Source organism: Sminthopsis crassicaudata, chromosome 4 (assembly GCF_048593235.1).
Source record: "Sminthopsis crassicaudata isolate SCR6 chromosome 4, ASM4859323v1, whole genome shotgun sequence".
NCBI classification, from domain to species: Eukaryota; Metazoa; Chordata; class Mammalia; order Dasyuromorphia; family Dasyuridae; genus Sminthopsis; species Sminthopsis crassicaudata.
Window position 1 is genome coordinate 407,714,037 of NC_133620.1, and position 576,716 is coordinate 408,290,752.

Consider the following 576,716-nt stretch of genomic DNA (forward strand, 5'->3'; position numbering starts at 1 on the left):
ATTTTAAAAACCTTTATCTTTTGTCTTGTGAAATATCATATTGATGTGATTTATTCTCTTCCCATATTAGGAAGAAGTTATTATCAGATAATTCCCAGACTATCTAGGGAGGTACTCTTATCAGTCCCCATTGTCCATCCCCCAACTTCTGGGTATCTTTAAATAACCTTTAAGATATTGATTAGCATATCTTTTTTTTCTTTGCTTTAAAAATTTATTTATTTTTAATACACATTTTTGTCAAATGGTAAGTTTTTATTCCAGAAGTTTTTTATTCCCAGTTTATTGAGGGGGGGTATCAAATACTAGATTACTATTATTGTGTTGTGTGTATCTAATCCATTTAATTGATCCACCATTTTATTTCTTAGCCAGTACCAAATGATTTTGATGACTGCTATTTTATAATATAGTTTTAGGTTGGTACAGGATTAGCCTATTTTTAGACAGGTCAGGAACCTGGTCTGCCAGGTGCATTCCATCTGGAAAAGAGCTGCCCTTCCCTTTGAGTTCCCACCTTTACTTCTCAGGTCTTCCTGAGAAAAATCTTCAAGGCTATATTTTCCCTATAAAAGATCTGCTTATGATGAAGATCTTTGTTAAATTCTTTCAGGTTTAAGTCCACTATGAGGTTTCTCTTTCTTTCTCTCCATCATAGTGCCTTCTTTTTAATTGTGCCTTTCTCTTACTCTAGCTAACTCTGATTAGTTGAAACTAAGTTAACCACTTACTCCCATCTCATGGAGAATTTCCTTTCTAATGGTTAATTGTGAGTTCTGGGGAAATTGTCTTTTTCCTTGTTAATTATATGCTCTCCCAATTCTATTTCATAATTGGCATTTCTGGTGCTACTTCTGGTACCTATTTTACCCTTTCATTTTGTCTGTAATGTATTCCTTTAAATAAATCTGCCTTTTGCCAAAAAAGAATGGCCATTGTGAATTTGTCCCATGTTTATTTTTAACTAGTTATTGCTACCCCAACCAAATCAATATTACAAGCTCTCTTCTTTAATGTGGCAGCTATTAAATCTTGTTTCTGGCAGGACTATAGATCTTTGGTATTTGAATTTTCTTTTCTGCTGCTTGCAGTCTTCTGTGTTTGTTTTTGTCTTTGTTTTTAACCTGAATTTTGGCTCTGGATTTTGACTATTATGTTCCCAAAATTTTTTTGGGGGGGGGAGTTTCTGTCAGAGGGTCATAGATTTTTAAAATGCTTATATTGTCCTTTGATTCTAATAACTCTGAGAAATTTTTGTTTTCTATTTCTTAAAATATGGTATCTAGGCTTGATTTTTGACTTAATCAGGTAGTCTGCTGATATTATATCTCTTTGATCTGTTTCCTAGGGAATATATATATATATATATATATATATATATATATATATATATATATATGTAGATAGATAGATAGATAGATATAGACAGATAGAATTGGATATATATATATATATAAAGATTCTATAGTTTGTTCTTTTTTTTAAAAAAAGTATTTTGAGAGGCAGCTACGTGATGCAGTGGATAGAGTACTAGCTCTGGAGTAAAAAGAATCTGAATTCAAATCTGTCCTCAGATATTTACTAGTTGTGTGTTTCTGGACAAATTATTTAATGCAGATTACCCATTTCTCTATCCTACTCTTCTCCTCTCTCCCACACCAAATCTTTCAATTTTGCTTTAATATTTTTGTTTTATGGAGTTGTTGCTTTTTTGTTTGGCCCATTCTAAGTTACAAGAAGTTCAATTCTTGGGTAATTTATCATTCTTTTTACCCTGGCTCTCAGTTTTTTTAATATTTGGATTTTGTATCTTTTGTTTTATTTCTTACAAGGACTCTTGTTCTTGAATTTGCTTTGCCCTTTGGACTTTTCTTAGTTCAGGTTATTTCTTCATTGTGCTTGGCATTTCCTTCTGTTTACTCATATCTCCAACCTTAATTTCTGAATTGAAGTTTTATGTTTGAGTTAGACTCTGCTCCCTTCCATTCTCTTAGATGCTAATCTCTCAAAAATTTAGTTTACTTAGAATTATCATTTAGAAAACTTTCTTATCTGTTCTTAGGTAACAGAATGAGTCCTGCTTTGTCCTGAATGCTATGGCTAAGACTAGATCCTACCTTCTGTAGGAATAATAAGGCTTGGGATCAGTCTCCTAGTGACTAAACTTAATTTTTTTTATCTTGGCTCCATCTCTTTTTTTCTTTTTCTTTTTAAAAAATTTATTTAACATTTTATTTTCCCTCGGTTACATGGAAAAGCAATTTTTGACATTTGTTTTTAAAACTTTGAGTTCAAAATTCTCTTTCTTCCTCCTTCCCCAAACCCTCTCATTGATTCATGTATAGCCATGCAAAATATTTCCATGTTAGTCATGTTATGAAAGAAAACAGACCAAAAAAAACCCTCAAGAAAAATTGTTTTTAAAAGTATGTTTCAATTTATATTCAGATATCATCAGTTCTTCATGAATGGATTTGATTTTTCATCACAAATCCTTCAGAGCTATCATAGATCATTTTACTGCTGAGAGTAGTTATTATTCATAGCTGATCAATATTGCTGTTTCTTAGTACACGGTGTCTTTCACTTTGCATCAGTTCATGTAAGTCTTTCCAGGTTTTTTTCTGAGATCATCTATTCCTCATTTATAATCACATCTATTTATTTATTTATTTAGTCATTTCCCAATTGATTTGGAGGGCTCCCAAATGCAAGCCTCAATTTCCAGTTCTTTGCCACCAGAAAAGAGCTGCTGCTATAAATATTTTTATATGTATAAATCCTTTTCTTTTCTTTTTTTTTGAAATATCTTTTAGAATATAGATCTAGTAATGGTATTGTTAGGTCAAAGATTGTGCTTGGTTTTATAGCCCTTTGGGCATAGTTTCAAATTGCTCTATGGAAGGGCTGAATCAATTCACAACTCCAACAGCGTCTCATGTCTCATTTCTCTAACATCTTCAACATTTGTCATTTTCCTTTTTTGTCCTATTAGCCAATCTAATAGATATGAGGTAGTACCTCAGGATTGTTTTAATTTGCATTTCTCTAATCAGTAATTAGAGAATTTTTCTTATGGCTTATAGAGAGCTTTGATTATTTTATCTGAAAACTATTCATATCTTTTGATCATTTATCTATTGGGGTCTGGCTCTTATTTTTATAAATTTGACTCAGTTCTCTAAATGTTTGAGAAATGAAGTCTTTATCAGACAAACTTGCTTAAATTTTTTCATAATTAATGTTTCCCTCTATTCTTTTTTCCCCTTAATTTATCCTATTTTCTCTCTCCCCTTTCATTAAGTCCCTTCACAAAACACTTTGCTTTTGATATTCTCTGCATGCTCTCCCTTCTATCATTCCCACTCCTTTCTTTTTTTTATCTCCTTCCTCTCCTACTTTCCTGTAGAGTAAGACATTTTTCTATATCCAATTAAGTGTGTGTTATTCTCTCTTTAATCCAATTCTGATGGGAGTAAGGTTTACTCATGTTTCCTCACCTCTCCCCTCTACTTGCCTCTTTAATATGAGATAATTTACTCTTATTCTACCTCTCCCTTTCCCTTTTCCCCAGTACATTCCTCTCTCACCCTATAATTTTATTTTTTTAAGATATCATTTCTTCATATTCAACTCCCATTGTGCCTCTCTGTATATCTTTCTTTGCGTATTTATATGTGTGTGAATCCATGCATGCGTGTGTGTATTCCTTCTAACTATCCTAATAATAATAATTTCTACATCTTGTAGAAATATAAACATTTTAGGGGACAGCTAGGGGACAGCTAGGAATTTGGCTATACTATTCCTGGGAGTTTTCATTTGAGGATTTCTTTCAGAAGGTGATCAATGGATTCTTTCAATTTCTATTTTACCCTCTGGTTCTAGGATATCATGACAGTTTTCCTTAATAAATTTCTTAAAAGTTAATATTTAGGCTCTTTCTTGATCATAGATTTTAGGGAGTCCAATATTTTTAAATTATCTCTTTTAAATCTATTTTTTAGGTCAATGTTTTCCCAATGAGATATTTTAAATTGTCTCCTATTTTTTATCCTTTTGATTTTATTGTTTCTTAATTTGTCAAAAAGTCATTAGCTTCCATTTGCTCAATTTTAATTTTTAAGTGATTATTTTATTCAGTGATTTTTTTGTACCTCCTTTACCATTTTGTTATTTCTACTTTTGAGTTTTTTTTTTCAGTGAATTTTTGTGCCTCTTTTTCCATTTGACCAATTCTGCTTTTCAAGGCATAACCCTTATTGACCTTTTGTACTTCTTCCATTTGGTCTATCTGGTTTTTAAGGTATTATTTTTTGTGTATTTTTCAAATTTTTTCAGTATTTTTTATGTCTCCTTTATCAAGCTGTTGACTTGTTTTAAAAATTTTTTTTTTGCATTATTCTCATTTTTCTTCCCATTTTTTCCTCTACATCTCTTACTTGATTTTAAAAATTCTTTTTGAGCTCTTTCATAACCTGAAACCAATTCATATTTTTTTCTTCGGCTGTAGGAACTTTAACTTTGTTATTTTCTTCTGAGCATGTGTTTTGATTTTCCTTGTCATTACATTAACTTCCTATGATCAGAAGTTTTTTTTCTGTTGTTTTCTTATTTCTCTAGTCTATTCTTTGACTTTTAACTCTTTATTTAAAGTAGGAATCTACTTCAGGATGGAATTTGCATTGTCCCAAACTTCAAGGTTTTGTGCAACTGTTTTCAGAGATACTTCTAGGGACTTGTAGGATTTTAGTTCTTCCAAGAAGGCATGATCTAAGCAAAGGTGCACTTATTACTCTCCTGGCCTGCGATCTGGTCGGTGAGGGACCACATGTTCTGTCTTGAAACTGTGATGAGGGATGCTGGCTGCAAGGTTGCCCTGAGACCCAGGACTACAACCCAGGTCCAAGTGTAAGCAAAGGAGCATAGTCCTGCCTCAGTGCCGGCAAAGAGACTCCTGTGATCTCCTTCTGGCCAGTTGTTCACTCTCCTTACTGCCTGTGGTCCGAGAGCTCTGGAAGAAGCTGCTGCTGCTGCTAATTCAGTGGCTCCCAAGGAATGCTCCTGGTTTGTCAGGGCCATGTCTATCCTGGCCCAGCCTGTGCTAAACTGAGCTCTAGTCTTACTCAGGCACAACTGACCCTTCCTGCTGACCTTTTAAGTTGTCTTTGGCTGGAAAATTATTTTACCCCATCTTTTGTGGGTTTTGCTGCCCCAGGAATTGCTTATGACATTATTTAAAGCTTTTTCCATCGTTTCCCTACACTACTCTCTAGGATATAGCTAATGGTAGTCATGCTTCTAAGTCAGATCTGGAGAGGAGCACTGATGGCCATGTGGTCCATTCACTGAGTGCATTGAATCCCACCTTAGAAACTAATTGGGGAACACAATCTAGGGATAAACTTTGCATATCTGAAAGCAAGCAGGAGATATCATCATATGGCTACATTTCCATGAAGTCACCAAAATGGCATAGTCACTAGATTTGGTCCTTTAGCATAGGGAAGGGTACCCAAGGAAGTCTACCATACTCCCATGCAACTTTTCCCAATATTCTTTTCCAAAACACTCTGTTATTATTTCTGTGATTTTTTTTTGTTCTGATGTATCTTTTGTGCTTAGCACAGTCCCAGGTATGTAGTCGATATTTAATACATGTTTATTGATTGTTGATATACGCTTGCAAAGTTCTCTTTTATTCTTCATCGTGTATTGTGGTTAATGATTCTGATGTTAGGCTTCAGCATTCCACTTTCTGCAGGAAATCTTTCCCAATCTTTCTAAATTCCAATGTCTTTGAATTATTGATCATTTCCTATTTATTTGCTATATAGCTTGTTTTTACTTTTTTAATATCACCTCCTCCTAATCTTCTGAGAGCAGGGACTATCTTTGCCTTTTTTCAAATCCCCAGGGATTAGCATAGAGCCTGGCACTTAATCAGTGGTTATTGAAGGTTAGGTGAGCAGAACAAAAATTCTGTTAGGTCCTGGTGAACAGACAGTACCTGCTATCTAAGAAGCAGAGTAATTAAATGCAGAGGCTCCATGCCAGAGTTCTATAAAGATCTGGCTGCTAAGTAATAGATTCTTTAGTCCTGGTAACCCAGGAAACAGATAAAAATAGAAACTGGCCCTTGGTTGTGAGTAGCCCCTTTCTGCTTGCAGCATGAGGGTAGATGAGAGATAGAAAAGGGATCAGAGGTACAATCACACGATTTTCAGATCATTAGCTCAGTTGTTAGCACTTGTAATGTGAGTTCCTGGTCTCAAGACCCATGAGAAGTCATACTAGGGAGGAATTGAATCAAATTGTCCCAGAAGACAAAGGGAAGTGAAAGCTAAATGTAAGTACTGGTACACAGGCTCTCCTTAGACAAATAAAAGAGTGATTTTATGTGTATTTCAGGACAAGAAGACCATTATCTGAAATTGGGTCATCTCCAATTGTAGTGCCCATGATAAATCTTTTCCAAAAGATTTCTATGAAAATCATTGCAGCATATGAACTCTCTTAGTTCCCTAAAAGGGGAGGACCTCGAACTCCAACCTCCTGAATCTGGCAGAGATGAGAGACAGTGTGTATGGTGGATAGAGTACCTCATTTTCTGAGTACATTTTGTATTAACCTGTTGAATTAATAAGAAATAAATGCAGAAGACCAAATGGCATAAACCACAAAGAGGGAAAGTCAAGCAGTGAAGCTACTTTAATTAAATTAAACCCAAACATGTGTTACGTTCCTATTCTATAAACACATGGTACTAAGTACTGGGGATCCAGTGCAGAAAACCGACATAGTTCCTGTGTTCAAAGAGTGACGCAAAGTTGCTGGGCAAAGGAAATGAAAGCTATATACTAAAATTCACATTACAATATGATTCAATACCCAGAAGGAATCAAGAATACAGTGACATATTTGACCAGAACTTTGTTGCCTCTCCAAGTTAACTTTGCTGTTGAAGTCATGGTACATATATCATTCTTTCATCTTTATTTTCATTGTTTTGCATTATTTTATATTTTCCAGATTCTTCTGAATTCTTCATATTTGCCACTTAAAAATCACAGCAATATTCTACTGGGAACCAGCATTGGTAGAGTCAGTCAGAAATTCCTGAGTTCAAGTTTTGCTTCTTATATTTAAGGGTTATATGACCATGGGAAAGTCATTTAATCTCTTACTGTCCCAGACAATTTCTTAAAGTCTACTAATCAACAAGATTGAGGGGTCTACTATGTGCTAAAAGCTATGCTACATGATGGAGCTACAGACATAAAGAATGAAATATGTTAGAGTTATCTGTGCTAGGGAAGGGAGTTTCTGCATTAGGAGTTCTCTATATTGATGAAATCCCAGGACTGGACTAGAAAAAAAATCTGCTCTGTTTATATACTACAATTTAATCAATCTTTCAATCACGGGACAATTATTTTATTTCCAACTCTTTATCACCACATAAGATGATTGTATGTGAATGGGTCTTTTCTTTCCTTCAAGAACCTGACTGAGCTTAGTCCCCAAAGTAGAATCTTATGGTCAAAGAGATATTAAGAATTTAGTAAGCTTTTTTGTGCATAATTCCAATTTGTTGAACATATTTATAGTTCCTCAGTTAGTGAATCAATTAGTGAACCAAAAGTAGTACTAAAAGATTGCTTTAATTTGTATTTCTCTAATTATTAATTTTTACAGGAATGCACATTAGCCAGATTCCAGCATCTTTGGGAACAGAGGATTGGATGAGCTGTTTAATGTCCTCAGAAAAATTTTTTTGTCTTATGAGTCTAAACTTACTTATCTGTTCTTCCATTTGCTCTTAGTTCTCCCATCAACAATCAATGGATTAAGATTGATCCTTTTCCCACATGATTGTTCATTGTACTTAAATATAGTTATCATGCCTCCTGATAAATTTTCTTTTCCCCAATTTTAATTATCCTGCCATGGCATATAGATTCCAGAATTATGCTCTCTTCTAGATGCCATCCAGCATGACATTCCCTAAAATGTGATATCCAGGATTGAATAAAATTCATTACATGTAGTTTAATCATGATAAAGCAGCTGAAGGAAAAACCAGAAAGCCTATAATATTAGGGACACAAAGACTGGACTTTATAAACCCTGCAATGATCACTATGAAGTATTCGAAAAGTGCAAATGTTATGGGAAGGGACCAGACCCCAAAATATGTTTCTATTCCAGGGTATTCTGGGATGACAAAGGGGCTCTCTAAGGATACCCTATTAGCATCCCTGAGATTATTTTCCTTTGGAGTCTAAACCATATGTAATCTATGATTATGCCCACAAAGTGGCGCTGTGAGTCTGAAGGATGGCAGGGCCTTGAGGAAAGAGAAGATTGTCCAACTGGATTGACTGTGTGTGGATTTCTGAATCCTTTGTGCACTTTTTCATTTTCTAAAAGCTTGTCCAGTAACTAATCCTGGATCCTTGTTTCCTTGAATGGCTGTATAGAACCTGGGGAGTCTCTCAGACCTATTTGTGGAGACCTAGACATGGATTGTATTTTGAGGTTTCAGGAATTTTGGGTCAGATCAACACAAATCAAAGAGTTAAGATTTGTTGGGGGCTGCCCCATGGAAGTACAGGATTTGCTGGGCCATAGGCGGCACTAACAAACGAGCAATAAATATATTTTAAAAATAAGAAACTTGTCCCATTTTGAATCTTTCTGAAGCTCCACTAACCCTTGGATTTCTTTTCTTTTTTCAAGATTAATATTCTGATGATAAAAACACAGATGTTCCTGATGAGGAAGAAAAGGACAATGGGGTTGTGCAGAGAACTCAAAAATCAATTTAGACTTTAAAAAGATATGCAGAAGATGGGAGTTAGATCCAGGAAAGGAGTACAAAAGAGTGGGACGTTCTACAAGAAATATATTAGGACTAACCTCTCAGTTCCCCAATATCTCTTATCTCTAAGATTAAATTGCAGAATGGTTTTTAGGCTGCAGGAGCAGCAGGGTGATTCAATGGCTAGAACACTGGGTCTGGTATCAGGAAAATTCATCTTTGTGAACTCAAATCTGTCCTCAGACAGTTACTAGCTGTGTGACCCTGAATAAGTCACTTAACCCTGTGTCTCAGTTTCCTCACCTGTAAAATGAGCTAGAGAAGGAAATAGCAAATTACTCCAGTATCTTTGCCAAGAAAACTCCAAAAGGGATCATGAAGAGTTAGACACAACTGAAAAGCAATAATAATTCCAGACTGTGTTTGTAGAAGACACATTCTCACCAGAAGATCCCTACGCTGATAAAATGACCACAACTGTTGGGATGGGGTGGGAGGAGAAGATGAACAGTGTTAAGAATGCTGAAACTGGAACAAGCATAGTGATGAATTCCAGGGACAAGAAAATGCCTTTTTCAAAGCTTTATTTGGACAAGAAGAAATTCAAAGAACCACTTTTTTTAAAAGGTGGATGGAATGACAATTATGGATGCTAGAGATATATCACAATTTTCCATGCACTGGGAGGTCTTCAAGCAAAGGGTGAATTACTTCTTGCCATAGAGGAGATGCTTGTTGAACTAAAGTTTGGATTAGATCATCTTTCTAACAGACCCACTGGAACCTGTTGAAGATATGAGCTTAAAAAGGCCAAGGCCTCCCACTGCATCCAGGGCCATCTCCAGTGTCCTGACCTATCTCTGGCTACTGGACCCAGATAGCTCTGGCAGGGACCTGGCCCAGCCCTCCCTCACTGCAACCCAATTCCCCTGCAAGTCATAGCACCATTTCCCTGATGTCATGGTCCTCTTTGAGACCGGAGGACAAAAACAACCACAGAAGGCATTTCTATTGACAAAAAAAAAAAAAAAAGAGAACAACACTCAAAATACAGGTCATGTCCTTTTAACAAAATATGCGGTTTTTCTCACAAGAAAAAATATCTAAAAGCACAAGGAAACAATATTTATTTGAGAGCAAATAGGGCATGCTCAAAGGTCCCAGGAGCAGAAAGAGCAACTTATTATCCATTTAGTAATTGTTGAACATGTCACAAAAAGTACCATAACACTTCAAATGCCTTTATCCATGATCACAAGTCCTTTGATATAGTTGTTTATATGTGGCTTATTCATGCATTTTACATTTTACAAAAATAGCTTCAAGTTTTGTGTGAACAATAGAAAGTACTTGATGTTTACATGGAAAACGGTTCATCTTCAACTCTTTAAGTGGTTTTCTATGTATGTGACACTGGACTTGCAGTGGGCAGAAAGGACCCAGAACCTTCTTGTTGGTAAGTTGGAGGAACAGTAGACAAATCTAAGCCACAATATGGAGGAGAAAAATACTTGAATTTTGCCTCCTGGACCATCGTGTTCTGTCCCCTAAAGTCAGGAACTTGGTAACAAGAAGAGCTGGGACTCAAAGTCCATCTGAGTCCAGTTCTCTTTTCCCTGTGTGACATTGTTAGCAGCCAATCATGTAAGAGTCGAGGAGGATATCCCAAAGGCTAACTGTGAATTGTTTATAGGAATATATTATGCTTGTATTTGATTTTCAACTGTAAAAGTATCCTATTCAATTTTGTTAAATTTGACAAATATTCATTGAGAACCTGATATATAACAAGGCACTGAGCCAAATCCTGGATAGTACTGTAGAAATAATCAAAATAATAATAAAGAATATTTATATAGTAAAGATTGTCAGTGCATTACAAACAATTTCTCATTTTATCCTCTCAACAACTCTATCTTCATTTTAAAATGAGGAGACCAAAGCAGATACTCACTTGCTTTGGTTCACACAGATAATAGTATCTGAGGTTGAATTTAAACTCAGGTCTTTCTGACTCCAGGATTAGTGTTTGATTTACTGCATCACTTAGCTGACTCATTAGCCAGAAGATTGGGTTCAAATCCAGTCCCTGCCACTTTGTGTGCCTTGACCCAAGGAGCATCCATATGATCAACCTTAGACAAAGAAAGGGCTATTTTGATTGTTATCATAAGCTGACATAAGTGTGATCTCATGACACTTCAAATCCCTACATCCTGATTTTTTCATCTATGAAATGAGAGGACTGGGCCAGATACCCTTTGAGGTTCCTTCCAGATCTAACTCCCTCTCTTACACAATGATAAAAGGAAACATAATGAGATTGGATGAAACAGTTTTTCCCCCAGTTCTAAATCTGTGATCCTCCAGTGGATTCTATAGATAACAAAGAGAACTCAAAGGAAAAAAAACCCATAAAAGTTTATCTTTCCAATTCATTTTGTTTTATTGAAGATGAAAGAGACAAACAACTATTTTATCTGGCAGCTATGATGAACTCAAATTGAAGGATATAGTGATTGATGATGTAAAAGCTGAAGTAGATGTTTCACTCATAGTTGGAGATACACTTCAAGATATGTGTCTACTCCCTCTTTTCTCTTATCCATCCTATACTGGTCTGGAAGTCTCAAGATTTCCAGTGTCAATTTGGGGACAGGTAGGAAAATATCACAGTGGGTAGTTTTATCATAAATCCTTAAATTATGGCCCATCTAGGTAAAAGGAGAGACAGGTTCCACTCAGGGAAGAAAAGATAGCCCATAGCATTGCTAGCTGTCTAAGGTTTCTTTTGGGAATAGGTGTGTTTTTTTTTTCCTTTGGTAAAAACTCTTTGTGAGAGTATAATTTAGAAGATAAAAATCTAAATTCTTGAGTTCTGCCCAATTTGGTCCTTATGTGAAGCAGAATGTAACATATTACCCATGTAAACTTGGGCAAATGACCCAATCTGAGGTGATCAGACTTTTCATCATCTATAAAATGAGGCAGTTGATACATCAGTAGTTCTTAGTCAGATAGGAGGTTGTGGATATATTTTAGGGAATCTGTGAACTTGGAAAAAAAATTACATCTCATTTGGTTTCACTTGTAATCTTATATATTGTATTTTTGCATTTTAAATTATTGTTCTGAAGAATCCAATTATTTTTACTTTAATATTTTATTTTCTCGTTACATGTAAAGATAGTTTTCAACATTTATTTTTGTAAGATTTTGAGTTCTAAATTTTTTCTCCCTCTCCCCCTCACCTCCCACTTTCCCAGGATAGCAAGCAATCTGAAATAGGTTTTACATGTACAATCATTTTTAATATATTTCCACATTAGTCACATGAAAGAAAATCAGAACAAAAGGGGGAAAAGCTTGAGAAAGAAAAAGACAAAACAAAAATGCTGAATATAGGATGCTTCGATCCACCTTCTGTCTCCATAGTTCTTTATCTGGATGCAGATGGCATTTTCTGTCCCAAGTCTATTGGAATTGTCTTGGGTTACTATATCCCAATAAGATTTAAAGGACAGCCAAAGGGTCCTTGATTCAAGGGGTTAAGAACTCCAGGACAAAATGACCTTCCTACCTGGAAAAGTTTCTCCTCTTACACTTTGAAGAATCACAACACAATCCCATCCCACATTTAGCCTTCTTACACATTATTCCTCTAACACATTCTGGCCTATATTTTTCTCTTCACAAATGATACTTTATCTTCCATCTCAATGAACTGGATGTCCCCCAAGCCTGGAATGCTTTCCCTACTCACTTAATTCTTCTTGGAATCTGTTTCCTTCAAGATTCAGTTCCAACACCTCCGCTTGTAGAAGACCTTTCTCAACTAAACTAGAACTTGTCTGAGTTTCTGGGCTACCTTCCCCTCTAAAAGGACCTACATAAATACAAATATCCATGGATGTCTGTTGCCTCCCTCATTAGAGTGTAAGCTTTTTCAGGGAAGAGGTGATTTTGCTTTTGTTTTTTATAGTCCCAGGAATTAGTACAGTGCCTGGCATGTAGCTGGCACTAAATGCATACTTGATTTCCTCTTTAAATTTTGTAATTGTAGGCTGGTAAGTGAGTGAAGGTTCTCGGAGTAGAAAATGGAAATTCTGAGCAATGAGCAGGAGAATGTGAGGAGTGGAGCAAAGTGAGGCAATCTACTCTTCCATGAGGCAGGTTGGGCAAATTCTTGGTGCCAGGCCATAAAGTAGAGTTTCCAGAAGTGGCAGGCCATTGCAGGTCCCACGTACCATTCACTGCATTAATAAGTGAAGGATCTGAGGTGACTTTGTCAGGCTGGGAACTCCCTGAATGACTTAGGAGAGAGGATCTAGGGAGTTGCCTGGATCACTGAGATAATTAATGATTTTCCCAGGGTCATAGTAGAGATAGTAAATTCAGAAGTGGGTAAGAGAATATCAGAACTTCAGTCATCCAGCCTCCAAACTCAGCAAACAACCCATCATCCCACAGCTGCTCACATCTGGATATCTCCACTCATTATAAATACAGAAAGTAGAGGCTACTTAATGGATCAGTGGTCAAATGCCAATTTTGTCCTTAGGGATTATCTGATATTTAATAACATTGTGTTGAGGATCCAACTAGAGTTAAACCTATTTTTTCACACTATGTATTTCATCCTTGCTCATGTTCTCTGGAATGCCTTCAGTTTGCTTCCTTCCTCACTGCCCCCCCCCATCCCTAACCATCACCATCTGTCAAAATCTTTCTCATCCTTCAAAGCCCAGTTCCAATACCACCTCTAATGTCCTTAAACATTTTGCATTACAGTTGCCCGAATAGATGTCAAATCTCTCCCCTAGAATGCATTGTTAAGGTGGGGATGAGGTCTTATCAATCAATTACTCAATCAGCAAATATTTATTAAGCATCTTCTATGTGCCAAGTACAACTGGAGATACAAAAAGATAATCTTTGCTCTCAAGGATCTTACAATCTAATTTAGCCTTTGTATCTCTCCTAGAATCTCTCTCAAAGTGCCGAGTTTATTTAGGAAACATTTGTTGATTTGTGTGTAATGAAGTCTCTTCCCTAAGGATCCCCTAGTTGAAGTAATTTCTTCATTCTCAGATCTCAGTGAACTTTATCCTCTGCTCACATAGTTATCAAAGTTTTAAGCATATTACATATCTTATTTTCCCTATACCTAACTCTCTTTTTTTTTTCTTTTTTGAAGTATACTATACTAGGCCCATTTAGAAAAATACACACCCCTTTGGTTTTCTTTTATAATCTGTGCATTTTATTTTATACACTAAAAACCATTACTCTTACCACTGTGTTACAAGAAATGGCAAGCAGACTGATTTCTGAAAAAAAAAAAAAAAAGGAAAATTATAAACTGATGCTAAGAGAAGTGAGCAAAACCAGGAGAACATTCTACACAATGATCAACTGTGAATGACTTAGCTTTTCAGTGATTGAAGACAATCTCAAGGGTCTCATGATAAAAAATGCTATCTACCTCCAGAAAAAGAACTGATGGAGTCTGAATGCACAGGAAGAACAGTTTTTCAGTTTCTTTCTTTTTTCTTTTTTTTTTTTTGCCTGTGTCTTCTTTTACATCGTGACTAATATGAAAATGTTTTGCATGATTGCATATGTATAACCTATATCAGATTGCTTACTGTCTCAGGAAGAGGAAAGGGAGAGCAGGAAAGAATTTGGAATTCAAAGTTTTAAAAAATGAATGTTAAAATTGTATTTAAAATAATTGGGAAAAATAAAATATTTAAAAAAGAAAAACATTATTCTGAGAAGAGATCTATAGATATCATTGGTTTGCCAAAAGGACATTAACCAAAGTCTACAGAAAAAAAAATTATGAACCCCCATAATCTAAGGAGATAAATTGGTCTGTGGTAGATGCTGTAGAATTGCACAATATTCCTTTTGAATATGCTTGGAAAATGGCCCTTCCTACTATCCTGTACTATCCTACTATTCCTTTTGAATGCTTCCTAGACCAAATGTAACCTACAGGGGGAAGAACAAAGGGGATGTAATGAACTGAGTATCTCTGGAATTTTGTGAACCAGAGGTGATTCAGTTGTTGTTTAAATCACATGGAATTGTTGCTTATCATGGTGATGGAATTTCAAGACTGGAACCGAATACTTCATTTTCTGGTTTGGTCAGAAACTGGATATAACACTTTAAAGTTCACAACACACTTTACATTCCCTATTTCATCTGTGCTTAAAAACAATATTCTGAATAATAATAATGATATTTTACAGGTATTTTTATTTGAATTTTACAGAGAGGTTGCCACTGTCTCATAGTCATAAAGATTGTAAATGTCTACCTACCCAAGAATCAAATGAAAGACAATGAAGAGGCACAAAGTAAGCATGAGCAGGCTGACACACTTCAAACAAGTTATTATTTAGGGGAAATGGTATAAAATATATAATACCCAAAAATGTGTGATTGAGAAAACAAACTGGACACCTGATGAAAATTTCTTGATGGACATCCCACATATTCTACTGCTAACCTGATTTCTAGATCAGGCAGCTAGAAAGGATTGTGGATAAAATACTGTACTTGAGTTTGGAAGACTTTGAGTTCAAAATTTTCCTCAGACACTTAGTACCTGTATAATTCACTTAAGTTCTATCTGTTTCCTCATCTGTAAAATGAGAATAATAATAGCCCCTACCTCCCAGACTTGTTGTGGGGATAAAATGAGATTTAATATGCATATTAAATGTTATATACAATATATTATGTGTGTATATCATATGCATGTAAAAACTCTATGTACCACTTTATAAACCTTAACGTGCTAAATAAGTATTAACTATTATTATTGTTGGAGAATATTTTGGGTGTGACTCTTCAAGACTAACCTATTAGAAATCAATTGTGTCAATTGACACAGAGGATGAGTGGGCTTGGATGGGTTATGATAGGCTATAAAGATTAAAAAAAAAAACCCAAAACAACAACAACAAAAAAAAAAACAGCCCCTGTCCTCAAGGATTTTACATTCTATTTGGGGAAACAAATTTGGATCTCTAACACCAAGCATAGTGTTTGGCACATCGTAGGTGCTTAATAAATGTTTGCTAAAAGATTATGTCCTTGGAGGGATCTCCTAACAAAGAAATCATAGATCCACTGGAATGCTGGAGTGTTAATTTTTAGGCAGCTTTATATTTAGAAAGATTCCATGATTCTTCTAAAAGGGACTAGGACAATGAACTTTTTGAATCTGTTGCAAATAAATTTTTAAAAATACCTTTCTATAGATAATTCTGGTATCTCAAAATTTGGTAGCAGTGTTCCAGGAAAGTTTAATTTTAGGAAGGTTTTAGACAGGTTTGTCAAGGTGTTCCAATTATCTAGAGCAATCTGTCAAATATGTTTGCCCCACCATGTTTCTTTAGCTATTAATAGAACCTGGTTCAAGTTAATTCTGAGATTTAAAAAAAAAAAAAAATCTCTTAACCTGTTAAGGAATTTCAGTCTTCAACAGAATGACTACCAGGTCTGTAGTTACATAATAATCAGATGGAAAGGAGCCAAGTACTATTAAAAAAAAACAAAAAAAAACAACAACCCAAAAAGCGAAATCAGTTGCTCCTTTAAACAGATTTCCTCCACTTGATTTAAAGAGAAGTTCCCTTTTACTGCCAAGTTTCATTAGTGCAAAACATGAGGTGCTTAGCCTGAGATCATTAATGACCAGTAGGTTCCCCTCAAAAAAAAAAAATTCACAATTTCCTTTTTGCAATGTGCTACCTTGAACTATGCTCTTGAACTTTGGGATCCATTCCAGCACTTGGTCAGAAAAACTCTTGCCAGTACAGGAAGTAGTGATTGTGATTAACCAGTCCATGTGGCCATCCTTCATTTGAGGAGCATGGATCAGTACTTCAAGGATGACATATTTCCAGTGTAATGTTTCAATTTAAACATTAAAATGCTAGGTATACGTCCCTTGAGTATTTTTCACAGTCATGTCTTAGCTTTAATGGATTGATTCAATTACTTAGATAATTATAAGGTAGAAACTCCCCTTGTAGTTCAGCCTTTGTGAAATAGCTTTCAAAATTTCTGCATTTCTTTACAATTAGTAAGGAGTTTCTTTTGTTTACACCAGAGATTATATCCTGACAGTGAACAATGCTTCTCTGACATTAGAAAATATAAAATATACCCGTATCCAGAATAATACTTTGAATATTTAGACCAGGATATTTAGTTTTGTTTCTTTTTTGGAAACGATTTCTCACCAAATACATACAATTGACTTTGGCACAAATTAAATTCCCAAACAGGTTTTTGATTTATAGTCAGGGTTGACATATTTGGATTAGTGAATTATTCTATATGCCAAAACCCAGCAGTGATGAGCTATGTATATTTGCATCTCATAAAAAAATTCATATAGGGAGAAAAATTGAGACTAAAGAGAACATTAGCCCAATTTTTATAATATGAATTATAAATCATGCGTTAGAAATATATAAATGTGAAGCATGTCTGTGAAAAAACCCCACAAATCTCCAATTTTCAAACATATGCCTAATAGGGAAAATATATTAAGCATATGCTTTAAATGCATTTTCCTATTAATTAAAAAAGACATTAAAATAATTTGAAAGCATGAAGAAAGTCCTGCAGAGAATTGAATTCTTTCAGATTTACTCAGTAGAACTACTTGAAAGTAAAAGAAGAAGAAAATATTTTAGTTAGAACAAATGCTTTCTTTTTGACTTCTGGTTCTTTAGTTAACAATCCAGATAAAGCATTTAGAAATTAGAGACTAGGCAACAAGCTTTTTAACTAACTGACTATTGAAATATGTGTAGTAGCAAAACTGAAGTGAATTTTTTATCATTTTTTATTTTTGCTTTTTTTTTTTTTAGGTATACATATACATTCATCTTTTACATATTTCCACATGAGTCATGTTGGGAGAGAAAAATTAGAACAAAAGGGAAAAACCATGAGAAAAAAAAAAAAAGGTGAGAGTATGCTTCCATCTGCCTTCAGTTTCCATATTTCTTTCTCTGGATGTGAATGGAACTTTCCATTGAACGCCTTGGATTACTGAATTGCTGAGAAGAACCAAATCTATCTTAGTTAACCATTGCACAATCTTGTTGCTGTGTACAATATTTTCCTGGTTCTGCTTGTTTCACTCAACATCAGGTCATGTCAGTCTTTCTAGGCTTTTCTAAAACCAACCTGTTTATCATTTTTTATAGAATAATATTCCATTACTTTCATATACTATAACTTATTCAGTGATTCCCCAGTTGATGGGCATCCACTCAATTTCCAGTTTCTTGCCACTACAAAGAGGGCTGTCACAAACATTTTTGCACATGTGGATCGCTTTTATGGGATATAGACCCAGTAGAAACACTGCTGGATCAAAAGGTATGCACAGTTTGGTAGTCCTTTGGATGTAGTTTCAAATTGCTCTCCAGATTGGTTGGATCATTGCAAAATTCCACCAACAATGCATTAGGGTCCCAGTTTTCCTACATCCTCTTCAACATTTATTATTTTTTCTGTCATTTATAAGTGAATTTTAATAAAGGTATAAAGCCATTTTAAAAATAGAGAATTGGTTTGATAGGCTATGGAATACTCAGATTCTTGGTGGGGGTAGATAAGGGATCTTGAACCCATGATTTCATGGCAGGCCCCCAGTATAGAAACTCCCTCCACTGATAAAGATCAGTCACTCAGATGTAACTTGAAGTCTTAGATTTGAGGGGTAGGCGGAAAGGAGGACTAGGAAACCGTGACTTGATCTGCCCATGGTCACATTGCTAATATGTGTCAGTGGCAGAACTTAAAATTCTGGCTGATCCCAAGATAGCTGCTTCTCTATGAAATTTTATGCAGGCAAAAATTGAAATTTACAATATAGCAGAGACTTGTCAACTTTTCAAGACTTTGCAAAATGGTAACATGTATATTGAGTAAACAAAATACTTAAGAGTTTTATACATATAAACTTAAACTCTACAATATAATATTACCTTCTAATTTTTATATAGAGGAATATCCATAGATCTTATTTTTGCAATATTCTTTGATACTGATCTAATGAACCTATGATGTAATGGACATGGATGCAAAGATCAAAACATATATATTTACTTATCCTATATGACTCATATCTCTCAATTCTGAAAGGATTGTCTCTAGTATGCTTGGGATTTTCCTCTATCATAGGGTCTTGTAATTTAGGCTGCATAAAAAAAAATACTCTGATAACTGGATTTCAATATAACTGGTTTCCTTTGTAATCCTAGGTATTTTAAATGATTCAATGAGTTGGTTTTTTTTTTTTTTTTTTTTTTTTTAAGCACTTAGTACAGTACTTGGTACAATGTAGGAGTTATGCTTAGTCTTCCTCCCCCTTATTTCATGAATTTAAAACCATTGTTCTCAGAAGAAATTCATAGATTTCAACAAATTCCTACAGGGGTCTATGACACAAAAAAGGCTAAGAACCCTTGCTCTATATCTCCTGAAATTGCATGTTGGAGCACACAACTGTCTAGGGTTATCTTTCATTCTTGATACATAATTTACACATCATTTTTCGTCATCATACATCTCTTTGATGACGCCCTTCATACTTCTGTGCTACTTCTGTACAACTCTTTATTGTAACGGGTTTCAAACCACTCATACTCATCATGTGCTTCTCCACTGACCTTTGGGTGACCTTCAACTTTTAACTTTTTAGAGATTGGGATTTCATGACTCTCAGCTGTACAGTACCACTGAATTTCTTCATATTTTTTTCAGTTATAAAAATAGAAATGTCTTCTTCAGGAGTGATGGCTTTCACCTTGTATACCAATTATGCATGGACTTTGTTGAAACATAGTAAATTTTACTATCATAGATTCCTACAAATACACTATGATAACTTGCTTGGAGTTTCTAGTAGGAAAGTGGAATTCCTCTCATAACCTTGACCAAAGAACAGTATTTTTTTTCGGGGAAGGTTGTCCTTTTCTACTGAATGTAAAGTTCTGAGTTGGAAGTGATGCAGGGTCTCTTCAGATAAACTGTCAAATCAACTTAATCAGTCCTGGCATCAATGGGAAGATACTTTCCTGCCTGTAGAAGAGGCTCAAGCCGTAGTACTTTGTATAATATTTAGTTATATGATTCAAAGGAAATAGTTTTGTCAAAAAGGAATCTCAATTGAAGTTAGACTCAAATTGCACTAAGAAATCTATGGTAATATTGGGATAAATGTAATTCTCCCCTCCCCTTCCCTTGGGTTTTCCTTTTGTATGGAAATACATAAAATGTAGTTTGGACATTTATCATCTTTAAAGAGAAAAATATTGTCCTAAAGGTGGATTCCCATTCACATACTCCTAAAAAAAAATTCACATTTCTTTATCTTCCACCAATGTCTGTGTGTAAAGCATGATTAGAGGTTTTAGAAGACAGTAAATTTTAGATTATACAATTCAGTGAGCCGGCATAGTGCTGTGGTTTATACTAAAATCTCTGATTCAGTAACTTAGTTAAGATCCATGTTAGGATTGGTCTAGTTTCAGCAGAACTAACACTCTTTTTGGTAAAGATTAAAAGTGGAAATGGAGAGCGGTCATGACAGTGAAGTCAAATGATTCAAAGTGCACACAGAGGACTCGAGTGACATTTAAAATAGTGGAATAGGAAAGAATCAAGCATGTAGCAGGAAGTATTAAGTCAGTGCTCCATTACTTTTCCTTTGAATGATACACTTGGAAATTTTAAAATGTGTCATAGCCCACTTGGAGAAGGAGATGGTCCTGTTCATCCCAGTAGAGGGCACAAGATTCAGCACCTGGGCTACCATGGAGAGGAGCTCAGATCAGGTATAAGAAGCCAAGAACTAAGCTAAATTTAAGGAAGCATAAAGAGACGTGTAAGTTAGGTAAGCAGGTGTAGTTAGGGTGTTTTTGCAGGTAGGGACATGAAGGGGTACAGCTTGCTGTGAAATAACTTTAGATCCTCCATGATGTGATTAAGCTCTTACTGGCTTCTCCCCTCCCTCCTCTTGTTGATACAGTGGTCAGGAAGTCCTGGGCTAACTAAACGGGTTGCAGTGTCATTTTCTTAGCAGGGATGTAATTAATACTAGAGCTTACCAGGGAGTTGCTGCCGGGACCAGTTAAACTAGCTGAGAGTAGTTAATGATTGTTCAGAGAGGTAATACCTCGGCCTCTAAGGTTGCAGATAATCCAAAAGTAGGAAAAAAATTAATAAAATCCTAACTGCAGAAGACGCTTCATGGACACAAAGCTTAATTTATATGCTCCAACAGGGGTTCCCAAACTCCGGCCTGTGGAGATCAGGCGCTGGGAGCGTTTATGTGACGCGTCGAGTTATGGCAAATGGGCTGAGGGGCGGACAGACTGTCTGAGGGACAGCGTTTGGGGACAGATTTTCTCCTCACCACTCCATCGCCTTATCAACCTGCTTGCTGTTGGAGAAATTGGTAGGGCCGTGGTTCTGAATCTTATTTCACAACACAAGGTGGACTTTTGAAAAGGGGATTGATTTTCCTTGTATAGAATTCCATATAGAACTTCTAAAATTAGAACATTTCACTTAAAAAAAAAAGACCACAACCTGATACAGAGTTCAGGGCTATGTTCGCTTTTTTTTTTGTCTCTGAGTTTGCAGTTCATTATCCCTCAGACACAAACATACTGGGATAAAGGACTAGGCTGAGGGTGGTAGGTGCCTTTAAGCATGTACAAGAAGCTTGCTAGAATGACTGAGGCCCCCTCCTGCCCTGGATCCTCCAGGTGCCGCAGGGCTGGCCCCAGCCGCGGCTCCCACGCCGAGTTTGGGGTTAAGAACTCCGGAGCTCTGACCCAGCCGTCAAGGCCGCGAATCCACAAGGCTGAGGAAACAAACCACAGCTCTGGCCAGAGCCGCACTTAGAGGCTTTAAGTGTCCAAGCGTGGCCCTGGGGTAACTTATTGGTGGGACCATTCCCTCCCAGTTTTCCCCATCAGGGGGGACGGTGGTAGACGTTATAAACGCATATAAAAATAAATTAAAAACCATTTTAAGCCTTCGGGTCTGGTTGTGTGACCAAGGCCAAGTCACCTAACACTTCTGAACCTCGGTCTCCTCCTCTGTCGCCCGCAGGAATAGCCGGGTACATATCTGAAAACGTTTTGTAACCGAGGCTTCGGACGGCTCCCAGGAGTGGAGGATGGGGGCAGGGGGTTTAACAATCCGGGGGAAGCAAGGGAGACGTGCTGCCCATTTCCGAGTAGTTTAGGCCTCCTATGGAAACCCCATGAACTAGGAACTTCGGGGTGGAATTTGCACGATGAACACTGAGGCAGGTGAGAGCTGCTCCAAGGGAAGCCTGGAAACCTCGAGGGGCCTCGCGGGTCAGGTGGGGGGAGGGCAGTCCTTCCTTCGCAGCCCCAGGACGGCGGCCTCCTGCGGAGCCCGGGCATAGAAAACACGCAGATCCCGGGAGAAGCCGCGCGGGCGGCGGCGCATACGCCAAAGCTCGGGGCGACCGCCCGCGGCTTCCAGCCGGCGCTTTTCTCCGGGAGGTGTGAAGGGTGTGTGGCTGCCGGCAGCCCGTTCGGAGCCCGAGAGCGGAGGGTTCGGTGCGGGAAAAGCGGCTTTGTCTTCCCCGTCTTCCGTCTCCCCGGCAGGGGTGTGCCCTGAGGACACCACCACGTCCCCGAGGAGCGCGGCGGCGCTCCGGGCGCAGCGGGCTCCGGGTCCGACGCGGCGCGGGTCCACCCAGATCCCGGCGTGCACCGCGGCGCTCCCGCTCCATCCCCCTCCCTTGCCTCTCCCCCTCCCCGAGCACCAGGAGGCGGGGACGCGGCGGCGGCGGCGGCGGCTTCTTCTCCAGTCTGGTCTCGCTCGCTCTCACTCACTCACTGGGGAGCCTGGCGGCGGCGGCAGCCTCGAGCCGGAGGGAAGGACCGACTGACCGCCCCGCGAACGAGCGGCTGGACTGACCAGGCGACCGACTGACCGCCCGAGGCGCCGCGAGTTCCGCCATGAGCTGGGGCACGGAGCTGTGGGTGAGTGCGGGACGAGCTGCCGACGGGCGCGCCCCCTCCCCTCCTTTTCCTTCCTTTCCGCCGCACCGGACCGGGAGCGCGGCCCCCTGCTGGGCCCCGGACGGCCGTGGGGGCGCCCCTCACTGGGCGGGGGAGGGTCCCGCTCTCTTTGTGTGCAGCCCCTCCTCCGAGCCCCGCGCTCTCCGCCCGCTGGGGGTCCCTTGTGTCCCCGACCCCGGCTTCCGCTGTCCCTTTCCCCTCGTTCCCGGGCCCCATCCTGGGGGGTGTGCCTCCTCCCCGTGCTGCCCCTCCCCTTTCCCCGCTTCTTGCCCCCTCTCTTTTGGCTCCCTCTTCCCTTCGCCCCCTCCTCTCCTTGCCTCCCGCCCCTCCTTCCTCCCGTCGCCCCCCTCCTCGCTCCATCTCGCTTCCTTCTTCCCTTCGCCCCCTCCTCTCCTTGCCCCCCTTTCTTTAGTCCCCTCCCGCGTCCTTCCCTTCCTCCCTCGCCCCCTCCCCTCGTCCCTTCACCCCATCTTTTCCTCCGCACACCCCTTTCTCCCTTCCCTTTGGGGCTGGCCAGTGCCGGGGTTTCCTTTGTATCTTGGGGCTGCCTAGAAGGGGAGGGGCGGGACCCTATTGTCCCGAAGGAGAGGTGTTTGTGTGGGCGGGAGACTCTGCACCTTCCTCCGGGGGAAGGGGCGAAGGCGCTGGGTCCCCCGCCCCCCAGCCCAGGTGGGGGGCGCAGAGGGGGCGCGCGGCTTTGTTACGGGGCCGCTCTACACGCCCATTCTTTCTTCCTCCGCTGCGCGGGGCTGCCCGGTCGCCGCTCGGGGGCTTTGCCTCCCATCCTCCCTGCGGCCGGGCCCGCCGGGAATCAGCATCCGCGGGGGGTCGGGCGGGTGGGGTGCAGGTGAGCCACGCTCCCTCGGGCGCCGAAGAGAGCTCTCGGATTGGGCTGCGGGCCCCTCCTCTTTCTGTCGAGGCTGGCCGCGCTAGCTCTGGGGGCTCGTTGGGGGCCTTCTCCCGGGCGGGGGGCGGAGAGCGCTCCGGCCCCTCCCCTTCTGTGATCCCACCTGTGCAGCCTGCCTGGGCTCGGGGAGGCGCGGGGCGGAGTGCTCTAGGGCCATTGTGTCCCGTCGTAGCGCCGAAGGAGAGGCTTCTTCCGCGGAACAAGTGGCTTCTTTAGAGCGGCCGTGCGCTTCCAGGGAGGAAGTTCGCCGGGATCCGGCCTGGCTGGGAGTGCGCACCGAGCCGTGCCCGCTTCTCCCTCCGCTTGCACCGGCCCTCTTTCACCGCGGGTTAAAATTATGTGCGACCCCCCTGACAGACGAATGGCAGTTTGAGGAGGAAGCTGGCCAATTTACCCAAGAGCAAACTGCCGTCCGGGACTCGGATGAACGTTTTCCTTACCAAATTTTTTTTTCAAAAGGAAAAGTAATAAAGTATTTTGTTCCACATTTAAGGTTTTCTTAAATTTTCGTAAAGAACATGTTAAAAATGTCTATCTTCTCCCTTCTCTTTCCAAAATAACCTGTTGGGATTTAACCTATTGAAGGAGTTTTTCATTAGCTAAGAACAAAATTCTGGTTTTGATTACAGTTTCCCCTGAAATGGAAAAACTCCCATGTACGTTATACAATTATGTGAACATTTTCTTTTGTGAACCATGCTGACAGTAAATGACATAAATTTGGAAAATAGTGAGAAACAATCTTTAATTGGATGTCTTATAAAAAAGCAAAACTTCGTTTTTTCAAAGCCTTAGTGGTTTGAGGATGATTAGGAGCTGTTCAGTTTTGTAAACTATATAAACTAGAACCTGGGATTCTATTTTACTAGAATTTTAAGTATTTTTGAATCAGACTTTAAATTATAGAATCAGATACTTTCAAGAAATGTTTTACTGTGCCTGAGATATAATGGAAACATGTAGCCACTCATGCCCTTAAGAAAGATGAATTTGGGGGAATATTCTTAGAAATTTTAGATTTATGAGCTTTCATTTACAATCATAAGAATGACATTTTAAAAAGATTTGAGTTGGTATTTCATTGGGAAATGGTGAAATGTAATCTTTGATATTTATTCTTAGGTGTGTGTACTTGTTTTTGTTATAAAGCTAATATTCTTTATAAAAAGTGAGAGCAAAGTAACTAGTAGAACCACTTAGTGGTGTGTTAGCGCCTTTGTCAGAGGCACCTGGGTGGGCCAGGGGAGAAAGGAGCTGACCTGGAGTCAGGAAGATCTCAGTTCAAATCCAACCTCACACATATAAGCTAGGTGACCCGGGGCAAATTACAACCTTTTTTTTTTTTTTTTTTTCTTTTTTGGTCTGTTTCCTCATCTGTAAGATTCTGGCAAACCACTCCAGTGGTTCCCACCAAGAAAACCCCAAATGAGATAGTGAAGAGTTCAGACTCAACTAAACAACAAAAATACTTTTAAATAATCATGCTGCTTGACAGATGTTTGTTGAATAAATGCTTTGATCTATTATCCTTTGACTTTTGCTAAAAATGGAATTCTAATTTTTAACATCATATAGAGAAAACAGTGTAGTTTATAATCTGTACACTCTTAGGCTCTGGATCATGTAACCAGTGTGGGAGTCAAGACTTATACCTAGCTTTTCCTTTGAGACTTTTTCCCCACAGAACTCTGTTGCCTCTCTTTGCATACCTTAAATCGCTATAAAAATAAATGTTCAACAGACTCTTGCAATAATTCAGGTAGAAAGTAATAATTCTAAACTAAGATTGGTAGTCATGATATGGTAAGTAGAGAAAGAAGGTGGTGAGGAAGGTTATAAGGTTGATGTGACTTGGCAACTGATGGGATGTAGGAGCCTAAGAAAATAGAAGTCAGAGATGGTTTTGAAGTTTGCAGTTTTGGAACATAGGGATAATATTTTTTAATTTAATAGTTTTTATTTACTAGATATATGCATGGGTAATTTTACAACATTGTCCCTTGCAAAACCTTTTGTTCTAATTTTTCCCCTTTCCTCCCACCCCTTCCCCCATTGGGCAGGTTGACCAATACATGTTAAATATGTTAAAGTATAAGTTAAATACAATATATGTATACATGTCCAAATAGTTATTTTGCGGTACCAAAAAAAAAATCAGACTTTGAAATAGTGTACAATTAGCCTGTGAAGGACATATATGCAGGCGGACAAAAATAGAGAGATTGGGATTTCTATGTAGTGGTTCATAGTCATCTCCCAGAGTTGTTTCGCTGGGTGTAGTTGGTTCAGTTCATTACTGCTCTGTTGGAACTGATTTGGTTCATCTCATTGTTGAAAATGGCCACGTCCATCAGAATTGAGCCTCATATAGTATTGTTGTTGAAGTATACAACGATCTCCTGGTCCTGCTCACTTCACTCGGCATCAGTTCATATAAGTCTCTCCAGGCCTTTCTGAAATCATCCTGTTGGTCATTCTTACAGAAAATAATATTCCATAATATTCATATAACATAGGGATAATATTAACAAAAAGGAGTCAGGAAGATCATCACTAGTCCTGTAAGGAATCAGAGAAAGAGGGGAAAGGGGTGTTCAGAAAGGACTAGTGTCTGATGTGAGGGCTTGCTGAGCTCTTTTCGAGCTGCTCATCTACTTTTGGTGTCCCTTGTTACCCAGCTCTCACTGCTACAAGAAGTTATAGCAGGCCTAGTGGCTGCACCTTGTAAAATTAGACAGGCTGAACCAGGTTGAAGTTAAGTGAGAGGCCTCAAACCCATTAGTGACTTAGGGGCATGTCCACTCCAATCATGTGAAGAATTTCCCTGGAAGAATAGGTGGATGAGAACAATTTGTTCCATTGGCTCATGGTGACTGAAGGCAGTGGTTAGGGAGTTCTTGGAGCCTAACCAGACACCTTCTGGACTCTTGGCTGGGGTCTTGACTTTTATCTGGCTGCCTGCACTTTGATGACTGGAGGGGAAAGTAAGGCTGATAACTTTTGCACCTCTGCATCTAATTCAGGAGCAAGTCAAGATATTACCTTGTGATGTCATTGTTCCTCTTCCAAACTGTACACTCAGAACTGTGACAACTATCCTAAGCACTGTAGCTAAGAAGTGGAAACTAAGAGTTGCCTATCAATTGACTAAACAAATGATGGTGCATGAATGTAATAAAATACTATTGTGTCCTAAAATGGTGAAAGATTTGGTTTCAGAGAAAACTGGGAAGACATTTATGAACCAAAGCCAGTAGAAGCAGGAGTGCAGCTTATATATAAACAGCAGCAATTTTAAAATGAGCAATTTTGTAAGTTGATACTGACAGATCAACTTGGACCCAGGGTGAAGAATATTAACAGAGAGGTAATAATGGACTAGTATGCACAGTGGAAGATTATTTTGGACATGGCCAATATGGAAGGGAAATGCAGGGGGTGGGAAGACAATAAGCATTTCTTTAGCTACTATTTATACACCTACTAAACCCTTTACAAATATTACCTCATTTGATCCTAATTCTAAGGATTAAGTGCTTTTATTAACCCCATTTTATACTTGAGGAAATTGAGACAAACATATTACACAGCTAGTATCTGATTCTCAATTTGATCTCAGATCTTCCTGACTCTAAGCTTAATACTCTAAACACTGTGCCACTTAAGTGCCCTTAATATGGAAATTTGTTTTGCTTGACTGGATATGTTGCTTGAAAGAATTTTGTTTCCTTTTTTTGGGTGGGAGAGGAAGAAAACAGTGCTTGATATTGGGGGGGAAGCCCCAATTTAAAAAAGGATCAGGAGGAGAATCAAATTTTAGAGGGAATATTGGATTTTTTATAAGATCATAGAAGTGAACTGGGTGCTTCATTTTACAGATGATGAAACAGACTTATTGAGATTAAGTAACTTATTAGGATCACAAAACTTTTCAGTTTAATCTCTTTGAGCACATACTAATGAGCTGTCTTGTTAGCAGATCTGTATGGAGAGAGGTGGAGGTAGTGTTTTGGGAATCCTCTGCTTGGAGTTAAGTTTCAGCTGTAGCAAATAATCAAGGACATAGTCTTGGAGGCAGGGGCAGAGGTGGTGGTAAAGAGGGACAAAGGGAGCCAGAGGAAATCCAGATCTGTCATTCTCACTGGGAGAACTGACATAGCCGAGTCAAATAAAAACGGGTTTTTAAAATAGTATTTTATATTCTCAAATACATGCAAAGATAGTTTTCAACATTCACTTTCACAAAACCTTCACAAAAAATTTTCTCCCTCTCCTCTCCACTAGATTGCAAGCAATCTGATATAGGTTAAACATGTATAATTGGAGAAGCAAAGTTTTAATGACTGATAAGGGCTGATTAATTTCTGATATTCAGAGAATTTAAGGAATATGATAACTGAGAAGAAAGGTGAATTTTGATTTGGAAAGTAAGAAGCTGCTTGTGACCTTTGGGAGAGTAATTTTAGTAGTGGTGAGAACTTATTACAAATTGTAAGAAATGGAGGAATGGATGATAAGAAAGTGTTTATAGTGAGTGTAGATCAGTGACGTTAAATGAAGACAGATCTCTGTAGGCTGCATATTGCCTTAGAAACTACAAATTAAAGAAATGTATCACATTTTGTTTTGTTAAACTTTTTCCAATTACATTTTAATTCCTAATTCCTGACATTCCAGAGTTTTTCAGGTTATAGCTTTGACCTCTGTTATGGATTAACCATCTTTTTAGAAATTTGGTAGTGAGGGAAAGGACAGTAGTTTTAAAGGTTGGCACCATTGGAAGGAGCTTTTTAAAGTTTGTAGGTACAGGGGTAGAAACCAATGGAAGAGGAAAGTGAAAATGCTATTCATTGGGCATAATTGATAATAAACAAACAAACAAGGTACTGGAATAGTCAGGAGGAAATAAATGAGAGCTGGAAGATAGGATGGAAAGAGACTACCCAGTCACAGAATTAGAGATTTGGAAGAGTCCTTGGAAGCAGGAACACTTCCACTACCACTAGCCTTATTTCCTGTACAGTTACTCAATATCAGAAACTGGTAGTTTTATTAATTGAAATAGCATTAAAGAATATGCATTCCCATCTGTTTTGTCATTTTACCCTAAGGACCATGGGACTTTTCCATTTCACTTTCAGTTGAAATCTTCCTTATGTGTTGTCTCCTTATAGAATGTGGGTTTGTTGAGAGGAAAGACTGTCTTGCCATTTTATTTTTAACTTCAGTGCTTAAGCACAATGTTTTTTGTTGAGGTTTTTTCCCCCATTAATTCATTAATCTGCACACATAGGAAAAAGAACTAATGCCAGTCAGCTAGTGTTCATTAAGTGTCTACTATATGCCAGGCACCGTTAAGTGCTGATGATACAATGAAAGCAAATTCTCAAGGAGGTCACATTCTAATGGGGAGACAATATGCAAATTGTGTACATATACAAGATACATGCAAGATAAATTGGGAATAGTTTCAGAGGGAAGACATTTAAGAGTTAAGAATGCTTTCTTTCAAGAGGTGGGACTGGCACTGAATACTGACAAGCAATTAGGAAATGAAGTTGAGAAGGGATAGTGCTGTTCAGGCATAGAGGACAGCCTATGAAAACACTTTTAAGTATAGAGATGGAAGGCCATTTATGAGGCACAGTGGATTAGGAAAGTCTTCTGTGTATTAAGTAGTGCTTGAGCTGAGTATTAAAGAGATAAGTGACTGAAGTGAGGCAGGGATGAATTCCACACATAGGGGACCCTAATGTAAAAAGTCGTGAAGAAGCCAGTTTGGGTATTAGACTGTGGGAAGGAGAATAATGTAGACTAGAAAAATAGGCTGATGCCAGGTTGAGAAGGACTTGAAAGGCCAAATAGGGGAATTTATATTTGATCCTAAAGTTAATAGGGATTGCTGGAGTTTATTGAATGGTAACCTGGTCAGATTTGAAAAAAAAATCACTTTGGTAGCTATATGGAGGATGGAAAGGGGAGATACTGGAGGCAGGAAGACCATTTAAACCTTTACAATATAGTTCAGGCAAGAAGTATTGAGAGCTTGAATTTGGATGGTAGCTGTGTATACATAGAGAAGTGGTTGAGTTTGGGAACTGTATAGGTAGAAACAGCAAAAATTGGCATATATAACAAAGTGAGAAAGAATGAAGATGATGCCAAGGTTATAAGTTTGAGAGGTTAGAAGAGTGGTAGTGCCCTTAGCAATTTTGAGGGAAAGATGTTTTTTTTTCTTTTTATTGAAGCTTTTTATTTACAAAACATATACATGTATAATTTTTTAACATTGACTCTTGTAAAGCCTTCTGTTCCAAATTATCCCCCTTTTCCCCATACTCCCTCCCCTAGATGGCAAGTAGACCAATACATGTTAAATATGTTAAAGTATATGTTGAATGCAATATATGTATACATATTTATACAATTATCTTGCTGCACAAGAAAATTTGGATTTAGAAATAAGGTAAAAATAACCTGAGAAGGAAAATAAAAATGCAAGTGGGCAAAAATAGAAGTAGTGGAAATGCTATGTTGTGGTCCACATACATTTCCCATACTTTCGCTAGGTATAACTGGATCTCTTCATTATTGAACAATTGGAACTGATTTGATTCATCTCATTGTTGAAGAGAGCCACATCCATCAGAATTGATCATCATATATTATTGTTGTTGAAGTGTATAATGATTTTCTGGTCCTGCTCATTTCACTCAGCATCAATTCATGTAAGTCTCTCCAGGCCTTTCTGAAATCATCCTGCTGGTCATTTCTTATAGAACAATAATATTCCATAGTATTTATACACCATAACTTAGTCATTCTCCAACTGATGAACATCCATTCAGTTTCCAGTTTCTTGCCACTACAAAGAGAGCTGCCACAAACATCTTTGCACATGTGGGTCCCTTTCCCTCCTTTAAGATCTCTTTGGGATACAAGTCTAGTAGAAATACTGCTGGGTCAAAAGGTATGTACAGTTTAATAGCTTTTTGAGCATAATTCTAGATTGCTTTGCAGAATGGTTGGATCCATTCACAGTTCCATCAACAATGTGTCAATGTCCCAGTTTTCCCATATCCCCTCCAATAGTCATCATTCAGATAATGAGTTTTGACCTGTACATGTTGTGTCTAAGATGTTTCTGAGAGATCCAGTTGGAAGCATCCACTAGGTAGTTGATGATATGTTACTGGAAGCTCAGGAGACCACTGAGGGGTGGATTTATAAATATAAATCTGTAAGTCATCTGTATAGAGATGGTAATTAAGCCAATAAGGATGGATGGCATCACCAAGACAGTGTCCAGAGAAGATAGGGGTGGGGAAGATTAAGAGAGAACTTTCATGTCCAGTCATAGTTGGGAGTATGTTGAACCAGCAAAGGAAACTGAGATGGAGTATTTAAACTGGTGGGAGGCCATCCAAGTGAGTAAGTAATTAGCCTTCCTGGGCTCAGTTTCTTCATTTGTAAAAAAACAAAAGGCTAGCCTAGATGGCTTCTGAAGTTCTTTTTAGCTTTAGATATATGATCCTATGATCTTGAGGATGTCAGGAAAATCCATAGTGGAACAAGTGGTCAGCAATCTAAAATATAGCAAAAGTCAAGAAAAATGAAAGCTGAGAAAAGATATTAACATTTGACGGCTAAGAGATCTTTGATAATTTTGGAGTATCATTTTCAATTGAGTGATGAGATTGGAAGTCAGATTGCAAAAAGTTGATCAGAGTCCTGTGAGAAGAGGAAGTAAAACAATAAGCATAGACTGAGAAAGAAGAGAAATATAGGACATCATTTTGAAGGCTTGGTGGAATGTAGGGATGATTTCTTAAGGATGAAGAGGCTTTAACATGTTTAAAGGCAGTAGGGAAATTAAGAGAGATTGAGAGAGGTTGGAGGTTGGAGATAGAAAAGGTTTTATTGAAGGGACAGTTATAGAGAGGACAGAAGAAGGTGGGATGGAATGAAAAGTATGTGTAGAGGGGCAGCTAGGTGGCGAAGTGGATAGAGCACCAGCTTTGAATTCAGGAGGGATCCGAGTTCAAATTTGGTCTCAGACACTTAACACTTCCTAGCTGTGTGACCCTGGGCAAGTCGCTTAACCCCAGCCTCCAAAAAAAAAAAAAAAAAAAAAAAAAAAAAAAAAAAAAAGAAAGAAAAAGAAAACAAAAAGAAAACAAAAGTACGTGTAGAGTCTATGCATTTGACTTTGAAATAAGTCTACTTATGCTATTGTCTCACTTTTCATCATTCTACAAGGAATTTATAAAATACTTTATTGAATACTTTGCTAAAATGAGTGGACTTCCTTTAGCTACTACTTTGTGTGTCCTCTAGATATAGCATTCCCAGGAATCTGTCAATTTAGTAATTGTCAGAAGAAAATGAACTGTTCTTGAAGCCATACTGGTTCTTTGTAATTGTACTTTCTTTTTATATATTTTGTCCTTTTCCATATTGTATTTTGGAATTTTCACAGAAATAGCTGTTAAGGTTATCCACCTATTGTTTGCAAACTGTTTTTTTCCCCCTCTTTTGAAAATCAGGACATTAGTCTCTTCTTCAAATTTATGATACCATTCTTTTTTTTTATCCACTATTGCTCCATGATTGGATTTTAGCTAAGCAATTACACTTTTCAGCTTTTTCAATCTTTGAGGGTGTCATTCATCTGAGTCAGGTCACTTAAATTCATCTTTCCTTGCCATCTTCTTACTTACCTTGGGTTTCAAATCTGTTAGTCTATTTTGATTCTCCTTTTGGTTCAAAAGTTACTCTCTGGCAGAGAAGTCTGCTGTCAATTAATATTGTTCTGCACACTAACACATTGCTGTCCAATCTTGTCCTTCTATCTTTCTTCCTGCCAAGAAGCTTAAAAAACCCTCTCAAACCCAAACTCTTTCTAGACCAATTTCTTTGCTAGCCTTAGGTCATTCTAAACTTTAGCACTGCTGACACCATTCTTTCAGAATTATCTCCTGTTGCTTTCTTTTGTTTTTGTCTTATGTCTATATCTGTCTTAAATCTAAGTTGGTGGTCAAGTGTAGAGGAAAGTTCATTTGACTAAACTTGAAATGTACTTCAAACACTTGCTTAATTGTGTGGCTCTGGGCATGACTAGAGATGGAAAGATGGGGAATCAGGATTGTGAATCAAGGAAGGGGGGGGTAGTGTCAAAAAAGTTGTGGTGATTAGAATGAAGCAGCTTAGAATAAAGAGAGAAGTTCTTAAGGAATGGCGGTAGTGGTTGTTGAACAGCAGTGTTAAGATGAGAACTGGTCTACCCTTTTGGCACACCGAGTCTTTGCCAAAGGAGTGAATTCTATGGATTAGTGCTGCTAGCATAATTAAATACTCAAATGGAAATGTGTTCTCATCCATATAGAAGTTTTCTTCCAGTGATGCAGATCAAAACCTGTGCTTGCCTTACCCTTACCCTATGTCCTTGCACATGTCTTCTTTGGAGAGTTCTACCCATTAGCACCCTAACTCTTCCATTTCTTGTCTTTAAAAAGTTGACCTGCTTGTCTTTTTTTTCCTTGAAGATGCCTTTTATTCATCTTCTTAGTGGTTAAATATTGCAGCTGGCTCACTCCTACCATATGTTAGTATAATTATTTTAATACTCAGATCTGTCAGAATAATTTGTGACAGTAAGAGAAATGATGAGGGAGAATTTTCTTATCTTTGTAGTGTAGGAGGACACATTACTTCACCTTGCAGTACCAGAAAGGTAGAGAATCCAGTGCCTCTGTACTTAGTAGGCATAACAGACCATGTTTGCTGAACTGAATGGAACTGGTACTGTAGAGTCATTTGGCAGAATCTTCATATTGAAGAATCTCAGTATATCATTCAGCAAACATTTGTTAAGTACCCTGCTTTCTTAAGGGAACTATGCTCAATGCTCCTTATTTGAGGTCTTGAAGTTATTGAGGTTAAATTGTTAGCATTATTCAGTGATTTATGCTTTTGCTTTCTTATGCTTTTATGTTTATATGAGATAAAGTGCTGCTTGTTTAATACCACCTCCCTGTTGTTTAAATCTTTACTCCTCCATGAGTTAATATTAATTCCACACCAAGTTATTGTACCATTGCTATATTTTTGTCTTGAGTAGGAAAATGCCTTATGTTGTTTTGACAGCTCAGTGGAACTGTGGACTTCTAATTCTCTCTTTTAACTTTTAGACTAATAAATTAATTTATTCATTGTTGTAAAGGAAGTTTATTTTTGATATATCATAAATATTTAAGAATATTTTTGAAAAACTAATTCCACATTGACAGAAGAAAATACCTTGCCAAATTTAAGTTGTAAAATTATTTTTTCAAAACTTATCTGTGAAGTATTGCTTTGTATTTTCTTTTATACAATATAACAAGGTGTTTGGATCTAGAAACTAGCCCCCAAATTTACAAGTACTCAGTGATTTTTTTCCAACTTTGGAGAAAAGAAAAATAAAAGAGAAGGGAAAGGCATTGGTTCCCATTCTTTAAGATGAAAGTTTAGATCTTGAAGATAAATCCCCTCCCCAATTAATTAGTTGTTAAGCCCTGTTAATTCTACTTTACCTGCACTCCTGGCATCTAAATCCTTTCTCCACACTTACACCACCACCACTACTATTACTATAGTGTAGACTCTTCTGCCTAGACTATAGAAACCTTGCTATCCTTATTTCCAGGCTTAACTTTCCAAATGTCTTAGCTTATAAATTCCATTTACTCTTCTGTTCCAGCTAAGTTGGAGTAGTCAATGTTTATTCCTTTGAAAACACTTTATTTGTACAGTTTGTCTCCTATGCTGGGGGTTAAAAGGGGAGGATGGTGTAATATGATATACTGGTCTCAAACAAAGCCACAGCAATTTGCTGACCCTGAGGTCAAGTGACTTGGTCACTTCTACCTCTGGGACCTTGGGCAACCCATTAACTTCCCTGGTCCTAGTTTTTCTCATCTATGAAATGAAGTCTAATTAGAACCTAACATTTTCTGCCGCTTTAGAGCTTTGAATCTTTATATCTAGATTCTTCCATATTTTGAAATCTTTTGTTTTGTTTTGTTTTGTTTTCTTTTTTGGTGAGGAAATTGGGATTAAGTGACTTGCCCAGAGTTAGTAAGTGTTAAGTGTCTGAAGCTGAATTTGAACTCAGGTCCACCTGATTCTAGGGATAGTGCTGTATCCACTGTAACATCAAGCTGCCTCTAATCTTTCTGTTTTTTAAGTCCTTGCTTCATCTTAAACCTCCTTTGATTCTTTTTCTCCATTCCCCTTCAAAGTAATTTCTCTTTCCTCAAATTTCTTAATAGCTGATTTTCTAGAAGATTTCTTTTCTTTCTTTTTTTTTTTTTTTCTGATTAATGTGTAGTTTTATCTTTATTTTTAAAACAAATGAAGGTGACTAGTGTGCTTGGAATGACCCTTACGGGTAACATCACAAGGTTACATTGCAGTCACAATTTATATCATAACACTATTGTCACAATGTATTAGGATCCCAGTCAAAAATAATAATTTACAAACTGTACATTTGGTATCTGTTTCTGGGTTTTTTTTTTTTTTCCTTAGTGTTTGCTTTAAAAACAACAACAACAAAAGCAACAACGTAGTACAAGATTACAGTACATTAACACAGCATAGCATAAAAATCATCACAATCATTTTGAGGATAGGAATTGTTAGCTTACTCATTAACTAAATGGGTTCTTCGGGGTGTTTTTTTTTTTTTCTTCCCATGGTGAGTTGAATTTTTGGAAGTCTGGTGAATCCTATAGAATTTTTCTCTAAAGTTTTTTAAATGCATAAAATAAAATACATAGAATCACAAAGGAAACCAAAGATATATAATTATCAGTTTAAAGCACTGAAATGTAATTTTCAATTAAAATAAACGTGGTTATGAATGCCAAGGTTAAGAATATTTGGTGATGGGGGGGGAAAGTGCAGCTAGGTGCCTCGGTAGACAGAGCACCCGTTCTGAAGTCAGGAAGACCTGAGTTAAATCTGTTGTCAGACACTTAACACTTCTTAGCTGTGTAACCCTGGGCAAGTCACTAATCCCAATTGCCTCAGCAAAAAATAAAAAACACCCCCTCAAAAAAACTTGGGCATACATAATTCCTTCTTACTCCCTCCCATCTTTTTTCTTCACTTTGCTTTTTTTTTTCCTCGCCTTTCCTTCTGCCTTCTTTTCCTTCCCTCCCTTTGTCCACATATGGTATCATACCCTTACCTATGGATACTCTTAAAAGCTTTTTTAGTTTTTTCTTCTTTTGGATCTCTGAACCCTCCCAAGATATTGTGGGGTTTACTGGTTAGATTTCTTTGTTAATGACCACGACTTACACCAAACCCACTTTGATTCTCATTGATTTGCCACCAGTAGGTCCCAGGCCAAGCCTCTTTTGGTCATTATTTAGGTCCAAAATACTTAACTCTTCAGTGACCTAAGTAAGAAGTTGCCATAGTAACAATTCTCAGACTTTTGTGTGGCCTGATGAAGGGTGATAATATGGGTAATTCAAGACTCTTACTTAGCAACTGTGTTTTGGTAATTACGGTGTTTGTTGGCCACAGTTTCTTATACATTTGGGGAAAAAGAGAATTGGTCACAGTTTCTTATAGATTTGGAAGAAGAGAAAAATATAGAATCACAAAGGAAAAAAGATAATACTGATGTCATATAGCTTCTAGGGAGGATGTAGCAATAATTCTAAAGCCACTTGGTTTTGGGAGGGATGTAGTTGGAAATGATGTATTTCTTCCCCTAGGTTATCCTGCCCTAGTTTACTCTATATGACCAGGATGCTATGGCTGCAAATATTGCTTGCTGTCTTATAATAGCCTTTTGATCAATAATAACAGAACAGAAGTAATGAGGTGCTTAAAGTTCACACAGGTGCAGGACAAAATTGGCCATCTGCTACTTGACCTAGTGATCAGGCTTAAAAACATAACTTGAGAAGGTTCCATGTGAGTTCTACTCAAAGAATTATGTGCACAAAGCCAGAAACAGATTATTCCTCAACTCCACCTCTAAGCCATAAAATTAGCATATCAGTAACATGACCTGGTATTCCTTACTCCTATAAATTTATCTTCTTGCCCTTATTCTTTGCTATTTTCTTTTGGAACTTAGCCTGCTTTAATTGGTGTTACAATTATAATAAAACTTTGGGTCCAAGCCTGCAAATTCTTTTGGGACGCTTCAGGATGCTGCTCTGGGACCCCAACAATACTGGATATGCTCTCTGAATCTCAAACATTTGATATCACCTTCAGTAAGTTTGGGCATAGTTTTTGTTTTTGATAGTTTAATGAGACAAAAATTTGATAGTTTTTACTCTGTAAATGATACAAAATATATCAGTTTTTTAAAATTAAAAAGCATATACTTATTTATTATAGTATAAATATGTGATATGTTTGCTAGTTTTAATAACTTGTTATTTTGTTCCTGTTTCTAAGATTTTCTTTCTAAATTATATTTAGAATTTTCAGAAATCTTGCTAAAATCTGATCTTTTATCATCTAATAATTTTTTGGAAAAATACAGTTATTAGTATATATATTCTAACCCTAGGGAACTATTTATATACTAAGTTGGGAATATGATTTGTATTTCTTGGTATGACATTTTCTTCCTATTAGTCAAGCCTAAGAACATTGCTTGTATAATTGAAGACTTCTTAGCTGGTCTTTTTTATTGATGAGAGATCTTAAAATTCTTGTGTTGTTTGAAAAAAAGTAATATGACTTTTATGTATGATAGATTACTTTTCTGTATAACTATATGTGTGTATATATACATATGTATTTGTGTATGTGGGTATATATAATTTAATTATTTTATGAACTAGTTTTGAGAACTATTTAAATTGGATAGGGATTTAGCTGGTTTGGACAAACTGGAATGTATTTGATTTCCCCTTGACCCCCCTTAAATGAATGCAGTGATTTGTATGGGTTGATAAGATAATTGCTTATGAGTCTAAAAATGTTCTGAGAGAAATAACACAAAAATTATATTGAGATTAAAGTTTTTTGGGGGATGTACATTAAAAGATTATAATTGGTAAGGAAAAATCCTCTGCTAGATAGCTTTTTGAGTTAAAGGGTGTGTGTGTGTGTGTGTGTGTGTGTGTGTGTGTGTGTGTGTGTGTGTGTGTGTGTGGACGTGCATGTATGAGTGTTTTGGAACAATCCTGGAACTTCTTGGTCCATAAAATCAATTAAGTCAGCATTTTTTTACTATTTGCCTAAAATTACTTACTCTGAGCAGTTTGGAGAGTAGCCTTTCAAATAAGACTAGTATAGCAGATATTGTATTAATTTGCTTTGAATGATACAAGTCAAAGCTTTGTTGTGGTAGGGTATTCCAGTAAAACGATAATAAAACTAATATTTAAGACCTTGGAATCATATAAATTATATATACTATTAAGAAAGGGGGAAAATCAAAAGAAGAAATCCTAAATATTTTTTCTGAAACTCATGATACTGAGAAAATATTATAATTATTTTCAATTTTTCTTCAATTGAGTTTAATAAGTAAAAATTATATGTGGTAGAATTTAGATATGTTTTGAAAATATACTGAGTTGAAAATTTTTCTTTGTTAAGCAAACAGAATAACATTCCAATTGAGCCTTATTTTTCTTCCTTTTAGTGTAGTTACATATGGAAATCCTAGTGCAGCCGTGGTAGAAAGCTTACGTAGCATTCTTGTGAGTAATTCCAGCTATATAAGGCCAAAAAGGGGGGGAGGGGAGTGTTAGTATGTGGTACATTTAAAAATAATGAAAACCTGCTTTTATTTAAAACATGATCTTCTCAACCCTGAATTTTATTGAAGAATGCAGTCCAGTGTCCATAAATAAGACATTTTGGCTGTTTTATTTTACTCAAAATGTTCTTCCAAGAAGACTAACAGCAATAGAATAATTCTTTTTTGATAGAAGATTATAGACACTTATTGTGGTACTTGTTTAGCCATTTATGTTCCTAATGCAGTGGCAGTTGTTTTGTTGTCTTTTTGTTCTTTTGACAGTACTTCTTACTTAGGTAGGTCAGGAATCAGGTCTCATTTGACCTTGTCATGGTTGTTTCTTGGCTGTTAGTCATTCATTGGCATAAATATACTGTTAAACAAATTCACTTTACAAATATTTTAATTCGGCAAATATTGAGTATTAAAAAGTACCGCTCCTATTATCCACACACTTTACTTTTCAGTCTCTTTGCTGTTTTGTTCATTTCCCTGTTTTTTAAATTGCATTAGGAAGAGGAGCTAGGCCCTAGGCCCTTACTATCACCTTACATTTGGATTAACTTTTCTTTTTCAATCTTTCTCATATTTTGCTGCCATGTTAATCTTTCTAAAATAATAGTTTTAATGTATTGCTTAAAACAGTATTTTAAACATATTGTTATGAACCTTTCAATTCAACAACCATTTAATACCTCTTATGTGCAAGACAACTGTCATGGTAGTAGTATTAGGCCTGAAGTCAGGAAGTCTCATCTTCCTGAGTTCAAATTGAGTTCAAATCTTTTCTCAGATTCTTAGTAGCTGTGTGAGCCTGGACAAGTCACGTCACCCTGTCTGTCTCATTTTTTTCATCTGTAAAATGAGCTGGAGAAGAAAATGACAATCTATTCCAGTATCTTTGCCAAGAAAACCCCAAATGAGGTCATGAAGACTTGAACATGACTGAATTACAAAACCAACAACAAATGTGTAAGGCATTGTAGACTTTAGGATACAAAGCTAAAAATGAAACTATTCCTTCCTTTAAGGAGTTTATATTTATGCACAACTTGCATATAAAGCTATAAAGAACTTTCAGAATTTTTACCTTGGCCCATTATAATATGACTTCCATCTACCTTTCTGTTCTTTATTTTACTCCCCTTTGTAAGCTTAGTTTTGTCAAAATGACCTCTTTAAGGAGGTGACATCTGATGGATGCTTTGAAGTACTATATCAATTCTGTGAGAAATTGTCAAGAAAGTGCACTGCAGGTTTGGAATAACACCTATATAAAAGCACAGAAGTGGGAGATAGAATGTCTTATATGGGAAAAACATGATGGGGCTTGCAGGTGCAAGGTAGTTTGGAACAGAATGCGTGTGAAGGGGAAGAAGATGAAATAATACTTTAAAATATGTAGGAGACAGATTGTGGAAGGCCTGAGGATTTTATTTTTTGTCCTAGATGCAATAGGAAGTAGTTTTTTGAATAGAGAAATGTCATGGTTAGATCTGTGTTTTAGACATGTTAATTTGGTATCTCTGTGGAGAATTTTAGGAAGTTCTTAGATTTTAAGTCATGAAGTCTATCCTGAAATAGAAAGGCTGTATGAGTAGAGAGAAGAGAACAGATGTAAGAAATGTTGTGGAGATAGAGTGGACAAAACTTGGCAACAGATAAGTTAAAGGAGTTAGTATGATAGCAAAGAAGAGAGAAGAGACAAAGACAAACAACAGGTTAAAAACTTTGGTGACCAGAATAATGGCGGTATACATATCAGAAATAAGCAGGTTTGGAGGAGGAAGTTTGTTTTTTTCTCTTTTTATTTTATTTTATTTTATTTTTATTTTTTTGGCTAGGCAGAGATTAAATCACTTGCCCCAGGGTCACACAACAAGGTAAATATTAAGTGTCTGAAATTGAATTTGAACTCAGGTCCTCCTTACTTCAGGGCTAATTCTCTATCCACTGCACCATTTAGCTGCCCCAAAGGAATAGTTTTATGGGAAAGATTATGAATTATTTTTAGACAGTTGAATTTAAGTTGCCAATAGAATATTCATGTACATATATTCAGTAGCCACAGTGTGGGGGAAAAAATTAGGCTGAGATATATAAATTACAATTTAAGGCATAATCTGCATAGAGATCCTTGAATCCATAAGAATTGGTGAAATCAAAGAAATTATACAGACAGATGAGAAAGAGGGCCCAGGATAGAACCTTGGAGGATGCCTGTATTTATTAGGTGGATGACATGTGATAACACAGGAGAAGTAGAACCCCCTTCTAAGAGGAGGTCTTAGGAGAAATAGTCTGAGTAGAGCAGAACTTAAGAAAATAGTTTCATGGAAACCAAAATAGAGAATGTCTAGGAGAAAGGGGTTGGCCAACAGTATAGCTGGAGATGGAAGTTTTTCTAAGAGATCAAAAATCATACTTAATGCAAGAGGAAGTGAATGTAAATGATTTTTTTTTTTTAGGAGTTTGACTATGGAAAGGAAGAGAAGTAGAATGGCAGATTGTGGGGAATGGTAGAATTAAGTTAAAGATTTTTAAGGATGTTGAAAGAAGTGGAAATATTTGTAACCTATGAATGGGAGAGCTAGTGGATAGGTGGGGAGAGATCAAGGGAGCAAGCTCCTGGAGATATGAAGGAAGATTTGTCATGGAGGACCACATTAGAGCAAAAAAGGTGAGAATTGAGGAGGATAAGGGATTTTAAAGTATGAAGTACCACATAGGTAAGAACATCAGTGGTATATGTATCAGTTGGTGTTTTGGGAGGGCATAACTGTTAATCAAAAGTTGGTAAGGGGATTCAAGGGTAGTTATTGTGTGGGTGAATTGATTAGGCATTAAATGTAAAAAAGGAACTGAGCCCTTAGCTATGGGGGTATAGGAAATCTGAAATGTAGGAGGGGTAGTCAGTAAGGTCAAAAAGCATTTATTTAGCATTTATCAAGTGACTTACTACTGTGCTTTTAGTGCTGGAGACACAAAGAAAGATTAAATGATTCTTTCCCTGAAATTTGCTTATCTGGCCACTCTTTTGGCATTCTAATAGACATGGAATAGGCATGACCTTCAGTCCTTTGACCCTTTAGTTGTCTTGCTACCTACCATCCCTCTGAGCACACTCTCTTTTGTTCACTTCTTCTCCACCTTTTTTTCATTTTCCTAAGGTTTTTTGAAATGGAGTTTGTTGCTATTTTATGTTTTCTAAAATATCCCTTTGATATGTTGATAATGTGTTAATACTGTAAATCAGACTTTGTATTGTCATTTTTATTATATTGGCACAGGTTATCTATGAACATAGATTTCTCTTATTTAAGTTGTTCCTTATTTCTTTAAGGAGCAAGATGTAATTAAATTTTTTTAAAGAGTTATTCAGATTTTATTTTATTTTTATTTATTAATTTTGTGTGTGTGCTGAGGCAATTGAGGTTAAGTGACTTGCTTGTGTTAAGTGTTTGAGATCAAATTTGAACTCAGGCCCTCCTGACTTAAGGGCTTGCACCACCTAACTGCCCCATAATTGAATTTTGATTAAAAGTATTTTGTATGCTTTGACAGATTAAATTAATAGAATTAAATTCTATATTTTATTTATTTTGTAGTTATTTGGAATAAGATTTTCTTTTCTGTTAGTGCCTCTTAAATTTCATTATATAAAAAAGCTATTTGATTTTGTGGCTTTTATTTTACAGCTTTCAATTTTTAAGGAAGCTATTGTTTCAGTATCTTTGCTATTTCCCTTGGATTTCCTAAATAAACTGTACTGTAATTAGCAAATAGGGATAGTTTTATCTCCTTTTTGACTGTTTTTTATAAACCTTTAATAGCTCTTATCTTATTGTTTTTGTTAGTATTTCTAGGAGGAAGAAAGAGTATCCTTATTTTTGTTTTGGGGTAAGGAGAAAGGGAACAGGCATTTATGAAATATTTAAGTATCAGACACTGTGCTAAATGCTTACAAATAATATTTCATTTGATACCCCCAGTAGCACTATGAGGTAGATGCTATTATTTTCTCCATTTTACAGATGAGGGGACTAAGGCAGACTGAAGTTAAAGTGCCTTGCCAAGAGATACACAGCTAGTATTATCTGAGTCTGAAATTGAACTCAATACACTGGAAACTAGTATGTTCTCATTGGATGGTCTTGGTATTTCTGATATCTTAAATGATCTTAAGTGCTCCATGCACTTGCCTCCATGGCCTTTAGAACAAATTGTTCTCATCTGCCCCATTCTAACAGGGATGTCTTCACATGCTTGGGGTATACTCCTTGCTAGGTCACTGTAGGTGACCTTTGGTTACCCTTAATTTAATTTAGCCTGTCAGCTGAAGAGGTTTACCAGGGTGTGGCTGTTGTGCATACCTCAGCTTCTTGGAGCCACCTGGGAGAATTTGGTGGATCCGGTTAGACACCAAAGGTGAAAAGTACCCTTGTAAAGGGCCTGGCAGCCCTCACTCCAGAGATGCTAGCCTTCCCTATACACAAGACTGTTTACCTTAGATTGAAATTGATCCCTCCCTAGCTGAAGCTCCAGCTATAGAAGAGGTCTTCATTGCCATTAGATTACTTTCCTGTAGCAAAGCCCCTGGTGCTGATTCTATTCCAGCTGAGATTTACAAGGTGGTGATGGTGGTGGTGGGGGTCCATTGCTCATACAAAACTGACTGACATTTTCCAGACTATATGTCAGGAGAAGGTTGTGCCCCAGAAGTTCAAAGCTGCTTTCACTGTCCGTCTTTATAAAGGTAAAGGGAATAGATTGTCCTGTGACAATCATAGGGCTGTCTCTCTCTTAGTCATTGCTGGGCAAGATTCTTGTCAGGATCTTCTTTAATAGGCTGATTCTACACTTGGAAGAAGGTCATCTACCTGAGAGCCAGTGTGGGTTCAGAAGTGCTGAGCAGCAGTTGATGTGGTATTCATTGCTTGACACCTCCTGGAAAAATTCCAGGAGCAGAACAGAGATCTGTGTACTTTTGCAGCTCTGACCAGGGCCTTTGATAATGTTAGTCGTGAGGACTTAATGGAAAATTATGTTAAAATGTGATTGCTCAGAGAAGTCCATCAGTTACAATAAGTCAGTTTCACGATGGCATGCTTGCCTGGGTTCTGGACAATGGGCAGAGCTCTCGAGTTTTCCCAGTCACCCCTGGAATGAAACCTGGCTCTGTGCTTGCTCCCATGCTTGTTAGCATATTTTCAGCCATGTTGTCAAACATTTTCATTGAGGACAAACATGGCATCAAAGTTAGAGGCACTGATGATCAATTCTTCAACTTGAAAAGCCTACAAACCAAAACTAGTGGAGGGAGTTGATGTGATTTTTTTTGTTTTCAAATGATTGTGTGTTCAGTGCACAAGCTGAAGCTAACAAAGTACAGATCGATTCTCTGATGCTTGTGCTAATTTTGTGCTAACTTACAATTAACTCCAAGAAAACACAGGTATATTCACTTCATCAGTCAGGAACACATCATCTATCTGTGGAACTATCAGTTACAGTAAATGGAATTTTTAAAAATAGTATTTTATTTTCCCAAATACATGCAAAGATATTTTTCAATATTCATCTTTGCAAAACCTTGTGTTCCAAATTTTTCTCTCCTTCTTTCCCCTCCTTTCCGTTCCCTTAGACAGCAAGCAATATGATATAGACTAAACATTTACATGTGTTTTTAAAACTTTGAGTTCTAGATTATCTTAAAGGAGAAGTTTTGAATGCTGTGGATAAGTTCACTTTGGCATTATTCTTTCTAGGGATGGTACATATTGATAATGGAGTTCACACTCACATCACCAGAGCTACCTCCCAAGGAGTATAGGACAGGAGAGGGATTAGACTGATTTACCAAATTAAATGTCTACATAGCTGCTGTTCTGACCTTATTGTTGTTTGCCTGTGAAACCTGTTTTCATTTGAAATGGAACAAATGAATGCTTCCATTTCAGTTGTCTTAGGATAATTCTGAAGATCACTTGGCAGAAATAGATACCACACAGTGAGGTCCATTCTCAAACTAATCTGCCCAAGCATTCCAACTCTACTGCAGAGAACACAGCTCTATTAAGTGATCACTTTGTTCAAATGCCAAATGTATGCCCAAATGTATGGTTGCCCAAAAAACTTTTATGGAGATCTCATAAGGATAATAGCGTGGTCAAAAAAAAGTGATGCAAGGCCACTCTCAGGGTCTCTCTTAAGATCTTTAGAATTGGTTGTATGATACAGGAGACACTGGCACAAGACTGCCCAACATAGCATGCTCTCATCAGAGAGAGTGCTGTGCTAAAAGAGTGAGGCAGAATTGAATTAGCTCAGAAGAAATGTGAGATGCACAAAGTTCGACAATTCTACCTCAAATGTTCATAGGGACTATTTGCATTTGACCTGGCAGAACATTCCAAGCTTGTATTGGTTTCAGCAGCCAAAATTGACTTTACGTACTCTATGTACAAACTTGACTCTAACGTTGTAATATCATCATCCTCTTGGAGAATGGAAGACAAAAATATCGTTCTCATTGCACATGCGCACACACACACACACACACACACACACACTCACACACATATTTAAGATATTTTTTGATTTGTGGTTTTTAAAAAAGATCCCTCAATGCCTATATTTAATAGGCTATTGTACTATATCAAAGGATTTTTCTGGTTAAAATGAAATAATCTTGTAGTTTCCATGTTTTTGTTATTGACAGGATTTCATTTAACCATCCTTGTATTCCTATATAAACTAAACATGATCATAATGAATGCTTTGTTGAAGAAAATACTGTAGTCTATTTGTGAGAGGATTTCTTATTTAAATTTTAAAAATTGATATTCCATAGTTATATTGGTCTATGTAGTAGTTCTTAACTTTTCTTTGGTTTAGGTATTAAGGCTACATTTGTCTCATAAAATGAGTTTTTTAGAGTGCCTTCTTTCTTAATTTTTGAGAGCAATTTGTATGTAGAATGGATAATAATTGTTCTCCTTACAATTCTATTTTCTTTCCTGAGCTGGATTTTTTAAGATTGTTGGGATTCTGTTAATTTGGATGCTTTATATTTTTGAAGTTAATAATTTATTTCTTTTGTATTCTCAATTTTGTTAATACATAACCATGCATAATGAGTTCTGTTTTGGTTTTGTTGTGTTTTTCCTTTATTCATTTCTTATCATTACGATTTTCATCCCTTTTAAAAATTAGAATGAATAAAAGTTTGTCTTTTGCTAGAATTGTCAAAGAAGGAGTTTTTGTTTTGTCTGTTAGTCTTTCTGGTTTTCAATTTGTCAGTTTCTGTTTGAATTGTCAGTATTTCTTCTTTCGTGCTAATTTTGGTTTGTTGGTTTGGTTTCTAATTTTTTAGAATGTATTCATATTGTTGACCATATTCTTTTCTATTTTATTAATGTGTGTTTCTGGTGGTAACTTTTTCCCCCTGCCTGAGGGTATGCCAGAGAATTATTTTAGTGTCATCCTAGAAATTTTGCTATGTTGTTTCATTGTTAATATTGTCTTCTATATAAGTAATTGTTTCTGTGATTTGTGCTTTGACTCATTTGTTATTTAGGATTTCATTTTAAAGCCTCCTTTTTGGTCTGTGTCTTTTGCTTGTTCTCCATGAATTTATAACCATTTTGATTTTACTATTTTTTAATTTACTATTTTGCTTACTGTTTAAATTTAAATTAATAATATAATTAAACAATTTAATTGAACAAAAATTTTTATGGTCTATTAAGTGTGTGTTTACTATTTCTGCCTTTTTGTGATTTCTCTATGGTCTAATATACATGGTCATTTTTTATGAGACTTAGGTGGTGTTTAGGAATATTCTGTAGTTATCTCACTTAGAAGGTACAATTTTAGCTGAAACTTTTTCAGTAGTGTGTTCAATTCTGTATTTTTCCTTTTATTTTTCTCTTAGATCTATCAAAATTGAGAGGTGCATTAATGCCTTTTATTATATTACTGCCTTTCTTCTTGTAATGTAATTAAATTTTCATTTATTTAGATTTTTATGGTATTTATAGTATATGTTTAATATCAAAACTGGCTTGTCTGTCATTGCTTTCAATATAATATTATTTACATGTTTATCTTGATTATAATTCCTCTTTTACTAGATTCAACTAATGCATGATAGTTTTGTCCTTGCTTTTGTTTTTTGTTTTTTCTTAAGATATCTTTCGAATAAACAATAGATTCTGGGTGGTGATTGCCTCTCCTTCCTTGGATCTTTATTGTCAGAATCCAGAGCTTTTGGGTTAAAGAAAAAAAATGCTTCGAATAGCCAGAAAAAAAGAATTCAAGTATTGAGGAATCACAGTATCACAGATGATTTACTAGCTGCCACATTGAAGTAATGGAGACTTGGAACATGATATTCTAAAAAGGATGTAGGCTTTACAACCAAGAATGATTTACCCAGCAAAGCTGAATATACTGCTATGGGGGGAAATGAATTTTTAATGAAATAGAGGACTTCAGAGCATTCCTGATAAGAAGACCAGAGCTGCATAGAAACTTTGAAGTTAAAACAGGAATCAAGCAAAAATCTAAAAAGAAAGTTACTCAAAACAAGGGGTAAGTTTGGATTGATTAAAAGACAGATCATTTCTAAGCAAAAGAGATTCTCTAAGTATGCACAAAAATATATGTTGCTTTTTTTGAGGTAGCAAGAAATGGAGATATGAAGAAGATACCCATTAATTTGGGAACAGCTGAACAAGTTATGCTTCATAAATGTAAGGAAATCAAAAGGATGGTTTCAAAAAACCTGAAAAGATCTATTTGAATTTTATATAAATAGAGTGAAATAAGCAGAATCTGGGAAAAAAGATTTATACAATGACAAAAGTATGCTAGAGACAAACCATTTTGAAAGATATAGGACAACAATGTTGTACAGACAAACAACTTTCAAAGACATCAATGTAGTGATCAATTATAGTTCCAGAGGACTCCTGAAACATTCCTAAATCAGCATATTTCACGTTACATATGTATGTATACATACCTCTTTGTATATATGTATATATGTACATAGATATGAAATATACAAAATTTTTTACATTGATCTTATCTGTTAGGTTCTTATTAAGTGCTAATGAGATAATGAGATATTAGGTTCTTACTAGGTGCTAAGTCGGTGCTTGACAATTCTTTAGTTCCGGTCTTTACTGGGAGTTTTTACTTGTGAATTGCTGGGGAATAGCTTGCATGCTTAGGAGGAGCAAGTTCTTTGGTTGAAGTAATTTTTCCCAGAAGCCCTTGCATTATCCCACACCCATTCTCTGGGAGGATAAAAGAGAGCAGCTCTGGAGCAAAGAGAGTTTTGTCTGGACGAGACTTGAGGCTGCTCTCTGCAAGAAGGGAAGTCGGATCTCTACAGGAAGAAGAATCTGTCCGAGAGATTTGAGTTGACACGGCAGATCTCCTCCCAGAGAGCGATCGGCAGCTTCTGGAGACAACTGCACGTTACACTTATCCAAAAGGAAAATTTATGTAAGGACATACATTTTCTCCCTTTGGACATGGCCATCGTGGAAACTGGTTTTGTTTGACTATACATTCTAATAAGAGAGACATGAAGAAAAATGTATTACCCACAGTGTGACTGGAGTGGAGTTGAAGAGGGAAAACTGGCAAAGGGGGAGGTAGAAACCAGAGAAAGACTTCCTGATGAATGTGGGATTTGCATTGAGTTTTAAATAAGGTAGGAAGTACAGATGAGGGGAAAGCTAGCATTCTGGGCTGAGAAAGAGTTGTGTGCATATAAGGAGCTGTAAGGAGGCTTATCATGTAATTTCAACTTGGAGCATTTAGAGGAGAGTAAAGTATAAGAAGATTGGAAAGGTAGGAAGATGCCAGATTGTGAAGGGCTTTCTTTTTTCTTTCTTTTTTTAAAAATTAAATTAAATTAATTAATTTAGTTTTAATTTATTTTTAAAATTAATTTTATAATTATAATATTTTTTGACAGTACATATGCATGGGTAATTTTTTACTACATTATCCCTTGCACTCCCTTCAGTTCTGAATTTTCCCCTTCTTTCCTCCACCCCCCTCTCCTAGATGGCAGGCATTTCCATACATGTTAAATATGTTACAGTATATCCTAGATACAATATATGTGTGCAGAACCGAATTTTTTTGTTGCACAGGAAGAATTGGATTCAGAAGGTAAAAGTAACCTGGGAAGAAAAACAAAAAACAAAAAAATGCTCACAGTTTACACTCATTTCCCAGTGTTCCTTTTCTGGATGTAGCTGATTCTGTCCATCATTGATCAATTGGAATTGGATTAGATCTTCTCTTTGTTGAAGATGTCCACTTCCATCAGAATACATCCTCATACAGTATTGTTGTTAGAGTTAATAATGATCTCCTGGTTCTGCTCATTTCACTCAGCATCAGTTCATGTAAGTCTCTCCAAGCCTCTCTATATTCATTCTGCTGGTCATTTCTTACAGAGCAATAATATTCCATAACATTCATATACCGTAATTTACCCAACCATTCTTTAATTGATGGGCATCCATTCATTTTCCAGTTTTTAAACAGTACAAAAAAGGCTGCCACAAACATTTTGATACACTCAGGTCCTTTTCCCTTCTTTAGTATTTCTTTGGGATATAAGCCCTGTAGTAGCACTGCTGGATCAAAGGGTATGCACAATTTGATAATTTTTTGGGCATAATTCCAGATCGCTCTCCAGAATGGTTGTATTCTTTCACAACTCCACTAACAATGTATTAGTGTCCTAGTTTTCCCACATCCCCTCCAACATTCATCATTATTTTTTCCTGTCATTTTAGCCAATCTGACAGGTGTGTAGTGGTATCTCAGAGTTGTCTTAATTTGCATTTCTCTGATCAGTAGTGATTTGGAACACTTTCATATGAGTGGAAATAGTTTCAATTTCATCATCTGAGAATCGTCTGTTCATATCCTTTGACCATTTATCAATTGGAGGATGGCTTGATTTCTTATAAATTAGAGTCTGTTCTCTATATATTTTGGAGATGAGGCCTTTATCAGAACATTTAACTGTAAAAATGTTTTCCCAGTTTGTTACTTCTGTGAAGGGCTTTAAAAACCTAAAAGGTAATGTAGAGCCACTAGCATATTTACTGCGTGACATTAGCTTTGTGTTTTAGGGATATCACTGTGGAAGTGATGCATATATTAGAGTTATGTATGTATTCATATGCATAGTTATATATAGCATAGAATAAAGATATTTGAGAAAAAAGTGACATCAATATAGACAAAAGAAAGAAAAGGAAAAATAAACGAGAAAACATCAATAACTTATGTCTGAATTTGTCATCTATAGATGGAGAAATGCATCAAAGATATCTTTGCCGAAGTTATTAGAAAAGAATAGACATGCTTTCTCCAGTTATAGTCCATATTTTTAGTCTTTACACAGTTGATTGAAACATGTAGAGTATATACGATCCCACTATACTTATTGTTTTGTTTTGTTTTTTTAAAGGAAAACGTATGGCTTAGAAAAGAAAATGCTAACTTAACTAGGCTCCACCAACTAATAGTCTCAATGAATATCAGAATTAAACATGATTCCTTGAAAAATTCCACAGTTGAGATAAATTTGACTATTTTCTAATCATTTGTATTAAATGAGGCATAAAATAGCAAGATTTGTACTCATCAAAGATTTTTGCTACTGTAACAGAGAAAATTCCTATCCAAATTAAAAAGGCCTTCTCTGTGTTATTAGGTTTTCTAAAGCTAGTATTCATTGATATAGCATGCTGATTATATTGAGACCCAGAATACTACATATGCATCATTATATCACTAGAAAACCATTATTTGTTGTAGTATTAAATCAGTGCTAAACTAGATTTAACCATTGTCTCTTCAATTCCACTCAGTACCTTGTCTCAAGTTCAGGCCCCTAACATCTCCTTGTAGGATCAGATCAATCATACTGAACCATGCTAAATTAGGTAACTATTGTTTCTATCAATTCTAGTAACTTAGCACCTTGTAAGAATTCTAACAAAGTATACTCTGTTAGCCCTCTTTTTAGAGCCAAGTGGTGAATCAGTACTGTAAGTCCATGACTACTCTTTTTTGGAACTAATTCAACTCAAATTCTCAAATTAAAAAAAAACAAACCAACCCAAAACTGAGAACCTGAGGGAGGAATTGAATTATTTTACACACACATGTTTTTATATACAGATTCATTTATATGTATATATATATATATATATATATATGTGTGTGTGTGTGTGTGTGTGTGTGTGTGTGTGTGTGTGTATGTATGTATATGTATATATATATATACACACACACACACATATATACATACATTATATAATACACATATATGCATGTGTTTACATATATTTATATTGTGTGTATATATATCTATATCTATCCATGTTTATATATAATATTGTATTTTACATATATATATATAATTTATATAGTACAGCTTGGTGATTTTAGAGGAGAGTGTGCCAAGCTTAGAGTTAGAAAGATTTATCTTTGCATTCAAATGGACTCACAATTTACTAGTTGTGTGACCCATGGCGAATCACAATCCCATTTGTCTCAGTTTCTAATCTATAAAATGAGTTGGAGAAGGAAATAACAAAACACAGAAGTATCTTTGGCAAGAAAACTCTAAATATGGTCACAAAAAGATGGATACTATTGAAATTACTTAATAATAATAACAACAAAGTATATGTGTATATGTTTATACATCTCTCTCTTTATATATATATATATAAAAATATCTACATATACTATAATATCTATATATATGTAAAGGGTAGATATAGATATTATAGTATATAAATATATATATAAAGGGTAGATATAGATATTATAGTATATGTAGATATTTATATATAACTTTAAAAAATAAGGAATTATTTGAATATAGGGAAAGCTGCAGATTCTCCCTGGAAAGGAGTTGACTTTATTGGGTATTTCAATACATTCCCTGTGACAAAAGAACTACCTTGAAGATAATTACAGTTCGATTTGCCAACCAACATCTGTTGCAGAGGATGAGGAGGCAATATCTTTCAGGATTTTGATAAGATTCTTTTTAAGTTGATTCGCTGCTGCTGAATTCAGTGCAAAAGTGGACATGGGTGAAGATGACAGATTTGGAAAATATAGCTGAGAAACAACAATGGAAACTAAAAAGGACCTTGTGTTTGTTAGTTTGGGGGAGGGGGGGTTGATGGTGGTAGTATGGTACTCCATTAAGACAGAGGGAAAAAGCCCAACATCCAACTGGGTTCAGTTCTCTTTCCCCAAAAGGCACTTGGGACAGATAGCAACCTAGGTTAGTGAAATGTTTGCCTATTGTGGGAAAAGGCTGCGGACACTTTGAGATCCACTCTCCAGGAAAGTCACTATCTGAAGGAGTAAGCTAGACCATAAATAATAAGGTCAAATGAGACTGAAATTACCAAAGGGAAAAACTCAAAGATCTTGAATATGAACAAATAAATCAACAGAGAATTACTAGCAGAAGGAAATATGGTCTCCAGAGTTCAGACATCTATGAATAAATACCTTTAAAAAAAATCCAGGAATATGATCCAACACTTGATGAGATAGAGGATCCTGTGGAATATGGAACCAGCCACAACAACCTGTATCAGAATGGTTTAAAATAAAAATGACAAGAGAATAGAATTTATGGCTGGCTTAGAAAAAATTTATGGGCAGAATTGAAAAACTTGAATCTGGGATGTTAAGTCTTACAAATAGATAAAAGAGTACAATCAGTTCGGAATGCAAATACACAGAAGTGAAAGGTGATCTGGAATGGGGGTGGGAAACCTTTTTTCTGCTGGGGGCCATTTGGATACTTATGATTCTGGTACCTTAGAGAATTATCATCTTAAAAACTGGAGCAGTGGGAATTTGCTATACCTAGGTTTTAGCTCATCATTGCCTGCCATTGCCTTGTTGGGTCAAATAATTATGCGAGCCTTTTGCTGCTTGTGGGGCCCCACCCTTGATGTAGAAGAAGAGAAGCCAAAAATAATAATATTAAAAGAAAATATTTTCTATTCAAGCAAAACATGCTTATCTTGAAGACATATCTTTGTAGATATAATTTATTAGAGAACATGACAATTCAAAAAAAAATCAGTGCAGGAAATAATAGAGGAAAACTACCTAGAACTTTTGAGAACATAGAAAGTGAATTAATAGATTGTGCTTTGGATAAAGATCTTGGAGCTGTGGATTCCAAGATACAGAGGTTAAATTGAATAATTCAGAAATACCAAATATGGTAAATGTTGGGGAGAAATAGCCTTCAAGTACAAAGGAAAAGAAATTTGAATAATGCCAGACTATTCTGTGATCACCAGAAAACTCAGGAGGTTTTCTAAAAAGCAGTGGAGTTCAGAATCCAGCCCAGAATGATCTGTTGTATAGATCTACATTTAAGTCTAAATGAAAAAAGACAGATGTCCAGTAATAATAAAAGATGTGTTTGAAGCATTCTTAGAAAATGAGGCCAGACAGCTGAAATGTGGGAGGTAAATTAATACAGCAGCCAAGAGTAATAAGAACTTTCTAAATCTACAGAGAGCCAGAGGTGAGAGAAGAAACCAGATGGAGGCAATAGTAGAGAGAGGCAGTCACTTTTGGGGGAGGAGTGACCACATTACAAAATGGAGAATACATAAAAGGGGGAATGGAAGCAGAGGAATGTGTGATGTCAGTTTGAGGACTAGCTATGAGGGAAAGAAAGGCAGACCCTGCCTTATCTCAGGAAGGTAGGGCTTAACTGGAAATAGGTGAAGAGAGAGGAAGGACTAACAGAGACTGGAGAAGGCCATATTTTGGTGGTGAGAGAGTGTTTCATTGATTACTGGATATTATTTAGGGAATTTGGTGCCTGAAGATCACTCTTTATATCTTAAGAGTGAGGGAGTTGGATTTCCTGTGGCAACTGGCAACTGGGGGAATGGGAGGACGTGGACCCAGGGAAGAGATTTTTAAAACAAATGGAGGAAGAAGGTAACTAGGAAGAGTGTGTAGCTCAGGAGTGAGCAACTTGGTCAGGGATGTGAGGAAAGAGAAGGTCCTTCCATGGGACTTTGTTCTGTTTGTCACTTGCAGGGATTGGCATTGTTCTGGTAGTTAGGCACAATGGAAGAGAAGAATCCACAGGACAAACTCTATAAGGTAGCAGTAGAAGCTGGTAAGAGTGGAGAGCTCAGAAAGGATATCTCAGAAGTTTTTGATTTGAAAAATACATAGAATAAAAAGGGAACTAGTGATGTTAAGCTTGAAAGAAGAGACTCAGGAAAATAGATGGCCTTATATCTTTAAGTCTTACATTTTGAGAGGGATTTGATTTTGTTTTATTTGGCTTTCGAGGCCAAAACTGAGACCAATAAATGGAAGCTGTAGGGAGGCAAATTTCCATTTTACATTAAGAGGGAAAATAACTGCTTCAAGGTACTATGGGCTGCTTTACAATTTCACAACTTCCCCATAATTGGGGGTCTTTAAACAGAGGATAAATCTCATTATTTGTCAGGAATATTGTAGAGGGGATTTCTTTGAAAGTACAGATAAAATAGTTAAGTCAATGAGTAAAGATCATTTTGGGTGGTGTTTCTTATCAGTTTTAAAAAGAATGACTTAGTTGACTGTACCAGTCTTGTGATGGCATTTAATATTCCTTCTTGGTGATTAATAATCAGTTTGGGTAATGAAAGCAATTCAGAGTCATAGTGCTTTTTTTTTTTAATTGAGTTCTTTTTAATAACTATGAGGTAAACAGTATAATATTATTGTTCCCAGTTTTACAGATGAGAAAACTTCATTTCAGTAAGGGACTTGCCTATATTGTCATATATTTATTTTCAGAATCAGAGTTGAATCCAGATCTCCTGTCCAGTACTCTTTCTACTCTATTCTTCTACTTCTAAAGATATGTGGTTAAAAACAGTGACTTCATTTGTTCAAAAATGGTTTATCTATGTGATATGTAAAACCTGAAGGGATATATGACTCATCTCTACAGTAGTTATTTTCATGGATAATCATTTTCTAAAGTTCCTCTTTGGAATTTGGAAAATGTTTTCCCTTAGAAACAATGTTATACATGCTATTTAGATTCTCAGAGCAATTCACAAGTTCCTATTTTATGATAGATTTGAAGTGGAGTACTGTATTCATAATACTGCGGGATCTGACTACTTTGTTTAACTTTGTTTCTATAAGAAAATGTATTTTGAGTTTAAATTAGTCCCATCCTAGGAAAGGAGGAAAGAAATGTGACAGGTAGTAAAAGGGACTAATTTTCCATGATTACATCTTAGCCAAAAGTAGGTTTTCTGGTTTGATTGTAATGTGAAATATAATTTTAGATCTGGAACAGCGAGGCCACCTTCATTTGATTTTTTTTTTTTTTTTTTATTAATTCCCTTGAAATTCTTGACCTTTTGTTTTTCCATATGAACTTTGTTGTTATTTTTTCTATGTCATTAAAATAGTTTTTTGGGAGTCTGATTGGTATAGCGCTAAATAAATAGATTAGTTTAGGTGGTATTGTCATCTTTATTATATTTGCTTGCCTTATGCAAGAGCATTTAATATTTTCCCAATTGGTTAGATCAGACTTAATTTGTGTGGAAAGTGTTTTGTACTTTCCAAGCATAATCTTATAGAATATTGTCCAATCAGTAATTAGCCTCAAGTGCTTGACTGTCTGACCCCAGTGCATTGACTCAAGACTTTCAGCCCTTCACAACTCTGGCTTCCTTTTGTTTTAGAACACAGGTGGTCACACCATCTCTGACTTTTTAGGGAGGAGAACCCCAAAAAGGAGGTGATCACGCACTCCCTGACTTCTCAGGAAGGGAGATGAAAAGCACCAAAGGGAAGTGGGGAATCAAGCCAGATATTGTTAGCAGGTTTCCTCTGAGCTGAAGGGTCTTATTAGAAACAGGTATGCACAAACCCATCAGCATGGGAGGTATTACACAAGCATAGCAATAATGCACAGACTATTAGTGGTGACTCTCCCCACAGCCAGCATAGGCTCAATGTGGTGTAACAAACATGAATTGTACATGCAAGTAGTGATATAACAAGCAATATGAATCAATATGATCTTGTAAAAGATTTCCAAAAGTCCTAGAAGGAGGATATGTAAACAACAATCACACATATGCCTCCTTCAGCAGCAAAGCGATAGTCCAAAACCAATCATTTGTCAGTTGTTTCACTTGTCAGGGAACCTATTGATCCCGGCAAGTTTTTGAAATCCTGCAACAATCTTTTTATGTGTCAGGGAATCCAATGATCCTTGCAGATTTTGAAGTCCTATAACAGTTTTATCATTTCTCAGAAAATCCAATGATTCCTGAGAGTTTTGAAGTCCTATGACAGTGTTATCATGTCTGAGAGAATCCAATGATTCTTGAGGGTTTTGAAGTCCAACAACATTCTTATCATGTCTCAGAGAATCCAATGATTTCTGAGGGTTTAGAAGTCCTACAACAATCTTTTCGTGTCTCAGGGATTCCAATGATTCCTGAGGATTTTGAAGTCCAACAATTCTTGATGTCCACGAGTCAGACGCCATAACTGCCATGCTCTTTCAGTGGTGGGCACAGTCAGCAATGGAACCATCCGATGTTTCTTGGGTCTTCTCCTTCTTTTCAAGGGTCTGCTCCATCTCTCTCCAATAGACAAGGCGAATACAGCTCATTGACACCCATTTGAATCCTTCTCCATCTGCAGAGATACAAACAAATCCTCTCTCCCAAGTAGTTAACCTGTCTGGTCCCTTCCATTCACCACTTTCTGGGTCTCTCCACATCACCTGGCAATTAGCTAAAGAAAGTGGAGCTGCTCACACTGGTCACTGCCCTTCCGGTGGGTTTATAAAACCTGTCTGCTGGAGCCAGTGCATCTTTGTCAAAAATCAAGAAGTTAATAGTATAAAGAGCTAGATTTAGAAGTTCTCTAGGTTTACCTGTGGCTCCCCCTTTCTTTTGTTTTTTGAGGAGCGTCTTAATGTCTCTGTTTCTTCTCTCTACTATTGCCTGTCCTTGAGGATTAAAGGATATGCAAGTGGTGTGTAAAATCTTATACTGTGCACAAAAGTGTGCAAAATGTTTAGAAGTATATGCAGATCTATTGTCTGTTTTTATTGCTTGTGGCACACCCATAATTGCAAATGCTTGTATAAGGAATTCAGTGACCACTCGGGCTGTCTCTTTTGCTGCTGGTATTGCAAAAGTGAATCCTGAAAAGGTGTCTACCATGGCATGGATAAAAGACAGATGACCAAAAGATTTATAATGAGTCACATCCATTTGCCAAATTTCATTAGGTCTCAAACCACAAGGGTTTTTCCCTGGAGGGAGTGTAGGAGCATGGCAAGGAAGGCAAGCTGTATAGGCTTTTACTATGCTCCTAGCTTCCTCTCTTGTTATTCCAAATTGTAAATATAAAGCTTGAGCAGCCTAATGATATTTAAAATGAGATTCTTAAGCTTCTTGAAACAAAGGAGTATTGGCCAACATGGTTAGAAGGCTATCTGCCTTTGAATTACCATCGAAAATAGGACCTGGAAGTCCACTATGAGAGTGGGCATGCAAGATATAAATTTTACCTGGATACTTTCTCACTTGCTCTTGAAGTTCCTTAAAGAGCTGATATATATTAGAGGCTACAAATTTTATTTGGGCTGTGGCAATTCTTTGTACCACACCTACTGAATAGGCTGAATCAGATATTATATTTATATCTCTGGATAATAAATAAGAACTAGAATGATTGCATACAATTTGTTCTGCTGAGTGGACTGAAAAGGAGATCCATCTACTCTTTTTATAGTTAAATCACGAAGAGTATACAGCACAAATATTATGTTTGGATGTATCTGTAAAGATAGTTGGTCCTTTAAGTTAAACTTTAGAAACCTTTTCTTCAAGAATCCATGGCCAAAATAAGAGCTGAGAAAGAGATTCAAGGAATTAGAGTAGGAAATGAGGAAATCAAATTATCACTCTTTGCAGATGACATGATGGTATACTTAGAGAATCCGAAAGACTCTGCTAAAAAGCTATTAGAAATAATTCAGAATTTTAGCAAAGTGGCAGGATACAAAATAAATCCACATAAATCCTCAGCATTTTTATACATTACCAACACGTTCCAACAGCAAGAGATACAAAGAGAAATTCCATTCAAAATAACGGTCGATAGTATAAAATATTTGGGAATATATCTACCAAAGGAGAGTCAGGAATTATATGAGCAAAATTACAAAACACTTGCCACAAAAATAAAGTCAGATTTAAGTAATTGGAAAGACATTCAGTGCTCTTGGATAGGCCGAGCGAATATAATTAAGATGACAATACTCCCTAAACTAATCTATTTATTTAGTGCTATACCAATCAGACTCCCAAGAAACTATTTTAATGACCTAGAAAAAATAACAACAGAATTCATATGGAACAACAAAAGGTCGAGAATTTCAAGGGAAGTAATGAAAAAAAAATTTAAATGAAGGTGGTCTAGCTGTACCTGATCTAGAACTGTATTATAAAGCAATAGTCACCAAAACCATTTGGTATTGGCTAAGAAATAGACTAGTTGATCAGTGGCATAGGTTAGGTTCAGGGCAAGATAGTGAATAAAAATAGCAAAGATCCCAAATTTTGGGATAAGAATTCATTATTTGACAAAAACTGCTGGGAAAACTGGAAATTAGTATGGCAGAAACTAGGCATGGACCCACATTTAACACCACATACTAAGATTAGATCTAAATGGGTCCAAGATTTAGGCATAAAGAACAAAATCATAAATAAATTGGAGAAACATGGGATGGTTTACCTCTCAGACTTGTGGAGGAGGAAGGAGTTTGTGTCCAAGGGAGAACTAGAGACCATTATTGATCACAAAATAGAAAATTTTGATTACACCAAATTAAAAAGTTTCTGCACAAACAAAACTAATGTAAACAAGATTAGAAGGGAAGTAACAAATTGGGAAAACATTTTTACAGTTAAAGGTTCTGATAAAGGCCTCATCTCCAAAATATACAGAGAATTGACTTTATAAGAAATCAAGCCATTCTCCAATTGATAATGTCAAAGGACATGAATAGACAATTTTCAGATGATAAAATTAAAACTATTTCCACTCATATGAAAGAGTGTTCCAAATCACTATTGATCAGAGAAATGCAAATTAAGACAACTCTGAGATATCATTACACACCTGTCAGATTGGCTAAGATGACAGGAACAAATAACGATGAATGTTGGAGGGGCTGTGGGAAAACTGAGACACTGATGCATTGTTGATGGAGTTAGTTGTGAAAGAATACAACCATTCTGGAGAGCTATCTGGAATTATGCCCAAAAAGTTATCAAAATGTGCATACCCTTTGACCCACCAGTGCTACTACTGGGCTTATATCCCAAGGAAATATTAAAGAAGGGAAAGAGACCTGTATATGTCATATCTTCAACATATAGAATCCCAATTGATCAATGATGGACAGAATCAGCTACATCCAGAAAAGGAACACTGGGAAATGAGTATACACTGTGAGCATTTTTTTGTTTTTTGTTTTTCTTCCCAGATTATTTTTACCTTCCGAATACAATTCTTCCTTTGCAACAACAACAACAAAATTTGGTTCTGCACATATATGTTGTACCTAGGATATACTATAAGATATTTAATATGTATGGGAATGCCTGCCATCTAGGGGAGGGGGTGGAGGGAAAGAGAGGAAAAACTCGAAACAGAAGGGAGTACAAGGGATAATGTAGTAAAAAAAAAATTACCTATGCATATGTACTGTCAGAGAAAATATTATAATTATAAAAATTAATAAAAAAATTTAAAAAATAAAAGCCTCATTTCCAAAATAAAATAATTTAAAAAGAAAAAAAAAAAAAAAAAGAATCCATGGCCAATTATGTAATAGTCTGGTTATCTTTAATGGAGACCTGTGTGCAAGATTTGGAGCCATGGCTAATAAAATTTGCCACTCTGGAATGGTTTCACAGCATACATTAATTTGTGCATTGGTATAAAAGGTATATCTTGTAAGGTCTTATCCCAGATAATTATACTGATCACTTAATGGGCCTTTAATAAAATTCTAGCCACAAGCATTGGGTAAGGCTTTGTTCTGGTTGTGCTTCGAGGTTCACCCACTCTATCATACTGTCTCCTTGATGAAGGACTGTTGTGGGTGCCTCTTGTGTAGCAAAAACTGATATTTCCAAGGGGTTTTGAGTGACTCTTTCAACCACATTGGATAAAGCCAGTTCAACTTCTCTCAAAGCCTTTTGTGCTTCTTTTGTAAGCTGGCGTGGTGAGTTTAAAGCACTGTCTTCCCTTAAAATGTCATATAATGGTTGCAATTGATAGGTAGTCAAACCTCACACTGGACTATCTCCTATCAATTTCTGGAAGTCATTTAAGATATTTAGCTTCTTTGTTCTTAAGGAGAGTTTTTGTATTGTAAGCACCTTAGGGTATACTTCATATCCTAAATATTGAAAAGGAGAATGTCTTTGAATTTTTTCTGAAGCTATGTGTAATTTGTAGTTCCCTAGTGTTTCCATGGTCTTTTGTAGACATGCTTCTCACATTTGTTCCTCAGGTGCACATCTCAATATATCATCCATGTAATGTAATAACATTACTTTTGGAAATGCTTTTCTTACTGGAGCAAGAGCAGCAGCAACATACATTTGACACATAGTAGGGCTGTTTTTCATTCCCTGTGGCAAAACTGTCCATTCATATCTTTTATAAGGCTCAGCTAAGTTAACGCTGGGCACTGAAAAGGCAAATCTTTTCACATCCTCCTTATCTAGAGAAATAGAATACAAACAATCCTTAATGTCTATAACCTAAAGAGGACATTCTCTAGGCAACTGAGTAGGAGATGGAAGTCTAGGCTGAAGAATTCCCATAGTTTCCATCTGTTCATTTACCTTTCTTAAATCAGTCAACATCCTCCATTTTCCAGATTTCTTTCTTACAACAAATACTGGAGAATTCCAAGGACTTAGAGAAGGCTGTAAGTGTCCTTGGTCAAGTTGCTCCTGTACTATATCTAATAAGGCCTGAATTTTATCACTACCTAAGGGCCACTGTTGTATCCACACTGGTGTATCAGTTTTCCATTGGATAGGAACAGGTGAAAGTGTTGGCAAGCCTTCAATAGCAGCCCTGCCTAAAAAACTGAAGTACTCATTTTTAATCCTAATTTTTGTAAAATGTCTCTTCCCCACAAATTGGTGGGGATTTTTTAACCATAAAAGAAGTAAAAACTCCTGTTTCACCTTCAAATATCCATCTTAAAGAGGCAGCACTAACTTCGGCTGCTATTGATCCTGTCTGCCTTAATCTTTGGCCAGTGACTGGGCCAGTTGGCACCTCTAATGACTGTGCAATCTACACCTCTGTCCACCAGTCCTTCTAATGGTATGCCATTTATATAGATAATGAGCATAGGTCAGTCAGCTGTCACAGCTGCTGACCAGTATATTCCTGGATTTTGTTCCTTGGAGTCAGAATCTGAGTGACTTATCATCAGATTGCTTATTAGGGGTCTGTATCAATAAACCTGATGCCACTACTTCTCCTTGTTGATAAGTCACACGTTGTCTACCAGTATTAGTAACTGAGATATTATCTACGCATTCCCCAGTTTCCCACATCAGTGTATGGATGGACTGTTTTGTAAGTACTCTCAGGAGGTGAAATGGTCAAGCCTATTGTGCCTGAAGGCAAGGGATCTATAGGCTGGAGAGGAACAGATTTCACCTCTTCAGGGGGTATCTCAGTTGTCCCAGCTGCATACAACTCTATTTTCCCCAATTGTAATCCCTTTATCCCATCAGGTTGCTTCCTGGCTGATTGGTTGTGTAATCCCTTTCTCCCATCAGATGTCTTCCTGATTGGTTATGTCTGGGTACTGGACTAATAGGCACTCTCTGGGTCTAGCATCGGCTGCCATCATGCCCTAAGTATTTTTTGCCTGGGGGCCTGGGGCTGGACCCCTCATCCCGTTTCCCTTAATCAGTCTAGATTCTGTTGCCCAATGGAATCTTCTGTTGCATTTTGGACATGGGGTATTGGGTCTCTTGTTCTCCCCCTGTTTTCTCACTCTGTCCCTATGTCAACATTGAGCTTTCAGATGCCCTACTTTACCATATTGAAAACATTGAGGAGTCTCTCTGGAAGTCCCTTGCCAAAAGGGACCGTGTTTTCCCATATTCGGATCTTGGGAGATCTGCATCATATCCTGGCTATAAAAGGCATTTGTGCCACTATGGTACAGCATCTTATGATCTCCTCTAAAGGAGCATCCTTGCGTAGTCCTAGTATAATTCTTCTACAAACCTCATTAGCAAATGTCCCACAAAATCAGCAAAGGATTAATTTGCCCTTGTGCAATTTTTGTGAAGGTCTCACCTTTGTCGTTTTTCCTGGGGAGAAAAGCCCATGCTTTGATAGCAGCAGCAGCAATTTGCTCATATGCTGCTATGGGGTAATTAATCTGTACTGAAGCTTCTGCATAAGAACCTACGCCTGTTAGTTGGTCATAGTGATTGGAGGATTAACTCCACTATGACTATTTAGTTGGGCTTGTATCCTACAGAGCTCACTATATTTAGAAAGCCACAACAAGTTTTGTCCAGGTTCTAAGCATACCCTTGCTATAAATTTCCAGTCCCTAGGGGTTAAGACTTCATAAGCCAAATTCTGTAATAACATCTTAACATAAGCTGATGTAGCCCCATAAAGAGAGCAAGCCTTTTTCAGGTCTTTGAAGAAGTCTATATCAAAAGGAGAGTATCTTATACTTTCTTGACCTGAAGAGTTAAACTGTTGAATCACAGGATACATTTCTATTCTCAAATCAGCTAAATTCTTCCCTTATTCTATGGCTTTAAATAGTGTCTTTTGTAATCTATTCATAGGAGGAGGTGATTGCTGGGGGGGTGGGGAAGGTGCTGATGATATCACTGCCCCTCCTACTATTCCTCCTTCCTCCATTGGGGGAAGGTGAAGTTGATGAGGGAGTGTCAAGAACCAGTTCCGGTTTAGGCAGAGTTGAAGCTGCTTGGTTACAACAAGAATCAGCAAGCCCTTCAAAGCCCTTCATCCTCACTTAACTCCATATGCTCTCTAGTGATATTGATATTAATCCATTCATTGTCTTCCTCTTTTTCCTCACACTTCCTCATCTGGCTGTTCTTAAAACTTTTCTTTTTTCTAAAACTTGCAGGATTCTTTAAGACCAGTTGTATTATGTTGCATGTATAGAATGTTTCTTTGGAAATTGAATCAGAACCATTATCATTATAATATTCACAAAGTTGATCTCCTACTAGTTTCCAATTATCTAGCCGTATTTCTTCTTCACTGAAGAACCAAGGGGACGTAGGTTCTAATGCATCCACGAATCCATCAATCTGCTCCCAAGTCATAATGAAACCCTGTCTCATTATCAGTCTGAGTATGCTTCCTGTAGATCTCCTTAGGAATGGGGTTGGGGGTGGGGATGGGGGTGGGGATGGGGGAGAATCTTTTCCTAATATCTGCCCCATTTCAGTTAGAAAAGGTTTCTAGTTTAGTCCTTAACAGAGTAAAGTTCCCTATTTGTCTATTAAAATATTCACCCTATTTCCTGGTCCCTGAGGGCTTCTTCAGTGAAATTAGGGTCCTTGGACCTGCGTTGGACACTAAATGTGCCCACTGCACTAGCACCCTGGGTATCTTGGAATCAGCTAGAGTCAGGATTAGCAAAATTCTTTATTTTTGGTCTTTAGCGGTAGAAATGAAGAGAGTGGAAATGTGGGATCTCTGCAACCTCACCCCTAGGCTCTCCCACAGAAGTGAACCTGGCTAATCTCACTGCAACTTCTAGTCCCTCCCACAATTCTCTGTATACACCAAATGATTGGGCCAGCACAGGATAGTAGGAAGGGCCATTTTCCAAGCATATTCTTATAGAGTATTGTCCAATCAGTAATTAGCCTCAAGTGCTCGATTGTCAGACCCCAGTGCATTGACTCAAGAGTTTCAGCCCTTCACATGAATGTTATAGAATATTACTGTTCTGTAAGAAATGATCAGCAGGACGATTTCAGAAAGGCCTGGAGAGACTTACATGAACTAATGCAAAGTGAAATGAGCAGGACCAGGAGATCATTGTACATGATACAGTGATCAATTCTGATGGACTTGGCTCTTCTCAACAATGAGGTGACTTGTGATGAAGAGAGCCATCTACATCCAGAGAGGACTATGGGAACTGAATGTGGATCACAACATAACATTTTCACTCTTTTTCTTTTTGTTCCCTTGCATTTTATTTTCTTACTCTTACTTTCCTTTTTGATCTTATTTTTTTTGTGCAGCAAGAAAATTGTATAAATATGTTTATACATATTGGATTTAACATATATTTTAACATGTATAACATATATTCGATTGCTTGACATCTAGGGGAGGAGGAAGGGAGAAGGACAGGAAAATCTGTAACACAAGACTGTACAAGGGTCATTGTTGAAAAATTATCTGTGCATATGTTTTGAAAATAAAAAGCTTTAAAAATAAAAAAATATAAGTGGTATAAATTAAAATATTATTAACACATTTTTTAAAAGTCGAGTATACAAAGCAATTTTCTTTGGTTTCTTGGCATTTCATTAAAGGATTGTGATAGGGATAAGGATTCTGGGTGAATCTTGGAAAAGATGATGGCTTTGAGATGTGTTGCCTTTGGCTTCAGAATCAATTCTGCATTTATAGATTTTAGCTAATATGTGAAAATCCTTGGAACTAAAGTGATGTTAAAAAAAAAAAAGGCTAAGTAATAATAGGCTAAGTAATCTTGGTCACTTATGAGGATTCATTTATGTAATATCAGTTAAGTTGAGAATTGGAGTTAAGAAATTGAAGAAGCTTAATGTTCCATAAAAATTCTGAAGAGGAACTATTTGGCAGGAATAAGGTAAAACTTTAGTTTCCACCTTCTTCAGAGTTCCTTTTCTCCTTTGGAGGAAGACCTTTGTAACCTTTGAAGGGTTTGGAAGATTTTGAATTTGACAGCTTCACATTGGTGTCTTAGTAGCACTTCCAGATCAACTGATTACCAGTATTTTCATTGGAAAATTGAGACAGGATTTGTAACTTCATTAGGAGCTCAGCAAAGAAACTACATAATACCTAAGGGGAGCTTTTAAGAAAGGGGAGAAAAAGTACTTCTAACAACTTGTGATTGACTGGGTCAGTCAACATACATTTTATTAAGCATATATTGAGCTTCAGTGCTCAATGGTGGGCATACAAAAAGAAGTAAAAAATAGCCCTTGCCCTCCAGGAATTTAGAGACTGAAAAGGCAAAATTATTCTTTGCCACCTGTCTTCTCTAAACTTGAGCCAATTTTATCTAGAATTCAGTAATGTACTTTTGAGAGAGTCTCTTAGACTTTTAGGGTTTTGGTATTTGTACCAACTGTTCTTAGTTTGCTGCTGTAATAATTATCTTTTCCCTAAATAAGCTATGATATATGATTATAATGGAATATTATTGTGCTATTAAAAAACGACAAGCAGGATGACTTCAGAAAAACCTGGAAAGACTTAATATGAACTGATACAAAAGGAAGTGAACAAAAGCAGCACAATAAGAACCATATTGTTAGATGATCAACTGTGAATGACTTAGCTTTTCTCAACGATATAATACAGTGATCCAAGATAATCCCAAAGAATTAATGATGAAGCATCCTATCTGCCTCCAGAGGAAGAATTCATATTATTTGAATACAGACTGAAACGTGCTATTTTTCACTTTCATTTTTTCTTTTATTTGAGCTTTTTTGTACAAAATGATTAATATGGAAATGTTTTACATAATTGAACACATGTAACTTGTATCTGATTGCTTACTGTGTCAGAAAGGGGTAGAAAAGGGAAAGAAGAATAGGATTTGGAGCTTAAAATTTTATTAAATTTTTTAAAATTAATTGCTAATAGACAAAAAGGATGCATCAGTGGATTAGCTAGGTATGCTAGACATCACATCGAATGTATATAAAAAAGTGATGTTTAATACATAGAAAATATTTTAAAATTACCCCTTTCTAAAAACTAAAGACAGTTTTTTCTTGTGTGCTGAGGCTAATACTAGAGGTGGGGTCACAGGGTCATAGATGAAGAGAGCTAATAGAGACCTTGACAGGTCACTTATTTCAAATCTTTTATTTAACAGATGGAGAAACTGAGTCTAGAGAGGTTTAGTGACTTGATCAGGGTTTCACAGGCAGAACTCCAGATCCTATTCTGTTTTAATTGTACCGTGTTCTTTTTTTTAAGTTTTTTTTTAAGACCATTGACAGAAATTATAGTTTGAATATGACTTCAAGTCATCTCTTCATTTATTCATTGATGTTGCCATTAGTCTCTTGTTATTTTTTCCTATATTTTTCAAACAGAAAAAAATTTTCCTTGAGAAAACAAAAGCAAAATAAAAATGGGGTGATTTTGCTATTTCTCTGTTTTACTGTTCATTTCATGTGTTGTTATTAGTGCCAATATAAGTCAAGATCCCATATTCTCTTTGATTTTATTTTCCCAAACATAACAGAAAAATCTTTTTCTTTCTCTTAGCAGTCATTGGAAAGGAACACTAGCTTCTTCAGGATATCAGTATTCTTGACAGTCTCATAAGTTTATTCCAGTTTTTTGTATACTTTTTTTCAGTTACTTGATAGAAGTGTTTTTATTTTATATGATCATTTTATAGTTAGGGGTAGAATTTTAGGGATCATCTCATTTAAGGACCTCCTTTTATAAAAAGTGAGGAAGATAAAGCCCAAGCAGCTAGATTCTTATTTTGTACTTTGTTTCATGCAAGTCATGCACTTTTATACCTCTTTGAGTGTAGTTCCAAATTGTTTTTCAGGTTGGTTGGATCATTTCACAACTCCACCAATAATGCATTAGTATCCCAGTTTTCTCATATTCCCTACAACATATATCATTATCTTTTCCTGTCATCTTAGTCAGTCTGAGAGGTGTAAAGTTCTAGAGTTCTCTATATTTGTATTTCTCTAATCGATAGTAATTTAGAGTCATGTGACTAGAAATGGCTTTAATTTCTTTTGATTTTTCAAAATTTAATTTAATCTGCAAATTGTCTGTTCATCTCTTTAACCATTTATCATTTGGGAAATGATTTGTATTCTTATAAATTTGAGCCAGTTTTCTATATATTTTAGAAATGAGGCCTTTATCAGAAATACTGATGGTAAATATTTTTTCCCAGCTGCTTCCCTTCTAATTTTGGCTACATTGTTTTGTTTATGCAAAACCTTTTTAATTTGATGTGATCAAAATTATCCATTTTGCATTTCATAATATTTTCTAGTTCTTCTTTGGCCATAATTCTTCCCTTCTCTAAAGATCTGATAGGGAGATTTATCACTTCTCCTAATTTATTTATAGTATCGTCAGCCTTTATGAACCATTTCATGAACCCATTTCGACCTTATTCTGGCGTATAGGGTATTCGCTTATGTATTTGTTTTTTAAAGGATACCCATATTTTAATGATTTTTGGGGGGTATAATTTCCAGTTGTTTTTCAGAATGATTGGATCACTTAACAGCTCAACAATATATGAGTATGCCTGTCTTTCCACAGATATTTCTGCAATTATTATTTTCTTTTTTGACCATCTTTCCTAGTCATATGAGTATGAGGTGAAACCTAGAATTGTTTGAATTTGCATTTCATTTTTCATTCATGATGTGGAGCACTTTTTGATTTTTGTTGTTATATTACAATAAATTCCCTTCATATTTAACTCATATCTGCCCTCTGTATATACTCCTTCTAGGGGCAGCTAGGTGGCGCAGTGGATAGAGCACCAGTCTTGAATTCAGGAGGACCTGAGTTCAAATCTGGTCTCAGACACTTAACATTTCCTAGCTGTGTGACCCTGGGCAAGTCACTTAACCCCAGCCTCAGGGGGAAAAAAAAAAGACACTGTATATACTCCTTTTAACTGCCATAATAACGAGCATATTCTAATGAGTTACAAATACCATCTTATGTAGGAGAATAAACAGATAAACTTTATTAAGTGCCTTATGATATTACTTTCCTGATTATCTCCTTATGTTTCTCCTGTGTTTTGTATTTGAAAATCAAATTTTCCATTCAGCTCTGGTCTTTTCATCACAAATACTTGAAAATCCCCAAACTAATCTATTTATTTAGTGCTATACCAATCAGACTCCCAAGAAAATATTTCAATGACCTAGAAAAAAATAACAACAAAATTCATATGGAAGAATAAAAGGTTGAGAATTGCAAGGGAACTAATGAAAAAAAACTCAGAGGAAGGTGGTCTAAGTGTACCTGATCTAAAGCTATATTATATAGCAGCAGTCACCAAAACCATTTGGTATTGGCTAAGAAATAGACCGGTAGATCAGTGGAACAGATTAGATACAAAGGACAAAAAAGGGTACATATATAGCAACCTAATCTTTGACAAACCCAAAGATACCAACATTAGGGATAAAAATTCATTATTCGGAAAAAACTGTTGGGAAAACTGGAAATTAGTATGGCAGAAATTAGATATGGATCCACACTTAACACCATATATCAAGATAAGATCAAAATGGGTCCATGATTTAGGCATAAAGAGGGAGATAATAAATAGATTAGAGGAACAGAGGATAATCTACCTCTCAGACTTGTGGAGGAGGAAGGAATTTATGACCAGAGGAGAATTAGAGATCATTATTGATCACAAAATAGAAGATTTTGATTACATCAAACTAAAAAGTTTCTGTACAAACAATACTAATGAAAACAAGATTAGAAGGGAAGTAACAAATTGGGAAAATATTTTTAAAAACAAAGGTTCTGACAAAGGTCTCATTTCCAAAATATATAGAGAACTGACCCTAATTTATAAGAAACCGAACCATTCTGCAATTGATAAATGGTCAAAGGATATGAACAGACAATTCTCAGAGGAAGAAATTGAAACTATATCCACTCACATGAAAGAGTGTTCCAAATCACTACTGATCAGAGAAATGCAAATTAAGACAACTCTGAGATACCACTACACACCTGTCAGATTGGCTAAGATGACAGGAACAAATAATGATGAATGTTGGAGGGGATGTGGGGAAACTGGGACACTAATACATTGCTGGTGGAGTTGCGAAAGAATCCAGCCATTCTGGAGAGCAATCTGGAATTATGCCCAAAAAGTTATCAAACTGTGCATACCCTTTGACCCAGCAGCGCTACTACTGGGATTATATCCCAAAGAAATACTAAAGAGCGGAAAGAGACATATATGTGCCAAAATGTTTGTGGCAGCTCTTTTTGTTGTAGCTAGAAACTGGAAGATGAATGGATGTCCATCAGTTGGAGAATGGTTGAGTAAATTATGGTATATGAAGGTTATGGAATATTATTGCTCTGTAAGAAATGACCAGCAGGAGGAATACAGAGAGGCCTGGAGAGACTTAAATCAACTGATGCTGAGTGAAATGAGCAGAACCAGAAGATCACTGTACACTTCAACAACAATACTGTATGAGGATGTATTCTGATGGAAGTGGAAATCTTCAACATAAAGAAAAACCAACTCACTTCCAGTTGATCAATGATGGACAGAGGTAGCTACACCCAGAGAAGAAACACTAGGAAGCAAATGTAAATTGTTAGCACTAATATCTGTCTGCCCAGGTTGCATGTACCTTCGGAATCTAATGTTTATTGTGCAACAAGAAAATGATATTCACACACATGTATTGTACCTAGACTATATTGTAACACATGTAAAATGTATGGGATTGCCTGTCATCGGGGGGAGGGAATAGAGGGAGGGGGGGATAATTTGGAAAAATGAATACAAGGGATAATATTATAAAAATATATATATATAATAAAAAATTATTAAGTAAAAAAAAAATACTTGAAAATTCTCCATTTTATTGAATGTTCATCTTTTCCTCTGAAGGATTATACTCAGTTTTGTTGGGTAGGTCATTCTTAGTTGTATTTTTGCTGGGTAGATCATTCTTAGTTGTAATCTTAGCTTTATTGCTCTCAAGAATACCATGTTCCAAGCCCTCTGGTCTTTTAATATAGAAGCTGCTAAATCTTTGTTATCCTAACTGTAGTTCCACTATATTTGAATTGTTTCTTTCTGAGTATTTGCAGTTTTTTCTCCTTGACTTGGAGTTTTCATTTTGATATCTTTTTCAGGAGGTGATCAGTTAATGTTTTCAATTTCTATTTTACCCTCTAGTTCTAGAATACCAGGACAATATTTCTTAATAATTTCTTGAAAGATGATGTCCAGACCCTTTTTTTTTTTTTTTTTTTTTTGATCATGACTTTCAGGTAGACCAATTTGAATTTTTAAATGATTTCTCCTGGATCTATTTTCCAGGTTAGTTGTTTTTCCAATGAGATATTTCACTTTTTTCCCCCATTCTTTTTGTTTTGCTTTATTGTATCTTGATTTTTCACTAAGTCATTAGCTTCCATTTGCTCAATTCTAATTTTAAAGAAATTATTTTCCTCAGTGAGTTTTTGTACCTCTTTTCTCAGTTGGCCAGTTTTGCTTTTTAAGGAATTCTTCTCCTTATTAGCTTTTTATATTTCGTTTGATAGTACTCTCAATTCTTTACTTATTTTTTCCTTTATTTCTCTTGATTTTTAAAATCTCTTTTGAGCTCTTTTGTGGTCTGAGCCCAATTCTTATTTTTCTTGGAGGCTTTGGATCTAAGAACTTTGACTTTGTAATCTATTGAGTATTATGATCTTCCTTGTCACCGCAGTAACTTTCTATGATCAGAAACCTTTTCTGTTGTCTGCTGGCTTTTCTAACCTATTACTTGGCTTTTAACTCTTTGTTAAAGTTAGGCTATGTTTCAGGATGAGTGAAACTCAAACATCCCAAGCTTTAGGGATTTTGTACAGCTGGTCTCAGAGACCCCAAGCACTCTTTTCTGCTCTGGAGCTGTGAGGAGTGTCTCTGCCCTGCTGTGGCTGTAAGATCTAGCAACAGAGTCCTGCTTTGCTGGAGCTGGGGTCAGGGCTAGGGTTTGGGCCCAAGCTTGTGCTTGGAATCCCACTTAGTTGCTCCAGACTTCTGTTGACCTTCTAGGTCCTTTTTGGTATCTCTGGGCTGAGAGGTCTGGAAGCCACCAGTACTGCCGCTCATTCAGAGGTTCTTAGGCCAGTTCCTGCTTTGCTGGTGTGTGGCTCAGGCTTGCACAGAAATTGTACTCTGGACTCACATACCCTAATGGTATAGACTTTTTCTGCTGACCTAAGTAGTCCTCAAGTGGAAAATACTCTACTCCTTCTTTTGGAGTGTTCTGACACTCTAAAATTTATTGAGTCATTATTTAATGGAATTTGAAATGGTTTGGGGGTGAGGTGGTGAGTTCCTGCCTTTGCTATCATGGCTCCGCCTAAGATAGTATATATTTTTTAATTATAGCTTTTTATTTACCAGATATATGCATAGGTAATTTTTCAACATTGTCAATTGCAAAACCTTTTGTTCCAACTTTTTTCCCCCTTCCCCCAGATGGCAGGTTGACCAATACATGTTAAATATGTTAAAGTATAAGTTAAATACAATCTATGTATACATGTCCATACAGTTATTTTGCTATACAAAAAAGACTCAGACTTTGAAATAGTGTACAGTTAGCCTGTGAAGGAAATAAAAAATGCAGACGGACAAAAACAGAGGGATTGGGAATTCTATGTAGTGGTTCATAGTCATCTCCCAGAATTCTACACCCAGAATCTGGGTGTAGCTGGTTCAGTTCATTACTGCTCTATTGGAACTGATTTGGTTCATCTCATTGTTGAAGAGGGTCACATCCATCAGAATTGATCATCATATAGTCTTGTTGTTGCCATGTATAATACTCTCCTGGTCCTGCTCATTTCACTTAGCATCAGTTCATGTAAGTCTCTCCAGGGCTTTCTGAAATCATCCTGCTGGTTGTTTCTTACAGAATAATAATATTCCATAGCATTCATATACCACAATTTATTCAGCAATTCTCCAATTGATGGGCATCCATGTAGTTTCCAGTTTCTGGCCACTACAAAGAGGGCTTCCACATGCAGGTCCCTTTCCCTTCTTTAAGATCTTTTTGGGATATAAGCCCAGTAGTAACTCTGCTGGGTCAGAGGGTATGCACCATTTGATAACTTTTTGAGCATAGTTCCAAATCATTCTCCAGAATGGCTGGATGTATTCACAATTCCACCAACAATGTTAAGATCGTATTTTTCAAAGGAAAAATGTGTTTTTAAAAATTACAAGTCTAATTTATAAAGGCATATAGTGAATCATTGTGGAAATCATGGGTCTCTGATGATGTAATTAACCTCAGGGGTACCATAGTACTATGTTCAAAGATATTTGTGTTGATATGGTTTCATATTTCATGATTATATTTATTGTCTTCTAAAAACCAAAAACCTCCCATCCCATATAGATCAAGGAACAAATGTGCTGCTCATTTAATAACTGATACTGCTGTAATAAAAAACTGAAAAGATCAATCACCAAGTTAAATCTTTTCTGTTAATATTTTTTTTATTTTATCAATATTATTAAGATAATTTTTAAGGAGAATTGTAATCTTCATGCCTTATTTTGTCAGGTAATTTTATCCTTTAGAGAGAACCTTATTAAATTTTATTAGGTTTGTATTATCACCATCATTAACATAAAATATGACTGCTCTAATGTTCCTTGTTTCAGTATTGTATTTTTTCTTTCTCCAGTATTGTACTTTTAAGCACTCTGGCTAATGTCATGTATTTGAAGAAATTCCAGCATTGTCAAACCTTCTGGATGGAGTTTAGGATGATCTGCAAAAATGACTTTTTTTTTTTTTTTTTTTTTTAACATGGTTGAATTAATGTATTGGGTTTTTTTTTTTTTTTTTTTTTTTTTTTTTTTTTGCCATTTATGTGCTATTCCATTAAAATCTTCAAAAATATCATTATTTTTCATGGAATTGTGTTCAAAGGAGCATTATCCATTACACAAGACTCTTCTGGGAGCAAGTATTATCTGTATTCTTATCCTGATCCTGATACCAACATGCAATATAATTGTGGAATTGTTTTACTTTTCTGTGCATTTTTCAAAATGTTGAGACCAAATGATTTCTAAATTCTGTTTCAGTTAAATAGGTCAGTGCTGCTCTGATTCTCAAATAGTTTTCTAGTTTTTATTTGAATCTCTTCAAGGAATAGGAACTCTGTATATCAAAAGATACCCTTTGTGTTTTTGCTTTGCCATGAGGTCATGCGTGCCTTTTGTTGCTGGACATGATATATATACATACGTATAATATATATACCACAATCAGTTTTCACTTGCTTCCCACAGTTAGTCTCTATCCAAACAGTTTAGCATTTGCTCATTCTAGTTTTCAACTTCCCAAGAAGTTGTTGATTATTCAGTGATATCCAGTTTGTTTGATGGATAGTTTCTCTTTTGTCTATCATCCCTTGCTACATGGCTAGCCCAACATCTGTTTTACCAAATAAACTGTCTTCAATTTCTTTAGCACCTTTGATTTTTTTGTGTGGGGTGGGGGTGGGGTGGGATGGGAAGAAGTTCTTTTGGCAAGGAATCATAGAAGAAGATTTCTTGTTAAGGTTTTCTTTATGCCTTTCATTTTTATATATGTATTTCTGATGGTTCTGATTTCATCAAGTTACCTAGAACATTTCAGATTTTTTTCTGAAGAGATTTGTAATCACTAAGAGCTTGGTCTGTCCATTAAAACAGGAAAGACTTGGGGGTTAAAAATTGTTCTCCAGATTTCAACATGCAAAGGTCTTTAGACCTTGTCCAACAGTAGATATGTATAGATGAAAAATGAGCTGACTCAATTGAAAAAATTGCCTCAGTAATTTAAAAAAGAAAGAAAGAAATTACTAAATAAGTAATTTTCAATTTAATGAACAATTCAAGTGCTAAACACTGAGGAGATAAAGAAAAAGGAATTTTTTTTTTTTACTTTGAGTAGTTTATATTTTGCTGAATAATTATTTAATATAATTACTTTGTGTGATTATTTTTATCATATACTCTTTTTTTCTTTTCAAAATGATCTTGTTTTAAGGAAGTGGCCTGTACTTGGCTTGTACTTGTTGGTAGATCTTGTGGGTAGCAAAGAAAGCTAACCGAACTCCATTTTGTTTGAAGTCCCTCTATCAGCCTGTTCCTTACCCTGCTTGTATTGCAACTTCCATAGTGTCTGTTCTGAAAAAGCAAGGACAATTCTATCTATAAGAGTGGGTTTACAAGCCTTTTCTTGTTATATTATTATCCCTCTTCTCCAATAGGCCTTCTCTAGTCTTTTTTTTTTTTCCTCTCACTGAGGCAGTTGGGGTTAAGTGACTTGGCCAGGATCACACAACTAGGAAGTATTGTGTCTTGAGGCCAGATTTGAACTCAGGTCCTCCTGACTTCAGGACTGGTGCTTCTTCCACTGCACTATCTAGTTGCCGGCCATCTCCAATGTTAACTCTCATATCCAGTTTATCTCCTGCCTAAATTGAAACCTATATAGGCTTTGTTCTTTTGTTCCTTTTGGTAATCTTTGTCCCTGAAGGTGAGTGGAGGTCATTGGTTCCTAAATTTTTGATAATTGGGTTCGAGTTCTGGTTCTGGTTTATAGCAACACCAACAATTTTATCCACAATCTCTTTGTAATTATTTTCTTCTATGAACCATTGACTGTTTCCTTCACTTGTTCTGCTTTCTATGTTATATTTTGAATTACACTGTATATGATTTTTACATGGGCCTTTTTTTTTTTAATTCCTGTTTTATTTTTACTTTATAGACTTTGGGAATCAACTCAGGATGGAATTCTGAAAAGTGTTAGTCTGGGATCATAGTTTCTGCTTGAGATATCTAGGAACTCTGTAATTACTTAATCTTTCTGAGCTTTACTTTATTCATTTGTAAAATGGGGAACAGAATATGGAATCTCAAAGTTGACAGGGTTCCCAGAGGCCATCTAGTCTGTACCTGAACAAGAATCTCCTTGACAGTATTTTCAACAAATTTTAATTGTTGCCTATGTGTGGGATGGTGACCATTAACCCCAAATAATTCTAATAGACTTTTCTTATTAGTACCAGAGCAGAAAGCAGTTTATTCAATTCTTTCAGGAAAGGAGCACATCTTCACCAAGATCTAGTAAAGGACAGTCAATAGATTTTTTTGTACCCTAAAACAACTTTTATCACAACTGGGCCCCAGCTATCTCTGATTTAATATTCCACTTGAGGGGAAAACAACAAAGGGAGTGTAGAAGTGAGATTAGGTAAGGATACAAGCAAGGGGGTTTTCCTGGAACTGCAGCCCCAAACTGTGGCAGGGGTCAGTTTTCTGAGAAAGCCTCACATCCTCTCCATTCCACTTAATACTTCTTCATTTTGTGTCCATTTGAGGACTTGTCACACCAATCCCAATATAATATTTCAACTTCTTTATCTATCTCACCTTTAGGACTTTCCCTATCTTCCTGACTTATGGGCTTCCACCCCTGATTCCCCATTAATTAGATGTTACAGAAGTTATGGGACATGCATCTCCACATTTCATTACATAGCTAGTCCCTACTCCCAAGGAGCTCACATTCTTTTGAGAGAAAATAAACTACACCCTTGATTATTCCTTGATGTCCTTGTGAGTTTCAGTTTTCTAATTTGTTTCATTTTTCCAGTTTACTTTTCATAACTGTGAAAAACTGATGCCTATCCATTTCTCACAATCCCACTTTTCTCTTTTGAGTAATCTGGTTTTCTTATACAGTATGAATAATTAATCTCTGAATTCTCTTCTACTTCTGATAGGGCTGTATTAGGGGTGAAACTGCCAATTGTAACACATGTTTTTCCTCTTCCTGCCATTAACCTTTCTAGAGTCATTCTGTTTTCCCATGCCATCCTGTTAGTGGCATCTAACTATTCTGTTATTCCCTTCTGTGCCTCTCCAATGTAATTTAACCAATAATATTTACTCACCAAAGTAGGGATGGCCCAAATCCAGAACTAGATTTCTAGACTTGAATTCATCAGTTACTATCCTTTACTTAATTCTTATTGATTTATACTTTCTTCCTTCATCGAATGTCAAGGTAAAAACAGGCATAATTATAATGGCATCAAAACTGATCCTTCAGGACCTCAATCTGAGAGCACAGTCATGTAATAACAATTCTGCTTTAGCCAATTCAGCTCTTAAATGCTGCGTTACTAACTACTAACTACTACTAATAATACTAATAATTCATCAGATAATCATTCCCAAATTCAAAACTCAAAACAGTAACAGTTCCAAAGAGATTTCATCTCAATAGCAAGTTTCACTAATCAGGTTTTAAACCCTAATCTATCCCATGTGCCTGTAGATCAAGAAAGCTATAGATCATATTCATTAAACAGTAAGACCATGATGCACTTAGTAAACATTAGATAATTTGCTGAGTGGGTTTTGAAATAATCACTTTCAGAGAATTTGTAGTTAACCAGAAATCTAACAAACTTCTCTTAGAAGTTCCTTGTATTACTAAGCAGTAGAACCTTTGATATAGCATCACATGTGACTTTACCTTAAAACAACCGCAGACTTGAAAAATAAAAACAAACGTTGTTATTAACACCATGTAAATGTAAGCCATTCCTTTAAACAACAGAAGTTTATAGCTGTCTCCAGCACTTCTTCACTGAAATCAGGAAAAAAGAAATGCAAAGAGGCAAAACAGAGGCCATTGTTCATTGGCTACATGATGTCCTACTTGGGGTGGGGGGGGCTCTACAGAGGCTTACTATTATGCAGGAAAGGAAGTTCTTACTTCTCAGTTAGTGCCTTTTGAATATACCCCATTTCCAGCTTAGTAGCAATCAAAAAAGCTTTCTCTTTTCTAGTTAATGGACCAATAGCATTTAAGGATTGTATATGTTATGCCACAGTTTTATTGTCCTGACTCAGTTTCTCTAATTATCCTGACTCAGTTTCTCTAATTGTTCTATGATTGTCAGCTCAAAACTCTGTCTTGCAAAACCTCCCCTCCCTCTTTATCAGAATATTTGATAAGGATAAAAGGTCTAGTTTAGAATATCAGAATGCTTCTCCCCATCTTTAATTATTAGAATGTCAGATACCATCTTAATCAAGATGCCTCTTCCCATCTCCGTAGGCTCACCCCACCCTGTCAGAGTCCTGCTTTCAGCACCCTGACTCCGCCCCTGCCTCTGCCTATCTCCTGAGTCTGAGCCATGTGTATATATATATATAGGTCATTGAGAACTCACATTGTTTGCTGGATTCTTGAAGATCACAGTCTTATTAAGCCCAGGGACCAAACCATGGTCCCAGTAAATCTCTCCCAATTAATAAATTATTAAATACTCTTTAATCTCTATCTTGCCTCAGTTTCTCCAGCATTACATATGCACATGATTCGAACCTGAGAGCAAGCTGGAACCCTTCATTAAATATCATAATTTTTCTAGAAATAGGTTTCTCTCCATGCTTTGAGGATGAACTAATACTCAGGCCCTAGTTCTATCTGAAGTAAGAGGAAGGGAATCCACCATCTTTCCAGGCAGCTCATTTCATTGCCAGAAAACAGTACTTTTGAAGTTGGTTTGTCTTTGCTATTGTTCCTAGTTCTGCCCCCTGAAGCCACAAAGTACAAATCTATTCCTTCTTTTATGTGTCAGCACATCATATACTTGAAGATAATCAGCATGTAACCCCAAAGTCTAATTATTACACTGATATTAACAGGCTGTGTTCAGCTAGCTTTCTTGTCTGCCTCCTTTCTGATCTGGATTGCTTGGGCATTCTTTCAATGACAAAGCAATTTCCTTATTGGCCACTGAACAGGAAGTGCTGCTGACTCAGTGGCTTTTAGAAAGGGAATGACTCATTACCTGCTTCCTCTTAGTCCTCAGAGCATGGGAATGCCCTGGCTTCTCAGTGAAGGAGCCATAGCAAGCCTAGTTCCCTCCCCCTTACTTGGGCCACTTGACAATCATTCCCAGATAGCAGCTTGAGTAGGTGCTTCACTAGGGGAGCTGAACTTGGATCATAGGGCCTCTGGCTGCCTTTTGTGCTTTGTGATTCTTTTATTGAGTATAAACCAAACAGTAATCTCAAGACTGGACATAGAATGTGGGAATCAATCTTGAGAGTTTGAAGTTCCGAATTAGAGCTAACTAGCAGGAAAGACAGTGCTTACATTAGAGAGAATATCGCCGGTAGAGGAAGGAGACTTCTTGGCTTTCCAGAAGCCAAACAATTCAAAGGAATTGTTTGGCATGACCTGGGACACATTTATCTTACAGGGTTATCGTAAAGAAATAATATTTTTAAATTCTAAGATGTTATTTTAATATAATTTTTAATAAATTCACTTTGTGTAGTTGCATAGTCAGTGTTTTTTATTCAAATATTCATAGATCTGTAATCTTATATCCATTTGCTTGCCAAAATTCACCATAAGAGTACTTCATCAATGTTAATTGCTCTGTTCAAATCAAAAATGGAAAATAGGAAAACCAAAAAACAAAAATGGCTTTATAAATTGAATGACAGGATCTATTTTTCATAGATATTAATTGAGGAGTCAGTAAAGGTTTCAAAAGTTTTATTTCAGCTTAAAGACTTGTATAGGTGATAGTGAAATAGTGTAATGTTTGAGGTAATAAAGAGTTATATATAATTTATGAAATTGACTATCTGGTCTCTCATCTATCTATATGTTAAATAAATACTTTGTTATGTAGAGGTTAGGGAGGTTCTAATAATAAGGAAGCTTTGTAATTTATGGGTTCTCCCCTCCTCTAATTATGTGAGAATATTATTGTGGACACTGAACTGGAATATAATTTTGCTGTAACTCTTATTCAGTTGAAAAATCTAAATTTGAAGGATGTAAGAAGGTCTACTTGACAGGGTTACATAATTAATTTACATTAGCCAGGGTACTGAGTAGACTACACTTTGCATATTCCAGGAAAAACCCCAAGGAGTTAACAGAAGTACTTAGCCCAATACTTCTGAATGGATTGAACTCTTCCTTTCAAATTACCTTGCTCTTCTTGTCTCTCCCCTCTTGAATTCACCCCATTTCCAGCTTTTTCTTTTCCATTTCTTTTTTCCCTCTCCTCTTTTTGATTTTTTTGGGGGTCTATTTCTTATCATTTTCTTTCTGTTTAACAGCCTTTACCATCTATCTTTATTTTCATTTATTTATCTGTAGCTACCTAAATAGGTCTAGGGTGGAGAAACCAAACATTGGAGGTAGGTTCATATAATTACAAATTGTTCCATCTTCCTTCACACTGGGCTTTCAGTTAGGTAGTTGCACACTGTGGGAGTTGCCTATTCTGAGATACCCTCAAGCTAAGAATGACAGCTTTCTCCATAGCTCAGCTTTCCTTAGCTTATTTCCACTTCTTCCCTTCCCTGGATTGTAAAGAAAGATCAGTATTTATACTTTACTCTTTAATACATCAGGAATTAATGGTATAGTCTCCCATGCTCTTAGATCCTTTCTCTAATTTCAGCTTGTGCTGAGGGAAAAATGTTTCCTTTCTTTCTCTTATAGAATTTTGGTCCCTCCCATTCAGTAAGCAAACAACTCCAGCTGATGGCCATGGAATTTTATAACAAAGTTAAACAGCACAGAAATTCAAAGTAAGCAACCAGAGAATAACTTGCCTAATGGTGAGGAGACAAAATTGGCTCTTCTTCCCTCTAGCCCTTCTGCTTTGAGACAGGAAAGAAAAAGAAAAGACACGAAGTGAAAATGGTTTTACCTATTAGAAGAACAGAGCAGGAGAGGAAGAAGGAAAGAAAGATGTTAACTTGATTGGTGTTACCGGCTCCAGGATCTGTTGACCATAACTTTACTCCTTTTCATTGGTCACCACATTTACACATCTTTCCCTCTTATCATCCTGTATTTTGTTTGGCTGATGACTTTCAATGTTCCACTTTCCTCCATATATTAAATTCTACTTGCAACTTGGTTGATGGCCAAGGACTTCCTCCAGAATAAAAATTGGTTTCTCCGGCATGGGTGGTGCTCCTTGTGGTACCTTTGGCTTTTCTTGGGCATGATAGAGACTATCTTTTCTCCAGTTTCTTCTCTCCATCTTTAATTCTATCAGCCCCTGAGCTAATCAATTCTCTCTTCCTTTGTTCAGGCTATTGGGCATATCTGACCTGGATTCCCTCCCCTCCTCCCTCTTCATTGACTGTTGACTCTTGTTTCTTTTTATCTTAATATGAGTGCTGCTCATTTTTCTCTGAAGGCTTCCGGGATTCCCTTGTTTTGAGCAACTTTTTCTAATCACATTTTTGTCGATCTTAGTTACCCATTTATTTAACTTGTATTATTGTGTCACCATTGTTTAAGAGTATGTCTGCTAGAGAATTACCTGCAGATAGATATGCCGGTTTACCTAAACTTTACATCGTTTCTCAGAGCCAGCATAACTATGCATCAAGAAAAAAAAGGTTAATGTTTGTTAAATGGAATAAAGATATATTTTTCTGTCATTTTGGGGGACATGGTTCTGTGGTACAGAAAAACAAGTTCTCTATGCTCAAAAAGTTATCAAACTGTGTACCCTTTGACCTAACAGTGTTTCTACTGGGCTTATATCCCAAAGAGATCTTAAAGAAGGGAAAGGGACCCACACGTGCAAAAATGTTTGTGCCAGCCCTCTTTGTAGTGGCTGAAAACTGGAAATTGAGTGGATGCCCAACAATTGGAGAATGGTTGAATAAGTTATGGTGTATGAATGTTATGGAATATTATTGTTCTATAAGAAATGATCAGCAAGATGATTTCAGAGAGAACTGGAGAGACTTACATGAACTGATGCTAAGTGAAATGAGCAGAACCAGGAGAGTATTATACATGGCAACAACAAGACTATACAATGATCAATTCTGATGGATGTGGCTCTTTCCAACAATGAGATGATTCAAACCAGTTCCAATTGTTCAGTGATGAAGAAAGCCATCTATACCCAAAAAGAGGACTGTGGGTGCTGTGGGTAGCATTTGTACTCTTTTTGTTGTTGTTTGCTAGCATTTTATTTTGCCCCTCTCCCCCCACCCCTTACTCACTAGTTTGATTTGACTTTTTCTTGTGCGGCACAATAATTGTATAAATATGTATACATATATTAGATTTAACATGTATTTTTATGTTTAACATATATTGGACTACTTGCTATCTAGGGCAGGACATGGAGGAAGAAGGGGAAAATTGGAACACAAGGTTTTGCAAAGGCTTATGTTGAAGAATTGTCCACACATATGTTTTGAAAAATAAAAAGCCTTAATAAAGGGGGGGAAAAAGAGCAAGTTTTGGTTCCAAATTTAGAGTGCTTTCATTCAGATCTTCCCCTGGCACTTAACTACTGGTGATGATTTGGGCCAGCCTCTTACCTTTCCTGAGCCTACATTCTTCACCTATAAAATCAGGAGGATGAACTAGAGGGCTTGTGAGATCCCTACTTGATTTAGATCTTTGATCTACTGATTACTTTATCAATGCAGATGAATAACTACCCTGCAGCTTATATGCTTAGAGAATTATTTGGAGAGATGAAAGGATATGCCCAGGGCCATGTTGCCACTACTATCAGAGAAAAGACTATTTGGGTTTCCTATGTTTGAGGCTTATTCTCTTTATTGTTTCCAATTACTAATTTAATTGGAGTCAGCTTTCTTAATGCTTTTTCCTCTCGATTCTTGAGTAAACTAACAAATTGTTTTTTATTTCTGTGTGGTGCCTAAGTAAGTAGATATAGTTATTTCATGCTTGTGTGTTTTTTTTTTTTTGTTTTTTGTTTTTTGTTTTTTAAAGTCATTTTTAAGGCATTGATTCAGTGGCTTAAAAAGTTAGTTGTTGGTTTATATTTGGGATGTATGTGTGGGGAAACAGGGTAACATTCTAAAACAGCATCAGTTTGGTATTCAAAAATGCTGGAGAAACTTTGGCAGAAAGACAGAGCACTGAGTGAATCCAAACTGAGACAGCAAAGACATTGTTCTGCTGTTCAGTGAAGGAAATTTTTTTTTTCCTTTTTCTTAAATAGTTTTGACCTTTGTTGTTTTACCAAAAGTACCTTTTTGGGACTTCATTTGGATGCAAGGTAACATTTTCAAAGTTATTAGAAAAAACACAAAGAAAATAAGACAGCTGGGAAAGTTGTAATTTATTCTAGGATGTGAAAATGATTTTTGAAGTCTTTCATTTTAATATGAAATTAGATTAGAGAGTAAACGAACAAGTAGATAAAGAAACTGACTTTATAAGTGACTCTTATTTTTCTGCTCTGTCTGCATAGTTGACTGGAAACAATATATAATATGTTTAATTTATTTTGCCCAGTGCTGGTGGATAATTTGGGGTGGAGGTTAGCTTTTAATTAAGAGTATTTTCCTTGTGTTAGTATAGTGAATCAAGTGAAATAATCTTAAACCTTAGTACTAAAGAGTGGTGAAGAAAAAGCAAAAGCAAAGCAAGGATAGTTTTTAGAGATGCATTTTGAAATAAGATACAAACTTTCTAATACAAATATTGGGAATTGTGGGGGGAAAATGGTTAGAAAGGAATGGTTAGAATGGTTGTGCTAAATTGGACTAATTTGGCAAAGTAGAGCTAGATCATCTTATAACAAAGAGATAAAGAAAGAGACAAATTTCATGGATGATCTTTTTGATGGCATGCGTGTTAATTTTCTCTACATTTGATTGATCGGATAGTTATTTCTGCATACCTAGTATATCATAATTCTTTTTATTCTTTGGTTTTTTGATTTCTTTTCTTCCCTTGTATTGGGTTATCCAAGTGACACATTAGAAATGGGTCTACCCAAAGCATCCCAAGGATAGTTCCATTCCCTTTAGAGAATTTTCCCCCTTCCTAACATGGGTAGAATATAACAGTTAGATCCAGAATCTTAACACCAGCTCTTTCCTGATATTTTTGCTGAGAATTCAGAATCCTGAGGACTTGTAAGATATGGCTAGAAATAACTTTTTTTCCTAGTTACTCTCTGGACTTTTCCGTCTTGACTGCTAACTACATTCTCATTGACACCCTTGCCTTGAGATCAGAGGAGCCTAAACCGTTGAATTCACCCCTGATTTCTTGCCAGGGATCTTTTCCTCCTTTCAAGATCTGTTCTTCCCACACTTCTTGAGGATAGACCTATTTTCTTTCTTTCTTTTTTTTTTTTTAATTTAAAAATGTACAAAGTTTATTTGTTTTTTTCTATTAAAATAAAAATTAAAAAAAAAAACAAGATTCTGAAATAAAAAGGCTTTTATAATTGCAGTTCAGTGGCAGTTCCCTTTTGTTTTTAAAGATGTAGTGGGAGGGGGCAGCTGGGTGGCTCAGTAGATAGAGCACCAGCCCTGGAGTCAGGAGGACTTGAGTTCAAATCTGTAGACCTATTTTCTTGTATTTGTATCCTTGGTCATAGTGCCTGGCATATAGTAAGCACTTAATAACTGCTTGTGTGCTCTCCCCATTTTCTCTCGCTCCTCCTTCTCTTTCTCTCTGTCTTTTTGAAATAAAATTTAAGTGCTTTTGTAATTGCTTGAGACACCTGCGGCAGGGAGAAGAAACTTGCCATCTATCTATTAAAACTGTCCATTTCAATTGTGGACAAAGCCAGGATTTGAATCCCTGTCTTCTGATCTTAAGTCTAGCACTCTTTCTATTGTACTATACTGTCTTCCCAAAAAAAAGTAAATATGAGATAAATTGAGGAAAGAGAATACTAAAAACTAAAAAGCTCTGAAAAATCTTTAGGTGTGTGACAATACTGAACTAAACCTTGAAGAAGATAAGAATTCTGTAAAGTGGGAGTGAAAAAAAGCAACATTTCAGAGGTGGGGGACAGTCTTTGATCTGGACTTATGATTTTATCACTGTAGTGAATTATAGTCTAGGAAATTCCTACCCATACATATCTTTAATTTTTTTAAAAGTAATTTCTTTTCTTTTATTATTATTATTGTTATTATAGCTTTTTATTTACAAGATATAGGCATGGGTAATTTTTCAGCAAGTACCCTTGCAAAACCTTCTGTTCCAACTTTTCCCCTCCTTCCCCCCGCCCCCCAGATCGCAGATAGACCAATACATGTTGTATATGTTAAATACAATATACGTATACATATCCACACAGTTATTTTGCTGCACAAGAAGAATCGGACTTTGAAATAAGGCATAGTTAACTTGAGAAGGAATTCAAAAATGCAAGTGGACATAGGGATTAGAAATGCTATATAGTAGTTCACACTCATTTCCCAGCATTCTTTTGCTGATGTAGCTAGTTCTATTCATTATTGAACAAATGGAATTGATTTGGTTCATCTCATTGTTGGAGAGGACCAAGTCCATCAGAATTTATCATCATATAGTATTGTTGTTGTCTATTGGTGTATAATGATCTCCTGGTTCTGCTCATTTCACTCAGCATCAGTTCATGTAAGTCTCTCATGCCTTTTTGAAATCTTCCTGCTGGTCATTTCTTACAGAACAATGATATTCCATAACATTCATATGAATCATTCATATGATCCACACATCAGCATTCAACAACTTATTCAGCCATTCTCCATTTGATGGGCATCCATTCAATTTAGGGCTTCCACAAACAGTTTTGCACATGTGGGTCCCTTTCCCTTCTTTAAGATCTCTTTGGGATACAAGCCCAGTAGTAACACTGCTGGATCAAAGAGCATGCACAGTTTGATAACTTTTTAAGCATAGTTCCAAATTGCTTTCCAGAATGGTTGGATGTATTCACAATTTCATCAACAGTGTATCAGTGTCCTAGTTTTCCCACGTCCCCTCCAACATTCTGCATTATCTTTCCCTGTCATTCTAGCCAATCTGAGAGGTGTGTAATGGTATCTCAGAGTTGTCTTAATTTGCATTTCTCTAATTAATAATAACTTGGAGCATCTTTTCATATGACTAGAAATAGTTTCAATTTCTTCATCTGAAAATTGTTCTTATCTTTTGACCATTTATCAGTTGGAACATATCTTTAATCTTAAATTAGATCTTTATGGTATTGCTTAGTGGTTCTGATTTACCCAAGGTCAGTCTCCATAGCTTAACACAAAGCCTGACATGTGGTAATCATTTCAATACTTGGCTGACTTGAAAAAACATCTTGTGAGTAGGCTGATGAATTGATTAGAGAAGTGCCTTACAGCCTTGCTGTTGTGATTGTGTAAGGTGAATTTGTAGTGGACCTTCTTAGCATGAATTTGCAATTTTATTTTATTGTATTTTTTTCGTGTTTCAGCTGCTTGTGAATAAGACCAAGGGAGCAAAGACTATAGTTGGTGTTAGGAGATAGGAAGGATGTGTAATGATAGAACAGTTTAATGTTCCTGAGGATACAGGTGAAAGAGAAGGAGAGAGCAGGGAGGGTTGGACCCCAAGGAGTAGGACTTGAGTTCTGCATAGGATGAGAAGATGAGAGTAGGTAGCTTTATTTTCACGTAAGTGACCAGTGATAAATCAAGAGAAAAGCTGTTTGACTAATATGTGGGGGGAGCACCATTAAGGACCTTGTGAAGTAAAAGTCATTTAGTTGTTTAAAATAGGAGGAAAGATTAGAGATAAGTTATTAGATCTTGGACTACTTTTTCCTCAGGGGCCTTTTTCTAAGAAAAAAGACAGTGCTTTATCTTGACTCCTGTGATCATCTCACATTATAGGAATTGAGACTAAGGATGGATCAAGCCATTAATGCTACTATTATTATTATTTAATTTACTGAAATTATAACTATCATTTTGTAATATTCTACTAAGCAGAAGAAATATTTATATTAAGTATGTTTTGTTAATACTTTTTTTGCTTAAATTTTCTTTGATGTATAGCAGCTTGTAACTTCCTTGAGTGCTAAAAGTTCAGCTTTTTTTTTCTGTTACTTGTTTTTGCAAGACTTTTTGTATCAATTTTAAGATAGTTTTTTTTTTATTATATCCCTAGTACTTAGTATAGTGCAGAGCTTCTTAAAATTTTCCAGCTGACAACTCCTTTTTGCCCAAGAAATTTTTGTGATTTTAAGTATATAGGTATGTAAAATCGGTATCCAAATCAAACACTGATAATAAATCATAAAGAAATTTATTTAAAAACAGTTCTTTGATTTACATATAATTTTGGCATTTATTAAAGATAAGAACACATTTGCATACTGAGATGGATGTTTATTTTTACGTAAAAAATTAAATCGTGATGGGAAATGTGCAACTCCCACATTGTTAGGCAAATATGGGGTCACCCATAGTTAAAAGAAATTTTGGAATAGTGCATAGTACAAAGAAGGTCCTTTAATGAATTCTTAGTAAATTATTTTTCTTCAGAGGTTGTTATTAGAATGATTATTAGCTCTTGAATTGGTCATTTTGATTACTTGAAGTAACAATTGTTTCCTAAGGTCAACATGTGTGTGTGTGTGTGTGTGTGTGTGTGTGTGTGTGTGTGTGTGTGTGTGTGTGTATTACACCTTTAGTCCTTCAACTCTTGATTGATAAGGCCCAAGAATGGACTACTATTTCTATAGTGACTCTATGATGCTTGTTCTTCTCTCCCTCCTTGACTTAGTTAAATAGCAATGGAGGTAAAGAATCCCCCTTTTCACCTAGTCCAAAAATATCTAAGTGAATGAATGAATAAATAAATGAATGAATCTGGGAGAGGGAGAGTCTCAGGCTTTCTGGTCAGAGCAGAATGTTTGTTTATATTCAATCTAAGTCAATCTGGACCCAAATAATGATCAAATGGGGCTTGACCTAGGATTCATGCCAATAAGAATCTGATTAGGTTTGATTTAAGGCAGGATCTTAAGAAAGAAATCTAGTCAGTAAATTCCAAGATATCTTGGGAAGGTTCAGAGGTGTAGGAGAGGAAAAAAAGCTTACCAGTATTTGTAGGTAAGAATATGGTATTCTATATGGGCAAAGGAAGGGGGGAGAGGTTGTTTTCCAAATGACCAAGTCCAGTTTTGGGGCCAGCTTTATTCAGAGAGGTGATTGTTTGTCTCTTGTTCTGCAAGACAACCATGACATCAGGGAGGTGATGCAATGACATGCAAGTTAATTGGATTTGAGTGAGGAAGGGCTGTGCCAGGTTACCTGCCACACTATCCCTAACAACTTGGCAATGTAGCACATAGAATAGTGAACTTGAAATTAGAAAGACAATGTGGCTAGTTGTAGTACCCAGCAGTCCACTTACTATCTCAGCTTAAATTTCCTTATTTTATAAAAAAGGAATAAAAGCACTTACCTGACAGCATTATTGGGAGCATCTAATGAGATAATGTGTAAAGCAAAATTTTTAAAGTTTTATATAAAAGCCAGCTTTTATTATCATCAGTATTTTGTCTTTATAACGAATACAGCAGAAAATCCCATTTTGTACAAGATAGAAATGTTAGGAATAATTAAGTAAAATATTTGCCCCTCTGATAAACTAGAGAACTCATCATTCACTCGTAGCTAGTATAACCTAATTTTCAGGTTCAAAAGGTAATAACTATTCTTGTACAGAATACAATAAAAGCAGTTGTATTAAACTTTTTGATGGAAGATGTTTTCTTTACCCATTCATAATTAGAAACAATTAAACCTTTGAAATAAAATGAGAATTGAAATAAAATGAGTGAATGATTAATAAGCAAGCCTGTGCTTTCTTCCATTTCATTTGAAGACATTTTTAAAATCAGAAAACTTGAAAAAATATTTCATAAATTTCCTGTAGCTCTTTTCATAAGTAGTCAGTCACTTTATCTTTTTGCACCAGAGTAGCAATTTGAAGACTTTGCATTAATGTGTTTAAAGCACTTAGTTCATAAAAAAATTATCAAATATCTTAAGAGGAAATTTATATTACTAAATTATCACTATTATGATTTGTTGTGTTATTAATATAATCATTATTCTATTGAAAGTTTTCATTTATTTTTTAGTTCATCACTAAGAAAAATTATTATTTTCTTTTTTCTGAAACTTTGATGTGTGTTGCCCTTAGAAAGCCATTGTGTTTTACACTATTTATTATAGAAGTATACTGAGTATACTGCCTCAGTTTGGTCATAAATTATGCCAAGATTGGCTTTTAATTGTTGTTAATTTTTTTTAAACAGTTACTTCTTTTAATAATATGAAAGATTATTTGTAGCTCCTTATTCCTATTTCTTGTTACAAATGATTGTATGTAAATTTGCACTCCTTGGGTCCAAATTGCTGAAAAGGTTATGTTTTTAACTGTTGCTCAAGTCCAGTATATTTCTTCTACATTTTGTTATTTGATTAAAAGAATCATTTGCATAGAAAATTTCTTTCAATGTTCTATTTTCATCAATTGATTTGCAGAGTAACATTTTCTGTGGCGTCAATTTCCACATCATATCACAATATATAATTAGATACCGAATATATAATTATATGTTATACATTCACACATGCATATAGAACATAAAGATTTTTAAAGAAATAGCAAATAAGTTTAATGATTTCTGCTTTGTAAATATCATTTGAAATCTAAAATACTATTTTGTCTTTTATACTTACTTTCAAATCATTATTTCCCTTGAGATTATAGACTTTTTTTTCTCCCTACCAAATGAAATGTTATTTTTACTAGGTCTACAAAGTATCTCCTCTGTGGTTTGGTAAATTAGGGCTGAATTTGTAAATTAATTTAGATACTGTCATTCCCATGTACATCAAATTATTTATAATGTCATTTTTGTTATAGCTAAGAATTGGAAACAAAGTACTGGTCCACTGATTGAGGAATGACTAAACAAATTATGAAATGTGAAGATAATGGAATATTATTGAGTACTAAGAAATGATAAATGGGGTGAATAAAGAGAAGCATAGAGAGGTTTACATGAACTGATTCAGAGCAAAGTAAGCAGTTCTAAGGAAACCATATAAGCAATGACAACAACAATGTAAATGGAAAGAACAGTACATCCACCAATCAAAAATAAATGTAACAAAATTATAAAGATCAGGCATGACTACTGAAGTGCGTGCTATTAGGGGAGATGGAAACTCACAGGTGTTGAGCAGTTGGTAGAATTTTCCATTGTTAATATTTGTAGTTATTTTAAATGAGATTTTCCATTCTATTATTTATTCTAGTTTTTTGTTATTATTTTCTTGTATTGCTTTTTTGTGCTGTGTGTGTGTGTGTGTGTGTGTGTGTGTGTGTGTGTGTGTGTGTGTGTGTGTGCTTAATCTTAGACAAGTCATTTAAGTTTTTTAGACTCCAATTTTCTTATCTGCAAGTAAGGGAGGTTGGACTAGATGGTAGATCCTTACAATCCTACATTAATGAACCTGTGATTCCGACTTTACTTAAGCTATTGCATCTTGTTTCTTTGTTTATTCTTGTTTGTTTCTTTGTTTTACTACTTTTTTATTTTACTTGTTTTTACTGTTTTGTTTTACTTTTGTTTGTTTTACTACTTTATTAGGAAAACTTGTGTTTCTCCTTGAAAACAATGTTGGCTTTAGAAACCATCTACTTATATATTTTTAAAAAGATCATTCTATAGCTATGCTTTGTAGGATTTTTATCACAAAAGAATATTGCATTTTGTCACAAATTTTTTCCTTCTTTATTAGTAAAGAGTAGTTTTAGGTGTTTTTGTTACAAGGTTATTTTTTTTTCTAATATTGAATCATCCTTGCTATATAAATCTAACCTTCTCTCTTTTTGTTAGTTGCATGATCTGACAATACATAAATAAGGCAATTCAGTTTAATTTAAAACTTTAACATTGAAACATTTAAATGAGTTTTATTACTACCCTGGAGCTATGTTTTTAAATAGTTTTTTTTAATAAGCTTATATTGCATTTAATACAATGAATGACATTGAAAAGTGTTACTGTGATAACACTTTCTTGTAAAAATCATGTAATTTGGATCCTAAAAACTTTGCATTGAATTGCAGCAAGTAAGGTGAGGCCTTTGCCACTGATGGGATAGTGAGAGACTTTGTCCACATTGAGATTTTACTTCTTTTGTGTATACCGAGTTAAATAATTTCCCTACATTCATTCAGTTTGTATTGCCAGTTTTAGTCAGTATGTCACTTTACTAGGTTTACTTGTGGTTTACTTGTGATGATTTTAATTTTAATTTTGTTTCCATTGAAAAAAGTAGACATATTTATGTGAGGCAGTTGTATTTGGGAATTATCCATTTATTTTGTCCATTGTTTCTCAGTCCCCATGAAAAGATTTCACTCTCCCTGCTCCCATTTTTTCCAAACTATGCCATAGATTTTTTTTGCTATGTTAATATTAGAACTGCTCTGGATATATATATATATATATATATATATATATATATATATATATATATATATATATATATATATATATATATATAGTGTGTGTGTGTGTGTGTGTGTGTGTGTGTGTGTGTGTGTGTGTGTGTGTGTGTGTGTGTGTGTGTGTGTGTGTGTGTATATGTGTGTGTGTGTGTGTATATATATATATGTATATGTATATATATATGTGTGTGTGTGTATATATATATGTATATGTATTTATATGTGTGTGTGTGTGTGTGTGTGTATATATGTATATGTATATGTATATACACACACACACACACACACACACACGAGATGGAACCCATTTATGTTGAGTTCTCCGTAAAGGAAGATTCAAGACAAATTTATGTCATTTATTATTATTCCATGTTCTGTGTTTTGTTTGATATTTCTTTTTTGGTATTTAGGTGATTTGGTAGATAGGATGTTGGTCTTGGATTCAGATCTTCCTGCCTCTAAATCATAACTCATACACTTTACAGACCTGTGATTCTGGGCCAATGTAGTTATTATCTCATAACCTCTTTTTTTTTTTTCTGATTTAATTTTTGAATCTAACTTAAAGGGCTGTTGTGAGGATACAATGGAATTACATATACAAAACATTTTCTAAGTTTTAGGGCACTACATAAGTGTTAATTACAGTTATTATCCAAAACAATAATAATTTATTTTGTTGTTCACTTAATAACCCAGACAAGTAAAAAAAAAAATCTGTGTGCTGTACATATCATTTGTTGAATCATCATTTTAAGATTTTTATATTTTAAAGCTCTTTATTTTGCTTTATAAATATCATAATGTTAAATCTGTGTGTGATTCAGATTAGTTTCCAAGTACAGATGAGAAAATGCACATTTCTTCCATTTTTTTCAGAACTTGAAATATTAGGAATGTGAAACATTGCATAAATCAGACTCAGTTGTTGTATTGGGTAGTTTTACTGAACTGTTTTTTTTTTTTTTCTTCACTTCTCTTTTAAAAATTTTAAGAAATTAAAGGAGTCGAGGAAGAAATATATTAAGAAATGAAGATGATAAAAAGATACCCAGAAATGAGAGGGAGAGTGAACACAAATATTTAAGTATCAAAAATGTAGTTTTGCTATCTCCTATGCCAAATAATTGGGTAAATACATTTAATCACAAAACAGGAGGGGGCAGCCAAGATGGTGGAGAGGACACATGTTTCTTTCTGACCTTCTGATCAGTGTAATGACCTTCACACTAATTATCAAATCCAGCCCCTGAATTAGTTCTGGACTGGCAGAACCCACAAATATTGGGAGTGTAACAAATTACCAGCAGAAGATAAATTCAAAGCTCTCCAGAAAAGGTCTGTTTCAATCAGGCATGGAGGGAGGCAGGCCAAGCGCAGGCAGACTGACTTCAGACCCAGGGCTGTGGCCTGGTAGAGAAGAACAGATTTCAAACCTGAGGAGACTAAAAGCAGATCATCTCCAGATAAAGCCCCAAAGGGTGATATAAGTTAGTCTCCATCACACAAAGCTCTCCTAGAAGAAATTATAAAACATCTTAAAAGAAAGCTGGGGAAAAAAAAATAAAGGAAACGAGAACTTTACAAGAGGATTTGAAAAAGAAAACACAGAAATTATCTAAAGAAAATTTACTACAAAATAGACTTAGTGAAATGGAAGCATATAATTTCCTAAAAAATAGGTTGCCAAAATAGAAAAAGAAAACTCCTTGAAAAACAGAATTTGTGAAATGAAAAAGGAAAATAACTCCTTAAAAATCACAAAACAGGAAGTGAAATAAGTGAATTTAGGATCAAAAGTCTTGATTTTGAAGCCAGATCCTGCTTAATTAATATTGACTAATAGTTAATTAATGTTTATGTTTCTTTGGAAAAATAATTACATTTTTCTGTATTTGTTTCTGTACTTAGAAAATGAGTAGGTTGGACTAGACGACTACTCAAAATTGATCATCTTTTATCAAAAGTTAAATATTTGTGAAATAAATATTGAGAGTTTTAATGCATTATTTTTTCTTATTTTGTAGGATCAATTTGATAATCTAGACAAGCATACACAGTGGGGGATTGACTTCTTGGAAAGATATGCAAAATTTGTCAAAGAGAGGATAGAAATTGAACAGAACTATGCAAAACAGTTGAGGTAAGTTAATTTTCTTTTACTCTATTAAAAATTCACAACTAATGAATTATTATTTTTAAGAGATAATTGGCACATAAGTGTATATTCAGAGGAGGAAGCTTATGTTCTTAATTTATATAACATCATTTGTGCTTTTCATGTCAGTATGACCTACCCTCCATTTGTTTAGGCTTACTAATATTGAAAGGCCATTTTCCTTTTTTGTTATTAAACATCAAAGACTTTTTTTAATATAATCTTGAAATTGGAGGACACCTTAGAGGTCACCAAGTATAACTCAAATCCAAGCAAAAATCTCTTCAATATCACTGATAAATCAATTGGGTCATCCATCTTCTGCTTGAAATAATAAACTCCAATATACTCAAAACCATTCTCATTTGGAACAGCAGTGACTATTAGAAAGTTTTTCTTTCTATCAATCCAAAATCCTTTTTTTTTTTTTTCTTCTCTCAATTTTCATCCATTGTTTCAATTTTTTCCTCTGGGGCTAAGTACAAATAATTTAGTCTCTTTTTTTAATGACAGCTTTTCAGATATTTGAAAATAACTGTCACATACCCTCTAAGTCTTCTTTTAGTTCAACCTAAATATTTTCATCCAGATGAGCTTTTGGTTTGATTTTTGTTCCACCCACTATCCTGGATGTCCCTTTCTGAATGCACTCAAATTTATCAATATTATTCCTGAGGTGTCATACCTAGAACTGAATATAATACTCTAGATATGAGTTACCCCTAGTCTAGTGGTCTTAACCTTGTTCTGGTGACTGTTTCTTTGTTAATGCAATTTAAAGCCATGTTAGCTTTTTTTTTTCCCTTCCATGTTATATTTTTGACTCATTAATCTTGTACACTACAATTTCTGAATTTTTTTCCTATAATCTATAATTTGTGGAGAAAATACACATCTTCTATTTACGAAATTGATTTTTAATATCATTTAGGATTTCTTATTTGTCTTCATTACATTCTATCTTCAAAACTTTGGTTCATTTTTCTAGCCTTTCACAATCTTTCTGTATCTTGATGTTGTTGTCCATTGTATTCTCTATAGTTCTCAGCATTAATTTTTCCTATTTTTCCTAAGCTGGTAGTATACTTATTGGTTTAATTCTGATGCTCGTTTGTATAGAAGATTGCTCTGTTTTTTCATCCTGGGCCAGTTTGGTGGCTGGTGGCCCTCTGTTCCTGGGGGGCTCACCATATTGCTACTGGATACCTGATCAACTTTACCACTCTTACAGCTCAGAATTCCCTAATTCCCTAATTCAAATCTTCTAGCTTTATCCTACTATCCTTTATCCAATAAGAATTGCAAATATTGGCCACCATACTTGCACACAGATAAGTTTAAAATCAACACTTCTGAATATCCCTTTACCTTTTAAATTATTATTTTTTTTTACTTTTTCCCATTGAGGAGAGTTCTGCTTTCTTTTGGAGAGGTATAAAACTCAGTCCACAATAACAGGATAATAGGCCATCCTCAGTTCCTTTCTAAGAGAATACTAAATGGGAAATTTTATTTCATTGTATCCATTTTTCATTTTAGAAACTCTTTCAGTAGTTCTTGGAATCATAGGAATGTAAATGATATATTCAGAGCTGTAAGGAACACCAGAGACCATCTAGTCTAGTCCCCTCTTTTTATAGATGAGAAAACTGTGGTCTGGGGAGGTTAAATGACATATCCAAAATCACAATGACAGGACTAGGATTTGAAATAGGTTCTCTGGTTGGAGCTGTTTTAAAGATAAGTTTTTTCTTGTTTTCTTTCTTTTTTTTTTTTTAAACAATGTTATACATATTGGAGTCAAATGATGTAAATATATATATTTTTTCTTAAATTCCTTTGATTTTACTTTCTTCTTGGCCTGTCAGCTATGTGGAGGAAAAGACAGGGATTTGGAAGACAATATGTAACTTTATAGTCATGTGTTCTTTTTTCCCTTAAGACACTTAAGATGCCTTTTTACTTGTTGATGTAGTTATTACAGCATTCGATTTAACATTTGTTTCCTTGAGAAGCAATGGATGGAATGAACTTCTTGGAATTCCAGCTCTTTTGTCTTTTTTAATCTGTTCATATAATCTCTGCAGAGTCTTACATTTAAGAATAGTTTTCTTTAGAGTTGTTCATCATCATTTTCTCTCCACTTCAAGTAAATGTTCCAGAATTTATCACTGAGGCTATAACCTGATATGAATATTAAATATTTTTCCACTCTTGACTTATATGAAATAGGATCAAAGAATGAACTTATAAGTATTAAGAAATAAAGTAAGCTCAAAGAAATGTATGTATGTATTTTTGCACATATTTTATAATTATGCAAAATAGACACTGTCACTTAAATGAGAAACAATTCAATGAGAATAAATATTTTTAAAGGCAGAGCCAAGATGGTAGAATAGCAGGAAAGAAAGTTCTCTATCTCTCTTTCCATCTACATCTCTTTCAGATTTAGCAGATGCACTAGATTAAATCTTGATCAGGAAATACAAGAAAAAAGAATCATAATGAGTAATTTTTCCAGCCCACCGTGGCACAGGGAGACAGTGAGGGCTGTGGACAATAAGGACAGGGTCTATCTAGAATTGCACCTCTTCACAAAGGCAAGAAGAGTTCCCAGATTCAGTCTAGAGAGCCCTAAACTTATATATAGAGTATAGTAACTTTTCATTTGGCAGTTTAGTCATTCCTTGCTCAGTGGAGGGTCACAAATCTAGGACTTACTAAGGAGATGACCTGTATTTAAAATGAGGAGTTACTTTGAGCAAGGAGTATATTTAGAAGCCAGCAGTACTGGTGTGGGTTAAACTTTGGAGCAGATCTGGGTTTCACTTCTAGATTCTCATCCAAACTTAAGCTTTTTTGAGGAATAACCAGGGCAGGAATCCCAGATGAAAGGAAAGCATCAAATGTTATCACTCTGAACCTTCCAACTCTAGAACTTTTTAACTAGCTAATAGTGGCTGAGTCCAACCAACACCATTCTGCTAGAACTCCAACTGGGGTTGGAATATAAATATTGTTGTGGTATTAGAAATGATGAAGGGGGTGATTTCTGAGAAACTTGGGAACTTTGTATCAACTGGTGTGAGGTGTGGAGGTGTTAGTATGTATACATATATAGATATATGTACACACACACACACACATATACAGAAAGAGGGAGGGAGGGAGAGAGACAAACATCTTTGAAAGAATAGAAACTTTGATCATAGTAATGAATAGCTATTCATATTCTCATTCTCACTAATTTTCCTCCTACCCCCTCCAGTATGAAAATTTTGTTTTGCTTGATTATGCAGGAATTTTATGAATTTATTTTGTCTTTCTTTCTCAGTTGGGGGTGTAGGGGGAGTATAAGACTTAGGAGGAAGAGAAGACAGATTTTTGCTGATTGCCAAAAATTTCATTAAAAATAAGTATTTGCTTTTAATAAATTTGGTATCCAGATCACTAATTCATTTGTTTTGTTTCTACATAATTTATAGTATCCCTATTGCAAAATAGTTTTTGCATGTACATTTTGACTCTGTATTTTGTAGAAGCACAGAGCTAGAGAACAAAAAACTACAAAGACCACTTTGTCCAATCTTCTTACTTAACAGATGAAAAAACTGATTCCTAAAAAGGTAAAATGGATTGTCTAGATCAAAATAATTTTTGAATGAATTTTATACCAGAACTGAAGTCTTTAGTCTTCTTTAGATCCTTCTAACTGCCTTTTAAATTCAATGTGATTAAATTTAAAGTGGATTTAATGAAAATCTACTATATGCCATCTACCTGTGCTTGGTAGAAACAAGTCTCTGTCCTTAAGGACCTTATATTCTAGTCTATTAGTACAATTTACTTGACTTTAGATTTTAGTAGTGGCTAGGATTACAAAAAAAATCAAATTTAAAAAGAAGGAAAAAGTTGTAATTAGAAGTCATAAAGAAGAATTCTATATCAATCCCACCAACTTTCATATTAATTTCTATTCAATATGGCACCTTGTTTTCATATGGCATAACCCAAATTTAATTGGCTTATAGGTTTTTACTAGTTTATATGATAAAATACCAAAAAAATTAGTTTATTTTCTAGGCATTTGCTCATTTGATTTTTTTATTTCTAATATTGAATAAAATCATAGATTTCGATTTGGCGGCAATTTTAGGAGTTACCAAGTCTATTACCCTCATTTTATAAGTGAAGAAGCTGAGGTCCAGAGAGCTTAAATGAATTGTCCAAGATTCCACCTGGTATTTGAATTTAGATCTTTAACTTCAAATCTTGCACTCTTTTCTCTCCATCATGCTGCATTTAGCACAAACACTGAGAAATGTGTGCTGTATAGCTGTTTCACATGCTATAAACCAAACCAAATAAATTTAGTTATAATTTTTTTCTATTTTAAAAAAGTATTTTTCAATTAAATGAGAAATACAAAGGAATGTTTAGTCTTGTGTGCTCCCCTTCCACTCCTGAAAGGAAAGTGACTAAGTGGTAGAAAATAAAAAGATATTGATAATAATTTTTGGAGGCATAAAATATGAGCTCTTTATCTAGGGACTTAGTAATAATTTACCTGAGCAACTAAATCATTTCAATCATGGTGTTGCTACGATTGAGATTAGACAACTAGAGGAAGTTATAACTAAATCAAAGGATGTGTGATTTTCTGCCAAGATGACCTAAATGTAAGGCAAACTATCTAGCTCCTTCATATCTATTCCAACAAAACTGTAAAGTTAGCATCATGCTGAATTCTGATCAAGAAGTCCAACCAGAAATTATGGTGACTTCTTTTACTCTAGAAGAGGTAAAAGCCCCATACCCTCTCTACTTTGTAACCTGCCAGGGCTCTGTGCCAATAAGCTGTGAAAGTGGAAAGCTTTCCTAAGAAAACCTCAGGATAGAGACCTTGAAAGCCTTGAGCAGTAGCCATCAATTACTAGCAAATCAGTATGTTATGATAGTGTAGTTGATGGGACTCTCAGGTTCCTGAAATTCCAGAAGAGGATCTTTAAAGATTCAAGGTGTGGATTTTCAAAGATGAAGGTATTTAACAGGGAAAGGGTTGACAAAAATCCTTAGAACTTCTAGGGCAGCATCAAGTAGGGCTGACCATTACACCCCAAAGTATATTGGGACAGAGTCTGGCCTTTCACAAAGCCATAATTCAAGAAATAAAAACTAGACAGATGAATAAAAATAGAAAATATCAAGCTTTATTAAAAATCTAACTTGCAAGCAGTTGCTTCCTTGGATGATATCTATGAAGCTTGGTTTCAAAGCATGAGCAAGGAGTGCTGCCTTTTCCAGATTTCTTGGATTTAACCTCTGTGGATAGCAGTTGCTGAGTAGGTAGTTTTGGTAGTGTCAAGGAGGTTAGATCCCTTCTCCTCAGTGCTTGGTCCCTTTGTTGATGGTTGTGGGACCTGGGCCTAATGCAAAGGGCAGGACAGTGCTGTTCCTAAGGCTTTGGGGCTGTGCGTTTTGGATTACATTCATCAGGATCTGAAGGGAAAGGGCGATTACTTGACTTTAAATTTTAGTGCATGCTACCTCTACTTTCTCAAAGAAAAGTTTGCTACTTTCTTCATCTAGACTGACTTTCTTACAGTAGTAGTGTCAGCAGCTGGTAGAGATGTCTGGCCCCTTCTCCACAGGAGTTGCTTTCCCAGATGATAACTGTAGGGGTAGAACTAGAAGGAGGACTGGGGTTCTGGGCAGTGCTGCCCTTCCTTCAACTTTTGGATTTATTTGCAATTGTTAATGCTAGTGAATGGTGGAAAAGAAAATGGTCCCCTTTTCTGTAGTTGTAGCTCTTCTTCATAGTGAGGCCCAAAATAGGACTAGTGGCAAATTCCCTGTTCTTTGGGTTGGGCGGAAGGCTTGCTGCTTTGATTTGCCTGTCACATGCTTTCTCCGGGGTATTTGTTGCTTTAGCTAGTTCAGATCTGGAGATTTAGATTTGGAACTTATTTGTGTAGAGATGATAATTTATTCCACATGGGTGATTGAAATTTTCCAAGGAAAAAAGTATAGATAGAAGAGAGTGCTAAAGAAATATTCACTTTAATAATTCAAGAAGAAACACAGAAAAATCAGTTAGAGAGAAATGGAATAGAACCAGAAAAAGGTGGTGCTAAGAAGGGGTATTGAACAATGTCAAATGTAGTAGGAAGATGAAGATACAAAGAGACACTGGAGGTGGCACATGATAGGCTGTTGATGTCCTGTTGGAGAACAATTTCAGTACAGTGGTGGGGAGAGAAGCCATGTTTTAGTTATAATAGCTAGCATTTATGTAGCTCATAACTCATTTGATCCTTATAATAATCCTAAGAGGTAGGAGCTGTTGTTATTCTGATTTTACATATGAAAAAAATTGAAGCCAAGAGGTTATCATATGCCCAAAATTATGCACGTAGTCAATGTCTGAGGTAAATATTGAACTTTTTCTGATTCCCAAGTCTTGTAATCAATTCACTACCTCTACCCCTCTTAGTGGCTGCCTGTAGATGAGAATTAATAATAATAATAATAATAATAATATCAATAGATAATATTTATGAGTTATTGGGGTTTTTTTCAGTTAATTGTTTTCTTCAGTTAGCTTTTAAAAACTTTTGCATTTGGCCTATTGTACTTTTAAAGGAGTTGTTTTGTTTACTGAATCTTCTTTTCCATTTTACCAATTTTGTTTTTCAAGGAGTTGTTTTCTGCTGATTTACTGGCTTTGTGAAGTAGGGCAGAGTAGCCAGTGTTGTCGTATTTTGGCTAAGAGCCTCCTACTCTATTCTGGTACGGGCCTCTGTATCCTGGGCCTGCCTGTGCTGGGCCAATCTACCCCCACTCAGTTGAGGCAGACCTTTCCTGAAGTCCTTCCTAGATATCTTCTCTTGGAAATTTGTTACACTCCAAGTGTTTGTGGATTCTATCATTCCAAAAATGCTTTCAGAGCTTGATCTGGTGTTGATTTCGAGGGAAGCCAGGAAGAACTCAGGCAATCCTATCTACTCTGCTATCTTGGCTCAGCCCCTATAACTGATATTTATGTTGTACTCAACATGTGCCAAAAATTGTGCTGAGTGCTTTGCAATTATTATTTCACAACAACCCTAGAAAGTAATCCCTATTAATTATCATTCCCTTTTTCAGTCAAGGAAATTGAAGCAAATAGCAGTTAAAGGGCTTGCCTGTGATTATCAAGCTAGTAAGTGTATTAGGCTGTGTATGAATTGACGTCTACCTAATTCCAGACTGAAACAATTATCTATGACACTACCTAGCTATCCCTTTTGATTATGAAATGTAGGTATTGTGTTGTGTATGAATAACTTTCAGAAATTTTGTACATAAAAGATAGGTAGATAATTGGTTGGGGTAGAAGGACCAATGGAATAATTTTTTATATTTTAGAATTTGGAAGAACTAAGAATATTTGTAGAAGCTAGAAGGAAAGGAGAGAGTGAATATGTCTGTAACAGAAAGGACAGTTGCTAGTAGAACATTCAATTCCATCGTGTCTGGAAATTATATATAATGAAAATTGGAGAAACTTTGAAGAACCTGGAAAAGAGAAGATTTAGGTGAATATTTAATGGCTATCTGGAGATACTTTAAGAATGATAAAACATAGGAGGGATTACATTTATTCTGCATGATTCCACAGACTTTTTCTTCCATATAAAGAAGTACATTAAATTTGCTTCAGAACATTAATTAAATAGTAAAATAGTTTTTCCTTTGAGTTAATGACTTTCTAGTCATAGAAGTATTCAAGCAAAGGCTTGATGCAACTTGTCAGGTATGCTGCAGAAGAGATTTTTTTCCATGGGTGAGAAATTGAATGAAATGATCTCTAAAATACCTTTCTAATCTTAAGTTTTTGTTGCTTGAGTTTATTTCAATATCATTTTCCTCCTAAAGTCTGGTTAGATCATTTACCCTAAAAGTAACTAAAGTTAACCTTTCTGGGGAAGGGAGGTAGAAAATATTGGCACATGGAATATTTACAGGAGTAATAAAGGTCTAATTGAAGTGGAGAGGAAAGACTAGAATAGTGTGATAGGATACTAGGGATAAGAATTACTGAAGAAGATAACAAAAAAATAATGGTTGGCCTGTATCAAAGTTTTGCCTTGATACACTGTAGAAAAGGGAGGAAACTTTTCTTATGACCAGTGTGATATAATTTATTTGGTTAAATAGGCTTTTATGGATTAACATAGAATCACTCTGGTTAATATTAACATTGATCACTTTGTGTGTATGTACTGTATGTATATATACAAAACCATGATCTAGGTGGGAAAATAAGTTACAAGTTCCAAAGAATGAATACAGGTCTTTAAAGAAAAAAAAAAGTTGACATTTCCTGTTATATGATTGTTTGCTATCATTAGCAGACTCAAATCTGGTTAATAGGGGCAATTAGCTATCAAAAAAGTGATCCTTGATCAGTATTTTGAGAGGATGTTCATTTTGTTTTGTTTTAAACAAATAAGGACTATTAGGAGAGTTTTATTGAATAGGGATATTAATTATTTTTTAAAGCAACAGTAACAAATTTTTTTATTAAATCAAATTTTTTTATTTTTACAAAAATTTTATGCATAGGTAATTTTCCAGCATTGACAATTGCAAAACCTTTTGTTTCAACTTTTCCCCTCCTTCCCCTCCACCACTTCCCCCAGAAGACAGGTTGACCAATACATGTTAAATATGTGAAAGTATAAGTTAAATACAATATATGTTTATATGTCCAGTTATTTTGCTGTACAAAAAGAATCAGACTTTGAAACAGTGTACAATTAGCCTGTGAAGGAAGTCAAAAATGGAGGCAGACAAAAATAGAGAGATTGAAAATTCTATATAGTGGTTCATAGTCACCTCCTAGAGTTTTTTCGCTGGGTTTGGCTGGTTCAGTTCTTTACTGCTTTATTGGAAGTGATTTGGCTCATCTCACTGTTGGAGAGGGCCTCATCCATCAGAATTGATCATCATATAATGTTGTTGTTGAAGTATATAATGATCTCCTGGTCCTTCTCATTTCACTCAGCATCACTTCATGTAAGTCTCTCCAGGCCTTTGTGAAATCATCCTGCTGGTCATTTCTTATAGAACAATAATATTCCATAATATTCATATACCACAATTTATTCAGCCATTCTCCAATTGATGGGCATCCCACTCAGTTTCCAGTTTCTGGCTACTACAAAGAAGGCTGCCACAAACATTTTTGCACATACAAGTCCTTTCCCTTCTTTAAAATCTCTTTGGGATATAAGCCCAGTAGTAACTCTGCTGGATCAAAGGGTATGCACAGTTTGATAACTTTTTGGGCATAATTCCAGATTACTCTCCAGAATGGTTGGATTCTTTCACAACTCCACCAACAATGCATCAGTGTCCCAGTTTTCCCACATCCCTTCTAACATTCTGCATTATCTTTCCCTGTCATTCTAGCCAATCTGACAGGTGTGTAGTGGTATCTCAGAGTTATCTTAATTTGCATTTTTCTGATTAATAATGACTTGGTCCATCTTTTCATATGGCTAGAAATTGTTTCAATTTCTTTGTCTGAGAATTGTCTGTTCATATCCTTTGACCATTTATCAATTGGAGAATGGCTTGATTTCTTATAAATTAGTCAATTCTCTATATATTTTGGAAATGAGGCCTTTCTCAGAACCTTTGACTGTAAAAATGTTTTCCCAGTTTATTACTTCCCTTCTAATCTTGTTTGCATTAGTTTTGTTTGTACAAAAACTTTTTTTCATATAATCAATTTTTTTTAATTTTGTGATCAATAATGATCTCTAGTTCTTATTTGGTTATGAATTCCTTCCTTTTCCACAGGTCTGAAAGGTAAACTATCCTATGCTCTTCTAATTTATTTATAATCTCATTCTTTATGCCTAGGTCATGAACCCATTTTGACCTGAACTTGGTATATGATAAAATGTGGGTCAATGCCTAGTTTCTGCCACACTAATTTCCAATTTTCCCAGCAGTTTTTGTCAAACAGTGAGTTCTTATCCCAAAAGCTGGGGTCTTTGGGTTTGTCAAACACTAGATTATTGAAGTTATTGGCTGTTTTTTCCTTTGAACCTAATCCATTCCACTGCTCAACTAGTCTATTTCTTAGCCAATACCAAATGGTTTTGGTAACTGCTGCTTTATAATATAATTTTAGATATGTTACAGCTAGGCCACCTTTATTTGAGTTTTTTTTTCCATTAATTCCCTTGAAATTCTTGACCTTTTGTTTTTCCATATGAACTTTGTTGTTATTTTTCCTAGGTCATTAAGATAGTTTTTTGGGAGTCTGATTGGTATAGCGCTAAATAAATAGATTAGTTTAGGTAGTATTGTCATCTTTATTATATTTGTTCGCCCAATCCAAGAGCATCTAATATTTTTCCCAATTGGTTAGATCTGACTTTATTTGTGTGGAAAGTGTTTTGTAGTTTTGCTCATATAGTTTCTGATTTTCCCTTGGCAGATATTTTATACTATCAGTAATTACTTTAAATGGAATTTCTCTTTATAGCTCTAACTGTTGGATTTTGTTAGTGATATATAAGAATGCTGATAATTTATGTGGGTTTATTTTGTATCCTGCAACTTTGCTAAAGGTGTGGATTATTTCTAATAGCTTTTTAGTAGAATCCTTGGGGTTCTCTAAGTTTACTATCACATCATCTGCAAAGAGTGATAGTTTGGTTTCGTCATTACCTATTCTAATTCCTTTAATTTCTTTCTCATCTCTTATTGCCAAAGCTAGCATTTCTAATACAGTATTGGATAGTAATGGTGATAGTGGGCAACCTTGTTTCACTCCTGATCTTGTTGGGAATGGTTTAAGTTTATTCCCATTACATATGATGCTTACTGATGGTTTTAAATAGGTGCTACTAATTATTTTAAGGAAAAGTCCATTTATTCCTATACTCTCAAGTGTTTTTAATAGGAATGGATGTTGGATTTTATTAAATGCTTTTTCTGCATCTATTGAGATGATTGTATGATTTTTTGTTAATTTGGTTATTAATATGGCCAATTATACTGATAGTTTTCCTAATATTGAACCAGCCCTGCATTCCTGGTATAAATCCTACTTGATCATGGTGTATTATCCTGGGGATGATTTTCTGTAGTCTTTTTGCTAATATCTTATTTAAGATTTTAGCATCAACTGAGTGAAACGAGTAGAACTAGGGGATCATTATACACTTCAACAATGATACTGTATGAGGATGTATTCTGATGGAAGTGGATATCTTCAACATAGAGAAGAGCTAATCCAATTCCAATTGACCAATGATGGACAGAATCAGCTACACCCAGAAAAGGGACACTGGGAAATGAGTGTAAATTGAGAGTATTGTTTTTTTTGTTTTGTTTTGTTTTGTTTTGTTTTGTTTTGTTTTGTTTTGTTTTGTTTCTCTTCCCAGATTATTTTTACCTTGCGAATACAATCCTTCCTTTGCAACAACAAAAACAAAATTCAGTTCTGCACATATATATTGTACCTAAATATAAGATATTTAATATGAATGGGAATGCCTGCCATCTAGGGGAGGGGGTGGAGGGAAGGAGGGGGAAAAACTTGGAACAGAAGGGATACAAGGGATAATATTGTAAAAAAACAAACAAACAAACAAACAAACAAACCAAAAAACTACTTATACATATGTACTGTCAAGGAAAATGTTATAATTATAAAAATTAATTTAAAGGAAAGGAAAAAAAGGAAAAAAAGATTTTAGCATCAATATTCATTAAGGAGATTGGTCTATAGTTTTCTTTCTCAGTTTTCAAATTTGTGGTTTGATTTATCTAATTCTGAGAGTGCAAGGTTGAGATCTCCCACTATTATAGTTTTGCTGTCTATTTCTTCTTGGAACTTTCTTAACTTCTCCTTTAGGAAGTTAGATTCTATACCACTTGGTGCATATATGTTTAGTATTGATATGGCTTCATTGTCTATGCTACCCTTTAGGAAAATATAGTTTCCTTCCTTATCTCTTTACAAATTTTTTAAAAAATGAATGAGAGTAGCATGGTTTCACAGGAAGGATAGTCTTCTTGGTGTAGGGAATGGTAGGAAAGGGTCAAGGTTCTTGATGTAGTTAAGAGATGAGCAAATTTTTCATTACTTCACTGAAATAATAAAATGAAGCCATAATATGAATGTTAAATTTTGGAAATTCTTGAAACCAAGAAAGAATTTACTAAGATTGGCAAATTGCTGGAACTAAGATTCTGTTTTAGTTTAAAAAGAGAATGGTTTAATGAGTCATTGTTGCTTTTAGTAAAAGCAGTTGCAAAGCATAACATTGAAACATTTTCATCTTTATTACTGAGAAAACATCAGCTCACCTGCCTATAAAAACTTCAGCTTTGGTTTATATGAAGTTACTGATTTGTCAAAGATGGTACTATTTCTTTGAAGTATATGGACTTATAAAGTTGCCCAGGTTTTTTTGCCCTTCATTTCCATGCCTATATTCCTATGTAACAGAAAAAAAAAATTTATGCTATTCAGTAGTGATTAGTATATACCTATTTGTGCTTTAGAATAAAAATTAGAAGTGATTCACTATTTGCTTTGTTTCATTAAAAAATGTTTTCAAATTATCTTTCTGTTTTCCTAAGTATATATTAATACATATGAGAATTGACTTTTTTCAGTGGGAGGAATGATTATTGAAGCTATTATTAGCAGCAAAAACTAAAGAAAAAAATGAATGTACTGAATTTACGTGAAGTAAAATATGCAGCAGTTACTGATACTTATATATCAGAGAATTGAAAATTTTTACAGTATTTTATTCAATTAATACCATTTATATAATGTTCTTTATACTTTTCTCTCTGTTTAGGAATTTGGTTAAGAAATACTGCCCTAAGCGTTCATCGAAAGATGAAGAGCCTAGGTAAAGTACACACATTTTTGGTGTCTATTTATAAAACATCTGTTTACTTATCTAATGACATGATGTCATTAAGCAATTATACAACTAACTCTTATAAGAATGTTTATTAATAAACTCATCATGAACTTTTTACAGATTGCCAGTTCTTTTGATTATGATAATGTAGAGCCTTTGATATTATCAATAAACTAGTTAATCCTTGAATTTGCTGTGAGAAAAAACCCCTAGCTATTATGAATAATATCTTAGAAGCTTGGATAGATATAAAGACTATTTATTACTTCATGATATTTACTAAAGAATGTATAAGATTTTCTTTAAAAAAGGAAGGATTAGCTACTTTAAAAAAACTATTTGAAATGATTTGTCTTTTGCCTTTTGTTATGGTAACTTTACATTATATTTTCCAACAGCATTAAAAAATTAATTTCATTTTTGTATTTTCACACTCCTTATTTAGTGATTTTTGCTTTGTTTTTTTGTGATGGAGAAAATATTCTGCTGACTAAATAGAAGGAAAAAAAAACTCAGTTTTTTAGAGTAATTATGATTTCCTGAACTGAATAAAAGAAACTAGAGTCCATATTGGCTTTTTCTCAGGGTCATCTGCATAGCAAACTTTTATTAAATGCTTACTGTTTTCATTGCAGTGTTCTAGGCACTTGGAAGAGATAGAAAATTCTTATGCACAAATAACTTAGACATACAATAGATAAATATATATTTAATTGTAAATTCAAATGCATACGTGAAATGTACATAATCTAGAAATCCCTTTAGAAAACAGAGCTCAAAAGCTTCTGTTTCTATTTTTTTGTCTCTCTGTCTGTCTGTCTTGCTCTCTCTCACACCCACACACATACATACACACCCACACCTACACGTATTATGAATATGTTAATATTAGAACTACCTCACATTAGAGGTCGAAATTCTTAGGTCAGGTTTGTTATGAATTTCTGAGCTCTCAGACCACCATATTGGCAATATTTCACAATGTATTTTAATTCGGTGACTCTCTGTTTCTCTCTTTCCCTCCACACACATTCTTTTACCCTTATTTTTGCCCCCTTTATCCCCCCTTTTAGTGCCAACCATAATGGCACCTTACTTCCCTTCAGGAGGTGGGCAGGCAAACAGGCAGCTGTGTCCAGAGCTGATACAAAAGTTGTCCTGTAAATCACTCATCCGGATGCACTTGAGTGGTATGATTGACAGGTTCCATCTTGGCGCAAGTACATCATCTCTGCAACAAGTTCAGCTTCCAAGCCTAGGAACCCAAGTTCATTCCCAAGGTCAGGCCAGTAATTTGACATCTTAAGCAATTACCAGTATTCTAAAAGGGTCTACAGGTAGTATTTTTCTTTCTTTTCCATGCCAAATATCCTCTTATTTATAAATTAAGATTGCTTCAAGAGGTATGGAACTATATGTCCATTTAAAGACTTAGTGTAGGATCTATCATTTTAAGTTGGCAAGAGTTTAACCATAATTAAGTTGAATATATTGACTTTTGTCATTATCCCATATTCTATTTAGACTTCACTAAAGACTTCCTCAATAAATAGAAAAAATATATATATTTTACATTTGTTTTTGACAGGTTTACCTCCTGTGTAGCCTTTTTTAACATCCTTAATGAGTTAAATGATTACGCTGGACAGCGAGAAGTAGTAGCAGAAGAAATGGGACACAGAGTATATGGTGAATTAATGAGGTATTCTCACGATCTGAAAACAGAAAGAAAAATGGTAATTACTGTATTTCATATATATATAATTCAAAATATTATAATTGAGAAATATATGCTTTAATTTTAATATATTTTTCAGCATAGAATAATTTCTCTTATCATAGAATTTTAAATGTTATCATTATTGCAAGAGAATTTTGCTTGCCTAATTTGTACATTCCTTTTTAATTTCAAAAAGTAATCCTTTTTCTGAAATTATACCAATTGATAACTTTAAAATTTATTTCTGATAACAAAAAAACATCACTTGACTAGCAATAGTCTTTCCCTATCTTGACAAAAATTCATTAACCAACAAGGCTTTAAAAAGTTATTGAAACATTATGTTAGAAAAATTATTGTTTATTTAGTTTTTTAAATATAATTTCATTTTCTTTTGAATTTTTAGCATCTCCAAGAAGGACGAAAAGCTCAGCAATATCTTGACATGTGCTGGAAACAGATGGATAATGTGAGTTTTAATATTCACATGATTAATGTATAGTTTTATTAGATTCTTTTGATCATCATGTGTATTTTGTATTCTGTGTCTTTTTGAGTCGGTGTCAGTGTAATTATTGAAAATCTACATTAGATTTATTACATAATAGCTTATGAAATAATAAGCATGGATAATAGTAGATGGCACAGTGGATAGAACGCCATCCCTGGAATCAGGAGAATCAGAGTTCAAATGTGACCATAGACACTTAAAACACTTATTAGCTATGTGACCCTGGGCAAGTCACTTAACCCAATTGCCTTGCCCAAAAAAAAGTAAAGAAAGAAAGAGTAAACGAAATGTTTATTGTGGGTATGGTTGCTTTATTTTTACTGGAAATTTTTACTGCAAATTGTACAACTTATGTGTGTTTGCTCAGAGTAATAGTATTTGGAGGAAGTTCTTGTTTTTCTACACTACCTACTAAAAAACTAAAAATGATTAAGTTGAAGAGGCAAAACTGATTTCAGAGTAAAAGAAAGACCCTGGGTTCAAGGTCTGCCTCTGATACATATTGGTTGCATAACCCTCAGTCACTTAACCTTTTGTTTTCTCAGATAATTCTCTTGATACACACTATAGAGAATGTGGTGATCTGTACTCTAAAATCATAAGTCTATTCTAAAATCTCTCAAGCAAATAGAAGTAATATATTCCTAGTGTGGAATAAGATCTTTTCATAAATCAAAATTTGAAAAATTCTTAGTGTTCCTAAATCTTTTGGTTTTATGTTGTTGGTTATTCGTCTTAAATTATATGCTAGAAGGAATCTTGGCAGCAGATCCAACACCCCCTCATTTTATAAATGAGGAGAGTAAGCCCCATAGAAATAAGGGACCTTTGCAAAGGTGAGTTAGAGTATCATTGTCAAACTGAAATAGAAATGGAAGTCACTGCCAGAGTTTGACTTAGAAAACCAGATGTTAACATTGTTTTTTTGTATTCACTTATTTTCTTTCTTTCTTTCTTTCTTTCTTTCTTTCTTTCTTTCTTTCTTTCTTTCTTTCTTTCTTTCTTTCTTTCTTTCTTTCTTTCTTTCTTTCTTTCTTTCTTTCTTTCTTTCTTTCTTTCTTTCTTTCTTTCTTTCTTTCTTTCTTTCTTTCTTTCTTTCTTTCTTTCTTTCTTTCTTTCTTTCTTTCTTTCTTTCTTTCTTTCTTTCTTTCTTTCTTTCTTTCTTTCTTTCTTTCTTTCTTTTCTTTCTTTCTTTCTTTTTTCCCTGAGGCTGGGGTTAAGTGACTTGCCCAGGGTCACACAGCTAGGAAGTGTTAAGTGTCTGAGATCAAATTTGAACTCGGGTCCTCCTGAATTCAAGGCTGGTGCTCTATCCACTGCACCGCCTAGCTGCCCCTTATTCACTTATTTTCTTGAATATTTCCCAAATTCCCCCAAATTTCCCAAATTTCAATTTCATTTCAGTCGTATTCAGGAGTGTTGTGTGGTTGACACCTGAACTAGAGAAGCAGATTTTGAACCTAGATCTATTCTAATTGTATTTTACTTTTGTGTATAGTGCTTCTTCCTGCATATTTTTAGTCTTTTTAATTTCTTCAGACTTTACCCTATCTCTTCAGCATCAAGGTGCTGGTAAATTAATTTGAAAGAAAGTGCATGTCATATTTAGGAAGGGTAGTATCTGTATTTCATTTTGTATGTCTAGTTAATTAGAAAAATACTACAATATCATCTGATATTCTGATGTCAAATGTCATGAGTTAATCCCTAAGACATAAAGCAACTTGCATAGAAAATGATAAAAAAGAATGCCTTATATCATTCTTATATCACTGTCATTTAAAAAATAACTGAACATGCAATTCTGGTTGATAACTACTTTTATTCCTTATACTCATCTCCATCTTAATATCTTTTAGATTATACTTTGCTTAATCTAATCACCTTTGAAAAGTCTTTTATATTTAAAAAAAAAAGTCTTTTATAAACTGCTTCTCTCTCTCTCTCTCTCTCTCTCTCTCTCTCTCTCTCTCTCTCTCTCTCTCTTTCTCTCTTTTTAAGTTCATATAGTTAGTCATTGAACAGCTAAATTTTGAGATAGAAAAAAAGTTGAAAGCAGTCCTTGCCCTTAGGGAGCTTACACATCAGTGAGGAGGGTAACATCCAAAGAATTTGGTACAAACAAGCTACCTATAGAATAAATTGGAAATAATCAATAGAGAGAGGGCACTAGAATTTCAATGGTACATAAATTCCTAATATACATGTCACCTAATAATTCCTTTTGAGTAGTTTTAAAAGTGAAATAAAATGTTTTCTAGTTTGTGAGTGCTAAATAAAGCTCTCAGATTAGTAATCATTGTTATATACTTAAGTACCATTCACTAATAAATCTGAACTGAAGATCTTTGCTTTACGCGAATCATAGTTTTGTTTTACTTTTTAATACAATTAAATTTATAATTTAATTGTTTAATTTTTTAATTGAAGGAAATTTCTCATGTTAGTTTAATGAATCAGTTTATTCTGATGTACAAAAAGCTCTTTAAAACAAGCCAAGATAAATGTATTCTGATACCTACGCAAGCTATTCTAATATCTTTTGTTCTCTTTATTTTTATTTAGGCTTTCATGTTATTCTCACATAATATTCCATTGAAAACTTTTGCTAATTACAAATACTATTTTGTAGCCTATTTTTATAAGTTAGAGCATTGTTCTTTTGATTCTCCTTGAAGTTAGTTTTATTAACTTTATTTAGATTTTTTTTACCTTTCTTGAATGTATAAAGGAGACATCATAAGATACACATTGTTTTCAGTTGATTCAAGAAGTATTTTATGCACTGATAACCTCAGAGCCAAGAAGACCTTAGTTCAAGTATTGTCTCTGATATAAACTGACTTGTAATCCTGGTCAAGTCACATAGTCTCTGAGTTACAGAGAAAGCTCTGGCTTGCATTGGGAGGGGGAGTTTCCTTATCTGGCAAGTTCCTTATTCCAGTGAAATTAAAGGTCTAGTCTCTGTCTCTACTGTGCTAGAGGCAGTGTATTAAGGGGCTGGGGAAGTGTTTGTTATAAAGATATGTCTGTCTGCCTGCAAAGAGCTTACCTATTTAGTAGGAGACATAAATTATATGTAAGTACTACAGTACACATTGTTATTCTCTCAAATGCTTTGACTCCCCAGCTTTATAGTGATTCTTTTGATAAAGTTCTGGGGGTTTCAGTGAATCACTGTGCTTACTCGGTTTGAGTCAATATTATGATATTGGTTTCGGCTTCATTAAAAGAAACCTAGTATCCCCCCAAAAAAGAAAATGGTTTTTCCACTATTTTCTTGATATTTCATTTGGAATGTTGTATTTCATTCTGGGCACCACAGTTTAAGGACATTGATAATATGGAGCATGTCCAGATAAAGACAACTGTGATGATGAAGGTTCTTGATTCCTTGTCATGAAGATTGGAAGAAGGAATTGAGCATGAGCCCAGAGAAGGCAAGATTCAGAGAGGAGAGGAGAGAAAAACAATATTCCCAAGAATTTGAAGGATTGTCCCTACTGGGTTTGTAGCCTAAAGAAATCATAAAAAGAGAGAAAGGACCCATGTATATAAAAATGTTTGTAGTAGCTCTTTTTGTGGTGGCAAGGAACTGGAAATTGAGTCCATGCTCATCAATTGGAGAATGGTTGAATATGTTATGGTATATGAATGTATTAGAATATTAATGTTTTATAAGAAATGATAAGCAGATTGATTTCAGAAAGGCCTAGAAAGACTTAACATGAACTGGTGCTGAGTGAAGTGAACAGAGCCAGGAGAATTACTTTACGCAATAACAGCAAGATTGTATGATGATTAACTTTGATAGACTTGGCTCTTCTTAGCAATCCAAGACAATTCTAATAGTCTTGGGTTGGAAAATGCCATTCACATTCAGAGAAAGAATATGGAGATTGAATGTGAATCGAAGCATACTACTTTCACCTTTTCTGTTTGCTTTATTTCTGTCTCATTTTTCCTTTTGTTCTGATTTTCCTTGCATAACATGACTAATATGAAAATATGTTTAAAATGATTGTACATGTATAACCTGTATCAGGTTGCTTGCTTTCTTAAGGAGAGGGCAAAGGTGAGTAAGGGAGAAAAAAAATTTGGAACTCAAAATCTTATAAAAATGAATGCTGAAAACTATTTGCATATAATTTGAGAAATAAATATTATTGAGTGAAAAAAAATTTTTTAAAGAATTTGAAGGACTGTCACATGGAAGAAAAATTGAATTTGCTCTATTTGATCCCAAAGACAGAACCAGAAACAACAGGGGAAGTTGCAAAGTGACAAAATTTTAAAAATAGAACAACTTCTTCAAGGATCTCATATATGAGATATTTAATTGGAGGCTATATGACTTAATTTAGTATGGATTGCTTTCTTTCCAAGGTTTGGACTATATAGCTATTGAAGTCCTTTACCTCTCAGATTCTGTGATTCTGTGAATAGGTAGAAATCCTTAGAGAGAATCTATCCATTTTTCTTTGATCTTTTCTTTTTATTTCCCTACTGTTTACATCTATGCATCCCTAAAGCCAAAACGCGTCATTGTTTGGTAGAGAAGAAGCTATTCACTTTCCTTATCTTCATCAAAAATCTAGAATTGAATGTTCTGGTTTTGTTGTTAGGAAATATAGAGGTGCCGATATGTTTACTTAAGAACACCATTGCAAGAAAATATTGGCAGAAAAAAAATGTTCAAAAATGCTCATATCAACATTACTTGTGACAGAAATTTAAACAGCTGAAAACAAAATGCGTATCTAGTAACTATAGCAGGGGTTCTTAACTTGGTCAGTGAGTGTTTTAAAAAATAACTTGTATTTCATCATGCTTGATTCCCTTAGTAATGCTATACATTCTACTTTGTGCTTTTAGAAGCTTTATTCTGAGGAGTAGTCTGTAGGCTTTTATCAGATTGCCAAAAGGGATCTATTGACATGAAAAAAGTTACAGGCCCCTGCTGTGGTAGAAGCAAACAGCTGATCAGATACAAAGGTGGCCTTTACCTTTATCAGCTGCCTTTTGCAATGTCTAACATTTCAGACAGGTATACTGATTTTAACATACAAAATGATTGTTTAATAGGTGAATTAATTTGATTTCATGGCCAATGTCATGCTTTCCTATTATCTGCAGAGTAAAAAGAAGTTTGAGAGGGAATGCAGAGAGGCAGAAAAGGCTCAGCAGTGCTATGAAAGATTGGACAATGACACCAATGCAACCAAGGCAGATGTGGAAAAGGTAAGATGCCTAAAAATCACAAACAGGCTTCTCTACTGATTTGGGGATTAAAAGATCTGATTTGCATTTCTTTGGCTGGTATTTAAATAGTCTTTCCTTTCCTTTCTCCTTTCTCCTTTTCTTTCTCCTTTCCCCCTTCTCCCCCTTTCCCCTTTCTCCCCCTTTCCTCTTTCTCCCCCTTTCCTCTTTCTCCCCCTTTCCCCCTTTCCCCCTTTCCCCCTTTTCCCCCTTTTCCCCCTTTCCCCCTTCTTCCCCTTTCCCCCTTCTCCCTTCCGTCTTCCCCCTTCCGTCTTCCCCCTTTTCCTTCCCCTTTCCTTTTTTTTCTCAGTGAATATTGTGTATGTGTGTTTGCAAAGTCACCATAATTTGAGAAGTCAGTGACTATGTTATGTATTGTACACATACACATAAATTGTTGCTTTCAAAGAGCTTTTGTTTCAGGAAAAGTACGGTAGAAAACATGCCTAAATGTTTACCATTTTGTGCCAGGCCTTGTTCTGGGGGCCCTATGGTAAATATAAAAAAAAAAAAAAATTGCTTTCTTCACAAGAAAGCCCATATACCAAAACAAGCTAGATATGAAGTATCACATTATGGAAAAATCAGGGGAACAAGGAAGAAATCATCTTTTAAAACTACAGAATGAGTAAAAAATTAATTTTGAATATATAAAAATTTAAAAGACTGTATAAATTTCATACAACTAATATTAGAAGGGAAACATTTGCAACTTATTTCTCTGAAAAAGCCCTCATTGCCAAGATATATGGAACTAATTGAAATTTATGCTAATAAAATCCATTTCCCAGTTGATAAACGGTCAAAGAATATGAATAGGCAATCCTTAAAGGAAAACATCCAGCTGGCATTCATATGAAAAGTGTCCCAAATCACTGATAATTAGAGAAATTCAAATTAGAGCAAATCTGGGTTTCTGTCTCACACCTATCAGATCAACAAAGTTGACAAAAAAAGGAATAAGACAAGTGTTTGAAGAGTTGTGAGAAGAGAGGCACCTTGATAGTGGTGGCAGTGTAAATTGCCAGGCCATTCTGGAAAGCAGAAAAGTTCTTTAAAATGTATATGTTTTTTGACAAAGGATACCCACTACTATGTTAGAGAGATCCAAGAGATGGGGAAAAGGTTCTATGTATACAAAAATATTTATAGCAGTTCTCATTGTTGTGGCAAAGAACAGGAAGCTAAAGGGATGCCCATCAGTTGATGAATGATTGACCAAGTTACAATTTATGAAGGTGATGGAATACTATTGTTATATGAAATTAAGAAAGTGATGATTTCTGGGAAACCAGGGAAGATCTATATGGACTGATGGAGTATGAAGCTCACTTCATAAAACCAGAACAATTTATGCTATCATTTTAGTCGGTATTGTAAAAATCAGTGATTTTGAAAGATATAAGCACTGTGATCAATTCAGTGATCAATCATGATTATTCCTATGATTGATGTTGAAGAAAGCTGACCCTTTTATTACTGAGAGTTAACAGGACTAATATGCAGGATGAGACACATTTTTGTAAGTGACCAGTGTGACAGTTTGTTTTATTTGAGTGTGTTTATTTGTTGTAAAGGTTTTTTATTTCTTTTTTTTTCCTCATTGGGAAAGGAGAGATAGGGAAAAAAAAAAAAAAAAAGCTTGGTAATTGGGGGAAAAAAACAGGATGAAGGAAAAAAAAGAAAAATCACCTTGGCAGTAGAATGGAGGATGAATTGAAGAGAGAGAGACAGGGAGCCCAGGTAGAAAGATAGAGTGGTATCCAAAAGAGGGATGAGAACTTGCACTATGGTTATTGGCTATATGAGTGGAGATAAGGGATCTGATCCAAGAGATCTTATGGAAGCAGCATGTGGCCCTGTCTTATGTACTTGGGGTAAATGTGAATGAAATGTTGGGGTGATGTTGAAGTTGCCAGCCTGGAGGACTGAGAGGATGGCATGCTCTCAACAGTGGTAAGAAGTTCAGGAAGGGATTTTTGAGAGGAAAGAAAATAAGTTTTGTTTTGAATATGTTGAGTTTGAAATACCTACAGGCAGTTGCAGAGGTGTGACTACAGAGAAACTAGGATTTGATTTATATTGGAATCACTTACCCCTACAGTGATAATTATGTAATTGAGAGCTGATGAAATCACCAAATGAAAGATTATAGGATGAAAAGAGGTGGGGGAGGGGACTAGGATGAAACCTTGGGGAGATGCATTCTTGATGGATCTAAGTGAATAATTAGCAAAGGAGACAAGACTGAGGAGTAATTGAACAGGTTGGAAAAGTAGCATAGGATTGGGAAGGAAAAGGTGATTAATTGATAGTGTCAAAGGCTACAGAGGGGTCAAGAAGGATCAGGATTGGCAAAAGGTCATTTGATTTAGGAATCAAGAGATTATTGGTAACTTTGGGGACAGAAGGTTTGTTGAATGTCTTGGTCTGAAGCTAGATTGCAAAAGCCTAAAAGAGTGAGAGACTGGGAGGTAAAGATACTTAAGAGATTTCATTCTCAACAATAATAGAGAAGCATCAATAGAGAATGACAACTAACAAATATGATTGGATCAAGTAAAGGTTTTTAAAGATGGGGGAGAAAGGGAAATTTAGGTAAGATTAGAGTGAGAGTGGGCAGGATAGTAGGAACAGTCAAAAGTGCACATAGAGGGTTTTGCCTTTGTAAGAAGGAATTCAAAAAAGAAAAAGAAGGAACTGCTCTTCATTTGAAACTAGAATGACTGGGAATTTGTAAAGAAGATGTCTGAGTGATATGATAATGAATGAAGATAGTGGGAAAAGGTGGAAACCTTGTTGAATGTCAGTTTTTTTTTTGATGAAATTTGAGCTTAAGTTTGCATTTTAAATAACAATGAGAGGGATTCCTCTGAAACTTGAGGAGTGATGAAACACATTGACATAACATAGGATAGGGCATTGATTAGGGAGGATTATAATTTTTTTCTTGCTGAATTAAGGTTTGAGTTGAATTTAGAGAACATAAATTTGTTGTAATTTTAGTCATTGGAAGTTCATGATTTTCCCTCAGCTATATGGAGTAGTATATAAGTAGAAGGGAAGGATATGGATGATTAATAAGATTTTGGATTATGACAAAGTAGCAAGGGAATTCAAGGTGGAGAATTGAATGGTTCACTAAAAGTAAGGAAAGGAAGAGAATGTTGTTGGTGCAGTGGATGGAAAGAACTGAGGTGTGGAGAAAATTAAGTTCTTAATGAAACGAGTTGTTGGGCATAGAAAAAGAGGAATTGAGTTAGATAAGAGAGAAGTCTCAGCATTTAGGATTCCAGATCCCTAGGGTGGGCACTCATGTCTATGAAGTACCAATGAATGTGCCAAGTACTATGAGAGGCACTCAGAATTCAAAAGAAAAAAACGAACTAGTTTTTGCCCTTAAAGAGCTCACATTCTTTCAGAGGAGATTGCTATAAGATGATAGTCTAAATTATTTCTTATTTTCTTTTCCCTCTGCTTTGCATTCAGCTATGGTGGCAGAAGTCAGGATGAATGACTGAGGAAAAAAATAGCAAAGGCAAAAGGGTGGCAAAATAGAAGGAAGAATTATAAGAAGGAACATTTATGCCTAATGGGAAAAAAATACTTTTTTGGATAAGATTTGTCTCACTGACTGAATTTGTTAATTCCTCTTTTCATGGATGGATATAATCTAGATTTTGAGTGGGATGGGTTAGAATCGAGAATGGAATGTAAACGTTTTATTTCTCTTTCTGGCTGGTGCACTGGTATTACTGATTTCTAGAGTTGTATTGAGTTTTTCTTGCTGAAACTTGTATTAGTTATAAATGATGTTGGAGGTTGGGAATGAAGATTAGTTCAAGAGTGTGCACACATTTAGGAATTTGAACTCAAGGATTAGGTCTGCCATTTAAAAAGAATAACAAGTATAAGCTTGGTATTTGTTTAAAAAAAAATTAGGCTAAGAGAAAAATATATTCCTCCAGTCCATATGATACTCTTTTCTGTTGCCTCAAGAAATTTATATTAGATGGAAAATTAGTAGCAGAATCACAATATAGTTCAGAATGTAGCTAATGTAGCTAGGAAATGAGTTCATAATATAGCTAGGAAATTCCATGCATTTCTTGGTTCTTTGACATAATTTGAATTTATATTTATCTTTAGCTAATTATTAGCCTTTTTGTTATCTAGACAGAAATTCTGTTTGCCAGAAATATTTGGGTAAACAGACCAATAAATTACATGAGGAGCAAAATTTGGAAAAATTCAAATCGTATTGAGGATATCTCAGTCCTTAAAGTAGTGGATACAACTAGTAGGTTTCATTCTGTAATGGCCCTACCTCATCTCACCTTTTTCTTAATCTTGGTGCCTCCCCACCCCCAGCCCCTTTTGATTGTCTCTGTGGCACAGTTCTTTCCGGCTTTGCTCTTGAGTTCCCCATTATACTAGTTATTTTTCCTCTCAGAGCCTATCTGGCACTACTCAGTTCCATCTCCCTGCTCAGGAACAAAAGAGATCCCAAGTTTCCTTCCAGTTGACTAAAGGAATGCTTGTCTCTCTGAACTACAAATCTCACGGTGCCAGTGATTCGAATTCTACTATAGAAAGAATAGCACGTAGTCAAAGCTGTCAAGAAATGTTTGATGTATTAATGAAGCAAAATTAGTTCTTTTTAAAAGTTCAGTGTAAATAATATTAGAGGATCACAAACTTTTTAGAGTCCGGAGAGACCTTATAGATCCTTTAGTCTTAATTTTAATGACTTAATTTTAAAGGTATAGAAAAGTGAGGCTCAGAGGTCCTGAAGTGGTAGACCCAAGATCACTTTTATAAGAGAAGAGCCAGTAGTTGAATCAAGGCCCTTGAACTCTGGATTGAAACTATAACAGAAAAGTTAAGAATTTTTCTAGAATGAACCTAGAATTTAATCTTTAATAACATTAATAATGATGATGATCTCATGATTGGCATTTAGCAGTTTAAATTGTTGTGATGATAAAAATGAGCAGGATGTTTTTATCTTAAGGTACTATAAAATTTAAGACATTTGAGATTGCTATTTGTTCTTATAAGTTGGGCTAACACTTAAAGCTAATTGCTTAGTTATCAGATCAATTTAGTACAATTTAGATCCAGTAATCTAATGTCTAAAAAAAAAAAAAAAAAATTACCATTGTCTTCCTAATATTCAATATAAGCATATACACTCATAAAATTTAGTCTTGGTTCATAAAAATGTGAGAACTCAAGAATGATTTAACCCTGCTTTTTTCTTTTTTTTTTTTTTTTTAATTTTATAATAACTTAATCTCACTTATTTCTTTGTAGGCTAAACAACAGCTGAATCTTCGGACACACATGGCTGATGAAAATAAAAATGAATATGCTGCACAGCTTCAGAACTTTAATGGAGAACAGCACAAACATTTTTATATAGTCATTCCTCAGATTTATAAGGTAAGTTTTGAGAATGAAATTAATCCTTTTTTGTGTGTGTGAAAGGTCTTATAATTTTACATTTTGTCTCTCAAATCCAGGACACTGGAATGTTTCTAGATCAGCTGTTAATCAAAATTACCAGTAAGCTAAATCTGCATGATTATATATTTCAAAACTAATTTTTTAGATAGCAGATTCCTAAGAATTAAGACAATAGCCCACAAAAATGAATGATAAACATTTTAAAAATAAATGTTAGTTATCATTCTTTGTCATTAAGTGCTTTGTTAAGCAATTGGGAATCTGTTGCAATGGGGTGGCTTGAGTAATTCAGCATATAGAATGTTGAACCTGAAAGTCAGTAAAACCTGATTTCAAATTTGACTTCAGATACATCATATGACCTCTGTATGCCTCAGTTTCATTATCTATAAAATGTGGCTAATAGTAGCTCCTAACTCTCAAGGTTGTTGTGAGGATAAAGTGAGACAATAATATTTGTGAAGTGGTTTGCAAATCTTAAACTGCTCTGTAAGTTTTATTTGCTCATCATCATCACCACCGCCATCATCACATCTAGTAGTATTGAAACTTTTGATCATCATGCCACATTCATTGGTATATTTTCCTCTTCATAATTTCTTGATTGATAGCATCTTCAGGAAATGGATGAACGAAGAACCATCAAACTCAGTGAATGTTATAAAGGATTTGCAGACTCAGAACGTAAAGTTGTTCCAATAATCTCAAAGTGCTTGGAAGGAATGATTCATGCTGCAAAGTCAGTCGATGAAAGAAGGGTAAGTACTTTTAAATGCATTCTACTTGGATGCATATGAAAAAAAATTTAAAGTTTATGCTTTAGTGTGTGTTTCAAGAAGAGTACTACTTTGAATTATAAGCATATACTTTAAATTTGGCTTGATTTCAAATTATTTACTACAAAGTTGTCACATTTCATTTTTCACTATTCTTATAATGCATGATATAAAGTTGAAACATTATTTTTAACCCTTTCTTTTATAAAAAAGATTCTTTTTTATAAATTTATAAAGAAATTATGAAATTTCTTTAGAATTTAGGTTGCTGGGTACAAGACTGCTGCCATAACTGTAATCTTCATTCTAGGAGGGCACACAGTTGCTCTCTTCAGGTCTTTGAAAGATGTTCTTACATGGCTCCAGAGGCCACACCAAAAGGATTTCAAAAGGGTAGATTTAAGTTTGAGGTAAAGAAAAAATTAACAAATAGAGCATCTATTCAAAAGACAAACAGATGTTTTTACATGATAATAGATATTCCTTCAGTGAAGATCTTCAGTCAAAGGTGGATAAGTATTTGTTGATGATATTGTGGAAGGAAAACTTAGTCCTGTACAGATTAAACTAGGTTTCCCTTTCAGTTCTGAGATTTTAGGGATCCTTTACTAAAGTGGGTCCTTTACTTTTAAGTTTCATTCTGCCTCAAAACTTGTTACAAAGAGTACTAAAATATTGAGTGGTTCCTTCAAATCACAATTCTTTAAATTATATGAAAGGATTAAAATTGAAATTAAGTAAACTGAAGTTTATTAATTAATTAAGTAAACTGTCTTCCATATGTGATTGCTAAGAAGGCTAAAATGTTTAGGTAAAATAGTCTTTTATTCCATGGAGTTTACCAAACAATTGGGATACAGGAAATATATAAATAACTAGAATGCAAAAATAATACATGATAAATGAATAAAAGATGTTGACTAGAGATATAGTACTGTTGACTTCAGTCTGATTCTCTTTTGATGTGAAGAGGGCAATTTCAAAATCAAAATAAAACAAACTAATTTGTTTCATTGAAGTTTTTTTTTATTGGTTTGAGGAATGTAAGAGTAATTTGAAAATGTAAATGTTTCTGTCTTTCCTTGATTAAATTTGGAACAAAACTGTGAATTAAGGCCCAAAATTTGAATTTATCTAAATTAAAATTCTGGCACACATATGAAAAGATGCTCCAAGTCATTATTAAGCAGAGAAATGCAAATTAAGACAACCATGAGATACCACTACACACCTGTCAGATTGGCTAGAATGACAAGGAAAGATAATGTGCAGTGTTGGAGGGGATGTGGGAAAACAGGGACACTGATACATTGTTGGTGGAATTGTGAATGCATCCAGCCATTCTGGAGAGCAATTTGGAACAGCAGTGCTACTACTGGGCTTATATCCCAAAGAAATCTTAAAGAAGGGAAAGGGACCTGTATGTGCAAGAATGTTTGCGGCAGCCCTTTTTGTAGTGGCTAGAAACTGGAAAATGAGTGGATGCCCATCAATTGGAGAATGAATGGCTGAATAAATTGTGGTATATGAATATTATGGAATATTATTATTCTGTAAGAAATGACCAACAAGATGATTTCAGAAAGGCCTGGAGAGACTTACATGAACAGGACCAAGAGATCATTATACTACAACAACAATACTATATGATAATCAGGTCTGATGGATGAGGCCCTCTCCGACAATGAGATGAACCAAATCAGTTCCAATAGAGCAGTAATGAACTGAATCAGCTATACACCCAGTGAAAAAACTCTGGGAGATGATTATGGACAACTACATAGAATTCCCAATCCCTCTATTTTTGTTCATTTGCATTTTTTATTTCTTTCACAGGCTAATTGTACAGTTTCAAAGTCGGATTCTTTTTGTACAGCAAAATAACTGTTTGGACATGTATACATATATTATTTAACTTATACTTTAACATATTTAAAATGTATTGGTCAACCTGCCATCTGGGGTGAAGGAGGGGAAAAATTGGAACAAAAGGTTTGGCAACTGTCAGTGCTGTAAAATTACCCATGCATATATCTGGTAAATAAAAAGTTATTTAAAAAAAAAAAAAAAACAACCCTCTGGCACAGTTTGACCACACTTTCCTGCCCCATTGGCTAAGAGAAGATAGCTTTAATTTCTTTCATCCCCAACCTAACTATATGAGTATAATGGGTATAGTTAAAAAAAAGTTTGACTGAAAGCTCTTTTCATAGATTGTTGATGGACCATTTAACTTTTAGGTTTTTTGGATGGTTTTTGAATAATAAATTGTTAGATTCTCCTGATTGACATTTATTGTGCTGTGTCCATTTTTACCTGTGTTAAAGGCAGTAGTGTCAAAATTAAATAGAAGTGGGTCTGTGAGTTTTTATCTTTTTTTTTTTTTTTTTTTTACTGTATTTTTATTCATCTTGTAAAACGTTTCTCAATTGCATTTTAATCTGGTTCAGACTGCACTTGGAAAACTGGTTCGATACTTCTGTCACTGATATTACTGATGTTACTAATATTGCTATATTAATTTTTTGCAGCTCATTTATTAGCCTTTAATTCACACTGATTGAAGATATACATATAAAACTTATGTTTTGTAAGAGGGAATGGTTGATTTAATATCTGTTAGGAACCTTTTGCATCATAAATCTAAGCAAACATTAGTTTTTTTAATAGTATTTTATTTTTACAAATACATATAAAGATAGTTTTCAACATAGATTTTTGTAAAGCTTTCTGTTCCAAATTTTTCTCCCTCCCCCCTTACTTCTCCCCTTCCCAAAATAGCAAGCAATCTGATGTAGGTTTAAATATGTGCATTTTCCCATATTTGTCATGTTGAATAAGGAAAATCAGATCTAAAGGGAAAAAACCTTGAGAGGAAAAAAAAGCAAATAACAAAAAGGTGAAACTACTATGATTCGATCCACATTCAGTCTTCATAGTTCTCTCTCTGGATGTGATGGCATTTTCCACCCCAAGTCTATTGGAATTAGCTTGAATGACTGCATTGTTGAAAAAGAGCGAAGTCTGTTATGGCTGATCTTCACATAGTCTTACTGTACCTGTGTATATATTCTCTTGGTTCTGCTCATGTCACTCAGCATCAGTTTACGTAAATCTTTCCAGGCTTTTCTGAAGTCAGCCTGTTCATCATTTCTTATAGAATAGTAACTATTATATTCATATACCATAACTTATTTAGCCATTCCCCAACTGATGGGCTTCCATTTAATTTCCAGTTTCTTGCCATTCACATTTAGAGTTTGAACAGCCAAATTAAAGTTTAAAGACTTAAAAGATGGTGATTCCTAGCACCTTTGGCTCTTTTTTCTTTCTGAAGTCTATTGTGTTTTTATTCATTTCATATAATGTTTTCTTTATAGTCCTATTTGTTTTATTTTATGCATTTTGAGAAAGGATCATAGGTTTCACCAAACTATCAAGGGGGATAAAAAGTTAAGAATTTTACTGTTTACAGCTTATTTTTCTCTTCTCTGATTCTCATGTGAATCCATTTCTCTCCCTATAACATCTAGTTGGATTTTGATTGGTTTTTATTTTAACTGTTGAAACTCTGAGGATTAGTATTACAAGTAAAATGAAAATTTGGATTTTAAAACTAAATTATTTGTATAAAGCTGTCAGGAGTTAACCATAAAAGAAAGGCTTTTTCTGTTGGTATTTGATATATTCTTGTGTTGATATTTTTGAGTGATACTCTTAGTAAAGAGGAAGAAACTTTGTAGCTAAATTTTTAAAAATAATTTATGTAATTTAAAAATATGAAATCCCATATACCATTTGTTAGTATTGTTTCCCTTAGTTAACTTTCTGAAGGAAATCATTAACATATGTAGAAACAAATGTAATGGTTTTAAAATTCCAAATTTCTTGTGCCCAGGACTCACAAATGGTGGTTGACTCTTTCAAGTCTGGATTTGAACCTCCTGGAGACTTTCCTTTTGAAGATTATAGTCAGAATATTTACAGGACCGTTTCTGATGGCACTATCAGTGCCTCTAAGCAGGAAAGTGGGAAGATTGATGCCAAAACAACTGTAGGAAAGGCCAAGGGCAAGTTGTGGCTTTTTGGAAAGAAACCAAAGGTAAGATTTATAGGTTTATTAAACTAATTTTTTAAAACTAGTATTTCAGATAATTTCACAGATTAACTAGAAAAGTTACAGTTAGCATGGATATTCAATGGTTAGTTAAATGGGGATGTGTTTTAAAACTTAGTAACTAAATATTAATAGTTAAATAATTCTAGATTAAATATGAGTTTAATAGAGTGTAGATCTTTTTCTAAGCATGATGCAAAATGATCGGATTTTTGGCCATAATCCTAGAATTTATAACATTGTTAATGAAAATTACTAACGTCTTATTAATGTTTGAATTGAAATTTTATATGCAAAATATCCTCAGGATCCAACTAAAAGATAACTAGCACTGCTATTGTAAATCAACATGAATAATTAATCACTTATGAAAGTTGATTTTATTCCTATTCAATTTCATAAATAGTTTAAATATTCTTAAGAAAATTTTAATGGGCAGTATTCAAGATTCTTAGTTGAAGTTTAAAGTCATTACTTTAATGAGAAAATTCCATTCCATGCTTAGACTTGATCTTTTGATTTGTTTATTTAGGTAGACAAATCCATTTCTGAAAACAAATAGACTTACTTGTTTCTTATTTGTAGTTAAGTTACTATACTGGTTTTATCAGTAAAGAAAAATAGGCAACTTAATGTTCTTGTATTTGTTAAATGTAATTTTTTTTTTATTATTCTAAAGCATTTTCTAATCTTGGTGTAGGTACAAATAAGAATTAAAAAATAATATGAAGTTAATTTATTACTAAGTAAAGCTGTAGTCAGTGATGAACTGCTAATGAATATATTGTCTGAGAGAAGATAATGGCAAATAGGACCAGATTGTTGGAAAGCCATAAGCATTCATAAAATAAACTTTCTTACCCATTCTGGTTAACCTTGAGTCACAATTTAAACTTTCTTCTGTGTCTTATAACCTATCCTGATTGTTGTAGCTACAGCAGCAATCATAAGGTACTCTTGGGTGTGATAAATATACTTTATGAATACAGTAAAGTGCCTCATTATTGAGGAATCCAGAGAAATCCATATATGTGCAGGAATTTGATAATTATTCAAATCCACTATTTCTCTTGAGGCTTGTTTTTAGTTTGTGCTATTTAAGTTTTATTTAGTGTATATATCTTGTAAAAAATGAGTGGGATGATATATTTTAAAAGTATTTTTTAACCTAATGCAGTTATGGAATCTTCAAAAAGTGTTACCTGAGCTTTTTGTAGTATGTGGTAGGCTACATTTCTGTGAGGTTTATATGTGGGGAAAAGCATATTGCCAAAGATAGCATTTTCATTTAAAAAGAACAAACACTATGCACATTTGGCTTATTGATTCCTTTCTTTATTTCCATGTTAGCCACAGTCCCCACCCCTTACCCCTACTAGTTTATTCACATCCAGTACTCCTAATGGGTCCCAGTTTCTCACATTCTCCATTGAACCTGTGCATTATTGTATGAGTGAAATAAAAACAGGGAAGCCCAGAATTCCTTCTTTCAGAAGCCTCAAAAGAGGGGTAAGTTTAATAATGGGTTAAAATGCATGATGGCCTATTGTGTGTGTGGTGTGGCTTTTAATACTCTCCACCCTCATTATAAGGCTTTTTCTGAGAAGGCAGTTATAAAATGCCACTATAATAAGAATAGCTACCCTCAAGTTAAAAGAAAGAAATCTCCTCTTTATAACATTTGAAATGCTTGATTCTAAAGGATGGTGTTATAAAGAGGGTGGTGGGTGCAATCATATATTTAAGCTATTTTTCTGTTTACATGAAATCATTTGTGTCCACCACTGTCTTGTACTGTATTCTACATTCCTTACAGTAATTTATTATTAAACTTGGTCTTCTAATAATTAGTTATGCTGACTTCATCTGCCAGTTTTCTAAAGTATCATTTTGGTAATAATTTAAATATTTATCACCATTTAAACTATTGTACACTTACACAATTGAAAAAAATTCAGGTACTTAATTTAACTTTTAAATGAAAGTGATCAATAAATTATGTTTAAATTGAATTGGATTTCTTGAGGACTTTTTAAAAAGTAAAATGCTTTCCATCAAAACTTTTAAGTGCCATTTTTTAAAAAGGCATTTACATAATACTAATTTTTTATAATATCATCTATAAATAGAATGTTTTAGGAGACAATAAAACACAAAAGTAATATGGTTTCCTAGCAACATATACTACAGTAGCTTTAAATAAATAAACTGACATTATTATCCCATTATATCAGTGAAGCATAGTTTGGTTTATTTTTATATAGGGACCTATTTGCATTTTTCTATACAGTTTTAGATATATTTGTAATATGTAGTTTGGCCATTTTAAATTTGTTATGAAAAGTGAAATCATTTATTTATGTGTCATATTTTGATGACATGTAGAGGAGAAAGAAATTAAATTCCAACAAATGTCATATGAAATGTATTTGATAACTGAAATCAATCTTGACATTTACATTTCATTTTTAAACTTTAAAATCCCTGCCTAACATCAGTGCATTAGTTGTTCACACATAACTCGATTTATTAACACAACATAGTATTTTCTCATATGCAGCAAACAAGTGATTTTTAGCAATACAGTAATTATTTCACTGTTGATTATGCATTTCAGTTTCTTCATAGTCTGTCCGTATTATAAACTTTGTTGTGACTACCATAGCTAATACTGCAAAAAATAAATTAAGGGAGGGAGGAAGGAAGGAGGAAAGGAAGGATAAAAAGATAGATTATTCCAGAAAGAAGGAAGATTATTCCTTTAAATAACCTGCAAGAATGACTATAACTTTGAGCCCTAGTGACATGTAAAATGTTATAATTTTTTAAAATCATCAACATTATGTTTTAGATGGGTTGCAGTGACTGAATAATGAATGTAAAATTAGCCAAATGTTTCAGTGTCAATCAAATGGTAATTAATGCTTTGTATTAAGTTACTTGAGTTAAAAAAAAATCATGGTATTAAGTACCATATTTTTAATAATATTTTACTTTTGGGGTCTAAATTTTTACAATACTGAGCATTCTAGGCCTTTATTAGGATATTCTGTTCAGTTTAGAGAGCTAGAGCCATGGTTTGATGTGAACAATTTTGTAGGACATTCAGATATATGAAGAAAGAGGATTAAGAATTTGAAATTGTCTATGCTTGGGTAGCCTGAGGGCATGACCTATTTACCTTTATTATTTTTTTTAATAGGAACAAAATTTTATAATTATAAATTTTGGAATTCCATTTGCTTGCCTAATAATTCATTTTTATTTGCAAATATCTTACTAATTTAATGGAGAATAATCTGCCTCTTTAGAAAATCATGTTGTTCTCTGTCCAAATTCCTTTCTATTGGAAGTCATCTTGGAGTCAAACATTTGACTTGGGTTTCCTATTTTTTTTTCTTTCAACTATTAAATTTGTGATTTCATCTGAGAGAGGGGAAGCTCTTGAAATTATAGTTTATCAACAGCAGATTAAAATCTGATTATATTTTAGTAGATGGAGTTATATAAAGCACCTGACCTATTAATTAGGGTTTCATTCTATGGCTTTCTGACTTCAAGCCAAACTGCCTCATAAAATTATGCACAATATCAGATTGTGACACTTACTATATTACTTTTAGTATCAAGAGATTAGTTTTTGGAAATTGTGTTTTTTTCTATTTTTAAATCAAGTAGACCAAGAGATAATTTTACCTTATTTAGTCTTATTAATTCAATTATACAAGTATTCAAATTAAGAAAATCCAAACTAATCCTGAACCATGCCCTTCTAAAATATTTTTAAACTTGTCTAAATTGCTATCACAAAATATATATATATATGTATATATATACATACATATATATATATATATACATATATATATATATATATTTAATTGACATTTACTTAACACATACTACATTTAAGAAGTCATACCAATATTTTGATTTTGACGAATGGCACTGAGGTACCTTTTTATATGAGAGTATTGAGATTTACCCCAAATATTCTGTCTGATTTTGTCAGTTATAAAGCTACTTAGTTATTTGATGTTCAAGAAGTGTTACCTTTGTTCGTATTGAACCAGTGTTTGATGAATAAATTGGTGTACATATTTTGTGTAGTTTTTATAGACACTACAAGAGGTTTCTCAAATTTTGTCTTGTAGGTTTTTTTTTTTTTTTTTAATTTGGTCTTGGGTAGAAAAGCTTGTTGATGATCCTCTTCTATTTCCCTGGTTTCTTTTTTAAAATTCAGTGAGTGATCAGAATAGCAAATGGAAAGTAGAAACATGATAGTTTTGTATTAAATACTATTTTGTTTGTAAAACATTTCTATTTCTCAAAATCAATGGCTCTGATTTAATGCGGCTGTATTTGCTACATCAAGTTTAGTGAAACATAAGCTCTTTAATATGTAGTAACTTTCTGTTATCATAAATTTTCTTATAAGGGATAGCATGATAGCCATCACAGATAATGTGCAGAAGTTATTCATTTATTCATTTTGCAGCCATTTCTAAATGTCAACTCTCTGTGAAGAACCATGATTTAATTTAAAAAGAAATCTTTGCCCAAAATGATCATACAAGATAATTAAATCAGATATAGTGCATGTTTTACTTTCTTCTATATGTAATTTTCTAGAAGCATTTTTAAAAGACCATGACAATTGTGAAATACGTTATTTTACCCATGCTTCACGCATCCCCACGAATTATTACCAGCAATGTCATAACAAATGTAAAACACTGATTTATTCACTCCTGTCTCTAGCAACCTAAAAAAAATATTCTAAACATTTTGTCTAGATTTATTTGAAAGGACCATAATTGCAAATGTTGTTTTCTGTTATAATCATAAAACATTTATACATTTGATCAATTCATCATAAATGGGTAGATATTTTTGTCAGATACTTGTTAAAATTCATCCATAGGTTAGCATTTCAATTTTTTTCCTTCTAAATTTAAAATTTAGAAAATCGAATCAATGAAAAGTAAAATTTTCTTTATATGAAAATTTGAATATGTAAAGACCGCAAACGTATATGAAGATAATTTTACTTTGTAAAAAATCTGTTTAACGTGTGACAAGAATCTCAGGATTCTTGTAGTACATAGAAGAGCAGTGTCAGCCTACTTCTAATTAATCTATTGGTGTATAATATAAAAATATATACACTATTTAGACATTCTAAATGAAACAAATTTGAGATGTTTCAGACTTATTTGTGATTTTTCACAGTGATGGATGTTCTACTTATAGAAACAAAACAAAGTCAGATTGTGCCATTTTGTCTTTTTTGAAGTAATTTTCATTTTCTAAAATGGGAAGATTATGTTTAACTTTATCAGTGTTGTGAATAAAATATTTTCTTTAAAAAAAAAAAAAAAACCTTGAAAATACCTTTGCAAGAAAAAGCAAAAGGCAAATGTTGAATATCACATCATTTATACATTGCCTGTATTTTTCCTCCATATTTGTTATATCTTAAAATCAAAATTTAATCTCATGAACTTTGTAAGTTCAAATTCATTCTTGCTGCCTTTGATAAGCTTTGTAAAAATCAATTTGGTGAGGGGCAGCTAGGTGGCTCAGTGGATAGCAACACGAACCATGAAGACAGGAGGACCTGAGTTCAAATTTCGCTTCAGACATTTACTGTGTCCTAGCTGTGTGACCCTGGGCAAGTCATTTAACCCCAGTTACCTTAGCAAAAAAATTTTTTAAAATTTAATTTGATGGGCATATTTATGATCTTTATTAATTATACTAGTATATCTGCATATTTTCAAATATGTGTATCATTCTTGATTCATATAAAGGAATTCTTTGCAGAAAATGAGTAATTGCTACTAGACTAATTTGAACATAACTTTAATCTTGAATTTTAATTAGTTAAAAATCATAAAATATCTGCCCATTATCATTGTGTGTATGCTTTTATTGTCAGTGACTGATTTTCAAAAAAATGTGCTTAAAATTGTTTTTCTGGCAAATTTGTTCAGATCATAAAACAATTTGTAATTTACTTTTAATTTTGTGGAATTACACATCTCTATTACATCTTATGTTATGGTTGCATGTGAATAATTTGCCATTTCTTTCTATTTTCAATTGAACTGTTCAGTGGTCGGTGAAGATGGTAAGCCTTATGTGCTGATATATATGTATATATATATATATATTGTATTACTGTTAAGTAATCTCTTAAAGTCATTTATATTTGGATAATTCAAAACTATTTGTAAATTATATCCCACGTTGCCAATTTGTATTTGTTTTTCATTTTAATTTTTATGATTTAATCCACATTCCATGTAACCTGTTATCTCTCATTTAATAGTCAATGCTAGAGTAAGAATAGAAGACTAACTCTGTTTGATTTAATTGGTTACTTAATTATTTTCATTTAATAGTTTTTCTGAATCACTAAGCATTCACATTTGATTTGAAATTCATACATTTCAAGAATCAGGTTTTCTAAGAAAAAATGATTTCTACCTAACTAATTTTGTTTTGGCAAATTTGTTTTAGTTCTTTATTATTTGAATGGAATAGAGTCTAGAATTGTTTATATTTCATGTCAGGACATTTTCCTATAGTTGAATATGGAAATCGACTCAAAATAAAATAATAGAGCTATACTTTGAATGTGATTTAGAAATCTTTTGGAAGCCAAACAGTTTCAGTATGTTTAGGAATAAACCATACTTTCAGACTTGATTTGGTTCTTTTAAAACCTCCCCAGATCAAGGGAGATGATTAATGTTTCAAGTGATTTTTCTTACTTTGCTTGCAACAAAGCTATAATTGGAGTTAATGGTAATGGTCAGTGAAATTCTCTCCTAAAGTGTGGATTTTGAAATAAAATTTGCTAGGGAGTAAGTGAAAATGTGAATAACATACATTTAAGAAAATGAAATGTTGTAAGAAAAATAACATTAACTTCTCTAGTTTAAAAATTATATAAGATATTGAAAACCTTTACCATCACCATAGTTTTTCAAAACCTGAACCTAAAATAAATACAACTGACATTGACAATTAAGTGGTAGAGTTAAAAAGGAAACTCATATAAGGGATCCTGCATTCATTTTCTTTAGTCAGAGCTTTGAGTAGTTAAGTTCTTTTATCACCATTTCTTGTTTTTTTTATATATATATATAATAACATATGAAGTTTATCAATATAGGTTGAGTATTTGGCTGAGGTCTTTTATGTTAACTCCCTAGGAAGGTACACTGAGGCCACTGAGAAAATGTCTGAATGCTTTTTTGGAATCATTTGATTTTATATTAATTTGGAAATTAAAATGGGTTTAAGCTCATCATCAAAGTCTGTTTTCGTTTTGCAGAGACAGATGCAATAGAGTATATGTTAGATACACCCATTACACATTGGGTTACTTAATACATATATAATTGAGACATATACATGATGTCCAAATGTGCATGCATTTTCCAAATAGTGTTTACAAAACTAGTGCTGTACAATTGTTCAAGTCAAGTATCATTGCCAAATTTCCTTTCCCCTTGATTTGCCTTTCTCTTTCTTATGCTTAAAACACATCTTAAACATCTTTCTTACTAAAGAGCTTTGGGTTAAAATTCTGTTGGTTGGGCAAATTAGCTGTTTTATTTGTTCATAAGATAAAATCATGAATATTTTGTTAAGGGCCAACTTAGTAAAGAACATTGCTGGGAAAAATAAAAAAAAATTATATAATACAAGATTCCTACTCTCATTTATTATTTTTATTTCTCAAAGGAGTATTGACTATAGCAGGAAGTGGATTTAGTTTTTACTTAAGAGACAGTTCAATTTTTAATGTAGCTATTATCAGATCTTGTTTGATTATAAAAAATAGGTAGATCTGCCTATTTACAAACTATACAGATATTAAAATATATCACACATTGGACAATTTGAATTTTTAATGCAAGGTAAGTTATTCTCTGGGCAGCTAGATGGTGCAGTGGATAGAGCACTGGGGCTGGAGTCAGGAAGACTGATTTTCATGAGTTCAAACCTGACCTCAGAGACACCAGCTGTGTGACCTTGCGCAAATCACTTAATCCTATTTGCCTCATTTGTAAGATAAGGTGGAGAAGGAAATGGCAAACCATTACTTTATCTTTGTCAAGGAAACCCAAATTCAGGAAGAGTTGGACACAACTGAGCGCATTTGAACAAGTGATTCACTGCATCAATATTCATTCTATTCTTATTTTTAATTTAATATTTTTACTTAAGTATTTGGGTTTAACATGGAAATGTGATTAAACTATAAACAAATCTTTTTGTAGATTTCTTCTGCTATTTCTATTTCTTTGATGATGATGTGATAAACTTTAATCATTTTAAAGCTATTCAGTCTTGAAGTTACCTTGTATAGACTAAAAGCTTATGAGTTTCCTTCATCTGCTGCTTTCCTAGTCTAAGATGAAAAGAATGGCCAAAGTCAATTTTTTTCCTCAATATTTGTATTCTTAGTAAGCTTAAATATTTAAAACTAAGTCTCTGCTTTGTTGTGTTTTAAATTAATTTGGTCCAAATCTCGTCTTGCAAATTTTTGTCCTGTTTTTAATTTTTTTTTATTATTATTATTTAGTAGTAGTAGTATTGATGTGAGTTTTAAAATAAATGCTTCTTCTTTTGATATTAGACTGCCGTGCTTTGGTAACTGCAGCAGGTATGCTTAGACTCAGATAAAATTTCCAGAAAATTTATTTAGTAATGATATAGTCTCTTTATTTCAGGGTCCAGCATTAGAGGATTTCAGTCATCTACCCCCAGAACAAAGACGTAAAAAACTGCAGCAGCGGATTGATGAACTTAACAGAGAACTACAAAAAGAATCAGACCAAAAGTATTTTTCGTTAAATTATGCAATATTGTTATTTTCAGAATCTGTTGTGAATAAATGTCTTTGATGTGACATGAGAAATTATCACTGCCTTTTTTTAATCAGTAGTTTCTTGAATGTAATTATTTTGGGAACAGAACATACTCTCAAACTTTGTAGTTAAAACTATCAATTTGGGAGGTTGCCATGTTAAAAAAAAATAATACATAATCTCTTTGAATGTAGTTTGACATTTATTACTAGTCAGTACTACATATTTTGTTTTGTTTTTAGATTAATTGGAAAATAACCTGATCCATTTTAAAGAATAGATTCATTAAAATAATACTTGACTTTAGTGCATAAGTATAAATGTCTCTGGTAATTTAAGTATATAAATTTGTGTTTGCAATAAAAAGGTTGAAGATAATACATAAGGTGATTTTTTTTTTTTTGTAAACCATATTTCTGCCCCCAACCCCAGATTCTTCTTTCGCTTTTTTTCCATTTGCCTTTTTTCTTTTTTAATGAAAGTTAAAAATGATATTATAAAGACATACTGACCCATTAAACCAGGGAAAATAGATATAAACTATAGTTTAATGTTTATGGTACTATACAAGTATGTACATAAATCTTTCTTTAGGAAATTATTCTTGATATTGAAAGGTAATACCAACTAGGTTGGTATTGAAGCCTACCCCCCAAAAAAAATAAAAAAAAATATATATATATATATATATATTCATAGAAAGAGAGAGAGAGTGAGAGTGAGTCTTTTAAATAAATGAAGATTACTGAATAAAAGCCATTGTTGAAAATGGTTGATTGTAGGCTTTTCTTTTGAAACAAAAAACAAACCATTTGCTATAAAAATTATAGAATATTTGATAAAATTAGAAAATTATTTGAAAATTCACCAGGAAAAATCACACACATCCAGGATATAGGTTGTTAATAAATTTAACAATATAATGATCTATCATTGGTGAATACCACTTGAAAAAACAATTGGAGCTAATTTGATTATGCATCAGGACCCTTATTTTTTACCCCAAATAAATACTAGAAATCAACAGGCACTGATATCACTAATTCACTGATTATTAATAAATTTATGAAGACAATTATAAAGTTTCAAATAATTTACAGGTTCTTTCTAAAGACCCATATGAACCATTTAGCCAAGAAGAGACTTAAGGAATGGGATATCATTTATTTTCCATCTTTGATTCAGTTTATACATATTTGCATTAACAAAGAATTCTCATTTGTTTAATTTGTTTTATACTTTCAAAAGAAGTTTAACAAAATGACAATTTATAATTCATTTTATATAACTAAGTTTTAATGAGAAAATTAAATATTTTAGTTTAAGAGTTATAGTTATGTTTATGATCAGGTCATATGTAAGTAGTACCCAGTAGAATGTATGCTTAGTTGATTTGTTTTTGTAAACTGGAAACCTCTGAAAGTGTGAAAATTAACTTTTTATTGTATTTGTAACTAAATTAATTTTCTTCTCTGTTGCAGAGAGGCACTCAACAAAATGAAAGATGTATATGAGAAAAATCCACAAATGGGGGATCCATGCAGTTTGCAGCCCAAACTAGCTGAGACAATGAATAACATTGACCGACTACGCATGGAAATACATAAGAATGAGGTGAATCTATCATGCTGTTTTTATAAAGCATGAATGTGGCAGAATGTTTTCACCATAAAATTTCAAATTGTTTAAATCATTTGAAAACGTGGCTAGGTAATCATTGAAATGAATCTTTTAATGAAAAGTTGTTTTAATAACGATAGCACCTACGTTTTAATAACGATATAGTACCTACTGTGTGTGCCAGGCACAGTGCTAAGTGCTATTTCATTTGCCCTCACAACAATTCTGGAAAGTGAGTGCAATTATCATTCCCATTTATACAGATAAGGAAACTTAGTCTTAATGACAACCAATAAGTGTCTGAGGCTGAACTTGAACTCGGGTCTTCCTGACCTGAAACCTAGCTCTCCATTCATTTCACCACCAATCTCTCTCTAATTGAGATAGGACCTGCTATTGGACACTGCCAACAAAGGCATGGATGTGTGGTGTGGCTTTAAAATTTTTTTTTTAAATTTTATCAAATTTAGAATAGTCTGTGCCAGTTACTAGTTGTATGAACTTAAAGAAATCCCTTATTAACATCTCTGAGCCCCTTAGTCTTCCCATCTGTAAAGCAGAAATGTTGTTGATATCATCCTTTCAGTTTTACATGAAGTCATGTATAATAATACATGATTCAATCCCAACATGACCCTGTGAGATCGGCTTATCACACTGTTGTTTGGATGATTCAGTGAGATGTTATGTCACTCTTTTAATAAGCTGTAAAGCCTTATATAAATATAAATTGGTATCATTACTCATAATTTTTGATGGGAGAAGCGCTATGACAAAATTGGAGCGTTGTCCTTGGGACCCAGAAGCCAGAAGACTTATTCAAGACTAGTCACTTACTCAGACTGTCTGTGGTAAAGTCCCTTCACTTTTCAGTGTTCTATATTCTTGTTTAAAACTGTAATTTATTGGAGACCAGTTACTATTCTGAAGTAAGGAGTTTCTAAAACCAGAAATTCCCTACACTGATGAAATATAGAACCAAAAAAAAAAAATGTTGATGTGAAGAACTCAATTAACAATGTTCTTTTTCCCTAGAATTGAATAATTTAGATACATTTAAGCTTTCATAGTTTAAAAAGCCTGTTTATTTATTTTTTTAACCATGATGCTTGTTTATTTTCCTTGTTTGATTTGTTTTCCTCTGAAGGCCTGGCTTTCTGAAGTTGAAGGTAAAACAGGTGGGAGAGGAGACAGAAGACACAGCAGTGATATAAATCATCTGGTAACACAAGGAAGAGAAAGGTCATTGTTTTACTTAAACTGTTTTTTTTAGGCCTTAAACTTTCTCCCTCCTACCCCTTCCCCTTTTCCTCCGAATTCCTAGTAACAATCTGTCTGGGATTTGTTTCCTGAGTTGACTCTCTTAGCTTTTCAAACAAATGGCATTCAGGGTGCTCTTGTCTTTTGCAACTTTGTTGTGATGACAATTCTCCCTTGTCCTAAATAAAATAAATTTAAGGAATTTTGAGTTTTAGAATTGATAAAACAGTAAGCTAATTTTGTTTTAAATAAACTTAGTGAAATTTATCAGCTGACATGCTTGCTAATGAAATGTGATATTACAGTTCTGGTCTTCTTAGACTTTCTTGTCAGATGCCTTTCTCATGCTCTAGGTCAGGGGTTTTCAAACTACGGTCCAAGGGCTACATGCAGCTGGCTGAGGAGGTTTATGGGCCCGCCAGGTTATGGCAAATGGGCTGAGGGGTGGAGACAGAGTGTGAGTTTTTGTTTTTACTATAGTCTGGCCCTCCAACAGTCTGAGGGACAGTGAACTGGCCCCTATTTAAAAAATTTGAGGACCACTGATCTAGGTATTAAAATCAAGAAGAGTGGTCTTGATGTAATTCTTTGAATGTATTGCAGGAGGGATATTATTGTGTTTCTGCAATTTCTAGCATGTTATGGGACTGAACAAATTTATAAACTTTTGGGCATTTTTTCCTCAAAGAAATCGGGCTATGATTTTATCATAAAGGAGGGAATAAGAGAAAATCTGCAAATGGATTTCCTTTTGTTATAGTGTGTTGTACCAGGAAAAATCCAAAATTATAAGAATTCCCAGGCCATATTAAAGGTCTGTCTTCTAGGCCTATCAGAATACTGATTGGTATGTCTCTAATCCTTTGGACTTTGGCCTAATTGAAGGTTTAATCAACACAGATCTATCATAAAACTGTAGTTGGAGATTTAAACTTTTTTTAGACATCATGATAATGTATTTAAAAGTCTAAAATAAATCCTTTTAGCAGTGTTTCCTAATTTGAATTATTCATACCATAGTGTTCTAACATTAAGATAAATAATGATGCATTTTCCTTCTAGACCAGAAGTTTTTGTTGTGTCATTGACCTCTTCCAAGCTATGAATCACTTCTCAGAATATTTTTTAAATGCATAAGATAAAAAACAAAGGATAAAAATGAAATCCAATTATAAATTTTCCTTGGGAGATTTTGAGATTAGCATTTAACATGTTGATGTGATACTGGGGAGAGATGCCTGATAGTGATTTTCTAGAAAAGTAGACTATTTGTGAAAGACTTGATGAGATTTATTTTCTTACAGCCCTGAGGGAAGTTACACAGATGATGCAAACCAGGAAGTTCGAGGACCACCACAGCAGCATAGTCACCCCAATGAGTTTGATGATGAATTTGAAGATGACGATCCCTTACCTGCTATTGGACACTGTAAAGCTATTTATCCTTTTGATGGTATGATTGATTTATTACATTTGATAAAATTGATTATTTGGGGTTTAGTCAACTTGTACAGTTAGATGCATCATTTACTAAATTAATGTACCAGAGAGGCGGCTAGATAGCACAATGGATAGAACACTGGCTCTGGAGTCAAGAGGGTCTGAGTTCAAATCCATTCTCATATCCTTGACACTCTCTGATTAGGTGATTCTAGGCAAGTCATTTAACCCTTCATCCCCTCCCCTCCCCCCAATTAAATTTCCAGAGCACCATAATTTCATGGCCATGACTTTTTAATGGTTTATTTTATAGATAGTGAACATTTTCTTTCTCTTCCAAATAGGATGGAATATGACAAAGATGAAGTAGGTTGACTTTTAGGACAATGTGTAGAATAGGAGTAGGTAATCAGCTCCAGTCCTTTGTGAAACCAAATCAATTCTTGCTACCAAGGTTTGGGAAGGAAGGCGTGGTGGCAATGGTTTCAGATCATTTTGTCCTCCTCATTTTAAGCTACAAGACTAGAAATGTAGAGGAATTAAAATCTTGCTTAACGTAAAATTGGAAGGGAATTTCAGTCTTCACTTCTTTAAAACTTAGAAAATGCTGAGATCTTTTTTATTGCCAGTATTGGGAACTATTGACTAAGTAGTAAGAGCAGCAGTAGCAGAAGCAGCAACAGAAACATTTGCTTCTCAGTTACCAGGTAGCAGGTAAGAATGGTGAGGGAGTGGAAGAGCTAGCCAAGTCATAGATATTCTTACTGTCAACATCAGCATTCATACAACTGGACTCAAAAGTGGAAAAATAGGCTTTATTAAAGCAGTTGTTATCTGTTTCACAGACACTTTAAAGGTTTTACTTATTTATTTGGTTGGTTTTATTGAGGACTCATACTATGCATATATTAATCAAAAGAATCATTTAGGATAAAACTCACCTGAGCATGTCATCTCTTGTCTTAGGGCACAATGAAGGCACTCTGGCCATGAAAGAAGGTGAAGTCCTCTACATTATTGAAGAGGACAAAGGAGATGGATGGACAAGAGCCCGGAGGCAGAATGGAGAAGAAGGCTATGTGCCAACATCTTACATAGATGTGACTCTAGAGAAAAACAGTAAAGGTGCAGTAACTTATATCTAAACTCTAACCAGGCAGCTTCGTACCATACGTTCCCCAGGAAAGAGAACTCTACATACACATTCAATGGGATGAAAAATGTTAGGAAACATTTCATTAAGGGTATCTAAGATTTATTGTTCACCATGTGAGCTTAGCTCAGGCTTAATGCTTAATTAAGAGTTGTGAATATTGTGGAAAGAAAATGTTCTTTTTATGTTTATTTTCTGACAAGCAAAATTCATTGGGATTTACTCACTGCTGTTGGCCTTATGTCCTGCATCAATCCACTTGAAAGATTCATGGTTTTCTATTTGACAAATCATAGCATCTTATCCATTGAGAAGATTCTTATGGAATGAAAGCCTTTTATTTTCATTGCTTCAGAAAACAAGATAAAAGAGCTATGAGAAAATGAGATTACATGGGAATTCTAAAAAGCAAAATTCATAAAATTGTAGTAACAAATTTTTTTTAACAATGTAAGTTCCCAGAAAAAATAGTTCACTAATAATTGATGAACTTGGCCAAAGAAAAATGCTCATTTTCCCTTTTGTTTTCTAAGTATTTTGTAACTAGTCTTCTAAAGATGAAAATGTGTTGTTCTGAGGTGGGGGGAGAATAATTTGACCTAGTCACTTTGTATGTTTGTAAGTTGTGTGTTTCCTGATGAGGAAATGTTTTCTGATTTTTAGCAATTTTCAATAATGTATATATTACTAAATTCATCTTATCCTTGGCATTGCTCATCTTGAAAATACTTTTTTGGAGAGTATTTTTTTTTTTAAGGGTTAACATCTAAAAACCCATAAGTAATAAGATGCAAATATATTCAGTATTTTGTTTAAAATCTAAACAGTGACAAGCCCCCCGTTCCCCCCTCCCCCCAAAAACAATACCCTCTTTACTGGTTCTGACTTAATCATAGTAAATATACATTTATAGTCCCTGAATAAGGCATCCCTTATGACTAAGAAAGCATATTTCTTCCAGTTCTTTCTGCTGTTTTTCATCAGTAAGGAAGGCTCTGTGGATGGAGTTTAGCTCTTTGCAGAAAGAATGGAGTAAGAGTGCTAGGAAAGTGACTGTACCGTAGTAAACATGGAGTGAAACTCACAAAGGACTTCCGCTGCGGGACTTGATAGGGGACGTTTGGGACTGGCACTAAACTGAACACCTCCTTCTCTCTTTCCAAAGGGCTTCAGTAATTATGTTCTTTTCTTTTTCCTCCTGGACTGCAGGTTCCTGAAGAGGGTTTCTGAGAAAATGGGCGAGATGTGGAAGGAGGTTACATGCAGCTGCTCTGGGGGGAGGGTAGTAGAGTTGGCAGGCTTAAAGAGAGAGAATAAAGTAAATTGCATGAGTGCATGAAGGCATACATTATTATTTCACTAACCTCATTTCCATGCATTGTTTTTTTTTTAAATATCATGATATTACAATTTCTCACAATTCTCCTTCAGAATTCTCTATTAGAAAAAGGCCAAAACAGTCGTATCCACCTTTTTCCATTTGTTTCACTCTCCTTGTTAAAGTCAGAAAAACTGCAGTGATGATTTCTCTCTCGTTTTAGTTGCCCTTGTAGGATTGTCTTCATCTAGGCCCTGTTTTAACTGGCTGTTTGTTAGACCCATAGCGTTTGTCAGTGTCTGCCTGTTCCACCTGCAGGCTCACCTAACATCCTGTTGCATGTTTAGAATGATTGGACTAGATTTGTCAGGCATGTCTTTATAACCTCTCGTTTTCAGTGCTTGTGTTTTGTTTTACATTTGTAATGAAAACCACTGTTTTGTGAAACCTCTCCAGCACTAATGTTTTCATCCCAGTGTTCATGTATGCTGCTATAACGTTCCCATACATTGCAACCATCATCCCACATTCCAGTTTTGGCATTATGAAGAAGTGGTATTTCTGGTGATTAGAAAAAGAAACTATCTCTGCTCTAGCCTACAAAACAGTGAAAAGAACTCTTTGAAATGTGGTACATCTCCAACACCTCATTCTGAGAAGAACCTATAGTGAGCACTGAAATCCTGGCAAAGTAACACAGAAGATACTCAACATCGCAAGACAAATGACTCTTTTCAAAAGTCAGCTGCTTGCCATTCAAACACTGCCTTAAACTAGAGTGCCTAAATCTGTTGATTGCCAACACTACCACTACAGTATCCCACAAAGGGCTTTATGGACTGGCTTGGTCTGACCTCCTTTACTCTCCCCAGTGCTGCTGCAGCTGCAGGAGCCGTGGTAGGTGTCTCCTAGAGCGCTTCTACATATGATGGTGCATCTCTTCACATTTATGCATCAGAACTAAAGACGTGTATCTGTCCGTTTTACTTCACTAAATGTTTTTTAATAGAATTCGTATGGGAAACCCTCCATGCCCAGTTGTCTTCTAATTTGGAGTATTGAAGCTACCACTTAATAACTATATAATGATAGTCTGTTCTCGTGATGCTTTCATTTTGAACCAGTTTAAATTTCAGTGGAACTTTGTAATGATTTATGTGCACTTTTACTTGTGAAATGGCAATTTCAATGTTTATACATGTAAATAGTTGTCTGCAGTGCCCCATTGCTTATATTGTCTTGCCTCCCATTTGTGATTTTGTTAATGACTTACATCATACCTGATTTACTAGAGTAATAGTGAGATGGGGGAAGGGAACTACTTGTACCACTCATGCTTCATTAACTCAATTCTTTGCTGTTTGAGGGAGAAAGAATGTGAAATGGTCTGTGTTTCATTGGATTTTAAGCAATATTTTAGAAGCCTTGTGACTCTTTTAAAAGACTTATTTCCAGTGTTATTTGACTTGTACTACCAGTAAAACTAAAGCTGAGTGACTATTGTGTGGAAGTTGATTCCTTTATTAAAATGAATATGCCACTATTATACAGCTGATCGTGTATTACCTTCGGGGCTATGAAACTATCAAGTTTAGATTTTGGATATTGTATACAGGGTTATTTATATTATGTAACATTACTCAATACTGACAAACTACATATGTAGTTTTAAAAATCTAGTGCTTTTTTTCTTTTTAAAGATTAGCAGTGGGAAGGAAATGTGATCTGGCTGTTTGTCTTTTGTATGAGGCCTGGAGTACTTGTGCTTGCCTGGCTAGCAGCCAACAGGTCAAAGTTTAAGGCTTCCTTGTGAGGACTAACTGTTCTTTTCAAGCTACTGTTTGATTTTCTAAAAGCAGGATTTGCTTCCTTTGGGGACAAGTCCCTTCGTGTGGGATAGTGCAACCTGTATATGGGTTATTACATATAGGAAACACATTTGTACTTGCACAGCTAGTTAAAATCATTCTGAAAATTGGAACATGTGAATTGTCTTCAAGAAATCTTCAATTTATTCAGTAATTTTTACTCCTTTTGTGCACATATTGATTTCTTAATGGTAAATGCTTTGTTTAAAATAGTGTTCTCTGTTGAGAATATTTTCATGGAATAAACAATCTTTTCATGGTCAGTCAGGTATAGAGTGTGATGTCTTTTTTTCCCTCTATAAACCACAAGTTCCACCCAACTTGTATAAATAAAAGGTTTAGGCAGGTGTTCAGAACTGACTTGACATACAGCTACAGGAGGCAGTAATGTGCTGTCAGAAGACCTGGGTTTAGAACTCAGCCCTTGAGTTTATTTAGTCTCTCTTAAAACTTGGACTATAATTTCCTCACCTGTAAAACGAAAGGGGTTGTATTAAGGCTACTGTGATATTCCAGTTCTGGATCCACAATCATCCTGTGAACCTTTGACCAAGTCTCTATCCTCCTTCCCCCTACTGTAGATTTAAAGTCATAGGGAAGAATCTTAATATTAAGGAGAGGTGTTTGTATCTTGGGGGAGGTTTGGTTTTCAGATTGCTTCCCTATGCACCATCAAAAACAATCCAAAGCTCTATGGTCATGTAGTATTCAAATTTGATTTCATCATCTCAACTACTAGTAGGTTTTTTCTGCTCTGTTGTTCATATTTTAAGGAATCATGGGAGGAAGTTATCTTAGAATTCAACACAGTTAGGTATAATCTCTTGTCTAGAGCTTCTTAATGAGAATATAGTTTGTGTATTTTGGGCTGGTAAATAATACAAGAGAAAAAAATGAAGGCAATAATAAGATAAAAAGAAATCAGATCCACAAGCTCTCTAAGTTGCAAGAGAAAATAAGGAAGACATCAAATTTCAAGATGAATTGTTTTTTCCAGAATTTAAAAACTCACCAAATTGCCTCATTTGCCTCAATGTGCTGTTTCTTTGGGGAAAGGGAAGTTTGCCTCCTGCTTGATTCTGAGCCTAGTTGTAATAACCTATGAATTATGTTGCTTGGAACTCAGTTGCATGATTGGCTATTCTAAAAAGGTTATTTATGACTTTTACCTAAATTCAAACAGTTAAAGAAATTTTCTCCTGGTATACATACAATAGGTTAGCCTATAATCATTAAGCTCATAGGCCTGTTTATTTTTCATATTAAAATGTTTCACTCGATTTCTGTGTGCATGTGCTATATATGCTATAGACTATGGTGTAGACCTGTTTTTTACTATATACCTACAATAAACACTATAGAATAACTTGTCTGGCTTATGCTATACTATAACAGAGTAGAAAATGCTATTCCCTATTATAGTATAGCATAGCCTCAACAATACTATACCATTTATAATGTAATGCTATAATTTGGCACCAAGAGCAGATTGTAGTATAGTATCCACCATCATTATAGCCAATGTGGTAAGTGATATCACTCCATCCAGCTCCATTACATATTTATGGCTGCTGTCTGCTTGCCATGTTAGGCAGTTCTTTACTACCTATAATATTACTTTTCTACACTATACTTAGATTACATAACATAATGCTCCTGTACTATACCACAGAGCATACTACTCTACTCAGCTAGTCTATGTATAATGTACAATATGATGTGATATTTAAATAGGGTGTGAATGGGGTCCTAGACCATATAGGATGATTAATAGGAAAAAAATCTTGGCTCCTCTAAAGATTATTTTATTGCACATATGTACACATAAAGATACACATATGCAAATACATGCAAAGTATCATTGAATGTAAGAAAAAGATTGTCACAAGAATCCAATTTATCTACTAGCATTTAAGAAAATTGATCCTTGACTAACTAAATCAAATGTATTTTATTATTACCATGAATAATTTAATTTTGAAATTAAGAGACCGGATGTTCACATAAAGATATATTTTTTATTCACGGATATTTACACAGTTTTCATATTCATTTAAAGAATATCATACAACTGATACCTTCTGAAATGTTTCATGCTCTTCTTAACCTACTTTTCTATTTACACATCTGCTACATAATCCTGTGGAAATGAAATTATTGGAAATGGTCAAATACAATTATTTTAAGAGTTAAATCTGATCAAAGGAGATCAGCTAACCCTGTCCCACAAGATATTTTCTTAAAGTTGTCTAACAAATCATTAGCAACAGTAACATTAATAAATTATGATTCCTTTAAAAATCAGTAGTAATTTTTAACAATTTATAAATAAATGTGCACTGTGCAATTTACATTTTCAAATATCCTGTGGATATGAAAAGTTTCTATATTTGTCACATTTGTATTTAATTATTTTGTCAAATGATAAACTTTTCCCAAAGAGAACATTGGGTAAAGTTGAAATATCTTATGATTGATTCTTTGAAGACTCTTCAGAGTTCTGCATGCTTCAAAGGAGGAGGCTCTAATTTTCGTGAGAGTGCAGTTAAAATCTGGTTGAATTTCTCATATCTCTCGGTTTGATTGACTTGTGCCCCTTTGCTCCCCCATAGCAATCTCATCTGAAATTCGGTTTTGAAGATTTCATTCATCTCTTCATCCGCATGAAAACCTAATCAGAGAAAAAGGAAAAAACAATGTGTAATATCTGAGGTTACACTATAGAGCTAAAAGTGAAAACTTGTTTATGTGAAATGACAAAAATTTAATTCCACTTAAGTTTTTTGAATCGTCAAGAATGGAAAACAGTGGTCACTATAACTGATCCAACTCTAAAGTTAGACAAAGAGCTAAAGATTGTTTAGCATGTTCCAAAGAAAGCTTGGGATGGGAATTTTGCAACATGATATCAAGGTTAGATAATGGGCTCAATTTGTAGCTCCTGTAGCTGCTCCTCCTTTTTTCCTCCAAAAATGTATTTACTATGGGAATCAGAATTCTATGATTTGGAAATTTTCATCAGAAAGAGGAGGAAAAAATTCAAGATTGTCCAAATGAATTGAACCACAGGATTTCAGAGTTTGAAGGGTAATATCAGCATCCATCTAGTACAGAAGTTCTTAGAGCAATAAACTGTTTAAAAAAAAAATGATAACATTTCAGTATAATTGTTGATAGATATTCTTTTCATCCTATGAGATTCAGTCCAGTGGTCTCTTCTGTTCTAGGTCTTTTGTGATTCTCTCATATCTAGTGTTAGCAATCTCTTTTGCCTCTGTCACCTACCAATTTAATAAGCATGGTGCTATGATTTCATTCAAGGCACTGATTATAATTGGCATGGAGCAAGCACAGATCGTTGGGGCACTTATTCCCTTGATTAAGGGGGGGGGGGGGGGGAGGAAGAGGGTCAGGGTAGCTTGAGTTGAATAGGATATGGAAAGAGAAAGATTCCAGACAGTTCAGGAGGGATGGGAGTTAGCTAGATGGAATGTGGTCCCATATCAACTCAGCATGTTAGAAAAGTGAGGAAAAGTAGAGGCCTTAGTATGTTAAGACACAATATAGGATAAAACAAAGAGGGAGAAGTGTTCTGCAGGAAAATGCTCTAGGAAAACAAGTCCATTTAAGGTCATGGAGACCATCAAAGTTACCATACTGGGGACTCAAGGAGGGAACCCAGTCTAAGCAGGAGCTTGATTGAGAAAGTAGGTAATCTTGGAGTTGCTGGCTGCACTATAAATAAATTTTCTCCCTTCAATTAAATCACAGTTTCAGAACTGGAAAGAGCCTTTTTGTCTATTCTGTGACATCGTGGCATATTATCCAACCTCTCCTTAAATGTTATCATTAGTTGGGGAATTCTCTACTGTTAAAAACACCAGATAGAGACCTGTGTTCCCTAGATATTTGCATTATCTTGGAGAAAGGTATCTAGCCATAGATATATTTGGTGCAGTGGAAAGGGCACTGCCTTTGTGTCAAAAGATGAGTTCAGAATTATTACTTAATACTTAAATTTTTGTGACTATGTAAAGTCACTTCCTCTTCTAAGTCAAAGTTTTCCCAACTGAAAAGGACCAGTTTGTATTTAAATACTTCTAAGGTCCTTTCTAGGTCTAAATCTTTGTTCTTAAGCCACACATGTATTAGCTTTCTTATGCTTGAATAGGGGGTCAGTACTCATCTGCTTTCAGGGATAGTATGGGTTAACTAGTCCTTGACCAGTGACATCTGGTCCTTCTCATTCCTACATCCCTGTAAAGATGAAAAGAATTAGGTTCTTCTGAGTGATGGGGTTTGTAACCTTGCTAATCAAACTCTGAACCTTTGTTGAATTAAAAAATTCTAAAGTGACAGGGCAGCCAAGTGGCACAGTGGATAGAGCACCAGCCTTGAATTCAGAAGGATCCGAGTTCAAATCTGGTCTCAGACACTTAACACTTCCTAGCTGTGTGACCCTGGGCAAGTCACTTAACCCCAAGTGCCTCAGCCAAAAAAAAAAAAAAATTAAGGTGACGAAGAGGAAAATCTAAGGGAATTACTTTATAAAAACAGTAGGATAAATTTAAAAAAAAAAAAAAAAAAAAAAAAAAAGATCAGTTACTGCTCTACTCCTATTAAAGTTTCTGGGACCTTTCCTCAACCTTGTGTTTTTTGCTTAAGCAGTGTTTCTATTTATCAATGAGGCAGGAGCCAGAAGGGATATGGTGACCATCTACTTAAAAAATTCTCAGCTGGGGATCCACAAACTTTTAAATAATTAATAAGTATTTCCCCTTGTGATTTACCTATAATCACATAACACAACTAGTAAGTGGCAGAGCCTTGATGTAAATCCAGGAATTCTGAAACATTAGAGTCACTGCATTACTTTTCTTCTCAATTAGACTGTGGTTTCAACAATGGTATCAGTATTTCATTGTAACTCACATGTTTTTAAAGGTTTATGAAGTATAAACATTTTCTCATTTGATCAAATCCTTTATCAGAGATTGGAACAACTAGTAAATTGCTTATAAATTTTAAATTTAACTCCTCTCCCTTTATTTTATAGTAAAGCTACTAATAAAATCAGGCAATAGAGGGAGAAATGAGAAACACAGGTAACACAGGCATTAATACTGTCAGTTTCAAATAGAGAATGAAAAAAAGAAATGAATGTTCATGCTTTCATCATTTTTACTTTTATCTTCACCAAAGATTGTTCATTTTACCATGACTGTATTTTGTATCATCAGCAGTAATGATAAACTGACAAAGCTCAGAGACCTATCCGCTTACCTTCGAGGATACTCTCCGCATTTGCTCGATACATGTCTGCAGCCTGGGCTATGAATCGGGCTGTTTCTAGATGGCTCAGCATGATTTCACAGCTTTGATCATTCTTTTCCCACATGTCTGTCCCTTCAAAAGTGACTACCTGCCGCTCCATCAAGGTCACCAGAGGCATAAGCAGTGGGACTGTTACCTTATTCTGAGGAACACACATGGTCTCTGGAAAACAAATAGGTGGATGTAGGTACCAAAGAACGAGACAGGTGCAAGAAGGTGACTGGTATCCTGTAATGGTTTCATCAGTGGCAGTGGAATGGGCTGTCTAAGAAAGTCAGATTCATCCTGAGTGGGAGGTCTTTAAGCAAAGGCTGGATAAAGAGAAGAGGAAGGGAATGACCCTAATGTGCCCAGTATGTACCAGGCACTCTGCTAAGTATTTTATAAATATTACCTCACTGTTCTGATCTCCATTTTACAGCTAAGGAAACTGAATCAAAGGGAGGTTAAATGGCTTGCCCAGTTCCATAGCTGTTTAGTGTCTGAATCCTTGATTTGCTTGGAGGTCTTACTAACTCCAGGCCAAGCCCTCCATCCACTGAGCCCTTGCCAGCCTTTGACATAGTTAAAGGTGACGGTGATTCCCTTGTTTAGATGTGGGTTTAACAATATGTGACAGATGCGGCAGCCAGGATTTGTTAGTGTTTTTAACCACTAAAAATCTCCCAGGAAATTAAATCATTCCTAGAAAATGGTCCCCCTACATCAACAATTTCTGTGGATAAACCCTTGCCCCAAGACACCCAGAAATAACAAACTTTTAGGTTTGGGGAGGGAAGAGATTGTTGTTTGCACTTCTTAAGTGACACTTTACTCAAACTCTGATGAGACATGGAGTTGTTGCTTTGTGCCTACCTTTGCCTTCATGCAAAGTTTTGCTGAAAGGTTTCAGTTGCTTTTCGTAGAGGATTGCTGTCTGGGTGTACTGGTGTCGTAAAGCAGTCCACGTCTGTTCTAACCTTGTAATCTGTGAGGAGAAATGTCACAGTGACTTGGGAAAACAACCCAGAGGTTCCCACACAAGGGGTGGACTGGGCCTAGGTAATTTAACTGCTTTTTCATGAAACATTTCTTTTTTGCTTTAAGATCTTCAGGAAAGGAGAACCCACTAACTTTTTAGGCAGTCCATTCCGGTTCTGGATAAGTCTGATTTTCAGGAGGATTTTTAAAAATTACCTGTCATCAAGCCTTAATTTTCTTATTTGCACCTTCCACTCATTGCTCATAATTAAACTCTCTGGGACCAATAAAAATAAATATAATTCCTTTTCCACTTGACACCCTTCCAAATAATTGAATATAGTATTCAATAAATCATGATGTAAAAAAGGTATCAACCAATATAGTCTTTTTTTTTTTTTTAATTTAACATGCCCATACATTCCAAATAGTAGGCCCATCAGGATCAGAGGCATACTATCACTACCTACCGAAGAGATCAACAGGGAATACTTCTGACTTAACATAGGTACATTTCACTCTGATGACAAAAATTGTCTACACTAAATTCTCCTATACCTTCTAATTTTTTTCCCTTTTTACTCATCTCTCTTAATCAAGGCTTATTTACTCTTTTAAACATAAAATTGCATTTTTTTTTCTTGCTCTCTCATACCTTCTCATTTGTCACTAGGAATTTGTCACATTCCAGTGGGAGCAGATAGATGAAGAGATTTGGCCAGAATCATATATGTACGTACACACACACACACACACACACACACACACACACACACACATCTGATGCCTTCAGTTGTTACAGAGCTTATTTCCAGTCAAATTCAATTAGTTATATTTACTTCTCTTTGTAATGGCCATATCTTTCTGGTTGAGAATATGTAAGGGCTGTTGAACCTTGTCGATAGAATAGAAATAAACTTTGTTGACTTTGATCTAGAATCCTCAGGTTTTAAAGTGTGTCCGCTTTATTCCCAGCAACTCAAAATCTAACCCCTACGCCTAGGGAGTTAAACCTGTGTCACACTGTTACTGACTTCTTGTGCTGATGTTGAGGAGAGCACTTTTGGGGAAGTGTAACCAGGACCATACCAATTCCATAGAGCTGGGGAATCTCCCCCCTAGGTAATTAATAAACGAGGCCTGTCTGGTAAGTCCCTAACACTTTAAAGCTGATGTCACAGAAGGTTAATAACCCAGCCCTTCCACAAAATGCCACACGCACACATATCCCCAAATATCACTGTGAGGAAAATACTGGTTTGAATGGATGATGGGAATACTCAGGGGCATTATTCTCATTTTGGAGGTTTTTCCCCCCAGGAGGGCTTTCTTCAGGCATGTAATTCTGGAAATACTTCATAGTGAATTGAGATCAAGAGAGGAATAATGGACATTAAACCCAAATAAATTCAAAGGATTTCTAGCTAGGAGAAACCTCATTTAGTCCAACTCCTTCACTTTACAGATGAGAAAATCTGAAGTCATAGAAGAATCATTAAACAGAGGGACTACAGGTTGGGGTACTTTCATGTGTAGGCCCTTTCCCCTGTGGTCTGAGGCCTAGAGCTCCAACAAGATTGGAGAGCAAGGAGAAAAATTCTCCCTAGATCTCTGTTGCCTTATTATCTTACATTGTGGAATATCTTCTGATTACTCCCAGGATTGGAATCCCTAACATGTAATTGTATCTGTTTACACATCCTCTTATTATATGATAGCACTTAGTTTAAAAAAGAAAAATAGGGAAGAGATAGCAACAGGAGAGAAATGAATGGCCTAAAATCACAATGGTGGTGATTATCACATTGATTATAGATTTGGAATTTTTAAGGGACTTCTAGTCCGATTCCCTCTTTTTTTTTTTTTTCTTTAAATAGGAAAGGGGCCAAATCTGTGATTTCATTAGTGAAGAAACTCCCACTAGCAGTGCAGCTGTGCTCAGTAATTGTTAGATAATTTATAGTCTTTAGAGAATTGCTTAACTAGCACATGTTATCAGCAGAATTTAAACCCAGGTTCTCTTGACTCCAAGTCCCAAACTAGCTCTCTGTTCCCTATACTATGCTGCCTTTATTTTACACATGAGGAAACAGGTTGAGAGAAGATGTAGTATTAAGAAAAATGACATTTCAAAAAAAAAAAAAAAAGAAAAAAAAAGAAAGAGATAGACTTTGCACTGATTTTCTAGAAGCAGTGATGTATTTTGGTCAAGCCATGAAGTTGCCTGGTCTCCCTGTGACTTTTGGAGGGAGGGTGGTAGACAACTTTGGCTACTTTAGTATGACTGCTCCAACTGAACTAGGTAAGAGTCCTGACTTAGATTTGATAACAGTCTTCAATATAAAGAAAAAATTCGGCAAGAGAGGAATTCTGAATCATGTTAGGTGGCTTTTGACATGTCCATTCCCTTCTTGATACTTTTCCCACAACAGATTCTAGATTCCTTCCTTCTTGGTTTCATAGGCTCCCAGAGCTAGAGGAGACCTCAGAGACCTCTTAGTTCATCTTCATCCTTTTACAGATGAAGAAGTGGGGCTTAGCAAAATTAACTGGTTTGTTCCACCAAGGTCATACAGCTTTTAATTAAGCATCAAAGCTTGAACTTAACCCCACATCTCTCTCTCTTCTTCCCAGTGTACCACTCTGCCTACTTTGCTGACCCTCTCATCTCCCTTCTTTAGACGTTAGTGTCTTGGGCCCAAACTGGGTTCTCATGGACATTTCCCACAGCTTTTTAATCATTGCCTCTTGGAAAGAACTTCATTGACCTATATCTCTTTACACCCCCCCAACCTCTACGACTCCATATCTCAGACTGTGCTGCCCGGATATCTCCACTTGGATATCCAACGAGCAGCTCAAAATGAACAGTTCCCAAACTGAACTCATTTCTCCTTAATCTAATCAGATCTTCTTCTGACGGCACCGCCACCACTCTTGTGGAATAGAAATTTGGAGTCATCTTTGGCTCTTCCCTAATTCACCTACTTCCTGTGTCACAAGTCTTCTTGAATCTACTTCCCAAAACACTCACATTTCCCCCTCTCCCTTCCACTGCAGCCACCAATGTGGTCATTTTATTATTCTATTATAAAACAAAACAACGAATTTTATAAACCTCTGATTCTAGCATTCACACTCTTAACTCCAGTTTAAATGCCTAGCAAATAGCAAGTGTCTAGTAAGTGCTAGTGAATTTTGTTGGTGAACTCTGTTCCAGCCAAATTGGAACTCAGTCCTGTCATTCTCTCTCCTCTTCCCATTCCCTCCCTGCCTTTATTTGTACTATCATCTTTTACATTTGGAATGGATTCCCCACTCCCATCCCCAGAATATCAAGAAACACCTCACGGTCCATCTCTTCTATTAAACCTTCGGCGATTCTCCAACACCCATCTCCAGTTGCAGAAGATCTCCCCACCTCAGAACTGGCAAGGTTTGTATGACATCTCCTATGCACCTTATGTCTACAGTGTCTAATGAAGAGCTGGCGTTAAGTAAAAGTTCTTAGGCACCAGACGCATCATACGAGTTTTTGAGTTCCAAAGGAGATGTCTTCAGGAGATTATTTATGTACAATCCACTGTCCCCAAGACGAGTTTCCCAAATATTCTAGGCTTCATAGAGTTAAACACTATATTGTCAACACATACAAAGATCCAGACAGAAATATGTTGTTTTTGGCAAACATAAGCTACAGCGTGGCATACCATCCTAATTGGTTTCTCACAAAAAACATTGATTTTTTTTCTTTTGGATGACACTCCTCATTGTACATCAGAGGCACTTGCTGACTGTCAGCAATTATCCCCTGTTTTAAAAACACAAAGTACTTTGCTCAATACTTTCAGCTGCCCTCCTAATCAAAGGCAGCTTTTATCATGGATTCAATTCAATTTACTTATTGAATAAAAACAGTTAAGAGATTTGCCTGGCTGACAAACCTATTAAAGAACATTATCTCCACCTAAGAGGCCACAGAAGGCAGAATGATCACTTACTTGTGGCATTTCCAAGGCTTTCATGATGGCGGAGAAGGCATACAAGTCCCCCATGGAGTCCTTCAATTCCACAGCCACCTGAATGATCTTATGGAGGGTTGCCGCTCTCTCCTCCAAACTGCCCGTGCAGCCGAGGATATCCACCGCTATGCCTATGGCCATGGTGTGGTGTCTGGAAGGGAGAAGGTGCGAGGTCTCGGTGACAATGGTCTCATCGTAAGTACGGGAGCCATCGTGGGAAGTCCCGGCTCCCTCAAAGCCGCGGGAGGCCCAGGCTTCCGGCCGACCCCCCACCAATCTCAGGGAACCTCCTTTGTAAAGTGGAGACAGCATTCACCTTCATATTTAGGGAAACAAATCAAAGCAGTCCCTCCTTGCACTGAGTTTTAATAAGTTCCCACCCACTCACTAGCTGGGCCCGAGTTTCTGCCTCTGTATAGTGAGGAGAACAATAGGGTTGTTGATGAGAGTCAAGTACTGTACAAGTACTCCTACTATATTTCCAATGTCATGCTAGTGAAAAATGGGTAACACACCAAGGAAAGCAATCTAAGGGTAAGAGATTAGCAATCTAAGGGGGACGCTGTCCCCCTTGGGTCGGGGATACACAGTGGACTTTCCTTCTAAATGAGAGGGGTGACATCATTTTGTACCCGCCCTCAGAGGACCAGAATGAAGAGTGACAGGGGATGTTTACCTTTCGATGATATCCAGGCGCAGTTGGTGTCCGTAAGGCAAGGTAATGAGTTCCAGACCCGAATTTACTCCCATGATCCTTTTCATCTCTTCAGAGACCTCTAGTATTCTAGCAACCTGTCAAATGGAAAAGTTTAAATATATTGAGGAAATTGACTTGACGTGACCCTGATCCAATATGTAGAAAAAGCTACAGAAAAACAGCCATTATGCATGTTTTGTAAATAAAAAAGCTTTCATTTAAAAACAAAAAAAACAACAACACAGTATTCTAAGAGTATTCTTATCTAAAAGTGTATATATTTTATACAATGATGTCTACACTAGGAAGTGAAACATGGGGTGAAAGAGGGAAAAGGGACCGAGCTGTTTGGTCTCCAGAACGTGTAGAGTTGGACAAAATTTACAACCAAAAAACCAGAAGTTTCCTGTTGTAATAGTCTCCTGCCAGAGCCAGAGCTGTGTGTTCATATGTGTGTTTATTGGATTCTTTATCAATTTACTGAAGAATGAAATTCTCACAAAAATCCTGATTATGTCCCTCACAATGATGCTTCTTGTGGAGAGTCGCTAGCCCTTTAAATCTGGAAGTGATTAGGGCTTGGAGGCTGAAGGCTTGAGGAGCAGGTCTGAAATGGGAGTTCCAGGCATCCTAGATGTGGAGCCGGACGGGACCTTAGAGGTCATTTCATCAAAGACGTGTTTGTTCTCTCCCCGGGACTTTGAGTTACGGGACTGCTCGTTCTCCGTAACTTTTAGGAAAGGGGCAAGCCAGCTCTGACTCGTGTGTGAAGAAGAAGGGCTCCGCTACCCCCTTGTAATTAGTGGAAGTGAATTGAGTGTAAGGAGTCCTCCTCATTCCTTTTTAGCAGCACTCCAGATGTCTCTTCAAGATCCTCAATGATCCTGAGGGCGGAGACTTTTTATTTAAGGCTTTGTATCTCTATCAGAACCTAGCACAGCCCGGCATGTACCAAGCATTTAATAAATGCTTGCTGGGTGATTAATTGGCAACCGTCGAGGAGAAAACGTTCTTAAAATGACAGCAGTCAACGTAGCATCGTTTCCCATTGGGAACTGTTCTATGCACGGAGAAGGAATCTGGCACAGTTCAGTAGATGAGATTTACACCTTTGGCCACGGGAGAAAGTACCTTCCTAGGCATCTGTCAGAGTCGATTTGCATCAGAGCTGCTGGCAGCAACCCAGATTTCCCCATGCGTTTTGGAAACTGAAATCTGCCCAATACCTTTTCGTGATTTCCTTTAGTTATCATGAACTATTGTAGCCAGAATAAAAAAGCTCTTGGAATGTTTTAATATTTAATGTAATGTTTTGGTTTTTTTTGTAAATCACAGCAAAATGAATTCACAAGTAAAGAATCTCTATTTTCAATGAAAAGACTAATAAATGTAGCTGGCATTTAGGGGCACTCTAAGGTTTGCAAAATGCTTTACATCTTTTTTTGTCTTTATGCCTTCTGGATGCTATTGGGTCACACCTATTTTAGAGAAAAGGAAGCTCAGCCTCAGAAATATGGACGTGGTTTGCCTTTGTTTACACAGCTAGTGTCCTAGGAGAGATTTGAACCCAACACTGACTTGCAAGTTAAAACCTGTGTAACATACCTGATGCCCCCTCCTAAATGTCAGAGTTTCTGCCCAGTGACTAGACAGCACCTGGCAGGTGACTGAGAAAGCAGGGACAAAGAGCACTGAGAACATCAAAGTCTCCACCTGACTCAGTTCAAATAAGCATCTGCTCTGTGCCAGGCCAAAAATTAAAAAAAACCTAAATAAACTTTAATTCTGATGCCTTCAATCCAAGAACTGGGTAACCCCAAGCCCGTCTGAGGCTGCTGCATTCATAGCTTCAGGTCTCATCATCACCATCTGTAGTTTAGCTTTTGAACATCTATTACAATGGAGGACCTGGAATTGAATCTTAGGCCCTGCTAATTATACCAGTTGTGTGATCCTGGGCTAATTATTAACCTTTCTGAGCCTCAGTTTCCTTATCTGTAAAGTGAGGAGGTCAGACTACGTTACCCAGCTGAGGAGGTTCTTTCTATGACTTGTGATTTTTTTTAAAAATTAGAGATACTGAAAGGGTTCCAGTGCCTCTGGGGCCAGGGCCTGGGAAAATCACCAATCTGATTACAGCAGGAAATGGCTGGGCGTCAGGGTCTAAATGGGTCTCAATCTCGGCTGACCTCTTGCCGTTTCTTCAATTAATCCACATGTAAAGTAAAGGTCAATACTTTTGTGAGACTCTGACCATATAAAAAGCAAGTAAAAAGCAACCCAAAGTCACACAGAACAGTCAACTCTGAGGTGCCATGCAAAGCCTGGGAAGTGATGTTTCTCCCTGGGGGAAGAGAAGTGATAGATGATCAGAGGGCAACAATCTTAAAGTTTCTCAAATCCACCCATCTGACAGTGGGAAGTGGCGAAAGAACAAGGCAGAGGAAACAAGGAGGCTACAGAGCCCTCCAATTACCAAGTGCATTTGAGAGACATTTCAAGCACTTGAGAAATCAATGCTGTTCCCTTTGAAAAACTGATTATACTTTCTAGTATTAGCACTGGAAAAAATAATACTTAAATGGCATTTTTCAAACAAATGGCATTACCATTATCTCCCAACACAGGCCCACCCTCCTCTGGGCTGGAAAATTGTTTTTGTTTTGTTTTCCTCCCTTTTGTTGAAGAAATGGGTCAAAGAATAATTATGGGACAGAAAGACTAAATATGTATAAGGCTTTGAGCAAAATTTTTCATAAGTTCTGCCTATCCCCCACCAGCCTTCCTTTCCCCAAGCACTATCACCATACTTCCGTATTTTCACAGTATCCCCAAACACTGTAACAATAAAATAGTACATTTTTAAAAAAATAAGCACTTTATAATTTGTAAATTATACCTACACATGTATATAGACATACATATTTAGACTATATTTAAATTGTGTGTGTATTTGTCTATCTTTATCAATCCATCTATCTAGTTAGAAAGATTCTTTTATTTATTTATTTTATTTTTCCTGAGGCTGGGGTTAAGTGACTTTCCCAGAGTCACACAGCTAGGAAGAAAGATTCTTTTAATCAGGAAAAAAGATCATAAGTTTTTTAAACTCCTTGAAGGCAAGAGATTGTTTCACTTGTCGGTTGCCACTGTGGCCAGTCTAGAATAATGCCTGAGAAACAGGAAACATTACATAAATGCTTAAGAGTGAATAAAGACTTATTAAGCACCTACTGTATGCCAGGCACTAAGGCAAGTACTAGGAATACTAAGAGACCACAAGGACCTCAATGGGGGAAACAAGCAAAGATATACAAGCTATATACAGGACAAATAGGAAGTAACAGGGAAAGCTTTAGAATTAAGAAAAGCTGGGAAAGGTTTCCTGTGGATCTAAGCCCATTAATTAAAATCTGCAGTCATGTAACTGAATGTGGGGGTCCTGAAAAATTTGGCAATAGTAAAAGATTTCTGAATACAGCGACCAAAAATTAATTCAACAATCAAATGTGAAATGAATATGAAATGTTTCTGGAAGTCTTCCCATGTTGTATCACATATGTCTATCACTGTGATTCTGTTGCATGCACACTTTGCATTGTGAATGCACAAATGCTGCCAGGAACACCTTGGCTCACATTCCAGATGAGTTCACATAAAAATTTCTCAGGCAAAAAGGGGTCGCAAGTGGAAAAAGTTTAAGAAGCCCTGTTGCAGATCGTGGGATTTTAGTTGGAGGTTGAAGGAAGCCAGGGAAAGCAATAGATGAAGATGAGAAGCAAGAGCACTGAAGGCACTGGGGGACAGCCAGAGAAAATGCCTAGAGTTAAAAAATATAGTCTTGTATTTAGAATAGCCAAGAGACTGGTATTCCTGGATCAACAAGTATGCAAGAGGAAATAAGGTGTAAGAAGACTGGAAAAGTGAGAAGCAGCTAGGTTATGAAGGGCTTTGAATGCAAATAAAGAATTTTATAGTTGATCCTGGAAGCAAAAGGAAGAAACTGGAGTTCATGGGATGGAGGACATGGTCAGACCTTCCCTTTAGGAAAATCACTTTGGTGGCTGAATGGAGGATAGATTCAAGAGGGGAGAGACTTGAGGCAGAACCACCAGCAGGCTATTGCAGTAGTTCCAAGCATGAAGTGATGAAAGCTTGACACTTGGCAGTATGAGAAAGAGAGCGCTGGAGACCGTATAAGGGTGAAATCGATAGGTTTTGACAACAGATTGGATAAGGAGGGGTGAGATGCCATGAGAAGTCAAGGATAAAATCTAGATTGAAAGCCAGGGAGACTGGGAGGATGGTGGTACTCTTGACAGTAACAGGGAAGTTTGCAGGTTGGGGGGAAGGCTTAGGGGGAAAGATAATGAGTTCCATTTTGGAAATCTTGCGCTTAAAATTCCCCCTGGACTTCCAGTTCAAGATATTTGAAAGGCGATTTAGAGGTATAAGTTTGGAGATCGCAGAAGTATTAGGGCTAGACTTCAGAGACATCAACCAAGAGATGGTAATTAAATCCATGGGAGCTGATGAGCTCACCACACGAAGTATTCTAGAGAGAGAAGGGGGCCCAAAGTGTGGACACATATTGAAAAGGTGTAATCTGGATGAGGATCCAGCCAAGCAAAAACTAGAAAGAAAAGATTATCGAGAAGCAAGTGTTAAAAACTAAGGAGAAGTCAAGGGGAATGAGAAATTTCAACTGGATGCCTGAATTGGACAGTTTTGTTTACATTTTTGATGTGCCTATCCATTTATGTAATTATAAACAGAGGCTTAAAAATCTATGTTGCAAATCTCAAAAACCTCATTTGTGGAGACTTGATAACTACTGTCCATGCCCAGCGCTTTTGTTTATCTTGTCCCCCCCAATCCCAGCTTTCCACTACCTACCTGCAATTTAATCTTGTAGGGATTCCTAGATCATGTTTTTTGTTTTTGTTTTTTTTTTGCCCAGTGTCGTATCCATCGTACCACCTAGTTACCTAGATCTTGTTCCATGAATCCCTCAAAGCCTACCCTATCCTCTCTCCCCCTTCAAGCTATGCCTTTCTCTCCCTTTACGGAGCTCTCTGAAGAGAATCTGGAACCAAGAGCATTCTCTGTAAAATCTGGAAGCCAGAAGTCTAGGATATCTCCTAGACTCAGTTCCCACAGTCCCCTCTCCAGGTACAGATGGCTCTCTCCAATACAAGTCCACTGGAACTGGTCCATTTGGACCATTGGAACAAGTCCACTGAATCACCTTGCTGTTGAAAAGAGCTGCCTCCATCACAGGTGACCATCACATAATCTTGTTGCTGTGTTCAATGATCTCCTGGTTCTACTCACTTTACTTGGCATCAGTTCAGGTAAGTCCAGACCTTTCTGAAATCATCCTGCTGATCATTTCTCATAGAACAATAATGCGAATGCATAGCTTGAAGGGGGAGAGAGGATAGGGTAGGCTTTGAGGGATTCATGGAACAAGATCTAGGTAACTAGGTGGTACAATGGATACGACACTGGGCAAAAAAAAACAAAAACAAAAAACATGGTCTAGGAATCCCGACTAGATTAAATTGCAGGTAGGTAGTGGGATTGGGGGGGACAAGATAAACAGAAGCCCTGGGCATGGACAATAGTTAGAGGAACGATGAGGGACACTTTTTATAAACGCACATCTTCTTAATATTAGAAAATCTTCAGTAGGGATAAAAGTATTCATTTTGGGATAAGTCAGTGTCATATATAAATAACAGTGAAGTCTCCAAGGCTCTAGCAGACTAACACACAGAGATTAAACATTTGACACTGTTGACTATTGCTCCCTTACTACTCCTGCCTCATCGATCCTCCTCTTTTCCCTTGGCTTCCGTGATCTTCCATGTCTAGTTTTCCTGACAGATCCTTATTTTCATTGCTGTTTCTCATTCTCCTATTCCTAAATGGGAATCTAACATAACTCCCACCTCCAGGCTCCACCCTAAGCCCTCTTTACTCTATTTTTGGGGTTCTTAAGGTCTCCCAAGGCTTCTTTACAGATGACTCCTAAAGCTATCTCCTATTAACAGCTGTCAGCTGGACATTTCTGAATAGATATCTGACATTTCAAAATTAAAATATCTGAAAAAGAATAAACTTAAACTTAAGCCTTTTGTCTTAATTTTCCCATCGTTTCCCTAGTCATCTAGCCTCAAAAGCCCAAAGTACTTCTTGACTCCTCAGCCTACCTCTTCATCAACAGCCAGTTACTGGAAATCTCAAGACCCTCCATGGTATGGCTTCAATCTACCTTTCCAACCTTTCAGATTTTTCATGTATTCCTTTCAGTCTCACCCCTACCATCTTAATTCAGCCCCCCCTACCTCTTCTCTTAGACTATTCCAGCAGTCTTCAAATTGAGTCTCTGCCTCAAGTCTTTCCCTACTCCAATTCATTCTCCACTCAGTTGCCTAAGTGATTTTCCTTAAGGCTAGGTTACTCCCTTACTCAGTCCACTCTAGTGGGCCCCTATTGCCTTTAGGATGAAAGACAAATTACTCTGAATTTTAAAGTCCTTTACCACCTGGCCCCCACATAATTTTCCAGATTTATTATACATGACTCTCCTCCTCTCTATGTTCCAACCAAATGGACCTTCCTGTTTCTTACATATGGTACTCACATCTCCATGCTTCTGCACTAACTGTCTCCCATGCTTGTAATCTTTTCCCTCCTCAGCTCTAGCTTGCAAAATCCATTCTTTCATCATTCAGATTGCAAACTGCATTGTGCTTGAAGCCTTTTCTGATTCTCATCCCTGGCCCCCAGTATTCTGTATATAGATCATAGTTTTCAATAAAATAGGATCTTTTTGAAAATAGATGCTGTCTAGTGGCTAGACACTGGAAGTTGAATGGATGTCCATCACTTGGAGAATGGTTGGGTAAATTATGGTATATGAAGGTTATGGAATATTATTGTTCTGTAAGAAATGACCAACAGGAGGAATACAGAGAGGGTTGGAGAGACTTAAATCAACTGATGCTGAGTGAAATGAGCAGAACCAGAAGATCATTATACACTTCAATAACGATACTGTATGAGGATGTATTCTGATGGAAGTGGAAATCTTCAACATAGAGAAGAGCTAATCCAATTCCAATTGATCAATGATGGACAGAATCAGCTACACCCAGAAAAGGAACACTGGGGAATGAGTGTAAACTGTGAGCATTTTTTGTTTTTCTCCCCAGATTATTTTTATCTTCCGAATACAATCCTTCCTTTGCAACAACAACAACAACAATAACAAAATTCGGTTCTGCACATATATATTGTACCTAGTATATACTATAACATATTTAATATGTATAGGAATGCCTGCCATCTAGGGGAAGGAGTGGAGGGAAGGAGGGGGAAAATTCGGAACAGAAGGGAATACAAGGGATAAAATTACCTATGCATATGTACTGTCAAAAAATATTATAATTATAAAATTAATTAAAACATTTAAAAAAAAAGAAAAGAAAAGAAAATAGATGCTGCCATTTTGTGATTTGTATCCCCAGGGTTTTGCACAGTAGGTGCACAAATGGAGGTAGCTCATTGATGGGTTAGTTGATAATTTAGTACTCTAGTCAAACTATTTTCCAGTCTCATTCTGCCCTCTTGCCAGACTCTTGTACCTTTATAATATACCCCATTTCCCCCATGGGGAATAGATTCCCCTTTATCCACCATTAATCACTAACATTCTTAATTTTCAAGGATTACTTCTGGTCACAATAGCTAGCAGGCATAGTAGGATCAAGTGAGGATTTTGTTTTAAAGACGGGGCAGATAAGGGCTGAGTTATATAAAGTATAAAAAAAGAGTTTAGATTATCAAAAGCTAAGAAAAAATGGTTGATGGATCAATACTGCTAGTGAAGATCTCCACTGGGACCTACCACTAGGGATGATCTGTGCAGCTTCCTCATACTGCTGTCTAGAAGGAGGAGGTATTACAATGAGACTAGCCAAAACTGGAAGGACCTGCCTTGGGAGGCACTAGTAGGTTTCCCCTGACAAAAGCTCTTTAAGTGAAAGCTAGATGGGAGTGAGGCAGTTTCAAACTAGTCCTTTGTTTAAAAAGTAAGCTCATAATGTGGGAGTGAAAGGCCATTGCCTTGGGATGTTTGTTACAGTTTAGGCTGTTTAGTTTCAATATTTCCTTCCAAATCCTTCTGTTTTCTTTGACCTTGGCCAGTGACCCTTCAAGAAAGGCAGTTTAGGGACAAGATAATAACAATGAAAGCATTAATACAGCCCTTTAGTGCTTTGTATGTGTTAGTTCATTTGACAGCAGATGAAGTGTTTGCCATCCCCAGCAGGTCTGTGTTGGTTGTGATTTGGCCCCAATCCGAATTCAGGATGGGGAGTATATCACCTAGAGTTAAGAGGTGGTTAAATGATGCAATGGATAGAATTGGGAAGCAAGAAAACCTGAGTTCAAATCTTACCTTAAAAGCTCTAAGACTTGACCACAGGTCAAGTAAATCAAGTAAATTCTCAGCTATAAGGGCATTTTTCATTGGATTCCACAGTCTTTAAGAAAAAAGGGGCTTGAGTAAGAATGGGATTATTGAGAACAATCTAACTTCATTTCCTTTTCTGAAGGGATCACAAGATTAGTATGTTGGGAATTCTGTGGACACAATCTACTTTTCAGTAACATTAAAGTATTTTAATGAGTTGTTGTTTTTTTTAAAGGACTAATTCTGATGCTTCTTCCAGGAAACCTTTTCTAGTCCTTTGGATTTAAAAACATCCTAACAATTAATGTGTGTGTGTGTGTGTGTGTGTGTGTGTGTGTGTGTGTGTGTGTGTGTGTATGCCTGCCCCTTATTGCCTTAACTTAATCTAAATTTCTTATTCTATGACCCAGAGAACTAATTAATGATTAATCTAAGATCATGTTTATCATTGTTGTGTCTTTGGTAACCAGCACAAAGTAGGTGCTCAATAATGATGTTTAATGGATTTAATTAAATCAAGAAGGTTTAATTGTCAAAGTCTGCCTAAGGTACACATATGGTCTTTTTCCAGTTCTAGGAAGCAGTACTCAAGATGGAAATTTGATTTTACTTCTGAATAGATGGTCCAGTCACTGCTATTGTCTAGCACTCAGGGTGCTGACAGGTATATGTCAGGGTATCTGTGAGGAGGACCAGGCATCTTACAATACTGTAACAGTTTTAATTGGTAGAAATTCCAGAAAAGCAGACATTTTTAGGCTTAATATAAGGAAAAATTTGCTGACAATTAGAGCTACCCAACACTGGAATGGCCTGGCCTGCCTGGGAAGTAGTAGGTTTCCCCTGACAAGAGGTCTATAAATGAAGGCTAGAATTGGGAAGCAATTTATCAAAGACACTACAGAGAAGGTTTAATTACAAACTGACAGAGAATTAGACTTTTCCCCCCTCTCTAACCATTATCATTAATCCTCTCTACTTAGTGGTCATTAATGTGTCCCCACTGTGCAAATAATGTAATTTATGCCTTTTGTTTGTAAAGCCCTTACCTCTCAAAAGGTAGCAGAGCTTCTTATGCATCCTGACATCGTACATAAGAACTTAGGGTCCAGATTCAGAGGTCTTAGATTTAAATCTCCCCTCCTCCACTTATTACCAGTATAAGTATAAGCAAGTCATGTAACCTCTCCTCTGGAGTAGATCCTTCATCTGAAAAAGGAGAGGCTGAACTAGCTGACCCTGGCTCTCTTCTGGCTATAAGATTCGAGAATGAATAGAGCATTTTCCTCTTTGCTTTTGCACAGCTCTGAGAAAATGAAGGGAAAGGACAAGGTCTGTGAGGAGCACTGTGTGCTGCCCATACAGAACATGTGGAGACCAGATGCTCCTGGGGCTCACCTTGCCACTTGGGCTGCTTTCTGTTCTTCCTCCTTCCTCTTTCTGAAATCTCCACCCCCCCTTTTTTTTTGAAGAGGAGAGAATGGAAAGAAAAAGCAATCCTTTCATTTCAAAGGAAATTTCCAACATAAGGGCCAGGGGAATTAATAGTGAATTGTGGTCACACTGTAGATCAGCCAGGGAAGAGAGGCAGAGACCCCTGTGCCTGAACTCAGTACATGTCTAGAGACTGAATGAGCTCCCTGGCAACTTAAAATGGCAAAGCCACAAGTGGGAAGACTCAGAATTCACATGCCTCCCAGATTACTGTGACATCCCCCAAGAAGAAACGACTTAGAATGAAGTCTGGCTCTGCATCAGCCAGGAATAGAGACCTCGGTAACCATGGTCACTACCCCATCCGTAACCCTCACCATCACCCCATCTGGCTGGCTGCACAAATTAGATATGCTTCTTCCCTAGGTATTCCATATATAAAACTGGCAGATAAAATGCTGCCAAGAGGTATGGCCAAAAAGGACTAAATGTACCAGAAAAAGAAAATGAAATGGTTTGCTTCTTGTCACAAATGAAAAATAATTTAGCTCCAGCAGCATCAGTGAGATGATTTCATAGCAAGTCAAGCAAGATGTTTTCGCTCTTCCCTCTCTTTGCCTGACTCTTCAGCATGCCACATAAGATTGCAATGGTGTTATACTTCACAGGAAATTTAGCCCCTGATGGTCCCCTGAAGAAGGAACTGTCCTTTCCTACAGCTCATACCGGGAGATTCTAAGCTAAATGAGAAACCATAGATGCCTGGGAACTTGATCCTGAAGCTGATACAGTGCCATACAGGAGATATCATCCAGTGTGAAAAATTCAAGATAAAAACAATAACAGTAATAGACATTTATATAGTGCTTTAAAATTGGCAAATTTCCCTTAACTGGTGGTAAACCCCATTTAGCCTCCCAATAGTCTAATCACAAATTTACTCATATTCAAGTGATTTGGGCAAATGCCCAAATTGACCACCAGTAACAACCAACCACCGAATTTAGAAATCTACGTCTATGGGAGGAAATCCCTAGTAAGTTTGTAGGTCTAAAAGTGTCGACCCAGGAGGCAAAAGCCCCAAATTCAAATCTTGCTCCTGAAACTTGGTAGCTTTGTGACCCTGAGTGAGTCGTTAAAGCCTGAGCCTCATCTGAAAATTGAGGATAATACCTGTAAATGCTGTTTCAAACCTCACAGACAAAATATCAACACCAATAAACTAGAAGCCCAAAGCTGGAGACAATGGTTCCCATGCTAGGAATTCCATTCTCTTCCACATCCAAAATCCTTGTTTGACATCTAAGTACCATATTTTGTTGGTAAAATATGTGCCCATAAAAAAACAACCACAAAAATAACAACAAAGACAAACCAAGCACTGATAGAAATTTTGGTCTTAAAGGATGAAAAACCCCCAAGGTCCTTACTCTTTTTCATGTTGCTTAGTGATCCTGGCTTGGTGACTATCCCCTTACCCTACCCGTGACAGAGACCGCCATGGATGCTGATCTCCATGGTGGCAATGATTTACAATCCCAGAAAAGGAAAGCTGACTTTTACAAATGTATAACAGTGTGACATTTGAAACTAATTGTCTCCACTGGGCCACAAATAGGTCTAGTTTTTTAAATGGCCCGCATAGCTATTCGGTTACCACTTTCTTTATCTAGAAGTCACTGTTGGTGGCAGGGCTGGGCTCAGGCTGGACTGAAACACGAACTTCCTATTAATGGCCTTTGAGAATGACTCAATCCAATTTAACCAACATGATGGGCTGTATTCAAGGCCAGGACTAAGGATGAGTGAAAGAAAACATTTCAACAAGACACAGCTCTTGCTTTCAGGGAACTTTCAGTCTGGTGGGGTGATAGCCCATGTGCATGGGTGACTACAAAATAAAATACTGCATAGGAAATTCTTGAGAGAAGCATTAATGAAAAAGTGCTCTTGAGATACACAAGGCAAAAAGCCACTTTGACTGGAGAGAGCAGAAGGAGCTTTTTGGAGGCGGTGCATTTAGGTTGAGCTTAAGAACAAAGCTAAGACGCACTAGTTTGTGTATGTGTAAATATATTTCAATAACTTTTAATGCGATTAGGTTTTTTGATAATCTAATGTGTTTTACACATTTTAAAATATTATTCTGAGAAGGAATCTGCAGAGTCCATCAGAATGCCCACGGGTCCTGTGACACAGTAAAAGTTAAGGCTTCCTGATCTAGATAGATGATCACCATGATTTTTCTAAAAATCTGTAAAAATAACTACCAGCCACAAAAGGAGACCGCTGGTGTTAATTTCCTAATACCACTAGAGGGTGTGAGATATATATATAGTTGGCCAGTTTCATCCCTGGGGCAAGACCACAAGCTTCTTTCCAAGAGAGAAAGACTTCTGACCTCTCACCCCTGTGAGGAACAGCATCTTTAGCCATTTCAGAAGTTTCTCATAAGCAAATCACTCAGAAAAATGCAGTTAAATGAAAATATAGAAAGATCATTATTTTTTGTTTTTTGTTTTTTTCATGATATTTCGAACTGTCCAGAAGGAAGTCCACAAGCTTGTTTTCCAAGAGAAAAAGACTTCTGACCTCTCACCCCTTTGAGAAATGGCATCTTTAGCCATTTCAGACTTAGAAAGAAAAGTATGGCTAAGTGAAAACATGGAAAGATCATTATTTTTTGTGCTTTTTTTTTTTTTTTCATGATGTTTCGAACTATCCAGGGACAAGTCCACAAGCTTCTTTCCAAGAGAAAAAGACTTCTGACCTCTCACCCCTTTGAGAAATGGCATCTTTAGCCATTTCAGACTCAGAAAGAAAAGTGTGGCTAAGTGAAAACATGGAAAGATCATTATTTTTCGTGCTTTTTTTTTTTCATGATATTTCGAACTATCCAGAAGAAAGTCCACAAGCTTGTTTTCCAAGAGAAAAAGACTTCTGACCTCTCACCCCTTTGAGAAATGGCATCTTTAGCCATTTCAGACTCAGAAAGAAAAGTGTGGCTAAGTGAAAACATGGAAAGATCATTATTTTTCGTGCTGTTTTAACGGACGTAAGTATTTACCTTGCAGTCCATCTTCAGCATGTGCTTGGCAATAACCTTGGGATCATTATTGGTGAACAGCTCCTTGGCTCGTTTCAACATGGATGTTTCCAGAGGCTTGTTTTCAGGAGGAAGGAGTTTGGAGTCAAAGTCGTTGGGTCTGAAGGAAGAGACTGTCTCCAGAAAGGGTGTCACAAACACCCCGCCCCCTTCCTGTCCCTTCTCCATCTGGGCAGCCACGAGGGCCCGAGAAGGCCTCGGAGCGTCCTCGTCCAGGATCAGATAGTTGGTGCCAGAGTTTCGGAACGAGAGGGCCCCGTTCTCCCTGGCCGTCGGAGGCTCCCCACAGCCGCTCTGGGGGCACAGGGCCTGCTTTGTCCCACAGAAGCCAGGGGGAAAGGCAGGGTTGAGTTCACAATAGTTTGCCTCCAAGTTGTGCCAAGTGGAAGGAGACGGAGGGGGCTTGAGGAAAGGCACTTTACTGGGCTTGGGTGGAGGTTTGGGGTACAGCTGGCTGTCCGATCCTCGCAGGGCTTCCCCGGGGACCTGCGCTTCCAAGGAAACCCTGCGCACCACCGTGGGGCTGAGTGTGGGCTCACTGCCTGTCCTGAACACCGGCGAGTTTGGACAGGGGCTCGTGTCTGCTCCAGAGGACTGGAGCGGCAGCTTAGAACCTAGAATTTAAAAAGGAGGGTCAAAAAAGCCCCAAAATAAAAACAGCCTCCCCCCTTTCTAGCAGACTCAGCTTGAGAAACACTATGACAACTGAGACCGAAGGAGTTTAAAAGGTCAGAATCCAAGTTCCCCCCTCAGATTCTTGCTGACTATGGGACTGGGCAAATGATATCACCACAGTGCTTCAGTTTCTCATTTGTAAAGTGAGAGTTGGGCTTAATTTCTTTTTTTTTTCTTTTTCTTTTTTTCCCCTGAGGCTGGGGTTAAGTGACTTGCCCAGGGTCACACAGTGTCTGAGACCAGATTTGAACTCGGGTCCTCCTGAATTCAAGGCTGGTGCTCTACCCACTGCGCCACCTCGCTGCCCCTGAGTTGGGCTTAATTTCTAAGATCCCTTCCTAAACTATGATCACTCCAAAATTGTGTTTTATTTACATTTCCAGGTTCCCTTCCAGAGAGTCCCGCTTATGTAAACCTCATCCCCAGCAGGAAAAGCAGAATTTCAATGACTAAGCTAACTTAAAATATCCCATTTCTGGGAGTCATGCCCCACTGCTAGTACCTATTGTCTGCTAGCTAATGTTATTGGGAATCCTTTTAACAATACCCTGTGTTCCCACTCACCCAAGGTTAATCTAGTCAAGTCTGGATTATTCCATTCAACATGGAATATATAAATAAAAAGGAAGAATATATGAATAAAGAAAAAGAAGCTTGTAGGCACTCAGCAAGAGGGGCTCTTAGTCACCATTCATAAAGAGGAGAGGCTAGAAAGCAGCAAAAGGCTGGGAAAGTTTAGGAAAGAGACCTTGGTTTGGTTCTTCCCAAGCTCAGCTCTATGAGAAGGTGAAGCCCTGGGGCAGTTAGATGGTGCAGTGGATAGAGCACCAGCCCTGAAGTCAGGAGGATCGGATTCAAATCTGGTCTCAGACACTTAGCCCTGTGTGTGACCCTGGGCAAGTCACTTGACCCCAATTGCCTCAGGGGAAAAAAAAGATAAAGCCCAAATATTTTCATCTGCTCACTCCTAGTGGCTAATATCTACATAGTGCTTTAAGGTTGGTAAACACATAAGACATACTCTCATTTGATTCTCAACACCCTTTGAACTGATGCTGTTATTACCCCCAATCTGGGAAACGGAGGCTGAAAGAGGTAAGATGATTTGCCCAGGATCTCACAACAAAGGCAGGTTTCAAAATCAAATCTTTCCAATGCTAAAGCCATTAAATTTTCTCCTGATTCGTTACTGCACCATTTCCTCCTACCACTTCCTCTGCTCCTACACTAGGAGAATATTAACAGCAGTCCGCATTCACATTCCACTTTAAGGTCTTCAAAGCACTTTACATCTATTAATTATTCTCCTAGAGTTTCACAACAGCCTCCTGAGAACGGGGACATCTTCAGCCCCATTTTGTGGGTTAGCACACTGAGAATCAGCGGCTGGGCAAGTATAAGTGTTTGAGACGGGATTCAAATGGAGGGGCAATGTCAGAGACTCCAGGGTAAGCTATCCACACACTACTCCTGTGCTTCCAAAAACAAACCTGCCATGAAGTCCGGATAGTAATGGGTGACTGCCTTAAGACAAAGGAGAAACAGCCTCACAAATGCCCTTTCAACACTTCCTGGTCTTAGCTTCCTAAGAATGGACAAGCATAAAAATACAAACTGATGGCGGGGCAAAGGGGAGATCCTGAGAAATTTACAAATTTAAGCATCTGTCCAAATCAGCTAATTCAATCTAAAATTTCTCATCCTTCTGCTGCACAGACACAGTGTTGTAGAGTGGAAAAAGCAGACCAGAAAACGGATCATCTAAGTTCAGATTCCATTTTCTCTTAATAGCTGTGTGACTGTGAACAATTCGCTTCAATCTCAGTTTCCATAGCTATAAAAGAGGGCATAACTCTGCCCTTCTACCTACTTTGGGGGAAACTGTAAAGATTTTTCACATACCTTGCATGTACTAAATACGTAAAAATGTTCAACTGAACTGAAACACTAATATTTAAGTGTGAATTATTTAAAGGCAGCTGGTCAGGAAGAATTGGATTCAAATCCATCACTATGTGTATTAACTGAACAAGTCATTTTCCTTGTTTGCCTCAGTTTCCTGATTTGTAAAATGGGGATAAAAACAGCACTGACTTCATGGGATTGTAGTGAAGATCAAATGAGACAATAATTGTAAACCACTCTAGCACAGAGGCAGGCTATATAAACGCTCATTCCTTCCTTTCCCATTTTTATTACCACTTCCGTTGTGCCAGAAAAGAAAGGGAGTGAAAAGGGGAGTGGTTCCCCTGGAGTCTGAATTCCTGAGGACGTACCAATTGGCAGGTAACTTTCTGACTGGTGAGCCTTGAGGGACAAGGACCTTTTATCCTGCATGTGATCCAGGCATGCAGGCTGGCTCCCACTTTTTTCTTTATTTCTGAAGAGAGACACAAAGGAAGGTAGAAATGTCACAGAATGAAAAAAAAATCAAGCAGCATCATATTTTTTTAAAAAATCAGCAGTAAGAACAGCACTACGGTTAACAATGTGAAATCTGAAGGAGAAAACAATTAAAAGAATAACAACTCAATTGTTACTTGTGCCCTTTTTAGTCCCTCAACCCCAGGAAAGCCAGGGCAGCTTGATTTAAATCCTAGTGTTATTATGCTCATCCAACCTGTCCCATCCTGTTGAATGGGGCTGAGGGTAAGGGGAAGTTTCAGGATACTCCCAGGAAAATTCAAGCTAACTACTATGTACCATTTCAACAAAGTCTAAAATTACTTGCAGACTTGGGGCAAATGACTCGTTTTAGCTAACATGCAATTTTCACAGCAGTTTCCCTGTGTCAACAGCCGCTACCGCTGAGTAACAAGTTTCAAAGCTGTTCCTGGGTCATATCCTTTTCAGTGCAAATCTCAGGATCCCAGAGGCATCAATGCAAGTCATGGAAAAACCTTTTTGGTTTGCTCACCCTCACGGACAAAGATTGATTAGTGAGAGCATGGGGGAGATTCTTTTTCCAAGGGACCAGGATTGAATCTTAGAGACTATGAATTGGAAGGGACTAAAAAAGTTCTCTCTCAAAGAGAAGAAATTTAGGTTAAGTGACTTGCCTAAAGTCACGCCAAGTAAGCACCAGAAAGACAAGGTTTGAATCCAAGTCGTCCTCCTCCAGAGTCACTCAGAGTCCCCAGCACATTAATTGATAGGCAGTGCAAGGTCCACTGAAGGACTTAATTAGGGCTTATTTTTACCAGGAACAATCCCTCTAAATCAAAAGAGGGACTGACTGCAAAGCTACATTTTACAAAGTGACTCCCAGCCAAATTGCAATTGAATGCCAGGGGCTCTGCACATTCCTGAAGTGTGGCCCTGGAGCCCTCAGAAAGGAGGAGGGAAATTCTTTTTTTTTTTTTCTCCTACCTTTGTAAGCCTCAAAGAAAAAAAATCCCCAACCCTTCTACAACAGAGGCGTTCCTCGAAACCAGCAAACCCTCCATGATAAGCGGGGGCAGAGAAGGGGAAATAGTTTCAGTAAAGTGATACTCTCACTCCGGAGCAGAGCAATCACTGCAGGCAAGACAGCTGAGCCCGGCCATCCTGTCCCAACCCGGAACAGGGTCTGGAATGTAACCTGACGGCATTATAAATGCCGGTCATTGGCTCTGGACGCTGTCACATGCTGCCCTCTGCCAGGGAAGATGGAGTGGGGGAAGTCTCCAGCTGGAGTTCACGGTTTACTCCCAGGTAATTAGTGCATGGGGCAAGATGCTGCCACCTGGAGAACTTTTTTAACCATTTCCAAGCCGTAAGACCCTTTATTTTTCATTCCCACCACAATATTCCCCAGTATACATACACAGAGGCAAGCATACCAACACACCCACACCCACCTTGTCATACCTCCAGATCCCAATTCCTAAGATCCCAGAATCTAGAGTTGAAAGGCATCTTACAGACCAGTACCCATACCTGCCATTTTACAAAAAAACTGAGCTCTGGAGAGTGTTCATGACTTGGCCCATAGATATAAATAGTAGAGCCAGGATTAGAACCCAGGAAAAGGAATGGCTTAAAATATGTATTGTTTGAAAAAAAATCTAGAGGTCTTAATGGATTTCAAGCTTGGTAATAGTCCACAATCAAAAAAGTTATCTGTGTTGAAAAGTACAGTGACCAAGGTGAGGGAGGTGAGAATCCTGCTGTGAATTAAGAGGGATACTGATCATCTAGGGGTAGCCCAAAGGAGGGCAAAGGCCCCTGTGTCCATGTCATGTAAGGATCAGCTGAAAAAATTGGAACTGTTTCACTTGGAGAAAAAATGACTTAGAAGGTGTAGCGATGACAAAAGAAGAATTATCAGGTGAAAATTTATATTTATTCTACTTGATCCCAGGAGGCAGAATAAGAATAAGTAGTAATGGGTGGACATTATAAAAAGGAAGATTTGGATTAATATAAACTTCTTCACAGTTAGAATTATTGCAGTGGGGACTGGGCTGATGAAATAGCAGATGCTCCCTTTATATTATAATATAATATTATATATTAATATATAATTATATATTACAATAAACATATAATAATAAATAAATATAAATATAAGATATCCCTAGATATCTTAAAGAAAAGGCTGGACAGCTACTCTTGGACTATAATTGTGGAGAGGACTCTTGAGGAGTTATGGGTGGGCCTCAATGACCCCACCAATGTCCATTACAACTCCTACATGCTGATTTCTTGATTCTTCTTGGTCTCTGTCCAGCAAATTTTCCATAACGGGAATTTTTAATCAATACTACACAGAAGGTAATGTCTCACTCGCAGTTTTAGTTTCCTTACACTAATTACAAAAACTCAAGCTTATCCTTAATGTGTCTATCTCAGTCTCAGGCATCACATCAAACTATTAGCTATCTATTCTATTCCCAGATGCTTATATTTTGCTATTCAAGTCCAGGCTCTTGGCAGCTACTTTTCGGCTTTGATAAAGTTTTTTCTGAATTTAAAGAGAGTCATTTGAAATGAGTTGAAATAAAAAAAGAAAATTAAACTGGGGATCGTGGAACTAGGATTATTTTTTAATTGAAAAGTAATGAAATTTTGGATAAGCCAATTAATCTCTTTGGACTTAACTTTTCCCTAAATGATAAAAAAGCAGATGATAAATTAAAGATTTCTTTAATTTACAGAAAGGCCAGTGTTTTTCAACTAGAAGGTAATATAACTATACCAACCAATACTTGACTATGGAGGGGAGAAGATGAATTTGATGCAGTTCCATTTCTTTTTCTCCTACTCCTCTAAACTCATCTTTTCTCTTTTAAGAGGCACAGTAAAAAGGGTATTGTCTCTGGAATCATAAAATCTAGGTCTGAATCTCAGCTCTGCCCATTTCTTGTGTGGCCTTGGGACAACTAATTTTACTTAATTTTCTTATTTGCACAATGAAAGGGACAAACTACACGACCACACTGGTCTCTCAAGCTCAAATACTATTATGCTATCAGGTCCTGTCCCCATCAAAAAGTTCATCAAGTTTAATTTTTAGCCCTCAGGTCTTCTTCCATCTATTCTGCCCTAATTATTCCTCTGGATTCAAAACTTCCAACTGTCTAGTGATTATTTCCATTTGGGTGTTCTATCATTTCCTTTAATTCAATATCCCTGAAAAATAACTATTCACTTCTCTTAATGATTATAAGTGATAGCACCATGTCCCTCAGCCACCTGATTTCTCCTTTATATCCAGATCGTCACCAAGTCTTACTTTCCTAATACTCTCACACATTTCTTTTCATTCCCACCAACCTTATTTCATCAGAGACTAGGAGACAATCCTTTAGCCAGAGAACATCCAAGAAAGGCTTTACATAAGATGAGGTTTGGTCTGGCTTTTAAAGGCTAAGTAGGATTTGGCTGCTCAGACAGGATTGGGCTGGGCATTCCAGGAGGTGGAAATGCATGAACCTTTGTTCAGGAAAAGCAGAAGGCATATTCTGAGATTGAGCAACTGGTGTGTCTATAGGCTTTTTCCTCATTATTCTACACACTGCCAGTTGTTTTTCAATTGCACCTGATTCTACATGACCTCAAATGGACTTTTCTTATCAAAGATCCTGGAGTAGTTTGCCATTTCCTTTTACAACTCATTTTACAGTTGAGGAAACTGAGGCAAACAGGGTTAAGTGACTTGCCCAGAGTCACATACCTAAGAAGTGTCTGGGGCTGGATGTGAGCTCAGCCATATTCATTAAATCAGTTGGCTGCCAGAAGATTAAGACTGGGACTTGAGATTTCACTGGTACAAGAAGTTCCTGAATAAGGAAACTGCTCCTAAGAAATGCAGACTGGCATCTTCTCTGCCTTGTGGAGAGCTGCCCCAAGCAATGAGAAGTTAAATGGCTCGCCCAGCTAGTGCCTATAAAAGATGGGACTTGAACTTAGACCTTTCTGGGTCCAAGTTTGGCTCACCATCCATTCTTCAATGGAACCCTGGACTTCCTTGGTTCAAGGGTCACTCATCATCCATGCAAATGAGGTGTTTTGGGTCCAAGACTGGCTCACCAAACACTCTACTACCTCTCTCCCTCCCTCCCTCCCTTCCAGCAGATTAATAATCCTAGAATATCATCTTGATCACATCACAGGTCAGAAACTTTTAATAGCTCTCCAGTGGCTACCGCCTAGAATTTAAGACCTTCCATATTCTTACCCAACTTACCACTCCAGATTCCTAAGGGAATTCTGTGTCCACCTCATATTCATTTATTTGCCATTCCCTAAACATTTCTTGTACTTTTCTATCTCTCTATTTCACTTGTGTTGCACCAATCTAAGCCAGAGTATGTATAACATTTTCCCCTATCCTCATCTGGAAGTTTCTGATGTTAACTCGTACATGGGCCTTGGCTCACCACCCGTTTCCATTTTTTAATGCTCTCTCCCTCTTTGAATTATCTTGTATTATTTAGAATATGTACTGTTTTCACTTATCTCCAATAATATAGTGGGAAAGGTAAGGGCTCTAGAGACAAAGAACCTGTGTTGAAATCATCCTGGTCATGGATTATCTGGATGACCTCGGGCAAATCCGTTGTCCTTGATTTCAGTTTACACATTTATAAAATGAAGGGGTTGAACAAGATGGTCTCTGAGGTCCATGACCTGTGTATGTGTTGTATCTATCCAGTAGCTCCTCCAGGTGAGGGGCTGTTTGGGTCTTGGGGCTATCTCCCCAGGGCTAAGCAGAGGGTCTAGCCTACAGCTGATATTTTATGTTTTGTTTTTTTTTAAATTAAATTTAGCTGACTACTCTTTTACATGTTGCTCACTTCCCAAAACAGCAGCTTAGGCTCTTTCTCTCCCTCTAGGCTTGATTGGAATGGACTTACCTTAGAAGATTTCCTCTGGCCAAACTCTGTTCTCGGGATGGCACATTGCACATATTGAGACTCAGTCTTTTGGTGGTTTCTATTTTTCCCTCTGAGAGGCTGTATTCCCTTGACCGGGTAGGAGAAGTACCATACCTCTCCTCCAGACATCTCAGTGGCACAGTCCTGTTGATGGGCTGGAAAATAATAGCCCCACTCTGCTGAGATATAGGCCGACGGTTCCCCACGTAGCATCTGACTAAACCTGGGATGGTGTCAAAACTTTCCTGGTCAAACTGATACTGGATACGGCAGTAAGCTTCATTGAGACGGAGAACTGTCTTGCTGATCTTGAAATGTTGGGCTGTATTCTTCCACTGACAGGTCAAGACAAAGTTTCCAGGGCTAGAGAGAGAATCCCGTACTAAGAAGTCTCCATCTCGCTGCACAAGACTCTCTGATACCTTTGGAACAAAACCACATGGGAGAGAGAAGCAGGAGAGTCAATCTTCCACACTATATTATTATCACTAATTATCCACATTTCTTCAGACACAACTGCTGGTGATGCTAAAATTTCCTTTTGTGCTCTCCAATTTTTTTCAAAATGGCAGACTACAAGAATATGAAATTCATTTCATATTAGGCAAATAAATTTTTTGGAACAGAATGAGGAAGAAATAGTCTCTAATAACTTTTCCCATCAAGATTTACATGTTTTGCATGTATCATCAGTAAAATTGTCTACTTCTTTGTCTTTTTTTTGCTCCCTGAGCTCTCTTAACTCTCTACTGCTTAGTGAATGCAAATCTAGTTTTATCTACCATGGTCATGGAATAGGGGTGTTTTACCTAAACAAATAATCTAGATAAAAGAGAAATTACCATATAGATCATAATATTTTTTAAATTTACTTTTTTTTTATTCTGATCACTCCCCCCCAAAAAGACATTTCCAAATTCTCAGTAGAACACAAACTGTAGACTATATATCAAACTATGAAATCATTTCAAACTGCTTGCTTTTGGGGAGGAAAAACTATAATTAAAAACTACATAATGTAATATAAATTTTACATATTACTTTCAAAGTTGTTCTGTCTGTGCTTCCTTCTTGAATTGCCTTTTTTTTTTTTTTTCTATGCGTTTAAAAAATATTACAATGGCCGCCTGGGGGATATCTATGTTCTAACCTCATCTTCTATAACCCCTGCACTCTATTCACGAATGAGACAAAAAAGAAAAAGAAAACCTTCATGTTACATATAAGGCGAGTCAAGCAAACTGAATCCACATTCAGATATATATTCCATAACCATGATCGTAAATATAAGCTACCTCCTGCACCTCAAGTCTTTTGCTTCTCATAATAGGTTTTCTGAAGATATAGTTGGTCATTTCCCTGATCAGAGTTCTTAAGTCCTTCAAAGTTGTTTTTCTTTACAATATTGTTGTCCTGGTCCTTATTATTTCACCCTGTAATAGTTAATATTACTCAGGATTTTCTGTATTCATTTTTCATGAAGCAATTATGTTCCCTGGCATCTATCTATCACAATTTATTCAGACATTTCCCAATTGATGGGCACCCCTTACATTCTAGTTCTATGTTTCTCTCACCCTTTCAAGATGAGGAAATTGTTTTCCAGGGACTACTCCCTTCCCAACATTATTATTCTTTCTTTTTTATCTTCATCCTCACCCCACTCTATTCCCTGCTTGTTTTTCTGTTGAGTTTGATTGTATTTTTAACATGACTTTTTTTTTTTTTTTTTTGCTGAGATAATTGGGGTTAAGTGACTTGCCCAGGGTCACACAGCGAGGAAGTGTTAAGTGTCTGAGAGCAGATTTGAACTCAGGTCCTCCCGACTTCAGGGCTGGTGCTTTATCCCCTGCACCATCTAGCTGCCCCTTAACATGAATTTTTACTGGTGTCTTTTAGCAACACAATTCCCCTAGTATCCTTATACGTACAAATAATATCTTTTAAAGAAAAAGAAAAAATAGCATAACTGATAAATACATAAAATCTGAAAATATGTGCATTGCACACTTGTGGGCTTTCCACCTCTTCAAAGGACTGGGTAAGAGAGTCTTCTCGTATCTTTTCTTTTGAGCCATACTTGTTTTTTTATAATTTTCTTACATTCACTTTTGATTTGATTTACTTATTCTAATTACATTATTGTAGTCACTTTGTACATTGTAATCTTTGTGTACACTGTTTTCTTGACTCCTCTGTTTATTTCATTTTGCATCAGTTCATATAAATCTTTTCATGATTCTCTGTAATTTTCATTTCTCACAAGACAATAATATTCCATTACATTCACGTACCATAATTTGTATTACTGTTGTTGTTCAGTCATTTTTCAGTCATGTTTGACCCCATTTGGGGTTTTCTTGGCAAAAGTTCTGGAATGGTTTACCATTTATTTTTGCAGTTCAATTTACAGATGAGGAAACTGAAGCAGACAGAATTAAATAATTTGGCAGGGTCATACAACTAGGAAATGTCTGAGACTAGATTTGAACTCAGTTCTTTTTGATTCCATGTCTGGATCTCTATCCCCTGTACCACCTGCCTGCCCCTCACCATTTCCTAACAAGCTTATATATATATATTCTGAGTCAAAGGGTATGGACATTTTAATCATTTTATTTGCGTAATTCCAGGTTGCTTTCTAGAATGGTTGTGTTGAATCACAAATTCCACCAGCACTGCCCTGATGTCCTGTTTTCCCACAGCCTTTCCAACATTAACAATTCCCATCTCTTGTCATCTTTGCCACTCTGCAGTGTGGGGTTAAGCCTTGGGGTTGTTTTGATTTAATTTCTCTTATCGTTAGTGATTTAGAGAGTTTGATTTATTCCCACACTAAGCTTTGTGTATGTGACAGTACATGTGTGTGTATGTGTGTTCAACCCTCCCCGTCCATTTTAGACAAGGGTATGTTCATCTGAATGCCCATCAATTAGGGAATGGCTGAATTAAGTTATAGTATATGAAAATAATGGAATATTGTTTTATAAAAAATGATGAAGAGGTTGATTTTAGAAAAGCCTGGAAAGATTTACACAAATTGATGCTGAGTGAAGCAAGAAGACCTAGGAAAACACTGTCCACAGCAATAGGAAGATTGTGTGATGCAACTATGATAGACTTTCAGTGATTCAAGGCAATTCCAATAAACTTTAGCTGGAAAATGCCATCCTCATCCAGAGAGAATTATGGTGAACTATTTTCATCTTTTTTTTTCTTCTGTTTTTTATTTTCTCATGATTTTTCAATTTTGTTCTGATTTTTCTCTCATATGAAAATATGTAACAAAACAAAACAAAAAAACATATAATCTAAATAAAATGAAATAATTTTTTTTAAAGGAGGCAAAGTTTATATTCTTTTCTATAGGGTTTTTGAAGGTAATGTTCTTGGTTGTATACCTCTATCTTTTGCTTTCTGGATTTAACTTCCAAGGTCTTCTCTCATTTGTGCCATCCTGACTGGTTCCCTGGTAATTGTATTACTTCTAAGAAGGTATTATTTTTCCTCTGACTTGTGAGCTCTGGATTTTAGCAGTGACATTCTAAAGATTTTTCTTTTCTTTTTTTGTTTCTTTTGGAAGGTGACAGTTAGATCTTTTTATATTCCTCTGATTTCAATAAATAAGTTTTCACTTATGACTTCTTGAAATATAACGTCTAAGATTTTAAAATTTAAAACCATAGTTTTCAGAAATTCCAGCAATTCTTTAATTATCTTTCTGTGACTTTTTTTTTCCAGGTCTATTATTTCTGATATCTTAATTTCCTTCTATTTTCTCAATAATTTGATTTTGTTATCTTCTTCCAAGTTATTTAAACACAGTTGTATTTATGGAAAACCTAATTTTTTCCCTTTGAGTCCTTCTTTGCAACTGTTACAATTACTCTGTTCTTCTTATGATCTACAATAAGTTTATACACCAGTCAATGTCTATCTTTGGTTTATTTTCATCTCTAGGTTTAGTTCCTAAATTGGGGTTTTATGCTATGATAAGGTTTCTTGAGTGAGATGGTCCAGCCCTGAGTACCAATGCTGATTTCCACTCCACACTTCTGGATCTTTGAGGTTCACAGTGTCAGAATTTCAGATCCTTCAAGAGCATTCCAGTACGGAATTTTCTTATACTACAGATAAGGAAATTAAGAACCAAAGGAATTAAATGACTTGCCCAGAGCCACCAATAGTGTTAGTGGCAGATCTAGGACTAAAAAGAACCCAGATTCCCTGATACTTTGAATATATAATATGCTATCCTTAGCTCCCCCCCCCAAAAAAAAATTATCAAATAAGATCACTGAGGTCCTATACAGCCAATCTCCCCCCATTTTTATGCTTCAAATTTGCCAATTACATGGAAAGAAAATTTTCAATATTCATTTTTTAAAATTTTTTTGAGTTCTAAAGTCTTTCCCTTCCTCTCACTCCTCCCTTTTCCTTGAGAAGGAAACAGTTTTATATCAAAACTATACATCTAAAGTCATGCAAAACATATTTCCAAATTAGCCATGTAACAAAAGAAAATACAGATAATAAAAACCCCAAGAAAAGTAAAGAAAGTAAGTATATTTCAGTCTGTTCTCAGAGTTCAATTCTCTCTCTCTCTCTCTGGAAGTGATTAGCATTTTTCATCATGAGTCCTTTGAAATTGCTTTCGATCATTGTCGTGATCAGAGCAGCCAAGTCTTTCACAATTGATCATCCCTACCATACTATATATAAGCAACCTTTTACCAAGTCTTATTTCTGTATTCCTAACATTACTTGTTTATATCCCCCTTTCTCCATTTACACAGCCTGGTGCAAGCCTTCATCAATTTATACCTGGATAACTTTAATAACTCTTCTAGGAAGCATTTAATAAATCTATCTGGGTGGTCTCCCTGCTTTAATTCTATTCCATTCCTGGCTGTACTTACTCAGTTATCAAAGTGATCCCCCTACCACTCAGTAAACTCATGGTTCCCTATTACTTCCACAATCAAGTACAAAATGTTTTTTTTTTTTGGCTTTTGTAAAGCCCTTCACACTCTGGCCTCTTTCTAGCTTCCTATTTCACACTTTACTCCTTTATTCAAACTACAATCCAACTACACTGCCTTGTTCTTCCTCCAACAGGATAACCCATGCTCTAATTCTGTGTCTTGATACTGGCTATCTTTCATGTCAGTCAATCAATAAACATTTATCAAAGGCTTACTATGTGCCTGCTTTCAAGCTTCCAAAAGAATGCAAAAAAGGTAAGCTAAAAGGGAGGAGGTGGGGTGGGAGGATGAGGGGAATGCTAGGAAGATACTAGACAAGAGGCACGGGGGAAAAGTCAGAGAAGTCACAAATTAAGTGAAGAGGAGCTGTTCTGGGCTGAGCTCCCTTCTTAAATGAAATGCTCTTAATTTATTTTTCTTAGAAATTTTCTCTTTACCTCCATCTTCTGGACTCCAGGGCTTCCTTCAAGACTGAACTCTAAGCCCACTAATTGCAGGAGGCTTTCCCAGATCCTCCCCAATTCCCAGTATCTTGCATGTGTATAGTGTTCCTTCCCACTCATCCATCCACCATTATAATGTTAAATTGCTCAAGGGTCGGGACCCAGTGTCCTAAGGACAGTGCTTTGCCTATGCCAAGTCCTTAATAAATATTTCTAAATATCTATCTATGGGTAGCTATCTATATTTATAAACATATATTTGTATCTACCTTTATAAATATAAATATCTATTTATCTATATATCACTATACATCTGTCTATGTGTATATGCATAATACACAGGTATATATTTATGCATAAATACATATACACAAAATACACATATTTATGTATATGTACATATACAAATCCATCCATTCATGCATCCATATGAATGAAAATTAAAAGACTTCCTGTTTTTAATCACAATCAGGCTTTGTTTACTAAGCTCTCAGAATGAGCTAATACTAAAATGGACTTTGGATTTCTGACCCCACCACTTCCCTATGGTTCCTTTATAGAAAAGGGCGTGTGTTGAGTCAACAGAACATTGCACATGATGCACACTGCCCGGCTGGACTCTTTTGTTCCAATCACACGGGAGCTCCTACCGGGTCTCAGAATGCTGGAGCTTGAAGTAGTTCAACTGGCCGTGGCCTGGAAAAGTCTGCCTTCTCTATTTGATCTGAAGCACAGAAAGAGACAGAGAGACAAGAGGATTCTGGAAACGAGAACTACCTGTCGCGGAATGCGCCCATGATACCAGGCATGGCTGCGTAAATCCTCGCCGCTGAGCTGCAGCTCCTCCTCCAGTTCCTTCTTCAGCAGCTTCTCAGGGCTCCTGTCCATTATGTGTCTCTCCTTGGAGAACTGCAATAAAAGGCATCAGCTGTGACTTTGCTGGCACCTGGACCACTCATTCCACCTGGCAGAGTGTACAAGAGCTGGCCACCTGCTTTGCTAGCCAAGCCCTTGCCAAAACTCTAGTTCAGCGAGGCACCAAGATAAGAGTTGCCGAGCAAGATGACCTTTCATTCTGCCAACCGCTAATGTCATCAAAGTGTCATTTCTGCCTGAGGAACATGGCAGGAAGGCCTGATAAGGGCCTTGCTTTAGTCAGCCAGCTGAGGGGGCAGTTACCCTTACTTTCACCTGGATCCTGGCAAGAGGAGCATAGGTAGCCTTAAAGGATGGCCGCTGCAGGTGGGACCTGTAAGTTGGCTTCCTTTAAGGCTCAGGTTCCTCTTTGGTTTTCTCATTTTACCCCATGATGACACTGGAGGACCAAAAAGTATGCTAAATAAGAGTAATATAGATTCAAATCCTATCTCTAGGACTTAGTACCTTTCAGTGAGTCATTTAACCTACATCTATAAAATGAGGGCCTAAATGAGATCCATTCCAGCTCTTGATCAATAATCCTCATAAGGATGGAGAGAGATACATTTCTCTCACTAGATTTCAGCACTCCATCCTCCTTCTCCACTCCCACTTTGGGCTTCATTCGGCACGGGCAAAATATTCTGAATGTGAAAGGACAATGTTTCCAGGTGTAATACTGAATCCTCAGTCATTTGGAATTTTATATCCAAATATGTGTGGTGCAACAGATTTTCTAGACCTAAAGGAAGGAAGCTTACCAGTGGTTCACCAAAATCACAACTACTGTTACCAAAACAAATATTTACTAAGCTGGAAAGACAAGTAGAATTGCTCAAGCAGTGAGTGAATTAACCATCTACTATAAGCTAGGAACAGGGGGTCCCTTCACAAAATAAACCCCCTAAAGAACTCACTAGATGAGTGAGATAACTTACGTTACTCACTAGAAGTCAAAAGGACCTCAGACCTGAAGTACAATTCTCTCACTTTTCAAGGAAAGAAGATAAAATCCATTGAGAAGAAATCACTTTGACTATGGTTACAAATGTCTTCAGCACCTGAGTCAGAAATCAAATCAGTCCCTCTGATTCCAAATCTGGTTTCTTGCTATTTTGTATATGCAGGCAAGGCAAATTAACACCCATGTTCTTCACCACTCAAGAAAATGCTAGAATTTTACACCTGGAACCTTCACCTGGCCCTTGTAGACTTGCGGTCTATATCCTGAACCAATTCAAGAGGAAGCGTTTCAGTTAAAGGAAAAATCGATAGGAAAAAGTCATATGTTGGCTGCTCAGATTATTATGTTTCAGTTTAACATAGAGGCTCTGGAAAGCTGGCTATTCTGGAAGAAAAGAAGGAGAAGGAAAAGGGGAAGGGAGAAGAAGTCCAAGAACTTTTTCTTAACTTTAAAGTTTTTTGTTTTCAAAACATATACATAGATAATTTTCAACATTCACTCATGTAAAACATTGTGTTCCAAATTTTTTCTCCCTCCTTTTTCCACCTCCCTCCTCCTAGACAGCAAGTAATTCAATATATGTTAAACATGTGCAATTCTTCTATACATATTTCCACATTTATCATGCTGCACAAGAAAAATAAGACTAAAGAAAAAAAATGAGAAAGAAAACAAAATGCAAGAAAATAACAACAAAAAAATGAAAATACTATCTTGTGACCCAGTACTCTGGATGCAGATGGCTCTCTTCATCTCAAGTCTATTGGAACTGGCCTGAATTACCTCACTGTTGAAAAGAGCCACATCCATTAGAATTGATCATCACATAATCTTGTTGTTGCTATGTACAATGTTCTCTTGGTTCTACTCACTTAGCATCAGTTTGGGTAAATCGCTCAAGACTTTCAAGAACTGATGTTTAATAATTATATTTCAATATACATGGTTTCCTTTGTAATCTTATATATTTTATTTTAACTATTATAAAACACTGTTCTGAGAGGTGTTAATAGGTTTACTTTCAGCAAACTGCCAAAGGGAATGAAGACATAAAAACTTCTCCTTTAAGGTTATCTGGATAAGAGTGAGTCTCTTTACTAGGAATTTATTATATCAATGAAATCATAATTCCAGTCCAAAATAATAATAGTATAACCACTGACATTTTTTTCTAATCTTTTATTATTTATAAAATACTTATATTATCAGCCCCATTTTACAAGAGGAAATTGAGGCTTATGGTCATACAGATAACCAGAATTCAAACCCAAATCTCTTTGGTGTCTACAGAATGAGCAGTCCCTTCCAAAGTTTATCAGACCAGCAACTTCTCACAATCCAAATCCTCCTAAACAGTCTCCCAAAAAGTTATGAATTAATCATCACATAAAGTTCATTTTCTCTACTCCATGATATAACATTAGTAAAGCATTTGGGTGCCTGGCAAATATTGGTCTCTTCATAAATATTTGTTCCCTTTCTCTAGCTGCCCACCTCTGGGGGGGGGGGAAGAAATTAAGGAAAAAATCAGAGCATCTCTTTGAAAAGTTCAACCTTCTTCTGTTTTGAAGCTAGACAATTCTGATTAAAGACCTCAGAAGGAGAGGCCATACCTTGTTTTAATGTTCTTTTCCACAACATGGATCTCCCTCACAAACCAGAACATTCCCTTCCGCAATTCAGGCCCCCCACAATCTGGCTCCATCCAATCTTTCTAAGCATTTTAATATTATCCTCCATCATTTCCTGGTTCCCCCGCGAAAAAAGCAGGATACCTTCCATCTCCCACTTTTTTTTTTTTTTTTTTTTTTTTTTTTAATTCAAAGCCTGCCTGGAATACACTCCTTCCCTTCTCCCCTTCTCATCATTGCCTCCTGGGGATCTATCTATATTTATATATCTATTTTTCCTTCAAGGCACAGCTCAAAGATTCTCCTTCCTCTCTTCTCAAAACCTTTCCCAGTGTATCCCCAGTTGTTAGCATTTTCTCCTAACAGTATTAAGTGTAGTCGAGTCTTTTGTGTTCCTGTAGAACATAAGCTTCTGGAAGGGAGAGGCTATTTTCCCTAGCAGAGTTCCCTGCCCAAAAAAGACCTAAATGAACATTTATTGAACCGAATTGAATCACACTACATGTAAAATTCCAGCCCTTAGTGGTTCATTCAATAAAGACTTACCATGATTCTCTTGCATATTGCTATTCTTGGTATTTTCTTCCTCTATTTTTGAAGAGGTAATTTCCTTCTGACAACCTGCTCTGTTTGCGCCTCCTCATAGTAAAAATTGTAGCATTTTATGGGAAAGCTTCGGCAAAATTTACCCACTTGTATACACCCTTAATCAATGTCAGCCTACCAAATGAATCAAGGTTATTACTGACTGTTCCTGTCAGATTAGGAACAAGTAGTAAGATTTCTGACTTTCAGGGTTTTCTCAAACAAGGAGGATATGATATGTTTTCACAGCAGCTGCCGTGGAAGATACTGTTTTGTCTGCTTCCCTGATAAGTCAGAAATCTTGGTAATGGTGTGTTCTTTTGTGCTCCTATTGGTAACAGGAAGGTAATTGCTTCTCAGTTGTTGGGGTTTTTTTTTTTTTCCTTTAGGAAAATAGTATATACAACTCCCAGCTATCTGTAGATCTATCTGAGCTAGCTGCTTAGCTCCAGAGGAAAGAATTAAAATGGGCAAAAACTGCCATGTAGTCCCTGTTACTGGGGCACCCTGAGGCCAGTGGCTTGCTTATGTTCAGTAATTTGGAGCTGTATTAGGAGGAAAGCTAATAAGGTGTTAGTGTTAAGTCTAGCATTAATATTGTGAGCCCCCTGCAGCCAGGGGACCACTAGGTTGCCTGAAGAGTTAGTTTACCTGTCAGAAACAGACTAGGTCAACATTCAGTACTGGGATTGGGCCCAGGAATGGCTGCAGAACAAGGACTGGGTCTCTGTTTGTTAGTTTGGGCTGTTTTTTGTATTCCCAGTACTTAGTACAGTATGGGACCCAGAGTTCAGATGTTGAGATGGATGTCAAGATGGGTTTGAAAGCTTTGCTATCAGTCTCCACATCTGCAGGGAGCCTCCCTTCCCCCGCCCCTCATTTCTGCTTTATTTCCTCAGATCTCACAGATTTGTAGCTGACAACAGTGGAACCAAAAAAAGCAATTTTAAAAAATGGAGAACTTGACGGAAAAGCAAAAAGAACAGGAAACAGTAGGTGTCCCATGCCCTAGTGCCCTGCTTCTAACATTAGAGGCAGATTCATGGGGCTAGAACTTACACAAGGTTTGAAAGGCAACTGCAGCTGTACTTAGGGAGAGAAACTGAAATCCTACTTAAACTTGAATTGGATGGTAAGGAACAATTTGGTCCCAGTCTATTAATCCAGGAACCAAACATTTATTGTTGGCTACATGTTAGGCACTGGGGCTACAAAAGTAGCGGCATCTAAGAGCTGGGCTTGGAATGACAAAGATTGTTGAGAATTCTCCCTGCTACTCTGGAATTACTTTGTATATATTTCATATCTAATAACCAGACTCAGATCTGGCCTCAGACACTGGCTACCTGTATAATCTTGGGCAAGTCACTTCTTTTTGCCCCAGTTTTCCTATCTGTAAAATGGGGATAATAATAGCACCTACCTCCTAAGGATGTGGGGATCAAATGAGACAGTGTTTATAAAGTGCTTAGCATTTAGTAGGTGCTATATAAACATTAGCAGTGATGATGGTGATGATGATGATGATGCCATTTGAGGTTTTCTTTGCCAGGGGGTCATAGAAACATGGATTTAGGACCAGAAGGGACCTTCAAGATCAGTAGAACAGCTCCTTGACTTTGATTTCCTCCTCCGATAGCTCCAAATTCCTGAACCCAAGCAAGCCACTGTCTGCAGGACACCCCAGAAATAAGGATATAAATATAATATAATACTATAAATAAACTATTTATTATTATGTTACCATAACTGAGCCAAGCAGCTAGCTCATAGATCTAGAGATAGCTAGGAGTTGTACACACTATTTTCCTACAGAAAAAAAAAAAAAAATCAAAAAACAAAAACCCAAACTGGGGACGCCAGACATTCCTGTCATGTCTGACTCTTTATGACCCTGCACACTGGGGTGATGTGCTGTTCCCTTCTTCAGCTCATTTTACAGATGAGGAAGCTGAGGCTGTTAAACAAGGTCAGGTGTGACCTCAAGAACAGGCGTTTTCCTGACTCCAGCATTAGAACTCTATTCCTGTGTCTACTGCTGGCAGGACTGGCAGGTTTTGCTGACTCCCCTGCCCCGTACCCTTCATGAGGTCAGTGTCTTGCTCATCATAAGAACTGAATACATGGCTGTTGAAATTAGAATGAATTGCTTTACCTCTATCAAAAATTAGCCTAACTGGGTGAGCTTCTCTTGAGGAGGGCAGGAGAGGAAGAAAGAGAGGGGATCGGCTCTTTTCTGCCTCTTTTGTTATTGTTAATTTTATTATTTATTACTATAATTTTATTGTTATAATCTCATGCTCACCCTTTTCAGTTTATTAAGTGCTTAACTAGGTGGCCTTGTGCTGAGCAGTTAGAAATGGTCTCAAGACAAACTTCTCACAGCAACTAGGCTGGCTCCACATTGTAAATGGGATTTCAATAACACAGAGAACTCCCAGATGAGAATACTTCCCCTATCCCAATGCAGAGCCAGCTCTTTTTCTGCAACTTAAGAATTTTCTAGAGCATGGAGAAATTAAGTCATTTGCCCAGGGTCACTGAGCTGCTAATATCCTTTACTATTTTGTATTACTCTGATTTATTTTTTCAAACTCAGAATTTTCTCTGCATGAGAAAGGAATTGGAGCATTTGGAGTATAAAACTTTGAATAAGATGGATCTTGCCCTAGCACAGGAATTGCCTCCCAGCCTACAAACTTCCCCTGTCCCTGAGCTTTACCACCAACACGCAGCAGCTGTTCTGCACATCTCCCTCCGGAGGAAGTGAGCTACGGTTCTGCTGTTGTTCTTGTTGTTTTGTTTTGTTGTAAATCAAGAATGTTTGAGCCACGGCTTCAGACTCTAATAAATTTTATTCCAGGAGAATTATGTGAAAGATATCAATGAAAGATCTGAAGGAGATGTGAACAAATCAAGTCAACAAGCACTTATTAAGCCCTTCTCTGGGCCAGGGTTCTGCTCTTGTTAGAGTCAGGAAGTCTCATCTATCAAAGCTCAAATCCAGCCTCACTTACTAGCTATGTGACCCTAGGTAAGTCACTGTTTGCCTCAGTTTCCCCTTCTGTAAAATTAGCAAAGAGAAGGAAATGGCAAATTACTCTTCTTTGCCAAGAAAATCCCGAATGAGTCACAAAAGAGTTGTACACAACTAAAAAACAAAAACAAAAACAAACTATTTAACAACAACTAGACTAAATGCAGGAGATAAAATGAATGACAAAAATAGGCCTTGTCCAAATGGAGCTGAGTCTAAAGGGGAAGGCAATATGTAAACAACTATTTTCAAATAAGATATAGTCAAGATAAAAGGAGATAATTATCTAGATCAAATATCCTCCTAAGCTAGACACCTAAGAAATCTCTTCAGGAGGACCATCAGTCAATTAGCATTTATTAAGTACCTACTATGTAGCAGGCACTGTGGTAACCTTCAGGGGATACAGAAAGAGGCAAGACTGTTCCTGACCTCAAGGAGCTTACAATCTATTGATCTGCCATGGAAAGGTCACAAAACTGAGTGCTAAACTGGAAACCATTGGACGCAAGTCTAAATCTCGGCTCTGCCATTTACTAGTTTTTTCATCTTGGTCAATGGTCCTTTATTTCATAAGCTTATGAATGTAATGGAGTATCATTCATTGTGCTGGAAGAAATCATGAAGGGGACAGTTTCAGAGCAACCTGGGGAAGATCTATATGAACTGATGAAGAGTGAAGTGAGCAGAACCAGGAGAATAATTTATACTTTGTAGATAGCTTTGAAAGACTTAAAGAGTTCTGATCAATGTCCAGGGGACAAATGATAAACTTGCCTCCTGATTGAGAGCTGATGGACTCTTGATACAGAATGAAAGTTTTGGTATAGACCAATGTCAGAATTTGTTTTGCTTAATTTTGCATGTGTTACATAGTATTTTTTTTTTTGTTGTTTTCCATTGAGAAAAGAGGAGAGAAAATAAATGCTTGTTTTACTAAAGAAATAAAATAAAATGCTTAAATGTTTATAAAATGTTGTTGTTCAGTTGTTTGTGTCTGCTTCTTCAAGACTCCATTTGGAGCTTTCTTGGCAAAACTACTAGAGTAGTTTGCCATTTTCTTGTTCAGCTTATTTTTTTAGATGAGAAACTGAGGCAAACAGGGTGACTGTAGATCTGTTATCTAGAAGACGGACTAGTTAAGTCTGAAGAAATTCAGACAAATCTTTTACAATCAAGTTCTGTGAACTTTTTTAAAGATAGCAATTCTTCCAAGGTTCAGAAAGGGGTGCTAATTTGCATTGATGGCAAGAGGCCCTACTCTGGGAAAAATTACAGATCCTTGAAATGTTGAAGTGTTTAAGAGCTAATCTAGAACAGACCTCATTCTCACAAACCAGGATTAGCTCAGGAAGGGAAAAAGAATGGCCATTAAATTGGATTCAACTGGTCCAAAATGACAGACATGGAAAGGGAAAGGAAACACGCTTTAAAGTTTTCCACTCTTAAGACATTTACAAGGATTTCAGGGTAAGAGGAAGAAGGTTGGGGAGCCATTTCTACTGTACATTTTGCCAGAATGAGATACTAATCCCAAAGGAAGGAGTGTTGTTCTGAGTAAAGTCTTGCTGCTGCTGCAACATTCTTGGTTATGAAAACCCAAGAGGAATCCCTCCCCAGAATTCCTGGGCCCTATGTAAACTGGAAGGAACAAAAAATCAGAGATGAGAATGGTGTGTTAACAGGAATGGATTATGTCAGTAGATCAGTCTTTAGCTATGGGAGCTTTTCAGGCCCTGGAAGACTGATTATAATGAGGATTCAGTCCAAGTTGGGTGTTGGGGTTTGAAAGTGATTGAAAATAAGAAGCAGCTCTTTTAATAAGATTCCTTGACCATCAGAGGTGCTATTAGGTCTTCCCCTATTGCAATATAATTTTCGGATATTAGACATCCTCAACATCCATCCCCGAAAACCCTTTATCAGCCTGAAAAAGCACTTGAGTTCAAATCCTACCTCTGACACATACTGTTTGTATAAGCTTAGTTAAGTCACTTATGCTCTGAGTTTCCCTTCTCCCTGACCTTTCCTCCCCGGTGACCCAAAACTAACATGGCAACTGGATAGAAAAAGCCCTCAGTCATTCCACTTTCCTTCAACCCTGCATCCCGACCAAGTGGGAAAGGAGATACAAGATGGTTTCTCACATGACTTGGATAAGCTGGCTATCACCAACTGTAATCCTCCAAGTAAAATGGCATTCGGCCACTCTTCATCATGTATTCTAAAGGCCTTTCCAGGATCTACACTGTCATCATGTCCTCCATCCAAACTGCCAGTGCATCCTAATCCCCCCTGGACCCTCCAACCTACCACCATCTTTTCCTTCACCCCGCTCAGATCTCCCCCTAACTAGAAGATGATCTCCTTGAGGGCAGAGACTGTCTCACTTTGTAGTCCCAGCACGTCTTGAAGCGTTTAATCACATAGTAAGCACTTAATAAGGGCTTTTTCATTCATTCATCCATAAATGAGGGGATTACACTATGACTTTCATCATCTTCTCATCTATCCCCATGAGATCTATTTCTTCTATGAGTTAGGGTTGGTCTCATCTTACTCCATCTTCCAAAAAACCCTTAAAGTCAGTTTTGCATCTTGAAATACAGCAAGCTTAGTCTTGACAAAGCCTGAACAGCCTAAATACTGATGATTATTAGAAAGCACATTTGGGGTGGGGTGGGGGTACGTGGAACAATGCCAAGGGAGTGTGAATTCCCCTGCCAAGACAATCAACGTGCTGGGAACAGAGTAAATGCTGACATTTCAACAGCTCGAGGAGAGAGAGAAAATCCATTTCCAGCCAAAAAAAAATCAACTCCAGTATCTCATCTGTAAAGAGGCCATGCATAGAAATGAAATTAAAGTGTGGGTTTAAAATTAGGCAGTGCAGTCAGGATTTTTTTTTTTTTTTAAATCACAGGGGATTACTGTTAATAAATCAACCCCACGATTAGACTTTCTGGGCACACAGGCAACGTGGAGGCAGTGAGTTGATCTGTCAGAAACCAACCGTGTCCCAAATGGAGGGTTGAAATGATTTACATATGAAAGACAGTCTAGAGGATTAAAGCAAGATGCCATCAGCATGATAACATATATTTGTTTTATTCTTCCTCCCATGTGCAAGAAATGTCTCAGAGCTGTAGAGTAAAAAAGCTGCAGAAGCCAAAAAAAAAATGATAAAAATGCATTCAGGGATCTGGCCTAGATAAAAGAAATACTAAAAGTAGAGTGGGAATTACTCAGTGCTAGATGCTGGGAATCATAATAGAGGTAAAAACATGTCTCTTTCTTTAAGGAGTTTGTAGTTCAGTTTGAGCTCAGCAAATAAGAGATGAAATGATAAATAATATAAATTTGCTTATGATAGGTATTAAGTAAATAACATAGACAAATCAAAAAACCCACAAATCCAATATTGTGGACCAGGCTACATAGGCAAGGTGTCCTCAAAGAAGCCAGTTGATTTCACAAGATAATAGGACTCCAGATTTAGCGACCTTAAAGATTATCTATTCCACAGTCTTTGCTAGTCCCAATTGGTAAATGAGTTGCTAGCTGTGCGAAAGAAACAGTCCCCAGATGGATCCCTAGAATGAAAAGGTAGCTCTCTAGTATGGTTCCTCCTCTGGGGCCACTCCCCAAGCTAGGTACTCACAAGATGAAATCACTGGAGAGTTTCTCTCATTTTTTTCCCATTTAATTCCTCCCCATCCCTAACAAGACAACAATGTGAGTTTAGAACATCCTGAATTCCCAATAGAGGATCCACCAATGACCAGACGTGGTGGCAAAGTTCATTGGAGCTATCAGTATGATGGCCAGAGAAAGGGAGAGGTGATTGAGCAGTAACTTTGAGGTGGATGTGACCCAGAATCAACCTTGTAAGAATTGCAGTCTGGAGAAATTGCATGGGTGCAAATAGATTTATGCAGCAAGGATGCTACAACACCCTTGTTGCTATTTCTCCCTGCAGTGCTTTAAAGGTAAGCCTGAGGGGTTGGATTTCTAATCCTGTTTATGAGCCTCCACTGGTCTGTTTCCCATTATAAATTAGCTGGCCAGATTTAATTAGCTTAAAAACACATACTGACATGGTATTTAAGAATGGATGGTACCAAACATTTCCCCCAAAGCTAGGAGAGCAGTGGCCCACACAAATTGCCCTGGAGAGAGTGAACCCAAACCTAGAATATGAAAGAAGTACTGAAATATAAGCATAGAGAAGACATGTAGTCAAAGGGTAAAATCACAATTCCTCCCTCTTTTTATTCTTTCCTTCCTTGGTGGAATCCTCATAGAGTTTGCTACAGAACCTGGTATCAATGATGGGTGGGTATTGTAGCATTCTTACCATATAAGTCTAACTATTTGCACCTATGCAATTTCTCCAGAATGCAATGAGGCAATGAATATAGACACCTTTTTTTTTTTTTTTTAAAGGAGTTTGACAATGAAAGGGAGAAGAAATGCAGAACCACAGCTTTAGGCACACCCATCTTTGTGCAAGAGGTAATCCAGGGCTGTTTTCTTTCCAGGAAAAATATATGTATGTGAATGTATAGGGGAAAAATGTATGTATATATTAATAGATATACACCTTTAGGATTATTGTTAAAGTGTCTATTTTCAAATCATATTCTCAATGGGTAAAGGAAGGAGTGAAAAGAGGAAGAAAATTTAGAACTAAAAATAATTATTTTTGTCAATCTTTTCAAAAAGATTGTATTTTCATTATGAGGAAGTCATTTTTGGCAGAATTATATGTTCACTACTGAGTTAGTAAAGTTAATAGTTCCTCTTATAGTTCATGTACTTGAAAGCTCAATTTATATTAGATTTGTATTATTGTTATCAATTTCATAATTTCCCCTATAGTTTTAAGTTCCAAATCCTAATTAGTCCCTATTAAGTCTGTCAAGCAAAATTCATTATTTATTTTGTTTGTTTCAGGTTTGTAAACTTAAAGATTCCAGGAATCTTGGTCCTTAAGATCTCAGCAGACTCAACAATAAAAAGTTGAAGTGGGGAAAGGTTTCCCATCTTCTGGCTAACACATTTTTACAGATGAAGAAACTGAAGCCCCAAATTTAAGCTAAATCCCTCAAATCATTCACATATTCAATGTCCTGGCTGATAAAAGGCATTCAGTGGAACTTTAGAATGACTAAGAGGCATCCAATGAGCCGTGAAAGGAAAGACAATTCAAAATTTCCCATCCTAAGATATTTACTAGGATTTCTTTAATTGTCCTGGTAGCCAGAATGAGAAACTAAGACCAGAGGAGAAACCATAAGTCTTGGGCAACTAAAGCATTCTGGGTTAGCTTCTTGATGAAGTTCCCAAGAGCAATCCCTCACCAGAGTCCTCAAGCCCTCAATAAACTAGAAGGAACAAGGAGGCTAACTAAGGCTATTACTGTTATACAGGCAGAGCCCAGCGTTCTTTCCAGGCCATCAGGCAGCTCATCTCCTTGCCCAGAACTAGGAACGTTGTGTCTGGAGTCATGAAGAGGTCACTTTGTTTCTTCTGATTCAGAATTCCCAGAAGCAGCCCTGCCATCTTTATGTATATAATTGGAAACTTTTATTTCTTCGTATCTCCTGTTTCATCACAAGGTGTTATCTTGAATCCACATATTTAAATAGCGAAAACCATTTTTAATTAGATATACACTCCTAGCATACTCAATATGAGCTAAAGATGATTTGTGTCCTAGAACTAGGATTTCACCTGGGGCCATGATTACTTACTACCTATTACACACATCCCTAACTGTCAAATGTATTTGTTAATGTCCCTACTTCAAAGAATAAGGGAGGGAGAAGGAAGAGAAGTATACACTCTTACCCCAATTTAGGAGAGCATTATAGATAGAGTCAGCAATCTAAAACTGGAAGAGACCACTCTAGACCAAGGCTTCTTAACCATTTTTGTGGCAGGGACCCCTTTGGTGGACAAGGGAAGCCTATCTATCTCTTCTCAGAAGAAATGTTTTAAAGACATAAAATAAATTACATAAGATTCCAGAAGAAAACGCTTAAGCTGAAATAGATAATGAGTTTTTTAAAAGTTGGTAAGACTCCAAGCTACACATCTCTTATTTTCAGATGAGGAAACTGAGGACCAAGGAGGTTAAGTTACTTGTCCAAGGTCGAACAGAAAATATTCGAAAGAGATTGGATTTGAAATCCAAGGTATTAAGAGACTCTTTGACTCCAAAGTCAATCCATTCCTCCTTGTGAAGCTTAAATGAGATAATGTGTATAGGGAATCCCACAAGTCTTACTGCAGTTTTAAGCTTTAAGCCAATTAAGCTATTAAAGTTTAAGTGTACCAAGACTTGTGAGATCTCCTGTATAGACCATAATGTCTACTATGTTATTATTAATGAACCTGGGCATGTGAGATAAGTCCTGAGGTACAAGTGGCTAGTGAAATAGGTGAAATCTAAAGCAGGTGCCCTGCCTTTCCTTAGGGGATGTCAGGAGACAGGAAACAAGTGATGTACTGATGAGAGAAGTCCCAGCTAGGGCATCTGTGGTGCTGGATCCAGATCTTCTTCTCCCTGTATTGTGACTGGTGAAATGTGGGGAGAGGGCATCTTTACAGAGATCTGTAGGAGAGTGGGGTTGGTCCAGGGCTCACATCAGTACACATTCAAACTGGAGGTGAAAGAAATGAAGACAGTTATGGTGAAATCCAGCCCTGAACTGCCTGGATGAATTGGACTTCCTGGAATGGCTCCTAATTTCCTTCAATTAAAAAAAGGAACCACTGAACCTGGATATTAGGCATATGACAGTGGGGAGGAATGAGACTGAAAACAGAGAGAATGAAGAGAAAGAGAGGTATTACTGGCTACTCATGAATCTACTTACTTCCCCTTCCCTGACATCACTCCTGAGAGAAGGCAGAATGCCTGCTTTAGATTTCACCTGTCCATTTGGCTTAGTGAGAGTGAATGGGTGGACATCATGCTCTCACTGTGCTCTTGCATGTTTGCTCATAAGGGAGGGAGAAAAATGAACAGAAGTTATTTAAGGCTGATTAAGTTTATCAAATCCAGCACCTGGAACATGTTGTCCAAGTTTGAATAATCAGACCATACAAATGTATAAAACAGAACCTGGCCTTCCAAAAAAACAGTTCTGCACAAAAATGACTCATTACCTTAAGAAGGTAATCAATGAAGGTCCAAAGCCAAAAAATTCTTTAAGAAAGTCTCAACAAAATAAAAAGTTAGAACTCACGATTGCAAATAAAAGTATTGTTTAACTTGTTTGATTTCACAATATGAGCAGAATTTCATTTTAGAGAAGAGGACGTATACATCTTTAAAGGGACCATAAGGCTTCACTCCAGACAATCATTTGGAACAAGGAAAATACAGAAACTGTCACAAGGTAGCTCCAAATCAAATGCTTCAGATGATTGGGGCATCCATAAAAGGAGCACAATTAAGTTGAGGTTCTACCTACCATCACAAATAAAATTCCAGTTTTGCTGAGAAATACAATAAAACTAAATCTATTCACCACATTAATGATGCTGTAAACTTAAATATAAATACATGGATAAAAACTGTTTAATTGCTGACTGTAAAGAGGTTATATCTGTTACTCTGCTCTTATTAACTCTTGCAACTTCCCACTTATAATAAAACTGACCACCCTCAAAAAAGTCTTTTCCTATTACTCCACAATGCTCTATCCAGAGAAAACTTTCACCATCTGTTTTCCAACTCCAAGATTGTTTATTGCAACTAATATGAATTTAGTTATATTTTAATGCTGCTTTCTTTTTGAGTTCTGTTTCTGTTTACTCTGCATCAGTTCAAAAGAGATTTTTCTTATATCTACCTTTCTCATTTCAATGGGAATGTGATTTCTCAATTAAGGGGCACCCACTTTAGTTCCAGTTGTTTGTTACTATCTCCCCTTGACTGTGAATATTTTTGCATATAAAGGATATTGATATCTTTAATACTTTTTCAATGAATAGTCAATAACCTGTCAGGGATGTAGTATTCCCAGTGGTAGAATCATTGGGCCAAAGGGTAAGAACTGATCAGTGAATTTTTTGGGGGCACAATTTTAACATTGTTTTCTAGAATAGGTTCGACCAACTTGCAACTCTACCAGTAATATCATGTCAGTATGCGAACAGGGGAATTTAACAAAAAAATACAGGCAAAAAAATGGAAGTGAAATCAATCAAAAGCATTTACTAAGCACTGACTATATGTCAGGTATTCAGTTTTATGTCCTCCCTCCCTCCCTCTCTCTCTCTCTCTCTCTCCCACTCCTCTCTCTCTCTTTCTCTATTGATCTGAGAACTCTCCTGATTAATTTCTATACTTAAATGTATGTGTGGTCTATCAATATGCCCTCTCTCCAGTAAACAACCGCTCCAGGAAGGCAACTGATCTATTTTTATTTTACTTAAAGAGTGTCTAGAAAGTAGTAGAGAATCAAAGGGTATAAGTTATGTTAGAAGCCACTTAGTTCCATGTCCCCATTTTATAGATAAGAAACTAAGACCCAGAGAGGTAAGTAAATTTACTCATCATCACAAAAGCACTAAATATCAAAACAAGAATTTCAATTCAAGTTCTCTGACTCCATACCCAAAATTCCTTCCCCTTGTATCACATTCTTAATAATTCAATTTTGAAAGTATTGAAAATTTTTTCAATACTTATTTCTATGCACAAAACTATGAAGTTTATATTCTAAAGAAGATCAAAAACATATTAACAAGTAGCTTTCTATAATCATCATATGCTAAAACAAGAAGAACAGTAAGAAAATACAAAGAGTATGGTGACACACTACATAAAAAGAACAATTCAATTTGACATACATTGCCAAACTCTACAGCAATATGAACATATTTTGTTCAGGAACAAAAATATATCAGACCCTGCCTTCAAGAAGCTTATCATGTTTACTGGGGTACAATGAATACATAGATAAGTACATCCAAAGTAATTCCAAAAAGATACCAATAGCTAGGATTATCTCCAGGACAGAAAAATGTGCTATGAAAATAGAGAAAAGCTCAAAGAAGCAGACATAAGGGGGTGCAAAGGAAGGAGATATATATTTTTCACTTAACTTTTTGTAGACAAACACTTAGCAGAGTTCTAATTTGTTCATCAACCAAGAAAGTGAAGCATAATGAATCAGAAAAGACATGAATTATCAGTAAGATATATTTTCTCAGTAAGAAATCAGTATAAACGTCAAAGAATTGCAGAGGTTAAAGAGACTTTTTAAAAAGTTAAAAGAGCGCCTGGTGAGAAGTTCCCTCTGCTAATGAAGGCTGGAAAGGCAGAGGCCACAAAATGGTAGAGTAGCTAGAACATTGAGCTCTACTCTCCCACTCCTCCCACTCCTCCAAACAGATCTAGAAAGCACAGACTGAATCCTGTTCAAGAATTCCAAGGTAAACATGATCAATTAATCATTTTTTTTTCCCAGGTAGGTCAACATAGGAAGACAGAGAGGTCTATGGACACGATTGGGGGAGGAGGGAGAGAGGGATTGGGGTCTGAACAAGAACATACCATTTGGAGCCAGTAAAAGTAGCTAGGATCCAGGGCAAAAAGAAGTGCCAGAGCCAGAAGGGTCCTGAATGTGTAGGGTAGAGGAACAGGTGGCAATTGATAGCTCTGGAAATACTAAAGAGATGTGAGCCCTAGGAACAATTTTAAAAGTAAGAGAAACTGTATGTTTTTGACTTCAGGAATGGAGTAGGGGAGGAAGTGAGGGAAGGGAATCTCAATTCTAGCTTTCAGCCTAGTCTGAAGCTTACTGAGGAATAACCATGGCAAGAATCCTAGATCAAAGAGAAATCTACAGTTCTATCCCTCACCAGGCAGAGCTTTCCAGATGGCTAATAGCTGCCAAGTCTAGCAGCAGTCTTCTGAAACTCAAAATGGCGTGTGCTTGCAAGTATGTGGCTGAGACCCAAACACACATCAGAAACCTGCAAAGTCCAGAACAGCAGGATAATGATTGGATTTTAGGTTGGAGCAGACCATTTGTGAACATGGGAAGGTTTCGGGTCTCCATCCTGAGCTCTCCCTGAGATCCTGGAATAACACTCAACATCCCAAGGAAGCAACAATGGGACCAGCCCAGAGCAACTTCCCTCTAATGGTACATGGCACTGACCCCTTACATAAAATCCCAAAGACAGGAAGGAGACTGGAAAAATAAGCAAACCAGTATAGGATGATACCTTCTCTGTGACTTCAGAGTGTCAGAAGGTCTCTGGAACACAAGGAGGATAACTGATGAACCCAGGGTTGTTCAGCCAATATGCAGCAAAGTTGGAACTTACTCCTGGGTCTCCCTCTATCCTTACCCCACAATGCCCCTCTTCTAATCCAACAGACTGATTTTATAGGGGAAGAAGCTGAGATCCCTAGTCTCCTACCTCCCAGTCCTTTTTCTTTTTCTACCCTTTCTTCTTAGCAAAGAGCTATAGTAGGACAGCTCTCGCGGAATTCTAACGTGCTAATATTCTTGACATTCTCCTTTAAGCACCTCGATGACCTATAATTTTCTCTTGCCCAAATCTAAGAAAGATTAATTTCTCAACGACCCTTTAAAGACAAATATCAGAGCTATTTTGCGATCAGATCTGAACCATTTAGTTCATTTTATACTAGAATTTCTATTCCAGTGTCATTAAAAAACAAATTTGCAACTTGCTGTTAAATTAAGAAGCTTCATTTTCCGACTGCTATTTCCTTCATCCTAGACAAATGATGATATAGAAGCTATTAGACGGTACTGAAGATTGGAAAATACCACTGAAACCCCAGAGAACTGAAATCCAAGAGACTTTTTTTCCTTAATTTATTCTCACTCCTGCAACCTTATCAAAAGAGGCTCAGAAACTATGAATAGTAAATTTGAAGAGGATATCTGTGGAATTCCTTGCTTATCAAGACTCAGAGAAGTTTCATTAAAATTCTGCTTGCCCTATGTGTGCAAATGAAAAAGACTAATTTAATTTTAATTTGTGCAGATTGGAGTCTTACAGCTTCACTGTAAGACTGTTCTCTTAGCTATGTGCCAAACTAATTACATTAGAATAATTCTGATCTGTACCCTTGGCTCTGGCGTCAGTCTCTTTGATGTTAAACTCATGTAGTCTTTTATCCCCAATTATTCTCGGGGCTCTGAATCTCTTCCACACATTCCCATCCTTCTGGATGATGGAGCTGGTGCCTTCGATGCTCACTCAGCAAGCTGAACTAGCTAGCAAGGGAATGAAAAAGACTTCCCTTCAAAGCTGCAGTTTGAGAACAAACAGAATAATTTTGAGTTTCTCCTGAAAATAAAAATGGGTAGGGGATTCAGAATTTAACCCTGGATAACATCAGATTTAACGGAATGCAGCATACTCCAAAGCAAATAAATGGCTTTTATTTTTTCCCCATAAAGGTCAGCCATAAGTCAGGAAATCTGTCTAAGCTCTTCATTTATCCCATATGATCTCCTCCGGCCACTCTTCTTGGCCCAGAAAGGTCTGTTGTACCACCACTGCCTCTTCTATCATTTTCACAAGGGTATCTCTAAGCATAGACACTGAACTGATCTCATCTTTCCCAGTTAAGAAGTAAGCTGCAAGCCTATGAGATTTTTCCCACTGGACAGCTAATATCTTGCCCTCCTGAAAGTCTTTGTAAGTCTCTTTTCTCTAGATCCGATTCAAATGACTTTCAAGTGCAGCAGGCAGAGCTAAAAGGCTCTCAATCACCCTCCTGAGGCCCTCCATTTCCAGCTTATCCATAGTTGTTTTTTTTTTGTTTTTTATACCAGCAAAGCTTCCAAAGATTTGAGATATCAGGGCAAGTACTCCCCTGCCCTGCAGCTGATCACAACCCTTCCATGTACCTCATAGCTAGTCTTTCTGGGTTTGAATGGCCAGCTTTCTTACCTTCTGGCCTTCGAGCTCCTCAAATTTCTCTAGGCTGATTGTCTGACAGTAGACTTATGATCAGTCCATTGGGGTAACTATATTGAATATTTTTCCAATGATTATTTCTGCCTTATCTTGTAGCATGGCTGTAAATAGCTGTTTGCATGTCACCCCATCAGACTGTCACTTCTTTGAGATCAGGGACTGCCTTTTGCCTTTCTTTGTAAACCCAGCACTTAGCACAGTGCCTGATATACAAGAGGCACTTAATAAATGTTTATTGACTGACTTGCTCACCAAGTTCCTTTCTCAAAGGGCGAGCTACCATAGATCAGTATTCTTTAATCTCAGAATAACAGAATATGAGTGTGGGAGGGGAAGGAAGGAGAGAATTCAGAACTAAAAATAAAATAAACTTGAATTTTAAAAGTAAAAAAAATTCCTAATATGGTAAATATTGCTAGCTATGATCCATGTTTAAGCTCTTTGAGATCCTCAATAATTTTTAAGCATGTAAAGGAAGCCTGAGACCAAAAAGGTTGATACCTACAAGTTTGGAGTATGGAAAGGATGGCTTAACACCTTTGGGTTCAATTTAAACACACAATTCTTAAGCACTTTATAACCATTAAAGTCACAGCCATCTAGTTAGTTGGCAAAATTGCTCTAGGACAAATCTGGCTAGGTTACAAGGCTAGGCACATAGTAGGCTTTCATAAGTCCTAATTAGTTAAAAGGCCTACTAAGAATAGCTGAAAGGGCCTTTAATGCACCCTAAATCACTCTTGATAAAATGGCCACCCAGCCACTGCCTTCAAGACCTCAAAGAAGCTCATGCTAGTTTGGGACAGCTTCTAGCTATCAATGAAAAATTTTCCCCTAAAAGCCTAAATCTGCCATCCTATTGTATCTATCCACCTGCTGCTAGTTCTGCCCCTGAGTCTAAGCAGAGGAAACCTAATTGCTTTGCAAGCACTTGAAAGGCTACTTCAAGAGAGAAGATCTGCTATCATGGGCATTCTTAAATTTGGTCTTCTGCAAATAAAACATCTTCAGTTCTTTCATCAGAGGCTCACATGGCCTATCTCCACTCTTCTTGCTACTGGCTTTCTACTTGATCAATGGCGGTCCTAAAATGTGGCCTCCAAAACAGAGACTAGTATTTCAGATGTGGTCTGACTAGGGCATATGCCAGTGGGGGCCAAAAAATTCCCAGAAATTTTCCTTCTCTTACTACAACATGGAACAGAATCAGTTTGTTTGGCTCTAGTGCCATACTAATGACTCATATTGAATGTGAAGCCCACTAAACCTCTAGATCTTTTTTCTATAAACTGCTAGGTAGACCCACATTTCCTATCCTGTTCTTGGAACTCTAGATTTGATCCTACTCAACTTAATGTTATTAGATGCAACCTATAATTCTAGCCACATAACACCTCCTCTTGCTCAATCCATCCCTCCACTTACTCCAATCCCAAACCCTTCCCTGATTCAACTGTGCAAAGTATGAGGACTCTGTCTTTAGGAAAGGAGATCCAGAAAGATGCACCACAGGAGGGACCCAACATGGTTTTAAGGAAGAGGGGCCAGAGGGTCAAAAAGATGTTCTTGATAGGAGACCAGCTACTGAGTTTATTCAACCTCCTCCATGCTAAGAATTGATTTAAAGTCCCTGCTAGTGCTAGAACTCCAAATGAAAAATCATGGGCCTTCAAGGGTTTTGGATCTAGAGCCTGGGCTCCATTCTTCTAAGGATGACCCAATGACCATCCCTGATGAATCCCCAAGGTAAGCATCAGATTCCAACTGTTCTATAGTGTCCACCTGAAGAAGGAAGAGCCATCCCTAAGTGAATTAAATTATGCATTTCCTAGAATTCCTGGGTTTGAAGTAGTTTATGTATTAATGTCTGGGGACTTCTGGAGTCTGAGAAAGCCTAAGCAAAGTGGAAAATATTTTATTATGCATTACTTTATTGCTATTATGTGTTGTTGTTTTATTGCTTTTATCGATTCTATGCCAAGTAAAGTATTATACATAGTATTCAAACATGCTTGGTTAGTGTATCCTTCACAATGGAAAGTCACCTTTCCTATGCTAAAGTCCATAAAAGATAGTCAAATCCAGGAAGAAGGTAGAGTTGAGGGGTGGAGATTGGCTCAACAGTTGGTTTTGGTTGGATAAATTTACAACCCCCATCCCCTAGCCAGTAAGTCAGTATTGCTCCACAGAGAAGAAGAGTTCAAAAATGGAAGACTGCCCAATCTCTGAAAATGATAAATATCATCATTTTCTCAGCATTTTCCATATAGCAGGATGGATGTACCAGGTGGAATGGTGTCACCTTTTACCTCCAAATTTCTGAGCCTTCATGTTGAAAAGGATGAGGATAGTAGCTAGAAGTACCACTTAATGGTTATGTCTGTAGTATTTTTTTTTTGTTTTGGATCCTGACTCTTATTCAATACTACCACCTTAATTTTTTTATGGATGATCTTTGTTAGGAATAATCTAGTTGGAAAACATATGCATAACATGTTTAATCTATATTGCTTGCTGTCTAGGGTAGGGGGAGAAGGGGAAGAAGAAAAATATGGGACACAAGACTTTGCAAAATTGAATGTTGGAAGCTATCTTTGCATATATTTGGGGGGAAAGGCTATTTTTTTAAAAAAGGAAATATATATGCATAGAAAATAATATATGCCTCTGGTATAAACAAAGATAACATATCACAATACAGAGGAGAGATTCTAAATTACATGGAAATTATATGGAATTCTTCCAATTTTAATGTTCTGTGCACTAACTTCCTAGTTCTTCAAGCTACTCAAATTCCTATATCCCGTTTTTCCACTCCATCTCAGCTACATATAGGGATGCCCTATCTTTGATCTTGCCATCACCTTTAAGTATTCTACTTCCATGTTTGTGGACTCTAAATTTCCTTCACCTTCACCTCCAATGCTTCCATCCCTCGGTGGTCTTCTGGCTATAATCATCTCTCTTATCACTTCCTATTCTTGGTGAACTCAACTCAACATCCTCTACTTTCTAGTGCCTTGTCCTGTCACTGATCAAGTCTTTCTTCATCCATTTCTAGATTATCCCTTTCTTCCTACTCATGTTATTGTTCTTTGTAAATGGCAGAAATATAATATTGTACTGAAAAGGTCCATTACAAATTTAAGCTAACAAAATCTGGACTCTCACTGCAGCAAGATTGTCTATGCATCCTCTCCAACCATTTCCACCAGATCAGGAATTTATACTCAACCCTTTTGTCCCTAAGTAAAAGAATTTCGCTCAGACCTTCTGGAAAATTTCCTAATTATATCTTAATTTCCCCTTCCCTTCTTCTAACTCTTTCTCCCATTAAAGTATAACCTTCATGAAAGCAAGGATTGTTTATATTCTTAGCACAGTCCCTGACACTTTTGGCAAACAATTAATGCTTTATCCAACTATCTCTCTACTATTAATTCCCTCTCTCATTCATCACAGAAGCTGTCTGAACTTGCTGTTTTCCATACACGCTTTCTTTGAACTCGCTCTTACCCTTACATAAAATGATCTCAAGGGCATCTAGGTGGTGCAGTGGAGAGAGTGTTGGGCCTGGAGCAATAAATTAATGCTTTATCCAACTATCTATTAGTAATTCTCTATCTCATTCACCACAGAAACCATTTGAACTTGCTGCTCCTCACACATGATTTTTTTTTGAACTGGAGATTGCCCCTATTTCAATGATCTCAAGAGGACCTAGGTAGTGCAATGGAATGTTGGGCCTGGACTCAGGAACTCATGTTTCTAAGTTCAAATTCAGTCTGAGATACTTGCAAGGTGTGTGACCCTGGGCCTGTCACTTAACCCTGCCTGCCTCAGTTTCCTCATCTGCAAAATAAGGTGGAGAAGGAAATGGCAAACCACTCTGGTACTTTTGCCAAGAAAATTTCAACTAGGGTCATAAGGAATCAGACTCAATTGAAATGATCAAACATCAACAATAACTGTTCTTCCTCCTCACCTTAGAATTTCTGGCCTCCAATAAGATTCAGTTCAACCATGACCTCCTGTGGGAGGGTAGGTCTTTTCTGATTCTCCCACATACTTCTGCCTTCCCTCCTATTCTAGATTCATGTTGTTTATGCCAATTTAAGTAGACATTATCTCCCCTATTGAAGGGTAAGCACTTTAAGACCAGGAGCTGGGTTGGTTTTTTTTTTTTTTTTTTTTTTTTTGCATTTTGCATTTCCAATACTTACACAGTATTTGAAACAGAGTACCCAGTAAATACTGACTTAACTACTGAATGATGATTCCATTTTGGCTTCTACCTATTAAGCTGCTGCTATGAGAAATATGAAAAATAATTAATGAATGCTTTATCCAATTATCTCTATTATTAATTCCCTATCTCATTCACCCCAGAAACTGAACTAGCAGATAGACTAGTGTATGAGAAAGGTGTCCATCAACAGCTACTCCATTAGCACAAACAGGCAGCAAAATTCATTTCCAGAACATAATGCATATTGGCAAGCAGAGGTATAAAAATATCTTAAGGGTAAGGGTGACCTTATCCAGGCAGGGGTGATTTTTACCAAAGGGACAGGGAGTTAAAGTCTCATGAGTCACCTGCTCTCTTACCTAGCCAGCTGTTAAAGTTAGAGTCCCTGCCGTTTAATCCACTCAAGTATGAAAGCTGTCATTGATGACAGGCCACCATGTTTACAGTCAGGTAGGTGTCAGTCCTGTTTCCCCTCCCCCCCAAGCTTAACCAGTACAAAAAAGGACTCTTAGAGAATTCTGGTTCCCAAACAATGCTCTTGGCAGCCACCGATCTCCTTTCCTGGGGGTACAAAGATAGCCCACAGAACTTTCCCAGGATTCTGGCCCTGGATGTACTTCCCAGCCAGGCCCCTCCAACAAAAACAACTCCCTTGCCAGGAGCCAAGCTCGTTGGGGGAGGGAATGCTGGCACATGCTCTCTGACAGTGCGTCCTGCCCCTGAAGGCTGAAACCAGATCCCTGCAGCTCCTAGATGCCGAGGAAACACATGTAGATAGCCACGCACTGGAGAGATGCTCATTTTAAAATGGACCTCTATAAAAAGCCTTCTTCAGTTAGGATGACTAAGGGTACTGGTAGCCTCCTCTAAAAGAGAACCCTTGGCTAGAAGCAAAGACTGGCAACAGGATTTAACAAGACTTTTCCTCTGCTCACAGCCTCTGAGAGTTTGGAAAGGGGGGTCTCACTGGCTATGGCGTCCAAATTGTATTTGAACAGGAGGTATCCTGTTCTATTGTACCCCTGAGAAGTGATCATTCTCAGCTTGAAGATCTTCAGGGATGACGACGAGACCTTTACAGACCCCCACAATAAACTCCTGCCTTCCCACCCCACCTATTCTATTTTTTTTATTTTTTCTCTCCTATTCTAGATTCATGTTGTATTGCCAATTTAAGTAGAGCATTTTAAGGCCAGGAGTTGAAGCAATTCATTGCATATTTGGATGGCTCTTCTTATAAATTTCTATCTTGCCTAGAGTTGAAATCTGTTTTTCTATAGTTCATTTATTTGTCAATGAATAAAAATAATCTTTTTTTCTAAGCACCTACTCTATGGCAATAGTGGAACACAGTGGCAAAGAAAACATACCCTGCCCTCAGGCAGCTCACAGAAAAACAAGTCTAATGTTTCTTACATGAAATAAGCTTCCAGATAATTGAAGAACTATTAGGTTTCCCCCCTATCCCGCCCCAAGGCCTTTTTTTTGTCTATGCTAAATATCACTGGCCTCTTTCCTCATATGGCACAGGCTTATATTGACCGAGGTTCCCCTTTCTAAAATGTGATCCTCAGAACTGACCACAAGTTCCCAGATTTAGTTTAACTAGAACAGAGTAAAGAAATGATCTCCCTCAATCTAAACACGAATGCCTCTCTTAATGCAGTCTAAAGTTGCATTTCCTTTCTTGGCTCCCATGTCACACTAAGGACTCATGGATTGAGCTTACAATTCCCCAAACACACCCTTATTCTCTCCCCCCATGACTCAATCTCTTTGAGATCTTCCAGCTGGCCTTAGATTTCTCCTCACTCCAGTCTGTCTTCCACCCAGTTGCCAAATGGATCTTTCTAAAGTGCAGATATGACTATGTCACATCCTTCCCTATCCCTCCAGTGGTTCCCGCTTACCTCCAGGGTCAAACATAGCCCTTCCTCTCCACATACTCTTGGATAAAGGGATACTAAGCCTTCATGTTCATCCTCAAATCGATTCTATCTCTTGCCTCTGCCTTTTGCATGGCTGGTCCCCAAAGCTAGAGTGCTTTTCCTCCTCACCTCAGCTTACTGACTTGCTTCAAGGCAGGATTCACATCCCATCTTCTGCCATTGTTTTTTCCTGATCCTTCCCCCACTTTCCTCTTTATCCCCCTGCTGATGCTTTCACTGTGAAATTACATCTCATGATGCTGTGTATCTCCTATGTGCACCCCTGTTTACATGTTTTCTCCCCTATTAGAATGTGAGCTTTTTGAGGGATAGAACTGTGATTTTTGACTCCCAAATATGCTTATTTTTTCCTCAGAACTCAGTACAATGCTTGCCACATAGCAGACACTTAACACATGTTAAGTGATTGATCTTTTCCACCAGAACTATTATCTACCTTCCCTCTATCTTGTACATTAAAGGTGATTTTTATTTTAAAGTGAATGACTTTAAATGTATCCCTATTAAATTTTATTTTATTTTATTGATTTTGTCCATTTATTGTTCTAACCTTTCAAGTTCTTTTTGGGGGATTCTGATTCTGTCATTCAACAGGTTAGCTCTCCTTACCAGTTATGCATTTTAAATTTGACAAGCATGCAAATCACTAATAAAAACAACCTTTAAACAGCATGGGGCCATATACAGGTAGATCTCTGATGCTCTTCCCCAAGTAGGTCCAAGTAGCTCAAGTATCCATCTTGGAGATAAGTCATTCAATCACTTCTTAATTAACCTACTCTACATCTCTGCATCTTGTACATAGGTTATATAGCACTTAATCAAAGTCTGACGATCCCTGATCTATCAGTCAAGCTAACCTGTTTGTTAAACAAAAGGACCAAAGTTCCAGACTAATACTGGTGTGATGGATTCTTGAAAAAGCCATACTGACTTTTATTGATTACTTTTTCTTTTTAAATGTTCAGAAATCATTTCTTTTGTCATGTATCTGCCCTGCCTGGCTCTCCTGGGAACAGGTAGGAAATTCAGTTTCAGGTGGTGAGTTTTAGGGGTTGAATATTTCTCTCTTCTCTACTATCACCAGCTCAAGCCCTCATTGGCTTTGTTTCTGGACTGACCTATCATGAGAGCGAGTGATTATTGCCCCAATTCCAATTAATCATCATAATATGGATTAGCTTCTACAAAACTAAAATTTACTTCAAAGATATAGCAAAAACAAACATACATACATTTCAGCCAACACTTGGAAGGAATATTCATTCTCCCCAACAACATTTCTGTCTCTCAGCTCATAACTTAGATACTTCCTACATCAGATTGGTCCCACCAAGTTCATGTCCAGGTAGAGTATGAATGCCGAACTCAGCTTCCAAGATCACTCCTTCTCATGGGGGGGTATCACTGCTGATATGGCTACAAAACTTAATCCATATTCTTGTGGCTTTTTCCTTCAGTTTAAAGGGGAAAATAACAAACACAGAGGCCAAAGACCAAAACCCTTTCATATGGTCTCTGAGAAGAGAAAGTCTCATGACCTCTTCCCTTACAGCATAATCTCTAACTGGATATCATCACATCACTAAAATGAATCCGAGAACAATGGGATAAAGAAAGATGGTGGAAAACAACTTTATCTTTTAAATTCCTTCATAGCTAAAGTCCCTTCACCCCACAGAATTAGGGGACCAGAACCAATTACAGAATGTCCATAATTAAATAATTCTGTATCCACCACAGTCTCTCCAAGGTTCTCCTCTTACAGGTAAATGAGCCAATTCTTCAAGCAAGCATTTTCATCTTAGAAACCAGCAAACACTACAAAATCAAATATTGATTTATGTATAGAATTAAAAGAGTGAGGGAGAAAATGTAAAAAAAAAAAAAAAAAGTCAGATTAAATTTAATAGAGTGCCATGGTTTTTCAGAGAGCTTGTGGTTAAACATTTGCCACCACACCACTTATATATAAGTACCACGTTGCTTACATGACATCATGACTCTCCCACAAGCAAGCTCCCTAACTTCTCCACAGGGAGTGGTGCTGTCCTGGTGCCAGACTGTTACACTTTGCACTTTAGCTTAATTCCATTACACTTTAATAATACATTCCATTATTTTTGTCGGACTCAAAGTCCACACAGAGACTTATAGACTCCACTCCTCCTCTTGCTTGGGATTCATTTCCCGAGTGACTTGGTCTTTCTTTCCCAGCTATGGCAGATAGGATGTCTGCTCAAGTTGTAAAAGGTTCATTTAAGACATCATTAAGTAGGGACTTGTCATCATGTACAAAACTACCAAAACCACCATTTTGGAGGACAAGGCTACTCTGGAGTTCTCTCCTCCAAAGCTGAGGGGCTGATTTAGGATCCATCTTTGTGAAGGGCGACTAAAGAAGATTCTTATCTTTGAAGAAAAGGCTTTACCAATGCTCCTACTTTCATCCCTGACTCACCTCTCACTCTGCAACTGCAACCTGCAGCCCCTGGACCCACCCCTGATACTGTAACTGGTCCCTTCTTGCTGAGGGCTCTGGGACACAGATCAAGTCACATAAAGGACACTTTAGCCTGAGCTGCAGTACTCAGATTTATATTTACCACTGTGGCTTCACTGTTGTTAGATATTAATAGGCAGGTGCTCTGAGACACGTACAATGTCAGCAGGAAATCTTTACCAAGCACTCTCCTCCATCCCCTATCCAATAACTGAGCTGAGCTCTCTGCCCACAAAATAAAGCTTTTCACATGAAAACTTGGTCTACTTTTTGATCATGTAATGACCAGTGACCACAAAAATATGTTCATTATTACCTGATAATATCCTCCTACCCAAATTTCTTTAGATTTGATTGATCATCACAGAATTGAGGGTTCTTTCTTTTCTCAAGATCATTGAAACTCTGGGTCCTGGTCTTAGAGCTAAAAGGGCTTCAGAGCTCATCTAAGATACCACCTTCATTTTACAAAAGGAGAAACTGAGTCCCAGAAAGGATACGGTCTTGACCAAGGTGACTTGCCCCTTACATGGCAGGACATGAATTTGGATTCAAGGTCTTCTGACTCTAAATACAGTATTTTTTCTGAGGAGTAACTTTTCTGTGACAAATGAGACAACCACTGAAGCTAGATTTGCAGGATCATAGAATCACAGGACCAGAACCTTCAAATAAGAAGAATAGTCTAAGATCATCTCATCTAATCTCCCAGGTGAGAAAACTAAGGCTCATAGAGGAAAAGTAGATTTCCCCAACATAATATAGGGTAAGAGATTTTGTCGTTCACTCATTTTAATCATGTTCAACTCTTTGTGACCCTTTTTAGGTTTTCTTGGCCAAGATACTGGTTTTTCATTTCCTCTTCCAGTTCATTGTACAGATGAAGAAATAGAAACAAACACAGTTAACTGAGTTGGCCAGAGTCACACAGCTAGTAAGCTAGTAAGTGTCAGGGGCTGGATCTGAACTCTGGTTTCCCTGACTCTGTGCCTAGTATTCTATCCAGGTTCTCTTATTTAAGAGAAAACAAACTTTCCCCTTTCCTGTTTATTCTATCTTCTCACTCAGACACTGGCTAATTTGTGATCTGCAGGTATATACATTTGTTTTTAAAGGTCCCTCCCACCTCTTTAACAGAATCACAACAGATCTTGCCAAAAGGCAATGTAGTACAATAGAAAGAAATCTAGATTTGGAGTCAGAGGACCTGAATTCAAATGCCAGTTTTGTCACTTTCTATTTAACCTATGGGACCTTCTGCGGTAGGGGTTTCTTCACCTAAAAATAAAGTTGAAAATGGTCTTTATAATTCTACCAGAAAAAATGATGCATTCACAGTAAGAGAGATTCTGTTCAGAAAGAAGGCCTTCTTTCTGAAGAGATCTTCAGAACAAGTACTTTGTGAAGTGTGCCCCTGGTATTTCCCCTGGTAATCTCCAAGGAGTTGTGGTGATCAAATTAAATCATGCATGTGTATATTTTTCTCTGAAAACTGTATAGTGCCATAAAATAGAAGGCATCAGTACTCCTATTCCTATTATTTTTAAGGTAAATTCCTACATAATCACAAATAAAGGCATAAAGGATGGAGATCTGGCCACAGAATTAAGGAGACCTGGATCCAACATATACCAGCTGTGTGACCTTAGGAAAGAGAAACTCTAAAACTAAGAGGCAAAGCAATTAACTGGTATAGATTGGTAAAGGTTTCCTCTCTGGCATTATTTATGCCAATTAAATCACAAGTACTCCCCATCCCTACTTCCCCCACCACATCCTTACACAAAAGCTTAGCAAAAATAGCTCAGATTTGGTCATTCTGAATAAGTTTTGTCCATAGATCTCCATTAGGGTCCCATGTACTAAATTAATTCTCCGAGGCAATGTTAGCAAATGGGTCATTTGCCCATAGCCTTTCATAAAAACTAGCCAAAGAGAAGTATTTCTACTTTACTGAAGGAAGAAATAAAGCCTTCTGAGATTAGCTGGTTCTCTTAGGCTATCAGGCCAGCTAATGGTAACACTAGAAACAAAAACTCCAATCTCCAACCACTGGAAATTCTTTAGCATTAAGTAACCTTCCCTTTCTCCAGGCAATGGTTATATGATTTAAAAAAGAAAGGAAAAGGGAAAAAAAATCTCACTCCTTTTTGTTACTAGCTGAACTTGAAAAAAAAGAAGGGGAGAGAAGGTGAGAAAGAGAAAGCTGAAAAAGATAGGGAGCAAGTGTGAGGGAGAGATATGGAGAGAAAGAAAGGGAGTGAAAAAGGAGAGGGAAGAAGAGAGAAAACAAGACAAGGGAAGGAGCAAAAGAGGAAAGAAAAAAGAAAAAGGATTGTTAGAGAAAAATGATGCAGGAAAAGTAGAAAAAAGAGAATAGAAACAAAAAGAAAAGGGTAAGGGGGGAAAACTGAAGGAGAAAAAGGAACAAAGAAGGAAAAAAGAGAAGAAAAAAGGAATGAAGGAAGGAAAAGAAAGAAGAATGAGCTAAAGGGAAGAAAGAGAAAAAAGAAAGGGTGAGAGAGAAAGAAAAAGGACGGGAAAGGAAGAATATGCAAATGTCAGGTCCTCCATGCAATAGAATCAGATGGAATATTTTTAGTTAGTTCATACAGTGCACTAAAACATTACTTGTCTCATATTACATTCTGCTCAACAACTTATACTGCGTCTCTGGCTATAGAATGGAGATCCCACTCCTCTCCTAAAAAGGGGATAATTTTTATTTTCCCACAGGTTTAGGATGAAGGAAACATGACAGTCATGTCCATTTCCTGCTAGGAATAAAAGTAACTTGCTATAATTTATAGTACACCCAACTACTTCCCAACCACCCCATGAGTTGATAAGTATTATTATCCATATTTTAAATTGAGACTCTGAGAAAAAATGACTTGCCCAAAGACATTCTGCATCACAAAATAATGGAATCACAGACTTTGAAGTTGGAAGGCTCCTCAAAGCTTATCTAATCCAACCCTTCTATGAACAAGAATTCCCTCATGTCACCTGAAAAGCAGTTACTTAATCCTTCTTTGGTAATCAAGTTAGAATTTGCCAAGCAAGGTTCAAATTCTATTAATAATAATAGTAAAAAACAATAAGTATCATTTATACTGCCAACCCCTGTGCTAAAGCACTTTACAAATATTATCTATTATAATCTCCCCTGGATGGGGGAGCCCAAGCCAAACTCCTCATCCTAACTTTCAAATCCAACCTATTACCTTCCAATCTTTCACCTTCACCTAAATAACTCACTTAATAGAGAATGAGATAATAACAAAGAGATCTTAAGTGTGCCAACCGAGTGTGAAGTTGTAATAGAAATAACATGGGTGCCATAAGCAGAGCCAAAGGGCTGGGTAAAATGGGGATAAAAATATTTCCCCTGGTAACCTCCAAGAGTTGCGGTGATCAAATTAAATCATGCATGTGTATATTTTTCTCTGAAAACTGTAAAGTGCCATAAAATAGAAGGCATTAGTACTCCTATTCCTATTATTTTTAAGGTAAACTCCTTAAGAATAGAGTCTATGTCCTAATACTTATTTTTCATTCAACACTCCTCTCCCTTGTAAGGGGAAAATAGTTCCATTTGGCACAAAGCAAATGGATACTATTAGAATCAGAAAGCATTGAGTCTTAAAATGCTGGAGGATAATGAGATCCAAGACCACTCAAGATCAGCCCAAGAGAATCTAGCTGGGAAAAACAGAATGGATGAATAATGTCTGTTGTCCAAAATATGACATGCAGCTAGATAGACAGCTCATGAAGTGAGTCCATCAGTGTATATTTATATCTGAGTCAAGTGCTGTAGATGAATAATGAACTGAACTAGGGAAGGGAGGAGGCTGGATTTCATCTTGGAAAACTTTCAGTCATCCCAAGCTCTTCCACAAGACCACAACCTGTTGATTGTTGTTGTGTTTAACAGCACCACTGTTCTTTTTTGTATTGCTGTAAATCATGGAATTTCATGGTATCCAAAAAATAAAGTTGCAAGTGACTGGAAGAGTAGCAGAGAGACACACAGTGTACGCTACTAGGGAATACACATATTATTAACAATGGCATGCCTATAGACAGTAAGGAAAGAAACTAAGCAAGCATGTACCAGGCGCTGTGCTCAGTGCTTCACAAATATTATCTTATTTGATCCTCACAATATCCTGTGACACAGGTGCCATTATTAGCACTGTCACTTTATAGATGAATACACTGAGGCAGAGAGAGAGGCACAAAGAGGTTAAACCAAATCTCAACCAAGGTCCTTCTGACTCCAGACCATACTCTACTCACTGTACCACCTAGATACCTTGTGGCATTAAAGGTACCATCCAGGTAACTGGATGATAGAATCAGGAAAGGAAATGGGCAGGTTCTGTAATAAGAGTGAGGAATAATAATAATAAAAAGAGTAAGAAATAATAGACAAGCTAACTGCTACAATAATACCTTCATAATGTTAAGACCTAGAAGAAGGCAGTTCATCCATAGAGCACATTCTCTATTCAATTTAATCTGAAGGTCTCTTAAAGACACTTAAAGAGTGCCTACTGTGTACCACCCAGAGTGATGACATCAGAGTCTATTAAAATATTGAACTGAATGTCATACATTAATACTATAAAATCTAAATATAAAATGAGCTTCTAAACTTCTATTTCCATAGGACCTGGATTTGTAGAATGATTCTATTTATATGACTTTAATCAAGTCAGCCTTTATGCCTTAATTTCCTTATCTGTAAAATGAAGGACTAAGACTAGATGGCCTCTTATGTCCTTTCTAACTAATTGTCTGTCATCTCATGATCCGGTGACCCATATCAGTAAGACAAGCTAGAATTCTTCAATGTCTATCAGAATTAAGGATTTAAAAATCAGGGCACTGATCCATTGTAGCGGGGGCTCCCCACATCCCAGGAACATTCCATATGAAGTTTCCTTTGTAAAGTTAGATACGGTGGCTCAATGAATAAAGCATTGGACTTAGGGGTCAAAAAAGCTTGAATTCAAATACACTTACTAGCTATGGAATCCTGGGCAAATCACTTGATCTTTATCTGCCTCAGTCTCTTCAACTGTAAAATGGGGGTAATAATAACACTTACTTCCCAGAGTTAATGTGAGGATCAAGTAAGAAATAAGGCTCTTAGGACAGTGTCTGACCCATAATGGGTTCTATAAAAATGCTTGTTCCCTCTCCCTGCCCCCATCCCTACCACCCCCAGCTCTTTCTCTTTCCTTGCTCCAAAGAACATTTTTTTCTTCCTCACCAATTTGACAATGTAATGCTCTCTTTTCTCCATCCTTATCATCCCACTTGGTTCTCTTCTAGGCCTATTTCCTTGAAGTTAGGAAATCCAATTATTTACTGCCCCTGCTAATTATAGTAACCTAAGCAAACTTGTTCTAAGATACATCAAGTTGAAGTTCATTTGAGCACACCCAATACATGCAAAAGTCTAGAATTTCTCTGCAAATAGCATCTTGTTTTCTGAAAGCACGCAGCTATGATTGGTTTCTATGTATAAGGCTTTTTATATTTTTAGTTCTCTTCCCATACAACAAAAACTATTAATACTGTTCCACTTTCTCCAGAGACAGTATGGATTAGACCAAATGGAAAGTTACCATGACTACCTCAACGTTATTTTTGGGATGAGAAACTCTGAAGTCCAGCAATGTATGTGGTCAAGAATCATGGCTTTATTTCCGCTTTGCTATCAGACAATCAATCCCAATTTAATTTCAAAGCTCAAATAGCAACGGAAACTAATTAGGAGCAGCAAGATCTGAAATCCCTAATTAAAGCGGAAGTCAATAAAGCCATAAGTGTTATCATTGGGACAACCACCAGCAGAATGGAGAGACACACACACACACACACACACACACACACACACACACACACACACACACACAGAATTTCTTTTCCCAGATAATTAGCTAAGCAAAAGTGGGGAGGAGGGAAGAAGGAGAGAGGCATTTGGAGGACAAAAGGCAGAAAACAAAGTCAGGCCAGAAGGATTCTATTTCTGATTCTGATGCTATTTGCTTTTAAAACAAGCTGAGGAATTTCTCTCTACTACAGAATCTTTGTATGGGCAAAAAAAGGAAAAAGGATGAACAATTTTAAGGAGCATCCTCTATGGAGTGTGTGATATTTATCCTGGCACCTGAATGCAGGGAGAGGGGGCTGCAACCTCCCAGGAAGGGATGTCTAAATTAGTGAGCTAAAGAGGATCAGATTTAGAACCAGAACAGAGTTTCGAGTTCCTTTTGACCAGCTCCTCCATTTTTAATATAAGGAAACTGAGACCCAGGAAGTTGTAACTGATTGCTCAGTCACATAGGTAATGGCAGAGATTTGAATCTAGGTCCTGCAGTTCCAAATCTAGGGCTCTCCCCCTCCCTGTAACACACAGAAAAGTAAGGTTTTATTGCAAATAATCTAAGAAACCTCTTGGTACCCCTGTATGAATCCCATAAATGCAGAGGAAAAGGTCTACTGAGCCAAAAACTCAACATCCTCTCCTCTGGTTACCTTATGGGCCAAGTGCTGAATTGCCGACTTTGTATTTACCAGAAGTGGATCTGCGCAAAACCTTCTATTAACAGAGAAATACCACAGCCAACTCCAGAAGTGTACATGTCCCGGAGGACCAACTCGGATATTTTTGACAGCTTTAAAATAATGTTAATGGTCTGACTTCATCTTACTCAACCAGAGGGATCCGCATTTAGGCCAGAAACCACATGGCCACTTTGCTGGCTGCAGGCAAGCAAGGGGATGCTTAAGCAAATAAGGGATTGCTTCTCCCTAATGGTTATATATATATATATATATATATATATATATACTTGTCTTTTCTCAAAATTTCTTGATAAAGAAAAATTAGCTTTGAGCTTGAGTTGAAAAATAGAATCAGGCCATCGAAACACAGCATGCATTCAGGCCCCCTCTTCAGCAAGTGTATATTCACCGTAGAAGATTCTTCCCTTTTTTTCTTTAAAACATAATTGCTCTGTGAGAGTATCTTAAAGAGGAAACAGAATGCAATAATCTGAAATGGCATTTATGATGCAAATGGGGACAGAGTCAGGGATGGAGATAGATAAACATACACATAGAGACAGAAAGAGCAAGAGAGAAAAGAAGAAGGGAAGGAAGGAGAGAGAAGGGGAGACAGATACAGATAGAGGAATGGAGGGAGGGGGAGGGATAAGGAGAGGGGGAAAGAGAGAGAGAGAAAGAGACAGGGAGAAAGAAAAAGAAAACCAGAAGAGAGGGGGAGGAGGGAAGGAGATAGAGAGACAGAGACACAGTAAGAGAGACATAGAGGGAGGGAGGGAAGAATATGAAAAAGAGAGAAAGACAGAAACAGAGACAGAGTAAGAGAGACCTAGAGGGTGGGAGGGAGAATATGAAAGAGACAGACAGAGACAGAGTAAGAAAGAGGGACGGAGGGAAGAATATGAAAGAGACAGATAGATTTTGATGTAAAAATAGAGATAACTCTCTAGAGAACTTTTCAAATCCAACTTTCTGAGTTAAAATGAGTGAAAATCAGGTCTGAAAAGTCATTACCCAAGAGACAAGCCCCAAGATAAAGAGAAGCTTGCATTCATGTTCATTATGTATGTATCTCATAGGAAGGCAATTACAAGTACAAACAGCATTTATTAGCACAGTTCTGTCTATCAACGGAATCAATCAAATGGACTCATAATATCCTCAGCAAGGTTAAAAAAAAAAATTGTACTGACACAGTCTTTTAGCACTGAATGTCTTGTGAGAGATGGGGAAGAGGCTACTTTATTGTTCCCATGATGAGAAAGAGAGTTTCAGCCATTGAGACAAGCTAATCTTAGTTCCTAATTTAAATGAATTAGCATTCACCGTGACATATACATCTTACACGTGCACGCGTGCACACACAAAGTACAGACAAGAAAGCTGACCTAGCTACCTAATGTTTAGCATAAAAATGAGAGAGAGAGCCTCGTTTTGCCACAGGCACTTTGGAATAAAGTTATGGAGCCCAAGGAGTCAGGCAGCATCTTAAAAAGAAATATTACTCAGACAGTGACAGAGCCATTTCCAGATGAGTAACACTGGCTAGCAGTTCCAGCAAGAGCTTCACATCAAACTCCATCATCACTCCAAAAAAGACACCGGCTCACACAACCAAACCGACGGCTGTCAACTTTTTCTGAGTGCTCTTTAGAGAAAACTCTGACTCCCACTGATGATGGACGGACGCTCATCTCAAACCTCTCCTTACCTTCACTCCAATGACAGACTTCCGGTGATAAAAGCAGCACAAAGCCGCTGAGAGCGTATGAAAAGCATTGCATTCCTTAGGCATCTTGCGATTTTCTGGCCCAGAGACCACACACTTTCTCTGGGGTTCAAAGAAGGCTTCACAAGTTTTCTGGGAGCTGCCTCCCAGGCTGCATAGTCCCCTGCCTTCCCGGCCGTTCCTGCTGCTGCTGCTGCTGCCTCCTTGGGCTATGAGAGCTCTCTCCTTCTCCGGATCAGGGTGGGACTGTCCCCCCCCCCTCCACCCCAGTCAAAGCCTGTAACGATCAACTCTCTCAGTCCTGACATGCTTGTGTCCAGCCTGCCATGGAGTGGGAGCCAAAAGTCCTCATGTGACCGGCTACTCTCCAATGAAATTCTAACCCCTCCAAGGAGAGGCTCTGCTCTTTAGCTGTCCCTTCACTCCAGAGACCCCGAGGACAAAACCATTCACCACAAGCCACAGGCAGCCCTCCCTTCACAGTCCTGGACCTCCGTCAAGTATTCTGCTCCTTTCCGCCTGTCACTCGAGCTGATCCCTCTGAATCAGAGAGGTTTTTAGAGAACAAGGTAAATCACATCAATCGTGCAGCCTCCCTATCCAACAGGGACCAGTGTGGAACAGCACTGGCTTAAGGTTACCAGGTCACTTAGTCTGGCCCCTTTCCTAAAGTCCCAGGTAACCCAGGTAGAGAGGGGGAGGAGAAAAAAGAAACACTCAAATGACCACGCTGACAAAGCTGTTTATTTTTAATTAGGATGCTCCTGGCAGCCAGTTGTAGGGAAAACACAAAACCCAGCTGATAACATTGGCACAGACATCAGTTATTGGCAGAGCCACACTGCCTTTTGGTGTTTAATTAGCAGGTCTGTCAGCAAACACCCAGAGCCACAAACCCATCCCACATGGCCCCACAAGCTGTCAGGAGGCAGCCGGGACCCGGGTTATGTTTCTGACTTCTGACATGATTCACGGGTTTCATCAAAGCCACAAGGTGCCCCCTTCCCTTTGTGTTCACTTTTTATGTAGGGTAGCACAATAGATAGGATCTTGAGTTCTTCTTGAATTCAAATCTGACCTCAGACACTTAACTAGCTGGGTTACTCTGGGCAAGGCTCATCCCCTTGTTTACCTCAGTTTCCTCATTGTCAAAAAGCTGGAGAAGGAAATGGCAAATATCTTTGCCAGGAAAACCAAACGAGGCCACAAAGAGACGGACAGGACTGAAAAATGACACCATCAGCATCCCAACCAAAATGAAAATGAGCCCCCATAAACAGAAAGCAGGGAAAGGAGACCTCATATAAGTCCTTCAGCTAAGAAGGATTCCACAGCAAAGCCCCAGGAGAAGCTCCAGCAGGAGATAACCTGTTTTCTCCTTGGTTCCTGTTACGATGGCACTAAAAGTTTCCATTTTTATTGAATCCAGCTTTCTGCCTGAAGCTATTCCTTCTTTTTGGTTCCAAACATTAACTTTCTGTGGCTGATGTGTCCCAAAAAGGGAATGAATCCCGCTGCTCTCTAAAGCAGGGACAGGCAGCAACTCGCTATGCAACAGAAACTGAGCTGTATTCAGTTCTGAAAGGAACAGGACCAGATGAGACAGGATGCAGGTATGAGAAGCATCCAACAGGATTAGCATCAGCTCTCTGGAAGGTCTCTACTTGTGGCGGACTAAGTTATCCCTCTGTGAAAACAGTCCATTGTTTGCTCATCTCCCCAGTGAGTAGTTCTTGATCAGAAACGAGGGGCTGAAAGATAAATTTAGTACAAGGAGAGAAGCTTAGCCGAAGGAAGATGGAGTTAGGGTGCAGTCAGAGAGAAAGAGGCTGATGGGGAGATGGAAGGATGGAGGGGAGTGTGGAAGCAAAGAGACTGATGGGAGGGTGGAAGGGAGGAAGTTGATGGGAAGATGGAGGGAGATTGATGGGAGGGTAGAGAAAAGGAAGTCTTCCTGAGAACATCACTTATGTAGACATATAATGGTCAAGAGTAGTATCCTTCTCCTTCCTGCATTCTGCAATTCATTCCAACAGGACTTCTTGTTATTCCTCACCTATTCCTCCTTTATATTGATCATCCTCTGTGCCAGGAATACACTTTCTCCTGACTTCTGAAACCCTTAAAATGCAGCTCAGATGTCATCTGCAAGAGGCTTTTCTGAATTTTCCCCAATAATAGTGTTATTCCCCAAAACTACCCTTTAGTTAACTAATTTGTATATCTATTTAGGCATATGTATATAGACATATACATGTATATGTATTTAGATTTATACTGTATATTTTTAATATCTACTTTTAAAAAAATCTCTCCCATTAGACCCACATGTGCAAAAATGTTTGTGGCGGCTCTTTTTGTAGTGGCCAGAAACTGGAATCTGAGTGAATGCCCCCTCAGTTGGAAAGGGGCTGAATAAATTGTGGTATATGAATATTCTGTAAGAAACAATCAGCAGAATATTTCAGAGAGAACTGGAGAGACTTACATGAACTGATGCTGAGTGAAATAAGCAGAACTAGAAAATGATTATACACAGCAACAAGACTATATAATGATCAATTCTGACGGACTCTCTTCAACAAGATGATTCAGAGAAGTTCCAATAATCTTGTGATGAAGAGAGCCATCTGCACCCAGGGAGAGGACTGTGGGAACTGAATGTGGTTCACAACATAGCATTTTCACTTTTTTGTTGCTGTTTGCTTTCTCATTTTTTTTTTCCAATTTGATTTGATTTTTCTTGTGCAACAAGATGACTGCATAAACATGCGTGCATATATTGGATTTAACATATATTTCTACCATGTTTAACATATACTTGCCATCTAGGGGAGGGGAGGGGAAAGGGGGAAAATTGGAACACAAAGTTCTGCAAAGGTTAATGTCAAAAAATTATCCATGCATATGTTTTGAAAAATAAAAAGATTAATAAAATAAATAATTATTCCTATTAGAATCATTCCCTCATTCTCCTCATTCCATATTTTCCCTTTCTGCCCATTCTAGAAGTGACACAGTGGATGATAGAGCACTACACTTGGAGTCAAGAAGACTTATTTGCCTCAGTTTCTTCCTGAGTTGCTGTGAGGATAAAATGAAATAATATTTGTAAAGTGCAATCCTTAAAGGTTCTATAAATACTACCCATTATTATTTTCAGGGAAATTAGGTGGTACAGTGAACAGAGGACCAGGTCAGGAGTCGGTAAGACCTGAGTTCAAATTTGGCATGACACATGATACTGAGTCACTTAACCCTGTTTGCCTCAGTTTCCTTATTTTTAAAATGAGCTAGAGAAGGAAATGGCAAACCCACTCCAGTACTATTGCCAAGAAAACACCAAATGGAGTCACAAAGAGCCAGACAACTGAAAACAACTAAACAATATCAATCTAGAGCTCTATTCCTCATGGAGCTAAAGTTTCTGAGGTCCCTATTTTGGATTATGTCTTCTAAATTATTTCCATGTTATTGCCTTGTAAATCTTGTTTTTTTCTCACCCTTTATTCCTGTAGATAATAGAGAAGATATTATCTTGTGGTAAGAATGGTCTTAAATGCCCCCAGTTGTCCAATTCATTATTCATCTTTGTCCTTCTGATGACGATTTATTTTTACTCCTCATCTGCCATGAAATCTCTCTGGACCCATGTCTTCTCAATTTTCTAGTGTCAGTTGCCCCAAGGTTTCCCTTCATGTGAAGCAGGATGAAGAGGACTCTCTAAGTAACAAACATCTGATAATCATATCTACTGTGAGGTATGATCTTCCTTTATAAATCATCTCTTTTCAGAAGAGGAGCCAAGATGGCAGGGTAAGGAACTTGCTCGACTTTTCCTCCAAACCACTCCAAATTCCTTTAAATAATGGCTCTGAACAAATTTTAGAGCATCCAAACACCCCAAAAGTCATAGCATTGCCAGCTGAAGGCAACTTAGAAGATCAGCAGAAAAGGTCTGGGTCACTGGGAAGTCCAGTGTGCAATCCTGGAGCAGGCTGGGCCAACATAAGACCAGTCCCAATTAGCAACAGTGCTAGTGGCTTCTGTACCTCTCAGCCTGGAAGCATCAGAGAGGACTTGAAAGGTCCATGCAGAGGGTGGGAATCCCCATGTGCAGCCCCAGAACAACCCCAGCCCTGACCCCAATTCCAACATCAGCAAATCAGGACTATTGCTTTAGCACGCTAGAACTTACAGCTACAGTGGGGCAGGGACATTCCTAACAGATCCAGGATAGAAAAAAGAACTTGTGGTCAGGTCCCCAGAAGGATCTCTGAGAACAGCTGCATAAAATGCCTGAAGCTGGGAACATTGCACCCTCCTCCCTGGAAACAAAACCCAATTACTTTAATAAAAGTTAAAAGTTGAGTATTAGGCTAGGAAAATGAGCAGACAACAGAAAAAGTTTCTGATGATTGAAAGTTACTATGGTGACAAGGAAGATCAAAACATCAAAACACACTCAGAAGATGATAACCAATTCAAAGTTCTTATATCCAAAGCTTCCAAGAAAAATAAGAATTGGCTTAGACCATAGAAAAGCTCAAAAGGGATTTTGAAAATCAAGTAAGAGAGATAGAGGAAAAAATTAGGAAAAGAATGAACGTTGTGCCAAAGGAAATGAGAAGAATGCCTTAAAGCAAAATTGACCAATTGGGAAAGGAGATACAAAAATTCACTGAGGAAAATAATTTCTTAAAAATTAGAATTCAGAATCTCTTTTCTCCCATACAAACTTTTACCAGTGGTATCCTTATAACCTCACTGAAAAAGATATCCCCCTTTCTTTTTCTCTGTTTCAATACCTTCCAGCCCCTCTTGGCTCATTTTCCTTATAGGATCTTTTCTTTTTGAAACTATAGGAGTTATTACCCCCTCACTGTTAACTCTTGACGTGATTAGGATATCTCTCTTATTATCCTCCATCCCCCTCCATCTTCTCCCCTTTTTATGTGCCCTCTCATTTGGCAATTCAGTCCCACAGAAACTTTATTCACATTCTTTTTTCTCCATGATTGTTTCTAGTTGATATCTGCTTCTACTTGTTTCCTTGTAATTCCTAAATGGTCTCTTATTTTGTTGTTCCTTCCTTGAATTGCTATATTTATTTATCCTTCTTGTATTTCTGTGTTCTAGACCATTTGAAAAGCAAATAATGTTCTTAGGTCTGGTTTCTTTCTAGTAATGCTTTGGAATGTCTCTTTTGTTGTTGCTGCTATTGAATACTCATCTTTTTTTCCCCCCATATATCATTAGGGTCGGATTTGCAGAGTAGTTCACCTTGGCTTGTCCCTTGAGCCCCTTTTACCCTTCAGAGAACATTATTACATTTCCTCTTGTGGTTTCTTGTGGGTTCAGAATAGTCTTGTGTTATTTGAATTTCCTCCTTTCCTTTATATTTGAAGGACTTTCTCCTGTTCACTGACAGAAGTAGGTTTTTTTTTTTTTTTTTTTTTGTGATTGAAATTGTTCAATTTAACTTCTGATTGTCTGGAAGTTTGTCACACAGGATTTTATCCTGGAGGCAGCCTGTGGATTTGATTAGCATTCTATTTGTGTGTGTATGCAAGTTCAAAAGTTCTGGGAAGTTTTCTTGTGTTGTTTCTTGTATTAAAGTGTTCAAGTTTTTTTACCTGAAGTGTTTTTCTGAGAAACTCATAAAAATTCTTAAGTTGTCTCTACACATCCTATCTTTAAAATCATAATGTTTTGCTTATATGGAGATTATGTTTTCTTTCAACATTATTGCCCTTCTCCTCCAGATTGTCTTTCACTTCCATGCATTTGCATTCTGAAACAATAATTCTCTATTTTGTTTCTTTGGTGAGATTTGCCACAATGGATTCAAATTTTCTTATTCTGTCAATTATTTTTGCTATGCATGCCATTAATTCTGCTTTCACAATACTTATTTTTCTTTTCAACCATTCAGGAACATTCTGTTGTGGTTCCATGCTCTCTTGGAATCCAAAGGGTCTTCTGCCTCAGGTGCTGATTAATCTTTCTTTATCTTTCAATATTTATTCACAGATGTCTTAAGACATAAGATGTCTTAAGGTTAACAAAGTTAACTTTAGTTAACTTTGAGGCTATGTTCTTTTCTGTTGCTAATATCTTCACTATTAATTTATGTCTATGCTTAAGATCTTTAACTGAGTTTTCTTCCTCCTGAGATCTTTAGTCATTCCAGTTGTTTTTTTTCCCCCCTTATATTTCTCTATTGCTCATTTTCTGACTATCTCCCTTTTGATGTCAGTTTCTCTGGGGACAAGAAATCAAACCCATCCACACTGAACAATTCACATTTTACTAGTTTCCCTCTACACCTCAAGTAACTTCTTAGGGGAAAGAACTGTGGCCCCACTTAGATAATGAACCTTTTCCCTCAAGCTTAGTGAAGTTGCCCCAGTTTGCTCTACTCCTCAGTTTTCATTTTGACTCAGTTTTTGGTTATTTTTGCACACCAATATACACTCTGGCTGCTATCCAAGCCCCAGCCAGGTTCTGCCTTTTAGTTTTCTGCTGTACTGGAAGGAGGATGGAGTAGGGTTCAGTTACAAGCTGAAGAAAAGGTATGTACAGACCTGCCAGATTATCATGGCTCAGGGGAGGGGGGGACGGGTATTAAGTATATTAGGGATTAACTTTTTCAGTTTTTAATTCATCATGTCTTTTACCTCTTCAGCATTCCTGGTGTCTTAGGCAGACAGGGATGGCTGAAATTGCTTTTATCTCTTGTGCATTATTCTTACCTAGGAGAGATTTTAAAAAACGTATAGTTCTCTATCTTCTTGTTCTAGTGATCCAAAAGTCTCTTCCAGCATTAGAACCCTAAATTTGATGTTATCAGAGATCCTTTCATTCTTGCATCCCTAGGACACAACAATGTTTGGCACATAAGTATGCACTTAAATACCTGCTGATGACTTTTAAGAGGCTCCCAGAGCTATAACAGTTAATTCTGGCTCCTGGGGCAATCATTACAAAATAGGATCCCAGATTAAAGCTGCAGGGACTTTAGAGTCATCTAGTCTAACCCCTTCTTTTTTTTAGATAAGAAAACTGACGCCTACAGTTAAAAAACTTGCCTAAAGTTATCAGAGTATTAAATGGAAGAGTGGCGATATACACTCTGAGGTCCTTCAAATCCAAATCCAATACACCATCTCCTAAACACAATGGGGCAAACTCCTCTAAAATGAAATCCCCAATCAGAAAATCATTGGAGAGGTGGGTAGGGATACCTATGAGGAAGCTTTCAATCATCAAGGCAGAGACCCTGAAACACTTTAGGCTGCTATGGAGAAAGGAAAACAACCTATCTGGAATTTTCTTAGTTTTACTTTTCCTGTTTATTAAGTGCTGAGCTCAGCTGTTTCTACCTGCTGGAGTACATGTGCTACCAATGCTCTCTTATTTGTTGGCACCCTGGGAAAAGTCCCCATTGGTCCCACCCTAGGTATAGCTCCAATCCTAACATATACATTGAAACTGGAAATTTTATAGAAAACCATTATTTTGATGGCTGAACTTAGAGCATCTAGAACATAATCTATGACTAAAAGTGGTGAGTAAAATAGCTCATGGCTGGAAAGAACGTAGAAATTCAGATTTCTAGTCCCGTAGTCCAATCTCCTCATTTTAAAGATGAAGAAACTGAGATCTAGAGGAAAGAAGTAGCCAACCCAAAAAAAGGACTAATTCCCCCTTCACTGTTGCCATAAAATCTTCCTGCGTTATTGTAGGAGACCCCACCCCTACTCTGAGAAACACTAGCATTGCTGACGGTATCAGGGAGCCCACAAGCAATCAGCAAAATTACACAAAGCAGAATTAACTCAAAAAAGACCTGAAGGAAGACTTCTGGCACAAGGGCAGATCTTCCGTGATTGGTCAATGAGCTCCAAAGATCTTTTACAAGCTTCAAAAACATCGGTTAGGAACTAATAATATGTCAGCCATCTGTAGCAGTGGTAGGTAGTATCAGTAGTGATAATCGTGGTACTAATACCTAACTATTTATTTAGCCAACTATAAATCCCATAAGTTATTCTACAAACATTATCTCATTTGAGCCTCCCAGCATCCCTTGGGAGAAGGATGCTATTATTCCAATTTTATGAATTAGGGGACTGAAGCAATAGATTAAGTGACTTGCCCAAAGTCATATAAGCTGTAAGTACCTGAGGGGAGATTTGAGCTGTTGTTCATCCTTGGTTTTTATGGGTGACTCCATGCCAGCCAGTGTGGTAAGCAATAGAAATAACAACACAAAACTGAAATAGTCCCTCTTCCCTCAAGGAGCTTATATTCTAATAAGAAGAAATAAAACACCTAGGGGAGACATGGGCAGGAGAGTATGGGGAATCACAAGAATCCATAAATCTATATGCCATTTCCAGAAGCAAGAGTGGTATTGATTTGACGAAGATGGAAATCCAAAAGCTTAGAGCTATTAAGTGAGTTTCCCAGAGTAACTTAGCGAGGGAACATCTGAGCCCACGTATTCTTTCCACTAACGCATGCAGCCTGTCTAAAAATTAACCTTAGAAATTAAAGAGCCAATAAAAAAAAAATTGAATCCTTGACTAGGGAGGGATATAGCATCATGAAGAGTATCAAGAATTATAAAATATGATCATAGAATATAAAACTAGAGCTGGAAAGGACCTTAGATTTGGTCCAATCCCACCCACGTCATACAATAGCCAAGCCAGATTTAAATTGAAATTCCTTAACTTGAAGGCTCTTTCTACTGAGAAGCTAAGGCTCAGAAACTATACTTAATTGGAGAGATAGGACAGAGCCACTTAGAAAGGAGGCGCAATATGAACCAATTTATGTGATAGATAACATATAAAAGGCAAAATCAAAAAAACAGTAGAAAAGTTTTAGAAAAGGGGGTAATGGTGTGGGTCATGGGATCCTTCACAGAGAAGAGGAAGACTTGACTTTGATGGATAGGTAGGATTCCAAATATGTTTGCCCCATTAAACACCCACACTCCTATACTACCTAGAGAGCTGTTATGCAAGCAGAAATACAGTATATTTATTTGCTTCTTTTGGCCCTTATGCTTTCTCAATACTTGCCAAAGACCAAAAATACGATGGGAACACTGGTGAGAATTAGGGATAAAGGTACCATAATGAACACTCAAGCACTCTTGATTGGGCAGCTCATTATCAATCTTGATTAGGAAGCCAGTGAAATGAATGGTTAAAAGCTTCTGCTATTAAAAAATCACTCCCTTTTTGTAACATTTTGCTGGCACCCCTCTTTGAGAAGTGAATGAACCCTAAAATGCCCGAACATTAAAACAAAAATAACCTACCTAAGAAAATGACATAGAATCTGTTTCGGCTCTTCTAGCCTGCGCTTCCACTTAGAGGCACACGAAAGATAAACAGGTCACTGCTGAGACTAAAATGAAGCTTTCTTTCCTTTTCCTCGAGGAAATGTTTCTCTCAAGTGGAATGTGTTCCTTCGGGATTAAAGGGAAAAGCTGATCCTGTTAGGTAACCATTTTGTAAGTACATTCCATCTGAGTCCTGGACAGAAAGCAATTCCTAAAGCAGCACTCAGCCCTTTTAATCAATTTTTTTTTCCAGAAATGGCTCAGACACTAGAATAATTTATTATCCTTGCCACTAAAAATAATAATTTTATGAAGGTATAAGATGCCCTCTATTGAGTTTGTCCCTTTTCCTAAAAGCATTTTGCCTGTCCTAATCAATTCCCCATACTCACTCCCATCATAATCACTTGAGAAACTGAGGTACAGAACCGGATACATGGCCCAGAATCACATAGTGTTCAGAACAGAACCCACAAAGACAAAAATGGGGATTCTCAGCTTTCATTTCTAGAACAAAGCCTCTGATCATGCTTGAGGTGTGCTCATAATATATGTTGAAATATGAATTTTTAAAGCTTAAAAAACAAAAACAAAAACAAAAAACCCTGACTTATCCCTCATCTAAAGGAATTCCTATTACCTGTCCATAACTAGGTTACAGCAGACAAGGAATACTTCCGGTCCTGAATAAAGAGGTTCCTAAATACTGACCCCCAATTCTGCATTTAGAGTGTGATTTCTCTCCACTATATGATCCTGGGGTAGAAATCAAAGAACCAGAGCTAAGCAAAAATGTAAGAAAGAAAGGAGTCTGTTTGCTACTCTCTAGTGACCCCCTCTGGCTATCTCACCTGATCTAGGCGAACAGCCCAGAAGAATATAGCTAGAAAGAGACAATGAGGGGATACGTTGTGGGGTGGAGGATGGGGGGGGGGGGGGTGAAAGCCACAAAAGCCACCCCCGGTGCATCTGAGCAAACCAGTCCTTCTAAAGCACCTGAAGGAAAGGGTTAAAAGAGAAGCAAAGGGTTCACGGTGCAGCTATTGTCTTCCACATCAGTTTTTCATGGTCAGCCTTAATACCAACCTATCCTACTTAGTAACCATGGAAACTGGAATATTGCCTGCCAGCCACATTCAACAGAGACTCAGTTCCCAGGAGGGCAAGCTTTCCCCTCTCAGCAGCAAACTGCCTGACAGATGAGTGACAAGGCGGGCAGAGGGGTGGTTCACTAGTGTTATGGCTGGTACTGAAGAGGTAGTTCCTTTTCTGAAGCTAATCTCACTCCACCCTGGGGGAATGGGAAAGTAGGCTCTATGCATAAGAGAAAGTATAGGTTTTTACCTGGAAAGAGATGGTGAAACAAAGGGATGGAGAAAGACAGAGAGAGAGGTAAGGAAGGAAGGAGACAGAGAAAGAAGAAAAGAGCTACAGAGGAGAGGAAGGCGAAAAAGAGGGGGGAAAGGATGAGAGAGAATGAAACAGAGGAGGGGGAAAGAGAGGGAGAGAGAAAAGAGAGGGAGGAGACAGAAAAAGAGGGGGAGAAAAGAGGTGATGAGAGAAAGGAGGGAGTGAGAAAAGGAAGAAAGAAAGGGAGAGAGAGAAGAAAATGGGAGAAAAGAGGAAAGCCCTTTTTCAAACATAATCCTCTACTGCCTCACTTCAGTTTGGGAAATAAGGTCATCAGAAAAATATGAAGCTCGAGGCTACTTATTAAGATGTTTGGAGCCATCAAATATTCAGGAAGACAATAATACATTTGTCCACTGTGGCAGGCAGAGATATGCAGAGCAGTTTTCCTGCGGGTGCAAAGTTCGACTCATTTCTGCCGGCAGGGAACAGGCAGTGGGAGCATCTGTCCAACAGAGATGAGCTCACAGTGGGTGAGCAGCCCAGTGAACGAAACCAAATGGGCCAATTTTACAGAGCAGCCACTGAGATGCTCTATCCTCTTTAAAAAGGGGGGGGAGCCTTTTTACCTCTCCTACAAACCCGGTAGGGTGGCTGTCGGTAAATGAAGACAGCTTTATTGAAATAATGAGCAAGGCAGAGACATCCAAAGTCTTATTCCATTTGAGGTGTTAGAGGAAGATGAACATGACATCTGCATTTACCCAGGCATTAAAAACAAGCCCAGCACTGAGGCTTGAGCATCAGTTCCCTGAGGATGCTCAAGTCTGGAGTGGGCAAAAGAAAGTCAACTCATCTACCCATAAGCATTCACAAAGACAGCATCTATGTGGATACTGCAGGGATCAAAGAAGAATCCAGTGGTACCCTACTTTGTCTAGGATCAAATACAAAGTCTTTTGTTTGGCAGTTAAGCTCTTTACAACCTTCTACTTTTCCAATCTTCCACTGAAAAATCTTCCCATCAAAAAAAAAGTGGGGGTTTGCTACCATTCTACACTGGACTTTGAGTTCCTCACACACACAACACCCTATATCCCTTGGCTGTACCCTCATTCCTGAAATGGTCTCCCTTCTTCCCTCCACTTGAAGAATTCCCTGCTTTCCCTTCCCAGTCAGAACTGTTAGAACATTTAGAATATTTCTTCCATGTATTTTTGTGCTTCCATCTAAACCTATTTATTTATACATTATCTCCCCCATTAGAAAACAAACTCTTTGAGGGTAGGCTGTATTTCTTTGCAACTCAAGCCTTAGTCAAAGTATCTGACATATAGTAACAAAAATGCTTGTTGAAAAGGGTCTCAAATGTCCTATAAAGAGAATAAAGAGCTTATAAACACTCTTGCTTCTTTACCCCAATGTCAAATTCTGGCTCTTTTCCTTATGTCTCTGTACCTTGCTTCACAAGAGAGCATGCACACCTTTTCTTACCTTAATCCATCTCACTCCCTTTTGTGCCATGACCCCAGGGACAAGGTAGATTATTAGTTGTACCATCCAACTTGGAATTCTTCATCTCCTTCCCCTACAAATTCCTTTTTTTTTTTTTTTTTCTGAGATAATTGGGATTAAGTGACTTACCCAGAGTCACACAGATAAGAAGTGTTAAGTGTCTGTAGACAGATTTGAACTCAGGTCCTCCTGATTTCAGGGCTGGTGCTCTCTCCCAAATTCCATTTTTCCCATGCCTTATCTCTCTACCTCTATAAAAATCATTACCTTTAGAGAGTAGATTTAGATCTGGAAGAAGAGGGATGAACTATCCAACCAATAGGGTTAAGAAATCTGAACAAGGTCTCAAAAGTCCCTCCGACTCCAAATCCAGTACTTTTTCCACTGTACCACCAAAAGTCAACATGCAATATTTATTAATTAGTGATTACTTACTATATGCCATGCACTTTGCTAAAGACTGGAGATATAAAGAAAGGCCACAAAAAAAACCCAAAACAAAAATTAGATCCTCTTCTCAAGGAGCTCACAGTCAAATGGGAAAGACAACATACAAACTAAGAAATGGGCAGTTTAAATAGGAGGCGATCTCTGAGCAAGGAGAAGGGAGGGAAAAGGCTTCTTGTCCAAGGGAGGATTTTAATTGGGACTTGGAAAGAAGCCAAGGGCCAAGATGAGGAGGGAAGAGAATTCCAGGCACCAAAGACAGCTGGCGAGAGTGCCAGAGTCAGGAGAGGAGGAGGAGGCTGGTGTCAATAATCAAGCATTTAATAAGGAGTGGTATTTAGAACACAAAGAGATAGATATAAACCCTCAGTTCCCTGTCCTCAAGGAGGTTACATTCTATAAGAAAAGATGTCTTCTCCATATATAAAACCATAAGAAAAGCACAAGTGAAGATGTTTTTGAGGAGTATCAATAGGAGCTACGGAGGTGGGAGGAAGGTGGTCTGGGAACACAGATCTGGTTTGAAGGGAGCATTGTCTCATTTCAAAAACTCGGGCTCAGAGGAAATGACCTGCTCAACATCACTCACACAGGTAGGTAGTAACAGAGACCAGATGTGAACCCTGTGAAAGACGTTCTCCCTTCTCAAACCCATTATACCATTTCAAATCAGCCTGGAGGTGTACAAAGATTTCCTGCAACAGCTCGCAGTTTGTGGGACCAATCTCCTGTTGGTTCTTGCTCTTACAAAGAATGCAAACTCCATCCAAAGAGATTAAAGAAGGGAGATCTTGGCACTGAGAACTTGGCAGCTTTTGCTCCCTAAGACTAAGGGGGCACAGGAGAGGCTATGCTGGAGCTCAAAGAGTTTGAGATCTGGAATTCATACTGTATTTAGCACAAGGTCTGGCACCAAGTAAGCTATTAATAAATATTTCTTGTTGTGACATATCCTGACCCTTAATTCCCCCCCTGCTTCCAACCCAGACATACAAAAAAACATTTTGCTTTTTATCTCTCTAATTCAGTTATCATGGTGGGGAAGATAAAGTATGTGTGTGTATGTATACCATGTATACTACATAATATATATATATACACACACATATAAATGTATACATGTATATCTGAGTATCTGCAAACATACCTATATACCACATATCATGCATATTCTATTATATAAGTGTATATTATATATACATATATATTTATGCACATATATATAAATATATGTGTATTGTGTATGTTTATATATGTATATTCTCCCCCTTTTTTCTTTGTATAGTGTTTATAACATTATCTGGGAAAATTGGATTCAAATCCTTATACTACTTAGACCTTATCTCCCTCTACTAGGCTGTAATTTTCCAAAAAACAGGGAACCTTTTAACTAAATTTTATTTCTATTTTTCCATCTAGTCCAGGGCATCTGTACACAGCAGGCTGCCTTAAAAAATACTTAATGATTAATGCTTAAGTTGTGTGATTTTGGACATAACTCTTCTGATCCTTACTTGTAAAATAGGAATATTAATACTTGCATTACTTATCTCAATTTTCCTCTTCTGTAAAATGGGAATGTTAATACTTCTACTACTTACCTCAGAAGATCTGAGAAGGAAAGTGCTCTGTAAATCTTATTATTAACATCTAAATAGCAGTGACTATGCTTTTTGTTATAGAAACCCACACTAGTTTGTAAGGAGGTTCTGTTTAAAATACTTTCCTAGTACAGATCGCTTTTCCTAATTTACTCAAGGGAATGAAGATGGAAGCTCTAAAAAGGTCTCTGTCCAGAGGGGATATTGATCTAAACAGCACATGGAACAAAGGAATTGGACGAGATGCTCATTCCCATACACATTTCCCTACTGGGCAGATGCATTTTCAGAGCTCCAATCTTTTTCCCCATAGAGTTCATTGAAAGCAGAATCTGAGAAAGATGGAACCAGGAACTAGGACCTGAAGGCTCCATATTAATCTCTCACTAGTTGCTCCCAGCAGACTGTCTGACTGCACCATGCTCCTTTCAGCTTTCTAAACTCTCCCAGAAATCTCATGCTGGGCAAATCAGCATTTGGAAGCAAAAGCCCAAAGACCAAATCTGTGTTGTGGACATATATTTGTATGCTTACTAGTTACCTGATATTGGACACTCTAAGACTTGGTTTCCTCATTTGTAAACTGGGGTAACAATGCTGCATGTTTATCACAAGGCTATCGACAGGAAAACTGCGTCTGAAAGCATCCTATTCCTGTTTTTTATTTATCAGTATTATTCTTTAACCTCACAGAAAAAAAGGAAAGCTTTGTAATTAGACATCACAAAAAGCTGGGCAGGTTCTATAACTTCTTGGTGCTTCACATCAGACAGCCCACGAACCATTGAAAGGATCACTCAAGTTTTACCAAATCCTTTTAAAATGTAATAGGGAAATATTTATCAAAATAAGATAAAAATTATATAATATAATGTTAACATGTGATTTTTCTAAGTTAACATGTGATCTGGAGGGATCCATATAGGGTTGAGTGGCCCCATTTTTCTTAGAGCCATAGTTCTAAGCTATGGTTTGGTTAGGTTACATATGCTGACAGACAGCTGATGTAATAGTTTAAATGATCGATTTTTTCCCTATTCTTTTTTTATTCCTTTGTAATGACTAGAACACTGAACTAAGAGTTAAGGACATATAAGCCTGCTTCAGGTATTTATTAGCTGTTTAAACAATCACTTGCAAGCCTCAGTTTCCTCATCTGTAAAATGTACATGTTGGGTCTGATAAGCTCTAAGCTTTCTTACAGCTCCACCCCTATGGTCTGAAGATTTGGTCAATCCCTATTTATGCACATTTTGTCCTGCCTTTTAAAAGGGAGGCTCCTTTAATATAACAGCATATTATAAGGGAGATCTTATGAGAAACTTAGCTGCTCTGACCAAATAATGATCCAAAGGCCCCATGATGAAAAATGCTGTCTACCTCCAGAGAGATGATTGATGATCTCTGAGTGCAGACTGAAGAATATGTTTTTATTCTTCTTTGTGTATGTGTTTTCTTTTGCAACATAGCTAATTTGGAAGTATATTTTATACAGTTTCACATGTATAATCAATAAATCAGATTGTTTGCCTTCTCAAGAGGTATGGAAGGTTTGGGAGGAAGGGAATTTTATAAAACAGAATTTTGAAAAACTAATGTCAAAAAAATTGTATATGTAATTGGGAAATGCTCCCCTCCTCCCTCCATATTTAAAATGTAGGCTCCTTGAGGACAGGGACAGCTGCTGCTTTTTCTTTTTATCATCAGACTTTAGCACTCTTCCGGGTACATGATAAGGAAGTGATTAATGCATAAGGGGAAGGGGAGGGGTATACTTACAAGTTAAGGTGATAAGAAAACAAAAGCTAATAAAGCCAAAGACAAATTATATATTAATGATGAGCGTTCTGCATGACTTGCTAGAATGAATTTTAAAACTGGGAGTTCCCTACTTTAATGAAATCACAAATTTAAACAAAATTAAACTACCAGCAGCAATGAACTTGGCACTGAAAAAAAACACATAATTCTGATTTACTAAGATCTTCCCTTCTAAATCCGGCCTTTTCCCCCCCTTTCCCTTTGCTATTTAACCACTTTGGGGAGGAAAAATGGGAAATTGTGCGTGCATGTGGCAGAATTCAAATTCAGGCCTGGCAGGGCCCCAAGTGCTATTTTCTCCCTATTGTACCATGCAGTCACACCCTATTCTAAGTTAATAGGGAGTGGACATCACATAGGTGGCAGTCATTTGGATCATTATTTATTTTCTTTTTGGATGGGCTTGTCTTTTTCCACTCTCCCCAGTTGGTAGCTACAAATAGGAGAGGACACAGCTAAATCACTCTCAGGAAGACAATGGTCCATTTGACAGTTACAATGAGTGGGTGAGGGGGGAGTGGGCGAGGAACACTATTAACTAAGACTATCTCAGAACAACAAGGCAATCTCAGACCATCTCTGCAGGCTCCTACCAGGATGCAGTGCCCATACCGACAGCTCAATCTTCCAACATCCCTGCTTTATTTTCAGTGAAATCTCTAAAACGGAAAACACTGAATGTAAGCTCAGAAATGAGGTGAGGGAGAGCCTGTCACTCTCTTCAAAACAACAAACAACAAAACAAAACAAAAAAACAAGAACTAAATCAATCAACAAGCATTCATGAAACACCCAATGTGGTCCAGGCACTCTTCTAAGGGCAGGGGTACAACAATGTCAGCAGCAGCAGGAACAATAAAAAGGAAAATAAATTGGAGTTTACTTTCCATTCCTGGGGGAGACGGCATATACAAAAAGTACAACTAGAACAGGAACTAGATAATGAGAGTGAGTCACTAAGGGTTGAGGACCAAGAATGTTCTCTCATAGGAAGGTGAATGTGGAAGGAAATGAGGGATTATTCTAGGAGGTCAAAGTGAGTGCCACACTTAGGCAACAGCCTGTGCAAGGAGACAGAAGGATGGAGTCTCCTATGTGGCAAGGAAGCCAGCTCCACTGGACCATGGCATGCAAATGGCAGATGCATACGGCAAACAAGGTTGGAAATTGTAGCGAGCTGTCGTCTCCAAAGCTGCTGGATCGCTCTCTGGGAAGGATCTGCTGTGTCTACTCAAATCTCTCAGACAGATTCTTCTTCCTGTAGTGAACCGTTGTCTCCAGGCAGTTGCTGTTAACTCTTGTCCTTAGAAGTGACTTCCCTTCCTGCAGAGAGCCCCGTCAAGCCTGATGCAATTCAGAGTCTTCTCCTCTTCCTGGAGTGCTGTCCTCTTTATCCTCCCAGAGAATGGGCGTGGGATAATGCAAGGGCTTCTGGGAAGAACCACTTCAGCCAATGGGCTTGCTCCTTCTATCAAGTCAACCTGAGTTCTCACCTTGTAATTGTCCAGAAAACCTGAATTCTCACCTTGTCACTGTCCAGACAACCTCAGTTCTCACTTAGTAATCCTAACATCTCCCCCTTTCTTTTGATTTAGAACATAGGACAGTCATGACCTTGAAACATAAATCCATCAATATGGGAAGTATTACAGATAATTACATAAATTACATAAGCATATAGTAACATAGTAACATAACGCATGCTAGAAGTATATAACATAATCAAATAATCATAAATTGAAAATTTATAAATATCCATAAGTCCATTGTCCATTAGTCTCATCTTGTGTGAGGAAGTCCAATGATTCCTGCTGATTTTAAAGTTCTTTAACAGTCTTTTTATTATCCATGATCTTTCAGTGTCAGATGTTTCTTAGATCTTCTCCTTTATTTTGAGGTCTTTCTCTTTTTCTGTCTCTCTCTGGTGGACAAGGCGAATATGACTCGTTGGCACCCATCTGATTCCTTCTCCTGCTGAAGAAATACAAGCAAACCCTCTCTCCCAGGCAGTTAACCGCTTTCTAAATCTCTTCTCATCATCTGACAATTACATTGGAGTTGTTTGCACTGGGCACAGCCCTGTTGGTTTAAAAGGCCTGTATTCTCCCCAAGTGTAATCCATTTTTGCAATCTGATTGCCTTTTGACTGACTTATCAGGTAATCCCTTTCTGCCATGTGATTGCTTCTCTGCTGATTGATTAAATCAGAGTCCTGGCCTTCTAAAGGCTCTTTAGGTGTAACATCAGCTGCCATCATGCCCCAAGTCTTTTTTGCCTGGGGCCCTGGACCTGGGCTCCTCATCCCATTTCCCTGAATTATTCTACACTCTGATGCCCAATGGAATCCTCTGTTGCATTTTGGACATGGGGTTTTAGGTCTTCTCTCACCCTGTCTTTTCACTGTATCTCCAAATCTACACTGAGCTCTTAGATGTCCAATTTTTCCACATTGAAAACATCTCCGAGTTTCTCTAGAAGGCCCTTGCCAGGAGGGACCCTGTCTCTCCACATTCATCATTGTCTGGGTATAAAAAGCATTTGTTCCCACTGTAGCACAGCGTCTTATGATCTCCTCTAAAGGAGCATCTTTGTCTAATCCCCATATAATTCTTTTGCAAATCTCATTGGCATTTTCCTTAGCCAGATGTCTGGTCATTATTTCTGTAGCTGAATTTTCTCCAATAGTTCTTTTGACAGCAGTTTGCAAACGTCCCACAAAATCTGCAAAAGGTTCATTGGGACCTTGCTGTATTTTAGTGAAAGCCTCTCCACGATCTTTCTGTCCAGGAAGGACACCCCAAGCTTTTATTGCAGCCTTAGCAATTTGCTCATATATTGTCATGGTATAATTAATCTGTTCCGAATTCTCTCCATACTGACCTTCACCAGCTAAGTGCTCAAAAGTGAATTGTGTGTTAACTCCTATTTCCAAATTGCATCTGACTTGAATTTTACATAATTCATGAAATTCCGCAAGCCATAATAAATTTTCTCCAGGTTCCAGGCATATCCTTGCTATGGATTTCCAATCATTCGGGGTTAGGACTTCATAAGACAAGCCATCTAGTAACATTTTGACATAAGCTGATGTAGCCCCATAAAGGGTACAACCTTTTTTCAAATCTTTAATTTTATTCAAATCTAAAGGTGCATATCTTCTCCTTTTTTGACCTACAGAGTCAATATTTTCAATCACAGGATATGCATGTATAAAATCACTTATATCCTGTCCTTCTTTCTTAGCTTTAACCAATGCTTTTTCTAATCTTGTCATAGGCTTAGACTGCTTCACAGACAATTCTGTTTGTGTTTCTGCCTCTTCCTCTCCTCCTTCTTGCTCCACCCCTGAAGGGTTAATTGAGGGAGGAGATGGGAGGTGCTCCTGTTGCTGTTGCTCAGAATTGTACTTAACTTCATTGTTATCTGATTCATCCTTTTCACCTAGTTTAGTTGACACCTCCCCATTTTGCTCTTTCATCTCTTCCTTTAGAATAACATTTTTTAAAGCCATTTGGATTAAATTGTAGGTATGAATTGTATCTTTGGAAACTGAGTTTGGTCTGGAACCAAAGGGTAAAATGTCACAAAGACAATTGTAGTGTTCACCTAATTGCTCTCCTACTAATTCCCATTCATCTGGATCCAATTCTTCTTCCAGAGAAAAAGAAGGACATATGACCTTCACAGTTCTTAAAAGTTCAGTAATCTCCTCTAAAATTATAATCAAGCCTTGGCTTTTCATAACCTTGATGATGCTCTCTAAACATTTTCCTTGAACAGAAGGTGTTTGCCCCATTTCACTATAAGAGATTGCTGGTTTAGCCCTTAACAAGTTCCTTATTTATCTATTAGCACACTCACTTAATCTTTAACAAAGTTTCCTTGTTACTCACGGTTCTGGGGTCAGAGAGACTGAGATCTGGATGGGAGGCTTTTCCACTGGAATCAGGACCGTTTGTCCTGGGCACCAAATTGCGAAGGTCTGGTCTAGCTCCTCTTGTCAGAAATAAGCAAAAGTCCCTTGCCCCACGTGTGGACGCCAATTGTAGCGAGCTGTCCGTCCTCCAGAAGCTGCTGGATCGCTCTCTGGGAAGAGATCTGCTGTGTCTACTAGCTCAGTCGGTAGAGCATGAGGACTCTTAATCTCAGGGTCGGTGGGTTCGAGCCCCACGTTGGGCGCCAATTGTAGCGAGCTGTCGTCTCCAGAAGCTGCTGGATCGCTCTCTGGGAAGAGATCTGCTGTGTCTACTCAAATCTCTCAGACAGATTCTTCTTCCTGTAGTGAACCGTGTCTCCAGGCAGTTGCTGTTAATCTTGTCCTTAGAAGTGACTTCCCTTCCTGCAGAGGCCCCGTCAAGCCTGATGCAATTCAGAGTCTTCTCCTCTTCCTGAGTGCTGTCCTCTTTATCCTCCCAGGAATGGGCGTGGGATAATGCAAGGGCTTCTGGGAAGAACCACTTCAGCCAATGGGCTTGCTCCTTCTATCAAGTCAACCTGAGTTCTCACCTTGTAATTGTCCAGAAAACCTGAATTCTCACCTTGTCACTGTCCAGACAACCTCAGTTCTCACTTAGTAATCCTAACAGGAAATGTAGACTGGGGCCAGGTAGCGAAGGTTTTAAAATACCAACCAGAGGAAGCTGTCTTTGATCACAGGGGTAATAAAGAATGGCTTATATTCAGTCAGAACTGAGAGCTAGGAAGATTCTTATTAAATCCCCCCATTTTGCACATGAGGAAACTGAGGTGACTTGCCTTGCCTGAGGTCACCAAGATAGTAAAGTGTTTGAGTCATGATGCAAATCCAGGAACTCTAGCTTCAAATTCAGTGTTCTTTCCATTATCATTGGGCCCTTCCTTCCACACTGTTTATCTTAATAAGGACATGGACTGTTCAACTTCAACAAACATTAACTGCCTATTGACTTAGGAACTTCCTCCCAGCTTCCTGAGAAGAATCAAGGTGGATCACAATTGTTTGCCTGCTCAGTAGGTGGGGGAGGGAGCAATCTGGAACTCTAAATTTAAAAAGAAAAGAATGTATAAAATAAATAAGAAATGTTAAATGAAAAATCAAGACCCTTCATGGTGAACTCCTTTACCTCCCCTCTTCCATACCTACTAGTCCCTTTGCATCTTCATCAGGTCCTCTCCTTTGTTCTAGATAATTGGCTGTTTTTTAGCTTCTTACATAATCCAGTTTTTTCTCTTCCTTAATTTAAACCTTCATTTGACCTTGCCATCCTTTCTAATCTTTGTCCTCTATCGCTCTTCCCTTTCACTGCTAGACTTTCAAAAAGAGAAAAGTCCATTTTCAATATCTCCATGTCTTCACCTACCATCCACTACCACTCCCAACTAACTTGGCCCCCAACCTTACCTGGTTGCTGGCCTCTTAAGGATCTCTAAATCTTGGCCCAGTTTGCCCCCTTCGCCCCACCCACACTGCATGAATGCCTTCCTCCTTCCTACCTCCCAGAGAACCCGTCAAATTTGCAGTTTTTATTGGCAGAGGAAACTTCAGATGAGGAGTCTTCCTCTATCAAAGCTGACCAGTGTTCACATTTTAATTTATCACCTCAGACTAGCCCAGTCACATAGTCAGTATCCAGAGTTAGTTTTAGAGGTGAGACTTCAATTCAAATATTGTAAAATATCAGGGCTTCTTGCACACAGTAGGTGCTTTTTTTTTTGGGGGGGGGAAATCAAATCCCTTCAATACACAGATCAAAAAACTGCATTTGCCCACGGTCTCATAGGTAGAAACAAGCAGCAGAACTGGAATTTGAACTAAAGTCACCTTACTGCCTTCCCCCAAGAGAGACTTTATTTCTTTACTACAAGCAATCAATAGCCATTTATTAAGTGCTTATTATGTGCCAAGCATATTGACTGATAAAAGCTGGGAATTCAAAGAAAAACAAAAACATGGTCTCTTCCAGATCAGTCACCCTCCTCCTGCCCACCCCCACAAAATTTCTCAATTTCCCCCAGGATAAACCTGGCCCTTATCAGCCTGTCATATCCAAAAAGTTCCGCGTCTGCTGGGTCCCTAGGTTTCCAATCCAAAGAGGCAGTATGGAATACTGGTTAGGCTCTAGAAAGACTTGGTTTCAACTGCCCCTCTGACCACATTGAGCTGGCACTTTAAAATGTTTGCTGAATTGAATTAATATACTCTGCCCTCACTGAGTGAACTCTCTGGCAAGAGGATGGGCTTGCTCAGTGTAGAAATAAATGTAATTCACATTAAGTGAATAAGAGGCTGGAAAGTCTGAAGCTGAAAAAAGAACCTGACCAAGTAGAAGAATCAGGGGAGGCTTTGTGATGGCTCAGAAGACATTTGAGTTAAGCCCTTCATCGCCATCATTATCATAACTGATATCTGTATGGTACTTTAAAATTTGCAAAATGCTTTCTACATTATCTTATTTGTAAGATTGGCAAGATTTCAGTATGTTAATATGGGAAAGATGCAAAGTTTACAAGACACAGAGGATGAGGTAAGCAAAGGAACAGAACCAGGAGGATGTGAGCCAAGAATTGGGCAAAGGTGAGTGGGTTAGTTTGGCTGAAACACAGGGCACACAAAGTGGAGTAGTATGAGAACGGCCTGGAAAGGGAAGGCAAAATCTGTCTTGAATTCCAGGCAAAGTAATCCTATCTCTCCTTGGTAGAAAGCAGAAAACCCCTGAAGGGATTTTAGGCAGTAGGGCAATGTGATTAGATCTGTACATTAGAAAGACTAGTATGGAAGCCATCCCAAGAATAGATTGGAAATGGGAAAACCACTTAGTAGCCCATTGCAAGAATCCTGGTGGTTGTAATAGCTCCTATCTGGGGTGTTGGCAATGGAAACAGAGAGAAAGAGTTGGATTCAAAAGGTTTTTTCCTTCATGGATCCTATCTACAATGTCCCTGCGAAGTGGTCATCCAATTAGTTATTACTTCAAGACTTCTAACAATGGGGAACTCACTACCTCTTTTTTGAAGTTTTTCATGGGATTTTTAAAAATAGCTGTAATTACAGAACTTCAGGGGTGGAAGAGACCTTATGAGCCATGTACTCCAAAGCACAACTAAGCTAGAAACCCCTCTACCATTAATTCCAACAAGTGGGTCTTTGGTTGAAGACCTCCACTTCAAGGAAATATTCCCTCCTGAAGCAGCCCATTCTACTTCTGGAAAGCAGTTCATAGTTTATTTATTGTGTATAACTAAAATGCACTTGTTCTGCTTTCCAGAATCAAGCTGAATATATTAAAAGCCCTCTCCAGAGACAACATTTGAAATACCTGAAAGTCTTTTCTCTTTCCAGGCTACATATACGTCACCAGTTCCTTCAGCCTATGTTCATTTGTGTGGTCATGCTGGTCATCGTCTTCTGGACAAACTCCAGTTTGCCATTATCCTTCCAAAAACAAGTGCCCCGAGAATATAACACTGTGGGCATGTTTTGATCAGGGTGAGGTTAGAATGGAACCATTATCTTCCTTATTCTGGACCCAAAACCATAGAAGGGAATCTAAGAGAAGCTCTAGTCCAACTATGTTATTTTACAGATGAAGACCTAAAGTGACCTCAGAAGGGCAGCTCCTCTGATTCCTCATCCAGGAGACTTTCCACTGCACCACACTGTCCTGATCATATTCACTGAGGTATCTCATGTGAACTACTGTCTAATCATATAGCTTTTCTTTCCAAACTTGCCAAGAATTCTCCTGGGATGAAATATTACTATTCTGTAAGAAACGATCAGCAGGGTGATTTCAGAAAGGTCTGAATACACTTACATGAACTGATGCTAGGTGAATTGAGTAGAATCAAGAAAACACTGTATAGAGCAACAACAAGATTATGTGATGATCAACTCTGATGGACGTGGCTCTTTCCAACAATGAAATGATTCAGGCCGATTCCAATAAACTTGTGATGGAAAGAGCCATCTTCATCCAGAAAGAGGGCTAAGGGCACTGGATGACTATCACAACATAGTGTTTCACCTTTTTTGTTGTTGTCTACTTGCCTTTTTTTCCTGTCTCATTTTTTTCTTTTTCATCTGATTTTTTTTGTGCAGCATAATAATTATGGAAATACTACAAAAATTACACATTTAATCTATATTGTATTACTTGCTGTCTTAGGGGAAGGCAGGAAGAGAGGCAGAAAGAAAAATTTGGAACACAAGGTTTTGTAAGGGTTAATGTTTTGAAAACTTTTGCATATATTTTGAAAATAAAAAGCTATTATTAAAAAATAAAGGAAAAATAAAATGAAAAGGTGTAACTAGGAAAAAAAAGAAATAATGAGCAGGCTGATTTCAGAAAAGTTGATTTCAGGAAAGACTTAACATGAACTGCTGCCGAGTGAACAACATGATTATGTGATAATCAACTGTGGTGGACTTGGCTCCTTTCAACAAGTTGGGCACTCAAGGCAATTCCAATAGAAACGATGGAAAGTTCATTCACATCCAGAAAGAAAACTATGAAGACTGAATGTGCATCAAAGCATAGTATTTGCATCTTTTTTGTTGTTGTTGGTTTGCTTGGGTTTTTTTTTCTTCCATTCTCATAGTTTTTTCCCCTTGCTCAGATTTTTCTCAAGCAGCATGATGAATATGGAAATATTTTTAGAAGAATTGAATTGTGTTTAACCTATATCGGATTGCTTACGGTCTTGGGGAGAGAGAAAAATCTGAAACAAAAGAGTTTGCAAAGGTGGATGTTGAAAATTATCTTTGCATATATTTGGAAAAATAAAATACTACTAAAAATCTTCCTGGGAGTTATTTTTGTACAAAATAATATAAGAATATGGTTTCACATTTAATGTTCACATAGACAACAGACTAGCCAGCTTAGTAGAATCCCCTCAAAGTCACAGGATGACATTTGAGAAGGAGGAAAAGATGCTCTCCTTTCTGACCTTTTGGTTTCCAAATTAAATCTTATAAATCAAGGGACCTTGACATTATGAGGGAAGGTAAGTCTCTCTTCCTGGCCATAATCTGGTCCAAGACACAGAGATGACAGGTGATCAATTGAGTAATCCAGAAAACAATAACCTGCAATCACGTCAGTAAGAATCACTGAGGATCATAGATTTTGATCTGGAAGGGATGGTAGACAGTATGGTAGACATTAGAATAACTTTTTTTTTTTTTAAACAGATGAGAAAAATGAAGTTACAAGAGGCTATGATTGCCTTCTCACACATGGGAAACAGCAGAGCTGGGCTTTGAACCACACAATCTCCAAATGCAGCATTCTTTCCATCGGACCAACCTGCCATGACCTACTTGTTACTAATAAAAGGCTTTTCTGTGGTTCTGAAGAATGTGGTTTTCCAGAGAGCTTATTTCACCCTCTTTACATTGGATCAAGGAGAGAAGGGAATTCTAGTAGCCATGGACACCCAAGGGAAAGCAGATAAGATGCTTTTGCTACCATGGATACAATCAGGCCTTTACTTGGGCAGTGACTGGTAGGAACAGGAAGTGTAATTAGATAGCTTTAATATGGTGGTTTATAACTTTACCACACAGCTGTCGGTGTGGCTTAAACATCTGAACAGAAAAGGGGACAGGGCTCCTTCACACTGCTAGAAAAAAAATTTTTTTCACTATAAAGCTTTGTCTTTCTATCATATTTATAAACACAGAGTGGATCTGAGGAGAAAAGTGATTCATTTCTCCTCCATTGACCCAGGTAGGCAGTTCAAAGCCCATAATGTCTCTTCAACCATGAGGCACATGGGATGATAGAATGCTACTTGACACAGGGTTCTCAGAAAATGGAAGCAAAGCTTTGGCAAGTTCCGGCTGTAAGATCAATCAGCCTTTCTTTCTTAGGGTCACAAACTTAAAGCTAAAAGATGTCGTAAGAGGCCCCCTCTTTTCTTGCTTTTTCAACGAGTGAGGGGAGGGGAAGAGGGAAGGAGAGAACATAAGTCAAAAATAAAATAAAACTGAATTGAATGTCTTGCCTGAGGTCACACAGGTGATACGTGGCAGAGCTGGAATGGAAAATGACTTCATTCAAATCTGTGGGTTAATCATTTTTTAAAGAACTGAAGTAGCCATGGTTGATGAAACAATGGTCTGGGATTATCTATTTGCTAAGATAATGAAGAGATGATGAAAACCTGGAAAATAGCCAGTGGCCAAGATCTTATCATGTGTAAATCCAGCAGGCACCAAAGGACTCCTGACACATTAACAGACAAATTTGCTGGTTGGCAGGTCTGCCTCAAGGAGCACAAGAGCTAGGGTTGTCAAGCAGTTCAAGGTTGTTAAAAGAAAGATTCAATCAGAGATTCTGTATCATTTAAATACAGATCAGAATGGAAGGAAGTAAGGAGGGAGGCCAGTGCAAAAGGATGAAAATAACCAGCAACTAAAATAATGTGACAGCCAAGGAAGAAAAGAAGGGGAATCTATTTGTTACACGGTGGTATGAGCAATCTGCTGATTTCTGTACCAGAACAAGCCTGGGTTTTCCTGTCATTGAAAGGGCTATATTTATTATTAGCCAGTTTCTTCATCTGAAGCCCAGCTGCCAAACATAATACCCAGGGCTGTTGATGATACCCAGAAAATCTAGATTTGTTCTATCTCACACCCAGGTCAAAATCACTGACAATGGATTTCATTGTTTAAGTCACTGGCAAATGCATATAGTGTGACCTTGGAATATGAAAGCAGCAAGGGGAAAGAAATGGATGGGAGCAACAAAAAAACTCAACAAAGGTGAAAAGGGCCTATTGAGTTTTGGCTCACAGTACTAGGTCCATGGTATTACCAATTCATCCAACAACACATACATCGAAGAGTCAAATGGCATACATTTCTTGGTAATCAATAGTTTTGGGAGGGAATCCTTCCTCCGGTGATTCTGCAGCATGAGTGAAGGAAAGAAAACATCTTTGAGTTTTCAGCATATCAGGAAGATAGAAACAACAAAAAGAAGAATAAGACAAACGGGGTGAGAACGGGGGAAGGAAAAGAAATTGTAGATGAAATGGACCCCAATAGATCTATGGCGGGTCAAAGGGAGGGTTTGGACAAAGAGATGACTGGTGATATTGGAGGAGATAGGCTGTTTTAAGCAGGTGAAATGACTTGGCCCACATCTATGAACTGGGCAGGAAGAACCCAAGAAGATGGGCTCATTACAAACCAGAGAAATAAAATAAGTACTACTTTCCCCCACTCATCACTTATCTCAAGCTACTGTAGCTTCAAATGCTTCTAAGAGTTCTCCCGAACACTCAAACATGGCATCATCCAAATCCCTGGGGTTATTTCTGGAAGGTCTTTGGATGGTAAGGATATGGGGCTTTTAATTCAAATACAGACAAGAGTTACTTTTTGATAAAGGTGAGGAGAGATTATCAGAGCTTTTCTGAAGCTGGTTAAAACCTTTCTTAATATTTAATTCAAGAGAAAGATGGGTTTCCAGTCCACCAAAAAATGCAAGCCTTCCCAGCCTTAATTCCTGTTGAGATCATTGAAAATTCACAGTTTAGACTTTAACCAGGGAGAAACAATCAAAAAGCAATCAAGTGCCTACTATTTAACTTAGTACAGTAGATAAAGAGAGAACCAAACTTAGAGCCAGAAAGACCTGACTTCAAATCCCATCTTCAAATCTGTAACTTTGGGCACATCATTTAATCTCTAGTAACTCAGGAGGAAATTAAAGTTGCAGAAAATTCTCAGAGTTCCTACCCCTCCTAGACATTGTTCTGGAGACTAAAGATGATACAAAGATAAAGATGAATCGGTGCTTTTTCAACTGAAATGACCTAATTCAGATTGGGGAATCCCAAGAAGGAAGTGGGAGCAGGATAAGGGGTAAAGGGTGGGAAGTTAAGTGGGTAGTTGGTTGGGGAAAGAGCTCATCCCCTTGGCTGTTACTCAGTTCCATGCAGTGACAGCTCCAGAAATCGGATCTTAGCTCTAATTCTACCTTTGATAAGGAATTTGGGATAAAAGAATCATAGATTTAAAACAGGAAATGACCTTGACCTCAAAGACCATCTAATCCAAGCCTGTCTTTTACTAGTGAGGAAATTGAAGTTCAGGGAAGTCAGCTCACTTCCTCAAGGTTACACAGGTACCATCAGAGGTGGTATTTGAAAAACAGGTCCCTTGACTCTTTCCAACACATCCCATCTGCATGTGGCTTTAAAGAATGTTATGAAATTTGAGAATTAGGTTCTCTCTTTACTTCCAGCAATTTATCCCAGCATCCAAAGCATTTAAGTTTTAATTAAGTTAGGGATAGTCCCAACCTCATTCGTGAGACTCACCAGGCACCTTGTAGATTAGGGTCCTAAAATGAAAGTTCTTGCTAGAACACTGACAAAATCTGTGCCCCAGAAAACTCAGAATCTTTAACATAGGAAAATGGTGATTTAAGAGTGTCCAGTAGCTGAAGGTCATTCAGAGGCTCACTGATGCTACTGGACCACCCATGCCCTTTCCAGGAAGGGCCAGGCTACAAGGGGTGGGAAAAGGAAAGAAGAAACTCAATAATATTGAGGTCAGCAGGCTCACACGAAATCCTCCTCAAAAAATTACACCTGGGTCTAAGACAACTCTAATTGGAAGCTGCCAGTCACAGGAAGTAGTTGATCAGTTTCATCACTTCTGGGCACAAAAAGCTCTTTTCAGAGGGTTGTGCAGTGTGAATGGGGCTTTATGAAGAACTCGCTCATCCAGAGGCCAATAAATATGGGAAATGGCCTCATGGGCCAGGTTTCTGCAACACAGACACTGGGGTCATTCAAGAAACAATTAGGTACCATCTGGAGGGAACCAAGACCCTAAAGGAAATTGCCTCCAAGGACCAAACAGCATGTTTTTATTACAAGCATCTAACCCACTTTTATCATTCACAATAAACTGATGGGGTGGAGCCCAGACGGCACAGAATGAATTCTCCGGTTCTGATCAATAATAACTTGCAGAATCAGAGGACTGACTCTTTGCTTTTAAGCTATTCCATGCAATTTTTGCTCCTTACATGAGTTTATCTCTTCACCATGCTTTATATGACAGTAGGAAGAGAAGAGTATCTTTGTAGGAAGAACCTCCTAGCTCTTACCTTCCTCAGATTTGTAATTTTTTTTATCCATACTATGTAAAATATGAGAGGCAACATGGTACAGTGAGTAGAGAGCTAAATTTGGGGTCATAAAAATCTGGGTTTAATCAGTCAATCAACAAATAAGTGTAAGTGGCACAGAGTATATGCCATTGGTGTATATGTAAACACATAGAATATAAAATAGAATATAAACACACACATAGATGCTATATAACATATGATACGATACAGAGTATAACTATAGTATATGCCAGGCAGCTAGGTGGCCCAATGGATACAGCACCAAGTCAGGAAGATTCATCTTCATGCATTCAAACCCAGCTTCAGACACTTCCTAACTGTGTGAACCTGGGCAAGTCGCTCCACCTATTTGCCTCAGTTTCCTCATCTGTGAAAGGAGCTGGAGAAGAAAATAGCAAACCACTCCAGAATCATTGCCAAGAAGACCCAATTGGGGATACAGAGTCAGACATAATGGAAAAGGATTCAGCAACAAAAATTGTATGCCGGTAGTAACCATTCCTTTGCCCTCTGGGAGTTTATAGTCTAAGAAGGACATAGCATGTAAGTATCTTGTTCCATACAAGATTTATGTAGATGAGGTGATGTAAGATTATCTGGGAAGGAAAAGTATTAGCAGCTGGGGGAGAGAAGCAAAGTCTGGAGAAGAAGAGACAATCTGGAAAGGTAGGAAGGGACAAGTTATAAAAACTTAAAATGCCAAATAGGCTCCTGTAAGTAACAGGGAGACACCAGGACTCTCTGAAAACCATGTTGATATGACCAGAATTATAATCTAGAAAAAGAAGGCTGGATTGGAGCAGGGAGAGACTTGAAGCAGCAAGATCAACCAGAAGGTTATTGCAAGAGTTCAGAAAAGCGGTGAGGAAAGGCTGGGCCAGTGGTTATGAGACAAGAGAATGGATAGAAGAGATGTAAATTAGTTATACAGAATGGATGAAAGTGGGAGATCTGGGGATGACAACAAGATTATAAGCCTAAGAGGGTGGAATACCAAGATAATCACAAGTTAATTCAGAAGAAGTGATGATAATGAGGTTTTTTCTTGTCCAGGTTGACCTTGAGATGCTTATGGAAAATGTCAAAGAGGCAGTTTGTGAGTCTTCATTGGAGAAACTGACAGCCATCTGGGAATGAAATCATGTGGCTGATATCATTTGTGTGGACAAATCATTTCATTCTCAGAATCCTAGGCAATTCTCTAAAACTGCAGAACAGATGCCAACCTGCATTATTATTGGGAATTTCTCAAAACCACAAGTCCATATAAATATAAATGGATGGATGGAGATGTATATAATATGGGAAAAAATGCAGCTTCTGACTAAACACGGAGTCATGTGTATTTTTTTTTTGAAAGAAGAAAGAAAGGGCAATAACCTAAAGGGAGGGGAGAGACCTTAGAAATTACCAAGCCTCCTGTCTGACAGATGAAGAAATAGAGATCCAGCAAGATGACTATCCAAAGCCACATGGGGTTCGGATATGAAACCACTTCCTTTGATTTCAAATCTGGTTCTCTTCCCACCCAAGAAGGAGGATGAAGTCAAACCTTGCTCTTCAGTATTTATTGAAGTCTCACAATCTGCTAGTTGGTAGGGAAAAAAAAAAAAAAAAAAGGCATCCAATCCAGATTCTCTCTTAAATGTGAATTCTCACTTTTTCTCCTGATTAGTAAATAAAAAATAAAATCAGCCTTGCCTCTCTTAATAGTGGGTAAAGTGCAATAACAATTGTTAGACAAGCTAAGCACAAGAAATCTATAAGAAAAAAGCATGGCTATGAGCAGGTAGGTGGTACAGCGGATGGAACAGCAGTCGTAGAGTCAGGAACTCATCTTCCTTAGTTTAAATCAGATACTTGCTGGCTATGTGACCTTTGTTGAGTGAGTTACTTAACCCTTTTTGCCTCAGTTTAAAAAAAACAAACATGAAACCCAATAAACCCAAAAAACTATGGCACAAAACAGATTGATTTAGGGGTGAGTATACTGCAAAAATTTTTATGCCAGGATTCTTTTAAATGGTGAAGAGAATGGCTCTTTTCAACAGTGAGATGATTCAAGCCAGTTCCAATGGTCTTGTGATGGAGAGAGCCATCTGCACCCAAAGAGAGGGTCACAACATAGTATTTTCACCTTTTTTATTGCTGTTGCTTGCATTTTTTTTCTCATTTTTTTTTCCCTTTTTGATCCGATTTTTCTTTTGTACCAAGATAATTGTGGAAATATGTATAAAAGAATTGCTTTACAATTCAAAATTGTATTTGGCAAATATTGGATTACCTAACATCTAGGGGAGGAAAGAAATAGGGGGAAGGGAGGGGAAAATTGCAATTGTGAATGTTGAAAATTATCTATGCATACATATGTTTTGAAAATAAAAAGCTTTAATAAAAAAAATTTTTAAATTAACAAATAGTAAAGGAAACAATCCCTTTCTCCTCTCCCTCACTTAAAACATTAACAAAAATGTGCTTAGGCAATACAATTTCTCAAGATACATTATATAACATAAAGTACGCTTGCAACATTAACCTGATTTTATTTTGCCTGTTTAGTTGATATTCAAACGTAAGACTTATTATTCTTTTGAAAGAGTATCAAGCAAAACTGGCAACATGGTTAAACCGGAGACAGATTCTTTCCCTTCCCCCAAGCTCCACTCCCAGCTATGCTCCCTAACATTTTGTTACTCTCCTCACCTTCTCTCCCACAATATCGATCACTGACATGCTCTCTCTTAGTGAGAGATGGATTCTTTTATTTGTGGAATGCATCTTACATCAGGAGATTTCTGGGTTAAATACTGCCTCTGCCATTTAATAGGTATGTGACCATGGACCAATTATTTGGCCCCGTGGGCAGCTACAGTTCCTGATTTATAAACACAGAAATAAAACTTGATCTACCTGCCTCACAGGGTTGTAGGGGGATGGGGTTGGGAGAAGAAACCTTTATAAAAATACCATATTACCACAATGTGAGGAGGCATTGGAACTATGCTGGCCAAAAATCTCCCAATAGCTCTTTACTCTTCCTCTTCCCTCTTCTTCCAACAACATTCTAAAGGCAAGGCAGGAGATGACTCCCCTATCCCTGATATACATGGGTGCTTAATAACTGTTACAGTTTGCATAAAGAGGTGGAATATGGTATTGAGGCAAAAGAGCTGGGCTGCAGAGCCTTTAGTCAGAATCCCACGTTTACTATACAATGTATCAGGGACAAGTCATTGAACTTTTCTGCCTCCTGGTGTTCTCATCTGTAAAATGGAGCAATAATATAGCACTTACCTCATAGGTTAAGGATCAAAAAATATGAGAGGTGTGTGTGTGTGCATGTGTGTAAAGCACTTTGCAACTAGGTGACACAATGAATAGAGTGCTAAACCTGGAGGCTGGAAGACTAAGCTTCCTTAGTTCAAATCCTGTTGCAGACACTTCCTAGCTGTGTGATCTTGCATAAGTCACTTACCCCCTACTTGTCTCAGTTTCCTCATCTAAAAAATGAGCTGGAGAAGAAAATGGCAAAACACTCTACCAGTATCTTTGCCAAGAGAATCCCAAATGTGGTCACAAAAAGTCGGACATAACTGAAAACAAGAGACCACCATGGTGGGCAGTGCACTAGGCACCTGTAGTGAAGCCTACTGGTAGAAATAGCTCTGGGATCAAGTCCTGGCTGGTTCTATCATCAGTCAGACACGACTGAAATGACTGACCAACAAAAATGCCTTTGCAAGCCTTAAAGTACTTTAAGAGCACCAGCTAAGCAGGATACCTCAAAACCCTAATCTTCACCATCCCATTAAATTAGCTTCCCTAGTTTAAAATTGTATCATGTGTAGCTGACATTTTTAACTTTAGCTGCTTAAGATGGCACTACGCCTCTTGGTACACCTTGTTTGTAATTTGGGTTCATGTCTTACTATCCCTCTTAGATTTGTATATCACTTGACAGCAGGTACTAAGGCACTGCTGTTGCAAGATCTATCCCGAGGAACTAATGTGAGGTGAACTAAAATCAAATGCCGCTTCTCACAAGCAACAAAACAATATATATCATAGAACTGTGCTGAGGCTCAGTTTCCATAGAAGGATATTCTAGGGCATCCTCAACAATTGTATCCCCATCCAATGAAATAAGAGTAAAAGTAGCCCCCACTTCCCAAGATCTCCAATGAGATTGTATAAATAAAGCTCTTTGTAAACACATAAATGTTAACCATCGTCATCACTATTACAGAACTCAGAAAAGATGAGTACAATTTTCAGTAGCAAGATTTATGCTCCACATAAATAAAACCTTTGTAAATCCTGAAGCTGTTTAAAAATGGAATACTTTTAGAATTCTCAATTTTTTGTTTGTTTTTTCTTTCTCATGGCTTTTTTCCCTTTTTTTGATTTTTTTTTCTTTTGGCATAACCTGACAAATATAAGTTTAAACTGTATCAGATTGTTTGCTGTCTTGGAGAGAAACGAGATAAGGAGGGAGGAAGAAAAATTTTGAACACAAAATCTTATAAAAATAAATGTTGGAAACTATCTTTATGTGTATTTGGAAAAATAAAATACTATTGAGGAAAATAAATAAATAAAAATGGTAGTGCAGTTAGTAGAGCACCAGCCTTCAGTCAAGAGGATCCAAGTTTAAATTCAGCCTCGATCTTGCCACTTACTAACCATAACTCTAATTGCCAAAGTGAAATGCATTGTCTTGGGAGGCAGGGGGTTCCCCATCGCTTTAGGGCATCAAGCCCTTTATTGGAGATATTGTAGAGGAGATTGTTTTTAGATGAAGGTTGACTTAGAAAATCTCCTAATTCAGAAATCCTGTAACTTTTAAAATCCCCTAAAATAGGAATTTTGTACCTTTCTTTGTTTAATATTAAGGATTGTGTCTATGAATCCTTAGAACCACTGCAGTGTTGTCGCCTTCAGTGAACACTAGAGGGCAGAGTTTAACAGATAACCACTATCAAAGCCTTTTTTAAAAATCTGCTCAAAGAGGGGGGAAAAAGGATTAAGAAAAAAACAAAGGAATCCAATAACTAATTTTAAAAGCCTGAAGTGAAATGTGCCTTTGCAGCTCTGCCCAGAATCAGATTTGTTCCAGGACTGCATTTTTAGAAGCCAAGATTTTTCAAAACCTGAGACTAAAAATTGAGGCTATTGGGTGAGGAGAGGAATTATTCCCTGATCAATTCAGATAAATACCTGCCTGAATCCTATTCTTTTAAATAATAATAGCTAGCATTTATATAGTGAGTTATGGTTTTCTAAGTTATGTCTATTAGGAAAAATAAAATACTAGTGAGGAAAAATAAATAAATAAAAACAGTAGTGCAGTGGACAGAGCATCAGCCCTCAGTCAAGAGGACATGAGGTCAAATTCAGCCTCAGCTTGCCACTTACTAACTGTAACTCTTATTGCCAAAGTGGAATGCATAGTCTTGGAAGGCAGTGGGCTCCCCATCACTTTAGGGTCATCAAGCCTTTTATTGGAGATACTGTAGAGGACATCTAAATTATCTTATTTGATCATCATAACAATCCAGTGGGTGGGGCTATTATCCCCATTTTAGGGGGGAGAAAACTGAGGCTGAGATAGATTGACTTCTTGGGGGTCACACACACAATCTAATATCTATCACCAAACATGTATTGTATTCTCTCATGTAGCTTTGGAAGCATAGTGAGAAATGGATCCAAGCATCTTAGATGCTTGGGAAGATGTCATTAAGTGTCTAAATGTCTATCTATATACCATCTAGCCACCCACCCACCTACCCTCCCAGAGGAAATTCAGGTCAAGATGGATAAGTGTGCGTGGAGGGAGATGACTTTGTTCAAAGGGTGGCCCTCCCCGTCAAAAGCCAATTTTACTATTTCAGTATCTTCCCCGGTCCCCCACTGTCTCCAGCTGACTGCAGAAAGGCACTGGCTGTGGCCAGTTTTAAGATCTCCCTGAAATCTCTCAGGTGCCAAGGTCCAAGCACCAGACCTCGGTCCAGATTCAACACTGAGGTGCTAACATAAACTATCAAAAGCAAGAAAATCAGGCTCATCCATCCCTATTCAAGCATCTTCCTATGCAAGTCTCCAGGGGGCACTATTAAATAGGCTGGGAGTTGGTCTCCAATATCCAAATGTAGGAGGTGCTACAAGAGGCAAAAGTCTAAGAGACCTGGGAATTATTATACTTCAGGAAATCTCCAAACCTCATCTGACCTGTTTGGCACATGGCGTTCCTAAAGCACAAGCTGTAAACCAGCATGGAGATGATCACATAAGAAGAATGAGAAAACATTAATGTTCTAAGTCTTATCCAAAGTTCAACTTTTTAATCAATAGTAAGACTCAGACTCCCTTAGATTGTAAGTTCCTTAAGGATAGGGACTGTCTTCCAGTTTACTGTATTCCCCAGTGCTTAGTAGAGTGCCTGGCACATAGTAGGTGCTTTACTGATGATGATGATGATTCTAGATTTGGAGCTAAAAACAGACTTATCCAGTTCAATGTCTTCATTTTACAAATAAGAACATTAAGGTCCTTGGAAAAGTAGGTAAGTTGTTGAAAGTCACAAGTATTAAATAATACCCAGGTTCAAATCCAGCACTCTTTTCCCCATCCCTCAGCTCCTCCCCAGTTCTGATAGTCATAATTCCATCAAGAAAATCAGAATGGTTTCCAAATACCACCAACCCTGCAGCAGAGTCTGTACTACTGTTATACAAGAACTTTTATCTTGCACGAAGGGAGGAAAGTGAATCTTGTGGCAATGTTGCAATGCTCATATTAGTTTATTAAACGGAAGGCATGTGGGAGTAGTGGTTAGAGAGCAGAGCTCAGAGTGGAAGTTCTCTCTGATACTTATTGGCTTATGCAAGAGCCTTCACTCTTTAGGACTTCGGGCAGAGAGGGGAAAGTGGATGCCCATGTGTTTGGAGAGAGAATGTTTCTCACCTGAAGTTCTTATACCCATCCCCAGGTCTCATAGAAAACATCCTTGGATGACAGCTTATTGTGTAGTAGGTGTGAAGTACTGTATGAGGCACAACTGGAAAAATGTGAAAAGCAGTGACTAATGAGCTTGTAATCTCAAAATCCCATGTCATTCTTACAACTCAATTTTTAGTGGCTGAGTCCTTTCATTTGGCCTGATTCTTTGTATCCCTAATTAGTTTGCCATTTCCTGCTGTAGCTCATTTTACAGATGAGCTAACTGAGGCAAATAGGGTGAAGTGACTTATTTAGTAAGTACCTAAGGCAAGGTTCTGAATTCAGGAAAAGTAGTCTCCCTGATTCCAAGCCTAGAGCTTGATCCCTTGTATCACCCCAGTTGCATAACAGAATAATAAAAACAACATAAATCTTTTATCAAAATTCTTTAAAGAATTAGATGGCATAGGATAGAGATCTGGACCTGGAGTCAGGAAGATTTGACTCCAAAAGCTGGGTGGCAGCAAGTCACTTAATTTCAGTCTAGCTCAGTTTCTGCTTTTGCAAAATGGGGGAAAATAGTCCCTACCTCCCATCAAGTGTCAGTGCAGTAGACAGAGAACCAGACCTGGAGTCAGGAACAACTGAGTTCAAATTCAGCTTCACACACTTATTAGCTGTATGATCCTGGGCAAGTCACTTAGTCCTGTTTGCCTAGATTTCCCCATTTGTAAAATGAGCTGGAGAAGGAAATGGCAAACTACTTCAGTATGTCTGGCCAAGAAACTCCCAAATGGGGTCACAAAGAGTCAGACAACGTTGAAAAATGGCGAAAAAACAACTTCTTTCTCAAGTTGTTGTGAGAATCAAATGAGATAATTTGTGTAAAGTATTTGTCAGACCTTAAATTGATAAATAAATGCTCAATATTATTATTCGTGTTAGGTAAAGAAATGCTACTTCCAACATATATACATTTAATAGACAATGCTGATGAGGTCTAGCCAAATGATGAGGTCTAGATTAGGGATACCTAAATAAAATTAGGATTAACTGAGGTCTAGTAGCAGGTTTGGGGTATAGGGAGTCAAATGGAGCTCCCCTGCAACCCCTTTGGATTTGGCGCAAGGATACAAAGTTAAATGAGTTCTAGTGGTGGCGCAGTATCCCCTGTAAATGAATTTACAGGCCCGAAAACCTATTGTAGGGTTTAAGGTTAAAGTCTGGTTAGTAAAAGGAGTTAGATAGAGAAAGAAATACACCATAAGTGGAGGACAGAGAATCTGTGATGCAAAGCATGGTGCTTGCATGTTTTGACCCTCTGCCAAGAGATGATTCCAGCTTGGCTCATTTATTTGCTTGAAGGGGCCTATGGGTGGAGTCCCAGGTTGATTCCTTGAGGTCCAGAACCCACCAGGTGGGGGTTGGGAAACCTGAGCAGATCATTAAAATGGAGGTTGGGTACAGTCCAAGTTAGTTCAGATCCAGATCTCTCCCCTTGGAATACAAAAAGGTGGTTTTGACCAGATCTTGTAAATCAAAAGTCAGTCCCAAAGGGGGTTGGAGATCAGAAAGGAAACTTAAAGGGGGCTACCTAAGCATCATTACTGAATCTAATTAGAAGGACATTGGGGTCAGAGTCGGAAGACCCCAGAGTCCAGGCCTCTGTGTTTAAATCCTCCAGCTCATTCTGAGCAGAGACTTAGCTTCTTCACTAGGACATCCTATCTCCTTACAAAAGGTCTGTGAGGAGGAAATGCTCTGCAAACCTGAACACACCATATAAATGCAGACCACTATTAACTTGACTCCTCTTATTCATCCATTTGATTAAAGCCAAGTCTCTTTCACACTGGTACAAGAGTCTTTCACCCTGATAACAATTCCTTGAGCCATTCCAACACTCCTGCACCCCCCTGCCAGCTTTCTCTTCTCATTGAAAATTCTCAAAACATCTTCCCCAAAGCCTAAGAATAATTTTCTCTTTTTTCCTTTAAAAAAAATAGATCTTCAAAGACAGGATTTATTTACATTCTTTTATCTATGTAAGGCTCCATGATACCAGGGAATGCACACTATATTGGTTATCAGAGATAGATTCAAATCCTCCCCCTATTACATACTTGTGTGACCTTGAACAAGTCAACCTCTCCAAGGTCCCAATTTTTCCTCATCACTAAATTCAATGGGTTCAATTGGGTGACCTGTAAGGTTCCTTCTAGCTCTAATTAATTCTAAGGTTCTGAGATCTCTTTTAATCTCAAGAAGGATACAAGAACATAGTGTTAGAAACATAATCTCATAGAAGTAGAATTAAAAAGAATCTTAAAGACCATTTGATTCAACCTCTTCATTTTATAGATGAGGAAACTGAGGTTCAAGATCAAATGGCCTGCCTAAGGTCATAGGTACTGAGTCAGAGTCCATAGCATCACATTATAGCCCTTGATCAATACTAAATTTAGCCTCTTTCAATTTATTGAAAATTTGGGGGAATGTAATATACATAATAAAATTCAGAAAGGAACAGGAGAAGAAAGAGGAGATTTAGTTCTGTTTGTGAGTGCTTCATTATCATTATCATGAGTCAATTAACCTATTGAAAAGTGAATTTAAAAGCCATAAAATAGCCATAACTAATTATAAGACCAGAATTTCTTTCTATGAATTTGCCAAAAGCATGTGAAACAGTGAGAAAGCTCTCTGTGGCTTATCACGCAAAGGCAGATGCAAGGTAGGTCATGCAATCAGGGACACTCAGCCAATGGCCAAAGGAAAATATAATCTGGCAAGGGTCAGCTAGCTCTTCTCACAAGCAGAAATCTGCCAGGTGAGCAGGAGACAAAAGATCTGGCTCCTGCGATTCGTCTCACCTCAAAGCCTAAAATACTCTCCCGCTGTGCCGGCAGCATCTCTGACCTAAATTAACATTGCAGTTTTAATTAATTTATTTTTAGTAAAATATCCACATTTTCCCCAGGTCCTGAGGATCCAATTTCTATTTAATTAGATTCCCCTTCTTCCTCCTCCCCTCTTTCTCTCTTTTGTCTTTCCACACTAGTTCAACTAAATTCTTTTTTTAAAAATTATTTAATTTTTTGGAGGGGTAGTAACAGAAAACCTCCCAAGAATAATTGCAGAGTGTTGTCGGGGCAGAATGGGAGGGAGAAGGTGGCAGCTATATTTAGCGCCAATGAATGTGAGAGGCTGTTTCACATCCCAGGCTGGCACGGCTTGATCTTCTGGGTCCCATAGGGGGATGGGGCTGGCTCTGTGGATGTGCAGACTCAGGCAAAAACCTGCAGAGGCAGCCAATGGACCCATTATTTGGTTCACATAACTTGTTAGAATCTTCCCGGAGTGCACAACGGGCTATTGTTTTTCTAAGTCCCTTTCATGACTTTGTAAGCAGGCTAATTCAAAGCAGACTAGCCTGTTTTCCCTGCTGGAATAAAAGAATCTTCTCAAAGAGCTATTTAACTGTGACCATGGATGCAGCCTTCAATGCAATACAAAGGAAAGAGCTGAAGTCATATATAGCCATAGCCGCTGCTTCTTAGTACTTCAGTCTCCAATACACCAGTTTATGTCCATCTTCTTGGAAGTGGGTCTTTGCATAATTATCTCCCTTCCCTTCTCCCCCCCTACTTTTAATCTGCTGGATGACCTCATACATCAACATTCCACTGTAGGAAACGGAGGCCTGGAAAGTCTGTATCTCCTCTGTAAGAGCAGTTCTGAAAAGGGGCCTTTTCCACCACAAAGAGGGAGTTTCTAAATCCTTCCCTCTGCTCATGTGTTGTTAATCAGTCCTTATGGGAAAGACCCGGCCAACAGTTCTGGTGGAACACGGACTGCACACAGTATTCGTAGTGTTTACCTGCAAAGCGATCTTGGAAAAGGCAAATGATTTTATTTAGTCTGACAAGTGGTTTTGGCACAAAGCCACCAAGGAGCTACAAGGAAACAAGGACCTGTATTCTAAGACGACTTTTTCCCCACAGCTATCTGGTTTTTGAGATACCAGGCTTTTGTGAAGCAGCAGATACAGATGATGAGATGTTATTTTCTACTTTCAGCAAATTGATCAAAATCACCACTAGTCCTCTTTCTCTCCTCCTTAAAAAAACAAAACAAAATGCCAAACCCAAACTCTATATTCTCTTTGTCCTTCCCGAATCTGCTTTATTCAAAATCTTTTTTTAAATTTGATAATACATATTGGGTGGGGAGGTATTACTAAAAAAAAAAAAAAAAAAAAGTAATGGAAATCCAACATTTTTCCTCTAGGAAGTCCTGATTATTTCTGACACCAGAAAGAATGACTAATCTCCTCATTGAATGCTTTCTCATATGATAATGATTGCAACTGACTTGTGTTTAGAAGTTTCTTCATCTGTAAAATTAGAGAATTGGCCTTTCACTCATCAAATGGCCTACAAGAGTAGAATTCCATGTTGGTGGGATGGTGGAGAGAGACATTCTGCTTACACCACTTTGTTGGTGAGACAAAACATGGGCACAAATTTTGGGGATGGCAAAGTGGCAACCTATGGCAGAAATCACAGAAATGATTGTAATTCCCGTTGTTAGAGCTAAATCCTAAGGATGTCATCAAAGAAGGGTGGAGAAATCAGAGAAAAGACCTTTCTGATGAAAATATTCTTGGTGCTTCACTTGGAATAGTGATAAACCGGAAATAACCTTCATACTTAACAGTTAAGGAGTAGTGGAATAAAATATGGTAGATTAATGTAATGGTATCGTGTCGTCCCATTTTTAAAAAATGAATAAGAATACAAAGAAATGTAAAAAACAATGCAAAGAGAGCAGAATTAAGACAATATATGTAGATATAAGTAATTTAAGCTAGTAACAGTAACAAATGTTAAAATGTTACATTTTACTTTTTAAATAATTTAGATTCCAGAATTCTATTGGAAATTTGAATTCATATTCTATTTTTTGTTTCTGTTTATGATAAATTCACCACTCTTTTAAAATATAAATAAAATGAGGAAGTTGCACTGCATGAACTTGAAAAGCCCCTTTCAGTTCTAACATTTTATGACATTAGGAGTTGTCTTATGTCCATTACTCACTATTTATGATCTAGTAGTAATCCATCAAGAAGTATTTATTAAGCACCTACTGTTCCAAGAACATAATAGTTCTAGGTGCTAAGAATACAAGTAAAATGAACAAAATAATCCCTACTCTTAACAAATTTACAAACTAATGAACAAAAAAGGTGTGCAAAAATATGTAGCATGAAGTTAGTAAATACAAATGTATATGCTTTCATCCTTCAAGGACCCATGACAAGTGCTCCAAAATCTGGACTTACAAACTGTCTTTATAGGACCATGGTTTTGACCCATGATTCATAAGAAATGAATCTAAAGATTGATTAAAATAAACAGAGAAACCAAAGTGCTGGACATCATCTATGAGCTACAACTCTGATCATTACCACTAAAGATAGATATGTGATATGATTAATGTGGAAATATGTTTAATAAGATGGTTGCTGTCTAGGAGAGGAAGAAAAAAATTGGAACTCAAAATTTTATAAAAATGTTGAAAATGATCTTCACATATAATGGGGAAAAGAATAAAGTGGACTAAGGGGGTAGGGGGGAAAGATAAGGAATGGTATGTGATAAAACTGAGAGAAGATCCAACCTTTGTCAACTAAGAAGACCAAAGAGAGGGAATGTGATGATAGAGCAAAACAAGTGGGATGCTTCAGCCTAGAAAGATGAAAGGTCAGGAATGAAAGGGAATCGATGGGAGATGACAGAAACTGACCAAATTCCCAACGATAACAAACAGGATCAACACAGTCTTATTGGTCCATTCCCAGCACAACTGAAATAAGAAGGACTGGACTGTCTTAAAACTTGATTAAAAAAACATCCAAAAAGGAAGTGCAACTTTAGATCTCAAACAGGAAATATTTAGAATGTACAATTCTAAGTGATAGGCAAAAGCTGAAATAGGTTCAGGAAGGACTTTTAATAAATTCACAGATAGTAAATTTAATTGTTAGTGAATATTGAATTGCTATATCCTTAATAGATAACTGGTACTTAAGGCAGAGCTTCTTAAACTTTTCCCACTGACCACTCATTTTTGCCTAAGACATTTTCATATGACCCCAGGTATTCAAATATATAAAAATCAAACATTTACTGATAATAACTCATAATTTCTACATTTTAAGAAGTTGGGGTTTAAGGTTAGCAGCAGTAGTTATTTTTAAGAAAGAGCCCTGAAACTCACTCATTTGTAAGCACCCTCTACTCCTCTGGGCCCTCCCTCTAACTGGATGGCTCCTTCCAGAACTTTTATTTCAGGAAAATGCCCAGGCCATCCATGTCTCATTCTTCTCCAGGTTGAACTCTAGATTTTTTCTATTTCCCAAATGAGTTCTTTTGAGCGTCCTTCTGTCCCGATCTTTCAGCTTCCTTTTAATTGATGTCTTCTTTCCATTGGAGAGTAAATTCCTTGAATGTAGAGACTATCTATTGACTCTTTTTGTGTCCCCATCACTTAGCAATGTTTATTGATTGATAAGCATAGTGCTTAATAAATGCTTGTGAATGGTCCGCCTTTGCCTATATTATGTCATTTGACCCTTACAATAATCTTCAAGGGAGAAGCTACAAGTAAAATTTTCATTTTACAGAGGAGGAAACAGAGAGGTTATGTTAACTTGCCTATGATCACATAGCTAATGAGCTTTACAGGTCAGATGTTAAGGTCATCTCTATACGGGTGACAGGATGGATCACAACCATAGCATCTTATAAAATGTCATAAAATCATAGATTTAGAAGAGACCTTAGAAGTCACAGTACAACCCCTGATTTTATAAATAAGGAAACTGAAGCCCAGAGTATTAAAAATGACTTACCCAAATATACCTCAAAAGCAGATCCTCATTCAAAAAATCCAGTGGTTTTTTTGTTTTGTTTTTGGTTTTTTGGCTACAATACAGTGGCAGGCTCTGTTCTACTATTAGATACAACATACTCAGGCCAAGCTATTGATATAAACCAGTATGGCAGTTCTTGGGTTCAGAGCTAACAAAAACTGGCAGTTCTACATGTTATTATTTGAAAGGCTTCAAAGGACCACCTCCTCCTCTCCCCTGCCAAAAATCATCCTTAACTGCTGTAGGGCACTGAATAACTAACATTTTTATTCCCTCTCTCTTTGGGGGATAAGGAATTAGTTTGGACAAAGAGCTTTAAATATTGTCTGGGGAGGGTTCTCAAAGTGTGGTCTGAGGGTTCCAGTGGCCCCCAAGACCCTCTCAGAGGATCCTCAAGGTGAAAATTATTTTCTTAATAATATCAAGATGTTATTTGCCTATTAGAATACTTCTTTCTCTGGATTTCCTTTATATGTTCAATCAAAACAACATATAGCAACAGACTGAAGGCAGAAGCAGTTATGAGAATCCATCTGCTTTCTATTAAGCCAGACATTTAAAAGGATTTGCAAATAAATAAATGAAACAATGCCACTTAATTTTTTGTTTTGAAAACACAGCTATATTTTATAAAAATGCTTTGTTTATGTCAACTATAATGAGCTTATTATTCTTGTTTTAAATATTTAAAAAACCACCAGTTCTAATTTCTAATAAGGTGAATGCCAATAAATATAACCTCTTGATAGACAGATATAACATATATACATATAAATATATATATACATATATATATGAATATATATATAATACATATATATAAATCTCTTTAGCATCCTCAGTTATTTTATAAATAAGTCTAGAAACCATAAAGTTTGAGAACCAAAGCTTTCAACCATTCTTACCCTTCTTGAAGGCAACTAAGTGACCCAGTGGATACAGACCTGGATCTAGAGTCAGGAAGAGCTGAATTCAAATCTAGCCTTAGACACTTATCTCTGCCTCAGTTTTCTCATCAGTAAAATGAGGATAATAATAGCAATACCTCCTGGAGTTGTCATGAGGATCAAATGAAAAAATATTTCTAATATATTTAGCATCATATGTGGCACATAATAGGATCTACAAAAATGTTTAATAATATCTTACCTAACAAAACACTGGTAGAAGACATCAGGTTGGAGATGACCATCCTGCATGCTGTCAATGATTTCAGAAGCCCATGTCCCAGCCAGAGAACATGGCTGTGGGCGATAGTACAGCACAATTTCTGACGGATCGAAATCTCAAGTGACTCAAAAAGTGCGTGTGCAGGCTCTTTACCAGTCGTGACGTGCACTCAAAGGCAGCATGAAAGATATTATCAAGGCCAGGTGTAGTCAGTCAATAGTAAGAATAAGAGGCAACAGCTGGACAGACAGCCCAAGGATTACAACAGGATTACCTCTAGTGACCTGGGTGAACCCACCATTGGGGTTTTATGAAAAAATAAGAACAGAGTGTAGAAAGGAAGGTTCCATCTAAAACCCAGTGGAAAGAGCCCAGGTACATTAAAAAAAGAAGAAGAAATCAATTTATCAGGTCAGCTAACTCAGTATATGGTGAAGTCCAAACAGAAGAGAAAAAGGATTTTTTTTTGGGGGGGGAGGAAGGGTGGGGTACAGTGAGAAAGAGAAGCCCAGAATGTTCTGTAGGGAGTGATTTGCAAAGGCCCAAAAGACAAACATTCCCTTACTTCACCATTTTGCCAAGGGCTATTCCTTTAAAAGGCATTTCCTCCTATTAAAAAATAAATAAATCTTTTGGTTTCATCTACTAAGGTATGCGTTATAAGCAGAGGAAAATCCCAAGACTTCATGCCACTAGTCATAGTCACTAGTTACACAATGAATGCAGAGATGCAGTGACAAAGCCAGGAGGTATTTTGCCCTCCCAATTTGGAGAGCGATATTTTTTTTTTTTTAAATTTCCAGAGAAATGGAAAGGAATGCCATTATATTCAATTACAGAAAACTAATCCATGACTCAAATAACATTTTTTGGAAGAACAAACCTTTAAAAACTGACAGATATCCATTTTTGAATTTTTTAAGGGGAGGGAAAGTCAGGGATGGGTGGAGTGGACAGAAGAAAGGGGGGGAGGAATACCAAAAATGTCCTCCCACCCCCAAAAACAACAAAAAAGGAATTTAAATGACAAAATCCCTAACTCCACCTTTTAATATCTAAATATCAAAATTCTACCACCAGGTCCTAAAATGCCAGCTGGAGGCAACAACCCTGAGAGGAATGCCTGGCAGAAAACACTGACAGGAATTCCAAACAGCTATGGGACTTCCCACTGGTCACGTGGTTCTCCTTTATCCTAAACTCTGAAGTGTCAGTGGTGGCTAAGCAACCAAGGAGCCTGTCCTTTCATGCCATATTAATAAGGTTGCAATACAAACTGCACAGCAGGTAGAAAGGAGGACAGAGAATACAAATTGGATTGAATTCGATTTTGTATTCATTCTGCACCAAGCTGTATCCCTTCAAAAACTCTGCTTTTCCACCCTCCCCTTCCCGACCCCCATGCCCCATCCACGGCTGGAGGGATGAGGGGTTAACAGGCCCAGTTGTGTCTCTTCCACTAGGCCAGAATGATTCATGAGAAAGTGTCAGATGTGCTTGGTCTCACACCACTCCTTGTTGTATCTTATGGAAAGTCTACTAAAAAGGAATGGGAAAAAATAATCTATGTATGACCTTATCACTATGGAGGAGGTTCATGGCAAAGAAGCTAATTTCCTTTTAAGAGGATTAGAATCTCCAGTGTTTGAGCAGGGCCAATTTCTACCACTGTCTGGCAATCCAATTATTTTTAAGGGTTTTTCTCCTCTTGTAGCAGCAGGCAAGGACGAGGGGTATGGTGGACATACTATCATAGCAGAAAATTCCTCACAATTTCAAAAAGAAATGGCCTTAGAAATCATCAATCAATAAGCATTTATTATTACCATATGCCAGGCACCAGGTAAGAGCTGAAACACCTAAAATCTATTTCTTTTTAGAAAGAGGCAGTGATTTTATTATGCAAAACCTCACAAATCATTAAAGCAGAGGTTACTACCCTGATACCCATGGATACATTTCAGGTTTCAGGATAGATTTCATGGATAGGTTTCCATGAAAATGGATGTGAAAAAAAATTACATCCTAATTTTCAATAACCTTTCAATAAGTTTATTATTTTCTATTATTGCAAGTTGTTTTTTTAATTATTCTGAGATAAGCTTCTCCAGATTGCCAGAAAAACCTGTATCACAAACAAGTTTAAGAATACCTGAATTAAAGAGAATATTTTCAACAAACAAATAGTTCAAGATTCAATCAAAGACTGTCAATTCTACATAAAGAACAAAGCAAAAAAGTTAAAGATACTCAAGGAATAAGGAAAAAGCAAATTGCATTTAAACTGACAAACTAAAAGGGAAGGATGGTGTTAAGAGCTTTAAAAAAAAAAAGATTTTATATCTGCTACTGGAGATTAAATAAAGAGTGGGAGTTTATGGAGTAGGGAAGTGAAATTTAATACTGTGATACCTTTGCCTACCCACAAAACAATTTTGCAGAAAAGGTAGAAAATCTAAAGTCCAGTACCAAGCATTAACAAATAACTCTAAGGAGTTATCCAATTAAACTTAGTTCCTATAGATATAACTATATATAATAAGAATATATAATATATAGAAATCTGATGATGCTCTCACTACTCCAATGACCACAAGTTTTAGGGAATTTGTTTTTTTCTGAAAGAAAAAGTTCAGCAGACCCAGAGAATTATTTGAGGCAGTTTTTAAAAACTGGGGTTCAGGTCTTACATTCTAATGGGGAAGTAACAAGCCAAAAAAACAAAATCTCAACCCAATATACTTGCAAGATAAATGCAGGATAAATGAAAAGTAATATTAATCAGTCAATCAATAAACATTTAATAAGTACCTACTATGTGCCTCTCACTAGACAAAACCCTGAGAGACAGCACTTTCAGTGGTGGGGAGAAGGGAGAAAGTTGGGGAGAAAAGGGTCAGGAAAAGCCCAAGAAAGGCCTCTTGCCTAAAGTAGAATTTGAGCTAAGTCCCGAGGGAAGCCAAAAAAGCCAAAGACACAGAGCAAGAGCATTCGAGGCTTAGTACAGTCAGAAAAGGCATTAGGGATAAGAGACGGCTGCAGTGGACAGAATGCTAGACATAGAGTCATAAAGGCTCATCTTCCTGATTTTAGTTCTGGCTTCAGACACTTACTAGCTATGTGACTCTGGGCAAGTCATTTAACCACATTAGCCCCAGTTTCCTCAACTATAAAATGAAGTGGAAAAGGAAATGGAAAACCATTCCAGTATTTTTGCCAAGAATACCCTCAGATGAGGTCATGAAGAGTTGGACATGACTGAAAAGTGACTGAACAAGAAAAAAACAGCCAAAATCCCAGTGACTCTAAATTGGAATGTCTGAAGGTAAATAATGTCTAAGAAAACTAAAAAGGTAGGAAGGAACCATGTAATAAAGGTAAAAAAAAGGGTTTCGGATGAGATTCCAGAGGAAATAAAGAGCCCACTGGAACTTAGGGAATAAAAGCGTGTGATGCTCACTTACATTTCTGGATCATTGTGGCAGCTGGTTGGAGCAAATACAAGGACAGAGCTGAGGATGACCACAAACTTGTAAGCCTGCGTGACTGTTACGATAATCGTACCTTCAACAGTAATAGAAAAATTTGGGAAAGGGAGGGGCTTTGAAGGAAAAAATTATGAGTGTGGGTTTGGGCATGTAGGATTTAAGATATCCATAACAGGCATGGAAATGGAAGAATGGAAGTCAGAAGAGAGATTAAGGCTAGATAACAGACCTAAGAATCATCTGTGTAACAGTAATTTAATACATTGGAAGTGATTATCTAATCAAGTGAAACAGGACTGAGGGAGAAAAAGGACTAAGAACTGAGCCTTGGGGTGTATACTCAAAGTCAATAATGAGTCTGAGCTGGATAAAGATCCAGCAAAGAAGTCTTAAGAAGAAAGGGTCAGAACCATTCCAAGAGCATTTTGGAACTAGAACCAATAGGATATAAAACTGTGCATACCCTTTCATCTAGTATTACTGGTAGAACTGAAGAAACTGAAGAATACTGAGAGGATGGGGATGGTAGAGGCAAGAAGATGGGCTAGAATAGGATCAAGGGGAGAAGTGTGCCTTGGCAAAGGGAAGAGTAACCTCATTATATAAGCAGGGAAGGAGGAAATAGTAGCAGAAGTTGTCTAAGTGAGGTGGGGAAGAGGGAATTTTTGTTAAACAGCCTCAATTTTTCTCAGGGAAGGACAATTTGAACTCGGGCCTTCCTGACTCCAGGTCGACCATTCTAATAAATGTACCACCATCTATCTTCCTCCAAGCACAAGCCATGTTAAAAATATAAGGATTTAATAAAATCAAAGTGTAGCTGATCTGCATCTACTTCCTAGAATGATGACTTTGGCTCTGGTAATGAAGCCCTTATCTGATGTGTATTTCACAAAGATTATGTGCTCTCTGGCATGGCCCAGGTGGCATTTAGTCCAGGCAGGACATTCTTAAAATGGCCCAAAGTCCAAAGAATCAAACTTGATCCCTCTTCCCAGGACACGTCCTCATTTCCCTCAGATAGTATCACCCTGTCTCTTCAGGGATGGCATCCTCCCTCTCATCAGGGATAGCCAGTTGGCCCCTTCTGCAGAGTCCATTCATGGCCTTCCAATTCCCAGCCAGGATCAGTGCCTGAATGATGGCCAGCCTGAAGAGTGATGTAAATGATACAGGCTCCACTGGGTAAAGCTGCCTCCTATAAACTCATGACTTTAAAGCAAAACCTTTCAGACACCATCACCAAAACCACCCTCCAGACATCCACCAGCCACAGCCTTTGCCCTCTAATAACTACATTAAAGCAAGAAATCAGAAATTTTAAATTTTTTCTTACAAGATTATAAAGAAAATCAACTATAATAAAATGGTAAGAAAACTGGACTGTGATCACTTAAAATCTACAAGAAGATCTTAGTTACTAGTGATTCTGAAGTAGTTATGCATGCAAACAATATTTCTGGCAAAAACAATATGATGGGAAACTGGATGTGATTTCTCTTTCTATTGTGACAAAATCACAAGTACTGATAATATTTCTGTAGTTCACTCCCTTCCTCTGTAATGGAAGGAAAAGCTAAACATAAGAAGTCAATGAAGATAATATGTAATTTTTTCCCCATCAGTTCAGAGGTACCCTGCCCCAACTCCTGCTCTAAATAATCCACAGATGGAAAAACCTGTCCTTCAGTAATTGAAAAATGGAATGACATCAATTCTAAGGGAAATAATAGTAACAAATTAATAAAAATATCTTTAATTCTGCTTACTTCAGTAGCCCATTTATGTGTAGGTAGGAATAAGTAGAATATGCAACTTATAAATAGCCTGATTATTTAAATTAGAATTATTGACATCCTAAGATGTCTTAATAATGGCAGACCTTAAAAATGAAAAAGGATGGAAAGAATCTTTCTGATAATAGGGAAAATACCTACATGATGAATGTTAATGCCACCAAGGAAAAATTCATCACTCAAAATAAAGAGACTCAGCAGCTCTGAAAGGAAAGTCATACAAAAGAACAGGAGAAAATTTTCTTGAGCTTTCCCTCCAGAAAAGAAAAGTATCAAGGTGACGTGAAGGACTGGTAGAGGACACGAATCATTACTCTAATAGATTTAAATTGCAGAACCAGCTTCCTCTTCATCATCCGACTGCAGCTTTAGTTAGCAACACTCACTTGGAATTGGAAACCTGTGAATCATACCATACACATGATTTGACTTATGATCATCATGACATACCTTCACATATTCCATCACTGGGTCCAGGAGAAGCGGATCCCTGCAAAGAAAAGACATAATAAGAAAAATGCTTTCTCTTCCTGAGAAAAATGTCGAGATTATCTTATATTTCTTGATTCACATTATAAAGCCGCAAATCCACATCCAAGGAAAATCACACAATCAAGCTTTCAGTAGAGTTGTTCAATATATTTCCTGTCAAAAATAAGCAAAAAGCATTGATATTTTTGCAGCTAAATAAGAATGATACAGCTGCTTTTAAGCATTAAAAAAAATACCTAAAGAGCTCAAAAAAATATAAAATGCTAATTGTCTCCAGCTGGACCTTCAAGTTTTTAATATACTTGGGACTGATTAAATTTCTCAACCTATTTCCAATTTCTTGATTTCTAAAATGGAAATAATAGCATCTTATCTTTACTCCTTTCATAAAAGATGCAATGACCAATTCATCTAAAATTTTTAGGGAGAATGGGGCTGGGCTTTGAGGTGAGGTAAGCTTGAATTATTGAAGTTAATTCTCTTAATTCTTTAATTCCCTTTTCATGGTCTAGAAACAGCTGAAAATTGATCTGTCTCCAAATGCATTTTAAAAAGTTGCCAATAATTAAATCACCAAGGGAACATCCAAATGATTTTAAAGTAATGAAAAGTGTGCCTTGTTAATGAGATACAATTCAAGTAAAGAGATAGGCAAAACTCAGAATAATTGAATGGGCTTAAAAAGGAAAACTGGCAATGATCTTAATGGAAAGAACAAAAGAGCAGGGCTTCCATTTCATTCTATAAAAAGGTTTTTTGGTTGGCCATTGGTGTTGGCCTCCCTCTTCCCTCGTACATTAGTTTTCTTTCTTTCTTTTTTTTTTTTACTGTGATTACCAACTTATATTTTTGGATTTCTGCCCTACCCCCAGTTAAACCACCTATTTTTAATGGTACTTCCCTTTTCCTCAGAAGTAAACCAGAAACTTACTTGAGCTATGAGATGACAGAAAATTGCCAGAGGATGGATGCATTGTCCAATTTTGTGTGCAGATGGCCCACAGTCCCAGAGGCCAGGGTCAACAACCTCTGTGGTCACCAATGTCATTAGTAACCTGTAAAGGCTGCTAGCAGGACACTGGTCCTTCCATGTCCAGCCCCCAAAGCATATGCCACACAAATACTTCAAGATAGGATTACTATCTACTAGGATTTCCTACCCCAAATTTAGGAAAACTCAAAAGGCAAGAAAGTCCCTAAGATTTGACTGGACAAGACCTGATGACCTCAAGATGTGTCGAGTTAATTCTTGGTCACCCAGATCCATAAATGTAAAGTCTGAGTCCTTCAAACTTGGCAGGATAGTCCAAACCCCACCACGCTACCTCAGTAACTCCTATTCCACAATCCCCTCTTCCAGTAACCGTACTGTGCCCTACAATGAAAGGAAGGGGGCCCACATAATAGTAAAAATAATAGTTAGCATTTAGTACTTTAAGATTTGCAAAATGCTTTACAAATTTGAAACTCACGTGAACTTCACAACAACCCTGGGAAGTAATAATGATGATGATAATAATAATGTTAGTTTACATGTATATAGTGCTCACTATATACCAGAACTGTGTGAAGAACTTTACAAATATTATATCATTTAATCCCCCACAACAACCCAGGGAGGTAAGTGCTACTATTACCCCCATTTTACAGAAAAGGAAACTGAGACAAAGATTAAAGGATTTGCCCAAGGTCAAAAACTAATCATTATCTAAGGCAAGACTTGAATGTAGATCTTTTGGACTTTAAGCTTGATGCTCTATTCAGAAGCAAGCACTATTATTATTTCCATTTTACAGATGAGAAAACCCAGACTGAGAATTACCCAGGATGGGGCAGCTAATAGGTATCTGATGCTTCGTACCTAGGCCTGCCTGATTCTGAGTTTTCCACTCTAGCTGTACTGTAATTTGGGCTCCCTTCTCATTTGGCATTTATGATTATGCAGCTTTTCATTTCTATATCCCTCACTTTCTTGTGCCCATGCCAATGAGATAGATCGTAGACTCTTTAAGAACATGAATTGTTTCCTATTTTTCCTTTGTGTCTCCAACACTGCCCAGATGTGCCTTGACCACAGCAGCTTTTGTGCATGGAATATTGGTTGATGGACAGATGGTTGATTGAAGTGAGAGAATTACGACAGAAAAAGAAAGGTATAAAAAAAAAAAGAAGGGAGGAAGGGAATTCTAAAAGATATATGCTTATGGAGAGTGAGGACTGATGGAGGGCCCATTACAATTGTTTACCCCTCTCTTTGGATATCAGTCACTTAATCAGCATGTGTTTAAGTTCCTACTATGTGCCAAGCAATGAAAAAATAAGGCATCCCCCTATTGTCACGAAGCTTACACTCTACTGGCATGATACAACACATTTAGCTTTGGAGCCAGATCTGGGTTCAAAATCTGGACTGTGCTACTTACTACATGAATGACCTTGGGCAAGCAGCTTTATGTGTATGTTTATGCCTTCATTTCTTCATCTGTAAACTGAAGGAATGAGAGTAGACCTCTTAAATTCACTTCCAATTCTTGATCTATGATCCTACGATCCCATGATTGAAGTAGGGCTGATGGGAAAGGAGGTAGACTAAGAACTGGAAAAACAGAAAAGGACTTAAAGGAAGGAGGTATTTACACTGAGTTTTGAAGAAAGCTGGAAGTTTGATGAGGCAGTCTAGGAGGAAGACTCTTTTAATCCTATGATACAGATTATGCAAAAATATGGAGGCAAGAGACAGAATACCGTAGTGATGATGATGGTAATGATGATGATATTAATAACACATTTATGGCATTTGGGGCAGCTAGGTGACACAAGGGATGGAATAGACCTGGAATAAGAAGATTCATATTCCTGAGTTCAAATCTAGCCTCAGACCCTGACTAACTGTCACTTCACTCTGTTTGCCTCAGTAAAACAACCTGGAGAAGGAACTGGTAAACCTCTCCAGCATCACTGCCAAGAAAACCACAAATGGTGGTACTTTGCCCCAAAGACTATAAAACTGTGCATAACTTTTGATCCAGCAGTGTCACTACTGGGTCTATATTCCAAAGAGATCATGAAAGAGGGAAAAGGACCCACATGTGCAAAAATGTTTGTGGCAGCCCTTTTTGTAGGGGCAAGGAACTGGAAACTGAGTGGATGCCCATCAATTGGAGAATGGCTGAATAAGTTATGGTATATGATAGCTATGGAATATTACTGTTCTTTAAGAAATGATGAGCAAGCTGATTTCAGAAAACCCTGGAAAGATTTACATGAACTGATTTTGAGTGAAATGAGCAGAACACGGTAATAAGATTATGTGATGATCAACTGTGATAGACTTGGCTCTTCTCAACAGTGGGTTGATACAAGACAATTCCAATTGGCTCGGGATGGAAAATGGCACCTACATTGAGAGAACTATGGAAACTGAATATAAATCGAAAAAAACTTAGCACCTTCACCTTTTTTGTTTGTTTGTTTTATTCTTTTTCGTGGCTTTTTCCATTTTGGTCTGATTCTTCTTGTAAAACATGATAAATATGGAACTACATTTAAAAGAATTTCACATACTTAACCTATATCAAAATACTTGCTGTCTTGGTGAGGAGAGAGATAAGAGAGGAAGGGAGAAAAATTTGGAACAGAAAATTCTTGCAAAAATTTATCTTGAAAATTATATTTACATGTATTTGGAAAAATAAAATATTGAAAATTTTAAAAAGAAAACATCAAATGGGGTCTCCAAGAATGAGATACAACTGAAAGAATTCAACAACAAAATCTAGCACTTAGTATGTGTCAAGCATTGTGCTAAGCACATTATGGTCACTATCTCACTCAATTCTCAGGACTATACTAGAATGGAGGAGTGGAGGCAGTGCCATTTTACAGATGAGGAGACTGAGGCAAATAAGGGGCTTATCTAGGATCACAGAACTATTAATTATTTCAGACTAGATTTTAATTCAGGTCTGCTGAATTCAGTGCCTAGTTGATTGTACCATCTAGCTCCTTTAAAACAAAACAAACAAAAAAAAGAAGCAAGGAAATATGAATTTATTAAGCATCTACTATATGCCAGGCAGTGTGCTAAGAGCTTTACAAATATTGTATCATTTGATCCTCACAGCAACCCAGGCAGATCAGAGGAGAAAATGAAAACTGAAGCAAACAGGGTTAGGTGACTTACCCAGAGTCACACATCTAGTATCTGAGGCTACATTTGAAATTGGGTCCTCTTGACTACTCCCACCCACTGTGCCATCTAGTTACCATATATACAAAGCATATATATTCTTCCTAACTTCCCTATATCTTTTGAGGGCATCATCAAATTATCTTCAACTCTTGAATCGTCTTCATTCCCAACTTCCAAATCAGGTACCAGTACCTATGGAGTCTGCCTTCTTAGATGTACCCCCTTTTTTCCCTCAAGGAGCCTCCTAACAAACTCCTAAGTGACCTCTCTGCTTATAGTCTTTTCCCTCACTATTGCCTCCTGAACAAAGCTGCCAAATTGATAGTCATTAAGCAGAAGAAATTCCCAGTTCAAGTTTCAATAGTTCCCTAATGCGTCTACGATAAACAAACTCCTTCATTTGTCACAGATCTCTCCATAATCTTGTTCCAAACTCTTTCTAGTATGATTTCACATTGCTTCCCTTGCTATCACCCCAAAACTTGTCTGTTGGTTGTTCCTTAAACCTTTTGCATAACAAGAGTTTAATTCCTACAGTATTTTGCAGATGCCAAATGTCTTTTTATTTATTCTCACATTTAAGTCTAGCAATCTTATAAAACAGAAAATCTAAGTATTATCTTTATTTTTACAGTTAATGAAACTGAGAATCAATCAGACTTGGCTGAGATCACAGTTAATAAGGGGCAAAGATGGGACTCGAAGCCCAGATTTCTAACTCTAAATCTAATATTCTTACAGTCACAAAAGAATTGGTAGCAACAGTTCCAATGATCTGTGATGAAGAAGGCCATCTGCACCCAGAGAGAGGACTAAGGGAACTGGGTATGTATTTTTACTCTTTTTGTTGTTGTTTGCTTGTGTTTTGTTTTCTTTATCATTTTTTCCCTTTTGATCTGTTTTTTCTTGTGCAGCAAGATTATTGTATAAATGTGTGTATATGTATATATATACATGTATACATGTATATATATAAAGATATGTTATAATATATAAATATGTGTGTATATATAAATAATAAATACAATTATATATAAATATACATAAAATAGTATAAATATGTGTATATATGTTAAATCCTATATATGTATATAAATATATAATATGTTATATAAATATGAATATTTATATATAATTTATAATTATATATAATGGATTTGACATATATTTTAACATATATAACTTATTTTGGATTACTTGACATCTAAGGGACGGGGTGGGAAAAAGGAGGGGGAAGTTTGGAACATGGAATTTTGGACGGGTCAGTGTTAAAAAATTGTCCGTGCATGTGTTTTGAAAATAAAAAGCTTTAGTTAAAACAAAAACTAGTGCCAAAAGTTAGTAACTAAATGTAGGAGTCATGAAATTATGATTTGTTATCAGTAAATGTTTGATTTGTATGCCTATTTTATATACCTATATATAAGGGGATCACATAAAAATTGCTTGGGTGAAAAGACGACACAAGCAGAAAAAAGTTTAAGAAGCTCTGGGCTAGAGGTCATCTAAAGTGTTCTTTCCTAGGGAGAGAGAATGATTTTAAGAGGAATTTATGCTAATCCACAGGATGAGGCTGCCATTTTTCATTCTGGCTCCTTAGAGAACAATGAAAGGGCTAAATCTGGGGCCTTGAAGGGCACAGCAGTGTCAGCAACTGTGACCTATGAATCCCTGAAAATTTCTTTGAAAAGTTTGTAGCAGGGGCAGCAAGGTAGAGCAGTGGATAGAGCACCAGGCCTGAATTCAGGAGGACTCAAGTTCAAATCTGGTCTCAGACACTTGACACTTCCTAGCTGTGTGACCCTGGGCAAGTCACTTAACCCCAGCCTCAAAAAAAAAAAAAAAAAAAGAAGAAGAAGAAGAAGAAAGAAAGAAAGAAAAGTTTGTAGCAGACTTTGGGCAACCAACAAGATGCCCAAGACCACCAAGACCTCACTCCACAGCACAATGAATACCTAGGATGATGGTGTGGAGAGGAGAGAGAAAATAGGAAGGGAAGGGAAAGATATCAGAGCAAATTTGTATGACTGTAATTAACCAGTGTTATATTCAAATAAATGGGGGAAATTATATTCTATAACTAAGATTTCACTTTTTGGTTTAAGGAACGAGTAGGACTACTTACTTCATTATTCAGACAACTCTTCTATGACTACAATTATTCCTTCTACATTGTGTGTGTGTATGTGTGTGTGTGTGTGTGTGTGTGTGTGTGTGTGTGTGTGTTTTGTGTTGGGAGGAGGAGATGTTGTTAGGATCAGTGCCCCAGAGATCTGGAAAATCGGTGTAAACTTTTTTGGTCCTCCCTTCAAAAGAAGTCTGAATTTTTCTTTTTCTTTTATGAGGTGTTGTAAACTTTTGTGTTACGCATTTCTGAATTTCTAAACTTTTTCTGTCATCTCCGTGTTGCCAGCAGCTGCCACAAAACTCCCTCCAAATTCCCATTTAATATCTTGCCCACGATATATGCAAATCACAATGGGGAAAGGTGCAATGTGGAAGGAATAACTATTGTAACAGCTGTCTGAGGACATTGACTATTAAGGTGACTTGTCCAGTCACTCAGATGGCATTTGATAGAAAGAAGGAGGAGCTGGTCTCACAGTTAGACTATAAGTCCTCCTTTTCTGTCTAATAGCCCAAGCTCTCTTCTAAGAAAAATCAAAATCGAAATCTTTCAATCTTCAGGAGAGAGGAAGGAGTCACAAAACAAAGAATGCTTTAAAATCACAAAGTTTGGAGAGCTGGCTTACACCAAATAAAGCTACTTTTATTAGAGTCTGATTTGAAAAAATAAAACTCCTTCTGTCCTATTCTTCAGGAAAGTTAGCCATACCCCAAAACAAAACAAAACAGAAAAAAAACAAAAAAAAAACAACAACCTTTGCCTTATAGAATCCTCCTTTGATTATGAAAGAGGATCTAATCTTCCCCACGAGACAAGGCAATAAACAGTCCCTGAAGCAGGGATTTACAGTCTCCATAAAAATAACCTTGGAAAATAAAACAATGTAGACAAAAAAGGTTTTGCACTTAAACCAGTAACAAACCTTAAAGTCTATGAATAAAGTTGCTAATGAGGACATGAGTCTTTATTCCCATAGGTCTGGGGGGCACCTGTGAGAGGAAGTATCCTCAAACAGACATACTAGTGCTGTGATGAAAAACAAACAGCACACAAAGCAGGAGTGAAATCTTATTTCTCTGGCCTGAACATACCACATTATATGAGCATTTCAGAAGAAAATTAATTGTCAAATTGGGCAGCAGGGGCACATGAAGAGTCTGCCAAATACTCAAGGTTGAGTACTCAGATAAGGAGAGGACAGGAATAGTGAGGGGCAATTGGAGGTTTTAGTCTCCACACAAAGCAAACCAACAACAATGGGAAAATAGCTATTTATAAGACTGGGCTAATCAGGCATTCTTGTTTCTAAAACTCCCTAAATCCTTGGGAATGGAGCAACAAAGTGGTACTGCCTGGAGTCACAAAGACCTGAGTTCAAAATCAGTTCCACACATTTAGTACCAGTGGGACCCTCAACAAGACCCCAGTCGGCCTCAGTTTCCTCATCTGCAAAATGAGCTGGAGAGGGATATGGCAAACCACTTCAGTATCTTTGCCAAGAAAACCCCAAATGGTGTCACAGAGTAAGATGTGACTGAAAAATCAATGAACCACCACAAAACCTTGGAAAGTGAAGAATCTGTGCACATTGTTATAACATTCCAAGGACATCATCACAAAATGATGTTTTTCTTTACAATAATTTAACATTTTAATTTGCAGACTTCATTTGGGTAAGATAAAAATGAGGTATGAGAGGCAGGGTACTCTCATTGATAAGACCATCCTAGAGTCAGAAAGTCATGGGTTCAAATTTCTAGTCCTGCTTATGACTCAGACTAGCCTGTGTGACCATTTAACACTCACCACGCCTAGCCAGCTCTCCAAGATGAAAACTTGCCAATGAGTTGCTGATTCTACATTTGTAGAGGATGTGTGTTCATCTATGAAATTTCAGTCTGAACCTTAAGCGAACAAGTCACTGTTTCCACTCCACTTTCCCACACTCCCTAAACTCCCTGTGTAAAGCAGTTAATAAATATAACTTCATCTTTTACCCAACACTGGGAAGTGTTTGAAAATATAACTAATTCATAAAGTACTGCATAAATGTTAGTTGTTATTATTGCTTAAGAATCATTTCTGCATAATATTTACATAGTAATCTAAGATTTCCAGAGAACTTTACCCTTATTATCTCATTCGATGTTCACAACAGCACTATTATTATCCTATTTTACAAATGAGGAAACTAGGGGGCAGCTAGATGGCACGGTGGATAAAGTACCAGCCCTGAAGTCATGCAACCCTGAGTTCAAATCTGACCTCACACACTTAACATTTCCTAGCTATGTGACCCCCAGGCAAGTCACTTAACCCCAATTAACTCAGCAACAACAACAAATGAGGAAACTAAGGCTGAGAAGTTAAGTGGCTTGGTCCCGGTCAGCCTTCATCAGACTTAACTACCAAGCACAGGTATTCCTAATCTTCCCCCTCCTCAACTTTGCTTCTCATTTCCTCCAGAGGGAAGAACTATCTTCCTTTCTGCCCTGTATTTGTATTCCCAGCCTTTGTTTAGCTCAGTGGCTGTCCAGATACATTATAAGTGCTTTAACAAATTTTTTGTTGTCATTTATCCTTCAGTATTAAAAGGGACCAGTAAATCAGGGAAGTGACAAGCCATGACAGGCAAGTGAATTGGATTTAAGTGAGGGAGGGCTGGGCAAGGTCACCTGCCTCACTTTCTCCTCCACAGCCATCTGGGTCCAAAGACAAGACATAGAACAGGAAGACTGAAGATGTGGTGGGAGACCTTTGCTTGTTGACTGAATAGTCGATTGCCTTCAAACTGGCCACTGGCGGGTCTAGTAGCTACAGTGCACTCTCCCCATCTCTACTTTTTACAATGTCAAGTTTCCTTCAAAACTCTATTTCAAGTGCCACTTTCCTAATACCTCCAGCTGCTAGTGTTCTCCCCCACCCAAGTTTCCTTTGCATTAATTGTATACATCTTTGTGTCCCATGTTGTCTTCCCTAACACATTGTAAGCTGCTTTAGACCAGAGGCTGCTTATTTTTATCTTAGTATCACACCCAGCCCAGTGCATAGCATACAGGTGATAATGAGTAAATTGTTATGGACTGCCACTTCTTATAAAAAACATCCCAAAATCCCTAGTGCAGACTTAAGCTTTAATAACTTCTTATTATTGTGGTTCAGTTGTGTCTAACTGTGACTCTATTTGGAGTTTTCTTGGCAGAGATACCGAAGTGGTTAGCCATTTTCTTCTCCAGCTCATTCTACAGATGAGAAAACTGAGGTAAATAGGATTCAATGCCAATCCTGGGGTCACATAGATATTAAGTATTTGAGGCAGTGTAACGTGCTCTCCTGGCAGTTACAATTACTAGTCTGTCCTAGACCCACCAGAGTACCTTTGACCACTGTCCTTTGCAGTGTGAGCTCTACCCGGCTCGCCTCCTCTGAGGCCTTCTAAGGTCTCTGGCCACAATCTCTTGAATCTATAGCTTAGTAACCGGTAGCGCACTCAAGAACAACCACGTGTAATCTTAAAAGCCTTTATTATACCTACTCACATAATGCCTTAACTGATGCCCTGACTTGTTGGTTCCCTAGTGAACACCTGGTCAGAAGACCCATGTGTTCACTACCAAAATCCTTACCTCTTTCGGCTACCCATCTTGGCTTGGCCACCCAGGCTAGGAGCCAGGGTGAACAGCAGGAGGTTAAAGAGGGCGGTTGCTGCCTGCAGTGGGCTTATATAGGGCCTGTGAGGTCATACACACAGCCAATCAGCGAGAGAGTCACCCATTACGAAGCTATCTCAATATGGCCAGGATCCCGCCCAAGGGCAGTCCTAATATCCACAGAAATTACTTCTGGGCCTCAATCCCGATGCACTGTGTCCGCCCCTTTAAAGGGCCCTTACAATTCCCTTTCTCTTGTTTTGCGGGAACCGCACATCTCACCAAGCTAAACTTTTAGCACCAGCTATAGTTCACTTGGTCCATGAGATGACAGAGTGTTATGCCCAAGGAGGTACAAAGCAGCAGATCAGTAAACAGAAGTATGACAATGAGAACCAGGCTCAACAGTGGCCCAAGTGTTCAACCCATTCATCAAAGTCATACTCGAGATAATAGGCCAAAGAGGTTGGATGCCAATGAGGTAGGATGTCAACACTGAGGTGGGAAGTCAACAAGGTAAAACATCACAATTCTAGTTAACAAATATCAGTAGGTAGGTTGTCACAATTCTAGTTACATTTATCACAGTTCTAGACCAATTCTAGTTTCTTACAATTTTCTGTTGCACTTTTCACACTCCTAGAACAATTCTAGCTTGTCACAATTCTCAATTGCACTTTTCACAATCCTAGAACAATTCTAGCTTATCACAATTCTCAATTGCACTTTTCACAATTCTAGAGCAATTCTAGCTTATCACAATTCTCTATTGCACTTTTCACAATTCTAGAACAATTCTAGCTTATCACAATTCTCTATTGCACTTTTCACAATCCTAGAGCAATTCTAGCTTATCACAATTCTATTGCACTTTTCACAATCCTAGAGCAATTCTAGCTTATCACAATTCTATTGCACTTTTCACAATCCTAGAACAATTCTAGCTTATCACAATTCTCAATTGCACTTTTCACAATTCTAGAACAATTCTAGCTTATCACAATTCTCAATTGCACTTTTCACAATCCTAGAGCAATTCTAGTTTCTCACAATTCTCTATTACACTTTTCACAATTCTAACTTATCACAATTCTCTATTGCACTTTTCACAATTCTAGAACAATTCTAGTTTCACAGGTGCACATAAGCAAAGTCATGTCCAGTAACATTGTCTCAATAACAACGGCAGGTGAGTGTGTTGGTTTTTCACCCACTAATTTAAAAGCATAGTCCTTCAATAGAAAGCATAGGGCAAAGCCTCTCCCCAGGCCACCATATGGCAAGTGGCCACGGGAGAAGCAAGCAGGCCCATTGTCCATTTACAGTCTTTATATTGCGTATCACCCGAAACAGTCCATTTCAGCTGCAACACTGGAACTGTGTCTGGTGTCTCTGGTGTCACGGTCAGGAGGGGCATCGCTGCCATCAGCGTCTGAAGGGCTGCTGACATCTGGCTGGTCTCTCTGGACTGTTGTCTGGTCCTTCTCTTGGATCCCCAGGTTACAAATGTCTCTGGTGGGGATGAACTCTGCTGCTGGATCTGCACCTAGGAAGGAATGTCCCCGGGGCCCAACTTGGGCCTTTCCAAATGCCATCCAGGCCTTTCCACATCACAGTGGAAACAAAGTTGTTGTCAAAAAGATTAACAAGTCAGACAAAAGTCAGTCTGTCACTTAGCTGCACTTTCTGTGTATGCCCGAAGTGCATTGCTAAGGTAAAATGCAAAGAATTTAAAAATGTAAAACCAAAATAATTTAAAAGTGTAAAACCGAAATAGATTAAAAATATAAAACCAAAATAACTTTAAAATGTAAAATCAAAATACTTTGAAGATGTAAAATCAAAAGTGTTTAAAAATGTAAAATCAAAATTTAAAATTGTAAGCAATCACATATCCCAAAATTCCCTTCTCTTGTTTAGAAGAGATCTTGGGGATAGTCTGTGCAGTAATGACTTTACTAGAACACTCTGGCTATATCCCTGAATTCTTTTGCCTAAAAATCAAAGTTTGAGTTTCTGATACCGAATTGTACTCCAGGAGTGTGAATCAATAAATCTGATATTTTCCTCCTGGGTCAAAGATCACACACTGTCTATTTATTCTAGTGATTAAAACAGCAATTTTCCAACCCATTCTAGACATAAACACTGTTTTATAAGTACCCGTAGGGGGTTGGGAAATCAAGCTCACCTGTGGAAGTGGAAAATCCACGAGGTAAGAAAAGAGGAGTTTCAACTCTCCAAAGACGATCCTAGCAGTTTTATAAGTATAAAACTCCACTCTCTCTAACTGCAAGGTCTTATCCCTGTAAGGTTTCTTAGAAATTAACTGAACTGTATTTTCAAAACTTTTCTGATTATACTCAATACCCCACAATTCCTTTTTGCCTTGGGGCATAAAGCCTACTCCTGTCTTTTGAAATGAAGACACAGGAGTTTTGAATGGATTAATGAGCAGTGCTGATGGTATTATCGCCCTTCCTTTTCCTCCTCCCCCTTCTCCCTTGGCCCAAGAAGGTGAGGCAGAGGGAAGAAGAATTGGAAAATCCCCCAAAGGCTGATTTAAAATCAAACCTGAGCTTTGCACATAAAAAGAACTAAACTTCTTCTCAATGAAAGAGTAATCAATAAATTCCTTAAAACAACAATGCACAAGGTAAACCAACAAAACGCTAAGAAGAATTTCTACAACTGAAGTCCATGTGGTTCGTTTATTTCCTTCCTTAGTTTCAGCCACTGGTTTGAACTCTTCCTGTTCTATCTGTAGTAACCTAGCTTTTTCTTCTTTCTCTAGCTCAATCTGTAGTTTAACCTGCAATTCCAGCAACTCTTGCTGTGGCATTTTATACTCTCTACTGTCATACAATCGCATTAGCTCTAGGTTGCTCCCTCTCCTAGCTCTATTTACTGGGTGTGGGGATAGCCTTTGTGGAGCTTGATTACAAGCTTCCTGCTGTTCTTCAGTGGTGATCTTTGTTAAAAGATCTTCCATCTGGCTCTTTAACCTCTTGATACAAGCATTATGTTCAGCTGTGTCCTTGAGTCTGATCCCAGAGTTACCTGGGTCCATATTGCTTCTCTGTCTTCCCTCCTAAGTGGCGTTTCTACCGGATCTTTCAGAATCTTAATTCTGAATATTAAATATTTTCAAAACCTGATAATTCCTGATGCGTCCACCACGTTGGGCGCCATTTGTAACGTGCTCTCCTGGCAGTTACAATTACTAGTCTGTCCTAGACCCACCAGAGTACCTTTGACCACTGTCCTTTGCAGTGTGAGCTCTACCCGGCTCGCCTCCTCTGAGGCCTTCTAAGGTCTCTGGCCACAATCTCTTGAATCTATAGCTTAGTAACCGGTAGCGCACTCAAGAACAACCACGTGTAATCTTAAAAGCCTTTATTATACCTACTCACATAATGCCTTAACTGATGCCCTGACTTGTTGGTTCCCTAGTGAACACCTGGTCAGAAGACCCATGTGTTCACTACCAAAATCCTTACCTCTTTCGGCTACCCATCTTGGCTTGGCCACCCAGGCTAGGAGCCAGGGTGAACAGCAGGAGGTTAAAGAGGGCGGTTGCTGCCTGCAGTGGGCTTATATAGGGCCTGTGAGGTCATACACACAGCCAATCAGCGAGAGAGTCACCCATTACGAAGCTATCTCAATATGGCCAGGATCCCGCCCAAGGGCAGTCCTAATATCCACAGAAATTACTTCTGGGCCTCAATCCCGATGCACTGTGTCCGCCCCTTTAAAGGGCCCTTACAAGGCAGGATTTGAATTCAGGTTTTCCTGATTCCAGGCCAGATATTTTATCCACTGCTCAATCTAGCTGCCCAGTGTACCATCCAGGTTCCCTTTACTAGCTTAAATCTGCACTAAAACTCTTGACAGACTCTATTCTAAAAGCACTCTCTCTTGATCTGTGTCTCTCTTTCTCTTCCTCATTTCAAGTGGGCAGGTTTTTTGATAGTGGGAGAGAATGGTGACCTCATTTGGATTTTTTTTTTCCACAAAGGCTTAATTAAAAAGTCTCCTTATAACTTACATAGATAACTATGCAGTGTTCCCAAAGTCTTAATGCATCTTGAAGCTTGTGTAAAGGTTAAAACAATACTAAGACTTTAGAAACACCTAGTATATCAATAGATACATTATAATTCTGGCAAATGACTAACTTGCAGTTAGAGTTTCTATTGACTAGGCCCTCGTTTAATTCAATTCAACAAGCAATTATTAAACACCTTCATTAAGAGATACATTAAACTGAGGTAAAAATGGCAATTACTAATCTCTAGGAGTTTACATTCTCTTAGAAAGAGATGTGTGTGTTGGTGGGAGAGAGAGAATGCGTATGCATGCAGTTTTGTTTTGTCTTTGTAGTTCCAAATTGTACTCTGTGTGGGGGGGTCAGTCTGCCTGTTTCTCTCACTAAATTTCTCTCTACCTCCATCTCTCTCAATGTCTCTATCTGTCTCTCTCTGTCAGTCTCTGTGTATGTGTGTCTCTCTCCCTGTCATCTGTCAGTCTCTGAATCTGTGTGTTAATTTCTGTTCCTCTCTGTCAGTCTCTGTCTCTGTATCTCTGTCTCTTTCTGTCTCTGTGTCTCTGTCAGTCTGTGTTTACGTGTGTCCCTCCCTGTTATTTCTGTCAGTCTCTGTCTGTCTGTGACTGTGCATGTGATAGTCTCTGTCTCTCTGTTTCTGTCAGTCTCTGTCAGTCTCTTAGTCTCTGTGTGTGTGTCTCTGTCTCTCTCAAAACAAAACAGAACTAAACAAAAATCTCTGCCCATAAGGAGTTTATACCAATAGCTACAACCCAACGCAGTGCAGGAGGGAGGGAAACACCATGCAGACCTGCACCCACGAAGTCGCAGCCGCAGAAGGGAGAAGTCAGCTAGGGAACCCAAAGAGGGAAAGGGACGTCCCTTAGATAAGCACGGGTTAGAATTAGCACATTGTTTTCTACAAATAGATGAAAGCTTTGGCCTTCAGAATACAAACGGTGAGTTGAGCACTTGCTAAACAGAGAGTGTCAGAGCGCCCCAGGGGGGAGGTACAAAGAACTCAAACTGGATCCTGGGTCCGGAAGCTCTCCAAGGGGAGGTGGAGAACCAGTCTCTAAATCAGGTTAAACATTTTCCTTTATATCATGTTTACCTTACTACTTTGCTTAATGTACCCTTTTTTTCTGAAGTATTGAAAAGAGAAACATTAGCTCCTTTCAGGAGGACCAACAATTCCAAATCAGCAGGACAAGACTTAGTGAAGTTTTGCAATCCCTCTGACTGCTGGCATACATGGTTGGTTGACACTACCTTCAGTTTGCAGTTCCTAAAAGTCCCCTTGCCAGCTGCTCAAACACTTACTTTCAAATAATCCCTGTCGCAGCCAATTACCACTGAAGGAATGGGGGAGACGGCACCCTGGTTCAGGTTCTCATCACGTCTTACTAGCAGACAGATAACTGTTTCAAGTTTCCCCCCAGCCCTGATTTTAACCCTTCCTCTCACTCAAATACCAAGGTAATTTCCCAAAAAGTATAAAGCTGACCATGTAACCCATCCTCCCCCCACTTCAATAAGTTCCAGTGGCTCCCTATTACCTTCAAGATGAAATGTGGAATCCTGCTTGGCTTTTAAACCCTGGATCCTTCCTGCCTCTCCTTTCCACAAAAGATCTACCAGAAACATTGACTTGGCAGTTTGTTCTTCAAATTCAAAACTTTCTCTCCCAACTCTTTACCATTTCATGGTCTATATTTCATCCCCTCCTCCATGCCTAGAGGTCCTCCTTCCTTATCCTCCCCTTTCTTTCTTCATCCTGTTTCTCCAACTTTCTTCAAAAATTAGCTCAAATCCTATCTTTTGTAAAGGATCCTTCTGGCCAAGACTCCCCTTCTTGTGAGCATCTTCCCTCAGAGATTTCCTTCCATTTATGCTTTATGTATTTTGTATGTATAATTATTTTGTTTTCTGTTACCTCCCATTGGAATGGGAGTTCCTAGAGAAAAGAAGCTGTCATCTACCTTTATCTGCATCCCCATGGCAGTTTTATTCCACCTCACAGAAAGTGGTCAATAAATGTTTTTGACTAATTTTACATTAGAAAGAAAATTTAACCTGGTCATTAACAACTAGGTAACAGTTAGATAAATACTTATGATAATGAAGTCTTATGAAGTCCCCAAAGCTATTTACTCCAGTATTATTTTGTTACATATTTTTTAAATAAATCAAACTGGAAAAAGATTTGAAAAATTAATTGTGGGATCCTTGGTTTGTTTGATTTCAAATTAGCCCATTCTCCTTCTATTTAAGTGCATTATAATATCAAAATGCTAAAAATTCTTTATAGTTAACCTAAGACTAGGGTCCTTAAAGTTTCTAGTTAACTACTATTTGAAAAGTTATTGATCTCTTTTCCCTTTGAATCACCTCATTTCTAATATATTCTGCCATTTCCCTAGCATCTGCAGTATTCCTTCAAAGAAGAAAGGAAGAGGCACCCTCATATTTCCTTTTCAGAATCAAAACTAATCATTTTAATGAAACAGTACTTAGTTCTCATGTTTAGTTGTTTTCCCCCATCTATATTGTTGTGATAATCATGTATGCTATAGTTCTAGTTCTGTATATTTCATTGTACATCATTTCATAGAATGTACTCCCAAGCTTTTCTGTATTCCTCATATTCATTGTTTCTTATCCTACATTTACAGCTTTCTTGTAGTATTATAAAATAACTTTTTATTAGGTTCTTTTATACATTTCCTCCAAGGCCATTACTATGTTATAAAACCTGGGAACAATTTCCTAGATCCCTTGAAACACTGGCTAATACAACCACATCTCAATCATCACAACCTACAACAATCTGTACAATTTGCTTAGATATTTGATGGTCACTAGGCATTTGTAAGTTCTTTGCTATTACAAAGAATGTGGCTTTAAATATTTTGGTGTTTAAGGTATGGGCCCAAGGGTGTGCTAGAATTAGCTGGTTGTTAAATTTTCAGTGTGAGCATAATTACACCTTGGAAATTGTGAAATCTATTAAAAAAAAAAAAAAAAAAAGACGTGATTTGTTGTTTTGTTGATTGTCTAGACTTAAGATAGTGATTAAGAAAATGTCAAGAACGCAGATTAAATTTAAAAGTGTGTTTTACCTATTTTTTCCTCCCTCTGGCTTGTTGTTAAACATTTATCATCACTCTTCTATCATACAATTCTTTCAATAATTTCATTTTGCTTTCCAGAATTATTAGAACAATTCACAACTTCAACAATAATGCATTAGTAATATGGAAAAGCAGCATTTAATGTCCTCAAATCTAGATGTTAGTTAGCAAAGGGGTGGTGATTATGACAATTAAATCCTTAAACATGAGGGAGGTTACAACTGATAGCTTTGATTTTTGGTTTGGGGTTCTACTAGGGGTGAAGAGTACAAGCTGTCAGAAGAGGTGCTATAATCATAGCAAACAACTTAGAGATCTACCAAACAAAGCTTCAAGGTCTCATAGTGGACTCTGAACTGCCAGTTACAGATCCCTGACCTAAGAAATCTCTTTAAGACTGAAGCACTGAATTTGGAGTTGGAGAACTGGATTGGAATTCCAGTTCTGCCAATTACTATCTGTGTGACCACAAGAAAGTTAACCTTTTGGGGGCCTCAGTTTCTTCATCTGTAAAAGGGAAGGAGTTGGACTAGATGGCCTTGCAAGTCCTTTACAGCTCTTCTATTATAGTACTATAATATATTACTGTTATTATATATTAATATAAAAACATATATAATATATGTAGCATAGTCCTGTTATAGTAGCCTAAAAAGTTCTCACGTTTAGATATGGAATAATGAGATCAAGACTCATTTTATTTTCACCCAATGTCTACCTTAAAGTGGAGTAAATTATTAACCTCTTGTCTCTTGCATCTCAAGGCTTCCAAACGAAAGAAAAATGTTGGGGGAAAGGATACAGAAAGTCCTGGTTGCAGGACCCACTATCATTACATAAATAATTTGGTTATAAGCAAGTCTATACTAGTTACTTAGCAATGACACAGTTACCTGGATAAATGGTATCCCATCTCCATGGCTGGTAATAACTACTCTGCCATCAATTCAATCAAGCTGTTTTTCAAAATGAAACTCAACCACTTGCTGAATTGGCTTCAAAATTAATATTTCCTTTTTCACACTTAAGATGGGAACTGTTTGAAACACCAAGAAGGGAGCTAGGCACAGCTAGAATTGTCTGTATTATCTTTTATTTGGGGGGGTGGGGAAAGGCAGGAGAAGGAGATGCTTGAAATGAGGCTGTTTCTAAGTGAACAAAAGACTGCCTTGTAGAAAGAGTGACTTCATCATAGTAAGATGGGAGGGAGATGTTAGACTGACAAATGTACCAATGGAGCAAGGAAATTGTTCCTAAGTTTTGTAACATTGTAAAGGGCCTGCAGCAAACACACAAAGGAGTCTAATAAAGAGTTATTTTATAGCTCTCGGAGGAAGCTAGAGTGTATACATGCCCACACTTATTTAAAACGTGTTGCAGTTCCAAGGGCACTGAAATAATAAAGCTTCCAGATGTGAACTTAAAAAACAAAAAGAAACAAAAAATGCTTGTCGCAACTCAGGTTATTTATAATTTTTATATTTATATAAAATTTATATTTAATATTTATAATATTTGTTTTAACAAATGAGAAGACTCATTTCTTCCGAATCTCCCCCATATAATTTGTATTAATATATCTTATTATTATATTGTTATTATTTAATCTAACTTTTTATTTATTATTTATTATTATTTAATGTCTAACTTTTTGTAATCCCATTTGGGGTTTTCTTGGTAGAGATACTGAAGTGGTGTGTCATTTCCTTCTCCAGTTCATTTTACAAATGAGAAAACTGAGGCAAACAGGGTTAAGTGACTTGCACAGGGTCACACAACTAGAAAGTAACTGAAGTTGGATTTGAATTCAGGTATTTTTGATTCCAAGTCTGGCAATCCACTGAACCACTTAGCTGCTCATTATATTAACAAATTATATTAATAAATTAATGTCCATTAAAGGTGTGCTTTGCCATTCTCGGGTCCTATACACAGGATTCAAAAAGGTTATTTTTAAAGAAGTGAGAAATAAAGTAAACAAGTCCCATTAAATTGTATAAGTTTAATCTCCAGTATTCCATAATTTTACTGATATTAATTAATGAGATTCATTAATACCTACTCTTTTTCTGTTCTACAGATCAGCTGAGGGAAGGAAAACCAACATATGTGAGTAGCAGTGAAAATTAGATACAAAACTATCTGTACATGTGACAGGAATGGTCAGTGTCACAAGGAGACAGCTATAAGACTTTCATGATTCTATATGAATGTACATGTAATGATGGAAGACAGTGGTATCAAACTTCTACATTCAGATTAAAATGTAAATGGGAAATGTTGAGAAAATAAAAATAGAATATAACATAAATATTGTTGAATTATGAATTTCTAAATCTATACATGGTTTAATAGATGGTCAGGAAAACCTGGATTCAAGTCCATCCTCTATTACATCCTACTTGTGTGATTCAGAGCAAGTCATTTAACTTCTCAATGTCCCAGGTGATCCTCTAATATGAATAAATTGCAATCTTCATACCTATACCAATATAGTATCATAGACTTCCTCAAAAATGTGTAAATGCAATAATGTGCTGATAAATGTTCAACAATAGATTCTCCAGAAGAAGGAAAAATTGAACTCAGGACACACTCAAATTTAATTTGCATTATTTACCTTTTCTCAATTACTTTCTAAAATTTAGACAATGTACAAAACTAAAAAACCTGGTCCACTTATACCTTTTGCCAATTTCCAAGGTATAAATAAATGCTCATGCTGAAAATTTAACAATCGGCACACCCACTACCATATATACATATACACACATAAATATATACATCTACTAACATTTAGATGAATACATTTATTTATCCAACATTTGAGAATTCACAAGGCATAGTGTATCGAGGGCCAGTTTTAGAATCAGAAACTGCCTTCCCATTCCCCCTCTGACATATGCTAGCTTTGTGACCAAGGAGAAATCACTTTATTTTCCAGTTCCCAAGGCAACTCTCTAAGATTTTTAATCGGCAAAAGGGCTGTGGAGTTTGCACATACAACAAAATCACAAATCCAAATCCCTTCCAATTTGAAAACAAAAATAATAATAATAAAAGGGAAGAAAAATGGAATAAGCATTTATATGGTATCTACTATATATCAAGAACCATGATAACCTCTTTAAAATTATCTCATTCAGATCACAATAATCCTGGGATATAGATTACTGTAATCATCCTCATTTTATGATTGGGAAAACTGAGGCAGAGACTGAATGACTTGTCCAGGGTCACACAGTAAAGTGTCAAAGGCTAAATCTGAACTCAGATCTTCCTGATTTCCAATCTAACATGCCATACATTGCCCCATTTAGCTGCCTCTATAGAAAAATCATTTGTATGAGAAATAAGAATATATATATATATATATATATATATACAGAAATGTAGTATTTCAATTCTTCAAAAGAGCTCTGATTTTTTTAACCAGTGCTACTACTTTCCTCTACTAGTGATAATTGTTACCCCTCCATGTCTTAGCACCTTCTTCATTAGTTCAACTATGACCTCTATGTAGATGATTCTCAGATTTATATATCCAGTCCTTTGTGAACTGCAGGCCTACTACATCACCAACTGTCTATAAACAACTCAAACTCTTCATATCCAGAACAGAACTCATCATCTTTCCATTAAAACCTATCCCTCGCTCTTCCTAAAGTCTATTTCTGTTAAAAGCACCATGATCCTTCTTATCATTTCATGTTTACTACCCTGACTCTTTTCTCTTCTTTATATATAACTAGCAGCCAAAACTTAAGAGTTTCTATCTCAGTTTCTCTTAAATAACTGTCTTTCCTCACCACTTATATTGACAGTACTCCAGTTCAGTCCTTCCACAATCTTTCCTCCCAAATGATCTCTCCTCTCTTATCCATTTTTCACAAAACCACCAAATAATGATTCCTAAAGAAAAGATCCAACTATATCATCCTGCTCAAAAGAAAAAAAAAAATATATGGATTCCCTTTTGCCTCTTGAGTAAAATGCAACCTCCTTTGTGTGGTTTTTAAAGCCTTTCACAATATGGCTCCAGGGTTTTTTAGACATCCCACCAAATCTCTCTACTTGTGTCACCATATTCAATATTCCATCTTTCATCTCTCCTCATGCCTAAAATGCATTCTTTTCCTTTTTTATTTTTGCCTCAAAGAATTCCTAGCTTCCTTCAAAACTAAATTTTTTCACTCAAACCAACTATCAATTTCCTTTTCAATATTTCAATTATATCTGATTTTGTTGGGGAATAGATAATCCCTACATAACCAAGAAGATTATATGTCTTCAAGAATTCCTATGGGATATGTGGATACATACATAAATATATATATATATATATATATATATATACACATATATATATACATACATATACATATATATATATGTATATGTATCTTATCTATCTATCTATCTTTGTCCTTCTGTGACCAACCTGATGTTTGAATCGCTGAACTCAAACTACTGATCTGGCCTATACTCAAATGCTTTTCAAGCTGAAACTGCTACAGTTATTATTATTGTTATTGTTATTCAGTTATGTCTAACTTTTCATGACCTTTCAAGGGGTTTTCTTGGCAAAGATACTGGAGTGCTTTGCCATTTTTATCTCTAGTTCATTTTACAGATGAGGAACTAAATCAAATAGATTTAAGTGACTCACCCAGAGTCACACAGCTAGGAAGTGCCTAAAGTCTGATCTGAATTCAGGAAAGGTTTTCCAAGGTATTCCAAGCCTAGTGCTCTATCCACTGCACCATCTAATTGTCCCTAGTTGGAACTTCATTCCACTGGTATAAGCCTTTGAGATCCAAGGATCAATCTCTATGACAAGAATGAAGAATCAGGAATCAAAGTGAAAGAAAGAATTGGGAATTCCTTTCAAACATTTTGTAATCTGGGGTTCCAACACAGGTGTGTACCAATTAACCACTGTGTCACTTCTAAGATTTCAAAAAAGGCTTGGAAAACAGTTATTTGTAACTAAGATTCACAGTTCCATATACAATCTTCCTATACATTTTTTTTTTTTAAAACCAAGATTCAAAGGCCTCAGATCCTCTTGCTTCTCCAAGATCTCTGCATCAGTGTCCTCCATTATATGGGGTCTTGATTTGTGTGTCTTTCACACAAAAAGGGCAGTAACTAGAGAACTGTATCATCTCCCACACACAGTGTGCCTAATTATGCAGAGAGTAGCCCTTTTAAGAACCAAGGTGTGGTGCTGAAAGGGAGTCTATATATAAACACAAAAAAGAGATTATTCAGGGAAAACAAAAGTGCTTCTGACTGATAAAGAGTTGGGGAGGTCATAGGTTAGCCCATCCTTAACCCAAAGTCTGGACTGTGGAAAGTGAGAGTCTCCTCTCAGGGCCATTATTCTGTCCAACTGAATAGGCAAAGGATGAGAAAACTGGCATATCAAGGCCAGTGTGTCTTTTGGCTGACACTCACTGCCTGGCATCAGTGAATCACCAACTTTCAGGCCGTCTGAGGCCAAATACAGAGCTTTTTAGAAGTGAACATTGCTCCCTGTGGCTGCTATCTATGTGCTATTTTTCCCTTTTTAAAGGGTGTGTGTGTGTGTATGTGTGTGTTTGGGAAAGCTGACCTTTAGATGTTTGTTTTCCTCCCTCCCTGCAAACTCAAAAGCATAATGAAAATGCTGGAGTTTGTTAAAAAATGAATAAGCAATGTGATATTCCCTACAGCAAAAGGAAAAGGTGCTTCCTGATCCATCCATAAGGCAGTTTCCTAATGGATCCAGTTCTAGACCAGGAGGCAGGAAGAGTTGTCTCAGACTTATTAGCTACAAAAATCTGGACAAGTTATTTAAGGCTAAGGAGAGAGCTTCTTGGCTATTCCTTATCCTATGTAACTCTAGATCCATTCCCCAGGCCTTTGCACTTGTTTTCCTCTGATTGCCCAGTCCATGCCATTCCTCCCTGGCTACCAGTTCTGTATATGTTTTGTCTTCCTTTATTAGAATGAATGGAAGCTCCTTGAAGGCAAGGATTATTTTGTCCATAAACAAGTTGCATTGCACAACGCCTGACATAAAGTAGGAATTTACCAAATTTTTTTCATTCATTCAGCCAATCAATTAATAAAGGAGCTAGAACCCAAGTTTAGGGTGTAGTTGCTACACTGCCTAGAGCTTACCCCTCATTCTATCTGTAGCTAGATTCCATCCCTGGGTTCAGATGTAGGAAGTAAACCTTCTCTTCATACCCAAATCAACCCCAACTCCATTTGCCTTATAGTCCTGCTCAAGATTCTTTAGGGCCATCTTCACCTACAGGCTAGCCAGCATCTTCCCAAACCCTTCCTTTTATGAGTCCATTGCATCATTCCTTCCTCACTTGATTTCATGCTTACCCTTCAGTCCAAAGCCAATTCATTTAGTGCCTGAGAAAAATAAAATTCCATTTGGATCCAAGTTCCCTTCTTGAACTGCAGATCCAAATTGCACTCCTCAAAGGTACCAGAATCTCTGAATTCTGTGTCTACAAAATTTCTTGTTCTCTCCTGAGATCACGAGGCACCAATAATTGCATGTTCCTCTCCTTCTCTACATCTTCCCTACCCTACATTAATTCCCCTTCAACCACTATCTGCCCATCTATCTGCTTCCCTTCCGCCAAACTTAGAACAACTATCTATATTCATTTACTCTTCTTCCTTGCCTTTCTTTCCTTCTTCTACCCCTAAATTCCACATTTTTTTCTCTGGCCATTGAGATTAAGATAGCAGAAAGAGCACCTAATTGAAGGGAAGATCTTGTGGGCCAATAAGCAAATCATTACACTCTCCCTACATTTGATTTCCTCTGAACATTGTGCCTGGCCATATACTAGGTGAATAGTATACTACATTTACACATGCTATTATATAAAAATGCTAACTCCTTGCCTAGACTTGCCTAGTAAAATGAAGGCATTAGGCTAGATTGACCTCCAGGGGTTCTTCAGATTCTGAATCTGGAATCCTTTGCTCATGGATTCATCAAATCTAATCACTTTATCTCTCTGTCCATATTTCCCCAACCTCCAGGCAAACATTGCATGCTTTAGAACACTCCTCCTCTTCTAGAGAATTTCTCCTTTGTTGTTGAGTTGAGGAGTTGTGGACCCCATAGACCATAGCGTGCCAATGCCATCCATTAGAGTTTCTTGGCAAAAATACGGGAGTAGTTTGCCATTTTTTTCTCCATTGGATAAAGCAAATCAAGGATGAATGACTTGCTCAGAGGCACACTGCTGAGTGTCTGAGGCTGAATTTTATCTCAGGTCTTTCTGATTCCAAATAGCACACTATTCACAAAGCCACCTACCTTGCTTTCAAGTTTTTCTTACTAGAAATCTATTATATAACATTTTTAAAGGTCTCTTCCTACTTCTTTCATTTTTCCTTCTGTCCAATTCTCTATTTTTCTTCTTCTGGTGTAATAAATTTGTCAGCTGCCCCACCTAATAAATTTAGACCTTATCAAAAACTCTATTCTCCATGTCATATCCTTTCTTTCCCTTCTAGAAAATTTTAATACCTCCAGGTATTCAATTATCTTTTCCACAAGCCCTATATTTCTAATCATCATCTCTATTCTGAACAGTACACTGCATTTGCAACTGCTTGCTAGTCATCTTTACCCAGATGTTTGAATTGTATATTTCTAATTAAATATAGGAAAAAAAAAAAACACTCTTCCCTTCCAAATCAGCTCCTTCTCCTAATCTAGTCACCATATTAAAAATACCCAGATTTTATTTTTTTTTTTTTTGGTGTTTTGTTTTGTTATTTTTTTAAAGTAGGTGGCTCTTATTCCCTCTTCCACATGCTTAATATCCATCCAATCAATGGCAAGTCCATTCAATTCTATCATTATCAAATCAGTTCCTTCTTGGTAATTCCTATCTGATTCAATTCACCACAGGTTCCTTATAACCAATGAATTACAGATTGGGTCCCTAGTCTAAGCCTCTGATAATATCTATTGTGGGGAGGAAGTGAGAAAGAGAATTTGAAACTCAAAATTTTAAAAGTAAATGTTAAAAATTTTTGTTGACATGTAATTAAGAAAAAAATATAAATGTTAAATGTTAAAGTAAATGTTTAAATGTTAAAAGTAAATGTTAAAAATTTTTGTTGACATGTAATTAAGAAAAAATGGAAATAAAAATTAAATGTTAAAAGAATGTCTTCTGTAGTACTTTCTAAGCACACATTATAATTGCTTGTGTACAACATACTTCCAACCTTTTATGATTTTACAGTCAATGTCAGAAATTCCAAATGGACATGATGATTATTCCACCTGCTCCAAGAGACTCTTTCTTAACTTTATACCATAGACCCCTTCACAGTGTGATGAAGTTTATGGACCCTCTTTCAGACGATTTTAAAATACTTGTAAGAAAGTGCTAAACTGCAGTTGAAGGTCAGTGAAAACAAAGAAGTAACTGTTTTCCCCATCCAAATTCAGGGACTCTGAAATTTATCCACGGTCCTCAAAGTGTCTGTGGATCCTGGATCCTAGGTTAAGAAGACGACCAGAGGCTGCTGGTAGAGTTGGGCCCAGAAGCAGGAAGACAGAAGTCCAAATTTAGTCCAAATCCTGTCAGAATTTAGTATTCAGCAAACACTTAGTAAAACACATATTTTCTGCAGGGCTTCCATCTCCCGGTTTTGTGTGTGTGTGTGTGTGTGTGTGTGTGTGTGTGTGTGTGTGTGTGTGTTGTTTTTTTTTTTTTACAAGAGTCATCTCTCATGTCTGGAATGCACTCCTTCCTCAACGCCACGCTTAAAAATCTATTACTATTCCATTGTGTCAGACTCTATGTGATCCCATGGATTTTGTCTGTGAGGTTTTCTCAGCAAATTGGAGTGGCTGTTACATTTCCTTCTCCCATGTGTTCTCATTTTACAAATGAGGAACTGCAGCTATTGGGAGTTAAGTGATTTGTCCAAAGTCCACACATTTAGTAAGTATCTGTGGCTGGATTTGAACTCAGATATTCCAGACTCCAAAACCACTGCTCTATTCACTGCACCACCTAGGCTGCCCCCAGCTTCCAGATCAGGGGCTACCTCCCACACAAGACCTTTCCTGATACTCCTCTATTCCCATGCTGCTAGTTTGCTCCCTTGGAAGTTACATTGCTTAACTCTAGACCTCCCAGATCCAAAACAGGTAGTTTGCTAATGGACCACCTGCTTTCCTTTCCCCATCGGTAGGAGCAGTGACATCCAGACCTCTCCATCAGGGTCTTACTTAATTACTCAAATCTGGGACTTGCCTTGGGGCAGAGCTAGGACCCTTTCACTCACTAATCTAAAGAATAGTCTCCCTCCCAGGTGGTCTTCAAACACACCCAGATCTCCAGCATCTTTAAGAAACACTTGATAGGCCCTAAAATCCCCTGAAGCTAGCCCATTTCTGTCATCAGATTTCAAGCACAAGTGGTTTACATTCAGAACCTCCACTTTCTCTCCTCCCACTCACTTCTCAACCCTTTACAATCTGGTATCTCTTGGGAAAATGCTCTTGACAAGGTCACCAAACATCTCTTTAGTGCTAAATCCAAGGACTTTTTCTCAGTTCTCATCCTTCCAGATCACTCTTAGCACTACACTATTGCTCAACCATTTCCCTCTCACTGTTGCTCACTCACTTCCCTCAGTTTTCACTCTGACATGATTCTCTTTCTACCAGTCCTATCAACTCTTCTCAATCTCCTTTAAATTAAAGTTCATCAACCATATCCCATCCATGCTATGAGTATATATCCTGCAGCAGTAGTTTGCCCTTTCCTTCTCCAGCTTATTTTATAAGATAAAGTGACTTGCCCAGAGTAACACAGCTAGTAAGTGTCTAAGGTTGAGGAAAATGAGTCTTCCTGACTCCAGGATCAGTACTCTATCCACCACATCACTTAGCTGCACCTCTCCAATTCACAGGTTACACTAAGATCTTAGTCTTAGTCTTTCTTTTCTAAGATCTTAGATCTTAGTCTTGGGTCTTTCTGATCCCGGGTCGGCTATCTATTCCACTAAGCCACTTAACTGCCATCTTAGATTCACTAGTTTCAAAATGGACCATATAGTTCCTGTATTTCTCTCTCCTTTATTAGAATGTAAAATCTTTGGGAGGCAGAATAATAAAGGAAAGAATCTAGAGTCTAAACCCTGACTATGATGCTTATTGTTGCACTAAAGCAAACCTCAGTTTCCTAATCTGTAAAATAAGTGGATGAATCCAAATTACTTGGAAGGGCCTTTCCATCTCTAGCATAATCCCTGAGAGGAAGGACCCAATTTTGTGTTTGCATCCTCAGTGCCGGGGGCCTCCCCAGCAAGGGAAGAACTAGGCAATCTCCAAGAGTAGACATGAGTGTCTATACATTTCCACATCCAGAGAGAAACGAAAGGATTTCATCCCTTGGCTACATGGCCATCAAAACAACTAGTGTAACAAAGAAAAGGTTTTCTCTCAACCCACAGAAGTTCCCAAATTTGATTGAAAATGCCTCATAGGAAGGTAAAGGAATCAAAGAAATGACAGCTCACACCACAGCTATGATGTTAAGAGGAAATCCTGCCTGCAACCTCCCAGAGTCTACATCTGGGTGCCCAATGATAACAGTGCCTTCAGAACATCCAGGAAGGTGGAAGGCTCCACTGTTCTGGCTCTGGCCATCGTTCAAAACCACAAAAACACGGCAAAGGAGCCAAGGGGAAGACGAAGCCAAGAAACACAGGTTCCTGAGGGCAAAGGCAGGCTCCTGGACTGAGATTCTTTTGCTTGGCAGCCCATAGCATCGCCCAGTCTCACACAAAGTAGCGAGAGCACTGGGTAGGCTCTGGACAGCTTCACCTACTCTATAAAGAACCTTGGACCCTGCTCAGATGTGCCAATATTCTCAGAGGGCTGTTGATTTTAGCAGCTCTACAATATGTGGGGGTGGGATGGCTTAGCTATTTGGATTGTGAGGTCAGTGGAGAAAGACCTCCTTCTCCAGTGCCTCCCACATTGGTGCTGTTTAATTAAATTTGTACTTTTTCTTTCAGGGGGATTTCATCAGCAAGAGGAACTCCTTCCACAAGTACAAAATGGCAACCCCTATAATTTAGGAAGAGAGATTCAAAACTGGGAAGGACCCGAGACATCTAATTGAACCATACTTTACAGATGATGAAACTGAGGTTCAGCATCATATAAGTAATATCCGAGAGAGGATTTGAATCCAGAGCCTCTGGCTTTAGATCGCCACCTGAATTAATGATTGCTTAAGTGATTGCTCAGGTCTCCCTGATTTGAAGGCTAGCCTTCCATGCACTACATTTGGCCATCTCTTGTCTTTCAAGGCTGCTATGGTACAAAGTTGACCTTACTATCAGAAAAAAACAGGAAAAAAAGAAAGTATCCAACATGACAACATTCAATAAATACTTAATATCCATTGAACCAACCACAACAATGAATGTTGATGACTTAGCCACCATGGTATTGTGGATGAAATAAAGGCCTCCAAACAAGGAAGACCTATCTTCAAATCCTGTGTTGGAGACATACTGTGTGCCTATGGATAAGTGCCTATGGAAATGGCCCCATTTCCCAACAAATCTCTGGGACAAGTTTGCAAATGATCTGCTTTAGGGTTTGGAGTTCCCAAGAGAAGAAATCACAGGCCTGAACCATAATCATAATGATAATGAAGCAGATAGTTCTGAAGATGGACCCTCCAAAAATCTCAGTTAACAACTTAGCACCAACTGTGTGAGAGACTGGACCTGTCACTTGATCTGCCTACCTCAGTTTCATCTGTAAAATGTGCATATGGCACCAGTTGTGAGGATCAAACAGGAGAAGGTTTTAACATTAAATACTACATAAAAAGGCAAGCTATCATGATGATATGATAGTAATAGATAAACTCTAAAGGGAAAGGGGAGGACCCTGGGATTGAGTCACAGAACCAGAAGGCATTTATTTATTAAGTGGGTGGAAGCAAGATTTTTCTGAGAAGGGCCTAAGGCACTTTGTGTAAAAACCTGCCCTCATTTCTACCCTCTGGCTACAAACAGGTCAGGACCCAGCCTAACTCTGCCCAAGGTAAAGGGTTTCAGATCTGCTATCTGAGCTGGCCGCTGCCAATTAGAATTAAAATTTCCAACAGCATGAAATGACAAAAAAATTTACAAATCCCAAATGATTTGAAGCAAACCAAAATCACTCACCTTATTCTGGACAGTTTGGTTCGGAACAGCCCCTTTTACCCACAAAACAGGCAAGGCTAACCAACTCTCCCATGTTCAAAAACATGTTCTGTTTCTCAAGAGAAATGGAGGTCTCAGTGGGAGCACAGAGTCAAGGAATGGCTGGTATTTTTATAGTTCCTTGGAGCAGCAAAACTTTGGGAACCAGGAGAGCAGAATGTCAATCTTTGTCTCTGTCTCCATTTATGACCATCTCACCTTAGCCAAGTCAGTTTCTCAGCTCATTTGTAAAAAGTAGAAGTGAGACCAAGGAGAAGATTTGGGCAGGACTTTGATTCTTCTGAATTAAGAACTCGGGATTTACACAAATGTGCTGGGTCTATGAATAAAAATTTGTACATATGTATGTCTGTCCCTTGAAGTTTAACTCCTTACATTCTCACTCAGAATTGCATTGCAAGTTGTAGGACAACAAATCTAGAGCTAGAACTCATTGTTTACCAGTCCAACCCCTCTTCTTTCCTCGTACTGATCAGGAAACTGTGTTCCTGGGAATTTAAGCGACTTGGTCAAGGTAGTAAGTAGCAAGCCTGGGACTAGAACACATATCTTCTGACATCTGACAATATTCTTTTGCTTATCACACAAATGCAATTTCTCAATAAGTTCTTTATGACTTCACATACAAATATGCTCAAACTGATCTTTCTAAGTTGTAGATCTGATCTTCCTCATTCAATGAATTCCGAATAGCTCTCTATTACCTCCTGGACCAAACAGAAAATCTCTGGCATTTGTTGTTGTCCAGTTGTTTTTCAATCATATTCGACTTTTGGGGTTTCCTTGGCAAAGACACTGAAGTTTTTTGCTATTTCCTTCTCCGGCCCATATTACAGATGAATAAACTGAAGCAAACAGAATTAAGTGACTTGCCCAAGGTCACACAGCTAGCAAGTTTCGGAGGCAAGATTTCAATTTAGAAAAATGAGTCTTCCTGATTCCAAGCCTAGTACTCTATTCGCTGCCCAGCCCCTCTGACATTTAAAACCCTTCATAACATAGTCCTTTCCTACCTTTATAAGTGTCTAATATTTTACTCCCTTCCATAGATTCTGAGATCTAATGAACTGAGATACTTTCTGTTCCTCACACAAAACACTCCATTTCTCACCTCTAGGCATCCTCACAGATCATCCCTCATTCCTCAAATTCTCTACCTCTTGGCTTCCCTAGCTTCCTACAAGTGCCCACTAATATCTCAAGTTCTCCAAGAAGACTTTCTTTATCCTTTGTCACGCTAATGCTTTTCATTGGTTAATTATCTCCAATTTATCCTGTACAGAATTTTTTTTTTGCATATAATTCTATGCATCTTGTTTCCCTCAACAGATTATGTGCTCCTTGAGAGCAGCAATTGTTTATACCTTTCTTTGTATCTCAAGGCTTGACACATTACCTGGCACATATTAGGTGTTTAATAAATGCTTTGTTGTTATTGCCTAACTACTGATATCAATGTAAATCTTGACTATAACATGGTGGCTCAAATCTCAGCTGTTGGTGCTTATTAAATGGTGAACACACACACACATGCTTTCCAAAGATCCTGGACTTCAAACCAAGGGACCCACCCTTAGAAAGATACACTCTTCAGTGCAGAATACTGATCTCTCTGCCCAAGATGACTTTGGGATCAAAGCTTTGAACTCCAGGCCGGATGACAGTGTGGACACTGAGTGTTTATTAAGAGCTTCCTCAAGATAGAAAAGGGGACTAATAACTGCCATTTCCCTTATAAGAATTGGCACCCTGCCCAGAGAACAGAACTCCAAGAGAAGGAACCTGTACAATTGTCAGAGAAGCAGGGAGCTCTCCATAGCCATCAGCTGCATTCTGACTTGATGTCTGTGACCATACGAAGATAGCCAACCCCAGCTCTGGATGCTTTGTCCTTATTAACTTTCTACTCATCAAGAGTCATAAACTGATGCAAAATGAAGTATGCAGAACCAGGAAGACAACTTCCACAATGACTATTAGAATGAAAATGGAAAAAACAACAATACTCAAAACTAAATACTATATAATGATCATGCTTGTCCCTTAGGAAGATGTATGAGATGCATTCCTTTCTTTGCAGAGATGGAAGGCTCTGAATATATAAATGAAATATAAACAATAGGATATATTATATGCAATATCATTATAATTATATCAATTGGAATATATATATCTTCCATATAACAAGTAATAAGTATATAATAGCAGATATTTGATTGCTAAACTGCTTTTTTTTCCTTTTTTATTCTTTGTTATAAAGGATGTTCTTTTTAAAATTAATTTTATAATTATAACATTTTTTTTGACAGTACATATGCATGGGTAATTTTTTACAACATTATCCCATGCACTCACTTCTGTTCTGAATTTTCCCCTCCTTCTCTCTACCCCTTCCCCTAGATGGCAGGCAGTCTTATACATGTTAAATATGTTATAGTATATCCTAGATACAATATGTGTGTGCAGAACTGAATTTTTTGTTGCACAGGAAGAATTGGATTCAGAAGGTAAAAATAACCTGGGAAGAAAAACAAAAATGCAAACAGTTTACACTCATTTCCCAGTGTTTTTTTTTGTTTTTTTTTTTCTGGGTGTAGCTGTTTCTGTCCATCATTGATCAACTGGAAGTGAGTTGGATCTTCTCTATGTTGAAGAAATCCACTTCCATCAGCATACATCCTCGTACAGTATCATTGTTGAAGTGTATAATGATCTTCTGGTTCTGCTCGTTTCACTCAGCATCAGTTGATGTAAGTCTCTCCAAGCCTCTCTGTATTCATCCTGCTGGTCATTTCTTACAGAACAATGATATTCCATAATATTCATATACCACAATTTAGTCAGCCATTCTCCAATTGATGGGCATCCGTTCATTTTCCAGCTTCTAGGCACTACAAAAAGGGCTGCCACAAACATTTTGGCACATACAGGTCCCTTTCCCCTCTTTAGTATTTCTTTGGGATATAAGCCCAATAGCAGCAATGCTGGATCAAAGGGTATGCACAGTTTGATAACTTTTTGGGCATAGTCCCAAATTGCTCTCCAGAATGGTTGGATTCTTTCACAACTCCACCAACAATGTATCAGTGTCCCAGTTTTCCCACATCCCCTCCAACATTCATCATTATTTGTTACTGTCATCTTAGCCAATCTGACAGGTGTATAGTGGTATCTCAGAGTGGTCTTAATTTGCATTTCTCTGATCAATAGTGATTTGGAGCACTTTCATATGAGTGGAAATAGTTTCAATTTCATCATATGAAAATTGTCTGTTCATATAAAGGATGTTCTATTTTTTCATTAATGTTTTATTTTTCCACTTACATGTAAAAATGGTTTTCAATATTCACTTTTGTAAGATTTTAAGTTCCAATTTTTTCTCCCCTCCTCCCCAAGACAGCAAAGAATCTGACATCGATTATACATGTACAATTAAAGAAGCTCTCTCAAGGAGCAGGGAAGAAGATATTGAACAAAGAGGTGATATAAAAACATGAAAACAAAAAGCTACCAATACTTTTAAATTATGTTTTTAAGCATGGGAAAGAGATAATTGTTCATCCTAGAAAAAAGCCCTCTATACTCAAAGCCTCTACTTCCTTCTCTTTCATTCAAGCTTCTGTAATAATCTAAGTTTTGACCTTATTATCCATCCAAAATCACCAATAATTTCTTCATAATACATAATTGTCAAAGTTATTGTCCTAAAGTTCAGATCTGACAGTGTCACTTTTTTCTCAATTATCTCCAATGGCTCCCTATTGCTTTAGATCAAAAATAAACTCTTTATATTTCAAAAGCCCTTCATTCCCCCCCCCCATCTTTCCTACCTCATTATAAATTATTCTCTCTTCTGGATTCCAAACTAGTCAAACTTGTCTCTGCTTCACAAACAACACTCCATCTCTAGCCTCTCTGTCTTTGTTTGTACCGGCCATTCTCCATGCTTGGAATGTGTTCCTTTCTTACCTTCGTCTTATGGAATTCCACTCTTCCTTTAATAGTCAGCTCAAGCATTATCTTCTCTAAGAAGCCCTTCTTGGTAACCAGGCTCTCCCATCCAAACTCCTTTCTTCTTACTTTAATTCGTATTAATTAACATTTGTTCCCTTTATATTTAGTCTGCAAATGCTTTTACATGTAATTGTTTTCTCCCTCATCGCAATGCAAATTGCTTACAAGTAGGGATTGTTTCATTCTTTGTACTTAAGCACATAGCATGTGTTTAAGAAGTGCCCGTGGGATGATCAATCATCTGATTCCTGAGAGTAATAGTGGAGTGAACAAGGACTTGGTCTTTTTCTCCTTGACTTCCCTACCATCTAATCAAGGGCCTAGCTTTTAGAAAGCACCTGATAAATGTTGGGAGTTAAATTATCTACTTTCCCCTAAACTGCAAAGTCAGCTTTCTCAGGGACTTAGTTGCTCTCTGACCTATAGTTACCACCCCGGTGGGTTCTTCTTACAAACCCACTTCTTAAACTGTGGTTGTGATCCCGTGTGGGGTCTTGTAACTGGATGTGGGAGATGTGAAAGTATTATTTATTATCAGTAAATATTTGATTTGTATCTTTATTTTATATCTATGTTACTAGGGCCACATAAAAATTTCTCAGGCAAAAAGGGGTCATTCAAGTGAAAGATGTTTAAGAAACTCTAGCTTAGATGATCAAGAAACATTTCAGGGATTCCTTTGAACCCTAACCAGGCTTTGAGCCTGGTAAGCTGGACCCAAAACCTAGTAGAAATTTGCCTCTCTATCTCCTCTTGAGAATACATGGGATTCTCCCTTTATCTTTACTGTTATCCACAGCAATTCAGAACCAAACAGCAGCCTCTCTGATATGACTATAGGTGGACAGGTCAGGGAGAAGGAAGGGACAGGGGCACTCTGAGAGCACACCTCCAATGAATGTCACATACTTCACCCTAGAACATCTCAGGTGGATGACTCTCCATTGATTAAAAAAAAAAAAAGAAGAAATCTGGGCTTTTTCTAAAACCAGCTCCAACAGGCAGAGCCAATTATCTTTCTCTAGCCAGTCTGCTCAGCAAACTCAGAGAAGAGGCATTTATCAGCTCTGAGCCTTGTTTACCGAGATCTTGGGCAGATAGGTGCAAGGAATCATTCTTCCTCATCCAGGTGCAAGGAATCACTCTTCCTTATTCAAGGACAAGAAATCATTCGTCTTTGTTCAGAAGCTAATCCAGTCCACAGAAGCATAGTTTAACTTTTAGCACTTAGCATGACACTTGTCTTAAAAAAAGGACTTTCCAAGTTAACGTAAGCAACCTTAGGACTAAATTGTATGGGATCATTATGGAGATTTCAGGTCCCCTGGCCAAATTGAATGGAAACAAACTATAATGTAAAATGATAACAAAGACACACTGAGATAGACCTTTTGTGTTTTGGTTTTTTTAGGTAGCTGATTGATAAAAGAAATTGCTTATAAAGAAGTTGTTGAGATAAATAAGCATGAGTTTGAACAGCTTAAATAGGAGTTACCTGAAGGTAGAATTTTCCCCTCGCCAGTCCTGCAGTGGGCTCTCCTCTATCACGTCTTGGATCAGAGAGGGGTTCTGCCGTTGGGTCTTGGAGTAAGGGAGGGTTCCCATATAACTAAATGAATCAGAAGACCTTATGGGAACAGATCCTTTTTTCTTTCTCGGTAGGGTCCCATGTATAGACACATCATGATAGGCATCTGAGCGGGGTTCAGCAAGGGGGGACTTGCTGCTCAAAAGGTCCATGGAAGAAGCCAGGGGGAACTGATGATTCACTTGCATGTTTCTGGGAAGACTTGCAAATTTTCCAGCAGCCATCATTCTCAGTCCTAAAGAGAATGAAAAAGGGGAAAGCTGAGGTAAATGACATGTCTGGACTTCCTGGGCACAAAAGGAAATAGCTCCACCATTTCAGAGAATCACAGATTTAGTTCTGGGAGGAATCTCTGAAGTCATCAAGTCCAATCTCCTCATTTCACAGATGAGAAACTTAAAGGCAAACAGAAATTAAATGACTTGCCTAAGCCACACAGCTAGTAAGTATATGAGGCAACATTTGAATTTCTGCTTTTAGGTCCAGAATTCTATTCACTAACAAAAATAATATATTTTAGAAGCTTCAAAAAGTAGACAAATATCAAGCTTAAATGCAGCCATAGAAGCAGGAACCTAGCTACACTTCTAAGTTTTATATCTCCTTTGTGATCACAGAAAAGTTCTCTTCAATAGGGGGTCACACAGGACAGCTAAAAGAAAGCTAGATAAGTAATCAGGAAGGCATGAGTTCAAGAACAACCCTCTGACATATTACCAGCTATGTGATTCTAGGCAAGTTATTCAACCCCAACAGAGCAGAAATGTTTTTACTTGGGTCAAAAAGGGTTTGGAATGAGTGGATGTGGAGGTGGTGGTGCAGAGGATATTCTGAGCAGACCACTGGTGCCAGGGGTACAGAGGGTGGGTCTGGACCTTTTCTCTGCAGGGTAGGAAGGGCAAGTCAGCCCAGGAGAGGAATACGATGTGATAGGATCAAGATGGCAGAATTAGGGTCATGTGACAGCATAAAGTGCTGGATCACTACTGGGTAGAAGTCTGTCCATGAAAGAAGCCTCATGCCCTGATGGATATCATGGGGCAAAATCCTATTTGCCTCACAATCACACTACAGGTCTACCTCTAAGCCTTAAGTTTCCCTCATCCATAAAATGGGTATAGTAATATCTCTACTAGTTACCTCATAGGATTGTTGTGAAGACCAAGAAAGTTGGTTTATATATATTTTTATATGTTTCTATTTATTTAGCATATAAATATAATATATAATGATTACATACTATAAAATATATTTCCATATTGTATTAATACATAACATAAATAATATGTACACATATACACATATGTACACATACATACATTTCCACATCTATTCATATATCTATTTTACATATATATACATAATATACAAATATTAAAGCATTACATAAATGTCATTTATCATTAATTGGAATAGTAAGTAAATAGTAGAACCTCCACTGGAACAAAACAACAAATTTCAGGCTCATTAGCTAAAGCCAAGTCACCCAGAATATGTGTTCCGGAAGACAGAAAGTCAAAGCTGAGTAACTGAAGAAGCAGAGGAAGAAGCAAAGGCTATACCATAAGCACATTAGAAAAACCAGATTACTTATTTTTTGCAGCCTGTAAACTCAAGGATTCTATGTATCCCAAAGATAAGGGCAGGAGGAGATGACTGGAATTCTTTGGCCACCAGAGTGCCTTCGTTGGCAGACTCACCCTGCAGTTAGTTACCCAGAGGGAGAAGGCAAAAGTTTCTTTAATCAAGCCTGATCCTTGTGAATCAGCCTATTCTAATTAATGCAGACAGGCCAGGGTCAAGGATCAGGAAATAGGCTGCTCTCACATAGATCTATGTATGGTGGGACTTCAGCAGAAATTGGGGATAGTGGGGGAGGTGGAAAGGAGACACATGGAGCCAATGACCTTTTTAGCCCCCAATCCCACCACTAGGATCATGTCCGTGAGGCCATGTGTGTGAGTACCACTGGAAGATAGATTCATCAAGGAGAAAAAAATGGGGGAAAAAAGAGAAGAAAGGAAGAGGGGAAAGAAAGACGGTGGGAAAAAATGGGAGGAAGAAGAGAGTGAGAAAAAAATTTAGAACAAATAATGGAACATCTGGTAGTTTGTAAAATAAAAAAATAAAAAAATCACTCCTCAAGGAATTGATGCTTCAGGCTCTTCTAACGTCTGCTTATAACCACAGAAATATGCAGGGAACAAAAAATCCGTGAGACCTTTTCGGAGGCAGCACTTAAGATATAGCTGGGGTGGGTTAATAGAGGTATACTGTCATTACTGAAAATATTTATCATTAAAGATTACACAGAGAAAGGAAAGGACTATGTGGGATAGTTAAAGCAGAGCTGGCCTGGAAATCAAGGAGATCTGGGTAACTCTTGATGAGGAAAAGCTACTTAGCACAGTGGAAAGAGTGTCAGTCATAGGGTCTTGTCCTTACCAATGCAGAATAGTACCTACTAGGACCGTTGCTTGGAGCTTTAAGAGGTTTCAGTTATTCAGTTTCTTGCCATTTCCTTCTGCAGCTCATTTTACAGAGAAGGCAACTTGAGCAAACAGACTTTAAGTGACTTGCCTAGGGTCACACAGTTAGGAAGTATCTGAGGGTACATTTGAACTCAGGTCTTCATGCCAAGAAACCCTCAAACTGAATAACTGCAATTTCTTAGAGCCCCAAGCAAAGGTCAGAGTAGTACCTAAGAAGTGTCATCAGGAGTTCTCCAAGAACTCACAGACCCTGTCTCCCCAAAGGATAAAGTAGAAGGTCCCCAATATACTGAACAGCCCTCCACTGAAGATTCATGAAAGGACTCGTGCAAGATTTGTATCACTGTATTCCCATTAACAAACAGACCCATAGGAGTCTATTGATCTTTCAGGGAGCCTCATCTCAGTAGACATCTAGACCAACAATGAAGGCAGTCTTCACAAGAGGTTGAAGCCAGATATAGAGTTGGAAAGATACTGATACATGCCTGCATTCACTCCCACAAACTAAAGCATGTATGTGTGTGCATGTATACACATAAACATACAAATACACACAACATTTAGCAGTGTCTGTTCAGACTTAGCCACGGTGGTTCTCAGAAGACAAACACACAAGTCGATCATGGAGTCTGCTTTGAAGCCCTTCACTTTGACATGACCTCCACAGTCTTTGGAAAGCCACCATTCTTTCCAAGTTACAATAAAGCAAAAAAAAAAAAAAGGGGGGGGGGAGGGAAGAGCTGGTAAAGGAAACTTGTTTTATAGACACACACACACACACACACATAACACATGTGCACGCCAGCATGAGGAAAAGAGAGACTTTAATCCTAAGCCAAATAGTCAACAAGCATTTAAGGGTCTACTTACGTACTAGGGTTTAAGTTAGTACTTAACATGGTCTAGGGAAACAAAGACAACAAAATTAAAGTCCCTGCCCACAGAGAGCTTAATTTTCATGGGAATGACAACAGCAACTGAACATGATCCGTATAAAGGAGATGGATGATAATCCCAGAGGGGAAAGAAGACCCTAGCAGCTGGGAGAACCAGAAAAAAAAATAACCAGAAACTGGGGTGAGGGGAAGGGAAGGGAATCCTCCTATGTGCAAGCTCTGTGCTAAGCACATTACAAATACTACCCCATAGTACAAGCAAGGGCTTTTAAAGCAATATTTGAGAAATGCAAGCACATACACTTAAGTAGACAAATCCCCTGAAAACTAAAATTATGAAACCACTGGTCTCCTGGAGGTCAGATTCCCTTATGACATGGGCATGTCAGCAAACAGGCAACTTAGCCTATTGAAAATAACTGGAAAATAAAAACCACTGTTTCAAACAAATTAATTCACCACTTGGGGCTGTTTCTTCCTCTCTAAAGTGAGAGGGTTGGATTATATTATCTTTAAAGTCTCTTCCAGCTTTAGAATTCTAATTATGACAATAGCTAACACCATTACTTCTCCCCAAAAGGCACTAAATATGACAAAGGACCCCACCCCAACTTTAAGCACCTTTTAATTTAAGATACAGAATAAAAATGTTAATAGGTAACATTTACAATCACATTTTAATGAGTTTTACATATATTTTCTCATCTGATATTCACAACAACCCCAGGAGAATAGGTGATATTATCATCCCAAATTTAAAGACGAGGAAAGTTAAGTCATAGAATTGTAAGTATCTGGGGCAGAATTTGAATTGGGGTCTTTCTGATCTTCAAGCTGCCACATTAGAGATGGTCTAGACTTAGAGTCAGGAAGACATGAATCCCATTGTAGATATTTACCAGCTATGCAAATCACTTTACCACTCAATCATAATTGAATGGCTGGCCTCAAAGACTGAGAAATAAAGATCTGGAAGTTCCCTTGCAGCTCGACCTACATCTATGGTTCTATTATGTTGCTCTAAAGCACCCCCAAAACAGTTCCCACTTTCTACCTGGTCAATAGGTGACATCTATTAAGCACTTCTGGGATGCCGGGCGCTCGGTGTTCTAGATTCAGCTCTTCTCTGGAAGAAAAACACTTAGAAGCTTGGCCCAAAAGACACAAACCAAGGACTTTGCCCTCAAAGAAGCTCACAATCTATAGGGGAGGTGAAGGAAGATATGGAAGAGGAGGAGCAGAATGGTAAAACAAAGTTGAGAGGGTATACAATAGACCCAAAGGCATAAAAACAAATCTAAATCTGTGTGTGTGTGTGTGTGTGTGTGTGTGTGTGTGTGTGTGTGTGTGTGTGTGTGAGAGAGAGAGAGAGACAGAGAGAGAGAGAGACAGAGACAGAGACAGAGACAGAGACAGACAGAGAGATGAGAAGAGAGAGACAGAAAGACAGACAAAGAGACACACAGAGAGGAACCAAGAAAGAGACAAAGAGAGAGATGAGGTAGAAAGAGGCAAAGAGATAGAGAGAGAGAGACTGAACCAGAAGGGAGACAATGACAGACAGGAAGAGAGACAAAAAGACAGAGAGATACAGAGAGAGGCAGAGACAGAGAGAGACACAGATACAGAGAGAAGGTGTGTATGCACATGTGTGTGTGTGTGTGATGTGAAATATGGCTGGAGAGGAGACAGAGGGAGGAAGACAGAGAGACAGAGAAAGACACACACACACACACACATACACACACACACACACACACAAACACACAGAGATAGAGTCAGAGACAGAGACACAGAAAGACAATACAGAGAATCAAGAGTAAATAGAAAGAAAATAGAATAGAGAAAGGAAACCCACAGACAGACAGAGAGAGCACACAGAAAGCCTGGATGGCACTCCTGAGGACTAGGGGGAAGCTACAAGGGTACCAGGAACCCATTCCCTGTGCCAGGAAGTCTCCATGTGTACCCTAGTGCCTGGCACTCTGTCAGCACTTGCTAAACATTAATCATCATTACTAAAGAAGAACCAAATCCTCCAAGTTCTCCCTGCCCCTGGTTGGGATGAAGGCTTTACCCAACATCTCCCCCCCACACACACACACACACCACACAAAACCATTACAGCTGTTAATGCTCTGAGATTATTCCAGTTATCAGCACCTTTTCCCTTCCCTGAATGTAAACACTCTTAGGCACTGTCCTCCCTTCAACAAGAAGTCCTGGAATCTCTCAAAAGTCCCAGTTGGGAGTAGCAGGGCACCCCCACAACACCTCCATCACTGTAAAGGAACACACATGGTGTGTTCTCTCCAGTACCGAAAAGTCAGGGCTCAGAGAGCAGGTTTTGAATGTTGGCGATGTCTCTGAAAGGAAGAAGGCAGGACTGACTTTTTTTTTTTTTTTTAAATCATAAAGGCAAAAGATCAGTGAATAAAGTCTGAAAAAAGAGAAGGGCTCTATACAGCTGCACACCTTGAAATCAGATTCCACAAAAGAGCCTGTGAGGGAAAGTCATGGGGGCTTCTCTGGGTTGAGAGGTGAGTAGCTGCAGGATCAGAAGTTGGGGGGGGGACACTGTCAGCTGCTATGATTTTATTGGGGGGGGGATATCTACTGCTTTCCCTTGCTACAAGGAAGTCTGCTGGGGAACGGGAGTTTAGGAAATGTCTGGTATAAAAAAGAACCCTGATAAAGCCACAAAAAAGGAGAAGTCTGGCTGATGGAACATCAGTTCATAGAATCACAGAATTTTCAAGCTGGAACAGACCTTAGAAATCATTTACTTCAAATCCCTAGTTTTATAGGAATGAGGAGGTAAGGCTTAGAGAGGTGAGATTTGTCCAAGAGATTAAAGGTCTTGATCAGGTCACACCAGAATGGGCCAGTGGTAAAACCAGCCTGGACTACACCCCAGGTCCAGAGCAATTTTCACTAGAAAATTACACTACAGATGCTTAACATAATGCCTGGCACATTGTTCAGTCGTCGGACTCTTCATGATCCCAGTTGGGGTTTTCTTGGCAAAGATACTGGAGTGGTTTGCAATTTTCTTCTCAGCTCATTTAACAGATGAGGAAACCAAGGCAGGTGGGGTTAAGTAACTTGCTTAGGGAGCATGCAGCCATTAAGTATTTGATGTTAGATTTGAACTAATTTTTTCCTGATTCCAGGCCCCCAATTCTATTCACTTCATGACTCAACTGCCCTGCCTAGCACATAGAAGGCACTACATAAATACTATATATTAATATACTATAATATGCTGTAATAAACTATATATATATTACATATAAATGAATTTCCTTCCTGCTTCCCCTGTAAAATCACAGTATCTCAACATTGAAAGAAACCTCTGGGACCATCTAGACCTCTACATACTCCTAAAAGAATACTTATTATTGATATATCAAACAGATGATCATTTTGCCTTTTCTTAAAGACTTCCAGTGAAGGAGAGCTTGTTGCTAACCTGCAGCCTGACTCACAGCTAAGTGGCACAGTGGATGGCGTGGGAGGCCTGGATATCCTCTTTTGAATCTACTTCTTCCAACTTCTATTGTCATTAGCAGAGCAGGCACCCCAAGGGCAGTTGATGACTTCTCAAGATTCTAAAAGATAAAGTAACCCTGAAGGACTAGAGTTTTCCAATACTATAGCTCATGAGCCCCCAGTGGCACGATCTTTAATACTTATCAGACAGGCTTAATTAGCTTTTTATTTTTCAAAATACATGTTTTCAGCATTCACCCTAGCAATACCTTATGATCCAAATTTTTCTCCCTCCTCCACACTTCCCCTCCTCTAGACAGCAAGTAATCCAAATAGGTTAAATATATGCAATTTTTCTAAACCTATTTCCACTTAATTAACTTTTAAAGGAGTATTTAATAAATATAGTAAGGACAGTGTTAAAACACACTCACATACGCAAAAAGGAAGGCACACTCTTACCTTTATACACAAAACATTCCTGGGGAAAGTGGGCAGAGTACATGGTAGTGAGTTACATATGTGGCCAAAAGATTCTGGCCAGCAAATGTGGCGCTCAGAACCTGGTCTCTGGGAGTCATTTTCTCCTTTCCTCAATTCCTCATGAAGTTCCACTCAGGTATAGCTCTCTAATGTGCTCCAAGCATCAGTGCCTTTCTAGAGTCCATAGCCTGTACTTCTTTCTGCCTCAAGGATGGTCAATTCTGAAAACTGTCACCACCCTAGGCTATCTTTCTACGTCCTTTATCATCAGCTTCTACTGATCAGCAACCACTGCTCTTGCCTTTGATCAGCAAGAAGACCTCAGATGATTCTTCGCAACTCCTTTGGAAATGGCATTTCTCCCTCTCATTCTCTCCCCCCAAACTGTTTTTACTAAGGTGCTTGGCTGAAGGTCCTCCATCACTAGACTGGCTTGTCACCCACGTCAAAACTGAGCAAAACTGCTGTCCATGGCCGCTGAAGTGTGTCATTTTTTAGTTAATCCCCAAATGTTTTCCCCGTAGCATAATCAGCTTTCATCAGGTGATTCAAAATCCCTTTGATTTTTTTTCAACCTGATGCAGGATTTATTTGAATCCTAGTTTACTTCTGGTGCTTCAATCAAAAGGTCTGGGCCAGTGGTCCTCAAACTTTTTAAAGAGGGGGCCAGTTCACTGTCCCTCAGACTGTGGAGGGCCAGACTATAGTAAAAACAAAAACTCACACTCTGTCTCCACCCCTCAGCCCATTTGCAGGCCACATCTGCCTCGGGCCGTACTTTGAGAACAGCTGGTCTGGGCCTTCCATGATTATATTAAGGGGAAGAAAGGCAGAAGAGGAGGAAAGAGGATTCACTGCTATATCTCAAAAAGGAAGCTTTTCATTTGATATTATCTGAGAAGTCATCAAGGCTAGTCATTTCATTTGAGGATTGAAAATACCCCAGGAGGTTAATTCATTTGACCAAGGCCACACAAAGAGTGACAGAACCAGGATCTGAACCTGGTCCTTTTACTCCAATTCAAGTGTTTCTTCCACTATTATCTCTAGATAAGGAAACTGAGTCTCAAAGGGGTTAAAGGTCTTGTCCTGGTGCCCCATGGGACTCCAAATTCAGGGCTTCTTTCTGACACACTAATGCTGTCACACAAAGTCAGGGAACATTGCTGCACAGAACAATACTGCTTTCCATTTTCAAAGCCCTCAACAGGAATTTAACCTGTTTTTCTCATTTTAACCTAAGACTTCATTTTGAGTAACTTGAGTTTCTGATGCTAAGCCCATTTACTTCCTTCTACCATTGAGTATTTGATGATGTTTCTGACAGAATGAAGACCTCAATGAGAAGGGTCACAAGATCGACAGGCACGGGAAACAGGACTGAGGTTTTCCTGATTTCAGTAGATTGTGAGCTTCTTTAGGACAGGGATTGTCTTCTGTTTCTTTTTTATCCCCAGTCCTCAGTGTAGCACTTGACACATAGTAGGTGTTTATTAAATGCTTACTGACCAAGTGACTCCAATAGACTAGGAACCTCACTATCCTTCCTGTGCATCCCTGGCCCATGGCCTTCCTGAAGCTCTCCACAAAGGTCCATCCTGGTTTCTCTGGACATCAGGAAGGTCCCTATGGATCCTGCTGACTGCCCACAATCTAGCTCACACTCCCCTACTAGAAGCAGTCCATTTTCTTTTCTCATTATTTCTCTGATGAATTCTTTTGCTCCATTTGTATTAAGGGTTACTCTCAACAATGGCCATAATCAGAATCAAATGACTTATTTTTATTTGCTTCCCACCGCACAGAGCAGGAGGGATTCCTTTTCTATCTCCTGCTACCTCTAAGATGGAACACCAATCATATTTTCCTCAGTAAGAGGCGAAAATTTTAGCTGGGGAGCAATAAAACTAAAAACATCAAGTCAAGGACAGCAGGGGAAAAAACAAAACACTGAATACTTCTCAGGGATCAGCCTGCATGGCGCAACATGCCATTGCAAGACAAAAAGACTGAGGCAAATCACTGCAGACATAAGATTTCATCTCCAAGTGGATGGTGAACCCTGTGTCAACCAGATGGATGATGTAAGACCAACAGATGCAATAAATGATCTCTCTGGCTTCATCTAATTCCAGACTTTGGAAAGACCTTTGGAAGTCCACCGGCTTGAAATCTTGAAAGAATGAAAGGGAGAGAGACCTGGAGGAAGGTTCAAAGACTTACAACTGATATCAAGAACAAAGGAGGGTGACATCTGTCAAAAGCAAGGAACTATTTCTTAGCACTCTGACACTGACCAATGACCTGGTTTTGAAATAGCTTTTAAAAGCAGGCAATGCTTCTAGTTTAAAGCATTAGTTTTTCCGAAATGAGTGAGAGTTAAGTTGGGTTGGCTATCTGCCTATTTTAACCTCTCTCTTTCCTTCTCTGCCTCCACGTCTCTTTCTTTCTGTCTCTGTCATTCAGTCTCTTTGTCTCTCCCTCAAAGGGATGTTTACGGAGAAAATATCACTATCCCTCCACTCCGGGGCTTGGTGATAAACACACTTAAATAGAATGTCTTCCATTAACCCTTTTTATTCTGGAAATGAGCTTTAGTTAATCCTTTAACTCTAGAAAAAATAATTTACATTTCAAAGACTGACAGAATTTCATAACCCTCCTAGTCCAAGTTTTTTACAGTTGAAGAAACTGAATTTCAAGAGGTGGTGACTTCCAGCATTCAGCATTGCCTACACAATGGAGCAAAAAATGAATATGCAATCAGGAACAAGTACCTTTCAGACTCAGTGGTGAGAACCCAGGACTGGAGTCCAGCAACCTGGATTTAATTCCAACATTTCTACTTACAAGTATAACTTTGGGTAAGTCAAAGAACCTCTCTGAATCTCAATTTCCTCATAAGCAAAAAAGACAGGATGGCCCTGGATGAACATCCCCCCTACCCCCAGGTCTCTACAAGCTCAAAATCTGTGATCCACAGTTTGACATTAGCTAAGCCTCTTTGAATCTTTCCTCATTTGTCAAATGGAGATAATGACTATATTTCTTATCTTGCAGGGTGGTCATGAGACCTAAAGGAATAGTGAGTCCCAATTAAAATACACAGAAAATACAATTATCCCCTCCCCCACCTAGGGAAGGTAGAACAACCATTCTTTCTAAATTAGCATATACATTAAAAAAACAGAGTTTCAAATGTTACAAATTGTTTTTACTTGCAATTGAAGAAAAAATAAAATATTATTTTAAAAAATCATCTCATGTGATCCTCACGAGAGCCAAAAGAGGTAAATATTATGAAAAAGAAAAAGAAGGAAAAAACCTAAGCTTAGAATTAAAGGTGTATACCTTTAAGGACACTCCATTTTAAGCAGGCTTATAGAGTCTAGCCAAGAGATTAAAATGCTAGTAATCCCACTTCCCAGTTTATGGATAGATTATACTTCAAGCATTATAAAGTTATTAAGGATTTCCACTTACTTGACAATCGGGCTTCCCCTTGAATTCTGAGACTATGAATTTCAGTTAATTATCCTAAAAATCTAAAACCCAGAATGTTAATTCCTTGGAACTTGGGGTAGGATTCTTTGAACAACAAGCTGCTTAACAATATTATCGTTAATACTTAATAGGAATTCCATAGCATGTTAGACGGCAACTGCCTAACCCACCACTCACTCCACAATAGCTTTCTGATTTAATTATTCCAATTTAAAATTCACACTCTTCCTGATCTTGGCAGTGGGGTCCTTCCATCTTCTTCCCAGATCTTATTTCAGTCACTGCCTGAATGAAAGTGAGGGAGAAAAGAGGGAGGGGTAGTATCAACTCTCAATCTGACCTTCCCTCTTTAAAGCCAGATAACCCCATTTCTTTTTTCCTTTGGGGAGATCTGCAATCCTAGGAGATAATAGGCAAAATTTAAAAGCCTCTTCAAAAAAAAAAAAAAAAAACATTTACATAAATTCATTTGCAGAGTCAGATCAAAAGAAGGCACACGATTACTCAGAAGCTCCTTCCCCTTTTGCCCCCCCCCTTTCTTTTTAACTGAAGTAGAAGAATTAATTACTGACCAGAATGAAACTCCAGGAAACATTTTTCACCACCTACCAACCCTAACCAGACTGATCAGAACCCAGGAATCTCGTTACGTGCTTCTAAACAGCTGACTTTCCCATCGGGGTACTTGCAACCTTGAAAACTTTACAAAGAGGTAAAAGTGTCAGTTGCTTATCGGATAGGAAAGATGGGCTCAGATCTTGCTTCCCTCTGCAGACCAGCCCCCTCCTCCTCCCCCTCCCCCCCTTTTCCAGACACAGAGGGACCCATACAACCAGCTATTCATCCTCTTTCTCAACAAAGAAAAAGCAGCAGCAAAAGTTGTCAACAGCTACAAGGCAGGCTCCTTCGCCTTCTTTGCAAACTTTCCAAGAGATTAGTACCGAAATTTGCCTCCTCCAAACTCTCGGCTTCCAGCTGAGCCCTTTTCAATTCGTCTCATCCTCCCCTCCCAACCCCCACCTTCGGAGCTGCATTTGATTTAAAAAAAAAAAATCCTGGCACCCCACCCCCCCACCCCCCCGGGAAACGGAGGTCACGGGCTGCACCGCAGACAATTTTTAGGACAAACAACTTTTCTAGAACTGGGCAAAAGACAAGCTTCCCCTCCCCCCGAGCTCCGCACCCGCCCCTCTCCCGCCTGCATTATTCAGTGCCTCCAGCAAACCCCCGGTGAACCCGGACAAAGTGCCAGCTCGGGCAGCCACATGGGCGAGGGATGCTCCGGGGCAAACTGCCGGCATCTACCTCCCCGACTGCCGCGACAGCCCGGGTTACCGCGGCCGGCCAAGGGCTTTCCCGAGAGCCGCGGGAACTCTGCCCCCGGGACCCCGGCAACTTTGTTTTAAAAAACCAAGGCAGTAAGAAAAGACGGGCAGCCCCAAAGTGAGTCCCGAGATTTCCGGGCGGTCAGACTAACCTCGGCGAGTCCGGCACGGGACGGAGCCGAATCCGGCGGCTGGACTCGCCGGGAGCCCGCGGAACAATAGCCGGAGCCCGCAGTGCAGGGGGGAGCCGCGCTCGTTCGCCCGCTCTCACACACAGGCAGCCGGCCTCTCTCCGGACGCCCGCCGGGGACCCCGCGCACTCCCCGTCCTTCCCTCCCCGACTTTCGGTTCAGGAGCGCGGACTCTTCACCTCCCCGCCGGCGGGGGCTCGGGGCAGCTGGAGGAAGCCGAATCCCGAGGGCTCCTGAGGCGGGGTCCTCTCATCCTCCGCTGCGGAGGAGCCCGGGGCCAGCGGAGGAGCCCGGGGCCAGCGGCTCCCGCAGCGCGTCCTCCCCAGCCCGGCTCGGGGCAGCGCTCGCCCGGACTTCCCAGGACAGCGGAGGCGCGGCTCTGCGAGAGCTCTGCCGAGCTCCGACTGTCACGGGCGGGCGCTCCCGAGCCGCTTCCCGGCCCCACCCCTGGGGAGGCTGCTGAGGCGCGCGCCTCCGGGACCCTCCCTCTCCCGCACCCCTCAACATTTACATTTCGTGACCTCGCCTCGCCCTTTGCGTCTCGGATTGGAGAACGGGGGCCCTCGCGTGGAGCGGCAGCTTCCCGAGCTTCCCCGCTGCGGGGGGCGGCTCCCCAAACGGATCGGTCTGCCTGCCCACCTGCCTACCTGTCCCGGCTCTCCCCACTCCAGCTACCCGCACTTCCCAGACTCTCCAACGAAGAAGTCTTCTCCAGCCTGCAGGCTGCGTCATTTTAATGGCCAAGCGTGTCCTAGAGAATGGGGAAAATGCACACACACACACACACACACACACACACACACACACCCGGCTTTTCTGCTGAGGTGGGGGACCACGGATGTGGAATATTACACATCTGCCTTATGTACTTAGTGGACAGGTTGTAGTGAACTGATTCAACACCCCCACCTCACTCCACCCTCAGCCCTTTTTAATCTTATTTATTTACTTTTTTGGTTTTTTTAGAAATGGCTTTCTTAAGTAAAGGGGAAAGGGGGGATGATGTAAACAAAAAAACAACAAAAAATCCAGAGCCTAACAGAGGCCCTGGAACATGTTAGATCTTTAATAAAGCTTTTCATTTATTCGTTCAACAAAAAAATGAAAAACTAAAGCATATTAAGCCTAATAAAAACAGGCCCAGATAAACAAAAATGACCAAACTGTGGAAAGCCTAGACCATGGCAACAGAAAACAAATGAACCACTGATCCATCAATAACCAGTCCATTTCTCACTCCAGCTTGGACACATATCCTTCGTTGTTTAATGAATCTAAGTCAATTTGGGGAAAAATCTTTGCTATCTTGACCTCTATTTGTTGTGGCAAAAAGAGGGGAGACCCTGAGAACAGATATGGTGGGGGCTCTGAGATCTACAAGTTTCTAAGGAAGGCTTACTCAGCTAGCTCCCTTTATCATCCCTGAGAGAAAGTTCACCCACAGTTTCTATCTGTGGAGGCAGAGCACCCTGGAGTCCAAAAGAACACTGGCACTGTAATCAGGCTTTCCCCAAGCTCTATACTAGCTGTGTCATCTTGGGTAAATCATTTAAATCCTCCTGGGTCTCAGGCTCCTCATCGATGAATGAGGGTACTGAATGTTGTTCCAGTCCTGTCAAACTCTTCATGACCTCATTTGCAGTTTTCTTGATAAAGATACCAGAGTAGTTGGCCATTTCCTTCACCAGTTCATTTTACAAATGAGGAAACTGAGGCAAACTGGATGAAGTGACTTACCCAGGGTCACACAGCCAGTAAGCCGGAGGCTGAATTTGAATTCAGGAAGATGAGTCTTCCTGACTCTGACTTCCCCACTCCTTCCACTGTGCCATCTAGCTGCCCAGTCAGGCTAATAATTTCCACTTATGACACTTTTTTGCCCCAAACATTTTTACATGATCCCAAGTCTATAGGAATATAAAATAGATATATAAAGCAAACATTTACTAATAATAAATCATAATTTCATGACTCCCCTCATTCAGTTACAAGACCCCATATGGGTTGTGAACCACAGTTGAAGCTGATAAAGATCAGCATTCATCTAGCTCAACTCTCATTTTATAGTGGAGGAAACTTAATTAAGGTCACACAAGTGACAGAGTTGGAATTTCACATATTTTGTAGTTCTAAATTCATCACTTTTCTCACTGTATCAAACCAATTCTAAATAAATGATTCTTTCACTTCTGAATATGTGATTATGTGATCTCTTCTTTTCTTCTCTCTCTGTATGTATGTGTGTATATATATATATACACATATATATATATGTGTGTGTATATATATATATATTATTTCTCTATATATGTGTTCTCTCTGTGTGTATATATATTCTTTCTCTATATAGTCTTTCTATACTTTTTTATAGATTCTTTTCTGTATACATATTCTTTCTTATATATATATATATATTCTCTCTCTCTTTTTTTTTTGCTGAGGCAATTGGGGTTAAGTGACTTGCCCAGGGTCACACAGCTAGGAAGTGTTAAGTGACTGAGACCAGATTTGAACTCCGGTGCTCCTGAATTCAGGGCTGGTGCTCTATCCACTGCACCACTTAACTGCCCCTAATTACTAAATCTTTTTTTTTTTTTTTTGAGGCATTAATTGGGGTTAAGTGACTTGCCCTGGTTCACACAGTAAGTCTCAAGTGTTTGAGGCTAGATTTGAATTCAGATCCTCCTGACTTCAGGGCTAGTGCTTTATTCTCACACACACACACACACAGGACTCTTGATCTCCAACTATGATAAACTTAGCTCTTCTCAGCAATATATTGATCCAAGACAATTCCAATAGACTTGGGATGGAAAATGCCATTTGCATCCAGAGAGAACTATGGAAACCAAATGCTGATCAAAGCATACTAATTTTTTTTACCTTTTTTATTTCTTGTGGTTTTTCCTTTTGTTCTGATTTTTCTTTCACAGCATGACTAATGTGGAAACATGTTTAAAATGATTGGACATGTATAATTTATATCAGATTGCTTGCTATTTTGGGAAGCAAGAAGGGCAGAGAGGAAGGAAAAAAAATTTGGAACTCAAAATCTTATAAAAATGAATGTTGAAAACTCTACATGTAATTGGGAAATAAATAAACTGTTAAGAAAAAAATAGGAATTCCTGAGCTAGTTCAATGCCCTCATTTTACAAATGGAGAAGCTCAGGTCCAGAGATATTGTGACTTGCAACTGAGGCAAACAACTACTCTCTTTCTAAGGGAAGTACCTCTTTATAAGGTACCTTTGAAGGTCAATAACTTTTATTAATTGCCTCAGGGTACATCATCCCAGTTGTTATCCCAAATGTGGGATAGAATGATAAAAATGTAATGGGACCCATTAGTATCTATAAACTTAAGTGCCCCATACATGTATTTAAGTTTTTGCTGAGTGGATTTTTAGCTTTCTTGCCAGTGTACTTTGGAGGAAAGTAATAATGATAATGAAAAGAACAAGGGGAAAAAAGCCAAATCCAGAAGTACTTAGATCACTAAACCAAACTTATAGGGAAGCTTAATAAATGTCATTCAAGATTCATTGACTGAAATTTTAAAGTAATGAATTGCTAACTTTTCTCTTTCTAAACTGAGGGCAGAATTAGAGGAAATTGACAGGAAGGATTTAGCTTGGACACTAAGAGTTGTGAAATCCCAAACTCATTTCCATGGTTCATGAATCACAGATGGCTTTAGTGGAGCCATGCTGGGATGCAGAAGTTTGGATAGGAAGACCTCAAAGTCCATTCTCGCCCTTTGATTCTATCGTTAATCAACGGTTGACAAAAAATGGAGCTTTACATGTCAGTGTATGGAAACCTCATTGGCCTCTGTGAAGCCTATCAAGCAACAAGCATTTATTAGGCACCTACTAAATTCTAGCCCATATGAATATCAAATACTCAAAAGACCTGTGCAAATCTCAATCCATCAGTGCCAACCTATCCCATTTCACTCATTTATGGCCTCCCATCGATGGATAAGGAGTCTACCCAAAGTACTGGAGGTCTTCCCTAATTTCTTTTGACATCAGGAGGTCACAATTTATCTTCAAATTTCAACACATGAAAAGTTTAATTTCTCTTTCTCTCATCCAGTTCCTTAATGACATCTTTTCCTTCTTCAAAGTTCCTTCTTGTGGATATCTTCAACATAAAGAAGATCCAATTCACTTCCAGTTGATCAATGATGGACAGAAACAACTACACCCAGAGAAGGAACACTGGGAAGTGAATGTAAATTGTTAGCACTACTGTCTGTCTACCCAGGCTACTTATACCTTTGGAATCCAATACTTAATGTGCAACAAGAAAATTGGATTTACACACATATAATATATCTAGGTTATACTGTAACACATGTAAAATGTATGGGATTGTCTGTCATCTAGGGGAGGGAGTGGAGGGAGGGAGGGGAAAATTTGGAAAAATGAATACAAGGGATAATGTTATAAAAAAAATTACTCATGCATATATACTGTCAAAAAATTATAATTATAAAATTAATAAAAAAAAAACAAAGTTCCTTCTTAGTTATATATTTTTCTTGCTCCGCCTTCCACCATGCTCTTCTTCCATTGATAAACAGTTTCTTTGGAGATTGCCATGTCCTAATTCCTCAGAGCCACACCAAGTAGGGATACTAGAACAATAAAAACAAGAACAAACAGTTCCTGCCCCACGTGTCTGGATAGTCTAAGACGCCCACATAGTTGCTAAACAACCTGTATAGTACTTCAAGACTGCTTGTTCTAGAAAGAAAGAGTTCCTAAAGACTGCAGTCCAAAAAAAGGATGAATGAAAATAATTTCCATTTCTATAGCACCTCAAAGTTTCTTTACAACTCTCTGATTTGAATACTATCAATCACTCCCATTTTATGTATAAGAAAACTGAGGCGCAGAGAGGTGGGGTAACTTGCTCTTGAGTAAACAGCTATTGAGTCTTGGATTTGAGGCGATGGACTCCAAGGGATCATACAGTCTTGTCTATCCCAGGGTCTCCTACTAAGAGTTACTAAGCCAAAGGACAGGAATAGAAAAGTCTAATTTAGTAATTTTGGTATGTTTGACTCAAATGGAACCCTTGGAGTATTCAATAATAATAATCACAGTAAGAGCCCATACATAGCCTTGAAAATAAACAAGCAGGAGGATTCTCTCAGTTCTCCCTATGGCACATAGGGAGTCATTCTATAATCAAGGCACCTAAGCTCTCTGTGGTTTAATTTTCGCTCTTGTAAAACAATAATAATGCTCCTTTCTTCTTCCCTCCCTTCCTCCCTCCTCCCCACTAACTTAACTAGTCATCAAATAATCACAAAATTTCAATGTTGGAAGAGACGCCAGAGGCCATGGAGTCCAACCCTACCTGGTAAGTGTTGGTTCAGGCTTTTCTTCAGAATCTCCCAAGAGGGGAAACCCACTGCTTCCTGAGACAGTCCATTCCATTTTTGGATATCCAAATTATTAAGTTTTTTCTCCTTATATTACTTCTAAATCTGCTTTTTTGTGACTTCTATCTAATTTCTAATTCCCCAGGGCCTTTAGAGTCAAGCAGAATAAGGTTTAACCTTTTTTTTTTTTTTCCACATGACATTTCTTCAAATATTTAAAGACAATTATCATGTCTGGCTAAGTCAAATTTGGAAAAGAGTTGAGAAACACCAAGATTCAGAGAAGCTTAACCTACAGCTTATTTCTCAACCTTTTCCCAATCCTGGGCACACTTGTAAATTTCAGTATTGACTATCACACAAACAAAAGGAAAAAAATTGGGGCCCCAAAGTAAAAAAAGCTGAATTTAATCTTCAGTCCTGCCATTTTCAGTTAGTTAGTTTCCATCCTCATGCCTCAGTTTTCTCATGTATAAAATAAAAATAATCATAACTTCACAATCATTGAGTAGCTATCAGGCAATAACTGTGTCCATAACATTCTTTAGAAGAGTATAACTAAAATTATGTAAAGGTCCATAATTAGCATTATTATAGTACAAAGGGACAAGAATTGGCTGAGGGCTCTGAACAGAAGACGTTTCATTCTATATAATAAATAAAAGGGAAAAAAGAAAAGAGAGCAAGAAAAAGGGGTCTCCATAGCTAATGAAGGCCAGGGGGACAGTTCATCATAGGATATCTATCTACCTTTGTTGGGGCTATTTCTGACTGAGGTGGTAGTGGAGGACCTCAAACTATGGGTAAAAGCTAATTTATTCCTCCAGGGGGAAAGAAAATAACTATTTGTCATTGAGGGCCTTAGTAGGGGTAAGGCAGAAAAGCACTATGGCTTAAATCTTTATGACTCCTAAAATCAAATTCCACTTATAATACTTATTAGCTGTGTGACCAAGAACAAGTCATTAAACCTCTCTGTGCCTTGAGAAACGTTTCAAATCTCTACAAACGTATAAATAGGTTGTAATTTGAGCTGGTGGAAACAATTCCCACATGGAGTATACCAAAGAAGTCCTCAAAGTTGAATTGATTTGACATATATATATATATATATATATATATATATATATATATATATATATATATACATACATACATAGTAAGAGAGAGAGAAGTTATTTCACAACCCCTTATGTGCCTCACAAGAGATAAATACCACCATGAGCCATGTGCTAACCATTTATCCATCTCTGTCATCTCCTTTTTTGAGATGCCAGGATTGGGTATCACTTTGCCACTAACACCTTAGTGTGAATTAGTTGGAGGAGATATTTTTCAGCAGAGAAGTACAGAATGTACTCAACGATGTGGATCTGATAAATATTGGAAGATATGTGGGAAAACTGGGATACTAATGCCCTGTTGGTAGAGTTGTGAACTGATCCTACCATTCTGGAAAGCATCATTTCAGCAATATTACTACTAGGCCTGTACCCCAAAAAGATTTTAAAAAACAAGGAAAAAGGACCTATTTGTTCAAAATTATTTATGAGAGCTCTTTTTGGAGTGGCAAAGAACTGAAATTGAGATGTCTAACAATTGAGGCATGTTTAACAAGTTATAGAATATAAATGTAATGGAATATTATGGTGCTATAAGAAACGATAAGCAGGATGATTTCAGAAAAAACTGGAAAGATGCAGAGGGAAGTAAACAGAACCAGGAAAACATGACATATAGTAACAGCAACATTGTGTGATGATTACGTATGAATAACTTAACTCATCACAGCTAATAACTTAATTAACTTTACTATTTTCAGCAGCAGATAATTTCAAAGGACTCATGATGAGAAATGCTATCCACATTCAAAGAAAGAACTGATAGAATCTAAATGCAGATCAAAGCATACCAATTTTCCTTTCCTTTATTTTTTGTGTGGGTTTTTTTTTTCCCTTTTGGTCTGTTTCCTCTTTCACAATATGACTAAAATGGAAATGTTTTATAAGATTACACATCTATAACTTATATCAAGTTGCTTGCCATCTTAGAAAACTCAATCTTTTTTCATTTTTTTCAAAAAGATTTTATTTTCAAAATATATGCATGGATAATTTTTCAATATTGACCCTTGTATAGCCTTGTGTGTCAGATTTTCCCCTCCTTCTCCCCACTCCCTCCCCTAGATGGCAAGCAATCCATGTTATACATGTTTAAATATATATTAAATCCCATATGTGTAAACATATTTATACAATTCTCTTGTTGCACAAGAAAAATCAGATCAAATAGGAAAAAAAAATGAATAATAAACAAAATGTAAGTGAATAACATCAAAAAGAGTGAGAATGTTATGTTGTGATCCACACTCAGTCCCCACAGTTCTCTATCTGGATGTAGATGGCTCTCTTCATGACAAGATCATTGGAACTGGCCTGAATAGCTCATTGTTGGAAAGAGTCACATTCATCAGAATTGATCGTTGTATAATATTGATGTTGCTGAGTACAATGATCTCTTGAGAACTCTAAATTTTTTAAAAATAAAATTTAAAAATTCATATAATTAGGAAAAAATAAAGTATTATTTAAAAATGTGGATCTAGGAACAGATGAGACATAGAAATTGATGGGTGGGAAGAATGACATAAGTGAACAGAGCCTCTAAAGATGAATTTCCTTAGAATTTTGTCAGGGGCCAACTATATTCAAAATATCCCAGTTTGTCTTAGCTTTATGGATAAGCAGTCCTTATTTCAATACCTCAGAAGAAAATTACTGAAAAGCTACAAAGCTAGAGAACTAATATTCCCAGTAGGGGGAAAAGATTTTAACAAAGTAGAATTCCTCACTCTCGCTATTGTTATGGGGAGGATGGGGAAAGTGACAGTCCTAGATTTAGGAGCAAAGTGGATTCACTGCCAAATATGGCCTCCATCCTTCCCAGGTCAAATCTGCATGCAGAGTCCAGTTTCAGGTTTCTCTGCTCATTTCCTGTGCTATTTCTGTGGTACTTATCTCAGTCCCACCGATTTATTTTACAAAATAGGACACAGTCCAGTCTACAAGGGGCAGGTGAAATCATGTGCAGACAGGTGGTTACAAGTTGGCACAGGTGGGTACAAAATGAAACCTGATTCATTCTTTTCACAGTAGGCCTTCTTCCCTGCTTTGGCCCGACTCCATTGGTTTTGATAACCCAGAGTGAGGGGACTGGGCTAGAAAAGTGAACTCTGTGCTAGATAATTAAAGGACAGATTTTAGCATCATCTTGATTTGAAGTTAGAGGACCTGAGTCCAAATCCTGGTTTGGTTACTAACTGTGTGACCTTGGGCAAGTAACTTAAGCTTTCTGGGCATTTATTCCTCCTCTATAAATAAGGAGGTGAGACTCTGAGGTTCCTTCTGGGAATTGAAATAAGGGATTGAAAAAAGGACTGCCCATCCAGAAAGCTAAGACAAACTGGGATATTTTGAATATGGTTGGCCCCTGGAAAAATTGTGAGGAAATTCATCTTTAGAGTCCCTGCTTACTTATGTCATTCTCCCCACTCCTCAATTTCTATGTCTCATCTGTCCCCTAGATCCACATTTTTAAATCTATGACCTTTGAACTTGTGGGGAGAAAATGTATTGATTGAATTTGGAGTTGGAGAGCTTTGGTGTTCAGATCTTCCTGCTGTGTGGATAACTTACTTAATCTTTCTGGGCCTTGGTTTCCTCACTTATAAAATGAAAGAATTAAACAAAATTATTTCTAAGGAACTTTCCAGCCTCATACCCTTCCCACATAAGGAGCCAATTGTAGGAACCACTCTCAACATTTGGTATTTTCCCTAGAACACTTCCCCAGATGCATTATGGAGACTGCTAAGACCATGGAGGAAATGCTGATTAGTTTCTATTTCCCAGATAAAGTCTTTCAGGTCAGAGCCAGCTACAGCTAGTATTGTACCCCAGAATTACAAGGTAGAAGAGATCTCAAGGATTCCCTATTGTAATGGAAAGCACATTGGATTTAGAATCTGGAGAAATCTAAGGTTAACTTCTTGCTTCTGATACTCATTAGCCATTTGCTCCTGAGTCCTGAGTTATAGTCATAACTGTATCTGGTTACTGGACCCAGATGGCTCCAGAGGAAACAGTGAGGCTGGTGACCTTGCCCAGCCCTCCCCTACTTCAATCCAATCCACTCACATGTCATGGCAGCTCCTCCCTGATGTCATGGTCCACTTTGAGGAGGAAGGACAAACAACAACCTCTGTGAGTAGAGGCCACTGGGGACCCAACTGAAACTAGTCAGCTGAGCAACATAATTCTTTTTTTTCCTTTCTCTTTTTCTTTCTTTCCTTCTGTCTCTCTGTCTGGCTGGCTCTTTCTTCCCTACTCCCCCTTCCTTCTGTCCTTATAAAGTATCTTATCTGCAGGTGTTCTACCCAAAGGAATATACTTTTTTTTTTTTAAACTGAAACATAAGGATGGTGTCTTCCTCAAATCATTAGCTCTGGTTGATTGGTCACCAATAGGTCCCAGACCAAGCTCCAATTGGTCATTGTTTGGGCCCTGATCAACTCAATAGCAATAATTTCTGTTTTGGCCAGAAACTCTGAGGATCTTCCCCTCCCAGATTGGATTTTTATATTTGGAATAGGTAAAAGAGATCATTCTTTGTTTCAATTTTGAACTAGTCTTAATCACTGAATGGACATTGCATTGGTCAAATTGAGACCCATTAAAGACCTTAGATTAAAAAGGCCAAGGTCTCTCATTACATCCCAAGCCATTTCCAGTCATCCTAATATGTATCTGGCCAGAAATCCATATGGCTCTGGAGGGGAAAGTGAGGCAGGAGACCTTGCCCAATACTTAATACTTAAGAAGTACTTAATAAATAGTCGTTAACTTGATTGGACTTCTGGTTAATGAAGCACTTTACACACATTAACTGGTTTGAACTCTGTGACATCCTTATGAATTAGGGACTATTTTTTAATCCTTAAGAAATTGATGCTCAGAGAAATAAAGTGACTAGAGTCAGCTAGCAAATAAAATCAGAACCAGAGCTGACCCCATGTTTGACTACCTGTCCAGCACTCTAGTGGACAATTATTTAGAAGCGACTTTTTCTCAAGGTGGTTTCTGAGTGAATAAGGGTTAGAAAACTATGTTGGGATTGTCCCAAGATGCCTCATCTTCAAGCTAATCATATTTGTGGAGTGCAAATGTACTCAGGCTCATTCCTTCTTCCCAGAAGCCAGGGAGGAAAAAAAAAAAAAAAGCATAATAAATGGTTCCCAATTGGTGGTTCTGGCTATGTTTAAAACATCAAGGCAGATGGGAAGAAGAAAAGTCCTCAGTTGAATTCCTGCTCATCAGAAGAAGTCAGGGATTCTTTATGTTAATAGTTTTCTTGAATGTCATTTGGAAATAACAGAGAATCCATATCTTCCTTCAACTTTAAAGCCCATGAGTGACATTTAGGTAAAATACTTAAATGTGGTTTCAAGCACATTCTTTGTTTCCAGCACAATTGGAAGCTTATTTTAGCTTTCAACAGATGCATATGGGGTCAGTCATTCAGTCAATAAGTATTTAGTGTGTGCTGGGAATACAAAAAAATGGAGCAAAACATTGACTCTGCCCTTATGGGCTCACATTGGAATGGTGGAGATAACATGAAAATAACAACTTATATACAAGATTAGAATTAAGATCCCCACATACTAACCTATTGTGTTTCTAGTTAAAGCTCTTGGTCCTCCAAGTAAGCAGTCTCTTTGTCAGGAAGCAGGAAGAATCTATACCTGTCATTTTTTCCCCTGTGACGTTATGGAGGAGATGGGGAGTATTTTTCTTTTCTTTGATTAAGCTGTCTTTTATGATTCATCCCCAGAGAGACTAAAAATATATACTCCCTCCTACTACTTCCCTTCCCCCCTCACAGGTCCATAACTCCCTCCCTTTCCCCATTTTTTGTTCCTACTCCCCCTTCAGATGAAGGGAGGAGGCAAACTTCTCCTTTGTCAACATTTCTAGGAAGTACAAAGTATATCACTAATAATCCTGTGACCTCTTCTATATCATGATTTTATAGAAAGGAAGAAGTGAGAGGAGATTGTCCTTGGCAACGTGATAAGATGACAAATGGTAACAAATGACCCTGTGTAGTAATTGCTGTCACTGATAATTATTCTGAAATGAGTCATATTCACCTGCTCTGCGGAATCTGTGTCCTGAGCTAGAACTTTGAGTTTTCATGGTTTGAATGAAGGCTAGTCATAGATCAATACTTATCTTTAAAATACAAGTTCTCGTACAACAAGGAAGGAAGGGAAGAAAGGAGGGAAAGAAGAAAAAAGGAAGGAAAGAAATAAGCATTTATTAAGCACTGAATATTAAGTACTATTAGCAGTTTATTATAGTATATATTAAAATATTATATTAAGCACTATGTGCTGTGCTGTGCATTTTACAAGTATCTCATTTGATCTCCACAACAACCCTGGGAGGTAGGGATTATTATTATTATCTCATTTTACAGTTGAGGAAACTGAGGTAGATATAAGTTAAGTGACTTGCCCCAGGTTTACCCATTTAGTGAGTATCTGAGGCCAGATTTAAAGAATCAAAATATACCATTTTTCCAACATGGTCCCTAACTTTGAAGAGGCAAACCCACATAATCCTGTCTACCTTACTTCAATCTTGATAGATTTCTGATCTCCCTTATGGGTCCATTTCCTCCAACAGTATAGATTGAAACTGGTCCATACTTTCTCAACCTGGACATTTTGGTCCATGTTCTAGGACTCCAGTACATCAATGGTGAAAGGCCAAGGTCTCCTACTGCATCCAGGGCCATCTCCAGTCATCCTGATCTACGTCTGCCCACTGGGCCAAGATAGTTCCAGAGGAAAAAGTGCAGCTGATGACCTAGTGCAGCCATCCTTCACTTAAATCCAATTCACTTGCATTTCGTTATCTCCCTGATGTCTCTTTGAGAATGAAGGACAAATAAAAACAATGATGTTGAACTGAAATAGAAATGGAAGCCACTAAACTGTACATAAGGAATCCTGTGGCTGTACATTAGCTCAAAAACAACAACAACAACAACAACAAAACCCACATACTAACATTACCTACATCCTATTGTGTTTTTGTTTCTTTTTATTACATATTTCTCGATTTTAATCTTCTAAGTATTGTAGTATTGCAAGTACAGAGAGTTTGACAGCCCTGCTCTACCCAGGCTCACCCAAAATGCTCTAGGGAGGTTTCTTAATAATAGATCTCAAGTGGTAGCTCAGTAGAGAGAACCCTGGGCCTAGAGTCAGGAAGACCTGTGCTGTATGATCTTGACCAAGGGGTTTAACTTCACCTTCCTCAGCGGGAGAATAAGTGAAATGAGGAGAATAGGAACATCTACTTCACAGGGTTGTTATGAAGTTCAAATAAAGTAATATTTGAAAAGCATTTAGCAAAGTGCCCAGCACATAGCAATAAATTATTGTTATTATTTTGCATATTATATATGTTATCATATTTATTATCATTTATTAATCATAGTATAATAAATATAATATAATATAACACATATTATATATTATTATGGTATAGTATTATCATAGTATAGTATATAAATGCTATCTATTATTTTACACATATACTTTTTTTTGATAATTTATTAATTTTATAATTATAATTTTTTTTGACAGTGCATATGCATGGGCATTTTTTTTTACAACATTATCCCTTGTATTCATTTTTCCAAATTTTCCCCTCCCTCCCTCTACTCCCTCCCCTAGATGACAGGCAATCCCATAAATATTAAATGTATTTTATACATATACTACAGAACATATAGGTTATTAATTTTTTCTGTTCAGTCATTTAATCATGTCTTGCTCTTCATGGCCCCATTTGGTGTTTTCTTTGCAAAGATACAGGACTGGTTTGCCATTTCCTTATCCTGCTCATTTTATAGATGATGAAACCTAGGTAAGTGATGTGTCTCAGTTCATACAGCTAGTGTCAGAGGTCAGATTTGACCTCAGGTTTTCCTGGCTCTAGGACAATCGCCCTATCCACTATGTCATTATCTGAAATTCCTTCTGACTTTAGTAACCATGAGACAATGCACCTTGTTGCTAGCCAACCAGTGATCAGCTGCTTTTTTCCCCTTTCTTTTATTTTCTCATTCCCCTTCCATCGGAGTGTTGATCAATAGTGGTAACTGTCACTATTCAAGGATCTCAGACCTTGGTGGACACTAATGCAATGAGTTAAGGCTCAAGCAACAGAATAATTCTTCCCCTCTTCCCTAAAACTCAAAAGGAAATCCCAAATATAGCCACAAACTTTCCAAGCGCTTCACAAGCAGCTTTAAACTCTCCTTCAATCAAATCCAACACATATTTCTAAAATGCTTACTATATTTAAGGCACTGGGATAAAGCTACTATGGAGAATATTATTAGAAGGAACATTTATACTACTTTCTGTGCACAATCATCCTTTGTACAAGTTCATAGGAAGAAGAAAGTAGACTCCAGAAGTTCTGCTCCAGAAGGGAACATTAGGACATAGGAGAAGAAATTTCAAAGGAATAAATTTAGTCTCAAGAGAGAAGAACTTGCTAGCAATTCGAACTGTCTGAGAGTCAAATGGACTGTTTTGTTCTATAAAGAGTTCCTTTTCCTCTCTCCCTCAAGTTGAGCAACACTTGCTAAAAATACTGTAGAGAGAATTTCTGCCACAAGAAAGGGCTTGAATAGATGGTCTCAGAGCTTTCTTCCATCTCTCGGAATGGATGACTTTATAAAATACACTGGCTAAAATGACCAAAAAGTCATAACAATTTTGTACCCAAAGCTATGGAGGGCGCAGAGCTGGTAGCGGGTTCCTAGGTCTAGTAGGAAACAGCAGGGCATGTTCTCTTTGATAATGTTTGCTAGCAGTTTGGTGATAGAAACCAGATGAGCTAGGTGGCTCAGTGGATAGGGCACCAGAACTGGAATCCAGAAGATCTGAATTCAAATTCAGCCTCAGCTACTTTGGCTCGAGGCAAGTGCCTTCTGTTGACCATCAAAAGATGGGGACAATAAAGAGAACTTGTCTCCCAGAGTTGCTGGGATAAAATGAGATTTCATTTATAAAATTATTTTCTAGCTTTAAAGAAACATACAAATACTAGCTATTGCTGTTAGATGGTGTGTATTGAATAGTTTTCCAGTAGGGAAAAATGATGGCTCTGGAGTCAGAGCCTCTGCATTTGGATCCTACCCCTACTATTGCTATTGCATGTATGATCTTGCCCAAGTCATTTAAATTCCTTGGGGTTTATTTCCTTTCTGTAAAATCCTTAGCTGCTTGGAGCCTGAGTTTCCTTCTCTATAAAGTTGGTCTAGATGGTTTCTGAAGCCTTTTCCAGGTCCAGACTATGGTTGGCTTGTAGAGTAAGGAGGCCGTGAATGTGATGGAACAATGCTGACTTTGTGTCCTGGGAGGCTCCGGTAAAGTGTTTGTTATAGGAATGAAGATGCATCTAGGACAGTGAGTGCCAGCTCCCTGGGCCTCCGTAGCCCTGCTCTACATGGAACCCTGACCTAACCCTGACCTAATAGTCCTGCTATTCAATGTTACCAGAACTGGTTGTTGTTTGCCCTTTGTTCTCCGAGAGGACCATGATATCTGGGGAGGGGATGCTGTAACACACAAGTGAATTGGATGGAAGTGAGGAAAGGCTGGGCAAAGTCACCTGCCTCACTCTCTCCAGAGCCTCTGGGTCCAGTGGCCAGATACAGACCAGGTCAATGGAGATGACCCTGGATGCAATGGGAGACCTTGGCCTTTGTAAGCTGAGGTCTGTAACAGGTCTCCATTTCACTGGAGACTAGGGATGCAAGACCTTCATCAGATTTCTTCTCTCAGGCCATTTTCCCCAATTAGCCTTTTCAGACCTCTCTGCATTCTCTTCCCAAGAAAAGGGAGTGGAAGGTGAGAGTTGGGGAGTGATTGGAGGGTGGAGGAGAAGGGGAAGGCTGCTGCTACTGCATGTTGTAAGCATTTGGCAGAACACCAGTGCAAGTGGTCTGTGACAACTACCACTACAGACCCACAGAAAGATCTTCAGCCTGGAGATTCCATTGTCATTTTCATCTCCCCTTCCCCTTATAAGCAGTATTTCTCAGGAACAGGAAGTGCTGGAGGAAAGGAGGAGAATTCAGCTAACTTTGCCACTGTTTTCTGTGTGATTTGGGATGAGTCACAGAGTTCCAGAAAAATAAAGGGCCAAGAATCTCCAAGATGAATGAAGGTTGCCAATGATGGCATCAGACTAGGACCGGAGCCCAAATTCTTACAAAATTCTCAACTGCATATTTTTAGAATGAAAGTATGAAGGGGATAGGGGAGCACTTGTGAAAGTCCATTTTATTAGGAGGCCTGGTGGCCCACCTCCCCACTCCAACCCTCCAAAGCTAACTCCCAGGATAATTTCTGCAGCTAGCTGTCCATGATACAGAGACTTTCTACAAGACATCTCCCATCTTTATTGACATATCCTGGACTAGGGGGAAGCTTTGGGGAGTGATGGGCAATACTGAAGATTTTTTATTTGATTCTGGAGAGGATATGAAGCCACTGATATTTACTGAGTGGAGGTATTAACATGGTTGAACCTGTGCTTTAGGAAGATAATTTTGGTCCATGCATAGAAAACAGAATAGAATAGGAGAGACTTGAGGCAGCAGATCCACCAGCAGGGTATTACAACAGTCCAGATGGGAAGCTCAGAAGAGAGCCTGCACCAGCCTGATATGGTAGCAGTATCAAAAGAGAGAAAAATTCAAGAGATATTGCAAAGCAATAAAATATGAGATATTAAAGAAAACCTTCAGTAGTAAATAGATCCCTTAGGGAGGATTTATGGAAAGACATGAATAAACTATGGCTGTATAGAATTCATATATATATATATATATATATATATATATATATATATATATATATATAGGTTGCAAACTACATCACTGAAAAGAATAGTAAAATTGATGAGATTATGGATTTATCCAAATATCAGTGTAGATTACAGACTAAAAAAAATATATAGAAGAAATAGATGGTGAGTTCCTCATGTGAATTACAAAGCTGGAGGTAAATATCTGGTCCTGTCCCAGAGATGTCCCACAGTGTTAAAAAAAAAACATACTTAGATGGATCTGTGTTCTCACTGATTCTAATAATTCTTTTAGCTGTATAGATTATAATCCTTCTTATATATAATATATATAATCCTTATTATGTATAAGAATACATAATACATCTTAACCTCATTACTCACTCACAACCATAAAGTCTCCACAGGGAGCAATCCCTATTGACTATGGATATTCCTTTACATCTCCCAGCTTTACAAGAGTATGAATGGAGGATAGAAATTATTACCTGCTGTCTCTTCCCTTTTACTACATAATCAGTCCACTTCCTCTTTTTATCTTCAGGCTTTTGGGGAACTTAGCATTAAAAACTGAAATGGTGTATGATTTTTCATCATATAACATCATGAAGGGAATACTGATATTAAAAATATGGACCTTTGTTTTAGGAAGAAACTTGGGGGTTGTTAAAAGCAATTTCCTAAATGCATTCTAGTCCATTTCCCTACTCCTATTCATCCTTGACCATCTACAAGATCTTTCTAAAAAATGTTTTCAGCTCAGAGGTTAGTTTTCCAGCTGCATACAATTGTCCAGCATTCTTCATTTTACTTGGTTTTTTGCTGTGTTCTTGTAAGTAAATATGGATCTCATTTGGGAAGCTCGGTAGCAATCCAGATTTGATGAAATCAGCATCGCGCCTTCCATATATAAGAGCTTCTAAAGGACTTCACCAATTCTATTCCAGTATTTCCATTTACCAATATTCTATTCTACTTGCATATAAAGCTGGCCTCCTTTGTGATAGGGACATATTTGGCAAGCACATCACCCTATACTGTACCTTGCTTAAAAGTAATAATCAAATGGTCATTAAAGAAAATTATTGTTGTATCGCTGTTGCTTCATCTTTCAGAAAGATTTGCCTTATTGTGGCTTAAGAACAGGAGGTTGGAGAGAAGCTTTTAGGGGGATATTTTACTCTATTAAATTAGTTAAATTATTTTATAAATATTTAGCAAACAATAAGCATAATAAGAATGAGATACACTTTCAGAAATGATCAATGAAACACAAATTATTTTTGTGACACAGAAAAGGAATAATATTGAGAGTATCTAGGTGTAAAGCTTCAGTAAGTCAGTCAATAAAAACAACAGGTAGTGTTATTTTATGGGTCATTGGTCGTTTTGTTTTGTGGGGCTATCTCATGTTAGTCTGTAAAGATTCATGTTGAGTCCCCCAATAGAAGATAACCAAATGTCTCGTAAAATAATATTACCTGTTGTCTTTGGATGCAGGACAAAATAAAATCTGCCAACCTTTATTTTTCTCTCCAAGGAGAGCCTGCAAACCATCCTTCCTTTAACTAACCAATCCTCCTTGTCTTTTGTTTTCTCTGACAGTGAAAATGTCAAGATTGTGACTCATTTCCTCTAGGACATCACCTTGTGGATGATTCAAGATCCCGTTCAGAGGTTTGACAGAAATGAGGGCGTTGTATAAAGAGCATGACTTGGGCTACACAGATTGCTGATTGATGAATTCATGCATGAGAGGGAGAAGAAATATTCAGTAACTGAGAACAAACAAATTGGCAAACGTTTGTCAACTGAGAGATGGAAGTAACCTCAAAAGCCATCTATTGGCCCATGAAATTGAGGCCATAAGTCCCTTTGAAGGGGAGGGGGAGTCCTAGAATCGGTAGAATTAGGTCAAGTTCAAGATCTCTGACTTTAAATGCAGCGTTCTTTTTTAGTATTAGGAAATCTAAGATTCATTATGAGTTAGAGTTCCCAAAGGATGAAAAACAAGGCTATTAAAACTATGCCAAAACCAAGAAAAAAAGTTGTGAATGATGAAGACCACTAGTTGGGAGGAACAGCACAATTTTAACCAGAAAATTCAAAGCTTCAGTTCGTACTTGATGAGGTAGAGTATAAACTCCTTGAGAACAGAAGCTGTTTCATTTTGTCTTTTCTCCAGCTCTTATCCCAGAGCCAGACACAAAGTATTGGTACTTAATAAATATTTGTTGATTGGTTTATTGAAACATAGGTTAAATGCTTGTTGATTGGCACATAGGAGTATAGAAAGGGATTTGAAAGGGATAATGAAGATCATTGAGTTTAACTCTTGTTTTGCAAATAAAGAAACTGAGATACAGAGAAGTGACTTCTTAGACTAATACAGCTAGTGACTCTTGGAGGCAGGATTTGAAACCAGAACTTCCTTTTCTTTCTTTTTCTTTCCCCCTCTTTCTAATCTGCTTGATCTTTATGTTAAAAATGGCAGAACAAAAATGGGGACATATTATTATTTTAAAAATACATTTCCATTGATAGCTTTTGTTTTTACATCATCTACATTTCCCAAAGTACCCCTCTTCCTTTCCCCTCCCAGAGACCATCCCATATAATAAAGTATAAAAAAAGGGGGGGGGGAGTGAAATGTTTGGCAAAACTAACCAAATACTGAAAAAACTTCATGGTATATACAGTGTTCCATACCCACAGTCTCCCATCTTTGTCTTCTCATATCTTTGTGGTAGTATCTTTTGACAGATGAAAATAAAACTGGACACTATTTTCTGCCATTGATGGGGGAAGGAGGTGCAGGGGGAAGTTTTGATGGCGGGAGGGGGTCAGCCCACCTCCAAAGTTTAGGTATTCTCCATGCCCCTTTTCCTTTCAAGACAGAATCAAAGAATGGAACTCATTTGTCCTCATAAAGAGCTTTAATGAATGGATAGAGATCAACTTAGTACAATGGAAAGAAAATTGTCTGTGGACTCAGAGGAGCTGCCCCTGATGCTTACTGCCTGGATGATTTTCTCTGGCTTTGGTTTCTCAACTATAAAATGAGGTTGGGTAGAAAGGAGGAAGAAGATTGGAATAGATGCAGATGAACTCTAAAGGCTTTATCTAGAGGAAAGGCTCTAGATAGAGGAAAAGTCCCATGATAGTGAATCCTTGGGGCCACTATACTTGCTCAATGGTAGACCACATCTGAAATTCTGTATCCAGCTGTGAGTACCATATCTTTCTTCCTCTAGTTTTCAACATTCATTTTTGTAAAATTTTGAATTCCAATTTTTTTCTTCATTACTCCCTTAAATTCCTATTCCCCAAGACAGCAAGCAATTTAATATAGACTATACATGTACAATCATTTAAAACATATTTTTGTATAAGTCACGTTGTGAAAGAAAAATTGGAACAAAAGTGAAAAATCACAAGAGAGACAAAAACAAACAAACAAAAAAAGGTGAAAATACTACATTTTGATCCACTTTCAATTTCTATAGTTTTCCCCCTGGATGTGGATGGCATTTTCTATTCCAAATCTATAGGAATTGTTTTGGATCACTGCATTGCTGAGAAGACCTAAGTCTATGATAATGGATCATCACACAGTATTGCTGTTACTGTGTACAATGTTTTCCCAGTTCTGCTCACTTAAATCAGCCTTAGCCCATTCAAGGCTTTTTTTTTTTTTTTTTTTCAGATCCGCTGTCTGAGTACCACATCTTAAGAAGGTCACTGTGGAAAACAGGTCAGTGGAAGGTGACCAGGATGGTGAGGGACATGTGACACCATCCATCCAATTTTCCTATCTCATATCTTGCCCCTCTGGTCCTTATTCTGATCAAAATGGGCTATTTCTCTGTCCATCAAACCCAACTTCTGCTATCTACCCTGTACATTCTGTTCCCTCCGCTTGGAATGCCCTCTTTCACAACCTCTACCCATTAAATCCCCATCCATCCTTTAATACCTAATTCTTTCTACAACTTTAATCTGGAGATGGCTAACACTCAGCTCATGGGCTGTCTGCAGCTAGCTAACAACACTGCAGAGTGCTGCCAAATCAGATTAAAATGTAATTGGAAAATATTTAGCAAACTAAATAAAAATACACTCAGATATAGATAACATTACATTTTAAAACTAAGTCAATATACAGTGGGCAGGGATGCATATGTACAGATTAGAGGCTCTTTTTCTATTGGAAACTACAGCCCTGCCATCTTCTCCATGAAGACTTCCTCCATCCTCCTGTTATTAATCACCTTCTCTCAAACTTCACATTGCATCTTTTTGGATTTCTCTACTACCCTTACTTTGTCTTATTCTATAATATAGCTACTTGACTTCTTCTCCTATTAGGCTGCAAGTTCTCCGTGAGCAGAGGCCATCTTTAATCTAAACTTTCTCCAGCCTAACATAGTGTAAATTAAAATGTATTAAGCTGAATTGTAGGGTGTTAGAGCAGGAAGAGACCTTAGAGATCTGTTAAAGAGTCTCTAGGCCATGTTTTAAACTTTTATGATTATATAGCCCCATCAATAAAAGATTTTCAGGCATGTATCCTGTATGTCTGTATACTTAAATATTTATAAATTGTACATAGGTATTATTACATACATATTTTATAAATTATAAATGTAAATGTAATTTATAAATATAAATATAATTTTACAAATTATACCTATATACTATTGTACTGATAATGTTGTATCTTATAAAATTCACTCCCAAAATAGACATTTTTAAAAATGAAATAAACTTTTGAAAATAATATTTATTAGTGGTACAAAAACATTTTTTAAAATCTCACTTAAGCTATTGTTAGTAAGGATATTGTAGTGAGAGCAATATGATGGAATGTGTTCCTTTTTTTTCCTTTTTTACAATTTTGTATTAATACTAGAATAAAGTGATTCAAAGGTCCAGTTCTCAAATAATTTTATTTTGATATTTGGTTTCAATGATTGCCATAGATAGTAATTTACAGAGAAAGGTAGAACCTAATGGAAGAGTCCCATCCTGGACAAATCACAATACTCATTTTTCAATCTCATCCACCAATTATGCAAATGTTTTCTGCTAAAAATTCAACTATAACATTTCCATCTTCCCTAATCACAACCAATTTTTAAACATAAGAGAATATATAAATGTAGATATAGACAGATGACACATACATATATATAGATATATACACAACTTTACATACATGTATATTATAACACACACATATTCGGGGGCAATTGTGATCATACAGCCAATAAGTATCTAAGGTTAAATTTGAATTCAGGTCCTCTTGGCTCCAGGGCTGGTGCTTTGTCCATTGCCAATGGTTATATTTTAACAAATGGATTCAAAACTCACTCACAGTTTCTTTGGAAGGTTTTTCAAACAGGTTAGAAAATTCTGTCCCCAAATTTTTGAAGTGTACATGGGCAAGAGCTTTTATAGATCACATACTTTTTATGTGATTTTCATCAATCCAGAAAAGAGAAGCCAAGCAAAAAAAGGTAATAGATAGTGATAAATGCAATAGAGAGGTAAAGAAGGATGAGAAGGAAGTAAATTCCATCAGAATTATCAATTAAGAGATCACTGGTAATTGTGAAAAGAGTAGTTTCACTTGAATGTAGAATCAAGGATTATGATGAGTTGAGGACCTGGAAGATTAGAAAGGTACTGGTGTTCTCAATGAAAATAGAAAAGTTCAGAAAATGGGTAGATTTAGAGGGAAAGTAATGTAGCAAGGTGTGAAATTCAGGTAACATCAATCCATTCCATGTCTGCTCATCCTATATTATTCATTTTTACTCCCCCCCCCCACTATAGATTGTAAGCTTCTTAAGGTCAGGACTGTTTTTTGCCTCTCTTTGAATCCTCAACTCTAGCACAGTGTGGGCACATAGGAGGCACTTTGGAATAATTACTGATTGGATGATGTGATTTTGTTGGAAACAAGAATTACCTGTTACCCTGTAGGGTAGGAGGCAATCCATCTTCCTATTCTCTGTTGGCTGATCATACACCATTTTAGATCAAGCTCCCTACCTTTCATTTCCCAGATGAAAAAAGATATAGTGTTCACTTCATCCTCCCTCTTATCAAAGTTTGTTGAAGAATCTGGCAGATTAATTCATTCTGAAGTATAAATGATAATTGCTCTCCTCATTGATATTTGCATTTTAACAGAGAGAAAAAAAGGTTGAGCCTAAAGAAGGAGTCTAATTTAGAGCTAGAAGCACAGTAGATATTATTTATTTCAATCTTCTCATTTATAAATAAGGGTGCTAGGAGAAATAGAAGTAAAATGATTGATCCAAAGTCATATAACTGATTAGGGACACACCAGGGACTAGAATGTAGTATATTAAGTCCTCATCTTTAATTTTTGGTCATATAATGTTGACTTTGTAACTTCCAGCAGGGGACAGTTGAGGTTGGTATGTGCGTGGAGAAAATGGGGAGCAGTTCTTTTCAGTTCCCTATGAAATCACACTATGCAGACAACTGCTTACTACTCTAATTCTATTAGAGTAGACCGAGATTCTGAAACTGCCTGTTGGGAAAAAATATGTGGAAAGAGAGGGAAAGCCCCTGGTACTTGGCCCATAGTACTTGTGCATGAGGTCAAGTCAAGTCAATCAGCATTTACTATGAGCCCGACCAAGTGCTAAAATCCAGAAATATAAAAAGTAGCAAAAACATGGTCCCTGGAATAGGAATACACCTTCTTTTTGTTAAATGTTAGCTTTTATAAATAATATTTACTCTGAAGATATAGCAATAACAAAAGTTACAATCCTTTTGCTCCAATATCTGAGACACACTTTCCCCTATTCACATAGTCACCGAGGAGAGTGGGCTCAGATTTAGCATCTTTTTTTTTTAATTCATTTTTAATTTTTTATCAGTAATATTTATCTTTATTTTAATGACATTTTATTTCCCTTCCCCAATTACAAGTAAAACTGATTTAATTTTTTTTTAAAGTTTTGAGTTCTAAATTCTATCTCTCCCTTCCTAGCCTTTACCTGAAATGATGAGCAAGTTGATATAGATTATACACTTAGCATAGTTTTTATGTAATAGGGGTCCTAACAGGAAAGATCTCACATTCTAATGGGGGACAAAACATGAAAATAACTATGTACATGCAAGACATATATAGAGCATGTGGAATCTCATAGGAAAAGGTACTGGAAATAGAGAAAAGTGAGTTTTGAAGCTAGCCAGCTACGGAGCAGAGGTGAGGAGGGGGAGAATTCCAGTCTTGGGGGCCCAGCCAGCACGAAGACTGGAAGGATGTGTGCATGTGTGTGTGTATGTGTGTGTGTGTGTGTGTGTGTGTGTGTGTGTGTGTGTGTGTGTGTGTGTGAAGCTAGCAAATAGATGGATATTGCTGAATTGTCAAGTAGATGGGGGGGTAGGGTGTAAAGTACAGGAAACCTGAAAAGGTCAAAAGGGAGTACGTGACATGACAAAAACACTTTACTAAGCAGAGGATTTCTTATTGGGTCCTGGAGGTAACAGACAGCCACACTGAGATTTATTGAGCTGGGGGCTGGGTTGGGGAGAGACAGAGTTAGACCTAATCTTTAGAATAATCTGGGCACTAAGGGGTACCATTCATCCAAAACTGCTGGGATCAATGGTGGGAACTTGTTCTTCCAGAAGGCATGCATTTTATTATATTCTTTATTGCCCCTGTGTGAAAACTGAAATAGATGAGATTGATTAAAGGCTTTCTTTTGTTTGGGATAGAGGTCCCAGGGTATTTGCTATTTACTTCTTGTGCAAGCAGGGATGAGAGGCAAACTTGAAAGACAAACAAGGCTGGAAAGAACAAACTTTTGTAGGGATCTTGGAAAAATAGGGGAGGGAGGGATCTGGAGAGCACACTACAGACCCATCTCTTTATAGGTGACAGGACTTCTTAGAGGAAAAAGTCAAAGAACCACAGCTACAAATAGCCAGCTTCAGTTTTTGAAATAATTTAATTATGTGCAATAATTTCATTATTTAATTGCTATTATTGCAATGATGAAATTATTACTAACAGTCACTAATTCAGAAGTGGATTATTTAGTTTATGACTTACTTCGGTTCTTGATACCAAAAATGTCTCTGGACTTGTTTCTTTGCCTGTAAAATGGAGATAATAATGTCTTCATTACGTACCTCCAGAGTTGTTGTGAAGTAAGAGGTAACTAACACCTGAAGAACTGAGGGAGTCTTTCTTGTCAAAAGTCAGAGACTTGAGTTTTTAAGAAAATGAATGATTCTTTAAAATTCAGCTATTTTGGACTCGCCATCTTTTGGTCCTTTCCTGGCATGTCCAAGTTAAGAAGGGACCTCAGACTATCTAATCTGACCCATACAGAAGCTGAACAAAGCTCTCTTTTCTCCCATCCTCCCATGACTAATTATGTATCTAACAATTAATATTTCAATCAATATATATTTATTAAGTGCCTATTGTTTGCCAGGCATTGCTCTATTAGGCTTTTCTTTTAAGAAGGCAATTCTACTTTTGGGCAGCTATCCAAGTTTCTCTGTAGCCTGTGACTCTCACTTCTTGTGATTCCTAGTAATCTTTTTTTTTTTTTTTTTTTTTTTTTTTTTGCAGAGGCAATTGGGGTTAAATGACTTGCCCAGGGTCACACAGCTAGAAGTGTTAAGTGTCTGAGGCCAGATTTGAACTCAGTCCTCCTGACTTCCCTGTATCATCTAGCTGCCCCTTTCTCCTAGTACTAAATAAGTCTGATCCCTCCTCCATGAGACAGTCCTTCAAATATGTGGAATTATCTTTCATATCTGCCCCCAAGTTTTCTCTTCTCTAGGCTAACCATCTTCAGTTAGTGGTGCAGTGGACAGGAGGTTGTATGTGAAGTCTGAAATTCCCCAGGTTCAAATTTCACCTTTAGCACTTATTAGCTGCGTGACTCTGGACAAATCACTTTATCTCTACCTCGGTTTCTAAATTCCCTTCCAGCTCTCAAGCTATGATTCAATGTTCCTTCATTTCACATAGAATGATCTCTAGTCCTTTTACCATCTATATTAGCCTCCTGTGGATGAGTTTTACAGCTTAGCAATCAATGTCCTTCCCAAAATGTGGTCCCCAGAACTGGAGGCAGGGCTCCAGGTGTGGTCTGCCCAAGCAGATAACACTTCCCTCGTTCTGAACACTGTTATTGTCTTTTATTCATTTTTTCAGTCATGTTCAGCTCTTTGTGATCCCATTTAGGGTTTTCTTGGAAAATGCTGGAGTAATTTGCCATTTATTTCTCCAGTTCATTTTTACATATGAATAAACTGAGGCAAACAGGGTCAGGATCACACAGCTAGTATTTGAGATTAGATTTGAACTCAGGAAAATGAGTCTCTCTGACTCTGTGCCCAGTACTCTATCACTTGTGCTACCCAGCTGCCCCTATTCTGGACATTAGATCTCTTTTAATGTAGCCTGCCATATGGTAGGACTGACTCATATTGAGCTTGCTGTCCACTAAAACCTCCCAATCTTTTACAGACCAATTCCTCTCTAGCCCCAGTGACTCGCCCATCTTGTACTGGTAAAATTGGCTTTTAAGCTCCAAGAAGAACAAAGACTTCACATTTGTCTCTAGGATTACGTAAACATTTTAGTTATTCTTGCTCTGCCTAAATAATGGAGAAGTCGCTAAAATTAGCATTTTTCACTCACCTTGTCAAGGGAGAGGATATAAATGCTGGCCTCGGGATAAAACTTCCCAGCTTTTCTTTTTAAAGAGAATTAGGAGGACCACCTAGGAACCCAATCCCTGTCAAACTGAGAGCTTCCCAAAGGGAGTGGCCTCCCATGGCTATTGGCAAAGACACCAGAAACTCAGCTCCCCAGCACACCCTTGCTAACAGGTGGTCTTAAGATCCTGGCAGGGATAGTGGGACTTAGGGGGCGGGAGGAACGAGCCACAGACTGCCACATCCTCCTGCCCCATCAGATCCCATGGTCTGATGGATGCTTACTAAGGAGAAATGGCCTGCTGGCTTTGGGAGATGATTCCTCAGCCTTTGGCTCTCCAGAGCAAACTTCTGCAAAAATAAGGAATGAGCAATTCATTTATGGGAATTCTACCAGCCAAAGGAGTGGTTATACTTTCCTTCCCCCACTTTAATTTTCCTTATCTACAACCACTCTTTAATTTTATCCACTCCCTTAGGGACGTGACCACTATGTGTCCCAACCTGCCTGAGGAACTTTTAGAAAGAACAGGACAACTTTGAAATCCCACAGTGCATGGTCTGGTCACCTCAGGGCCTCCCAGGGCCGATAGAGAGAGATAAACACACAGAAGGATGTGCTTCCTTTTCTTAGCAATCCTCTGTGGAGGGATATAGTGGGCCATCAAAGAGAAAAGGAAAAAACATTCAATCCTGAAATAAGAGAAAAGGAAAAGGGATTGTTTTGTAGATAAGTTATTTGGTAAATAAAACATAAAGTTTAAAACAGAGTCCCTTATCCCCACACCCCATACATAGTTAACTAAACAGAAAAAAAAATAGTATGTCTAAAATCTTTTGCAAACTTTAAAGATTATATAAATGTGAGCTATCATCATCATTAGATATAAGTAAATTATCTACCAATCCTGACCAATAGGCATTCTGCAACTTATATTCTCAGAATCTCACTCACTGAGAGTTCAAAAAACTTGTCCAAAGTTATACAACCAGTAAATAGGTTATACAATTCAGGGGCTGGACTTGAAAACACATCTTTCTGATTCCAAGTCTTTCTGCACTCTCCTTTACAACTTGGAAACTATGGTTAATTTAGTAATTTTAAACAAAATAGTCACCCCATATATATTCTCAAAAGTCACTATATATATATATATACATATATATATATGTATATATATATATGTGTGTGTGTGTGTAACATTTTTTGCAAATCTTGAAATCTGTAAAAATTTGATTTTTTTAAAAAAATTATAACTTTTGCATATCTCTGAAGCTATCTATACAAAATACAGGTAGGTCATAGATAAATCATATGATATTTCTTTTCCTACTCTCATCCTCAATAATTTTACACAGGTGAATAATCAGATAGAAGCTTTGTCTTAGAATAACAGTATAGGAAATATGTTGAGTGTGAAAACATAAGAGAAAGAGATCCCCAAAAAGAAGATGTAACCATAGAGGAGAAGTCAGAAAATCTCAAACCCTGGCTCTGCCATTTAATTACCCTGTAACTCTTCCCTTCAAGAAGAGGCCACAGAACCTAAGTTTCCTTATTTGTAAAATGAAGCTCATAAGACTTAATAGTAGTTTATTTCACAGCATCATTAAGACAGAAACATTAAAAAAATCTATTATTGTAATAAAAAGCTTCATTATTTTTTAAAATCTCAATAGTATTTTGCTTTTCCAATTAGATATAAAGATAGTTTCCAACATTCATTTTTGTAAGAGTTTGTATTCCAAATTTTTTCCCTCTTTCCAAGATAGCAAGAATCTGACATAGCTTAAATATGTGCAGTTCTTTTAACATATTTCTCTATTTGTCATTTTGTGCAAGAAAAATCAGACCAAAAGAGGAAAAAAAAAGAAAAAAAGAAAAAATATTATAAAGCTTCATTATTTTTAGGAAGGCCAGCTTCTCTCCTTCTTAGACTGCTTCTCTGTATTGCTACCCCCTCCCTCCCTCCACTCCAACTCTAAAAAAACAATAAATAAAATATTGTTTTAAAAGATCTCTGTATATCTCAGCCTCTAGCAGGTATGTTAATTGTATTTTATTCGGTTTCAGGATTTGGATAAAATCTAATATTCCTAGCCAAAAAACTCTGAAGCACTTAATTGTGAGAAGCTATCTATGGCAGACATCTTCACTGGAGATACACTAATGGGTCATCGGAGGCTAAATATAGATTCCATTTGAATCTCTGGCTTCACTTAGTGCTCCCTGGTCAAACTGATAGAAACATAAGCCAGGAGGAACAATGACGCCTCCAGTGATCGGCTGCAAGCAGGCTTTAAATGATCCCTGAGAGGCAGGCACATATTTTGCTAATCTTGCCTCTGCAGGTTTGCCACTGGGCGCCCTTGGTAGAGATCTTGCCACAGAATTCCAAAAAACAAGCATCTCATCAAGGGAATGGGCTTTCACTTTCTCAGACCTTTGGGGAAAGTTTTCCTAGGGTTTACCACATAATAATGTGCTTAATTATACTGTGTTTTGTGCTGTCCACTCTTAAACTCTAGGGCAAAGATCCCTAAACTATGAGTTGTGACCTTATAGGGGACTGTGTAACTGAATGTGGGGAAGGGATCACAAAATATGATTTATAATTAGTAAATATTTTATTTGAATGTCAATACCTATTTACTGGGGAGGGGCTATGTAAAAAATTTCTTGGGAAAAAAGGGTTTGGAAGTAGAAAAAGTTTAAGAAGAGTCTAGGGTATCAAGGTGATAGCAGTGCATAGTGAAATCCCACTTCCTTCCTACCAATGCCCTCAGACACTTATTAGCTGTGTGATCCTGGGCAAGTCACTTAACTTTCCTCAGTTTCCTCATTTGTAAAATGAACCAGAGAAGGAAATAGTCAACCACCCCAGTATCTTTGCCAAGAAAATACCAAAAAGGAAGAGTCAGACACAACTAAATAACAACACCATTGCACTGTTAGTCTTTTCAATTATAATACAAGTTATTGAGGGCAGGTATTGTGTCAGATATTTGTTCTATGGCCCTTGTAGCTCTTAAAATACTGTAGACCACATATTTAGAGCTAGATCCCATGTTTAAGGTAACCTCATTTTATATATGAGATAACTAAGGTTCAGGAGTATTGAATGATCTGTTCAACCTTACATAGAAATTCAGTAGCAGATCTTCCCCCTCCAGAAGTTCTGCCTCTGACTTTCTGGACTTTACCCACAAATCTAAGGACCCTTCTCTAGGTCCATGGTATTTTCTCACTATGGAGCATCCCTCTCCTATGCCTGCCTCCTGTCATTAGTGAGCTCCTCCCTGAGACCTTCATTTTGGAGAAGGGTCAGTCAACTTTCATCTCCTCCCTGCCCTGCTTCCCACTTTCCAGACTTAGGACTCCATGCCCCTGTAAGGGTACCTCTCCCTTCCCCATCTTTTCAGGTCCATCTTGTTCATTTGTTCTTTTCCCCATTAAAATATCAATTCCTTTAGGTAAGGGACTGTCTCCTCACTCTTGCTCCCAGCCCTTAATACATATAAGTGCTTAATAATGCTTCTTGCCTTGTCTTGCCCCTCATTCCAAATTCAGCATACTTCTTTCCTGTATCAAGTTGCTTCCCATATATAGCAGGCGCTTTATTCTCACTCTCTTTTGTATAAACATTTTGGGGAGGACAACTAAGGGCTGCCCCTTTGAGTCATTCAATCATCATTTGCTGTATTCTGATGTAAAAGGAAAGAATGTCCCAATAAATTACTATAATCAAACAAGTCTGATAAGTAATTTTCTTTTCTTAAAAAAAATCTTTTCATTGATATCTTTTTGTTGACAAAAGCTTGACAATTTTTTTACATAATTTTTATTCCTGAAACTTCCCTCCTTTTCTACTCAATGAACTATCCTTTGTAACAAAAATTTTAAAAAGGGGGGAAAAAGCAGTTCTACAACACCATCAACACATTATCCGTGTCTAATAGTACATGCAATAATCCATATCAGTAGTTCTCCTCCTCAGCAAAGAAGGAAGCAGGTCAGGTCAGATTACTTTTTAAATAAATTTTTATTTATATTCTTTTCCTCTATTTCTCCCTGTTTCCCTCTCCAGAGAACTATTCTGTCACATTATTTTCAAAACGACAAGGCCTTCCACTGAAACAAGTCTTCAGACAAATTAAAATCTTGAATTCTTTTATGCAGGAGTTTAACCTCCCTGGAATTCAATTATATAAATATACATATATATATATATATATATATATATATATATATGTATATATATATATGTATGTATGTATATCTCCTTCTCTTACTCATTGCTCTCTTTTTCTCAAATTAGGTCTCCTCACAAGCCTTCTTCTGCTTCTATTTGCACTGTGTAATGGGTCTTAAGGGCTGCTTTTTTTCTGGAGAATAAACTCTCTTTTTGTGAATCATCAATCAGATATGAGAGTAAAATCAGGGAGGGACCTACTTCCTATGAATCTGAGATACAGGTCTTGATAAAAGTAAGTCAATTCCCTTTTACTGGGAAGCACTGAGTCACCTAAATGCTCAAGAAAAACATAAGACTGGGACCTAGAAAGATCTATGTTAGAATTTCAGGAGAGTTTTAGGGATAGAGGTTGATCTTATTCCAATTTGATCCCAAAGCATTTATTAAGAGCCTACCAAATTCTAGGTTGTATTAGGTTCCCATTCTCTTCCTTTAGAGAATTTACATTCTGTTGGGGTAAGGGTGGGAGAGAAAACATGTAAACAGATAAATGAATATGCAATAATTTTTTTCTGATGCAATTGGGGCTAAGTGACTTGCCCAGGGTCACACAGCTGGAAGTGTTAAGTGTCTGAGATTAGATTTGAACTCAGGTCCTCCTGACTTCAGGGCTGGTGCTCTATTCACTGCACCATCTAGCTACCCCTGAATATGCAATAATTTGTTTAAAGAGAGGTCCCAACAATTAAGAAGACCAGAAAAGACTTCCCTGAGGGAGACAGCACAAGAGCAAATTCTTGAGGAGAATTCCCTTGAAATCTTTCCACTTAGGAGGAAAACAGGGGACTTGGCTAATAGTATTTTTATCCAGGAAGGAAGCACTGAGTCTGTCCAATCTGTTTGCAAGACCTATCAATTTCACCTTTTCACCATCTCTCAAACACTCCCCCCTTCCCTCTTCTGTACTACATCAGGACTCACACAGGCAGTAAGTGGCTGAGGATGGATTTGAACTCCTGACTCCAAGTCCAGTACTCAATCCCCTGTGTCTGTTAGCTGCCCAACCACTCTGCTGCAGATCCTCATCACCTAATGCCTGATTATTGCAATAGCTGCTGGTGGGTCTGCCTGCCTTGGATCTCTCCTTACTCCCATCCACTTTCCATTCTGCTACTAAAGTGAGTTCCTAAAAGCCTGGCCATGACATCTCTCTCTACTCAATAAACTTCAATGGCTCCCTATTGTCTTCAGGATCAAATACAAAATCTTCTGTTTGACATTTAAAGTCCTTCATAACATCTCCTCCTCACCCCACCACCTTTCCAGGCTTCTTAACACCTTATACCCTGCCCTCAACCATTGTCTTTGTTCCAGTGACCCTGTCCTCCTAGCTGTTCTTGGACCCAAGTATTTTCCCCCATACTTGGAACACTCTTCCTCTACATCTGTCTCTTGATTTCCTTGAAATTCAGTTAAAATCCTACCCAATCTCTCTTAATTCTAGTGCTTGCTCTTTTTAAATTAATTTCCTATTTTTCTTCTTATATAGCTTGCTTGTACATATGTGTTTGCTTATTATCTCTTCCATTAGATATTAAGCTAGCTGAGGATAGGAACTGCCTTTTGGCTTTCTGTTGTATCCTCAGCACTTAGCACTGTGCTGGTCCACAGCAAGCAACTGATAAATGTCTTACTTTCTGAAAGAATGACTTATCTTCAGATAAATGATATTATTGATACCCATTTTAGGGATGAGGAAACCAACTCAGCCTGAAGTCACTCAGCTAAGTCAAAGGGGCAATAAGTAGCAGAACTGGGAGCTGAGATCAAGCTCTCTTGCTTGAAATCAAAGGCTTCTGCCTTCCATTGACAAAAACTTCCACATAATAGGTTGCTTAATAATTGTTAATACCTTATTTTTCATAGGAATATGTGTTATTAATCCTTGCTTAAGGACTACCTTAAGTGACCTTACCTGGCTTAAATGCCTATGAAATCTTTCCAGTGTGAGAAGATTTAAGTCATCCAAGTGACCCCAAACCCCACCCTAGGGAGGCGTTCTTGATGGCAGCTTATAGTTTGTGGAATGGAGAACACAGTTGTTTGTGGAATGTATTATCTCAGCTAAAATGCCCTCAGAAATGTGTACACTTCACCTCAACAACACCTGAGGGGACACTTTGTGTTAAGTGCTATTCTCAGGGTTACACACTGTCCTACCAAGGTTACAGAGCAACAAATAACTTCCTGAGGTCTGCTATCACCCCATCAGGCTGTATGGTTCATCCTGATGAAATAAAAATGTTCATGAAACAAAAATGAAATAAAAAGTTCAAAAACTTAAAAGGGACTAAGACAGTAAAAAAAAATAATAATAATAAAAGAAAGCCCAAAAACTTCAATTAAAATTTCCATCTTTGTCTCACCTTCCCTCTGCTCACCCTAGGATGAGCTCCTTTCCTAATAAGCCAATTTTTTTTTTTTCAGGGCTCCAGAATCAAGAACTGCACAAAGTAAGGTCTTTGATCTCACCACTGCTTGGGAATCATTATCCAGATCTCAGAGGGCCAAAGGTAAAGGCCCCATTGGATTATATAGGAAGTGACTTCATCCCAGGTCATTGAACTTGGGAGAAAAGCACTTAATGTCCCTGAGTTTGGCTCCATTGCTCCTAGACACATTGCTCTGTCAAGGATAGACATGAAACCAAAACACTTCGTGTAAGACTAGAGTTCAGATAACAGCAACTCATCCTAAGTATGAAAACATAATGGTGGACCGGCAGTTCAGCAGAATGGAACTAACTGGCTTGAAAGCTCTCATCGGAAGGCTCAAGGGTAGGATTTCAGGGACATGGGTTCTAACAGTTCCCAAGGGAAGGGAAGGAATGCTTGCTTCCATACTTGCCTTTTGTTTTAAAGAGCATCGATATCCCTGCTGAAACAAGGGTGCCTTTTATTGCAGTTAAAGCAGCTGGAACCTCTGGCAGGATTTAATCTCAAAGCCTAGAGCTGCTAACATGCTTCAGAAGATGTGCTTATTTTATAGTTCTGGGTTCTGACTGAAGCTATGCAATCTCAAATGCAGCAATATACAGGTGTATTGGGTGAAAGCAAAAAAAAGATTATTTTAGAATAATGAAGTCATCACTTCCTACATTACCCAATGGGCCCTTTACCTTTAACCCTATGAGAGCTGGGTAATGATTCCCAAGCAGTGGTGAGGTCAAAGACCTTAAATTGTGAAGTTCTGGAGCCCTAAAAAAATCAAAATTGGCTTGTATAAATCATGTGATTTTTAAAATGTCAGTTGTATCTGACTCTTTGTGACCCCATTTGGGATTTTCTTGGCAAAGATACTGGGGTACTTTGCCATTTCCTTCTCCAGCTCATTTTGCAGATGAGGAAACTGAGGCAAACAGCATTAAGTGACTTGCCCAGGGTCACACAGCTAATAAGTGTCTGAGGTCAGATTTGAACTAAGAAGTTGTCTGCCTGACTCAAAGCCTGACAAAACTGCCCCATGAGCGATCTTAGCAGTCACTTAATTTAGCCCCCCTCATTCTACATTTCAAAAAATTTTTTGATATCATTTGTTTTTATATAAGCAGCTTTTTCCAATATATTTCTCTAATTACCTACTCAAAAAGTCAATACATGCAATGCTACAGATCCATGGACTCCTGCCTCTTTCCTGCCCCATTGTTGCCCCTCATCTTTGCAAAGGAGTTGGGGAAAGTATCGCTTCATATCTCTTGTTAGGGACTAAGTTTGTTCTTTGTAATTTTACAGTATTCACTTCTTTTTGTTTGTAGTTGTTCTTTCATTATTCTTTTTTAGTTGCATTGTTGTAAACATTGTATATATATTATCTTCCTAGTTATACTACTTCACTTTGTATCAGTTCATGTATCTTTTGATGCTTTTCTAGAGGCATCATGTTCTGATCAGCTCAATAACATTTATGTATCACAAGTTGTTTGGTATTTCTCAGTTTGGTAGAATTCTACTTGACTTCCATTTCTTTGCTACTATAAAACACATTACTACTAACATTTAAATAATGCAATTCCCTCACTTTAAAGATGTGGAAATCACCCTGAGCGCCTTACCAAGGTCTCAGGAAGTGGGCAAAGCATGATATGAACCCAAAACTTTTGAATCTTAATCCAGTGCCTTTCCCAAAAATCATTATTGATGTTTTATCATTTTATGCCTTTGTCAATAATACTTTAAATGTCCAAGGGGAGTTGACTAGCTATCAGAACTCTGTATTGAAACCTTTTATAAATATAATAATACTTCTTATTTTTTAAATTAAATTTATTTTTTTAAAATGGAACAGAAATCTATTTTTTTCTCCTCTCCATCCCCCTCTTTCATTAAAGAAACAAATGAAATAAAACCTTTGTAATAAATATGAATAGCCATGCAAAGCAAATTTCCTCACGTGGCAGTATCCAAAAAACCCTATTTCTCATTTACCCTGCAAGTCAAGAAGAACTGAGTTTAAATTTGGTCTCAGACACTTACTAGCTGTGTGAATCTGGACAAGTCACTTAAGTCTGTTTCCCTCAGTTTCCTCATTTGTAAAATGAGTCGAAGAAGGAAATAGCAAATCACTCCAGTATCTTCACCAAGAAAACTCCAAATGGAATCATGAAGAGTCAGATATAACTAAAGAAGAACAATAAACCAATCCCTAACCCCTCTCAGATTGTGGATAAAATGCTTTATCATCAATTTGCTGGAATTGTAGATGGCCTTTGCGTTTCATCAGATTTGTTATAGCTTTCAAAGTTGTTTATTTTTATAGTTGCTGCTGTTATATAAATGGTCCTTCTGCCCCTGCTCACTTCACTGTGCACCAGTTCATTCAAGTCTTTTCATGTCTCTGAATTTTTAAAAAATAATTTCTTAGAAATAATTTCCCAACTGCTTACAGCATAATAGTATCCCATTACATTCCTTCATTACAGTTCAGCCCATTTGAAGAGCAGCCTCTTAATTTCTAGCTCTTGGTTTTGCTTTTGCTTTTACCACCATAGTAAGAGCTAATTGCAACATTTTTATATATCAAGGGAAAAGTCCTCTTAGATAGATATTTTTGAGGTACAGTCCTAATAGTGGTATATAAAAATATGACCCTATGTATGGTGGCTCTGGGTCAAAGAATATATATATATATATATCATATATATATCATATATATAGTTTTGTAAATATTGAGGCATAGTTACAAATTGCCTTTCTAGAATGGTTGGAAATTTGTATAACACAATTAAATTCAACAAGCAATTAATAATATTATTACTACTAGTATTTATTTATAAGACTCTTGGCTGTGTTATAAAGCTAGAAATAACACAGATTCTATTGTCAAAAATTCTTACAATCTGGGAGGGGAAAGACAAGGACATAAATCACTATGGTACAAAGTAAAATGGGATAGTTGTTAAGGAGATCAAGGCAACGTAATTTGAGAAGAAAGAGATCACTTTTATCTAGGGGCTTTACTGAAGAAGTGGTACCCAAGATGGACCTTGAAGGACAAGAGGGACATCAACAGGTGGAGGTAGGTAGGGTTCATTCCAAACATGAGTCACTTGCTCAGTAAGCATGTGTGATGTACCTACTCTGTGCCAGATACTGTGCCAAGTGATGGGGGATGCAAAGAGAGATAAAAGGCAATCCTGTTGCTGAGGAATTCAGTCTAATGGGGGAGATGATATGCAAACAAACTATGTATATACAAAATATGCACAGGATAAATTGGAGATAATCAACCGAGGGAAGACACTAACATTAAGAGGAATTGGGAAAAGCTTCTTGTAGAAGGTGGGATGTTATTTTGGACTTAAAAGGACCTCAGGGAGATGAGGAGAAAGGAGAGATTCCCAGAGACTGGAGATGGGGTGTCTCCTGCAGAAGGAGGAAAGGCACACTGACAGGACAGCAGAAAAGAGAATGCTAAAGTTTATGTGGAAAATACAGGATGGATTAGGGGGGGAATAACATGGAGGCAAGAGGAGTAGTCAGGATCTTAGAACTGTTCTGGTCAGAAGGAAGGTCTTCAACTAGGTGTGTTGCCAGGAATAGAGAAGAAAAACGAGACATTAAGGATGTTGTGAATAGAAACAACTGGCTGGATGTGTGGAGCAAAGAAAGGGAGTTAAAGTAGTATAATAGAATTCCGAATTGAGAGTCAGAAGATGTGGATTTGAATCTCAGCTCTGTTACAATGTGCCCTGGATACAGTGAAGTGCTAGACTTGGAACCAGCATCAGTATGACCCTAGGTATGTTACTTAACTTTTTTGCTTCAGTTTCCCCATCTGGAAAGTGAGAGGATTGGTTTTCCTGTGACCAGCTTTCTGACCACTATGTCACACTGAACAATAAGACCAAAAAAGTTAGCTATAGAAACAGTACTTTTGCTTCTGTAGCATTAATATCTCTTGATATTAGTCTTATCTATCTATGTCTACTAGTTTGTAGTCTATAATAGACTGATATATCTCTTGGTTTTAATTTTTGTTGTTATGAAGAATCCTAATTATTGCTTAGATTGGGATATTTTTTAAAGGGCATGGATAAGCAGGTTCTAGCAATGGTAGACTTTATTTTAATTCGGTTTAATTTAATTCAGTAAACATTTATTAATCACCTACCATATACAGAACATTCTACTAAAACACATAGATATAACCTAGAATCTAACCTCCAAAAACTTACAATGTAACAGTACGGGGGAAAGAGAAGACACATGTTTAAATCAGTAGAAGGGAGAGAGAAATTCCGAGAGGTCCAAAATCTGAGATGAAAGAAATAATAATAGTGTTTAATACTGCTTTAAGATTTGCAAAGTGCTTTTACTTGGGACAAGAGAAAAGGAATAAGCATTTAAATAGAGCCTACAATGTTTCATTTGACCCTCCCAATAACCCTGAAAGATAGATGCTGCTATTATCTTATTTTATACTTGAGGAAACTGAGATGGGCAAGGGTTATATGGCTTGCCCGGGGTGACACAACCAGAATCTAAAGGAGAATTTTAGTTCAGATGTTCCTGACTCCAAATCCAGTCTTCAGTCTACTATATTCTCTAACTACCTTGTAATTTGCAAAGGGAAGATCAGGAGGTAGAGATGGTTGGGAGGGTTTGAGAGTGGGAAGGCTGGACATCTGTCATATTGCATTTTTGTCTGGGAGATGAGTAAGAGAGAAAACTGGATGAGGAAATGGACAGTTGTGAAAAGCCTTGAAAAGCAGAGTCAAGAACTTACACTTTATTTACTAGACAATGGGGAAGGTCTTTGAGCAGATGACAGACATGATTTGAGAAGGGTATTAAGCAAATTACTCAAGCAGCTGTGTGAATGATGGATTATAGAGGGGGAAATTGAGAGAATGAATAAAGAGGAAACAAAATGACCAGCTTTTACAATAGACTCAGGAACTATATTAATGACCTAGAGAGATTGTAAAGTGGTAAGAGGCTCCACTGGGATGTGTGAGCTCTAAAATGTCATCTCTTATGGGAAGATTCTTCTGATCCTACATGATGATTGAATGATTAATCGATAATACTTTCTCCTCCATCAAAGAATCATTTAGCTACTTACATGTATTTTTCCAGTAGAATATGAGCTTCTTGGAGACAGGAACTATCTCTCCATTTTGTTTTAATCTCCTTAGTGACTACCACACTTTATTGTACATAGTAGGTGTTTCATCAGTGTTTGTTGGATTGGATTAGATTGCATTGAATTGGCTGGAATTGAGTTGGATTGGATTGGATTCCCCAATTTTGCTATTAACTAGAATCTAAGTGGTCCACTGGATCTGGATGTGGAATAGGAAGATCCATTCAAATCCTGCCTCAGACATTTAATAACTGGGTGAACATGGGCACATCACTTAAATTTTATGAGTCTGTTTATTAACCTATAAAATGGGGATAGTAATAGCACTGACTTCAAAGGGTTGTTGTGGAGATAAATGGATGATAATAATAAACTGCTCTGCAAACATAAATTGTCATATAAATGATAACTATTATTAGTCAAGTCAACAAGAATTTACTAAATCTTTACTATGTGTTGATCACTGTGTGTGCTGAGGATACAAAAGGAAAAATGGGAGAATGGAACCACTTAAGTAATTTAAAGGGCCAAAGTCACATAATCAATGTTATATGGGCTTTCCTTTACAATGGGACTTGAACCCAAGTTTTCCTACCGATTATGTCACACTGAACAAAAAGACAAAAAAATTAGCTAAAGACACAAAGCTTTTATTGCTCCAAACATAAAGGATGGGAGAAAAAACACTTAAAAAACCTGAAAAGGGGTTAGTGGACAGGTATCTTTAGGGGATATGATGGTAAAATCCAAGGAGTCAAAAGCCAGGAATAGAATAAAGGCCCTTTTTCAAAATGGAGGTCTTGGAAGAAACTTACAAATAGAAGGAGATAAGGGATGTTCCAAGGTGAGAAGGCTGGGAAAGTTTTGAAGGAACTTCTAGGGTGAGAAATCTGCAAAGTCTGGAGAATTTGATTATTTTTGAGACTTCTGGTCCCTAATCTTTCTGGCTTCATTTCCTTACTTGCAAAATAAAGAACTTGGACTAACTACTTATAAACATCTCTTCAGATTCCAACATTCTCAAAAGTCTGTCAAACTTCTACTCCGCTCCAATTACAGAACATTTATGAAATCAGTGGTCTTCTCAAATCTGGGAAATTTGGCAAAAGGGAGAGCAATCCTGCTGAGATTGTTCTTCCAAGTCCAAATATTACCAAAGCCAACCCAGGACTGTCCAGAGTGCCTTTTCTCAGATGCATCCAGAGGATAGATGTGCAAGAGAGAATTTTCTTCACAACAAAATGCAGACATATTTTCAAAAGTGATCCAACAGTCTCATCTCGGAGTTACTGGGAGAAGAAGCCAGGCTCCTCATTACAACTCTACCAATATAGTATTGACTGTGACCTTGACCTTGCTGGCAACATCACTCTGTCTTCCTTGTTCTGGCAGAGGAGATGGAAAAAATAATATTGAAGAGCTTCCTGGGAGGGGAACAGGGAACATTAATGGATATAAATCTCCTTGCCACTCCTTCAAAGTTTCATTTGACCTAGAGACAGCACCAATGAAGTGTTTAAATAAAAAACAGCCCCCTTTTATTTCCTCCTTCAAATGCCAATTGGTTATTCATTTTTCCACTCTCCTACAGAGATGGAGGGAAGGAACAGTGGCTGCTAGGGGATTTCTAGGATCCATACTCAAAATTTGAAACCTCAAATAGAGATCTTGTCTAGGACACCAGTTCCATATAACAGTGTTTATATAAGTTTATCTGGGGTTTCCGGAGGTGACACACAGTAGTGGAATAGGCAAGGAATTTGAATTAGGGGCTAGATGGCCACTTATAGATAGTTCACTCCTTAGGGATGCTTTAGAGAATATTACTGGTGAGGTCTCAATTGGACTAGATGATCTTTGAGAGAGAGTGTGATTCTGTTCAAATTCTAGTTCTGTTAATTACTGTGACATTTTTAGAAAGCTACTTCACTTTTTCTGGGCCTCAGTTTCCTAATTAGTAAATTCAGAGAGCTTTACCCTTTTGGGGGTACCTTTGACAGTCTGGTGACTACTAAGGACTTCTCAGAATTATGTATATTTCCTACATTTATAACGGAAGGAAATGCTACAGTTGAGATATTTGTAAAAAAACAAAATGTGTGAAGTTTTCCCCATCCATGTTCATGGCACCCACTGAAATCTATTTATGAGAGTCTTAAGAACTTCTTAAGAAATTCTATACTTGATGATTGTTACAGAATTCCAGAATCTCAGCATTGAAGAGAACTGAGATCATTAAGTCTTGAACAAGAACCTTCTCTACAAGACTCAGCTAGTATCCATCCAGCCTTTTTTTTTTTAATGAAAACATTTATTAAGCTCCTATTCTATGCCAAGTGTTTTATTAAAGAGGGATTAAAAAAAAAAAGACAAAATCCAGTCTCTACTCTCAAGGAGCTTCCAGACTAATGAGGGAGACAAACAACTATGTGCAAAGAAGATACAGACAGGATAAATTGTAGAAAATTAGAAGGGAAGAACCCAGGGCTTTCTGAAGCTGCCCATTGCAATCCTTAGCAAACTATTTTCTATCTTAAAGCTAAGTTTGCCTCTTTTTAAATTCCACCCATTATTTTGAGTTTAAACTTCTTTAGACAGAGCAAGTCACCCCCATTTTCCACAAGGCATCTCCTCAAATACTTGAAGACAGCTAGCATTTCCTCCATGAAAAAGTAATGTTGCAACAACTAGAAGAGTACCATGTCCTTGTTAACATTCTAGCATTCAATAGATGGTGCAGTGGATAGAATGCCAGTTCTGGAGTCAGGAATTCTTATCTTCCTGAGTTCAAATCTGGCCTCAGGCACTTACTAGCTGTGTGACCCTGGGCAGGTCACTTAAAGATGTTTACCTCAGTTTCCTCAACTGTAAAATGAGCTGGGGGAAGATATGATTTCAAAGAAAACCCAAAATGGGGGTATAAAGAATAGGACACAACTGAAAAATAATTGAACAGCAACAAAATTCAGTAAAATGGGGCAATTAGATGAGGCAGTAGATAGAGCATCAGCCCTGGAGTCAGGAGGATCTGAGTTGAAATCCAGCTTCGGTTAAGTGTCTGACACTTAACACTTACTAGCTGTGTGACCTTGGGCAAATCACTTAATTGCAACTGCCTCACAGGAAAAAAAATTCAGTAAAATACATTCTTATTAAATGTGTTCAAGTAGATCACAAGTGTAGCATTCAATGGTATCACAGATTTAGAATTTGAAAGGACCTGGCAGGTTATCTTATTCAATGCCCCATTTTGTTTTGTTTTGTTCAGTCATTTTAGCCATGTCTGACTCTTAGTGATCCCATTTGGAGTTTGTTTGGCAAAGATACTGGAGTATTTTGCCATTTCCTTCTTTAGCTCATTTTACAAATGGGGAAACTGAAACTCAGAGAGTTTATGTTATTTAACCAAGATTACACAGCTATTTCTCTGACTCTAAACCCAATGCTCTTTTTACTGCCTGTATTCTGACCCTGCAGCCCCCACTGCTTGGCTTTCTACACTCACCTGGGTCTAAATTCCTTCCAACTCTGCATCTCATCCTTCCAATCCCCGAAACTGAAATGGTGAAAACTAACAATCTGGTGCTAAGCTGGGAGGGGAGTTAAGAAGCCTCTCCCTCAAGGAAATGATGAACGGGGATCTCAGAGTCACCCAGGAAGTCACTTAACTCCAGACTGCCCAAAGCTGAGTCAGACAATCATCATCTCAGAGAGGTACCAGGCTCAGTGAGTGGATGAGTTGTTCTGGGGCTCAGGGAGCCCTGAGTTCTAGTCTTTCTTTTGCCATAGCCTGGCTGTGTGGTCCTGGGGAAATCAATTCAGTTCCTAGATGGCCCAGGCAATGTTCTAAAACTGCAACAAAGGAGGTGTCAATCAGCATTGATAAAGGAAATTCACAATCACTGGAAAATAGCTTCTTATATTATTTAAATCATAGCTTTATTTTACTTATCTATTGATTGGGGGGAGAAGCAATCTGAGTTAAGTGACTTGCCCAGGATCACACACTTGGTAAGTGTCTGAGGCCAGATTTGAATTCAGGTTTTCTTGATTCAAAGTCCATTGTGCTACTTACCTGCCCCAGCTCCATTTAAAAAAAAAAAAAAAAAAAAAGGCACTTGTGATCCCTCTTCAAAAGCATATCCAACAGCTTTGAAAGCTACAGGGTAAACTTACCATAATACTTAAAAAGAAAAAGCAAACTGAATATAATAGAGTTTGCAATTTCATGTACAGTCTTCTCATTTGGATAGCCTCATTGAGACTCTTCAACCATAATACTTGGAATCTCAGCAAGTCCCTCTTTCTATTCTACCTTATATGTGATAATGCTTTCTATTTGTTGTTTGGAATAAAAATAAATATAAAAATAAAATTTCAAAGGATCAACAATATTTAACAGCATTAGCTCCAATTTTGCTTGCTAAATATTGTCCCCAGTTTCTTGGCTTAAAGAAATAAGAGAGAAGCTTTTTGCCCAAAGCCTTAGTTGGCTGAAACTTGTGTATGTGGTAAATTCAGTTCAGAGGGCAAGGGGGACCGTGCCACGGGGTCCAAACAGTTGTGCCACAAGTGTGATTGGGACAGGAGGGGATAGCTCTTCCCACCAAAGAGTGCTGACTTTTCCTCTCCTGGGGAAGAAGGAGAATTAGGAAAGAAGGAAGTCTAGGAGCTGGAACCTAGGACTGATACTCCAAAACCAACTGTTACTCTCCTTATAGAGTCCCATTCACTTTGTGCTAGTTACAAATGTATCTCTAGCTTTCTTTTTCTTCACTGGGGATTGGTGGAAAGGACAAGTGCACCTGTGGATCATAGGCTAATAGGTAGTGCCATAGTGCAGAGAGCACTGGGCTCTATAGAATATGGAAGAATTTAAATCCAGTCTCAGATACCTGCTAAGGTTACTGAACTACTACTGAACTAATTAGGGGTTGGATTTGAATCAAGTTGATCTAGATTTTCATAGTCCCAGCTCTCTGTCCTCAGTCCTGTATTTGAGAGTTATTACAACCCACCCAGGAAAGAGTTGTTCAGTTCTCTTTGAGTTGCGTCTGATCCATAGGGTGTTGGATAATGAGTAACCAGTGGTGTCAGGTATGTCTGCCCCTAAGCTTCTTGGATGATTAAAGCCAACTATTGGGATACCCAGTACACTCTTAAATAACTCAACCAACACCAGAGTCATGGGGGTGGGGGAGAATTCTTTTTTTTTTTTTTTTTTTTGCAAGTTGTCTGAATAGGTGCTGATTTAATGATAAATAACAGTGACTCACCAGCCCTCAGCACTAGTGCCTAATTACCAGGTGGGACTTAAGTAGGTTAAGTCATTCTCTCAGGCAAAAGAGAATCTTTCATCTTGAACACAAGATGTCCCTAAGATAGGATGAAGCAAACACATCTAATCAGAAAAAAACATTCCCCAAGCCAAAGACCGGGGACAAAGGGCGCTCCATGTTTTATCCATGCAAATAGATTTTGATCCTCTAAAAAACCCCAAATGTTAAATTAAAACAAAACAAAACAAAACAAAAAAACATTATGGGCTTACATGGGTGTGGCTCTATGTTAACTCTAGTGGTAAGAGATCCTGCCTCCACCCTCTGGGAGGTTTACCAAGTGAGACAGTCAAAAATTGAGCCAGGCTGGTTTAAAAGTCTCAAAAGAAGGGTACAAACATCACTAAAATAACAAGCAAATAGATATGTCCAAAGCTTGGGTGTGGATGGGAGAGGGAAGGAGATTTGGACATGGTATGTATAGGTGAGTGAAGGGGGAGTCATGGAAGAAAGGTAAAGACAGAATAAAGGGCAGGGAGAAAGGAAGAAGTGTTTTTATTTAGTCTAGGAAGACTGCATGGAGGATTCCAGAGGAGCTCTTTACTGGGCCTGGACTTCAGTGGTAAAAAGAACAATATTGGCCAATGTTTATATAATGCTTTAGGGTTTGAAGGCCGTATTATGTGGATTTTCTCATTCCCTATTTCTGACAATTCTGAGATATGGATGCTATCATTAGCTCTATTGTAAGTCAGAGAATGGAGTAACTAGAGTGCTGGGTCTGAAATCAAGGAAGGCCTAAGTTTGAATTGATCTCAACACTAACTAGCCATGTGACCCTGGGCAAGTCATGTAACTGTTTGCCTCAGTTTCCCCATCTGTCAAATGATCTGGAGAAAGAAATGGCAAATTACTCCAGTATCTTTGTCAAGAAAACCCCAAATGGGGTCAGAAAAAATTAGGAACAACGTGAAAAACAACTGAACAACAAGAGATAATCAGTATATTTCAGTCCATGGAGAGCTGGCTTCCAAGTTAGTAAAACTAGGGTTTAAATCTCTCCTATGATTAGTATTGGCTAATTGACTCCTCAATGCCTCCTGAGAACTAGGTAAACCTGAAAACTTCGGAGTTTGCTGAAGTGCTTCGGTAGAGGGAATTTCCTTTCTGGGAGTTACTTTATACAGGATAAAGACAACATCAATCAATAAATCACAAACAAAAGGAGACAAGCCTTTAATAAGTCCCTCCTGTATGCCAGGAACTTTGCTAAGCTCTTTTAAAGTATTATCTGCTTTAATCTTCACAACAATTCTTGGAGATAGGTGCTATTATTACCCCCATTTTATAGTTATGGAAATTGAGGCAGATAGAAGTTTAATATCTTACCCAAGGTCATACAGATAATACGCATCTGTGACTGGAGTTTAAACTCCAGTCTTCCTTATCCCACCTTGATGCCTGTAGAGTCCAGCAGAATAAATCTGCTTTCTCTTCATGGGACAGCTTTTCAAATATTCTAAGAGTCAATCAATCTATGAGAACTTATTAAGTATTTACTATGTGGTAGACCTCTAAGTTAAGTATTGGAATACAAAGAAAAGCCAAAAATCTCAAACAAAACAACAAAACTCATGCCTTGCCTTCACATTTTAAAGGAGGAGACATGGAGCAGCCAACTACAAGCTACAAACCTAAAAGGGACAAAGAGGGATAATTCTTAGAGAGAGGACAGTTGAGGGGAGAGGGGAGAAGAGAACATGGAGCCTTTTTTTAAAGGCCTCCCAAGAAAGATTTCGACTGAGTCTTGAGGGAAATCAGGAAAGTCAGGAGGCAGCCATGAGGAAAGAGAATTAGAAGCAGGCACAGTGGGCAGCCAGTGAAAAGACAAAATTGGGAGGTCGAGGGCCATATGCAAAGAAAAACAAGAAGGAAAATGTTGCTGGATAAGAATGTAGGTGAATGGAAGTCAACCTGTAAGGAGACTGAAAGACAGGAAGGGACAAGAACATTATCCTATGCCCTACCTGCCCCCAAAACCTTGTCTCTTCCAGCTTAAACATCCTCATTTCCTTCATCAGATCCTCAGATGACATGAAACTGAGGCCCTTTACAAACATCCTCATGGATTCTCAATAAATTAATCAACTTACATTTACCTCCTCATGAAAGCTCAAGGCTTTCTTCCTTCTTTTGTGCTGAAAAGATAGAAAAACCTAGTTTTCTATCCAACCATAAAAACTTAGAAAAGGAGAGAAGGTAACCTACAAAATATATGAGTCAATTAACTTGTTTTAAACATTGGGAATATAAATACCAAAACAAAAAAAGAGAAAGGAGACAGCCTTTTCCCCACAAATGACAGAAAAAAATGATATTTGAATGAAATTTGTGATTCTTCCAGAAATTGGTTGCTATTCCTTTTGTATGTGGTTTTTTTTTAATTTTTCCCATTATAAAGTCACCCTCTTTATTCACTGTGAACCAAGTCCCACCTGTTGCTATTAAGATCCCCTTTTTTTCCAGAGTGCCTCAATGGAAGGCTTACTATAGCTTTTTTCATCCCTGCCAGGTTTTGCTGGAGATACAAGCAATGGTATAATAAAGTCTGTCCTCTTGTCAGGGAAGACAGCAGCATTCCTCACATCCAGGTGCATCCATTTTTATGGGTATTGGCACCCAAACCTTAGACCCACAATTCAAAGATCACATTTCTAGTATCACTGTGGGGATTTTATTGCACATCTGGAGTAGACAATTAAGAAAGGGAAAAAAAAAACCAGGACCACCAAGAAAGGTGCCATCACAACCGAAAAAGCCTTGATTCTATTAAATGAACTCTGCCTGGGGGAGCCCCTATGGATACAGATTCCTTTTCATTCCCAGAGCATCTGGTTTAAATGCCAGGTGAACAGAAAGCAGGAAGGCAGAGAACAAACACCCAGAATTCAAAGCTCATCTTCATCTGGTAATGTGCCTGCTTTCTTTGTCCTTGCAGGAGGTCAGACTTCCTGAGACCCTCAGCGATGAAGAAGGGTCCCTGATTTATGACTGAATTCCCTTCTTTTTATTTTCTTGTGCCCTCCTCCCCCCACATCCATCCTTTGCATCAGTCACTGCTCAAAGCACACTGAAGGGAAAGAGGGACCTGTGAATCCATTCAAATGGGAAGTAGTTTGGAGCAAGCTCTGACATTCTGACACATATACTTCATCTTCAGAATTGGTTCTTTTCCACTCCAGTGGAGCAGGGCTATGGACTGCCCAGGCACTTGCCAAGGTCTCGTGTAATAGGAAGGCTTTTTTGTATTCGGGGTTCAATGGTCAGAGCTAACCTGAGATCTCTGGCAAGTCTGAGAGAATGTCATATTGACTCATTAAATGGTAAGCCTAATGCAAAGACAGCTTTCTTAAACTGTTAGGATCAGATTACAATTCATGGCAGAATTGCACAAGGAGGAGTCCACTACTCATCATGGATGCTGAGGATTAGTAATGTACCAATGAGGAGGGGGGAATACTTGCTTCAGATGAGTAAGCACTCAAAGTGAATCTAGAATGGTGTGTAAATCCCAGCCTAAACTTCTGGGAGTTTTCTCTTCCAGTCTTTTGGAGTTCAGAGGTTAGAAACCTAAGGAGCTTGGAGTCTGGAAGATTTTAGTTCAACCCTGTCTCAGACACATACAACCTGTGTCAGTTTACTTATTATATCAGTCTCAGTTTCTTCATTTATATAATGAGAGATTGATTTCTAAGGTTCATAATCAGCTACAAATCAATGATCCTACATAGGAGATGAAGAGATAATTTTTTTTTGTATATTTCATTGCTATACATGTAATGTCACAAAAAGTGAGAAAGCCACCTTTGATGTACATGACAATCTTCTAAGAAGGTATGGACAAAAATTGAATGTGTTTTATAAGACATGGATGGGTTGCTGTCTGCAGTGTAGGAGAAAAGACCAAAACTGATTAAAACAAATAAAAGGACAAATTCCCCACATTGGCCAGATCTGAAAAAGTAGGTCTCATTCTGTACTTTTCTGTCCTAATGTACATGCATAATGATGTGGTTTGCCAAATGGCTATTGCATCAACAAGAGTTCTTAAGAATTTCCAGGTGATTTATTCTTCTGATGTTGTTGTTATTGTATAACTTATTTTTCCACTTCTGTTCATTTTACTTCCGTAAAAATCTTGCTGAGATTTTTAGAAATGAAACCATACTCTTCGCTATTTTTTATTTACTGCACAATAATATTCCATTATATTCTATTCTCCAATTGATGAGCATCCTTTTAGTTTCCAATTTTTTTGCTACTACAAAAAGAGCTGATTTGTATTCCTATAGATCCTTTTCTACTTTCTGTGATCTCTTTGTATATAGACTTTTAAGCATCTTTCCAGAATAACATAGTGACCAGAACAATTCAGAATATCCCAAGTACATGTAAATTGTTTTGTATAAGAATAAGATTGATAGAGATTATTTTTTAAAAACCACCAAGGAAACTTTCTCATTAGACTTTTAATATACTATTATGTTAATATATTAGAATATATTTTCCCTCTGGTTCTTTTCCTTCTAAATCCATATAGGCTTGATGATCTTTCTCATTTCTTTGGGAAGGACAGCAATAAATACAAATCTGAGACATCGTTTCCTTCTATTGCTGTATTGAATTACTTTTTACTTTCCTCATATTGAGAGGAAATAGTGGTATGGTAGAATGAGTTCTGGATGTGAATCTTGACTTTGTCACTTAATGTTTGTGAAATTTTGCATTGGTCACTTCACTCCTTGAATCAGTTTTCATATCCATGGAATGAAAGGATTGGACTCAGTGACCTTGAAGATTCCTTCCAGTTTGTCATCTATAATCTTTGTGTTTTATCTCCTCTACTAAATGGAATACTTCTGAAGGGCAGGGGCCATACCTTCTATAATTGTCATGAATAGAGGGCTAGACCCAGGGCTGAGTTGGTAAATGTTTACACCTGTTCTTCAGAAATGCTTGACACTTTTTAAAAATAGTTTTTATTTACCAGATATATGCATGGGTAATTTTACAGCATTGACAATTGTCAAACCTTTTGTTCTAATTTTTCCCTGCCTCCCCCCCCCCAGATGACAAGTTGACCAATACATGTTAAATATGTTAAAGTATAAATTAAATCCAATATATGTATACATGTGCATGACACTTTTGGTATTAATATTTTCTCCATCACTTTCTTAAGTCTAGACAATAAATGATTTGTTAGTGTTATGTTTCCAAGGTGTAAATGCTCATACTGAAAATTTATCAATTGCATCTCAAGAGACAATTCTATCTGGCTCCAATTAGACTTGCATATGACCTGCTATTTGAACAGCAGTGGTTTATCATTTCCTTCTCCAGCTTATTTTACCAAGAGGAAACTGAAGCAAACAAGATTATGTAATTTGCCCAGAATCACTCAGGTAGTAAGGATCTGAGGCTGTAACTGAACACAGGAATATGTGTCTTCCTGACTCCAGGGCCAGAGCTCTATCCATTATAGCACTTAGCCATCTCACTGCAGATTCATATTTACTCTGGAACATATGGACTGAGAGAGTGGCCTGTACCTTGAAAAGTTAAAGAGTCACAGAACCAAGATGAGCCAGAGGTAGAACTTGAACCCAGGTCAGCTCTCTATCCATTCATTACCCCATGGTACATGCACAATGAATTTCATAGATGCTTTTTTGTGTACATGGCATCTCCATTGCTAGAATAAGCTCCTTAAGGGAAAGGACTTCTTCAGATTCATTTATGTATCCCAAATGCCTAGTGTGAAGCCTGGGACAGAACAGGTGTTTAATAAAAACAGATAGATAAATAATCAGACGGATGAGTCAGATGGATGGATGAATGGATGGATGGATGGATGGATGGATGGATGGATGGATGGATAAGTAGATGTATAGATAGGCAGATGAATAGGAAGATGGATGGTTGGATGAATGGATAGCTAGATGCATGGATGGATGGATGGGGGTGGATAGATAAAGCATTCATTAGGATCATCAAAATAAAAAACATCCCTATTATTAAGAAACTTACATTCTAATAGGGAAATAAATATAAAGGGAAGTTGGGAAGCATTGTTTGGGAGGAAAGGAGGGTAGCTTGGGGTTAGGGGAGGAAACAAGCATAAAGCAGCTGGTATGGAGGTGGAACAGGATGATAATGAACAATAGCGGAGAGATAACTATGGGCTGGGTCTTCTGGTGACCTGGAGATTCCAGGCAAGGACTTATCAATCACTGAATTAGCCTCAGGAAGGACTCCTATTCAAGGAACTGATGTAGATATGAAGCAGATCAGAGGCAGAGGTAGAGCCAGGCAAAGTGAGGAGTGGATGATTCATTAAAGGTTGTGCTTAAGAGAGATATTTGCCAGAAGTGAGATATGAGGTCAGGTCTTACTGACTCCAAGGCCAGGTCTCTTTAGCATTTTACCTCTCATTATTTTCATTCTTATTATTCATTGTTAGTGTAGTTGCTGTTATTATTATTTCAGAAGAAAATTTGATTAGCAGATTTTTGCACAGGGTAGATAAAAAGCTACTTTTAAAAATTAAATGCATTGGGATATAAGCTTATCTTCTGCAGGCTCCCTAAAAGGGTCTTCTGGACAGCAAAGAAGGTGAATGTATGGCATCCTATCCCCACATGATTTTACTTTCATTCTTTGGGTCTGTATATTTTGGAAGCTTTTGATATTGTGATATCAATTTTAAATGTTATCTTATATTTTTGTGCACCTACTTCACAGGGTCATTGTGAGGATCAAATGAGATAATATTTGTAAAGTGCTTAGAACAGTGCCTGGCACATAATAAACATTCTGTAAATGCTTATTTCCTTCCCTTCCCTCATCTTGTAGATTGGTACCATTGAGGGCATTCATTTTATCTGTGATGATGTTCCAGTTGCTGGACAATTTATTTGTTGGATTTTCATGAATGCTTTAGAGTTTGTGTTTGTACTGCTGTTATTACTCACTTTGCAAACCCCCATTCTTCTACTCAATACCTTGAAGACAATGCTCAAAAATATTTGTTGAAACAACTTTGAAAGACTTAGGAAATCTGATCAATGCAATGACCAACCATGGTTCCAGAGGACTAAGGTATCCATGTTCAGACAGAAAGATGATAATTTCAATGTGCAGATTCATACATTTATCAATATATATTATATTACATAAACATATTATAATTAACATATAAAGTTTCAATATAATATATACACATTTGTTATATCATATTATACATGTATATATATAATATAATAAACATGTACATAATATGTGGTAATACATATACACACAGCCTGTTCATGAATATATTTGACTATACATTAGAAATGAGTTTTGTTTTTCTTGTTTTCTCAAGGATAGAATATGGGTGGCTAGGGAGGGGAAGAATCCAGATAAGAAAATAAAATTACATTTTTTAAAAAAGAGAAAAAAGCCAAAGATTTGTTGATTTGATTTGACAACTTGGCAGGGGACAGGACAATAATAGTGTCTGACAACTCTTTTTTATCTCAGATGGTAGACAGATGGTTGCCCTTCAGGAGAAAGTTTAAAACCAAGGGGACCATGAATCATTATCTCTTTCCTTTCTGCAGCTCTGGTAGATAAAAGCTGTGGTCCCTGGCCTTGATAGTGCACTTTTTGGATTTCTGTCAGGACTTGCTAACGCAGACGTTAAAATATCTGTGAAGAGCTCAGCCAACTTTCAATTAGGCCTTACCAGGGGGCCAGGGATAAGGCACAAGTGGCAAAGTCCACAAATAAACCCCCAACTTAATTTTAACCAGGATGTTAACCTCTTTCCTCTCCACACCTCTGATGTGAATTGTTTTACCTGTAAAGGAGCAAAATGACCTGTCCTTTGTCTGTCTGTGTATAGTAGCATGGGTGTTTCATGAATACTTATTGAATTGAATCAAATAGGCCATCGAGCAGCAGGAAAAAGTGGCAGGCGCGAATTGATCAATGATGGACAGAATCAGCTACACCCAGAGAAGGAACACAGGGAAATGAGTGTAAACTGTTTGCATTTTTGTTTTTCTTCTCAGGTTATTTTTACCTTCTGAATCCAATTCTTCCTGTGCAACAAGAAATTCAGTTCTTCACACATATATTGTATTTAGGATATACTATAACATATTTAATATGTATGGGACTGCCTGCCATCTAGGGGAGGGAATAGAGGGAAGGAAGGAAAATTTGGAACAGAAGTGAGTACAAGGGATAATGTTATAAAAAATTACCCATGCATATGTTCTGTCAAAAAAAAAGTTATAATTATAAAATTGATAAAAAACAATAATATTCCATAATATTCACATACCATGATTCACAGTTTGATAACTTTTTGAGCATAGTTCTAAATCGCTCTCCAGAATGGCTGGATGTATTCACAATTCCACTAACAATGTATCAGTGTCCCAGTTTTCCCACATCCCCTCCAACATTCATCATCATCTTTTCCTGTCATCTTAGCCAATCTGAGAGGTATGTAGTAGTAGCTCAGTTGTCTTAATTTGCATTTCTCTGATTAATAGTGATTTAGAGCACCTTTTCATATGATTATAAACTATTTTAATTTCTTCATCGGAAAATTGTTCTTATCCTTTGACTATCAAATGGAGAATGGCTTGAATTTGTATAAACTTGAATCAATTCTCTATGTATTTTAGAAAAGAGGCCTTTATCAGAACCCTTAAATATGAATATGTTTTCCCATTTTATTGCTTCCCTTCTAATCTTGTCTGCATTAGTTTTATTTGTACAAAACTTTAACTTTATTATAATTCTTTAATATAATTATGAGTTCCAGTTCTTCTCTGTAAACAAATTCCTTCTTTCTCCACAGATCTGAGAAATAAACTATCCTATGTTCTAATTTGTTTATAATAGCAATCTTTATGTCTAAATCATGAACCCATTTTGACCTTATCTTGGTAGGTGGTGATAGGTGTGGGTCAATGCCTAGTTATTTTTCATACTAGTTTCCAATTTTCCCGGGAATCTTTGTCAAATATTGAGTTCTTTGGGTTTGTCAAACACTAGATTATTTGACTATTTTGTCCTGTGATCCTAACCTATACCACTGATCAACTACTCTATTTCTTAGCCAATACCAAATGGGTTTGATGACCACTGCTTTATAATGTAGTTTTCGGTTTGGATGAGCCCTCTTCTTAAGAATGATGACAGGCAATAGAGGAGTCCTATTTCTTATACAGAGCATGAACAGGTAACCTATGTTTGTATTCTCTATGGCAAAGGAAAAAACCCATTTAATTGGTTGCTGAACTGGAAATGAGGGTGCATATAAGATTACAAAGAAGAAACTAAATCTCTCTTCCTGGTGGCTGCTGAGAGAAAAGGAATGCTCTGAGTCCCTGGGAGGGTCCCAGGCTCTCTCTTCCATCATGATCAATGTAAGTACATGATCCCCCTCTTTCTTTGCTATTTTATATCTGTTTTTTCTTGATTTTAAGTGAAGACATATTAGAGATGAAACAACTGGAGTGTAACCTAGTGTGCTTACAAAGGTCAGGACCAGCTACCAAACGCAGAAAGGAGCCAACTCTGAGGAGTACCCTGCTTCATGCATCCAGCAGTCTATTGGCTTGGTTTCTGAGATTCCAAGTCCTACAAAGAAAGGAACAACTTGTCCACTGTATGAACTTGGTAGCAAAAGGGGTGTTTTTAGCTACTACTGTAAGTCTGAGCTTATTCTCTCATGTGTAGAAAGGAGGATGTGTCCCAATTCGGGAAAATATTTTTGTATTTTGGTTTTTCTAATTGTTTCAGTAAAAGCTAAATTGAAGTTAATTAATCAACGTTGAGGAGAAATCAATAGATTAAAAGATAGTAGGTGATAACTGGCACTAAGCAATTGATATTGCTAGTAATACATACTAGGATGAGGGCTTGAGCCAATGATAGTTTTAGAAGAATCCCGTTGCACCTTGGGGTATTACCAAAACCTTGATGGAGAGATGTAACCAGACACATTTTGGGAACATGATCTGCTAGTGTATATGTAGGATGGGAGAGTAAGTCCAGAATTTTGCTACATAAGGAATTCCCAGATGAGGAAATTCCCTCTATTAATACTTCACTGAAGACATGTAGGTCACTGAGAGACTAAATAAATTGCCAAAAGTCCTTTAGTCAATCTGTATAAGAAGTGGCTTTGAATTTAGGTCTTCCTGGCTCCAAAGTTGGCTCTCTATTCACCACACTATACTATTGCTCAATTATATTGTAAGTAAATATATACATTCATGGGGTACCCCAATTATTGACTGAAAGAGGGGTGACTACTACTTTATGGCATTATTTCTACAGGAAAATTCATTCCCAAAAGCCAGGGGCTCCCTTCCCCCTTCCCCCTTCTTACACTGTAAGTCTTCAGAAGGAGAAAATTCTGAAAACAGTTAATTCAGAGAGAGGAATGGAGATGAGTCTAGACAGGAGAAAGAAGTAAAGCCTTTGAGGATATCTATTTTGTTTGATCTGAAGCACTAAGATTTCAGCAGAATAAAGGATGGGGAAAGGGGAACTGGAAGAAGTACAGTACCCTTATTATATATTATATAAAACGTTGGATCTGGATCTTACTGGTAATTTAGTCTAACTGAAAGGCAGTGTGGGGCTACAGAAAGAATATTGGGTCTATAAAAAGGAAATTATTTGGAGTGTACAGATGGAAATCAAAATCAGTTAACAAAGAGGTTGATAAGTGAATGTCATACCAAAGAGAGAAAAAGACAGAAGTTTAAAAACCCCAACATATTTCACCATTATAGTTACACAATAAAGAGTAAATATGGGCCTCTGAAGGATAAACAAGCATCCATTCTCAGTAGAATACTAAGGCCTATATAAAGACACTACTGAGTGAGAGAAATCCAATTTCTACTCCCAGCAGGAGGAGATGCGTCTTGGTGTTTGATGAAGCCCCAATAGGGGGTATGAACATGGCCAGATGTAGATTGCACATGGCTACATGGAAGGATCTGCCAAGACTTGTCAAATTATCTGACTGCTGCCTACTTCGGTTAATTCACAAGGAAGCAGAAGATATATGATCAGATGAAACCCGGAACGTCCCTAGTGTCTTAAAAAGCTGGAAAGTGACAGAGTCAGGTCCATCTATAGCACTTTGAGCTCTTCAGATGGGAATCTGGGAATTTTGGAACAGAAGAGAGGACAAGGAATCTTTCTAGTTGGCTGGAGAGACGGTGTCAAAGAACAGCATCTGGCTCAGGATTCTTAAATAATAGGCTGCCAGAAAGGCATACAGATCATCTCAGAAAAACTAAATGAAATCATTTGACAGGAACCTCCCCAATGTGATTTAGAAGGATTTAAACTGAAATTTGATGGGAAGGAAGAAAAAAAATCTCAGACAAAAATAGTAAAACAGGATCCTACAGAGAATGAGTATGACATGGAAGCGTAATGAAGTGATGAATAATTCTCAGTGTAAGAGTGATGTGTCCCACACTTCAGCTCTAATTAATGTAACTAAAGGACACTATCCTAGAAATTCTTAAAATCTCTCTGTCTCTCTCTCTCTCTTTCTCTCTCTCTCTCTGTCTCTGTGTGTCTCTCTGTGTTTCTGTCTCTGTCTCTGTCTCTGTCTGTCTGTCTCTCTCTCTCTCTCTCTCTCTCTCTCTCTCTCTCTCTCTCTCTCTCTCTCTCTCTGTGTGTGTGTGTGTGTGTGTGTGTGTGTGTGTGTGTGTGTGTGTGTGTGTGTTGTATTCCTTTGGCTATCTGGTGAACTCTATAATCGCTTTTCAGAATATTTTCAAATGCATACAATAAAATACACAGGATTATAAAAGAAAGCAATTATATTAAAGATGTGATTTCCCATCCAAATTTAGAAATTGCTTGAAATCTATCCAAGGACTTCTTAGAAGTCTGTGCACCCAAGTTAAGAATATTCAAAGATAAGTTGAGTATCAGATAAGCTTGTCTCTAATTGAGTTGCAGCATCTATTGAACATATAAACTAGGTTTGAATTATTCCTACACACCCTCAGTTGAATGAATTAGTCAGGCAAAGGGGCAAATTAGTTGTGAGAAATGAAATACTTTGAGTCACAGAATGAAATCAGATAAAATACAATGGGATTGATGGAAAAAATTAAACATACCTCTCTGGATCTAGGCATATACCAGAAGGAGATTCTGGAAAGAGTATTTTTCCAACAATTGCTTCAGGAGTCAATTTTGGGAGACTTTGAGACAAGTACCAGATAGTATGATGAGGTAGGGACAGCAAGCCTAGGAGTGTCTCATTCTTCTTTCCTTCTTTTGCCCATCCTTCTCCTGCCACTTGATTATCTCATTAGAGAGATTAGACCAGTAGTAAACAGAGGATTAAACTGGTAGCTCAACTCTTACTAAAGTACTTTAATAAATATCCTTTTCTAAAAGCTAATTAACTCTGACTGGCTAATGAATATCGGTGCATAATTGGTAATTACACCTATGGAGATTCATGAGTGATAGTACTAAAACTTCCCTTCTATACCTGACTTTGTAGATCTGGGATTACCCCCTTGGAGCCCATAGGGCAGAGTAATCAACTTTCCTCTGGGGGACCTTACCTGTTAGCGTAAATGAGCACTGAGTGAGTCCAGATGGAATGCTAAAAAGGAGAAGGGAAAACCACAACTGGGAAAAGGGTCAGAACCAGTATTTATAGACTTAGCTATCTATGTAAAGCACTGATCATGGGTATGAGAAACATAATTAATTAGAAATATTAAATAGGGAGAAATATACCTTAAGGCTTCATTAAGTTTTAGGGATAGCACTCAAGAATGGAAAGAGATCGCCTGGAAAAAGGACAGAGTCAAAGCTTGGGCTGCAAGTGAAATCTGTAGCAGTGGTGTGACTTCCATTGAGCACATACATATGAGTGGACATAAATACTGCTCTCCCAACTCTTTACATCTTTTTAAAATTTATTTTATTTTCAGGTTTGAATTGTCTTCCTCACTTCCTCATGGCCAGATTATTGAAATGGTCTCCTGGCTACTCTCCCTGTATCAAATCTTTTCTTACTATAGTCCATCTTTCAATTAGTTGTCAAAGTGACCTTCCTCAAGTGTAGGACTGACCAAATCAGGACATACACCTCTGCCCTCCTCCTCAAACCCTCTGGTGCTCCCTATCATCTCCAGAATCAAATATGAATGCCTCTTTTTAGCATTCAGAGCCTTTTATAGGATGGCCCCTTCCAACCTTTCTAGTCTGTTTATACTTTACTCCCCTCCACATAAATGTGGAATCCAATGACACAGTCCTTTTTGCTGGGAATTCCTCCCACAAGATACTCCCTCTCACAACTCAGGATATTTTTACTGGCTGGCTGCTCTCATGAGTAGAATGCTCTCTCTCCTAGTCTCTACCTTCAGGCTTCCTTTAAATCTTACTTTAAATCCCACCTTCTACAAGAAATCTCTGACCCTCTTTTTGTACAGCAAAATAACTGTTTGGACATGTATACGTATATTGTATTTAATTCATACTTAAACATATTTAACATGTATTGGTCAACCTGCCATCTGGGGGTGGGGAAGGAGAGGAAAAATTAGAACAAAGGGTTTGGCAGTTGGTCAGTGTTGTAAAATTACCCATGCATATATCTGGTAAATAAAAACTATTAAAAAAAAAAAAAGAAGAAATCTCTGACCCTCCCTTAATGCTAATATCTTCCCTCTGTGATTATTTCTAGCTTATCCTTTCTCTCCATCTCCCTGTCTCTATCTCTCTCTAAATGGATTTAGATAGATTTAGATATCGATAGGTTGACAATTATATTCATATTTTGTTAACTATTAGAATGTGAGCTCTTTGAGGGAAGGGACAGCATTTTTAACCTTTCTTCATATAGATATATGAATAAGGTATATGAAATTATTTTGCTAAACAATAAAGAAGGGACCTCCCCATGGGGGCTCAAACCATTAGAAGTAGAGGAGAAACCCCTAAACCTTTCAGGATACCCTATAATCCTGAAAGGGAGATGTAGCAGCCTAGTTCTAGGAAACTACACAAAAGAAATTCAAGATCCAGGAAGATGCTAAGTGACTTCTCTGACTTCCTCAAGATCATAACAAGTGACTGAATCCAGATTTTAACCTATGACCTCTGAATTCTAAAATCTATCTCTTATCTTGTACCTCATGATTATCTTCAGGAGAAATGAGATGCTATATAAATATCAGTTATTATTATTCAAGGGTATGATCACATTTGGGAGAGATATCAGCTACCCCTAAAATACCTATTTCCATAGAATTTCTCAAGAAGTCTGCCTGAATTTCTTTCAACTCTTTGGTCTCTTCTTCCCTTCTTTGAGACTGAACTATTTTAGGTAGCAGTAAAAATAAAATTTGGATTAACCCCGAATTCTTGGCTGTAATACAATACCTTAATTATGTGCTTTTTAGTTGTTGCTAAGCAAGTCAAGCTCCTCAGGGTGCTTTGAGGTTACTGGAACTGTTTGGTATTCAGTGGAACCCAGTCTGTTTACTCCACCCCTTCTTACACATGGCCCCACAGGCATCCAAGGAGAGTATGTTGAAAACCTGGCCTAACTCTGACATTTATCTACTTCATGACCTTAGGCATGTAACTCAGCTAGCTCCCTAGCGTTTACCTGGTTGTAAAAGACTTACTCTCATATAGCACGGCATAATATAGCACAGATGAGAGTCAACCAGGTGTATTATATCTTTTAGCTGCCCTTGAAGCAAGAGTTCAAGTCCCAACTTAGACATATATTAACTTTATGGTTGGTTGTTGTCCTTCACTCTCGAAGAAGACCAAAATACTATCACTTGAGGGTGTCCTTGTATCGTCTTTTCTGACCACCTTGTGAGCACTTACCTTGTGTGATTTCTCCATAAAATAGTCTTTTTGATAAGCATACATTTGGTAAACAATGTGGCCTGCCCAATGGAGCTGTGCTTTCTGCAGTAGAGTTGGAACGCTTGGCAGTTTGGTTTGAGAAGGGACCTCAGTGTCTGGTACCTCATCCTTCCAGGTGATCTTCAGAATCTTCTTAAGATAATTGAAATGGAAGCAATTCAATTTCTTGGCATGGAGCTGGTACACTGTCCAGGTTTCACAGGTGTACAACAATGAGGTCAACACAGTGACTCTGTAGACTTTGGTTTGGTGGTCAGTCTAATACCTCTCCTCTCCCACACTTTCCTTGGGAGCTTCCCAAACTCTGAGTTAGCCATAAACCTATGGATGTTCTCCCAACGCTATTATCTAGGACTCCAAGTTGAGGAAGCTTCCTCTTTCAGAAGTTCCTAGCATCAGTGAAATTGTGGGTTTAGTCCCTATACTATCAAAGTGAATAGATGCCTCACTTCCACTTGCTCATTTTATAGAGGATGACCCATGACTGAAAATGGCAAATGCCCAGCGTCATTCAGCCATTCAGGGTCTGAAGCAGGATTGGACCCCTGACTTTCTTGGGTCTGAGTCCAGCACACTAAAATATTCTTCTGGGTTGCCTCCAGACCATAAATTGGGGCTGCCTTCTTGCTGTGCTATCTCATTATATTTCTCCCAGACATTTTAGACTGCCTCAGGTAGTTTTCTATTCTTGGGATTTAGAATGAGCTGAACTACACACAGCACAATCTGCCTTCCCATTCTATGACATTCATGGGCTGAGAGCGTGATTTATGATTTTCTTTATCATAAACCCTTTACCCAGATGTTGCGGCTTCACTGAAATCAGATCAGGGAGAAGAACAGAAGAGGCTTGTGCTCCAGATTGAGACTTTCAGAGCAGGAAATGACAGAGAGGAATGTGTTTGTGCTTAGATGGCTAACAAGAGGCCTGAGCCCACTAGAGCTGCAAACAGAGCCAACTTTTCCTTCTGGAGGGATGGGGAGGGAGAGAGCCATTCACTCATAATGGGCAGACAGGATTAGGCCCCCTGAGAGTAAAGCCCTTCAGCTCAAGCAAGGGAAAAAAAGGATGATAAATTCAAACAGATGGGAGCTCTGTCATGATAACATGATGTCAGTTGTGGTCACTGTCCTAAGAACAAAAAGAGATTAGAGGCCTTGGCAAATGCTCAACTTATGAATAAGGCCATAGACAATGGGGCAGAGGGACCAGGATCCACAAATACCAGCATGTCAGGTCAATCCTAGAGGTAAGAGATTGTGGAGAACAGACAATTGAGGACTGGATGTATGCTAGGAAAACCTGAGTTCCACTTCCACTTCAGATGGTTTAGCTGAGTGGTCCTGAATTAGTTCAGGACCAGGGCCATCTCCTGCTGTCTTGATCTGCATCTGGCCACGGACTGATGGCTTCAGAGGAGAAAGTGAAGGTGGCGACCTTGCCCAGCCCTCCCTCACTTAAATCCAACTCACTTGCATGTCACAGCATCACTTCCCTGATGTCATGGTCCTCTTCGAGAACGAAGGACAAACAGCAACCTCTGTGAGTTGTATTAAATGCTGTGCCATTGGGGATCCAACTGGAACTGGCCAATTGGGCAACACTTCATTTTTTTCCCCCTTTTTCTCCTTCTCCTCTTCCTTTTCTTCCTCTTCTTCCTTTTCCTTCTCCTTTTCTTCCTCCTCCTTTTCCTTCTTCTCCTTCCTTTCCCTCCCTTTCCTTGTCTTCCCTTGCCTTGCCTTCTATCCACTGCATTCCCTAACTCTCTACAGGGGGAGTGAACAAAAGTTTAGAATACAACCAATAAGATGCATTAGCAAAGGGAATACATATGAGCAAAACCACACACAACTACACAACTCTGGAACTCCAGGGACTTGATGTTGTTTCTTTTTCAGGAAGGTCCCCATAAAGGTTGTTTTAGGGGGTGGCATAAGGCCATTAGTGAATTGAAAAGTCATTGTACTGCTTGTCTGAGTGACTCCTGGAAGGACCATTTGGATCACTTGACTTCTGGGAAGCTGCTGCTGGGTTGGACTAGGCGGGATACTCCAGGACAGTTAAGGGCTGATGGACAGCTTCCTTTGGATTGGCTGGGTAAGTTGCTTTTTTTTCCTGGGGGGATGATTTCTAATTTATCCTCTTTCTATATATATATATATACACACACACATATATATATATATATATCTGTACAAAATAATTGATTTTATTTTGTCTACCCAATTAAATGGATATTCTTGAGAAAAGGGACTCTCTTCTGCCTTTCTTTGAATTCCTAGTACTTAGCACCTCTGGCCCACACTGGATAGGGCATCATGCTGGACTTCCTGGGCTTGCTCCTCAATGGGCAGCTGTAATCTTTCACCCACTTCAACCAGTGCCTCTGCTGGTTGGTATTTTGGATGACTTTTAGCCTAGCAAAAACCTTTCATGGATTGACTCCCTTAAAGCCTCATCTCTGAGGCTTGTTTGTCACCTCTAAGTGAGAGGTGGAAGATTTACCTTCTGGTCAATAACCCATCCCAGTTAAACCCCAGTTCTCTTAATTCCCTAAACCTAAGATTCCCTCAATTTATGGTGATCAGTTCAGATTCATCAATTTGCATTTTCCTGACTCTTTTGGGGGATCTTAGAAACAAGAATATCCAGGAACAAATGCCTATGCCCTACAGGCAACTTGATTATTTCTACTGACTTTTTCAAAAGCAATTAAGCCTGAGATCCTTTCCTCTGTAGAACTCTCCTTTACCTCCTGAAAGGACTTCTCTTTACTTTTAAAAGTCTCTCTCTTTTCCCTTCTTCCACCCTCTCAGCTTTTCTGAATTCTCACTAGGACATGCTATTATATTAGAACAATGTAAAATAATTAATATTTACTAGAACCAGAAAAATAGTCACCTGCCTACCTTCTTCCTAGGATTGTGGGCTGAGGCAGGCTACTGTTAACTGCATGGGAATAGTTAAATTTTCAGAGTGAGCATTTATACCTGGGAAGTTAGCAAACACCACAAATCAAGTCTTGATATATTGTTTTATTGATTGTCTAGATTAAGAAAGAAAAATGTTAATGATAAATTTATTTATCTATCTATCTATTTATTTATTTCCCCTGAGGCTGGGGTTAAATGACTTGCCCAGAGTCACACAGCTAGGAAGTGTTAAGTGTCTGAGAGCAAATTTGAACTCGGGTCCTCCTGAATTCAAGGCTGGTGCTCTATCCACTGCGCCACCTAGCTGCCCCTTAACGATAAATTTAAAAGTGGATCAAGGATTTTAAAAGTTTACTAGTTCACCAGCACATCAAGGGCTTCAGAACTTCTGAAAATATTCTCTAAGTACTAAAGGATAAACTTAGAAATTGGGACAACTTGAATAGCTACTTTAGGGACAACTGAAATTTGAAAATTCTTCTCCCTACCAGTTTACACAAGGGTAGGTGACCTCACCTCCAAGATACCTTCTCCCAGGTCTTCAACCATAATGTATAGATATGTTATTGATCTATATCTCAGGACCAAAAAAAAAGCCATTAACCTCAATGCATTTTCTATTCTGGATAAGGAAAAAGGATCATAGAGGTAAGTGACTTAGTATCTTGTGCCAGAAACTTTCTTGAATAAAAAAGGTTCAAATTTTACCTTTTTCGCTTACTGATCATATGGTTCTGGGCATATTACTTTACCTCTTAACCTCAGTTTCTCCAGCTGTAACACAAGGCTACTAAAGTCACAGAGTTGATGTGAGATTCAAATAAAATAATGTTTGTTGTTCAGTTGTACTTGACTCTTCATGACCCCATTTGGGTTTTTTTTGGCAAAGATACTGGAATGTTTTGCCATTTCCTTCTCCAGCTCATTTTACAGATGAGGAAAATGAGGTAAACTGGGTTAAGGGCCTTGCTCAGGGTCACACAGCTAGTAAGTGTCTGATGGCAGATTTGAATTCAGGAAGAGGAATCAAATAATAAACTAAAAGTCCTACTAAAATGCTAGTTATTAGTACCTTGACATAATTCTGAGGTGGAAGAAAGAGGTATATCAATATTTTTTGGCAGATTGGGGGGCAGAAGTGATTCTCCAGACCCCTGTTCCAAACTGCAAGTTCACTTCTTTTCATAACTTTATCTCTTTCCCTACTTCCCCTTTCCCAAATGGCCATGCTCTTCTTTCTCTGACATGAGATAATGTAAGGGAGCTGTCCTCTAGGACTGTAATTTGTGAAGCATTCCTCAGGAAGCATGGAAATAGATGTGTTAACCATGAAACAAGTGAATGGAAAAAAATCCCAGAAAGTCTTTTAAGCAGTTGAGAAATTACTAAATTGTGAATGTGACACGCAGAAAGACATGACAAATATGATGAATACAAAGCAAAGGAAGACTTCTATGAATTGATGCAAACTGAAGTAATCAGAATTAGAAAAATAATGTACAATGACCATAACCATGTAAAGGAAAAGAACTACACAATGATTGACATAGAATATTCTAAAATTATAATGATCAAAATTGACCCTAAACAAGACATATGGAAAGACACCTGCTCTCCTTTATTTATGAGATATAGGACCTACATATCAGGTTAAATTTTTTCTATATTTTGGTCAATTTGTATTTTTTTTTTATCATAATGGACAGAAAAGGACATTCTCTGGGACAGGAAGGAGTTAACATGGGCAATGTCTGTGATATAGAAACAAATGACATCAATAAAACTTATTTAAAAATAAAAATAAATAAAAATAGAGTTGGATTTCTGAGCTCTCTGGGGAAGATTTCTTCCTTGTAAAAAAACAAAACAAAACAAACAAACAAGCAAAAAGCTTTGAAATTTCCCTTCTCTGTCCCATCTTTCTATTCCTTCTCCTGTGTGGTCTAGATTGATAGAATCTCCCATTCTAATACACCCCTTATAACTGTTGGAAGATGTCACATTACAGTGAAAAGCAAAACTCCCTAATTTATTCCTCCTCTGTAGCCCTTCATCTTAGTATCCTTATTCCCCTTTTCTCTTAGATCCATAAGAATCTGGCCCATTTCTTAGAGGAAAAGGATCTTTTGAGTACACAGTGGAAGACAAAGTGGTCTTCAAATGTAATGGACTTCCCTAAAGAATGTTGTGGGCAGCTAGGTGGGGAAGTGAATAGAGTATTGGACCTGCAGTCAGGAAATCCCTCTTCCTGAGTTCAATGACCTCAGTGACATACTAACTGTGTGACCATGGGCAAATTCACTTAACTCTGCTTGCCTCAGTTTCCCCATCTGTAAAAGGAGCTGGAAAGGAGAGGTAAATGGCAAATTACTCTAGTATCTTTGCCAAGAGTTGGATACAACTGAACAACAATAATAGCATTGTCATTTTCTTATAAAGAGGTAGAAAGAGTGACCAGGAGGATTCTAAACAAGAAAAATCTCTCATTTGTCCAACCTTCAGTGCAAGTTAGAATGCTGGGGCTTATGTGGTTCCAAGAGAGTAAGGCACATTTGAAGTGTTCACACTCAATTAGAGTGGCTCAGCTCTGTACCAATGTTGAATAGATTATCTGTTTTAGGTTAGGCTTCGGAGAGTCCATTAGAGTAGGGCTTCTTAAACTTTTTCTACTTGTGACCTTCTTGTCCTGAGAAATTTTTATCTGATGATTTAATATATAAATATATTATATATATGATATAAAATAGGTATACAAATCAAACATTTAATGATAATAACTTATAATTTTGTGATCCTTGTTTTCAGTTGCATGACCCTATGAAAGATTGCAACCCATAGTTTAAAAAGCTTTTCACTAGACCAGGCTGTCTCTTTAAGTGGGATTATGAGGGTAGTGATGACATCTGGCAATGGAGAAGGAATTAAAATAATTCGGTATTAAAAAAAAAATCAATAAAAGATTCTCAATGTGTTTTACAACCATTTCTTTGTACATTTCTAAAGCCCGTAACTCAGTTTAAGAGCAAGAAAATATGCAAAGAGAATCCACAAAAAAGCCAAAGGCCACTAGCTTCTTCCTATTATAGTAAGGCTATAACCTGCATTTTGAGACTGATCATTCAGTTAAAATGATGCTTCATGAACACAACATGTATAACCTGTATTGAATTGCTTGTCTTTTCAATGAGGTGGAGTAGTGAGGGAGGAAAGGAGAGAATTTGGATCTCAGAGTTTTAAAAACAAATGTTTACTATTATTTTTACATGAAACTGGAGAAAAATAAAATACTAAATAAATTTAATTTTTAACAAAAATAAATAGAAGGCAGATGATTGCTTAAAATAAATATATAAAATAAAATGATACTTTAGGTAGCTCTGGTGTGGAAGCTGCCAAGTAGAAAATAAATGTATTCTCCCTTCTCCAAAGACAATCCACACTTGTCCTATTCATTTCACTTCAGTTCTAGGAACATATTCTGAGCAAGGCACTGGTGCTAGGGGTACAAAAAAAACCAATGAAGGTCTTGAGGTCCTCTGCTGCTATTCGGATTCTTTCAACCTCAACCTTTACTTGGGTTATGGTTAGAAAATTCATTTTAGAAGCTATTGTATCTCTGGATACCAGCCTGGGTCCTACAAATCCTCCTAGAACTTACAGTGTAAAGGAGCTGATGAGAAATCCTCTCAAATCCTATCATACTCCAGTTCTAGTCTGGGTCCATGCAAATAATTTTAAGAGGTAAACTATGAATAAAAGGGGCTGGGTGGAGCTTCTTTTAAGTCCCAACTAAGTCCTACCTCATCAGGAAGCCTTCTTCAACACCTCTTAATTCCAATGCTTTCCCTCTTGTATATAACTTATATATTTTTGTTTAGGGGGTTGTTGTCCCCTATTGTACTGTAAATTCCTTGAGGACAGAAATTGTATTTTTTTTATCTTTGTGTATCCCCAATGCTCAGCCCAGTACTTTGCACATAGTAAGTTCTTACTAAATATCTATTGAAAAAAATGAAAGAATGAAACTCATAGAATACCCAACAACTAAATGCTTTGTCTTCCCTAATGCAGATTTCATAATAAACATGCCATATATGGCTTTATATGTCATTGACATGTCATATGTCATGTTAAACACAACATCAATGAAAGATTTCTGGGACACTCTACTGGAGATTTCCTTCCAAGTTGACACCAAATTATTAATTACTTTTCCTTGGAACTAACATTCAACCAGTTTCTAATTCACCCAACTGTACACTTGCCTAGCCCATATCTTCCCAGTTGTCTACAAAGCTAGAACAATATACTTTATCATCAAACACTTTGCTAAAATATAAAGTGATGTACAATTTCTCTGATGTACAAGTCAGATAACCTAATCAAAAAAGGGAAATGAGATTAGTCTAGCTCAGTAATTAACAAAATTTTTTTAGATAAATATTTTAGGTTTTGTGGGTCAAGAACATAGAGGATATTATGTAGGTACTTATATAAAAAAGAAAAAACCAAATTTCTACTAATTTTTCATTGATGAAATTCAAAATATATTATTAATAAATACTTTAAAATGGACCTGCTAATGAGAAATATTTTAGAGAGCTGATATTTCATGTTATTAATTTTCAAAGTTAGTGTTCCTTATCATCAAATTGATTGGGAATGTTTGTTTTAATGCTAATCCAAAGTGAAATTTTAGGCATTTTAATCTTTGAAAACATCTTTCATCCAGATGAATATTGCCAAGTATTAATATCAATCTGCAAGTGTATGATTTTAACTGAGCATATTCATCACTTATAAAGTATTTATACAATTATATTAGATTCTCTTGATATTTGCCTTTTATCATGTATTTATAGTGTAGATTAATTGCTTCCATTTGAAGATCAGGTGGAAGCTTCTCAATTGTACAGTTAAATGGATTTTGAAATATGAACATTTCTTTTGCATTTATATCAAGGTCAGAAAAACGCTGTTGGAACTAGTTCAAGCTAGGAAAATATATCTGCTGCACATTTGTTTGAGAATGGAGGTGTTTTACTTCTTGTTTTAATCTTTGAAAGAATGGGAAATGTGTAAAGCAGCTTGATCTTACTTGTGATTTATTTTCTTTCGATGGCATCTAAGTGATAGAGCTAAGCCTAAGGTCAGAAAACCTGAGTTCAAATTAGGCCTCGGATTCTTCCTGGGCAAGTCACTTAACCTTTAATTATCTCAGTTTCCTTATATATAAAATAGGGATAATCATATTACATCCCTCCTACGGTTGTTGAGATAATATTTGTAAAGCATTTATCACACCATCTGGTACATAGCAAGTGCTAGATAAATGTTAGTAATTGCTATAACTATTCTCATCAAATTGATTTAACCATGCTACAAGTTATACAAGTAAGAATTGTTTTGCTTTTATTAGGAAATATTTATTAGGAAAATTTATTAGAATTCCCCAAACCTTTCAATATCTTCAATGGAGAATGGTTCTCATTCAGAAAAATTTCAATCTCAGTCCTAAGCTCAAAAAATCATCATAAAACTTTTTTCCTCTTCTTTTCTTGTTTTGACATTATGGTTGTGTATTGGGAATAAGAAATAAAAAATATTACAAAAAATATGGCAAGAGAAGTGAAAGTTGAACTACTGTTGAATTATAACTGCATCACTGTGATTTGCTGTGAGACTAGTTGTAGTGGGGAGAAATGCAAGTGTTGTATACTCTCTTTCAATATTCTCTGTCTTTGAAGAGCAAAACCAGCCATAGACAATACCTAAATGGTTGCATTCCAACAAAACTTTTTTAAAGTAAAAATCATTCTTAGCCTAATTTGCTACCTATGGTTTAGCTCATGACATGTTCTTTTCTTTCTTTCTTTTTTTTTTTAATAGTTTTTATTTACCAGATATATGCATGGATAATTTTATAACATTGACAATTGCCAAACCTTTTGTTCTAATTTTTCCCCTCCTCCCCCCCCCCCCCAGATGGAAGGTTGATCAATACATTTTAAATATGTTAAAGTATAAATTAAATACAATATATGTATACATGTCATGACATGTTCTTGATGAAGCTATATTGGGTCCTTGTGATCATTGCTTCCTTTACTAAATATTCTCTAATAATCATTCCTTTTAATAAAATATAGAAAATTTTCCAGGAACCAAAGGTTAACTCCCTGGTTTATAGTTTGTTAACTTCACTTTCTCGCCAGACCATATTTGTCCTTCTCTAGGCCTATCGTACTGCTGCTGTCATGATCTTACAAGGATTACTAACAATTGTCCAGGAATTACATTTACCTATTTCTTCAGGACCCTGGGAAATAGTTCATTTTGTTCTGGTGACCCAAATTCATGAAAGGCAACCAGCTGCTCTGTATTATCTTGTCCATATTTGGTATCAACTGCTTATTAGTCATTTTTATTTTGCTTTTCCCAGTCAGTCAATAAGCATTTATTAAGCACTTATTTTTGGCAGGTGTTGTATTAAGCACAGGAATCCATTATAAAAAGCCCCATAAACAATATGGTCCCATATCAAGCTGCCTGTTGGAAATTTTGAACAATATATCTATCTTGTATATACCTCAAACTCAATGTTTCTTCCCTTTTTTGAACATGTGGTTTGGGAAGCCAAAAGTTCTTCCACTTATTTCTATGGAGAGAAATAGGAGACAGATTTCTTTCTCCTCTTCCTCCTGCTTATCTCCAGTCCATTAAAGCAGTGAGAATTTTTGCTTGCCTCTACTAGTTCAAGACCACACTTCCAGTGTCTAGCTGCCTCTTCTGCTTTGAGTTTCTTCCCCTGACCACAGGTGGACAAACAACAATCACAAGATGGATATTTCCAGACTGGGTCACTTATAATTGAGTTCAAGGAATTGTAATTTTCAGAGTATGAGTGCTGACTAGCATAGTGAGAGCTTTCTGCAACTGAACCACTTCTTAAAGAAGAGATGATCACTAACAGTATTATCTCAGAACCTAAAGTCCATAGCCATGATCCAGTTGGGTGGAGACCTGGAGCTTGAGTTGTTGCTTGGACGATGCTGACTGAAGTAATTGTGAAATCTGTTCAATAGTCCACAGATATCCTGGGAGCCTTTACGTTTGGAAGAGTAAGTGAAAGTGAAAGGTAAAAACTGTTTCTATAACCATTTGTGGGCTTATATGGATCCTTTCAGGGTCATGTGTTTTCTGTTCTGAGAGTTCTTTGTGATTGTTTTCTGGTTCATATTTGAAAGTTTGTGGGTTTGGGTTGTTTGGGTTTTTTTTTTTTAAAGTATTTAAAGAGAAAATTCCTTGTGGGAGAGGGACATTCTGCTGGGCCATCTAAGAAGGAGACTAGAGCCAAAGTGTAAAAGTTCTAAATACAACAGAGAAAAAATTGTATCTTATCTTAAAACTAATAGGGAGTCACTAGAGGCTTTTGAGCAAAGGGGAATATTATGTTCAGACTTGTGCTAGGAATATCACTTTGGTAGATGAATGAAGAATGAGTTGGAGAAAGAAGATTCAAATTAGCAGGCTACTGCAAAACTCCATGCAAGAAATGATGAGGTCCTGAAATAGAGTGGTACCTATATGACTGGAAAGAAAGAGATGGAAGCACGAGATGCTGTGAAGGTAGAATTGTCCAAACCTGGCAACTCATGATATAATCAAATTTTTCTATTCTGCCAATTATTTCTGCTCTTCAGGGCACAAATTCTGCTTTCACAATTCTCTCTCTCTCTCTCTCTCTCTCTCTCTCTCTCTCTCTCTCTCTCTCTCTCTCTCTCTCTCTCTCTCTCTCTTTTTCTTTTAAAACCATTCAGGGAACATCCTGTTGTGGTTCTATGCACTTTTGAAATCTACAGGCTCTTTTTCCTTATTAGGTGTTGATTCATTTTCTACTGTATTACAATATTTACTTATAGATGTCTAGGCTGCTTAGATATTTTTCCTATTGATTATCTGTTTATGCTCAAGGTCCTTAACTGAGTGTCCTTTCTGAGATACCTTGTAATTTCATTCACTCCGCCCTTTTCCCTCTTAGTTCCTATTATTTACTTTCTGACTCCTTGCCTCTTAAAAAAACAAACAAACAAACAAACCTTTTTTTAAACAAAGATCTGCTTTCTCTCTCTCCACCTTTCCACTTACTCCTCACTGAGAAAACAAGAAAAACAAAAACCTATTACAAACATGTATAGTCAAGCAAAACAATATATTGGTCATGTCCAAAAAGTCTCAATCTTCACTCTGACTTCATCATCTCAGTGTGATGACTAGTCTATTTTAACATGCATCCTTTTGAATCATGGTCTTTCAAATTGTCTTTACAAAAGGGTTGTTATAGTGTGCGTTTTCCTACTGATTCCACTTATTGCATACAATTCTACTCAGATTTTCTGAAACCAGCCCATTCATTCTTAAAATGCAATTATATTCTAACAGATTCATATGATGTATCTTGTTTAACTGTTCTGCAATTGATAGATACCCCTCTCAGCTTCCTTTTTTTTTGCCACTAAAAAACAGAGTTTCTACACTTTTTGTATCTAAGGGACCTTTTATTCTTTGGGACGTAGACTTACCTAGTAATAGTACTGTTTTTTTCCCCCTTTAATAATGGCTTTCCTGTGAGAACTCTTTTCTCAGATTCTGCTCACTCTGGGCAATTTACATTTTGCAAGCTTCAAGCTCTGTTCCAAGGAACTTTTATTAGGGTGAAACTGAGCAAGATAGATGCATGGCTCTTTCCCTCAAGCTTAATGATGTGCCACACAGCTACACACACCTCTTGCCCCAGTTCCCTCCATTCCTTAATCTTTGGTCTCTATTGTAGCATGGAGTGCTGACAAGCACAGGAAGGAGTTATGTTGCAAGCCTGTGGGACAGCTAATAAAATTCTGTCAAAGTGTGGCAAATAATGGATGAGGGATACTGAGTGAGCTAGCCTTTGCTGCTGTTAACTCATCAGTTGTTACTTCCTCAGACTGTGGAGGCATCTGACATTGCCTTGTCTCCTGTGCAAAATTCCTACTTTGGAAAGGTTTTAAAGGTCATGAAGATCTAAGAAAAGGTCTAATCCTCTACCTTGTTCACATGACCTAGAAGTCCTTAGCAACTCATTAGATACCTGAGGTGATGGGGAGTAGTAAATTGTTAAGGATAACTCCAAGTTTACAAGCTTGGATGACTGGAGAATGGTAGTCACCTTGACAGAAAGGAGATCTCACTCTCAACTTTTCTGTGAAAACCATAAAATAAAGAGTCTTCATTGGATTTTATAGTGACTTTATTAAATAAAAATCCCAGTAATTAGGAAAAGTTCAGTTCAGACATACTGAGTTTGAGATATCAACAAGAGAGATACATTATTCAAAATATCTAATGGGCAGTTCATGGTATGGGATCATACTATTCATGGAGTCCTTTATCATGGAAATGGAAGAGTTGTCAAGGTTATAGTCAGATTAAGAGTTATGATCATGGATGATTTGGGAACAGCTCAGAAGAGTGATTAAGGCTAGATATAAATAATTAATAGTCAACTTCATAGAGATAATAATTGAAGCCACTGGAATCAATGAAGTTACTGAAAAAGAAGGTATAGAAACTGAACAGAAGAGGGTCCCAGAACAGAACTTTGATGAACGCCAATAATTAAGGATATACATAGAAAATGATTCCACAAAGGAGACTGATAGGTAGAGGAGCTGGGAGGGAGCAGTGCTACAAAAACCTGGGAAGGAGAACATTGATCTACAGTGTCAAATGTGGCAGTAAGAGCAAAAAGAATGATGACTGGTGCTCCCTGGTAACTACAGAGACAGCAATTTCAGGAAAGGGATGAGGTCAGAAGCCATAGATTGCCAGATTACAAGAGTTTGAGAAGTAAAACTGAGAGGAAATGAAGCAATAAGTATGAACAGCTCTTTCTAGAAGTCTGGTTGTGAAAGAGTGAAGACATCTAGGATGAAAGCTTGAAGGAGTCCAAGTGAGGGTTTTTAAATGGATGGAGATCTTGAACATGTTTGTAGGTATATTTGAAGAACAAGATTAAAGATTGGCTTGGGATGACTGTGAGAGGATTTCTGCTAGAAGAGACAGGTAGGGACAGGATCAAGAACTTAAACAATGTAGAATGATGGCCTTGGTGAAGAGAAAAGTTACCTCCCCTTCAGAGACTGGAATAGAGGAAAGAATGGGGGATGCATCAAGGGATTTTTGGGATATAGAGAAAGAAAAAAGAGGAAATATATCAAATGTAATTTTTTTTTCAGCAGAGTATGAACTGAGGTCTTCTGCAAGAAGAAGAAAGTCTTGAGAAGAAAAGAGAAGTTCTTGGAATCAATCTTGTCAGGGTGTAATAGATCATTCAGAGAAGATGGATTGACCCACAACAATGATGCTTAGGTGAGATTAGATCACACTGTAGTGGACCCAATCAACAAAGATGTGTGATTTCCTCCAGCACCATTCAGTGGCATGTATGGAGTTAAAGAAGCAAATGGTAGAGAGGATCCTGAGTTTGCTTTTTACAGGACATGAGTATAAATAGGAGAGAGGCACAAGGGCTTGGAGAGTAGAGGACAATGTTTCATGATACTAATTAACTTGGGTCAGGATTGGGAAGGGAGAAAAGTCCATATGTTTGGTGCCCTATTTTGGTTGTAAAATATTTTTCTTTGTTTCTGCTTCTATTTATCTTCACTCAAATGCTCTCTACCATTCTTCCTCAACACAATTCTTGGCTTTCCTCACACCAGTATATCTTCTTAATTTGTACAATGCTACCAGATTTTATATGTACCTTTCCTTCAGTGATGTATTTTATTCCCTTCCAGAATCATGGGTCCTATCCTGCTATGTCTTAGTGATATATATTAAGTCAACTGCTCCTTCTACCTCAGGATTCATAATTCTTGCTTGTTCCCTGTAACTGATGCATTTGTGCACAGACACTGAGGCAATGATTTTTATTGCTGGATTCTTTTTTGGATTTTGTTTCTTGTGCATTTTTGGTCATTCCATGTCACTACATTGCCCATACTAAATATAGTCCCTGAAACTGAGCTGTAATAGAGTATGGATTGCCTTCTCTGCTGCTTGGGCTAATGTTAGTATAACAATCAAGACTAAGAAAACACAGCTGCTCTAACAGCTAACATCATCATATCCATAAGTGGAACTTTTGAATACTATAGATAAGTTCACTTATCTTGGCAGTATATTTTCCAGGGATGTCCACATTAATAATGAGGTTGATGCATATATTGCCAGAGCTAGCTTAATGTTTGGGACCCTCCAAAGGAGAGAATGAGAAAGGGGAGATATTAGGCTAATTACCAAATTGAAAGTCTACAGAGCTGTTTTATTGATTCATTGTTGTATTCTTGTGAAAACTGGATTATATCACAGAGTCGTGCCAGAAAACTGAATCGCCTCCATTTGACTTGTCTTAGGAATATTCTGACGATCGCCTGATAAGGCAAGATACCAGAGACTGAAGTCTTTTTTCTGAACTAAAGTGCCAATTATTCAAATTTTCTTTTAGAAAGTGCAGCCTTGATGGGCGGGCTACATTATTCAGATGGCAAATATATGCTTGCCTAAAAAAAGCATTTTAAGGAAAACTCACTCAAGGTAATCACTCACATGGTAGAGGACACTTTCAAGGTCTCTCAGAAGAACATTGGAATTGATTGAGTGACTTGGGAGATACTGGTACAGGACCCTCCCAGCATGGCAAGCCCCTCATCAAAGAAGGTGTGGTACTCTATGAGAGAGTTGAAGTAGCTCAACAGAAATGCAAAATTTAGAGAATCCTCCCCAAATGTTCACATGAACTGTTTGTATTTGACCTGTGATAGTATATTCTGAGCTTATATTGGTCTAATCAGCCACAATCAAGCACACTGTAACATGATGCTAATATATGGATGTCATTTTTTTCCTCTGAGACTGAAAGACAACAATCACCAACCACCAACCATCCTTCCCCTTCCTTCTACAAATTCAATGATTCTCAATTACCTCTAGGAACAAAGCTAAAATTCTCTGTTTAGCTTATTAAGTCCTTTACAATCTTCTTACCTTTCCAGTCTTCTTACATTTTACCCTTGTCCACATTCCTTGCATACTCTCTGATCCAGGAACACCTGCATTCCTATTATCCATACCTCCAAGGACTTAGAAGACCTGAATTCAAAGGCAAGTCACTTAACTGCTGCATATCTGTTTCCTCAACTGTTTCATTTCAATTATATCTGACTTTTTTGTGATTTCATTTGGGGTTTTCTTAGCAAAGACACTGGAGTAATTTGCCATTTTTTTCTCTAGCATATTTTACAGATTAGGGAAACAGATAAACTAGGGCTAAATGACTTATCTATGGTCAGACAGTAAGTGCCTAAGGCAAAATTTGAACTGGAGAAATATGAGTCTTTTTGGCTCCAAGCCTAGAATTCTATCCACTGCACCACCCAACTGCCCATGCTCCAGCTGTAAAATGGGGACAATATAACAGCACCTATCTTGCCCTTGCATGATTGTTAAGAGGATCAAATGAGAAAATATTTGTAAAGTGTTTAGCATGGTACTACATATGTATGGTGTACATAGTAGGTCCTATATAAATGCTAATTCCCTTTCTTGTCTCTCAAATATGACCTACTTGCCTTTTCAAAGACTGTACACCATATCTACAATGTGCCTTCTCCTCATATTTACCTCCAATTTTTGGTTTCCATGAATTCCTTCAAGATTGAAGCTCAAATTTCAGCTTCGGCAAAAGGTTTTTCCCTTACCCCACTTCTAATTGAGATTATCTTCCATTGACACCATATATATATATATATATATATATATATATATATATATATATATATATATATATATATATATATATATCTTGCATGCACAATGTGTGTGTCTGTTTTGACTTTTAAGACTAGATTTATTGAGATGATTCAAACCAGTTCCAATTTTCAGTGACAAAGAGAGCCATCTACATCCAGAGAGAGAACAGAGTATGGACGACAACATAGCATTCTCACTCTTTCTCTTGTTGTTTGCTTGCATTTTGTTTTCTTTCTCAGTTTTTTTTTCCTTCTTGATCTAATTTTTCTTGTGCAGCAAGACAACTGTATAAATATGTATACATATATTAGATTTAACATATATTTTAACATATTTAACATGTAATGGACTACCTGCCATCTAGGGAAGGGGATAGGGGAGAAGGAAGGGATAATTTGGAACAGAAGGTTTTACAAGGGTAAATGTTGAAAAATTACCCATGCATATGCTTTGTAAATAAAAAGCTTTAATTTTAAAAAAGATTAGATTTATATGGAGAAAAAAGAAAATCAAAGCAAAAATCCAAGAAACCTTACTTCCCCCACCAAATTTCACATCCCATAGGATGGGGGTTTTATATCATAAGACATTTCTATATAGTAAGTCTACAGATTACAAATCATTTTCAATATATTTTTGTCTGTACATTTTTTTTTTTTTTTTTGCATGTTATTTCCTCCATTGGAACATGATCTTCTTGAAGTCAAGGACCATGCTTTTGTTTGTCTTTGCTTCTGATATTTAGCATAGTACACAGTACATAGTAATTGCTTAATAAATGCTTGTTGACTGTCTGATTCCTGCTGCTATTATTTTTTCCTATACTGTAGTTAATCTCTATGGTATCTACCTTAAAAGTAATATTTAGGTGATTTTCTCTGTCCTCATTCCTTTTCAGTTTAAAGCCCCTTTGATTGGATTTTCAAGACTCCAAGCAATTCATTCTTATCAGTTTCTGTCAGATACATTCCTTTGCTGGCCAAGAAACAGTCATTGCAATATTTTAGGCTATAGTCCAGAAATCCAAATTTTGTTCTTAAATGCTATTTTAAGTGATTGTTCCATTGTGCACCAGACCCCTCCCTTCTGAGAAAAAGGAGAAAAGCCATACCAGCGAGTCTCCTACCTTGGGAATAAGGTTGTAATATCATTCCAGCCTAATTCTCTTTCCTAAATTGCCAAAAATCCTAAGACATTTTCACCCTGAGACCAAATCCCTGGAGATGAAAACTTACCTGAACTCATTCCCTATTGATTTAACGATGATTAACAAACTCCCTTTTAGTTATACATTCTCTATCCCAGTTTTTACCTCAGCTGTGAATCACTGTTACCAAATGAGGTGCCTCTATTTCTCCTCTCATTTTCTTCTTAATTCTCTATAGTCTGGCTCTGGTCTTCAGCATTCAAAGTTACTAACAATTGCCAAATCCAATGACATTATTTTTTATCTCTTTGTAGACTTTGTGTTTATTAGTCACCCTCTTCTCCTTGATGACCGAAAAGTGGATGTCCCCAAAGCCCTGTCCTGGTCCTGAGCCTTCTTCTTTTCTCCCTCTACACAATTTTACTTGGTGATCTTATCAGTTTCTGTGGATTTAATTATCATTTCTATGCTAATGATTTTCAAATCTACCTATCCTGCTCTACCTTCTCTGCTTTATTCCTAATTCACACCTCCAACTACTTTTTAGACATCTTGAATTGGATGTCTAGTAGACATTTTAAACTCAACATTAAATTCCAAAACTGAGCTCATTCTCTTTTTCCTTAAATCTCCCCAACTGCCTACCTTCCCTGTTACTGTAGAAGGCAACACTGTCCTCCCAATCCCTTAGGCTTGAAACCTAGGTTTCTTTTCAAGACTTCACAATTCCTTGTATTTCCTTCATAACAACCCTATTGATCTAAACACATGGCCAAAATTCTCCCAGACCTCTAGATTCATTTTGACTATATCCAATACCACAGCTATCCCAAAGGGTTCAATATTTCTATTTGGCTTATTTTCCCCATCCAGCAGTCTTTCTAGGAAAACTTCCAAATAAAGCTCATATTAAGTTTTCACTAAATTTGGTTAATAGAAGTCCCAAACTCCTGCATATACTCTTAAGGTAACAAACAAAAATGGATTGTTTGTATCCATTTTTGGATACAGAGGACAGCATGTATTTCAATACATAGAAAATCAGAAAATGCAAAAAATAAAAACCAAAACCTCACAGAAGGGTGCAAACAGATGAAAACATATAAGGAAGTCATAGTATTCTATGATTTCTTTTTCTGAGAAGGGAGTTGATTTTGGATTGACATTAAGGACATATGTTGATTGTGCCATATAATATCCTTCCAAGATCACAATGCCACTTTACAGTTTAATCTCCCTCCAAAAACCAAATTGACTTTGAAACAGATAAACAAGTAAAATCTTTTGCATTGGCCCAAACTCTGAATAATTCACTGTAAGAGGGATTGGCTTTCACACAACAAAGTTTTAACCATTGTCATTCTTTTTCTAAGAAAGATGCTGCCCCACCCCTTCTCCATGGAAAGCTAGATCTCCAAACCTTTGATCTTGGGATTGCTCATAATGTAACTTATAAAGCTGGCACTGCCTGAGAAATCTCCCTTGTTTAGTTGGAAGGCTAGATTCTGTGATCACTTTACCTAGGAAATCAAAATTATTATTTCTTTATATAAGAGGATGGGATTTCAAAGTGTCATCTTGTGAATTTTCCTCTCAGACTATCTGGTCCATAATATTTAAGAAATTTTAATCAGAAAATTATAAATACCTGGTCTTCTCCCTGGAATTTCATCCCCTGGTCCAATTGCTCTCATCCCTTAATAGCAATCCTAGAAAACTACATTAACAAAAAAAAAATGTTCCCTTGAGTTGAATGGGCAACAAAATAGGAGGACTAACACGATCCATGTTTTTGGGTCCCATTACCAGTTCTTAGTGGGCAAGAACATGATGTACATACAAGCTCTTTTATGCTATTCCTCTAGAATTCAGATTTTTTTTTTCTGTTGTGTTCTTTTTGATCCTCTGAACAACAAAAAACGGAAAAGAAGGTAAAAGACAAAAATGCAGAAACAATGATTGAACAAGCCTGCTCACTCACTTTTGCAAGCCAGTATGGAGGGATAACTAAGATTCTGTCTATCCCCAGAATCATACCCTATCATCTGGGAGGTAGCTCCATTCATTAGAAACCACTAAGGACTTCTCTATTCTCTTAAGAAAGTACTAATACATCTTAAATATGGTGATTTACATTACTGGGACTATGTCCTAGAATGCTATTGATAAAAATAAATTAATGAAAATATCCTTATCAGTTTTACTTGTAATAATAAAAAATTAGAAACATGTTCAAAATTGGGGAATAGAACAGATTGTGTCATATGAACATAATGAAATATTATCATATCCTAAGAAATGACAAAAATGAAGAAAATAAAGAACTGTGGAAAGACCCATAATGACACACACAGAATCAGGAAAGAAACTTCAAGAGAATAATATACAAACTGGTTATAATCACTTCAGTGAACAAGCACATATTAAAGACTTACTATGTATCATGCATTGTGATACGTATAAGAGATACAAAGAAAGACAAAAGTACTATTCTCACAGTTTTAAAGGGGGAGACAATATGTAAGTGGCCATCTACATATAAGATATATATATATATATATATATAATATATTTAGCATATTGAAGTTAATCTCAAAGAGGAGTCATTAGCAGTGAATAACAACTGCAGCAATAAAACAGAGAAAATGTGTAGAAAACAAAGAGAAAATAGGAGGAATGTAAACAAATAGGACAAATTTAATAATTCTTTATTAAGTAACATTTTATTAAATCATAAATGATAAAGTTTATCATTGTGCTCCCAATTTTTAAAAAATTTGTGCAATTTTAAAATCTATGGGTTTTTTTTAGGTTATATGTGTGCAACTATGTAAAACATATTTCCAGATTAGTCACAGTTGTGAAAGAAGAAACAGATCAAAAGGAAAAAAGACCATTAAAAAAAAGTGAAGAAAGTAAGCTTCGATCTGCATTCAGAGTCCACCAGTTCTTTATCTGGTTATGGAAAGCATTTTCCATCATGAATTTTTTGTATTTATCTTGGATCATTGTGTTACTGAGAGGAAGTAAGTCATTCATAGTTGATCATCATACAATGTTGCTGATACTGTACAATGTTTCCTTGGTACCATTCATTTCACTTTGCATCAGCTTGTACATGTCTTTTCAGATTTTTCTGAAATAGGCTTGCTCTTCATTTCTTATTGCATAATAGCATTCCATTAATTCATATGCCACAATTTGTTCAGATAAGTCCTGAGTAGTTCTGATAACCATCACCTTAATTTCCAAGCAGGTATTTTCCCTTTTTTTTAATGATCTCTTTGGGATAGGAACCTAGTAGTGATATTGCAGGATTGAAGGGTATACACATTTTGGTTGCCATTTAGACATAGTTCCAAATTACTCTCTTTTTTAAAAATTTTTTTAAATTCATTTTCCCAAATTATCCCCTCCTTCCCCCCGATGACAGGTAATCCCATACATTTTACATGTGTTACAATATAACCTAGATACAATATATGTGTGTAAATACCATTTTCTTGTTGCACATTAAGTATTAGCTTCCGAAGGTATAAGTAACCTGGGTAGATAGACAGTAGTGCTAACAATTTACATTCACTTCCCAGTGTTCCCTCTCTGGGTGTAGCTGATTCTGTCCATTATTGATCAATTGGAATTGGATTAGCTCTTCTCTATGTTGAAGATTTCCACTTCCATCAGAATACATCTTCATACAGCATTGTTGTTGAAGTGTATAATGATCTTCTAGTTCTGCTCATTTCACTCAGCAACAGTCGATGTAAGTCTCTCCAAGCCTCTCTGTAGTCCTCCTGTTGGTCATTTCTTACAGAACAATAATATTCCATAACCTTCATATACCACAATTTACCCAACCATTCTCCAATTGATGGGCATCCATTCATCTTCCAGTTTCTAGCTACAACAAAAAGAGCTGCCACAAACATTTTGACACATACAGGTCCCTTTCCACTTCTTTGGTATATAAGCCCAGTAGTAGCACTGCTGGGTCAAAGGGTATGCACAGTTTGATAACTTTTTGGGCATAGTTCCAAATTGCTCTCCAGAATGGCTGGATTCTTTCACAACTCCACCAACAATGTATCAGTGTCCCAGTTTTCCCACATCCCCTCCAACATTCATCATTATTTGTTCCTGTCATCTTAGCCAATCTGACAGGTGTGTAGTGGTATCTCAGAGTTGTCTTAATTTCCATTTCTCTGATCAGCAGTGATTGTTCCAAATTACTCTTGAGAATGGTTGGATTTGTTCACAGTTTCACCAACAATGCATTAGGGTCCCAGTTGTCCCACATCCTCTTCAACATTCATCATTTTCTTTTTTCTTTTTTTTTTTTTTTGTCATATTAGCAATATGATAAATGTTAAATAGTACTATAAAGTTATTTTAATTTGCATTTCTCTAATCAAAAGTGATGCAGAATACTTTTTTATACGACTATAGATAATTTTGATTTCTTCACCTGAAAACTGCCTTTTCATATCCTATGAAGGTTATGTTTATTGAGTTATCAAGTTTATAATAAAAAGCTTTTTACTGAGAAATAGAACAAGAAACAGTTGCATTGAATCCAAATCCTTTGCCCAAGGTCACAAAGTTAGTATCATAGCTTCAATTTAAACCCAAGACTCCATGATCCAACTTAAATATCCTTCCCTAAAAACTATTTTACCTCTCTTTGAAGGCAAGGGTCCAAAGTGCTTACTTAGTGATGATCTTAATTAATTATATATCTATATTTATATAGTTTTATATAAATATGAGTTGCTATTGCTGGCTGGAGGTGGAGCTCTCTCTCACACTAAGAAACCTTTCCTCTGGTCACAAGCCCTCCAGCTTCAGTCCTCGTGGGGAAGAATCAATTTTTCTCACTTTTTGGAGGAGCTCCACGAAGAAATCTTCTAAACCTTAAATATGGCTCATGTCACATTTCTCCCTAAAAAGTGCCATCATAGTCCCTTCTAGATAAATAGTTACTCAGGTAAATCATATTGTTGTTCAGACTCTTTATGATCCCATTTGGGATTTTCTTGGCAAAGATACTAGAATGGTTTGCACTTCTTTCTCCAGTGTGTTCCCATTTTATAGCTGGGGAACTGAGGCAAATAGAGGTAAAGCAACTTGCCCAGGATAAGTAAGTATTTGAGGATGGATTTGAAAATGAAACTTCCTGACTCCAAGTTTCATGCTCCATCTAGCTAACTGATCAAGTATGAGACATCAACTTCTTTCCTTCACTACCACAGAAATGCTTAAAAACACACACTGACAAAGACTTAAAACCCACACCTCCCATTTTGCTCTCCCAGGGGGTAAATACTTAAAATATGAAACATGGCAGGACAACTAAACAGCTGCACCCCAGCTCTGCATAGTCCAATAAACTCCATCAAGATCTGTTATCTTCTGACAAAACAGGGAGAAGCTTGGGCATATCTCTTCTTTGAAGAAACATTGAAGAAAAAAAAATAAACAGCATAAAAATGTATAACATATCACAATGCTTGCTTTCTCAAGGAGAGGAGATGGGAGGAAGAAGGGAAAACATTTGAAACTCAAAATTTTTAAAAATTGAATGTTAAAATTTTAAATTTACATGTCATTAAGGGGAAAAAATAAAAAGAAACAACATTTAAAAAAGAAACATGGCAGTGTTCATAGGGAGCTTCTCCTGCTGCTAGATACCCCATATCTCTTAATAGATCTGGACCTATTGAGTCCATGAGGTAAGCTATTAAGATTTAAAATATTTGTGCTAATCAGTCATTTGTTCTCAGGGAAAAAAAAAAAAAAAAACACAAACCAGAAACACTAGCCAGAGCCTTGAGATCCAATCTCAGATTTATTTAAATGAATAACTGTCATAGTTGCAGGTGAAGAAGAGAAGGAAGAGTCCTCTTTTTCCTCACAGAAACTCCAAGGGAGAGCTGTCCAAACCCAAAGCTATGCATTTGGAAGACAGGAGGAAGAACATATGGTCCCTTTAAAGTCTACTAAGTGGACAGTTCTTACCAATCAAATGTAGTTATTCTTCCCCACCCTCATCATGAGGCAGTTCTTAAGACTATAGCCACTGTAATACAAGGATCCTAGATTTAGAACTGGACAGGACATTAGGGGCCATTCAGTCCAACTCCCTCATTTTAGACTTAAGGAGACTCATGGTCACACAAATAAAAAGTGCAGTTAGGATATTTGAACCCAGGACATCAGAATGCAGAGCCCACAGTCTTTCTATAGTATAATGCTATTTCTATGTCAAATACCGAATTAATACTTTTTGGTCAATGCTCTAATATAAAAATATAGTGCCAGAACTAGACTTAGGAAGACTCATCTTCTTGAATTCAAATCCTACCTCAAATTCTACATTTACTAGCTGTGTGACTCTGGGCAAGTCAATTTCCCCTATTTGCCTAAGTTTCCTTATTTGTAAAATTAGTAAAAATACTAAAATCTGTAAAAACAAAAAAAAATCTGTAAAATCTGTGAAAAAAAATTAAAATCTGCAAAATGGAGAAGAAAATGACAAACCTCTCCAGTATCTTTGCCAGGGAAATTCCAAATGGGATCACAAAGAATAGGACATGACTGAAAAAACTGAACAATAATTAATATTTTTAAAATCCACTGTAGTTTGAGGGGAAAAAAATCCTAAACAATATTGTTTGATCATCTAAGAGCTTCAAAACCTATGACAAACTTTGCCTTTTAGTTGTCACATCCTTTTGAAATTTCTAAAGAACAAAGGAGGTGCCTCGGATATGTTTTTCCCTAAATGTCTCTCACCTCCCCAGTGGTGGGACTGCTCACTAAAGTCTCCCCTTGAAATGCCATGAACTCCTAATTTGGGCTAGTCTGAGGCTGACGCACAGAGAGACACAGTAAAAAGGGGGGAATTTAAATGGTCATAGGCACAATCTCCAGTTTATGGCTATTGTTGTACAAGAGGACACCAGATCTGTCTGTTTGGATTCCAGTGCCATGACTATCTCCTACCACTTTCCCAACCCACTTGTCTCCTGCTTCCTTCCTTTAGACACCAGCTTCCAAGAGCAACAAAGGAGCTGGATTTAACAAGTGCCCATCTCACTTACAGGCTGGGGCAATGGCAGAAATAGTGTGTGGCCTCAAGATTAACAGTCAAAGTCAGCAGGAGGTGAAGTCTTTTAATCTCCCCCTCTGCCTGCTGACTCACTAAAGACCTCAGGCTAGATTCCTGTTAAATTTTTCTATGCTTTTCTGCCTCCTGCACCACTTTCCTATCTGCTCCCTTCCCCCATTCCATTACACTTCACTCCCCCCTTCACTATCATAAACATATAAACCGAGGCACAAAAAAATGCACTTATTTCTTGGGCAAGACTAAAATCCTTTGATAAAGCAAAAATATATGCAGTTCTTAACTCACAGAGAGCATTCATTGTCTTTCATGCAGAGTCTATTATTCAGAACTGAATATATTTTCCCAGGAAAAAAACAAAAAACAAAAAATAATGTTAAAAGTGATACTTGGGTTCCTAGATGAGTTCACTAAAATTGATGATGTATCTGAAATATCCCCCATCGTTCAAAGCCCATTTGCACAATACTCTATTGGTGGAGATGAACTTTTCAATGCTTTGAACTTGCTTTAAGGGTAGATCTGGTGAGATTTTGGGAAAAGAGACTGTTTTTTTGGCTTCCAGCTTTGGAATAGAAGATGATTTTACAGACTCTTCAGGATCCCAAAGAGTGAAAATATACATATTCAGAAAACAATGATGGCCAGTGACAACAGCTGGTCTGGGGGACCAGTCATGCTGCAGAATTGTCAACATCCTCAAAAGCTGTTATCAAATGACCTGCCTAAGCTGGGGTCCTACTATTCTCATTGTCTTAAGGGCATCAAGGTGATACATTAAATATAGTGTCAGGTCTAGAGTCAGAAAAACCTGAATTCAAATTCAGCCTCAGACATTTGCTAGTTTTGTGACCCAAACAAGTCACTTAACCCTGTTTGCCTCAGGTTTTCATCTGTAAAAAAAAAACAAAAAAAAAAAAAAAAACTGGAGAGGAGAAATGACAAAAATGACAAATCACTAAAGTATCTTTTGCCAAGAAAAGCCAACAGGGAGTCATGAAGAGTAAGACATGACAAAAAAATGACTGAACATATCTCATTGCCTTGCTGCCCTTTGCTAGTTATTTTGCTGCATTCTTCCAGATGTCTCCCTTGTTACTGATTCTGCTGTTGTTGGGTCTCAGAAGTAGTCTGACAGTTCTTTAACTAGCTTGTAATTAGCTTTTTTTCCTCTTTTAGACACAAGTACCTAACCGGACATACCCACCTGGCAAGTTAAAGAAACCTTTAGGAAAGTTTAAATGTTGTTCTAGATTTTTCTCAGTTTAACTCTTAATTGAGTTTAAGTTAATTTTGAGTTAAAGTTAATTTTCTGAGGCCAGAAAATTTCTTTTCCATTTTTCATACTTCTGGCCCACTCATTCTCAAAGGTTCTACTTAAGTACAACTTCAAAAGAATTGGGGAAGCTATGAGGAAGAAACCCTTTAACTGTAGCCCCCTTTTCATGCAAAACACAAGAACTGGATTGGCTAGAAAAGGTTAAAATGGGTTGGTGATTTTTGCCCTATTACCAACAACCCAAATCACATTACTTTACAAGGTGGGGTTTCCAGTGTTATTATTCTCACTTTACAGATAGGAAACTCAGGATCAGAGGATTTGAGGATCTTTCTCATGGTAATGCAAGTACATAATAAGTAACACAGGCAGGATTCTATCCTGGGCTACACTGACTTAAGGTGAAATGCTCTCTCTAGGATCCTATAATCCTTTCAAAAGCACCTACTCTAAGAGGAGGCATGTTGGTTATTGGGGTGTGTTATATATTTAAATGGTTGTCTCATATACAATATTTGATTTTACATCTCTGTTTAAACCCCCAGTATCAAAGACACAGAGAGGAAATTGTATTCCACATTAAAAATAATTTTAATAATAATATTTATAAACATTTTTAATATGTAACTAGAGCCCCAACGCCCATTGGTACTTTTTCCTCACTGGGTGAAGATTATAGTTGGCAAATATGCTATGGGGAAGCTAGGTGGCTAAGTGGATAGAGTGCTGGGCCTGAAGTCAGGAAGACTTATTTTCCTGAGTTTAAATCTGACCTCAGCCACTTACTAGCTGTGTGACCCTGAACAAATCACTTAACCCTATTTACTTCAGTTTCCTCATAGGCAAAGTGAGCTGGAGAAAGAAATGGCAAATCACTCTGGTATCTTTGCCAAGTAAACTCCAAAATGGGGTTGTGAAGGCTTGAACAATACTAAAATAACTTAACAATCACAAAAATAGCATACTACATATACCAAAAAATTTCTGAGATATACATATATATATATATATATATATATATATATATATATATATATATAAAATCACACTATATCATTGGGAGTAGCTCTTCCATTTTTATACACATTAGTTTGAAAGCCTTCATGTTCCCTGTATACCCATCATGCTCAAGCATTGAAAATGGTTAGTTATTTTTTTATGTAAAATGTCTATATTTTGATTTCTGTAGTACCTAGAATGCTGCCCAATGCAAATATTTATAAATATCCCTACACAAAAGGGAACTTCTAGTTGCTGGAAAAAAAAAAAAGCCTTTGGAAAAAGCTCCCAAAAAATGCTTTCTGCACATGAGAAAGTCCCTTAACATACTACATCTGACACTCCTTCCTCGTGTTTAATTTGAGCTAAATAATTGTCGTCTATCTTATTTTATTGGAACTTGGGGGTAAAGGTGCAAGGTCTGGGATCCAATGATAAGCTCATACAATACTCAATGGGACCAAACTGTCAACAGGAAGCCTGTGTCTTTCAGATCTGCTCAAAAAGATTCAGTGTTCACCAAAGCCCACTTGACCTTGTTGTCATAATAGCCTTAGAACTCTCCTTTGTCATATTAAGATATAGCCAAAAATTTTTTTTTCATTTAAAATCATTGTCTTTGAGGTACCACTTGAATTTAAGTAGACTACCCTCTTTTGATATAGCTCACAAAAGAATGTCTTTGTATAGAAATTCAATAAATATCCACTTTCCTACTACTTGTACCAAATTAAGTCTAATCAGCATTATCATCTAGAATGGTAGCACAAACAACATTTTTAAGAGGTTAATTATACCCAAAGCTACAATCATAATCCAAGATTTAAAACTGCTAAATAAAGAAGAAAAATATTACTTTCTACAAGAAGTCTTTCCTGAGAAGTCTGATAAATGTTTGACAGCTGGCTTTCTAGGGAAAAAAATAAAATTTAAAAAAAAAAAAAATATATATATATATATATATATATATATATACACATACTTAAAACCTTAAAGCTTGGTTATTTTTGTTGATTATTGATTATTTTTATTAAATATTGATTATTATTTTTTTCTTTTTAAAATAGTATTTTATTTTTTCAATTACATGTAAAGATACCTTTCAACATTCATTTTTATAATATTTTGAATTCCAAATTTTATTTTCTCCCTTCTTCCTTTACATCTCCCTTCCCAAGACAGCAAACAATCATTTTACACATTTCCACATTAGTCATGTTGTGAAAGAAAAATCAGACCAAAAGGGAAAACCCACAAGAAAGAAAAAGTAAACAAATTTTAAAAAGGTAAAATAGTATGCTTCTTTACTCTACATCATTAATATTTTCTCTATCACTTTTGTAAGTTTAGAGTAGACCAAGGATTAGCAGCCGTAGCCCTCAGGTCAAATCTGGCCTCATTTCCTGTTTTTATACCACCCACAAACCAACATTTTTAAGTGGTTGAGAAAAAAAATTAAGGAATAACACTTCATGACACATGAAAATTATATGAAATTCAAATTTTAGTGTCTATAAGAAAAGTTTTATTAGAACATGGACTACCTTGGTACTATAAGAGCAGAGTAGGTGAGGAGAGATTTCATGTATTTTCTTATCATTTAGCACAGCTGTGTAGTACATTATAAATAGCAATGATGCAGCTAGAACTCCACAACATTTCAAACATCAAATATGCATATTGCTTACTTTAACATTTTATTTAAGTTTTAGCATTAGTATTTGACCTTCCAGATCAAATTTAAGTATTAATTTTAGTATTGACTGATTTGATCCCCTATCCAAGGGACTCTCATAAGTCTCCTCAAGCTCCACAAATTAAAAGAATTGATTCTGAGATACTCGGCTTTCTTTATATTCCAACTCTCAAAGATGCACATTGCTACACAACTCTGACTTTATAGACCTTTTTTTTTTTTTTTTTTTTTTTTTTTTGGCAAGGATATCTCTGCTTTTTTAGTATGCTGTTCAGATTTGCCATAACTTTCTTTCCAAGGTGCAAGCATCTTTTAATTTCATGACTGCAGTTACTGTCTGCAGTGATCTTTGAGGCCAAGAATGTAAAATCTGGCCCTGCTTCCATTTCTTCTTCCTCCATTTGTTTGCCAGGTAGTGATGGGACCATTTGCCAAGATCTTAGTTTTTTTGGATGTTAAGCTTCAAGTCAGCTTTTAAACTTTCCTCTTTTGCCCTCAAAATGTTACTTAATTCTTTTTTTTAACTTTCATCATCAGAATGGTGTCATCTGCCTATCTAAGATTGTTTATATCTTTCCTTAATTCCATCTTTTGATTCATCTAGTCTGGCATTTCACATTATGCTGTACATATAAGTTAAATAAATAAGGTAACAATATACAACCTTGTCATACTCCTTTTCCAATCTTAAACAAATAAGTTGTTTCATGTTAGGTTATAACTGTTGCTTCTTGACTTACATTCATGTTCCTCAAGAGGCATGTAAGATGATCTGGCATTCCCATCTCCTTGAGGACTTGTCACATTTTGTTGTGATTCACACAGTCAAAAGCTGTAGTGCAGTTAATGAATAAGTAGATGTTTTTCTTGAATCCCCCTGCTTTCTCCACAATCCAGTAAATATTGGCAATTTGGTCTCTAATTCCTCTGCCTCTTTGAAAACCAACCTACTCTTTTTTGTAATTTTTGATTCAAATATTGCTGAAGATTAATTTACAGGATCTTAAGCATAACCTTTCTGGATTGTGAAATGGGTGCAATTATTTGGTCATTTGAACATTCCTTGGCATTGCCCTTCTTTAGGATTGAGAAGTAAATCTCTTTTCAATCCAATAGCTACTGCTGAGTTTTTCAAATTTGATGGCATAATGACTGCAGCATTAGTGCATATCCATCATTCAAACCAAGAAACTAAGAAGAAAAATAAACTGAATGTTATGCTTTTGAGATACAGTTGTGCTTTTTAAGAAGACATATATAATAATAATAATTATGTGAATTATTTTGTAATCAAATCAGATGGCAAAGCATTTGTGGTTATTATGCAATGGCATTGTAGTTATACCAAAATAATAAAATGTAAGTCAACATTACTAGACTAAACATGAATTATAATATTCAGAGGAAAACAATGGCAGAAAAATAGGAAATATTAAAATAGAAGATATTATTATAGTAGAATTTCCTGATAAAAATAAAAAATAAAGAGGCTACATCCAAAGTAAATTTCTAAGTGGCTCATTTGTTAGCCAAGTAAGAAAACCATATCAATGGCAAGTTAATGAACTTGTGCTTGATTATAGTAGGTGAAGAAGTGTATGCTTAAAAAATAAACTTGCTTAATACTATTAATTCATTTAAATCATATGCTCAGGTACTGGTATTAGTATTTGGCAGCACCTATTTCTGTAAAAAGACATTGAAAGATGAAATATATAAAATTTCATTACAGAACATCATTTACAGATGAACATTTTCAATGGATTTTCATGATGGAAAACACTAACTATGAACCCAAGTAAGAGAAATATTAAACATATAAATGTTTTATTGATTAAATTCAAACTATAATAATAATCAAATACAATTTTTATTAATGAAGTCTACTATTGAGAGAACAGAATTCTTTTTGGGGAGAATAATATTTCTCTTAGGCTCAAAGTTAAGTGTTCTGCTAGTGGTGAGGTAGAAGGAAGGTTGGCTGCCCTCTCTCATGATTGCCTACTCTGAGTCTTTCAGTATAGGCACCTTTATTTATTTTGTGCTTAGTTTTTCTGATCTTAAAAGAATGAATATTCCAAAATAGAAGGTCCCAGGTTGTGAAGTCTGAGTTAGTTCCCTGTTGACCTCAAGATCAGCCAGAGTCAGGATTACCAAAAGTCCCTAGTCTTTAGGCAGAGAACTAAAGAAGATGGAAAAAACTCCACGAGGCTCTCTACCCACCTCCTCTCTCCTCCTTGTCCTCCTACAAAGTGACTCTGGCTTGTCTTACTCCACCCCCTAATCCCACCTACAATTGTCTGTATATACCAAAAGACTGAGTCACCACAAACTAATGAGAAGGGCCATTTTTCAAGCATATGCTAACAGAATATTGTCCAATAGGTAATAAGCCTTAAGTGCTCGGTTGTCTGACTTCAGTGCATTAACTCAAGAGTTTCAACCCTTCCACATCTCCTGCTTTCTTTTGTTTTAGAACACAGGTGGTCATGCCATCCTTGACTTCTCAGGGAGGCGAGAACCCCAAAAAGGAGATGATCACCCCCCCTTGACTTCTCAGGAAAAGAGGTGAAAACACTAAAAAGGAGATGATCACGCCCTCCCTGACTTCTCAGGAAGAAAGATGAAAAACACCAAAGTGGGGAGTCAAGCCAGATTTTGCTAGCAGGTTTCTGGGCTGAAGGGTCTTATTACAAACAGGTATGCACAAACCCATCAGCATGGGAGGTATTACATAAGCACATATCAATAAAGCACAAGCTATTAGTGATGATTCTCCCCACAGCCAGTGCAGGCTCAATGTGGTGTAAAACATATGAACTGTACATGCAAGTAGTGATATAACAAACAATATAAATCAACATGGTCTTGTAAAATATTTCCAGAAGTCCTAGAAGAAGGGTATGTAAATAACAATCACACATATGCCTCCTTCAGCAGCCAAGAGATAATCCAAAACCAATCTATTGTCCATTGCTTCATGGGTCAGGGAATCCAATGATCCCTGCTAGTTTTTGAAGTCCTGCAACAGTCTTATCATTTCTCAGAAAATCCAATGATTCCTGAGGGTTTTCAAGTCCTATAACAGTCTTATCATGTCTCAGAAAATCCAATGATTCCTAAGGGTTTTCAAGTCCTACAACAGTCCTATCATGTCTCAGAGAATCCAATGGTGCCTGAGGGTTTTCAAGTCCTACAACAATCTTTTCATGTCTCAGGGATTCCAATGATTCCTGAGAGTTTTGAATCCCAACAATTTTTGGTGTCCATGAGTCAAATGCCATAACTGCCATGCTCTTTCAGTGGTGGGCACAGTCATCAATGGAACCACCCAATGTTTCTTGGGTCTTCTTCTTTGTTTCAGGGGCCTGCTCCATCTCTCTCCAACAGACAAGACAAATACAGCTCATTGGCACCCATCTGATTCCTTCTACATCTGTAGAGATACAAGCAAACCCTCTCCCCCAAGCAGTTAGCCTATCTGGTCCCTTCCATTCACCACTTTCTGGGTCTCTCCACATCACCTGGCGATTATGTAAAGAAAGTAGAGCTGCCTGCACTGGACATTGCCCTTCTGGGGGGAGAGTTATAAAACCTGTCTGCTGGAGCCAGTGCATCGTTGTCAAAAATCAAGAAGTTAATAGTATAAAGAGCTAGATTTAGAAGTTTTCTAGAGTTACTCATGACTCCCCCCTTCTTTTGTTTTTGGAGGACCATCTTGATGTCTCTGTTTCTTCTCTCTACTATTGTCTGTCCTTGAGGATTAAAGGGTATGCCTTATAAATTTTTTTGTCATCAGTCTTTTATCCACATTGTGGTAGACACTTTTTCAGGATTCACTTTTGCAATACCAGCAGCAAAAGAGACAGCCCAAGTGGTCAGATCTTGGGAGATCTGCATCATAGCCTGGCTATAAAAGGCATTTGTGCCCACTGTGACACAGCGTCTTATGATCTCCTCTAAAGGAGCATCCTTGCATAGTCCTAGCATAATCCTTCTAGAAACCTCATTAGTGTTTTCTTTAGCAACTTGCCTTACCATAATGTCTGTTAGTGCATTTTCACCATTAGTCCATTTGACAGCTGTCTGCAAACGTCCCACATAATCAGCAAAGGGTTCATTTGACCCTTGTGTAATTTTTGTGAAGGCCTCTCCCTTGTCATTTTTATTGGGGAGAAAAGGCCATGCTTTGATAGCAGCAGCAGCAATTTGCTCAAATGCTGCTATGAGGTAATTAATCTGTACTGAAACTTCTGCATAAAAACCTATACCTTTTAGTTGGTCATAGGTGATTGGAGGATTAACTCCACTATGACTATTTTGTTGGGCTTGGGTCCTACAGAGCTCACTATATTCAGAAAGCCACAACAAGTTTTGTCCAGGTTCTAAGCATACCCTTGCTATAGATTTCTAGTCCCTAGGGGTTAAGACTTCATAATCCAAATTCTGTTAACATCTTAACATAAGCTGATGTAGCCCTATAAAGATAGCAAGCCTTTTTTTAGGTCTTTGAGGATTTCTACATCAAAAGGAGTCTATCTTCTACTTTCTTGACCTGAAGAGTCAAACTGTTGAATCACAGGATACATTTCTATTCTCAAATCAGCTGTATCCTGTCCTTCTTCTGTCACTTTAAGTAGTGCCTTTTGCAATCTAGTCATAGGAGGGGGTGATTGCTGTGGGGGAGGTGCTGGTGGTATCACTGCCCCTTCCATTCCTCCTCCTACCTCCTTCCCAGAAAGTGAAGGTGATGGGGGAGCATCAAGGACTTGCTCTGGTATAGGTGGGGTTGGAGCTGGGCTGTGAGAGTGAGAGTCATCATGCCCTTCAAGTTCACTTAACTCCACATGTCCTCTGGCAATTAATTGCCATTAATCTGTCCTTTGTCTTCCTCTTTTTCCTCACACTTCCTCATCTGGCTGTACCTAAAATTTTCTTTTTTCTATAACATGCTGGATTCTTTAAGGCCAATTGTATTATGTTGTATATATAGGATATTTCCTTGGAAATTGAATCAGGATCTTTATCATTGTGGTATTCACAGAGTTGATCTGCTACTAGTTTCCAATTATCTGCCCCTATATCTTCTTTCTTTAAGAACCAAGGGTCATGTGTTCTAATATATCCACAAGTCCATGGATCTGCTCCCAAATTATAAGTAAGCCTTGTTCCTTGATCAACTTAAGTATGCTTTCTATAGCACTCCCTCGAATGGGGCTGGGGGAGAATCTTTTCCTAATATCGGCCCCATTTCAGCTAGAAAAGCTTACTAGTTTAGCCCTTAACAAAGTAAGTTCCCTGTTTGTCTATTAAAATACCTTATTTCCTGGTCACTGGGGACTTCTTCAGTGAAATAAGGGTCCTTGGTTCACACGTTGGGCACCAAATGTGAAGTCCAGTCTAGCTCCTTGTTGACCTTGATCAGCCAGAGTCAGGATCAGCAAAAGTCCTTGGTGTTTAGGGGGAGAAGTAAAGAAGATGGACAAAACTCGACAAGGCTCAACACCCACCTCCTCTCTCCTCCTTGTCCTCTTGCAAAGTGACTCTGGCTTGTCTTACTCCACCCCCTAATCTCACCTACAATTGTCTGTATACACCAAAAGATGGAATCAGCACAGAATAGTGGGAAAGGCCATTTTTTAAAGTATATGCTAACAGAATATTGTCCAATAGGTAATTAGCCTTAAGTGCTCGGTTGTCTGATTCCAGTGCATCTATTCAGAGTTTCAGCCCTTTACACCAGGTGACTATGGGAAGTGCTGGGATCCCATCAGAGTTCCATCAATGATCAGAGTCCACATCTGCATCCACTGATTATTTTTGTAGTTTGAGCCCACTTTCCTTGGGAATCTTGAGTACCCAAGGGATAAGTGAACCCCAGTTTTTGGGGTGTTATACTCACTAATCTTGCTATACTGAGTGCTAATGAATTTCAATTGATTGTGGTAGGTATTGTAAAGTGGGACAAGTGGGACTCCTAAGGAACAATGTTAGAAGCCACACCCTTCAATTTATCCATGAGGAGAATAGTAATGGCCCATTATTTCAACCAGCCATAGTAAGTGACATGACTTCAGAGAAGTCACTACAACATTTTGAAGCAAGAAAAATTGGGGAGGGACAGCTAGATAGCACACTGGATAGAGCATCAGCCCTGAATTCAGGAGTTCAAATCTGGTCTCAGACACTTAATACTTCCTAGCTGTGTGAACCTGGGCAAATCAATTTTTTAAAAATTTTTTTTTGAGGCTAGGGTTAAGTGACTTGCCCAGAGTCACACAGCTAGGAAGTATTAAGTGTCTGAGATGAGATTTGAACTTGGGTCCTCCCTAATTCAAGGCTGGTGCTCCATCCACTGCGCCCCCTAGCTGCCCCTGGGCAAGTTATTTAACCCCAGCCTCAGAAAAAGAAAAAAGAGAGACATTGGGGTTACCTAGTATAACTCATATGTAAATAAGAATCTCCCCCCAAAAATTCCAATATGCTAATTTTCTTCCCCTTTTTTTTCTCTTTTCCTTTTTCTCTCCTTCCCTGGAGAATATTACGTCTCACCTGGACCTGCTTAGATTTAGAAAAAAAATCCCTTGCTTGTTTTCCTTTGTTTTATTTTGTAACAGTTATCTAGTCTTCCTCCTCTGAGGAACCTGCCATACCCATCACCATACCCCTAAGATAGCCTATTGCATTATAGGATTGCTCTAATTATCAGTCAGTAGACAGTGATTAAGAACCTACTACATGCTAGAAACTTTGCTAAGTATTGGGGGATATAAAAAAAGCCTTAAAGAGCTCATAGTCTAATGTGGGGAGATAACATAAAAACAAGTCTATACAAACCCTATACAGGGTACATTGGAGATAATCTCAGAGGGAAGGCATTGGCATTAGCTTTAAGAATATTCAGAAAAGCCTTCTTATGGATGGTAGAAATTTAGCTACGACCATCCTCCCCAACCTCAGCCCCATCATGAAATAAGACAAAGGGAGAAAACCAGGGGATCTTTTTGTGTGTCTCAGCAGGTCCAGGTGAGACATTATGTTCTCCAGGGAGGGAGAGAAAAAGGAAAGGGAACAAAAAGGGAAAGAAATATAAGCATATTGGAATAAAAGAAATGTTTGCAGAAACAGCTTCAGAAGGGACAGCCAAATCAGACAGGGGAAGCAGCAAAGGCTGAAGGCCTAGAGGATTAAATCTGTTCATAGACAACTGAATTTAACATTAAAGGATGCTTTGTAACCTCAACAAAGCCACTTTATCTGATAGGAGAGCTGGCATTAAGTGGTAGGCATTAGGAAATACATAGATATGATGGGGAAAAAGCTAATTTCAAGGAGCTGACAGTTTTTTTAAAAGACCTTAAGTATTTTTTATGATGTTGCATTAGTTTTATTTTAAATTAAATTTCACATTTTTCAGTGAATAAAATATTCTATTTTCTTTGCCTTTGTAACAAATATACATAATCAAACAAAACAAATTCCCAAAATGTCCATGTCCAAAAAATATATCTCATTTTGCACCATGAGTCCATTAGGATGAGGACGTAAGATCATGGTTGGTTATTGCATTGATTAGAGCTCTGAAGTCTTTCAAAGACATTTGTCTTTATAATGTTATTATTGTCTACAATTTCTACTTAGTCACTGAAAAGCCATCTTATCTAGGCCCCAGCCTCCAGATAATGCTACATCTAAAGCACGCATCCTACCAGCCCCTGTCTGAATCAGACAAATACAGCCATTTGAGGGAATTGGCAATGGAGTTCATGTTGGCCAAGGATCCAAAGGACCCCAAAGTGGGCACTGGCTGCTGCAAGAGCCAATGTGGTTTACCTGTCTCACATTTTCAACCTGGCATCATTCTCTATGGAGCGGTTCTATTACAGGCTGGGAACAACAATTTTCAAATCCTTTGATAAGAGTCAGTCACAGATAGAGCATTCTTTGCATAGTGGAGCTCCTGGACTTCTCCCCAATTCCCTCTTATTATTCACTGCAAATATCATTTCTTTGCAAAGGTCAGTAGAGCACTATCAATCCACAGGAGAAAAGACTTGGATAGAATCCTAAGCATCTCCATCAGCAATGGTTAGTCTCTTATCCACAACCAGACCCTGAATAGCCCCAGAATATGTGAAACCCATACAGTGATGATGGGTGATTCTGCTACTTAGGGCACAACATAAAATGTGCTTGTTATTGTTCATTGTTTCTGAATCTTTCTGGCCCCATTTTGGATTTTCTTGGCAAAGATACTGGAATGGTTTGTTATTTCCCTCTTCAGCTCATTTTATACATGAGGAACTGAGATAAATAGGGTTGTGACTTGCCCAGAGTTATATAGCTAGTAAGTGTCCAAGGCAGGATTTGAACTCAGGTATTCCTGACTCTAAGCTCAGCACTGTCCACTAAGTCACCGAACTTGCTCCAGGACAGACAGTAAAGAAGTCACCCTCAAATTAATTTTTAAGTAATGATAATGGCTAGTATTTTATATTACTTTGAAAATTGCAGTCTTTTATACATTTTATTTCATTAAGACATCCCAAGAATAGGTAGGTGCTATTATTGTCCCCACTTTACAGAGAAGGAGACAGGCTGAGAAAGATAAAGTGACCTGTTCAGAGGCACATAGTTAATAGATATCTAAAGGAGAATTTGAACTAGCTTTCCCTCACTCAAGGTTTTTTTGGTTTTGGTTTTGTTTTTCTTGCTGAGATAATTGGGATTAAGTGACTTGCCCAGGATCACACAGCTAGGACGCGTTATGTGTCTGAGGCTCGATTTGAACTCAGGTTCTCCTGACTTCAGGGCTGGTGCACCATCTAGCTTCTCCTAGTAAAGTGCACTATTTACTGTGCTACCTAGCTGCCCTTCAAATGAATTTTTAAAATTTTATTTTATTTTATTTTCAGTTCTGATTTCTCTCCTCCTCCCCTCCTTCACCTATAGAGAAGCTTCTTATATGTATAGTCATGAATAACAAATTTCCATATTAGCCATATTGAAAGGAAGAAAAGTAAAAAAAAAAGAGAAATAAAGGAAGATAAAAGAAAGGAAGGAAAAAAGAGGGAAAAGGGGATTCAATTTGTATTCTGAGTCTACCTGTTTTCTATTTAGAGATGGACAGCAAATTTCATGAGTCTTTTGGAATTCTAATTGGTCATTGGGCTAATCAAAGTTACTAAGTCTTTCAAAGTTGATTGTCTTTATAATATAACTAATATAATATAATGATATCTTTATAATATTCATATATTGTGTAGATTGTTCTCTTCACTTTGCATCAGTTCATACAGGTCTATCCAAGTTTTTCTAAAACTAGATCCTTCATCATTTCTCAGCACAGTAGTATGACATTATATTTATATGCTATAACTTTGTTATTCCAAGACCTTTCATTCTACTGTGCTATTAAAAACTATGCTGACTTAGTGATCCCATTGTTCCCAGTTCTGCTTGTTAATCCATGGCTCTATTGAAGGAGCTTGATACTCCTGCTCCTGGAAACTCTTAAGTTCATAAGTTGTAGAGGGGATACAACTTGAATTGATAGAGAAAGTTCCCTCCTCACAGAGTTCCTTATGCCAACAAAATCATAAGTTCACTACCAAGTCTTCTTGCTAAATAATTGAGAAGATGGGCTCTTTCTACCTTTTGAAGAAATCTAAGTTTTGCCAGCTCTCTATAAATGTCCCTCTTTATGTTCTTTGTATGTTGTTTAGCTCCTTCCAACTGAGGGGCTTAGGAATATGAACTCCTCCTGAGCAGAGCAATAGTTATAGTGTGTGTTTAAAAAAAGGGTGGGTATCATGCTCTTGGTATCCCCACAGAGAGGTGATAGCAAACTCAGACCATAAATCACACCACTAATAATGGGCCAGGGACAAAATGGTCAACTCTGAAAGCTTCAAGGTCAGGACCCAGTTTTAATTAGTTTCAGTAGAATTAGCTAGCTGTGTGACTTGGGACAAGCCATTTAACCCTGTTTGCCTCAATTTCCTCATCTGTAAAAAGGAGCTGAAGAAGGAAATGAAAAACTATTCCAATATCTCTGCCAAGAAGAACCCAACAAAACTATTTAACAGCAAATTTTCTGACTCTACCTTCCCTGCTCTGTCCAATGAGCTATTTGCATTATCTTAGGCTCTCCCTCTCCCCAATTAATATTTGGGTCCACTGAGAATGAGGACCCAGAGAGACTTTCTCTTTGATCTAAGGAGAATGGGGCAACAGCTACCAGACCAAGAGAAATAGTTGCTTTTGGGAGGAAAATCCCTGGTCTTCCACTCCAATCTTCCAAAGTTTCCAGCTCTGTTCAGCACGAGCCTTAGCAGGAAAGGGTTAAGAACAAAACCTACCAAGCCTTCAGTTTTCAGGAAGGATGTGTTGTCTCCTGGTTACAACGTAGTCTTGCAAACCAGACATCCTGGGTTCTATTCTGAGTTTCACCAGGAACTTATTGAGGGAGCTTTGGGACAAGCTCTTTCTGTTCTCTTCTAAGATGTCCCCTGCCTCCTTTACATAGGTACTGAGGATGGAGTTGGGGAGGGGGTGTTAATCAACTGAGAATTCCTGTGGAGAGCTCTGAGCTGTTCAGATGAAAGGTTCCATGTAAACACAAAGGAAAACCAGTTTCCTCTATCACAGCTGGGAGAGTTTTCCTGCCTTTCCCAGTAGCTCATATTTGCTTAAAATCATGGGCCCCAGTGGGACCCTGTTTAGCTTTAATATGGTCAGAGATGCTTTTTTTTTTTAATTTTTTTTTTCCTTTTCGAAACAAAACAAAACAAAATCTTTGGGCCAGATGTGTCTGGTAGATCTTGCATAGGTGGTTTGGGGAGAAAATAATAAACAGATATTCTGAGTTAGTGGCTTTTCTCACAGGGCCGATAGCTCTGTGGAGTTTCCCTGGGGAAGCTGGAACAAGTGTACATATTGCAGTAGGAAGGAAGCTCCAAGCTGCTGAGGTTTTAGTGGAACCGGCTGCTTCTCCACAGGTTGTAGACATCCCGGACATAAATAACAGTGTGAGTTTGTAATTACATTGTCTCTTTCTTCCCTGTGGAGTTCAAAGAGCCTTGGAGACACTGTCTAATTGATATTTACAATTCTTCTTCATGTAGGTAAGATGTAGGTGAGTCCCATTACTGAGATGGGAATCCTGAAGGCAGAGAGAGAGGTGAGAAGTCATTCCCAATCAAGAGTAACTCTGGGCTCTGTCTTCATCTACATCTAGTATACCAGGTTTCCCTGTCCTTTCCATGCCCATCAAACTGACTTTTCTGTAAGCTTAGAATTTCATTTTCCACCTCTAGGCCTTTGTACATTCCCCAAAGTTGGAATGTCTCCTTTCTCATCTCTGCCTCTTAAAAATTCTAGCAGCCTTCAAAGCTCAAGCTCAAGAGGAACCTCCTTTTGTTATTGTTGTTATTTCAGTTGTGGCTGGTTCTTGCTGGCCCCATTTGGGGTTTTTTGTTTGCTTTTTATTTTTAATAGTATTCTATTTTTCAAATACATGCATAGTTTTTAACTTTGATCTCTGCAAAATTTTGTATTCTGAATTTTTCTTCCTCCCTCCTCTCTGCTTCTTTTCCCAAGACAGCAAGCAATCTAATATAGGTTAAACATGTATAGTTCGTCTAAAAATATTTCCATTTTCATTATGCTGTACAAAAAAATCAAATCAAAAGGGAAAAACCATGAGAAAGAAAAAAAAACCAGGCAAACAACATCAACAAAAAAATGAAAATAGTATGCTTTGATTCACATTCAGACTCCATAGTTCTCTCTGGTTGCGAATGGCACTTTCCATCACAAGTCTATCGGAACTGCTTTGAATCACTTTGTTGTTGAAAAGTTCTTCACAGTTAATCATCACATAATTTTGTTATTACTACATACAATGTTCTCTTGGTTCCATTTTTTTTTTTTTTGGCAAAACACCTGAAGCTATTATTCATCCCCTAGTTAATAGCATCCTTTCTTTCCTTCTTAAAATGATCTTGTTTATCTTGTATTTTCGTATTTGTGTATATCGGGCCCTCTCCAATAGAATGGAAGTTGCTTGATCGATCTATCCATTTACAAATATTAAATGCTTACTAATTGCCAGGCAATATTGATACAAAGACAAATGTACTGGAGTGGTTCAACATCTCTTTCTCCAATTCATTATCTAGATGAGATAGCTGAGGCAGAGTTAAGTGACTTGTCCAGGATCACACAACTAGTGTCTAAGTTCATCTATTTAATAAATTTTTACTGATTGATGCATTTAAGTATAGTCTACATTAAATTAATTATGTGAGTTTCATTAAGTTATCTACTCATCAGAACAGTTCTGCCCCTGGACGGAGTCCCCAAACTGAGTGGATTAGCTCCTTTAGGAAGGAGAAACATGGTCTCTGGAGGTGTTGTCCATCAGTAGCTATTCTTGCTGGGCAGAAAAAGGGCAGCAAGCAATATGTAAAAGCCTTTAAGAATGGAGAAGCCTCACCCACTCCCTTAGGTGGAAAGAGGGAGTTAAAATAAAATGAGATCCCTCTGGAGGCCTAAGCTTTAACTAGCATCTTTAAACCACAGTTGCAGCTTCCCTCCCACCCAGAGCCCACCCTGAAGGCTGGGGAGGCCACAGCAGCCTGTGCCCAGCCCTCCCCTCAGCACTTAGTCTCCTTTGTAGGGAAGGGTGCCAAGGATGAGCTGAGCTGGAAAGGAATGCTCCCCAGCCTAAGAGTGCTGGCTACAGGTCAAAGAGGTGTCTGTGGCTGGCACCAGGAGACCGAAACAGGCTCTTGGTCTGTGATTACTGGCTCCACGTGAAGATCCAGACATTAGGTCTGGGGAGGAGGTAACATGGAGAGCAAGAAGGAGAGGAAACCTTGACAGTTAGTGGCTACTTGTATGATCATGGCCAAGGGCTACTTGGGTCTCAGTTTCCTCATCAGAAAAAATGAAGTTTTGGAAAGAGAAAAAAAGACAAAACTGAACACTGACAATACTCACCAAGTTTAGACCTTGTGAAGAATTGAGAATTTGTACCTCCCTCTTTTCTTTTCAGAAGTGGGGGGCTATGGGTATGAATAATGTATATTTTGCCAGTCATTAAGAATTTATTAAGCACTTACTATGTATCTGAACTATGCTAGGCACTGGGGAAACAGAGAAAAGCTAAAAAAACAAAACAAAAACTAGTCCCTGATCAGAAGGAGTTCCCATGTTAAATGGAAGAAATAGTATAAAGATAACTATATATATAAGGTAAATAAAAGATAATCAGCTGGGGGGTACAGTAAATAAAATGCTAGGTCTGGAACTGAAAAGACTTGAGTTCAAATCTGAGCTTGACCCTGAGAAAGTCATTTTACCCTGTTTACCTCAGTTTCCTCATTTGTAAAATAAGCTCCAGAAGGAAATGGCAAACTTCTTCTTCTTGGCAGTCTCTCTGCCAAGAAAAACCCCATAGGGTCACAAAGAGTTAGATATGACTGAAAAAATAAATAAATAACAAAAATCAGCAGAAGAAAGGCCTTAAAATTAAGGGGAATAATGTTGGTTGGTTTTGTTGAACTGCTTCCCTCTTTTGTTTTAAAACATCTAGGTAGCACAGTGGATAGAGTGAGGGGACTGGGATCAAGAAGACCTGAATTCAAATATGACTTCAGATACTCGGCTCGCTGTGTGACCCTGGTAAGTCCTGAAATCTTTGTTTACTTCAGTTTCCCCATCTGTAAAATGGAGGATAATGATAGTACCTACCTAGTAGGATTGTTTTAAAGATCAAATTAGATGTTATTTGTAAAAATGCTTTGCAAATTTTAAAGTATTTTATAAATGTTGGACATTATTGTTGTTGTAAACAAATAAGTATTTGAAAGTTTTTCTATTTAAGAGTTGAACCCCTTCTCTATCTCTCTCATTTATGCAGGACAGAAGTGAATAGTCAGACTAATTTCTCTTGGGAATCAGTGGGAAGTAAATGGTTCCTTCCCCTGGGAGTAGTGGCTTTCCAGAAGTAGGAAGATGCTTCTTGGAAAAGAGCCACAGAAATCTGGGGCATTCTAAAAATTCAAAAATGTTGGGTCCAAAGCAACTCCCTGAGCTCTACAGATCTGGCAGGAGAAGGCTACATACCAGAAGAAAGGCTTAAGGAAAGATCTTGAACAGGTAAATAGAAAAAAAATCAAATATATAAAGATCTGTCCAGAATCATAATCATAACCTATCAGGAAAGAGATTAATACTACAGTATAGCTATTAGCATTGGGGCCTTCCTAAACTTTTATGTAACTGAAATTTGGAATGCATTAGTCTACTTATCTACAACTCTGAAAAGTATAGTCTTCTTCAGAATTCACTTCACCTGGTACCTTCAACAATAGACTTTTCATGATTTCTTCCTCCTTCCCCAGTTGTTCCTGTCTCCTTTCCAGATTTATTTATTATTTACTATAAATTACCTTTTAAAAATTTTAATTGATTAAAAATTAATTAAGAAATTAAATAATAAAAAGTGAATATATCTTGTATAAACTTAAATGTCTCACTTTGGCCTTTGTACCCTCAGATCTAGGATAGTTAGCTGGCACAGCAGAGTACTGGGCCTAGAGTCAAGAAGATCTGAATTCAAATCTACCTTCAGACACATACTAGCTATGTGACCCTCCGTAAGTCACTTAACCCTACTTATTTCAATTTCCTCATCTGTAAAATGATATGAAAAAGGCAAAGGCAAATAACTTTACCAAGAAAACCCTAAATAGTGTCACAAAAAGTTGGACACAACTTAAAAAAGATTGAAAAATAAATCTCAGATCTAGGTAGAACTGGAAAGTTGCCTGAGCTCCCCCCAGTTCATCTCAGAAACCACATTAAATCGAGCCTTTAAATGAACTCTGGAGTGACAGAATCCAAACAGTTTTCCAGCCCAAGATAACTTAAGGACTTCAGGAAAGATCTGTCTTATTTGGGTAAAAGGGGAGCACAGATCAGTGCAAGGAATATTGGGACAAGTGACAGCAGGCTCTCAGCCACAGCACAGATCAGCAACTAAGCCCCTGAAGTTCTGGCTGAGAAGGCCAGCTGGGAGGCCTCTAGTCCCAGGCAAATCTCAGATCTAGCAGGGTATATGGTATACAGAGGGTAAATAATAAATGCTTGTTGATTGATTAGAAAAAAGACCAGTCAACAGTAAACCAATTAGACACCTGCTCTGTGTCAGATACTGTAATATCTTCTGGGATTACAAAGAAAGGAAAAACAGTCCTGCCCTCAAGGAGTTCACAGCCTAATGGAGCAAAGAACATGCAAACAACTTTGGAGATACTCAATTCAGAAGATGCACGATATTGTGTACTTGTGTACATTTCCCCTCTTTTTTTTTTTTTTTTTTTTAAGAGCATTAAGAGTGGTGGAAGCGAGAATAAAGCTCTGATAATATCAAATGAGGTTTTTTTTCTCTGACAAATTATAAGTTAGAATGATGATATGTGGCATTTCCTACTAGAATAAAGATTCAAGTAGAGGAAGCCTATAGCAGCCAAGGTCTGCAGAGATTTTAACCTCTGATAAAGTTGATTTACGGATTTGGAAATGAAGGAAAGCTTTGGACACCAAGGAAGATGTCAGATAAATCAATAATATAGTCCTGCTCTAACTTGAGGGAAAATCCAAGATTATATGAAACATTTCTTGTCAACAGCTAAAAATGAGTGAGTGACAAAACTAGGAGTTTGGTTTTTCTTTAAATTTTGCTTTACTATTATATTTTTATCAATGAGTAAAGTTTTGCCTTTTTAAAAATTAATTTTATAAGTATAACATTTTTTTTGACAGTACATATGCATAGGTAATTTTTTTTTTACAACATTATCCCTTGTACTCCCTTCTGTTCCGAATTTTTCCCCTCCTTCCCTCCACCTCCTCCCCTAGATGGCAGGCATTCCCATACATATGAAATATCTTATAGTATATCCTAGGTACAATATATATGTGCAGAACCGAATTTTGTTGTTGTTGTTGTTGCAAAGGAAGAATTGTATTCGGAAGGTAAAAATGATCTGGGAAGAAAAAAAAATGCTCACAGTGTACACTCATTTCCCAGTGTTCCTTCTCTGGGTGTAGCTGATTCTGTCCATCATTGATCAATTGGAATTGGATTAGCTCTTCTCTATGTTGAAGATATCCACTTCCATCAGAATACATCCTCATACAGTATTGTTGTTGAAGTGTACAGTGATCTTCTGGTTCTGCTCATTTCACTCAGCATCAGTTGATGTAAGTCTCTCCAAGCCTCTCTGTATTCCTCCTGTTGGTCATTTCTTACAGAACAATAATATTCCATAACATTCATGTGCCACAATTTATCCAACCATTCTCCAATTGATGGACATCCATTCATTTTCCAGTTTCTAGCCACTACAAAAAGTTGCCTTTTATTTTAATAATTATTAGTATGGGAATAGAAAAATCAATTGAGCAGGAATAGATACCATGTAATACCTAACTCATTCACCATGGCCATCCTCACCAATTGAGCCATGAGGTCTTTGTCCAGCTACTACTGTTAAGGTGGTGGCCATTTATTTGTAGGCAAAGCTCCTGGGAAAAAAATAAATGGTTTCTGAAATTTGGCCAGGAAAAACAATTCTGTCAAGTGATGCAAAGTCATAGACGGGAAGGGTTTTTATATTTCTGAGGGAAAACAATCACATTATGGAGGGGGGGTTTCAGCAGCCAGCTGTGTCCAAGATACTCAGCTTGATGCTACCCTATGACATGGTAGCAGCTACCAGATGTGCTCTTTCAAGCCTAAAAAAGTCAACATGTTCAGAAAGAAGTATTCACACACACACACAGATGCATGCTGAAGTAGCATATACCCATGGAGAGTCTTGTATAGAGAAAGCCTTCTTGATTTTGGGCCACAGGCTGGAGAGTTCCATTTTAATTCAGCCATTAAAACACCTCCTAAACACCTAGCCAGGTCCTTCTTTTAGAAGACCATACCTCAGAGCTCCTCTGTGGGAATAGACCATACTATTTGGGGTCATATTGTTTAGAGGAAGGGAGACCTTCTGGCCCTATTTCCTCTCTTCCCTCAGAGCCAGTCCTCTTTTGTATTCTACTCCTCTTCCCTTACTCTAACTCTCATAACCTCCAGCCCAGTTCTGTGCATCTGGATTCCCACAAGCTCAGTTGCTCAGGATGGAGCAGAGGTCATGGGAGGGAGTGCCCTTTCCCATCTTTTTTGTTCTAGTTCATTGGCCTAGTTTAGTATCTTTGCTATCTTAGGTGATAGGCATCAGGGGATTGCAGCCAACTCAAAAGGATCCACTGGGAATTTGGTAGATTTTTTTTAATTTGCTTTCAATGGGAAATTCGGAATTACCCTGGAACACCTGCTGTTTTTCTAGCTAACAGGCACCTGGGGTTACCCCTGAGATAAAAGAGTTCTCACAAATTTTCACAGGATCTATCCCTGGCCTGATTGATAACAGCAATGCATCAGGAAAGGCAGGATTTGGCTCTTGATCTGGGTATTTCTGCTCAGATATTCTTAGCTTAGTTGATATCAAACCCCCAGGTCAACTTAAATGGATATATTAGCCAGAAATAGAGCTTAATGTGATCTCAAACCTTTTCAAAGCCAATCCCCTTCTTTGCAGAGAAGTAAACTGAAGCTGGAGAAGTTACCAATCTGGCCCAAGACTACATAGTTCATAAATGGCAGAGCTGGGGTTTAAACTAAAGTCCTCCAACTACAAATCTCATGCTTTTTCCACTAAATTATGCTACTACTCCTGTTTAACTCTGAATTTCTGTGTGTGGACAGAATTCCAAGAACTGTATTCCTGAATTGGTGAGGAAGTCTCACTAGTTAAGTCAATCAAAAAACATTTTTTAAGAGCCTGCTAGGTGCCAGACACTCTGCTAAGCACTGAGAAAGTCCTCAAGAAGCTTGCAGCCCAGTTCAGAAAGACAATCTATAAAACTGAAAAAGGAGATGGAAGGGATTCAGGGAAAGGGAAAGAACTCTCCATTTTTTTGATTGAGAAATCCTATGGTGAGCAGTTGGATGGAAAAATTAGAGCATCAATACCAATGGCAGTGGCCACAGAGACTGAAAAATGCAGAGTGAGTAACTGGACAGGGAATTGTGTTACTCTTCCAATTTGGCAGGTATACTGTTCAACAGTTATAGGTATCTGGTCCTGACATCAATTCCCACCATTCCTTTCCCCCCCCATCCAGCAGCAGGTCTCCCTTTTGAATCATCCTCAATGGGACTGCCCAGTCCCCACAGCCATAGCTCTGGCAGTGGTGAAGGAAGGAGCACTGGGGCTGAGACTTAACCATGATAAAATCCCTTTGTCAACATTGAGATTTTAGGATGTGAAAGAATTAAAGGGAGATACATTTTGAGGGCCTCCTATTGTAATCTAATGAACTTCCCTGGTGAAAATTTAACCCTTGGAAAACACCATCTTCTTTGGTAGCTTTTCCTCTGTCACTACCCAGGTCTGGATCATTTTGTATGCTCTTGGCAAGGAAACAGAAACTGGCACTCGATTCACTGTGCCACTTAGCTGCCAGGCTGTTTGATCTAAAGTTGATAGTGAACCACTGGAGTTTATTGAGTAGGGGGTGGGGTGAATGGTCAGATTTGCACTTTCAGAAAATCCCTTTGGAAGCTGTAGTGGATAGATTGGAGAGGAAAGAGACTTGGGACATGGTGGTCAATTAAGAAGCTATTTCATTATTCTAGGTGAGTGGTCATGAAGCCTTGGACAAGGCTGGTCACTGAGAGAGGAGAAAAGGAAACAAATCTATGAAGGATATTGCAGAGGGAGAGAACAAGTCTTGGCAACTAATTAGCTATGTGGGGTAAGTGGGGTATGGAATTGAGGATGATGAGGGGATTGAGAGCATAGGTGATTAAAAGAATGGTGTTATACTCAACAGAAATTTTAATTTAGAAAGCAAATAGATTTGGGAAAAAGTTGAGATAATTACGGCTTTGCTTCTGACTATAAGGTTTTGCAGCTATGTCTCAAACAGCCTTTTACCCCTGAATATTCTTTTATCCCTTTGGTCCCCTTCTCCCATTGTTCAGTTCCTTCTTGGTCTTTCATTCTGAGAACAAATCCAGATCAGCCATTCTTCATTTCCCTCCAGCTGTGCTTTGAATCTCCAGGGTTTGCCACCATGTATGAGTATCTTTTCCCCATTCCTCTTGCTTTTCAGAACCCTTTTGCATGTTATCTACCTCATCAGACTATTCTTTGCCCTTTTTGGGGGTTGGAGGGGAGAGGTATCTCAAGCACTTAGCATAATACCTGGTACATAGTATGCATTACTAAACACTTATTGACTGATTGCCTTATAGATTGTCCAATAGGCATTTGGCAACAAGGCCTGAAGATAGAGAGAACCAGAGCTAGATAAACAATTCTGCAAATTGTCTTGGAGTTAACACGAATCTGTAGGATTCATTTTCAGAAAAAAAGAAAAGAGCCTTGAGTATACTCACAGTTAGGAGGCATGATATGGATGATGAGCTAGCAAAACAAAGTCTAAGAAGGACCAGTCAGAAAGGTGGGAGAAAAACCAAGAGACAAGAATGGCATAAAAACCCAAATTAAGGTTATCAGAGGAAGGTATCCAGGAGGAGAGGGTAATCAATGGTGTCAAATGATACATAGAAATTGAGAAGGATTAAGGCTGATTGAAGATCATCAGATTTGATATTTAAGAAAACCTGGTGACTTTGGAGAAAGTAATTAATCTCAAATGTTTTAAAGAAAGCAGGATTCATCAGTTATTGAATTAATAAAATATTAATAGTTTTAAATGATCTCAGAAAAAAAAGCATATTTATTTAGTGTCAGTCTTAAAACAGCTGGTCCCTCTCCCTCCTCTTCTCCCGTTGTCCTTGCCTTGTATTTTTTTTTTTTTTTTTGGTGGGGAGGTGTTTTTGTTTTTGTCTATGATCTATGATTTCATTAGTGAAGGGAATTTCTAATGATGAAATTCCTTTTAGTAATGCAGATCAACTCTGACTGCAATTCACAGTAAAGAGAGTTGGCTGAGACAATGAGGTTGAGAGAATTGTCTAGTTGTCATACAACTAATGATAGTCTGAGGCTGGGATTTAACTCAATGTAAAAAGGATTTGAATCCAGATCTCTCTTAAAATCAGAGGTCAGACCTCTATCTGTTCCTCCTCATTGCCTCTCCATTTTATTTCCTATATGCATTTATGTGTATCTGCTATCTTCCTGGTAAACTATTAGCTCCCTGAGGGCAAAGAATATCTTATTTTTTGTTTTTTGTAATGCCAGAGTTTACATGCCTGATAAATAGTGGGTAATTAATATGTTTGCTGATTGATTGATGGAAAGTTGTGCATAACTTACCTATTCCAGAAGTGAACTCCCCTCCCATTTTCCCATCTTTGGCCTGAAAATCATGGGCCTACCTAATTGGATCCTACCAATTACAAGTAGTTTTTCAGCATACATAGGTTTTAATGAGTATGCTTGCTTAAAAGAAACCCCACCACTCTAGTATGAACTAAGCTAGACAAGCTGGTCTCTTTTTCATGTGCTTCAAAGAACTATGGGATCCCTCCCAGGCTTCTGCTGAAATGTGTTATTTTAAAAACTGAAACAGGAACCTTTTTTGCAAACCCACTATTTAGAAGACAAACAACAACAAGAGCTGCACACAACTATTTCAGAAATGCCACAACAGTGAAAAGCAATCCTTTTGCCAAAATGCCACTGGATAAAGAAAGCAATTGAAGAAATCCCATCACTCTTGAAAAGAGCATTTATGGAAATGCCATCTCCCTCAGAGCAAGATGAACTGGAAAGAAAATCAGCATTTTTCTGGACTTGCTAAACCTTTTCCCATTTATTTGTTTGTTAAAAAAAATACTCTTATTTCTCATTTCTTTCCCCGACCCCTCTTCTGCACTGTCAATTAGCTAGCAGCCTGTTGTACATGTCTGCCCAAATTAGATAGTACAAAGAGTGGTAGATTTTGAGGCAAGGAATCTGGGTTCAAATTCTTGTTTAAAGTCACTAGTTTTCAGTTTGTGATTCCATTGGAAAATTATTTTCTCACGTTATCAGGTCAAGTCTTCGTTTGTGGGAGATAGAGAGCGGGAACCAATTCAATTCAACAAAAATTTTACCCATTAGTCAGTTTGGAAAACAACATCAAAGAAAGTCTTGATTAAAGATATTTTTAGTTATGCTATTGTGGAGATAATTCAAAAGCAATTGAACTTTAAAATTTGGAATTTCCCAGTATGTCTGAGAAGGAATATCTGAATCAAGAGAAGAACAATGGCAGGAGAGGAGGCAAAACAGAATTATTCTTTGCTTTTTATTCTCTATGTTTAATTTCATAATCTTTTTTAACAAGAGAAAGTGAGAGTAAGCTCAGCGGTGCAGTTTTAAAAGTACAAGTCAATCATCAACAAGCATTTATTAAAGACCTACAATTTGCCAGACTATGCTAGGCAATGAGAATATTGACACAAATAATGAAACAATCCCTAATCTCAAATTTTTTTCTCCTGGGGAAACAACAGCTATGTGTAAATACATGTATGTAAGTATACCCAGAATCAATATATGTGGAACAATCCCCTCCAAATGTAAGATCATTAAATAAAAGTTAGTTGGGGAAAGGGAGCACTAGTAGTTGGGGGGAGGAGGGAAAAGAATCTGGAAAGATAGTGACTGACATGTACCTTGAAGGAAGAGGGGTTTCTATGAGGCATAGGAACGCTCTTCTGCCCCACCTGAGTGCACTTCATGCACGGGGGATTGTCATTGCAAAGTCAAGGAGATGGAGATGGACTGCCCTGTGTGAGGAACAAAGAAATGGCCAGTTTGGTTAAATGGAAGAAATCAGAGAAGGAGAGTAATGTAACATGGAAAGCCGTTGGAACCAGACTGTGAAGGACTTCAAAATGAAGGAGTTTGTATTTTATCCTAAAAGCTATATGAGGTCTCATTATCACTTAACTTCTAAATTCTGAAGCACTGATCCACCCTCCAAATAACAATGGCATCCATGAATACTGTCCCTCCCCCTCTCCACATATTCCAGTAAGGGAATGAGTTGGGAAGACTAACAAATACCAAGGCTTCCATGTATGTGTGCTGACCTTCAGTCAACTAGCATTCATTAATTACCTACTATATGCCAGATATTCTATTGAGCACTAATGAAAAAAAGGCAAAGTACAGTCCCTGTTTTCAAGGAAAGCCTAGTCTCAGTCCTCTCCTTGTCTGTCTTTCCCCAACACTCACTTTACTGACTCTCACCAAATAATCTCTCATTACTAAGCAGATGTACAACTAAGAATTTTTTCACACAGAGGAAAGAACAGTTAGTAGAGAATGCCAGAGGAACTGTCTTAGGGGAGGTGATGGCTGTACAGAAGATAATTCAGTGGGACAACTAATGTCCTTATTTCTATACTCATATGGCTCCAGGTCTCTGCTCTTTTCTGGTCTGCCATTGTGGACATAAAGGAGCAGGGAAGCAGCCTCTCCTCTCCTCTTCCTCTTCTAACCTCCCAAGGCCCAAGACCTGCTTTCTCCCTGGACCCACTTCCCCATCCTACACCAGTCCAGGGCTAGCTGGTGATGGCCCAGTCACCCAATAGCTCCAAGAAATGTCCACAACTTTCCCATTAACTAGCCCTTGCCTCCAAGCTTGTGGAGGTCCCAGTTCAATCAGGGACTCAATCAATTCACCTGCTTCCTAAATATCTGAGGCTGCCTAGAAAATCTCAAGGGAATCTTCTGCATTCAATGAAAAGCAGTTTACATCATCTTCTACCCCTCTCCCTGTAGCATCTTATTCCCTTTACTCTATTGAGCTTCTCTTCAATGAATTCAGCATACAAAGCAAGCTTTCTGGGACATCTTAAGTCAAATGCTGGTCATTTTTCAAATTTTCTCCCTTGCAGAGCAGCAGAAATTGTGCTCACCAGAGCTGTCAATAAACATTTATTAAGTGTTTACTAGGTGTCAGCCATTTCCTTAATATGAAATCATAATCATTTCTCAATTCAGGGAGATTAAAATATCACCATTTGATACCACGTGTCTCAAATACCTAACAGAAAAGGAGTATTGAAAAATGGATAGAGTATTGGACTTGGCACTGGGAGCTCTGAGTTCAAATTGTACCTTGGATACTTTACTATCCCTCCAAACAAGTTGCTTAACTTTGTTGAGCCTCTATTTCCCCATCTATGAAATAGGAACTCAGTATTTAGCTCACAGGGTTATTGTAAGGCTCAGGTACTCTCTATAATGAAAAGTGTCTTCCCTCATCCTTTCATCACAAAGTGGATGGAGAAGGTTAGGTCCTTAGTTTCACACACTAACCTTTCTGGCATTTTTAATTCATTCTGCTGGGCCATGCTGAGGAGAAATTTGAGTACCAGGTAAAAATCATTTGGAAGTGACAGTTAATTTGGGGATCGTTGGGCTAGTAACTCTTCAGGAGGCAACCGTGCCATAAACAGCCTCCTCCCTGCACCATAAATCTTTCATTGCCCAGCTTCATTGCCCCCGCTCTGAAATTTACAGCCTCTGCATCCGACTTTTTATAAAAATAAATACATTTAGTCCAGTCTTCCTTCAATGGGTCCTTTCACCATAAAATGACGGGTCATAAAGAAAATGCTGATGTTGCTTTCCTCCAGGACTTTGTCTTCTCTGGGCGCCCAATAATTGGACATTCTCTAGACTGCCTCCTTTGTCTGGAGTCAGCTGTGGTGTGGTGGGCCAAAGGCCAGCCTTAGAGTTATGAAGATAGGGGTCTGGATCCTGTTCCAGGCCCTTTCTAGCTATGTGACATCAGCACACCATTCAGGTTCAGGTTTCTCATTTGTAAAATAGTGTGTCATAGTGCAGAGACTCTCAGGGTCAAAAAGATGTGGGTTCCCCTCTGACACATAATGGCTTTGTGAACCTAAGCACTGTTAGTGCCCCAGAAGGATTCCAAGTGGCAAAGCAGGTGCCCATCTGCATGGGAAGTAGGAGCAGCCCACCCATGACTCACAGATCTCAAAGGAAAATAGGGATAACCGAGCCTGTAGCTCTAACCTGCCAAGGTTGTTGGGGAGTCACATGAGATGATGTATGTAAAGAGCTAATTAAATGGTAGTTATTATTTGGAAAGGAAGTGTAGGCAAGCCAATTCTGATTAGGAAAACAGGTGACTGCTCAATATATTGATCTTATTCCTTGTGTACAATCTTAACGAATAATTAATTAAAGTCTTTTTTTTTTTTTTTAACATGGTTAATATATGCTGGGTGTTCTGAGAAGCTCTGGGGATACAAATATAAGCAGGCAAGACTATTCCTGTCCTCTAAGAACTTATATTCTAATAAAGAAAGACAACATATATAGGGGTCACTACTGTGACCTGGAAGGAATGTTTTAGACAGAAAAGTCAGAGGGAATGATGATTGAAGGGATCGGACAGCTAATTCATAACTCAGTTAATTGTAATGTTGGTTTGATTATTGTGAATCCTTATTATACATATCTATAATATATTTACATATATTATAAAAGAGAAAAATAGTCATAATTATATATAGACTCCAAATATCTATTTATATGTAGATATTAGATATGACCACATCTATATTTTCTGTACTTTTTAAAATAATTTTTTTTCCTATTACATGTAAAAGCAATTTTTAACATTTGGTTGTAACATTTTCAGTTCCAAATTCTCTCTTTTCCTTCCCTCATCCCTGAGATGGCATATAGGTTATTCATATACAATTATGCAAAATGTATTACCATGTTAATCATGTTGTGAAAGAAAACATCAAAAAAAACATAAAAAAAAGCTAAAACCAGTATGCTTTGATCTGTATTCAAACTCCATCAGTTCTTTCTTTTCTTTTTTTTTCTTGTTATACACATACACATTCATTTAAAAAATACATTTCCTTATGACTCATGTTAGAAGAGAAAAATCAGAACAAAAGGGGAAAAGCATGAGAGGAAAAAAAAAGAAAAAAGTGAATATAGCATGTTTTAATTTACATTCACTGGATGTGAATAGTGTTTTCCATCCAAAGTTTATTGGGATTGCCTTGAATCATTGAACCTCTGAGAAGAACCAAGTTTTTAGTTATCCATCAGTTCTTTCTTTAGATATGGATAGTATTTTTCATCATGAGTCCTTTGGAATTGTCTTAGATCATTGTATTTATGAGAATAGCTGTCATTCACAGTTGATTGTTGTATAATATTACTGTTACTATGTACAGTATTCTCCTGGTTCTGTTCACTTCCCTCTGTATCAGTTCATATAAGTCTTTCCAGGTTTTGCTGAAAACATGCTGCTCATCACTTATCATAACACTCTTGTAATTCCATCACAGGCATATGTCACAACTTGTTCCACCATTCTCCAATTGATGAGCTGCTCTAAATATTTTTGTACAAATAAAATCTTTTTCCTTTTTTCCTTTTTTCTTTCTATCTCTTTGGGAAACAAACCTAATAGTGCTGCTGGGTCAAAGGGTATACAGATTTATAGCTCTCTGGGCATAGTTCCATATTCCTCTCCAGAATGGCTGAATCAGTTCACAATCCCATCAATAGTGCATTAGTGTCCCAATTTACTCACACTCTTTCCGGCATTTATACTTTCCTTTTTTGTCATATCAGCCAATTTGATAGGTATGAAGTGGTACCTCATAGTTGTTTTAATTTGCATTTTTCTAATGAGTAGTGATTTAGAGCATTTTTTTCATGTGATTTCCATGTGATAGCTTTGATTTATTCACCTGAAAACTGCTTATTCATATCCTTTGATCATTTGTCAATTGGGGAATAACATATTCTTATAAATTTGATTCTACTGTGAATTATTTAGTTATTTTCAGCAATACAAAGGTCTAAGAAAATTCTAAAGGATTCATGATAAAAAATGCTATTCACATGCAACAGAAAAACTGATGGAATCTGAATGTGATTGAAATATACCATTTTTCACTTTTTTTTTTGTGAGTTTTTTTCCTTTGGGTCTGTGTCTTCTTTTACAACTTAACTAATGTGGAAATATATTTTGCATGATTGCATATGAATAATCTATATGAAATTGCTTACTGTCTCAGGGAAGGGGGAAGGTAAAAGGGAGGAAGAAAATTTGGAACTCAAGATGTAAAAAAATATCAATAAGTAACTTGTATCTGATTTCTTACTGTCTAAGAGAAGAAAGGGAAGGGAGGAATAGAATTTGGAACTCAAAACTTTAAACAAAAGTATCAAAAAATTTAAAATAAGATAAAATACAAAAGTAGGCAAAAACAATATTAAAAATAGTCTTTATATGTAACTGGGAAAAAATAAAATTGTACTTAAAATTAAAAATAAATAAATTTTACTCTGTTCTCTAAATATTTAAGAATTAAGGCCTTTATCAGAGACAGTGGCTGTATAAAAAAAAATTTTCCCCCATTTTCTGCTTTCCTTCTAATTTTGGTTACATTGTTTGATTTTTTGGCAAAATTTTTTTAAATTTAATATAATCAAAGTTATTCATTTTACATCTCATAATGGTATTTCTTGTTTAATTAAAAATATTCTGAACCTTGGGAAAGTTCACAGCAATATGGAGGACCGATTAGACTCACTGACACTCTATATATATTAGATAGATAGATCAGTGGATCTTTTGCTGGCACTGTGACATAGCTGACTGAATATAGTGCTTGGATTGAGGAAGACCTGGGTTCATGTTCCTCCGTCTGTGGCTTACTGGTTATGTGGACCAGGACAAATCCAACTTCTCTGTTCTGATTTTGGCCGTGATTTAACATTCATTCTTCCAAGCCCTACTCAAGGTGGGGAGATAACTCTAGGCACTTGAAGGCTGTGCAAGCTTTGACATGACAAGTTCTACTAAGCTGAAAAGTTTCATATATGGTGATGGGCTGGATTATACTTTTTAAGAACAAGCCTAAGGAATTCAGAGGCTTATTACCAGAAGATCTACAGCAAATGACAAAGGTCTCGTGGATATAAACGGGTACCAGTTTGCCTCAGGGACAGGAAATTCAGAGGAAATTTCCTCATAGAGGAAAACATTTTGAAGTGTTAAAGGCAGTAGGCTTTACATCTCTCTACATTGTTTTTGTCTTCTAAAATGTTGTTTGCTTTTAGCCCTGGGAAATTAGCGCAACACCATGTACAACCCAGTCCTCAATCTTTTCTTTTGATGATGGTGTCCATGCAAAAGATGAAAGAGAGGAACTAGGTCTGCACAATTAGCCTGGGTCCACAGGCCAAGGCCTGCTGAGAAAGAAAGCTGAGATAAATGATAAGAGTCACTAAAACATAGGACCTGGTCAAGGCACATTCTTGTTGGAACTCCAGTGAAAGTAGTCTGGGGGTTACAACTGAACAAAGAGATGTGAGAATTATCAGTATGGAGATGATAACTGATCACCAAGTAAAATAATTTAGACAGAACAAAAGAAGATCCAAGACTGAGCTCTGGTGGACATCCATGACAAGTAGAAATGACTTGGTCAGAAATATAGCAAATAAGACTAAGAAGTAGTCAGATAGGTAAGAAATAGGGAAGAATCCAAGTAGTGTTAGAGAAACTTAGAGAGGAGAAGGTGATCAACTGTGTCAGAGGGAGGTCAAGAAGATTGAGGATTGAGAAAAGGTCATTGGATTAGGCAGTTAAGAGACCAATGGTAATTTTGGAGAGAGCACTTTTAGTTGAGGCCATTCTGTAGAGATTTAAGAAAAAAGGGAAAGGAAAGGAAGTGGGGCACCAATTATAGACCATCTTCCCAAAGAGTTTAACCACAGAAGGGAGGAAAAATATGGGATAATGGCTAAGAAGGATGGGTGGATTGAGTGAAGATTTTTTTTGAGATACAAGCATGTTTGTAGGCAATATGAAAGCAACCACTAGACAGGGAGAGATTGAACATAAGTGAAAAGATGGGGATGACAGAGGGGACAATTTGTTAGAAAAGCATTGCATATTAATATTGAAGTCATAATGCTAATACTACCTGCTAGTATTCAGAGGTGGTAGTGCAGTGGAAAAAATTCTGGGCCTAGAGTCAAGAAAATCTGACTTCAAATCTGGATTCAGGCATTTACTCGCTATATAATTTTGGCCAAGTCACTTAACCTTAGTCTGCCTCAGTTTCCTCAACTGTCCAATGGGACTAGTAATAACACTTATACCCAGGGTTACTGTGAGAATAAAATTAGAAATTATTTATAAAGCTCTTAGCATGACACCTGGTACATAGAAGGTGTTGTATATAGGCTAGCTTTTATTACTTAAGTTTGTTTTTTGTTACCATAAAAAGAACACCTATAGATATCTTGATGTATCTGGGTCTTTTTATCACTGACTATCTGAAGTATATACCTAACAGTGTAATTTCCATGTCAAAGGGTATGGACATTTTAATCACTTTTCATACTTACTTTTCCACCCACTTTTCTGGCGTGCTTTCCCTAACTGGTAAACCAGTTCATAAATCCATCAACAATACATTAGTGGGCTTATCTTTTCAGCAATTGCTTCAATCCTAACTATTCCCCTCTTTTTGTCATCTTTGCCAAGTTGCTGGATATAAAGTGAAGCCACAGACTAGTTTTAATTTACATTTCATATGTTTTTGGTGATTTAGAGTATTCTTTATGGTTGTTAATCTCTGCAATTTTTCTTTTAATAACAGTTTGGGGAAGCAACTTTAAATCTTATTATACCATTGTTAAGGTCTTCTAAGGCAATCTCCAGTTTTATAGATTAGAAAAAACTTGAGATACCAAGAAGTGAAGTGATTTGTCTTAATGTCACACATAGGATACGATAAACAACAAAACTGGGATTTGAAGCATGAAAGAACACAAGCTCTAAAGCCAGAGGATCTGGATTCAGCTCTCATCTCTGAAGCTTTGGGGCAAAGGCATTAATAACAAATACTTTGGGCAAGTCACCCAATCTTAGTTTTCTCATCTATAAAATGAGGGGAGTAGATGCACAAGATGACCTCCAAGGCTTCTTCCTGCTGGATATCTCTGATCCCATGAACTCCAGATCCAGAGCACAGATCCTGAAGGAAAAAAATCTGACCCATGGAAGCCGACTTGAAGATGCCTCCAGATGTCTCCCAAGCTGGTCCTTGGTTTCCTTCGTGTCTCGCCCTTTGTGGTAATGAGATGCTCCCTGCAAGACTCCAGAAGGAAGCTTCCCCAGAGCTGAAAGCCTGCCTGCCTGCCCCATTCCTTCTTGTCTCCCATGTAATCCTTATATGGTATAGCTTTCGAGGACCTCCCTCACTGATGCTGATTTATGGCCTTAATTAAACAGGATATTTATTCCAATTCAATGGATGTAATTTCTCCCCCACCAGGAAATCCCCTTAGGAAGCAAATTGACATGATGTCTGAAAGAAGAAGAAAGCAGCTTTCAGTTGAGTCAAACTGTGAAGTTTTTCCTTTCCCTCCCAATTTTTCTCCAGCTTTAGATTTAAGTAGGGCCAAGTCCTGCAGGCATTTATTTTTAAGGCAAAAACTAGGATAGTTTCCCCACTAATTCAAATTGGAAACCAGGCAAATACTCCGACTCCCTTGACAGGTATTTACTTGTTAGTTCATTCTGGGCCTAATGGCAAGTTAGGGATTTAGAGGGGTGGCAGAGGATGGCTTTTTTCAAAAGCAAACAGACCCCCTTTCTGAAATCCAGCGGTAAAAGGTCATCCAGGTAGACTCACTCCTAAAGAACAAAAGTTTAGCTTCCAAGTCACTCTCCTGGGTTAGACAAGGGACTTTATGTGATAGGAATTAAGGATACAGCAGAAGAGGGGCATGCTATGGCCTCTTATGGGGGATGGAGGGCTTCGAGAGAGCCTCAGCTTCCATGTGTCCCTTAGGAGCCAAGCTTTTTTGTGACATATCATTTAACTTCTCTGCAAATGAACAGGGCTTTTGTTACCAGGGTTTGTGGAGGATGCCCAGAAACTGCACAGTTAGGGTTATGCATAGAATACTTCTGTTAGAACTTCTTTTGGGTCTTTCAAAAATTGTCATCATTCCACAGAGGTTGCAATGTTTCATGTCATGACTGTATGAGAGTAAAGTTGACTTATTATTAAATATTACCTCTTCCCTTAGCTCCCTCATTTTTTTTTTATTAAAGAAAGATAACTGAATTAATTACCTTTCTTTCTTCTTAGCAAACTAGGCAAAAATCCATTTCACAGAATCATAGTATTTGTGAATCTTTTTAAGACAAGATTCTAACTATATATCCCCTATCTTGGACTCTTGGGGTTGATTTCTTGAACCTATGTACAAAGCTTGACATTGATCCCTATTCAATTTCTTCTAATTAGATTCAGTTTAATATTCTGGTAATTCTATCCAAGTCTTTTTTGGAAGCTGATTCTTTCTTTCCTCCCTCTGGTTTATAAAATTTCCTTACATGAGTAAATATTCTGAACCTACTCCACCCTTAACTACTACCTGTCTTGTTTCTTTTGAAGGGAAGAGAACAAACATTTATTAAGCACCTATTATGTGCCAGGCACTGTGCTAAGCACTTTACAAATATTGCTATTATTATCACCATTTTACAGCTTAGTGAACTGAGTCGAACAGAAGTTAAGTGACTTGCCCAGAATCACATAGTTAGTTCTGAGGGCAAATTTACACTTAAAACTTTTAGATCCAGTGCCCTATCCACTGTGCCAACAAGCTGCCTTGCATTTTGATTAAATTTATTCTCTTCCCAAACAGTAATCTTGTCATGGGTGTCATATCACCAAGTCTCAGTGATATTTATGAAGCCAAATTTTCCTTCGTGACTGAGAATCTGTAGCTTATCATTGCTTGTTACCTATACTTTATGCATTTGTGAACACAAATTGTTTTATTACTGGCATCTTGGATTTTGTCCTCATGACCTCAGTACTTCCATTTCTAGTCTTTTCACACTGTAGCTACTCTTTATCCTATCTAGCCTGTGGATTATCTAAATATTTTTTCTTCTTTTCTATCCCTTTTCAGTTTAAAACCTTAAAAATGAATTTTGACAGGAGAAAGGAGGAGAGAAGCATCAGGGAAAGAAAAGGGCAGAAGAAGAAGAATCTGGAAATACTAAAAACAAATTTGACTCATTCCCCACTTTTATTTAGAGGCAGATCTAAGAACTGATTATGAATATTTCTTTCTCACAATCTAGGAAACTAAATCTGAGAATGGTCCCATCTTTTGCTCAAGGTCATACACTGATTTGATAGGAAAGAAAGAAAAGAAAAAAAGAAGGAAGGAAGGGAGACGGAGGGAGGAAGGGAAGAAGGAAGGAAGGAAGAAAGGAAGGAAGGAAGGAAGGGAGGGAGGAAGAGAGAGATCAAAGGAAGAGAGGGAGAAAGAGAAAGAGAAGGAGGGAGAGAAAAAGGAAGGAAGGAGGAAAGGAAGAAGAAGGAAGAAAAGAAAAAAGGAAGGAAAGAAGGAAAGAGGAAAGAAAAAAACAGAAAAAAAAACCTATTCATGTTAAATTTATCCTCTTTCCAGTATTAATGGGCTTCCCATATAACTATCATTTCCCTAGAATGTCAAGTCTTGACTCCTCCCAAATTCTAAAATTAAATTTTTTTTTTAATTCTCTCATTGTCCTCCAGGTTGTATTTTACTTTTTTTTTTTTTTTTTTTTTTTTTTGAGGCTGGGGTTAAGTGACTTGCCCAGGGTCACACAGCTAGGAAGTGTTAAGTGTCTGAGACCAGATTTGAACTCGGGTCCTCCTGAATTCAAGACTGGTGCTCTATCCACTGCGCCACCTAGCTGCCCCGGTTGTATTTTACTTTGCCATGTCTCTTGCATACTTCCTTCCCAATCTCACTGCCATAATACTAAATCAGACCTGTACCATTTAACAACTGTTACTCCATGATCTATTGAAGAAATGGTTTGTCTGTAACCTGTTCAATCAATACTTCTCATGGCAACCAGATGAATCTCTTTAAAACACTTCATTACATCCCCTTCTTACTCAAGAACTACCAATCAATCTTCACTAGTCACCATAAACTCATCCGCCTGTCTTTCGATTCCCTAAATCATTAGAGCTCTCCCAAGGGAGCCAGGAGGCAGCTGGTTCATTGGACGTCTTCAAGTAGTAGCTAATACTTGCTTGTTAGAGGAATAAGAAGCTCAGCATCTCTTTGGGCAGCCCATTCCATTTTAGGTGGATGGAAAGTAATAGAGGGGTAAGATCCTTTCCAGGCACAGGTTTAAGATGACCTCAGAGATTCCTCCCAATTCTGAGGTCTGGGATTTGCCTTCCACAATTTGCCAGCATCGCAGCTGTTTGACCTTAGTTACCTTCACCACCCATTGCAAACTGCTGAAATCCACTTGGTCTTCTCACCCTTCCCCACCTCTGACAACCCTTCACATATATGTTATGCTCATTTTCATCTTGGGTTTACTAATGTTGTTTCCTGAAATTAATTCCCTTCTCCTCCTTCAGAGGGGCAGCAAGGTATAACAGAAAAAACAGAGCAACTGGTTTAAAATCCCACCTCTGACACTTAATATCAGCATGACCTTGGATAACAACTTGATTTCCCTGGCTTAGCTTCTTTATCCATAAAATGAGGAGGATGGACCACATGAACTCGAGTCCTTTCCAACTATAAATCGATGATCCTTGGGTTCCATGGATTATTGGGGTCTTACCATTCCATAAGGCTTTGTCCAACTTTTACCTCTGTTCATCTTTTCTTGATGATTCAAATCTACACAGGTTTTCTCCTTCTCTGATTCTTGCTTTTCTGATCATATCTCCACTCTGTGGGCTATTTGTGTCTAAACTATGGTAGAACCTTCCAAGTTTGTACAGATCTCATCAGACACACTATACCTTGACCTTTTTTTTTTTTTTTTTTTTTTTTTAATACCTTGACTTTTGGTCCCTTTATTGGCTATGTTATACAATTAACCCCTATCTCCTATTGTCCTGCTCTGTGTCTAACAATTGTTACCCTATTGTTAGGTTAATATATGGTTAATATGTTAAGTTCTTATGGATGACATTATCTTCTTCACTGTTGTTTTTTCAGTCTTGGCTGACTTTTTGTGATTCCCTTAGGGATTTTCTTGATACTAGAGTGATTTGCCAATTCCTTTTCCAGTCCATCTTACAGATGAGGAAACTCAGTCACACAGAGTTAAAAGTGACTTGCCCAGGGTTTGAACTCATGAAGATGAATCTCCTCTATCTACTGCACCAACTACCTGCCCAATCTTCATAGTTATTTCCTATGTTTGTGTCTTGTCTACCCATATATGTAGATGCAAATAGCCCATAGGGAGGATGATGCTCTAATAAATCTAATATTTTCATAGTAGTGCACTGACCCTCAAATGGTGTTTGGTTGTACAATCATGTGCCAAGGATTGTATGAAATGTATATTTGCAAATCTCATGTATACATTTTCAGCTCTTTTATCGCATTCCAGGACTCCTGCTTTCATAGAGTGATCAGGAAATGTTTAAGAGTTACTGCCTTTGTGCCTAGCAGAGCCAGGAGCATTTTTCCTTTTGGCACAAGCAGCAATCAAACACATGGTTTTATGAGCTGAAGCCACAAGACATAGTGAGACTATTCCATAGTGTCCACCCTACCTTTGGAGGGCAATTTCAACAGCATGTGTTGCTTAATTATTATCTCATCACTATGCCACATTATTTTATTAAAATGTTATCATTTGAAATTGCCTTCTAAACTTAGGGCCAAATAATAATGTACAAAAATTCATTATTATATGCTGGATAGAGAGCTGGCCTGGAGACTCAGGTTAAAGTCTCAGGTGATCTGGAATAAGTCATTAAATCTCCCGAAGCCCCAGGAAGCTCTCTGAGACTCTATCTTATAGAGGAGTTATCAATTTGCATTGGTAGAGGAAGTTTTCTTGCCTGGAATTCTTACTTTAATAAGATAACAGGTCTAGATCAAAACCAAAATCCCCAAACACTGTCATACCTGAAGTTGGTTTTTACATGTATACATGTATATGTGTGTATAAATGTATATACATATATGTGTGTGTTTCTGTATGTACATATACATGTATCTATGTCTGTGTCAAATGATGACCTTCTCTAGTGCGGGTGGGATGGGAGGAAGGGAGATATTTCAGAACTTAAAATGTAATAACAAAATAAATTAAATTGAAATTTTAAAAAAGGACTGGGAACAATTAGGGAGTGCAGTAGATAAGAGTGCTAGTCCTGAAATTTAAATTCAGCCCCAGACACTTACTAGCTGTATGGCCCTGGGGAAATCACTTTACACTTATTCCCCATGCACACATACAAAAAACCAAACTCATGAGGAAGCTGGAGTAGATTGTTCTACTTCGTTTTAGAGCATGCAACTAGGAGCAAAGGGGCAAAGAGGCAGATTTAAGTGCGAATTAATTAAAAACTTCCTTACAATCTCAATGAGTAGAATTAGCTACCTAGCGTGGCAATGAGTTTTCCTTCCCTGGGAGTCAATGAGTTTTTGTTCATTGTGGCTAAATGGCCACAGATCATTGATAATTTATAATTCATATAATTGATAATTGATAATTCATATTTAGTTATTGGTTGGTCTAGATGCCAACCGAGATGGACTATGAGGTTCCCTCAAAATTCTGAGATTCTTTGGACCAATATAATTTCCTGGAAGTCCCCAATTTCTAACCTAAATTACTGCAACCAGCATCCTGGTGTTTAGATAAGAAACACATCAAAGCCTCCTTCTATCATCACAAGAGATTAGATTAAAGCCCAACTGGCTAATAAATTAGTGCCTCCTAATTCCTTGAACCCAGTGATATCTGTAGTAAAAAAAACCCTTCCCTGTTACCTCTCCCCATACTCTCATTCTATACCATTCTATACCATATCAGCCCCACCACTCTAGAGTCCTTTTCCATTATGCCCTCTGGAACCCTCAACTGGTTGTACACTCTTCATTTCTGGTCTCTTCTTTTATACACTTTTTATCTTGGACTCATTAAAATCCAATTCACTCTGCCCACCCTCTTCACTGCTTCTTGCTCCTTCTCTTGTTTTTCTTAACACACCCCACCAGGAACAAAAGATGGCAAACTCCTTGGTCTCAATTACCACATGCAGGCTCTAAATCTACCACAAACACTCAGCACCTCTTCAATTCACAGAGTGAGCCTTGACCGAGAAACTTCAAGTTGTAGGTGCTGTCCTGTTTGTAAAATGCTCACTCCTGGAAGCAGCACCTTCATTTCTGATGCATATATTTATTCTTAGGGAGCAACTACTCTACAATTTACAGCATATTAATATAATGGAATATTATTATTATTATTCTATAAGAAATGATCAGCAGGATGATTACAGAAAAGCCTGGAAACTGTAACATAAAATGATGCTGAATGAAGTGAACAGAACACAGTAACAAGATTATGTGATGATCAATTCTGATGGACTTGGCTCTTTTCAACAATGAGATGATTCAAAGCAATTCAGATTTGTTATGGAAAGAGCCATCTGCCTACAGAGATAGAACTATGGAAACTGAATGTGGATCAAAACATAGTATTTTCACTTTTTGCTGTTTCTTGCTCACTTTTTTTTTCTTTCTTGTGTTTTTTGTTCCCTTTTGATCTGATATTTCTTGCACAGAATGGCAAATGTGGAAATATATTTAGAAGAATTGTATATGTTTAACTTATATTGGATTGCTTGCTATCTTAGGGATGGGGTAGAGAGGGAGAGGAAGAAAAAACTAGAAGACAAGGTTTAGCAAAGGTAAATGTTGAAAACTATTTTTACATGTATTTGGAAAAATAAAATACTATTAATTTTTTTAAAAGAATTTTGTCAGTTTAATACTGCATGAATGACAATTGGAGTTTCCATTTTTAAAAAAGGTACTTCCAAGGGCATGCTGAAGTCACTTGAACCCAGATGAAGAGAGCCATTCATTAAATTTCCACCGTGCGCACTGTCAAAGACTATAAATCAGAGTTTAATGTATGCTTTGTTGATTGTTTAGACTTCAGAAAATGATCAAGAAAATGTTAATAATGCCAATTAAACTTAAAGTGTGTCAGGTGTACATTTTCCCCACAGGAAGCTGGTTTTTGGTAACAATACACTACTGGGTACTTTTAAATCTTCATTTAAACAGCACAGCCAGGTGAGTCTATAATCCTAGAAAGCAAAGGCTTTTCTTTCAACTTTCTTTTGGGACCAAGTGCTAAGCTAATTATTCTAAAATTGGTTAGCCACCTGCTGAGCCCAAGCCTGAGCTAACTCAGATTGTGGGTTTTTGTTGTAATTGTTGGGGTTTTTAAAGTGAAGGTGGTGATGCTTTTTTAGGGTAGCTAGGGGATTAAATGGATAGAGTGCTGGATCCAGAGTCAAAAAGAATTGAGTTCAAATCCAACCTCAGACCCTAACTAGTTGTGAGACCTCGGGCATATTATTTAACTCTGTTTGCCTCAGTTTCCTCATCTGTAAAATGAAATGCAGAAAGACCACTATTCCAGCATCCTGCCAAGAAAACCCCAAAGGGGTTCACAAAGGGTTAGACATGACTGAAAAGACTGAACAGTCCTATCCAAAGTATTGCTTTACATCCTTTGAGTGAATTACATCATTTATTGGAACACTAACAGGAGACCAGTTTAAATCACTTTTCTTTAAAATATCTTTTCCTGACTGTCTGACCTCAGTATCCATGACACAAAATCATTCAGTTTTAAATACAAAATGTATCTTAGAAATCACAGAGTCCTCCTCATTTTACAAAGAGAGAAACTGGGGTGTAGAGTCAGAACTAGGACCAGTATCTTTTTCTCTTGTCTCCTTATCTTGCATTCTTTGAAACTTCCTTTGAGCTCATTTCTCTTGCCCTTTGGGAGTCCCCCTACCTATCAACTCCGGATTCATCCTTCTTCCAAGGAAGTGGGAATGAATTCCCTACATTCATCTAACTGGATGCCTCCCTAACCAATGGTATCTCTGAGGCTCAAACTGTCACAAAGATCATTTTGCTTTTCAAAGTGAAACAGACAAACGCTTTCCCAACAAAGACCCTACTTCAGCCCATCTGGGAAGAACGAATTCCCTAGAAGGGAGAACATGATATCAGATAACTGACTGAATAGCTTCTTCACATGCTCTAATCTCCAAACTCACTGAATGTTCACTCAAGCACCCCGTCACATACTTAGTGCAGGAAAGCTATCCCAGGCTGAGGACATTCAGTGCTCAATGAAAACCACAAGCCTCCACGAATGAGTTGCTTTTATTAATCAATCAGAGTTGAAACTATTGATTCAAAACAAAAGACATTAATCAAATAGTTACAAGAAAATATTCCCCCCAAGAATAAATGGAATACATTATCATGCTGAGTAGAGGCAAGAGCCTGGAGTCAGGAAGACTCCTCTGACACTTACTGTGTGACCCTAAGCAAGTCACTTTACCCTGTTTGCTTCAGTTTCCTCATCTTTAAAATGAGCAGGAGAAGAAAATGGCAAACCACTCCAGTATCTTTGCCAAGAAAATCCCAAATGGGATCGTGAAGAATCAGATGTAATTGAATACAAAATCCTATTGAATACCATCAATGCTACATACAGAGAGAGCTTGCATGACCAGGAAACATGATGAAGAGTAATTCCATAAAGAATAAGCATTTCCAGGAAATATACATCAGGAATGCCCAAGGAACATGAATAAAAGTATACACTCCGCTCTACTCTCTGCTCTAAATTATGTTTCTACTATGCAGGTATCTCAGCTGGTCTTGTAGTGGCTGGGTTATTCTCTGTTAGCATCCACTGGTTTTTAATCTATTTAGCCCTTTTAGGACAATCTATTGCTCTCTACTACCATCTGCTGGGTCCCTATAACTAGCAAACCTGACTGGCAAGGGACAGTTAGTCTTTTAGTGACTAACTTAGATTTAATGGGGGGCAGCTAGGTGGGGTGGAGGACACAGTGCCGTACCTGGAATTGGGAAGACTCATCTTCCTGAGTTCAAAACTGGCCTCAGACCCTTACTAGATGTGTGACAAGTCACTTAATTCAGTTTCCTCATTTGAGCTGGGGAAGGAAATAGTAAATCATTCCAGTATCTTTGCCAAGAAAATCCTAAGTAGAATTAAAAGAGTCAGACACAATACGAACAACAAATGAATAATTCTTTTGCCCTTTTCCTGCTCTTTTGCCACTTCCTGCAGCTCTTATTTCAGTTAGGATCAGAAAGCCCTTTTACTTCTTAACATAGTCTCCATCCTTGCAAATATTCCTGGGACCCAGAAGATTGCAAAAAGGCCAAGTGAAGCTTTCCTGGAGAAATTATTTTCAACCCTCACATTCAAATTATAGAAATTGGTCTGGGTAGAGAAAACTGAAAAAAGCTAGAGAACTTGGCTCCATTTCCTTCAGAACAAACAAAAAATGTTATCTTATGTTAACAACTACAATTTTGTGCTACATTTTGGCCAGCACAAAAGGGCTGGTCTCTACACAGTCCTCAAATGCCATAATCTATTGTTATTATCTATGATCTTGACAAATGCTCAGGAGATTGAGTCCTAGGCAGTTCAAAAGAATGCACTAATTCAGCTATTGTGGATTTGCCAGACCTTTAAACTACTCTTACACACTTGATTGTGCAGCCAGTAATTTTAAGCTCAGTGCAAAGCAAAGGGATTCAGTATCTGCACAGGAGCAGCACGTGATTGTGTATGTTTTTAATAAATGTGCTGCAATTTGGGCCTTCTTGTTTGCCTCTTGAAACAGCAGATCTACCCATGCTATTCACATTTTTAAAGAAGTGCGTTTTAAACATCTCTTTGGATCACTTTGCCTTAAAAAAAAAAAAAAAAGAGGAAGAAGAGTAATTTCTTATAACATGTCTATTTGCTCAGGACGAGTTTTTGCTTTCAGATTTATTGTCAAAGTGACATCATCCGTATTCTCCAGTAAGTGTATCACATGCTGAGCCTAACCTTAGGTATTGGCAAACAGCCTGCTGCGCCAGAGGCTGACATCAAAAATGCTATCCCACTAAGCATTTTGGCTGAATGTTGACTACTATAGATCATAAAGAGATTTGGCTCATCCAAGCAATGATGTCACCACTCTGATCTTTTTTTTTTTTTTTTTTTCTCCCTTCAAGTGAATTTGGTGGACTCAGATGGGCCACATTTGCATCTTCAGGCTCCTGGGCATAAAGAGGTCTATCTCAGAAAACTAATCACTCATCCTATCAATAAGCATCTATTGAGTGCCTACTATATGCCAGATACTCTGCTAGACACTGAGGTTTCAAAGATAAAAAATATATAATTCCTGCCCTCAAGGAACTTATTATATTTTGTTGATTGAGCTCATTTGGAAGGGGAAGACATTAGCCGTTAAGAAGGAGGGATCAGAAAAGGTCTCCTATAAACTGAGATCTGAAGGAAACTAGGAATCTGAAAGGCAGAAATGAGCATAGAAGTTCATAGTGACCTGTGCAGATACACAGAAATAAGGGATGGAATTTTAAATGTGAAGCACAAAAAGTCCAGCTATGGATTTGGAAAACAGGAGGGCCAAAGGTGAAGATGAAGAAGGTAATCAAAAGGAATGAGGCAGAGATAGAAGACTAGGAAATTGTGATAGAGAACAGCCACATTTTTCTGTTGTAAAATTAGCAAGTTGGACTTCTAAGATCCTTTGCAATATTATTCTATGATCCTGTAAGAGAGGTTCAAAGTTCAGCCCTGGAGGTAGAATAATTTGGAATTTGGAGTAGCAGTGAAGTTTAAGCATGACTTCTTCCCCAAAGTCATTGTTTGTATTTCATTTTGGAAGAGGATCAATGACATCATGGGAGATGTCTTGACTTGCCTGTGAATTTAATTTAAGTGAAGCAGCTTCAGTTTCAGTCTCTCTTCTAGAGTCATTGAAGTCTTTCAAAGCAAAATTCAAGATGACTAATGATGGCCCAGGATGCTGTAGATGACCTTGATGTATCTGATGTCTGACTAGTTCTATACATTTCACCCTGCCTGCTTCAAGATCATTAAGATAAATCTGCCCATTCTTCCAGTGGAAGTCTTCACATGCTTGGGGTAGTCTTTCCCCTAACTCACCAATTGGTTTGAGAACTATCAGTAATCCTCAATCTTGAGCTGTGGTCACTGTATATGCTACAGCTTCTTGGAGTCACTAGTGAGAAACCAAAGGTGGATGAGTAATCCTGAAAAGGAAAAATATCCATAAACTCTGCATTATCATCATTAAGTCTGACTTCTAAACAAATTTAGTTACTAGAAGGCATTAAGAAGTCAGTTTGTGAGCAATGAGAAAGGGGAGCAGTGATCAATAGTTTCATCAAGAACAAATCATGCCAGATTAATCTTGTTTCCTTGTTGACAAGGTGAACTAGTTTGGCAAGTCAGAAGAAACTATAGCTATAGGAGATACTGATCTGAGTGGGGCTTTTGGCAATCTCTTGGGCTGTCCTAGTGGACAAAATAGAGACATTTAGACAGAATTATAGTCCCCTTGTGTAGATTTGATGTCTGTAGAATGACAGACTCCAAATGATGGGTTAATATCAACTTGGGTCTGGGAATCTCTCCATGGGCCTGTGCTGTTCAGAGCTTTTTGCCAATGCATATTAATAAAGGCATACATTTCATGCTTATCAAACTGACAGGTGAAAAGAAGCTTGGGGAAGGGGTGACAATATTGGATGATAGGGTTCAGATAAAAAAAATTTGGCAGGCAAGGACAATGCTCTGAATCAAGTGAGATGATACTGAATAATGTCAAATATGAAGTGCTATATTTGGGTTTAAAAAGGACCATTTCAGAAACAGAGAATGATGGATATGTACTTGGGAAACAACAGTGCTTTGGGGAAAAGACCTTGGGATTTGAGTGGATTGCCAACTCCAATATGAGACAATATTATCATACTTCATCCTCCAAAGCTAATACTATTTTGGCTTAATTAAGAGATAGATATACTATTTAGAGGGCAGCTTGGTAGCACAGTGGATAGAACACCAGGCCTGGAGTCAGGAAGACCTGAGTTCAACTCTAGCTTCAGACACTTATTAACTATAACCCTGAGCAAGTCATTTTATCCTGTCTGCCTCAGTTTCCTTATCTGTAAAATGAACTGGAAAAGGAAATAGCAAACTACTGCAGTATCTTGACCAAGAAAACCCCAAATGGCATCACAAAGAGTCAGACATTACTGAAACAATTGAAGAACGACAACAAAATACTCTTTAGAAAATAAGAGGTAATAGTTCTCTATAATTTGTCCTTTTAGGCCATCTTTGAACTGTTATGTTCCATTGCAAGCAACATATTTTAGGAAAGAAAGACTTCTAGAAGAGAGAGACCAGAACACTAAGTGCTCTGGGAAACATTACTTATAAAAATCAATGCAAGAAATTAGGGATGTTGAACCTGGAAGAGGCAAAATGGGTGGGTGGGTGAAACATTATCATCATCATCATCATCATCATTATCATCATCATCATCATCACTGGTATTTGTATAGAACCCACCACATACCAGCCATTTATAAATATTTAACTCATTTTATCCTCACAACAACCCTGGTGGGTCATCCCCATTTTATAGTTCAGGAAACTAATGTAAACAGAGGTTAAGTGAATTGCCCAGTGAATGCCCCAAGGTTATATTTGAAGTCAGTTCTTCCTGACTTTAGGTCTGGTGCTCTATCTACTAAACAATCTAGTGGTCCATGATGACAAGTTTTGGGGAGGGCATCGTGTGAAAGAGTGATTAGATTTGGCATCAGTGAAGGGGCATATTTCAGATTTGATGGAGGAAAAACTTAACCATCTATCCCAAAGTCCAATGAACTGTATCTAATGGTCATGGGTTCCTTTTTTACTCTTTACAGAAAGTAGATAGCTACCTGTTGGAGACATTGTAGATAGAAGGGATCTCGTCAGGTAGATGGTCTGTGAGGTCCTTTCAATGCTTGGATTCTGAGTCACTAGCCTAGTCATTTGGTCAGAAAATGATAAGTATTGATATGAGTCAAAATTGACAATTCTGACTGGAAGACCAAAGCTCTTTCTAGTATACCATGCATGCTAAGAACTCAGAGACAGCTAACCGAAAAGATTTTCCCAAGTTTCTGAGTTAAAAGACATTTCTTAGTTCTTAAATGAGACCAGACCTTTCAAGCATTTGACACAAAGCTTTGTCCCTTCTAAGAGTCAGCCTCATAACTATTCCTTAGAAAGAGGCAGACATACAGACTCACTTCCTTTGATGGTATCACAGCTGTAATCTTCTAATTACAGGATAAACCGATTGTGCTGAATCTTTTAAAGCGTATCTGCTGAAGGTTTCCAGGGAATTTATTGAGTTCTCATCTGATTAACTGTGGCAAATTCACTGAGCCTCTACTAATAGAATCTGCTTTAAGATGAAAGACACTGGAACTAAGTTACACATGCCTGAGATCAAAAATTCACATAATACAGAGATGTGAGAAAAAGAAAAATGTAAGGATGTTGTTCTGTTCATATAGAAAAGTAAGGAGGAGTTTTTCGATCAGAAATGGTCTATACAGATCAAAGTGAAGTCAACTGTTCATGTTTGCAAAGGGTTTTAAATATATATATATATATATATATATATATATATATGTATATATATATATATATATATATATATATATGTATGTATGTATGTGCATATATAGTCTATTTGGTTCTATGATTACTAGATATTGTAAATTAAGCCACAATTCTCTCTTTGCATGAGATTAAAAAGGGCCAACTGAAGGACATTTACTAATCATCTTGTCACTTATTCAATGATGAAAGATTTAAGTACTGCTTAGGCAAAACTCTCCCAAGTCAATCCATGACTCACCAGAAAGGCTTTTTTTCTCATGAATATGACCAGTATCTGGAGTCAAACAGCTTTTGTAACCCCATTGTAAATCTTCAACTTCTTTTTGGATGAAGAGCTAGGTGCCTGTCTTTGTAAATCTCTTTCATTTCTCTCACTTTATTCCTTTCCATGTCTTCTGCCTTATCTTTCTTGATCCTTAGTGCTTCAGTCTTATCTCTTCCCTTCAGTATTTCCATTACTGTAGCCTCCTCTATTACACTTTTTAAAAAGATACTATCAGGTAAGTTCAAGAAAATATATCTTTGTTTCTGTTTTGAATCAATCTTGACCACCCCACTGAAACATTCTGCTACAATAATTAACTCCTTCTAAACCCAGGAGGCTAACATAACAACAGTTAAAATTCACTTGGTTCCCTTGCTTTTAGCTTTAGGGCATCTAAGATGAAAAGTTCTGAATAGTCTTTAGCTCCACTCCCCCAGTTAAGAAACTCATTGTCATTCAGTTGTTTCAGTTTTGTCTAACCTTTTGTGATTTCATTTAGTGTTTTCTTGGCAAAGACTTTGGAGTGGTTTGCTATCTCCTCCAACTTATGTTGCAGATGAGGAAACTGAGGCAAAATGAGTTAAATGACTTGCCTAGGGTCACATAGTTAGAAAATAAATGTCTGAGGTGGGATTTGAACTCAGGAAGAGTCTTTCTGATTTCAGGTGGGACACTATCCATTGCCCCCTACCTGCTGCAGTTAGGAAAATACTCACCATCTATGCATAGGTTGAGCTCTTCTTTAATATATCTACCTTGTTTATATATCTAGCTCTAATTTTTCCCTGGCCTTTTTGGGGTTGAGGCAAAATTTGGTTTACTGAAAACATTATATTATAGAGTCTTTGGAGCAGAAATTGAGGAAAGAGATGAGGTTTTCTTCAGACTTACCTCAGATTGATCCTCTAAGATGTCTGTGGAGCCATTGACCCCCTTTGCTGTCTTATACATCTGCATAATTCAATTCTCTTTTTGCTCCTCAAAAGTACATGCCCTATTTATTCCAACCTTTTTATATAAATTACTTAGGAAATGAGCCAGTCTCTCACACAGTGGTTTTTAATAATGATTCAATGATATGTACAGGTCCTACACATTTGGTTCTAAATGTCTGATTCAATCAAAAATGTTTTTATCTGGTGAAGTTATAAATGAGAAATGAGGGGAGGATTTTCATTCCCACTCTTACTCCTTCAGGAGAGACATCCAAACATATTAGGTCTCATGTTCAATTTGGGAAAATGCTCAAATTGAAATTTGTAAGGTTTTGTTATTGAGGGTTAAAGATCCTATAGCATATATCTGAACCAGTCTTCAGAGTCAGAAAAACTCGGGTTTAAGCTCTGAGGGGTACTGTGCAGGTGATTCTGGGCAAGTCACAACCTCTCAATGCCATCCCACCACTCTCTTAGGCTATAAATTATAGAGAAGTTGCTGATTTAACAGTGAGAGTTTCCACAGTGATGTTACCATACAAATCTTCATGGGATTGGGAGGTAGGTAGAGCTTTAAAAATGGCAAGGGGGTAGGAAGAGATAGAGAAATAACAATCAAGTGTGGGTGATGAAGGATTTGATTTCATGCAGCTGGCTACCCCAAGGCCCACATCATGGAATGCACAGATAGGGCAATATAGGAGGAAGGAAGGAAAGGAACTCCAGGGGCTTCTCATTTCACCAGGATTAAATATCAATGAAGCATCCGGAACAAGGCCCCTCTAGGATAAGAGGCAGGATCCCTTGATACTAAAAACCCTTCTCTCCATATCCTCAGTAAGCACAGGATCTTCAAATCTAATTCTATAGCAGACCCATGAGGAGAGCTGAGTTAGTACAGGTGAAAATGATCTCTTGCATCCAACAGCAATGCAAACTACAGTTATAATTATCTTCTCCATCCACTCCCTGTGTACTGGCCTCCTTCCAGTAAAGGACAACAGTAGAGTGCCATAGACTTGTGTCTAGGGTATCTCTTATATTGGTTCCCAAGAGTCTCTGAATCCCAGCTCAGAAAAGCCCTTGAAAATCCTTGTTTCAAGGTAGGGGAGAAGATAATGTCAATGTTCTAAGACAAGCAGAGAGAGTCAGCTCTTGAGATTTTCCTAACAAAGGGGTTGGGGAAGCAGAGGGGAAAAAACCCTACAACATACCCAATATAACTTTTTTTTTTTTTTAAATTGGCAAGGACCCAGTTGAGATGCAACTCCCTTGGTTAATTAAAAGGCAAAGCAACACAAAGATCTGAATTGCTACAAAAGAATCTCTGGAGAGAAATTTCTCTATGAGACACAATACAGAACATTCTTTTTTTTTTTTTTTTTTTTTTTTTGCTTAGTTCCCAAGTCAAAGGCAAGCCCAAGGAGAGAAGATTCCAGGGAAGACAGGGGAAGGGAGGAGGGGAAAGCTTTGGTAGGTTTCTGGCATAGAAATTAATACTTGGGTGGGAAACAGTAAAGGTGATCCATTCCTCACTGTTCCCTTTTAGGTAGAATATAAGAGGCAGTGGATTCTAATCAAACCAGGAAAAACTTGATTTCAGACCAGGAATTCTAAGGGAAGTTTCTACATATTTTTTTTTTAAGTATGTGCAGTTATTCCTGCTTAAAGATACAAGGATGACCCAGATCAGCTTTCAGGATCTTTTTCTGCTTCTAAATCTAATGAAAAAGAATGCTGTAAAATGGGGAAAAAATCATGCTTTTTTCCCCCTACTCACAAGTCTTTAAGACCCTTGGATCTTTTTCAAAAAAGTTCTCTCTGGCTATGCTTTCAACATTTTATACTTGTGGTGGTGATTTTTTGAAAGCCTAATGTAAGACTTTTGTGTTTATTCCTGTCCAGTTTCATTTCAGTAGATGTATCCCAACATTCCATTTTGTCAAAAATTTTGAAGATCTTGATTCTGCCTTTCAATCATGAATGAATCAATGGGAATTTAGTAAACACCATGTACCACGTACTAAGCTAGGTACTAAGGGGTTTTTTTTTGGGGGGGGGGCAGTAAGCAGAGAGTTCTTGCCTTTCAAGGAGCTTACATTTTTAATAGAAGTAGAAAAGGCTTGGAATTGGCTGGAAAGTGACAAGAAGACCTAGTTTTTGGACAAAAGGTTAAAACTCATCTTCACCCAGTCTAATCCAATCCTGGCCAATAATGTGCCAGGAACTGTGCTAAGTGCTTGGAAATAGTTATCCTTTCTACATCATGGGGGTTAGGGTCACAGTGTCCTTGTGGTCTGGAAAATCCCCCTAACATTTTTGTTCTTCCCTTCATAGTGGAGAAATCTGAATTTTTTCTTTTTTTTTTTTCATGGGGTATTTACAGTATGTATTTCTATATATTTTTACATCTATCTCTCTAAATATATCTATACATATATCTACATCTATATATCTCATATCTATATCCATGTAATTATCTGTAAGTACAAATCTTTATTTCTTTATATATCTATGTGTTTCCATATCTGTATATCTCTCTGTATCTATACATTGGTACCTTGACACTCATCTGCTTCAAAACTCATGAAATTCAGTATTCAATGAATGTCTACCAGGAAATTGCTGTAGCACTTGACATTTGCTCGGTCCTTGGTTGTTGTCCTGGTTGATCAGTAGGGATGTGCAGTTAGCCAGGTGAACTGCCCAGCCCCTACCCCACCCTGCCTGCTATTGCCCTCAGCCGTGGGACACTCCTTCCCAGCAAAGGGAGGCAACCAGGACAGTCAGACCGGAGCTCACAGTGCTGAAGTTGTGCAAATTTCTTGGGCAGGTCAATGTGGCTTTGGTGTATAGTCTCCCAGTTCCCAAAACAGTAGTACTGGTAAGGGCACAGAGCAGCCAGTGTGCTTAGCAGGAGGAGAAGGAGCAGGAGTAGGAGCAATGGGTGATGGTGGGAGCCGCAGTGGCCAGAGCCCAGGCAGAGGCTGCAGCAGCAGTGGAGTTGACAAGAAGTGACAGAGTCTGCAGCAGAGGACCCAGGACTTCTGGCAGCCTGGAGCCTTAGTGGAGGGCACAGGACCATACTTCTGCCTTCACATCCAGGGGTCCCACTCCCCAAGGAAGCTTGGATAAGGGTCAACGTTCCTCTTAAAAAGTGAACTGAGTCAAGAAGGGAGGGAGGCTGGGCTGGCTTGTTTCTCTGAAGCTGGAATCCCCACTTTCCCTTTGAGGAATTAAGTGGGGAGGGATGATTAGACTGCCTTCTGAAACTAATTACCAATAATTATTGAGGTACCACTGTACTTATATCTCTACACAGCTATCTATAGCCCCATAAATTTGTGATCAAAATTAGTAGACTAGGGCTTGGAGTTGAGTTTCCTGCTTTCCAACTTGTTCCTCCTTTCCCAGGCTGCTCATCTGTCTATAAGAGCTAGCTTTCAGATGGGAATGGGGAAGTATTCATTAAGCACCTATTATGTTTTAAACACTGTGCTATACATTCTACAAATATCATTTCATTTGATCCTCACAACAATCCTGAAGTAGGAGCTATTATGACCCATGTTTTATAGATGAAGAAATTGAGGGAAACAGAGATTAAGTGACTTTGTTAGGGTCACATAGCTGGTAAATGTCCGAAATTGGATTCGAACTTAGGTCCCTGACTCCAGACCCAGGGCTCTAATTCAGACCCACTGTCTCTTCTTTTTTTTTTATTTTTGAGGCTGGGTTTAAGTGACTTGCCCAGGGTCACACAGCTAGGAAATGTTAAGTATCTGAGACCAGATTTGAACTCAGGTCCTCCTGAATTCAGAGCTGGTGCTCTCCACTGCACCACCTAGCTGCCCCTCCACTGTCTCTTATAAAGGAAGTCATAGAACAGTTTTTAGCTTTCAGACTTCAAAGGTTGAAGGAGTCATTCTAGGTCCTGGTCTGGTCTTTCCCTTTTATTACCTCAAGTAAATCCCAGGGTTTTGGAAGATAAGTTCCTCAGTGTTGCTCTTTCAGGCTCCCAAAGGCCACTGCTGTCAAATCCATCGTTGGATGAAGTGCTGGTAAATGTCAGAAAACTTATGAAAATGATATAGACTGAAAAAATATATATGTATTTTAGGAGCTGCCTGAACCTTCAACATTTTTGCTGAAAGTTTGAATTAGCTCAGCATTCAAAAGCTGACATGTCATCCTGAATGAGGCATATAATGAAAATGAGAAGGGGAGACAAGAGGTGACAGCAGTCAATGAGAGGTTTCTCCAGATAGTCTCCCGATGCAACTTAGAATTTTTGGAGTTAGTGTTGGAAAAGATCTGGGTTCTAGCCCAGAGGTTCTAAACCTATTTTGTGTCCTAGACATAATCTAGCAAAGTCTGATGGACTGATGCTTTCTCTGAATAATATTTTAAAATTCTTTAATAAAATATGTACAGAGGCAGCTAAGTGGCACAATGGATAGAGTACCACCCCTGAAGCCAGGAGGACCTGAGTTAAAATCTGGCCTCAGACATTAGCTGTGTGACCCTGGGCAAGTCACTCAATCCCAATTGCCTCCACAAAAAAAAATAATAATAATAAAATAAAATATGTTCAATTGCCAAGGAAACCAATTATACTGAAGTATATATCAAAATATTAAATTTGTGATGTGAATTTAACTCATTAAACAAAACAATATATTTAAAATAAAGGTAAACAAAAGTTAATTTAAATATATATACACACACACACACACACATATATATATATATATATATATATATATATAGTCACATGAAAGCTATTGTTGTTTAGCTGGAATAAGAATATTAATTACCAAGTTGCTGTCTAATAAAGGGACACATATGTCATATTGGACATCTAATTGATTTTCAACTGTAACATAATAATAATAATAATAATACTTAAAATTTACATGATACTTACTATGTGCTAGGGACTGTGTTAAGCACTTTGCAATTATTATCTCATTTGCTCCTCATGACAATCCTGAGAGATAGATGTTATTATTATCCCCATTTTAGAGATGAGGAAACTGAGGCAAACAGAACTTACCTGATTTGCTCAGGGTCACATAGATAGCAAATGTCTGAAAGTGAATTTGTACTCAGATCCCTGACTACAGGACCAGAACTCTATCCAGCACACCACTTAACTGCCTAAATAAGATACAAAAACCTCTTTGAATTCTATTCTTGACAAAATCATGGCAAAATCTATTGTTGTGCCTAACAAATGATTATTTTTTTTCCCATTCCATTCCCTTCAGTGAGAGTCCCATCCTTAGAGCACTGACTTTACAGAACGTTACCTGCCACAAACCCACATGAAAGGCTAAAGAGATGGCTTCTGAAAAGGGTAATGAAAGGAATATTCTTATTGTCACCAGCCCACTTGCCATAGTAGGAGTTACTGCCTATTAATTTATCATTTTATACTTCACTACAGGCAGACCGCTTATTTATGAGAGTTAAGACCATGTCTTTATGGCCCTGGAAGATGAATACAGACCTGGTGCAGCATGAGGAACGATCTCAAGTCTGCTGTTTGGTGATAACTGGATCAAGTCCCTGGCTTCTGTTGACCTGAGCTTCCAAGTCAATAGGCATGATTTCTCAGGTCTGAAATATAAAACCCCCTTCACTCACATCTCTGTATGACTTGAAATAGCAAGGACAAACCAATCAACAAACATTTATTAATCACCTGCTACAGGGACAGTCACTGGGGATAGGAAGACACCAGGACAACGTTTATAAGCAAGTTGTCTACCCCCTAAAAACCTTTTCCTTACAGTCTATTAATCCTCAGTCTCTGCCCATTGACACATGAGCTCCTCAGAAAATTCATGCATGAAATTGAAACTTCCCATGCTAGGAATTAGATAGTAGGAACTTAACCAAAAGCTATCAATTAAGCTTTATTTTTCTTTTTATGAGTATTTTGCTCCATCTTCCTAGCTGGTTTCTCACACATCTTCAATGACACCTGAAAAGCTTTGTTAAGAGCAAAGTCATTTGTCTGTGTTGGGATTACTTAAGTTGCTGCTTTTCTTTGCCAGGAAATTCTAAAGTCTGGCAAGAGATGCTCTACATTTAAAAAGTGCAGAAAAAAAGCCTTCCAGGTGGCGCAATGCATCATGACACAGACTATCCTGGCCTCTCCATTGCCTAAAGGTCTGGCAGGTTACATTTTACCCCTGCATCAGGATTATTCTGTCCCCTTCAGGGAATTTGAGGGTATTGAGGTTCTCTGAAAATGTCTTCAGCCTTCACCAATATTGTTATTTCAAGTTCAGGGGATGAACCCAAGTTCCATTAAGACACTAACAGATTAGTTTTTTAATACAGAAATATCTCCTTCAGGAGGCATGCATGTTTATTCTCCCAACATGTAGGAGGCATAATCCCTTTCCTTTTTGCACCACCTTATTCGGGCAGAGGAGGAGGAGGAGGAGGAGATTAAATCCATAGTTTAGCTCGAAACTCATGAAGTCCCAGTTCAGAGTCCAAAACTCCTGCCACAGACTCAAGCTCCAGCCACCTGGGCTTCTCAGGGCTTCCATGTTGTGTTGGCTAGTTCTACTGGCCCACCTGCAAACCTAGTTTATCTTGTTTTAAACTCCCAAGTCCCATGGGAATATCTCTGGCACCTGAAATTTAGGACAAATCCCACAAAACAGAAAAAAAAAAAAAAAAATCCTAGGGCAGATTTCTCAGAGTCAGGGTAAAAGAGTGAGCAGGGGAAGGAGGTCCTTCTTCTCTCATCAGGTCAGTTCATATTATCCAGATTCCAGTTAATCAGTCTTCACCCTCTCAATGTAGATGAGTGACTGAAAAAAGAAGGGCAGACGTGACAAAATATGTTCTGTCCTAACAGTTTTAAAGACACAAGCAGCCAATCAAAGAAGGAGACTACTGAATCCATGTGGTAGGGGATTCAAAGGCCTCCATGTTAGGGAACTTGACATGCCCCAAAGACCCCTCAGGATACTGCTGTTTTGGGTGAACTGGTTGTACCTGGGGAAGCCTGGAGAAATCATATTGTAGAAGAGGCCAAAAAAAAAAAAAATCAAAACAAACAATCAAGAAAATCCACGACTCTGTTTACTCCCTTGGACTACTCCCCTTAGGGAAAAACTCAGGTCAACCAGATGTTTTCTCTTTGGGGCCTTGTTATTTCAAAGGTAGCAGAAACAGTCCAGAGGAAGCTCTATCAATCCATGCAAACACACACTTACTTTACAAATTATTGTATTAGAGTTGCCTGGGGGAACCAAGACACAACGACTTGACTAGGATCATAGAGAGTACTGTGAAAAGAATTTGAACCTCCTTTTTTTCATTTCTAAGGCCATACTTCTATGATTCTATTTCATCTATTTGCTTCTGATCTTATCAAAAGATTATTGCTGATTGAGACTAGTTCCAATATACTTGTGATGGAGAGACCCAACTGCATCCGGAGAGAGGACTATGGGGACTGAATCAGATCCCGACATAGTGTTTTCACCTTTGTTGTTATTGTTGTTGTCAGCTTGCTTGGTTTTTTTCTTTCTTATTTTTTCTCCTTTTGATCAGATTTTTCTTGTGCAGTGTGATAAATGTGGAATTTTGTTTGGAAGAATTGCACATGTTAAACCTCTATTGGATTACTTGTTGTCTAGGGGAGGGAGGGAAAAAACTTTGGAACACAGTTTTGCAAGAGTGAGTGTTGAAAACTATCTTTGCATGTGTTTTGAAAAATAAAAAGCTATCATTATTTTTAAAAAGATAGTTATTGTTTGTTCTTTCTCTAAGAGAACCAAATGACATCAGCAAGGTGATGCCTTGACTTGCAAGTGAATTGGATTTAAGACGGAGCTGTGCAAAGTCATCAGTTTCATTCTCTCCTCCAGAGTCACCTGGCTCCAGTGACAAGACATGGATCAGTACACCTGGTGATGGTCCTGGATGCAGTGAGAGACTTTGGTCTTTGTAAGCTAGTGTCTTTCTAAGGTGGCCGTCACCTTTTGCCTGAATCTTATATGATCCTTCCAGGATATGACTCAAGGCCCTTTACTATCCTGGATGTCCTCTAGATGAGAATGTTTGTTGTTGTTATTGTTATTTTTTCCCCGAGGCTGGGGTTAAGTGACTTGCCCAGGGTCACCCAGCTAGGAAGTGTTAAGTGTCTGAGACCAGATTTGAACTCTGGTCCTCCTGAATTCAGGGCTGGTGCTCTATCCACTACACCACCTAGCTGCCCCTCTAGATGAGAATAAAGTGGCACTTTTTTCTGCCTGAGGATAGGGATTTTTTTTTCTTTTATTCTTAGATGTTTAATGAAAAAAATGTCCCTATTACCTGCCAGAGATATCCAATAAACAAAGTGATTTCATCAGATTCTAGGATGACATGGTATATTTTGGAAGGAAAAGATCATCTCTTTAGAGAGCTATTTGAAATATTATTTCTTTTAAAATTTTGATTCAACATTTTATATCAGTGACAATTCACCAAAGATCTTACAAAAATATGTCAATATTTGGATATTAACCAAAAAAATTCATAAAATCCAATGTAAGTCTAACTTTGAGGATTTCTTTTTAATTTGCTTGGCTAACTGATATTTCTTGACACAGTACTAAATGTTATGTACTTGACAAAAGGCCTTGACAACATCTAATTATCAAGCAACATAGTTCCTCTTCCCAAATATGCATATGTGATTATAATTTTATCCAAGGACATTTTTGGTTCTATAATGTTTAGTCCTTCACTTATATTCATAAACATTTATATTAGACATTGTTCTAATGGAAGCACGTTTGGGGATGTATCCATGAAAAATAGTGGGACAATGCACTATTGGAGAGTTGTAAATCGGTTCACCCATTTTAGAAAACAATTTGGAAATGTACTAAAGAGTCACTAACCTGCATACATATTCTTTGGATTGAACATCCATCAAACACCTGAAGGAGATCAAAGACAGGCACTTTTTATTTACAAGTGCACTTTTTGTAGTAGTAAAGAACAAGAAACAAAGTGATTGTCCATCAATTAGGGAAAGACTGAACAAATTAGGAGATATAAATACAATAGAATTATATTTCATTGTAGGAATTGATAATTAATAAGTGCTTGTTGACCTGACTTTTATGAAGAATTCAAAGAAACTTAGGAAGATTTGCATGAATGAATATAGGAAATAGTAAGCAAAAGCCAGTGGTGGCTGGCTGCCAAGGTCCCTTCTAACTAAAATTTTATGATATTTATAAGACACAATCACTTGCCAAGTCAATTCAGTATTTATTAAGCACCTACTATGTGTCAGGATTATGCTAAATGTTGGGGATACAAATAAGAAAAAGAATAAGTTCCTGTCCTCATGGAGTTTATAATCTAATGGGGGAAGACAAGATACAAAAAAAAGCTGAAAGATAGTAAGGAGAGGTAGCAGACACCAAAGTGGATCCATAAGGGCATGGCATTCCATCAAGTCAAAGTCAAACATAACTAGGGATGGAAAATGGAGTGACTTCTCTTAAGGAATTTATCATTTTGTAAGGCAATTAAGAGGGCAGCTAGGGGGCCCTATAAGGCATAGAGTACTAAGCTTGGAGTCAAGAAGACTCATCATCCTCATGAGCTCAAATCTGGCCCCAGATACTGACTAGCTGTTTAAATATGGTAAGTCATTTAGTCTTGCTGGCCTCAGTTTTCTCATCCGTAAAATGAGTTAGAGAAGGAAATGGCAAGCCAAAAATAAACAAATAAATAAATAAAAGCACTCGCCCAAATAGGGTCAGTCAGACCACTGGAACAACTAAACAGCAACAAAGTGAATTAAGATGCTCATATAAATATCTACAATACAAGACTGGGTTTGGTAAATGCTACGAAAATGCTGTAGGGACCCTATTGTCTAAGAAAAAAGTTTTCTAAAAAAGAGTTGAGTCATGAGACTTTAATAGCTAGGAAAAATCATTCTACTATGACTACAAGTAATACTATATGAAGCTTTCCCACATATTGTATTTTCTCAATTTGATCTCCCAATAAATAACTAGCCAAGTGACAATGTCAAAAACAATTAAGGATCTTTCAGTTTCTCAGGGTTCTTATTCTTAATCCCAGATATCAACATTCTTTGCATTAACAAAAGACCCTTCATAAAACATTTTGGCTAAAAGAGCATTATGGTTTTTTAAAAAGTTAAATGAGAACTCAAACCCTGACTCCAGCATGGACTAACTTCAGTTCTCTTATCTGTAAAATGGCTGAGTATTACACTATCACCTTCAAGGACTATTGTGATAAAAGAACTTGGTAAACTCTATATCATCATGTAAATAAATGAGAGTCATACTTGTTTCTTCACAGTAGGGAAACAAATGATTCTTATAGCAAAAGAAGTAAGATCAGCAGACCAGCAGTCTTTTTTTCTCTCCAAATTTTTTTTTATTGATATCTTGTCTTTTTATCATCTTCATTTCTAAATATATCCTCACCCAGAGGGATTCCCCCATAAGAAACAGTTAAGGGGGAGGAAAAGAGAGGGGGAAATGTACTTCTATGAATTTAATTCATCAACCTAATCTGATAAAACATACAATGTTTAGCACGCACTGGCTTCTATCTCTCTGTGATAAAAAGAGGGAGTTACTAGCATTTCTTTGTACTCTTCCAGCCTACAGTATTATCAAAAGAGAGTAGACATTTCCAAATAACAGGATATGGAGTTGTAGAGGTCATCAGAGGGCAACTTTCTCATTTTGCACATGAGGAAACTGAGGTAGAGGGAGGTTTATATATCTAAGGGTTCACAGGCAGAAAAAGCAAAGCCAATTCAGTCCTCTTTAATCTACACTAAGCACAGATGAGCAAAAGAATAACTGGAATCCAAAGGAAGCAAACTACAGATGCCATTGTCTAGAATGAGCCCTGTTGTATGTTTGAAGTTGAATGTTCCTGCTAAATGTTTTCAATGTAAGCAGTGTGAGTGTATGGCTGCTGTGATCTGTACTGAAGGCTCTGGATCATGGGATTAGGGAGGTAAGAAACCTTTGAGGTCACCTTTGGCATCTAATGCCTTCATTTTAAGGGAAGGAAGAGAAGGGAGAGAAGGAAGGAAGGGAGGGAGAGAAGGAAGGAAGGAAGGAAAGAAGGAAGGAAGGAAGGAAAGAAGGAAGGAAGGAAGGAAGGAAGGAAGGAAGGAAGGAAATAAGTATTTATTAAGTACCTATTATGTGCCAGACATTCTAAGTATTTTATAAATATTATCTCATTTGATCTTCCCAAATCAAGGTGAGGTGAGTATTATTATCTTCATTTACAGTTGAGGAAAATAAGGCAAATAAAAATTAAGAGGCTAGTTCAGAGTTACACACCAGCCTCTATAGGTCTCCCTGAATCCAGACCCATTGCTCTATCTGAGAAGTAAAATCATTTGCCCAAGCTCAGACAGATGGCATAGAACAGTGGAAAGAATACCAGCTTTGCTCTGAAATCACAGGATCTGAGTTCAAATCCTATCTTTGTTGTTTACTTCCTATGGATCTTGGATAAATTCATTCATCTCCTTGGAATTCAGTTTTCTTATTTGCAAAATGAAGATATTGGATTTGATAGTCTCTAAGGTCCCTTTCAGCTCACAATTTATAGTATTAAGTGGCAGGATCAGGATTTGAACCTAATTCTTAAGACTCCTGGGTTAGTGCTTTTCCTGTTCTATCATGTTTTCTTTTTTAAAGGAAGTTATTATATATACTGGTCAGCAAGGTATTGGACCTGCAGTCAGGAAGACTTGAATTCAAATCCAGCCTCAGACACTTACCAACTGTGTGACCCTGGGCAAGTCACTTATCTTTGTTTGCCTCAATTTCCTCATTTGTAAAATGAGCTAGGGGGAAAATGGCAAACTACTCTAGTATTGTTGCCAAGGATATCCTGAATAGGGTCATATAGAGTCAGACATGATTGAAACATAAATAATTGAACCACAACCACAATGCTATATGTCCATATTTCTCTTCTGCTTTTAAGAAGTCTTTGGGACTATTTCCCCACTAGCATCTCCTAGGGTGTGGTGAGGGGTGCTGTTTAAAAAAAAAAAGTCTGAATGCTCTCTGTGTGCAGTGTCTCTTTTTTGTTGTTTCATCCACACTTACAGTTGTCTGTCGACATTTTGGAAACACAACTGTGAGCCCTTCACAGAACAAAGTGGACATTTTCTCTCTGGGTTACAAGAACTGAAGAATCTTCAGAGCTGGTTTCAAACATCACTGGTGGGAACATTGCCCACTTCTGTTCCAGAAAGAAGGTCTTTGTTTGCAGGCTTAGCCCGAGGCGAAGCTGTGACCTTCTGCAAAGTCTGACTTTGGCACTCTCTGGAAAAGAGCAGCTCTCTTCTTACTTTGATTGAGAATTAGACCATTACATAGTGTGCATTCTACAGTTTAAATATTTAAGATATCACACGCACCAAGGGGATGTAATTACTGGAATTTGGTAAGAATTTCTTCCTAGAAATACCTGTGGCCTTAGTCAATAAAGGGATCTTGGAAAAGGGATGGAGCTGGTAATCCAAAGTAGCTGGGTCATTCAATAAGCTCTGGACAGAGGATCACAGGGTCATGCATATAGGATTGGAAGGGACTTCAGAAAACCACTAATTCTAATCATCCCATCATTTTACAGTTAAGAAAAATGAGAAAAACTTGGCCAAGGCACTCAGGTAATAAACATCGGAGATAGAATTGGAATCCAGTCTCCCTAACTATAAACTGAGTCTTTTATCAGTGATTCAGAGCTGGAATCAATCCTGGGGAATCATCCAATCAACATTCCCTCCCCTTTTATTAGAGATAAAAAAGTATGCTCCAAGGAAAAGGGAAGAAAAAGAGGAAAAGGAAGGAAAAAAAAGAGAGAGAGAGAAGGAATTGGTTGGTTGTTACCCTTCATTCCTAAAGAGGAGCAAAATAATATCACTAATATAACAATGATATCTCTTATATAAGAGTCAAGTTACAATGTGTCTGCCTGTGGCTGATCATACCAATATGAGCTCAGAATGCCCTGCCACAAGTCAGACACAAATAGTCCCTATGACTTCTCTAACTTTGTGCATCTCACATTTTTTCTGAGCTAATTCAATTCTGCTTTGCTCATAGAGCACAGTACCTTCTCTGAGGAGGACCCGCCATGTGCCAGTGTCTCCCATGTCATACAATCAATTCTAAAATTCTTAAGCGAGACCTTGAGGTATCCTTGTATCATTTTTTCTGACTACCACATGAGCTCTTGCCCTGTGTGAGTTCCCCATAAAATAATCTTTTTGGCAAGTGTGCATTTGGCATTTGAACAATGTGGCCAGCCCAGTGGAATTGCTTTCTCTGCAGTAGAGTTGGAATGCTTGTTTCAAGTTTGGTTCAAGAAAGTGATGAGGTTAGAATTCCTGGTGGTCAGGGAGTTAAATGATGAGCTTAGTGGCAGATTCAGAATTCAGGGAATCAAATGAAGAGGTTTGGCTCCCTTAGATTCCCCCAGGATTCAGCACGGGGTAGGGAATGGGAACCTCTTCTGGTAGCACAAAGTCCTTCATAAAGGAATTTAGGAACCCTAAAAGCAAGACTAGTAAAAGTTTCTTATTGGCATTGGGAAGTCAGTCTTTGAGAGAAGGTAACACCGAAAGAGAATATCATCTCAGAGGGCAGAGGGTTGCTGCTATGCCAAGAAGAGAGATTCCTTGGCATATTAGGTCCTCTGCAAGGACTGAGCCCCAAATTGGCTCATTTTATAATTGAGGCCTTGGCTACAAGCTGGGGGTTGCTCTTAATAGGGACTGGGTGCAACATGAGTGGAATTAGAATAGAGAATCTTGGAACTGAATGAGTGTCTGTGGACTAATCTTTACCTCTACTGTGAGCTTAATCAGTAATGAGTATTATCAATGGGGGTGGTGCCCTTATCTCGGAATAACAGAATGAAGCTGTTTGTCCAGTTTCCCTCCTTTACAGAGGCAAGATTCAAGGAGACTTTCTCCTTGAAGGAGTTTTAGAGAGAGAGTTTTGGAGTTCTCTCTCGTCATTCCCTCCTTGTCAAAAGGACCTTAATGTCTGGTACCTTATCCTGCCAGGTGATCTTCAGAATCTTCCTAACACAATTCAAATGGAAGTGATTCAGTTTCCTGGCATTATACTGGTATAATCCCCAGAAGGAATAGAAGAAAGAAGGAGGAGGGTCAGAGGAGAAAGAGAGGAAGAAGAATAAGAGAAGGAGGAGGTGGGAGGAGGAGGGAAAGAAGAAGAAGAGGAATAGAAGAAGAAAGAGGAAGTGAGAAGAGGAATAAGAAGAAGACTAGGTGGGAAGAGGAGAAAGGAAAGAAGAAGGAGAATAGAAGAGAGGAAGAGAAAGAGGTGGGGAAGAGGAGGGCAAAGGAGAAGCAAGAGGAGAGGGAGGGGAGGATTATATCCCCCATCATGGGTTCCTTCCCTCTCTCCTCTCCTCCTTTTGCCTTCTGATTACAAAAGCAAGAGTCTAGCTTTTCAATGCACTCCACACCACAATTGGTTTCATTCTGGAATTCCTTCTCTGAGACACCCAGGCCCAACCTTTTAACCAATCCTAACAAGTGAAACATCTCTAGCCTAGTTTATGCCTTTGATGGATTAATAGATCCAATTAACTTATTCAGGAATTGCTCATGCCTAGTTCAGTCAATCATCAAGTATTTTTAAGTGACTACTATGTGCCAGGCATTATGCCAAGAAATGGGAATAGAAAGAAAGGCAAAAGATAGTCCCTGTCTTCATAGAGCTTACCACCTAATGGGGAAAACAACAAAGAAACAAATGGGTAAAAACAAGCTATGCACAGATCAAGTGGGAAATGATGAAGAGAGGGAAGACACCGTAATTAAAAAGGGATTAGGAAAGGCTTCCTAAGAGAACCATCTACACCCAGAGAGAGGACTGCAGGAACTGAGTATGGATCACAACATAACATTCTCACTCTTTTTGTTGTTGTGTGCTTGCATTTTGTTTTCTTTCTCATTTTTACCCTTTTTGATCTGATTTTTTCTTGTGCAGCAAGAGAATTGTATAAATCTGTATACATATATTGGATTTAACATATATTTTAACATGTTTAACATATATTGGATTACTTTCCATCTAGGGAAGGGGATGAAGGGAAGAAGGGAAAAATTTGAAACAGGTTTTGTAAGGATCAATGTTGCATATGTTTTGAAAATAAAAAGCTTTAACAAAAAAAGCAAAACAATAAAAACATTTTCTAGACTACTAAATAAAATCCCTCCCCCCAAAAAGGAAAGGCTTCCTATAAAAGGTAGGACTTTAGTTGGAGCATGAAAGAAATCAGTGAAGCTAAAAAGGAGAGTTTTCCAGGCATATCAGACATGATATTTGGCACCAAGAGTTGGAATATCTTATGATGGAACGTGACGGGTCACAACACTGGAGTGAAGTGTATGTGGCAGGGTATAGGCTATGAGAAAACTGGAAAGGATCTAGTTTGGGTTTAGGTTATAAAGGGCTTTGAAGGCCAAACACATTTTACACATTTGATTAATTCTGTAATTCTTTTTCATATAAGTTCTTTCCAACTTCCAGATTCTGTGATCCGTTTAGTAGATAATAAGCTCCTTTCGGGAAGGATTTTCTGTTCTTTTATCTTCCTATTACACCTTGGCTAGCACAGAACATATAATAAATACTTAATGAATGTGATTTAATTTCTACTATGCAGATTGCAATCCATCCACATTTGGTCATCCAAAGCAATTGCTTAACCAAGTCCTCCCATATATTCAACACCAGTGGTCCACCCAACATTCTAGGAGCCTTGATGGAGAGAGAATGCTTACTTTTAATGAATTTTGAATGAATCCTCCTTTGATTATATGAAGATAGCTCTTTTCAAAAGGTCCTAAACCCTTGAACTTGGCCAAGCCAGAAAAGAAGCACTTCTCCCAGATAGAATCCTTTAGGAAATACAAAGTAATCTGGGTAAGGGGTGAGGGATGTCCCATGTAAACACAAATATACATTCTCCATAATTGTGTCTGGAAAGTTGTTCAAGTAAAAATTTCTGAAGTAGTAGGGAGACCAATCTCACCCTCTGTATCATTTAAGACCTTGGCCCCAAAGAAGAATTATGAGAAGATAGTTGAAGATATGGAAGGTCCAAGGATTTAGAACATTACACATGTATTCAGATTTTAAAAAATATATATTGCTTGCTCTTGCTGTTTTTTCCCCTCTTTTTAAAAATTATTTGTTGGATAGAATGATTTTCTGGGAGATGAGAAGAAGAAAAATGAAGGCTGATTTAAATAGCTGGAGCACAATAGTAAATAAAGTTACAATTACTCTAACTAGTATATATTATTATCTGTCACAAGGAGAACCAAGAAAGAAAAAGGCTGGATCAGAGCAAACGTATCATCTCTTTTTCCTTGGAAAAATAATTCAGAGATCAGCAAAGGCATCTTATGATTACATTACATTCATAAGCTACAATTTATTCAGCCATTTTTCAAGCAATAGGGAACCATTCTGTAGTATTTTTTTGTAGTTTTTTTTTTTACCACTAAAAAAAAGGATTGCCATCTTGATATTGGGGTGTGATACCTTTTCCTCTGTCTTTAACCACCTCAGACTAAAAGCAGAGTGGTAGCATTGCTGGATGTCCATAGGAAATATTAATATTCATAATCACATGAAAAAGTGTTCCTGATCACTAGAGAGATACACATTAAAACATATCACCCAGAAAATTGATGGAGATGATAAAAATAGAATTAATCAATATTAATCAACACTGTGAAATAGATATTATTATTATCCCCATTTTACAATTGAGGAAATTAATTAATTAACTTGCTTGGTATCACACAGCCAGGAAGTGTCTGAGGCTGGATTAGCACTCAAGTGTTCCTTTTTCCTGTTCTAGTGTTCTATTCACTGAATCACCTTGCTTTCTAGGAATGATTTTAAGAACAAGGTGCAAATAATTCATTATCTGACAAAAACTAGACAGAGTTTTGCAACATACTCCACCATAAATTCCAGAAGGATCAGTGGTCAAATATAAAAAGTCATAAAATTATCACAGAAAAATAGATAATATATTTCATAACTATGACTGAAAAAAATTCTTAACCAGTCACAATATACAAGATATTAAAAAGACAAAAGAATAGTTTGGTCTAGGGTGAATAGGAGCCTTAATGTCTAGAAACTTGGGTTCAAATTGGTTTCAGGTAAGACAACTAACTATATGGCTCTGGATAAATATCTTAATCTCTTTATGCCTCAGTTTCTTCATCTATAAAATGAAATAGTGTCTAAGGTCTCTCTAAATCTAAATTTTGGCTTCTGTGATTCTTAGTTATACTTGTAAGGGTCCTTTAAATGGGCGGGCACAGAGCAACAGGAGATTGAGTGGCCCAGAAGTAATCTCTCTGGATATAGGACTGCCCTGTGGGTGGGATCCTGGCCATATTGAGATAGCTTCGTAATGGGTGACGGCTCTCTCACTGGTTGGCTGCGTGTGACCTCACAGGCCCTTTATAAGCCCACTGCAGACAGCAAGTCACTCTCTTTAACCTGGCTCCCTAGCCTGGGGTAGCCAAGCCAAGCTGATGGATAGCCGAGAGAGGTAAGGAGTTTGGTAGTGAACACGTGGGTCTTCAGACCAGGTGTTCACTAGGGAGCTAACAAGTCAGGGCATTATGTGAGTAGGTATAATAAAGGCTTTTAAGATTACATGTGGCTGTTCTTAAGCACGCTACCGGTTATAACTATAGATTTGAGAAATCATGGCCAGAGACCTTTGAAGGCCTCAGAGGAGGCGAGCCGGGTAGAGTCGACACTGCAAAGGTCAGTGGTCAAAGGTACTCTGTTGGGCCTAGGACAGATTGGTAATAGTAACTGCCAGGAGGGCATATTACATATACTTATAAAGTGAAAGAAAAGAGGAAGGGAAGGAGAGAGGGAAGAGGGAAGGAGGGAGGGAAGAAGAAATAAAGGAAAGAAGGAGAGAAAGGAGGGTGGGAGAGATGGAAGAAGGGAGAGAGGGAGGGAGGGAGGGAAGAAGAAATGAAGGAAAGAAGGAGAGAAGGGAGGGAGGGAGAGATGGAAGAAGGGAGGAAGGGAGGGAGGGAGAGAGGAAGGGAAAGAGGGAAAGAATGGGAAGAAGAAAGAAAATGTATGCCCAATAATTGGGAATCAATGGACAAACTGGTATATGAATAAGATAGAAAATTATATTGTAATTAATGATGCACAAGAAGAATTTAGAGAAATGTGGAGTTTTAGATGAAATTACATAGAAAGAAGCAAACAGAACATGTGAACAATAAATATAACAATGTAAGTAAAGATGCCACTAAATGACACCTCAATCCAGGACCAACTCAATGGACCAATGGTAACATGTTAGCCAACAGCCTTCTTCTCTATCAAAGTTCTATATACTATACAAGTGGAGAGGGGACACAGTTATCAGTGTTGATTGTGCTATGAGTTATTGTTGCTTCACTGTTTAAGGGAAGTGCCTTTGGGGAGGGTTTTGTGAGTTGGTTGGGGAAAGTATCAAGGCCTCTATGATCTCTTCCAAACTGAAATCGATGATCTTTTGAGTAGTTGTATCAAAATATATCCTTGCAAAGTACATTTTTGAAAAGGGGTAGGATGGGAAGGCAGATACCCTAACTCACTACTGGTAGATCTGCGAACTTGTTCAACCAGTTTTAGAAAGTACAGAATCACAGGAACTTTGAGCTGGAAGACATCTCAGAGCTAAGTCCAATCAGTATCTAAACAAAAATCCTCTCTGTAACATACCAGACAAATAATTATTCAGCTTTTACTTGAACATCTCCAGGGAGAAAAAAAATCTATTACCACCCAAGGCTGCCCATTTCACTTAGAACTGCTTTTAATTATAGGATTATGGTGTGACACATGCCCTGGGGATGCTGTTCCAACCCTTATTCACACTGGCAGGTCAAATCCCTGGAGAAGGACTGACTACTTCTCCCTTCAGGGTTCTGGAGGACTCAGAGGGGTAGCTTTTAATGCATAGCCAAAGTTCCCATTGCTGGATTCCCCCTCCTTCTCCCCCCCGCCATGATTATCAGTTAATAGCAATTAGTCAACCAGACTTCATTAGCTTTTAGGAAGTATTTTTTTTAATATATTTTATTTTCTTTCTCAATTACATGTAAAAAAAATTAACATTCATTTAATAAATTTTTGAGTACCAAATTCTTTCCTCTTCCCACCCTTGTCTTCACAACCCCCTACACACACACACACACACACACACACACACACTGAGAAGGCAAGCAATTTAATATAGGCTATACATGCACAGTCATGCAAAACATATTTCCATGTTAGTCATGTTATAAAAGAAAACACAGGGAAAAAAAGAGAAAGATAAAGAAAACAAAGAAAAAGTATGCTTCATTCTTCATTCAGATTTTTTTCTGAAGTTGGATAGTCCTTCAGAATTGTCTTCAATCTTTGTATTACTGAGAATGAGAAAGGGGTATTTCTAAATCAGACTAAGTAAGCTGGTTCAAAGCATCCCTCTCCTCCCACAGCTGTTCTGAGCTGGGTCTAACTCAGGCCAGTTCCTAGATAGTTTGCTACATATCAGAACAAAATGAGACACTCAAAGGTCATGGAAGGATAGTTACCAGATTACGTATTGTGAATGCTTTAATTGATTCTAGTGATTGAGGTTCCCCTGCCACTGCCTTACCCATTACTGTCTGCTAGTCGAGCAACAGAATGCATCAGTAACTCTTATTAGTTGTATTGTGACCAGGAAGTATTGTCAGTTTTATTATTGTTGTTTAGTAGAACAAAGAGTTCTAACTCTTTGTGACCACATTTTCAGTTTTGTTGGCAAAGATACTAAAGTAGTTTTCCATTTCCTTCTCCAATGATCATGTAAAGATAAGGAAACTGAGGTTAACTGGGTTAAGTGACTCACCCAGGATCATATAGCTGATAAGGGTCTGAAATCATATCTGACCTCAGGAAGAGTCTTCCAGATTCCAAGCTTAGAACTGTGTGGACTTCACTAGCAAGTTCATGGTTTAATATGTATAGTAGGCTTTAACAAATAAATTAGCATCATTCTGATGCTTATTTAAGGTATGGAGCAGCTAATCTTATTTAGGTATGGAGCAGCTAGGTGGTGCAGTAGATAGAGCACCAGCCTTGAATTCAGGAGGACTGGAGTTCAAATCTGGTCTCAGACACTTAACACTTCCTAGCTGTGTGACCCTGGGCAAGTCACTTGACCCCAGCCTCAGGGGGAAAAAAAAAAAAGAATTATTATTTAAGTATAAAACTCAGGTTTAATACAAAACAGTTTTGGATGGGGAAAACTTCAGGTGTCATTCCAACCAATATAGTGTATTTACTTCTAAGTGTAGATGGAACATAAGTGTGATAGAACTGGAACTCTGAACCACTGAAAGCAATGATTATAATTTAGAGCTGGAAAGGAATTTGGAAGCCTTTAATTCTACAAAATTCAATCAATAAAAAATTATGAAAATATACTCCCCCAATATATGTAAATTTATTAATTTAGAGATTATATGCATGAATTACTGTATTAATAGGATTAAAGTGTAATAGCCCCTCTGGGTTACTTCCCCAAATCCTACTTGCATGAAAGGGCTGGATCATAGAGAGTAGATGACTATCACTCCCTTAAGGAAACTATAATCTAGATCAGCTTTGATTGATTTAGCTCTTAGCAATACAGTGATCCAAGACAATTCCAAAAGACTTAAGATGGAAAATGCTGTCCACATCTAGGAAAGGAACTGTGGAATACAAATACGGAACAAAACAGACTGATGGATTATTTTAATTTTTTTTTTAATTTTAATTTTTGGCAACGCAATTAGGATTAATTGACTTGCTCAGGGTCACAAAGCTAGTGTTAAGTGTCTGAGATCAAATTTGATCTCAGATCCTCCTCACTCCAGGGCCAGTGCTGGATTACTGCATCATATAGTTGCACCCAAAGCATACTATTTTCAAATTTTTTCCTGTTTTTTTTCCTCCTTTTATTCTGTTTCTTCTTCCACAACATGACTAGTACGGAAATATATTTTACAAGGTTGCACATATATAACCTATATCAAATTGGGAGGAGGTAGGGAGGAAGAGAGAAAATTTGGAACTCAAATTTATATTTTTTAAAATGTCCAAAATTGTCTTTATATGTAATTGGAAAAAATTAAATACAATTTTAAAAGGAAGCAAATATCATCTAGTAACCCTGAAGGACTGGGGTCCTATTATTCCTGAGCCCCCATCTGATATGTTCCCCAACATCAATCTTTTACAAGATAGAATTTGTTGAGAAGGTATGGTAAAAATAATAGTGATAAAACAACACCCCTTAAATCAGGGGATACACATTGCATATACACATACATGCAACATATATAATGGCTTAATGTAAATATTGAAGAGCCCCCAAACTAGTGATAACAGCTATATGATGATTAATTCTATACTCCTTAAAAGTAAGTTGAATTTTCTGATGGGCCTGAGTTTGGATAACCTCATAGAAGTCATGGGTGATATAGTATGATTCATCATTATATGAATGGATAAGTAGGACCAGGTGACATAGATGGGCTTCCAAAAATTCCCAAATCATGTTAATGAAGTATACATATAGAGTATACATGGGTCTAAGGCAGGGGTTAGGAACCTCCTTTCGGCCAAAGGATATTTATAACATTGTTCATGAGACATACAAAATTATCATTTTATAGAACTCAGTGGGAGGTCTCATCATTCAGCTCATCATCACCTGCAGTTGCCTTAGTAAATGATTTTGTGGACTTTATATAGCCACACAGGACAAACATTTCTCACCCCGGGGTAAGGCTCAACTCATTACTCTTCGTCCTGGGAATTCTTTTTTCTCTTTAATGAGTCCCAACTAATTTTCCTTCTTCATGGCATTGGAAATCTATGAGATGCTCCCTTGCTAGGTTGGGGATGGGGGGGGGGGGGGCTGGCAAGTTATCTCAGCTGATGAGTCAGTCCACAGCTGGCTAAGTCAAGCTGATCACTTCCCTGATGTGATGCATCTTTCAAAGGAATTACCTTCTACTGCTACTGGTTCCAGTTGGCTTGGCTACCAACTTGGGTTGCCAGTGGCTTTAATATATCTCCTGATCTCACTGGGCAATACCATCTCAAAACATTCACTTGCCTAAGATCGGGAAGTAAGAGACACAACAGAAACAATCATTATACATAGAGACCCATGGCAGCTGGGTGGCAGCTCCTCAGCAACTATAGTTTTCCTTCCTAGGGAAGGAAGTATAAGACTGTTTGCTAAATCTTTTTGCATGCACAATCCATTCTGATTCAGCCTCTCTTGAATCATCAATTCTTCAGCTCTTTAAACAACCAGAAGAATCCACCCCACAGGCGAAGGTTCACTAACTCTCCAGCTGTTGTATTGAAGCCAAGTAGAAATACTGACCATGCTCTGAAGTGGGTGCAAAGGTCTCTGTCACACATATCCAGAAGCAAGCCCAATTCAAGTGTCCAAGTGCTTGCCTGTTATGCCACATGGGTATGCCCCAAGGGATATGGTTAATAGGTTCAAAGAATCATAGATTTAGTGTCTGAAAAGATCTTAGGATTTATGAATTCTAATCCCCTCATTTTATAGATGATGAAAATGAGATCCCTAGCAGTTAAATGACTTGCAAAGACTCACAGAGCTAGTATATAAGGCAGGATTTGAATCAAGGTCTTCCTGATTCTGTCTAGTGTTCTAGCTACTAGAAAAAAAAAAATTTAAGATGGAGGTGAAATAAACACTTAAAATTTTTGTTTTATTTATTAACAGTATAATTTTTTTTACTTTCATAAAATCACTCATTATAAATTTTAGTGGCAGGAAATGACTGAATATACTTAATTATTCTCTAAAATTTCCTGTACATGTCCTGAGGGATAGGGCAGATTTACAAATAATAATTGTTCATAATTAATTATTCAGTTAATCTGCTCAATGTAGCTAGCAAATAGGGAAAATTCTGTGGTTTAAAGATTTTTTTATTGTTAGAAACAGAATACACTGATCAAATAACTCATAACAGTCAGCGAGAGCATAAGAGTTCTGTGGGCATAATCAAGAATCTTATTTTTCTGCACATAAATAAGTATTCATAATATACACTATACAAATGAGCAAATTACCTCTGATTTCAACTCAGAATAAATGCTTCATATGAGACCAGTTTACTTTCTCTACTTGATTCTCCTTAAATAGACAGCATCATGTCTCCATTTCCTTTTTCATGTTTGGTTATTTTATTTGTGTTTCTAGACAATTACGAGGAATTACAGAAAGTCCAGTTAGGCTGTTTGGTTGGACCTCAGAGTACGGGAAAGTGAGCGATGTAAAACAATCCTGGGCAGGTTGGGGCCAGATTGTAAACCAGCTGTAAATACCAAAGAAAGGTTACATTTGATTCCAGAGTCAATAAGGGACTAATGGAATTTATGGAGTAGGTTGGGGTAGGGTTTGAGTGGGTAACACAACCATTCCCGTGCTTTATGAAAATCACTTGGGGGTATTTTGTGGGGGATGCACTAGAGAGGGGAGAGACAGGAAGACCAATTAAGAGGCTGTTGCAATCTTCCAAGAAAGAGGCAATGAGATCTTTTCCCAAGGTGATGATATGTGAATGGAAAGATAGGGAACACATATCATGGAGATAAAAACAAGATTTAGCAATGTGGGATGAGTGAAAGTGAGGAGTCAGTGATGATACCAAGGTTTCAAATCTAAGTGACAGAAAGGATGAGGATGTCATTGACAGAAATGTGTTCTTGTTATTCAAACATGTCTAGTTCTTTGTGACTCTATTTGAAGTTTTCTTGGCAGAGAGACTGGAATGGTTTGCCATTTCCTTCTCCAGCTCATTTTACAGATGAGAAAACTAAGGCAAATAGGCTCCTATAGCTAAAGTCAGATTTGAATTCAGGAAGATGTGACTTCTGAATTCAGAACTGGTTCTGTATCCACTGCATCACTTAGCTGCCCTCAGGAGAAATAGCAAAGTTCAAAAGAGCACAGGATATCACATGAAGTCTAAAATATATAGCATAAAATTCTCTATTTGGCCTTCAAAGCTTTTCATAACACAGCTCTCCTTCATCATCTTTCCAGTCTGCTTACAACTTCTACCCCATTATATACTCTTGATAGCAGAGACACTGCGTTTCTTGTGTGAGAAATAATTCATTTGGATTCCCAATCTATTTCAATTAGTATCAATCAAGTTGATATGATTCCATAGGGATAGTGATTACAATCTCTGAATTTTAGGGTCCAGAACTGTGAACTGAAGATTGTGAACTCACTTGCTTAATCACAGGAAGCTAAGTAGGGGCTCTCCACTTTTGTTTTTCCTCTTCATGGTGACCAAGGCCAGTGTGATGGAGGTAACTCAACTGCATGAAAAGTTCTCCAATTTATTTTTGTACTTCCAAACCATTCTCTTTTGCCCAACACAAGCAGATGATTGTCTTATCCCCACTTAGTCAGTAGAAATGCCCAAGCTTCACCCAATCTGTCACACACACACACACACACACACACACACACACACACACACACACACACTACTAATATGTCATTTTTTGACACTCAGGAGCAAAGTTTTTCAATCAGTGTATTTCATCACACTTCTTGTATATTTGGGTGTCAAACTTTATAAATACAAAGCCCTGGAAGAAGGAGGTACCTCAGATCATGAGGAAGATCTGAAATCCACTTTATTAGAGGAGACCATGGATCCTTTAATAAAGTGCCATTGGCTCAGAGTTCTGCTTCAGTCTCCTTGATTGTAGACTGGGCAGTTTTCATCCTCATATTTGCTGTTCCACAGACAGCACCTCTTTAGTTTATTTTTCTCTGACTATCCCTCATGCCTAGAATGCTCTCTCTCCTCATCTCTGCTCTACCTCTTTCAAATCCCAGCTAAAATCCCACGCTCTCCAGAAAGCCTTTCTGGATCCCTCCTAATTCTACTGCCTTCTCTGTAGATAATTTGCCATTTATTCTGTATCTTGTTTGTACTTAGTTGTTTGCATGTTTTCTCCCCAGTAAATTAGAAGCTCCTTGAAGGCACTACTTTCTTTGTGTCCCCATTGCTTAGATATTTAATAATTGCGTATTGATGGACTGTTACCATCATCATCATCATCATCGACAGAATAATAAAATGTGTAATGTAGATCATAACCCAGCTGGGACTGCTTATTTGGTGCAATTCACATTATTCAAAATTGGAAGAAAAAACAATAATCTGGAGATAGAGCTATTACTTCCCCAGAACATGCAGACTATATTCTGTAAGACCAGGGAATTGCACAAGCAGTCCTATCTGTGTCACATAGGAGTTATAGAAATCAGCTAGAAATAGTATAAGACAGGAGGCATCCATAGATTAATACCAGTAGCAGTTATAGCTCGTGACAGAGGGACTGTATTGAACAATGCATGGACTTCCCCCTAATAGTGTTGTGACTTTCTTGCAGCCAGTAAGCTAAGGGCAGAAGTTGATAGCATTCTCCAGTCTCTAAAGGACTATCCTTCTCTCCTATACATACATACATACATACATATATACATATATTCATACATATATATGTGTGTGTGTGTGTGTTAGCACTTACATTTATTTTAGGTATGCAGTTTACATGCATACCACTGAGCAAAATTGGATTGCAAACAAATATATAAATATTATAACAACTATTATCAAATAACTGGCACTGGGGTTATAAGCATATTAAAGGAATTGGTAAGGAAGAATCACCGAAGAGGATTGCAGCTCCTAGCATTTTTCTTTTTAACTGAACTAAAATTCTCAGTTGTACCATAATGACAATACTTATAAGAAACATAGAAGATGGAACATTTTTGCTACTAATTTTTTTAGAATAGCTTACTTTACATATTAGTGAATTAGGCAGGAAAGTTAACAGTACATGTATTTTGGTCAGCATCAACTGCTTTTGTAAGCAAAAGTTAAAGGGAATAAAACTAGCCATACTGGAAATCTGCCTTTTTCGACCCATGCTCTCCTATATATATTTTTGAAGTAAAATTGCTCTGTTCTTTATCATTCTGACTAAATTTTCTATGCTCTATGCTTCTAAATTATCTTGGAGGTTTTGGCCATTTTGCAGGAGTGGAGTTAAATACAGGGGGGCTAAACTAAGTCATATTTTTATCTTTCTCAGTGATATTCTGGTCATAGACATAAACCATATAAAATATAAATGAAGGAGAATAATAATAATAATAGCTAGGAATCATCGACTGCTTTAAGGTTATCTTATTTGATCAGGATGAAAATCCTGAGTGATAGGTACTATTAGCATCCCCACTTTTAAAGAAATTTATTATTTTTTGTTAACATTGTTTAAAAAAATTTTGGGGAGGGTTCCAAATCCTCTTCCTCCCTCCCTCTCTTGCCTCTTCTTCACCAATCAAAGAAGGCAAGAAATCTGTTGCTATCCCCACTTTACAGATTAGGAATCTGAGGCAGACAGATGTTACCTGATTTGTTTTCACACAGTTAGTATTGGAGGGTAAATTTGAACACAAGTCCAGAGTACTATTTATTACACTACCCAACTACCTAAGAACTCAGACTACAGGAGTCTATATCTTTTACAGAGTCCTGATTCTGAATGATAAGTTATATTTATTACTAACTAAACATCCTCAAAGTCCTAAATACATTTCTGGAATCCTAAGAGACAAATTTGCAGTCCTGGAGAGCATCCTCTGAGAAGGGAAAAAGTTAAGAAAAATGAGATGATGGAGGAAAAGGGAGGAATGACCATGTCTGATAGGATCAGAGTAGAGAAAAAGATTTTTCAGCATGAAAATAAACCACCAGGTATGTCATAGTTACTCAGCTTGTTCAGAATGCAGGTCTGTGCAGTTCAGTCTCCACGTGAACCAGCACTAGCTATTCTTAGCCGTTGCTTTGGGAACCAAAGCCATCCTGATTTTCTTCGGAGCAGCACGTTGTAACCTAGCATCTTCAGGTTTGGAAGGATTTCACATGGAAACAAAACAAGCTTCTCAAGGAAGGCTCAGAAAAGACCAGAAGACAATGAAAGAGAATCTTAGTCTTAGGTCCTCACTCCTATCAGTAAGGTAATTTACCTGTAAGGTGATGCAAGTACAGACTCTGGCTGGGGCTTAATGATCCCCCAAAAGACATTAGGTAGAGGACCATTGCAGACTATACATCTATTGTGTGAAAACAAGCTTTGCAAAAATTCCTCAAGAGTTGGAAAATTTGGCCATAATTGTTCTTAAAGTTCATCTACTAAGAGAGAGAGACAGGGCTCAAGATCTACAAAAGGAGCACCCACAGTAATAAAAACAGGATAACGTGGCACAACACTAAGGAATTAATAACAAAATGGGAAACTATTCAAATGTTTTCATGGTGGTTACTAATTGCTGCTTAAACAGAATTGTGATTTCTGAAGGATTTTTAGGATCAATGGAAATATAGTGTATAGTGTAATAACCCCAAGGCTACTTGGCCTTGGAAATAATGTAGTTAGGAATGTTGTTTTTCTTCCCTTAGGTCATCCTGCCTTAGTTTACCTTGTATGGTCAAGTTGCTGAGTCGAAAAAAATGCTAGCTGTTAGATAACAGCCTACTGGGTGAGTTTCTGAAACTACTGAGTATTAATAATGAGATGCCTGAAGTTATCACAGATACAGTATTAAATTGGATGCCTGCCATTTGACATAGTGTTTCAGACCTAAAAACACACCTTGGGAAGGTCCCTCTCCCTCCCCTCCAACTTTCATGAGCTCAGTCCAGAGAACTACAGGTATTACACCGGTGCACAAAGAACCTGACCATTCTTCAACTCCACCTCTAAGCCATAAAATTAGCATGCCAGTGACATGAAGCACCTGGTTTCTCTCACTTTGCCCTATAAATTTACCTGATTGCTCCCTCCTGTTTGCTATCGTCCTCTTTTGGAATTTAGCTCACTTTAACTAGTGTTACAATTATAAACTTTATCCCTTGACTTGGAGATGTGTCTGAGCCTGCAAATTCTTTTGAGAAACCTTGGATACCAGCCTGAAACCCAACATTTTTGGGGTGCACTTGAATCCAACATTTGGTTGGGATATCCTTGAATTCCAACAAGTGGTTTCTTGTCATATTAGAAGACATCATACATACAGCTCCACTAAAGCCCATAGCTCATACTGTTACTGTAACTTATAGCTAGTCTCCCCAAGAAAGATTAGGAATTGGTAATATGGTAGGATTTCTTTTTTCTCTATTTCAGGAGTTTTTTACCTTTTCTTTTGTATGTCATGGATCCCTTCCCAAGTGGATCCTTTCTCAGAATAATGTTTTTAAATGCATCAAATATATAAGATTATGAAGGAAACTAATTGAAATAGTTATTAAAATATTCTTAAAATCAATCCAGAGACCCCACATTAAGAATTCTTGCTATCTTAACTATGTATTCCTTAGAATAATTTGGAATGATGCTGCAACTTCTATTTCAATCAATCAACATTTATTAAGTGCCTGCTACATACCAGACACTTTCCATTGAATCCTTCAGAAATCACAATTCTGTTTAAGCAAGCAATTAGTAACCACCATGAAAACATTTGAATAGTTTCCCATTTTGTTTATGGAGAGAGATGTCAAAACAACAACAGCAAGAATAGTCTCCTTTAGTACATGAAAAGACAAAGGGAAAAAAAGCTATCTTTAGCTATAATTACAAAAACAGGTGCAAACTTGTATTTTTGCTGAGGTCCTAAAAATGCTGTCAGGACCAGGCCAAAAAAAAAAAAATTCTGTGGGGGGTGAGGGGACGGGAAGGTTATAATAATAGAATTCCCCTCTCTGTGGCCTGGAGACCTATACTTTACCCATATTGTTCCACGTTTACATTTTCAGCCATCTGTTTTCCTGGTCCCTCCACATCCTGTGTCAACTAGGGCAAGCCCGATAAGAGGAATATCTGTTACTTTGTGGTGTCTGGGAGAGTTTTCTGACTTATTTGTTTGTTTGTTTTTTTCCTATCATCTTCTTGTGGATACTTTAATTTGCATGTTCACTAAGGAATTTTCCCTAGCTGTTTGAACAGGCAACAAGGGAAATGACCTGGAGAGAGGGGGCCAAACATGCCTGTGTATAAAGTTTATACTCCCCCATCCATGCCTAGTGAATTTTCTTTATTAATATTAAACCCTCCATTATAGCTAAAATGATCACTCACCTTTCTCCCAGCTCCCTTTCTACACCTCTCTAGGACTTTCTCACTCTAAGCACATTTTGCCCATTCCTATCTTTGATGTTACTTGGTATTACTAAGTAAAGTCTATCCATCCTGCAACATTTAGTTCCTCCTTAAAGTCTTCCTACAGTAATCTTTCTCCTATGAATTCATAGGACTTGTCATAATTTCATAATTAATCATAAATTGACTTGTAACATTTCTTGTGTAACTATTTTTATCATTTAACTCATTATTTAGCTTTTTAAAAATTACACCCTTAATGACATTTGTGTTTGTTAACATTTTATTTATAGTAACTTAATATATTGCAAACTTGTAAATACTTCCATCTTGTAAAGAAAGTATATAAATAAAATTTTATGTAAAGTTTGCTTTTACTTTAAAAATTATGCCTTGTTTCCCCAGCTAAAATTGTAAAATCTTGAAGGCATAGGCGATCAGTCAGAAAGAAGGCACAGGTCTAGGAAGGCCCAAATTCAATTCTACTTAGCTGTGTGACCTTTAGCAAGAGACTTAACTTGTCATCCTCAGTTTCCTCATCTGTTAAAATAGAGGTGATAATAATAGCACTCATTTGGGCTATTGGAAGAGTCAAATGAGATCATAAATGTGAAACACTTTTCAAAATTTGAAGTCACATGAATGCTAGCTATTATGATTATCTTCTTCCTCCTCATCATAATTCTTTGCATTTTTCGTAATTCCTAATGCAGGAATTTGTGGTATAGAGCAAAATGCCTTGGATTCAGTGCCAGATTTAGTAGTTTCAAAACTGTGTCCCTTCATTTTTTGGGGGTGGTAGTAGAGTGGATAATGGGGTTAAGTGACTTGCCCAAGGTCACACAGCTAATTAAGTATCTGAGGCAGAATTTGAACTCAGGTCCTCCTGACTCCAGGGCCAATGCTCTAATCCCTACACCATCTGTCCCTCTGTCATTTCCTTTTGAATGAGACAACTGTCCATGTGGTTTTAGATGTTATATTTCCCCATTTAAATAATGAGAATAAAAAAAACTCTGCCCTGCCTATATCTAAAGACTGTTGTAAGGAAGAAATGAGGCTACTTGAATATCTATCTATCTATCTATCTATCTATCTATCTATCTATCTATCTATCTATATCTATATCTATCTATCTATCTATATCTATATATCTATCTATCTATATCTATATATATATATGTCAGCTTTTATTATTGGACTAGATAAGGAAGTGACAATATCATTGATCCATCCTCCTCCATAGTAGCAGCTCTTCTGCTGCTTAATATACCCTGGGACCTAGACTTCCAGAGAGTAACTCCTCAAGGAAAGAAGCTACCAGTTCTGGAATTCTTGCTCTAGGGCCATGTTGTCTTGATTGGTGAGAGCTCACTACAGCTAGCCAGTTCTAGAATCATTCTTCTACCCAGCCCCTGCTCCTGAGGCCATATTTCTTCCTTCCCTCTTGTCCTAAGATGAGCAATCAAGATCACTGCTCCATTGTAAGAGTGTACCAATCAGTCTCTCTATGATGACATTCAACATCCCAGACCATAACATCATTCCTTAACCACCTCTCCTCTGCAGGTATCATCTTCCATCTTAGAATGCAAGGTCCATGAAGGTAGAGATTGTATCCATCTAATATTTGTATCCCCAGGATTGAGCACAGTGCCTGCTACATGGAACTTTACAAATGTATTTCATTCACAAATCAGTAGGATCTGACTATATACATCTAGAAGAGGATCTATGCTGCAGGTGATACAATGTTAAGATTTCTCAGGAATTCATCTTCTCAAAGGCAGGAAGATTCCCTTCCAAATGGAAAAAAAAAGTCATACATTATTCTATTAACAAAAAAGATTAGAGGGAAAATGGCAGAGTAAAGGCAGAGACTAACCTGAGCTCTTCCCCCAAACCCTTACAAATACTTTTAAATAATGATTCTAAACAAATTCCAGAACAGCAAAACCCACAATAAAACAGAGTAGAACAATTATCTAGTCCCAGAAAACTTAGAAGGTTTGAAGGAAAGGTCTGTTATACCAAAGTGAGAAAGGAGCTGGACCACTGGCCATTCCAGCACAGTCCCAGCACCAACAAACCAGGAGTAGCCTCAGGGCTACTGAAACAACAGTGATGGTTTCCAGACCTCTCAGCTCACAGACTGCAAGGTCAGACAAGGAGATGTACAGGGATCCCTTTGCTGGCACTGAGGCAGGACTCTGTTGCGTTGCTTATACTTGGATCTGGGTCTAAGTCCTAAGTTTTAGTCCCAGTGTAAGGAAGAACAATACACACCAAACCATGAGACCACAGTGGATCAGAGACTCTCATTCCAGGGCAGAAATAGGAATAGTATACACACCTTTCTTTAGATCATACCACTTTGAAAAAGCCAAAAACTCCTCAGAATTACCTCTGGATATAATTACACAAAAACTTGAAACTTGGGACAGTGCCTTCTTTACCTGGGAAGCAGAGCCCCATTTTAGTATAATCAAGAAATAGTTTGGGGGAAATGAGCAAGAAACAGGAAAAAAAAATCTGCCATATAAAGTTAATATGATGATAAGGAAGATCAAAACATACACTAAGAAAACAAGTCAAAATTCCTGCATTCAAAGCCTCAAAGTAAAATATAAATTGGCCTCAGGCCATGGAAGGGCTCAAAAAAGATTTTTAAAATCAACCAGAAAAGGTAGAGTAAAAATTGGAAAGAGAAATGAGAGTGATGCAAGAAAATCATGAAAAAAAGAGTCAGCAGGCTCCTTGATAAAGAAGGCACAAAAAATATAAAAGAAAGCAACAGTTTAAAAGACAGAATAGGCTAAATGGTAAAAAGAGGTACAAAAAATCAGTGAAGAAATGAAATCTTTAAAAAACAGAACTGGCTAAATGAAAAAGGAGATACAAAAGCTCACTGAAGAAAATAATTCTTTAAAAGTTAAAATTGAGTGAATAGAAGCTAATGATTTTATGAAACACCAAACAAAACAAACAATCAAACAAAATCAAAAGAATGAAAAAAATGGGAAAAATGGGAAAAATCTCATTGGAAAAACAACTGACCTGAAAAGTAGATCCAGGAGAGATCATCTAAAAATTACTGGACTTTCTGAACATTATTATTTAATAAAAAAAAAAAAAAAAAAAAAAAAAGAGCCCAGACTTTGTTTTTGAAAAAATTAGCAAAGAAAACTGTCTTGATATTCTTTGAAGATAAGATAAAAATTGAAAGGATCCACTAATCACCTCCTTAAAGAGCTCCCAAAATGAAAACTTTCAGGAATATTATAATCAAATTCCAGACCTCCCAGGTCAAGGAGAAAATACTGCAAAAAAAAACAAAAACAAAAACCCAAACAATTCAAAGATCATGGAGCCATAGTAAGATAACACAAGATTTAACAGCTTCTACATAAAAGGATCAGAAGGATTAGAATATGATATTCAGGGGGGCAAATGATCTAGGATTATAATCAAGAATCACCCACCTAGAAAAAATGAGTTTAACTCTTCAGGGGGAAAAAAAAATTCAGTGAAATGTAGAGGACTTTCAAGAATTCCGGACAAAAAGCTCAGAGCTGAAAAGGATACTTGGTTTTCAAATGCAAGATACAAAAGAAATATAAAAAAGATAATCAGGAAAGAAAAATCATAAAGTATTCATTAAGGTCAAACTATTTTCCTACATGGGAAAATGATATTTATAACTTCTAGAAAGCAGAGGTGTGAGTTGAATGTGATATATGATTATTTTTAAATATAAAATTAAGAAATGAGAAAGAAGAATGCACTGGGAGAAGGAGAAAAGGAGAGGTAGACTGGGATAAATATATAACATCAAAGAAGTTTGAAAAACATTTTGCAATGGAGGGGGAAATGGAGGAAGTGAGGAGGGGAACACATGAACCTTATTATCATCTGAATTGGCTCAAAAATAGAATAAGATATAATGCTCAGTTGGATATAGAAATCTATCTTACCGTACAGGAAAGTAGGAAAAGAAGGGGATAAGGGAAAGGTGGGGATTGCTGATAGAAGGGGAAGAAGTTTGGAAGGCAAAAGTCAGAAGTAAAACACTTTTTGAGAATGGACAGGGTAAAAGGAGAGAGAAAGAAGAGGACAAACGGGGGAATGAGATGGAGGGAAATATATAGATGATAATCATTACTGTGAAAAAAAAATTTATAGCAAGTCACTGATAAAGACTTCACTTCTCAAACATATAAAATGAGTCAAATTTATAGAAATGAGAGTCATTCCTCAAATGATAAATGGTCAAAAGAGATAAACAGGCAGTTTTCAGTTAAAGAAATCAAAGCTATTAATAAATGGTCAAAGAATATAAACAGACAATTTTCAGACAAAGAAATCAAAGCTATCTATACTTGTATTTTAAAAAATGCTCTAAATCACTACTGATAAAAGAAATGCATATTAAATAATTCTAGGTTATTACCTCATACCTGTCAGATTGGCTAACGTAACAGAAAAGAAAAATAACAAATGTTGGAGGGGATGTGGGAAAATTAAAATACTAATGTACTATTGGTGAATTTTTATACTCATTCAACCATTCCTGGAGAGTAATTTGGAACTATGCCCAAAGGGCTACAAAACCATGCATACTCTTTGACCAATCAATACCACAATTAGGTCTGCAATCCAGAGAGATGAAAAACAAAAAGGGAAATGACCTATGTATACAAAAATATTTATAGGAGCTCTTTTAGAAGTGGCAAAGAATTGGAAATTGATGGTGTGTCCATCAATTGAAGATGGCTAAACAAGTTATTGTCTATGTTTGTGATGAAATTATTGTGTTTTAACACATGATGAGAAGGATGCTCTCAAAAAAAAAAAAAAACACATGGAAAGATTTACTTAAACTGATGTTTATGTAAATAAACCCAGCACTCCATGTACTATGGTACCACCTAATTGCATTTCAGAATTTAGTTATATTTTGACAAAGATTCCCTTGCAAATGCCTACAAATCAATCCTCTTATTAAGTCATTTACCAACTCCTAATAAAGACAACCCTGCCTTTAACCACTGAATAGCCTGGATTAAGGAGAGGCAGAGAAACTGCTTTCTCCCCTCTTTTTTCCTCCATATCATTTTGCTGGAACAAAGTTACCACCAAAAGGGGGACAAATGACACTTCTTTTCTGGGGCTTCAAAGGCAGAACTTGTAAATACACCACTTATATTGAAAGGGCTTCTATAACCAGTAAAGAGAATTTTCTAAAATCTTTGAGGTTTTTGTTTTGGCTTTGTTTCCCTTGGGCCCAGCATGGTGGTCTGCCCATAGCAGAAAATTGATTAATTAGCTCCCATGATTTCTGATGTCTTCTCTTCTATTGTATATACCTCCCTAAAGTATCCAGTAGACATTCCAAAACACACACACACACACACACACACACACACACACACACACACACACACTGAGAATTGTGTTCCATAACTCTCATGGAATTGCACAATTGGAAGAGTCCTCAGAGACCATCCAGTCCAATTAGTAATTGAACAAGATTCCCTTAGGTTATAACAACCTGACAAGAGGTCATCCAACCCTTGCAATCATGTGGTCATAGATTCTATTTATGAAAGACTTTGAGAGGTCAACTGCCCTTTCCCTGCCCCTACACCCTATGCCCACCATTTTACAGAGGAGAAAAATGACTTGTTCAAAGTGCCAGAGACAGCTCAGATTTAAAACCTAGTCTTTTGATTCCAGATCCAGACCTAGATTCTCTCCAATATACCCACAAAGCCTCTCACTGAGCCACGAAGCTCTCAATAATGAAATTTTGGAGGCCAAAAATTCTAACTCTTTTGTGTTTCTTTCAATCCCAGAGTTCTCTTTGCAAAATGGTTGGTTGTTGTACTTTGCCCTTGAAGAAAGCTAAAATGACATCATATATTGGGGTCAAAATACAGTGTGTCTGACTGTGGCTGATCAAGGCTCTACCACAAGCCGGGCACAAATTTGAAATTTGTGCTCATATTCTGAGATACTGCGATTCTGCTTTGCTCATACAGCACAATTTTGAAGGACAGGAAAGAAGTAGGAAAATAGTCTATTCAATAACAGAGAGAGAGACCTTTATCTTTTTATGCAACAGATGATAAAGTGAAAGTGGAAAATCAATCAATCAATAAACATTTGTTAAGTACCTACTATGTGCCAGGCACTGTAAGTGCTAGTAGACACTTGAATGCTTTAAAACTACTGGTGAACATCTTGAATTTCCCACTATATAGAGTCCACTCCTAAAGGGAACTGGGAAAAGAACAATGAGAGAATCATTAAAAAGAGGGGTTCTGTCACGTCAAGGCAGCCATCTCTCTCTGTGCTGCAGAGTGATTGCCTACGTCTCTTCTTTCAAGAGGAAGAGAGTGTGTGATGAAATGTTAGAGGTTTATGAAAAGCACAAAGCCCCGTTAGCACCGAAACAGTTTAAATTGTGATTCTAGAGCTTCTCTCAAATGGGGCCACAGGTGAAATGAGGACTTATTTACATCTTCAGAAGTATTACTGGAAAAGGTGGGAATGGGTAGCTTTAGACAGTTATGTGGGGTACTGGATAGAGTGGTAGGCCTGGAGTCTGAGCTCGAATCCGGCTTACTAGCAAAGTCCTTAATTCTTGTCAGTCTATTTTCCTCTGCTTTAAAATAGAAATAACAGCTAACTCCCAGGAGTGTTATGTACTTCAAGTGAGGTAATGTCCTAGCACATAATATTAATATTAATAAATATTTGATCTCTCTCCCTTCTTAGAGAATTATGGAAATAGCTTGATTTAACAGTATAAGTGCTAGATATGGCCATGGGAAAACCATAGGTTTGAACCCTCACTGACAAGAGCTATTCAGTTGTGCACAAGTTATTATATCTCTCTAATCTCAGTGATGAGGAAGGTAAGCCCTTTTCCAGCAGTGTTTCCTCCCAGACTCGGGGCACTGCTCTCCCAAGACTCTTAGGCTCAGGGTTTGGGGCAGTTCCCATTAGGATAGAAGGGAAGGATATAATGGTGGTAATTTGACTTTCTTGGACCATGCAGGTCCCTAGAGTGCCTTGATTCTTCACCTAATTTGGCTGAAGAGCCAGCCCTTCTCCACCAGAATTGCTAGAGATTCTGGAGGATGCTCATGGAAGTTGGGCTGGTGAGAGCAATATGGTCTAGATACCACTTCAGGTGACGTCTCAGCCCTGAAATAATTTCTCCAGGCCTCCCTCTACTTATCTATCATCTGTTCTTTACTGTCAGAAGGCACATAATCCAGAGACAATTCCAGTCCCCAGCTATAGGCCAGAAGTCCTTATCTGTCTTTTCTTTTCTTTTTTTAAAAGAAGTCTCCTTTTTCTTACTTTTTTGGCTATTAATCATTCATGCTAATTGCTTGTAAACCCTACATGTTCGTGGCTGGTATAATGGACCATAAAATCATCTATTTTGAGTTAGAAGGAACCTCAGGGGCCATCTAAACCAATCCCCTCATTTTAAGATGAGGAAATCAAGGCATAGAAAATGTACAGAACCTGCCCAATGATGTTTTATCCAGGTAGCATTTGTGTGTCCTGAAATGGAAAATGCTAACCACAGAGCTAGCACTCTGGGCAGTCTAGGAGGAGATACCACAGGATGGAATTAGGGGAAAAGTAAGAAGTGAGACCTAGGCAACTGATGGGAGTCTCTGTGTTTTGCAGGCCACCCAAGGCTAAGATACTCTACTTCCATTCCCTCACTTGGGCCAATGTGCTTCTGGTTGTGCCTCCTGATTTCCAGTCAATAGAACAATACAGTATTAAGTCTTCTAAAGTGGGCAAGCCTTGGCGAGGATCATAAAACTGGCTCACTATGCTCTGTGTTCCACTGTCCAATGTTATCTTCAATTATACTAAGGAAAAGACTTCTCTGCACACTTCAACTTCATCATTAAAGAAGCTGTGTCCAGTAGTACTTTGTAAGGATTATTGATTAATGGACTCCCAAATTTCTAACCCCTTTTAAAAAATAAGTTGGTGCTGGAAAAAACAAACAAACAAACAAACAAACAAAACTTAGAGAGCTTCAGAGAGTAAATGGAGGGCACTGCCCTAATTAGTTTTCCCTTTCCCCACTATGTTTGAATTGGGTGTGTAAGTTGTAGATATAGAAGCAAGGGAGAAACTTAGGCAAAGCCAAAATGATTTCATAAGTGTTTATTGAGCACCTTCTATGTGCCAAATGCTGTGCCAGGTACATTACAGATGAGGGGGCGAGGCTGGTCCCTGACTTAAAAGCTTAAAAGTTTAGGAGCAAAGAATAATGTTCCAAAGAAATACTTGTTTTCAATGTTTCAGTCCTTATGCTAGCTACTGGAACTAGATCACTACAACTCATTCCTGCCAGGTCCATCAGGAAAAATACATAGACACACAATATAGCATGTTTAGGACCTCAAAGAATCAAATACATGCAAAAACTTGGATGGAACAAGTTCCCCTGGTGAGTTCTTTAGAAGAACTTAAAATACTTTCACATTCTCTCTTTGAAATATTATTCTATTGCTTTATATTCAGGTAAGATCTGTGACCTGAACGGGGAGTTCAATCAAGGCCTTTTTGATAGCCTTATAGCTCATTAATGTTGATGCTTCCCTCCCTCTCTTCCTGCCTCCCTCCCTTGCTCCTCCCTTGCTCCTTCCTTCCTTCCTTCCTTCCTTCCTTCCTTCCTTCCTTCCTTCCTTCCTTCCTTCCTTCCTTCCTTCCTTCTTTCCTTCCTTCCTTCCCTCCCTCCTCCCTTTCTCCTTTATTCCTTCCTTCCTTCCTTCCTTCCCTCCCTCCCTCCCTCCTTTCCTCTTTTTCTCCTTTCCTTCCTCCCTCCTTTTCTTCTTTCTTTCCTTCATTAGGGTGGATTTGATTAGTTCTTGTGCTTTTATCAAGTGAGAACATCTCCACTGAACCAATTGATAAATCAATCCACCAACCAAAGAAACAACTAGGTATAACAGGAAGTCTGTTCAAATTGAGATACTTGGTCATACTTTACATTTTTTTATAAAATAACAAGCAGAGGCAGCTAGGTGGCGCAGTGGATAGAGCACCAGCCTTGAATTCAGGAGGACCCGAGTTCAAATTTGATCTCAGACACTTAACACTTCCTAGCTGTGTGACCCCGGGCAAGTCACTTAACCCCAGCCTAAAAAACAAAAACAAAAACAAAAAAACAAAAAAACAAAAAACAAAAACAAGCCAATTTGGATACCCCTTCCTTCCCCTCTCAGGAATTCAACAATCTTTCATCATAGAGGGGAGGGCCTTCTCAGTGTTGGTCAAGCTCCTGAAACAGAATTGTTTGAGGGAGTGGAATTGGATCCAAGCAAGTATCCTGTCCCCTTCTTCCATCCCAGACTTCTACCCTTTGAACAGAGAAGATTGTGATAGCCTGTGAGGATCAGACTTCTCATCCTAATCCTAACAGGATCCTGAGAATAGTTGAAACAGTGTTTGCATTGGAAATCAAGAAGAAACTGAACACAGATCAAACTCTACAAGGACATCAGCAGAAACCTACAGAATGCCCAAAGGGAACTTCATGAGTACTGTCAAAAATAGGGAGAAAAAGGCTTCCAGGCACCTGGAGCTGTTATACTTTTGCCACATGAACTCTCTAAACTGGACTCCACTTTCCCTTTGACTCTGTATAGACTAGCAGAGCTCCTTAACCTTTTTTCCATTCACAGTCCCTTTTCATCTGAGAATTTTTTACTTGGCTCTGGGTATATAGGTATATAAATCAAATGTAGACAGATAATAGTAAATCACAAAAAAATTGGCATACATATAATTTTACCATTTACTAAAGACAAAAATAAATTTGCATTTTAATGAGATGGCTGTGTTTGTTTACCTTTACATAAAGAATTAAACCTTGACAGATTGATACTGCAGTTCATAGAGCATCCAGAAACCTTTTACTGTTGCCAAACATTCAGTTATGGGACCCCGTACAGGGTGGAGATACACAATTTAGGAAGCTTTATATTAGAGGAAGATTGTATCACAGACTTTTGAGGGGATACTTTGTGTCAACTGATTGAACCAAATTAATTTTGAAAATACCTTTTTCCAAAGCCAATTAACTTGGCTTATTGATTTTAACTGACATTCATGGGCAGAAATATATCAATAAGGGCTCATAAACTATACCATTAGAAATATATTCCTTAATCTCTCAGCGGTACCATAAAGGGAAACCAACTTGCTAGTACAAATGAGGAAGTGACAGGCTCCACATCTTGTGCTATCTTTGCTCTCTCCCTTCCTCTCCTCCTTCCAATTCTCTTTATCTCTGTGAGCTCCATAAGAGCAGAGACTGTCTTTGACCTATTTTGTATCTTCAGTGCTTGGCATAGTACAGGCGCATAGTAGGTTCTTAATAAATATTCATGAACTGACAGCTTCTGCTGGAATGACTAGGAAGGATTAAGTTGTGACTAGCATTAAAAGGATATATGTAAAAGAAAACTCAAACAGAAAGTCCTTGGAGAGCCAAGGAGTAGTCCTGGTAGATATCTGTTTTATCATATTTTAATTTCTAAATCTATCCTCCTGCCTTCCCTCTCCAAATCACAGAACCATCTGTTCCAACAAAGAAAAAAGAGAAAAATAGAAAAAGCAATTCAGAAAAACTAATTAACACTCCAGCCTGAGTCTGAAAGCATATGGAATGTGCCATATAGTCAGTCCTTCATCTTTCTGATAAAGCAAGGAAGGCATATTTCTGGGCCACACCTGGTCCTTATAGTTGTCTTTTTGTTGTTCCTCCATTTACATTCTTGGAGCCTGTGTTGTTTTCCTCAGTCTGATTTTTTCCTCTATCAGTTCACATAAGCTTCTTTATATCTTTTCTTAGAGTAAATTATTTTTCATTACATTCCCATATTATAACTTATTTACATTCCCTAATTAATGGGCATTTACCTTTGTTTCCAATTCTTTGCTATTTGAGAAAGGGTGGTTATACACATTTTGTCTGTGGAATACTACTATCTTTAACATCCATGGGCTGGCTGGCTAACAATTCTCCCTTTTCTTTAAAGAGGGCAAACCCATGTTAAGAGTGCCTCGGCTGGACTCAAGCTAAAATGGTGAAGGCCCTTACTTTCCAGGAAGCATTGGATGACCCCAAGTCTTTTGGACTACTATCAACATCCCTGTAGTCCAGATTCCTGTGATTCATCAAATACAAAGAAATAAGCAGAGGACTTTGAGTGACCACGAATGTGCTTAGAAGACACCCTTCCTTACCCCAGCTTTTGGGATAAGAACTCACTGTTTGACAAAAATTGCTGGGAAAATTGGAAATTAGTATGGCAGAAACTAGGCATTGACTCACACTTAACATCATACACCAAGCTCAGGTCAAAATGGGTTCATGACCTAGGCATAAAGAATGAGATTATAAATAAATTAGAAGAGTATAGGATAGTTTACCTCTCAGACCTGTGGAAATGGAAGGAATTCATGATTAAAGAAGAACTAGAGGTCATTATTGATCACAAAATAGAAAACTTTGATTATATCAAATGAAAAAGGTTTTGTAAAACAAAACTAATGCAGACAAGATTAGAAAGGAAGCAATAAACTGGGAAAACATTTTTACAGTTAAAGGTTTTGATAAAGGCCTCATTTCCAAAATGTATAAAGAATTGACTCTAATTTATAAGAAATCAAGCCATTCTCCAATTGATAAATGATCAAAGGATATGAACAGACAATTCTCAGACGAAGAAATTGAAACAATTTCTAGCCATATGAAAAGATGCTCCGAGTCATTATTAATCAGAGAAATGCAAATTAAGACAACTCTGAGATACCACTACACACCTGTCAGATTGGCTAGAAGACAGGGAAAGATAATGCAGAATGTTGGAGGGGATGTGGGAAAATTGAGACACTGATACATTGTTGGTGGAATTGTGAATGCATCCAGCCATTCTGGAGAGCAATTTGGAACTATGCTCAAAAAGTTATCAAACTGTGCATATCCTTTGACCCAGCAGTGCTACTACTGGGCTTATATCCCAAAGAGATCTTAAAGAAGGGAAAGGGACCTGTATGTGCAAGAATGTTTGTGGCAGCCCTCTTTGTAGTGGCCAGCAACTGGAAACTGAGTGGACGCCCATCAATTGGAGAATGGCTGAATAAATTGTGGAATATGAATATTATGAAATCTTATTGTTCTGTAAGAAATGACCAACAGGAGGATTTCAGAAAGGCCTGGAGAGACTTACATGAACTGATGCTGAGTGAAATGAGCAGGACCAGGAGGAGATCGTTGTATACTTCAACAACAATACTATATGAGGATCAATTCTGATGGACGTGGCCCTCTCCAACAACGAGATGAACCAAATCAGTTCCAATAGAACAGTAATGAACTGAACCAGCTACACCCAGCGAAAGAATTCTGGGAGATGAACCACTACATAGAATTCCCAATCCCTCTATTTTTGTCCTCCTTCATTTTTGATTTCCTTCATAGGCTAATTGTACACTATTTCAAAGTCAGATTTTTTTTGTACAGCAAAATAACTGTATATATATATATATATATATATATATATATATATATATATATATATATATATATATATATATATACATATTGTATTTAACTTATACTTTAACATATGTAACATGTATTAGTTAACCTGCCATCTGGGGGAAGGGGTGGGGGGAAGAAGGGGAAAAGTTGAAACAAAAGGTTTTGCAATTGTCAATGCTGAAAAAATTACCCATGCATAATTTTTTTTTTAAATTAAAAAAAAGAAAGAAAGAAGCCCTTCCTCTTGGGCCTTTCATCAGGCTCCTTACCAAGTCTTTATTCATTGGTTCATTCCCTCCATCATGACTCTCCTTCCCTCCTACACCTTTTCTTCTGAACTCACTGCAGCCAATTTTACTCTCACACAAACTCCTTTGTCTTCTTCACCCACTCTTTATATTATGCTTTCTTTCATACTCTCTCTAGGCAGACCTTAGCAGAAGACCTTTCCTCCTCCTCCTCCTCCTTGTCTTATTTCTTCTGTTCCTCCTCCTTTTTCCTCTATTCATTCCTCTTGTTCCTCCCCCTATTCCTCTTCTTTTTCCTTTCTCCCTACCTCCTCTTCCCTTTGTATCAAAAGCTCCTTTGAGCTGGATTTATCAACAATCCATAAGTTTCTTCTTGAGTTTCTGATTTTCTATGCTTAGATTTTCAGAGAGAGAATTACTTCAGCAGCAAATACTGCTATCCTATGATAGAGAGATAAATTTCTAAGTCTCAGGCTGGAGAAGGTCTGTCTTCCCATAAATCAGTCAATTAGCAAGAATTGGTTGAGCACCTACTGTGCTGTGGGGAGGCAGAAAAAAATTATGACAGAGGATGATAGGACTAGAATGGACATTTTAGAGGTTAACTAAATCTGCATCCTGCCTTTTTTTCTTCAAATGAGGAAACTGAGGCTCATAGAAGATGATTTACCTAAATGGCTCTGCCTCTTGAGATTGGAACATGGTCCCAGACCTTAAGAAGTAAGTTCACAATTCAAGAAAGGAGACAATGAGAGAAAACACAGTGGTGATAAATGTCGTTTCTCCCACCTCAGGAACACAGCCCTTTAGGGAATTTCTGCAGCCTCGTGTCCCGGATTCAGTGACCTCTAATTGCCCTCCAGTTGGCATGGGAAGCTTTCCCCACAGCCCCGGGGTGCAGCTGGGGGACAGGCTAAGTTTGAACCCCCAGCTCGCCGGAATCTAGCAGGAGTCTCCCCCCTCCCCAACTGGCTCAGCTTTCTTCCGAGGCAGGTAGCCACACCTCCTCCCCTGCTGTCTGCAGGCGGATTACACTTTGTGCAGGAGAAAACAATTTGCTCAGGAAAGAAAAGCCATGAAAAATGGATTTTAAAATGGATTCATCTCTCTGATTCTCCTAAGATTTCCCCGACAGACCGATTCCAACACCATCTCCTTTATTAAGAGCAAACATTGCCCCCCTCCCCATCCTCCCCTTCTCTCAGTGGAAAATACGCGTGAAAAACATGCCCCCGATTTCCAGCGCGGTTCCCAAGCGCCCCCTTCTTCGCTCTTTCCTTCCTTCTCTTCTCTGCACTGCACCAAGCCAGCTTTTGACGACATCACATAGGCTGCAGGAGAAGCAAGGCAAGGAGGCAAGCCCTGCATTTGCGAAGGCATCCAGCAAGGTAGGCTCTTTTCTGCTCTTTCATAACCACCTTTATTTTGCAGGGTTCTGATTTAGTCCGCATGATTTTCCTTAATACCCAAAATCAGAATTGTTGCATCCTCCTCACCCCATTGTCTACCTCCTCCCTGTCCCCACCAAAGCTAACCTTCACCTACCTTTCCATCTCTAAGACTGAGGAATCCTGACAATTTCTTGCTGCTTTGTTTTTTCAAACCTAGAAGCTACAGAAATTCCCTGGGCTGCTCCTTGTCAGTATTCCTTCCTTCCTTCCTCCTTAGCTGCTACAAGATATCACTGCAGTCATTCTGAGAGCTGTCAGGCATCATTCTTGATAGTGGGAGGAAGGGGCCAGAGCAGAGAAGGCCCTTGGCCTAGGACTGGCTCCCTTCCCAGAGGATTGGGCATGGGGGAGAGATTTCCCTCACCAATGGTAGATTTCAGATAGGCTTCACCCCAGTGTTAAGAATCCTCAGGAAGAGCCTCTCTACAAGCTGACACCAGAGGCAGGTGAGGCACCACAGCCCCAAGGGGTGCGTTCTGTGCTGAGTGATGTGAGAATAATTCCATCTTTTGAGTCATCGGTTTTAGAATTGCGTATTTGTTGGGCTGGCATGGTGGGAGACTTCTAAAAAGGGCATAAATGGTCTGATCAGTATTGTCCGGATTTAACAAGGCAAGCGTGTAACTCATCTAAAACAAATCTACCTAGAGGCATCAGGGTGAACCTAACTGCTTAATCTGGGCATGCTGCCTATGGGAGAAACCCAGAGATGCATCCCATAGTTCTAATAATGGCTAAAATGTTTCCAAAGTACTGTGCATCTTACTTGATCTTCACAACATCACTAATTCAAAGTGTTACTATTCCTACTTTTTTGGGATCAGATTATGATTTCACTGGTACAAGGAAGTACCAATGAGGAAATAACCTCTACCAATATAGTCACCTGCTCTAAAATTTATAGACATAATAAGTTCATTAGGCTACTGAGAGATTAAGTGATTTGTTAACAGTCAGCATGTGTCCCTATAAAGATTTGATCTTGTCTCCCTGTTCCCAATGTCAGCTCACTATCCAATATCCCACAGGATGTCCATCCCTACTTTTCAGATGAGGGGGGAAAGAAAACTCAGAGAGATTTAGTGATTTTTTTTTTTAGGGTCACAAAGCTAGCAAATCTTTGAGGCAGAATTTGAATTCAGATCTCTCCACAAAAAGTCATCATTTTACACTGATTTTATAAACTACAATGGCTTTCAATTGTACATTACTAAGATTTGTGAAGTATTTTACACGTATTTTTTCACTTGCTCCTTATGATCTCAGATTTTATGGAATCAGTTCAGCAGCCAGAGGATGGACCTAAGTGGAGAGAGATGAGGCAGGGACTAGGCAAGAAGTGACAATGGTCTGCATCTTTGGTGGAAACTGTGTAAGGAGAAAATAGGGGAAATAGAGAAAAAATATATATATTTGACAAGAGATTGGATATGAGTGAGGAGTAAAAGATAACACCTAAGTGGCAAGTATAGGTGACTAAGAAAATAATGATCCTTTCAACAAGAATGGGGAAGTTTAGGAAAAAGGACAATTTTGGGAGGAAAGAAGAGTTGTTTTAGATATATTGAGCTTGAGATGCCCACAAGACGTCCAACTTGAGGTATCTACGAGGCAGTTGGCATTGCAGGTCTGGATTTTAGGGAAAAAAATTAGGAAAGATTACATATATTTCAGACTCATCTGCTTAAAAATGATAGCTGAATACACATGAGCTGAATAGATTATCCCTCATTACAGTATAGAGGAAAAAGAGAAGAGAGCTAGCTTCCCACAATTAGCTTCAGGACTCTATAAAGGAATCGACTCTGAAGCTACACTAAGGTAAACCCTGTGAGAATTTCTTGAAAGGAGAAAAGGACTTTCAGTAGCCCAGAATTATGAGTTTACCCTTTGTCCACAAGTAACTTCTTAAATTTGAGCCTGCTCTTCCAGGAACCTTGTGTATTCTTGGGAAGAATGTGTCTCTGGTTTGGAGGCAATGTTTCCATAACAATTATCCTTACTGTTGCTACTTATAGCTTTTCTAATAGTTAAGTAACTCTTAACTGATAAGCAATGGGAAGTACACTGATGGGGGCTCATGAGGAAAACTGCTAGAAATCCCAGATCCTTAGGATTACCCCAAGAACCCAGAAAGGAGAACTGATCACTCTCTAAAGATTTTCCCAAACAGCGAGAGTAGGATTTTGGGAGAGGTAAGACTGGAGAGGAAAAACTCTCTTTAATCAGATACGACTACATGGTTCTAATCATCTTCAAACTTCAGTTATATGTCCTTTTTTCAGTTTACTTGGATCCAGGTTATAAAGAGAAGATAGACCAAAAAATGAGTATGTCTAGCATGCCCCTTTTCTTCTTTGCTGGTATTCAATTGCTGGCATTCACTGAATTTACCCTCTTACTGTTCATCCTCCATAGAACATATTTTCTTGTTAGTTACTAGTGGAAATTAAAGGGATATGAGTTACACCTGAAATTTTTTTCCTGGAACAATAAATCAGATTGGTTCTGCCCTTTTAGTGGAGTTGTCCAAACTGCTTAAGAACTTGACTCAATGTCAATAACTCATGCCCTAACAGCTCCAATGAATACTGGGAGTTTAACTCTCCTAATTCTGAAAGAAAAAGTACCTACCCGTTCATTGATCCTCTCCTGACTTATTTCTTAATTCCTAAAGGATTTAGCTACTTAAAACTCAGTGGATTGGTCCTTGCTGTGATCACAAAAGTAGATCAGTCACAAAAGTAGATCAAAGGAGTCAACTCCTCTTGACATATTAATCAGAATGAGTGCATCATATTAGTTTAACGGACACACTAGAAGACAGAAGGAAGTTTATAATTGTAAGGAGATGACTTACAAAACAGGTAAGTTTCAAAGAAAGGAGGGAGAGAGAGCATATTAGTGATAAGACCTAGAAGATAACTGCTGGAGGTTTGATAGGGAGCAAATAGTTCTGAGTTACTCATTGAATTAAATAGTAAAGGGAACTGAACCCTGAAGATAAATCAATGAATCAAAAAGCATTTATTGTCTACTAGGAGCTAGATGCTGGGGACACAATGATGAAAGTGAAACATACCAGTCCCAAGGAGTTTGTAGTATTTTTAGAATACAGCATGTACAAATAGATAAAAATAGAGTGAAGATGATTTGGGAAAGGGGGAATAGTAGTCATAATGGGTCTCAGGAAAGGCCTCATATAGAAAGTGGTACTTAGAGGCAGCTAGGTGGAGCAGTGGATAGAGCACCAGCCTTGAATTCAGGAGGAGTTCAAATCTGATCTCAGACACTTAACACTTCCTAGCTGTGTGACCCTGGGCAAGTCACTTAGCCCAACCTCAGGGAAAAAAGAAAGTGGTACTTCAACTGAGCCTCAAGGAAATGAGGGATTCTAATAGGTTATAATAAACTGAATTTATCATAAGACAAATTATATTTACATCAGTTTTCCCTACCTAACTTAAATTTTAAAAATCAGACACTGAGTATTCATTATGTGCAGAACAATACTGAACACATGGAAATTACAAAAGAAAAAGACAAATGGTTTCTTTACAGGGCAAAGAAATCATGTACATGAAAAATAAAGATATTATGTATACATATATTGAATTTAACATGTATTTCATATTTAATATGTATCGGACTACCTACTACCTAGGGGAGAGAGTGGGGGAAGGAGGGGAAAATTTGGAACAGAAAGTTTTGCAAGGGTTAATGTTGAAAAATCACCCTGTGCATGTTTTGTAAATAAAAATCTTTAATAAATTTTTTAAAATAAAGAAAAATAGACACAAGAACAAATGAAAAAGTTTTTTCTCCACCTCTAATAACCTTAATCCAGTCTAGTCTAAATAACTGTCATATTAATATTTCTAAAACACTTCTTTTATAATGTCACTATTCTGAATGAATAAAAAAGAACTTATTTTTTTTTGTCAAACAATATGCTAAACATCAGAAATTCAAATACAAAAATGAAAGTCCCTGTCTTCCAGTTTACTAAATAATAATAATTATATAATATATGTGTATATTATATATAAAGAATAAAGAGAAAACAGACATAGGGAAATACTAACAGGGAAGGATACTTTAGTTTGGAAACTTTAGGAAGGGTGAATCCCCGGGGGAAGAGGGAGGAGGGAAGGGGGAGGAGAGGCTTGGTTTCTAGGCCAGGCAGCATAGAAAGGGTTAGAAATTGCTAGGGAGCAAAGTCTTGAATAAAAGTCTACAACCTAAATGGATGTACATTGCCAATTGGACCAATTCCAAACTCCTGACAAAATTCAAGAATGCATAAGTTGATGAGTATTTAGAAAGGGAAATGGTAATCACTTAGCACCAACATAGTTTCATGGAGAATAAGACTTGCCAAACTGATTTAATTTCATTTTTCTGGCAGGAATGGTAGGTTCCGACTGGTAGGTCAAGAAAATGCTTTAGACATTTCAGCCAAACATCTGACAAAGTCTCATAATATTCCTGTGGATAAGATGTAGAGATGTGGGTTGAATAAAAGTAAAAATTAAGTGGATTTGGAAAGGAGTGAACCACTGAACTTAACAGTGGTGATTAACCTCAGCCTAGAGTGAGGTCTTTAATGGAATGTTAAAGGGTTCTGTTCTTGGTCAATTTCTATTCAATATTTTTATTAATGACCTGGAGAGAGACATGGAGAGCATATTTGCCAAATTGGTGGATGACACAAATCTTTTAAGGGATAAACACTGTGTTGGATAACTGAATCAAGATTCAAACCACCTTATATCCAGAAACCAGTTCCCTAATGTTTCTTTCTAAATGGTTGAATTGGCAGAGAATATCCACATATGCTTCAAATCTAGTCCTCTCATGTTATTTTTCTTTTTGCAATTCTTCTATTTTCATTCTTAAATGACCCTAGTATAATTTACCTTGGTTAGATGTTTCCAAACTTTCTCAAGCTGACATCATCCTTCACTGCTTCTCTCTGCTTTAGGAGATACTGCTCATGACTACACCTCATCTTTTTACATGACTTTTATAATCCACAGTTGTCTTTATCAACCATCTTTCTCCATTTGAAAACAAGTCAGATGTTTGCTAAGGCTCTTTCTAACCTATTTTGATATTGTAGCGGCAATTAATATGCATTGGTTAAATTTATGAAGTTTTTAGTCAATGTCATTTCTTTTATCCATTTAACATTTTTATGTTTAAATATTTATATAACCAAGAGCTGTCATTTAAGCTGTATGCCATAACCTTTTTTCTTTGTTTTTAATATTTTTAAAGCAACTGATTATTGTCCTGATGAGTCAATGATCTGACTGTACAGCTAATTGACTCAATGATGACACTCACATCTCCTCTTGTCTATTAAAACATGTTTCATTTTTTATGCTGTTATTTGGTGCTCACCATATTCATTGTCTCCTATTTTTTTTTTCTTCAAATAAAATGTACATGATATAGATGTAAGACTTCTGTGAATTCTACAAATTCTCTGGCCTACAAATCTCATGGCATGAGCCATGCTTTCTCATATGTTTATCACCTGCCTCAGAATCCAAGGTTACCTCCATTTAATAATGAACAATAGGAGTTGGATCTTGGGGAGAAACCATTTTTTTTTAAAAAGTCCCTTTTGCACAAACCTTATAATGTAGTACTAGTTAATGTAGTATGAGCTCCCCAAAGGTATGTTATCTATTTTTACTTAAAAGTAGCAAAATAAAGTAATGTTCAATTTAAGATTTGTCTACTTAAAATTGATATTGCAGAAAACAAAGATGCTGCTTTGGAATAAATGAATAACCAATGTATTGCTACCATCTGCTGGTCAATAAAAGAAATGCCATTCTATTGGGAAAACACTGATACAAGGAGTTGTACATAAAAATGTCATTTAGGGTTAGAAAAATATATTTATTAATAGCCAGAATGCTTAACCTCCAATAATTCACTCTCTGTCAAATACTAAATAATATTTCCATGTCCACACCTAACTGTACTACTAACAAAAGCAGTTCTATAACAAATTTAATATGAAAATTGAGCAGAATAATGGTATTCTACAGAACTGTTCTGATGGATGTCCAGCAGTGGTAGCAAACACTTACAGAAATAAAGTATGTTTAATAGAGTTGGTATATAAGAATCCATTTTGACTTAATTTTAAAATTTAAAATTTTATGTTCCATTGTAGCTTTGTTCAATATTTCCCAATTCATTTTTAACCTAATTGGGGCATGGGTGAGGGAGTGCTGTGGGTTGCATGCAGCCCTGGGACTGGACCACTGACATTTTTCGATTTCAGTAATGATTAATAATAACTATCCTGCAAAAACTTTATCAAGGCAGAAAGCAAAAACTCTCCAACACTCTGATAACTGACATCTTGGTAATGTTTTACATGTATATACAAAAACCTTTGGTTTGAACTTGTGGAGGGGAAAAATTTCTAAAAAAAAATTTTTTTTGACTCAGTGGAATATATAGCACACACAAAAATAACCTTTCCAAAACAAGTGACTTTTAAAAACATTTTTTATCTCTGAAAGTTAGCCTTAAAGTTTAAGTCAGTTTAAGTATTGTCTTAACTACATACTATTGGAATAAGTCATTCAGCCATGAGAATAAGTTACAAAGAAAATGCCAATTATCTGGGGAAATTCCAATGCTAGGGAATTTCCCATATTGATAAAATCACAAACCCTGACCAAGAAAAAAACCTCACCCTACCTAACTTTTATATGAAAATCCCTGCAGAGTTGTGATAAATCATGTTTAATGTTTGCTAAGGCAATGTGTAAATGAATAAATACATCTGCACAGTTGCATGTTATATATGTACATTTTATTGCATGTTACATATGTACATTTACACACTGCCTACATCAGTTGCATAGGTACATTTCTCTACAAATCCAGTCTTTGGTTATTATATATGACACATGCTTTGTGCATACATGTACACCTTCGTAATTATACAAACTGTACCGACTAGTCGTGATATATACATGGCTATATAACTCCTATGGTTATATAACATATCCATTCTGCCTTGTAATCTACATCACATTAGTCATGTTATAGGTGATATATACATGTATACCCAAACACATGCATGTAAATTTCACATGCACACAATTTAATGCGTCGGTCATGTGCAAAATATGTGCACAACTACATAATCTTAACTATGATATATATATACATGGTTATGTAACACCCATGGTTATATAACATATCCATTGTGCCTTGTAATCTACATCACACTAGTCATGTTATGGGTGATAAAGTAAATTACACATGCACATAATTTAATGTGTCAGTCATATGCAAAATATGTGCACAACTACACAATCTTAATTTTAACTATGATATATACAAATGTGTAATTAACAGATGCATGTCATATCCATGATTCACGTGCTACATATAATACATGTGTGCCTGTGTGCATCTATAAATATGACCACACCCCTGTAACCTGTCACACTATCATACGAGGTATGTGTGCATCTCTGCACACACCTCAGCAAAGTTACATAAAATGTGTGCATATATGTGCATCTAAAATTCATCCGTTAACACATCATGTATGTTATGGATACATACATAGGTGCATCTCTACACCGCTAGACACACAACTATCTACAAAACTTATGCTATGTGCATCTATACTACTGTAACATCGGTAGAGTTATAGTAATATATGCTCAGGTGTGCTCCACACACACCTGAATATATCGCTCATCCGTATCGCATTGTGTGTTTACATAAGGAACACCTGTGTACACATCTGTGGGCACCAGCCGTGCACCTCACACATTTCCGTCACTTCTGTACGCGTGCTCACGCCATCTCTCACGCACATGCATCACCCTCGCACCCCCATACCACGCACACGCAGCTCACATTCATATATCACGCCCCACCCCCACCCGGCAGCTCCCCTCCCCTCCCCCAACTTCCATCAGCCGACTCCGTTACACTCAATCTCCACCCCACCCCCATCTTTGTCGCACACTCGTGGGTGGCACTCCAGGAAACACATACACTCGAGTTACTGTGGGGGGAGGGGAAGCGCGACGTGACTCAGAAATCCCAAGGGCTCGGGGAAGAGGCCGAGTCGCGAGCAGGCCGGGGCCAGGGTACCCCACGCACCTCCCCCACCCTGGGCCACGGTGACTAACGAGCGCCTGTGTTTCTCGTTCTAGAGTCGGCGGAGGCGGCGCGCGTATCCGCGAGAAGCAGGAGGAGTTGGTAGAGGAGGCCTAGGGAGCGCGGTAACGTAAGGCAGCAGACTTCTGGAGGCGCCCCACACTGACGGGCGGGGCGGGGGCGGGGCGGGTGATCAAGGGGGTTCGATGGACGGGAGCCGGGAGGGGCCAGGCGGAGGAGGGGGGCGGGGCAGGGGAGCTGTCGTGTGGGCTCGGGGTTCGCGGGGATTCTAGGGGTCTCCCCGGATGATGAGACTCCGAGCGAGGCCGGGCAGAGACTGTCTGCTCGCAAGTCCCTCAGGCGGCCGGGGGTTAGCGTTGGGCCGAGACGCCAGGCGGCGGCGGCGGCAGTAGCAGGGGCAGCAGCGGGCGGGCGCGGGGCCCTTGCCTCTGGCTTTATGTGTCAGCTGCGCAGCGAGTCCAACAGGTGGCTCCGTGGCGCAATGGATAGCGCATTGGACTTCTAGAGGATGAAGGGATTCAAAGGTTCCGGGTTCGAGTCCCGGCGGAGTCGCAAATTCCTTTTTTTTTTCCTTCCCTTTTGGATTATTTCCTCCCCGCTCCCCGCACCGTCGCAGCCCTCTCGCCGGTCCACGCTCGCTGCCCACGCCGCGCTCGGCCTTCGTGGCTCTGGCCTGCGCTCAATCAGCCTGGCCCAGAGGTCGGGCAAGGGAGGAGCCTCCGTCTGGGCGTTACTTCTCCCATCTTCCCTCCCCCACCTAACCCGAATCGGACCGACCCCGCAGCCTCCTGTTCCGCAGAAGAACAAACCAAAACCTAGCGAGATCCCACGCACGAGACCAGTCTTCATCCCCCTTCCTCCACGTTACAGATGAGCAGTCTGAGACCTGCAGGGGCCACAAGCACGTCCAATCTACGAGTCCCTTTATTACGGATTAGCAAACTGAGGCCTGGAGAGAACAACCATAAATTCAGTCTGCACCCACCCGTTTTACGGGGCAAGCGGAGGCCCAGGAACCACTACCACGGAGCCAGCCTACACTCCCTGGCCTCCCTCTTCTCATTTAAACCTGCCAAAGGTTTGCGCAGAGGCTTCTGGCCTCCCCTTTCCTTAGGCCCCGGGGAATTGCCTTTCTGAGAAGGAAAAGAAATGCAGGGCTGCTAACGGAGACCGGGGACGTCCGTGCTGGTGCCCAGGATCGGCGAGCAGGCCAGGAAGGGAAGGAGGGCAAGCCGGACTCAGCTGTGACTGCCCTGGCCCCGTCCCCCGTCAGCGGGGGAGAGGGGCCTTCGCCTCTCCCAATGATGGCTTAGTTAGCCTTTAAAAAAAAATGGCTGGGGGTTCAGATGCCCGGGATTATGTGAGTTCCACCTGGGAGAATTTTAGAAATTATCACTGACGTCATCCACAGAGCCCCGAACCCCTTGGCAGTCCGGTGAAGCCCAAGAATCTCTTCTCAGAATCATGTTTTGTGTTTTTTTTTAAATTAATTTTATAATTATAATATTTTTTGACAGTACATATGCATGGGTAATTTTTTACATTTTCCCTTGCACTCCCTTCAGTTCCGAATTTTCCCTCCACCTAGATGGCAGGCATTCCCTTACATGTTAAATGCGTTATAGTATATCCTAGGTACAATATCTATGTGCAGAACCGAATTTTTTGTTGTTGTTGTTGCAAAGGAAGGATTGGATTCAGAAGGTAAAGATAACCTGGGGAGAAAAACAAAAATGCAAACAGTGTACACTCATTTCCCAGTGTTCCTTCTCTGGGTGTAGCTGATTCTGTCCATCATTGATCAATCGGATCTGAATTAGATCTTTTCATTGTTGAAGATTTCCACTTCCATCAGAATACGTCCTCATACAGCATTGTTGTTGAAGTGTATAAGGTTCTCCTGGTTCTGCTCATCACTAAGCATCAGTTCATGTAAGTCTCTCCAAAGAACCATGTTTTTTAAAGGCATAAAATAAAAGTACATGGATGACAAAGAAGGCACATTATATTGAAATAAGATGATCAAAATATAGATTTTTTAAAAGTTTATCACCACCAGGTTAAGAAGCCATGATTTTGCTCAATTTCTTAGATTTTCAGATAGGGAAACTGAGGCCCTTGAGAAAGGACTTTCCCAATACCCTGTACTAGTGGCCAACATCACTGATGAGGGACAGGGAAGAAGAGTTGGGCTCTCAGAATGACCCCATTCCCACTTAGCTTTAGGATACCTTTTCCTAAATGAACAATATTTATTGAGGGCTTAAGTTCCCCAACAAACCTCCTGTCCCCCAAATAATGTACTTACCAATAATGTAACAGAACAAAAAAACACCCCATAATGACAGTAAGAAGGTCAATTGAATGGGAAAATATGAATTAAGTTAATTTCAACTACATTAGGTAAGTATAAGCCTTTGGGAAATGACAGGGAATCTGACTTTACCATACTGGGTTGTTTTGGGGGGGTTTTATGTTTTTGGTTTTTGAGAACAAATCTTCTTAGTTTCAAATAAACAATTGACAAAAGTGAAATTTTGGAGCTCCACAGGTTTGTATATCAATATATTACAATTATATATGGTCACAATACTAAGAGCAAGAATTTGAATCAAAATGACCTGAATGTACTTTAGAAAATATGGCTCTCTGACTCCAGCCTATCCAGTGGTCCTCAAACTTTTTAAATAGGGGCCAGTTCACTGTCCCTCAGACTGTGGGAGGCCGGACTATAGTAAAAACGAAAGCTCACACTCTGTCTCTGCCCCTCAGCCCATTTGCCATAACCAGTGTCAGCGGGCCACATCTGGCCCAAGGGCCGAAGTTTGAGAGCTTCTGATTCATATTAGAGCCCTTCAAGCACTTTGTGATGCAACCAGAATAACTTTTTTGTTGTTGGAAGAATCTTTTCAGACCTTTCTATCCATACCTGGGGCATACTACTGTTAGGTTCTTACTAAGTGCTAATGAGATAATGAGATATTAGGTTTTTACTAAGTGCTAAGTCGGTACTTGACAATTCTCTAGTTCGGGCCTTTCCTGGGGAAGAGCTTGCATGCTTAGGAGGAGCAAGCTCATTGGTTGAAGTAATTCTTCCCAGAAGCCCTTGCATTATCCCACGCCCATTCTCTGGGAGGATAAAGAAGGCAGCACTCCAGAGATAGCCAGTCTCTGCTCTACACCAGGCTTGATGCGGCTCTCTGCAGGAAGGGAAGTCACTTCTCTGGACGAGAGTTAACGGAAACTGTCTGGAGACAACGGTTCTCTACAGGAAGAAGAATCTGTCCGAGAGATTTGAGTTGACACAGTAGATCTCCTCCCAGAGAGCAATTGGCAGCTTCTGGAGACAACAGCACGTTACATATTGGTGCCCAACGTGGGGCAAGGACTTTTGCTTATCCTGACAAGGACTTATTCTGAGCCCTTCAGAGGAGCTAGACTGGACCATCGCATACTACCTCTGAGGCTTTCCTTGATTGCTTACCATCCTTATTATCCTGTTAGCTTCTTCCTTTTATTGGAAATCTCACTATCTAGTGATCTGTCATTCTTCAAGATATCTTGTAGTTCCCTATCTGTGTATATATCTTTTCTTCTCAGTAGAATGTAAGCTCTCTGAGAGCAGGGAATTCAACTTTTGTTTTTCTCCAGTATGAAGAAAGTGTCTGCATCTCCAGGCTCAATAGTGCTCAAGGATCCATTATAGGATCACGGATCTAGAAATGGAAGGAACTTGCACGAAATACGTGTCCGATAAATGCTTTCTGAGTGAATGAATAAATATTTAAACAAAAATTGGGACTATTTTGGCATTCTATTAAGGCATTAAAGCATCTACAATTTTACATTTTAAATATCTCTTTAATTAGGTTCATTGGTTCCTTGTATACAAATAGGTCTGTGTTAATATATATCAAGTTGATTTAAAAAACAACAGTAAAATTCTAATTTGGCCACTCAAGCAAACAGCACAAAATAATTTTATTAATGAAATCTCTTATCTTTTAACAAATTTAAAAGTATATATTCCACCTTGAGAACAATGGCCACTCCAAACAATAAGCTCTTCGAAATCCTTATGGAGCTTGATGGACCCTGATGGATCCTGATGATGTAAGCTAATGAGATGTTAAACTGTCAACTTCCCCTCAAATATTAAATCCAATCATCCAAACTTTCCCCAAGGAGTTGAAAAAGCTGGGATAAGAACAAACTAAAAGTAAAAACTTTTTCAATAAGCTCAGTACTGAAAAGGGGAAGAGAGATGAGATGTTAGTTCTCTGGGCTAAAAAGGACAAGAGGTTTTTGGTTTTGCTTTTTTTTTAAAGACTGAGTACTTCTGAATGTGTTTATAGCTAGAGGAGAAGGCACCAGAGGTGAGGGAGAAAGTCAGCTCAAGAGAGGAGAGACTTTGAAGGAGGAGAGATGGAATGGGATCAAGAGTGAAGGTTGGGGGATTAGCTTCAATGAAAGGAGGGATAACCCTTCTGTGAGCAAATGGAAGGAAAGATGATGATAATCCTCAAGTCTGGGGAACAGAGGAATTGAGATTTCATGTGCCCATTGGAAGAAACACATATTCTAAAAGATCAAGAAGTAAATTAAATGTTCTTTTTTTTAAGATAAGAGGAGCCAGGGAGGCATTCCATGATTATCAGCAGGATTTAAATTTCAAAACCTTACATACCTTGACTAGAATGTCCAATCCAATTCTGATATTGAACTCTGACAGTCTTGATTTCAGATGACTTTTCCAGACTCATTTCATGTCATTACCCTTCTCACATTCTACATTCCAGCCAAACCAGCCTGTTTTTTTATTGCTCAGTATCTCATCTCCTACCTCTAGACCTTTGTCCTAGAATCTAAAGCCATTTCATCTTTATCTCAGAATTATTAGCTTCAGCATTGACTGAAGCAAACCTCCTTCATGAAATATTTTTTGATCTTCCTAGAGTTTAGTACTCTCCCCTTCTTCCTTAGACTGTCATTTTTTTTTTCCCATCTGTATTATTTCCGTCATTAGAATATAAGTTCTTTGAAGAAGACTGTTTTTGTTTGTCTTTGCTTCTTCAAGTCAAGTAAACAAGTATTTATTAAGCTCTTACTATGTATCAGACACTATACAACGTTTGGGGAATACATATACAAGCAGAAAAAAAGGCAGGCTCTGCCCTCAAGAAGCTTACACTCTAGTGGGGAAAGACAACTCATAAAAGGAAGCTGAAAGGGGCAGCACTGGGGAAGATGAAGCTAGCTGGCAAGGTGGAGGACATCCTGAAGAATCATGGCAACATGGCTGGTCGACTTAGCCGAAATATGGAAAATACTCTAGCTGTTCCTCAATAATTGGTCTTACACACACACACACACACACACACACACACACACACACACACACACACACACACACACACAAATGCGCACACACATATATAAGTATGCATATTTACAGTTTATCTCCTCCAGAGAAGAGAATGGAAGAGAGGGTCTACAAACTATAGACAAATGAGTTTGATTTCTATTCCTAAGGAAATTCTAGAATGGATGATTTAAAAAAATGACTGATAACATCTTGATAATAGATCAAAAAGGTAGTTTCATTAAAAAACTGTCCATATTGGGGCAGCTAGATGGCACAGTGGACAGAATACTTGCCCTAAAGTCAGGAGGACCTGAGTTCAAATTTGACTTCAGACATTTAACACTTCCTAGCTGTGTGGCCCTGGGCAAATCACTTGACCCCAATTGCCTCAGCAAAAGAAAAAAAAAAAAAACTGGCCAAGTCAGATTAACTTTTTTTAATGGGATTATTAAATAGGGGCTTAATAAATGCTTATTGTTTTCTTGCTTGGTTCAATATAGCATTTCATCAAATAGTATCCCATTCTTGACACTTTTTAAAAATATATCTTTTTATTTTTCAAAATTCATGCAAAGATAGTTTTAAATATTCACCCTTGCAAAACATGGGGTTCCAAAATTTTCACCCTCCCTCCTACCCAAGACAGCAATAATATAATATTGATTAAACATGTGCAATTCTTCTGAACATATTTCCACATTTATCATGCTGCACAAGAAAAACAGATGGGGGTGGGGGGGAGAATGAGAAAGAAAAAACCAAGTAAACAACAACAATAACAAAAAGGTGAAAATACTATGCTGTGATCCACATTCAGTCTCCATAGTCCTCTCTCTGGATGAGGATGGCTTTTTTCATCACAAGTCTGTTGGAATTGCCTTGAGTTACCTTAGTGTTGAAAAGAGCCATGTCCATCACAATTGATCATCACATAATTTTGTTGTTGCTGTATACAATGTTTTCTTGGTTCTACTCACTTCACTCAGCATCAGTAGATGTCTTTCCAGGCCTTTCTGAAATCATCCTGCTTGTCGTTTTTTTTTATAGAACAATACTATTGCATAACATTCATATGCCATAATTTCTCAACCATTTCCCAACTGATGGGCATTTACTCAGTTTCCAATTTCTTGACATTACAAAAAGGGCTGTCATAAATCTTGTTGTATATGTGAGTTCTTTTCCCTTTTTTAAGATCTTTTTGGGATACAGGACCAACAGAGACATTGCTGGATCAAAGGGTATGCAGCGTTTTATAGCCCTTTGGGCATAGTTCTAAATTGCTCTCCAGAATAGGTGGATCAGTTCACAACTCCACCAACAATGTATCAATGTCTTGACACTCTCGACATTGAAGTTATCAATGATCCTCCTAACGGGTGGTTTCCAGACTGAACACAATCCTTCACATTGGATCAGACCAGGACTGGACCCATTTAGTTCCAGAGGAGAAAGTGAGGCTGGTGAGCTTGCATAGCCCTCTCTCCTTCGAATCTAATTTACTTGCATGTGATGGCATGACTTCCCTGAAGTCATGGTCATCTTTGAGAATAAAAGACAAACAACAATAAAGACTAGGGCAAAGTTCAATGGGATTATCATCTTATTCCTGGACATTTTGCCTCTCAATGAAGTCTAAGGTCACATTAGCATTTTAGGTTGTCATATGACATCACTATAACTAGATCTTATTCAGAGAAACTTGTGTAGTCATACCTCTCCAATCAGGTAGGAAGTATAGTGGATAGACCACTGGGTTTGAAGTCAAGAAGACCTGAATTCAAAGTCAGCTTCAGACATTTATTAGCTGGGCAAGTAATTTAACTTCTAATTTGCTCTTTCTTCTTCTGTAAAATAAGCATAATAACAGCATCTGTCTTCCAGGGTTGTTGGGAGGAGCAAATTAGATATTTGCAAAATGCTTAGTACAGTGTCTAGAATATATTAGGTGCTTAATAAATCTTTGTTCCTTGTGAAATTCCCCACCCTTTCTTTCCCTCCCCCAAGACTATTAAACTATTAAAATCCCATTAAATTTCACTATTAGTTTTGGCTCAGAGCTCTAAGTCTTTTGGATCTTAATTTTATCATTCAGGACATTACTTCTCTCAGTTTTTTGTCATCAGAAAATTTCATAAATATGCTATATTTGCCCTTATCCAAATCACTGATAAAGGTGACAAATAGTACAAGACCAAGGTCAGCTCTCTGGGGCATTTTACTGGAGACCTTCTTCTATACATATCCTTGTTATGTTCTTTCATCACTAGTTTGTTTTGATATTAATAAATTGTAATTCATGGGATATGAACATTCTCTTTTCTTTTACTTCTTAAATGATCCAGAATAATAATTATTTGTGTACCTATCTTAGCCCTTTTACAGATTTATAGATTTTTATATATATCTATATCTATACCTATATATGGATCCCTATAGTATAGGGATACTTTTAAAAAATATTCTCAGCACTTTATATTATTGTAGCCACTATAATCATAAGAATGATTATATATATTAAATGTTTGTTTTTAACATAAGTATGGCATTTATGGGGAAAGTAGAGAAGGAAATACTGAATGAAACTGCACAACTATAAATTTCTTTTCAGATTACTTTCGTTCCCTATTGCTAAATGGATCCAGTGTACATTCTAAAGAATATTTATGAGAGTCTTTTTTTTTCTAATGTTAATGAAACATTTTTAACATTGCTGTCACTTTCTAGCCCCCTGTCCTCATACAACCTTATCTTATACATAAGAGGTGTATTTAAGCAAAACAAACTAATACACAGGGTTAACAATGTATATGCCTCATTCTGCATCTGAGAGAAGGGCATCATTTGTATTCCCAGCACTTAGCATTGTCATTGCTACAATATGTACCAGATTAAGATGATAGATTATACACACACTTGTTACTCATGTAATTATGACATATTTAGTGGATGAGTTATTCTCTCAGAAAGCTAGCTGCCACTCACCCTTTGGCTCTGTGGATATCACTTTTCTCGTGTTATTCCAGGACATTAATTATCTCATCATTCCTATTTCATAGCTCCAAAATCTCAGATGGTATAGTGTCCAATCTACTCATTCATTCAGTTGAAAAAACTGAAACCTAGACAAGCTGAATGACTTAGAAGAGCACTAAGGTCCTCTGATTCAAGGGCCAGCACTATTTCTATGAATTATCCAATCAAATAATGGCATAGCCTCATCTATTGCATTTCTGTTAAAACTCTCTTAGGCATACTTGTATATAGTTTGCTAATTGGACCACTAGTCCACCCTCTTTCAATAATTAGTTTGTTTTATGCCTGAGGAGGCCACATAATGGCCCCTCAGGTCCATGTGATTTTCTCCTCTATTGCTTTATGGAATTTAGATTAGATGAAAAATTAGGAGTACTTTCACAATTGCTCTGAGGTTGGGAAAATTCTTAACATTTAAGCAAAATTTGGTTCTCTGCTTTATATTTTATATATATACATACACACACACATATCTCTAGTTAATCCCACTTGATGGTTGAGACAAAAATTTGACATTTGGATTTAGCAGCAGAATGTTTAGCTGAGAGATGCTAGAAAAAAGAACAGACTTTCTCTTGAAACTTGCCTTAACACTTACAGAGATGGGTACAACTAGTGATATTAGCCCACATTTTTTCTGCTCGGACATGCCCACAGCTCAGTCCTTCCTTTTTCTGGATGATCCCAGAGCTGTCAGCTCTTTCTGGTCCAGATAGAGATGTCCTTGAATCTTCCTCTCTATCGCCAGACTCCCCAAATCTCCTTCCATTCCAAATCTCTAGCTAGGCTTCAAGCTTCATTTCATCTTCATTTCCTCATCACTACCAGTGAACAACTTTCCCCACCAGCAGGTGACGCAAGGATTCTGGGAGTTTCCCCTAGGTCATTGGGCTCCTGTTTTCATCTTTAACCCTGCAGCTGTTTCTGTGAGGAAAGGACCAACCAGCCCTCACCAATTGCCAGCTAACAGGCATTCACAAGGCAGGTAAGCCAGTCTAATTGAAACATTGACAGCATGTATAGGATAAGTCAAACTATCACCAGCACCGTTACCATTCCATCCTTTCAAACTCAGATGGAGAGTCTGGCACCCTGAAACCAAGAGCCTTGGGAATAGCCATAGTTTCATTCCCCTTTCATGGGGCACTTCTGGATCACATCCCAAAAAACTTTTCATCATGGATGTTCCCTCCAGCCTTGAAATTTGGACAAAGCATCCTCCACTCCCAGGGCTTCTTATTGGATGACCCTTACCAGAATATTCATTTGAGGAAAACACCCAGGCCAATCATATCTTTATTCCTTTTTTTTTTTTTTTCCCTTTATTCCTTAAAAGTTGGAGTCCCAGAGTTTTCTGCCCTGATACTGGGTCCATACCATATCATTCTCCCCTTTCATCTTCCTTTTGTGAGTTTTCTGAGTCTATTAGAATGTTAAATTTCTTAAAAGAGCTGTCAGTACTTTGTTTTAAAATTACATCTTGTTCTGCCTCCCCTCCCCACCCCCCCAGCCCCAACCAGCCACCTCTAGTTATGTTAAGGAGCAATAGCAGGAAATAAAATTACAAAAGGGAAGTACCATACAAGCTGTCCCAAAGCTCAAAGGAGCATAATTTACAAATCGTATTCTATATTAACCAAAATCCAAAATTAGTCATTCTCTGAGCCAAATTAGCAAAGCCATTTAAGTGCTGCTGTCAGGACTTTCTAGTCTGTTGTCAATCCCAGACAAATTCCAGACAAGCAAAACATCAAAAGGTGTTAATAACTTTGGAGTGACATGGACATGTTAATTTTAGTTTTACTGATAACTTTAAAATGATTTGGGTAGGTCAATGAATCCCAAAGGCAGCACAAATAAGAGTCCATTCTCTCTACCCCAAAAAACCTATAAAAATACTTCTGCTTCTCCCCCTCTCATCATTATTCTATCTCCATGCTACCTCATGCTCCCAACTCTAATCTAGGGTTGAGTAATTTCTGCCTCTCCCTTTCCCCCTTTCCCATCCATTTCTTTATTGTTTCCTTTTACCATCCCATTCTGCCTCTATCCCAGCTGCAGCTTATCTCTGTACCCTCTGTGGTTATTTAAGTCTGCTTGCCACCATTTCCCCACTGCCAATCATGACTTTCCTTTCATGAGTAACCCAAGAACTGGGTGTGCCAGCTCCCATTTCATAAATGATCAATTCTTATTTATATTCACAGTACTAATAAGCACTTAATGAACTCTGGTTTTTGTTGACTTTTCAGTCTGCGCTAGAAGCCATCATTTTAGGAAGCATCCCTTGTGGAGATGCAGTATGAACTGCTCCCGTAGGTATTAACAGCCACATCTACCAAAGACCTAGAAAAAGAAAGTTCTTGCCACTAAAATCTCTGGCATTGTCTAATGGCTCAACATCAAAAACTGGCATGAGTTTAAACAGTGGAAATAAGAGGCATTACTATCTGCTTTGCTACTTCACTCAAAGACCATGAAACAATCTTCCATATGTTGACTTCCATATTAGAATGAGCTCCTTGAAATTAAGACTATCTTATTTGTCAACTCCTTTGTATAATTCAGTGCTTTGGACATAATAAACTCTTCACTTCATTTTACAAGCCCACCCTTCCAACTTCTCCAACCTGAGAGATATAGCAGCCAATTCAGGTAAGGGTTGGAATAGAAGCTCAAGTATGTACTATATTTGAAGCCCCCCGTGCTTAGGTAATACCTAAAATAATGCTTAAAAGTTGGTTCACTGATGACCTTGTACACTTAAAACACTGTTAATGGCACAGACACAAATGCAAATCTTTAGGAGCACTTCACTAGACATCTCTAAGTTGATCGTGATACACTAGACCTCTCCATCTAATCCATAAAACAAAGCATGATGGAACGTCTCAAATATTTTGCTAAAAATTAAGCAAACCATGTGCATAGAATTTCCTTGATAAAGAGGAGATTAGTATTATGCATTAAGATATATGAATGTGAGGATATCCAGGAAACTGGAGAAAAGGTAATTTATTATTTGAAAGATCAATGGAGGACAAAACAGATGTCACTGGTGTATATTATAAACTATTTGGACAAAGAGAAAATAGGTGATGTGTTTAAAGAATAATCAGAATACTGGCCCAAAAGCCTAATTAGTTGTGATGGGAACATCTTCTGAAGCTCATTCTGCTTCCAAGCAAGACAACTAAGAATTTGACTTGCTTCAATGACAATTCTATTTTTCAAAAAAGTGCTTCAATTTTGGATTAGTCACCAGAGGAATCAATTCTGTTGGGAATGTTGAGGGGTTGCAATGTTTGTTAAGAGCCTTAGAACAAAGTGACCACACATCTCCTTGTAGAATTTGTGATGAGAGTAACTACAAGGATAGTTTAAGATACATTCCAGATAAATGGAATACAAACTTCAAAGAAAATATGGTTAGGATCTAATGGACTCTAAACTCTAAGGCCAAGTGAGAGGAACTTTAAAGAATGAAAAAAGGCAGGGATGCACAAGCAGAAACAGTTGTATTGTACCAAGAAGCTTCTTGTGGTACGAGAGCCAAGCAAAAATGCCTTTAGCTGACAATGCCCTATTTTATCTAATTACTCTTTGTTAACTAGATGCTAAACCCACTTGGGTGAAGGATGCTTCAGTAGTTTAACACCTGTCAGTGATCTCTAAATCAGTACTCTGGGAAGTCTCAGCTGCCTTGTCATAGGTATAGTTCTACATAATTTTTATTATAAAGCACAAATTCTTTTAAGAAATCTTACAGGCAGCAACCATAATCTATTTTTCTATCCTATAATATCCCACACCAAGCACACTGAAGTGTCAAAAATGTTTCATGCTTTTAAGTGGCCAGCAGAAGATATGTGGTAAAAAAGAGAGGGTTTGAGTATCTAGGTGATGAGTTTATAAGAGTCTTAATTTTTCCATCCCTCTGTTCTTTCCCAAACCGCGTGAATTCAACTGCAAATATTACTATTTTCTCTAGCCAAAAACTCTCTGCAGACATTTCCCTTTAAGTAGGTAGAACAAAAGCTAAAGCCTCCCTCTCACTTAAATGGATTGAGGACAGTGAGCAAATTTGGGCCTAGTCTTGCTTAGAGCCTTGCTTTTTCCATACTCTGAAGCAAGGAGGCGAGTGCCCCCTTCTGTTATTTAGAAAGTGCTGCAAAGGCTGGAAGCTGGCCTTTTTTTCCCCCAGTCCTTAAAGGGAGTGGCCAAGGAATGAAGAATGGCTATTGTTCCAGAAAATTACACAAAACTATTTAACTTGTTTTTCTTGTTCCCTTCAAATTGTTTTGCCTTAAAAACATGGCTGAGAACTATGCCAGCTTAAATGTCTCTTAAAACCAAAAAAACAAAAACCTGGGATTGAAGTTTTTTTTTCCTGGTAGATATGTGCCTAAAACAGAGCATATTAATATATTTTTTTGATAGCCTTCATCATGGCTGCACTAGCTGGATTCTTTCCTATCCTATTATGATATGACCTCTTCATAAATCAACTCTATAGAGTGTCTTCTACAGAAGGGAATAATCACTGAACTCATTTTGTTGACCCCCAAATAGATTTCTCCAACCATGCCTCTTCTCACTCACAAGCTGCTTTAGGATGTTGGGAGAAAAATCATGCATGAAGTCACCTTGAGTGGTTGCTACAAATCAAATTCCTCATCCTCACCGAAGCCAGATACCTCAGCAGTTTCTCCAAGGCTCAATCCCCTATCTTCCTGTGGCTCTCAGGCTGCCTAGCTTTTCATCTGAAGACTTCAACTCATACTTTACTGTGAAAAAGGGCCATTTCCCCAGCCTCCTCCTCCTTCCCTCTCCATGGGCCAATCTGTGGCCAAGTGTTGTCTTTAACCCAAATCCCTCTGGCCTGGATCACATGACCACCAGCTTCTCCCCAATGCAGCCCATTCTCCATCCTTGTCAAAGGGAGGGCATAATCATACTGAGTCAACAAAAGCCTTTACTAAACATCTACGGGCCAGGAATGGTGCTAGGTGCTGGGGATTCAAAGGCAAAAAAACCTTCCCCTGCCCTGAAGAGGAGCTCATGGTCTAACAGGGGAGACAATGCATCAGCAGCAATGGGCAAATGCACGTGTGCCCAGACACATGTAGGATAAGGCATGGGATGGAGGGAAGGCGGGCACAGAACAAAAGGTACAGAACAAAGGCACAGAAAGCCTTCTTGTAAGTTCCTATTGGCTCCAAGACCAAATATAAAATTCTACTTGGCATTCAAAGCCTTTCCAGTATTCTTACTCTTTATATATTCTGAAATTCAGGCTGTGCCCTATGCCTGAAACTCTCCCTCCTCCCCTGCTCTTTGTGGCTGCCCCCCAAAACTCCTTGTGCAGGTCCTCTCCCTCCCATTCCCCCATTTGCCCTCAAAAATCACCATCCACTGTTTCCTTGTTTACATCTTGTCTTTCCCTTATAATATGACCTCCTCAAGGGTGAGGACCATGTTTTGTTTTTCTTATAGACCAATACTTAATACAGTTCCTGGCACACAGTAAGCACTTAATAAGTGCTTGTTGACCAAGCTTTGTTCTTCCTTTTATTGAGCTATTAACTGCAGCCCTGAAGTTTCTACCCAGTAGTCCTTGTTCTGCCCATCTTGGGCAAAGGAGAATCAATCTAAACTCTCCTCTGTGAAAATCCTTCAAAATAAATCTGAGAATAAATATGATGTTTTCTTCTAATCCCAGTACCTTCAAACAATCCTTAGCTGAGATGGTTTCTACTCTCTTTACTATCTGGGGATGGACAACACACTACAGCAAAGATTGGATTTGGAGTTAAAACCCAGGGTCGAAGCATGGCTATTGCTTCTTGTGTGCTTAATGTCAACATCACTCCACCAAGTCACATTTCTATGGGATTTTGAGGTTACACACTCCAAGCTTCAAATATCTTCATCTGTAAAATGAAGGGCTATATTGAGGTACACGATCTTTAAGGTACTTTTCTAGCCCTACATCATGTACTTATGACTAGCTTCAAGCTTCAATGCCTTCCTATAATTTGTCACCCCAAAGGAGAGGAATGCATAATATGAAGATGACAACAGTTTCATGTAGTGAACATAATTCTTACCTCTTTAAGTTTTCAATGGAGTTTTAAAATGAGTTTTAATTTTTTTTTTATACAGCAGTGTAGGCATCTGTAAAATTTCATACTAAAACATGTAAAATGAAACAGGATATGTTATCACTCTGATATTCTACGATCATAATTATCCCAAATCTAAAAATTATTGTACAATAAGAACATTTATTTTTAGAGCAGAAGAGATAGTGCCTTGGAAAATGTTGGCACTCTCTACATTGCTGAAATAACCAAAAGATAATGCAAACATTTTAGTGATATTTTTAAACTTTTAAACATTCTAAGTCTTTTTGGGTCTCTTAAAGATCTACACATCTTTATCTCCAAATCACATGATTTCTTCTCTCTTCTCCAAAAACCAAACATAACAATTTCAACAGCAAAATTAAAAAATCCACACAAGACTCCCCTTATCACTTTCTTAGGGGACAAGCTATATAAATAGGGCCAGCCCTATAGCATATTATTAGTATGATACTAGTAGCCTTTAATATATCTCTAGGGAAAATAAAGGAAAAATGAAGATGAAAATAAAAATCTTCAGGGTATGTTTAGGTAACTAAATCTTAGTTTCGAAATTTCTTCTTTTTCCGAAACTTCTTTCCAGCTGCATTATTGGCTTTTTCCATCATGATCTCTGTATACTTCCTTTTATTGTACCTGAAAAGACATTGAAGTGTCAATTAGGTATAACATATTAAAGATTAAAATCTGGATTTTTCTAAATCTTATCAACCTTCAAATGCTACTTTCAGATGCAACAGAGCATTTTAAATCCAACAAATAATGTGAAGAAATAAAGACTAACAGCAAATAGTTAATTTACTTTCATTTGAGGAAACAAATGGTTTCTTTGAAGAATCACAACGGGAAGACTATGCCTTTCATCTCCTCCCTCCCAAGTGGAACCTTGTTGATGTTTACAAATGAAACGCATTTTTTTCTTGGATCATGGAAGGACTGAAGTATTTCAGTCTAAAAAAAATAAAGCCCCTGTTCAAAGTCAAATCCAAGAGATTATTAAATATTCTCATTAAAAACTGTATTGCCAATGCATCTGGAGGACCATTGGAGTGCTTTTTGTTCTTGGCAATGTACTCAAGCTGTCACAACAATCTTTTGCTGTTAACCTTCCAGTGATTTAAACAGCAAACATGCTAAACCCAAAACAACAAAGATGAATGAGGAAGTGGCCTAAAGAAGGGTGGTGTGTGTGTGTGTGTGTGTGTGAGAGACAGAGAGAGAGTGAGAGCGAGAGAGAAAGAGAGGTGTCAGGTCAGTGTCGGTGGTGGTGGAAATGATACTCCCAACAGAGCCTGAAATGCAGCACCCCTCCTCCGTCTCCCAACTGGCTTAATTCCCTTTGCATGTAGCTTGTGTCATGCTTGTTATATTATTTGTGAATATACCTGGCTCCTCTACTATACCTTACAAGTCCTATTCATTTCTGTACACTCCTTCCTAACCAAAAGCATGGAGTTGTACACAAAGTGGACGATTAAAAAGCATTAACTTAGGGGACAGAGTTGAGGAGTCGAACCTGGTTTAAACTTCTTCCTTGAGACCAAGCCATCCCCTTTAACAAGATTAATAGTAAAATTCTTTTAAAAAATCAGGCATTTAAAATAGTGGCATATTTTCCTAATTTGCATGGTTTCATTTGTTCTAGACTCTCCTCAAATACATGTGTGCATAATGCCACCCTCCAATTCTGACCCAGAATATAAATACTAATGACTTTTTACTGTTTAAGACCCTTTGTAAGAGATAGAACAATTTGAAATAGTTCTGGCATTTCTGTGACAATCTGCTTAAGATTTATAACATGAGGTAAATTAAAGCATCTACTAAAAATAAACAAGAGATGAATAAGCTTGTAAACCTCCAACACTACAAAGATATCTCAGCTCTTTTTCATCATGTATATGTGCAAAGGGTCAACTAAATATAAGTTAGGATGATAAGTAACATATTTCGGTGGAATTTTTTAAAAAAAGGTATTAACTTTAAATATTTCTGGCTACATAGGTCATCTTGAAAGACAACATATTTTCTATCTCGATAGCTTCCATGGATCCTGATCTATGCAGGGTGCCTCTATAGTCTCCTCCTTGATATACCATTCTAGTGAGACCATCCTGATTGGATTCTGATACTTTCCAGCCTCCCCAGTCCCATTCTATGGCAGCACACAATGGACCACATTCTGTCCTTCCTCTGTGAAATCTTTTCCTGATCTTTACAATTCTCCAACCACAAATGACCACAGGACCAGAGTTAGAAAGTACCTCAGCATCTACCTAGTCCACCCCATACTTGAAGGAATCCCTGGGAAAACAAAAGTAGTAAGCCCAACACCTCTAAGGAGGTCAATATCCCATAATTTTTAAGCAACTCATTTCGTATTTACTCATTTGTGTATATACTGTGCCCCCCCCCCACCCCCCCGTAGGATTTAGGCCAAGGGCAGAAGCATTAACTATATATTAGTAATTCCTCAGAACTGTAAAATTTTATCTAATCAGCTTTAGCCCCTTTTGACATCCCCTCACATACATTTCAATATATTATTATAAGTTTTACTGTAAGAAAATGTACTATAAAAATATGCTTTTCACTAAAAAGTAACCAGTTGTCTTACAAAACAATTATAAAAGTCTTTTGACTCTCAAGCTCCTCTAGCATATTTTAAATGATCTATATTACAAAAATCCCTATCATGCACTTTTTTTTTTTTTTTTTTTTTTTTTTGGCAATTGGGGTTAAGTGACTTACTCAGGATCACACACACAGCCAGGAAGTGTTAAGTGTCTGAGATCGGATTTGAACTCAAGACTTCCTGAGTTCAGGGCTGGTGCTCTAGCCACTGCACACCTAGCTGCCCCATCACATACTTTTAAAGTAGGAATATATAGACAGGATAAGATTCAGATATAAAAGGGACTGTGAAATCACTAAGTTCAATCCTCTCATTTTATAGATGAGAAGCCAAGATACAAACAGAAAAGTGAAGTGACTTAGCAGTAGAATTTGGGTATAGTATATGCATGAATAATCCTCACCTTACTGAGCATGTGTTCTCATCTATAAATTGGGGATGTTGTCTATAGAACTTACCTTACAAAGTTGATCAAATGAATAATGTAAAATTCAAATAGTCAACTCTAAAGGGGAACATGTGACGAGTTATTATTAAGTAATAGTACTGAGATTCAAAAAGCAGGCCTCTTTCCAATATAGCATGCTGTCTTCCTGAAATTTTTATTAACTAAAACCTCCCCAAAATAATTCTACCTTCTGAATTCAGAATCTGCCAGCAATTCCTCCACAATTGTTCTTTTCCTTTGCTTCTTAGGAATTCGAGAATGATAGAAGTCAGCGGGATTATCAGCAATTGTTCCAACCTGGAAAAGATGGATTGAAATGGGAGTATCAAAGCGGAAGACAAGAAGCATCAATTAAGTGTTTACTCTGTACCAAGCACAAGGTAATGACAAGTGCTGGGGATAAAAACACAACTATGGACCTCAGGAGGCTCACTTTCTAACAGGGGAGACAAGAGGCGAGTAATTATACACATAAGATATAACCAGGGAAAATGAAAGGTAACCTCAGAGGGAAGTGTGGCAGTCATGAGAAGAACTACAAAAGGCCAAGAACATCAGGCATAGTGGGAAGTGTTCCTGGCCTGGAATTGCAGAGATGGGAGTGTCAAGTGTGAGAGTAGAAGTAATCAGAGCAGACTAGGAGGACTGAAATCAACCCCAATGCATACCACTCCTCAGTAGAGCCGAGGAACAAGAGCCAAAAAACAGATGGTAAAATTTCATCCAGGAATTGATAGGCTAAGATTAGGTCAAGTTCAGGGAAGTAAAAGGGCTTCTAGTACATGAGTCAGTCAAATATGAAAGTGGCAAATTGAGGGGTTCAAGTTAGGTGAGTAGGAAAGGGAATGAAAAATGAGTGAGAAGACAAGAAGAAAGGAGACTGCATCCACTTGAACTTTTGATTATTGGCATTAAAAACAATGGGAAAATAGATGCATGTTCACTTTTTTTTTGGAGGGCAGCTGGATTCACAGCTGTTTGTTATCTCCTCCTGGGTTATTTCAAAAGCACAGTGGTGAAAAAGCCTTGAGGTGTCAAGTCAATGAGCATTTATTAAGCACCAAGCACTGGGGATGTGAAGAAAGGCAAAAACTGTTCCTGCCTGCAGGGAAGTCATCATCTAACGGGGAGACTATGTATGAATAGGCTACAGACAGGAAAAAGTGGGAGACAGTCTCAGAGGGAAAATTCTAGCATTAGAGGGAACCAGGAGAGGCATATTGTAGGAGACAGAGTAACAGCAAGATTGTATGATGATCAATATGACAGAATTAGCTTTTCTCAGTGATACAGTGATCCAAGAAAATTACAATACACTTAGGATGAAAATGCCATCCACATTCAAAGAACTGTGGAGACTGAATACAAATTGAAGCATGTTATTTTCACACTTGCCTTTTTTTTCTCCTGGTTTTCCCCTTTTATCTTGACTTTTCTTTCATAACATAACTAATATGGAAATATGTTTAAAATGGCTGTACATGTGTAACTTGTAAATCAGATAAATTTGCTGTCTTGAGGAGGGAAAAAAAAATTGGAATTCTAAATTTTAAAAAAGTGAATGTTGAAAACTATCTTTACATGTAATTGGAAAAAGTAAAATGTTATTAAGTGGGAAAAAAGACAGATCTTAACTGAAATGTGAGGGTGTGAATAATCCTCAGAATTGAGAAAAAAGAGTTTCCTATTTCCAAAAGGTGGAATGATAAATCCTCCACTAAACCACTCCAAGAAAGCATGGAAGTGGGCCATTAACATGCTTATGTATATGTGTATATAGTCCGAGAATTGGACTAATTTGGAAAAGTTCATTCATAAGGAGGTTGGCTACAGCCTCATTTTTTAGAGCTATTACTGCTTTCAAAAACTACCTATTAAGTCAGAGGGACTGAGAACTGTAGGAAAATACCAACATGGAACAAAGTTATAGGTCTGTAAGGACTGTCATAAAAACAATGAAGTTTCCTGAGTGTTAAGTTCCCCAAGCATGTAACAGGACAAGAACAGAAGGCCTGATTTTCCCATACATATTTAGCCAAACTACATCTCATAACAAAAAGGTCAATGCACAGTAAGTTCTACTAATAGTCATTTGTGACATTTTATCCTACAATGTGTAGCATGAGACCTTGCTGATCCCACAGACTGTAACATTTCATCAACTTTGGACAAAGGTTACAGTTTCTGATGTATTTTCGTGAAAAATAATTTTATTTTGCAAAAAGCACTTGAAGAAAGTTAATACTTCATCCACCTGAGAATAAATTGAGTAAGTATGAATTTAGAATATTAGCTACTTCATTAAGATGATATACCAGAAAGAATATAGCAAGTCTAACTAAATAATGAATATTCCAAAATTTTATCTAAAAGCCTGGACATTACTGAAAAACAGTAAACTACTAACTAGACTCCGTTTTTTTCCTGGAGCTTCTTTCTCACAGCACCGATCTTAAAAAAACAAAAATATACCTTAAATTTTTAGAAGGTGGTGGGGAAGAGGGCCAGGGTCACATAGAAAAAGGCAGACACTGCGAAAAACAGCTACTGCTTAACTAACAGAAGACTAATGCCAAGGCATTTGTGGCTTTTGGGCCTAAAAGTCTAAGACTGGACGGAGTCCCTGACTTGTCTCTCTTCTCTCCTCCCTCCCTCTTAGGGAACCTACACAGAACAATTTATTAGAATGTCAGGTCTGCAGTCAGAAGGATCCAAATTCAAACACAGTCTCAGATATTTCCTACCTGGAGGATGTTTGCTTCAGTTTCCTCACCCGTAAAATGAAATGGAGAAGGAAATGGCAAAGCACTCATGTCTCTACCAGCAAAATCCCAAATGGGGTCATGAAAAGTTGAAAATGACTGAACAAAGGTCTATTCACTGACCACATAGGGAGGATGAAAGAAGAACCTAATTTAAAAAGCTCTTGAACACAATCCTTTTATAAACTATTAACTACCTAAAGGGAATGATGACTCTAGTGGTAGCCAAATTACAGCTATTAATCCAAATTAAAATAAAGGAATGGTGTTTCTTACCTGGAAATATTTAGGAAAACCATCTCTATCATTTTTCTTATAGAACCTTTTAGGGTCCATACTGGCTCTCATCTGCAAGGCTTTGAGATCATTTTTCAGTTCAGTTGTCAATTCTGGGGCTTTCATACCAAACCAGCCATCTCCTGCTGTTTTTTTCCGTTCCTCCTGAAATTTAGGTTGCAGAAAAGACATCATTATATGTTTTATGTGCCAGCCAAAAACATCTTTCTCTCAAATTACACAGTGAAGAATATTCTGTGAATTGACATTAAGATTTAAATTTGGACCAAAAATGTCTCCTGCTTTTTCATTTTGTATAAAAAGAATGAATACATGAATATGAAAGGGGTTTTTCAGACAACTCTAAATATATTGATAAAAGAAATGGGAGAAAAATGGAATACAATTATTTCTGTAATAGTTTTCCCATTTAACACATACTATACTATTCTAATGGTTCTGATAACAACTTATAAAATACCTCCACTTAGAATTCTAAGAAAATTAAATACACCAAACTTTTCATTTCATCTCTATTTTAGAAAATCACTTATTCCTATTATTTTTGGCAAAGAAAAAAAATAAAAAGTAAAATTAATTACTGTTCTTCCAAAACTATTCAAGGGCAAGATATTAAGTTTGTATGCCCCTATGGTATTTCACATTAGTGATAGGAACCTTCATCTAAATTTTTTTTTTTTTTTTTTTACCTACAAACAGCTTTATGATTTACCCATAATAGTACTCTGAAATACTGTACTGTACTGTAGGAAATAGAGCCCCTGTAGGAAGAAATGGAAAACCACATTATTTTGCCTCTATGTTTATTCAAAACAGAACTAGATTTACTGACTGAACTTGACTTTTGTTGAAATGGCTATCAGCTAATTAATGCAACCTGATATGTGCTTCTTACATGCCATACTGGTTGGTCACACATCAATTATACAATCATATAGGCACTATTCTTGAGCTACCTCTTTATCCTACACATAAAAAACATTTTTGGTGCCACCTAGGGTTTTGTAAAATGTAAATTACTTGAAAATATTTCTGCGTTGTTCTACCGCCATTAAGTGTTAAACCAACATCTCTGTACTTACTCTGCGTTTTTTTTTAAGTTGAAATTGTGATTCTTTGTACGGTGGGATGCAATCTTTCTTTTCAAAATCAGGAGTAATTATGGTTTTTTGCAAGAGCTAATAAAATAAAAAAAAAAGAGAGAAAATGAATGAGCCCCTGAATGCTGTCAAAGTAAGTTAAATAACCAAGTTATAATTTGTGTTTTAAACTGACTAAATTTATATCTTCCAAAAATTGGAGCCGTGTCTTATATCTTGCTTTAAGCAATGTTCCTAAAAATCTTGTGTAAATTAGATCCCACATGAGTGGTACTATGAAGAAGAATCTTTAATTTAATTTAAACATTACTTTAATGTTTATGAATATATTCATTTTATAAAGGTAATTAAAATAGTTCAGTAGCAAGCCTGAAATCAGTTAAGACCTGAGTTCAAATACAGCTTTGGAGTTTTTCTGTGTGACCCTGGGCAAGTCACTTAATCTGTTAAGGGGGATAACAACATTACTACTCTAATTGGGCAGTTGTAAGGATCAAATAAGATTATATTTGTAAAACACTTTTCCTACATGCTGCTCACTCTATACACATTTGTTTGAATGCTATCTCTGACTGTAAGTTCCTAGAGGACAGGCATTGTCTTTTGACTCTGTATTTCTCTGCTATAGCAGTGTCTGACACATAGTCAAACATGACATCAATACTACCTATTATGATTTTATTACCTTAAAAAGATCTAGATAATTATGTAGTACTTATTTACTAACACAGTACTCCACTATATTTATCTCCATAAAACTATCCACATAAAACAAATATATGAAATGTGTAAGGCAATGGAATGAGTAAATAAAGTCTCTTTTCTGACAAAATCTGACTGAATTATGAACAACATAAACCATAACAGCTCTTTTTTCTATTAGTATAATAGTTATAAATCTTCATATTCTGTGGCCAGAAAAAAAAAGGCCCTAGAGATAGCCATTTCAATGGTTTGAGAAGGCTTCTGCTTTGGGAGAGCAAATGACTATCTTTTGGCAACAATTAAGATTTCTACTTTAGGTACTTTTGGCTCTAAAAGGGAGCCACAAAAAACCTTAATCATGTTTCTGAATGTAAGTTAATTTCCCAAGTATGGATAAAAATTGTCTTATTGTCTTGCTCCATTGGCTATTTATAGAGTTTTTGTTCCAGATATTGAAATCCAATTACTACTTAGTCAAGGTAACAGTTTTACTGAATTTGGGGAGATATTTCCTTGGGTTTCCTATATTGCAATGAGGCCATCACCTGAGAATACATAACAGCACAATGTAAAGAGCAGGGGATTTGGATTGGCAGAAAATGAGAACTGGGTTTGAATTCACAATAATTGTGACTGTCAACAAATCACTTAACTTGTAAGCCTCAATTTTTTCCTCTGAATACGGGAGGAATGGGCATAAGGGTAAGAATGTCTAGACCTGAATTCTAGTCCTAGCACTACTGCTGACTGGCTATGAAACTCAAGGAAACCTTAGTTTCTGAGTCTGTTTCTTTATTATCAAATTAGGAGAGTTGGAAAATGTGTTTTTTTCCAGCTCTAAAAATTCTATGAATTCTTTACAGAGCATCTACTGTCTTACTTTACTGCTTCCACATTCTGATTTACTTGGACATGTTTGCTCATAATTATAAAAATAGTATTTCTGCTCCACATCATTACATTCCTTCTATTTTTGAGTATGCCAGAATTAATAGATGCAACAGATGGTTGAAGGAGGGTCAGAAAACACTGATGGCAGAGGACCAATATGAGGACAATGCTAATGAACCTACAGACACTTCTAAAGCTGGATTTGATGTTCCAAGTCACTTCTGAGTACAATAGAATTCTAGTAAATGATTCAAAGGAGAAAAGTCCAAACACCATGTCTTCAATTTATCAAATATCTGCATGTGTAACATATTGTGCTAAGGGCTAAAGTCTATGAGGGAAACAGAGCACTCCCATTTATCCACTATAAAACACGGGCTTTAAGGACCATGGTAGACCATGATATCCATTATACAGATTCAGAACTGGGATCTGACCAAGGTCATATGCTGAGTAAAGTCAGAGTCTGAGAAGTCTAATATTTTTGGTGACAGCACAAAAATTACAGCCTGGTCACAAATATAATAGAAATAAAAACTCAGGAAAAGATAAAAGAGGTAATGTTAGCAAGATGACCCTGGGTTAGAGGAAAGAAGAGAAAATTTTCTGCCAGGGGCAAGCAGACCAGGTTCAACTTTCAAAGAGACTGCATCTGTGCAGGTCCCTAAAAGACATGCAAGATTTCAATAGGTGGATGGAGAGAAGATGGGACAGCAAAGCAAAGAATGGAGGAAGGAAAATGCACAGCAAAACCAGAAAGCAGCAAATAGTTCACAATGATGAACATGCCATGTATGAAAAGGAGGAATAGAGAAGGCTAGAGATAAGCTCTGAGAAGACCTTGGATAATCTTAAAAAGTTTGGGCATTATGTGGTAATGACAAATATCTAACTGAAGGTTTCTGAGCAAATGAGTGATATAATCATTTGTGAAAATTAATCTGGCAGCAATGCATGAATTGAAATGGCAGACTAGAGAATGTGGAGCTCAATTAGAAACATGTTAAAATAATCCAACCAGATGGATTCTTGGAAAGCCTTGGCAAGAATGGAAGGAATAAGAAGGGACAGAGTGTACATTACATCAATATTATTGGTGTAGCAATGAACAGGGATTGTGCATACACACGATAGAAAAGTAACAAAACTAGGGCAAATGAGGAGCTAGTTTAAAGTGAGATTGAGATGATATTTCATTTGAAACACCTAGGTAGATAGTTAGCATACAGTAGGAAATATGATCCTAGAACTACAGACATATATTTGGGAGTTTTCTGTAGAGAAATGGTATTGAAATGACATTTCCTAGGAACAGAGAGTTTGAAGAAGATTGAAGCAAGCAGTAAGACTCTCTAGCTGGAACTTAAATAAATGCTATGCAGAAAGAATGAACATTATTTATTTTTTAGTACTTCAGTAAAGTATTCATTAGATTGAGCACATAATAAAGGAAAATGAAAATATATTCCAGAGGATTGGTGGTGTGAAAAAAAAATAAAAGGATATGTTATTAAACTTACCTCCTTTTTGGTTTTTTCCTTTATTTGTGTAAGGGCCTTTTTGTGGAAGTCCATTTTTTCTGCATTAAAGTTAATATATAAACCTCCAAGTTGTTTAATACTCAAACCAGGGTCTATGCTGCTACTTGACAACTTCAAGCTGAAAGAAAAATTATCATTTAATTTAAAAATCGAATCAAATATTCACACAAAGGGACAGAGTTTTTAGAATTTTTAGAGCTGGAAAAAATACATGAATGGTATTTTAAAAGTAAAATACATATGGGGAATGTGCTAGAAATTAACATGGTAGGCTTAGAGGTTTGCATGGGAACCATTTCTCAAAGACTTATCTTCAAATGTATTCTACTGAGATTGTTAAATTAACAATTCAATTCAAATGTTCTTGAAGTTCATAAATAATTTTAAAATTCCTAATTCACCTATATATTTAAAGACATTTAGTTCTTTATTATAATTCTTAAGATTATATTTGACTTTATCAAGAAGTTTCAAATAGCCATTTCTTCCTGAATATACAAACAGGTAAGAGAAATTTACTAAAAGCACATTTTACTGTGCTAATTCTGAAATGCAATGACACACTAGCCCACCTACTTAATGGTCCCTGATCCCCTCCACATTAAGCTCTAATGTTGGGAACCTGTAACACATCTAAGAAACATTAGGGCCTAGGTAATTTCAAACAGATAACTTATTCACAATTCATGAGGAATCAACAAATTTGCTTTGAGACCAATCTATTCTTGTTAATAAATATTTACCTACTGCAAATTAAAGTATGTTTGAATATGAGACAGTAGTGAAGGAAAACTAATCAAGGGGAAAAAATTATTTATGCTCTATTTCAATCTTGGTGGCAGACAATTTTCTATTTAATTGCCTAAACACCCAGATACTTACTTTGCAATCAAGAAACCCAAGTCCCAACAAAGTAGCTAAAAATGACAGCTGCTTTCTTTTTAAGTTGGTCTCAACTAAAGTGCCCAAAAAACCCTTGGTAAAAGTAAATGAGTGCTCCTTTCCAACATTCAAAATACCTAAGTGTCACTGTGATATGCTTCAGAGATAAGGCTATCTATAACCATACTGACTACCTCTGAGGGAAAAAAATATTCATCCTGCAGACCCACTGGTCAGCTTACTCATCTAATATTTGCAGGAAAAATTAAAGGAATTTAATACAGCATTCAAGCAAGAAACCCACTCTTCAATTCATGTACAAACTTACTGGTTAGACTTAGTGTTACTTAATAAGTCATCTTCATCTATAAACTCATCTTCCTTTTCTTCCTGATCTACAGTCTCCTCTTCTTCACTTTCTTCTTCTTCTTCTTCTTCTACTTCATTTTCCTGCTCACTGGCTACTTCACTTGCTTTTTCTTCCTCTATGTAAAAGTTCTTATCAGAACTCAACCCAGGGGTTTTATCAATGACAAAAAGTACATCACTTGATGGGTTATCTTCTGAATCTTTTTCAGGTGAAAGCTTCTGCTCATTATCCTCAATAAAACACAAGGTATTTTCCCCAGTCTCATCTTCTTCCTCATCATTGCTGAGAGCTAACAGGACAGTATCATTGTTATCTTGGGACCTGCTGGAAAGCGAGGAAGGACTTATATCACCTTTTAAATGTTCTTTTCCGTCATCAGTATCTTCAATGATGCTGACTTTGCAGTCACTGTTCTCATTACCAGCAATTTCTGTAATATCATTGATTTCCTCTGCCTTTTCATTCTGTTTGCTTTCCATATTACATTCAACTAAAAGAACAAAAGCTTTTCTTACCCTGTCCGCATCTGTCATTTTGTGCTCTAATTTGGTTTTGTCTGGTGTGGACTGGCTTTGAGAAATAAGTTGTTTTTCAAAGCTGCTTTGCTCAAGTTCTTCACAGTGTGTTTCTTTTTCCTTCTCCAACACATGAGGCTCAATATTTAAATTCTTTTCTTCCAAAGATTCTTCTGCCTTGGTACCTCTCTCCCCTCTTGTCTGTAGTTTTGGTTTCTCTTCTGCGCTTTCCCCCACAGATTCCTGAAGTTCATCTTTACACGGACCGGGGGTACTTCCGGAAGAAGGAGCACTCTGCTGGCCCTCGGATCTCGGAGTGTCGGCACCCGCAGACTCAGAGATGTCCTCTGGCAGGGGCGGGACTGCACGCTCGTCCCTCTTCTCATCTTTATCTCCTTCTCCTGCTCGCACCTCGGTTTCTTCCTTAGATTTCCTCGGTCTGCTCCTCGGTCTGCTCCTCGTGGACCTTCGGCTGCCAACAGACGAGATCCCGGAGCACCAGGACTCGGCGTCAGAAGTTTCTTCGGCCAGTAAAGCAGAGTTCGGATCCAGCCGGAACTTGGTCTCCCTCTGCCTGGCTCTTCGGGTTCTGACGGGAGAGGCCAGAAGGCCAGACAGGACCGAGGAGCAGGACTCGGACTCCGACACTTCACCCTCGTCGCCAGACTTGATGGATTCGCTGCGAGCAGCCCTCTGCCTGGCCCTGGTTCTGGACTCGGGCTGGCAGGGAATGATGATGCGCCTTCTCCGAGTGATCCGGACCGTGGGTTCCTGGAGCCCAGAGGCGTGAGAACAAGTGGAGTCAGCTTCCGAGACCTCCCCGTCCGTTACCGGTTCAGTGACCTGTGTGAGGGCGCCCCGCCTCCGACTCCGGGCCCCTCTGCCCGCGGGAGAGTCCTGCAGGGGGGCTTTGGAGTCCGCCTCGTTCGGGTCCTTCATGGCTTCCGGCTGTTGGCTTTGCCCCCTCCCTCCTCTGGGGGCAGGTGAAACCTGAAAAAACGGTCAGAAACAGAAACGCCGTTACCGGGAGGGAGGGGTGCGGACGGGGAATGAACAATGCATGACGGGAGCCCCAGCTCGGCAGCGGCCTCCCGGCGTGACCCCCGACAACTTACCGGACCTCTCTAGGCCTCAGTTTACTTATATGCCAAAGGGAGGGGCGTTGGGGAGATGACCTCTGGGCTCCTCTCCAGCTCTACTCCTCCACTCTACGGCAAAGCTCCGGCACCAAGCCCCACCCGGAGGGCTGCTCGCTCTGCCTGACCGGACCTGATCTCCAACACAGCCCGGCCCCGAAGTCCGAAGGCTTTGGGGATCCGACGCTGCCTAAAGTATGGGAGCAGAGGGGAAGATTCTCAACTCTGGCGGCCGGCCACGCTGCAGGACGGGGCGGGGCCAACGGAAGGCGGGGCTGCGCACGTGCAACCCCGCGCGCATGTGCCACTACGTCACTACGCTCTTCCCCCGCGCCAGCCAGGCCAGCTCGCGTCGCGTCACTCAGAGGGCCCCTTTCCTGAAAACCGAGACTCACTTCCTTGGCTCGAGCTGACAGTTTGCAAAGCGGGGGCGGGGAAGGAGAAAGGGATGATAGCGAATGCCCGGCTCCTACCCTGCGCCCCGGGGACTCATTCATCATAATTTTCCTCGGTAAAGGCCGCTCCGGCCGCATCGATCTGGTGGACACCATTCTGCTCTCTCAGCCGCCAGCTGTAGCAGCCTTCACGTCCTGACACTTCCGTCTTTTAGGACGCCCCGGAAATACGTTTTCTAATACGGTTTTAGCCATTTCTCTCGGTCCCTCCCTAAATGACCTCACTGGGGGAAGTGCCGGAGTGCCTCCTCGCGAGGCGTTTCCGGCTCCCTTTTCGGTTCCGCTTCCGGAACTGGAGATCACTGAGCCGGGGAAGCCCAGGAGAGTGAAGAAGCTGGCGAGAAGCTTCTTCTCTTCCGTCCTCCGTCTACTAGGGGCACCGCCTCCCCTAATACTTCCGGGTAGAGATAAGTAGGTTAAAAAGCCAAGAACCGGAATCGAGCGTTTGGCTCCTCTTTGTGACTTCTGCGTCAGAGTTTGGAGGAAGAAAAGGGACATTCAAGCCTGAGCGATCCCCAGCGCTTCAGTCTCCATGTTTTCTGGTGGAGACTAGATAAGCCTTGCTTGTTGAGGCAGCTTGAGTCTGCTAACCCCGGATCCCAAGGCCAGCGTGCCCACTTTTCGCTTTGTGACCTCTTCCCCCACTCCGCTATAATTTTGCGTTCCTACCCACAAAATGTTAAACCCTTTCTCCGATCGGGTCCTGTGCTGGGCTCATCAAGTACAGTGACGAAATGCAGTCCCCACTTAAGTTATCTTACATTTTAATAAGACAAGAATATACCCAAATGCAGAAATATGAAGTAAAAAACAAAACAAAACCACGTAGTTTGGGAGAGAGGTCAGGGGTCAGGAAAGCTTTCCCTAAGATTCGTCTAAACAAGGTAGTTAGTCTTCCCGTCCCCACTGAGTATGGGCTCCTAGAATCAGGAGCTGCTTTTTTTTTTTCCTTCTTTTTTGCTTAATAAATACTTCTTAAGTTAAATCGTGCTGCTTTTCTCTTTTTTTTTTCCCTGAGGCTGTGGTTAAGTGACTTGCCCAGGGTCACACAGCTAGGAAATGTTAAGTTAAAGACCAAATTTGAACTCGGGTCCTCCTGAATTCAGGGCTGGTGCTCTATGCACTGCGTCACCTAGCCCCTCTTTTCTCCATTTTAAAAATGGCTAGTGCACTAAGCGATTTCTTAAAACCCCAACTCACCTTGCAGATCCTGTAGTGCAATGGAGTGGATCTTGCAAACCAAGAAAATCATTAAGAAATGGGAGGTTATATCTGGGATTGTTTGTTGTTTTGGGGGAGGGGAAAGGAGAGAAAAATCTGGAATACAAGGTTTTGCAAAGGACAATGTTGAAAACTATCTTTGCATATATTTGGGGGGGGGAAATAGGAGATTAAAGGCTTATAGAGTACTCAGAAATCTCATGCCTTTGTATTATGAATATTTTCCGAAGGACACACACACATACACACAAAATGAAACTGACTACATCTTGACAGGAAACGTGACATCTCTAAATCAGCAGCTGTCTATGTGAATTCCAACAATCGACTACTTAAGAAAAATCATAAAAACATTAAGAAAGAATTGAAGGGATTAGGACAACAAATGTCCTAATGTATTAAATGTGGGAATGTAGTGAACCACAATGGCTCTATCTCGTGATTCACTTATAGGTCTAGTCCAATTTCTGTCTATGAGAAAACTTACTCAATTGTAAGAAGAGTGAGAAAACCTCATTTTTTTTTGAACCTAGCTGGGCTTGAGAAGCTGGATCACCCTACCTGCTGCTTAGAGACCCTTAACTAGGGACATACTGATCAGAAACTCAACCAGCTCTAAAGACACCCGCATGGAGTGTTCTCTCAGTTGTACATCTCAAGCAACCTATATATCTTATCTGATAACTGGCCCCACACTGGTCAATCATTTACTGTTTCCATGTTCCTTTGATTGTTCACAGACTGATTTCAAGGAATTGTACCATTCAGTCTTCTCCTCCCAAATTGGAACATCTCTAATTTTTCTTCTGTTAGAAATTAAAGAAGAATCTTAATTTCTGACCAAAAGCGGGCTCTGCTCTTGAAGAAGAGGGAGCCCTGAGCACAGAAGAGGGAGCAGCTTTATACTTATCAGCTTGGTGCAGTTCCCACCCTTCAGAGATCAGATAAGTCCCTTCCCTTCCAGGTGACAATCTTTCTGATAGACCCACTATATGTTTCTCCCTAAATGTATAAACAGGCTTCCCCTCCCCCATCACATCCCATGTTTAAAAATGGTATGTTGTTTGATAATTAGCCTATTAAACAGGTACAATAGTGATTTGGTCAAGTCAGGTCATTGACCCCAACTAGTTTGGATTGGATTGGCTATTAAGTTTGTTGTTTTCTCAAAACCACAAGACTCTGACTGAATCCACCTGTGCTTTTCTAGCACCCCAATTCCTTGTTTGCTGAAGGCTTTTGAGAAATTGAAACTTAATTGTTCTGTGGAATCTTAACCTCTCACATTCTGAAAACCTCTTGGTCACTGGTATCTACTATCCTACATTACCTTGAAGCAGTGGAATCCCAACTTTTCAATATTTCTCATGTATCTAATTAATAATTAAGTACCTAAGGTATCCTGGTGAATTCTGTCCTTTAAATTAATTGACCTTGTTTTCCCTTGTATTCAGGGTCCAGGCTTAAGCTGACAGTCTGGACCTTGTTTGTTGGGCAGTTGCTATTCACTGCTTAATAAACTGATATTAGAAGATTGAATCTTTGTTTTCTCAGTTATTTCATCTTTCACCCACCACAGATATAACAAGCAATAGTATTCCCTGCTGGAATGTAAGCTTGCAAGCAGGTGCAGTTTCATTTTTGTCTTTATATCTACTAGTGACTAACCTTCATCCAGCAGTGCTTTATAAGTACTTAGTTAAAACATTTCCAATCTGACCTATTTTGAATGGCTTATGGCAGTATAATTCTTACACAAAATCCTATACCCTACTTTTATTATACTGTAGAGTTTACGTTGGGCTCTCAAAGCCCATTCCTTCCAACAGCTATGCCCTACAATGTGCTACGTTGTCCTACTATGTTGGAAACATTTCAGGTATGGTCTAGTGATGATAAAGTATTAATTAAGTTTGGAGATGTTCTTAATCATCTTGGCCTCAGCCTTAATATTGTATCCTCTACAGAGCCCACGACCCAGCTAGTTTGGTTTATTTGCTCTTCCTCAAATGCAACATTATAACTACCATCTCTGCTTTTCAAGGACTCTTCCATGCCTGAAATGCTCTCCCTCTCAACCTCTGACTATATACACAGAGCTAGAGGAAGACAAAAAACTATGTGCATAAAACTAGACTTGAATGTATCCACCTCAAATTTACATTACATAACCTCAACTGGGCCCTTCCTATAGCAAGGCAATTCTATGCTATGCCATATGAGAGTAATAATGACAAATATTTATCTAGTCCTTTAAAGGCTGTAACCTATATTAAGAATCTCAGAACCTCAGAGTTGGAAGGACCTGTACATGATTAAGAATGTTCCCAATATAGATTTATCCATTCTTGAGGATCTAGTAAGGGAAGACCAAGCTTTCTTTTCATTATAGACAGTCCATTCCACTTTCTCATTTTAAATCTCAGAATATAAATGACAAATAGGTACTGTGCATTTCATCATTCCCCAGTGGCCAAAAGAACCTAATTGATTCACTCCCCTATTTCCAACAACACTCCCTTCCCTTCCCAGTTGAGGAATTTGCCTCATCTCTCGCTGTGAAATAGAGGCCAAGTTCCTACAGCTTTTTTTCTTCTCTCATTTTACATCCCCCAGAGGTTTTAACTTACTATGTCATTTACTTCTCTCTTCCTTAAAGGGGTTTCCTTCCTCCTTGAAAGGTAAACTCTGTATACCCTCTTAGTCTAATCACATCCTGTCATTAATTAATAAAACATTAATAAATACTTTTGTATGTTCATTCTTCCCATTTTGCCCTGTGTAATATTTACTTGGGAAGATGTCAACTCCCCCTCCCCATAACTTTAAGCTCCTTGAGGATGGCAAATTTTTAAATATTTATTACCAATTTCAAAAATGATTCCTTAGAGCATTGGTTAATAAAAGACCCTTAGGCCCACAAAAAGTCCTCAAATAAAGCTCTGCTAACCTACTGATCAAATGCTGAAAAGCACTTATTATCTGAAAAGATGACTTCTAGAGGAGAACAAGGGAACAGGGAGGTAGAGTTCTTGGTTGCTCAAAGGGGAATGGAAAAATGGTGAAATAATATAGTTTTTAGAGACTTTCCAGTTGGGAGGAGAGAAGGGGGGGTTATGCCGTGTTAATACCTATTCCTCAGAAAGATAATTTTGGTAATTGTGTGGAGAACGGATTGGATAAAGAAGAGCTTGGAAAGAAGATCAGTTAGAAAAGCTATTATAAGAGACCAAGTTAGCAGTGATGAGCTTCTAAAGTGAGGTTTTACCAGTATACTGGAGATAAGTATATGCATGCAAGAGACGTGGATTTAGAAAATAGGACTGTAAGCAAATGGGAAGAGGGAAGACTCAAAAGATGAGTTTTTTAAGGGTAAAATATTGGGAGAATTGTGGTGTTCTTGGAAATAGGGACATTCGGGGGGGATAGGTAAAAATGATTTTGATTTGGGATATATTGAGTTTGACATATTGATAAGACAAGTTCACAGGCCCTAGCTAAGCATTCCTGGACTATATAGTTTATTTCTTATTTTTCTCCCAAGTATGTATGAATATATACATAAATGGCCAATGAATTCCTTGGAGAGGCTATTGAAAACTGCTTCTCAACAATTAGAAACATGGGCTTAAACTTCACAGAAAAGGAAATGAAACCCTCTCCAATTCCATACTACAGATTACCTCAGAATCAAACCCCATCTTTCCTCCTCTGCTCCAATCTCAGATGATGAGGTGAATCTTTTTGCAAAGTCCAAGACCTCTAGAAGTACTTCTACTCCATCCCCTATTGTCTTCTCTCATAGCTGCTTCTTTTAGCATTACCTTTTACTTGAATTTTTTGAATTGGTAGATATCCTTTTCTGTTATACTATAATATATTCAAATCTCTTTCCATCATTAAAAAGCCTTCATTTGACCTAACTTCCTTAAAGTTATCACCTTTATATGTATATTATAGCCAAACTCCTAAAAGAACCCATCTTATGCTGCTTGCCTCCATTTTGAGTCCCATCCCTACTTCTCAAACCCTGATAAGGCTTTCCTTTCTACCACTTCAAACTTCTTTCAAAATCACCAACAATCTCTTTATTGCTAAATTCAATATCTAGCACTCACTTTATCCCCTACCATCATTTAAAAAATTTTGTTCCTTCCCCAAGTTTCTGAGGCTTTCCTATCTTGGTTTTCCTTTGCTGTTGGACATCCGACTCTTCCTAATCTTTAGAGGATGCCCATTTTCCCTTCTCTGTACCATCTCCCTGAATGAACACTAGGACTCTATCCTAGATTCTCTCTCTCTCTCTGTCTCTCTCTGTCTCTCTCTCTCCTCTCTGTCTCTCTCTGTCTCTGTCTCTGTCTCTCTCTCCTCTCTCTCCTCTCTCTCCTCTCTCTCTCTCTCTCTCTCTCTCTCTCTCTCTCTCTCTCTCTCTCTCTCTCTCTCTCTCTCTCTCTCTCCCCCCTCTTCATTGTCTTGGTGATCTTACCAGCCTAAGGATTCAACTATTATCTCTATGAAGAGTACTCCCAAATCTATACATCTAACTCTTCACTCTTTGCCGAGGTCATTTGATATCAGGATGTTGGACATTTTCACCTGAATTCCACAGACTTCTCTTTTATATTCAACATATTTAAAGAGCACTTGTTTTCCTCCTCTCCCCTATAAACCTTTTCATACTTCAGCCAAGGATATCCCAACCATTGCAGTCATCGCTGTGTTCACATCCTAGTTTTCCTCAGTAATTCACTCTCCCCCTTCTCCAAACATATCCAATCAATTACAAAAAGCTTGGCATCTTTGTCTTGGAAGTCTTGGTCCTGAATGAAATCCTTCACTTCCACCTCCATCTCTACAGACCCTCTACTTTACTTCAAAAGAAGGCCAGAAGTCTTTTTTGAGGAATAGCAAAAAGTCAACTTTGGCTGGCCAACAGAGCTAAAGGAGAGGAATAAGTCTAGAAAAGTACTTGAAGCAGAATGAGAAGGGCTGTTCTCGAAGTTTGTACTTGATTCTGGAGCCTGAAAAAGGAATGACATGGTCAGAGATGTGATTTAGGGAAATCATTTTGGCAGTTTGCAGAGATGAACTAGAGTGGAAAAGAGACTTGAAGGAGGAAGGCCAATTCAGAGACTACTGAAATAGTCTAGTAATAGGAGCCTGGACTACAGTAGAGAGAAGTGAATGGGAGAGACAGACAGACAGAAGAAATACTGACAAAACTTGGCAGGTAACAAGCTCTGTGGGGTTCTGAGGAGTGAGGTGTGGAGTGTGATTAGTGCTTAGAATTGAAGTGACTGGAAGGATAATAGTGTCCTCAATTGAAAAAGAGAAATTTGGTGGTTGAAATGGGTCTGGGGAAAAGATGAGATCTGTTTTGGGTATGTTGAGATTCAGGTGCTGACAGGACATCCAATTCCAGGGCAGTAGAAAGAATATTAATGTTATGTTTTAGAGCCCATTTAGTTACCCCAACTGAAATGCAAGACAATTCAAACACATTCAATTCACACTTTTATTAATTAAATTCATGAGGTAAAATTTAAAACTATTATAAATATTGTAATGTTTTATTTTACCTTAATTTTATAGCACACTAAAGAAAATGCAAAACTATCTAAATTAAAGCATTTTCTCCCTTTTAAATAGATCTGTAACTCTGAAGAACTATAAAAATATCATGAAAGCCATATTACATGTTAAAAAAAAATACCACTAGCAAGCCTTCACCAACTTAACAAATCTGCCATTAGAAAAAAAGAAAGCTCTGATACATTATACAGTTAATTCTGAAAAAAAAATATAGTTGAAAATTAATATCTAGATGTTAACAAGAATACTTATCAGTCTATTAAAACTAGAATTTTAAATCACAATTAAATAGTTTAAAATGACTTTTAAATGTACATCTTGAATGGAAAAGAAGTTACTTGATGATGTCATTAGTCTGTCCACTCTTTACATCCCCCAAATATAGAATACACTTAATAGGTGGGAATGTTAAAATAAAAAATTTGTTATCAATATACATAATTGAATCGTCTTTGTATGATCAATACTTCTAGGAAAACAAAGTCCTTTTATGTCAGCCATTAATAAGGAAATAGGAAAAAAAAGACAATCATGCGAATAGAGAAAAATACCGTGTTATATTTTACACTTAAGTCATTCAAGTGACTTATTTTTAAAGTTTGAAGTAGGAACTTCCAATTACGATTTAACTTAATTTCTTTCAAAGAGTAATTTCTAAATAGCTATTACATTGGAGGCTTACTGTAATGTAGTTTTCAGAATTAATGTTATGAGACTTTGGTCTTTCTGGGAACTAAAAATTCTTGGATGAGGTTCAAGACAGATCCATTTTACACATGATACCACAATACTATACTAGTCATGTTATAATAAGTCTTTAATATATTTTGAAAAATCAAATTTCCACCTTTCCAGCCTCTTTAATAAAGTTTACTAGAAAAAGGTAGTACTGTAAATTATTTCTGTCATTGAACATATGTTCCATAGAAATAATCTTCACATGTGATATTGATAACTTTTATAAAAACTCAAGTTTTTTTTAGTGTTATAATTCTTAGTGTTGGAGCTTTGTCACTCTAACAAATCCTAAATATGTGTGTGTGTGTGTGTGTGTGTGTGTGTGTGTGTGTGTATTTTTAAAAATTGAAAGGTAATCACCTCGTAATATTTTTAGAAAAAAGGATTATGGAAACAAAGCAAAGACAACTATAAAGGCTTAAAAAATTCAATAAGCTACAGTGGATTTGTTATTCAGCAACAAAAGTCCATTTTTAAAAAATTACACCCATGATTCTTCCCCGTCAGAGAATGAATCTATAGTCTTTAGAAAACTCAAAGCACAAGAAGGCAAGATGTATTTAGAGTTCAGCAGAAGCATCACCAATGCAACTAAAAACAAAAAACCTAAAACCAACAATTTGTAGTTTTTACACACTCATGGTTAAAAAAATTAATGTCACATTTAACTTCTATAATTTGAGAATAATTCATTTTACAAGTTAAACAATGATTGTAAACTTTGTTTATAAGACATATTAGATGGGGAAAATGTATCACATTTCTAAAACTACTGCTTAGCTTTTCAGAACACACAATATTAAAAGTTAATATACAAATGCTGTAAGGCTTTAAGCAAGCTCAAAGTCTAGATAATAATTACATTTCTAGGAATATAGTTAGATGGCTGATTTCAACAAGGCAATTTCTATTATCAAATAAGTTACCTACAAGTATAAAAAATTTCTTGCGATAGAAAGAATGTATATAATATTTTAAATGTTGGTATATTTATATCTAGATCTTTCTGAGCTAAACTAAGAAAGCTGAAACAAAATAAGTTCTGCAATTTCCTCTGGCTTCATGAGTAAGATACATTGAATGCAATCCAAAAAATATTTCACTAACACAAATTTTAAAATCATATTCAAATCATATTCAGGCCTACTGCCTATGACAAATAGTTCAGCTTAAGAATCAATGAGTGGCAAATGAATAAGATATAATTAGATGATTTTAAGGGTCCCTTCCACTATTAAAATACTATTATTTTATTTCTTGTTTTTGAACAGTTGGATTGTACCTTAAAGAATTGCTAAGTGCAACTTTGGCTCTGAATTTAAGGGTATTTTAAAAATCCCATTTGTGGCTTTGTCACCTCTTCTAGTAAGTTCTTTACACTAACAGTGGTGATCATTAATAGCATTGGCACATAATGTACTCAGCTGACTGAGAGCAGTCTACTTTTCAGGATGGCTCAAGAGGTGTAAAGATTATCAGGAACTGATTGTTGTTTTCCAAAAAAACTCAGTCATTTATGTCAAAAAAAAAAATGCTACCAGTTTCTTTTCAGTTACATTGGTCTATTTTTATAGGAAACCCAAATGAGAAGAAATATGGCACAAGAACAAGGCTATATCACTATAGCTTATTTATAAGAGTCATAGTGCCAAGGAGAAAATGTTAAATTTTCACCCAAATATTCAAAAAGGAAAAAAAAGAAATCTATAGTATAGCAGAGTCCAGCTACTCTATTTATTTTGAGATGTAATTTCAATTAGTAATAAGAAAAAACTTCTCCAGTGTTTTACGTTTTTGAACTACACTTAAACCTCCTTTGTGGCCTTAAAAATTAATGAAATTTTCTTGGTTAATAAAAAAATCTATTTATCTATTTTACCCTGATGCCTATGGCCAAAATATATCTAGCAACAATTTTCTTGATTTATATTAGTCATAAAAATAAAGACTATATTGTATTTTTTATAGACAATTTCTATTAGAAAACAATAGTTTAATGAAAACAATACAATGTTTCATATATGAGTGAATTGGTCTAGAGACAGGAGCATACAGTACTTGAAAACATACTGTGTCACACCATGACTAGGTTCTTTGCCTCACTGACACAATTTGAAGTTTATAACTTTTGGTTTTTATATCTTAGGAATTTTTGACTTGAAAAAAATTACTTTTTTGCTGTGTAAAGTCAGTAGGCTGTCCAATGAAAGATTAAGAATCTCTTCTTTTGGCCTGGATGATGTAGCCTTTTGATTTGATAATTCCTCTGCTTTTAACAATGACTGAATACCGAAGTACCCACAGGGGAACCCACTCATTTGCTCGGATGTCTGGGAGGCTCTCCTGAAGAGCTTCTTGGAAACTTGCTTCAGAAAGCAATTCTAGGGAGAGAAATCATCACATGAGATCAATAATGATGTTTAAGCCCTTCCATCAAAAACATACACAAGCAGCAAAGACTTAAAATCTAAAATAAAAGTGAGTAAAGTTATGTCATCATAATGTCTATGATATTTATCAGAAACTTCTCATACAGAAATTCTTATGAAATACACATTATTGCTCTGGGCTGAAAGATCAAGATACAACTGACTATCAGAGATACCAATTTAAATGTGAAGTACCTAGTTCAGAAAGGAACATGTTATTAATCAATTAAGTGCACAGTAAGCACCTCAAATCTGTGCCAATCACTGTTAACTCTTAGCTATATTAAGAATGTAAAAGGTTCAGGCATTTTACATTTATATAGGGCTTTCTATATTTTCATACTCATCACCATATTTAATCAACATGATAATCCTGAGGTAAAAAAGCTAAGGGAAATCCAACATCATGCCATCAGAGTGGAGGAGCCAAGATGCAAACCTGGCTTCTTCTCAGTGTATCACTAATGTCACTATATCATAGTGATTCCTATGACTTTTCTACTCAATCACTGACAAATCTTTGTAAAAAAAGGAGTTATCCTAACTAAAGAGACTGGAAACTTGCAATCAAAGGCCATTGGGAAAAACCTTATCTACCAGAGAAAAGAAAAAACATTGTAGCAAATCATCCATAGAAGAAAATTACTAATTCTGAGAGGGTTTGGATCATTTTGAAATACAGGAAAGAATCAGGGTGAAAGGATGCTACTCCCCCACCAGATAGGGCTATAATCTTATAAAAACAGATCACTACAATAGAATGTGAAATAAAATGAAAATAGACACTATCTGTCCACATTTGCCCAGGACCCTCAAATTAGTTATTTCTTCACAGTCAGACTTGGGTTTTCTAAATAAATGTGGCAGGAGGTATGGTGGCCCAACCTGAGACTGGGGCTAGATGCAATCATTCTTTCTGGCCTAAGGAACCTCTGGCAAATTCACCCACTCTCACTCTTGTTTTCCCATCTATGAAATGGGTTTAATTCCATCCATCTCCCAGGGATGTGGTGAAGAACATCATCCACAGATTTCTGAAAGTGATCTTAGAGATCTAGTTCAACTTCTTATTTTACAGATGAGGAAAATGAGAACCAAAGAGGACTTACTCAAGGTCATACAGAACTGGATTTGAATTCAGATCCTCTGATTTCAAGGCCAACAAGCTTTCCACTAGTTTATGCTGACTCTCTAGATTTTGTAATTTCTTAAGTGCTTTATAAATATCAAATGCGATTGTTATTGCAAATAATTAGCAGTCGCATGATTAATTTAAAAATCACCTACTTGACTCAAGTTTACATTTTGTTTTTTTGTATTTTCTTTTAAAGCAGAGAGGCCTTTCTAAAGTTGGGCTTTACTTATAATCATGAGCTTGTATTTTCCTGAAAACATGACCAATTAATGACAAAAGCAGTAAAAAAATTCACTGTGGGTAATTAAGATTATTCTACAAGAATAAAGGTTCCAGACCAAAATGGTCTTTTGGGCCTTTTAATTTACTTTCCATATGGCTCACAACAATATAGTACACCCTCATTGAAATGAATCTCAAGACTCTAAAGACCATATTGTTTAGTAAGTTTATGAAATAATTATCTAGGGTCTCTTTCCCCAGAAGCTGTGATGTTATAAATATGGGAACTAAGCAAAATTATTTCAATCAAAGAGCTTATACTATTCATTAACCTAAGTGCTTCATTAACTCCTCAGGAATGACTAAAATAACTGACTTTGGCATTCATGTTAAGAGAAGAATTTCTCCACAATGGGTCAAAGTTTATTATGGATTTTTTTAAAGCAGTGCACCCAGAACTGACCTAGACAAAGTTCTCTAACTAAAGGTTTAGTATCAAAGCTATTAAGCTAAGTTCGTGAATGGTAATGACAGACAACACATTTATTCATTCAGACACAAATTAAACATTTATGTGCAAAGCATTATTCTAGCATACTGAGGGAGATGAAAAGATAAATAAGATATGTAATATTTTTCTCTAAAATGTAATATTCTCTGGGAGCAGCCTTCATTTCAGTAGAGTAATCACCACAAATGCAGCCAGGGATTAATGTCCAAATCCTATATTGTCTCCTTAGTTTTCTTCTAGTCCAGATCCTTTATTATCTCCTTCCTGGGGTTGGGCAGCTTTCTGGAGAGCCTTTCAGTCTGGCTTTGGTTCGAGAGCTTGAGCTCCTGCCTGCCGTCTCTGGCTTCTGAATCTCCCCAACTGAATCCTGGCTAAGGCTCCTAGCTTATATATTCTCTCTTAAAGGTGTGAATCTTGTAGAACTATAGTAAGTACTAAATACATGTACTGAACTAGAGAACTGTTAAGCACCATGCTAAATTAGATAACTATTGTCTCTATTAATTCCACTGACTTAGCACCTTGTTTCAAGTTCTGGCCCAAAACAAAGGTACCCAAGAGAATATTGTACACAGCAACAAGATTATATGATGATCAACTGCAATGGACTTGGCTTTTTTCAACAATGAGATGATTCAAGACAATTCTAATAGATTTGTGATGGAAAGTGCCATCCTCATCTAGGAAAAAACCTATGGAGACTGAATATGGACCAAAGCTTAGTATTTTCACCTTTTTTGTTGCTGTTTTCTTGTTCTTTTTTCTTTTTCTTGTGTCCCCCAGCCCCTTTTGATTTGACTTTTCTTGTGCAACATGAAAAACACAGAAATATTTAACTAAATAGGATTGCTTACTGTCTAGGGATGAGGGGAGGGATAGAAGAAGGGAGAAAAGTTTGGAACACAAGGATTTGCAAAGGTGAATGTTGAAGACTGTTTTTGCATGTATTTTGAAAAATAAAAAACTATTATAAAAAAATAAAATTTTCTTTGTTATGATTTAAAAAAAAATAAGGTATCACATAAAACAATCAACATTTTTTCCATATATTTGTTCACATACTTGTGTACATATTAAATACCTCTACATACATACATACACACACAAATGCCTACTCAAAAGAGTGATAGAAATTCTTCTAAGTATTTATTTTACCATAATAATGGAGTGGTAATTTAATCTAAATGTCAGAGAAAAATGTCACAGAAAAGCAAAGTACCAGCAAAAGCAGTGTTTGTTATTATTTGTATTATATTGAAAGGTCAACTTATTAAGTCTGATAAAACCTCTATAAAAATAACTCTCTAATAAACTACCTTTGCTTCCTTTAGAATTAAGTTTCCAATTTAGAGAAATAAGTATTAATATTTCTACACTAGCTGTTCTTTTCTTTTCTGGCTCATTTTATAGATGAAGAAAATGAGACAAATAGGATTAAGTGACATGCCAAATATAGGCATGAGATAGATGTGAACTTAGGTTTTCCTGACTCCAGGCCTAGTATTCTATCCACTGTATTCAATAGAAATAAATAGATCTATATCTGTTTTGTGTTTATGTATACTGATTCTACTCATATAATATATATATGTATGTATCTTCAGATAGAGCTTTCTTCCTAAAAGGGGACACTTTGATGTTTTTCTATGTATTCCCTATTCTAGCAGTGTCTGGCATATAACAAGCACTTAATAAGTGCTTATTGAGTGATAATAATAAATATCATTTAATCTCAGAATATTATCCATAAGTATATTTAAAATTGATGAAATTAAATCCAATCATCACTCTCTTATACAGGAAGCTTGGGCTAACTTTTTTTGTTAAATGTATAATCATTTACAACATTTTCATATTAGTTATATTGTGAAAGAAAAATCTGAACAAAAGAGAAAAACTATAAGAAAGAAGGCAAATAAATAATAAAGGTGAAAATAAAATGCTTTGATCTGTATTCAGTCATCATAGCTCTTTTCTTGAATGCAGATATCATTTTCCATTTAAGTTAACTTGTAAACATTAATAAAACATTTATTCCCTTTTCCCACTTCCTTACAATAGTCCCTTTGAGTGCAAAGGGGATTTTTCTTAATTTGACTAATAACTGGTCTCATCAGTGATTTCACCAAAGTGGGCATATGTTCCATAATTGCAATTGGCAGTCCCTCTTCTTCTCTATATTTTTTGCCCTCATTGCTCCATAAATCCTCATTTCTCTTACATGATAGACCCATCTTCTCTTTTCTTGTATAAAAGGTTATATCATTTTTCAATATAGTTTTTCTGTGGTAACATGCTATAGAGACTCCTTATGCCTAAACCATGCTCTTTTATTACTTATAATTGTCATGAAGATCCTTGGGGTTTTAAACATTTCCACAAAGTTTTCTTGTTGAATGAATGAAATGGAAGGAAAAAAAAATTTACTAATTGCATAATATGTGCCACTTAGGGTGTTCTACACTTGAGGATACAAACACTGTCTCTCAAAGGAACACATAAAAGAATAATATTGATATACAACTATGAGAATATTCCAGGTTTTAGCTTCTTGTAACAAACATTTGAAAGCTATGCTATATGTTCTTATTCTAACTGCTAATCAAATTAATTTGCTTCATGTTGCCAACATTTTAAAAAAGGTGGATTATTTTCTTTCATTATCAGAATACCTTGATTGAAATGATATTTCAGATCAATAACTATAAAAATCTAATAATTCCAAGCAGAGAAGAGTGTGCAGTTACACATTACTCAAAATGATAGGTCATAAGTATTAAGTTTTCAATTGCTTAGTGATTAAATTGCAAGTACTTTCCCCAGATTACTCAGATATCCTGACACTTTCTTTAATAAGGCAGCACCTTGGTTCTCTGAAAATAATTGTTGCATTAAGTTAAACAAACATAATACTTTTCCAATTTTTGCATATATCAACAGATCAGACTTTTAGACTCTGCTCTACTTCTTTTCTTTCTGCTTATCCAGAAAGAAATGTGAGACTTTCTGAGAACAAGATTCAAAGGTACTTGAATTTTGAATTCACTCAGATAACCATTTCAGATCCCAGAGTTTCTTATCTATCACAGCACATGGTTAAAACCTAACAGGCTTTTTTGTATAGCTAAGAGATATTTTTGCCTATCTTTATAAATAGAAATACCAGGCTCACCTTTAGGATCATTATGCGTTAATAGTTGGATGTCAAACTCCTTAGCAAATGCTGTTAAATCAGGTGGCATCACACAGCAGGAGGCAAGATTAACTTGGTTACTATTTGGCTTTACCTACAAGTGAAAAGAATTTTCACTTAACTAAGATTTTCAAGACCAATCTTGAATTCTTAGAAATGTATAAGTTCCTGCTTTTAAACAAAACACTTTTCTAAGCACAGTTCCAATCAAGCTTTATTCAGAACCTAGTTCAAGGACACATGCATGTGTCACTGCTACACATAAGAAAAATATATACATTACAAGGAAATCAAAACTCAATTGACAGGCACATTCAGTTTTTAAGGGAATTTTAAAGTTGTTTTATAAGCAAAGAACAGTTTTGTTACAGAATTTTATCATGAAATTCAGAGGTCACCACCACTATCTATGATTCACTGTAGAAGAATGTCACAGTAGCAAAAGAAGGAAGGAAGAACAATGATCAGGTTTTTCCAAAATTACTTAAAAATTTCACAAAAATTTATAAGTGATGCTGCAGAAAAATAAAAGGAATGACACTACTGTATTTTTCTACTGCTATAGTTACAACAAGGTCATTCTTCCACTTTGGGAGCTACTAAAGAAATTATTTCAACACTAAGTTTTCAAATGATGAAATTATGAATATATTCACTAGCCTATGTCAATGATAACTAAGTTAGGGTAAATGGCTAAGATAAGAAAAATGTTAAATATCCAATGCTAAAAATGCCTACTATAAGACTCACTTAACAGAATGCTGCATTTGCTTTAAAATATACAATATTCTAGTCTTAAAGACTAAGAGCAAAGCAAGGGGGAACATTTTAGGGAAGGAAGAGGATCAAATCCATAGAATCATATAAGGTGAGAGCTGGAAGGCACTGAAAAATCATCCAATCCTGGGGGAGCTGACACCTGGCAAATGAAGTGGCTTTCCAAGGTCACCCAGGCAGGAAGCAACAAAGCCACCATTTGAACTGAGGTCCTCTGCCTCTCAATTCAATCTTTCCATTGCACAACATGCACTATTTTGGTGATGGACACTTCCAGTGCTTGGGGCTCCCTGAGTCACAATAAGATTAAAATGCTTGAAAGGGGAAAGGATAGAGGTAAATAAGGGAGTAAAAATAGATGTGAGAGATAAAAACAAAACCTCTCTCTCCAACTCACATTTGCAGTAAAAGGATAATTCTATTAAGTAAGAATTTTAATAAATAATGCTATCAACAAAATTTTATTAAGGATATTCCCCCATTCTGGCAGACCAGTCTGATGTAACCCATACATAAAGGATACAATGTTTTGACCAGATAAGTAGCAAAGAACCAGTATCTTCTCATCTTTCTATGAATGTTTCAATGTACATTTAAAAATATTTTAATTTATTCAACTGAGGTTAATAACAAAATAATAATCCCTAATATTAATCAGAAATGCAAAGTTACTTTATTAAATTTCCCTTTTATATCTTAAAACTCTTACACTCAGAAAAATCTATAGATACTGAGTTCTATACTATGGGTAAAGGCAAAGACCTTAAAATCCTGTTTTCTAACAGTATTAATTTTTTACCTGTGCCCATTGGTACAGCTGCTCCAACTGGGCTTTGTCCAGGTCAGAGGTCCCTATGGCCACAACCTTTTTGTTCTGAACCAAGTTCTCTAGTTCTTCCCAATAAGGCTGCAGATGCTCCAAAGCAAGATTAACTCCATCTTCAACAGGGGGTGAAGCAATGATCACAGAATCCAGCTGAGCAATTCCCAGAGCAGAGCATGCTGACAGGAGAGCAGACAGAGCAGAATATTCAGACAGTTCTGGACCACACATTTGAAAGATGCATTTCCAATACTCTTGAAGCAGCTCCCAGGATCCTGTCCACACTCCAGGCCAGCTTCTGATCCAATTGTCTGTCTCTCCCCACACCCCTTCTTTTAATTTATCTCCTGTCTTGTTTTGTCTAGCAGACAAGTGACTATTCCTTCCTCCCTGTACTTCCAGAGCACAAAGTCTTATGTGAGGCCTCTAACTGTGAACAGTGTGGCCCCTTTCTTCTGCGCCTGAGACTCCTGCTGGGAAGTCTCCATTTCTTCACTGCTCTTGCTGTAAAGGTAGAAAGGAAAAAAAATCTACCTACGCCATGCTACCTCAAGTATATGCCTCTAAAGTTTCCTGGTTAATATTTTTAGATCCTTCCTTATCTAAAATTAAGACTCTGGTAAATGAATTTGCATTCTTGTACATTTATAGAAACAAGTAATTGACTTTCATAAAGCATAAGCATTTATCAGTATCAGCATGTTTTTAAACATGACTGCTCATTTTAAAGATGGAAAGTTATAAATGATTTATTTCAGTTGTCAACAACAATACTTTTCCATTAGTTACAGGAAAAAAAATACATAACATTATATACCTAATACTAAAGTGACTACAGAGCTGCAAGGAGACGTTGTGGAAAACATTAGACAGGGTAAACTATAATTTTGTGCTATTTCTCAGATAACAATAAAATTAATAAAACACTACTAAAAATGATAACCTGGGTTCTAACACATTCAACAATGTACTTAGTTTAAGGCAAAGACTACTTTTAATGTACCAAAATAATCACCTATTATCAACCTTATATATTAGAATGACTCATACATCTTGTGTCTGAAATTTAAAGGAGTCTTTAAAACAGAAAATGATTTCTCATAAGATTAGTCTACTTTCTCTGATACCAACTAGTGACAATTTATAAGACTATATTAATATAAATTCCAATATTAAGGAAAAAAGCAGTCAGTTCTTGCTTACCCATTTCAACTGCACTTCTCATTGATGAAGAGTTTGATCCTACAATAAACAGTTTTGCTGGGCACCAAATAAAAACAAAACAAGTTGGTAAGTATTAACTTTTCAATGCTAAATATACATATATATATATATATACACAATACATTTTAAAGTACTCAAGAATTCTTCTGTTCTCACTTTTATCTGTTGAATTTAGCTCTCTAATTATAAAGTTTATGTCTATAACAATTCCTTAATGATATGCCATATTAGCAGAAATGTACTCATCAAAAAAGTATATTAATTGGAACAAGACAGATTAAGTAAACAGTTCAGATCATGAAACTTAAAAGAGTTTATTTGACAAGAATAGGAGATCCACAAGTTTCTATCAGTATGAATCTTTCTCATCAAACAAAATCTCAAGAAAATATTTCCTCTCCTTCTAAGAGAAGAACAGAAGAAAGGGAACCTGGCAGTCTGCCAAAGTGTTAATGTCCCCTTAGGTAAGAATGAGAATCGTTCCTGACCTACAGTCACCATCAGTGCCTTATGCCAGCCCAGGATAAAGAACTTGTTCACTCTTTGGGAAAGTCAGACAACTGGGTTTTCTTTTGTACTGGCCAAAAGAGGCTTTATTTACTGAAATACATGCAATTTTATTGACCACAAAATACCAGTATGTCATGGAGATAAATACTTTCTGGCCTCAAAAATAAATGCATTAATTTTTTTTTTAATAAAATGTTCCTTGTATATATTTTTTTTTTTTTTGGTATGCAGCTAAAGAGACTGCCTATCTTGCCTGTCCTATGATTCTGACCTTTAATGACCCATTCTCAGGAGTGAATACCCATAACCTCTCTAGGGAAGAAAATAGGAGGGGCAGCACCAATGCTGGACTGGCACCCATCAAATAAGTACAAAACATTCTCAAGCCTGTATAAACTTGATTATCTTGCACTCATTGTATTATTTTCTATTTCAATTATGTAGAAAAGCATTTTGAAATTGACTTTCAGTTTAGTTAAAAACAGGGAAGTTTGCTTATATGTTAGCCAGGAAAGAAGAAGCCTAGTCAGGTTTATTTGGAATTTAAGATTAAACTAGTAGTAATAAAGAAAAAAATAAATCCTTTGGAGGCAATGGTTTTTATTTTATGTAAAATGGCCACTATTTTCAGCCTACAAGATCCATTTCTTCAATAATATGCTCTACTTTAAGTAAATCTGATATGCAAAAATGTAAATTTATATAAGTGATCTATGGAGAAAAGAGAAAAAGAAGGAAAGAAAGGCAAGTGCTAGCCACCTTGTTATTAGATTTTATCCATTTCATTCTCCTTTGGGAACTTGTTACATCCAGGTTCCAGGTTCTTTAACATCCTCAAATCTCTTCCTTTCTATTAATCTTTAATCAGGTATAGGCCTTTCTAAATATGAAAAGGCTGAATGCTTTGCCCAACACTTAACCCAAGTATTCCTTCAAGTTACCATCCTAAAAGGAGGTTCTATCTACTGGCACCAATTCTCTCAAAAATGGTTAATGCAATATTCTCAAATTTTTTTCATATATTTGTCTCATTTCCCTAATTAGATTGTAAACTCTTTGATGGCAGAGATTATGTATACTCTTAATGTGCCTAACAACATTATATACAAATTAGACATCTGACATTTGATTAAAAAATTAAATGAATGAGGATTCACTACAAGATTATTTTAAATAATGACTAACTCTTCCATATTTGAAGTATTCAGTTTATTATAATTCAACTCATACAACTTTCCAAGAACATATTACTACATGCTCAGCCTTCTTCTCATGACCCTATCAGAATCTTTTCCCTTTTCAGGATTGTTATCTGAAAGAGTTAAGAGGAAATGAATATGATGAGCATCTAAGAGTCAAGCACAAGGGCTAATAATTAGAGAGAATTTACTAACCTAGGCCTGCTCAGACTGGATCCTGGAATTCTTACATTTTATTAAACTGGGAGCTTCACTTCTTGGCTGAGCATTCATAAGGATAATCAATGCTGACTCCAACTTACTTGTCCAGCCCGGTCACCTGACTTTCCTACAAACATTTTATCTGTTTCAGTGAAACCCAATGTTTAATCTCATTTCCCGTTCTCTCAGACATCGGCATATCCTATCTGTCACTAATCCTCTCTTCAGAGGCCCAGTTTAGGGGCTACAAAATTTTCCTTGAGCTTCTGCCTCTCATCTCCCAAAGCTGGGAAGCTATGCTCACTTCCTCAATTGCATCATGTTGGATTATGTTGCAGACTCAACCATCCAGCTAGACTATAAGCTCCCTAAGGAACTGTCACTTCCCATCTTTGTAGCACACTGCACACAGTAGGTACTTAATAAGTGTTCAATTGAAGCAATAGAGCATGTACAAAAAGGATGCTCACTGTATTACAATCCTATATAATATAGCTACAACAATGATGTAATGAGAATGTCTCTAAGGGGAGGAATTTTCAACCAAAGCTCTCCTTTCCACAGCACCAGCAGCCTTACTGCTTTCCTTGCCTTGCCACTGTGGCTTTTTGGAAGCAAGAAGGGACTTTTGCAGCAGATGCTTCCATGTTAACAGCGAAAAGCAGAAAAATGAAAAGAGAAGAACCTATATTAAGTAGAAGTCTATTCATCCTTCATGTAATTGCCAGAGGAACATTCCTAACCCATAGGTCTCCTTTGGCATTCCACAGCTCAGAAAGCTTCAGTGGCTCTCTATTGCCTGGTGAGTAAAATCCCAGAGACCTCTGCTTGCATCTGAAAACTCTTCACAACCTGGCAGTTCAATTTCCCTTTAACTCTGACTTTGGGATTTCCTCCCAATGAAGGAAACTCCCTCTACCAATGTAGCTTGCACCTGTTCTCCTTTAAGAACTGAGAAGCTAAGAGTTTTGGCTCAGGACTGCAGAGCTAGGAGGGGTCAGGGGTGGATTCGAACCGAGATTTTCCTGGCTTTGAGGACGTTCTCTCCACTATGCCATTCTGTCACTGTCAGGGCAGAGGGACAAAAGTTCTGTTTGGTAAAAAAAAAAAAAAGGCAGCTGCAATCAAGAGAAGCTTCCTTAACTATGTGTTCCCTTCATCAATGGGTCTAGAGAGCAAGGAAGCATTGCTGTAAAAGTCTCCCCCCCCCCCCAAGTTGTCCTCTACCTGACTGCCTCTGTGACTTTCCTTAAGGCCAGGTCTGATATCAAGCTACTCTCCTACACAATCACTCCTGTGGCCACCAGGATGAACTAACAGCTCTTCTACTTGGCTTTTAAAAACTTTCACAGAGTGGCTCAAAGCTATCTTTGCAGCTTCATCCTAAACTATTAGTCTCCTATTCATCCCCTGGGGTCCATTCAAAGGACCTGCTCCCTGTTTCTCAGATACCATCCTCTATCTCCTCTGTGCCTTTGTCCAGATCATCTTCCATGCTCCTTCAACCCCAGCCCCTCAGAGAATCATCTAAGACAAACTTCAAGTCCCCAGTACCCTTCTCTGGCCCCCAGATCACCCTGCATTTATTCTGTATATACAGACAGCTACAAGTCTCCTCCAATACAATAGTCCTTTGATACCAGAGATTGGTTCATTTTGGGGCTTTGCATTTCCAGTTTCTGGGCCCGAGGGTACAGAGTAGGCATTCAATAAATGATTATTGTGTTGTGCCACAGTCTCCTCTAACTGTCCTGCCTCAGTTTCCTTGAATTGTCCTGCCTCAATTTCCTTGAATTGTTCTGCCTCAATCCCTTGGTTGCAACCACCCTTTTCTGCTCATTAGAACTGAGATAATTAGGGCTATGAGATCTGGCATTCCAAAAGATAAAACTCCAGATGTCCTATCTCAGGTACCTAATTGGTTTCTCTAAGTCCCAGACTTCCTGGCTCTAGTTGGACACCTCCTAAGTCCACCCAATTTGTCTGAATTTATGGTCCTATCCCCAACTTGTCAGAACTGGATTGACCGTCTCTTCTTAGAGATTCCTGTTCATTAGAGTTTGGACTCCACTACCCACCTCCTGACTCTGTCTATCTACTGGAGCTTAGAGCCATATATAGAGAACTCACATTTGCTGCTGGATGCTTTGGACATTAGCCCTGGGGGCAACATGCCCCCAGCACAATCTCTCCCTCTTAAATAAAATATTAAAAACTCTCTAATCTCTATTTTGCCTCAGTTTCTCTCACATTTGAATAATTTTAATTCATGAATTAAAGGACAGTTTACCTGTCCAAACTGTAGATAGATGGGTAAGAGATAAAGCCAGAAGAGTAGATTCCTAACAAATCAATTAAAAAGTATTTATAAAGCATATATTACCAGATGTATTTAAATATATCTGTTAAGTCACTTCACTTCTCTGTACCTCAGTTTTCTCAAATGAGGAGGTTATACTTAATACCTACAAGATCGCCAATTCCAAATCTATGTAAGGTGCATCTGTCAGTGCATAAAAACCCCATCCCCAAATCCTGAATGGAATTCTTATTCCCCAATAGTATCCCAACAAGGATAGGAAGAGCGGATACATCTCCTCTAAAAAGGGAACAATGAGGTTTCTATTTTACTCTTTTACTTCTTCTGCTCCAACTTCTGCTTACCTAATTATCTAGTGCCAAGGACATGAAGAAGCACCATAAAAAAATTATAGAACTGAGATTCATCCCTATGACTGTATAGAGCATCCCATACTTTAGTTTCACATGTGATACCTGACTGATATACAATTGATTTTTTAAGCTTTGAATAATTAGATTTATTCCATTTCTACCTACTATTGCACAACTTCTCCATTCACTTGAATCATCCACAGGTGTGGACTGAGTCACATTCTACTAAGGAAGCAGTATAGGTTCATTCTGCTCCTGACAAAGATCTGGATACTACATTCATTGTATAAATAACACTGGATTTTAAAGACTGAACTTTACCAGAAACTTTCATTTCTTCTCTTTCATCAGGATTTATCTTTTCTACTGCATGAGCTACAGTACATTCCAAGACATCTGGCAGCTCCTATAATAAAGAGATAAGGTTTAAGAGTAGAGTACGTAAGATAATTATTAGTGAGTAATTATGTTTTTCTCCTTAATTTGTTATTGTTCAGTCATCTCAACTCTTTATAACTCCTTTGGGGCTTTTTTGGCAAAGATACTGGAATGGTCTCCAGCTCATTTTACAGAAGTGGAACAAACAGGGTTAAGTGACTTGCCCAGGGTCACACAGCTAGTAAGGGTCTGAAGTTACATTTCAACTCAGATTTTCCTGACTCCAAGCCTGGGACTCTATCCACTGTGCCTCCTAGTTGCCCTTTCCTTCTTAAAGCTAACTGCTTTTGAATCAAGGCAACCATAAGCAAATATTATATCAGAATATAATGAAAACAATGGAAAATTTTGCTAAAGAGTAATACTTGCCTAAAAAAAAACCATAAGCAAAAAAATAGTACTTCAAAAATTAAAAAAAAAAGAGAAACTTTTAAACAAATTTATTAGTAGTAGTATTATTATTTTCATCATATAACTGATAAAAAGTTCTATTGTGCCTCCAATACTACTCCACAAAATTTCATATTAAACTATAATTATAAAAGAATTCCAATGAAATTTAAATTTTATGAGATGACAGTAATAAATGGTTGGTAAATATGGATTTAATATACTTAATTTACACTTGTAATATTTCTTCTCTGAAGATTTCTTGCATGGAGACTTTTTGCAAATCATCATAGAATTATCAAATTTCAAAGTTCGAAAGCATCTCTAAAGGCATCTGGTTTAGCCTGTTAACTAGTAAAGTAGAGCATTGCACAACATACTTGCAAAGGCTGGGCTGGAAGGGAAATGGAGTCTACCACTCTGCAAGGTCCCCCACTTCCCTTTTAGATAGAAAGTTGTTTTTTTCCCCCCAAATCAAAATTAGCCTTTACAATTTCTAACTTTCCTCTTAGTTCTACCTTCTAAAACCAAGAAAACCCAATGTGATTCTTCTCTTACACCAATACCAATCTTTCAAATACTCAGACAGCCACCAAGTCGTTTCCCTTCCAGACCAAGCATCCCCAGTTCCTTCAACTGACTTCTACATGTTATTGAGGTTCTTTGCTAACCTGCCTGCTCTCTCTCAGATGCACTCCAGATCATCAGTGCTCCTCCCAAAATAAGATACCCAGAGTGAACCTGAACTTCAAGATAGGGCCCATTCAAAGTCTTGTCTTTCCTAGGATGGCCTAAGATTTAGATCCACCTTACAGATTGAACAGAAAACAGATTTTTTTAAACGATTTTTAAAAAACGATTAATAGTGTTTAATTAATGGCATAACTAGGAGTAATCAGTAGAAATATATGCAGTTACTGATAAATCCTTCTGGCTCACGGTCCATTCATTTCCTCCTCTATACCTATTATAATTTCTGGCTGTGGTCGGTAAACTAGCACAATGTTTAAAAATGACGATATAAAGAATATTCCAAGTCTTAATGCCATTTTAGATTTGAAAAACTTAAAATTGGAATACCATCTAAACCAATATCTACAAATATTTACATTAAAAAACACATTAAATATAAAAATTATGACATCTTCATCACTTTCTCTCTCTGACTGTCTCTCTCTTGTCATTTTAAACATTTCCACCAAAAGTTAGCTTATGGACCATTAGTTATTCAAAGATCTCAATTTCTGTGTCGCAATTTCTGAGACACAAAAGTGTCATGTTATAGTATTTAGGAGAAGCTGCCTCAGGGCCAAGAATACTTTGATTCAAGAACCACCTTTGACTGATGTGACTCTGCTCCAGAAAATGCTTTAAAACTATCAGCTGTAGAGCAGATGCCAACCTGCATTCATAGGGAAGGTTTCCTTACTTAATAATTCTCTATGGCAAATAAATTGCAGTTACATTCTCCTCTCCTATATGTATAAATACACATAAATGCATGCATATGTATATGTATAAATATGTATATATATACATATATATATACATTTTATATTAAATAAAACTATCATTAGATCATTAAAATTTTATTAGGGACAGTTCTATTTTGACGTTAGTGCTAGTAGAATGTTTCTTTTGATCAGTTGTTCTTTTGATCCCTGGTAATTCAATGAAAACAAATCTCCATTTATCAATTGGAATTTTTATGTTAGTCCATTATGTCTTGCTCACAAAAATGAAGACTTTTTCTGGAAAAGACATAATTAACTTTATGCTTATTTCTCTACTGATATGAACAATTCCAGCACTAATATTCAATTACTTACATATATTTAAACTTTAAAGAAAATCATCATTTCACTTACACGAACTAAATCAGGGCTGATTTGGGAGCTCCATTCATTCAGGGTTTTCTGAATACAATCTCGTAGCTGAAAAATAATAATTATAATTATTATTCCATATTTAAATAAAGAGATAAATCAGCTATCAGACAGTCCAATATTATGTCTCGGAACAGGCCTTACAAGCTCTGACTTCAAGACCTGACAGCCACATCCTGACTGTGTAAGGTTAGTGCCCCAGATAATTATTGAAAACCACTGTCTGAACAATAGTCTCTTGTCCACAAATAGTTTCTGTCCCTAATCTGGACAGAAAAAGAACAAGCTAATTAATAAAAATGATTAATAAAAAGCAATCACAAGTTCAGAGCTGGGGGCAGCTAGGTGCAGCCTTGAATTCAGGAGGACCCAAGTTCAAATCTGAACTCAGACACTTAACATTTCCTAACTGTGTGACCCTGGGCAAGTCACTTAACCGCAAGTGCCTCAGCAAAAAAAAAAAAAAAAAGTTCAGGCTTCATGTTATCCAAAGGGTCAAATCTATACCTATTTTCCATTTTAGAGCTGAAGTTGAGGCCATTTTATTTTTAAAAATTAAACAGTACCAGTTAAAATATCTAAAATTTGTAAGTTCATTCAATATATAAAGGCATTCAAGCAGAATACCGTTTTAAAGGGCAATGTCTTAAACACTTCAAAATTATATAATCTTAGAACTAGAAGAAGAAAACTTAGTTAAATCATGCCTTTCTGGTTTGGTAGAGAAATATCTAAAATGCAAGAATCAGTTTGAATAATATCTAGTAATTAGTATGAGTTATTCACTGAGAATTGGGAAAGCATCTCAAGCAATTATTGAACAGCCATAACAAAAATCACAGACTCCTATGTAATGTTCCTACTGCTGCCCCAAAATAGATATAACAAGCAAGAAAAATAATGGATTTCAAATTCCCCAAGGGCGATGACAACGTCCTGTTCATTTCTGTAATCTGCCCAATGACTTCTAGCATGGTGATTAGAATATAGAAGGCTTGAACAACTGTTATGAGTAATTAGATTCAAGGTTCAGAATTAGAAACATCCTTTCTGCTAGGAATAGGACAGCATGGACCATGGGCTTCTTCTCTCATTATCTGGACTGAGATTGCATATGACCAAAATCTTGGTTTCTATTACACAACTTCCTAATGTTTTACAAAAAGAGGTTTATTTATTATCAATTTTAAAAAACAAATATAATTTATTGGTTTGTCAACCACTATACTTTTTGGAGAGAGATATATATGCTCATCTGTAGATATTCTTTGTGGACCATGATGCAGTAAAAAAGTGTATGGGTGTTCAATTCTTTTGTGGCCTTGTGCCTCTATTTTCTCATTTGCAAATAAAGAGAATGGATTAAATGATGTATAAGGTTCCTCTTCCAATTCTAAATCCATGAACTTATAATAAAAATTCATGAGATACATACATGATTTTTCTGGAGAGTACTGATTATGCTAGGAACTGTGTTATAACATGAGCTAAAACAGGTAAAACCTAGTCCCTGTTCAAAACGGAGCTCCCAGACTAATGAAACTGCAGAGCTAAAAGTCTCCAACCTTTCCATGAAGAGCACTTCCACTGGTGGAGGTCCAAGTCATTTGGATTTTCCTTGTAAGTTTTTTCAGGTGAGGAGGGTAGTGAGTTATATGTCCATTATCTAAGGACCTACCTGGCTAAATTCAGGTAGGCTTAGCATAGAGAAAGCTGGCCGCAGGTAAAGTTCCACGCCCCCCCCCAAAATAACATAAAAAACATGTCTGTTAAATGTGGAAATTGAATCAGGGATCTTTTGAAGTATAAATTAATGGTATGCTTTAACTGATCAAATTCCATTTCAACAAAAAAAAATAGATAAAAAAGATTTCAAAGTCCTACATATTCATGGTCCACTTATTTCATATAATATTTGATAAAATTCAACTTTAGTAAAGCAAAAGAAAACAAAAGTGCTCTGAACTTTATGGTAAAGGGACTTACAGGGTAACTTTTTTCATCCAAAGATCTCATAACAATTTTCATATGCAGATCAGTGTGGAAAGAATGAATGTATTTACTGAATCTAGAGGTGCACATTCATTAAAAAAAAAAAAAAAGCAACTATTGAGATGAAGGTATATTGGTTATGATAGAATGTGGACACACAAAAAAAGTACAGGTTTTGATTACTTATGTCTATTAAAGCTACATCTAAAAGATCTTGTTTGTAAAAGTGCACTGATTACTAACACTAAGCTTAGCTGGACTCAGACTCAGAACAAATGGGAAGTACAGTAGTTTAAAAATCAATCATTTTTGGCAGGTGTCCTTTTGCAATACCCAGGACATACCTCACAGAATTATATAATCATACAAGAAATAGCATGTTATGAAATGTATTTCCTTTCTTGTTAACAAGGCAATAAGGGCTTATATGTAAATTTAACACTCTTTTGCACTCTTTAACATATTCATGGTAAAATTTTAAAATATGTACTAAACCCCTCAATATGTATCTAAGTCAGCCACTAGGTGGCACAGTGGACAGAGTGCTGGGCCCAAAGTCCAGAAGATTTTGAGTTCAAATGTGAGCTCAGATACTTTTTTTGTTGTGTGATCCCCTGGGCAAGTCACTTATCCCTGGTTTGCCTTAATTTTTCACCTGTAAAATGAGTGGAGAAGAAAATGGCCAACCTTTCCAGTATCTTTGCCTAGGAAAAGCCAAATGGAGTCAAGAAGAGTGGGGCATAACTGAAATGACTTAACAATAACAATGTACCTAAGCTCCTTCCTCCAGGGAATATAAGCTAATTTTATAGTCAGTCCAAGCAAAACATAATTAGAAAGGTAAATTTATTACAAGAGAATATACTGTATTTAGAAGAGCCAGACTTTCCAGCTCCTGCCTGACTCAGGGTCTTCCATCTTTCCTAATGCAAAATGACTCCCACCTGGGCCAGGTCCTGGCCCTGGCAATATCCACTTTCTGCTAATTTGACCTCAGGGGTTCTGTCGCCTGCTGGGCCTGGGCCTTGAGGGATGAAGAAAGCTGGTATGGAAAGGAAAGAGTCTTCTTTGTTCTTTGAAACAAGTTCAACTTTCAACTGCTGCTAAACCCTCTTCTGCCTAAGCTTCCCCATCTGATTCTGGACTTACTACACTGCTTCCACATAGATCTCCAAGTCTCTTTGGGAAGAGGGTGATGCTTTCCACTTAATAATAAATATTCTTAACACCTGGTCCCATCCTTTAAGTCCAGGTCATTCAGAACTCCTCATCCAAACCTCCATTCCCCAACCCTAGCTTCCCAATTTCTTATTCACATCCATTCAAATTTCACCACAAAATCTCAACCAAAAATGTCCCAGCCCTTCCACTATTCCCTCTGGAATGCCTATTCCACAGGCAACAAATTTCCCTTTATCCTTAAATCTTGTTATGGAAACAGTCTTTTTGATCACCCGTCCAGTCCTGCCTGCACCTCTATTCATTCTCCTCAGTTCACTGATCAAGACATAGGAGTTGGAATGCTCCTTGCTTGTCTTTCAGACATCTGGAACTGGATGTCCAGTAAACATCTTAAACTTAACATGTCCAGTGGAACTCATTACCTTTCCCCTAAACTCTCCCTGACTCTTCCCGTCCCACTTATTGTAGAGAACACCCCCATTCTCCCAGTCTCTAAGGTCTGAAACCTGAAGTTGTCTTGGATTCCTCACTCTCAGCTCTCTTCCCCATATCCAATCTGTTACCAAGTCCTGTCGAATTCACCTTTGCAAGATCTCTCTTCTGAACTTGTCACCCCTCCAGTAAAGACCCTCACTGTAGAGGACCAAGTGTTCTTGAAACAAGTAATCTTACAACAAGGTGTTAACTCAATGGAATTAAGATAATGATTCTCTCATGTACTTAGTACTTAGTATAGTTCTATAAATTGCCACCTATTCTACAAGATTGACACCTATGATGATGTTTTTACAATATAGTATATAAGAGCTAAGAGATCTGGGAGGGGAAACAGACTCGGAGATAGACAGAGGACTAGAGGCTGGAGCTCAAGCTCTTGGAATCAGACATAGACTGGAGGACAGATTTGAAGACAGAGACCCTTGTGGTGGCTGGCCTGTCCTCCTTCACAGTCTGTCTCCTTCCCCTGGGGTTGGACTAGCTTTCTGGGGTATCTTCAAATGGGCCTTGGTCTTCTTACTGGAGAAGTGAAGGAGGACAGGACAGCCACCACAAGGGTCTCTGTCTTCAAATCTGTCCTCCAGTCTTCCCCTAGGTCTAACTCTGACCTCTTAAATACTCCATTACAATTAAATCCAAGAGTATAAGCCAATTATTAGGGAACCATTATTTGTTGTAAGATTAAATCAATCATAAATGGTCAAAGGATATGAACAGACAATTCTCAGATGAAGAAATTGAAACTATTTCTAGCCATATGAAAAGATGCTCCAAGCTCCAAGTTATTAATCAGAGAAATGCACATTAAGACAACTCTGAGTTACCACTACACACTTGTCAAATTGGCTAGGATGACAGGAAAAGATAATGCACAATGTTGGAGGGGATGTGGGAAAACTGGGACACTGATACATTGTTGGTGGAATTGTGAATACATCCAGCCATTCTGGAGAGTGATTTAGAACTATGCTCAAAGAGTTATCAAACTGTGCATACCCTTTGATCCAGCAGTGCTGCTATTGGCCTTATATCCCAAAGAAATACTAAAGAGGGGAAAGGGACCTGTATGTACCAAAATGTTTGTGGCAGCCCTCTTTGTGGTGGCCAGAAACTGGAAACTGAGTGGATGCCCATCAACTGGAGAATGGCTGAATAAATTGTGGTATATGGATATTATGGAATATTATTGTCCTGTAAGAAATGACCAACAGGATGATTTCAGAAAGGCCTGGAGAGACTTACATGAACTGATGCTGAGTGAAATGAGCAGGACCAGGAGATCATTATATACTTCAACAAAAACACTATATGATGATCAATTCTGATAGAAGTGGCCATTTTCAACAATGAGATGAACCAAATCAGTTCCAAAAGAGCAGTAATGAACTGAACCAGCTACACCCAGCGAAAGAACTCTGGGAGATGATTATGAACCACTACATAGCATTTCTACTACCTCTATTTGTGTCCACTTGCATTTTTGATTCCCTTCACAGGCTAATTGTACACTATTTCAAAGTCTGATTCTTTTTGTACAGCAAAACAACTGTATGGACTTGTATACATATATTGTATTTAACTTATACTTTAAGATATTTAACATGTATCGGTTAACCTGCCATCTGGGGGAAGGGGTGGGGGGAAGGAGGGGAAAAGTTGAAACAAAAGGTTTTGCAATTGTCAATGCTGGAAAATTACGTATGCATAAAAGTTTTGTAAACTAAAAAACTATTAATCACCATGTTAAACTAGATAACCATTGTCTCATCAATTCCACTGAGTTAACACCTTGTTGTAAGAATCCTTGCCTAAATATATTTCTCCAGAGTTCTGGCCCATAACACTTTCCCACCTCAAAACTGGAATACTGCAAAGCCTGAAGGTGGGTCTACCTGCTTGGAGTCTCTCCTTACTGCAATCTATCCTCCACTTAGATACTAATCTCCCTAAGAAAAGGTCTAATTGCATCTTGACTGAGACAAAGCAATGTCTTCTAGTATCTCTACATGTAGGCTAACCCTTTCATAATTAATTAATAACATAATTAACTGATATGGTTTTAGGTTGGAAATTCATTTTTCCTCACAACTATGCTCCCTCATGTTATAAATGGGAAAACCAAGAAATTTGCCTGCGGTCACACAATCTAATAAGAAGTGGAATTCAAGCCCAGTTCTTCTACTTCTAAGTTCAGCATTCTTTTTTCACTTTGACATGACTTATCATCTATTTAATTTAAGTATGTCATTGCTGCTATAGGCAACAAATATAGACTTAAAAGTTTTTATAACTAATGCTTTTAAGATCATTTTAAGAAAGTCTGAGAATGTTTTTTTTCCCATTTAAATTTTATAAAGCACAATATGCCAAATGATTATTGTATTTTATTTTCTTATTTTTTTATTCATATCTGTGATTTCACTGTTAAATCCTCCCTCCCCCAAAATGCAGACTGGCATCTGAATTTAAAAAATCAGAGTCAAAGATTTCTCTGGAAAACTGAGCATTGAGTGACTTGCCCAATCAGCCAGTATGTTAGAAGCAATATTTGAGCTCACGTCTTTTGACTCTCCCTCCACTAGTAGGCAAGCATAATATTTATTAAACAGTCATTATGTGCCATGCATGGCACTAGGACTTGGAGACACTAAGATGAAAATAGAACAGTTTCTGTCCTCAAGGCTTACCTTTTGTTTGGAGGGAAAAGATAAATTAAAATACATAAGTAGATACAGAATAAAGGGGAATTTCAGGGGAGATTATATTAGTAAGTAGAAGCAATCAAAAAAGACTTCTGGCCTTCTTTTGAAGTAAAGTAGAGGGTCTGTAGAGATGGAGGTGGAAGTGAAGGATTTCATTCAGGACCAAGACTTCCAAGACAAAGATGCCAAGCTTTTTGAGGAATAGCAAAAAGTCAACTTTGGCTGGCCAACAGAGCTAAAGGAGAGGAATAAGTCTAGAAAAGTACTTGAAGCAGAATGAGAAGGGCTGTTCTCGAAGTTTGTACTTGATTCTGGAGCCTGAAAAAGGAATGACATGGTCAGAGATGTGATTTAGGGAAATCATTTTGGCAGTTTGCAGAGATGAACTAGAGTGGAAAAGAGACTTGAAGGAGGAAGGCCAATTCAGAGACTACTGAAATAGTCTAGTAATAGGAGCCTGGACTACAGTAGAGAGAAGTGAATGGGAGAGACAGACAGACAGAAGAAATACTGACAAAACTTGGCAGGTAACAAGCTCTGTGGGGTTCTGAGGAGTGAGGTGTGGAGTGTGATTAGTGCTTAGAATTGAAGTGACTGGAAGGATAATAGTGTCCTCAATTGAAAAAGAGAAATTTGGTGGTTGAAATGGGTCTGGGGAAAAGATGAGATCTGTTTTGGGTATGTTGAGATTCAGGTGCTGACAGGACATCCAATTCCAGGGCAGTAGAAAGAATATTAATGTTATGTTTTAGAGCCCATTTAGTTACCCCAACTGAAATGCAAGACAATTCAAACACATTCAATTCACACTTTTATTAATTAAATTCATGAGGTAAAATTTAAAACTATTATAAATATTGTAATGTTTTATTTTACCTTAATTTTATAGCACACTAAAGAAAATGCAAAACTATCTAAATTAAAGCATTTTCTCCCTTTTAAATAGATCTGTAACTCTGAAGAACTATAAAAATATCATGAAAGCCATATTACATGTTAAAAAAAAATACCACTAGCAAGCCTTCACCAACTTAACAAATCTGCCATTAGAAAAAAAGAAAGCTCTGATACATTATACAGTTAATTCTGAAAAAAATATATAGTTGAAAATTAATATCTAGATGTTAACAAGAATACTTATCAGTCTATTAAAACTAGAATTTTAAAGCACAATTAAATAGTTTAAAATGACTTTTAAATGTACATCTTGAATGGAAAAGAAGTTACTTGATGATGTCATTAGTCTGTCCACTCTTTACATCCCCCAAATATAGAATACACTTAATAGGTGGGAATGTTAAAATAAAAAATTTGTTATCAATATACATAATTGAATCGTCTTTGTATGATCAATACTTCTAGGAAAACAAAGTCCTTTTATGTCAGCCATTAATAAGGAAATAGGAAAAAAAAGACAATCATGCGAATAGAGAAAAATACCGTGTTATATTTTACACTTAAGTCATTCAAGTGACTTATTTTTAAAGTTTGAAGTAGGAACTTCCAATTACGATTTAACTTAATTTCTTTCAAAGAGTAATTTCTAAATAGCTATTACATTGGAGGCTTACTGTAATGTAGTTTTCAGAATTAATGTTATGAGACTTTGGTCTTTCTGGGAACTAAAAATTCTTGGATGAGGTTCAAGACAGATCCATTTTACACATGATACCACAATACTATACTAGTCATGTTATAATAAGTCTTTAATATATTTTGAAAAATCAAATTTCCACCTTTCCAGCCTCTTTAATAAAGTTTACTAGAAAAAGGTAGTACTGTAAATTATTTCTGTCATTGAACATATGTTCCATAGAAATAATCTTCACATGTGATATTGATAACTTTTATAAAAACTCAAGTTTTTTTTAGTGTTATAATTCTTAGTGTTGGAGCTTTGTCACTCTAACAAATCCTAAATATATGTGTGTGTGTGTGTGTGTGTGTGTGTGTGTATGTATTTTTAAAAATTGAAAGGTAATCACCTCGTAATATTTTTAGAAAAAAGGATTATGGAAACAAAGCAAAGACAACTATAAAGGCTTAAAAAATTCAATAAGCTACAGTGGATTTGTTATTCAGCAACAAAAGTCCATTTTTAAAAAATTACACCCATGATTCTTCCCCATCAGAGAATGAATCTATAGTCTTTAGAAAACTCAAAGCACAAGAAGGCAAGATGTATTTAGAGTTCAGCAGAAGCATCACCAATGCAACTAAAAACAAAAAACCTAAAACCAACAATTTGTAGTTTTTACACACTCATGGTTAAAAAAATTAATGTCACATTTAACTTCTATAATTTGAGAATAATTCATTTTACAAGTTAAACAATGATTGTAAACTTTGTTTAAAAGACATATTAGATGGGAAAAATGTATCACATTTCTAAAACTACTGCTTAGCTTTTCAGAACACACAATATTAAAAGTTAATATAAAAATGCTGTAAGGCTTTAAGCAAGCTCAAAGTCTAGATAATAATTACATTTCTAGGAATATAGTTAGATGGCTGATTTCAACAAGGCAATTTCTATTATCAAATAAGTTACCTACAAGTATAAAAAATTTCTTGCGATAGAAAGAATGTATATAATATTTTAAATGTTGGTATATTTATATCTAGATCTTTCTGAGCTAAACTAAGAAAGCTGAAACAAAATAAGTTCTGCAATTTCCTCTGGCTTCATGAGTAAGATACATTGAATGCAATCCAAAAAATATTTCACTAACACAAATTTTAAAATCATATTCAAATCATATTCAGGCCTACTGCCTATGACAAATAGTTCAGCTTAAGAATCAATGAGTGGCAAATGAATAAGATATAATTAGATGATTTTAAGGGTCCCTTCCACTATTAAAATACTATTATTTTATTTCTTGTTTTTGAACAGTTGGATTGTACCTTAAAGAATTGCTAAGTGCAACTTTGGCTCTGAATTTAAGGGTATTTTAAAAATCCCATTTGTGGTTTTGTCACCTCTTCTAGTAAGTTCTTTACACTAACAGTGGTGATCATTAATAGCATTGGCACATAATGTACTCAGCTGACTGAGAGCAGTCTACTTTTCAGGATGGCTCAAGAGGTGTAAAGATTATCAGGAACTGATTGTTGTTTTCCAAAAAAACTCAGTCATTTATGTCAAAAAAAAAATGCTACCAGTTTCTTTTCAGTTACATTGGTCTATTTTTATAGGAAACCCAAATGAGAAGAAATATGGCACAAGAACAAGGCTATATCACTATAGCTTATTTATAAGAGTCATAGTGCCAAGGAGAAAATGTTAAATTTTCACCCAAATATTCAAAAAGGAAAAAAAAGAAATCTATAGTATAGCAGAGTCCAGCTACTCTATTTATTTTGAGATGTAATTTCAATTAGTAATAAGAAAAAACTTCTCCAGTGTTTTACGTTTTTGAACTACACTTAAACCTCCTTTGTGGCCTTAAAAATTAATGAAATTTTCTTGGTTAATAAAAAAATCTATTTATCTATTTTACCCTGATGCCTATGGCCAAAATATATCTAGCAACAATTTTCTTGATTTATATTAGTCATAAAAATAAAGACTATATTGTATTTTTTATAGACAATTTCTATTAGAAAACAATAGTTTAATGAAAACAATACAATGTTTCATATATGAGTGAATTGGTCTAGAGACAGGAGCATACAGTACTTGAAAACATACTGTGTCACACCATGACTAGGTTCTTTGCCTCACTGACACAATTTGAAGTTTATAACTTTTGGTTTTTATATCTTAGGAATTTTTGACTTGAAAAAAATTACTTTTTTGCTGTGTAAAGTCAGTAGGCTGTCCAATGAAAGATTAAGAATCTCTTCTTTTGGCCTGGATGATGTAGCCTTTTGATTTGATAATTCCTCTGCTTTTAACAATGACTGAATACCGAAGTACCCACAGGGGAACCCACTCATTTGCTCGGATGTCTGGGAGGCTCTCCTGAAGAGCTTCTTGGAAACTTGCTTCAGAAAGCAGTTCTAGGGAGAGAAATCATCACATGAGATCAATAATGATGTTTAAGCCCTTCCATCAAAAACATACACAAGCAGCAAAGACTTAAAATCTAAAATAAAAGTGAGTAAAGTTATGTCATCATAATGTCTATGATATTTATCAGAAACTTCTCATACAGAAATTCTTATGAAATACACATTATTGCTCTGGGCTGAAAGATCAAGATACAACTGACTATCAGAGATACCAATTTAAATGTGAAGTACCTAGTTCAGAAAGGAACATGTTATTAATCAATTAAGTGCACAGTAAGCACCTCAAATCTGTGCCAATCACTGTTAACTCTTAGCTATATTAAGAATGTAAAAGGTTCAGACATTTTACATTTATATAGGGCTTTCTATATTTTCATACTCATCACCATATTTAATCAACATGATAATCCTGAGGTAAAAAAGCTAAGGGAAATCCAACATCATGCCATCAGAGTGGAGGAGCCAAGATGCAAACCTGGCTTCTTCTCAGTGTATCACTAATGTCACTATATCATAGTGATTCCTATGACTTTTCTACTCAATCACTGACAAATCTTTGTAAAAAAAGGAGTTATCCTAACTAAAGAGACTGGAAACTTGCAATCAAAGGCCATTGGGAAAAACCTTATCTACCAGAGAAAAGAAAAAACATTGTAGCAAATCATCCATAGAAGAAAATTACTAATTCTGAGAGGGTTTGGATCATTTTGAAATACAGGAAAGAATCAGGGTGAAAGGATCCTACTCCCCCACCAGATAGGGCTATAATCTTATAAAAACAGATCACTACAACAGAATGTGAAATAAAATGAAAATAGACACTATCTGTCCACATTTGCCCAGGACCCTCAAATTAGTTATTTCTTCACAGTCAGACTTGGGTTTTCTAAATAAATGTGGCAGGAGGTATGGTGGCCCAACCTGAGACTGGGGCTAGATGCAATCATTCTTTCTGGCCTAAGGAACCTCTGGCAAATTCACCCACTCTCACTCTTGTTTTCCCATCTATGAAATGGGTTTAATTCCATCCATCTCCCAGGGATGTGGTGAAGAACATCATCCACAGATTTCTGAAAGTGATCTTAGAGATCTAGTTCAACTTCTTATTTTACAGATGAGGAAAATGAGAACCAAAGAGGACTTACTCAAGGTCATACAGAACTGGATTTGAATTCAGATCCTCTGATTTCAAGGCCAACAAGCTTTCCACTAGTTTATGCTGACTCTCTAGATTTTGTAATTTCTTAAGTGCTTTATAAATATCAAATGCGATTGTTATTACAAATAATTAGCAGTCGCATGATTAATTTAAAAATCACATACTTGACTCAAGTTTACATTTTGTTTTTTTGTATTTTCTTTTAAAGCAGAGAGGCCTTTCTAAAGTTGGGCTTTACTTATAATCATGAGCTTGTATTTTCCTGAAAACATGACCAATTAATGACAAAAGCAGTAAAAAATTCACTGTGGGTAATTAAGATTATTCTACAAGAATAAAGGTTCCAGACCAAAATGGTCTTTTGGGCCTTTTAATTTACTTTCCATATGGCTCACAACAATATAGTATACCCTCATTGAACTGAATCTCAAGACTCTAAAGACCATATTGTTTAGTAAGTTTATGAAATAATTATCTAGGGTCTCTTTCCCCAGAAGCTGTGATGTTATAAATATGGGAACTAAGCAAAATTATTTCAATCAAAGAGTTTATACTATTCATTAACCTAAGTGCTTCATTAACTCCTCAGGAATGACTAAAATAACTGACTTTGGCATTCATGTTAAGAGAAGAATTTCTCCACAATGGGTCAAAGTTTATTATGGATTTTTTTAAAGCAGTGCACCCAGAACTGACCTAGACAAAGTTCTCTAACTAAAGGTTTAGTATCAAAGCTATTAAGCTAAGTTCGTGAATGGTAATGACAGACAACACATTTATTCATTCAGACACAAATTAAACATTTATGTGCAAAGCATTATTCTAGCATACTGAGGGAGATGAAAAGATAAATAAGATATGTAATATTTTTCTCTAAAATGTAATATTCTCTGGGAGCAGCCTTCATTTCAGTAGAGTAATCACCACAAATGCAGCCAGGGATTAATGTCCAAATCCTATATTGTCTCCTTAGTTTTCTTCTAGTCCAGATCCTTTATTATCTCCTTCCTGGGGTTGGGCAGCTTTCTGGAGAGCTTTTCAGTCTGGCTTTGGTTCGAGAGCTTGAGCTCCTGCCTGCCGTCTCTGGCTTCTGAATCTCCCCAACTGAATCCTGGCTAAGGCTCCTAGCTTATATATTCTCTCTTAAAGGTGTGAATCTTGTAGAACTATAGTAAGTACTAAATACATGTACTGAACTAGAGAACTGTTAAGCACCATGCTAAATTAGATAACTATTGTCTCTATCAATTCCACTGACTTAGCACCTTGTTTCAAGTTCTGGCCCAAAACAAAGGTACCCAAGAGAATATTGTACACAGCAACAAGATTATATGATGATCAACTGCAATGGACTTGGCTTTTTTCAACAATGAGATGATTCAAGACAATTCTAATAGATTTGTGATGGAAAGTGCCATCCTCATCTAGGGAAAAACCTATGGAGACTGAATATGGACCAAAGCTTAGTATTTTCACCTTTTTTGTTGCTGTTTGCTTGTTCTTTTTTCTTTTTCTTGTGTCCCCCAGCCCCTTTTGATTTGACTTTTCTTGTGCAACATGAAAAACACAGAAATATTTAACTAAATAGGATTGCTTACTGTCTAGGGATGAGGGGAGGGATAGAAGAAGGGAGAAAAGTTTGGAACACAAGGATTTGCAAAGGTGAATGTTGAAGACTGTTTTTGCATGTATTTTGAAAAATAAAAAACTATTATAAAAAAATAAAATTTTCTTTGTTATGATTTTTAAAAAAAATAAGGTATCGCATAAAACAATCAACATTTTTTCCACATATTTGTTCACATACTTGTGTACATATTAAATACCTCTACATACATACATACACACACAAATGCCTACTCAAAAGAGTGATAGAAATTCTTCTAAGTATTTATTTTACCATAATAATGGAGTGGTAATTTAATCTAAATGTCAGAGAAAAATGTCACAGAGAAGCAAAGTACCAGCAAAAGCAGTGTTTGTTATTATTTGTATTATATTGAAAGGTCAACTTATTAAGTCTGATAAAACCTCTATAAAAATAACTCTCTAATAAACTACCTTTGCTTCCTTTAGAATTAAGTTTCCAATTTAGAGAAATAAGCATTAATATTTCTACACTAGCTGTTCTTTTCTTTTCTGGCTCATTTTATAGATGAAGAAAATGAGACAAATAGGATTAAATGACATGCCAAATATAGGCATGAGATAGATGTGAACTTAGGTTTTCCTGACTCCAGGCCTAGTATTGTATCCACTGTATTCAATAGAAATAAATAGATCTATATCTGTTTTGTGTTTATGTATACTGATTCTACTCATATAATATATATATGTATGTATCTTCAGATAGAGCTTTCTTCCTAAAAGGGGACACTTTGATGTTTTTCTATGTATTCCCTATTCTAGCAGTGTCTGGCATATAACAAGCACTTAATAAGTGCTTATTGAGTGATAATAATAAATATCATTTAATCTCAGAATATTATCCATAAGTATATTTAAAATTGATGAAATTAAATCCAATCATCACTCTCTTATACAGGAAGCTTGGGCTAACTTTTTTTGTTAAATGTATAATCATTTACAACATTTTCATATTAGTTATATTGTGAAAGAAAAATCTGAACAAAAGAGAAAAACTATAAGAAAGAAGGCAAATAAATAATAAAGGTGAAAATAAAATGCTTTGATCTGTATTCAGTCATCATAGCTCTTTTCTTGAATGCAGATATCATTTTCCATTTAAGTTAACTTGTAAACATTAATAAAACATTTATTCCCTTTTCCCACTTCCTTACAATAGTCCCTTTGAGTGCAAAGGGGATTTTTCTTAATTTGACTAATAATTGGTCTCATCAGTGATTTCACCAAAGTGGGCATATGTTCCATAATTGCAATTGGCAGTCCCTCTTCTTCTCTATATTTTTTGCCCTCATTGCTCCATAAATCCTCATTTCTCTTACATGATAGACCCATCTTCTCTTTTCTTATATAAAAGGTTATATCATTTTTCAATATAGTTTTTCTGTGGTAACATGCTATAGAGACTCCTTATGCCTAAACCATGCTCTTTTATTACTTATAATTGTCATGAAGATCCTTGGGGTTTTAAACATTTCCACAAAGTTTTCTTGTTGAATGAATGAAATGGAAGGAAAAAAAAAATTTACTAATTGCATAATATGTGCCACTTAGGGTGTTCTACACTTGAGGATACAAACACTGTCTCTCAAAGGAACACATAAAAGAATAATATTGATATACAACTATGAGAATATTCCAGGTTTTAGCTTCTTGTAACAAACATTTGAAAGCTATGCTATATGTTCTTATTCTAACTGCTAATCAAATTAATTTGCTTCATGTTGCCAACATTTTAAAAAAGGTGGATTATTTTCTTTCATTATCAGAATACCTTGATTGAAATGATATTTCAGATCAATAACTATAAAAATCTAATAATTCCAAGCAGAGAAGAGTGTGCAGTTACACATTACTCAAAATGATAGGTCATAAGTATTAAGTTTTCAATTGCTTAGTGATTAAATTGCAAGTACTTTCCCCAGATTACTCAGATATCCTGACACTTTCTTTAATAAGGCAGCACCTTGGTTCTCTGAAAATAATTGTTGCATTAAGTTAAACAAACATAATACTTTTCCAATTTTTGCATATATCAACAGATCAGACTTTTAGACTCTGCTCTACTTCTTTTCTTTCTGCTTATCCAGAAAGAAATGTGAGACTTTCTGAGAACAAGATTCAAAGGTACTTGAATTTTGAATTCACTCAGATAACCATTTCAGATCCCAGAGTTTCTTATCTATCACAGCACATGGTTAAAACCTAACAGGCTTTTTTGTATAGCTAAGAGATATTTTTGCCTATCTTTATAAATAGAAATACCAGGCTCACCTTTAGGATCATTATGCGTTAATAGTTGGATGTCAAACTCCTTAGCAAATGCTGTTAAATCAGGTGGCATCACACAGCAGGAGGCAAGATTAACTTGGTTACTATTTGGCTTTACCTACAAGTGAAAAGAATTTTCACTTAACTAAGATTTTCAAGACCAATCTTGAATTCTTAGAAATGTATAAGTTCCTGCTTTTAAACAAAACACTTTTCTAAGCACAGTTCCAATCAAGCTTTATTCAGAACCTAGTTCAAGGACACATGCATGTGTCACTGCTACTCATAAGAAAAATATATACATTACAAGGAAATCAAAACTCAATTGACAGGCACATTCAGTTTTTAAGGGAATTTTAAAGTTGTTTTATAAGCAAAGAACAGTTTTGTTACAGAATTTTATCATGAAATTCAGAGGTCACCACCACTATCTATGATTCATTGTAGAAGAATGTCACAGTAGCAAAAGAAGGAAGGAAGAACAATGATCAGGTTTTTCCAAAATTACTTTAAAATTTCACAAAAATTTATAAGTGATGCTGCAGAAAAATAAAAGGAATGACACTACTGTATTTTTCTACTGCTATAGTTACAAGGTCATTCTTCCACTTTGGGAGCTACTAAAGAAATTATTTCAACACTAAGTTTTCAAATGATGAAATTATGAATATATTCACTAGCCTATGTCAATGATAACTAAGTTAGGGTAAATGGCTAAGATAAGAAAAATGTTAAATATCCAATGCTAAAAATGCCTACTATAAGACTCACTTAACAGAATGCTGCATTTGCTTTAAAATATACAATATTCTAGTCTTAAAGACTAAGAGCAAAGCAAGGGGGAACATTTTAGGGAAGGAAGAGGATCAAATCCATAGAATCATATAAGGTGAGAGCTGGAAGGCACTGAAAAATCATCCAATCCAGTCTATTTCACCCTGGGGGAACTGATACCTGGCAAATGAAGTGGCTTTCCAAGGTCACCCAGGCATGAAGCAACAAAGCCACCATTTGAACTGAGGTCCTCTGCCTCTCAATTCAATCTTTCCATTGCACAACATGCACTATTTTGGTGATGGACACTTCCAGTGCTTGGGGCTCCCTGAGTCACAATAAGATTAAAATGCTTGAAAGGGGAAAGGATAGAGGTAAATAAGGGAGTAAAAATAGATGTGAGAGATAAAAACAAAACCTCTCTCTCCAACTCACATTTGCAGTAAAAGGATAATTCTATTAAGTAAGAATTTTAATAAATAATGCTATCAACAAAATTTTATTAAGGATATTCCCCCATTCTGGCAGACCAGTCTGATGTAACCCATACATAAAGGATACAATGTTTTGACCAGATAAGTAGCAAAGAACCAGTATCTTCTCATCTTTCTATGAATGTTTCAATGTACATTTAAAAATATTTTAATTTATTCAACTGAGGTTAATAACAAAATAATAATCCCTAATATTAATCAGAAATGCAAAGTTACTTTATTAAATTTCCCTTTTATATCTTAAAACTCTTACACTCAGAAAAATCTATAGATACTGAGTTCTATACTATGGGTAAAAGCAAAGACCTTAAAATCCTGTTTTCTAACAGTATTAATTTTTTACCTGTGCCCATTGGTACAGCTGCTCCAACTGGGCTTTGTCCAGGTCAGAGGTCCCTATGGCCACGACCTTTTTGTTTTGAACCAAGTTCTCTAGTTCTTCCCAATAAGGCTGCAGATGCTCCAAAGCAAGATTAACTCCATCTTCAACAGGGGGTGAAGCAATGATCACAGAATCCAGCTGAGCAATTCCCAGAGCAGAGCATGCTGACAGGAGAGCAGACAGAGCAGAATATTCAGACAGTTCTGGACCACACATTTGAAAGATGCATTTCCAATACTCTTGAAGCAGCTCCCAGGATCCTGTCCACACTCCAGGCCAGCTTCTGATCCAATTGTCTGTCTCTCCCCACACCCCTTCTTTTAATTTATCTCCTGTCTTGTTTTGTCTAGCAGAGAAGTGACTATTCCTTCCTCCCTGTACTTCCAGAGCACAAAGTCTTATGTGAGACCTCTAACTGTGAACAGTGTGGCCCCTTTCTTCTGCGCCTGAGACTCCTGCTGGGAAGTCTCCATTTCTTCACTGCTCTTGCTGTAAAGGTAGAAAGGAAAAAAAATCTACCTACGCCATGCTACCTCAAGTATATGCCTCTAAAGTTTCCTGGTTAATATTTTTAGATCCTTCCTTATCTAAAATTAAGACTCTGGTAAATGAATTTGCATTCTTGTACATTTATAGAAACAAGTAATTGACTTTCATAAAGCATAAGCATTTATCAGTATCAGCATGTTTTTAAACATGACTGCTCATTTTAAAGATGGAAAGTTAAAAATGATTTATTTCAGTTGTCAACAACAATACTTTTCCATTAGTTACAGGAAAAAAAATACATAACATTATATACCTAATACTAAAGTGACTACAGAGCTGCAAGGAGACGTTGTGGAAAACATTAGACAGGGTAAACTATAATTTTGTGCTATTTCTCAGATAACAATAAAATTAATAAAACACTACTAAAAATGATAACCTGGGTTCTAACACATTCAACAATGTACTTAGTTTAAGGCAAAGACTACTTTTAATGTACCAAAATAATCACCTATTATCAACCTTATATATTAGAATGACTCATACATCTTGTGTCTGAAATTTAAAGGAGTCTTTAAAACAGAAAATGATTTCTCATAAGATTAGTCTACTTTCTCTGATACCAACTAGTGACAATTTATAAGACTATATTAATATAAATTCCAATATTAAGGAAAAAAGCAGTCAGTTCTTGCTTACCCATTTCAACTGCACTTCTCATTGATGAAGAGTTTGATCCTACAATAAACAGTTTTGCTGGGCACCAAATAAAAACAAAACAAGTTGGTAAGTATTAACTTTTCAATGCTAAATATACATATATATATATATATACACAATACATTTTAAAGTACTCAAGAATTCTTCTGTTCTCACTTTTATCTGTTGAATTTAGCTCTCTAATTATAAAGTTTATGTCTATAACAATTCCTTAATGATATGCCATATTAGCAGAAATGTACTCATCAAAAAAGTATATTAATTGGAACAAGACAGATTAAGTAAACAGTTCAGATCATGAAACTTAAAAGAGTTTATTTGACAAGAATAGGAGATCCACAAGTTTCTATCAGTATGAATCTTTCTCATCAAACAAAATCTCAAGAAAATATTTCCTCTCCTTCTAAGAGAAGAACAGAAGAAAGGGAACCTGGCAGTCTGCCAAAGTGTTAATGTCCCCTTAGGTAAGAATGAGAATCGTTCCTGACCTACAGTCACCATCAGTGCCTTATGCCAGCCCAGGATAAAGAACTTGTTCACTCTTTGGGAAAGTCAGACAACTGGGTTTTCTTTTGTACTGGCCAAAAGAGGCTTTATTTACTGAAATACATGCAATTTTATTGACCACAAAATACCAGTATGTCATGGAGATAAATACTTTCTGGCCTCAAAAATAAATGCATTAATTTTTTTTTTAATAAAATGTTCCTTGTATATATTTTTTTTTTTTTTGGTATGCAGCTAAAGAGACTGCCTATCTTGCCTGTCCTATGATTCTGACCTTTAATGACCCATTCTCAGGAGTGAATACCCATAACCTCTCTAGGGAAGAAAATAGGAGGGGCAGCACCAATGCTGGACTGGCACCCATCAAATAAGTACAAAACATTCTCAAGCCTGTATAAACTTGATTATCTTGCACTCATTGTATTATTTTCTATTTCAATTATGTAGAAAAGCATTTTGAAATTGACTTTCAGTTTAGTTAAAAACAGGGAAGTTTGCTTATATGTTAGCCAGGAAAGAAGAAGCCTAGTCAGGTTTATTTGGAATTTAAGATTAAACTAGTAGTAATAAAGAAAAAAATAAATCCTTTGGAGGCAATGGTTTTTATTTTATGTAAAATGGCCACTATTTTCAGCCTACAAGATCCATTTCTTCAATAATATGCTCTACTTTAAGTAAATCTGATATGCAAAAATGTAAATTTATATAAGTGATCTATGGAGAAAAGAGAAAAAGAAGGAAAGAAAGGCAAGTGCTAGCCACCTTGTTATTAGATTTTATCCATTTCATTCTCCTTTGGGAACTTGTTACATCCAGGTTCCAGGTTCTTTAACATCCTCAAATCTCTTCCTTTCTATTAATCTTTAATCAGGTATAGGCCTTTCTAAATATGAAAAGGCTGAATGCTTTGCCCAACACTTAACCCAAGTATTCCTTCAAGTTACCATCCTAAAAGGAGGTTCTATCTACTGGCACCAATTCTCTCAAAAATGGTTAATGCAATATTCTCAAATTTTTTTCATATATTTGTCTCATTTCCCTAATTAGATTGTAAACTCTTTGATGGCAGAGATTATGTATACTCTTAATGTGCCTAACAACATTATATACAAATTAGACATCTGACATTTGATTAAAAAATTAAATGAATGAGGATTCACTACAAGATTATTTTAAATAATGACTAACTCTTCCATATTTGAAGTATTCAGTTTATTATAATTCAACTCATACAACTTTCCAAGAACATATTACTACATGCTCAGCCTTCTTCTCATGACCCTATCAGAATCTTTTCCCTTTTCAGGATTGTTATCTGAAAGAGTTAAGAGGAAATGAATATGATGAGCATCTAAGAGTCAAGCACAAGGGCTAATAATTAGAGAGAATTTACTAACCTAGGCCTGCTCAGACTGGATCCTGGAATTCTTACATTTTATTAAACTGGGAGCTTCACTTCTTGGCTGAGCATTCATAAGGATAATCAATGCTGACTCCAACTTACTTGTCCAGCCCGGTCACCTGACTTTCCTACAAACATTTTATCTGTTTCAGTGAAACCCAATGTTTAATCTCATTTCCCGTTCTCTCAGACATCGGCATATCCTATCTGTCACTAATCCTCTCTTCAGAGGCCCAGTTTAGGGGCTACAAAATTTTCCTTGAGCTTCTGCCTCTCATCTCCCAAAGCTGGGAAGCTATGCTCACTTCCTCAATTGCATCATGTTGGATTATGTTGCAGACTCAACCATCCAGCTAGACTATAAGCTCCCTAAGGAACTGTCACTTCCCATCTTTGTAGCACACTGCACACAGTAGGTACTTAATAAGTGTTCAATTGAAGCAATAGAGCATGTACAAAAAGGATGCTCACTGTATTACAATCCTATATAATATAGCTACAACAATGATGTAATGAGAATGTCTCTAAGGGGAGGAATTTTCAACCAAAGCTCTCCTTTCCACAGCACCAGCAGCCTTACTGCTTTCCTTGCCTTGCCACTGTGGCTTTTTGGAAGCAAGAAGGGACTTTTGCAGCAGATGCTTCCATGTTAACAGCGAAAAGCAGAAAAATGAAAAGAGAAGAACCTATATTAAGTAGAAGTCTATTCATCCTTCATGTAATTGCCAGAGGAACATTCCTAACCCATAGGTCTCCTTTGGCATTCCACAGCTCAGAAAGCTTCAGTGGCTCTCTATTGCCTGGTGAGTAAAATCCCAGAGACCTCTGCTTGCATCTGAAAACTCTTCACAACCTGGCAGTTCAATTTCCCTTTAACTCTGACTTTGGGATTTCCTCCCAATGAAGGAAACTCCCTCTACCAATGTAGCTTGCACCTGTTCTCCTTTAAGAACTGAGAAGCTAAGAGTTTTGGCTCAGGACTGCAGAGCTAGGAGGGGTCAGGGGTGGATTCGAACCGAGATTTTCCTGGCTTTGAGGACGTTCTCTCCACTATGCCATTCTGTCACTGTCAGGGCAGAGGGACAAAAGTTCTGTTTGGTAAAAAAAAAAAAAAGGCAGCTGCAATCAAGAGAAGCTTCCTTAACTATGTGTTCCCTTCATCAATGGGTCTAGAGAGCAAGGAAGCATTGCTGTAAAAGTCTCCCCCCCCCCCCAAGTTGTCCTCTACCTGACTGCCTCTGTGACTTTCCTTAAGGCCAGGTCTGATATCAAGCTACTCTCCTACACAATCACTCCTGTGGCCACCAGGATGAACTAACAGCTCTTCTACTTGGCTTTTAAAAACTTTCACAGAGTGGCTCAAAGCTATCTTTGCAGCTTCATCCTAAACTATTAGTCTCCTATTCATCCCCTGGGGTCCATTCAAAGGACCTGCTCCCTGTTTCTCAGATACCATCCTCTATCTCCTCTGTGCCTTTGTCCAGATCATCTTCCATGCTCCTTCAACCCCAGCCCCTCAGAGAATCATCTAAGACAAACTTCAAGTCCCCAGTACCCTTCTCTGGCCCCCAGATCACCCTGCATTTATTCTGTATATACAGACAGCTACAAGTCTCCTCCAATACAATAGTCCTTTGATACCAGAGATTGGTTCATTTTGGGGCTTTGCATTTCCAGTTTCTGGGCCCGAGGGTACAGAGTAGGCATTCAATAAATGATTATTGTGTTGTGCCACAGTCTCCTCTAACTGTCCTGCCTCAGTTTCCTTGAATTGTCCTGCCTCAATTTCCTTGAATTGTTCTGCCTCAATCCCTTGGTTGCAACCACCCTTTTCTGCTCATTAGAACTGAGATAATTAGGGCTATGAGATCTGGCATTCCAAAAGATAAAACTCCAGATGTCCTATCTCAGGTACCTAATTGGTTTCTCTAAGTCCCAGACTTCCTGGCTCTAGTTGGACACCTCCTAAGTCCACCCAATTTGTCTGAATTTATGGTCCTATCCCCAACTTGTCAGAACTGGATTGACCGTCTCTTCTTAGAGATTCCTGTTCATTAGAGTTTGGACTCCACTACCCACCTCCTGACTCTGTCTATCTACTGGAGCTTAGAGCCATATATAGAGAACTCACATTTGCTGCTGGATGCTTTGGACATTAGCCCTGGGGGCAACATGCCCCCAGCACAATCTCTCCCTCTTAAATAAAATATTAAAAACTCTCTAATCTCTATTTTGCCTCAGTTTCTCTCACATTTGAATAATTTTAATTCATGAATTAAAGGACAGTTTACCTGTCCAAACTGTAGATAGATGGGTAAGAGATAAAGCCAGAAGAGTAGATTCCTAACAAATCAATTAAAAAGTATTTATAAAGCATATATTACCAGATGTATTTAAATATATCTGTTAAGTCACTTCACTTCTCTGTACCTCAGTTTTCTCAAATGAGGAGGTTATACTTAATACCTACAAGATCGCCAATTCCAAATCTATGTAAGGTGCATCTGTCAGTGCATAAAAACCCCATCCCCAAATCCTGAATGGAATTCTTATTCCCCAATAGTATCCCAACAAGGATAGGAAGAGCGGATACATCTCCTCTAAAAAGGGAACAATGAGGTTTCTATTTTACTCTTTTACTTCTTCTGCTCCAACTTCTGCTTACCTAATTATCTAGTGCCAAGGACATGAAGAAGCACCATAAAAAAATTATAGAACTGAGATTCATCCCTATGACTGTATAGAGCATCCCATACTTTAGTTTCACATGTGATACCTGACTGATATACAATTGATTTTTTAAGCTTTGAATAATTAGATTTATTCCATTTCTACCTACTATTGCACAACTTCTCCATTCACTTGAATCATCCACAGGTGTGGACTGAGTCACATTCTACTAAGGAAGCAGTATAGGTTCATTCTGCTCCTGACAAAGATCTGGATACTACATTCATTGTATAAATAACACTGGATTTTAAAGACTGAACTTTACCAGAAACTTTCATTTCTTCTCTTTCATCAGGATTTATCTTTTCTACTGCATGAGCTACAGTACATTCCAAGACATCTGGCAGCTCCTATAATAAAGAGATAAGGTTTAAGAGTAGAGTACGTAAGATAATTATTAGTGAGTAATTATGTTTTTCTCCTTAATTTGTTATTGTTCAGTCATCTCAACTCTTTATAACTCCTTTGGGGCTTTTTTGGCAAAGATACTGGAATGGTCTCCAGCTCATTTTACAGAAGTGGAACAAACAGGGTTAAGTGACTTGCCCAGGGTCACACAGCTAGTAAGGGTCTGAAGTTACATTTCAACTCAGATTTTCCTGACTCCAAGCCTGGGACTCTATCCACTGTGCCTCCTAGTTGCCCTTTCCTTCTTAAAGCTAACTGCTTTTGAATCAAGGCAACCATAAGCAAATATTATATCAGAATATAATGAAAACAATGGAAAATTTTGCTAAAGAGTAATACTTGCCTAAAAAAAAACCATAAGCAAAAAAATAGTACTTCAAAAATTAAAAAAAAAAGAGAAACTTTTAAACAAATTTATTAGTAGTAGTATTATTATTTTCATCATATAACTGATAAAAAGTTCTATTGTGCCTCCAATACTACTCCACAAAATTTCATATTAAACTATAATTATAAAAGAATTCCAATGAAATTTAAATTTTATGAGATGACAGTAATAAATGGTTGGTAAATATGGATTTAATATACTTAATTTACACTTGTAATATTTCTTCTCTGAAGATTTCTTGCATGGAGACTTTTTGCAAATCATCATAGAATTATCAAATTTCAAAGTTCGAAAGCATCTCTAAAGGCATCTGGTTTAGCCTGTTAACTAGTAAAGTAGAGCATTGCACAACATACTTGCAAAGGCTGGGCTGGAAGGGAAATGGAGTCTACCACTCTGCAAGGTCCCCCACTTCCCTTTTAGATAGAAAGTTGTTTTTTTCCCCCCAAATCAAAATTAGCCTTTACAATTTCTAACTTTCCTCTTAGTTCTACCTTCTAAAACCAAGAAAACCCAATGTGATTCTTCTCTTACACCAATACCAATCTTTCAAATACTCAGACAGCCACCAAGTCGTTTCCCTTCCAGACCAAGCATCCCCAGTTCCTTCAACTGACTTCTACATGTTATTGAGGTTCTTTGCTAACCTGCCTGCTCTCTCTCAGATGCACTCCAGATCATCAGTGCTCCTCCCAAAATAAGATACCCAGAGTGAACCTGAACTTCAAGATAGGGCCCATTCAAAGTCTTGTCTTTCCTAGGATGGCCTAAGATTTAGATCCACCTTACAGATTGAACAGAAAACAGATTTTTTTAAACGATTTTTAAAAAACGATTAATAGTGTTTAATTAATGGCATAACTAGGAGTAATCAGTAGAAATATATGCAGTTACTGATAAATCCTTCTGGCTCACGGTCCATTCATTTCCTCCTCTATACCTATTATAATTTCTGGCTGTGGTCGGTAAACTAGCACAATGTTTAAAAATGACGATATAAAGAATATTCCAAGTCTTAATGCCATTTTAGATTTGAAAAACTTAAAATTGGAATACCATCTAAACCAATATCTACAAATATTTACATTAAAAAACACATTAAATATAAAAATTATGACATCTTCATCACTTTCTCTCTCTGACTGTCTCTCTCTTGTCATTTTAAACATTTCCACCAAAAGTTAGCTTATGGACCATTAGTTATTCAAAGATCTCAATTTCTGTGTCGCAATTTCTGAGACACAAAAGTGTCATGTTATAGTATTTAGGAGAAGCTGCCTCAGGGCCAAGAATACTTTGATTCAAGAACCACCTTTGACTGATGTGACTCTGCTCCAGAAAATGCTTTAAAACTATCAGCTGTAGAGCAGATGCCAACCTGCATTCATAGGGAAGGTTTCCTTACTTAATAATTCTCTATGGCAAATAAATTGCAGTTACATTCTCCTCTCCTATATGTATAAATACACATAAATGCATGCATATGTATATGTATAAATATGTATATATATACATATATATATACATTTTATATTAAATAAAACTATCATTAGATCATTAAAATTTTATTAGGGACAGTTCTATTTTGACGTTAGTGCTAGTAGAATGTTTCTTTTGATCAGTTGTTCTTTTGATCCCTGGTAATTCAATGAAAACAAATCTCCATTTATCAATTGGAATTTTTATGTTAGTCCATTATGTCTTGCTCACAAAAATGAAGACTTTTTCTGGAAAAGACATAATTAACTTTATGCTTATTTCTCTACTGATATGAACAATTCCAGCACTAATATTCAATTACTTACATATATTTAAACTTTAAAGAAAATCATCATTTCACTTACACGAACTAAATCAGGGCTGATTTGGGAGCTCCATTCATTCAGGGTTTTCTGAATACAATCTCGTAGCTGAAAAATAATAATTATAATTATTATTCCATATTTAAATAAAGAGATAAATCAGCTATCAGACAGTCCAATATTATGTCTCGGAACAGGCCTTACAAGCTCTGACTTCAAGACCTGACAGCCACATCCTGACTGTGTAAGGTTAGTGCCCCAGATAATTATTGAAAACCACTGTCTGAACAATAGTCTCTTGTCCACAAATAGTTTCTGTCCCTAATCTGGACAGAAAAAGAACAAGCTAATTAATAAAAATGATTAATAAAAAGCAATCACAAGTTCAGAGCTGGGGGCAGCTAGGTGCAGCCTTGAATTCAGGAGGACCCAAGTTCAAATCTGAACTCAGACACTTAACATTTCCTAACTGTGTGACCCTGGGCAAGTCACTTAACCGCAAGTGCCTCAGCAAAAAAAAAAAAAAAAAGTTCAGGCTTCATGTTATCCAAAGGGTCAAATCTATACCTATTTTCCATTTTAGAGCTGAAGTTGAGGCCATTTTATTTTTAAAAATTAAACAGTACCAGTTAAAATATCTAAAATTTGTAAGTTCATTCAATATATAAAGGCATTCAAGCAGAATACCGTTTTAAAGGGCAATGTCTTAAACACTTCAAAATTATATAATCTTAGAACTAGAAGAAGAAAACTTAGTTAAATCATGCCTTTCTGGTTTGGTAGAGAAATATCTAAAATGCAAGAATCAGTTTGAATAATATCTAGTAATTAGTATGAGTTATTCACTGAGAATTGGGAAAGCATCTCAAGCAATTATTGAACAGCCATAACAAAAATCACAGACTCCTATGTAATGTTCCTACTGCTGCCCCAAAATAGATATAACAAGCAAGAAAAATAATGGATTTCAAATTCCCCAAGGGCGATGACAACGTCCTGTTCATTTCTGTAATCTGCCCAATGACTTCTAGCATGGTGATTAGAATATAGAAGGCTTGAACAACTGTTATGAGTAATTAGATTCAAGGTTCAGAATTAGAAACATCCTTTCTGCTAGGAATAGGACAGCATGGACCATGGGCTTCTTCTCTCATTATCTGGACTGAGATTGCATATGACCAAAATCTTGGTTTCTATTACACAACTTCCTAATGTTTTACAAAAAGAGGTTTATTTATTATCAATTTTAAAAAACAAATATAATTTATTGGTTTGTCAACCACTATACTTTTTGGAGAGAGATATATATGCTCATCTGTAGATATTCTTTGTGGACCATGATGCAGTAAAAAAGTGTATGGGTGTTCAATTCTTTTGTGGCCTTGTGCCTCTATTTTCTCATTTGCAAATAAAGAGAATGGATTAAATGATGTATAAGGTTCCTCTTCCAATTCTAAATCCATGAACTTATAATAAAAATTCATGAGATACATACATGATTTTTCTGGAGAGTACTGATTATGCTAGGAACTGTGTTATAACATGAGCTAAAACAGGTAAAACCTAGTCCCTGTTCAAAACGGAGCTCCCAGACTAATGAAACTGCAGAGCTAAAAGTCTCCAACCTTTCCATGAAGAGCACTTCCACTGGTGGAGGTCCAAGTCATTTGGATTTTCCTTGTAAGTTTTTTCAGGTGAGGAGGGTAGTGAGTTATATGTCCATTATCTAAGGACCTACCTGGCTAAATTCAGGTAGGCTTAGCATAGAGAAAGCTGGCCGCAGGTAAAGTTCCACGCCCCCCCCCAAAATAACATAAAAAACATGTCTGTTAAATGTGGAAATTGAATCAGGGATCTTTTGAAGTATAAATTAATGGTATGCTTTAACTGATCAAATTCCATTTCAACAAAAAAAAATAGATAAAAAAGATTTCAAAGTCCTACATATTCATGGTCCACTTATTTCATATAATATTTGATAAAATTCAACTTTAGTAAAGCAAAAGAAAACAAAAGTGCTCTGAACTTTATGGTAAAGGGACTTACAGGGTAACTTTTTTCATCCAAAGATCTCATAACAATTTTCATATGCAGATCAGTGTGGAAAGAATGAATGTATTTACTGAATCTAGAGGTGCACATTCATTAAAAAAAAAAAAAAAGCAACTATTGAGATGAAGGTATATTGGTTATGATAGAATGTGGACACACAAAAAAAGTACAGGTTTTGATTACTTATGTCTATTAAAGCTACATCTAAAAGATCTTGTTTGTAAAAGTGCACTGATTACTAACACTAAGCTTAGCTGGACTCAGACTCAGAACAAATGGGAAGTACAGTAGTTTAAAAATCAATCATTTTTGGCAGGTGTCCTTTTGCAATACCCAGGACATACCTCACAGAATTATATAATCATACAAGAAATAGCATGTTATGAAATGTATTTCCTTTCTTGTTAACAAGGCAATAAGGGCTTATATGTAAATTTAACACTCTTTTGCACTCTTTAACATATTCATGGTAAAATTTTAAAATATGTACTAAACCCCTCAATATGTATCTAAGTCAGCCACTAGGTGGCACAGTGGACAGAGTGCTGGGCCCAAAGTCCAGAAGATTTTGAGTTCAAATGTGAGCTCAGATACTTTTTTTGTTGTGTGATCCCCTGGGCAAGTCACTTATCCCTGGTTTGCCTTAATTTTTCACCTGTAAAATGAGTGGAGAAGAAAATGGCCAACCTTTCCAGTATCTTTGCCTAGGAAAAGCCAAATGGAGTCAAGAAGAGTGGGGCATAACTGAAATGACTTAACAATAACAATGTACCTAAGCTCCTTCCTCCAGGGAATATAAGCTAATTTTATAGTCAGTCCAAGCAAAACATAATTAGAAAGGTAAATTTATTACAAGAGAATATACTGTATTTAGAAGAGCCAGACTTTCCAGCTCCTGCCTGACTCAGGGTCTTCCATCTTTCCTAATGCAAAATGACTCCCACCTGGGCCAGGTCCTGGCCCTGGCAATATCCACTTTCTGCTAATTTGACCTCAGGGGTTCTGTCGCCTGCTGGGCCTGGGCCTTGAGGGATGAAGAAAGCTGGTATGGAAAGGAAAGAGTCTTCTTTGTTCTTTGAAACAAGTTCAACTTTCAACTGCTGCTAAACCCTCTTCTGCCTAAGCTTCCCCATCTGATTCTGGACTTACTACACTGCTTCCACATAGATCTCCAAGTCTCTTTGGGAAGAGGGTGATGCTTTCCACTTAATAATAAATATTCTTAACACCTGGTCCCATCCTTTAAGTCCAGGTCATTCAGAACTCCTCATCCAAACCTCCATTCCCCAACCCTAGCTTCCCAATTTCTTATTCACATCCATTCAAATTTCACCACAAAATCTCAACCAAAAATGTCCCAGCCCTTCCACTATTCCCTCTGGAATGCCTATTCCACAGGCAACAAATTTCCCTTTATCCTTAAATCTTGTTATGGAAACAGTCTTTTTGATCACCCGTCCAGTCCTGCCTGCACCTCTATTCATTCTCCTCAGTTCACTGATCAAGACATAGGAGTTGGAATGCTCCTTGCTTGTCTTTCAGACATCTGGAACTGGATGTCCAGTAAACATCTTAAACTTAACATGTCCAGTGGAACTCATTACCTTTCCCCTAAACTCTCCCTGACTCTTCCCGTCCCACTTATTGTAGAGAACACCCCCATTCTCCCAGTCTCTAAGGTCTGAAACCTGAAGTTGTCTTGGATTCCTCACTCTCAGCTCTCTTCCCCATATCCAATCTGTTACCAAGTCCTGT

The 576,716-nt window shown here is 37.4% G+C and overlaps 5 protein-coding genes and 1 non-coding gene across 15 annotated transcripts in view; 2 read left to right on the plus strand and 4 right to left on the minus strand.

Moving 5' to 3' along the window:
- Positions 1-22,679: 22,679 nt before the first annotated feature.
- FNBP1L (formin binding protein 1 like) lies at positions 22,680-140,960 on the plus strand. 4 transcript variants are annotated; one of them, XM_074262722.1, is made up of 16 exons: positions 22,694-22,896; positions 92,218-92,333; positions 105,230-105,283; positions 106,887-107,034; positions 107,425-107,487; positions 112,666-112,770; positions 118,105-118,233; positions 118,869-119,015; positions 122,932-123,135; positions 124,501-124,659; positions 131,901-132,010; positions 133,520-133,652; positions 134,806-134,900; positions 136,223-136,371; positions 137,325-137,483; positions 138,721-140,960. In XM_074262722.1, exons 1-16 carry the CDS (start codon positions 22,873-22,875, stop codon positions 138,726-138,728), a joined length of 1,803 nt encoding a protein of 600 aa, XP_074118823.1. In that variant the 5' UTR covers positions 22,694-22,872; the 3' UTR covers positions 138,729-140,960. The 4 variants fall into 4 exon arrangements, with proteins under 4 accessions (XP_074118825.1, XP_074118824.1, XP_074118823.1 ...); XM_074262724.1 differs by lacking the exon at positions 124,501-124,659 and having other exon boundaries at positions 22,680-22,896; XM_074262721.1 differs by having other exon boundaries at positions 137,325-140,960.
- Positions 140,961-142,695: 1,735 nt separating this feature from the next.
- On the minus strand, positions 142,696-312,561 carry BCAR3 (BCAR3 adaptor protein, NSP family member). Of its 5 annotated transcripts, none has more exons than XM_074262716.1 (12): positions 312,460-312,561; positions 299,334-299,661; positions 264,352-264,391; positions 178,974-179,105; positions 172,748-173,190; positions 167,684-167,787; positions 164,694-165,346; positions 151,690-151,805; positions 150,993-151,164; positions 146,887-146,998; positions 145,981-146,193; positions 142,696-143,368 (listed from the first exon to the last, which is right to left on the minus strand). In XM_074262716.1, the coding sequence occupies exons 1-12, from the start codon at positions 312,542-312,544 to the stop codon at positions 143,190-143,192; spliced, it is 2,577 nt and encodes an 858-aa protein (XP_074118817.1). In that variant the 5' UTR covers positions 312,545-312,561; the 3' UTR covers positions 142,696-143,189. The 5 variants fall into 5 exon arrangements, with proteins under 5 accessions (XP_074118817.1, XP_074118818.1, XP_074118820.1 ...); XM_074262717.1 differs by lacking the exon at positions 312,460-312,561 and adding an exon at positions 311,774-312,220; XM_074262719.1 differs by lacking the exons at positions 264,352-264,391; positions 299,334-299,661; positions 312,460-312,561 and adding an exon at positions 214,317-214,477.
- Positions 312,562-494,369: 181,808 nt separating this feature from the next.
- Positions 494,370-494,454, plus strand: TRNAR-UCU (transfer RNA arginine (anticodon UCU)). The gene is given in 2 exon segments: positions 494,370-494,406; positions 494,419-494,454. It is a non-coding gene; the product is annotated as a tRNA-Arg (tRNA).
- A 13,968-nt stretch (positions 494,455-508,422) lies between these two features.
- On the minus strand, positions 508,423-522,360 carry DNTTIP2 (deoxynucleotidyltransferase terminal interacting protein 2). 2 transcript variants are annotated; one of them, XM_074262726.1, is made up of 7 exons: positions 522,205-522,360; positions 520,039-521,585; positions 518,808-518,946; positions 515,674-515,769; positions 514,571-514,735; positions 511,720-511,829; positions 508,423-509,085 (listed from the first exon to the last, which is right to left on the minus strand). In XM_074262726.1, exons 1-7 carry the CDS (start codon positions 522,280-522,282, stop codon positions 508,992-508,994), a joined length of 2,229 nt encoding a protein of 742 aa, XP_074118827.1. In that variant the 5' UTR covers positions 522,283-522,360; the 3' UTR covers positions 508,423-508,991. The 2 variants fall into 2 exon arrangements, with proteins under 2 accessions (XP_074118827.1, XP_074118828.1); XM_074262727.1 differs by lacking the exon at positions 522,205-522,360 and adding an exon at positions 521,711-522,037.
- Positions 522,361-528,908: 6,548 nt separating this feature from the next.
- Positions 528,909-547,393, minus strand: LOC141539658 (glutamate--cysteine ligase regulatory subunit-like). Its single transcript, XM_074262728.1, has 6 exons — positions 547,331-547,393; positions 544,956-545,040; positions 540,031-540,087; positions 538,804-539,006; positions 537,207-537,321; positions 528,909-532,118 (listed from the first exon to the last, which is right to left on the minus strand). Exons 2-6 carry the CDS (start codon positions 544,966-544,968, stop codon positions 531,949-531,951), a joined length of 558 nt encoding a protein of 185 aa, XP_074118829.1. The 5' UTR covers positions 544,969-545,040; positions 547,331-547,393; the 3' UTR covers positions 528,909-531,948.
- A 6,009-nt stretch (positions 547,394-553,402) lies between these two features.
- Positions 553,403-576,716, minus strand: part of LOC141539659 (glutamate--cysteine ligase regulatory subunit) — a 40,094-nt gene continuing 16,780 nt past the window's right edge. The window contains exons 4-8 of one of the 2 annotated variants that reach the window (XM_074262730.1): positions 565,652-565,708; positions 564,425-564,627; positions 562,817-562,931; positions 557,518-557,727; positions 553,403-554,040 (exon numbers count right to left, since the gene is read on the minus strand). In XM_074262730.1, the coding sequence (XP_074118831.1) occupies positions 557,558-557,727; positions 562,817-562,931; positions 564,425-564,627; positions 565,652-565,708 (545 nt within the window). In that variant the 3' untranslated portion in view covers positions 553,403-554,040; positions 557,518-557,557. Of the gene's footprint in view, positions 554,041-554,520; positions 557,728-562,816; positions 562,932-564,424; positions 564,628-565,651; positions 565,709-576,716 lie in introns of those variants that run through there. The other variant, XM_074262729.1, reaches the window with a different exon arrangement.

What these genes read in the sequence shown, in the direction of transcription:
- BCAR3 (XM_074262716.1), bottom strand. Translation starts at nt 312,544, where the DNA reads ATGACGCAGCCTGCAGGCTGGAGAAGACTTCTTCGTTGGAGAGTCTGG. An exon ending in AACTTTGCATGAAGGCAAAG is followed by an intron (nt 146,194 to 146,886) that starts GTAGGCACAAAG and finishes TTTGTTTTCCAG; the next exon opens with AGACCATGTGTGTTCCTCAG. An exon ending in TGCGGAGAGTATCCTCGAAG is followed by an intron (nt 143,369 to 145,980) that starts GTAAGCGGATAG and finishes TTCTCTGATTAG; the next exon opens with GTTTTCATGCGGATGAAGAG.
- DNTTIP2 (XM_074262726.1), bottom strand. Translation starts at nt 522,282, where the DNA reads ATGGTGTCCACCAGATCGATGCGGCCGGAGCGGCCTTTACCGAGGAAA. An exon ending in AGTAACACTAAGTCTAACCA is followed by an intron (nt 518,947 to 520,038) that starts GTAAGTTTGTAC and finishes TTTTTCTTTCAG; the next exon opens with CTTGAAGTTGTCAAGTAGCA. An exon ending in GCAGATTCTGAATTCAGAAG is followed by an intron (nt 509,086 to 511,719) that starts GTAGAATTATTT and finishes ATGTCTTTTCAG; the next exon opens with GTACAATAAAAGGAAGTATA.
- LOC141539658 (XM_074262728.1), bottom strand. An exon ending in AGCTGTACCAATGGGCACAG is followed by an intron (nt 537,322 to 538,803) that starts GTAAAAAATTAA and finishes TTTCACTTGTAG; the next exon opens with GTAAAGCCAAATAGTAACCA. An exon ending in AACGCATAATGATCCTAAAG is followed by an intron (nt 532,119 to 537,206) that starts GTGAGCCTGGTA and finishes TTCTCTCCCTAG; the next exon opens with AATTGCTTTCTGAAGCAAGT.
- FNBP1L (XM_074262721.1), top strand. Translation starts at nt 22,873, where the DNA reads ATGAGCTGGGGCACGGAGCTGTGG. An exon ending in TCAGAAGCCTCAAAAGAGGG is followed by an intron (nt 124,660 to 131,900) that starts GTAAGTTTAATA and finishes TCTTTATTTCAG; the next exon opens with GGTCCAGCATTAGAGGATTT. An exon ending in CAAAAAGAATCAGACCAAAA is followed by an intron (nt 132,011 to 133,519) that starts GTATTTTTCGTT and finishes TCTCTGTTGCAG; the next exon opens with AGAGGCACTCAACAAAATGA.